This window comes from Amblyomma americanum, chromosome 10 (genome assembly GCF_052857255.1).
Source record: "Amblyomma americanum isolate KBUSLIRL-KWMA chromosome 10, ASM5285725v1, whole genome shotgun sequence".
Lineage (NCBI taxonomy): Eukaryota > Metazoa > Arthropoda > Arachnida > Ixodida > Ixodidae > Amblyomma > Amblyomma americanum.
Genome location: NC_135506.1, coordinates 12338283 through 12778794, shown reverse-complemented (window position 1 = coordinate 12778794; position 440512 = coordinate 12338283). Strand labels below are relative to the sequence as shown.

Sequence of the window (440512 nt, the reverse complement as noted above, 5' to 3'; positions counted from 1 at the left end):
CTGCACCGCAAGAAAGCAAAAACCTACAAACAACTCCAACACTGCACGAAATGAAGTTCGGACGATGCTTTGATCAGACATCCACCCCTTTCACCATGCAAGTTTATGCCAGATCTCCTCTGCTGTTGACAGCAGATGTCACTCGACATATTAGGTGCCGAGGGAAAACAACCATAACGCCGAGACCTTAAGCCACATGGATTGCTCTAGCAAGCTAGTGCGTAATTTGTAGTTTAATTTTTTCTCATGTTTTTTTTGTTTCAGTTTTAAACAGCTGTGCAATAATTGACATAAGAGACGATTTGAGGTAACGCCAGGCATACAAAAACTGCAGTATGGTCACCGTTTTCTTTGTTTTTTTTTTCACCCCAACTCTTACGCTAGCCTGCTCAAGAGCTGAAGTGACAAATCATGAATGAGCAGCGATTACAACGCAGATTTTGTATGCGTTATGTGACCTTCAACTCGCCTCTTACACCACAGTTATTGTCTAGGTGTTGAAACCGAAGCCGAAATGGCATGAGACAAAATTTCAGCTCTATATTATTCAGCTGGCATAGGTGAATTCTACGTTGTTAGTCAGGTATGGGCTCCGTGCGATGGTATGGTGGCGCCAGCAGCAGACCACATCGCCAGCGCCGCCTTGTGGCACTCGCCGCGTTAACCGGACGCTGTCCACGGCAGGTCTCTCGAAGAGAGAGCGCCCCCCCACCCCCCCCCCCCCCCCCCCCCCCCCCCCCACCTCTCTCGAGACTGGCCGTGGTCGCCCTGCACCGCATAGCAGACGCGCACTGACCGCGATGCCATTCCAAGTCAACGCCTGCTTCTCTGCGGATTTCAACGCAATGAAAGCCTTGACGGCCACCCCTGCTGCATTCGTTTCAATGCTTTCAGGTTGGGCTGATCACTCATTCCAAGCAACCATGATTGTGCTGCATTCTCGACGGCTCTGCAATATCCCGCAGCGCAGTTGAGCTTATTGAGATTAATTAAGTACCTTTACAGTTTGAGAAACAAGGCTCCTGACCCAAATATTGACTTCAGCTATGTAATTTACATCCACTGTGACATCGACTATGTGAATGGTCGGCTAGAATTGCGAAAAACGCAAACTTACTGCACATATATATCAGATGATAGTGCTCTATATCCTGCAGTGTCGACACTGCTTTACTTTGTGTATTCCTCTCAGAGAAGCATAGCTCTAAGCATACAAAAAGACGATAGGTTTCTTCCTAAGAATCTTCCACAGGACTTTTATTTCAGGAATTTCATGAAGACACCAATTACATGAATTATTTTGGTCGTATTTCTCTTTTGGCAAATACTTAACTATAGAAAGGCCGGTGCGGTGGCTCAGTGGTTATGGTGCTCAGCTGCTGACCCAAATGACTCGTGTTCGATCCTGGTTGCGGCGGGTCGCATTTTTGGTGAAGGCAAAATTCTAGAGGCCCGCGTAACTGCGCGATGTGAGTGCACGTTAAAGAACTCCGTGGTTGCAATTATCTGAATCTCCTACTATGGCGCCCCTTATAGTCTTCGTTGCATTGGGACGATAAACCTTATTAAAATCAAAAGATTAATTACCGAAATTAAGGGTTTAGGGATGTTGTGAAATCCAAGAAATATATATAGAGAGGAATTTTGAACCACTCTCTATTTTTCTTTTTACCGCCTAGAACAGGATTTGAGATCTCATAAATGCAGCAAATAAAGAATCAAAATTTTAAACCACTGAAGGAAATAAAATGATGCAAATAAATACACAAAAGCTTAGGTGAAACTATGTGAAAAACGACATAAGAACGACGTCGCTCCCACTGCATACACACACGCACGAAAAAAAAACTAGAAACAAAATTGACACGCTGAACCACAGATGAGCATAACAAACGAAGACTTAAACTTCAGATGCTAGCTTCAAGAACTTCACCGTAGACCATTTCCTGTGACTGACTGAACGCATTCCTTCGCTCTACATAAAGACATAAGCCGCTCCTACCAACGATGTCCACGTTCGAAACACCCCAGTCAATGTAAACACTTTCCCAGTTCACTCTCATGAATTTAATTCCACAGTGCACTCATTTCCAGCATACCCTCTGTGCATGAGCGAGCAATGCACGATGTCGAAGAAAAGCGTTTAAATATATTCGGTACTTTGACTGCAGTGTTTTTTATAGCTGTTATGACATTGAGTAAACACAGCAGTAGGTAGAGCACCCATAAACTATCCAAGTTTGTTTTCGCCTTCGGACGAAACACCCTCACCGCTCGCCTCGCTCACTGCAAACTGAACCAGAGAACTGCGTTGGCTGCGTCCGCCTTTCGCCACCGCTTGTTAACCGGTGGCGCCACTCGCGCGCTCCAAACTGCAGCGCACGGAGCCCATAGCGTTGTCTTGCGCACAATTCTAATGAAAAAAACATGCAATCAATAATTTGGTGTTGTCTCTACTCTTTTGAGAAAACATAAATGGGTCTTACCTAATTAAAAATCTTGCATTTTGCAGGGATGCTGGCAAAAAGCAATGAGAATGCCATGGCTGAGCTGGGCATCGACCCCAGCTGGGTTACTGCAGCCAACGGTGTCGAGGTTTATGACCCAGAGCTGGCATCAGTTAACCTCGAGACAACACTGCACTTGGAAAATGGGTGAGAGCATAGCTAATGGTTCTTCATTGCAGTGTTCATTGCACTGCTTTGCAAAGCCCTCTTCGTATAATCTCCAGTTGGCCTTAAGCTCCATAATTTCATCTGTCCACCATGGCTCTGGAGCATTCCCTGCCATATTTACCTGGTTGTTGCTTTGTCTCTGATGATGATATGATTTTGAGGGTGCAAGGGTAGCTCGGCTAAAGAATGCCATGCCTAACGTGTTCTTGTCTGCAAGAGGTGGGTTGGAAGGCCCATCATATTCCTACTGTGTTGTGGAGACCTTGTTGTGACCTCAGTGTGGTGAAGCTACATGCTTAATCTTTTGTTGCTCAGAAAGCCACTGAGGCATGAGGCAGGTTCACATAATCTGTTCAGAGTGCTCATATGTGTTGAATGCACTGTAATGCATTGTTTTCTCACGTGTGACTTTTCCTTTTCTTTTATGAACACTTTTGTTCAGTCAACGCTGCTATGGTGTGTAACAGGTCCATGAATTTGAGCAACCAAAATGGCAGCCATTGTACCAAAAAAAATATGCCTGCTTTGGACTTAAGATTTTTTTTTCATGTTTGTTCTTTATAGCATTGGTTTATACAGTCCTTAGATACAGTCAAAACTTGATTTGACGAAACCCGATTTAACGAAAATCACGATTTAACGAAGGTATCCTAATTCCCCCTCAGACGCCCATAAGGTTCAATGCTTTGACTAACCCGAAATAACGAAACCGATTCCGTGATCTGTCCCGATTTAACGAACCTTTTTTCGAGAAATAAAGGTGAAAAAGTGTTAATTTCTGGTCTATTTTGTAGACAGCACCCCAAAATTTATTGATTGCGAGTCAGCGGTAACGGCGCGGAGCATCTTCATCCCGTCGCTTTTTTCAAACTGCGCGGCGCAAAACGAGTTTTAATTTTGAGTCGAGCTCACGAGATGGCGCCAGCAGTAAAAAAGTTTCGTGCCACGTTTCATAGATGGCGCTGTTGCAGTTCGCGTATTTTTTTTGTGTGTGTGTTTGTGTGTTGTGCTCTGTGTTCGCTCTTGTGCGGATTTCCCCGTGCCTTTGAACGCACGTCTTTGTCAAGCTCAGCTTGTTAGGCCTCCATCAGTCTAGCCTTGCTATCGTGAACACGGACGTGGTGTGTGCGAGCAAGCGCGCCGCTAACCCTCCTGACTAGCAGATGGAGCCCTGCAAGAAACGAAAAAGGCTTACCCTGGACGAGAAAGCGGACATAATTCGTGCTGTGACAAGTGGACAGAAGAAATGTGACGTGGCTGCATCACATGGCATTCCAGCGAGTACTCTCTCCGCAATATTGAAAGGGAAAGATGACATCCTCCGCGCCACTTCGTCGGGGAATCTCTCGCGCAAAAAAAACGCTGAAGACCACTCCTCAAAGCAAAATGGAAGAGGCCCTCTTCGCCTGGTTTATGGATTTGCGGGCGAAGAATAGTATTCCCGTGAGTGGAGACCTGCTCCAACAAAAAGCTCGCTCTTTCGCGTGCTTGCTGGGCGGCAACGAGTTCAAGGCAAGTCCCGGCTGGCTGTCGCGCTTCAAAGAACGACACGGCATCATCGGGAAAGTGCTTAGCGGTGAAGCGAGCAGCGTAAGCATGGCTGTAGTCGGCGACTGGCAGTCTGAAAACGTGCCCGACATTCTGGGAAAATATGCCCCCAGCGACGTCTACAACGCCGACGAGAGTGGTCTATTCTACCAAATGCTGCCTAAAAAAACACTCGCCCTGAAGGGGCAGGCGTGCCACGGCGGCAAACACAGCAAACAAAGGCTGACTCTTTTGCTGTGCGTCAACATGGACGGCACCGACAAACGAGACCCGCTTGTCATCGGAAAGAGTGCGAGGCCGCGCTGTTTTAAAGGCACCAAAAAGCTTCCTATGAAGTACGTTGCCAATTCAAAGGCGTGGATGTCGCGTGCCATTTTCGCTACATGGCTGAAGGAATTTGACAGCGACATGTGTCGCCAGAAAAGGAAAGTGTGCCTGTTGCTGGATAACTGCACGGCCCACTACGTTGCAGAGGTCGAGCTGACCAGCGTGGAGCTCCGCTACTTCCCCCCAAACGCAACGTCCGTGGTTCAGCCCTTGGATCAAGGGATAATTAATAGCGTGAAGTGCGCATACAAGCGTCGAGTCGTCGACAGAGTTCTCCTCAACCTGGAGCTGAAGCGCGAGACCAAAATAGATATTTTTATGGCGGTTGAGATGGTGGCGGCGGCTTAGAGAGCATTGAGGCCGTCGATAATTGTCAACTGCTTCAGGACTGCCGGTTTCGGTACACTAGGCCCTGAAACTGCCGAAGCTGGTCCGGACTGCACGAGCGCCGTGCACGAGGATGAAGATGCCTGGGAACACCTTCGCTCAGTGGATGAAGTGCCCACAGGCATAAGTTTCTCAGACTACGTGAACGCCGACGCAAACGCAGTCACAACGGAAGTTTTGACTGATGCCGATATGTTGTGGCTTGTAGGAAGCGTGGAGGGAGTGACGGCTGAAGACGCTGCCGACGACCCTGCAGGTGCCGAAGCTCCCGTGCCGACACCAGGTCAGGTGATGGATGCTCTCGATCTGCTGCGACATTTTGCCGGTGCACACGAGGGGACGGAAGACGCGCTGGACGCACTTCAGACCTACGAGAAATCGGTGCGGCCGTTGCTCACAAAGCGCACGCAGGCAAAGATCACCGACTTCTTTGGCGGAAAATAAATTTGTAGTCCCCTCGGGCCTTTCTTGTCGAGTAAGAATTTTTGTTGTTTCTTTTCATACGCGCTAGCGGCGCCGGTCGTGGTGTTGGCGCTACCCACTCGAAAGTAGCGCGGGGGGTCATGACGATGACCATACGGACCCCCAAAGATTGCGCTAGTTGTATGATTACCAACTTTGGTGCCAATTTGTCATTAGCTGTGTGGCTTGCCGTCCCGTCGGCGGTATTTAGGGAAGATTGTTGCGCCGCTAGCCGAACCGTCCTTTGGGTCGGTGCTACCGGCGTCAATTCGTCACGCGCGAGTGCGACGAAAAGTGAAAATGGTACGTGCTAACCGATACGACCGCGATAAGCTGGTACGGTTTATGCGGATGCAAAATGCATTATGTTCAATGGGTGCTCAGTCGGGGACTTGACTTTACTACTTTTAAAACGAAAGTACTGTTTAAGTGGGTACGTTTTAACGAGGTTTTACTGTAATCGAATGTACTGAATTATGTGCCCAAGAAATGCCTCATTCAATTTAACGAAGTTCTCGATTTAACGAAATAATTCACGGCTCCCCTCAACTTCGTTAAATCGAGTTTTAACTGTATACAATAATGTGACTGGCTTGGTCTTAGGTTTCATGAAGATGACGTAATGCATAACTGTCTATTCCAATCAGTACCAACCAAACTAAATAGGCTAGTGCTTTAGACCTTCTTCATTGCCAGCATGTGCCAAAAATTCTCCGCATCATCCTCTCATTTCTCTCTCTTTTTTTTTGTCTTGCCTTGCTGTGGAATAGGGCAATGGTGTCCATAAAGCAGGAGCCGCCAGAAGAAATGGAGACAGCTGTCTCCGAACACGAGGCCAGGTAAGGGATGGCTTTTTTTTTTTTGCACATCAGAGATTTTGGAAAACTTGCAGGGCACAACTTCTTTTCCCGCCATATCACTTACTGCAGTGCGCAATAAAGTATGCATTCAGTGGCAGCCAAAATAATATGGAGCATGCTTTGGCAATGAACCTCTCATGCCTCATCTAGTGATAATTAGATGGAGTACCTAAAGGACTATGTTTTTTCCTCTGTAATGATGCACATACATGGACCATCATGTGGTACTCGCCTACAACTGCTAAATGATTTATAATTGAATTTCTTCTTTCATACTGTTTTGGTTTCGGTTTCAGCAACTGAATGGTGGCCGTGACGTGTGTTTAGGTCGCATGAGGCATGGAAAAAAACTGCAGTATAACCTCCGATACGTTGTTTTTTGTTATTCCAATTCTTGAAGCAGGTTGACCTAAGCATTGTAGTCAGCCAAACTACGTATCAGCAATTATATTGCAGTTTAATGCTTCACTCAAAACATAAAAAGTAGCAAGAAGAAGTTTAGTTTTAAATTATTTAGCGCTCATAGGGGAGTACCATGGGGTGATCCATGCAGCTATTGCATCATTTAAAAAAAAGAAAAAATTGAAAAACTGAAAACTGGTTTTGAGGTAGGGCAATGGCGCAGTAACTGTCTCAAATACCTTGGTGGACATCAAAGTGAACAGCTGCCCAGTGCCGTAAGGAAAGGGATAAAACAGGGAGTGATAGAAGAAAGGAAGAAAAAGGTGGCATAGTGGAGGACTCGGGAATAATTTCGACTACCTGGGGATCTTTATCGCGCACTGACATCACACAGCACACTGCGCCTTTTGCGCTTCGCCTCCATCAAAACACGGCCACCGCAATCGGGTTCGAACCCGGCTACTACGGCTCAGTAAACTAGCACCTTAACCACTGAGCTATCGTGGCGAGTAAAAGAAAAAATGCAAGCAAAAATCTGGTGTCTATAGTCTTTTAATGCAGAAGCAGAAGCCACTGGTGCTCTCTTATATAAACTCAAATAACTCGGATCCCATGCTCTCTTTGAGTAAGGCGCTTGAAAGCTAAAACTCTGAAGCATACTACATTTTATTCTGGCCTCACCTATGCAATAATTTGCAGTTCCTAAATATGTATACAATTGGTACACTATTTTTTTGAATCAAAGGGGACAAGGAAAAAAAAAACTTTAATAATCAGAGGGAGTTAAAAAACCAACTCTTAATTCTGATACCTGTACAACATAAGTTTGATAGCCGCAACAGTTGTGTAGTTGTAACATTGAACTGAGACCGCTTTCAGAGTACACGTGGAACAGTAAAACCTCGTTGATGCTTTCCCGGTTGGTGCGCTCAACATTGCGGACATTAAAAATGCTCTTTAGGATCGCAGTATATTTCTCCCAGTTAATACGTTGGCGGATAACACGATTTCCTGGCTACTGCGTTTAAAGTTTCGACAAACCGTGGTCGTGCAATACGTTTATCGATTAACCGCACATGTTCAAGCATACAGTTGTGCCGAACGTGAGGGCACGCGACATGAAGAAATGGAATGCAGCGGCAGTCACCCGCCGTTGTGGCTTCTCTGCGGTGCCTCTTTGTCTTGAGGCGAAGCACCACCACCGTCGAGAATCCCTACCCCTATTCTTTCTTACTATCGCTCCCCCTTTTCTTTCCCTCTCCCTGACCTTTTATTCCCGTTAGCTGCAGCTCAGGTGTCTCAGGTTTTGATGGAAGATGCTGCGTCTAGCAGCATCTTTTCCTTTCATTCTTATTTTATTAATAAATAGCCACTAACAACAACGCTAGCGTTCAAGAGAGTTATTTTTGCGGAGACGCGACATGAAAAGGAGAAACGTTGAGGTTACATCTCTAGGAACTCTAGGCATCTACGAACTACAGCGATGCACTTACATGCGACCGCACTGGGTCTGCAGAAACACTGACAGTCAGTAGCAGCGGTGGCTTCTCTGCAATACTTAAATGATGAGGGGCGAAGCATTAAAAAATGACGAGATTTTGGTTACTTTTGTCATTGCCGTCAACGGACCGGATGCGTTACGAAGTTCCTTCTGTGCTCAAAACAGTGCAAACGCGGACTGAATTCTTCCAGCACTTTTTTCTTTCTTTATTTTTTTCTTAGACATTTGCCTAAGAGAGGGCTGAGACAAGGCTTGGTATCGCCTGACGAGGCCTCAGCCCCCTGGGCATGACAAAGAGGCAAAAAATTTATACATATATACATACATATAACAGTGCGGCTGGGCGGCGCACAAACAATATCATTGGTCAAAACACAAACGCATACACTGCATACAAGATACACAAATATACATCTGTAAAAGGAAAGGGCACTCAAGGAGAAAAATGCACTATAAATGTAGAATGGGTACAACATAAAAAATAAGAGTTATGATACATATGCAACATAATACACTAAATCAGAGATTTTTCCTCATTTTTCCCCTTTCCTCTTCCCCTTCAAGCACAGAAAGAAAATATGGCCATGAACAAATATCCGCACATATACGAACAGTACAGGCATCGCAAGTAAGAAAATGGGAGATGGCAAAGGGAACATGATTAATTGCAAAAGAGACAAAACATCTATACACTACACTTCCACGGAAAAGTTATTAGTGAGAAGAGTAGACAGCATCACTGAACAAAAGAGCTCTCTTACAATCAGTTGAGATCTTGTGCCAAGAAACGCTAGTCGACACTTTTATGAAGTGAAATTGCCAGTAAATTTCTTTGTGCTTCAATCAGTAGTTCCATTTTTCAAAATTTGGCGGTTGGGATCATATGTTTTCTTGGATAATACGTTTGTTCGTAACATTTTTAAAAAACGTATCAACGATCGGTTTTACTGATGTGCTGCTTAACTCTGAGTGCACCAGTTATACTGTGGACCGTTCAGACTTCAGCAATGTGCAGCAGAAAGAAATTACTACGTTTTTTTCAGAAAGTCGCATTCCGTAAACTTGATTTTGGCTGTATGTAAACAGCTTCAGCTGTTGGGGTTGTTGCAGCTGTATTAGAGTCAGTGCACACAGTCACTGATTGCACCTTTGTTTCCATTGTCCTCATCAGCCGCCCTCCTGTCTTATTTTCCCTCTTTTCCCCATACTGCACTAGGCCGGATCATTATTAATCAGGCTGACTTGTAGCCTTTCCTTCAATAAGTGTGTGCTCATCATCGGTTGCATTTTATCTGTTTTCTGCTGCTACCACCACATTTTCATTTTCCATTTCCTGTACTCTTTTCGGTGGCATACTAGTACAAAATACAAAAATTAGAGGTGCCCGTCATGGCTGTTGCAGGGACTCTCAGATAGCATTAGGTGCTGCTCATAGTCTTTTGAGGGGAAACATCATTTACGACATTGTTACAGTCAGTATCTTACACATACGCCTGTACAGTAAACTCTAATTAATTTGAGTTTTTAATTCAAACATGTTTGATTCGAACAAACAGTTTGGTCCCATCAACATCTCTCCTATTAAAAAGGAACTCCTTAATTCAGACTTTGCATCACTTGATCAGCTTATTGAGCCCCTTCAGTTTCAAAGTATTGAGAGTCGACCATAGTATTACTGTTCACATAAAATGCATATTGAGGTGTCACGCTGCAATTTGGAAATGTTTCTGGTTGTCGCCCAAAATTTTCTGTTCTAACAGGAAAAAAAAATCTGGCATTCCTGTCAGTCTGTCATGCTCAAGCCCTGAGATAAGTGGCAAAATTGAAAACCAGTCATGGCATTTGTCTCTGTCACTTCGCTTTGAAAGTGCAGCGGACATGGTCGAGAGGTCTGGCTTGCAGCTTCAAGTTGCTCCACTGTTAACTTCTCCTCTCTCTCTCTCTCTCTCTCTCTTTTGTTGCAGCTTAAGTTGTACAATGTAAAATGTGCTGCTTAAATAGTTCGATGCCATGCGAAAGCTTTTACCATTTTTTTGTGTTTGGCATGTTGTGCTAATTACCATCCTTGCACCTAAATTCATCTTATACCACCTATCCTAGAAAAGCAAAGAGACATTTGGAAATTTGACAGCATAATCAAAGCCTACTGTCCCAGGTGGCTCTGATTGCATTCCTGAAGCATCATACTGTGCCGTATTTTTTCTGGTGGGGCAGTGCCCTTCAAAAGTAGCATCTGTTGCCCATGAGTACAATACACAATCTCTGTGGATGCAACCTGACTCATATACAATGATGATTAAGATAAGGCGTTCATTTATAGCAGCCATCATGATAACTGATACTGATGCGTTTTCAGCATGGTTTCTGATGGTGAAGAAGACCCTGCTGTGGACTCTGAGCATGAAGATGAAGCAACAATGGCATCGCTGGAACGGAGTATAACGTGGGCCAGGGCGCTATTTTACAAGTGAGTGTGTGTTGGACACAACGAGAAAACTAATGGCCACTATTCTGAATTGCAATATGCTTTCATAATATTGTATTTGCTGCTCCTACAACGCGTTTCAATAGGAATAAGTCATTGTCGGGACTAAGGTGAGATTTACAAGCCTTGACAGTGTGCGGTATCAGACTGCTTTATTTCGCCGCTGCAATGGCGTGGTGGTGCATGTCTGAAAAAGCGACAGACGCACTGATGGATATCTCTATGCTATTCGAAACTTTCACGGGCGCCACTGGAAATCCAATATGGTTGCCTGAGAGATGACCCGACAGCTGTACTAGACTTGTGTTGTGCTGCACTGCAATCTCTGAAGCTGCATTAAAATGTCAGTGCAAGTGCGCAGCCTTACACAGAGAAGCTCTGAATGGAGACCATGCTGTGTGCTGGGGCACAAAGATATGACGGAATTGTCTTGTCACCATGCAAGCCCAGTGTGCAGACATCATAGGTGCTATAGAATGCACAGAGCCTGGGCACATGGCCTAGACACAACAAAACAAGAATATGAATTCGTAGTGATGGTGGTAAGCAGGGCGGAAATCAGCCCCGATGATTTCTTCTGGAGCACCACCATTAGGTAACGATTTTGGCTGGCGCAAGTCGTGAACAAGATCTGACGCACATATTTTTCTGCAGCAATCACCTGACAAGTGAGGCATCTCAGGCTTTAAAGAGAAGCCATAGCTACTACTTCCTTGCAGCTGCAAATGTCACTATGTGCTGGTACTGGCTGATGATGTAGCTACACACCTCCATAAAGTCAAGCACACTCTCTAAATTTAGTGCACATCATTGACTACTGGCATTGCTTGCACTGCCGGGATCTGAGGGCAAGTGAAAAGGCGTATGCCTTTTTTTTTTTCTGCCTGCGCTTCCTTATTTCGTCCGTGTAGATCGCCACTGATATTTTGCATGTTAGTGTTTGTCTAAGTTTTGTCCAAGTGCACCAATCACGAATAAACTCATAATTCCAGGGTGCAGTGCACCTAATTAATTACAAGTCATTTTTTTTTACCATCAGTTTCAGTCAGCACCAGCGTGCTGATTCCTGCCTTCACATGTTCATGCCGCTGTTGTGACATATCAGGCAAATTATGATAGAAGTAATGTTATACTCCCAGTCAGCCTTCTGTGGCTCTGCAGCCAAGGCTAGGCAGGAAAGGTAAGGAGACAGGCCTTTGTCGCCACGCCGTGGGGAGTGGGCTACCCAAATTAAGCCTTGTGACCCAGCACCGTCTGACTTCACCTCTCCACACCTTTAGCCCAAACAATGAACAACCCACTTCCCGTAGCATAGGGAGAGAGGCCAGTCTCCTTCCCTTTCCTGCCTAGCCTTGGCTGCAGAGCCACAGAAATTTGACCGGGAGTATAGTATGTGAGTGATGTTACCATACGCTTCCTATTGTATTTCTGGTATTTAGTGCTGACTTTCGCTTTAAATTAACCTCCCCTTATAGAAATGTTTGGTGTTGACAGTATTCTTAAATAAATTATGGTCTTCCGCAGACGGCGCAAGGAGTTCAAGAACTGTGTCGAGTCGCTGGAACACGGACATCCTGTGACGAGACCGTCGACACCTACCGAGGCCTCCCGTCCGGAGCTCTGCCTGATCAGCCAAAGTGTTCCCTGCTATGACTCGCAGACACAAACAAGCACACCACCATCTCAGGAGCCGCAACATGCGAGCGCCAGTGACGTCACCGAGCCCGTCCCTTCACACTCGCCTGCCCCAACGACATCGTGTGCAATGCCTGCAGCCACAGAAGACGGCCTCGAACACTTCGGCTTGTTTGTGGCTCAGAGACTACGCATGGCAGACTCTGTGGTGCAAGCACGTCTCATGTCCGCCATCTTGAAGCTGGTCGTCGATATGCCCAGTGCCATCTGAGACTGATTCTTCGCTTCAAGCAGATGTACGCAGTGGTTGTGTTAACCACTCTAATTTTGAAGTTTGAGGAATGCACCATTCATTGGTCACTGTGATCAACTGACTCTGTCAGTGTTCCACTACTGCGATTCTTTTCCTCTTGGGGTTTTGTCCCTATCTTCTTTTTAACCCCTTCCATCACGGTGTCCGCCGCCCATGTGACAGTTACTGTGCCTTTCCTTTGCTCATAATCACGCCACTCAGTCGTCGATGCCAGATGAGCATCAACGTTTTGGTGGTGCAGTAGTTTTCGCATTCGGCTAGCTGCTTCAGAATGCAGGATCAAATCCCTGCCGTGTTTCTCTCTGGTGGAACTCAAAAGATGCTGGCCATATGTTGTGTGATGTCAGGGGATGTTGAACCACAGGTGGTCGAAATTAATCCAAATTCTGGCTACAAAAGCCACGACCTGGGCTGTGGGCAAGATCTACAAGTAATTGAAATGCTCACGTCCTTCATGAATGTCGTGCATGCTGTGCTTTCCAGCCTGCGCACACCAGCAGCACACAACGTACTGCAAGTACAGTAGAACCCCTCTATAGTAAAGTAGCTCGGACAACCGAATATCATTACTATTTCAGGGTCTTTACTATATCAATTGCTGGTCATGGCATGGCTCTGACTATGCTGTCTGGCTGCTTACTAAGCATGATGTGTTAATTTATGAAAGGAACACTTAGAAATGCCTGACATCCTGCTCCTGTTATATTTTTGTGTGATAATTGTGCATTTTCAGTTATCACATGTTGTCACATTTTTTACTTCTGTGCTTGGCACATGTTGGCCTTTTAGCTGCCTATGTGCCATTAAACCCAACACAAACACAAACGTTTTTGACTTGGTTTAAGTCTTGTGGAAGTACTGCATTTACACAAATATAAAGTGGCTATCAATACACTGTAGTAGAGCAGACGTTTGGGCAAGTTGGTGCTGATTCATCATGACAAAAACTGCGCACACTTTGACATAACACAAAGAACAAGAAAGAAGACACCACCTTCTTGTTCTTTGTGTTATGTTAAAGTGTGCGCAGTTTTTGTCACTGCGAATACAAAGAGGCTACGAACATTGTGCCATTTTGATTCCATGTGAAAACCAAAGCTTTCCATGATCAAGGAGCCATCTTCCGTGGTGCCAGCATAATTTAAGAGGTAGTAGTAAAGAAACGCGCGCGACACAGTGAAGCGCGGTGAACTCACTGCACTTTTGCTGGCTTTCCTTTCTTAGCGGCCCACGCCGCCTTCCTTCTACGTTCATAGCCAGCTTTACTTTTTCCGTGCGCGCCGCACGCTTTGCCTCACGGCGTCGTCTTCAAAAAGTTGGCTTCTCGCGACTTGCGAGCGTGGTGGTGAAGCCACTTCAGAGAGCACCGTTTTATTTGGTATCTATAGGCCTCGCGATTCTACACATCGCGCATGCCGCGATGTCATATCATTCCGCGGCAAGTGAATTGTGACGGCCAGACACTCTTTAATATAGCCCTTTCTTCGAAAAAAAATCTTTACTATAACCGAAAAAAAAAATGTACAGTCGTCTACGGAAGGCAGAATGGGACCACAGCTTCACTTCACTATGTCCGAGGTTCTACTATAACCGAGTTTACTATAGCGGGGTTCTACTGTGCTGGACGCGCTACATCCAGTTTTTATGGCTCAGCAAAACTGCAGCCAAGAACCTCCACATGAAGGACTGGTATAGCAGATAGCCTTTTGCAATAGAGATACCCGCTGTGTTGTGCTCTGGACTGCCTGGATCCTCACCCATTAACAGAGCATAAGATCCTCGGACCGTGGCTGCAGCAGTCGACTGCTCTCAAGGCCTGCTACACCATTCATGAGAGCGACTGGCTTAAATGACAAACTTTGAATGTGCTCCTCACCCCTTAATTCTCTTTGCAATCCCCTCATCTCCAGTGCAGGGTAGCCAATTGGAACACCCTTCTGGTTAACATCCCTGCCTTCCTCTTTCCTCTTTATCTGTTTCTCTCTCCGGAGCCCTCCACTATGACATGGTCTCCTTTGTCCCTTCTTTCACTCCCTAAAGAAAAAAAAAGGGTTCCCTTCCCTCACAGCACTGTTGAGTTGCCCACCGAGAGTGAGACAGTTACTCCATCTCTCCTTTACTATCAACCAATTTTTTCTTATAATACTGATTGTCTTCTGCTGTCTTCTTCAGTTCCACTCCACCCAGAACGACACTATTGCCGCCAATAGTGCTACAGCCAAACCAGCTACCGGAGGACAACTGCATACCATCCGCAGACCAACGGACTGACCGAGCGCCTGAACAAAACCATCGCCGATATGCTCGCTATGTATGTCGATGCCGAACATAAAACCTGGGATGTCATCCTGCCTTACGTCGTCTTCGCCTACAACACCGCAGTGCAGGAGACCACCCAGATGACGCCTTTTAGGCTCGTCCATGGCAGGGATGCCACGACCACGCTAGACGCCATGCTGCCCAACGTTACAGAAGAAGAGAACGTCGACGTTGCCGCCTACCTTCAACGCGCAGAAGAAGCTCGAAGGCTTGCCCGATTACGGATCAAAGATCAGCAGCGGTCCGACGCCAGACGCTACAACCTACGAAGACGCAACGCGGAATACAAGCCAGGAGACCAAGTCTGGGTGTGGACGCCCATTCGCCGCCGTGGATTGAGGGAAAAGCTTTTGCGCCGCTATTTCGGCCCGTACAAGGTTCTTCGTCGGCTGGGTGAACTGGATTATGAAGTCATCCCTGACGCAATGACTGCATCCCAGTGACGCGCGTACGACCAGAAGTTGTCCATGTAGTCCGTCTGAAGCCGTATTATGCGCGCTAAAGGCCGCTGCATTTCCATGCTCTATTTTCGCAAGATCTGTTTTTTTCCCTTACTAGTCGCATTATTTGTTTTAATGCATCGGGTCGATGCTTCTTTGAGAGGGGAGTAATGCCGCGAATATTTGCAGTGTTTGTTCGTTTTTCAAATCTGCCGCGACACCACCTTATCGCTTTGTTTGCGACGCAAGACGCGACTAGATTTATCTCGATTGATCGCAGCCAGGCAGAGCTGATTCTACGTTGTTCCGGAATGTTCTAGTAACTTTGCACGCTTTATCTCGAATGTTCGCTATCAGCTTTAAATTGAGCACGGCCGACAGCGGCGGGCATTCTGTTCGACGACCACCGACCACGCTTGTCGCTTCGCCGCCGCCGAGTGATTCAGTCCATTTTGGGTGCAAGTCAGCCCAATAAACAGTTTTATTTTAGAAGACCCTTTCGTCCGTCTTCATCGCTGCTTCGACTGCCGTCACCACTACGTGACACTATAGTGGTGGACTGCTGACGAGACTGTCCAAATGTGATATGGCACAACCATGGCGGCACCCTTCAAAGTACCTTGCTGCAGTATGCTTCAGCCTCTCAAAAACAGGCTTGTTGATTTCACTTGTGTTGTTTAGTGAAAAAAAAAAAATTATGGAGGGCACTTACGACTTGTTATGTGCTTTGAATGCGAAAATACTGTCTCATTGTGAGCTCTGTTGCAATGGTCATTAAATATTCCTTCCTTTCTAATGACAAACCTACTCATTAGAATTCAGTCTTAAGGAAACGCATACGCTATAGGTTCACCTTTACTCGCCAAGAAGCAACATACTTTTGTGGCCTATGGGCTGCGTGCTCATCTCGCAGTCTGAATGTACTTCAATTGCTCATTTATCCGCATCTTCGATAAAAATGTTTTTCTTCTTTGCTATTGAAGTCACTGTCATATATATGGTCTACTGCTGACGTCATGCATGAGCATGATGATGTCACTGAGGAATTTCGTGCTATGCACGATTTTGTTCTAATGGGAAATATAAGTGTTTTGCCTTAATAACACCGCAAAAGGCTACCGGGGCAAAGCATCCGCGACAATGTGATTGCGACGAATAGTTCGGTCGTGCATGAAGGTGCGCATGACTGCCCCTGATGTGTTGCGTTTTCCGCGGTATCCGTTCCTGGTGTAACTCGCGCCGTCAAAGGATTCTTCTTGCAATGCGCCGTGCCTAGCTAATTAATTTGCAATAAAAAAAAAACTGCTTTCGCATTGAACTGTTAGAAACAGCACAAAGATGTCATGGGCGATGAGAAGGAATACTTACAAAATGGGTGCTTACTACCAATTTATTCATTTATCTTCAAAGGGACACGTTTTATGGGCACAACCATCGCCAATGCACAACATCTATCACGAAATCAAGCGATAAATCTACATTCTAAAAATGCAGTCTAAATCCACAGTCATTGCTTACTAACAGCACATGCCACAATTCTATGCTGCAAGAAACAAAATTGATATGAAGAATGCTTATAATCTGGAATAAACTACAAATAACGTGTTTATCAAAGCAGAATCGTATATCTGTTAGCCAGGCTGTATCAAAAGAGAAAAAGGCAAAAACAATGAACCAGTGTAAAAAGAACCAATCGTAGCAAAGCAGTGTCAAAAATGAAAAAGCAATCCCAGTCAAAGGGTAATCAAGACATACCAGAATCGCATAAAAGGATGGCAGGAATCACCTTCCACAATAAAGAAATAGCCTACAAATGTATGTCCAGAAATCGCAGCTCTTTATCAAGGAGTGAAACTGAAAGTGTGCTGACACACTTCCCTCTTGCTGCAGAAATAAAAAAAAAGCTTCAGTAATCTCTGGTTCCAGTTTGTCTTTGGTGTATGCAAGAAACTTGGTTTTGTTAGAGCGGTTTACAACCACAGCTGTTACAATGGTATGTGAAGAAACCGCTGGATTTGTTTTTTACATTCAAGTTTTGTTCTTAGGCCCTATCTTTATAGCATCTTCCCATTTTTACATTCTAAACACTATTGCAGGTGAGGGGGATATTATGGATAAGATTGCAGGGGTGTTTTGTATACTTGATGAAGTACTTCTCAGGGCATGATTCATGCTTTCAACCACCAAGCATTGCAGAGACCTTGCCAAGCCTGTACGGGGCAGAGAAAAGCATGTTTATGTGATATCAATTTGCCATCTTGTTAAGACTATGAGGCAGCCGTGGAAATACAAAATAACTTAATTAGCTGTTCTCTTTGCCCTTTTCTTTTCAGTCTCTGTTGTTTTTTAGAGCAGGCTTTCAGAAATGCTTGAAATACAATTGAATAACCAGTACTAATTAGCTATAGGTGAGCCACTTGGTCATCGAAGTGACCAAGTGAAAATAATGAAATTAATCAATTACCCTTTTGTAATTATTCAGTTACTTTTCTGAGACGGTAATTGACCTCTGTAATCAGTTACATTTCAGATGGAGTAATTGTAATCGGTTTAATAGCAGTTTACCAGTATCCCTCAAGAGAAAAGTGTACAACAGCTGTTACCGGTAAGGGTCTAGTTTAAGTTAAGGACAACGCAGCGAGCCATGGAAAGAAAAATGATATGTGTAATGTTAAGAAACCAGAAGCAGGCAGAGTGGGTGAGGGAATGATATTCAAGTCGAAATCAGGAGGAAGAAATGGGCTTGGGCAGGGCATGTAATGCGAAGGCAAGATAATCGCTGGTCCTTAAAACGGAGTGGATTCCAAGGGAAGGCAAGCGTACTAGCATGGGGCTACAGAAGGTTAGGTGGGCTGATGAGATCAGGAAGTTTGCAGACATAGGGTGGGCGCAGCTGGCAAATGACAGGGTTAATTGGAGAGACATGGGAGAGGCCTTTGCCCTGCAGTGGGTGTAGTCAGGCTGATGATGATGACTTTTTTCCGTAACGTGTACGAGAGTGTTAGCACCGCGAACGGCCTTGGGGCCACGGCACCGAGGAGACGCGCCGACCCGCGTCGCCGTGGAGTTGGTGAGGGTGACATCGAGTGGTGAAAACCTCCCCCATACTCGAGATAATGCGGACTGACGGAGTTCGCTGGCCACACTGGTCAGAAATTCAAAAGGGATAGAGAGAGAGAGAGGCCTTTTCTCCTTTCAGAATTCCTTCTTGCGATCAGACTAGGAACTCTGGAACTTCTTTTTGAGTGTGGGGGGGGGGGGGACAAGACTTCGAGCCTATTTTATTTATTTATTTAATGCACATTTACATAATAAATTTTATATTTTTATTATTTAATGTCCAAAGGTTGATGTGAACTGTCATGTTGTGGTGACAACACTCCAGCAGTCAGGAAGACAATGAAAATGCTTCCAAAAGAAACTGTTTAAGGGGCTGACTCGCGCCCACTAAGAACTGAATGACTCGGCGGCGGCGATACCCACAAGCGTGCTCGGTGGTCATCGAAACGAATGCCTGCAGTTCTTGGCCGCGCTCAATTTGAAGCTGGCAGTTAAGGAACCTTTGAGATAAAGAGCCAAAAGCAACTACAACAATCTGGGAAAATGTGGAAGCATTTGCACACAGCCACGATCAATGAAGGTAAGTCAGGTCGCATCTCGCATCACAAATCAAAATGATAAAGCCGCATGCCGGTGGTTTTGAAAGCGAACGAACAAGCCGTGCAGAGATTCACGGCAATATAAAACGAAGTGAGATGGGTAGCTTTAAAAGCTGGCAGTTAAGGAACCTTCGAGATAAAGAGCCAAAAGCATGCACTACAACAATCTGGGAAAATGTGGAAGCATTTGCACGCAGCCACGATCAATGAAGGTAAGTCTGGTCGCATCTCGCATCACAAATCAAAATGATAAAGCCGCATGCCGGTGGTTTTGAGAGCGAACGAACAAGCCGTGCAGAGATTCACGGCAATCTAAAACGAAGTGAGATGGGAAGCTTTGCGCACGAGAAGTGATCAGTTTCATTAAAAAAAGTTTGTGCATTTTGTTCAAATTTTGCTAATCATGATCGCGTGCACTGGTCAGACAGTCGCCTTCTGATGACTGCTTTAGGTTACTCATGTACGAAATGCTTTACAACTGGCTTCGAAGCCAGTTGCCAGTTGTAAAGCCCCACTGTGATTTGCTTTAAAAGAGTCCTAGAATGGAAGTGTTTCAATTGTCAGAAATCTTATCCAAGTGCAAGCAAGTTGGAGACTTGTGATGGGGGGTGGGGGGGGGGAGGCGCTGCCCCCCTTGAAAAGATGTTGGGGGGAGGGGGTTGACTGCCCCCTTCTCCCCTTGTTCTGGGGTCGTTACAGACGCTAGCGACAATTCCTCCCTCAGTTACGTTCATAGCGGATGGCGGACCAGTTACGGCTTCAGCGGAGGTTTCTCCAATTAGCCGTTCGAACCCGACCGCGGCGGCTGCGTTTTTATGGAGGAAAAACGCTAAGGCGCCCGTGTGCTGTGCAATATCAGTGCACGTTAAAGATCCCCAGGTGGTCGAAATTATTCTGGAGCCCTCCACTACGGCACCTCTTCTTACTTTCTTCTTTCACTCCCTCCTTTACCCTTCCCTTACGGCGCGGTTCAGGTGTCCAACGATATATGAGACAGATACTGCGCCATTTCCTTTCCCCCCAAAACCAATTATTATTATTATTATCCAATTAGCCGGGGCGGAAGTTTGGCTCAGTACGCGCGTGATCCCACAAACGCTGAATCCACAATGGTCTGAGTGAAACATTGGGACACACGGTTCGAATACATTTCACTAGCTAGCCCCAAAGTTGACCAGACGACCGGTTGCTGAACCGAGACGCGGGTACCCGCGTCTACTGACCCGGAGTACCTGCGGCCGGTTCGAACCCGACCGCGGCGGCGGTGTTTCGGTGGAGGTGAAGCGCAAAATGCGCCCGCGTTCTGTGCGATGTGAGTGGACGTTAAAGATCCCCAGGTGGTCGAAATTTCCCGGAGACCTCCTCTACGGCACCTCTTTCTTCCTTTCTTCTTTCACTCCCTCCTTATTCCTTCCCTTACGGCGCGGTTCGGGTACGTACGTGTCCATCCGAAATATGTGGGACAGTTATACTGCGTCATTTCCTTTCCTAATAATAATAATAATTGGTTTTGGGGGAAAGGAAATGGCGCAGTATCTGTCTCATATTCGTTGGACACCTGAACCGCGCCGTAAGGGAAGGGTAAAGGAGGGAGTGAAAGAAGAAAGGAAGAGAGAGGTGCCGTAGTGGAGGGCTCCGGAATAATTTCGACCACCTGGGTATCTTTGACGTGCACTGACATCGCACAGCACACGGGCGCCTTAGCGTTTTTCCTCCATAAAAACGCAGCCGCCGCGGTCGGGTTCGAACCCGGGTACTCCGGATCAGTATAGCCGAGCGCCCTAACCACTGAGCCACCGCGGCGGGCTTATAATAGTTCTTGAGGAAATGAAATGGCGTAGTTAGTATCCGTCTCATATCTCGCTGGACACCTGAATCGCGCCGTAATGTAAGGGATAAAGGAGGGACTGAGAGAAAAGAAGCGCCGCCGTGGAGAGCTCCGGAATAATTTCCCTGGTGCGACGAAAAACCCGCACTATATCACATCACATGGGCCTGTCAAAACATAGACATGGTCCCCAAAAAACAAAACCCGAGTGAGGAGCAATGGAAGAAAGACTCTGCTGTCCAGAAACCGCTGGGAAGACCAACAAGGTCTGGTACAGCGAGCTAACGGGCGGCAGTGGCCAGCGAAGCCCTGGACTAAAGGGCAGCCAACCATTAATTAAAAGTGAACGAGCTCCGAGCTCGACAGAGAAGGCTCCTGGGAATACAACCAAGGAGAGAACATCTCTGAAGATACCCCAAAACCGCAGAGTACAATAAAGTTTCTTCTTCTTCGACCGCCTGGGGATCTTTAACGTGCACTGACACCGCACAGCGCACTCTCCTGATTATAATTAAGCTTGATGCTGGACTGATTATGAATCCGCCTGGACTTGCGCTGTGAGGTTTAAAGGAGAACTCAGGATGACGCACCTTAAAGGCTAATTTCAAGTCTCCTTAAATGTGCCAGTTCCACCGAGGGCGACGAATTTCAGGAGACTGCAGTGAAAAGTTTTGATTTCTGTGTCGCTTGCTTTTTAGCTGCACGCCATAAGGAGGGTAACCTTAATTGTTTTTAATGCATGCCAGAAGTGGAAGTTGGGAACATGACGGTATATTATTGCTGTGAAATTGATTTCTTTCTACTGGCCATTCGGGCTGGCTGGTTAAGTTCGCTATTCCATAGTGCACCGTTTGGACCATAGCCCGAGCAAAGCAGGCCGACTGCCGACCATCGGCCGTTTAATGGCCGCTCCTGGTCGATAGCCAACTAGATCGGCAATTACTGATCGGGCCGTGAGCAGCATGTCACATGGCGGCTCGCGGGTGCCTTAATTCGGCGTTTCGGGAAAGAACAAGGCTGGTAATAACAAAAAGAAATTAAAAACGAACACGAGGGCTCGCCGCTCCGGCCTGGGCGCTGTGCACAGAGAACGTGGCACGCGCACTGTGTCATTCGGTGATTTTACCATTACTAACAGCTAACTACAAACCTCTAATTACAGTAGAGACGCCTAACTCTAGTCAAGCAGTCCACTTTTAAATTTTAGTTAATAAGCCAACTACCCGGAAAAGGTCTCTATATCAGCAATCGTCTTGACAATATAGTATATGTCCCCATTACTACTTCTCAGATCAAGTTAGCAAAAAGCGGTTGGAAGATTCTTGGCTCAAAAGCAGAGAGGTGACATAAGGTTAGAGGCGTAGGAAAACGTATTCCAAGAACATGGCAAATCTTTAGCATAATTGGTTTTGGGGGGAAAGGAAATGGCGCAGTATCTGTCTCATATATCGTTGGACACCTGAACCACGCCGTAACGGAAGGGTAAAGGAGGGAGTGAAAGGAGAAAGGAAGAGAGAGGTGCCATAGTGGAGGGCTCCGGAATAATTTCGACCACCTGGGGATCTTTAACGTGCACTGACATCGCACAGCACACGGGCGCCTTAGCGTTTTTCCTCCATAAAAACGCAGCCGCCGCGGTCGGGTTGTTTAGCATGACAAATGACAATTTGCAACACAGTTAAACAAAAATAAAGAAAAAAACCGAACATGGTGGCAATTGACTGCCACCACCCGTTTCAAAGGGGACGTTCCTACCTTCCACCGATACCATCCATCCAGCCAGGAAGCTGAACGCGTCGCTGTTGTCACATCAAGGTAGATGTATTCGCCTTGGTCACATGACTAGCGGAAAGGGAAAAACGCGCGTTCATTCGTTCATTCATTCCGCGGAGCTGCGAGGCGACGTCGCCGTTAGCGCTGCGCGCGCTGCTGCGGAAAATTTCCCGATAGTGTGACCGGGGTATAGTGTTACCGGGGTTCAGCCGGGCGCCAAGCCACTACTCCGCAGTCTTCCGTACCGCGCCGCGGCAGCAACGGCAGTAGCAGCTTGAGCCATCGCTCTGAACACGGCGTCATGGAGCAGCACGCAGGTGACCACGCCGCCGACGACGAGCCGTCGCGAAGGCATCTGCGTGGAGTGCGGCGCTTCTCCATGTCGTTCCCCGTGGAGGAGTTCGTGGACGCCGTGGGGCAGCATCGGTTCCTTTTCGATTGCAACGAGCCCGAGTTCAAGGACGTCGCCAAAAAGAAGGCAGTGTGGGAAGCCATTGGCCAACAGTTCGGCATATCGGGTATACAAGCGCTCCGTTGCGCCTGTCTGAAAGCCGGCGCTGCGCTTTTTTCCGGCGCGAACGCCCGTGGGGCCTTAAGTCCCGTGATAATTTGTATACAGTGTTGTGCGTTTTTATCGTGAACACTTTAAAAAATTTCCCCGCCTCATTTGCCGTGAAACTGCACACAGAGCATGCGTATTATGGTAACTTTTGTATCGTAGCAAGTTTGACAACGGTACTTCTTTAGTTAAACCGTGCATGATGCGAAAACATAATCGTCTACGTAGAGATCGGCGAGCCAAAGCCCGCAGACGACGTTTTTTCGCTGAAGAGCGGCAGTGGCGCCATCTGTGTTTGTAGTGGAAAACGTCACGACAAGGCCACCGAGGCGAGCATTGCAAACAATTTTCGTTGAAAGATGAAATCAGCCGTTCTAATATTTTTTTCCCGCTCAATTAGCCGAAAATGTTGTAAGCGCTTCACTTGAAGCAGACGAAACGGCCGGAAAGGCATAATCAAACGGCCCGCGCTTCTTGCAATGTTCGCCTCGGCGGCCTTGTGACATTTTCCACTGCAAAATCAGATGGCGCCACTGCCGCTCTTAAGCGAAAAAACGTCGTCTGCGGGTTTTGGTTCGCCGATCTCTACGTAGACGATTACGTTTTCGCATCATGCACGGCTCAACTAAGTAAGTACCGTTGTAAAACTTGCTCCGATACAAAAGTTACCATAATACGCAAGCTCTGTCTGCAGTTTCACGGCATATGAGCCAGCGGTTGAGGCGGGGAAATTTTTTTAAGTGTTCACGATAAAAACGCACAACACTGTATATTATCTAGGGGCTTTAGTGGGGCCGCCCGTCGGTTCTCGTTACATGCGTCGGGCGCAGGCAATGCTACCCGACTACTTGGCTATTCTCCTCCAATGTTCACGTGTTTAGCTTCGTGCTGCGCTCCGTTGGAATAAAGTAGCCACAATGAACGTTCTTGTGCCGTCCCTAGGAGCGTGCGCAGCGATTTCTGTGCTAAGGCGCGCCTAGTTCGAAGTCGCATTCCAAAACACGGATTAGAAGCGCGTTTTTTTTTTTTAATGAGGAATGTTTGCCTAAATATCAGTCATTACGGAGGCGTGCGAAAGCAGAATCGCATGATCGATAACGACGATGATAAAAACTGAGAATTATCAGTCTTCGCTTTACAGATGGAAATTGATGAAGGCGACGATGTGCAATGCACAGCGCGAGAGTGTATTGCAGTTTAACACCTGAGGCAAACAACAACACGAGGCGTGATCGGCCGCGGCATCTGTGGGGTTCTTGACTGTTCGATTTATCTAACGAGTACTTATATTATGTTTAGCGTAATAATTCATACACAGATTTGTTAACGATGCTCTTTCTGCCACCATTGTATCGTTCTGTGTACTTTGGGCTCACGGGTCATAATGTGTGAAAGTGATAGTTCAAAATGCCTATTCCTCCTTGCGCCAAAACGTTTTTTCTATAAATTACACACCTAAGGTCTTCCTATTAAACCGTGGCTCCATACGAAAAATGTTTTTGTACCTCAATTGTGTGAACTGCCATCTTTGCAATGTACCTAAAACCAGTGAACACTGTTTTATTATCTGCAGGGAAGAGATTTTGTTTTGGGATGTGCTTCAAAGGACTCTAAAGAAGGTCTTTGTTTTAAATTCCTACACTGCACGTTACCTTTTGTGTCCACTCAACCTGATTACGAAGCCTATGACATGTTTTTCGATCCTCATTGGACTTCATAGCCTGTGGAAAATGCACATGTTAGACTGCAGCGCTGAACCTCTTATTTCACTCAGTACCCATTTTAGCTGAATGATGTTTCAACACAGGGACATTAATGATAAATGGGAATTTCTACCAGACTGGTTTCCACTGTTGACGTGGTGTCGATCGTTGCCACCCTTTTAGTTGTCTTCTGTCAAGCTAGTGCAGCGCAGCCACTATAGCTGAATGCTTTGTAAATAATCTGCATGTAACCTCTTCGTTGCATACATAACTTCGCATAGTAACTATCATATTCGAAGAAAAAAATACGGCGATAGCCTAGCTCTTGTGCACTGGCCAGCAAAACTAATCTGTTCACGCCGCCGCAGGTTCGAATCCTATAGTTGTGGCAATATTTGTTTGATTTGTTTAATTCACTTCGCAGAAAACCACAAACGTTGCAATTGCCTGGCACAAGCCCACAAACATTGCAAGGTCTTGCTCGGGCTTTACCCATCAGAGTAGCGCATTTGCACTGAGGATGTGCGCTGGTATATCCCTTTGTCATGCCACCGGAACACCATCTAGGCCAATCAACTACACTCATCAGAATTTCATTGGCAGTAGAGTACTTCACTGCCTTATAAAGATTTGAATTTTTGCTTAACTATTTTATGAGACCAATATTGTCTATATGCATGCCGACTCGACCACCAAGAAGTTAAACCATTTTCATTAACGCTGGATGAGACGGTTGACATCGTTGAGCGTTCATGTCAACAGCACAGAGAGGAAATTAGTATAGCATGCATTGCAAATGGGCATGGTGCTGCCAGCGCCTCTATGAGCCTTAATGGCCCCTTAGCTGTTGCGGCCTGAAAGAAGCCTCTGTAAGCATTTTGTTGCATTGTCTGTTCTCCTAAATAGCACACAAGAGTAGCACATGAATCGAGAGCTAGCACCATTAATAAAATCCCGACTGGTTTCAACTGGTTGTTGGGACCAATTGGAACATTTGGTTCCAGTTGCTCCCAGCTGGCAATTGTTCTGTAAACCAGCTAGGATTTTCACCAGGTAAGGCAACTATTGCAGGAAAATGCAGTTATAGTAGGTTATTGGCATAGTAGGAAGTTATTTCTTGCTTCTCATCTTTTATGGGTGCATGTCAGCAGTGATAAATTAACAGGCATAATTCTGTACCAGCCTTCAAACCAGCATGTCATTCCACGTGGATAAAACAATTTCTGGGAAATGAATATAGCTTGAATGTCTCAAGCTGTCTCCCATTTTTCATGTCCAGATGAACGTGAGAGGTGACAGTTAAGGCTGACAGTTAAGGGAGCAAAAATGAAGAAAGTGGCTGAATGCATACATAGCCACTGTCCAGCATATGCATGTGTGTGCGAATGCCACTTTGCAGGTTGCAAGGCGAAGAACAAGTGGCGCAACATGCGTGACCAATACATCAGGGCGCGCAAGCAGGAGATGATGGAGCGGTGCCATGACACACCCCGCTTCCGAAAGCCGGCAAAGACGTGGCCTTTCTATGACATGATGCGACAGGTGCTCAAGAGGATGCACCACACTCCGGCAGGTGCGGCACACGGAACGGAAGGCTCAGAGTGAGTATTGCTGATGCAACCCACCAAGTGCTGGTTTTTACTGTCAGCTGTCGAGATCTCGTCCTCCACATGAAATGACATTACCACATGGCAAGGTCACATGATTTATAGGTCACATAACTCATTTAAATCATCCTTACACATACCAAATGACGTCAGAACTATTTTTCTGCTGGGGGAGTGGAAATATGCTGTCATAAACACCGCCATCATCATCATACCATTTATTTTCCTTGAGGACTCGTGCACGCGCTATAAAGTGGTGTTACAGAAAAATTGCTATCTTTCTAGGGTCGCGGGCATCCGAACAGGCGGCAAATGTCAGGACTAGAAATATCATGTGATCCTCAAGCCTTCTGCGAATAAACCAAACTTTCCTGGCGCGGTGTGAGGCTCAGCAGGTGCCTTTTGAATGGGGCAGCCATGCTACCTCATCTGTAAATGAGGGTGAGCCGTTGCTGCCCCTGCAAACCCCCCGTTCAGGTGCCCCACTCATACCGTTGACGCTGAACCTTGGGTCACATTATGTGAACACCTTTTCAGCTCTGACAGACTCGTTTTGGCCTAGAAAAAATATAAGATAACTGAATGCATTAATATGTTCTTACACAGATCGAGGTATCAGAGCAACAAACAAAAATATATAAAAGCAACTTTCAGCACATAGTGTGCAATACGTGCTGTACACCGACGTTGATTATGGACCCAGATTCAAATTTTGTTTGGGGCATAATTTAAAAAGCTCTTGAAATTTCCAGGGAGATCTCTTAAACAATGGCACAGGGCGGTGTAGTTGATTGCTTGCCCAAAAAAGAACTTTGCAGAGTGCTTCAAGAGGTGTGAGTGAGGGACATTTTTAAGAGTGTAAGCTCCCAAGGGAAGCATTTTTAAAGTGCAGAATCATTGCCTCTAATGCGTCAGAGAGACAGGCTTCTTATTTGTGGCCTCAGAGCCTCCTACTGTGATGCAGCTCTTCGTAATCAATTTTGAAGGCCAAGCCGCATGCATTACTCAATGAAAGTATGCGACATTCCAGTTTTGGGTACTGCCAGATTGCATAGAAAGTATTGCAGTGCATGCATTCAGCATCAGCACAGTGTGTTACAAGGCACAGAGGAGATTCCTGCCATGTTTGACTAACTTGGTGCTATTTAATCAGACCGCTCTGGATAATTTGAACTCTAATGGGATTGAAAGTTTATTTTAAACTTGCACCCTTTCGAATTGGTTGTAGGCATTTTGATGAAGTGGTGTTGACAGGACCAGAGAATTACTTGAAATGAACTGGCTATTTAAGTTAACAAGATCTCGCGGTATTTAGTGTTCTTTTTGCGGATAAGCTACGGAGGATGAATCGTTGCTGGTTATAGTTTCCATCGATTCTTGCGGATCATTAGTGACCCCTCTTTTCTTAGCGTTTATTACCATCTTCATGTGCACCACAAGCTGGAATTTCATTTCAACTGAAGCTGTGGTTCCTAGGTCGTATAGGTGGAATTTAAATTGCTTGGTCATGAAACCTATCAATATTGCAGGTCTTATAGGTGAGATTTAAATCGCTTGGTCATGAAACCTTTTAACATTGCAGGTCTTATAGGTGAGATTTCAATTTCTTGGTCATGAATTAAACCTATCAACATTGCATGTACTAGGGGGCCTCTTGCTTGCCACAATGCCACTGAAAATCCCGGAATTGAGCGTTTCTCGCATAATTATGTGTTAGCAGGCTCATTCTCTTTCTGTTTCATGTTATTGTTGTGAGCATCTCTAAAAATGATGGAGTGATAAGAATTATAATTAATTTAATCATCTGAAGTTTGTTAAAAGCTAAGCTATGTTAAAGAATGAAGTTCTACCAGCGTCTTGGCATGCTTCCTCACATGCTGGAGCAAGCTAGTGCAACAAGCGCGATGGCTCTGGCAACAGTGTGTTCTCACTTTTCTATTAGTGGGGTCACAATACTGGTGCATGTCTTTTGAATATTATGATAGTAGTGGCAGAAAATGTTTCTAGTTTTGAGTAAAGCTCAGCATCCATTATTGGCATTCCTCTTGTTATGGCACCAGGCCATCGCAAGAATGAAAGTGAGGAGCAGGTGGGTACCAAACTTTTGTATGGATTTGTCCCACTGGTAGGCACAACCACAACAACAGGTGCAACATTGTTCATAGGAGTGTCACCTGAGGTCGAATTCAGTCGCTGGGGTGGAGGGACATTGTGCCAGACAGGTGCCCTCATCCAAGTAAGGAGAATATCAAATATGCTGAACTGCAACAGTGACATTCAGTATTCATGAAGGTACAGCAGTCCTAAGCTTGGGAAGGTTGAGGACCATGAGTTTCTCCTGCCTTCGATTGATTAGGGTGGTTAATGATGCTGAGCCACACTGCAGCTGCTTAGAAGCAAGCCCTTTGAGCTGTACATTTTTGACAAAGGCTGCACATTTGGGATATGCAAGTCACGTTTTCAAAATATATAGATCTATTTATATTATTTGGGTTATGTTTCTCGCATTGTCATAACGAATGCTAGGAATTTTAAATTTTCTACTGCTGAAAACTAGGGTCCTTTACTATGAATACTATGTGAACAGATGAAGCTGTAACCAATGATAGTGCATTCTTTGTTCATTTGCCTGCTTGTCCACTTGCTGCGTCCTCTTAACTGCAAATATAATGGAGGAGATCTGTGAGTGGATTGCCGTGAACAGGGGTTCACTGTTTTCATAAAGTGTACCTGTTAGCCAGTTCAAGAAAAAGACGATGTTGGAACCAGCTGCAGTGAATCCATAGAACTGGCATTTGTCCAACACAGATTAAGGACAAGAGGCTTGCTACATGTTTTTCAGCGCACAGTTCTAAGTTCATGAAAAGTTTGTTTGGGGTGAAATGTGAAAGCTTGAGTATAATTGTTGAAACCGGAACGGCATGAGAAAAAATTTCAGTTATAAATTTTTTACCTGGCATAGGTGAATTTCACATTGTTAGTCACATATGCTATTGTCTTGCATACACTTTCAATGAAAGGCACGCATTCAAAAATTTTATCTCCACTTTTTTGAGAAGGCAAAAATAGGTTCTGATTATAAAATTTTCCTTGCATTTTGCAGGGACACTGGCAAAAGCAATGAGAATGCCATGGGTGGGCTTGGAATCGATCCCAGCTGGGTAACTGCAGCCAATGGTGTTGAGGTTTACAACCCAGAGCTGGCATCAGTTAACCTTGAGGCAACACTACTCTTGGAAAACAGGCGAGAGCAGAGCTAACGGTCCTTCATTGCAGTGTTCCTTTAGGAAAACTGAGTTGTGTGGATGTGGTAGTCTAAAACAAGTTTTAATAAGGAAATAATTGCTCATTAGCATCCACCAAAGTGCCTCCATATGGCTACTATAGAAAACTATATACAGCATCCTCAGAAACTTCTTAGATGAAAAAATCTATCCTGTTTTTTTTTTTTTACCCTTTTTTACTGCCCCAAGAATGGGCTGAAGACACTTCCTCATTCTCCTTGCAATGATAACACTTTGTCTAGCACAACGGACACATTAGGTTACCCTTGAGCCAAGCAGCCCCACATTCCAAAGAATGAAACCTTCTTTCAGTGTAGTAGCACAACTAATGGTTATCTTACTATCCACCAAAGGAAATGTTCTGCTAGTCCACTTTGCCACGCAGGTTGTCAGTGCAGCAAAGACTGTCAACTATCTGCACAGTGTAGACTGTATATAAATATATTTGGCCATGTATGCGGACTTTTGCCTGTCCAACATAAGTTTCATATCCATGAAACTTGCGGGAGCCACATATTTGCAACACTGAACTGCTATTGCTTTCATAGCACACCTCCAGTCAAGATTTTGATGCACTTTATGAATGAAAAAAATGTTTCATATCTCCGTCGTCTCTGACAGCCTAGAGTATACATATAAGCTGCCTAATTCTGACTGTGCGAATTGTAGTGTGTACCTCTCAGCCCCCAGCAATGTGCCCTGGACAGAAAGAAATTACATTTTTTCAGCAAAGACGTGTTTCATGAACTTGATTTTGGGTGTATGTAAACAGCTTCAGCTGTTGGGGCTCTTGAAACTGTTTTAGAATCGGTGTACACAGTCACTAATTGCACCTCTCTTTTCATTGTCGTCATCAGGCACCCTCCTTCCTTATTTTCCCTCTTTTCCCATTAGCATCGCAGTAGGCCAGATCTTTATTAATCAGGCTGACATCTGTACTTTCCTTCATTGAGTCCTCCTCATCGGTTGTATGCTGTCTGTTTTCTCCTGCTACCACCACTATTTCATTTTCCATTTCCAATACTTTTTTCAGTGGCATACTAGTACAAAACACAAAATTTAAAGGTACCTGTCATGGCTGTTGCGGAAACTCGCAGGTTTGGAGCTCATTCATGGCATTAGCTGCTGCTCGTAGTCTTTTGAAGGGATACATAATTTGTGACATTGTTACTGCCAGTATTTCACACATGCACCTGTACAGTAAAATTTGTATTTTAATTTGAGTTTTTAATTCAAGCATGTTTGATTCGAACAGACTGTTTGGTCCCATCAACATCTATCCTATTAAAAGGCACTCCTTAATTCAAACTTTGCATCACTTGGTCAACCTAACGGGCCCCTTCAATTTCAAAGTGCTGAGAGTCAACCATAGTGTTACCGTTCACTCAAAGTGCATATTGAGGTGTCAAGCTGCTATTTTGAAATGTTTCTGGTGGTTGTCTTAACACTTTAAATGTAATTTGCTGTTCTAAAAGAAAAAAAGAGGTGGCATTTCTGTCGGTCTGTAATGCTAGGTAATTAATTGCACAAGTCCTCAAATGAGTCGCAAAATTGAAATCCAGTCATGGAATTTCTCTGTCGCTTTTTAAAAGTGCAGTGAACAGGGTCGAGAGGTCTGACTTGCAGCTTCAAGTTGCTCCACTGATTGACCATCATTAACTTTATCATGTGGGGGGGGTTACAAAACAATTCTGCATGGAAAAATAAACTATATCATTGCTCAGTTTTATTACAGCTTTTGAGCGGTGCATGCTGTGTTTGTCATGTTGTATGAAATTAATGTACGTCATTTCACCTAAATTCAACTTAAACCACCCAACCAAGACAAAAAAGAACATTTGCAATTTTTTGCAGCATAACTGAAGCCCGTTGGTTCCAGATGGCTCTGATTGTATTTTCAAAATGCAATACTGTAGCATTTTTTCTTTCTTTTTCTGTCTGGGCAGTTTCCTTCTAAAGCAGTTTCTGTTGCACACGGGTACAGTGCACCTTTCCTGCGGACACACCCTCACGCGTATTCGTTGATGATCAAAATAAGATGTTACCATCATCTTTACCGCCAGCATGATGACTGATGCTGACGCATTTGCAGCATAGATTCTGGTGATGAAGAGCCTGCTGTGGACTCTGAGCATGAAGATGAAGAAACAATGGCATCGCTGGAACGCAGTATAACGCAGGCCAGGGCACTATTCCACAAGTGAGTGTGTGGTCGACACAACAAGAAAACAAATGACCACTGTTCTGAAGTGCAATGTGCTTTCATAATATTGTATGAGCGGCTCCTACAAAGTGTTTAAATAGTAATAAAGGAGTGTCGGGACTAAAGTGAGATGTGCAAGCCCTAACAGTGTAAGGTATCAGACTGCTTTGCTGCGCCGTTACAGTGGTGTGGTAATGCCTGTCCAATAAAGCAGCATATACACTGACAGATATGTCTATGCTGTTCGCGAGTTTTGTGGGTGCCACTGGAAATCCAATATGGTTGCCTGAGAGGTGACCTGACAGCTGTACTAGACGTACTGTGCTGCACTCACTCAAGCTGCATTAAAATGTGCAAGTGAGTGTGCCACCTTACACAGAGAAGCTCTGAATCAGTGGAAGCCATGTTGTGTGCTATAGCGAAAAAATATGATGGCATCGTCTGTGCAGGCATCGCAGTTGCGATAGAAAGCACAAAGCCTGGTCATATGGTCTGGGCACAATAACAAAGCAAGAACACAAAATAGCAAATGGTCGTCTGAAGTGCGGATTTCAGCCTTGCTAATTTTTTCTGGAGTGCCGCCACCATTAGGTAATGATTTTGACTGACGTAAGCCTTGAACTAGCCCTGACAAATATTTTTCAGCAGGGACCACCTGACGAGCGAGGTAGCTCTTGCTTTAAAGAGAAGTCATAGCTGCTACATCCTTGGAGGCACCAAGTTCAGTAATTGCTGGTGCGCTGCTGATGTACCTACACATCTCCACAAAGTCTAGTACTCACATCCGGTGACTACTTACATTTGCTTGCATTGCCAAGGCTTGGCAGGGAAGGTAAGAAGACCAGCTGGCTTTTGTCCCAGTGCCATGGGGTGTGGCCTGCCTTGGGCCTGATGACTCCACACAGACTAACTTCATTCCGCCTCACCTCTAGCCCAGACATCAAAGAACCCACTTCCCAAGACACAGAGAAAAGGCCAGTCTCCTCTCCTGCCTAGCCTTGGCTGCAGAGCCACAGAAAGGCTGCAGAGCCACAGAGCCAATATATTTGTGGTATTGTTTGATACCTTCCGTTCCCAACCTATAAGAATGAGATTTGGTGTTGACAGTATGCTTAAGTAAATCTTGGTCTTCCGCAGGCGGTGCAAGGAGTTCAAGGACGCCGTCGAGTTGCTGGAACGTGAACTTCCTGTGACAAGTACACTGACACCTGCCGAGGCCCGTCCGGAGCTCTGCCTGATCAGTGAAAGTGTTCCCTGCTTTGACGTACAGAAGCAAACGAGCACGCCGCCACCTCAGGAGCCAAAACAAATGAGCACCAGTGATATCACTGAGCCCATCCCTTCGCATTCGCCTGCAACCGCTGAAGATGGCCTCGAACACTTTGGCTTGTTTGTGGCTGAGAGACTACGCATGGTGGACTCTGTGATGCAAGCACGTCTCGTGTCCGCCATCTTGAACCTGGTCGTCAATATGCCCAGTGCAACCTGAGACTGATTCTTCGCTTCAAGCAAATGTATGTGGTGGTTGTGTTAACCACTCCCATTTTGAAGTTTGAGGAATGCGCCATTCATTGGTCACTGTGATCGACTGACTCTGTCAGTGTTGCACTACTACGGTTCTTTTCTTTCGGTCCTTTATCCCTATCTTCTTTTTAATCCCTTCACTCACGGTGTCCACTGCCCATGTGACAGTTACTGTGGCTTTCCTTTGCTCCTAACCACCCCACTCAGTCGTCGATGCCAGATGAGCATCAACGTTGTGGTGGTGCATTAGTTTTGGCATTAGGCTAGCTGCTGCATGAGAATGTGGGAACAAATCCCTGCCGTGTTTTGCTCTGGTGGAACTCAAAAGATGCTGGCCATATGTTTTGTGATGTCAGGGGATGTTGAACCCCAGGTGGTTGAAATTAATCCAGAACTGTTCACTTCAGTGCCTGATTTTTTTCCTTCTTTCACTCTCTCCTTGCTCCCTTCCTTCATGGCGCGGTTGAGATGTCCAAAAAGAGTGAGAGCTGTGCTCCTTTCATTTACTCAGGACCATTTTATTTTTATGATAGTGATTGCCTCGTGCTGCGTTTTTCAATCGCATTCCACCTGGAAGGACTCTATAGTGTGCGGCGGATTGCCAACACGACCGTCCGAATGTGATATAATGGCACAACTGTGGCAGTGCTCTTCAAAGTACCTTGCTGCGTGTGGTGTATTTAAACCTCTCAGAAGCAGGTCTTTTGATTCCATTCATATTACTTAGTAAAAAAGAGTCACAGCATTTTTACGAATGTGTAACGTGAATGTTCGAGCGTTAGCTATGGTTTGACAGTAAATAATTTTTCGCACTTTTTTTTTCTTTCTCATGAAGTCGGACAGCCCGAGTTGAGTTGGGACATGTCCAGGACTGCAGTTATACTCTGCAGTGGGTTTTGATGGGTTTCGAACCAACCACCTGCAGCCGATGCTGACACCCAAGCCAATATAGGCCACCTGTTGCTTCCTACCCTTTCTCCCTCCCTCTTATCCCCTAGAAGAGGAGGCTGACTGACTTAGGTACGTTGCTTGGTATGGTTGGGGAAGGTATCTTGTAAAAGTGGAGAGGGGGTCTTCTGCCTTTCCACTTTGCCACATGCCCGCCAAGGCATGTGGCACTGCAGAGGACAGTGGCATGAAACTGGAACTAGCTAAAAAGAGCTAACATTCTGAAAAAAAAAGACTTGAGGGTACACTTAAGCTCCTTCTTAAGGGTATGACAGGATAGCCTTAATGGGTTAACTTCCATATATGCAGAATTGGTAATTCTCGACTTTACATTCGTATATCACTGGGAGCCCTCATACGACTCCTGGTGTAGTGGTGCAGCGATTATGCGCCAGTATACACTGCGCTGGCAGGTATGTGCTATCACCGGCTTTCGAGACCCATGGCTTTTTCCGAGCAACATCTCGCGACCAATCATTAATTTAACTGCCACTGTGGCCAATTTGCTCACAGTCTGCGGTGGGCAGGTAATGACTCCCCAAGGCCCCGTGACCTAATGGCCCACCGTGGTTGCCGGTGTGGTCAGTTGCTCTGATTGCAAGGCTTCTTCAAATGCCAATGCCGGTGATGCTGGACAGTTTTTTTCCCGACATGGGGGCACTTAATTACGCTCCCACGTTAAAATGGCACAGAGGTCATACAAACAAACCACACCATGAAGTTATCATAATGAAAGCTAGCTCAGTCGCGCTTGCTCGTCATTGCTGCAAAGCAGCTCTGCTCATAAAAATGAAAATACTGCGACCCCCCCTCCCTTCTTTTTTTAACTTCGTCAAATAAGGCCAGCGTATGTCACATATGGTAGATTGTTGTCATTACGAGTCAGCCCTTCGACGCTTTGTATGCAAGCAAAAGTACAAATGCGGAAACAAACGTGGGTTCGTCGGATACGCGCAAACGCTATTTACGGTAGTAAAATTTTGTCGCTGCGAGCCAGTCCGCTCATTTTGCATTTTTTCCCACGTTCGAAAGGACCTTTTTGTGACGGCGAAAATAAAAAAGCCGCCTCAAAGTTCACTTCCAGGCGCTGTCTGGTGCAGTTTATTTGTGTAATGTGTCAGTTTTCCACAGCATTGCGACACAAGTTTGACGAAAGCTCGCAGATAATAGCAGCTAGCAGGTGCGTGCGCTTATGCGGCCTCGCCATGTCGGCTTCGGTATCCGTCGTCTGCATGGTAGTCTGCTTCGCGGCGTATGGTTACTTGACGGGAGAACAAAAACCGCCATAGCACCTGGGGTGCGCCCCTGTTCTTCGAGGACAGCGGTGTACACCACTGTCGTTGATCGAGAACAGTGAAAGGATGCTCCAAAAACCCAGTGTGCAGCGTTATGGGTTGTAGACGATACATACGTAGTGCACATGTACATATATAACACACATATGTACGAAGGTTGCTTAACTTGCGAATGTGGAACGAATTGACGCCCAGAATTTTAATTTCATTTTGTCGATTGATAAGCTGCATAGAAAGAAGCAAGAAAAATGCTGCACTTGACGTACTCATTCGAACTACACATTGCAACATTGCAGTACTCCTATGTGTTCCTTAAAATAGCCGTACATTACAAAGAATTTGTAGAACATACCCCCTGGTATGCAGCTCTGTGGGCTGTAGACGATATTGTGTGCATAACACAGACGTAAGAAAGTTGCTTAACTTACGAATGTGGAACTAATTGACGCCCAGAATTTTCATTTCATTTTATCGATTGATAAGCTACATGGAAAGAAGCAAGAAAAATGCTGCACTTGACGTACTCATTCAAACTACACATTGCAACATTGCAGTCATATGTATTCCTTAAAATAGCCGTACGTTACAAAGAATTTGTAGACCATACCCCCTGGTATGCAGTGCTGAGTAGTATTAGTAGCTGGTAGTAGTAGTAGTAGTAGTAGTAGTAGTAGTAGTAGTAGTAGTAGTAGTAGTAGTAGTAAGGGGTGTTCATTGATAAAAATAACAATAATGGAAGTTAATAGAGTTTTGCTAACCCCGGCATCTGCCATCACTTTGGCGGCGGCACCTGAGCTGGGGCAGTGGAAATAAAGGAAATAAAGGAAAGCAGACAGTATGAAGAGGAGAAATGAAAGAGGTGAGGGGGCAGCAAGAAAGGACACAGTGCTGAGGGCTGTAGACGATATTGTGTGCATAACACAGACGTAGGAAAGTTGCTTAACTTGCGAATGTGGAACTAATCGGCACCCAGAATTTTCATTTCATTTTGTCGATTGATAAGCTACATGGAAAATGCACGGATAATGCTGCACTTGACCTACTCATTCGGACTACACATTGCAACGTTGCAGTCGTATCTGTTCCTTAAAATAGCCGCACGTTACAAAGAATTTCTAGAACATACCTCTCGCAGGTTTTTGCACCACACCTAGTGAAAAAAGGTACGCAACGATCGGGCAGTGTCGTACAACGAAAACAAGAAGAAAATAATCACTGTTGACAATTAAAGTACGCAATCATAACAAAAATCTGCAGAAACAAAAGTATGAATTATATGCAAATGAATAGTAAAATATTTTTGAAGGGAGTAATCTGTCTGATTTTCTTAAAGAATGAATGCACATTTTGAAGTTTTGTGCATGAATTCATGCATTTAGAGTTGTTCACAGGTGTGGTGTTAGATTTAATATAATTCAAAATCCATGAGCAAAAAGTGAGTACCAAACATTTTAGAATTTGCTGGCCCACAGAAAACAGAATAGTATCCTATAGCGCTCTGAAACAGCGAATATTAAAATATATGTTGCAATACCGAAAGCATAACATGCTGTCATGTCCGTGGACGAAACAGAAACTAAGTTGATCGTTCTTTTAAAATTACAAAGGTTTTCTTTTGTCTTATTTTTCTTGTCCTGCAATAAATGGTAACTTTAATTTTTTGCTAACAACTTTAGATGATTTGTTTTCGTGTCGAGACACTTTGATTATTGTCACATAGCGCACACTAACGCGTAGTTAACTTTTGCAAAAGTTGGCCTCGTACAAAAATTATGCCGGCAACACTGTGTTTTATTAGAAGTTTCTGCTTGCTGCGTTTTGCGGCAGATGGCGCCGGTTTCGCCCTCGCTAGTTTCCGTAGGGGGCGCTATGTGTCGGACATTTGTGAAAAGACCCATTTAAAGAGTGATTAAATTTGTTGTTAATACCAGGAAAACGCTTAAAATGGCTTGGTGCAGGTGAGTCCCCCGAGCAAGCGCTCTTTTCATCTTCTATTAGCCATTCCCTCGCACGCTGGGCCGGGCCATCGTTCGACTAGGTCCGAGCCGCGATATCGTGTCGATGCCGTGAGACGGACGCGAGATCGGGCCGTGCAGCAGCAGCAGCAGCAGCAGCAGCCGCATTTCGAGCGCTCGCAGGTTTCGTCGCCGTCTCAGCTCTCGCGGCACGGCTTCGCAAGCCCGCGTCGCGCTAGTCGCGGCCGCGGTTTGACGGCCTCTTCTGGGACCGTCAACACGGCACGTTGCACTATCTAACCGGCTAACCAATATCTCATCCGTAACCCTGGACGGTTGCAGCAGCAGCCAGTCAGCTTAGCGACGGCCACAGACAGAGCTATGTGTGTCGCAATGATTTGTTCGCGGCGGGGTTATTGTAAATGCGGCGAGCCTGCTGTTTTACGCGGCGCAGCACCTGCCTGCCCCTAGTTCGGATGTCGCAAGAGAATGTCTTTTCTTCATCACTGTCTGCCGTATATACACAGCTTGCTCGTTTTTCGTGGTTACTGCGGATGCGTCTGTCTCAGTGCGACGAGTCGCGCGGAGCTCCGCTTGTTTACATTCCTGCTGCTGCTGCTGTTGTGTGTGGTCATCGGCGCGGGCTTGTCGTACTACATGCACGATCGGTTGCGGACAGATCGCTATCGGAACACCGCTGCACGGATGCACTGCATTCGGAAGTCGGCGAAAGAGTCGGAATCAAAAGCAAAGCTCGAAACGTGGCGTTTGCATTTCACTCAAACTCGTTCCATTTTCTGGACGGCTGGCCATTGTGTTTTGCCTGGCTATCGCCGGACGCCCGAGGCTGTGTCCGTTCTGTGCGGAAGAACTCGGTAAATGAGGGAAGCTAAGCCATTACGCGGCTGACGTGCTTGTATACAATGAGCGTTGGATTGATTGGAGCCAACGGGAGAGTGACTTAACGCGATTATTTTTGCATTGGGAATCGCATGCGCGGGGTGTGGTTTCTGTGCGAACCGTGCAGCCAGAATTACTGGCCGGGTTTTTAGTGCACTGTACGCCTGCAAGACCGCACGGTGATTTGCATAACGTCGATTTAGTTCGTGCATCCTAACCCGAGCCCATTTCCGCGGCCAGTGCCCAGACCGTGACATAGGACCGAAAAACCTGTTGAATGCAGTCCTAATTCTTCGCTCCTGGATCGCTTAGTTGTTGCTCCGCGATATTCAGATCGTTTCTCTCAATAGCTGTAGTGCGGTCAACATTGACGTAGCATCTAGTTCTTTCAAGCAAGCAACAGCTGCATCAAGGAGCTTGTTTGGGCTCCCTTTTGTTCTAACGCAATAAAACCGGTAAATTTTACACGCACCTCAATTACGTTCCGTGCTGCGCGTTGGACAGGTTTGCTTTAACCAATTGTTTGCCAAAATGAAAAGAGTCAGTGTCCGTATCGCGCGACTGTGCTGGTTTGTAGTTTTGCACCTGGGATCGTTTAATTAAAAAAAAAATCGTCTGTTTTTTCCTTCAGCCACCGTTAATACGAGTATTTTCAAACAGGCAAAGAGCTGGCGAAATTAAGCTGTAAGGGCGTTTTTGAACGAGACACGCACTTACTTCGAAACGAACCGAAAAGAGACGAAGTGCTTGCTGCGAAATCTGCAATTTGATCCTTAAGTGACGAAGTCCGAGTCTTGGGGCCCGGCGCGGTTAAGTACAAGGAGCAGGGTGAAGTCGAGATGTACTGAGGATCGTAGTCCTTTTTGTCTGGATGTCCTGTTCTGAGAATAGGACCCACACAAACTAGCAAGAGCGACGGATTTCGTCGCCTGCGCTGCGGTGCAGGTTGTTCTTTGAGGTTATTCGACCGCTTCTTATCTCAAAAACAGCTATCCATGTCGTATATCACTGTCCCGCGCCCGTATACGCTCGCGGTTGGCAAGCGTGCTTTTATACCACTTTTATTCGTGCTCGCTAGTGCCTTCATCATTGTCCGCAGCGAAATTAAAACTTTCTTTTTTTTTTTTTCGGGTCGCGCGGTCGACCGGGCCGTGTTGATTCCGCGTAACTTCGCAAGAGCTCGCTCGCGCTGTCGAGCCTTTCTGCTGCGATCGATGGACGCCGCCTTTCCGACCATTAGGCATGTCGTGCCACCTTGGGTAAACAGCGTTTTTGACGGCGCACGCACAAGGAGCGGGGGCGCTGTTTGCGTCCGTGTGTTCTGATATGTGCCGCAGTGTCTGCGGGTGGACTGGCTGGCGATTGAAAAGGTGGCTGAGGAGACTTGTTTTGGCAAATTTCCCTGTACAGTCACGCCCGGTTGGACCTAGAACGAGCCGCCGGTGATCAAACTACTGTTTGCGCCTTGTAGCAATTTAACCTTCAGGCGTACTCAGGGGCGAATTTATGGACAACTCTTGGAGTGGGGCGGGATCAGTGGGGTCACATTTGCGTTATGAGTTTCCTGAATTTTCTTCGTGGAAAAAGTGGGGTCATTGCGGCAATTCCATCCGAAATTCCTCGTTGCGGGGAGGAGGAGGAGAAGGAGGAGGAGAGAGAGAGACTTTAATGAAACAGGAGAGCTCTGTCTGGTTGTGGGGATGGTGGTGGTGGGGTGGTTGGGGATGGTGAATAACAGAGGGAAATGGTGAATGGTGAAGTCAAGCACAATCAACACTCACGCACTCACAATCACACACACTGCTGCTACAATTCTACACTCTTTGGAACAGAAGCCATATGCATATTCAGCTTTGCCGAACAACTTCGTGACGTCAGCTCCTACAACATTTTGCGCGTTGCAAGCCATCTTTGTAGCGCGAATGCCCAGTCACATTTGCAGGTCGCAAAGGGTGTGCAATCGGCTGCGAATTTCGAACAAGAAGCCAAAGTTCACCTCAGAAAGCGCGACCTGCGGGTCGCGTTTTTCCCGAATCGTCTCGTTCGGAACAAGAGTTGTCGCATAGAGTCTAGCCAGCGTAGCTGCCGGTTTGAATATTATCGGCAACGCGAAGCCGGATGTGGAAGAAGCTTCCGTTCACCTCTGAAGCCTGTTTCACGTGCGAGCGAAAACGCTCGCGATTTCTGCCGCCGCGGCGCAAAAACATGAGCGATCGCGGCGGCTGGAGAGGCCACAGCGACGAGGAAATTTTTCACCGCGCCGCTCAATCACTTGCATGTTAAACAGCCTTGAAGCACCGCTGATTGATTTAGGGTTTGGAATTCCCTGTCGCTAGCCGGGAAAACCGAACAGTGGGCGACCGCCGTGTGATTGTTGCTGTGTGGCCAAAACGGTCGCCCAACCTCTGCGACTCGCAAGTGTGAATGGGTACGCATTTCACAAGCGTATTCGTGCATTCAGGCCCTCCAGCCAATGGTGTCGACCAGTTCTCATGACGTCGTGGTCAATCCATTTGCACTGACAGCGTGGCATTGCAGGGGGCTGGTAAATGCTGAGATTAACAACGGATTAGCGGATTAACCGCGACGTCATGACGATCCGTGGACGCCATTGGCTGGTGGGCCTCCTTTAATGAACATATGCTACATCGTTCTTGAGTTGTATCCGACTATAGAGTTGGTACACCGCGATGTACTATATATGTCTCCAGCAAAAAGGATGGACGTCAAAAATGGGCGTGTGTGTTCTCATGAACAAACTGAGCTTGTTCGCTGTAATGGAGCCAATTCCACTGCCCTACGCTTTTTGCGTCCAGGTAGTCAAGGGTAAATGTACGGGTCGATTTGCGTGCACCGCTTGTGTTCATGAACTTGAGATGGGTTTAGTGCGACGCGCATTTTATCCGCATGGTTCGCACCAGTAGTGCTCAGATAGACTCGGTAGCTGCGTCCACGAGTTTTCCAGCTAAGTGAAGACAAATACATTGTGCCCAAGAGTGAAAATCAGGCACACAGGCTGTGCGCGGAGCCTGTAGCGCCGTGAATTTGTACCGGCGACTTTTATCGGAGCGGGATAATCATTGATAGCTTATCGGAACGAAAGGTGCATTAACTGTCTCATTTATCCATGGACACCTAAACCGCGCCGTGTGCGAAGGCAGGAAAGAAAGAGAAAGATCGGCAGTGAAGGGCTCCGGACGGGAGCACATCCATGGGTGCTGTTTGAGTTTGCCTCCATCGATGGATGGATGGAAAAACTTTGAATATTTCAGTCAATCTACCGGAGGGTCGCAGGACTCTGTGCTCTTCCCTCTCGCTAGGCGTCGGCCGTAATCCACTGGGACTCGGCGGCGGCCAGAGCTTGATTGACGATGCTTCTTTGGACTTCTGTGTGTGGGTTGTGCATCAGAGCCTCCCATGAGTCTGGTGTGCGTGTGTTGTCTTTTGTATCGTGGGCATGTCCAGACCATGTGTACCATGGTCGCACATATGTCACAGTATATACATCTAACATTGAATTGCCCTGGGTGTATTGAATATGCTCGGAGGCCACGGCTCAGTACCTCCATTCTCGATCGGTCGCGGTTGTGAGGAGGAGGCCATGTGGAGTGGAAAGGCTTAGCAACTCAAGGTGTCAAGTTAGTGCGATGTGGGTTTGTAACTGGGATGATGATGCAAAGAGGAGGTTTGGAGTGAACGAAAGGAGCATAGACTGCTGCAGTAGACTCGATAACACTCGCGTACATAATTTCGAATGTATATGCTTGACGAGAGCTCGTGAACATTCTTATAAATATGTTTACGAACATGTTTAAGCGCACGATGTCAAAACACTTTGCCCCCATTATGGCTGCTACTTCCAGGGTGCGCTTTAACCGTGGTACAGTCGCAGGGGGGCAAAGGACAACATCAGATCTTTTAATAAGGTTCGATCAACGGAACAGCGATCTCATTTAGTTTTCGCTACATTTGGTGGCGTTCAGGACACTGTTTTTGAGCGGAGCCTTCTCTTACTCGCGCCGCTTCGCTAACGTGGCACGGTGAGGGATGAAATGAAGTGCGTCTTGGTCCGGTAGCGAAGGTTTTTTGCAAGTAAAACTAGAGTTAGTAATACATGGTTTAATGCTTTCCCTCTTTCACTGTAGCGATGGTTCTATGTACCATGTTCTTGCTGTGTTTTTTGCCGTAGTGGTGGTGAAAACTTTATTTAGTGGAGAGAGTTTGCAGGCCAAAAATGGCCCTTTACATAGGTGGAGTCCTTAGTCCGGGACACCGCTGGACGAGGCCGCTACTCGCTCCCGTTGGACTAGAGCCCTTTGAGACTCCAGCCCGAGCAATTGAGCAGGGCTGCCTCTCATGCCTCTCGGGAAGGGGAAGGGTTTGGGGGAAGGGAAGGATTCTTCTGGCAGGCCCAAACCATGTGGAAGTTATCGGACACTTCCCAACAACGAGGGCAGCGCCCATCAATGTTGGGGTTCAAATGTTTTGCTATTGCAGGGCGCAACAAAGTGTGTTGGTCTGCAGGCGCCTGAGGGTTCGCTCATCGGCTTTACTCAGGCCCTTAGCAGGGACCGGGCAAAGCCGATGCCGTTCGCAATAGTATTCCAGAATTTCCCTGAACCGCAGAATCGGTCGCCTAATCTCTGAGCCGGAAGAACCTGAATGAGGGGCCCGGTGGGTGTGCGCTCGGGCGGCCGCGTCCGCAGCCTCGTTACCTCTAAGGCCCTGATGGCCCGGAGTCCAAACTGCGCGTTTGGGTGAATGGTCCGATTCCCTTACTGCCAGCCGTAGTGCATCCTCTGGTAAACGGGACCCCAGTGACACCTCTAAAACAAACAAGATTTCATTGATTCTATAATATATAATTGTTTTTTTGAGGGGGGGGGGGAAAGGAAATGGCGCAGTATCTGTCTCGTATATCGCTGGACACCCGAACCGCGCCGTAAGGGAAGGAATAAAGGAGGGAGTAAAAGAAGGAAGGAAGAAAGTGGTGCCGTAGTGGAGGGCTCCGGAATAATTTCGACCACCTGGGGATCTTCATTGATTCTACCGCTTGAAAACGATGTCAAAATCCGGGCATGCCAGTGGTCGGGTTCTCGTGATTAACAGACTGGGATACCGCCTATGAGATGAGCAATCAGCTACCGATGTTAGGGTGTCTATATATAGTCGCGGAGTTCAAAAGCGGCTTGTTTGTGAAAGTCGCTTGCTGACAAAGTTTTTTTTAATGCGAGAGCATTAAAGTGTCAGCGGAGGAAAAAATGTGTCGATCATAAAATTCGCCCATTGGCTGGAGGGAAGTCACGTCACTTCCAGTAAAGGCATCAGTAGCTTCTAATGTTATTGCATTTCGAACACATAAGGTAATGAGACGTCCCTGAGAACTATTTTGTTGAGGGGGGGGGGGGGGGCGTTACTTCAGATAGCACATATCTTCAGCCAATGAGAGGCGCCACGGTATATGACTCTACAGTAGGTCACATCGCGTTCTTTTTGTTTGATTTTTAAATGCGGAAGCATTATATGGCTCGTCAGCGACGAAACCCGGTGACGTTGACCAAGAAAAGTGGTGCCAGAACCTCATGACGTCACCAAGGTCTCGCATGCCGTCAGCAGTAGATCATAAAACGGTAATGGGCTATCATATGCAATGAAGCAAATACATTAGACGAGACAGTGTAGTTAGTGAGAGTGATATTTATAGGGGTAGTTTTGGAGCGATATAAGGCATTACTAAGTAACGATAAGTGTCATTAATGACAGTGGCAGTGATAAAGGCCTTTAGGTTGACGTCCTTTATGGTAACGACCTTTTAGTCAACGGCCTTTAGGGTGAAGGCCTTCAAGGTAAATAAATACCTTCAATGTGTAGGCCTTTAGGTTGAAGGATTTAGGTCCAAGGCATTTATAGTAAATGCCTTTAGGGTAAATGCCTTTATGGCTAAGGCCTTTAGTGCAATGGCCTTTAGGTCAAAGGATGCTTTCGCTTTCGGAGCACTCAAGTGGCCACCGTAAATTTTTTTTTATGTCCGTCTTTTCTTCCGTCCTTGCTTGGCGAGTTAGCGGTTCGAGAACACCGCCATAGTAAACGGTTATCTTCATGAAATACAGTGACGCCCATAAATAGCGGTGCGCTCCATACTGCATTAATTGCCGAAAACAGTTTGATCAATGCCATAAAAATGGCTTCCGCCGCACCAATAACCGATACAAGTTTGAAAGACGGTAACGGCGCAGGAAACTGTAAAAAGAGAAGGAGGGGGCCGTTTAATTGACCGCCGACTGATTGGCAGCTAACTGACTGACAATCAATCGAACACACACAAACGAAAGAATCACCTGCTCGCCTCCTCTTCGGTCGTGTCCAAACGACGCGTTTTCCGCCACGAATGCCCGCTTCACACCCGGCCGTCGACCTCGTCTCATTAGCCGCGCGGTGTGCTGCCGGTGCCGGCGTTATTAGCGTTGCCGTTATTTCGACGCGACCCTTCAGCTCCGAGCGAGCGGGGGCGGCCAGACAATTAACCCCTCCTCGTAGCCTTTTCCCTTTTCTCTTGTTTGTCTTTTATTCCTTCACCAGCCACCGAGCTCCTGCTCGCGCGAAAATCCACAATGGGGCTGAAGAGGGAAAGAGCTTGGAAGAAGCGTTAAGAGCAAAGAAGCGGGCCGAATCGCTTGGCCCGAAGCAACAGGCGTGCCAAAAGGGCTTAGCGCCTGCGTTCGTGCCAGGGAGCGAAGGAGGGGGGGGTGCCCCGCTGTTATGCCGGGAAGCCGCGCGCTAGGATGGAGAGGGCAAGAAAGAAGAAAATGCTAGAAGTGGGGGTGAATGCCAAAAATAGCGGCAACGAGGGGGAGGAACGTGCCAAGAGAAGCAGGGGCAAAACGATCGACACACGCGACGACGCGATGAGGGGCGGACGCGAGGGACAGAAGAACAAAAAGCATGGGGGGGATACAGGACAGACGGGACGCGATGGCGGAAGAAAGGATTCCCGGAGGGAAAACATTGAGAAGAGGGTGGGGGGGGGGGGGAGGCGCCGAGAGAATGCCCGGGAGCCGCGCGTTGCGTAACATTGTTCAATACTTACGCCGCCGGCTTGGAGGCTGGGCGTGCGCGATTCCGGGCCACGGCGAAGCGACCCTGCAGCCCCGGGACCGAGGTCGCCCCTGGGCAGGGGATTCCCCCGTTTTTCTTTTTCCCTTTTTTTTTTATCTTTCCGTTAACCTTCGGACGTGTTTCTCGTGCGTCGCGGTAGTCGGTCAACGCCGAAAGAAGCCGCCGCCGTTGGGAAAAGTAAAAAGGAAAAAAAAGGGGGGAAGGCTGAGACGCCAATGAGGCGCTGCGCGCTCCGCACTCCTTCCTCGTTTCCCTTTTTTTTCCCTGCCGCGATGGGAAAAAAGACCGGTGTGGTGAAGCGCGCTTCGGGTGTTTCGACGATACAGTCTCGGGAGAGAATGCAGGCGGAAGAAGCATCGGCGAGGTGCGTGTGTGTGTGTGTGTGTGTGTGTGTGTGTGTGTGTGTGTGTGTGTGTGTGTGTGTGTGTGTGTGTGTGTGTGTGTGTGTGTGTGTGTGTGTGTGTGTGTACGAGAAGAATGGCTTGCGCGACTCTCTCCTTTTATTTTTTTTACCCATTGATGGCGCTTATAATGAAAAGCAAATATGTCGTAGCCTCATCAATACCGCCTAAAATGACCACAGTGGTCGCCGAGTGGCTGAGCATCCGCCTCGCATGCGGGAGGTGCGGGGTTCGAACCCCAGTGCCGCCGGGTGCCCACCGGTGATACAATGGGTACAAGCTTTCCCCTGGTCTGATGCTCGGCTTATTTAGGGTGAAATGGTTGGGAAATGGGGCTTTTACACTGCTTTGAGTAGAAGAAAAAAACCTTGTGCCATGGCGCTCTTTGTCCATAGATACAAAGAGCGCCAAGAGAGCCGTCTCGATCGTGAAAGTTATGACAACGCTCTAATAATAATAATAATTGGTTTTTTAGGGGAAAGGAAATGGCGCAGTATCTGTCTCATATATCGTTGGACACCTGAACCGCGCCGTAAGGGAAGGGATAAGGGAGTGAGTGAAAGAAGAAAGGGAGAAATAGGTGCCGTAGTGGAGGGCTCCGGAATAGTTTCGACCACTTGGGGATCTTTAACGTGCACTGACATCGCACAGCATACGGGCGCCTTAGCGTTTTTCCTCCATAAAAACGCAGCCGCCGCGGTCGGGTTCGAACCCGGGAACTCCGGATTAGTAGTCGAGCGCCCTAACCACTGAGCCACCGCGGCGGGGACAACGCTCTACACGCGGTTTCTTTTTTTATTTGCGCAATGATTGAGTCAATTATATTACACTCAGAATATTAACATTCATTTTTATTAGAGTAAAACGAGTTTGATTTCCGTTGTATACCGAAGTCCTGGGCATACTGATTGAACGAGATAGAGCAAAGAAAAAAAATTAAATGGAAGAAAGAGAAAAGTTCAAGCAGGGAGCAGACAAAACGGCGGCCACGAGAAGCGGGCCGAGATGGCGCGCATCGACCGGGCGGGGAAAGTCATTCTGCCCGTCGTGGCGGTCTTTGGCGTGAGCGGCAAATTTAGCAGGGATGACAAATGACTGAATTGTTTCTGCCGCCGAACGAGGCGGGTCGTCGCCGCGCATAGGCGGCGCTGCTACGGGCCCTCATCGCACGGCAGAAACAGAAGAAAAAAAAAAGAGGGCAGGAGAAAGAGAGGAGGGAGAGATGCAGTAAGTCGTCTATGTGTATTCGCTCGTGGTGGCGGGAAAAAAGAAACGGGATTTGGGGGAAAAAGCCGAATGCAGGACCATCGTTCGCCAGAATTGATGTTTTTCGCCCCGTATACGACAGCGGTACGGTTTTCTATTTTTGTTTATATTACTGTATAAATATTATAACTCTTTGTTGTCCGGGAAAGTAATTTCGAAACCGCATCTTCCAACCTGCTTTGGATTCGGAGCACCGGAGAAAGTAATAATTAGCAGGGCCTAAAAGGTCATTCATCTTGGAGCATAAAAAGGAGTCGTCTTGCGACGGAAAACCCACGACTCCCTTCTTTACCCTTCCCTTACGGCGCGGTTCAGGTGTCCAACGATATATGAGACAGATACTGCGCCATTTCCTTTCCCCCAAAACCAATTATTATTATTATTATTATCAAAAGGAGAACCAACGTCGGGCAAACATTAGGAGAGGCACCCCCCCCCCCCCCTTCCTGTTTCCTTTCCCTTGCTCTTTCGGATGAAAAGGCGGAAAGCCGAGTCGAATTGAACGTCGTTTCTTTAGTGGAAATAAATGCGTTCATAACGCATATAGTTGAAATAAATTTGTTGCGATCACGAATCATTTGTAGCTGAAAGCTGGTGTAATATGTTGTACAGTACAGGTTTGTTATAACGGGAGTCCATTTCCGCAACCATAAGCTTCCAGTTGCAGTGCTTAGCAAAGCATGTTTTTAGTTCTCGTTTCAACTAGCGCGACAGTTAATTTGGTGTCTAGCTGTGAGAAACGAACATAATAGGTTCATATCGTGACTTCAGTAATAATCTCGTAACCCTATTAATTATCACCTATACAGCAACCTTTAGAACATCTTTTTGGAGCAACTCAGATGATAGCTACCTATGACACGGCGAATTGTCAGCGCTACCAGGCTCGCGAAATGAGTTACGAAGTGATGACGCCATGCACAGCGAATTTAGTGACGGTTACCGTAAATTAAATGGTGGGTTCGTGGCTATTCATTAAACCAACAAACAATTTCTTGCTACGGGCCTGACAAAACGTGATGTAAATAAATCATTTCGCTGAAATAAAACGTTCGCTGAATGTGTTCTTAAGCATAATCTTTAAGAATGAGATGCGACAGCGTGTCGCAGCGTTGCCAAGAAGTCCACGGAACGCCATTGCCCGTTCAGCGCGACGCGTGGCCCATTGGACAATTTAAGGAAAGGACGCCTGTCTCACATATCTCGGTGGACACCCGAACCGGGCCGTAAGGGAAGGAAAATGAAGTTAACAATGGCTTTTAAGGAAAAGAAATGACGCCTGTCTCACATTTCTCGCTGGACACCCGGATCGCGCCGTAAGGGAAGGAAAATACATCAATCAGACAATCAATCAATCGAATTAATTAATTAATCAATTGATTAATTAATTAATCGATCAATCAATTAGTCCTTATCGCTCTCGCGTTAAAATCCCTTCCCTTAGGCGCGGTTCAGGTGTCCACCGAGATGCGCCATTTTTCGCTCACGGCCAGACGCCGACGACACCGGCTTTTCTGCGACACGAACTGCGTAACGCTGTCGCGTTCAAAAACACTCGAGAGCTCAGTGAGTCCGACATGCCCCTGGCAATGAGTGCGGTTTCCTCGCCTTCGTTTTCCTACGCCTTTGGGCCTCTCCTCCCAATGGCAGTTTGACTTAGGCAGGAGGGCAGCGTTGTTCCCTGATGAGACTGGAGGGGCGATTCCTCTTCCCTTAGCGAATCTTGCAGACCAGAAGTTTGGCGTGGTTTGATTGAACATTTATCACGAAAAAATAGAACATTGTGCATATAACGTCCTGCCAAAGCCAGGCAAGGGATTGAGCGGCAGTGCCCGGCAGACGTGTACTCCAGAGCATGATTGTTATGTAGTGTTTAGCAGTTCGATTACGAAAACAACGGTTGAAAATCTACACGCGTCTTCTACTGTTGTGACACAAAATCGAGGAAGTGTCTTGCTCTTTGATTTCCCGGTTTTTCATACGCTTCGGTGGGCTGGGGTTCAGGTATACGTTTGTGGCATAGACTTATCCTAGGGATGTCGTTGATCCATTAAGTCCCCATCATCAGCGGTCACGTTGCCGTCTGTGGCTCTGGCATGTATTCTCACACACTCCACACGTCCATGTCCGAAAAAGCTGGTGGTCTGGGGTGAGAGCGAAAGCTATAATTGCTTTTGCTCAGTCTTAGTTGAAATAATAATAATAATAATAATAATAATAATAATAATAATAATAATAATAATAATAATAATAATAATAATAATAATAATAATAACAATAATAATAATAATTGGTTTCTGGGGAAATGAAATGGCACAGTATCTGTCCCATATATCGGCGGACACCTGAACCGCGCCGTAAGGGAAAGGATAAAGGAGGGAGTGAAAGAAGAAAGGAAGAAAGAGGTGCCGTAGTGGAGGTCTCCGGAATAATTTCGACCACCTGGGGATCTTCAACGTGCACTGACATCGCACAGCACACGGGCGCCTTAGCGTTTTTCCTCCATAAAAACGCAGCCGCCGCTGTCGGGTTCGAGCCCGGGTACTCCGGATCAGTAGCCGAGCGCGCTAACCACTGAGCCACCGCGGCGGGTTCTCTTAGCTGAAAAGGTTGATGTCCGCATCGGCATCGGCGTGAGAGATGTGCAGATACTGGAACATCAATCTTAGCTGAAAGGGTTGATGTTCCAGTATCTGCGCATCTCTCACGCCGATGCGGATGAGTTTTTTTCGGGACTGCAAAAGTTCTTCCTGCTTGCGGGTGGTAATTCCATGCTCCTTTTCCGCACGCCTCCAAAAATCTTGCGAATAGCTTCACGAAGTCAAGCTGGTGGAGCTTGATCAAAACCTCTGTCGTGCTGGCATTAGTCGCCAGGCAGTGAAGACCGTTTACATCTACTGGTGCGCACTCATATACCTGTATTGCTTTGCTAACAGCGGACATAGCGTTACTAGCCAGACATGGATGTACGGTCCGCTACTTTTCAGCTGCTGGTGATCTCTGGCACTTTCAAATCGTGTGGTGGATGATGTAAGCTCTGTGTGGTTTTCCCGTTGCGTCACAGTAATCAGCCCCAATCTACACTCCCTTACCCGCCGCGGTGGCTCAGTGGTTAGGGCGCTCGGCTTCTGATCCGGAGTTCCCGGGTTCGAACCCGACCGCGACGACTGCGTTTTTATGGAGAAAAAACGCTAAGGCGCCCGTGTGCTGTGGGATGCCAGTGCGGGTTAAAGATCCCCAGGTGGTCTAAATTATTCCGGAGCCCTCCACTACGGCACCTCTCTCTTCCTTTCTTCTTTCACTGCCTCCCTTGTCCCTTCCCTTACGGCGCGGTTCAGGTGTCCAACGATATATGAGACAGATACTGCGCCATTTCCTTTCCCCCAAAACCAATTATTATTATTATTATCGCAGTGGCGCAGGTGTGGAAATTTGTTTATTTCTTTTTGTTAGTCCTAACGTAATATGTGTCACTTCACAGTAGCCCGCTGCACTGTGTGGTGCTGGCCACTTACCTAGATTACCCTTGTTAACTTGAGTACACTTGAGCACCTTTGCAAGGTAATCTACGTGCTTAAGTGCTTAAACTGGCTTCAGCGAGGACTGCGAGCAGCGGGTAAGAGCAAAGGCCAACTCATATTTTTACGTTGAAGTACACTCGGCGATGGCGACAATAGGCCCCCTTGATGCACACTACGGACACCGTGTCTTATTGGGACCATGAGTTTTGCAAGCCCAGAAAATAAAATAAAAAAACGCTTCTAGTTGGCACGGCTGCCACCACTTGCCGCGTGGCGCTGCACACTCGAAATCACGGCGGGAATTTCGAATGTTTGGCACATGCCGTTGATTTTCTACGGCTGTCGCAAATAGTATTGAGCGCAGGAAGTATGTTACATGTCAGATGTTTCAGCGAGGAGGAAGAGTTGGCCGCGATAATTACTTTGGTCACGCAGAATCTTTCGGGGCTCTCTAGTTTTCTCAAAATTACAAGTTTAAAATGTCCACGTTGAGTTACGCGGGGTTCGCTATTGGCAGCCAAAATATGGCGTTAGTTGTTGATGTCCATGGGTTCCAAGCGGGCTTTCGGTCCCAAGGGCGTGTTCTTCCAACGCGACTGACTGCAGGAAACCTCTGCAACTGCAGGGCTGTGCGCTCCCGGTGAGCCGGTTGATGCTCGATCCACACACCATTATACCCCTGTCACACGGACACCGTAAAGGTACTTTGAACTAATGCTCCATTACTCTAAGGACGAACGCGCGCTGCCACACGGACGCGCCAAAGGACACCTAGCTCAAAGGAGCTTCGAAACAAGGCAGCTCGAGTTCGTCCTTTGAGGCTTCAAGGGAGTTCTCTCTCTCCCATCGAGTTAACAGCATAAATAAATTGAGAAAAGAAACGTTCAATTTCCATTTTATAAATTCACTTCATAAGATTAGTGGTGTTTTAAAATATAGGATCATTTGTTTTATGGCAGTCTCACCACGCCATACTCTTGTTCCAGATATACGAGCGTCACGGTAGCCACGGTAAATATGCCGCCAAGTCGGCCATGTTGTTTGTTGTTTGTAGCGAGTAGCGACGTAGAGCAGCTCGTCACATCTGCGGTGCTGTTGCCACTAGACTCAGGAGACCGCCGAACACAAGGCACACCAGAAAAACGTGACCACAAAAACAACGATCGCAGGGGCAAAATAACCAAAGGGAACAACCGAAGAACGAAGCTGAGCCTGAGCCAGACTGAGCGAGTTGGGCTCAGTGTGGCCAGCACTGTGATGTTATGCTCTGTACATGAAAAATCATGTCATTATTGCAGTTAAAATTGCGTTGCTTTAACATAATACGGTTATAAAACTAATTTAATAAAAAAATGTGACATTTCTGCATTTACATGTGCAGTGAGGTTTGCAATTTTAATAACGCTTTTCGCCCATGAGGGCACTAAAAACTTCTTGCGAAGGTCGTTCCGTGACCGCGACGAACTCCCTTGAAGTAGTGCTCCTTTGGGAGCGTAAAGGAGCATTAGTTCAAAGCGCCTTTAGAGTGCCCGTTTGACAGGGGTATTAGACTCCTAGATTTCTCTCTGACAAGAAAGCAGAGGAGGCGCTGTGCTCGCTACCTCAGCATATTTCTTCGCTAGTGGGAAGAATGCTGGGTGATACAAATAACGAAAAGAGCTGAAACAAATGCCGATACCCCGAGTATCGATAGCACTGCTCGGGCCACGCCCGAGGCCTCGTGGATCGCCGCGGGCGTTCCGTGACGCCGCTAGCCGATTCGTGGGGGCTGTAAAACTGGGGCAGCTTATTGTTCACTGTGTGGTTTTGCGAGGCTCGACAGAAGTGGTCCGTTAGTATTGGTGGCTCTCACTTGTATTTGCAGCGGATCTTAAGGCTAGAACCCTTTCCTAGAACCCTTAGGGAAGCCCTAAGTGCCCCACTATACGTGTTAGAAGCAAACCAAACAGCCTGGTTACTTCTGCCAGAGACAATACCTGTGGCAACCCGGCTAACCTACTTCGACGTTGCGTTTATCAGACTTTGAGGCCTCCACGGTGGCTCAGTGGTTATGGCGCTCGGCTGCTGACCCGAAGGACGCGGGTCCGATCCCGGCCGCGGCGGTCGAATTTTGAAGGAGGCGAAATTCTAGATGCCCGGGTACTTTTGAGATGTCAGCGCACGTTAAGGAATCCGAGGTGGTCGAAATTTCCGGAGCCCTCCACTACGGCGTCCCTCATAGCCTGAGTTGATTTGGGACGTTAAAGCCCCATAAACTATAATACCTATCAGACTTTGGTTGCTATGTGTGTGTGCGTTGTATACAACGCTCAGTGTACTACGGCGATCGAACTTTCCCCTCCAACCTCTTCTTGTACCAACGAAGAAACGCGCTCGCCACTGAACTAACAGTCCTCGTAATGCAAGCTATATAGGAACTGCGTTGAAACCAGTTTCGTTCTTTTGACGCCGAATTATTGCGTGGCCATATCTGTCTCGCCCTAGCTACAGTCTCGTACAACTCCAGAACGAAGCGGCTTTTATCCGACTGAGGACCCCCTTCCAGCCAATGGCGTCGGCCGATTCTCATGAACCTGCTAGCCTGACAATGCGGGGCGTGACAATGCAGGGAGAGGACTATCTCCTACCGTGCATATAGGGGTCTGTCATCTTTCGTCTGCCACTTCCTGCATTTTCCCGCTAGCAGGCTCACGATAATCGGCCGACGCCATTGGCTGGAAGGTGGTCCTTGGTCGGGGAAAATCATCGCTCTTGAGCTGTATCCGACAACAGAACACAACGGAACACCCTTACAACGGGCTGCCTTCTCGTAATAATTGGTTTTTGGGGAAAGGAAATGGCGCAGTATCTGTCTCATATATCGTTGGACACCTGAACCGCGCCGTAAGGGAAGGGATAAAGGAGGGAGTGAAAGAAGAAAGAGGTGCCGTAGTGGAGGGCTCCGGAATAATTTCGACCACCTGGGGATCTTTAGCGTGCACTGACATCGCACAGCACACGGGCGCCTTAGCGTTTTTCCTCCATAAAAACTCAGCCGCCGCGGTCGGGTTCGAACCCGGGAACTCCGGATCAGTAGCCGAGCGCCCTAACGTAAAATAGCGATAGTGCCGGTGCCGCGAGCGCGGCGTGTAATGCGTGTAGTCGGGTTCGTGTGTTGATACAGCCGACAGCGTTCGACGGGCCACGTGCCGTGGAGAGCGTCGGGCGATGCGCCTCTCCGTCGAGAGGCCCGCCCGCTGAAGCCGCAGGTCTTGGGCAGCACGCCGGCAGATGAGCGAGTAGCGAAGGAGAAACTGTTTGCAGAGCTCGCGGCGCGTTGCTGGTCGCCGGCTGGAGAGGAGGCTGCACGTGTGACTCAACCTGGGGAACCGGGTTTGTGGGTTGCGCCCCGCTCTCGCCCCCATGCGAGGCCACGCGCGCCTCGCGGGCCGTGAAGAATATCGAGTACGCGCGGAATGGAGGAAGCGGTATACACTATACGGCCAACCGGAGACGGAACGGACGTTCTGCGTGAACGCCGTGCGGCTGTGGCCAGGCGTGTGTGCGGGAGAATATTTAGCAGAAGACGTTTTTCGGGCTAATTAGTTCATTTTTTCAAAAGCCGTGAAGACTCGCGCGATCCAGACGCGTTCGTCTCGTGTTCTTACTTGTGTGTTGTCGAGACCACGCAGTGTTTAGTAGCAGTTAAAAAAGAAGTCTACAGTCTTTACCGTAGCGCTGGGCTTCTGGTTTGAGCATCGGCATTGCATGCGAGAGGTGTGGGGTTCGATCCCCAGTGCCGCCGGGTATACTACCGGTGATAGAATGGCTACCTGGCCTGGTGCTCGTCTTATCTGGGGTGAAATGCTTTGGAAATGGGTCTCTCACCTTAGCTTGAGTAGACAAAAATACCTTAGGCCATGGCGCTCTTCGGCCTAAGCTGTCTTCGCGCCTATAATATTGCCACACTACTAACTCATACAGTACTCCGGAAATGGGCCGGGTAAGTCCATGCCGACTGTTTGTCTCGTGCTCCTATCGAGGACCCCCGAGCTGACCCCGACGACGAGTCAGTTTTTCTTGGCGCCATCTCCACGCCCGTTCTGGTTCAACACTAAAGAGACGACAGTGAGCTACGGCCCCTCATTGAGTATCTGGAAAGAAGCGCTCAGTCTCCCCCGCGAATCTTCTCACGCGGACTGTCGTCGTTCTGTTTACGTGATGGCGTTCTGTATAAGAAAAACTACAACCCGACGGAAGCTGCCTATCTGCTCGTCGTACCTGCGACCTTGCGCGACGAAGTCCTGCAGGCGTGCCATGATGACCCATCTTCTGGTCACCTGGGTTTTTGTCGAACTTTGGCACGAATACGGCAAAAGTACTACTGGCCCAGGGTTGCTGCAGTTGTGAAGCATTACGTAAGAACTTGCCACGAGTGCCAGCGTCGCAAGACGCCGCCGACTAAGCCAGCTTGCCTACTCCAGCCTATTGATCCGCCTCAGGACCTCTCTCACCAAGTCGGCATGGACTTACTCGGCCCATTTCCGGAGTCCTCGCTGGGTAACCGCTACATTGTGGTCGCCACCGACTACCTCAGCCGGTACTGTGAGACTAAACCCCCGTGGCACCGCTGACGAAATTGCGAACTTTTTCATTCAAAACGTTGTGCTTCGTCACGGTGCACCCACCATCGTTGTAACTGACAGGGGAACAGCGTTCACCCCGGCCCTTACGCAGGAGGTTATGCGCCTGAGCGGCACCAGTCACCGCAAGACAACCGCTTACCACCCTCAAACGAACGGCCTCACCGAACGGCTCAACAAGACGATCGCCGACATGATTTCCATGTATGTCGACGCGGACCACCGGAACTGGGACGCCATACTCCCTTACGTCACATTTGCCTATAATACTGCAGTCCAGGAAACGACACGCTTCACTCCATTTCGTTTAGTACATGGTCGCGAAGCCACAACCATGCTGGATGCAGTGCTGCTTCCAGCTAGCGCTACCTCCTCTGTTATGGGTGCTGCCCAATTCATTCGTTACGCTGAGGCCTCCCGCCAGCTCGCTCGAGAGCGCATCCGGCATCAGCAAGTTCTCGACGCTCGGCGCTACAACCTCCGCCACCGAAATGTGCGTTACCAGCCCGGCGAACAGGTCTGGGTGTGGAGCCCAATCCGCATGCGAGGGCGCTCTCAGAAGCTTCTACGCCTATACTTTGGCCCCTACGAGGTTCACCGCCAGCTCCGTGAAGTCACCTACGAAGTTCTTCCCCAGGGAACCGTTCGCTCTTCTAGACGGCCGACCTCCGAAGTTGTCCACGTCGCCCGATTGAACCCGTGCCACGCCCGCTAGCCCCTCGCGCGTGTCTACGCCTCACGCCACACACATGCGACTGCCCTTGTTGTCCTGCCTCTCATTCCTGCCGCACCGAGTCGGTGTCTTTCAGAGAGCGGGAGTAATGCTACACTACTAACTCCTATAGTGGCGCCGTATCGCGGCTAAACTGTATTATTTGGCAGTTGGCAAGCCTTGAGCCATCTCGGGGCTAGATGTTTCCTCGTCTTCATCTCTCTCTAGCTGCCTGCTGCCTTGCGCGTTCCAACAGCGTTTCGCGCGTACAAGTAAACCAGCCCTGCGTACGTCAACCGTTTCTCGGTGACAATATTGTTAGATGGCGACCAGCCGAAGAGATGATTTTAATAGTGAGATGATTTTAATAGCCGCCGGCAGTGAGATGCAGTGAGATGCCGCTGGCAGTGAGATGATTTTAATAGCCGCTGGCCTAGCGCGAGCGCTCCGTCCCGCGCCACTGCCAGCTTCGTCGTATTCGTGACAATACCTATCGCCATCATCATCAGAAGCCAACAGTGTTTGCAACCGAACAAACATACATGGCATGTGCACATATATGTTGCATGTGCACATGTATGGATTGTACTCATATATATGCGCAAAACTGCGCATGTGGGCTATGAAAGGCTCTGTGGGGGATGGCTGTGCATTAATTTTGACCACCTGGAACACTGGCAGCACACGGGCGGCTTTTGCATTTCGCTTCCGTCGAAATGCGGCAGACGCGGCCGGGATTCGATCCCGCGACCTGAGACCAACAGTCGAACGCCAAATCGACTGAGTCACCGCGGCGGGGTTTCCTCGAATGAAGTGAACAGGCTCATGAAAACGAGGAAAGCGCAAAGCAATTTTCTTCTGCTTTGTCGTATCGCTCTATGCCTCCGGTTTAAGTTCGGCGACCCCAGTTAATCCGGAGCCCTCCACTACGGAGCCTCTTTTTCGCTTCCTTCTTTCACTCCCTTCTTGGACCCTTCCCTCACAGCGTGATTGAGGTGTCCATCGAGGGGGAGGAAGTTGCTGTGCCTTTCGCTTCCTCATAAGTAATTATTATTTAGCTGCCGCGGTGGCTTAGTGGTTATGGCGCTCGGCTGCTGACCCGAAACACGCGGATTCGATCCCGGCCGCGGCGGTTGAATTTCGATGGTGGCGAAAGTCTAGAGGCCCGTGTGCTGTGCGATGTCAGTGCACGTTAAAGAACCCCAGGTGGTCGAAATTTCCGGAGCCCTTCACTACGGCGTCTCTCAAAGACTGAGTCGCTTTGGGACGTTAAACCTTCATAAACCAAACCGTTTTTATTTATTTATATTATGCAGTACTGGAGACACAGCATATGACCGAGCAGGAAAAAGATTGTATATTGTATACGGGCATGTTCAGATAAGAACGGTAATCGAGGTCCCATGACCATTTTTTGTTTTCAATTATATTTTTATATGTGATGGGTAAATGTGTCCACACAAAGGAATGAACCTTAGTTTTGCAAGGAACTTTGTAGTTTTCTCGGAAAAAAATCGTATGTCACAAGAGGTGGAGAATGTCGTTTTTGCCACTTCTCAAAGTTGCAAGTTTGGAGCATCACTGCATGCACAATAAGTTGTTTTCGCGCGTAATTATTTTTTCAGTACTTTATTACAACTTGTACTATACGAAGAAATAAAAAAACGTTTTCTTGCTCTGTCAATCTTCTGAGTAAAAAATCGCAAATTTCGCTTCCGGAGCTGTGCGGTGCCAAAAAGGCACTTTTCAGGGCAGCCTTAGGGCAAGATGCGTAAAGATCTCCCGGCTGAATCTTTTTCTCTGTATTTTTCAGCTACTTTTAATCACTTCAGGCAAGTTTTGTAGCTCTACACTTGACCTATGTTTTTCAATATGGCCTCAAAATTGGCAGAAGTTCAAAAACGTCAAAAAAGTGACAACTTTGACTTGAATTTAAAAAAAAAAACATCATCATCGAATTTTATTAAAATTTGCCCTAATAATACTCAACATTTCATAATTCTAAGGCTTTAAAAAAGTATTGCATTATATTGTTTTAAAGTATGGAAAAAAATACAAAACGGACTTTATGATTTCAATCCCTACGACTGCTCAGTATTCCCTCTTAGAATGCGCAATTGTCAGAAGCTGGTTTTAGTATTGGTATTTTGTAAGTAAATTTTAAACGCTACAGTTGCTGAGTTCATAAGTGTAATTTGTAAGCATTTTGTTCTATTACAATCAAAGGTCTAAAGCTCCTATTCGCTTTCGTACTGTTCTAACGGTGGGACCTAAATTACTGTAAGCATATTCCAACACGTTATTTTGGAGTGACGTGTGTGTAGGAGTAGTTTATGCAAACAATTAATGCACCCGTCGCACTTTCAAGGTGACTAACTGCTACCGCCGCTCCAGGGATGAACCGCGCTTTGCAGCCGCTCCTATAGCTATATAACGCCCGGCGCGACCCTGAAATTCACAGCATCATGTGTGCCGCCGCCGCACCGAGGCTTTAGCCGCCGCTATCATCTTTTCATCGCAACGCACCGAATGCCTAGCAGTTATGCCTCAGCCTTCGACCTTCGACCGAGATAACCCTTGTGAGCGGATGTTGTTCGGATCTCGAATTTTGTGTGTCGTTTTCCAGGCCTGGTAGACCCGGTGGGGTCGTTTTCTGTACTCACGTGTTTTCTCTGCGCTGGAGCGCTCCCTCGACAAGCATACTTGGTATATCAGTCTCAGCTCGTACGCCAGACCGAAAGAACATCAGTGTCGACGGTGGGCAGCCTGTGTTAAAAATCCATTCATCTGTCCATCTCCTCTTTTTGGAAAAGCAGCTCTGGGCCCTGCATCCGTCACCTGCTCTTCTGTCTCGCGATAATCTCCGGAAGCGGTGAGCTTTTGCATTCATGAAGAGATTTCCGCGGCGAACGTTTTGTGCCGACTACTCAAAAAGGCACAAACAGAGAATTGAAAAAGGACGTAATTTTCGCAGTGTAAAGACACTCAATGTCGCTGCTCTCAAAAAAGTCCTACTTCCCGAAGAAGCTCTCCGAGTACGAGAAAGTGACTTCATCTGTCAGAATTGTTACCGTCGGTTCAAGGAAGACATAGATAATATGAAGGCAGAGTCAACCGAAACATTAGAAGAATTCCGCCCTGGGGAAGAAATCGTAGAAAATTTAAATTCAAGTGTCAGCCTTACCTCCGAAATCTCGCCCCTAAAGCCACCGAGCGCTCTAAAAAAACGCCTCAGACTTTCCTATGCAAAGCGAAAGCAGGAAGAGGTGGCAAGAGCTATGGTGACGAAAATACGATCGGGGATACAGGCAGCATATAATGTCCCAGAGACTTCGCGTGCGTCAGAAGAAAAGTGTGCGCAATGCAGCAGTTGGGAGGACAACCTACATGCTGCCTACAATAGGTGCACGTCCTTTCAAGAGCGTTGCCAGCTGCTGACACTGCTACCACGCAACCTAACCGTGAAATATGTGCAGGAAGTTATTCCAGAAGCAACGAGGTACGTTATCCAAAAATCGAAGAAGATGGTGGATGAGGAAGGCGTATGGTCAACACAGGAGAGATATACAAGATGTAAACTACAACAGGAAGACATTACCACCGTTTTAGAATATTACACCATGGATGAACTCGATTGCTCTAGACAGACTCCGAACAAAAAGGATGTTGTGAGAATCGAGAAGGAAGGAGAGAAAGAATGGATACCTAAACGCTTCATGACGCGGTCCTTGCGAGAAGCATTCCGCCTCTACAAGCAAGCTCACCCTGCCTCCCAGGTTGGCCTCACAAAATTCATATCCTTGCGTCCTAAGTGGGTGAAATGCTCGCCACAGTGGCAAGTGTGTGTTTGTGTGTGCTGTGCAAACTTTCAGTTGTGCCTCGTGGGACTGCAGAACGCGTCCGGAAGGTCGCTTTCTCCCGAAGATGTGCAGAACCTCTGCGTATGCCAGGAACCTACTGCGTCGTGTTTCCTTAGGAATTGTGAGCACTGTCCACAAGATGGCATTTTCACTTCGGAAAATTTTGAAATGAGCAGCGAGGACGAGGTGTTGATTGCTTCATGGGAATACGGTGAGCTCGTTAAAAAGACTCTGACCGCTTCATCATTTATGAGAGAATGTCTAAGAATGACCATGAAATGGATTCCCCACAACTATATTAGATCTGTGCAAGCAAGAGCAATGCATGAAGAAAAACACAGCTGCAAGAGAGGTGCAATTGTTTTGCATTTTGATTTCGCCGAAAACTGGACAGTTGTGCTTCCAGACGCAGTACAAGCTTACCATTGGCAGAAAAAGCAGGTGACCGTGTTTACCTGCGTTGTCACGTCAAGAAAATCGACTCGGAACTACGCCGTAATTTCCGACGATATGTCTCATGATTCAGCTCATGCATGCTTGGCTCTGTAAAAAATCAAAGCACACCTCGAAGACAACGCGCCAATCTACACCAAGATAACATATGTGAGCGACGGGGCTCCCGCTCACTTCAAGAATAAATATCAGTTTCATGAGCTACAACGCAGTGAATGTCGAGAGACGAAATGGATGTTTTCGGCCACTGGACACGGCAAAAATGCTTGCGACGGCGTTGGTGGGCTTGTCAAACATCGAGCATCACACCACAACTTGCGGAAGCCTGCAAGTGAGTCCATACAAACAGCCAGCGGCTTCGTAGACGCAATTAAAGGAACGCTAAAGAACATCACCATTCTGGAGCTCCCACAGAGGGAGCTTGCAGACTTTCGCGAAACGAAGAAGGAAGAATGGAAAATGGCAAAGAAAGTGCCTGGAGTTCAGACGCTCCATATGTGGAAGCACGTTCAAACAAATGAAGGCAGTGCATCCTACGTGGCCTCCACCGCTGCTTCGGAATGGAAGAGACTGTGATCTGGTTTGTGCTTCGTGCTGGACAATATACTGTGCGCATACCGACTTCAACTGCTGCCGTTAATTTCTTGTTACGATTTTCTGAATTGCAATCTGCATATAAAGCGGCATCCCATTTGTAAATTGCGTTCCTATTAAAACTCCTGCTGATTAAAAATCTCGCAGATAAATTGTTCCTCTCAGAAGACGACGTTCTGTCTCCTGACATTGCCCTGTAGAACCTTTGAACACAGAGGTAAACAGATGCAGGTACGGAAACGTCGGCTTCAGAAATACATTATTATAAATTTTTATATATAAAATTTTTTCTAGGAACCCACAAATTATCTAATATTTTTAAAAAATCGATTACATACCAATGTACCTTACGATGATAAATTAGAGAATACAAAAAAAAAAAACGTTTGACCGCCAGCAGTCAGTTCATCAGGTGAAATAACGAATTTATTCCCATTTAGACGCATTAAGAACGCCGCTAACAAGCGAGTAGAAGCTGTACAAACATTCAGGATGGTTCGCATATTGTGGTAATTGAAATGTAACCACGTTCAGTGAGTGCTAAATCAAATTTCTGACAGTTACTATTTCTAAGAGGCAGTAATAAGCAATTCTAGGTAACAAAAACATGAACTCAGTTTTGCATTTTTTTTATACTTTAAAACAAAATAATGCAACACTTTTTTGGTGTTTTAAAATTATCGAGTATTGAGTATTATTAGGGCAATTTTTAATAAAATTCGATGATGATGTTTTTTTTTTAAATTGAAGTCAAAGTTGTCACTTTTTTGAAGTTTTTGAACTTCTGCCAATTTTGAGGCCATATTGAAAAATATAGGTCAAGTGTACAGCTACAAAACTTGCCTGAAGTGATTAAAAGTAGCTGAAAAATACAGAGAAAAAGATTCATTCGGGAGATCTTTACGCATCTTGCCCTAATGCTGCCCTGAAAAGTGCCTTTTTGGCACCGCACAGCTCCGGAAGCGAAGTTTGCGATTTTTTAATCAGAAGACTGACACAGCAAGAAAACGTTTTTTATATTAATCGTATAGTGCAAGTTGTAATAAAGTGCTGAAAAAATACTTATGCGCGAAAACAACTTATTGTGCATGCAGTGATGCTCCAAACTTGCAACTTTGCGAAGTGGCAAAAACGACATACTCCACCTCTTGTGACATACAATTTTTTTCCGAGAAAACCATGAAGTTCCTTGCAAAACTAAGGTTCATTCCTTTGTGTGGACACATTTACCCATCACATATAAAAATTTAATTGAAAACAAAAAATGGTCATGGGACCTCGATTACCGTTCTTATCTGAACATGCCCATACATATAATTACCAGTGAGCTTGCGCTCGAAAGAACTCAAGGAAATAAATGCATAAATCAGCAGTGTATCGCAAACATCTTGCGCAGAGAAAGAAAATATACATAAATGCAATGCGACTGTAGTCATGAAGATCTTTTTTTGTTGTTTCAAGGACTGCTGACTTCTTTCGTATGTGCGTGTTAATGGCCTCCTTTTTTGTGCGGTTGTGGCGGACACGATGGCAAAGGCAGGAGGAGGAGGAAAATTTTGTAAGGGACACTTAAGCTCTGCCTTGAGAGTGTGAAGTGATAGCTTTAATGGGTTAATGGTTTAATGCCCATATATGCGGAATTCGTTATTCTCGACTTTACATTCATATATCCCTGGTAGTCCCCATACCACTTCTATAGTGCAGTAGTGCAGCGGTTAAGCGATGCGTCACTGCCTTGCGATGGCAGGTGCTGCCACCATTGGGGCATTGGGGGCGCATTTACTAATTTAACTGGCATTGATTTAACTGTAACCTGCCACGGTGGGCAGTTTGCTCACAATCCGGTGGGCAGGTTGCGATGACGCCACAAGCTCACGTGACCTAGCTCGGTTCCTTCTCCGGGGATTTCTCGCTCACGACGCCGATGTCGACGCCGCCGCCGGATATTCTGCAGTACAGTAGCCTTAACGCTGTCGCGTTAAAGCGTTTTGCGCTATCGCGTTGAAGGCCTCGTTCACCAGAAAATCCGGAGTGGGTGTTGTCGGCGTCGGCGTTGTGAGCAAAAAATCACGGGAATGACTCTGGCAGGTGGTTGTCCCCAGGAAGTAACCCGGGAGGCAGGTGGGCCACTTATGGTGACGTGACCTTGCATCGTCATCGCAAACTGCCCACCGTGGCCGGCGGCAGTTAAATTAATGATTGGTCGCCCGGGAAGAGCAGCCTGGGCTACGCACAGGCCTAACAGATATTCCCATATATGCAGGTCATTCTCTCACACCCTCCTCATACCCCTCCTGGCGCAGTGGTGGCAGGTGCTCCCAGCGGTGGGCCTTGTGCGGCCCAGGTTGCGGTGATCTATATGTATTATAATCTCTAACGCATCATCTGAAAGAGAAAAAAAAAACGGAGCTAAAATTAAGCATCTGCAATTCTTTAAACCCGCCGCGGTGGCTCAGTGGTTAGAGCGCTCGGCTACTGATCCAGAGTTCCCGGGTTCGAACCCGACCGCGGCGGCTGCGTTTTTATGGAGGCCAAACGCTAAGGCTCTCGTGTGCTGTGCGATGTCAGTGGACGTTAAATATCCCCAGGTGGTCATAATTATTCCGGAGTCCTCCACTACGGCACTTCTCTCTTCCCTTCTTCTTTCACTCCCTCCTTTATTCCTTCCCTTACGGCGCGGTTCAGGTGTCCAACGATACATGAGACAGATACTGTGCCATTTCCTTTCCCCCAAAACCAATTATTATTATTAGTAGTAATTCTTTAACCGTCAGCAGTTCACCGTGTGCGTTCGTGACAGTTTACCGTAGATGTAGTCCAGGTAAGGTGAGGTTTAGGGTTAAGGTGCAGTTAGCTTCTAACAGAGGCGTTAACAATTAACGGTTCTGTGAGGAGACTGGCATGCTTCTGTTCGGTGAGCTTTTGTCCAGGTTCGCGAATGGCTGTTGTTGTCAGGGTCAGTTCACAATTGGTGAGCTTCTGTGCGGGATCCGTCCATTTGTGGCCTCCGGTGCGTGCCGCGAACTTTGATGCGCCGCCTCGCAATCCGCAGCTCCCGATCTCAATCATTCGCGGTCTTGCCCGCGTCTCAGCAGGTTACGTAAAAAAAATATTTGGACGGATTCCAGTGAGGATTAGGTTTCTGGAACGGCCGCCGCGCCGCTGTATGGACTTTGTCCGTTTATTTCGCCAGAACAGCAGTACTTGAGAGGAATTTCTGCGTATTGAGCGGCGTCAGCTAAAAATGGTCAATAGACAGTCTGTAGGCTTCTTATTGACTCAGCTCCCTTTCTGTAAATATTTCTTTTTGCCTGATTCATAGTCTATGACTGTATATAGACAGACGTCTACTAAAAGTGTATGGCCAGAAATCTATAGATTGTCTATAGACTGTCTATAAAATTTGTATTGCCTTTAGACTGCTCTCTAGGGTTTGTCTGTAGAGAGTCTATAGACTTTATAGACCGAAGTCTATGGACAGACTATAAACTGTCTAAAAATTTTTTTGTTAGAGAGCACTCACTATATAGCACGTGTAACCGAGGCTTCCGCACTTGCCGCCTCAGAGACAATGTTTCCGAGGCGTTTGGGCCTGTGCCTGGTAGCCGGGAGGTTTCGTTTTTGTTCTTCAGTGTTGAAGCTTTGTTTCTGGCGCACGCGCTAATGATTCGAAACCACCGCTGCGGAGGCAACTCGCGCGAGTTGTGTTTTCTAGCCTTTTCTTCCGCGGTGCCTGCTCCTTTGCTGCCTGTGTGCCCTCTCTCTCTCTCTCTCTCCGGCTCCCGCCAGCGGCACCTGGCTCGTTTTTCTTCGTCCCCTCCTCTCCCCCATATTTTTACGGCGTCCAAGTTTTGGGAGCTCGTCGTAAATTTTCGTCGCGTCAGTCTATCCTAGCGCGCAGCCGCCGGTCGCGTTGCGTTATGCCCGGATTCCTGCCGCGCGCCGGGGTTTCAGCGCGCAGCGCCGCCGTGCGGCGGCGTACGTCCCTAGCCCCCGCAGAGGCGCCGTGTTGTTGGAAAGAAGCGAGCGGGGCGTTCGGCCGAGGCTGAGGAATGGCTCACGACGAGCGGAGATCGGGAGGAGGAGGCGGAGAGGTGGTGCCGACGACCCTTCTCTCTCTCTCTATTTCTCTCTCTACATAACCTGGGATTTCTCAACGGAGCGAAATAAGCGAGCTAGGCGGGAAGGGGGTCTGGTTGACGTGGAAGAAGTATTGCGTAATAAAGACTCCCTGCGCCTTTCAGGCCTATGGAGAAGGATGCTCGTTCTTTGTTTTTTGTTTATGGCTAGGGAGGGGAGGAGAGCGACGCTGAAAACGGCTGTTGCCGTTGGCGCGTAGTTGCAATGTGTATACCTTCTTCCACGCGCATTTTAAATGCTACGCAACATTCCCCACTCAGCCTCGTTATTTTTATATATTTTTTCTCTCTCTGCCGTCATTTCTCTGGAAGTCAACACCAAACACTGGACTAGCGGGTATGTGCCATTTTAGCAGAGGCCAACGACCAGGTGTACCTGGGACAGTTTTTCCGGGACGTTTCATTGGTTGTTCTGCTGAGGGTTCTTGAACGAGGGAGGGGGAGGGCGCACAAAAAGACGCCCGTGCACAGGTAGCGCACAGTGGGATGTATCACTTTATGCCAACATGGTGCGCAGAGAATCAACCTTATTTTTAGAACGTAGGAAAAAAAAAAAACTTTGGCAGCTCCTAACACGAGAAGAATAAGAATGGAGTGGAGCGCATATGGCAGGTTCTCGCAGATCATGAATGGCAGTCTAACAATATCCGTGAAGAGAAAAGTATACAACTCTTGTATCTTATCGGTACTCGCCTATGGGGCAGAAACGTGGACGCTAACGAAAAGGGTTCAGCTTAACTTAAGCACTACGCAGCGAGCTATGCAAAGACAAATGATAGGTGTAACGTTAAGAGACCGGAAGCGGGCGGAGGGGGTGAGGGAACAAACGCAGGTTAATGACATCCTTGCCGAAATCAAGAGGAAGAAATGTTCTTGGGCAGGGCATGTAATGCGAAGGCAAGATGACCGCTGGTCCTTAAGAGCAGCGGAGTGGATCCCAAGAGAAAGTAAGCGTAGCAGAGGGCGGCGTAAAGTTAGGTGGACGGATGAGATTAAGAAGTTTGCGGGCATAGGGTGGGCGCAGCTGGCAAAGGACAGGGTTAATTGGAGGGACATGGGAGAGGACTTTGCCCTGCAGTGGGTGTAGTCAGGCTGCTGCTGCTGATGATGTTGATGGAACACGAGAACCCCGTATGCACGTGTTGTTTCAAGAAGGTGTATATGAAGGAAGCATCGCGTTGTTGCCGAGATGTATATACTCTTCATAAAAGGGCAACTCGCTGACTCGAGAGGGATGCATTTGCTCGGGGTAACTTGCTGGGTCGAGCTGAGTCCGATCACCGAATTACGTCGAGTGGGCCAGCATCGAGACATAACAATCATTTCAGCACATTAGGACAGCATTTAGGGAGCCTCACTTTATGTAGGGGTTTATAATAATAATAATAATAATTGGTTTTTGGGGGGAAAGGAAATGGCGCAGTATCTGTCTCATATATATCGTTGGACACCTGAACCGCGCCGTAAGGGGAGGGTAAAGGAGGGAGTGAAAGAAGAAAGGAAGAGAGAGGTGCCGTAGTGGAGGGCTCCGGAATAATTTCGACCACCTGGGGATCTTTAACGTGCACTGACATCGCACAGCACACGGGCGCCTTAGCGTTTTTCCTTCATAAAAACGCAGCCGCCGCGGTCGGGTTCGAACCCGGGAACTCCGGATCAGTAGTCGAGCGCGCTAACCACTGAGCCACCGCGGCGGGTTTATCGGAACATTTTGTTTTCAGTCTGAAAAGCATCGTGATTATAGTCACGTGTTTACATCTTGCGGTTCCTGTGCCCATGTCTTCTGTGTTGATTGTTGCGCAGTGTCAGTTCACAGATTTGGGCGTATCCAACCTTCATCATCATGCAGCAGCACAACCGCGGTCACTGTCGGACAATGACATCTACCAATGACCTCCAATTAATCCTGTCCTGCGCAATATTCAGCCACATTTTCACAATCACTGCTAACTCCCTAATCTTATCCGCCCACCCCACGCTGTGCCGCCCTTCTGCAACGTTTGTCTCCTATTGGGATCCACTCCGATACCCTTAGCGACAATCGGTTATCTTATCTTCGCGACACATGCTCTGTCCATGACCACTTCTTTTTCATTTCACCTCGTATACCAATCACTCTAACCATTGTTGGCCAGTTGTGTGACGTCGGTGGCGACTTCTGCATAGATTAAATGGAAGGCTATGTGGAGTTCGGCTTCTGCCCTGCTGTGAATTTTTCGTGTAGCTGAGGGAGAAAACTTTTGACAAGTCGGGGAATTCAGAGTTGCTGATGTCCCGGTCTCCTTGTTTCAGCTCGATGCGTGGCTAGAGATGTTATGTGTCATGAAATAATTGGTTTTTGGGGAAAGGAAATGACGCAGTATCTGTCTCATATATCGTTGGACACCTGAACCGCTCCGCAATAATAATAATAATAATTGGTTTTGGGGGAAAGGAAATGGCGCAGTATCTGTCTCATATATCGTTGGACACCTGAACCGCTCCGCAAGGGAAGGGATAAAGGATGGAGTGAAAGAAGAAAAAGGTGCCGTAGTGGAGGGCTCCGGAATTATTTCGACCACCTGGGGATCTTTAACGTGCACTGACATCGCACAGACCCGCCGCGGTGGCTCAGTGGTTAGGGCGCTCGACTACTGATGCGGAGTTCCCGGGTTCGAACCCGACCGCGGCGGCTGCGTTTTTATGGAGGAAAAACGCTAAGGCGCCCGTGTGCTGTGCGATGTCAGTCCACGTTAAAGATCCCCAGGTGGTCGAAATTATTCCGGAGTCCTCCACTACGGCCCCGAATTCTTCCTTTCTTCTTTCACTCCCTCTCTTATCCCTTCCCTTACGGCGCGGTTCAGGTGTCCAACGATATATGAGACAGATACTGCGTCATTTCCTTTCCCCAAAAAACCAATTATTATTATTATTACATCGCACAGCACACGGGCGCCTCAGCGTTTTGCCTCCATGAAAACGCAACCGCCGCGGTCGGGTTCGAACCTGGGAACTCCGGATCAGTAGCCGTGCGCCCTAACCATGGTTTCATGAAATTTTGTAAATTTGGGGAAAAAACCGGTTCCTTTCAAACACAATCTCTCCAGTGCTGTTCACCGCGTGTTTACAGCAGGCATTCAGGGACCTGGATTGGGAACAGTTGGGGATAAGAGTTAATGGAGAATACCTAAGTAATCTGCGATTCGCTGATGACATTGCTTTGCTAAGTGACGTAGGGGATGAAATGGAAGTCATGTGATCAATGACTTAGACACATAGGGCTGAACGGTGGGTTTAAAAATTAATGCTCAGAAAATTTTTTAAAGCTGTTTACGATTGGTAGCGAGGCGCTGGAAATAATGAGCGAATACGTCTACTTAATGCAGGTAGTGGCCGCAGATCCGGACCACGAGTGTGAAATAACTAGAAGAATAAGAATTGGTTTGGTTTGATGAATGGGGTTTAACGTCCCAAAGCGACTCAGGCTATATGAGCGACACCGTAGTGGAGGGCTGCGGATAATTTCGACCACCCGAGGTTCTTTAGCGTGCACTAACAAAGCACGCTACACGAGCCTCTATCATTTCGCCTCCGTCGAAATGCGACCGCCGCGGCCGGCATCGAACCAGCGTCTTTCGGGTCACCAGCCGAGCACCATAACCGCTGCGCCGCCGTGGCGGCAAATACGAATTGGGTGGAGAGCATTTGGCAGGCACTATCAGATCATGAATGGCAGTTTACCAATATCCCTCAAGTGGAAAGTACCTAACAGCTGTATCTAACCGGTACTCCTTTCATCACATCATCATCATCTACGGGGCAGAAACGGGGAGGCTAGCGAAAAGAGTTCCACTTAAGGACAACACTGCGAGCCATGGAAAGGAGAATTATAGGTGTAACGTTGAGAGACCGGAAGCGGGCAGAGTGCGTGAGGGAACAAACGCGGGTTAATGACATCCTAGTCGAAACCAAGAGAAAGAAGAAATGGGCTTGGGCAGGGCATGTAATGCGAAGGCAAGATAACCGCTGGTCCTTCAGGGTAACGGAGTGGATTCCAAGAGAAGGCAAGCGTAGCAGGGGGCGGCAGAAGGTTAGGTGGGCGAATGAGATTAAGAAGTCTGCGGGCATAGGGTGGATGCAGCTGGCAAAGGGCAGGGTTAATTGGAGAGACATGGCAGATGCCTTTGCCCTGCAGTGAGCGTAGTCAGGCTGATGATGCAGGGGCAAGGTACGTGCCTCGGTTGGCACGGGACCGGGTTAGCTGGAAAGATAATACATGGGAGAGGCCTTTGTCCTGCGGTGGGCGTAGTATGGCTGACGGTGATTGTTTCAAAAAAATACGCAACCCTGAAAAAAAAGAAATAAAGTACGCACACTTTAATAAAGGTATTTTATTTTGGAACTATAGAATAAGTATATAGTTATGTTTTTGCACCAAAAATAAATATCCTGCAAAGCCTTGTCGGGAAAAGATGGTGGACATTGCATAAAATACAATCGGCATAAATCATTGCACCAGTCCGAGTCGTCACTGCTATGCAAGGAAGTACGTACGTACTTGTACGCCTTTTCCGACTTTGAGGTTCGAGTGTACGTATAAAGGTTTTTGCACGTGCTCTCACCGAACTGCGACCCGTTTCTGTCACCTAATGCATACGATTGGGGAATTCGGAGTAGCCGACATGCGACTGACGTCAGCGCTTGGTTGCTGCGAAGACCTTGCCACTGTGTGAACGGCTGCGGATGCTTAACAGACTCCCAAACATCTCATTTGGACCAAATTTAACTGTGCGTCGTCAGGCGATCGATATGGTTTGCATAAAACTCCGTCCGGAAAATTTTAGCGTTTTTTCTTCTTTATTCTGGGCGACGAAACAAGAACGATGAACGCTGATTTTTCCCCCTCTCATTTTTCAGGGGTTTTCCAGCCACTTATATCTCTATTCCGGTCGATTTTTTTCTCTTTACAACTGACCTCGTGACTTGCTGTGCGAGATTCGAGGGCGCAAAGTTTTTCCAATGTGCCTGGACCGAAAAGAGGCGTATCCGCCCGTGCGAAAGTCTCTGAAGAGCGCTTCATTCGTCACGGGTTTGCCCGTGACGAATGACTAGCGTTTGACTAGCGTTTGACTAGCGTTTTGTTGGTTTGACTAGCGTTTGGCCGAAAACATGAATTCAGCTTCTAAAATAACCTCGCCGCCTTGCCGCCCAGAGTACGCCGTTTAAAATAGTTTTATAACGCGTTTATTCGCCGTTTGAATAAATTCATTGCAAGTAGGTGTGTTGTATTAGGCGTGAGTGGAAATTAGCGAAGCGTTTCTTGGAGGTTTGTCTCCAGAAAATGCGTATTGCTGCAGCTGAATCCACGTTTTCTAACAGACATTAACAAAGTCAAAGTTCGCGCGTCTTGGCGTTCTCGCGGTAGATGAACGACCGCAGCGCCTCTTTTCCCTCTGTTGGTAGTTTCAAGAACTTCTGTGGCGGAAGGTGGTGGCGGTTGCGATAAACCTTAATAAATATTGAGCCATATCTTAGGGTATTCTTGGGTTGGCTCTTGGTCTCGTGAAGTGGCCGGCAGTCGGTGAGGTCCGGCGATTTCCGAAGCCCAGCCCACCAGCTGCTTTTGGACAGCTGGGTCGGAGCTTGACACCGCGACCTCCCATCGCTCGAGGTTAGTGAGTTGCCACTCTGATGGCGGCTGGAACTCAGAGCATATGTAGAGTATGTGTGATGGAAATCAGCTATTGGGGCTCCACAAAGGGTAGACTCTGGAGAGAACAGCCCTGGGTGCATTAGTGCTAAATGGGCGGAGGAGAATAAGGTGCGAGATTGTAGCTGGCGCCATGTCACCTGCTCTAATTTAGTGAGTGATTTGTGAGGCGGAGGGTAGTGGAGTCGTCGCTCCCCGTAGTGAAGTGAGATCTCGTGGTATGTGATCATTCGGTCACGGGCGCTCTCTGGCTTGGCGGCTTGCCCTGCTCGGTTGACGTACGCTCGAGAGGTGTCATGGGGGGCTTCAATGCCGGGATGGTGTGCGCGAGTACCCATATGAGTTGAATGGAGCCTAGTGGGGGGCTGAGAGGAGTTGAGAATTTTATGGGCGACGGCATGCGTCCGCCCTTTGGCGAAGTTTCTGATCACGGTATTGGAGTCACTAAATACGAGTGTGGCAGTGGTCGAGGAGATCACAAAGGGCAGTTGCAGCTTCTTCGGCTTCTAGTGAGGTATATATTAGGACCGATACAGCTGCTATAGGGGTAAAAGATTGTGGCCGATTGCGCTAATGGCAAAGGCCGGCTGAGTGGTGTATTCCGCGGCATCTACGTAGACAGCCCCCGTGTGTTGGTTATAACGTTTGTGTAGTGCCTCTTGCTGCGCATCGAGCTTGGTGGTGGACTGGGTGCATGTTTTTTGGGAGTGGATGGACTGTTAGAAGCTTTTGGGTGGCCCCGGGGGTGGGGTATGTGGGTCGGAGAGTGTTGGTTAGGTTAGGGCCTAGGTTCTTAAATGATGCTTGTGGCTTGGGGGGTGGAGGAAGGGCGTTAAAGTTGTGCCGTACGGTGAACTTCTGTAAGTTCGGCTGGTGTGTTATGTATGCCCATGAGTACGCTTGCTCTGGTGTTCTCTCTTCGTTCCTGATGCGAACTTGGTTGAGACGGAGTCCTACCAGGAGGCCTGCCTGGAAGGGCGCAACGCGTGCAGCTGTCGGTCCATCAACCTGTCCCGTTTGATGATGCGCTTGTGGACGTGTTCGCTGCCCGTAAACTGTGGTGCGGGAAGCCATCCGCATTATCACAAGGCCGTGCTGTGTGTGCCCATAACGAGCTTCTGTGTGGGATTAGAATTTTATGCCCTCAGTTTACTGCTCCATAACAATGGGGTAGATTTTTCGGACTCGTCGACAGCCTATTCTCTAACAAATTTATTGATTATAACGTACTAAAAAATAATAGTTTTAATAGATTTGCTGCAAGCAGCATTTTCCTATTCGTGATGAGTAAGAAAACTGCGATCAATTTTTTTTTTGCGCAGGTATTAAATTTTGGAATGACATCGACCGCGTTCAGTCAGTCAATCAATCAATCAATCAATCAATCAATCAATCAATCAATCAATCAATCAATCAATCAATCAATAAGTCAATCAATCAGTCAATCAATTAATTTTATTTAACAGGGCCCATCGTTTGAGCCTTTTCCCATCATTCAACTGTCTCATAATACTTGAAAATTTTTTAAAATTCCAGCGCAGTATTTTTTTTGTACGTCGATAAGACTAAGATACTGATACGTACCACATCTGAGTCCTTTTTACATACGAAGTCATTGCTGCAGATGTGTAAGTACCTTTTATACAGAACTAGTGGTTGAAACGGCTTGGAGGCGATGCCATTCAATATCTAGAGTCATTCTGAGTGTAATATTACCATTTGTATTCACGTGAGACGTGCGTAGAGCTTGCGCCTTATAAAGGGATAAACTTTTTTTGGCGATCGAACGATCACACACGGAGACAAAGACTGGAGAAAAATTACAAAAGAGCTAAGGTTACAGCGTCTTCTTCCAACTACTCCGCTCCGCTTTCCGCTCTCGTCCCGTGAGCCCTACTGTCCACGCAACTTGATGTCCACCGAAAGCTCTTTTGTCCCCCCATCCCCGCAAGGGGATGAGGAACAGTACACCCTCGTGTACTGTTCGGTCGGCTCCAGCGGGTGGGCGCTGCGGGTTGGGGAAACCACCTTCAGCCGTTGGCTTTCTAGAGCCAGGCCGCTCGATGTTGAACCCCGCAGCTCTCCGCTTAGTCGTTGTTCGCTGAGAGTGTCCAGGCTCTAGTTGTCGTTTCGTCGTCAAGGGGACCTTGCCTGCGGCTGCCCTTTCTTCTTGCTACTTGCATCCGTTAGTTCTAAACACATCTACAGCAATGATCTCTCGGGGGTTAAAATTCGTCGGCGTTGTAACCGAAATGTCCAGCATGTACTCGCTGGCCAATGGAGCGTTATCCGCTGCAGGCCCACGGCTGTTGAGTATGTGCAGTTTGCACACAGAAGCGGATTCTCTTGTTATTTCTGGAATGAGTTTCATGTCGCCTGGCCATTATCCGGTCTGAGGAAAATTATTCGGAAGAAAGAAAAAAGTGGGCTTTTCGCTGACACTTATGGAATAATCTGCCGTTGAATGCGAAGAATATGTTCCCTTTAATACTGGAGCCAGCTGTACCTTGTGTGCTCATGTGATTGTGGTGTGACTTGGATGAGAGTGCGCGCAAGCGGCATGGTGCAGAACTATCCCTATATCTTCTGATGGGGAAGAGAAAGCGTTCGAGATAGTTTAGTGGTTTTATCATCACACGCAATATTTCTTTCGGTTCTGAGTCGCTGCCGTGGCCTCCCGCGTAGCGTGTGGGAGCCCGCTCGCATGTTTTCTAGGAATGCTGGTCTGAGCTATCTATCACTTGCTTCATCGTGTGGCTCCTCATTCCGTCCTAGTTACACAAGCCTTTTTCTTTTATGTGTCCTGTTTCCATGCTGCCGGTTACAGTTGCCTTCACTACCGTGACTGAACCGGGTTTCTGCGGCCGATGGTAAAAAAAAAGAAAAAAAAGAGAGGTGATGATGAACAACGCGGCCGCTGTTGCTTGAAGGTGCGTCTCCTTGCTCCAGCGCTCCGATCCTCTCCTTGCTCCCGCATCAACTAGGCGGCGCTGAAGCCCGCAGACAAGCCGAGCCAGTGCGGGCCTCTCTGCACGTGCAAACGTCGGGCTGGGAAACGAAATTCGCGTTTGTACTCGGCACAGAAGACGGGAATGGACGTGGAGAGGGGGTGTGCTTCGAGTTTCCTCCAGTGCTGCCCCCCCCCCTCTCTCTCTCTCTCTCTGTCTGTGCGTTCGTTGTTCGTACGCGCTCCAGCGACGAACGGGGCGGCTGGTTCCCTTCCGCGGCGGCGGCGGCGGCCAGCTCTGGCGCTCGTATCTATTGATTTGCCCCTCCCCCACTCTCGACCTCCTTCCCGGGTTTCTTTGAGCCGCACCGTCTCTCCTCCTCCGCTTCGTTTTCGGAGCCCTTCGCGAATCTTTGTTCGCCCGTCGCTCACGAAAGCCCATTTATGTTTCTCCCTTTCCCCTCCTCTCCGTCTTCCCGCTGTTGCTCTTGCTCCGCGAGGAGGAGGAGGAAGAGAGTGAGGGAGAGGAGGAGAATGGTTTTTGCTCCCCTCCCTCCCCTTCTGCTCTTGTCCCCGCCGTTTCCGCGGCCCGTTTCGCGCTTTTGTAACGACCTCCTCGCGCACGCACGCACGCACAGTCGGATGCCGCGGAGCGGCGTTTTGTGTGTATTTGTGTGTGTGTGCCCTCGGCGTACGCTGCTCTGTTGTCCCCCCCCCCCCCCCTTCACCCCCTCCACTTGTGCAGAGCTATTCCTTCTCCCGTTGTCTCTCCTCGTGGATTTCTGCAGAGAGTGCCGAGCTCTGCCAACTCTTTGGCTCCCCCGTCCGCCTTTCCTGCGAAACCGCCTCGGTTTTTCGACCCCCCCACCCCACCCCATCCCCCCCCCTTTCTTTCTATCGTTCGTCGTCTTCTTCCGCACCCCGTTCGTGCTCATTCGTCGTGGGCCGTTGTTTCGGCTGCTAGCTAGCTAGCTAGCGCGCGCGCGCTCACCTTTCGTGCTCACCACCACTTCCCTCGCTCCCAACCGTTTTCCCTATTCCCATTTATTGCGATCTTCCCTCCCTTTCGCCGGTCCTTTTACACGCTCTTCCTCCCCCCATCCCACTTTCCTCCAATCTGCCGCTTTCTTGTCGCGTTGTCTTGCAATCGTTCCAAAGTTTTCATGTTTTTTCTTCCTCCGGTGCCCTCCATCCCAGCCCTCGTTCCCCACCATTCCACATCCCCCCCCCCCTCCCTTGTTTCCCGCACTTCGAATCGTCGTCTGTTACCCTTCGCAGCGCCATTTTGGATTCGTTTCTCTCCATGCTCGTCGGTTTGCCCCGGGAACGGCGTATTACAGCCCCGCAGAAGAAAGAGCGGGGCGAGTGAGCGCGCTGCGTTGTTCCCTACCTTTCGCCTTCCCTACTCCCCATTTTCTTTCCCCTCGCTCGTCCCTTCGTTCTCCCCACAAGGTTCGTTTGCTGCCCTCGCCTCCCATCTCTTCTTGCTCCTCGTCATCGCGAAGAAGAACCGACATGAAACATTCAGGGCTCTCGGCCCTCTTTTCCCGCAGCCGGGTAAAAGCCGGGAAGAGAGAGACGATCGTGGTTTTCGCTCGCCGGAGTTTTTGGCGGAGAAACACCTCCGGCATCTTTCTCGCTTGCGGTGGTGTTGTGGGAGGGTGACCTGGGCTTCGAGTTCCGAAGCTCAGCCATTCAACCCCTCGGTTTGTAGACACGGTCGCGGTGGCCGAATGGGGCGGCGCATGCTGCGGCTCGCCGACCACGTTGGGCAGACCGACCGGAGCCATGACGACGCCATGGCTCCCCCCCCCCCCCCCCTCCCTTCCGAGGAGCGCTATCTGAAACGAAATTCCCCTTGTCATTCGCGGTCGCTGCGGTGGAGATGGCGGGCAACAATGGAAGCTGGCACGGGAATTGGTGTAGGAGGGATTGCGAGAGACGATTAGGTTTCGCGATGCTCGGCCCGTTTTAGGCCTAATCGACGCGTGCTTACACACCGGAACGAAGAGAGGGGGGGGGGGGCAGTGCTATCGCGGAGGAGGGACCGGCTCTCTTCCCTCCTTCGTCTTTCTCGTTGCCTTCTATGCTGTCTTATATACCCTGGCTGATGATTCGGTTCTGTTTCGCTTGTGCACTTGCTACTTCGTGTCGTCACTGCTCTCCCGTGACGTCATTCTGCGGTGGCCGAGGCTGCGTCAACGCTAAGGGCATATTGCGAAGGTTGTCGCGGGCTTTTGCCGAAACTAGCGCGATTGGCACTAAATCCGGTCTTGCTTTGGAATATTTGCGCATTGCTTGACTCCATTGTGAGCTACAGTCCGTATCTGCGGTAGTATAGCTTGGATGCGTCCGTGTCTTGAACCCGCCGTGTGACTGCGTGGAAGCGTCGCACGATTTTGTCCGCATGTACCTCAGTGCTTTTGATAGAGTTCCAGGAACACGTCCTCCGGAAATTCGGTTTCTTTGTTGCAAGCCAATAAATCGCCCTCTAGCCAGTTATCTTCGCATTTTTTGTTTACCACGGCAAGGTTTCTTTTTTCTAGCCTAGGTGCTCACAAGTTAAAACAATTATTTTTAATGTATAAAATTCATTATACGGTCACATTTTGACGGCCTGTTCCTGGTCTATCATGTCTGCTCATTTTTGTCAGTCCTACAGCCCACTCAGGCGCACAGGTGCGCACCTGTATAAAGAGATCAATCTCGCCGTTACCTGTGCTTACGCTTTGCACCTGTGCGGACGTGGTGAAACTGGCCAGCGTACCTTGCACAACTAGCGCTGTTACACATGGGCTTCAGTGGGAGCCCACCCCACTAAATACAGCTGTAGCGGATCGAATACCCATGCACTTACAAGTGTAGACAGTAGCCTGTATACTGACATCGCACAGTACACGTGCCTCTAGCATTTAGCCTCCGCGCGCGCGCGCGCGCGCGCGCGTGTGTGTGTGTGTGTGTGTGTGTGTGTGTGTGTGTGTGTGTGTGTGTGTGTGTGTGTGTGTGTGTGTGTGTGTGTGTGTGTGTGTGTGTGTGTGTGTGTGTGTGTGTGTGTGTGTGTGTGTGTGTGTGTGTGTGTGTGTGTGTGTGTGCGTGCGTGCGCGCGCGCGCGCGCGCGCGCGCGGGGGGGGAGCGGAAAATTGTATGGCGATGACTCTTCACCTCTTTTTGAGGTTTGCTCTATATTCCCTTCTAAACACCGGTTCTGTTTTGGAGAACATTTTTTTTTTTTAGACATACTTGACAGAATTTGCTGGCCTAAGCTGACTTCGGATTCGTGCTCGCTTTGGTGCCGGAAACTGGTACACCTAATAACAACAACGTTATCGCCTGCCTACCAGTACCACCACGTGTCAGCGCCCTTTGATGATTCACTGAGAAATGTTTGGGAGAGTCCGCTGTCCTGCAGCGAACCTAACATAACTAAATAGGACAGTGATTTGCTGAAAACGGTACGTTCAATCGTTCCGATGAACAGGTTCTAACCATCCCTCGCTTTGTAAATAGAGTCATAAGGGCGCAGTCGATTGTTCAGGTGGTTCGAACAGGTGTACACCATATAGCAACACATCTCCGCTGTAAATTAGACTGCGACAGGCGCGGGCCTCTGCGCAAATGATTGCCCCCCACCCCTCGCCCTATTTTTTATGGTGCCCAAGTAATTATGTAAGACCCTGCAGATGTGTGGGAATATGGCTGTATAGTGCCCCAGGGGGCGCTGTTTATTTCTGCCGCAGAACGAGCGCCGGCGGACCGATTCTTGCCGTAGGGAGAAATTCTGTCCGCCCTACAACGCACCGAACGGTGTATATAATACATCGCTCGCGAAACGAGTGATCTCTACCGCGAAGCCGGCAGCATCAGCAGCAGCAACGTCGGCGATAGGCGAAGCCGCATCCAGCTTCTGCAAAGCCCCTCCTTCCTGGAGCCATGCAGACGACGCGCGGTCGGCCGCTTCGACGACTAGATAGATGGCGTACCCCCCCTTCTTTCTTCCCTCCCCGCTTCCATGCACCCCTGGTCGGCTTTCTTTCTTGCTGCGCTCTGTCCAGCCGAAATATATAGGGCGACCGAGCGGGGACAGCTGTTCGACCGCTTGTCTAATAAGAAAATGTTCCCCCTGGCCGCCGCCTCCCCAGCGCCCCCTCTCTCCCCGAGGCAGAAGTAATTACCTGCGGTTCGGATTGGCTTATTGCTTGTTGTCCCCGCCTCTCCGCGTCCTTTACTCTGGCTTCCTTTTTTTTTTCTTTTTCTGACTGCCTGTTCTTTCAGGCGCGTCGTGCTTGTGTGGTGATCTGGTTTCCGGCTGGCGTTCGCCATTTACTTGGTGCTCTGCGCCTGTTTTCGGAGTCGCGGTGGTCGTATATGCGACCGTGCCAGTTATTTCTGCTCGCTTGGCTGGTTCTGCTTTTCTTTTATGGCCGTTGTATCTAGCGCGCCAGGAAGCATATGAGGCGTCTGAGCATTTGTAAATTTGTTATCGCACTATAGTGCGCGTTAGATTACGTACAGATCAACGTAAGGCACGACGCAGGCCTAAAAAGGCGAACAAAACACTGTTTGTGTTTTCTCAATTTCAAACTTTTAGAACGACCAGCCGCGCACTCGAAATTGCATGTGCCTGCGGCGATTTCGGCCGTTGTGTGTATGTGCACGGAAATGATTTCACGCGTTCGAAATGCGCGCTCATCGGGACATGAGCTTGGATCACGCAACAGAGGTCCATTATACTAATATTTGCCTGCCGCGATGGCCCACTGCGGGTTCGGCTACTGAGCTCTAAAGGTCGCGGGGTCGACTCCCGGCTGCTGTGATCGTATTGCGATGGAGACGAAATGAAAATACACCCTCGTGCTATGCGGCGCCAGTGCACGTGAGAGAGCCTCACGTAGTATCGGTATTAATACGAAACCTTCAGCTCCGGTTTTCTCATGGCTGAGGCGCAGTTATGGGACCTTAAATCTCGCATACCGTATTTACTTTAGTCTAACGCGCCCTCGATTGTAACGCGCACCCTTTTTTCACACCGCCGATGGCAATATACGGTGTTGCTCACGTAGTTTCGTTTTCATACTCGATGCTAACGCGCATGTCATATTTAAACGAGTTTTTTGTTTTCCGAAAAAAAAAAGTTCGCGTTAAAATCCAGTAAATACGGAATACCCCGTCCATATATCACCAATCTTTCTCGTCTCCCCAGATCATGTGAGCGGCCGTGATGCTTGTTATCAAAGCTGCTGCATTTACAGATGCCAATAAAGCACTATTTCTAGCTCATAACCTTCGAATCTGTGCAAGTATGCTGAGAGAGGTACATCTGTGGCGTGTTAGACTGCAAAGAATACGATAGTGTAACAGCCACACATTACGTGTTTACCACGTTCGAGAGCGACGTCTCTTTGAAACCGCAAATGGATGGCAAGATGAGATAGTTGCGACGTGTTCTTGTTGGAACTGAAATGGCGGGAAGGCGACGACCGGACGGAGTATGGAAGAGCGCTGTTCCTATTTATTTTATGGATTGTGCCCTCGATTCGTCCCCTTTTCCATCCTTTTTCATTTCCTATAATAATAATAATAATAATTGGTTTTTTGGGGAAAGGAAAATGGCGCAGTATCTGTCTCATATATCGTTGGACACCTGAACCGCGCCGTAAGGGAAGGGATAAAGGAGGGAGTGAAAGAAGAAAGGAAGAAGAGGTGCCGTAGTGGAGGGCTCCGGAATAATTTCGACAACCTGAGGATCTTTAAAGTGCACTGACATCGCACAGCACAAGGGCGCCTTAGCGTTTTTCCTCCATGAAAACGCAGCCGCCGCGGTCGGGTTCGAACCCGGGAACTCCGGATCAGTAGTCATTTCCTATACGCACAGCTTCTCATTAAGGTAGAATGAGACTTTATTTTGTAAAAAAAAAAAATTAAATTTTGCGACGTTCTGGTAGACCATTTCTTTAGCTTTCAGAAAATATACTGCACATGAGTGTTCGCGACTTCAAAAATGCGTTTTTGATCATTTTTCGCCGTCACGTCGAACGGGAAAGTGAGGAGCTTTCAGAGGCTAAATTTGTATTTTTTTTTCAAAAGAGCATTTTTGGAGGTTTATTTACCTTTTTCTGAGGAACTGTATCGCGTATGCAGACAAATTTCAACACATTTCAATCAGTGCCTTTTACACGACCTTAACTACAATCGGTACACTCTTAAGAAAAACGGCTAAGAATTCACTAACTACTAACCAGATCCTTGTCACACAGACCACTACCCTCTTAATAACTGGAGGTAGTAAAGTAGAACTAGTGAGAGTTACTACCTTGAGAAGCCGGTGAGAAGTTAATGAGTGAAGCTATGGAGCACTACAGTGAGGGACAGAAAGTCAGTGGTATTTACTTAGAAATGGGTAGAAACCGTTGTCGCATATCTGTTGCTACGTTTTAGAACGGTGCGTTGGCCTGGCTTAATTGTTAAATTTGTGTACACACTGGAAAAATAAAAAAAAACTATATGTTCAATTCGACCAGTGCCCGACACATGTGAGAGCTGCCGAGTGTGCTATAGTCGTAAATCACACACACTGGCGTAGACATACTATGCATTACGTGCAAAGGTCATGCGAGGCGGTGGCATCAAACAGTTACCCTACCGGGCACACACACAGGGTTAGAATGAAGCACATATCGCAGTCACACCCCGCCTCGAATAACTCGTCAGTCTCACAAAACTCATTTCGATATTTACTTCTGTTATTTGGACTCGTGCTTTCAATTACAATATTACTAGACATTTTTGATCTCCGGGCCCGGACGTAGCCTCTATAGTGTTGACCTATCTGGCGAAGTGAATAATAATAATAATAATAATAATAATAATAATAATAATAATAATAATAATAATAATAATAATAATAATAATAATTGGTTTTTTGGTGAAAGGAAATGACGCAGTATCCGCCTCATATATCGTTGGACACCTGAACCGCGCCGTAAGGGAAGGGATAAAGGAGGGAGTGAAAGAAGAAAGAGGTGCCGTAGTGGAGGGCTCCGGAATAATTTCGACCACCTGGCGATCTTTAACGCGCACTGACATCGCACAGCACACGGGCGCCTTACCGTTTTTCCTCCATAAAAACGCAGCCGCCGCAGTCGGGTTCGAACCCGGGAACTCCGGATCACTACGAAGTGTATAAACGTCATTTTCCATTTGAGGACAACAAAAGTAAAAGAGCTGACGCTGTGTCTGAATGTTTTCTTTCGCTGTCCGTCGTCACCTTTACCGTGTGTCAATTCCAGCAAGAATCTTTCAAAACCCTGTCTGGCGTTGGGGTGTGCCTGCACGGTCAACTGACCATGAACATTTTACACGAGTCTCACTGGGTTTGCGAAAGCGACGAAGAAAGTGAACGTCGAACCCTCCTAAGCCATGCCTTTACGCTGTAACGGTCTATGTGGGAGTAAAAAAGGAAGTAAGTCATCCTCCATCGCTCTCCCTAATAGGGGAAGGGTATGCTGCCCAAGCCCTGAGGTAGATTTCCATCACTAAAAATGCGAAATGCTTACGGTTGGCAACGGGAAGAAAGTTCCTCTTCAAAACATGCGAAGTTCTAGCAGTTGCGAAGATTTTAGCCGAGATTTCAATCTTTTATATTCGCTCTATTTGCTCCAGTGCCGCATTTAAATGCCTCCTCCTACTGCTAACTGCATCAAGTTGCTACGTTTTGCGGTGGGAACATGACTTCGTTGCCAAGAGTAAGCATTCCGTAATTTAATGGTCGAAATCTACCCCGGGACTTCAGCAGGGTAACTTGCCCCCGAAAGGACAGCTTACTTCTTTTTCATTTCCACTTAGGCCAATTCGTATTTAGAGTGCAGCTTCATGCAGGTGGAGGCTGACAACAGTAATCAGAATATACAAATGTACCTGTCGAATGAGCATTGCATCGGTGGCGTTTTTTTATTTTCAAAATACTTTTTACGCTTTGTTTAGCTGTCGTCTGCTGTTGCCTTTTGAGAGCAGAGTATCCTATGTATCTTAGAGTGAGGGTACACCGTTATCTCGGGTCCACTTGGGTGTACACTGCGACGCATATCAATATAGTCACCGGGAAAAAATTCCAGTGACTCTGCACATCAAGCCACAAACGCGAGTGGTCCTGGCAGAACAACACAGCCCTTTCGAGCGCTGTGATGTAGTCCTTGCGTTGCTGGTGCGTGCACCGTATGAACCTGGACGACAAGCAGTGTCTGACAGCGACCGGACTCGGAGTCGCCGCTCTAGTCTGGCCTTGGTCTGACGTGCGCAGTTCGCGCGTTCAACCCAAGGTGGCGCTACGTTTTCTGAGAGGTGTGGGGGCGCGGATGTCAAATGGGACGCTGAGGACACCACCTTCAGTTATTGTTCTCGGTAAAAATGATTATCTGACTCTTTCTGTGCATGTTGACGTCATGTCCGTCAGTAAAAGACACATTTATCGGTGAGGAAGCTTGATTTAAAGGTCCTTCCGCCAGTCAGTCAGTCGGTCGGTCGGTCGGTCGGTCAACTTTATTTAGCCAAATGGTGGTAGCTTGCTCCCCCGTGGGCCCCAGCCTAAGACGAGGGCCCGTAGGTTGGGCTACCGGGCCGGGGACGGTGCCATTGGTTGGTAGCAACCTCGGCCGCAAGGCTTGATTCAAACTGGGTGACGTCCTTGCCGAAAGGGACAGGTTATCGCCGTTTTGAAGTGAATGGCGGTTTAGCGTTGCCTCTGAGATCCGCTAAAAAGTTTGTGTCTACGCACTCGCTTTACTTGCGAAATTAGCTGGTGGTGGCGACACCTTTATCTCGTGTGCTGAACTTTTTACGTTTTAAATTAACCCTCCGTTTTTGGTGAAATTGGTCGCTGGTGCTGAAAGTGTTCCTTTACGTGATGGCAGCTTGTAATTCAAAGCTTATAGCCGCGCTATTGGGTACTCCCGATGGAACGAAGAACGTTCCTCAGTGTCGGCAGGTCTGTTGCATGGTATATAGCATGTTTTTGAAACAGAAAATGATTTCTTGAGGCAATCCTTATAGAGAGCTGCCGAGTTACCTATGCTGCGTCTGTCATGTATCCTGCGTGCATTCTGGTTTCGAAGTACGTCACGCGCCGGATTATTCTCGGTTCATTGTTTACGTGCATATTTGTGTTGCCTTTGAGTTGTCCTTATACTTTACCTCTCACTTTGGCGCGCAACCTTAGTTTCCGCTGAGTGCCTTTCGACTAATTTCGTTTCCTTTTTTTCCCCTTCGCCCTCGTTTTTTTCCCCCTTCCTCCTCTCGTTCCCTTCTCTCTGGCGACAATGATCACGGCGCACGTGTGGCTGTAGCCGGAGAACCCGGTGAGGCCGGCGCTAGCCAACAACGCTTCCAGCGCCACCGCCACCGCCGCCACCGCACCGGGGTCATTCCTCGCGCCCCGCTGAGCCGGGCGCGCGCCCGAGCACAGGTGAGCCCCCTCACCTGTCGCCTGGCCCTCGTCACCCGGCGGCGATCGCACTTTGTGACGTCATAAATCCCGGGCCCGCTATTGGCCATTCAGGTGGCGTTAGAAGGACGGGCGTGGTGCTGAGGCCGCGCTGAACTGGACGACGGAACTGGCGCGCGACCGATCACAGCGGTCGCTGGCTCCTTGCGCGTTTTTGGCTTTCACACCGGCGTATGCTGTGTCCACCTTTATCCGGCGACGTTTCTTTCGTTTTAAAGCGACAGCTTTACTACGCCAGCCAGTGAGCCATTTCGGCTGGTCGCGCCGTATGTCGTATGTCGGCTGCGGTGTTGCCTAGCAACGCCGCAGCCGCGCTCCAACAGATGGCGTCGACGTCGCTCGCTCAACCAGATGTGCTCCGCTGGGGTAGAGGGAGAGGAGGTGCCGCGCTCAAGAGACGCAAGAAGAATGCGCCGGACTCGAGAAGCGTCGTAACGAAGATGCGGCTAGAAGAAGTTCCACGTGCCGGAAGAGACCGGTTTTAGTTTTCGAGAGCGTCGGGATGAGACGCTGCGTAGACGACGTGCCGAGGAAACGAAGCTTTCGCAATTCAACTAGGGTTAACCAGAGCTAAACCACAGCCATTTTTTTTTACTTTCTCCTGCAGTATAGGCCATGTGTTTGATAGAGGGCCCCTTAAATAACTGCCAATACAGTCGCGCTCATTATGAACTGCATGCAACATGCAAGGTATGGACGGAGCTTCCTTCAGAAAGCGAAGGAAGCCCGGTAATGGTGAGAATTAGTTATGGTTCTGGGCGCAGTATAGTCGGACGCAACTCAAGAACGAAGCAACAAACGCCCCTCAGAGGAGGTCCTCCAGCCAATGGCGTCGCCAGATTTTCATGGCGTCGAATTTAATCCGTGGTTCATCTCCTCTAATGCTTGCGTGACAGGGGATTAACCATGGGTCTGACTATATAGTCGAAAGAGTACCGCCTTCTGCAATGCGTATCATGTCGCATTCAAATGCTATAATGTACAAACCGCATAAATGTCGACCACCGTATACATCACGAATAGATCATACTAGCCTCACTGTGCGACCCCACAGTAGAGGTTGCTGAGATACCTAGACATCTCGGCGTCCGGTTTGAGTGCCGAGCGAAAGTCCGCCCTCCAGGAAGCCCCGGATGTGACCAAACTTGGTCTTCGACAGCTCGGCGTCTCATTGTCGTTCAGTCCGCAGGTGGCGACAGCAGCGCACAACAATGGAGACAGGCGTCCAGGGCCTCGTGAGGCAAACGCAGCTGCGGAAATCACGGCCTGTTTACAATAGATCGTCCGCGGTGCGCACAATCGCCGCGTGGGAGGGGAAGCGGCGAAAGAGATAATATATTTGTTGAGCTCTTTAATTCGCATGTCTCGACCCACTGTAATTGGCCGTTAAGTGAAAAGAGCAAAAACGCAGCTGTCCGGCCCACAGAATAGCCAGCGTGCATACTCCCGCCTGAAGTGTAGACAACGGGAAATCAGCGCAGGCATTGGCGATGCCCTGAGCATTGAGTAGGAGGCGGGCCTCCTGTGCAGCCTGTGCAGGCTGTAAGTGGGTTCGAAAACGGCGGCCCCCGAACGCTGCTCAACGCGCGGGATGACGCCCAAGTGAAAAGGAGTCGCGCTGGGAATGTCGTTACATCAAGTAAGCACGTAAGCTACCACATGTGTATTTGTTGTTGTCTTTAATTTTCTTTTTTATATGCGCGTACGTGGTACGAAGTCTAAAGGGAAACTCATGCTTCTGTGACAGGGCACCCGCCGCGTTGGCTCAGTGGTTACGGCGTTCGGCTACTGATCCGGAGTACCCTGGTTTAGAAATCGACCGCTGCGGCCGCGTTTCGATGGAGGTGAAACGCAAAAGGCGCCCGTGTGCTGTGCGATGTCAGTGCACGTTAAAGATCCCCAGGTGGTCGAAATTATTCCGGAGCCCTCCACTATGGCACCTATTCTTCCTTTATTCCTTCCCTTACGGCGCGGTTGAGGTGTCCAACGATATGAGACAGATCGTAGTCGCCGTCGTCGGCGTGACCGGTTGTCCAAGTAGCAGAGCGAAGCGCCACCTGTAAGGCGGCTGCCTTCTGTAACGTGGCTGTCACCTGACAGGAGACAGGTTGCAGGTAGTAGCAGAACGAAACGCGACCTGCCACCGCGAGAACGGAGGAAGGAACAACCGGAAGGTGGCTGCCACGGAAAAATTCACCTGCCAGCGGTGGCAGGTGAAGTGCGGAGAGCTGCGCTCAAATTTCGCATTACCGACTGTCGTAATCGTCTGTCAATTTTTTCTTTCTACACGAGGCGCTGAAAGGTCTGGGACAAGGTCCGGCAGTCTTCTGACTCAAAGCTCGTCTCTCAGTTTTCCTGCCTTCCTGGCTACATCAATTAGTGCGAACAAGTATTGTCGCTCGATTACCGGCACCTTCTCAATGTAGGGCTATTCAGTAGCTCAACAGTAAGCCACAGTCGCCCAGCTTTGCGCTAGGAAGGTGGCTTATCAAAGGTTAGTCATCGTCGTCTGTGCAGCTCTGTTGAACAAGTGTTATAATGCATTGTTTCGACGTGGTTGGCCTGCGGACATGTGGCTGCCCAGGCAAGTGAGGATGATAGATCGCCGGAGTGGTGTAAAAAAATATCGATTGTAAATGCAGAGCAAAGCGTTAGCTGTTGTCCAAGTACGAGAAACTGATCTCTCCTTGTGCTGCGCGGTGACCTTGCATTTTGTACTGCTTATCTTTCTCGTTTTGCCTGGCTGGCAGCGTAGTTAATCGAGTTGAAGAGTCCGAGCTAGAACTGGCGCGAAAAAGTTCGGTACTTTCGCAACCATTAGCCACAGTTTCTTTAGAAGCGGCTGGCCTGAGACGGGACGACCAAAATGGTCACAGGACTTGATGAGTATACAGACAGCAGGAAAGCACACGAACACAACAGAAGACATATACAGGACAGGGCCGTGCTTGCAGCTGTTAGTCCACTATCGTCCCCTCAGTCTTCTCTATCTGTTCGCGCGCCTTTTCGTTTTTTTTTACTTATCTAATCATCAGCCTCACTACGCCCACTCAAGGACAAAGGCGCCTTCCGTATCTCTCCGATTAAAACTATGCCAGCTGCGGCCACCGTATCCCCGAAAACTTTCTAAGCTCCTCCGCCCACATAACTTCCTGCCGCCCCCTGCAACGCTTGCCTTCTCTCGGAATCCAGTCCGTTAACCTTAACGACCATCGCATTGCACGCCCTGCCCAAGTCCATTTGTTCCTCTTTATTTCGACCAGGATGTCATTAAGGTGCGTTTGTTCCTTCGCCCACTCTGCTGTATTCCTGTCTGTTAACGTGACACCTATTAATTTCCTTTCCATAACTCGCTGCGTTGTCCTCAGTTTAAGTTGAACACTTTTCGTTAGCCTCCTTCTCTGCCCCATATGTGAGCACCGGCAAGATGCAGCTCTTATGGTATACTTTTCGCTTGAAGGCTCGTGCTGGACTGCCACTATAGTGTTCTTAGAGTACCGGCCAAATGTGCTTCACGCTATCCTTACTCCTCCAGTGATTTCACTCTAGTTGTGGGGATCTGCGGTCACTACCTGCCCTAAGCAGATTAATTCCCTTACCATGGCGCCCGGCTACCTGTCGTAAACTGCTGTTCCCTTCTGTGGCTGTTGAACATTGCTTTAGTTTTCCGCATATTACTTAATTTATTTATTTGTTCCTCAAAGGTCCTCAAGGGACATTACATGAGGGGTTGGCTTAGAAGGCAATTAGCTTGAATGCAGATGATCTTCGGTGGCGGTTTTGAATTTGCTTATACCTAGCGTTCTGCTTTGCCGGTCTAAGTCATTATGTTTCACAGTTCGTCCCTTTCATCAACGAACCGCGGATTTACGAGGTGTTTCCCATTAACTGTCATCCCCAACTGTTCCCAGTCCAGGTCTCTGAATACCTCCTGTAAATACGCCGTGAACAGCATGGGAGAGATCGGGTCACCCTGCCTGACACCGATCTATTCTCTCGGATAGCTTTTTGTGGCTATGCTGCGGAAGCTACGGGCGCGCGCCGCCATCTTGGCGCCTAGCTCGCTCCCTTGTGAGTGATACAGGCGCGCTTGTGAAAGCCTTGCGCCTCGCCCCCGTGTCTTCCACTGCATAGCCACAAAAAAGCTATCCGCGAGTATAGTATCTTTTACCAATTCACCCAGCAAGCCGCCCTTGAAACTGGTCTCAGAAATCGGAAGTTACATTCGCAGCTAGCAAAACTCAAGTTCTCCTCTCGTGTTGTGCACCGCAGAACTGTGCCAATGGGGCGAATGTTGCGTTCGCCGATGGGGCGGAGGCGGCGGAAGTGTCGCATCTCACGGTCAGGCTCGGGGGACAACCGCGCAAGAGTTATGCCTTTCACAGACCCTGCTGGAGCAGCGCACCGCTCTAGGTTTTTATAATTAAACGAAAATGTTTTATTAGTCCGGGGCTAATCAGTACCACTAATGCATCTAGTTGGAATATTGGCCTGGCTCGTTAGCCTGCCGAGCAAGTGCTGTTGTGTGCGTGGTGGAAATGACAAAGTGGCACTGCTTGCGGCTAGTCGCAGGTGTTCTCAGGCCACTACAGCTGCAGCAGATGTGATGCTTGGGGTACAACACGTGGGGTTTAACGTCAAGGTTCTGCACGTACACTGCAAAAACAGTGAAGGCGGCGCACACGCGGGCGTATTGGCCAAGCCACTGCATGTTGTGTATCATGGGGAGCACCCGGTCACAGCCGGGTGAATCACTGTGTCTGCGGTATTGCAATCTTGTCTGTGTGAAGCTAGATAATTATGGCGCCTCGAGGGTGAAGTAGAAAAGCTTGTTCGATAGCTATGGAGATTGGAGATGTTTATTGTGATATCGGGAGACGGCCATTTTCGGGCCCATGGATTGGGGACACGTTCGTTTAAAATGAAACATTCGCGCCTTTTCAAAAATGGGCCTATAGGCCAAACTTTCAACTTTACGTCAAGTATAATGCGTCTTACAGCTAACGATTAGAATTGGGACAGTTGGGTAGCCAGACTGCGACGTGGTCGTATCGTGCTTACTTAGAGCAGCTTTACTTTCGCCATTTTGAAAGCGGGTAAGCTCTTTCGATCACGCGGGGATGCAAGCAGGAGTTCCACAAAACAGACTGGGGCCACGCAGTGCGTTTTCCGATTAGGGAAAATTTGGTTCTTACTCGACCTCTCCAACTTCCCGAATGTGTACACTGACTTGTACTTCGGCAGGCTGTGCACTACTGCAGTTTGAGGGACAGCAAACATTTTTTCTCTCAGGGAGGCTTCTTGACAAGTAAACGGGAACAGAAGGAACAAGAGGTCGGGTTTATTCAGACCGTAAAAGGAAGCGTTGCTATGGCTGTCCTGAGTTGTTTTCACTGGTCGCACGTACAAAAAAAAAAGAAAGATCGCGAGAGCAGCAGAGGCCAGCCTTGACTCCACAAGTGAACTGGAGAGGAACGTACCTAAATAGCAATACATGGAAGTAGAAGAACGAAGAAGAAACTGCGTTTCAGGCCTGGAGTCGAGGCTGCTTGCTTCTTGAATGCGGAGTATTTCCCGGGGGATTATTCGACCGCCTTTCCCGCACTCCTTCTGAAGCCAGTGGGTTAGTTTTTATCTTTTCATTCTTGGCGTTAAAGTAGACGAGTGATGAAGAGTGTAAACGGGTGAAGAGGCGCAGGCCTTCCGAGTTCGTTCTTTTGTTTACGATGTTTCTAGCCTCCGCTTGCCCTCGTTTCCACGCGAGGCCAGGATCATCATGCACGGTCTTCTGGCCCAGCTAGCCTGGCCGTGACAAGGAAGCTTGCCATGGCGGTGATAGGGAAACCTGCCATGGCGGTGAATGGAAACTTTCCACTGTGGTGACAGGGAAACCTGCCATGGCGGTGAATGGAAACTTTCCACTGTGGTGACAGGGAAACCTGCCATGGCGGTGAATGGAAACTTGTCACTGCGGTGACAGGGAAACCTGCCATGGCGGTGAATGGAAACTTTCCACTGTGGTGACAGGGAAACCTGCCATGGCGGTGAATGGAAACTTTCCACTGTGGTGACAGGGAAACCTGCCATGGCGGTGAATGGAAACTTTCCACTGTGGTGACAGGGAAACCTGCCATGGCGGTGAATGGAAACTTGTCACTGCGGTGACAGGGAAGCTTGCCATGGCGGTGGCAGGGAAACTTGCCATGACGGTGACAGGGAAACCTGCCATGGCGGTGAATGGAAACTTTACACTCTAGTGACAGGGAAACTTGCCATGGCGGTGACAGGGAAACATTCCATAGTAGCGACAGGAAAACTTGCCATGGCGGTGGCAGGGAAGCATGCCATGGCGGTGACAGGAAAACCTGCCATGGTGGGGAAGGGAAACCTTCCACTGCGGTGGCAGGGAAAGTTTCCATGGCGGTGAATGGAAACTCTCCACTGTGGTGACAGGGAAACCTGCCATGGCGGTGAATGGAAACTTGTCACTGCGGTGACAGGGAAGCTTGCCATGGCGGTGGCAGGGAATCTTGCCATGACAGTGACAGGGAAACCTGCCATGGCGGTGAATGGAAACTTTCCACTCTGGTGACAGGGAAACTTGCCATGGTGGTGACAGGGAAACATTCCATAGTAGCGACAGGAAAACTTGCCATGGCGGTGGCAGGGAAGCATGCCATGGCGGTGACAGGAAAACCTGCCATGGTGGGGAAGGGAAACCTTCCACTGCGGTGGCAGGGAAAGTTGCCATGGCGGTGACAGGGAAGCACACCATGGCGGTGACAGTAAAACCTGCCATGGCGGGGAATGGAAACTTTCCACTGCGGTGGCAGGGAAACTTACCATGGCGGTGACAGGCAAACATGCCATAGCGGTGACAGGAAAACTTGCCATTGCGATGGCAGGGGAACTTGCGGTGACGGTGAAACACCGTGGCGGTGGCGGGAAACTTGCCATGGCGGTGGCACCGTGGCGGTAACAGGGAAACTTGCCATGGCGGTGGCAGGGAAAGCGAGAACGCATATTATTGCCAGTTGTGTGCACTTACGGCAGTCACGCGGTCCGCAGGCGCGATTACTGGCGGGCGCAGCCGCTTGCTGCGGGCCGGAGGCGACGCAGTGCTGGGCCGGGCAGTTAGGATGCGCGGCCAGTTCGAATTAGTCGTTGTGTATACTTACGTGCTTTCGAATCGCAGGGAGTTTTCAGCTATGGAAATACGCTTGACTTCAACGGGAGCGAAGCGTTATAGTTAGAAATTGTTCAGAAAAAAAAAATTGCTTGAGCATGAAGGTACATACCGGTCCGCTGGAGAAGCGATAAAAGAAAAAAAAAACTCCTCTGGGGATATCTGCATCTGAGAGTGGCTGTTCTCAAGACTGGCGCATAGCCGAAGTGTGAGGGAAACCTTGGCTCCTTTTAATTTTGCTCACTGCCGACTGATTACTTTTGCTCATAATTCAACACGAGTAGGAGTAGTATAGGCTCTGTCTCAATGCAGTAGCATTTTTTTTATTTTCTCACTCGTTAAACACACACACGCACGCACGCACGCACGCATACCAATAGGCGTGGCGTTTGGCGCTAGCTAAGCCGATTCTTTCTTCCCGTGTGTTGAAGCTAGCTGCTGCTGCTTGTGTATTCGGTTGCCGAGGCCCGGCGATGTGTCGTATAAACGGAAGAGCGACGTCCTCGGATGTCGCCACGGGAGGATGTACTGAGTGAAGGAATGGGGTCGGCGCCCGTTCTCCTGAAATTTCCCCCCTCGCTTCCCGTGTCGCGGAGCGCGCCGTTCGCCTTTGTGCATTCTTTTCGGTCGTGCCCCGCGCCGCGGTGGAAGAGCAAATGCGGGCGACGGGAGAGGAGGATATAGAGGAGGGAAGGGGTAGTAGGGAAGGCGGCTCCCGGGAACCCCGCCCCCTCTCACCACCCGATTTCGCCAGCGTCGACCGCGTGGCGGGAAACGGGGTCGCTGTTCTCGTCTTTGTCGCGGTCTCTCCTTTTGCTGTTTTCCTGGCTGACCTTTTATTTTCTTTCTGTCCCTATTTTATTGCCCCGCTTCGCCCTGGGCGCGGCTATTTCACCTTTTTTTTTTCTTCCGGGGAACGAACTCTGCTGCTTTTCTTCCTTGTAGTAATTCGATTGGCGCATGGAAGACATCGCGGCTTTCCGTGGATTTCCTTTTCTTCGACGCTGAAACATGGCTGGCTTTGTAGGGGTTTATATCCCGGCGTGTTCTATTGGCTATTCGCGATGTGGACTGTTGTTTCTTGGCATCCAATTTCTGCTTAACGCTTTTTTCATCTGCTGGCGCTTTTCATCTTTCAAACCTTCTCACTTCAATTGCACCCAGAGGTCCAGGGTCAAAATTGGCTGTTTCCTTTGAGGAAGTCCGGCGTTGTCGCTGATAGGTTGAACAGTATGATTCAAGAATTCAACCTCTCTACGGATAACTGAGTGCGCTTAGCGACAAAGACTACCGAAAGGGCGCGCGATTGCATACGCACGACACACAGTTACACAGAGTGCTTTGTGCACACGCGTGTTTAAGTGTTCGCATTATGTTTTTCTCTCTAAGCGGTTATTAAGTTATTCGAAGCCAGGTCGTCCAGCTAAGCATGCTGACGAACTTTGTTCCGCCGCCCTTGCGGTGACCGTCTGCCACGATTGTTTCCAATCTGTTTGATTGAGCGGGTGCCGAGGCTGTGGCTTTCTGCCACCATGTCCGGCGGAAAGGAATAAACGTTATTCCAGAGCTAAACGTTGTGAGATTGTTTTCTGGCTTTCCTTCCGCAGCGATAACTGCATTAGAGACTTTTAGCGTAGAGCGTACCCCTACTACCGCGTACCGCGCTCCGTCAGTGCGCATGCGCACATCGCCCTGGATGCGCCAGATGGCGCCAGTGCTTGCTAGCTGGACTAGCTGCGGGGCATCCTGCCGCGCCGGAACCATCTGCGCACGTGCAGTGGTGTAAATTAACGGGACTAAATTAAGAGCAGGAGCTACGCCTTTCGGACGAAGTCCATAAGTGCGTAAAGCGTCACCTTACCCTTGGAAGAGAAGCGTGTATTCACGCAAAGGATGCGGCCGCTGTTCATTCGGTAGCATGCCCGAGGAAGACTCCGCTACAGGCGCAAGAGCCTCTCTTCCCCCTGAGCGCCGATATTGTGACCTGGGGACTCGCGAAGCAGCCTGTCGATGATGGTGAAAACATTTATTGTACAAATAGAGGGCGGGGACAAGGAGCGTAGTGTCCTTAGTCCGGGACTCCATTGGCGTAAGCTGGTGCCCTTAGAGCAAGACAAACCGGAAGCGGTGTGGATGCTCTGTTCACCATGGAATAGACTCCTGGCGGCTACGCGTGGCACCAAACAGAAGAGGTGCCGAGACTGGACAACACAACGCGTAAGCCCGTCAGCAAATTACCTGAACATCACAAACAGGAGGTACGTTAAATGATCCACCAAAGGCCGGTAACATCGAGCACCCGCGACGAGTGGAAGGGCCTTCTGGTATATCCCACAGCCAGGCCACATACCACACGAGAAGGGGCCAGCAGTGGTCTCCTCCAGATCGCTAATCGGCGTTGAAAGTTCTCTCTTGCTGTGGCATATGTGCATCTATTTGCGTGTTGTTATAGAGAGTGGGTTAACGCTGCAACAAATCATTGACTGTTTCTTATGCTTCGCATAAAAGTGAACTCCCGGTTCTTGCTCAGTGATCGAGTGTGGGGTATTTTCCAAGATGTATGCAAGCAGCTTTTTTCTTTCTTTTTTTTCCTGCGTCGCGTCTTTGTGTTATCCTGTGCAGTCCAGAGATATAATTAGTTCATTCATTCTTAATGTTGCATTAGTGTTCCCTTGGGGCACAGATGCACTCAGAGTTGATTGCTCAACGCTGACGCCCTGTTTAGCTTTGTTCTTGTCGCTGGCCTTGAACATGGTCATTATTTTACCGTCAAGCGCTCATCCTTCGTGGCTTCGCCGTTCACCGTGCATTGCCGCGACATTGGTATATATACTCTGCTAGTCTTTTGAAGCCATTTCGATCCATCTCGATCCCCGCCCTCGGTTCCCTGCCGTGCTGGCCATCCTAGCGTCTGCGTGCCCTTCTGAGGAGCGACTTAGCTCGTCTGCTTGTTCGCCACTCGTCATCGTCCCCACCGACCTGGAACACTCCGCAGCGAGGCGCGCCTGTTTCTCTTTCCCTACTTTCACCCCGCTCCCCACCGAGAGCCCGGGAATCTCATTAGTCTAAACAGTAATGAACGTTTCGCCGGCAACACGACGCGAAAGGGAGAGAGAGAGAGAGAGGCGGGGGGGAGAGAGGTCCTTTTAAAACGGCCACGGAGAGAAAAGCAAACGAGGACCGCGCGCAGGCGCCTTGTAGGCCGGCGAGAGTATAGGGCTGTTGGAGGCGATTAGGGAGCAAGCGGGTACGAAGGAATGGGGGCACCCAGAGGCTCTCTGGGGAAAATGGGGAGCTGCGGGAGGCAGCCAGTTCTCGTCTCCAATTCGCGGGAAGGGAAAGGGAGACCGCGGGCCTCGTTTCCTCCCTTTATTTCCGAAATATCTGCGGCGCAGGGAGAGAGGGGAAGGGGGGCTTACCAGAAGCTGCCCTGGAAGAGATTTACATCCGCGCTTTGGCTACGACTCCCCGCCGTCTCGTCCGCGTTTTCGAGGGAAGAAAGGGAAGGGCTGGGTCTTCGGCCGAATGGGTGGGGTCGTCTTCTCCCCATTGCACAAGCGTGGAGGAGGTACACAAGGGTGGTATAGCAGAACATCGATCGGGGTGTTTTGTTCTGTGTTTTGAAAAAAAAAGCTGTAATTTGCAGTTGGAAACATTTGTGGTGCACACTTATTCTCTGTTCCCGCTGGCCTTACAGTCTCAGTGCCTCTTGTTTCGTCCCTTTTTTATATCTTTTCCTGAAATGTATCTTTGCATTCGTTTGTTACCTGAAATTTGATGCATACCTTTAATTTCATTTCATTACCGTAAAGACCCTACTACAGTATTACATAAGGGGTGGGCCAAAATTTTTAAAAAGAAACAATATTTTTTTACATATGATGCGCGGCAACACTCGCGGAATGCCAATTGACAGGTGGCGGCTGCGCAGCCTGCAATGGGGTGGGGAAGGCCGGTTCGTGAGAATCGGCCGACGCCATTGATTGAGAGGGAGTCCTCTGACTGGGAAAAGTCGCTTTTTTTTTTCTTGACTTGTGTCCAACTATAGAGACTTATTAGCAAAAGATGTGATGTTCGTCTCATGCGCATGCCAGTTTAAACCAGAGGAGTGGAAAACAGATAAATACTTATACGATGGCATAAGATCTATTGAGACACTAGAAATTTTATATGAAAATATTACGGAGTTACCTGGGGTTCTTTTACGTGCACTGACACCGCACAGTAAACGGGCCTTTAAAGCGTTTCATCTCCATCGCAGTGCGTCCACTGCTTAAGGAAGAAAAGGTTCTACATTGGCGACTCAACTACACATGATTGGAAATTCATCATGAACGAATCACGTGTGCAACGTGTACATATTTATTATTGTTTAAATAGTTTTTGTTTGCATTAACTCTCCTCCCTATCCTCTCTTCCAGTCCCCTCACCTCTTTCATTTCTCCATTCTGCCTGCTATCCTTTATTTCCACTGCCCCAGCTAAAGTGCTTCAGTATCGATAGCAGATCCCGGGGCAAGCAAAAATCTTTTCCTTCGTTTTTATTATTATTTTAATAAATCATTTACTACTACTACTACTACTACTACTATTACTACTACTACTACTACTACTACTACTACTGCATACTTCACGGACAAAACGAGAGCGCACATTCATGTGTCCGTGCGCACGGACACACACACACACACTAAAAAAAAGTTCTGGAGTCTCTGCATGCCGGATATTAGTTCACAGTCCTGTGCATTTTAACATCTCAAAACTTCACTTCTAGCCATGAGGGATGCCATAGTGAGTTGAGGAATAATTTCGGTCACCCGGGATTTTTGGTTATATAGCTAAGATCAAGTTTGTGGCGTGGTCCTAAGCCTTCAAAATTCAAATGCAGTGTTAGCTGTTGACGACCCCTAATTGCTTTTATGAAATCCCATGGTACTTCTTGGAGATGTATTAACTGAACTGCAGGTCATTTTGGGAAGCTATGCTGCACACCATGGAGTTAATTGTTTTTTTCTAAGGAATTCATGTTTTTCTTCGGTACTGATGCTGTCCATGGCCCTGCAACTTGTCAGTGAAATAGGTCAGTACTTGTTACCTGCACGTCTTTTGCGTGTATGTGCACGGGAATTGTTTTTGTGCGAAGCTAGTTAGCGGAAGTGCAGCTATACGCGACAAGAGCATCGTTGTTGGAGAGGAGACAGATGTTGCGCATGTCGCTTCAAAAACGTTTTATGTTGTCTAAACCAGGTGGCTTTTTGTGCTGGTCTGTGAAAGCAGGTTTAACTTGTCTGGCTCAGTTATATGTTTTGACTCTGTTATAACGCCATTGCGCTATCAGCTTCATTGAAGACGTCTGCCACAGATGTCCGAGTGGAGGCAGGTTGAAAATTCAAAATTTGTAGCAATTTGCAATTCACCACCAATTTTCAGTTCGTTTGACGTGGCGATCCGGTTTCGGCAAATAGCGTCAGAAAGAATGCCAGAAAAACAGGAGATGTTGAGGACAGGAGAGAAGCGGTAGTCATTTTTACATTTTTATTCCGCGGTTTTTTCACCACACGCCAACTACAGATGATGTGTCCCTTCGGGTAGATGCCATTCTTCCAGCGCTATTAAGCAAAATTTCCAATCGTGTAAGGAAAAAAAAATTCTTACGAATTAAGGAGGCGCCTTCAGAGAAGCAAGGGGCTGTAGATGGAGTTCACTGGTGTCTTGCCTTGGGTACGACGAGTTGTATTAGGGAGTAGCTGAACAAGCTGTAGAGCATTCTAATGTATTAGACTACAAATGCTGGATAAATCACACATTACAAATTCTATAGACTGTGTGTTAACCGCACACAGAGATAAAGTTTTATCAGCTGGCTCGATAAGTAAGCTTTATTATGGAGAGAATTTAAGAGTTTTAGCCACTGAATACTGGTTCAAAAGAACTCAGCATCAATTTTTGTAAGGGTATTGTGACATTTATTGGAAGTTGCAGGTCAAAAAAGGGATTTTTAAGATCTGCATGCGCGCTTTTTGTTAGCAGGACCGATAAGCAGTGTTTGCTGCTTTCAAATTTTTTGGACGAAATTATATGAAACTCACGCTTACAATTATGCGCAAGCTAGTGCTTCACAATAAATTGTCCTTTGCTGTTAGCATTACATCAAACGGCTGTCTTGCTTCTGTACATAGGTGAGTTTAGCTCACTACATATCCTTGTGGTGGGAGATCAATTGGCCATGGTGCATTGAATGCCCTGTTCTACCAGTTTCTCATGCTGATAACAATTCAGCTGGACTTGAATTATTCTGTATCAGTTTATTCTTGCTGGGTTCACTGCATTGCACGCATATGACACACTGCTGTGCTCTGAGGGGTAACAAAACCATCGCCAACATTTGTACCTCAGATTTGAGCGAACCATGATGTTCGCCCCCTTTTCGCATGCTTATATCGGAGCTTTGCTCTGCACGCTGTCTTTGTGGAAGCAACAAGCACTTCGTCAAGGAGGTTTTGTAGTCTCACTTTTCTCAAAGGCTTTCCCTGTGCCTTATTTGACAGAAAACAGCTGTGAATTGTGTCGACGGCGTGTGTTCCCCGTTGAGTGTCCATCCTCTTTGTTTACTTATTTATGTTTTGCCTCATCCGTGCTGCCAAAGCCGTTTCTAAAGTGACGGCAGAAAGCTGGTCAGAAGTGTGGCGGCCCATTCTTCTCCACGAACTGTGTCAACACCTTTGTGGAGGCCTTGAGCGGCTTAGTTGAAGGAGCCGCCTTTCTATTTCGTTTATTTTTCATGGCCTGACGCAAAGCCTCGTCATATCTTTTCGTGGGCTGGCCAGGCGCTTATGCGCTGCCTATTCTGGTGCCAAGTGTAGGAAAGCGAGCATCAATTGGGTGCCTATCCTGTGCATTCTGATAGCATGTCTGGTGGCCGGGCTTCTGTGTGCGATTTGTTGTCGGACTCGTTCTTTGAAGGATTTTTCTTGACGAACGGCTCGAAACTGGTGCCCATTTCGCGGTTTGTGAAAAGGTATGCTTGGACTCGCTGAGTCATTTAAGGGTGTTTTTTTCAGCCGCAGAATTTTTTTTTCACTTTTTTTGTTGAGAAAGATATACGCATCAAAGAAGGCAGGAAAGGGAAAGCGGATTTTTTTCCCCCGGATCCTGGCTCGTACGTGCTTATGAGGTGATATTTATTTTTCTTTGTATTCAGTTTAAGTACAGGCTCTTGATATTTGACGGAAAAGCTTGCTTGGAACCTAAGACGTCCATTGTATTTTTATTTGCAGGCAGGAAAATGGGCTTTCCCGGATGAATTTGAGGGCCGCACTTAATTCTGAAATATTATATCCTATTTATATAATGGCATCTTGGCAGTCTTTATTTTTTTACTTCTGATATGTGTTCAGGGTTACACACGGTTTATTTCGTTTTGCATGTTTCACAGTTTTAAAGTAAAACTCTTTTTCAAGGTGGTACGAAAATGATTCTCAGCTGGTAGGTAGCCAGTAGTGACACAATACTGCTTTCCCCAGGTGGTCCATTTTGCAAAAACCACATTGTCACTAGCCCTCAGTGCTTTCGTTGGATGGGGACACCAAATTTTTCTTGGCGTTTGTTTTTCCTAAAGGTGCGTAAGACACTGATAACCTAATGGCATTCACCTACGCCGGGTAATTTGTAATTGAACTTGTTCTTCAGTTTGTAGTCAGGTACAACTTAAGTCTGCAGTGGAGCTTCGCCCACATTCAGGACCGCCGCACAGAATTTATCCACGACAAAAGTGTAGTCCGTTGTTAAAACATTTCTTGTTACCTGAACAGGAATTCGCTAAACACGAGAGGAAAATATAAGCTCAAGAATTTTGATGCCTCTGGTTTGTTTAACACAGTCAGACATTAAAAAGCTCATTCCATTTAGTGTCGTGATTTGTCAGCAGAGTAGCACAGGACGCTGCAGATTATCTATAGTTTCGTTTTCAGTGTCCGAGCAGTGATTGCGATGTCCAGGTAGGGTCCAGGCGGCGTGGAGCTCACAAAAACTGAGATGTAATAGCTGTTCACTTATTCGCTGCCACTTGGTCTTCGGAGGCAGGCTGGCGTAAGAGTCAAAGCAAAGTAGAATGACGAAGCAACATTTATATTGCAGTTTTTGTAGCCTCGCATATGACGGCAAGGAAGTATCAGGAGAGGGCCCATGTATTACAGATGCATTGCGAAAAGCCTTCCGGAAGTCACATATCGTTCCTAAGCCTACTTATCGGGGAGATAGCAATGGTGTCAGTTTTGCTTTTAGTGGATTCTCACCATCGGCCCGCAAACCAGGCATCACATTGGCTTCGCACTTTCGCTCTGTGAGGTTTGTCTTGGCTGGCCTAGCCCGCGATGTTTGTGAACGTAGCATGGCGGAAGATCATGGGAATGCCTAATCGCTTATAGCCAACTGCTGTGGTTAAGGTCGGAGGAAGTGGGGATAAGCAGATTAGGCATACACGCCCTTTCCTGTACATGAGCCAGATGTGTATCTCACGGAGCAGAAGTGGGGCATCACATGATACTTGGTCCGCGGGCCTATGGTCCGTCTTGTGAAGCCACCTTTCATACGGGAGACAAGGGAGCTGCCTCATGTAGATGACGCAACCGCACTTCTGGGTGCGAGGCGGCTTCACGAACAATGATGTCGCAGCGTTTCCTCAATTTTTTTTTCTCTATGCTTAAACCCTTCTTGTGACATCATAGCCGCTTTCAGCTGCCGTAGTGAAACTGCAGTGGAAAATAAATTTAGTTACAAACTATTTACTGGGTGTAGGTGAAGTTCAAGTTGCAATGTGTCATGCACATTATTCTAAAGAAAGAGCACACAACAAAAAAAATTGGTGTGCCAACCTCTTTGGTGCAAAATTGGTTGTGGCCACACCATTTCTGTAAGCTTCGGTTGTCCTCCCAGATTTGGTGGTTAGCTTGGCCTATCTAGCGGAGCGCTCATAAAGCGGTACACAGCAATGGTGCTGATTTGGCGCGCTTAGTCTGAAAAACGCCCAGTAGGATATATCATGGTCATGAAACTTGTTCGTAATGCCCTATGAAAGAATATCTGTACGCCGCCCACAGTGGACACGGCGCGGCACGACAGAGGGCGCAGCCTTTTGTCCAAAGAGAGATTGGCCCTGTGCATGCGTGGTCGTAGATATCACTGACCTCTGTCATTGGTCTCCTGTAGAATACATATTTGCAAGCCCACTATAAAAGCATCAAGTTCGATCGTAATCTGCACCTCTTTGATGTCTCCTTTCTGTGCATGCCTTGTGTTTTTAGTACTGTGGGGTGAGTGCCATGCTTAGGAAGTGGGAGATGCAGAGAATTGGAGAAATGTGTTTTCGTGCTTGAGTGAATTAGCTTGGTGGTGGTTAGTGTGCTTGCATGTAGGCAACTTCAAGATTTGGTTAATTACTGGTGAGGCTAGTGTAAAAAGTAATGGAGGGCAGCTGTTTCCTCACGTATGCTAACATGTCTGATAATGCACTTTAATTCATAAAAAAAAAGCCAGCCACTTAGCTATCGAAGTTTGAAATCATTCACCACTGGTGCAGTGAGTTGGTGCTGCTGTCATACCGGCACCAAACTTGAGATTTGACTGTCTGTCTACTCACTGCAGGGGCATGAACGGGGAAGGCACAACCATGGACGACTATCGGGGCTCGATGCACACGACATGGAACCCTCCGGTCGTCATCAAGCAGGAACCTGAGTTTGACCTCTACGGTGACACAGCACAGGTCAGCAAGACTTGTCAGTCAGTTACTGCATGTGCAGTGTTGTGAGCGTGAATCTGAACCGTCACTTCCTCATTTTGTACTGGAAAGCTTAAAAATTTAAGGTGCAAGCTGGAAGATAGAGTAACCAGTTTATTTTAGCATACAGTAATTTTGTTGTGGAATATTTAAGTTGTGTTTTTGTGTCATTCTACTAATTTTCTGTTTTAGCACTGTAAAATACTGAATTATAGGGAATCGTATAATTTTTACCAACAGCAGAATTCTGTTGATGTTGAGATCTACAATTTTACCTAGCTGTGCTTCCAGCTGTATTGTTTTGAAAACGTCAAGAATGGCACATATTTATACTTATTGGACCAAATGCTGTCTGGGTTACTTGCACAAAATTCTATGCAAGATGTTCTATAGCAATGGACTTTTGCAGAGACCATGTATGAAACTTTTTTGAAACAAAAAGGATTGACTTTTAGGGACGAAAAACCAACTTTAAATGCTTATTTCACGAAGACGGACAAGCATCAGATAGGGGCCATAACTGAAGTTATGCGTTCTTTAAACTACAGTGCTACCTACTGCAAAATGCTTAGTGGTCAGTTTCGAAAAAAAAAAAAATGGAAAAGAAGAAATTTAGACCGTGTCTGACCAAGAGCTATAATCAAAACTGAAACGTTCATTGCAATGTCACCATCAAGTCAGGGCTCTCTTGTTCAGCTGCACATACATGAAGACAAATGGCCACTGATAGGTGTCGCTGGTGCAGCACACGGTGCATCATGCCTTTATGCCTAGGGCTTTTTAAGCTAATTGTTGCACTGGCATCAAGACTTTTCTTGTGTGTTATGGAAGCAGAGTCAGATAATGTTCAAGCACGTAATCTGGACGATCAATAGCATTGTTGCAACACAGTTTAATTTCTAGTTCTTTTTTTCTTGCTGGTACTGAGGTCATGCACGAGTGAGCGGGACATGCTTTCTCAGCTAGTATGCTTTGACACCAGCGAGTGCCACTCAAAACAGCACTCCCAGTTTTGTCCATGGTCGCGATAGGCTACGGACTTTTGACAAAGACTGTACTAGAGGTCGCAGTCTGTTAAGCAGTAGGAGAGGCTGCTAGAAGTCCTAGAAGAGTTCAGCTGCGAGCTGTACTTCAAGTGCAGCATCTCCGCAATATTCTCGTGCATGTAATTCCCCGGCCGGAAACTTTGAGCGTCATACTGGACGTACTTGTTGCATTATTCCCTCTCTTTTATGTTCTTCACAGAACCATCCAACTCACCAGAATCATCATCAACAGCAGCAGCAACAACACCTCCAGCATGCGAATGCCTCATCGCAGCAGATGCATCACCCGTGCTCAGAGTTTATGAGCTCGCCCTACTTTCAGCACCAGCAGCACCATCAGGCGCAACAGCAGCAGGGACAGCCACAGCACTACATGATGGCACCTGAGAATGGCTCCCACTACCGCGTGGGTGGCATGGGGCAGCCAGAGGAAGAGGAAGACAGCCCTGGGGCACCAAAGAAGCGTGGCCGCAAGAAGAAAATAAAGGCAGGTTCCCATCTCACCGCCCTTTATTAATGTGAAAGCAGGCTCACTTTCAAGGTCATGTCCGCAGAAAATTTGTTCGCAAAAAATGGCACCACGTGAGAAAGTTTTCCTTCCAAGTACTCTATGAAGCATTTTACATGGGGGTCCGGGCATTGCTGCTGTGTCATCCAAGTCATGTGATCGGTGTAATATGTCGCTCTGAAGGTGATGATGTCACATAATTAACACTCATTAATATTAATAAATAACACTAATTTATATAGTTAAGTAGAATAAAGAGTCACGTGGCAACAATATAATGGCGGCAGATGATTGTAAAGAGTTGAGGCCATGTGCTATATGCCCAAATCCCCACCCCCTAATCCATGAAGGTGGAGATGAAATTCCAGCGATGGTAGCAGTGGCTGACCTCAATGTGGTGGCAGCATTCCCGACTACATTTGCACCAAAATTTTGACCAACCGTTCGTCGTACCGCATTCCATGTGGTGTCATAGTATTTCTCTTTGCATACAGCTTACATCTTTTAGTCAAGTAAAAGGTTCGAGCTTGGGACAGGTGTTCCCACCAATGACATATGCACCTTCAGTTACATGCTTTAAAGCACGGTTGAGGTGTCCACCTAGATGTCCAGATGTGAGAGCTACTGCACCTGTTCCTTTCCTCAAAAACCTTTCCTTTCCTCAAAAGACTGCATTTGCATTCCTCCAGGTAAGCAGACTTAAGTGCCCTCAGAATTTTTTTAATTCATAGCTCCAACAGCACACGAGTCTGCCCTGTCACATCATTTCTATGTAAGAAGCAATTAATACAATGCTAGCTCTGTAGAGGCGTTGGAGAGTTTCAGCAATGCAAGTGCCATCTACCAGCACCACTTACTACAACCTCCATCCACTGATGTGCACACGCAGGTGGTTCATCTGGACCATCATGGGGGCCTGTAGCCACTTCACAGTTTTAAGCATTGCAGGCTTTAGTTTAAGCTGAAAAAAAACGAAAGAAATTGTGCTAACGTTGCTTCATTCGAGCTAATCCTTTGAAATGGGCACTTTTCAAAACAAGCTGTACAACTTTGAAATGAAAAATTTATGCTGAAGTTAATGTTGAAAAGTTTGCTAATTTATTTTTGCTAATTAGTGAGTAAGCTGCACGTAAGAAATATTCTGACCTTGTTCAAGAAGACCGCTTAGAAACCTGCACTGGTCGAATGTTCGTAGAGCATTTTGTTTAACGCTTGGTGCCACTAAGCTGAAGCGCCCTGTGGAGAAAGCAGCATGGTGTGAAGGGTTGTCGGGCTATTCAAAATCCAGTTATAAAACAAAACTACTCACAAGTCAGGACTTTTCTGTTGCTGCTCCATTTCGTTTAGCTGGAGCCGCACCATTTAATGTTTTTAGCTGGTTCCTTTTTTTTTTGCGCTCATATTCTCTTTGTTGTGCCCTCTGCTTGCAGCACAATGCAGTGAATTGCATTTCAATTAAAGCTGGTGACATTGCAGTTGTTCACCCGCTGTCAGACATTTGTTTGAAGAAGAAAACTGGGTCCAGTTTGCGATCACTCACAAAAGCCGGCAGACAAAGGAAGGGGCAGTGCTTGATTCCAGCAAATAAGCATGCAGACAAAATGGAAAGCCATGTTTCTGTGAAGCTGTTTTCTTCGAAAGACTGGCTTCCAAATGCACAAGCACTGCAGCCTATTGTGCAGTTCTCGCTGTGAATAGTGCTGGTCGTTTTATTGTGTTCACTGGCGTCACTGAGACTTCAGTGCAGTTATGCTGTGTAGCTTGTGAGCACTTGTGTTGGACAGAATATATGTGCTGATTACCCTCATATTACCCAGGGAATGAAAACTTAAAAAAAAAAAAACTGAGCTCGTAGCAAATAATCATTACTGGGTAAGTTGTAGGTAATGAAAAAAAAATAGTAGATTTACTCAGCAAAGCATGATTGCTGCGTACATGAAATTAGTGACTTGTGGTAATTTCTGAACATCTCAGAATGATAAGACTGTGTAAACACTAAGGTGCACACAATAAATCAGCAGAAAACCTGTTTCATCTCGTGTCAGTAAAGCACTATGCTTCTTAAATCTTAGCTTAAAGCTAGGGTTGCCTTCTGCAGTCAGTTACCTTCCAGCAGGCCTCCGGCATCGCTGACATTTCACACTTTTGCCTCGTTTTCATTAATACATTGGAAAAGACCATTTTTGCACAAGTGTGGGGAAATAATAAATACTTGTGTGCATAAACAAAAACTATTAACATTATTACCGTATTTAGTGCATATCATATGCTGGGCATTACTGGGTTAGCAGGGCCTTTAATTTTTCACAGTTTCTGGAACTTGTTGGTGCTTTACAGTGGTGCTGGCCTCTTGACGGAGTGGGAGTAATTGAACTGTGCCCACTCACTTACTCAATTGATTACAGAGCCAACCTTTGAAGTACTGCAACATTACTTTTGTAGCTTTGGCGACATTTAGTCATTAGTCTTTAGCAAGCACTAAGCAGCACTTAGTGCTGCTTAGCACTAAGCACTAAGCAGCACTTAGTGCTGCTTAGTGCTTAGTGCTGCTTTGTGGAAAATGCGCTATACATCTGAGGAGTCCCCTGCCTTGCTCAATTTCTTGTTAGGATTACTGATCTATGTATGATAAGTGTGTGGCCAGATTTTGCTACACGGCAGTCGCGTACAAGTCGTGAATGCGCAATATGTCCAAGATGACATGTACCATAAGTGAATGCATGCATATTGGTTCATCATAATCATTATAATCACTAGCAGCACCATAACCATCACAATCATGACCATCAGCCAAGTAGAGTTCGCAGCAGGACTGAGGCCTCAGCTGATGATGAATACACAGTGGGCCCATGGAGATGTGCACTCTGGGTGCATGAATGCTCAGCATCCACTTTAACATGTTCAGTTATGTGTGTTTTTGGTTTATAGCTGGAAATGAAAAGTTTAGCCTTAAGTTTTAAGAGCCTTCATTGTGAAATGTCCAATGTAGTAAAGCTAATTTGACCTGCATTGGCTTTCTATGTTTAATTTGTTTGACCTCTCTGCATGGTGCAACATCTCAAATTCATGTCCTACTTATATGCATGTGTAGCTAAAATCTCACATAGACATACATTTGTCATAGCACTTTGCAGCTTTAAACTGTCATTATATCAAAAAGATAAAACTTTTAAATGCACTTTTCAATTTACAGCAGTCACATTTTGTAAATTATAGTGAAATGATAACTGTAGACTGCTGTAGGCTACCTTTATATAAAAAGCATGCTTTGCCAGCTGTTTACTTGTAGGCTGTGTAGCTATCATATCATATGTGGCTGTGGCAGTTAAGTTTGCCTTAAAGTTTAGTTTGTGCCAAACCATGTGCCTGTGTAAGAGGCGGTGGCTTATTTTTTTACAGTAGTATAATTTTCTCGAAACTTCTATTATCATTTTCTGAACAGCTTTTTATTGCAGGGTTAAACTTATGCCTGCTTGGTCATTGCTCCTTTTCATTTAAGCCAGCTAAAACGAAGGCAATATTACATCAGCTTTTCTTTTCATGCTGGAGTCCCACTTTAATATACATTTTTGGTCGTAGAAGAGCCCACATTTGTGAGATTACTGTAGCAGGGAATGTGCGTGGAGTCATCTTCATGCTGGATCATTAACACGAAAAGAAGTACTGCATTGTGAGTCATTCAGCATGAGTGGAATTAGGGACTCTGATAAACCAGCAGCAATCTCTTTGAAGCAGTGTGGTTATTGAAACTAGATTGTAGTCATGTTTGCCTTGAAATGTGGTAAGAGAACAGTGAGAATTGGACAGACTTTACAGATGTTCTAAACAGTTTGTATAACACAGTAACTAGGAGATTCCCACCTTTCTGCTCCCAACACCTTCCCGTAATCATAGAGTAGCATTTCAGTGCTTTTCGCATGCTGGCAAAAATCTTAGCTTTTTTTTTTTTTTAGAGTTTCTCTCTCTCGTCTTGCAATTGCAGTCACACTCAGTTTGACTTGCAGCATGCAAAATGCACTTGGAGCTTACTTCAGTTTTTTTTACTAAGAACGAAAAATTGGATGGGGCCACCCTCAGTGGCCCTCAATGGTGTCTACTGGCACTAATGATCACAACTAGATTAGGCTACAAACAAAGTGATCAGCTGGGCACAGCAAGGGTGACGGCTTGAAGGGACAGCTTTTGAACAGGAGAGGTGGCATTAGCTCAGCTTCCGAACGCACCTTGCAGAGACTCCAATGTGGGGGTTAGTTGAGCCTTTTGAAATGGCTCGGAGGGGGCCATATATCATGGCGACCCTCTCTTTGTGCAGGAGACAGCCACAGCACCTGCGCAGAGGCGAGCCATGGTTGTAAGAGTGGGAGGGGGGCAGGGAAGGGGATGTGCATTTTGGAAGCAGCTGCCGTTTATTGAAAACTGGCATTACATTTCACTCTTACCCTTCTCCTCCGCCCTACACCATCTCTTAGGTTTCTGCGAATAAGTTTTCATTCACTGAGACAGCTGGCAGCAGCGTCCTGCTACTTCTTTAGAGGCGCTTTCGTTTTAACGAGGGTGACGTAGCACTTGGGTGAATGCGACATAAACGAGTCCTGATGCATGTCGGTCTGGCTAAGCAGCATAGGAACAGACACCTGCGCCCTGGAGGGCGATGGGGGAGGGATACTTTTAAGTGACTCCATGGCATATGATGTTGCAGGCAAATGACAGCAAATGATTAGTTTGTACACATGCCTGCAAATTAAAACGTTTCGCACGAATGGAAGTCAATGCTTTGTTTTGAAGTGAGATTGAAGAGAGGCTTGAACTCTTGTCTGTAAGGTGTACTTGCATACATGTTAATGATAACATGAATTGCTGTGGAGGGTAAAAATGGTAAGAGAGAAGGATGGCGGAAGCAGAGTGCATAAGTAACACACATGTGCATGTCCTGTATGACAGTTTAAAGCTGATATTGTGTGCCAGCGCACACGGTAACATTTTTAATTTGATGATACCAACAGTAATCGTAACAGTGTGACTCCATGTAAGATGCCATGCATCATGCACAAGACAATGATTAATTGCCACTTAATCTGTAGGTACATAATTGCTACATCATCTTCATTGCTACATTATCAGAGTATTGCTGTAGAATTTGTCTTTTTAACAGATATACTAAGTGTGACATCTTGGTGACTCAGTATTTATGGTGAATCTGAAAGATAATCTGCAGACTCTGATCAGTGAGAGGACTACCTTCCCATACATTCCGTTGGGAGCTTGAAGGCTATTTATACCTGGAGTATCAGTGAGTCTAGAAACGGGATCATGATATGGACCAACACTCAATGGAAAGTTCTTGGTGCTCTATTAATCATGTTAAAGGTGCACTAAAGAGGAGTCTGAACTCGTCTTTTTACTGCAGCAACTCGATCGACACGTTCCAAGCATTCTTATAAATTTCAAATTATTGTCCTGTGCAGCCGATTTCCCTAATTCAAATTGGATTAAACGTCCCGGCTCCCGCCTTTTTTTGAACTCAATACTGAAGATAGGAGGAGTCAACCAACGCGTCGAGTGACTTTCAGCCAGTCCCGTGGCAGCTTCACTGTCACTTTTATTTTGTTTTTTAGGTTTCTGTAAATAAATAGTTTCAGTTGCCGGCAATATAGCCGCAAATTAGGCCCACGGAAATAAAAATACGCGTGGACTCCTTGACTTACGTATCACTCCGCCGATGGCAGAGCGGCAAGTCGGCACAAGACTAAGGCAGGACAATAATTCGTACAGGACAATAATTCGAAGTTTCTAAGAATGCTCGGAATGTGTAGATCGAGTTCTCGCTGTAAGAACATGAGTTCAGATTCCTCTTTAGTGCACCTTTAACTGCATTCCACACTAGCGTTTATTTTATTTTTGAATATGGCAGTTTTAAGTTGTTTGCAATACCTAAGGTATTTTGTGAGAGGCAACTGTTGATTAAAATTAAATATAATATAAATAAAGGAGGCATTGCTTTGAACGTAATATGGAATGTTTGCTGGCCGATTTCTTTTTTTTTTGAAGAGTTTCAATTTAGATGACGTGAGACTTTTAATAGTATTAACCATTCTGCAGTAATTAATGTTTTCTAGAGTATGATTGGCCTTAGATGTCAATATCCTTTAAATAAATCACTTGCATACATATGTTGTATTTTATGACCATTATGTGTTTATTAACCGCATAAAGCCTTTGTTAATGTCATTATCATCTCAGGTACTCTGGAATTTGTTTTTGCTCCAGAGTTTTTACATGTTTTTAGTTGGAATGATCCTGCAATGGGATGTGCAGCTGTAATGTTATGCCATAAAAAGACATTCTCATAGGTCTTGAATTGCTTTCCGTAGTATGCTTCCGTCTGCATTAAAAATTGCTATCTTGAGCATTGCCTGCCACTCGCAACCAGCAAGCACAGAACGATGTTGAGAATTGTAGATGGCCACGTTAGTTACTACAAAGGGGACCTTTCATGCAACACGCATGTAACAAATGCATTTTTTTTATCCTCGGGGCTGAGGGGTGGGAGCGACCGGTCTTACAGTCATGGTGAATGTCTTCTTTTTTCTTGTTTCTACCTTTAATGCAAGCATTGCTGTGCCTGGCTTTGAAAGAAAGCGGTCTGGAAGGGCTTGCACCATAATTTTTGTGCCATTTCTATTACTTTGATATATTTATTTTCAGAAGCGGCTAGGCTCATGCTCCAAAAGAATTTCACTGTGCTCTGCTTTTGGTTTTTCTGGGCCTCTGTGGTAACGTTGGTACTCTTGGTCTACAGGTTGAAGATCAGGAGCTGCCACTTGGTCTCGAGCCAGGACAGCCGGTTCCGGTGATCCGGAAGCGGGGTCGACCAAGGAAGTATCCCATCACTGAAGGGTGCGCCCCTAGTCCCCCTGTGATATGGTTCCCACCCAAGAGTTGGGCTGCATGTAGTCATGAGTATAGGTTTGCCGGCATAGTGAGCAGTGTCAGCAATTGGGAGTTGCGAGGTCACAGTGAAAGAATCGGAGAAGTACACAAACTCAAAAAATAACTGGCCAAACTAGGGTATGGCTCAGTTGAAGCATTGCAGATATATGCAGCCTCATTGTGATTTTACAAATTGTACAGTGCACCAATATATCGCCCCTTATGCTTTCAATTCAAACAAATAAAATTTCTTCGACATAGTCGCCTTCCATTTGCTTATGACGGCACCTGTATATTATATTGAATTGCTTAATTCATGATGATGATGACGATGATGATTGTAAGGGAGGAGTGGCTCTTGGCCACTGTTCCGGAATTTGGTGGGATAGGAGTGTAGGTGCAGAAGCAACTTCTTTTCTTACTGCTTGTTTTTATAGCTATCAGAGCTGTGTGTCATAAGTCACTCGACTTTTCTTACGCTACTCAAAGCAGGCTGCTGAGAAAGAAAAAAGTGTTAGCTTATGTCAGTGTGTCATGATGCCGCACACCGCATTCATGGTGTTGCAACAAAAAAGGGTGCGCGCTATAACTTAGTTCCTCTCAGAACCTGCTAAAGAACATGCACTGTTCTCTGTGGCTTGGTAGCTGAGCGAGCTCTCTTTCATTGTTTTTCCGCACTCCCTTTGCAGCCTGGAGTACATGGACGTTGGTGACGGTCGTCGTCAGCCTATCAAGCAGGAGAAGATCACAGACACCTTCAAGCAGCGCAAGCGGATCGACCGCTTTGAGGGCATGCCCGAAGAGGAGGTGGCCAAGCGCACCCTGCCAGACCACCTGGTGCCCAACCTGGATATTGTCATTGTACGTGCCATTTTCCCGTTACTGGGAAATGGAAGGTGGGAACACGCCAGGCCACTTTAAATCACTGCAGGCAGGCAGTGGGTGTGTGGAGTAGTGGACAATTTCAGTGGCTTTTGAATTGGTCTTAGCCAGGTCGTGAACTCTGTTTACTTGAGCGTTGTGTGGCTTTTTTAGCAATAATTGAAGAGAAAAGTGATCCCTCTTGTTATAGTTGAACTGATATTATTGAATTATTCACTCATTTTGTTTCTGTTGTGTGCCAGCAAAAGCTACCTTCACGTTAGTAGTCGCTCTGCATTTGGGTAAATACGAATCTATCTGGGTATCATTTAGGGCACAATTTACCTGCTTCTGTCCTCTTGCTTAGGTGGTGCATATAGCTACCTTATCACCTTTGCGTACGGTTGATTCTGATAGAGTTGTACATGAAGGTGAGGTTCTGGTAACCTAACCAGGTGAGCAAACACGTCTGTGCTGAAAGTTAGAAGATTTTTAGTTTATTACATGGGTGTAAATGATCACAATCAATCCGAAACCCTGTGCCCATTATGGACATTCCACCATGGTGCTCCTCATTTAATTAGGAATATCCGAGAAAAAAGAAATGTGATTGCTCTCAACAGTCGCCATTGGTCATCATCATCATTGCACCTTACCACAGTGCTATGACAGAGAGATGCTCGAAGTGACAAAATGCCGCCCGCAATACTGGTGGCGCTTTTGTGCAGTGTCACCATGTTGATAACAGCAGTGATGCAGACAAGCATGAGCGGTCCCCATCTAAAGAACCAGAGTGCACAGTTGTTCCTTAACTTTTTGTCTTTATCTTCTTCCTGTAATGTTCTTGGCTTGCCCGCACAGTAAGCCCCTCAGCCCAATTGATACAATCCCCATGACTATTTTCATCCATATCACACTCTGGGATTTGTGTTATTGTTTTAGTATTAGCTCTGGTGACATCTTGTAACAGGGGCAACGGCATCCCTGCTGCTGCAAGGTGCGCTGTTGCACACTATTCTGAGTTCAGTGCAAGTGTTTGTCTTTGCAGATTGGCATCAATCCTGGCCTTTTTGCTGCCTTCAAAGGTCACCACTATGCCGGCCCTGGGAACCACTTCTGTAGGTGCATTTTTCCTGTTTGATATAGGTCTAGTTTTATAGTAAGCCATTTTTAATGTGCTGTCTTTGCCAAAAGTAACTGGGCAGCCGTGTCGGCGGCCAGAGCGGGCTCGCAGCCAAACAGCGATGTTGTGGTCTCTGGCGTTGACGCTGCTTCCCGGCTGCGAGGGAACTGGCTGACGCAAACCTGTGCCCTCACTCAGTATCATAGCACTCCGAAGGTGCTAAATAGCTTGTCGCAAATGCTATATGCTTACTTATCGTCCAAGCAAGGAGAGTGAGAGCAAAGGCTTATGTCAGCCAATTTACACTTACGGCTGCTTGGTTACATTTGGCAAAGATAGTACTGTGCCTCAGAGTAATATTTTTTAACTTCAGTATGGTAGCCTGCTTCCATCAAAGAAGGGAGAAAATTTCTGTGGATACCCCAAACTGGAACGTACACTTATATTCCTGGTCTCTTGTTTAGCGCTGCTTTATAACAATAAAAAAGACTGACTTGCCCACACCTCTGTCCTGTTGTAGTGTTGTCCATAATCTCTGGCAGAAGGTACAGGGGCATGTTTGGAGAATACTTTCCTCCTGCACAGGGCGCTGCCTGTTCCTGGCGGGCCTCATTCCTGAGCCAATGACAGCCGTGGATGATTTCAAGCTCATCCAGTATGGCATTGGCTTCACCAATATCGTGGCTCGGACCACTCGTAGCAGCGCTGACCTCTCAAGGTGAGGGAATGGGAGTCAAGGGCACTTACACTGCGGGTCAAGCCATGGAGCTGGTCGCCAGAGTTCGGTGATGATACAATACACAATCACCGCCAGATGTGGCCCCCGCGTCGACAACCTTTATTCCTCTGTGCTTGCGTCTTATCACTCCTTTCCTACATCATCTTGTAGCTAACGCCCTCCTGTGTTTACTCTCATAACTATGACGCGTACTGACACCCTCTTGTGGCACTGCCTGCAGCTAAGTCTGTTGTAGCACGGCCGGATGGCAGTAGCGGCAGTGCGCGCTTAGGTAGAGGAGACTTTTTTTACAGTAGCTTCCAGGAGAGGCCTGCCCTGCGCATCATGCTGCGGAGGGCAAGTACCATCTGTTTCGGGCATTATTCGACTGTGTGCTAACTCTGCTGTGCTAAGGCCTGCGCTGGTGTGCACCTTCCAGTTCACGGTGATTGTTGTCCTCCGTACTACCGTGTACAACATATGCAATATCTTCGTTAGTGCTTTCACACGTTTTTTTTTCTGTTTTTGTTATTCAGTGCTGTTTCTGTGCTCATGCTTTCATCATGCTTTGTGATGGTGTATAGTTGGTGCCTGAAATTCATTTTTCTTTTTGACATTTCCTCTCCTGTAAGTGAAGGCTACAGTATTTTTAAATAAATAAATTGCAGCATATACTGTCAGCAACAGAAGGTTATGGCAAGCCACTTTTTATACCATGTTGTCCTATAATTTATTCAACCCTGCATTGATTCAGGCGTGCTTTTGCAACTCTTGATAACCCTACTATCTTGTTTTGCATCTTCAGGAAATGCATGTAAAATTTACCGTCTTCACTCCAATCCTCTTTTTACCTTGGTGTATGCTATGGTTATCTGCCTTGCTGTAGGTTGTGTCCAATTCCAACCTCTACTTCCTTCTCATATGGTGTTTGTTTCCACTTTAATGCACTCAAAAAGCTGACAGTTGTTTGTGCAACTGACTAGAACTTTTGTTGTCCTAAACTTTTTAAAAATTGCACGCAATAACACATGACAGAAAGATGTGCATACCACAGCTCTCCATGTTGAATCATGTCCACACTCTTCCATTAGCTCATTCATGCATTGTTGATGAAATCCTTGCTGTTGGAGACGCAGTTTAGGTTCACAACACCACAACTACAGCAGGAGATTGACTGCAACATTATTTTAGTCTTTCACTCACTCACTGCACAAAATTTAGTCCTTGAATTTCACAAAATCCATAAATATTCCTGAATTGACTGTGCAGTTACAGCGCTATATCTTCATAAATTGCAGCGAATGTTTGAGGTGTACAGCTGAAGTCTCATAGTGGTATTTCATACTACCTTGGCCTTCCTGTCTACCAAGTTGATGCATGCGAAGAAATTTTCATAGTGTACAAGCTAGCTGCAAATCAGTTTTGCTGAATTGTGCCATGCCTTGAGGTTATCAGCAACCACAGGGACCACTGAGCTGCTCCTGGTTATGCTTTACCTGTAATGGTTGTGTGACCATCATCATTTGGATTAAGTACACTTCAGTACAAAGACCTCTCCCAAATCTTCTCCAGTTACCCCTGCATTGTTTTAACCATGGCCATACCGTACCAGTGAACTTCCTTAAATCAAAACTGTACCTAACCTCTTCGGGCGACGGCTGTATTTACCCCTTCTTGCTTTTCCATTCTGTTATCTGTTGTACGCATGACGTGACCTGCCCTAGTCCACTTATTTTCCTTAAATTTCCCCTCTAATCCATGTTGCTTGCTTTCTGCCTGTTAATGGCACACTCATTAATTTCTTTTTCACCACTTGTTGCATTGTTCTCAGTGTTCATTCCAGTATCTTTGTTTTGTAGTGAAGTCTCAGCTCCGTAGCTGAGCAGTGGCAGAATGCACTAGGTAAACTTTTCACTGGTATCAGCAAGCTACTATTCATCACATGGGAATGTCTGCCAAGTATGCTCTAGCAAATTCTTATCCATCGTCTAATATGTCACTATTCATATGTCTCCAGTGGATACTTGGCCATGTATGAGGATCATTCCGAAAGTAATGTCTCCTGTTTATTTCCATTGAAATTAAAGCAGATACAGAGAATACGAGAATACCACAAAAAACAAAGCAAGATTCCAGCTATATACGATCATTCTTTTTTCGTTGTCACTGCCATTTGTTATGCATTTTTGCTTGCTGTGAGTGAGAGCTTATATCCCGTACTCATAAAAATCAGGACTGCCAAAGGCATGCCACTCTCTTACAGCTGTGGTGACAGCGTCCGAATCTGGAAAATCTTTCCGACACAGTCCTTCATTAACAAGCCCAAAGAGATGGAAGCTCGAAGCAGCCAAATTCAGACATTACAGTGGATGTGATAGGACAGTGCAGCCAAGTTTTGCAACATGCTCCATGGTCACGAAACTTGTGTGGGACTTGGAGCTTTTTTGGAAGCGCAGTTTGTACCTTTTCCTCGTCTGTGACTGTGGAAATTCGGGCTTTAAGCTTTGTGGTTACCCAGGTTTTCCAACAGCTTTTGCGAGATTCAGCGATGCTCACAGCTCCTTGTTCGTAATCTGCCTATCAGCACAGGTGAGTTCATAGAGGCGCTGTTCATTCTGAGGGATGGCAACTAAGTAGGGACGCTCAAAGTTCAGCTTTTTATGCGCATCCTTTTGACCACTTCTGAAATGCACTGCCTACCGCTGCACTGTACACATGTTCACTGTGTCCATCTCTTGCGTCCTTCCGGAAGCATTATGTCAGTAAGTGCAGTATCTTCAGCAGTGAGGAATTCAATTGCACAGCGCTCTTCCATATGCTATGTTGTGCCCCATTTTGGAAGACTGCTGCTCTGCTGCTGTCTGTCGGATAACAATGAAATTAGCAAGACATTAATTAGCAGGAAGGTGCAATCGTTACTTGAACGCCACCTATATCCGGCTCGGGTATTACAGGTCAACACAAAAAGAATAGGAGGCATTAGTTTCGGGATGACCCTTGTAACCGTGCCCAAGAGCTACTTTGAGTATCGTCCTACCTATGAGAAAATTGTTTTCCAGCCGTTATCTTAACTTTAGCATATTACTTTATATACGTCATAATTTTCAAACCTATCTGCCTGCTGTGCCTCTTCAGCTCCTCAAACATTTGCTGCAAGCCGTCTCCAGAGTTACCCAACAGGGCAGTGTCTTCAGCATACCAGAGACTGCCGAGGTACTCCCCATTGATTCCCATACCTCATTCTTTTCAATCTCTTGCTCTGAACATATATTGGAAGATTGCAATGAAAAACTGTGGGGACGTTTCAGTCACATCAAGAGTGGAATGCTGTAGCATTAGATCTCACATTTGTTGCAGCTTCTGTTGCAACTTCTGTGTGTGTTTGTATCAGTTTCTTTGCAATTATCGGTCCGTCAGACGCCATATTCGGACTGCTAGCTGCAGCATCAGTTATCTGTGATGCTGTGACGGTGCCGACATTTGTGTGTATCACTGGTTGGGCAGGGTGTGATAACGTCACAAGGTCATGTGACTTCTTTCAACCTGTCAGCGAATTTATTGACATTGGACGGCAGATCTCGCACCTGAGGTGAACTCTAAGCTATCGCATTGATAACATTGCAGAGGTGACTCTCTTTCATGGCTTATTTTCTGAAGCATTATAGTGGTGGTGCAGTCTTCGCAGATGTTTTCCGACATAGATTCATAGATACCTACTTCAACACCCTGATGATGGAATGTGGGCATGACTGCACGAATTTTCACTGAATTGTATGTTTTTTAAAAATAATTTCTGGAGTTCATACACAGTGCTTAGTTATACTACGAAAATATTTTTCATACCCTCGATTATTGTTATAAGCATGTTGTATGGTTGATGCTAATATGCAAAGATACATGCTGCACTCCACTGCTTTCAAGATGAACTCAAGCTGCTTAGGAAGCTTGTTCAGTTCAAGAGAAATCGATTGTTATGTGCGACTGCCCTATTTTTGGCTCAACGTACTTGTCTACATCACAACCAACAAATCAGATAACACCTAGTGCACTGATTTACCAATACTCGCTAACGTTTTGTGGCTATAATATGAGGCAGTCATGGTCTAAAGCAACCTTTGATTTTGGCCATTGAGGGGAATTGTCAACAGTAGTTGGATGCAGAAATGTTGTGTTTCCGGGGCTGAATTCTGTGCAAAACGATGCGCTGTCTATTCAATCCAACTAGCATCATAACATTCGCATTAGATTGCAGGAAAGGTACTTTGTTTTTTGGCTAAACATTTTTGTTTTTTGGTTAAAGCGTGGCATGCCCAGTGTGCCTTCAAGACAATTTACCATAATTTTGTATAGGAGTTTGTCGCCTCTTTTCGGTTGTTCAACAAGACACTGATGGGCGTGTGATCCCCTGTGATTCTAACATACGAGGAGCTCAGCACTGCGGCAAAAATGACCATCGGGTGCGCGCTGTGCACTCCTCAAGTTTGGTACATCTTGTTGGCTAGAATAAACCCAAGTGTTGCCATATCCTTGCTTGGAAACAGATGCAAAAATCACAGCTGGGTGTATGCATAAAGCATGAGCACGCCTTCGGCCTTAGGCTAACTTGCAGTGGGTAAAGTGCCCAATAGCATATGACAAAAGTGCCTGGGTGCTTCGCACATGAACAGCCGGGCCACCTGCGGAGGAGTGGTAGGGTGACAGAGCCACGATCATGGAGTGGCGGCACACAGGAAACACTTCTAGCACACGCCAATGCTGTGTTCAGACCAGCCATGGTAGTAGCAACCGCTTTTGCCGCCACAGGCTCCTAACAAACTGGAAGTTTGCTGTGGTGCCCTTGCTGTTTTACTACTGGGCCCATATTCTGACTTTGGCCCTTTGAGGAATTAATCCCTCAAAGGACTTTAAGTGCTCACTGGTCACCTGAAACTCCAGAAGCGGTTGGCACTCTCAGCTGCAACAAAAAGCTCAGTGGTACAGTTGAACCATCTGTGCTCATGGGACACGAAGATTGAATCTCACTAAGGTTGCTTAAACCACGTTTTCAAATTGAAAGCAGGACGCTGACGAACAAGAGGACATGTACCATTACCATTGAGATCGTCATCATTGGGGTAAAATATGCCTGGAAATGTAATTTTACTCACTGGCAAAAAACGACAAAATTTTTGTTTCTGCTTTGAAGTGCAGCTCCTATGTAACCTTGGTAACATCTAAGTTGCTGTGACACCGAGAGTGGTTTTTTGAAGCACAACCTACTAGATTAGGCAATTCTAGAACTGGTGCACTTCTGAAACGGTTGATGCTGTAGCCTCATCTGCAGTGTTCGAGGCTATAAAGCGAGAAATAGAGGAACATTTTGGTCGCGATATGCGCCTTGCCATCTGCCTGTCTAATCCCTCAATGCTTTGCATTACAGCTGAATGCCACATTGGCTTCGGTGACTTTAACCAGTTGCTGAGTGTTTGGAGCATTCAGACATGCTTATGAAGATTTTCTGCTCCTGCTTCTTTAAACAGACACTCGAAAACACTCCAATACTGTGTAACTATTTAAATAGACTATCTTTATATGCCTCAGCCATTCTTACCATCCCGTTTCTGCTTAAGTTTTTAGCTACCACTGGCTGGCCTATTCCCTGCCCCACAAAAGCCAGGCAGTGATGTGGAAGCTAGATCTTTCATTACAAAATTATTTTCAGAATTCACGAATTAGGGTGCAGGTAAAGGTTGCTCATGATTGGCTGGTGCCCATATTCAAGAAATGGCGGCATTGTTGCTTGTTTGTCTTGAGGGGAAGATGAAGTGCTTTTTCTTTTTTTTTTCCCCTCATTTAAACATTTCACTTCATTTTTGTTTTTTGTATGTTACCAGGAAAGAGATCAAGGAGGGGGCTGAGATTCTTTTGGACAAGCTAAAAATTTTCCAACCTCGAATAGCTGTCTTCAATGGGAAAGGTGAGCCAATTCTACCTCTTTTTTGCCACTTTCTCTTTTCACTTGTTATATTCTACAGTAGAATGCGGTTCCACTTGCTTTGATTTCGTGTAACTGAGATAATTTGTTCTCCATGCTCTTGACTCTTGAAATTTGTTGACAATTTGAATGTGTTGGTTTTAAATATTCTCATACCGTACACTTCAATCCAGTTTATGTGCATTCTTTAGTTGACTGCCATTTAAGGGGTTCTTGCACCTAGCCAATCTGTTCCTAACAGCTTTTAGCCCTTGAATTTTTCCAGGATGTATTTTATTGTTACTTGAAAAATGAAGTGAATTGAATTGCGTCTACATGTTGTTTAGCATACAATGCACTCCTGGAAGCTGATTCAAGTGCCGCATACAAATTGATTGGCCTCTCGTGCTACCACCTCCCGTCAAAGCATCTCCTTGCCTCCTTATAGACATTTTGGAAACTGTTTTTTTTTTTTTTTACCACAAAGGACCCACGACCCTAGTCATGTTCCAGTAGATGATGGACTGAATGTTCCTTCTCTCTGTGGGGTGGCAAACTGGGCATCATGGTTGGCTGACGCCAGTTATCTCGAATTTTGCTGAAATGAAAATACCGGGAAGGTCTTGGACTACAGATGCGTGTCCTCCGAGGACCTGCTTCATGGCATGCCATTCATTCTAGTGCCATCTTTTCTCTGGGTGCTTCCAGGAATATATGAAATCTTTTCGGGGAACAAGAACTTTGTGTTTGGACGACAGCCGGAGCCAATTGAAGGGACCAACGTGGTGAGTTCATTCTTACAAGTTTTTAAAATTTTATTTTAGCTCACTGAATGAAAGCGTAGTAAGTTTGGAAAAAATATATAACACTATTGTTGGTCACGCATGCCCAGAAATTCTGTACGGATGCATTTTTCAGTTTGTTTGCATACCTTAAGGCTGCACCGTAGAAATCAATATATCTCCAGATCATTCTATGGAACACTTCTAGTTTGTTGCTATTTATTGTCAAAAACGTTCCCCACTGATTTTCTATGGCAGTCTTAACTAATCAATGCAAGTGCAGGACAAACTTTAAAAGCATCATTTTTCTGTGCGTCGGAAGGTTAGGCTATTCTCATCACTATGTTCATAACAGTATCTTACGATATTCCACAGTTGCTTCACAATTAAAGGGGATGTCCAAGAAAGCTGGACTTTATGTTGTGATAGTCACCTAGTTACATCAAAACCCATACCGAATTTGTGCACCTTTATTCGGCCATAATTTACAGGCCGAGCCTCGACAATATACTAATTTTATAGTGTACACATATCACAGTGCCATAAACTTGCTCACGTTTAAACGGGCTTCTGTATTTGGTTGTCACATTTGTTTCAGTATCAGTGCAAACACAGGAGCTATGTTTTTTCTATTCACAAATGCACTGGGTTGTTTTCTTGACGTGCTGGTTGGCACATTCTCAGAAGTTGATGGCAGATCTATGAGTAAAATCAACCAAACGCACAACGTTTTACCCGGAAGTAGGTTTTCAACACTATGTATAATATAAAGACAGAAGATGTGCCTGACAGAAAGATGAAGAAAACCATCTCCAGGCTGCCGTAAGCATGTGGCAGGAGGAGGCTGTAACGTCACTTCATCTCACAGTGGGAAGTCCAGATCAGTGTGGCATTGACTTGATGTGGTGCTCCATGAAAAGTGGAACAGTGCTTCTACTGTTCACTGCAGGAGGTGATCTTTAGTATCTGAGTTTCGTATGGGTAAGGTTGATGGTAAGTGAAGATCATTTTCATTACGAGGCACTACAGGTTCACTAACCTTGCATGCACTACCTGTTCAGTTCACTTGCTTGATCATTGAGCTCAACTTCAGCTTGCTTCAAATTTTGTTAGTTAAGAAAGTAACAGCGCTGTTCAGGCATCGACTGTTTGTGCAGTGCATTGCTCAGAAAGTTTCCATAGGCATATACGTTGTCGAAGTCTCTGGGTTTGTGCAAGGAGATGCTGATTTAGGACACCCCCAGCAACAGTGTGCAAGCAGTATCAGTTCAACTACTTGTCTGCATGTTGTTTGTGCAAGTCTTCAGCCTTTACAAATACAAACTGTGCAATGCAGAAAATGCATATGATGATGAAGAATGGCGCAGGACATATGCTGGGTCTTCATCTTTGTTCTTCTTTATCTTGTAGTGTGCATGTTCATCACTGGTATGCTCGTTATGCGGCTGTTCATCAACTGGACAATCCGTTAACTCAGTTGTTCTCTTGAGCACCATCTACAGCACTGCACGGTGGTGTCTTATGTTCTGCGTTTGCAGTCGGTGTTCGTGATGCCATCGTCGAGTGCCCGGTGCGCCCAGCTCCCCAGGGCGGTGGACAAGCTGCCATTCTATGTGGCGCTGAAGAAGTTGCGTGACCACCTTCGGGGACGCCTTCCCATGCTGCATCCGTCAGAGGTCACCTTCCCAGATGTCAAGCTCAAGGTGGGCACGCCTTGACAGAGCTTTTGCACTCCAGTGTTAGAGTAGGTGATTATTTCTGTTAGTACCCCATTTCCAAAGACTGTAGGATGATGGCATCTGCAGAGGGAAGGTTTGAGAAGAGTTGGGAGAAGGAAGGTATGGAGAGTGTCAAACACCTAAATGATAGAGTGATACAGCAGGTAATTCATAGTGCAGTTGTCTGAGCTATTAAGCACACCAACTATGCAAGTAGTCTTTTGAAGGCACTGCACTAAAGAATCAGGTTCAAGCTTTAGTAGAATGCTGTAGATGGCGCTAGTAGTATGTTGGTTGTGCTAGTGTTCATTTGATGACACCACCTGTTCTGCCTACATACATGCATTCCATTTCCTAAATCAATCACACTATGACTGGTGCACCATATATGTCTGCGCCGCTCCTGCCATTTGGAGCTCATTATGGCTCAAAATTTTACCTATAATAGTAAATTATAATTCATTGAATGGTATTGCTGTACTTTCAGATATAGTGTGAATTTACAAAAAAATTAATCTTTCTGATCATATGAATGTACACGTGCATGTCTATGCTGCAAAAAGTTTTTATGTAGCATATAGATTGTATAAAGAAGGATGCAATTGACTAAAATGATCTTTTGTTATTTTGGCTGGCCCAGTTTGGCACCTTCCTCTATCAAGGGTTTTGCTGACTTTGCTAGCTTTATGCTGTTAAAGTTGTTCCAGCACAGTGCAGATGTTCACTGATATACAAAATTGGCTTGGTCACACCTGCTCCTGGGCAATTGTTTTCTTGCACTCACTTGCTTCGGTTAAAAATAATATTTTCTACAATTAAAGTTTGTTTTCAACTAGTTGGCCTATGGCATATCTCCTCAATCGAGGGAACCCCAGTGGGTTTCTTATCTTGGCTTCCATTCCTTCCTTCCTTACTTGCATGCATGCAAAAAATGATGAGCAGATGCCCAGCTCCTCAAAAAAGTCCCCAATTTGAAAGCAATGACTGCCTGTAGAGTCATACAATCTGTTTAAGGGCAATTCAGACCATGGATCAGGGACTGGCTTTTGCCCGCGGGTTGGGCGTCACATGATGACCTACTTATGATCTGTGATGTTCTCACCTGGTCTTGTTGGTGAACATAGCATGGCAAAAGGCCTCACGAATGCTTGATCCACTTATTGGGTCGGCCAAAGATGAAAGGTGCAGTAGGTGGTGATGAGCATCACAGTCTTTCACTGCACTACTAGCCACCACAGTGCTACGATCACCAACAAGACTGTGGGCCAGGTGGGGACCTCATGAATCAGAAGAGGGACATCACATGAACCGAGCCCCGGTTCACCATCTGAATTCCTCTTTATTAATAGTTGCAGCAGGGTCAGTTCAAAATTAAATTGGGTAAGTGAAAGGTGGGGTTTGAGGCATGTGTGTGTGGATTGAGGTGCTCGGGGAACCCAGAAAGCATTCCAAGGCACCCAACAATTCGGGGGACCCAGTTTGAGAAACCCTTGTCTTCTCTCATCTTGAACCTACGATATCTTTTCCAGGTTGAGGCAAAGGAAGAGCCTTGTGATGACGACGATGCAGCCACGAATGAATCAGACCCTTTCTCCACAGAGGGCACTGATGATGGCAGCTCAGGATATGACGGCAGCAACAACCTCAACACCTTCCACGTGCAGGTAAGTGCTATGTCTCTTTGTGTCCGTACTCGCAAAACTGGGGATGACTTGCTGAGGATGACTGGCCCCCTTGTTCAATGGTGCTCTCCTAATGTATGTGCCCCCTGAAGGCTTTTTTCCCAATTGCTTAATGATTCATGCCTTCAGTGAATGGTGTTCAGCCAAAGTTTGGCACAGTATGTATGGGGGAAATGTGTTACTTTGCAGGTAAAAGAAGAACCTGGGAATCACCTGGTTGGCGGTGGTGCTGGTGGCTACCCGACAGCCACCGAGCAGCCCAAAAAGCGGGGCCGCAAGAAGAAGAGTGAGATAGCACCATCTGAGTATGCGCCTCAGCGGGCCATCGGAATGCACCCTGGGCATCCCCATTCGCCGATGCACCCACAGTCACCCATGCACCAGCAGCACCAACAGCATCAGCAGCAGCACCTCCAGCCCATGCACCAGACGCACCACCCTTCCCATGGCCACTTCCCTAACCACCAGCACATGGTACAACAGCAGCAACAGGAGCAACAACAACAGCAGCAGCAGCAGCAGCAGCAGCAGCAGCAGCATCACCACCAGGCTCACACCACCCCAGACCACCAGCACCACCACCAGCCACAGTCACACCAATCAACCCACATGCAACAGCAGCAGCAGCAGCAGCAGCAACAGCAGCAGCAACAGCAGCAGCAACAGCAGCCACACCAGCAGCAACAAGTTGACTACCATAGTGCTGGTGGCTACTACAATACGCAGTACAATCACCACCGGCTGGGACAGCCGCAACCACAGCAGCAGCAGCAGCAGCAACAGCAGCAGCAGCAGCAACAGCAACAACAGCAGCAACAGCAACAGCAACAGCAACAGCAACCCCAGTACTACCAGGATGGCTTTCCGGACGTCCACCCGCCTCCGCAGCACGGCCCTTCACAGTCCTACCACCAGCAGCACCAGCACCAGCAGCACCATCAGCAGATGGGGATGAACCAGTGGGGTGGGCAGTATGCCCCAACTGCCAGGGAGTGCGAGTCGGCGGAGCCCAGCCCTCCGCCACCTGGTTCAAACTGGGCGTACCCGTCGACGTATGAGCCGTCGGAGGACTTGTGCCGGGCTGCCGAGTTTCCGTCTTGGCTGAAGCAGGAGCCACTGGACTCTTGTGAGACGGGTGGAAGCTACTGCTGAATGCGGGCTCAGGTGAGGCTTGTGTAAAAGCCCAGAATAATGTGTATCTGCCATGCATCAGTTTCTGTATGCACTACCTGGTGGTGGACGAAAGCCTGATGTCCACTCAACCTAAGCTGTAATGTGCTACGCCAGGGGTCCTTAAACTGCGTTCCGCGGATTGTTTATTTTTGGGGTTCCCCCGTGCACTTAAATCTAATCTTGCCTCCACCCTGTTCTTTCTTTTACACGCTTTATCTTGGGACTAATCATACTGTAGCTGCTTATAGTAGTCCATCACTAACACTGTGAGTGTGTGCTCATAGCATATTATCACAGCCAGTAATTGTCAGTTACGTTCGAGCAATTTTAGTAGTGCTGAACATGCTCGTTTTCATGAATGGAGAGAAGCCAAGCATTACGGGGTTTCTCAGGACTTTTTGAAAGCCTTTGGGGTTTCCCAAGGCTTTGAAACATTTTGCACATTTCACTTGGCAGTAGCTGGTAGACTACAGTTTGAGTCCTTGTGGAAGGAATAATGCCCAGCAGAGCTTAAGTAATGCCTTTTTTTTTTATCATTTTCACCACTTGTATGACGCTCTTGGACAAAAGCACATCAGAGAATTTGGATTGGAAATGTACAAAGGGTAGCATGATAGAGGCATTCATGTAGCCATTGCAAAAAGTGCTAAAGCATAGAGTTAAATGTTGCCTATTCAAGTTTTGAGATTGCATGATTAGGGTTCTGTGACACCCTTGCATGGGTACTGTTGACCAAAAGGAAATGAAATCATTGTGTCACATAGTTTTTTTGTGTCATGATTGTACTGTTACAGACATTATATAATCTTGCATCTCTTGAGACAGGTAAACACATTAACTGGGCAGGGAATTTTATTGCACCAACTGCAATGTGTAGTACACCCAGCCTATAAATAGGAAGATTGAGCAACCTATCGAAATTGGAGGTTGTGGTGTTGGGGGCCACAGCCTCTAACATAGAGGGATTATGGGTGACGTTACAGGGATCACTTTCACTTCTTCACCTCAGACAAGTGAAGAGAGGGAAAGTTGGGTGCAAAAAGACTGGGAGCTTTCTTTTTATCTTTGGGCGCACAAGCCACAAAACATTGGGTCCAGTCGGGCTTTCCAGCTGGAAAATTCCCAGTTGTGTACTTAGAACAATTTGGAAGCTCCATTGGAATGTCCAGTTGGAATTCCTGCCTAGTCAAGGAAAAACCACTGTGTGGATTCCAGTTAGACTTTCCAGTTGTGTATTTTGAATCGGTTGGAATAGATGGGGCATTTCAATTGGACGTTCTCGTTGGGGCTTCCATTTGGAACATTTATACTGTTGGCACCCAACTCAAGTGTTAGCTTCAAGTAGGCCACTGGCAAATATGCATGACGTGTAAACCATAGGACCACTAAGAGCCTAAAGAGTTAGCACAATATCAAAATGATGAGTGTATGTCCACTGATTTAATTTTTTATTGTGATAGCCTTGGAAGCCCCATCGGGCGTTATTGCATTGTCGGCCATGAAATTGCTCATTGGCTGGACGGTAGTGACGTCACTTCCACTAAAGGCATGAACAGCTGCTAATGCTATTGAATTTCCAATACATAATGGAATTAAGTGTCCCTGTGAAAATTTTCTTTGGGCTTGTACTCTATTCATGACACTGTTCTCCTGCATCCAGGGGTGCTGTTCATTGAGCAAATTTTTCTCACCTAATCACAACTGCAGTGATGGTATAAATTATTAAAACAATTCAGCAAATGAAGCTGCTAATATTTTTTTTAGAAAAGCCTAATTAGTTTGCATTTCTGTGTTCTGTAGATAACAATATGCAGATCCTAGTTAAGGCTTGTAATTGGAGAACTTCCAATTGTGTATTTGGAAACTCCCAATTGGACTGTCCAGTTGCACATTCAATATGGATCACCCATTTGGATGACCCATTTAAAATGGCAGAGCCAACTGACTGGCCAACTGGAAGGAGGGGAACAAGTTGAACCTCTAAATTGTATGATCCAATTTGTAATGGCAAAACCAATTGCATTGCTCAGTTTACAGGGGGAAAACCAATTGGAGTACCAAACTTTCACGAGTCACTTGGCTGCATTCTTCTCGAGTCCACTTGATTCCAATGGGATTCAATTGGAATACCTAATTGGACCCGATGTTTTTTTTTTTTCTGGGTATACATTTTACTTAGCGCCTGGTAATAAAGCTTATGTCCAGATGATCAGGTTGTAGTTTGTGAAGCTGGTACTTTGCATTGTGGGAAAGCTTGTTTTTGACATAGAGCCATTATCCCACCCATTCCCATTCACTTTCCCCTGCCTGACTTTTCTTCAAGCAGGACTTGACAAGAAGCCAGGCCTGGAAGGAGTAGGAACAGTGCCGGTGGAACACAACCCTCGTGAAGCTCCATTAACGTTGTACCTGCGTGGGAGAGTCAGGCACCACTTTATTCCTTTCCAACCCTGCCGGAGACGTGTGCGCGAGACGACGCCAACTGTGACGACGCGAGCCCACATTCTCTGCTGTGCACAGTTTCGCGCTCGAACGCATTGCCAGCACGCCCTTGTACCTTGACTTGGCAGCAGGTCTCTCACAGTGAGTAAGCGCCACTGGTCGCCGCCGCTGCACCTGTGGGAAAAACAGCGGCCACACAGAGGCATCACCGGTTGTGACAGCACCACTCCCTACTCTGCATCAGCCAAATGAAAACTTTTTCTGCGGGCCAATCTGTGCTCGTGTCTGCTGTGGCTGACAGAGTTGAAGGCACGTGGCCTTCTTTGTTGCATTTTGCATCGGGGAACGAACTCTTGTGCCAAGGTTGCATGTAGAAAAAAAAAAAAAACTGCTTGCGATCTCATCCTACGAACTGCGTTGGTGGGTAGATCTTGCAGGGATGGTTGTTGTACAGGCAAAAGATAGGAGGAGAAGGGACTTTCACAGCTTTGTCTTTCACACGTTACACAGAACAAAACAAGGCCTCCAGGAAAGTGCTCAGAGTGTTTTTGCAACGCGGTTATGTGAGCACATTGCGTGCCAGTAACAGCGTTCTGCCAAAGCCAGGGGGAGTAGCAGGAAAATCCCCGCTGCGGTCGTTGACAGTGGACTTGTGTTAACTAAAAGATGAGCACTGGCTAGGAGAGTAAAGGTGCCATCTTGCATCAACGTGACCAAGAGAATGAAGGAAGTTGGAAGGCTAGCTGACAATCGATGACAAGCATTTCGTCGTTTCGTACATCATCAGCCATGCATATTATAGCACATTTCCTGAAGACTTCTAAGCCTACACTTACTTGTGTCGTAAAGCCACATGCTTGTTTGAAGGAATGGTTGTGGATGTCGCGGAGCATGCCACAGCGATCCTTGGAAATCGGGCACTCTTTTGGAAAAGGGTGGTTGTTCACTTGACTGCAAATGTGGGCCACCTGCTTTTGGCCAAAAGAGATTTGTTTAGGCGTGCTGGTTTGAAAAACTGCTGTGTTTGCATGCCTGCATTAATGTGCAGTCCTAAAGCTTATGCAACACACCTTCCATGACAGGAGTCCAGAGTCTGAACTCCTCGTGGTGGATGGTGCAGCCAAGCTGTAGTGAGAAGGAACTGGGATCTTAGATGGTGCCTCGAAAAGGTGTTTTTGGGTTTATTGCTTTCTTTTTTTTTTTTACAAATGCCTGGCGTGGGAGCACTGACATGTGATCACTGAAGAAGGAAATAATGCTTTAGCCAAACTGTGAGGTCACAGCCCCAGTGGAAAAAAAGTCTTCACAGGTCCTTGTGGTTCGTGTCCCAGAACACATAGTTGCATTTTGGTTTTTCATCTGGTATGAAGTGGTGTGAATTATGTTCTGAGACAGAGACTGGTTGGGCCTATTGAACATTTTCTGGCTGAGAGGGCAGTGTCAAAACCACCTGAATATATTTCTGGCCCTGAACAGCAGGGGTGTAAGACGTGTCAAAAAATGTTTGTTTATTGTTGTAACCCACCTGGAGGTAGAGTTTTTGCTGTTGAGAGAACAGCCAATTTATTTTGCGAAACCTATTGGTTATAGAAGCCTTTTGAGAAGCAGTAATCGCTCTTTTCATTGTTTTTGTTGTTTTATAGTACAATTGCTTTTCGAGTTCCTATGTGATGTTATACCATCATACATTTTGTCAGCAGTACTTGTGAATTAGGTGTGCACACATTGTTGAGTTGTTGAATTCAAAACTGTCTTTGAAGTGCTGCAGGATTGTTAGTACTAAATTACTGTTTATGAGCAGAGGCAGCTTTCAGTTCATGAGTACTGCATGTTACAAAGAAGATAAGTTGTGAACACTGTAGCACGCCATTGCAACCTTGTTGCCATTGTAATAACAGCCTCCAACTGTTGTATGCTTATTACAGTACCAAAAGCTTACAAATGTTAAAAGTGTGGCAAAGGAGGCAGTCGTAGCAGCTTATCAAGTTGAATTAATATGCTGAGGGGATTCTTTCTTTTTATTACACACACTAATGTGCAGCGTAGAAACCAAAATATTCGTGAGTATGAACTTTTCAAACCTACTTTTGGTAATCTTTACAAATTTTTGAGTGTCTTTTATACTTCGGTTTTTTAGTAGGAGTTGTACATTTTACGCTCAGAACTTTGGAACCGTTTGTTCCGTATTTTGTTTTACTACAACTGTGTTTGGGTGTGTGTTCTGTATTCGGTGTGCTCTATTGTCTGCTTGCTGACACTGGTTACCTTATACTTGAAACTGTTAGAGAAGAAGGTGATTTATAAATTGAGATCATTTTGTAAAAACATTGCCTGTAAATTTATTTATGTTTCGAAGTGGTTTCTTCCTGTGCAATAAGTATGGAGAGAGCTTGGAGCAATATGCATGCGCAGCATGAGTGCAAATGTCCAAATATTTTAAGAACATCATAAAAATCGGGCTGCAATACAGGGTGTGCCATGTAAGTTGAGGCTAAACTTTTCATGAAATGAACACACAATATACACTACATCTACGTGGAACTAACCTAGTATTGTTAGCTGCCAATGTGCCCAGATAAGGGCTTATTTAATTGTTGAATAAATAGGCAATAATTTAACTTTACTGTGTATACAACAGTACAAAAATATACCTTGCTGTGTTTACACTAAATTATATAAAAAAAATCAACTAAGCAAGGGTGGGGGATCAGTTTATATGCAGTTTAGTGAGAATTTATATAGCGGAACCCTTTCTTTGCTATATGAATTATGAAAGTGAAAGCACTGGCCTGTATTCTGGTCAACTTGTTCTTGTGTACATAATGCATGAAACTTCTTACAGTAGCATCATGCAAAAATTTCTGTACAGAAGTGGAGCTTAAAAAGAAACATATCTTGTAGTAATTGGTTTTCGAAGAAGTGCTGATTTTTCAACTCAGAGTGCAGAATTCTGGGAGGGTGTAAGGCCTCATTTTTTTCATGAATGCGTATGACAACTATATTTGTGCAAATGTGTTTGCACGACTACAGCAAGGAGTATTCGCATTTGAAGTTAACCAGGCTCAGATTGGGTGCTTACTCTAAGTTTATCTAAATCCCGCATCAGTTGTTTAGAGGTCTTACAAAACTTCATCACAGGCAGCATATATTTAAAAACCACACCTTCAGTGCACTGATTTCATTCAGCTTTGTTTGCCTGCGTAACTCAAGAAGTTCATGCATATTTGCACATTCATCAGTTGACTTCCCACAAAAAGCTCCTTGTTTCTATGTTTTTTTTTTATGGCTTTCAGCAACATTCCAAGCACTCTGCTTCTATATGTCCTAGTTTTTCTTTAATATTGACTCAAATTACATGACACACCAATTGTATTTTTCAGTGCAATAGGTGAACGTGCTTCTGAGGCACAAAACATTTGTTCGTTGTCTGTAAATATATTAAAATAAAAATGAGCTACATGATGAAATCTCACTAGTTCATCTTAAAGAACGGTTTCTGATGCAAAGTAAACTTATGATATCATCAGTTGTCACATTTGTAGTTGGTGGGCAAAACCGTTTTGATTAAATTGTGAAAATTAGATAATTCCAATGTTTTTCATGCTTCAGTTCTAGTTGGCCAGCTGGTTTATCACCTCCAGAATGTAAGGGAATCCTTAAATTGGCAAAGACAATGCAGAGGATGGACAGGATCTCCACATATGCTAGGCTTCCCTAGCAGTTGTCATTACAGTCTTTTTGGAACTCTACATGCTGGCACAATATCAATTATTATGCCGTTTGACTTGTAGGACTGCCTTGAAAGATAGTTCACCTCATCTTTGCAGCCTTTGTGAGGGAGTTATCTTGCAAGGTGGTTTTGTCGAGTGAAATCTTGTGCATTGTTCTTTGTGAGGAACAGCTTGTGTGTATATGTAGCTCTGCTGATAATTTTGGTTCTCATGGCTAGCTGTTCACTTAAATGTGGCTTTAGCTCTTCCCATGGGTACTCATGATGGCTTTCTCCCATGTGCACATGGCTACGAGGCACATGCTGCCTTGATTCACTTGGCTAGCTTTGAGCTGAAATAAGGTAATAGCTCTTGCCATGGGTACCCACGGACCAAGGGTGCATGGTGCTCAAACAACATGCACGATTTGACTCTCATAAACAAAATGTTAAGGCTATTTATTCTCCTTGGAGGATACAAATCTCAGTGTGAACACATCCACCAGAACTGAGACAACAAAACTTTGTTGGCTGTTAGGTTGCTTTATTTCAGTTTAAGCTTGCAGAACAAACATTGCATGAAGTAATAATAACACAAGAGTGGGGGCCACTTGTTTTTAGATTATCATTTGATGCACTGCTCCGTCTTGTGTATCAGATGACGACAGCTTGTTTCGACTGCAGTACTAAGATGGAGACAGCCACACTGACAGCGAAACATGTCTTTACACTTCGGGTGCAATCAGAATTATGCGTGTCACATCCCAAACTTCCTTAGGAATGCAGTCACATAGCTGTGGAGCCACGAGGCACTCAAAGCACAGTTTTCAGTTCAAGCAGAGCTGTGTGTGGGAGGCTGTCTCTCTGACCTGACTTGTAGCAGCAGTGTTGGAAAATGGTGTGTAGCCAAGACCCTGAAGAAAGGTGTTGTTGCTGTTTGCTTGCACTGCACTTCAGCATTGGCAATGACAGTTTTGTGCACTGTGTCAACTTGTTGCTGGCTAGACAAGCTTTGGCGAGCCTTTGTGTCATTTAGCGTTGCTTGGTGCTTTGAAGGAATGACATCATGAGAGTTTTATTATCAAGGCAGACTTTATGCAAGCCATTTTCCTTCACCGAGACTAACTCGTGTGTAATGGTTGGCTGTGTGGGCAAGGCGTGCACATATTTATTGTTGTGCTGCGTCGCTGCTACTCGTTCGCCAGGTATTTCTGCCTTTCCAAAAACGGGATCCTTCCGAAGGTCTCCAAGTGCTGCCTCTGCACTGTCATGCCAAGCGAGCTAACCAAAATTTGGAGCCCTTTTCTTGTTTTCTGTCAGAGCGAAAAATTTTTGTAGGCTGTTCATGGTCTACGTAATCACAAACCTTTACTTGTGTGGACAGTCTGTGAGGAAGCTGCTCAGTTTTAGTTCTCAAAGCTGTTGGACTGTGAAGCTTATCGATTCTGCAAAATCTTTAGTGTGCAGTCCAAAACTTTAGGCGGAACCTCCTTGTAGCCTAACACACAATTACCTTTTTAAAACCTTGTCTTTGTGGCATCACAAACAACTTTAATTTAATTTGGCCTGAAAAACAAAATTCAGTGCCAGAATGGCTGGAGAGTGCCAAATGGAATTTTAAAAAATTCATTGTGGTTGAACACTCTTCACCATTGCTTTGAACATTTATTGTTCAGGAATTGCAGTCAGGCAGCCTATGACATGGGAGATTACTCCAGTCGTGTTCAACTTTGAACAACTAGCACAGTTTGCAAGATATCTGAAAGCACTGTGCATCCTTAAGACATGCACAAGGCAATACAAGCTATAGAAGGAGCACAACTTTGGAATCTGTGGACGGATATCATGGCTTGTACGTGCTGTGAAGTTGCCTAATGATAAGGAGCAAAAGCGTTCACACTGGTGTTCTTCTGTAGTGTGGTTCATGTTTGCTGCATTTCTAACGGCATATACAATGCGCTTTGGTGTATATACACTTGGTCACTTAGCAAATTGACCCTTGCCATGGAAGACATAGCCCGTTACAGAGTGAAGTGTACATATATGAATGTGTTGTTATGATTTGATGCTTGGCATTGGTCTTCCCTGACAAAACAAAAAAAAAAAAATCTGGGTGGTGCTTATATACTAACGTTTCTGCCTGGGACTGTTCTCGAAGCTGTGAGGTCCAAGAAATACAGACTTGAGTGCAGTGTGCTATACAGTGTCTGTAATCGCAATTTCTATATACCATTTGTTTTAGTATTTGGTGCTTATATGCATTGTTACTTTGGTTTGTACATACGAAATATCAGTTTTGTTCTTTTTTTTACCTACACACGCAGTATGCCACCATTTTTGGTGTTTTTTCAATCCCGTTGGTTCCTTTCTTTTGTGTGTGTGTGTGCGAGCGTTTGTTGAAGCCATTGCTACTATTATCCCCCTCAAAGACAGAAAGACTTTTTGAAAGGCTTGCGACAATAATATATAAACATACGGATGTTACTACACCTACAAGACATACCAAATGGCACCAAGCAAAATGACATCATGCTGGAAACTGAGCTCACAAATGAAAGAAACTCACGTGATGTCTTTAATATATATACATATTTAAATAATATAAGTAATTCTCATCTCTCTCGCTCTCTCTACAGCTCTGTACCTTTGTACTTTCTGTATACAGTGTCGTTCTCAACATTTCTGTTTTCTTCTTTTTGAGCGCTTACATATTTTTTTTGTTATGTTGGTCGGCCTGCTAGCACTTTTATCTTTTCCTTAAGCATCATGTACAGTGGACAGGCAGCCTCTTCGATTACCGCAGCTTGTTTAAAAAAGGTGGTTATGTTTGTTATGGGAAGTTCTCTTCATGTGTGGAACTGTCTCTGTAAAGGAGTTGCCCGTTCTTCCAGTTTCAGTGCAAAGGAGGGGGACAAAGCTGTCTGGGACAATGTATTATGACTGCTTGTTTTTGTTTTCTTGTGTATGAAAGAAAAAGTGGAAGAAGCATTGAATAAAAAGAAACAACTATTTTAAGGCCTTTGTATACTCATGGGCTTTATCTGGTGTCCTTCACTGATGCGTAATCCATTTTTCTCAGAGAGTTTTTTGGCTACAGTATACGAAGAGAAACTTTCAGGGCGATTCAAACAATGTCATCTTTGCTGCGTCCACAGGTTTAATTCTGACATTTTACAGACAGATAGGTAAAGCACAGCAAGTACAGCACCTTCTTGCCCGTTTATTTGAATGCTGCATGTGACTGGACAGTCATCGGGGTGACCTCCTGCGTGTGGACATTTAGAGTTGGATTTCAATACATGGATCCTTTAGAGAATCTCATGGCAGGAATGTTATCAAAGAGCATCGGGATTTCAAGTCAGCTATGATCAAGCACTAAATGGAAACACGAAATCAAGTTAGGTTGATAGATTAGTGTTCCAAGATAGCACTCTTGTCATTTTATTTCAGAACACAGCATTAACGGAGCATAAAATCTTGTAACAGTAAAAATGAAAGATGTGTAACAAAGCCCAAGGCAAATTATTACGGTAGCTGCATCCAGTCATGTGCATTCTTTGCCGGCCACGATTGTCTTACCATTTTTTTTATAAAAATCTTCAAGAAGTGTCACTCAAGGAGAATGAAAGCAAATGACATACTTGATTAATTTCTGTTTGAGTTTCCGGATGTACCGCGAGGAAAGGTGCAGGCTGCCAGAACCGCACCCCAAACTCACCAGGCAACAACAGATTATCCTGCATTGAGCGCAGGCGGGATCACTTGCGCATCTCGTACTGATGAACCGCATGTACCCTGCGGAACACGATATGCTCTGTCCTTATTGAAAACGAGAAAAAGGCACCCTGCCGCACGTCTTGGCAGAGTGCACAAAACTCAAGACCCCCACTCCTCCCCTTCCCGCCAACAACCCCAATCCCCAACCCCTTGAGCAATGGGAGACCTTGTTATCAAGCCCTGTCCTACCGATTTGGCTCGCACTGACAGACAGGGGCCAGGAGCTGCTGGAAACATATAGGTCCTGTAACTAGGGAACCACCCCGTCTGGTGCCTGCAGGCACCACCTATTTATTTCGGGCCTAATAAATGTTGATTCATCATCATTCAGAGTACACCCTCACAGTCACTGGAATGATATGGCTGCTGGCCAACCACAACCACACAGGAAAAGGAACTAGTTGTAACCTTTAAATTGGATGACATCATTGTTTCATGCAACAGTGCTGTTGGGTAGATCGGGCTTACCGTTTCAATTTGCCGCTTTGGACTCCGTCAGAGGGGAAAGGAATATCTGCTTTGTGGCTTTGTCAGAACAACACCTTTTGTTGCATGAGCCACAGTGCTGGAGTCCTTTTTGTTGTCCTTTTGACATGCCAAAGTGATTAGTCGACAGTACATGGTTATTCGTATTCATGCATGTTGGCCTTGTGGCTGTCCACTGTTAATGATCGTTGGTGGAAGGTGAGCTTCCTTATCCTTGAATGGTGGTATAACATGCCACACCTGGTATAACATGCCACACCAGCCCCAGTCCATGTATGTTACTGACCCTTCTGCCCATCTGTTCTTTGTCATCAGGGTGGCCCAAAAACAGGTGACACATTGAGGAATTTCTCCTGATGACTGGCCTGCCGCTCATAACACCTGTCGTACAGGATCGGGCACCTATATTTCAAGTTTATTGCTTATGCACTCATATTTCATTTTTAATGCCAGTGTTTTCTAGAACAGCAGCTGGAAGAACCTTCCCAACAGCATCACAGATGTAATATGTTCACAGTATATTCACACGGAAATACTGTAAATTTGGTTTTACGCTCTACGTTATCCTATCTCTCATGCCACACCTTCATTGAGGTTTTTATGGTAATGAAATGGAAATATTTAAACTCATACTCCTTCAGCTGAGTGAGTGCATGAATGCGACTTCCCTCTCTCCATAACCTCCTCCTCTTCGCAACGCCAAGACCGCTGGGACCGAGGCAGAGCGAGCTCGTGCACCGTTAGTTTCTCTGCCTTTTTCTGCTTTCGTCCTCGCCATGTTACGCAGAACTGGATTACCGTGCGCAGTTTGCGCCGTCCCGCAAATCATATGTTGCACAGACGTTTGAACAAAAAATAGCGCACTTAAAAACTCTTCAAAAGATGCATCCATGTTTGGCGAACTTCGAAGCGTGGTAAGTTCAAATCACGTTTTAAATAAAATGAAGGTCTTTGAAAGATAAAAGAACAGTGATAATGCTTTCCCGATACCGCAGCCGCCGTCCCTATGGTAGCGCCGCCGAACGGGAAATAAGCTGACGCCACAACCCGGTCAAGCTGAGAAACAGACATGCGACGCAGCAGGCATTTAGGCCACGCTGTGGTGGTGTTTATGAAAAGCATGGTGTGCAGGCGATTGCAGTTTGCTCTGCTATTTGTCGTGATTTTTGTGAGTATGCATGGAAGTTTGGGTCGTTTGGACAGCAAGGCACGTGCCTGCAGAAATGCAGCCTACTGCCCCGACTTGCATCTCTCCGTTATTTAGGTTTTCCGAATCGAGCTTTTGCAACATATTCGCCTTTGGCTTCTAGCGGTGAGCACCGGCATACCGGCTGCATTGGTGACCTTTCATGGATGTGATATTGGTCGTGATTTTAAAATGAAATCAAGGCTGATAAATGCTGGCGCATCGGTTTGTATAGCACGCATAGTATCAGCGTTTTATTGTCGAGCAGATTATTCCTAATTTATCTGTAGCATACATGTGAAACACAATGTAGTTTGCCAAAAAAGACGCATTATGCGCCAACAACAGTGCATAGAACAGCAGCATGTAAACAGGGTCAGCATAAATGCTCGTCATAACCAGACAACCTCCTAAACGAACCTTCCCAGCATGCGTGCAAGTATCCTGAGGTCATCCTCCTGTCCTTGTTGATTGTCGAATTTTGCGCACAGTGCAATTTATAGCCTACATATCGCCTACATATCTGCCTCGTTCAAAACTGCAGGGATGAAGAAGTCGGCGTGGCTATCGCGGATTGTGAGGGACTGGCCTGGCAAGGCCACTTTTGGGCCGTACAGATTTTTGCCCGCTTTCTTTCTGCTTGGTGCAGCGCTCGAGTTTGCGATGATCAACTGGACTCCTGGCGGGAATACAAACTTCTGTGAGCTTTTGGGTTCATATATCTAATCACATTAAAAAAAAAAGTCATTAAATGTGGCAGCCATACTGGCTGTGTAGACTTCTCTATTTTACTGGCTGACAGTCCTGCATTGTAAAATATGAAAATTAAAACGCGCGCTGTTTGGGTAGTTGCATGCACTGCAGCTGCTTGCTTGTTTTCGTCAAATATTTCAAGGCTAAGGTGTGGCGACATTTGGGGTGTGGTGTTGACGCACGTTAAAAATCCTCAGGAGATCGAAATTATTCCGACGCCCTTCCCCACTCTTTCACAAGGTGGCATGGTCAGGGCACACAATAATTTTTGTCTTCTTTCACTCCCTCCTTCACTCCTTCCCTCACAATGCAGGCAGGTTTCCACTGCATCTTTCCTTTCCTCAAAAACCAGTTTTATTAAATTCCAAAGACATCTGTTATTTCTGTTGGTGCATAGTGCTAGGGTAGGATTTGGTAGAAATTGAGAGCAAAGTAACACTAAACAATGGGAATCTACAGCTGTGCTCAATGATGCCAAGGTTACCAATATTCAGCCATTCTTTGTGTGAAAACGATATTTTAAAGATTTTTCTGTTTTGTGCAGCACAAGAAAGAATCTGCATAAAAAATAGCCCTTGCTTTTACCTTTCAATAGAGCAGCAATTGCGAAGAAGCCGCTGTAGTTGCTTAGTGGTTACGGTGCTCAGCTGCTGGCCCGAAAGACGCTGGTTTGTTCCTGTCCACGCCAGCCACATTTCAATGGAGGCAAAATGCTGGAGGCCTGTGTCCTGTGTGATGTCGGCGAACGTTAAAGAACCCGAGGTGGTTGAAATTACCCGGAGCCCTCCACTACGGTGTCGTCCCTCATAGCCTGAGTCACTTGGGGACATTAAACCCTATAAACCAACCAAACCAAGCAGTTGGGAGGGTTAACAAAGTTTGTGACTAACTGCAGCATTGTCACTCCTTGTTATATGCCAACACACCCATCACAACAGCAACAATGCGAATGAACAAACTCATCAAACTGTCTGCAGTGAACAGCGTGACATGTGAGAGAGAGAGAGCGTGCATAAAACTGGATATTCTTGTTCAGCGTGTTTGCATTTTAATGCATACTTGTACAGTGTATACACACTTCATTAGTATGCTGCTGTCTGGCAGATTTTCTTGTACCTTTGTCTTGAACTTTGTTATTACTGGCTATGATAGACATATACATAAGTGCTACTTCAAAGACCTGTGTATTACATTGCACTTGGAAAACGGGCTAATATTTCCGGTTTCAAAATAGCTCTGCTTATGTTTTCTCAAGCTTGGACAGATTCTAAGTATCTTTCAATAAACAGATGCAACATATTGAAGATTGCACTGAATAAAGTGCTTTGGCACAGAGACAAAAAACGAACGAAAACATTGCGTTACAACAACACAGAGACGACGATGGCTCTTCTTTTCTATGTGTTGTTTTAACTCTACATTCTTTCAAATATTATGTCTGACCAACCTTGTTAGAAACTATACACCGTAACAGTTATGGTAGACTGTACATTTCCGTTTTGTAGGATGCAGTGTGTAGTACTGCTGTGGGCATTGTAATTTCCACATGCCTGCAAGTATGTTTCTTTAGACATATGAAGTGTTTCACTTAAGATGTTGAGCAAATTTAAAAATAGGCCTTTTTAGAAGACTGATTTTTTCAACGTAGCATTGTTAGCTATGTGGCACATCAAAATACAGCTAAGATGTGCCATCTAGTAGGTTGCTTAACTAATATTGCATAGTTAACTTTTTAACTGCTACTGTTAGTCCCCTTATTTATTGAGAGGCGTTCAGCCTGCCGTAACCAATATTAGTATCAGATTTTAGAATTTAGAAAACACAGTTGCGCTCGGTGCTGTGGCTTGGCAATTTTGCTTGCATCGCACCAAAATACATGCTCTTTTGAAAAGCTTTTAGGCAAAGCAACCCCTCCATTGCACGTAACACGGGGAAAGAGCCAAAAGTTTTTGGGCCACAGTGCCGAGGGTAACTGCGTTTTCAAAATTCTGAAAACTGATATAGATATTGCTTATGGTGGGCTGCACGTCTCTCAATAAATAAGGAGCCTAACAATAATAGTTTAAAAGTTAACTAAATATTAGTTAACCAGCCTAATAGTTAGCATGTCTTAGCTGTATTCTGATGCGCTACATCGATGACGATGCTGTGCTGAAAAAATTCTCTCCTGACTCAAAAAGCATGTTTCTAAATATAGCGGAACATCTTATGTGAGACACTCACTCGGTATTAATTGTTGTAATCTGTTTACCTACATGGCACTGCTTTGTGTGTTCATTTGAGAGTATAGCTTACTCACTGTTAGCATTACACAAACAACTTCATGTCACAAGGAGTCATGCCTGCGCAATACTCTACTATTTTATGAAGTTCCTTGCTTTGACCCATTCTCATTCTGTCCTTGCAAACTTCCAGACAGAACGTTTAAGAGGAGACAAGCCCAGAACATTGTTGATATGGAGCAGAGTTCGTGAGGTGAGCAGTATGATTGAACAGCAGTTACTGGCAGTCATTGTTTTACCTGCATTGAAGTTTATTTGCAAGTGTTTTGCACTAGATGAATTTTTCTTTTGATTGTACATTTAATGACCAGTATCCTTACCTTGCTGCATTTGGCATTTGCTTTGCATAATAATGCTGTGGTCTTAGGTAGCAGGATGCTATTGGTTTAGAGTTGCTACTGGAAAAAGAGCAGGCTGTAGCTGCAGCTCTGCACGTTACAACTTTACTGAAATTGAGAAGCTTAACTGCATCAAGCTAGTATACCACCTACCTGAAATGACTCTAAAAACTTGACATATGGCATGAAATGATCTGAAAGAGGTCTGCTTTCATGGGAAAAAAAATCCTTTGTTGCATTTCTGGCTCATGCAGCGGATACAAGTACTGAGTATTTTTGTTTTCACAGCGTCAACAAAGATCCCTTCTCCCCCTTTTCTTAGAGGCATCATGTGCATGAAGTGGCACTGCATAGCAAGGTCACAGGATCAACCATGAGACCTACTTATGGCATGAGGCCAGTGTGTCGAGTGAATCGAAAGAAATTAACTGGTTACGTGCCTCATTAAACCACCTACTCATGACCCCTGCAACAACTGATGCTGATGCCCACGTAGCATTGTGAGAACACCGCTTCAGCTTTTTCTAGCTGATGAAATGCGATTTTCTTTTTTGTTATTTTTTTACTGTGCCTTATTTTTTTTTTTGCATGTTGTCTGTGTTTCTGTGCCATTCCAACTCACCTGCTCCAGTGCCTTAGTGCCACAGAGTTTTGTATGAATAAAACTAATATAAATAGCAAACACAGGTTTCGCCTGTAGAAACCTCTCCGGCTGAGGGAGTGAAATTGATAATTTTAAAATTGGTTAGTGCACAAACAAAGCACAGTATAGTTACGCTGTGTAGTGTGAATAATAAGGAAACAGAAAAGATTCCACAGGACAAGCTTCATCAAAATATAGGCTTCAAAAGTGCTCATACTTGCTCATTAGGAAAATGCGCTGCTTTGTACCTTGGTTGTAAGTATCTTGGCCTCTGTGGTTTGACGGGTCTTTTGCAAACTTGTAGTATTCACTCGATATAAGCTAGTCACTCAACTTTAATGCCTTTTCTTTGTTCTTTTTTTCTGTGACGTGTGGCATCTTGTATAGATAAGGCTATTTCCACGATGCCATACGGACTTGGCTGGCCTCCGTATTTGCGGTTCGCTGCAGCAGCAATGCTCTCCATGTTTGCAGGAGCACAGTGTGTTCACCAGCTGTACAAACCCCTTGCTGTAAGTTCTTACATAAGTTGACTGTGTACAGCCAGCAACGAAAGTGAACAAGATGCAAGTGTGCAGAAAAACATTTAATTCAGTGCCATCACACTAGCCACTTGCCTGATATGCATGCAGGCGTGAGTGTACATCTTGCTCCGTATGTTGGTATCGGCAGCAAGTGACTGGGTTTTGAGGCAGTTCTGCAATAAATATGTTGCTCAGCCAACGCGTTCTGGAAACTTTCGCTGCTGACTGCGTATACTTACCGCGCTTGCTTGCACTTTGCTCATTATCTCGTAATCTTTTCTGGGTTCATGCAACACCATTTAGTGTGCCTAACAGTAGTCGCAGTTATGGTAATGACAACTTGCCAGGAAACATGGTTTGCTTGCCTTCCTGCCAGGTAGCAGTGGTAAACGGTATGAGAAATTGAGGCCATCTATTAACTCTACAGCTTTTTTGCACTTATTTAACGCTTTGGTATGTGTGTCAGTGAAGGCATCTTCATTTTGTTTTTCACACTTTTCGCAACACGGAAAACTATGATAACAGTCTTCATTGTTCAGGAAATCTCTTGCGTGAAATGTGCTTTGCATGGCATTTGTCACAAAAACCATGTAAGAAAACGTATTACTTCCTTCCCTCTCAGCATATTGTTAACTGGTGCTCAAAGGTGGAAGTATGGCACCTGATTTCATAATATGTGAGTACACAGGGAACTGAATTCAGGTGAACTCTGATCAGTGCAGCCACATTGGAAAATGTTAATCCCATTTAAAGTATTTTATAGAATATGTGCATTGCAGTAATTTGCGCCGATTTCAAGGCGAGCATTAGATTGGGTTCCTTTTGTAGTCTTAAGTTCTGGTTGCATTACAGATCGTATTTTTGTCAATGTGACATTTTGAGATGCTTGAACCAAGCATTTGATTTTTCTGTGTGAATTGGATTTTCTTTGCCTGCACATGCTTGCCTTTTATATTGTGTGAAAACATGTTTTGAAGTATCACTTGTGGAAAGTGCATGACATTAGTTGATCACTTGTATAATCGAAACAGAGAGAATCTGATTTGTGAGCACGTTTTGTCAGTGTGCTGAACAAGCACTTCATTTTTCCCATTTCTTCTAGGACCTAGATGTGTATGTAGAGGAAGCAAAACAAGCACGCAAGCCAACTATGCTTGGTCAGCAGGAACACAGTGACAACGCAGACTCAGTACAGCACCTCAAAAACAGCTAGAGGTGCAAAATACTAGTTAGTATATTTTAGTGCAGTGAAATAAATGAAATATATTGTCTTATTGCTACAGGGTGGAATGTTTATTTATATATATTAAAAAGGCTGCCAACAGGTGGCCTTCTAGCTGCCTAGTATCTCTAAATTTGAGCTTTGGGCAAAGTCTCATTATATCCACCACTGAGTTAAACGTGCACAGCACTCGTAAAAGCTTTCATATATTAGGGCCCACGGGCATTATAATTGAGACGATGGAATGTGAGGAGATGTAACCATTAGATAAAGGAAAATAAGATGTGAAAAGAATTGAAAACTGGGAAAGCAGGAACATGCAGTTTGTATCCAGCATGACATCTGAGTTCTGGTCTTGTTATTTTTTTTATAGCAGAGCTTGCAGTTCCAACTTTTTTCCATTTTTTTTTCGGTTTGTAGTGAATGGATTCTATGGGTTAAAGGGGGTGTGGTCTTCCTTGATATCTGCATAATCGGAAACCTGCTGGCACGTTGGTAAAATATCTTGGCGGTACATTTCAAAGACCATAAAATGCCAGATAAAACCACTCTCATCATTACAAATCAAGCGCGCTACATGAAATGCATCGTGAACGGCGAAATGAAACACGTGTGGGCATGCGCTGATGTCCTGGGCCTCCGAGACAGTCTCGCTTTCTACACATAACATAGCATAGCATAACATAGTACGATACGTAATCCGCTACCGTGAGTGCACACGTGCTGATTGGTCCCGAAGCGGCAGGCGTTCGTGCATCTTGCCGGCACCTGGCACCATCAGGCACCCTCAGTATGATCTGCTCATCTGCATTGGCACCTCGCGGCAGCTCATTATGGTAGCAGACCGCGCTATAACTCTCTACTGTCCCTCAGCTTTCGCTGTAAAATGTGTGAGTATAGTGCTTGTGCAGATTGAGCGTTTGCGGTGAGTCCTATTGAACTAGGAAATATGGACACACAGGTGGGCTTCACTGAGTTCTTTATTGAGTACGTGAGACAATGGTCACGAAGCGGCCCAGCTGCGTTATTAACGCAGATCATTTCTTGATCTCGACGGTGACACCTTTAGATGGTCATGCACAACTGCGTAGACTAGGACATTAAAAATAAATTTGCGCTTCAGAAAGGAGGAAGAGCTTATGCATGCACATTAATATTTCAGTGATTTATCCCAACAAGCGCGGTGGTTGCAGTGTTTTTACTCAGTGAACCGGAGAATGGCTGTGGAGAGTAAGAAGATAATTTTTCTGTGATCAAGGCACGTTGCTCTGTTAAACTAAGAGATAAAAGGGCTGCTATATTCACCGAACAGCTTTTGTGTGTCTGGATCGGCACTGATATGGAAGCACCGCTTTGGGATAACATTCACGATTTTGTGTAAATGTTGCGAGTGAAAATAATTGATTACAGTTGTCCTGACTCCTGAGCATGGGCGTGCACAGAGGGGAGGGGGTAAAAAGGGTGTTCCCCCCCCACTAATCAGCATGTGGGAGGGGATGCATTTTTCTCATATTCCTCCTATCCAGAGGACATGAACATGCACCACTATGAACTTTGCCCCCACTTTATGGCCAGACCTGCGCACGCCTGTTGTCCCGAGAGCTGCTTCGGTTTCAGTAAGCTGAACACAGGTCTCGCAGACCTCTACAAAAAGCTACAGTAAGCTAAAGTATTTTGACCTATGCAAGACATCTCGCAATCCACGATAAGGATCTTTAGACATTTTTGCCAGACGCTTTACGAAGAATGCGTGCTTCTACTTTTGTATATATTTTAGCAGTTTCTTTAGCTTGCAGACACCGCTTTCCAACATAGTTGATTTAGAAGAGTGAAAGGTTGTTTCTACTCCCTGACATATCGTGTGCTTGTATGAACAGTATGGCTGCCCTGGCGGCCTCCATTCTGAAATTCAAAATCTAATATTAAAAAAAAAACACATTGGTAATATTTTGCCGAGACACAACCGGCAGCATCTTGTTACCCCAAATTGGTGGAGCATTGTATCAGATCTACCACACATCTTGCAATGTCTCAAATAGTACTGACAAGATGTGCACTTGATGCTTCGTAAGCCTTGCATTCATATCAAATCAAATCAATCTTTTATTTCAGCTTGTGGTTACAAACTGGGGATGGCGAGAAAAAAGCAGCGATAGAGATGCCGCTTGACGGGCCTCACCACCCCTACAAGTCAGCTGTAGGCACAAGGCGGAAACAACCACCAAATAAAACAGAATACAAAAGAATATTGGACAGGAATGACAGTAACCATCAGACAAACAACCATCAAATAAAACAGAATACATAAGAATATAGAACAGGAATTACAGTAACAGGCATATATCTCAATTATCAACATTATTAATACAAGAAATTTCACAGTTTCTACAGAGTGATACATTATAAGCTGGTATGAAAACATCTGAAATCACTGAAGGATAGACTCACGAGTAAAGCTCTTTCAGATTGTGAATTTAGACCATAGTGTTTAGTCGGTATTTTAGGTGGTGTATGTGGTAGTTGGTATTGTATTGTATATGCTTACTAGATACTCACCTAGTGGTCCTATAAATTTTTCCATCTCTTGACAAGACGTGTTGCAGATTATTAACAAGCGTGGATGCGCTTTGTGGGAACTAAGCCTACTCACTCCTATGTTATGTCTGGCATGCTTCACATATGCCTCTGGACAAGGAATGGAAGGAAGCTAGTCCAGTCTGTTGGAAGATTGCACTCTCGTACAACATTCACAGGTACTTTACATGCAGTGCAGATACGAGCTGCAGTGCCATGCAGATAGCAGGACACCGCGTTAGAACAATTTGAGATGTTAGTGCTTCTGCTGTTGTGCTGCACATGACATATCTTGTGCTGCCACGTGCCTTCAGTAATATTTGTTGGGGATGTGCCTAAAGTACAGTCATATAAATACCTCATGCTTGTGGTATAATCTAAAGCAGGTACAGTCTTTGCCAAAAGTAACCAGGCTGCATAGTTTGGTTCTTGTTCATATAGTAGAGCCCTTATGGCTTCCCTACAGGTCAAAGAGGTCTTGGAAGATGAAGACAAGTGTTCTCCTTAACACATAGTGGTTTAGAGCTTGAAGCCTGACATAAGCGCTTCAATATACAACCAAGAAGCAAACCATGCAGCCTGGTTACTTTTGGCAAAGGCTGTACGTGTTGTGACGTAGCTATGCAGAGGCGTACATTGCGACACTTGTGCTGTACTTCAGCATTTGTGAGGTTTTTTTAGTCGGGAACAGTTAGGTGCTGGTGAAATAGGTGAAAACGCGAGTACGCTATGAGCGCTGTGGGACAGGAGTTCATTTTCGTATATATGCAGTCGTTTCGGGTTATTAACAGAATGAACATTGGCGCCTGGCCTGGAAAACTCAGTCCGCATTTGGTGCATCTGACGTACTGTACGGGAATGTCGGACTGGCAGCCAGAAAGTCCATGGGTGGGGCTCCTACATCAAAAGACCGCTTCTAGCCGTTTAACCCAGTGCTTCGCTAAGGCTGAGCGGCGTGGGCAATAATTGCTATTGGCCACTGGCGCTGACGTCTATGCTAGTCATTCAATGGGTGCAACACAAGGCTGCGAATTTCATACGGCAATGTGAGCAGTATCTTGAGACCACAACGGCAACAGAGATGTAACAAACGGTGCCTGAAGCAAGGTAGGAAGCCATGATCTCGCAATCACCTGTCGACCGCTACTGCCCTGCCATCGACCAACAGGAAGCCAGAGAGATGTGAGGGCTGAATTATGGTGCTTTAATAAATATCTCTCAAACGCCTGCGTCTAATTTCTTTGAGTTGCCGTTGCGTCGAGCGCTGCAGCTGCATAACAGCCCAGCAATTAAGATGGAGGCGACCATCTCGAGGTAAATGGCACTCGGTCCAAAGGTTGTGTGCCTCTCGCTTCAGTCTATGCATGCTTCCTCCTCTCCTCTTTCTCCTTTACATCCTTTTTTCCCCAGTGTAAGGTGATCAAGCGGAAACATTTAGCTCACGTCAAATCCTCACCTTACCTTTCTGCCCACTCGCTACAACTCCGAAAACCTTTTCTGGTCAGTCTAGCGTGAGGCCATCATTGTGGCAGCGACCTGAAATCAGTGGCATCAGGCCATAAATGTGTGGCGTAGGTCTATTAGGCAAACAGTCTGTTCAGTTCGCCACGGAGGTGCCTAGACCTAAAACAACGTATAGATGGCTAAATACTTCTGTCCTGGAACATGATATTGAAGGTGCAGCTATGGATACAGATCCCACTCTGTGGACTGCACGGCACATGGGCAAATACTCAACAGAAAAAGGTCCAGATGCAAGTGACCTTGTGCAGTCATGTTTCATATGCTGTGTCATCGGCAAGGGAGCGCCTCTCTTGCGGTGATGAGAGCTTAGCTGCAGGCGGCCACGAAAGGGCGACAAGAGAGAGTGCCGTCAGCTGAAACGGGTCGCGGCGTAGAACGGCCAACGCAAATGCTGCTGGGGTCACCCACGGCTGATCCTGCTGGGGTCACCCACGGCTGATCCTCGTCGCTTCGACGCTGCACTTTGGGCGCTACCAGTGTTCAGCGGGGTATCCGTTGGTGGGCCTCACGCTGATGGGCTTCACTTTGATGTCGTCAGAGGAATGGAGGCGGCGGGTCTTGCGTTCCTTGTGCTTCTGGTAGAGCCACGTGGTCGCCTGGCAGCCGTAGTCCAGCACATTCAGGAAGGACACGCCGATCCATATGCCGATGAAGCCGCCCAGGTACGAGAACAGCTCGATTTGCTGGCAGGCAAGAAGGGGAGGGGAGAAAGAGTGACCCACAAATGAACATGAGACCAATGAAAGGGCGCCGACGGCTGTGTACGTGCTTGCAGCGCTTATGTGCAAGTGTTTCCTTCAAACTGCGCACTGCATGCAGTTGCTCATGAAATGAACGCAAGGTTCTAATTATAAATGCCTCCCATGCGGTTGGTCTTTGTACAGAGGGCAAAACACAAGTCCAGTACAGCCGAACTGTGTGTTCTGCAGCTCCCCAAGCTGCTGCGACCGAAAGGCAAAAAAATGACGACGAAATCTTATATGAGTTTAAGTGCCTATGCTTGCATCCAGGCCATTTTTAACCAACTGTTATTTCTAGGTATCACGTGTTCAGCCCAGAACGTGCTCTAGAAAAGCGCTTTGCCTTTCGTACGATTCAGCTAAGACGCGGGTTCGATCCCGGTCGCGGCGGTCGAATTTCGATGGAGGCGAAATTCTAGAGGCCTGTCTACTGTGCGAGGTCAGTGCACGTTAAAGAACCCCAGGTGGTCGAAATTTCCGGAGACCATCACTACGGCGTCCCTCATAGCCTGAGTCGCTTTGGGACGTTAAACCCCCGTAAACCAAACCAAACGATTCAGCTATTGTGCCGCATAACAGATGGATTGCCGGAAGGTTAGTAAGGTGTTCGTAACTGTAGTTATTTGCTAATACCCCTGTTACAGGCACGCTGTCTGGTGCACTTGGCTTGAACGGCACCTGAGATGCGTTACATGTTAGTGCCGTCTGCCGTTTTAAAGTTCAGCTGAGACCGGTGGCCACAGTTGGACGGGTCAACTGCACAGACGGCGGTAAAGCAATGCTCCTGTTAAGTAGCATTGAAAACATTAGCCCATTCCCTCCAAGGCTGGAAAATCAATTCTAAGCAAAGTATTAGTCCGAGGCACTTGAAAACCGGTGCAGCCGTGGGCACACGGAAACTCACCTCATATTTGGCCCTGTGGCGGTAGGTGATCTTGTTGAGGGTCCCGTAGATGAGGTAGATTCTCGTAAGGTTCATGCTATTTCAGGAGCGAGTACAAACGAAAACATTAAACAGCGTTGGAAACTAACCGGATTGCGGCCAGTTTAGCATTTAAATAAAGCAAAAGAACTGCGTACTAACAATGCCGCATCCAGTGATTATTATTACAAGGGGCCCTTTATTAATAAAATAACAAAGGAAAAGATGTTGCTAGCTGCGGCGTCTACCATTTAAACCTGAAGCACCTGTGCTGCGGCTAGCATGAGAAAAAGCACAGGGAGAGGGAAAGGGGGAGCGACAGAAAGGATAGGGGTAGGGCGGAAATGTACACTACATACAAATGAAAAATATAAAAGCCCTGTGATTGACTGTGACATTCCCCCCCCCCCCCCCCCCCCTCGAACGCGATCCATGGTCGTGGAAGAACGCAGTTCATCCCTTGGACCACCTCTCCCATACAGCGTTCTCCACCTCTCCCATCACTGAGGACTATGCACCGAGTGCGGACTATACTCCAGAAACTACGGCACTTGAAAAGACGTTCCTGATAATATTTGACTGTACAGGCATCCAGGAATTACCAAAACGCGCTTGTAGTGTGGTACCGCTCAGAAATTGCCCACACATTTTTCTCTGGGATATTCATCGTGCCTAGGGTGTAGAGAATACACAGAATATGCCACATGATACTTCCTTTGTGATTGCCCTGCTTGTTTATTTTTACTCTTTATTTAATTAATCAAATGCATTCCAAATGACTGTTTCCGTGACTCACCGAGCTTCTCTGACCGTGGTGATGTTGAGCTTGCTGAACTTTTCCCGCTCCTGCGATTAGCAAAATCAACAGTCAGCTGCCTGCTTGCATATTTCGATTAGTGTACTGCCTCGATGCCAGTGCAGCCGATTAGGGGTGATGACGCATAGTTTGTTTGGGAGACTCCATTTTGGGCCTGTGGTATGCTCACCGAGCTTCCAAATTTCTCTTTTAAGTAAGCCTTCGATCCCCAGCTGCAGTATCGGACGGTTACGTGGACAAGAGAGCCCCAAATGCAGCCATCCAGAATACTTCTGCGGCGGCGCAACATTTAGTCTGTGGACCTAAATGGCGTCCGTGTGTCCATTGTGAACGCTGGGCATGGCAATCGAGGCAATCTAGTGGGCGTCCTAGTGAGGCTCATGCTAGAAAGCGGGCGCTGGTACTGAAAGAACTGCGGGATCAGGTTGCAAAGGCATGACTGCTCATTTCGGCTTAGTCAGATGTCTTCCGCAAACTCGTGTCGTTACACAACAGATGAAACGAAGAAATGGTCATGCCACATGAAGTGTGCGTTTCTAGATGCTGCAGATTTAACGGTTCCTATTAAACAGACCCGCCATGGTGGTTCAGGGGCTTTGGCTTTCGGCTACTGAGGCCAAACTAGTGGGATCGAATTCTGGACATAGCACTTCGATGGAGACGAAGCGCGAAAACACCACCAGTGTGCTATGCGATGTCGGCTCGGACGTTAAAGAACCTCAAGTAGTTGAAATTAATCCGAAGCCAAATGAATCCACTATGACCATAAAGGCTAAGGAGAATTTCCGCTTTTGAAAATGTTTCATCTATGGTCATGTGATCGAAGTGGGCTTCAGAATGAAAGTTCTAAAAGTAATCGTGGCCCATCTGCCGCTGGCACTTATTCTTTCCTGGAGATGGCAAAAACACTGACAAGTATATTGTCTCGTTTTGTTTTTGGTTGGGAACTGATGTCGACGTCAAGGCGAAGTCCCTCCTGGCCTTCAGCTCTAATGTTCATTTCATTTTCAGCGGATATATGAGTTGTCTCAAGTTGTTGATGACGTTAGTCGGTACTGTACGCATCCCTAACACAGGGAAATCTATGTGCGCAGGTAAGTAAGGACCATTGCAATGAGACAAGTCGACGCGATTGGCTGCGATTTTCGTCAGGTGGTCGAAATTATTCTGAAGTCCCCCACTACGTCACCTACCCTTTCTCTTTTAATCCCACCTTCCTCCCTTCCCTTACCGCGCGGTTGAGGTGTCCATCGATCAGTGCGATAGTTACCGCGCCTTTCATTTCCTGATGACCAATCATCAAGGACACAACAGGGATACTTTCCTCCCCTCCCCTTCTCTTATGTAAGTGGAGAGGGGGAAATATCGCTTTAGAAAGGGATCAGCCGACCGTAACAGCTGTGTTTGAGCACAGTCGTAGGAAGCCCTAGATCGGGTAATCATGCCACAGTGTGTTTTTTTGGTCCTGTTGTCTCTGATATTTGAACAAATTCCCTCCAACGAGTCCAATGGTGCACCTTGACAGACGTTTAAGCAATGATGACGCCATGGGAATTGCTGCACCATTCATTCTTGGTAAAGCTGCTCGCTGACACACAACAATATATGACAAAAAACCCGTCGGGATGGCCAAGTGTTGGCGAAAAAATGGCGATGGCATGCGTACTGTGTGTGAAAGCCACCTGAATTGTCTCAGATTCTGCTCCAACCGCTACGCTCTTTGGTTATACAGGCCGTTCGCTTGCGCGCAGCGATGCAGTAGAGCGCGTTTGGAGCAATACTTTCCAAGGCAAATGGACCAGGGTTGTTTCTCTCCCTGCCAGGTGGGGAGCCTGCATGCTTCCTCTTTAGTGCCAGGCTCACCTCAGAAGTGCGCCCTCTTTGATTGGCATCCTTTCTTCACCGCTTGGATTTACTACAACCTATTTCAATGCGACATAAGGAGGACCATGAAGGCGAAAACTGTCCGGCGTCTGTGTGACGCGTCCGCTTGCCAAACCATGGCAGTCGCAGATGTTGCCACCTGCCAATCGTCCCTTTCCCACTCTGCACTTATAGGGGAGAGAACGGAGAAGCGGGAATGACAATGACAAAGAAGAAAGGACTCGGACAACAGCAAGCCTACGTCTAAAATTGAGCGCCCTCCGAAGAACTATCTGTGCAAAAATTAGGTTTGCGGGAGCTGTTCAATGCTAGCGCATTTACTCCTCATCAATCCAACTGATAGTCTCAAATTTTGTTTTGCATCTCGGTGATAACGGTACTACTCTGGTGAAGTGTTTTCCAGTGATCGCTTTCATACACTCTTTTAGAACTGGCGCGTATGGTAGACATGCCCTGCAAGCCAGTGTCTGTAATCTGACGTGGCCCTCACCCCTGCGCCTTATTTTGTGTCAAATGTCTTCTTGTTATTTGACCTTCTTGGATTGAGTGATTAGTAGCCGCCGTCACATATCGTATTTCGGTCCCATCCGGCCGCGCGGCTTCAGACCTCTGAATCTTCCGCGCCACAATGAATCAAGGCAAAACAGCTCTTGCAGCGAACTCGGAACTCGATGAAAAGGAAGATGCTGATCGGCATCAAGTGCGTTTTTTCTTTAGTTTTTCCTCTCTTCCCGCTCTCAGTCAGTGCGAAATTGAAACATCACAGGCGTAGTATACGATTATGCACATTAAGCCATTGTGCCGTCTCCGATCCCTAAGTTAACAGTACCCCTGTCTTTGCGTCGTCCAATCTGTCAGCCTATATACTGTTGCTGCTACTTTTCCCTTCAAAACGCTCTTGTTTACAGCAATTAACTGCCTGTGTCTTGACCACTTCCCCGTAGTGGGTATGTGCCATCTTTATTTGAAGCCAGCCAACCATTTGGAGGTCCCTCTTTCGAGATTCAGTCTTCTGCTTAGCCGCCTCACGCATTTTTTTTTCTCCGCGCAAATACTTCCTTGGCATTGACCACTGTACCTTGGCCAATCACCCCGCGTTGGTACGTGCCATGTTTGCTGAGGTAAAGAAGAAGTATCAGCAATGCATCCTGGCCAATCCCCCGCCGTGAGTATGTGCCATTAAGCCTGAGGTCATCATCATCATCGCCATTACCACCGGCCCCTCGCCCAGCCGCCATCGCATCTGTCGCCATGCCGCTGGTCCAGCTAGCCGCCTTCTCCTCGCTGCTGCTGCTGTTGATGGCGCCGCCGTGCCGCGGTTCCTCAGGGAACGCGGCGGTGGTCGGCGGCTCCGCGGCAGCGGCTCCACTCATCACTGTGCTCAAGAGGGCGGCCAGCGTGACGCCCAAGAACGTGAGCGTGGACGAACGCGAGGAAGTGCTCACTCTGACATGCACCGTGGGTTACAACAACTTCGGCGCCGTCTTCTGGACGCTGTACGACCGCGACCTGCGCGACATCGGCCACGTGGAGGAGACCAGCACGCTGATGGAGGACGGCCGCACGACGGCCAAGGTGTCCGTGCTGCGCATCGGCGGCTGGCAGGTGCTGCCCACGGAGTCGGGACTCTACCCCTTCAAGTGCAACACCTTCGCCGACTTCAAGGCACGTCTTAACTGACGGCAAAGCGCCGAAAATGCCTCTGAAGTTCTTCCGTGCAAACAGCCGCGTTTACCGGGGCTCGAGAGAGATGCACCGGAAACGTTTAAACCAGTTGAACAGACTTGCTTGATGCACGCCATTCTGATGAAGCGAACGCTTTTAAAGATTCTGTAGAACAAAGCATTATACCTGATCATAATCCGTCAGAATATAGAAACACAGAAAGGCACATAGACCGAGGTGTATAATCTACAGGAAGGCAGGGGAAGGGCATATGTAATCTGAAAAGATAACCGATGACCCTTGTGGGTGACAGAGCAGATTCTAAGATAAGGCACACATATAGAAGGGATCGTAGAACGTCCGGTGGGCGGATGAGACTAGGAAGCTTGCGTGGATGAGGTGGTCGCAGCTGGCACAAGACAGGGTTAATTGGAGAGGTATGGGAAAGGCCTGCGTCCCGCAGTGGGCGTAGTTTTAATACTGATGTTAGCCTCCCTTTGTTTACCTCCTTGGCGGTTGTGTGTGTTGCCTGCTTGACACCGGACCGCAGTCAAGTGCGAATATATACCTGCTCGCACAGCTTTCCATTCTGGAGAACAAAGCCTGCTTCGAAAAGCCGAAGCTGCCACATGTGTGCGCTATGGGGCCTACCTGTTCTGCCACGCGCACCTTCCATGGAGGCTTGGGTAGCACAGCGCATGCTCAGGCAATCGGCCGAACTTTTCTCTCACACAGGTGGCTTCGGACACGGCCTGGGTGCGGAGCAAGCTGACCGACACTTGCGACGGTCCCTCCGAGGCGCCGGGCAAGTGCGAGGCGCGGGGTGCCCGCTGCGTGCAGGGCCGGTGCACGTGCGTCGACGAGCGGCATCCGTTGCGGCTGAGCTCGATGCACACGGTGTGCTGGCCCGAGGCCCAGATCGGAGGCCGCTGCTACTTCCAGGTAACACTTTGCTCGCGGCAGTGCACCGCAGTGCCAGACTGGTGCACTGCTTTACTGCTGTAGTATACCGTAGTATAGCGTGCCGTAGTTGCTTTCAGAGAATCGAATATGTTCTCTCCATGCTGCCGCTGGCTGAGTCGTCATGGCGCTCGGCGGCTGAGCACGTAGCTACGGGATCCAATCCTGGCTGCCGCGGCTGCGTTCCGATCGACACGAAATGCAAAAGCTGTCCTTCAAGTATGAGATGTCAGTGCACTTTAAGGAACCCTGCATGGGGTCGAAATTATTCCGGAGTCAAAGGGACTCTTGACACCTCAACCACGTCTTGAGGAAAGGCCTCAAGACGTGGTTGAGGTGTCCCCGAGTGTGGGACAGTTACTATGCCTTTCCTTTCTTCGGAACTAAGCCATCATTAACATGCACCTTTGCAGTGCTACGTCCTTCTACGTACGTTGGCAGCATCATTATGGCCAGTAGTATGCATATACTTGTATACCGGCATAGTCGGTGAACTTCTTTAATATCAACCAGCATAGTCTCAACTTCGTTGATATCGTGCCTTACCGTTGAAGAGGAAAATAGGAAATCAGTCCACGGGGACAGCCAGATATGGTGTAGGGAGAACGTAAAGGCAGATGTCCGGGAGTAGAATCTCTCAGTGGAGAGCGCTCAGGACAGGGCGGAAGTGGTGGACACTCGTTACAAACCGCGACCACACAAAAACAACAAATGGGATAAGTCGAAAGACGTAGAAGATATAAACGGCAACTCGTGCATCGATGAGTGTCCTAGAAGGCAGCAAAGGCTATTGAAGGGCCGTCTCTCCTGCAGCGTTTACTGGAAAATTTCGTGTTTGCTGTGCTGGCAACTTAGGCGGCGGCATTCGTATCTCTTCCAAGAGACTGCACGGCGATGGGGGGGGGGGGGAATGCAGTACTTCGGGAACATTTTCAGGCGGCTCTATCTCGAAGACCGCACGACCGGCGTGGTTGAGGACGTGTGTGACAAGAGCACGCGCACCAAGTTGGTGTCGACCCGCCGGGCTTTCTCCTTCGTGGTGATGATGATGATCATGAATCTGCTGCGCAGCGCCCTCTCGCGTCATGTGGAAAGCGCTTTCTGCCCCCTCGAAGCCCTCGGTGAAAAGTTCACTGTGGTTGTGTATGCACCTGCACCTGCACGCAGGAGCAATGCACCGCCGCCCATAGCGAGTGCGTGGTGAAGCTGGGCTGGTGCGCCTGCCGCGAGGGGTTCGCGCGCTCCGCGGTGGGCAGCGGCTGTGAACCAAAGCCGCAGGGCGTGCTGCGGGCCCGGTGCGGAAAGCACGCCGACTGCCGGGCCGCCAACGCGCACTGCCTCTACAGCCACTGCGAGTGTCCCGAGGGCACTGTCGTCTCTGCCGATGGTGAGTGAGCCACTGCGCCACGCCTTCGCCGCTCTTCACTGTTTTGTTCAAACGTAGCGCCTGTGCTGTGTGCGTCTCTCTTTGTCCCTTGTCCCGTTTTGCGCCACACTCACATACCATGGATCACCGTTACCGACTCGCCAAAGTTTCCACCCTTGTTCAAACCTCATTCCTTGCGGTGGCACAACCAGTATTGAACATCATTCTTATCTTCGATTGCTGTGTTTGAATTTCAGTTTCTTACGGTGGCATAACCCAGGTATAACCCCATACTTTGGCTATAATATCTTAAGACTGCAACATCTAACATTGTTACAGTCTATAATGGGTCTATAACAGCTTACGCTGTTATAGTTCTAGTAGTGGCAGTGGTAGTTGGTAGCGATAGGGGTAGTAGTGGTAGTTCTAGTAATAGTAGTGGTTTGCAGGAAATGGCGGCTAAAAAAAAAACCAAGCAAGTTTCTCCTGTAGTACTCAATACGTAATATTCACTGCATCCCTCTTGAATTCCGACATCAAGTTAATTTCTGTAATACGAATTCAGCGTAGCCATTAAGGAGGGATGCTACTTTCAGCATTTAAAAAAAATTTCTTGATGTATTTGCATGAAAATTTTGAGCATATCAGAAATAGCTTTATGGGAGTTCTCACAAAATTTCACAGTTATATCTCCAGAAAATTGTTCTATAAATATATTTTTCCTCTGAACCTTGTGAAAAGGCTGCAGAGTGAAGATTATGTGGCAGAAGGCTGGCTAAACATTCATTACGCTCCTATTGGATGCTGCAGGTCAGGACATCCCTAGAATGATTTTTTCGTGAAAAACACATTTTAGTTTTTAATTTTTGCAATGCGGTGTCCGTTGACATATATAGAGGGAGAACGATATTTCATACAAGAAATTTGAAATTCACAAATCTGAAAAACAAATAATGTGTTGACCTGCACTGTGGTCCTAAGAGTGCAACGAACGAAACAAACGGGTTCAAAATAGGTAACACAATCGTGAAGTTATCTGCTCCGCAAGGTATGTAGGCAAACAAACGTAGCGGAGAAAAACGCCCATTCTTCGAGCGCTTCCCCGCAATGCACACCCGCCGCAGTTCCCGAAACATTTTTTAAAGGCGAAATCCTTTAATGGCTCATGCGCGCGTCCGTCAGTCCGTCCGTCTGTTACGCTCTTCAACTCGATATGAAAAAAAAAAAAATCCGAACCACCATCCTTCCGTTCCGCAGCCGAGCGTGCTAACGACTACGCTACTTCCTGCCATCGCATACGTAGTTCTCCTCGTCTAGGTCACTGGAGAGTGTTTGCAGAAAGGCGTCGAATCAGACGGATGCCTCCCAAACGCCCTTCAGTGTGTCCAGCACTTAAGATTCACAAAGAACTCTGTACTTAAATAACATCTTAACCACACATCAGTGACACAAGCAATAACATCGCGCTAAAGTATTTCGCCTCACCGCACTTTAGGTCAACAAAGTGCCCCCTTGAATTTTTTCAAGCGTTTCCCGGTAGATTTCAGCAATGAAACTTCAGCACAGCATAAAAAAAAAGCGAGGCATACAGGCGGGTATAGCAATTATCTGAAATAAATTTTTTGACCAATATTGGGATTCGAACCCGACCGCGGCGGCTGCGTTTTTATGGAGGAAAAACGCTAAGGCGCCCGTGTGCTGTGCGATGTCAGTGCACGTTAAAGATCCCCAGGTGGTCGAAATTATTCCGGAGCCCTCCACTACGGCACCTCTTCTTCCTTTCTTTTTTCACTCCCTCCTTTATCCCTTCCCTTACGGCGCGGTTCAGGTGTCCAACGATATATGAGACAGATACTGCGCCATTTACTTTCCCCCCAAAACCAATTAAAAAAAAAATTAACAATATTGGGAATTAAAAAGCCGCGTTCCCCCTTTAATAATTAACTTCGATAAAAACATTGTCATTACCGCACCGTCTTGTGCAGCGTGTTTAAACGCGACTACGGCTCCCCCGGCTTCCGCTGAGAAGATGGCTGCTCCAGTAGGCGTCATCTCCTGGACGCTTCTCCGATATCGTCCATGCAGCGACAGGAAGCGCCAGAAGCGCCCTCCTTCGGCAAGCCGCACAAGCACATCCGGGACGCTCCCATCGCCGACGAGTGACAAGCCACAGGCCAACTAAGGCTGTGCTGCAGGTGCTAAAAACCCAGAAGGCCGCTAAAAAGAAAATTACCCTGTTGCCCTTTTCTGTCTCCTTTTAAGAGCGTTGGCTCTTACTCATAACGTTTCTCGATTTTTTGGGGGCTGCTATCACTTTCCTTCGGCATGAAGTTTTCCAAGTCCGAGAAATTCAAGATGGCGGCACCCATAGTAAATCGATATAGCAACCCGATTGGTGATGGATTGGTGACGTCAATAGTATATCGAATTGGTGATTGGTTGGTGACGTCACTGATATATCGAATTGGTGATTTATTGGTGACGTCATTGATTAATCCAAGATGGCGGCCGAATTCGGCTGTCAATGATGAAGTCAAAAACAGCTAACTCTCGTTACTGCAACGTCTTCCAGACGGTGGCGGCATCTTTTTTGTATAAAGCCGCTGCGTTGGAAGGGCTGTGGTGAGCAGGCGAGTGACTGCATCATTATGCTGTGCATGCCAGCAAACTCTATCCAATTATTGCTCTCTGTAAAAATCGCTTATCTGGCTCTTTCTGACTACGTTGGCATTTGTCCTGCAGCGAAAGATGCATTTATTGCCGAGACAATTTGATTTGAAAATATTCCTGCCAGTCAGTCCAAATCGTGACATTACCAAAAAGGTGCGGCTTGTCACCGTTTTTGAAATGAATGGTGGTGTAAAATAGCCTGTTGAGTCTTCGCCCTAAAATCGACCGATAGTGGTGACATCTGTATATCGGTTTCTGTTTTATTTTCTAGCTTATAAAGGCTCCATTTTCGGTGAGAACGGTCTCTGTGATTAAAACTCGGCGCTCACTTGTATTTGTCATCAGCAGCCTTTAAAGGTAGCGGCGAGGTCACGGGCCGTGTACAGATAAGACTTTTTTCGCAGTTTCTCTTTCCAAACAAGTGTTAGAAAAACCTGTGCTCCACAGAATATGCACTCCTACAGACCATGTATAACATGTCTGCAGATGACACATTTTCATGGGCCAGTAGGCGAACATGGCTGTGCTTCATTCTGAGGAGGTCACGTGACTGCAAAGCACTGATGTCGCTTAAGTCTTTGGTTATACCACTCCTGGTACTACGACGAGGACGCCGCAGACTCCTGTACAATTAGTCGTTAGCCTTATCCATCACCGCGGCTTACCTACTGGCCATTTTTGTGAATGAAATTCGGCCCTGACCACCATTCCCTCGGTATAACTGCGACGCCATGAAGTTACTTGCCTGCATGAAGAGGATCTCATCAGGCCACGGATCCTGGGTGACTGATGTCTCGAACTGGCTCTCCCTGTGGAAAAGAAATTACCAATCTCAAAGCTGGCCAGGTCGGGGCTGCAGCCTAAATCAGCGTTGTCACGCTGTGATGCTGGTCCGAGCAAGCAGTGCGTTGCATTCAGTCTCAAAAAAAAAAACAAGGATAAAGTATTTCTGCCTCGTTTAAGGTTTAAGCCTGTTAGGCTTAAACCAATTGTATTATGAAGTAAAAGGACCCAAGGAAGAGTACAGCAACACATCATCATCATCATGCCTGTGGAGCTAACTCTCTCTCGGCGCATGTAGAAGCCACTGCTTATGAAAATCGCCATACATATTTGGAGGTACTTCGGCTCCTTTGCCTCCTGTGCGTATTGCTAATTATTTTTTACGCAGAACTCTGTCCTGGACGATCGCGGGCCAAATTCTGGAAGACAGCCATTTCCCCTTCATTTTCTATTTTATTCTACTAATTATATTGCATTGTTTTCTATCCATTCGGCTCGTTCGGGTGACACAGCAGTGAGGGCTCTAATACCGCTTCAGAAGTGCAGCGCCTTCTATTGAACGAAACCATGTATTTGTTGACTGAAGCACCTCGCACTAATAGCGGTGATAGTAAGCAGTGTGACTCAGTAAAGACAGGCAACCTAGCTACCCAGAACTTCGAGTAGTACGCTTAGAGAAAGCATTTTTTTTGCTTGCACACTGGTTGTTCTCAAGTCCGAAAGTAGGCGCATAGAGCATAAAAGCATAATTTGTGGTGGTGTATTTTTTGATCATGGAGGCACGACGTAGTTTAAGCAGCGTAGTATGCTAGATTGAATAATCGGCGGTCGCATGCGGACGTCGCATCTGTGTTGTGAAAACAGAAAGATGTCCAGATTACTCACAGGCAGGCTCGCCGGCAGAATTTCTTCTGGCAGCGGTCGGTTTCGTCCAGAACTTTGACCCAGCAGCGTGTGACTGCGGATGGACGAAAAACGGTATGCAGTCGCAGTCGAAAGTGTCCCATGCACTAGAAATTCAGAGGCTACTTAATACGAAAAAATGTGGCATGTGAAGGAAAAATTTGACGTGATTGAAGTGTCACGCGTCCCAAAAAGTGCCTAATTTACATTTCGAAAATTCATCCCCACCACCATCATACATATGGCCACTGCAGGCCAGTGCAGCGACCCTCCTGCCGTGGCCGCTATTTCACAGCGAATCCGCAAATATAATAACGCTGAATGAAACTTCTTTTACTGTTACTCTGACATATGTGCAACCAAGTACAGCCTTTCGAGTAAAGCTAATGATTTTCAAGAGCAAAACGAGCCCTCGTTTTACTATCCATCACGAATCGTCGAAGGTGGCTTCTCCTTTCTTTTAGTCTTAGTGAGACAAAGCGCGCTTTACAGGGGCCGTAGTGCGGGGGGTAGTTTGTGTCGGTGCGCGCCTGACACATCAAAGCCAAAGAACGACCCACAAGTTCATGGTAGGCTATATTTGGTAGTGTCCCCATTGCTATATGGACGACTTTCGGCAATTTAGCACTTGCGCATTTGCGTTTGTTCGCGTGTCCTCTTGAACGAGTCAGCGTGCGCGCTGTTTCCAGGAAATAATAACCCGCAAGAGCGCTTGCTGGGTACGCAAATATAATAAAGGCCGAATGAAACTTCTTTTACTGTTACTGTGACAGGTGTGCAACCAAGTACAGCTTTTAGAGTAAGACTATTGATTTTCACGAGCAAAACGAGCGCTCGTTTTACTATCCGCCACGAATCGTCGAAGGTGGCTTCTCCTTTTTTTTAGTCTTAGTGAGACAAAGCACGCTTTACAGGGGCCGTAGTGCGGGGGCAGGCTGTGTCGGTCAGGAGACGTAGCGCTGACAGAAAGCGGCCACTAGCGGCGAAGGAGGGTACTGACGTGCGATGTCGGCGTCGCAAAAGCGCCGCTTCCCGGAGGGCTGCTTGTCCCAGTCCACTTCGTAGGGCAGCGCCACGTCGACGCGGATGCAGCGGCACATGAGCAGCGAGGCGTTGTAGGCGCACTCTTTCTCGCAGAGCTTGCAAGTGGTAAGCAGGAGATAGGTGAGCGATAGGCAGAATGTCATTGCTTTTATTTTGTGAGGACAGGAAAAACACAGTTATGACGCCTTCGCACTGGGTCATTCGGCGCCTAGAGCGAGCGAGACCTGCCGGCTCGTCTCACTTTCCATGTCCTCGTTTTTCGGACAAAAATTTAGAAAATTCGAAAACTGTGAGACACTGTTATGAAAATATTGAAGGTAATGGTCCATTATTCTGATATGTAGCAAAATCTTTCTTTTAAAGCGTTTCCATCGATCGCATCGAACATTTAAGACTGCCGTAGAAAACTAATGGAGAATTCTTTTGACGATAGCAAAAACGTGAATAGAAAAAAAAAATACAAGACTGCCGTCGGGTCATCTGGGGATATATCGATTGTTAAAGTGAAATCTCACACTATATGAAGGAATTGCTTTCATAAACGGTTTCCTGCTAAAAAATGGTTTTGTCCGGAATTTCCGGGTATGCGCGGAGAAGACGGAAGTAAGCGCTGTCAGTACGGAACCGATTTCTTCCAGCGGAAAAACCGGTAACTCGCCTCTAACCAAAAAATTCATAGATACACCTGATTCTGTTATGTGTTAATAATGCGATATAGAAGCTGTTGATGCGTTTACCCGAAGTTAAGTGACCAAGGACTGGTGACGTCACTTCCCTGTAGCCAATGGCAATGCGCGCTAACAAGAACGCACGAAAAACATTGTTTTCGCACCCTCGCCCGTTAACCTGGACAACCCGCGGTCACCCCGGCGGGGAGCAGGAGTCGTGTGAGTAGCATTTCGACGGCGACGAATTTCGCTCAGTCTTGCGATGAGCTTCCTAGTGTGAGCGCTCGGTTCACTCTTTCACAACTCTGTTCACAACTTTCTTTGCCGCTCTTCTCTTTCGTAAAATAAGCATTGGTAATCACCCGAGGGAACTCACCGGTTTTGTCATCTTCATGACGTACTGCTCCCGGCGCACAAACGGGTAGTTAACGCACTTTGTCCAGTACGGCTTTGGCAATCGCTTGGTGATCATCTGCAGGCGACCAGGGAAAAAAAAAAGCAAGAAATAGAGTTCAGGATTTTTTTTATTTGCCAACAGTTTTTTTCATTCGCAAAGTCGCACTATGAAGCGGTCCCTAGTTTCGGGTTGATTTCAGGCCTCTCGTGTTTACTTCGCCACACAGGTTCTTTTGTAATTTGCCTCCGTCGACGCAGATTATTTCAGAGCAAGCTTACTTTATCGCTGCTGGCGCCGCATTTGTTTTCGATTTCACAGTTTTTCCGACGACTGATTGCTACAGCGCTCACTCTTCATCGTTTCAAGCATCAAGGATACTTGAAAAGGATACATGATACATGAAAATACATGACACATGGAAACATGAAAGGATACATGAAAATATGACATATACATGAAAAGGATGCATGAAAATATGACATCTACATGCGTTACAACCAGTGTGTCCATTGATGAAACAAAAAATCTGCATAAATGTTTCACAGTGTTTCAAGCGCAGCTTTTAAAGGGTCAAGTGCTTTGGACGCTAAGCTTGCTGTTGCGCAAAAAAAAAAAGGTTCCTGAAATATGAGTTTTCCCTCCCTTTAACAACTCAGGTTTCACTAATTACTTTCCGATTCTGATTAATTAAGCAGGGCACACTCATGCGTGAGATCACAAGCGACACCGGCCAGTAGACTCTATTGTCGTAGGAAGACATTCTCAACACTCATGAACGTGCAAAAAGAAGGCTACCTTCGCGATCGCACTTAAGGGGAACAGGCTGAATACACAGGATCACACAGATGGAGGCAGGAAGAGCGCTGCTAGCGCGCTGTTCTTGAGCTGAAAGTTTAGCCTCAAACCAGCGGCTTTCACGAGCGCGGCAAAGACAACCGCAATAAAGGATCTTGAGAGGCTAGTCGGTGCATGCTGTATCGGTGGCAACTAGCGTGATCGGTAAAACTGCATAAGAGCTACACACAAAGTGAACAAGGAAGGGGAAATCCTCAGGGTGCTTTGCAACGCTGGCAAGCACCTTGAGGCTTTCTCCTCTGTTGTTCACTTTGTTTGCGTCAAGAAACCATCTGCTTGCCTTCTCTCTACCATGCATAAGAGCTAGCGACATTTCAATTAAAGTTGTTTTTTTTGTGAAGTGAAATTCCTTCATCTGTGTCTATCCATATTGTTAGGGTCCACCGAGCCGCAATAATGCTGCTTAATTTAGGAGTTCTCTTAAGCGATGACCGGTAGGGTTGCGAACACTCGGCGCGGATAACCTGTCTGAGGGTGAAAATGTAGTTGTGGCCCGCTCGAAGAGGGATGCCATCCTCTTCGGGGTCCGGGATGACCTCAGGGTCGTGGAACACGATCTGGGCGCCCGGCCACACGTCCGAGCGCGGATACTCTTGCTGCTCCAGGAACAGCAGCAGGCGCAGGTCTGCACCGAAGAAGAGGTGAAGCCTTTAGCTCCTCCAGCCTTAGGTACGCGACGGTCATGCTTGCGCGCTGCTTCATTATGTGATAGCGGGGCCGTTGTGGTGTCTTTGTCAGTCATGAAGGATGGAATGCAGTGCAACTAGAATGAAATATCTCCATTATGCCAGCCCCGAGCCAGTGTATCATAAAGACTATATCATCAAGACTATAGAGGAAAAATGGAGTGGAATCGAAATGAGATCATTATATCATGCTGGCTGGGCAACGAAGGACTCAGGTTCGGTGCCCTCCTTCAGCTCGCCAACAGCTACACTAGTTGTCGTTCTGCACTTATCTGCCGCTTTGTTACTGGACGTAGTGGTGTACAGATAAAATGCGCACCAATCTGACGTGCAATCTCGGCCTCCTTGGTACCGGAGCCGGTCCACTCCACGTTGTAGGAGTAGCAGTTGCTGTACTTTAGGTGGAAGAACTCGTCGCGAAAACCCTGGTCGTCAGCCACTTCGCTGAAAGGAAATATATCAATCAATCAATCAATCAATCAATCAATCAATCAATGAAACAATCAATCAATCAATCAGGCAATCAATCAATCAATCAATCAATCAAATCTGTTATTACCAGCAGTTTTCGATAAACTACCTAGAGGAAACGAAAACAGCACCCTCATTTTGTAAGCTAACCACAGAATACATGCGCCTGAGGCATGATCTGAACTTCATTACAGCTGTATTTATCCTGATGCAGAGAAAGTGTTCCTGCAAATTTTTTTTTTCTCAGGCTACACGCGAGCCTACTCATCCTCTGCGTGTCATTACTTCGGAACCCTTTGGAAAAGGGTTCCTGGCACTCCGGGGTCGAAGCCTTCTGTCAAGGCAGCTCAGTCAGCTCAGAGTGGAAGACCCTTTCCTACTCAGCAGCTCTGCACACATTTCTTGCGACTTACAGCAAAAACTGACGCCGTTATCTGCAACATTTCCGAAAGATATTGAAGATGTATATTATTCCGTACATCGTGGCGGGATTTCAGATATACTAAGGCAATTAATCACGGGGTCAAGAGAGATGCAGTTTCATAATGCTGCTGGTGCAATCAGAGACACTATATTCAAAGGCTTTTAGTATTTTACATAAAGACAACAGTCATGAGGTTCAATGAACAATTTTACACATAAAGCACAAGCATATTTATAGGCTCGGCTTTGACCTTCACTCTTTTTGATTCCCAGGCTGGGACTCGATCCAGAAGACAGCGATTGTATGTGCCCTTATGCTTCCAGGGGGCTTGTTTTACACTTCGCATGCCTCACAGTTAAGCAATTCAATTGTTGATTTTAGAAATTCTCTAGCATCATTAGTTTTATTGCGTAAATTTCTCTGCGCTTTTATACGTGCACATTTTTAACGCCCATAATGACTCGAGCAATTTCGTTCTTTCAACTGTTTCCTTTAGTTCAGCTATTATTATCACCTTTCTAGGTGGACTGAGTCCTTAATTGGACGGAAACGGTTGTACTCTGCTTTAGATGTCATTGGCGTAATCTTTGTGTACACAGCTGTGGTAGTAGACATATGCGTGCTTCTTGATACGGTGTCAAATAAGTGTGATCCTTTACGCTGGCTGCTTTCAAGATAATACAGCAGGATGACTGTATAAAAAGGCGCGGGTCGACAATAAACTTTGGTTGGTAACTGGAGTTTGTCCCGTGTTTGTGTGTCCAATTCCTCCGTCCTTCGCGCTAAAGCTATTCAATTTAAGGGAGCAACTAGCTCAAACCAAACACATAGAATCCACAGGCGAAGCACATATTTCAATAATAGCAGTGCTTTTTAAAGAGCGCATGGTAGAGCAAGTTTTTTTCTATTAAATTTTCGTTGCAGGTTTCTCGAGTGAGTTTCTTTGGCATCGTATTTGGTTGGTATATTATTTTATTACTATAATCGCCACTTGGCACCTCTAATTCTGTGCACGATACTTTACTGCTGCAGAATTTACACTGGATGTAGTTTGGATGGGAGAGCCGAAACGCAATTCGAGCGGCCTTTCAGTTTTCTTCTCTTCAGCGGGGGTACACGGTAGAGACACAAAGTGTAGAGAAAATGGGAAAAAAACAACAACAACACAAGATTAACAAGGTTGCCAGCAAAGCTTCATTCCGCTGGCAAGCTTAGAGTCACACTTGCAGGAAACCCACAGATCGGCAGCAATAATACTTGGATTTCACTAGCCATCACTCGAGGCACTTCGTAAGCAAAACCTGTGTGTTGGACAGGCTACACGTCTTGAAAGAAAATACAGAGGCGACCGTTAGAGACATATCCACTCATTAAAAGCACCCCAGTTGATGGAAAACCTCTGTCCAACAACCTGAATGCAGCTTTCCAACGCGCAGCCAGCCTAAAAAGAGTTGGCGTATATTCAAGGGACGTCCAAGAGGTAGCAGCCAGCGTCCGCTTATCAGCATTGTTCATCCTGTGTCTTCATTTCTGTATTGTTAGATACAAGCAGTTACGCAAAATTCCAAATAATTACAATATCTTGTAATCTTATTCCTCTAGAAACATCGACAACGGTAAACTAAATGTCCGTCAAAACTAGCAAGTCTGCTTGCGGCGTTTAACGGTAACATCAGCGCAGCGTTCAGCGACCTCACTGTCAGATATTTGCGACCGTGAGCAAGTCTCCATTTTCAAACGCACTGACACGTGACCACGGCTGACTGTTCCGAGACTGCTCTGACGCCGGCTGTATCTGGGCTGCCATTGCGCTTTTGCTGTCCCGAGGTGGCCCGAAGGAAGGGAATAACCAGGATCACTCACACGCTGCCGTTGACCACCTTAGACGTCTCGAAGATCATGGTGGTCTTCTGGTGGCCCAACTCCGCCTTGAGGCTCTTGTTCATGGTGCGCAGTTGGGTGTCCTGCGATCGGTGACCACCATGCATCATGATCAGTAATCGATATGTCGAACTTATCGCCCCAAAGCTGCACAAAGAACAACCTAGGGTCCTTTACCGTACACTCACGTCGTACAACACAAGGGCGTTATGTAAATATGTTCGTGAATACAAAGCAGGGCGTGTCAGGGAAAATAAAAGCTAATGATATCCTGCCTGAAATCAAGAACAAATGAGCATAGGCAGGGAATGTAACGCGAAGGCAAGATAAACGATGGTCATTTAGAGTGACGGAGTGGATTTCAAGAAGAGGCAAGCGTAGCAAGGGATGGAAGTCAGTTGAGTGGATGACATTAGGAAGTTCGCAGGGATAAGATAGCACAGAACCAGGTTAACTGGAGGGACATGGGAGATATCTTTGTCTTGCAATGGAGGTAGTTAGACTGCGGGTCACGACAAACTTCATTCATGTTGGGTACTTGATGAGTATACCCCTTAATTACCACTTGTACCATTTGGACACCAAGACACGTAAGGCTAGGTCAAGGCGCGAGGAGAACCATACTTATCTTCAAGCACGCCCTTTCTGGACGTCGCGACATTCCCCGGACGACTCGTAGACATCCAAAATCTCTGCGCGCGGCTTACTGCTTCATATACACGCACCAGATTGTCTGCGAAGCTCTTGTCCCTAGTCTGCACGCAGTTGGTGATTCCACGCAGCTTGCACAGCATGGTCAGTCGTACCCTGCGCGGAAGCGGGCGAGCGGTCAGCCCCAACTATAGCAGCATGTGCGCGCAGGAGCAAAGAAAAAGCGCCGAGAAAAAAAATGGCAGAAACCTCTACGTTCGTTGTCTATGAAGCGCTAGAGAATTTGTCGTGATACTCAAGACGCAACTCACTATAAACACAGCGACGCAGAAGTAGTATCTCGCGGTGTCTATATTGTGCACTCCTGAGGTCCGACGTAAACCAGAACATATCGCGGACGCTGCAAGACTCTCGAAACTGGACTTGCATGAAGTGCTTCGAAAAGTAGGAATCAGCCCCGGCAGGAAGTGGTTGTTCTGGCACGCTATTGTCGAGAGAGAGAGAGAAACTTTATTTGGTCCATTAAGGGTTTAGCGTTCGGTCTTCGTCTTCATTGCTGCAGACTCTTGACCTTCAAAGCTATTGTCGAACAGCTTCCGGCATCTGTTGCAGGCTCTGTTTCACATCGTCAGTTTCGCGTACGCGCAGATGTTGGGCGGCTGCTTCCGGCATCTGTTGTAGGCGACAACACTTTCTTTCGAGGAACTCTTCTGTAGGTGGTGGTCGCTTGCGAGGCCCCATCTCGTCTTACACGACGAGAGCCTCAAGATAGGTAGAGCAACGGCGCACCGACTGGCCGCCCGCTCGGCAAGCGAGCGCCGGCGCGGCGGCGATCCGATTGGCTACGCGTCAGCAAGCGCGTGGCGCTCCGATTGGTCCAGCTGCGGCGAGCGCGCGGCAGCGCATCAACTGGGCGCTCAACGAGAGAGTGCCCTTAGTGGATACACACATCGCGAAATCGGGGTGAAGTAGTCAGTGACTGCTTTGCGCTAACAAAAAAAAAAAAAACTCATCACTCGGCTGACATTTGTGCTAACAATTGACAAATACACTTTGCCGTGCAGCCATTCATGCGGTGCGACACAAAGTTCATAGTCAGCTGTGTACTGTAAAGGGCGACATGGGAGAAGGAGTGACAAGATGCGTTCGCAGGTTCAGTTGCAAGTTTATTTAACTGCAAAGATGATAGTTAAATGGGAAGAAGTTAATGGGTCGCATAACCTGTTGTTAGTTGACTGTTAACAGCTGACTCCGTAAAGAAGAAAACAAAACTCGCGCTGCATTTCGCGCGTTGTTCGAACACTGTTACGTGTTAATTCAATCAGGGGCCGCGCTCGTCCGTGCTTGAGAGTCTCTATAGGGGCATAAAAAGCCAACCCAAGCAGGGGGACGCGTTCAGCCACCTGCCATCTTTACTCTAATAAACACCATAGCGCTTCGATATTCCTTATTCAAATCTTACCCGAGCGCTTCGAAGAATCCAGAGTCCGGGGCCTCCATGCCGAGTGCAATGACTTATTATTAATCATTTTGCGGTCACATCTTAAACGGGTAAAGGGACGCGAGATACAAGACATGGGACACCGCTGAGGACACGAAGGAGGGATCAGCAAACTAGAGAGGTATTGCAGTTATTCTGCAAGCGCACCTGTTGTTGTTGCAGATGGTGACACCAGGGAAGTCGAGGTCGTCCGAGCGTTCGGTTTCCACTTCAATGATAGTGGGGAACTTCCAGAAGATTTCCAGGAAAATGAACACCTGCAGGGACCAACCAACGAATGAGCAGCTTGGTTGTATCGTCGACAGATCGCAGCACTGCTGCTTCTGACGTCGGTGTTACGTGGCAAGAGGACAAGGCCTCGAAGGCAGTCGGGAAAGTCTTAAGCCACTGCCTCCTCTTTTAGTTCAAGTAACCGCCCGCCCATGGCTCGCGCGCGCGAGTGAGGGAGTTCGCTTGGCAAGGGCGCGTCGAGCATTGCATGCCAACGTTTCGCGTATTGTGCTAAGCACTCGATGCATAGAGGGTGCCGAGGAACCTGCGATATTCATTGCGGATCTAAGCCGAATCAATAAAAAAACACAGGGACGCCTGATTTCATCATGTGTGGGCAATACGACAGCATTCGATGCCGTTGATGCCTTTGTCGGAAGTGACTGGTGGGGCTTGTGAGACTCACGTTGCCCTTCCTGTACACAACCTGCCACCTGAGGCTTCAGATAGGCGAACCTCGTCTGATGACGTCAATGCTGGGTGATCTCACGCCCCTCAAGCCATCGGAATGTCTCCTCTCCGGTGACGTCAGTGATGACGTCACTGCTCGCCAGCCGATCAGGATTTTTCTGGGCGACACCGGAGGTCGCCGCCGGATTTTTTCTCCGATGAGACTTCTACGCTACTGTATAAAACCAACAACTAACTATGGTTGCTACGTATCCCTCAAGATTTTAAAGGGTTTTTTGTTGTTTTACTCTACAGTTTTCTATTTTCACAAAAACGAAGAATGAGGGAATTTCACAGCTTTCATCTCACTCATCTCGCTGATTGATGGCGCGTGTTCATGATCTTGGAATCATGATCTGACATTTGTGCCTTCTGCTGAAATGTAGACGTGCACAAGATCGCACCACGGGTCTAACCTCCATCTTTTAGCCGTGAAGTGATGGCTTGGTGTGTCTTAGCTTGACACAAGATGTCATGTCGCTCTATACGCTGATGGTAGCGCCTATGTTTGACCATGCCGCCGTTCTTCTTGCTTTTACACTATCTCTCTATTTTCATTTTATCGGCGGCCACGTGATGCATGACACAGCTAGCGGTGGTGATTAGTTTTCTCCGGAAAAGGGCCATAACTGCAGCGCATGCGCAAAAAACGGTAGCATCATTGCCGATTGTACGAGCGATCACACAAACAGTTGCCCACCGAGTGGAATAACGTCTTACAATTTACATCAAAAACAGATTTTATAGAAGTGTATTAAATATGAAAGATTACCGCTTTTCTAGACATTTTTTCTGTTTAGAACTTGTCTGGGAATAAGTGCATGCGCAGTAAAACGCCCCTATGAAATCCGTTCGGAATGCTGCTGCCTTAACCCCGTGGCAATACGGCTGTGCACAGATAGGTAAATTTGAAAAATTGTATGCCCACCGACAAATTTTCAGCTCTGTTGTGGGCGCTGGCAAGCTCTAATTGGTAAGCAAGGATAATAGAGGAAAGCGGTAGGAAAGGGGAATGTGGCTACCTTCATGAGAGAATTGTCGTTGGTAGCGGCGCAGGAAGGGACCTCTTGCTAGACGGCACATTCGCCCACATCTGCTACCTAAACCTTGTAGCTAGAGACCCGCCCATGTCTCGGAGGCTGCCAATGGCGGCGCGTAATTGCGCCGTGCAGACCTGCGAGAGGCATCCGAGGACGCAGAGCAGCACCACGGTGATCCAGAGCACACGGCCGAGCAGCTTGCGCTGCTTGCCGGCCATCTCGATCAGTTGCCGGGCCCGAGCCGAGGCTGTCTCGCGGGCACTGTGCATCGACGCACGCCTGGGAGGTGGCACCTGCAGCGTCGCGTCGCCGTCGTCGCCCATCCTGCGTAGTGACACCCGTAGAACTCTCGCTCGCTCACTCACTCACTCGCTCACTCACTCACTCATTCACTCACTCACTCACTCACTCACTCACTCACTCACTCACTCACTCACTCACTCACTCACTCACTCACTCACTCACTCACTCACTCACTCACTCACTCACTCACTCACTCACTCACTCACTCACTCACTCACTCACTCGAGAACGTTAGCGAACTGCGAGACGATACCACTGATCATGCCCATGAGAGGCGCATCGCGGCACATCACAATGCCTGCCCCCTTCCTCTTCAGCCTCCACAGTTTCTGGAAAGTATCATTGATTTGAACCACGCACTGCACACGGATATACTTCTCTGCGTAACTTCGGGCTCACGAATCCTATTGCAGAGGCCTCATAACAAGCGCAGGATGCTTTGTCTCATCAACAGTGCCATTTTCTTCATTCGCCCAAATTAACCGACCCACCTCTGGTCGCCAAAGACGTACTCTCGGCCTTGCACCATACTACATCTTAAACAGGTTCCTATCAAGCAACACCTCCGGATCATATAGGCATCCACCTCCAAATTGGCATCACATCTGCGTGCTCAATTTCTACAGGTAGACGGATGTAACACGTCCTACTTGAGATCGACGAGTACCAAGCAATCGACACGAGCTGGGAAATGTTGATGTTCCCCGTCCTGCTTCGTCCACTGGCACTTATTTATTTATTTACTTACTATTTAATTATTCATTCATTTACAGATACTGCAGTTCGCAAGGGATTTTATCAAGGTGGGAATATAACACGGCACCAAAACAATCGCAGGCAACAGAACAAAGTGAAGACAAAAGTACACTGCCAGGTCACTACAACAATCGGCAGCCGTAACGCAACTTAAGCAACACTCAACGCCTCTCGGCCGCCCCCAACTGTCTACACAGCTCTGACTGCGCCTCTACGCAGCTTCGAAGAGTTAGGCGCTGAAAGAACTTTCGACAAAGAACTCACTGCTCGCCATGTGGCTGAGTTTTGGCGTCTCGCTTGACTTCCTGGCGCTTTTTTTGTTTGAAAAAAAAGCACCGATGGCTATTTGAAGCTTGCCTATACCGACTGGTTACTCTGATGACGTCAGTGCTTTTTCGTATGTGGATCTCCGCCATTTACTTCCATACAGTAGTAGTAGTAGTAGTAGTAGTAGTAGTAGTAGTAGTAGTAGTAGTAGTAGTAGTAGTAGTAGTAATAATAATAATAATAATAATAATAATTGGTTCTGGGGAAAGGAAATGGCACAATATCTGTCTCGCATATCGTTGGACACCTGAACCGCGCCGTAAGGGAAGGAATAGAGAAGGGAGTGAAAGAAGAAAGGAAGGAAGAGGTGCCGTAGTGGAGGGCTCCGGAATAATTTCGACCACCTGGGGATCTTTAACGTGCACTGACATCGCACAGCACACGGGCGCCTTAGCGTTTTGCCTCCATAAAAACGCAGCCGCCGCGGGCACTTCCATACAGCGATCGCGGAGTCTATAATTGTCTCGACGTTGCCTTCAACGCGACCACTTTAAATCGCGACGCGGGGAAAATATTTCATTTTGGAATGCAAATTTCTAGCGGTGTCCGAATATATTCGAAATTTTCGAATGGCAAAGCGAATATCGTAGGTCTATTCGAATCGCAGAATGAATCGAACCCCGCAAATTCAGAATTATTCGGAACGAATCGGATATGCTCTCAAGTTCTCCAAGAGTTATCGAATAAATGGCACGAAGTTCGAATAAGGCAAACTGGTGTTTTCTTCGACGAATGTTTCGTAAACAGGGCCCACTACAATGGCGCACAGCATGCTTCCGCGATCGATCTGCGCCTAATGGACGATTCAGCCGGGCTCGGTCGATTCGTGTGACGGCGTTCATAATGCTCTCACGTGGCCTCCGAATTGGACGACGCGGCAGTGCTCAGGGAGTTTTAGCAAACCGTGCCTTCATGTCACTGGTACGTGGGGCTACGGTCGTTGAGTTGATACACTTAGTATTGATTACCCCTCAGTGGTTATCGCTGTTTTTTTTTTCAGGTATATCTTTAACTCCACGCGCTATAGTAGTAACAAATTGACTCTTCTCTCCTTCCGTAGTTATAACAAGTTACCTCAGCGCCGCCGCTAGCACTGTGTTGTTCCCTGACATTATTCGTTCTCTACGAATATTCGCACAGGTAGCGAATATTCGCAAAATATTCTATTCGGTTTGGTTGGGCGAGTTTGTGCAACGAAAGCCTTGTTAAATTTTCTAAAAAACATGAGTCTGATACGCACCCTGAGTTTTCAAAAAGTTTCAGTTCACTCAAAACATTTCCTTCTATTTAGAACCCAATGACTCGCGACAAATCTGGGATTGCATCTTTTCCCTAGAGCATCCCGGTTTGGAAAGCCTAGGAATGCGTTCGTTGAAATACACCATGAAATTCGCTCCTCGGTTTTGTGAAGTTTTGCGCATGAAAATAAAAATGCGGTTTACTGTGCTCACCTCTCCGCGTAGTTCGAAAATAGGGTTTCCTTGCTTCATGAGCATGAAGTTGTCTGTAAGATGCGTCCAGTGTGCAGGTGTCACAAAATCACTTCAATAATATGTTCTTAGAGTTGACGTATTTCTATTCACTCAGGATTAGTTTTAACACGGGCAAATTCTTGATTACTTCATTATGCCACTTGGTATGCCGTTTGCTTCATGGTGACAAGGAGGCAATACCGGGATGCAGTTGGCCGTTAATAGAAATTACTTAGGTATCTGTGAAGCTAGACTGCCACAAACTTTAGCATGTGCTATCGTCCGCTGGGAACTCCGTGGGCGTCGCCGAATTGCTCGCTAGTATGCACCGGGCACAAATACGTTGGAAGCCATGGCGTGAATTCTCTGCACCTGCTCGCAAATGTCCGAAGAGCAAGGGTTATGACGTCTGCGTATACCCCAAAGAGAGTACCACTAATGAGGTCATCTCTGCAGTAATAGCCCAGCACCAACTTTTTTTTACACTAAACCGCATCCACCGTCTCCTATCTTGTTAATGCACTACTAACTTTTCAGGAACGGTCTGCTAAAACCCAACATTCATTTGCCTCATGTCTGCTTATAATGTTGTATAACAACCTGTATTGCAAATGCGCTGCAAACATGTTGGATATGGCACTGACAACAACAACAACAACATAATAATAATAATAATAATAATAATAATAATAATAATAATAATAATAATAATAATAATAATAATAATAATAATAATAATAATAATAATAATAATAATAATAATAATTACTGTACCTGTGCTGAGTTTTCGTTTTTTTTCTTTAAGTGAAACCCTGTGACATTACTGCGAAATTATCTAAAAAAAGTAAGTTAGGACATATGGCCGTTTTTTCGAATATCCTGCGACGGGTTTGGAGACCGTTCATTAAAACATGAGTGGACAGAGTTTAAGAAGGAAGTTCCATAGTTCAGAGCTCAGCGATCGAGCGAGCAGAGCAAGTTCAGAGTACGTGGCAGAAGGGCGTAGTGTCCACAGAGCAACACTGAACTGCATGCGTTGTCACATACTCTCAGCGGAATAGCCGAGGGCCAGACTGATAGTAATAATAATAAGTGGTTATGGGGAAAGGAAAGGCGCAGCAACTGTCTCAATCTCGGCAAATACCTTAACCAGGCCAAGGGAAAAGGGATGAAGGAAAGAGTGAAAGAGGAAATAGATAAAGAGTCACTGTATTAGTGGACTCCGGACGAATTCCGACCATCTGTGATTCTTGTAACGTTCACTGACGTCGCTTTGCACGCGGATGTGCTTTGCGTGTATGCTTCATAGAAACGCGACCACCGCGGCCGTGAGGTTGCAGCGATAGCAGAGTGGTCTAAGGCATCGGGAAAAGCAGCTATCCACTGTATAGTATTTTTGTATATTATAGTATCAAATGTTTAGTAGAATCCCTCAAGGTGGAGCGACTGCTCCGGTGAAGCGGTGGTCCCGGGTTCGAACGCCGGACCAGGACGAACTTTTCTTTAACTGCGAAGTTTCTGAGAAAGTTGTACAGATTTCCTTTGTAGCCGTATGGCTGCGCTAGGGTGGGTTCCAATAAGTAATTACTCCTTATTGTAGTAAAACACTTATTTCCCTTTCAATCTTGGCTTCAGCATCATCAAACGACCGATACGCTCGACTTCGGACAAGTGGCCACGTCTAAGGCGAAGGAAATACCACAGTAGTGGTGGAATAGAATTGCAGACAATTTCGGTGCAGATCCGACGATCTCTATCTGCTCGCCGCCACGGCCTGTTGAGCACACACTGGCACACTTGCGGCTGGTACTCACCCGGCACAGGCGGCTTGACCAAGTTCTCGTAGTGGTGGCAGGGTATAAGCCACAGCGGTTTGCACAAGGGTAACCTCAAGAAAAGCGCGCTAGGAGCACATACGAAGCGTTGTGACTCCCACGAAGCGCAGTCGACGCCAGGTGGGTCTAAGGTCGTCTGCGGACCCTGGGCTCGGGCTGCTGTTACAGCGAATTAGAATAGACAGAGCAGCGGGCGGGGTCCTCCGCGTGACCCCAGAGGATGCCAAAGGCGTCGCCAGCAGTGGCCCGCTTTGTAAAGCTTCCGATCGCAGCGCCGCCAGTACCCCCACGGCGTTCGAGTGTCTTTTTTGGGAGTGGACGCACTTTTTTTTCCTCCTGAAACCACGGTCGACTCACTGGTTTCGTGTTCTTAGGCGCCGCGGGCAGGCGACGCTAAGAAGTTACCGATTATATGCGCGGATGAAGCAGACGAATTCAGCAACGTGTCTACGAGTAAGCGATGCCAGCGCCACCGCTTCATTCGCCAGTGGCGGGAGCTCAGTATCTGCCGCTCGCCGCACTGCCTCTTCATTCATACACTGCACGGTGATACGCAGCAACGCTACTAGTAGCCTGAAAGCTCGCCCTTCCGTGATGATCGCCATTACTTGGGGCAGCCGGCCTGGTCCGCGTAGCCGGAGTCCCATTGTTCGCTGCACAATGACGGACAATGGGGTGTCTTTTCGATGTCCCATTCGCCGAGTCAAAAAACGGAGCCGCATCATTCACTTGTCACCGGCGGCCAAGGACGCTAGCGGTCCGGTGTGGGCCGGCCCGTATCGCGGGCCTCGGCACGCGCATGAGGCCGAGCCTTGCGTGCGAGGCCCGTCCCATGACCGACGCGCACTCTGGAGGCGAATGCGGCTTTAACGAGGCTGTATCGAACGGCACACTTCAAGGAACGAGGTTTACTAGAGGGCGTCTTGTAGAGGCTTTTATCTCAGTCCGGCCACCCTTCCCGTTTTACCTGCTGGCGTGACTCACAGTGACCGCGCGGTAGAACGTGGGATGAGTCGACCCCGCTACTGGCGTCATCGCCTCCGTTTAAGCATGTAGCAAGACGCTTTCTCTTGACCTCGCTACAAAATAATCTCAAGAATCGGTGCACTTGAACTGATTCTGCGCTACAGCACAGCGAGGAGATTCTAACGACGGGGCGTTTAAATTCAGTTTTATTACAGACATTTACCACGGCACGCACAGCTACATATATCGAGTAGCATTCATTGCCAGTGAGCATTCGCAGATCGTCTTGAGAGCGCACCGGATGTCGCCAGGTGTCGGCAGGCGTGAAGCGTTTTTGTTTAGCTGTTTATTCAATTAACCCTACAGGCTTTTAAACGGAACACTGAGTAAAGGTAGCGTTAAAAAGGAAGTGATCAGAAAAAATAAATCACAAATAGCCGATGGACTATATACAGGCTAAGATCTAAATAACAGTAGGACACGGCAAAAATAAACGAACAGCCAGAAGTGTAAGCGGCATTTATGAAACGTGTGGAAGGAACCACAAAGTCAAAGGAAAGAGAAAAAGGCGCTATGAAAGTCACCTAAGCGAACACGCAAGAATAAGAGAACATTGGCAAGCACGCATTACAAAAAGTACAGCATTCGCGAAATCTACAAAAAAATTGTTACTTCCTAAAATGCTATGTGATAAGTTAGTGGCGCAGAGACAGTTTTGCTACACACGACCTTCTCTTTAAACGGCAGGACAGGACGGCAATTCAACACTATGTCGGGAGAGGCAGTGGTCATCCGGCTCAAAGGTCTCCGAGCCTTACGAAGATTAACAGTCGGCAGTGTTCGACGCATTTGCTGAAGGGCAGGTGAGCTTCCAAACCAGGTCATCCAAAACGGCTCTCCCGGGTCATCAAATTTCATGTCCATGAATGTACCCCCGGGAAAACAAGTCTGTCAGCAAAGCAAGACCACTGAAGACCGGCCATAAATGACGATAAAAACCAAGGAACTAAACACGAACAACAGCCCAGTCTCCCAGAGCGCATGGTCCATTTCCCAATTAGCGGCAGCCTCAACAGCTGCTGCAAAATGGAAGCCGAACAGCTGAGGACGTCCTCTTCGGGCTTTAGGTAAGCAACGAACGAGACCTTCAGCAGGTATTCGGCATCAGCCTAGCATGGCAATGCCGGCAACCATGCCGCCTCAGATGAGCGTTGAAATCGTGAAAAGCAGGGCACGCCTGGTTGCCATCTTTCTTCAATGCACCATACGCAGCGCGGATGCCCGAGATAAGAAGAAACAAGCCGGGCCGGACTGGACTGTAATTAGCATGACCTTCAGGTGACCGCAGAGTCACCATAATCATCATCATCATAATCATCAACAACAACAGCACTCCATACCGGAAGAGATCATAGAACAAATATCATCATCGAATGCTCCAATCTACGATCCCTCGCCACAATCTTCTAACATGCGACATTGAATTGGATTGGATTGGACTGTGAGGCATCAATTTCTATAACGGATACGCCTTGCGGATTCCTCCGTAAACGTCTTATGTTACAATGGCACTGACGGAGGCACTTGCGATGGTGGTTGGTCTGCCGAACACGATTATGGATGTGATGAGGATGGTGTCTACAGATCACAAAGAACCACCCTGACTGAGTACTAGCGGTAGAGAGGCCAGTAAATGCACTAAATGGTTTTGCACTATGAAACCGATGGACCAGAGAACTGCTAAGATTCTTTGCTGAAGTTCCTCGTTTTCTTCAAGGGCTGAACCAGCAAAATGTGATCCCCCGCTACCAAGGCGGGTGGCCGCATTGGTATCAGCATCACAGCATCTATCGAGGAGAAAGCAGAGGAAAAGGGGAGGCGCCGTGAGTGGCGGCACCAACGGGACCGGCGCCCGCACCATCGGCCGCCGGGTGCGACCTCGGCCAAGATGGCTGCTCCACCGATGCTGGGGCCGCCGCCGCCGCCGGCCGACCGTGAGTGCGCCAGCGCTGCTTGAACACAGCAGCTTTCCGGAGGCGGACTAAGGCATATCCGTTGCCATCGGAGACAGAAACAACTGTGAATTTGGCAAAAGCTCGTTTAGATGCCTGATTCTATAGGAACATCGTTGGAGGCAATTCTTTAATTGCAAGCGGGAGCCGCTGAGGTTTCCACCAAGTAAAGAACCTAAGTGCACGAAAGGGATATTGTTGCAACGCTGAGATAGATAGCGGACAAGGAGGACACACAGCGACAAGTTTTTGACTACCGCCGAGCGCTCCGTTGCGGGGAGACCGTAAGCACCCTAACCTCTGGCCATGCTAGATTGCAGTACACTTCAGCATCAGCAGTACATTCACCAATATACCACGCTACCCTGTTCATATATGACTATTTATTTCACACTGGCGTATCTAGTTTGAAACTCGAATCGCGAGCTAAACTAACTTAACTTAAAGCTGACTTAGGCACACGACGGAAAATTTTCTTCAGTAGTATTAGTAAAATTGTCAGCCAATTGTTTGCCCATTAATATAAACCATCACAGGGCCGTCTATGCTCCTGTTGCAGAGACCACCATTCACCCACTGTCGTATTTCATCAATTGATCTCAGGACTCACAGCATCCATAATCGTCATAATAATCATCGCATCCATAATCGTGTACAAAATCATCCCGATTAATTTTAAGAAGACCATCACAACCATTATCCCCTAGTTATTATACCCACCCCATTCTACCTTTGTGCCTTGTACCTGGGGCTTGCGAGGAAATAAAAAAATCTGGAATAAATTTGAGGGTTAGCTGTATGTTCAAGCGCATGTTAAAAAAGAAATGTGTGCAGCGAGGTTACATGAAGAACAAGTCGCATGGTCACTGCGTCCTCTGACCGATGGACAATGGTCATGTGGCCTTTCGTGTAATGACGTCATGCCATGCGGACTACGACCACGGGATCTAGGATGGAGGTCTAAAAATAAACAATGGGTCTGACGTGGTGTGGCTTCAAAGTGCCGCACTGCGCATGCGCATGCAGCGGCCGCCATGGAGGAGAAGAAGCGAACCGCGGCCAAGGTGGTGACCACGCTGTTCCCCCGCATCCCCAAGGTCACCACCGTGCTGCTCGAGTTCTTCATCCGCCGTGAGAGCAAGGTGGAGCTGGCACGGGAGCCCCTGTCCCACTTCTGCCAGGAGGAAGTGGTGCTGGCCGCGCAGGACATACTAGAGAAGCTCAACCGGCAGGTCATCACCTTCCAGGACGTCAGGGACACGGCTGAGAACCTCATCGGTGAGGCGATGCCGCACAAAAACAGTAGATGCAAATGTCCACATGACTGTCTGGTCATGGTCGACCTGCAAGAAGCGACACCACAATTGTTGGCATGTAGCCCAATTTTGTGTGTAATTCTGAAGGGAATATAGTTTATATGCGTCAGTAAGGGTGGGCCCAGTGCTGACCTTTGCGGAACGTCTAGGAGCAGGATGACATTCAGAGTCTTTCATGGCTACTTTTTGGGCACGCCGAAAATATATGTCTGTACCCTATCAGTAACTGTATCTAGAAGACCAAGGTGAGGCACCTTTAGAAACAAAACTCAATCTTGGCTGGAGGCAGAATGTGTGTTTACCGTCGGAAAACGGGAAGTCTTACAACAACGTCAAGGAAAACTGAAGCTTCTGGCGTAGTGCCTCTATCATACTGAGTGATATCGCTCGGTATTTTCACGCGCAAAGAACTAAATTTTGAGGGCAGTTTCAGCTGAAGCTTCCGTAGAAGATACTTTCTCGCGGTTAACCGTTGTATCGTTTGTTCTGGATATCATTTACGTGCTAATCGTATACTGTCAAGAGTTAATAACGTGTCATCATACGTATAAGCTCTCCGTGTCCCGAACAAACGGTCCTGGTCTTCGGCCTTCGTCCGCAGTAGAGTCAGTCTTGTCTTCTTCCAGCCTACCTCAGGTCACAACAAGTTTCCTCGTCCCTGTGCAGGTCTGCACGCCTTGACTTATAAGAAGGCCCAGGACATCGCCAAGGATCTGGGGGACAGCATTCGCAAGCTGACCATCATCATAGGCGAGCTGGCCACGTCATTGGAGAAGATTTCCGACGTGCCGCCAACCGACTGGATGGGTGTCGGCGACGCCATCGTGGCCAAGACCGAGAGGCTCAACATGGCCGAAATTGCGCCCTTCTGGACATACATTCCCAAGATGGGCGACTTCCTCTCCGTGAAACTGCTCGGCGCCGGAGGATTCGGGTGAGGCGCGTGCATACCCACGAAGCTCGCGTGTCGCGAACCGTGTTGCTCTGGGTAAGATTGCGCTCTTAGATGTGGAGGTTGTGACCCCATGCACCTCACAGCTGCCAGGACACAGGTCTTAAGTATCATCTCAGAGAGTTGCTGCAGTACGACGTTCAGTAAGACGTGGGCTTTGAGGAGAGCTTAATAGAATATCATCTTACACTTCTCAAGAAGCACCAGAAATGAAGCATACTCGGTTTTGGGATCTGGGAAAAGAAAATGAGAACACATACGTACGCGCAGGGGTGTAGATCTGCGGCAATAGCCGCAGGGACTTCACTGAACCCGTTTCAGTAACTGCAGAGGAATCTCTTTTACTGCGAAACCACTGCTAGCCTTCATAGCTAGTGGCCTGCCCACCCACCCACTGCCATTCTCGATCAACCGCCCCACCCCAACCCTGCTCACCTTCACCCCCAAGAGCGCCATCCGCCACCTACCAAACTCCAGCCTTCGGAAGTGCCTTCTCGCCAACAACTAATCTTCCTATACCCTCCACAAAGCATCCAGCTACTACAAGCCCACGAAATGGAACGAAAACGCGATGGCGAAATCGAATTTAAAGATGCAATGGGGAAGCCAGTTTCCCCCCAGGAGCACAACCCTCCAGCCACCCCCACTTTACCCCCCACCTAGGAGGCTGCCAACCCGCCCACCACCACCCTTGACCCACCTCCTCCCACCTTCGCCCTCTAAAAATTTGTTGCGTGTGTGAAGTCTCAGCTAAGAGTAAGAGCACTCAGTAAAGAAAAAGCATCAGATCAGTCATCAACGGTAAATCCAACTGCCTTCGCAGTATTGTCGCATCGGATGCTTGATCATGCAGTAGTATTTACGAAGTAAATACTGTTGGCAGTCCAGTAGTAGGTATGAAGGCACTCAGCCATCGGCGAGTGGGAGCGGAAGGGAAAGGTGTCTAAGCCGTGCTTTACGAGCATGACGCCTGGAACGTGTGTCGAGACTTCTTAACGCGACTGCAGAGAGCCAGCACTTGACACGAGTACTTGACAGTCGTTATATCTCCGGCCATTTCCACCGCAGCGCAGTGTACAAGGCAGCGTACAAACCGACCAACCTGGTCTGCACGATAAAGCTGGTGGCGTGTGACCGGTTCCAGAGGCACAAGCAGGCCTGCATCGACAAGGTCGTCGCTTCCATCATCAAGAGCCCCTTCCTGGTCAAGTACTACACCTGCTTCTGCACTCGTGTAAGCATGCGCCTAGCTGCGCTGGCGGCAACTCTTTCTGGAATGAACGAAGTCACTGTGGTAATCAAGTGCGCAGAAATAAATAAGCAGGAAGCGATGCAGAAGGCCAGCGTTGGACGATGGAAACCCCTATTTTGAGGTAGACGCTGCCGTCACCTTCGGCCGCGGAATGTGCAGTGAAATAGAGTGTGAGTCTCGCCTGCACGAAGTAGGGTTGCTGTAGAGGGATCAAGCCGGAACGTCCATTGAATAAAGCTGGCGTGCGCACACTGGAGTTAAGATGAAACGCAGAAGGCGCATTCATCGGCGGCTTTCGCGTTGCACACAGCATCGACGAAGACGAAGCCTAAGCGCGTGTTAGGAAGAAGGAAGAAGGCAGAACAGGGAAGACCGTGCCTGACGTGTTCTTGCTGACGTGTTCTTGCTGGTGCTTGGCTTCGAGCTCAACTGTGGTTCCCTGGTGGTGCCTACGTGGTCATCTCTGGTGAGGCCGTTCTCTGTGGGGGATTTGGCCAGGTCTCAGGTTAGGTCTGTAGGCCAGGTTAATGTGCATTTGAGGGTGCGTTTGGCTTAGGTATGTCGCTGACCTCCCCAGGTGGAGGGACGGCAACCTGGTTTGCCAGCTTGCCCACCCAAAGCTTGCCGCTAGAAAATTTTCGTAAAAATGGAATTGACATCATCCCTGTGGCTTTCGTGCCGATCGGTGAGGGAACGATCAAGATGAAAAGCCCCAAGGTCCTTCAGCAGGAGCTAAGATCTCTCACTACCCACTACCTCCAGATCTCTGAGGTGCGACCGTTCGGCCGGAGAGGCATTGTTTGCAGGTCCGCTGACATTGATTGTGTCACAGACCTGCTCCAGTGCAAAATATTTCAGTCCTTAGCGGTTAAAGCCTTCATCCCGGAACAGCTCGCATGTTCCAAAGGTATTGTTCGTGGCGTGGACCCAGCATCTTCCCCGCAGGATATACTGAAGGAGTTTCAGGATGCAGGTGTGGGGGTTCTCTCTGTCTACCGGTGCAGTAGAGAATTCAATGGTGTGCGTGTTGCGACAGAGTCAGTTATCACTACGTTTGCTGGTTCCTCCTGTCCTTCTGAACTCAAGGTTTGGCCGATAGTGTATCGTGTGGACCCTCTGCAGCCCCGTCCTCTTCAGTGCAACAACTGTTGGCGTTTCGGTCACAGTGGTAAAGCGTGTAAGTCGGCGACCCGCTGCCGGGTTTGTGGAGAAGGGCATTCAGATGACAGCTGCGCCTCTGATCAGCCCCAGTGTTGCCTATGCAAGGGCAACCACTCAGCTGATGATGTCAACTGCTCGAAACGAGCCGACGAACAAAGCCTGCTCGATATCATTCAAGCGAAACGATGTTCGAGAGCAGATGCTTATGCACTTCTGGATCGGAGGGGTAATACATATGCCAGCCGTGCGCGAAGCTCTGTTGCTGATATACCGTCAAGTTTGACTACTTCAATAGTGTCCTCAGTAGAACAGGCTCTTTCTGTGGTGGTCGAGCGAATGTTGGGCAGTTTCACCGAGGCTCTATCTCAACTTGTTGCAGGCCAATCTCTGCCTACTGAATCACATGTTTCGGCGGCTACGCCGGCATCACTCCCGAGTGCTGCTAGTAAGAATCATTCCATGTCGCCTCCTACCATGCCCCAAGTACCGCCTGCCAACAGCGCTCCTGACAGTGTCGCTCACGTAGATCCTTGTAGTATGGACGTTGAAATGCTCACCACTTCCCAGAAGCGTCGAGCTTCTTCCTCACCCTCGAAGTCAGCTGTTCCGCAAGTCAAAGCAAAGAAAGGACCCCCCAAATTAATTCCCCAGACTGATGTGCTGAAGGAGGCTGTTGATGCCTCTTTAACCAGTCGATAATCATGGCGGGTCTAAAAGTTATGCAGTGGAATTGTCGCTCCGTACTTTCTTCTTTACCGGATCTTGAATTACTTCTTCATAAACATAATCCAGATATTGTGATTTTACAAGAAACGTGGCTCTCTCCACTTAAATCATTCACATTTAAAAAAAATTTCGTGTTTTCAGGGTAGATCGCGTTAATGGCAGTGGTGGTGGGTTAATAACTATGATCTCTACGAAAATATGTCACCGGGCATAAATCTCGCAGACAGTTATGCGTCCTGACTGTGAGTTGTTGGCGGTTGAAATCTCCCTTCCACAGTGCGCCAAAGTCACTATTGCTAACGTCTACTTCCCAATCGGTGTTCACAGGACAGACTGTTTGGACACCTTACTGAGCGGCGCAAACAGCACAGTCATCGCAGGAGATTTTAATTCGCACCACAGTGCCTGGGATAGTCGCTCTGACTCCTGCGGCCAGCTTCTGTGGTCCTGGATGTCAATGAATGCAGTGCGCTGCTGTAATTCCGGAGCAGTAACCTTTATGCGTGGAGGATCCCGTTCAATCATAGATTTAACATTAGCATCTCGTGGGGTTGGCGTATCTGCATGGTCAACTGAAGAATCAGGTACATCTAGTGACCACTTTCCAATAACCTTTTCTATTATATCCTCGCCTATCAGAAAAGGTGGTGCAACCATGAAATTTCTAAACCACATTATGTACAAAAAATTGATATCTGCCTCACTCCCCTCCATAGTTAGCTCAGGTCGAGCACAAAGAGCTCAGCGGACAATTACCTTTCTGCAAGATGCTGCTGAGAGTTCTGTATTCTCGGTGTGCACTACTGCTCCTGCCAGACAGCCGTCTCCTTGGTGGACGGAGGAGTGCGAGAAAGCTTATCGTCGTAGAAAAGCAGCCTGGAAAAGCCTTTCCTATAATCAGAGCCCAGCTAATTGGATAAATTATAAGTTCTTCTCTGCATGTTTCAAACGAACTGTTAAAAAGGCAAAGGAGGATTATAATCAAAATTTAAACACGTATCTCTCAAAACCCCAGAATAAGAAGGCTCTCTATAGATTCATGGCGCAGAATAACAGCTCTCCGGCCTCCAATCGCATAAGGTCAATGGTAATGTCTCCGCAGGAGGCTAAGCAAAACCTTGAACGCATCGCGCAGGGGCTGGCCTTACGTTTCCAGGTACAGAAAGCAGAACCTTTGCACACTCTCACCCCCAGCTCGGACTATCCTGAGGTCGACGTGTCGGAGCTCCTGCAAATTGTTTCCTCGATGCACTCTGCTGCTCCGGGATCTGACGGGATTACTGTGGGCATGTTAAAGATTTTAGCGCACGACTTTCCAACTCACCTTCTAGATATTGTAAATGCGTCATTGGAAACCTCTTGGATTCCTCACAGTTGGAAAATTGCGAAAATAATTTTACTTTTAAAAAATGCAGACAATAGATTTCAATTAGACAATATTCGGCCGATTGCTTTAACCTCAAATTTAGTAAAGCTAATAGAAAGAGTAGTACACAGTCGCCTCACAAAGCATGTTCATCATATTAACGGCCTCAGCCCCGCACAGATTGGCTTTCGTCGCGGTTGTTCCATATGGTCCGCGCATGTGGATCTCGAGAGCCGAATACGACTCTCAATGCGCCAGAGAGAAGTTTCGGCCTTGGTGACGCTTGACGTTGCGAAGGCCTATGACAGTGTGGAGCACACAGTCCTCATTAACAAGCTTGCTCAACTACAACCACCGCATTACCTCTACGCCTGGATTTGTGAATTTCTAAAAGATAGATTTTTCTTCTGTACAGACGGATCTTTTTGTTCTAATACCTATGGTCAATCAAGAGGTGTGCCGCAAGGCTCTGTTCTTTCTCCGCTGCTTTTCAACATATTAGTTCGGGACATCCCCATTCATCCTAACGTTACAGTTTATGTATACGCAGATGATATAGCTTTTTTCGCATCAGCAAATGATATTCATGTGCTCTACGGGTATTTGCAGGCATATCTGAATGCTCTTGAAGTCTGGTTGGACCAAATCAATTTATCACTTAATGTCAGCAAATGCGGCGTGCTGGTATTTCCACCCGACGCTCCTATGTACATCTCGCTAGCCTACCGCTCCACTCCAATTCCGCAGGTGGAGTCGGTTAAATACCTAGGTGTTACTTATGACCAAAATTTGGACTGGCGACACCATATTAAGAATAATGTTATTAAAGGGGAACGTGCACTGGGCCGTTTGACCCGAGTTGGCAATAAAAAGTTTGGCATGCGTCGTGACACGCTACTGTTGCTCTATAAGGCTTATATGAGACCGATTCTGGAATTTGGTTGCCCCTTGTTCTCTGGTAGCGCGAACTACAAGCTGCAGCCATTAGCCTTACTGGAAAGACGTGCCCTACGGCTATGCCTCGGGCTCCCAAAATCAGCTTCCAACGCTGTCCTTTATCTGGAAGCGCGTATCCCCAACCTCTATTCCCGCTTCCAACTTCTAACAGTGCGTACTTTCCTCAAGTCTTTTGACCCGGCCCCAGGCGTTAGTGTTCCAATTTTTGTATCCCAACCACACCTTTTTTTGACTAATCACTGGCCACGTTATCAGCTTCCGCAAGTTAGGTTCACGCAGAATCTGTTAGCTCCGCTTCAGGTTGATCTGATCTCCTTGCAACGAGTTGCTGACACGCAGGCTGATCCCGTCTTCTATTACGACTTTATTTTCCCGTCCCATGCGAAGCATATGCCCGCACATACCCTAAATGGTCTTCTTTCTGAACACCTACAGAATTTTCCACATCATACTGTTCTCTCCACTGATGCCTCCGGCAGCTGTGAGAAGGCGGCGATTGGCATATATTCGCAGGATCTAGATTGGAGCTACTCCGTTCGTATCCCTGATTATACTCCTATATTCTTCGCAGAGTTTTTGGCCATTGGTTTGGCTCTTCTCAAAATTCCCAGACATGTCGCACGGGTTCTTATTCTCACAGACTGCCTTTCAGTTATTGTCTCTCTCCAAAATTCGGAAAAATCTTTCTTGACTCGTTCACTTAGGTTTTTTGTTCCGAGCACAGTGCGCGAGATCCGTTTGGTCTGGGTACCTGGGCATTCAGGCGTCTATTTTAACGAGGTGGCTGATTTATTGGCAAGGTCAGCTCTCAGCGCACCTGTAATATATCCCGTCCCTCACCTCATTCTGTTAGCAGCTTCACGTTTCCAGCGGTTCCAACATATTTCAGCCACTTTGAGTGATCCGTTGCTGAATACCGTGGACTTTCAACACCTAAAGTACCCATGGAATATCCGGTGGTGTAAGTCAAGGCTTTGTGAAGTGTCCATGACGCTCCTGCGATGTAGAATCCCTCACTTAAACTTGTACTTATGCAGGTGCGGGTTCGCTGCGACAAACCTTTGTGTATCATGTGGGCAAGTTGAATCAATCGATCATTTTCTCCTCTCTTGCCGGCGGTTCGCGGTTCAGAGAAAGCAATATCTGGAGGTTCCTCTTTCGAGACTAGGACTCCCTCTGTCTCTTACAGTTCTTCTATCGTTCGGTGCGAGTGCCAAGGGATTCCCGTTAAGCAGTGTATGCGGCTACCTTCACGATTACATAAGTGCAACTAATCGATTATCCTGTTAGCTATACACAAAATTCTTTCGCATGTCCAAAAAGGCTAGATTGATTCTATTCCGGATGACTCATACCTCTTGAATTCATTTTATTTTTCCCAATTTTTTTTTTTATCTTGATTCAGTCTTCTGACGTTTCCTTCCCCGCGCAAATGCTTCATTGGCATTCTACCCTATACCTTGGCCAATCCCCCCACGTGGGTATGTGCCATATTACTTGAGGAGAAGAAGAAGAAGAAGAACTAGAGAAGAGAAGGAAGATCATACCACCAAGGCTACGGTTCGTGCTTTCTTTTCGTTGCTGGTATCACTAAATTTCGGTACCCTATGTAGAAGAGCTTGTGGCTTGCGCAGGAGCTGAAGGGAGACTACAGCGTGTTGTCATACTGGAGCTACAGGGCAACTGGCCCGAGTGAAGCCAAACACTCCAGGAAGGAGGAGGGGGGGGGGGGGGGGCTAAGGGAGATAAGGAGAGGTACTGGCAGCGTTAGATGAGTACAGTGTGTGCTCTGTATCCGCCTTTGCGGACAGTTGGGAGAGTGGGCTGTGTCACGCCATCCGAAGCTGCAGAGCGTTAGTGGGGTAAGGAGAGGGCTAGTTTGAACTTTGCAAGTGACGTGCAGTTTTTCTGACCTTTCGGAAATGTTGAGCTCTTTGCTCTTTATACGTCGTGTTGATATGAGCAGAATAAAATCCGCTCAAGAACAAGCCAAATCAGGACAGGTCAGGAGGAAATGGCTAATTGGAGAGTGGTGGAGGAGGCTTTTATCCTGTAGTTTGCCGTGCTTACAACGACGACGATAATACCGATAGGCTCTCCACAACTGCACCTAAAGAAGCACTGGCATGGGTCCTCACGTTTAGTATAAAGGGACGTGAAACTGAACTAGTCAGTGTGTTTATAGAAGGGTACGACGAGTGCAACGCTACAAATGTGAGATGACTCAGCGCTCATGTATGCCAAACTATTGACTCGCTTTTGTCAGTCTTGGATCTTCCAAGAAAATGATGCTCATTGAGGACGCATATGGAAGATGCCAAAAAGAGAGTTTCTTTATTTATCTATTGCTGAGTGCACAATTTGTCTCGTCGTGTCATCCTCACACTTGACTTTGCTCTTTCTCCGCTGAAATGCGCCTATTCTCGGAGCTCGTGCTTGAGCACTTATTCCGTAGAAGACGAAGTGGTGACGTGTCGACTATCTGAGGAACAGCAGGTGGGTCTCGCCACTTTGGCGCACGTGAAAAGAGGCGCACCGCTCCTCCAGGAAGCCTACATCACCGTGATGGAGTACATATGCGGCGCCGACCTGATGCGGGTGGTGGACAAGGCCGTGTACCTGCCCACCGAGGAGTGCCGCATCGTCATGGCGCAGCTCATCCTCGCCCTGGAACACATGCACCTCCGTGGCCTCCTGCACCGGGACATCAAAGTATCCAAGTGAGTGAGCGGTGCACGGCCTAGGAGTCCTAGTTATGTGCAAAACTGTGAATCGCGTTTTTGGTGCTATAGCTTTGTCATGTAGCTTTATCAGTTTTATCATGTAGACCCACATCCTCGCAAAACATTGTTAATTATAATCATATTTCGCAAGGACTATACACTTCAGCCATTGTTATTCCAAAGTTCAGACAAATTCGCCCCGGTAAAATAATTAGAAAGAATGACAGCAGCGCAAAAAAGGGGGGACAACGGACGGAGAGTAGACAAAAACGGGCGCTGAAATTCCACAATGTTTATTGCGAGCGATTCATAAATATATACATGCTGTCCGAGCCAAGGGTTATCGTCTGCGCGTTCGCAAATATGCCAGCTTATTGTCTCAGGCGCCCGTGTGCTGTGCGATGTCAGTGGACGTTAAATATCCCCAGGTGGTCGAAATTATTCCAGAGCCCTCCACTACGGCACCTCTCTCTTCCTTTCTTCTTTCACTCCCTCCTTTATCCCTTCCCTTACTGCGCGGTTCAGGTGTCCAACGATATATGAGACAGATACTGCGCCATTTCCTTTCCCCAAAAAAAAACCAATTATGAAGGCCATGCTGACGCAGATCTCCCCAAGTGTAGATACCCGTTCAGATTCTACAATTTTCTACCTGACACGTGTTTTGCTATTCTTAATAACAGAAGTGTTTTCTGGCTCCAGCGAACATCCTTTCCAAGTCAGACGATCATTTGGTAGAAAACTTTCAAAATCTTTACCTTCATGCGTATTTTTCACATTCTTATCGTGCTCGCTTAAACTGTTGATAACACATCTGCCAGTTTCGCCAACGTGCACGTTTCCGCACCTTATAGGAATTTGATAAACTACGCCTTCTGGGCATTCGGTAAAGGGCCGCCTGTGTTTCTTGCCAGAGTAGCGTTGCTGGGTTGCCTCTGGGTCAAAGTTTCTTCGGAACCTGGAGGAAAATTATGGATTGTTTTTGTTTGCAGCCGTAGTAGCACTTTTGTGGGTGGTAAATTACTAATTTCATATTTACTCCACCTTTGGGGTTTCTCTAAACACATTAGGCTAAGAACTAGCCGTATTGAACGGTAGTGTGAGACGACACGGCCCGAGAAAACTGGGGAAATCGGTAGTGACCCACCCTATTTTGCACGCATTTGTAAATATACGTTATTCATCATTACGTGTCATGCAGTGAAGCGTAGCTGCTTGTTTTTGAGACGGTAAGAGGACAGCTGCTCAAAAAATGTGTGCCGGCAGTTCCAAAACTGTTTTGTGTTGTTTACTAAGTGTTTCGACGTCGATTTCAGTACTTCGCCCTCGCAGAGGCTATACTAGCTTTTACACCAAGTAATCCCGCTCTTATAAGGCTCTAATGTTAGTTGCTACCTCGAGAGTAATAATAATGCTTCATAGAAAAACGCAGTGGTGCATGGTAGGGGATTCTAAGGTTGGCTGTAAGGCTGGCGATGGAATCACTTAGCGGACCTTCGCGGCAAAGTAGTGTGGAATAACTTGAGGTGAATTGCAGCTGGTAACACCAAGACCTTGTCTTTGCCCCAGCATGCTCATCATGCCTGGTGGAAGGTGCAAGGTCATCGACTTCGACACGAACAAGGTTTGCGTCGGCCACTGTAAGCTTGACTATCTTCATCACATTTTTTTGTTAAAATTCCAGTCGCAAACTTCTGCCTGCTCACAACCTGGCGAAAGTTTATAATCGCGCGAGAAGTGGAACAAAAGCAAAAATTGAAAAGTTCTTGGCAATGTCAGCCTTCGACGCGCCTGGTACTTACTTCGTTTTTTTTTCATATATTATAAGCGACGGAGAAAGTTATACAAATAGGAGCACGCGCGTTCGCTTTGGATAAGGGTTGTTATTATATATGGCTTAAGTTATGGAAAATAAAATTATAGGTGTAACGTTAAGAGACAGGGAGCGGGTGGAGTGCGTCAGGCAACAAACGCGACCTAGTGACATCCTAGTCGAGATCAAGAGGAAGTAATGGGCTTGGGGATGGCATGTAATGCGAATGCAAGATAATCGATGGTCCTTAAGGGTAACAGACTAGATTTCTAGAGAACGCAAGCGTAGCAGGGTGTGGTCGAAAGTTAGGTGGGTGGCTGAGATTACGAAGTTTGCGGGGATATGGTGGCCGCAGCTGGTTTAGGATACGGTTAATTGAATAGATATGGGTGAGGCCTTCACCCTGCAGTGAGCGTAGCTAGGCTGGCGGTGATAATGGTGATGATTATTATTATATATGGCTACTGCGGAAGGGGGTGGAGGGGGGGCAAACACTTGTATAGAAAGCCGAACTTCGTGCGCCGGACTTAGAAAGAGGCCGCTGAAGCTGCGGAGACTAGAAAGGCAAAACAAGACGATGCAGCTGCATCAAGCAGCTGCTTATGCTCATATCTGGACTATTGGTGTTATAATTAAATGCCGCATGAAGAGATCGGAGCACGTCCAGAGCACGCAGCCCAGGCGTTCTAGGTAAGCGTTTTGACCTCAGTACGGGCGAACTATAGAGTTCACCTCACCGAAAAGGTGCGTCATCACAGCGTCTCGAAAAACTCGGCGTGCGTTGACCGTGACGAAGCATGGCCAGTCAGCAGCTGGAGTATGACTGAAGGCAGGTTGCTTAAGGGGCATTTCCGCGCTAAATAAATTTGCGGCGGTACGTACCGGTCCCACAGCGCTGTATAGGTAATTTCTTTGGTTGCCAGTGGTCACGGGTCACCGCGTTTCCTGAGCACCGCGCCGAACCCGGTACATATTCTACGATGCAGTTTCTAAGCGTGTCTGCAAGGGATACTTCGCCAAGACGGCGTTCGAGTTCCACGACGGCGAGTCGGCGGGCACCATTCCGTACATGGCTCCGGAGATCCTCAAACGGCGGCCGTACGGGCGCGCCTGCGATTGGTGGTCGGCGGGCGCCACCATGTACAAGATGATGACGGGCCGGGTGCCCTTCCGAGGCGAGACCAAGGAGGAACTGACGGACAAGATCATCAACCAGCCGCTGAAGTGGCCCAAGGTCGAGGAGCACCCGCACTCGGCCACGCCAGAGGCCAAGGACTTTGTCTTCAAGATCCTCAAGAAGAACCCCGTCGACCGGCTGGGCTCCACGACGTACGCCGAGATACGGCAGCACCCCTTCTTCGCCAACTTCAACTGGAAGCGGCTGGTGACCACAAGGGACCTGTGCAACATTCCGGCCATTGCAGAGTGCATGTCCCGGAAGAAGGACGGTGACAAGCCGGAGCGCCTCAGTGAGTTTCCTGCTTGCGCGGTCTGCAAAGCTTCGCATTGCTATTCTTTCTAGACTGAGTGATCCCCTTGTTGTCGAAACAAGGCGATGCACTGCCAGCAAAAATTATAGCCTATATCGCTGTCAAAAGTACCTCCAGACGAACTCCTGGTCGAAGAACCTCCACAGCAAGCACACCTTCTTCCCTTCACAATACTGCTCGCACTTCCCGTCATGCAAAAACGCCCAACACACTCTATGGGGAACCTGCGCTGAAGTTTGCGGTGCCGATTGCAGCGCCATAACACACTGCCTAGCGAGAAGAGCAAGCAGTTTTGGGTAGTACTCTTAGTACTTTCCCGCGCCACCTTCAGGCGCTTATTGGCGTGAGCCTCCGCGCTCTGTCGAAGGTGCACGTGCCGTGCGTCAGCTATCTGGGCTACGCCGAGAGAAGCTAGGCAATGAATGCTGTCAGCCAAACGCGGGTATCTAATCACGCAGAATGTGTTCTCGCGTTTGCAGCGGCCAAATAAGCGGCTGAAAAAAGCAGTTTTGAGTCACCGAATGGAACAATTGCAGTGCCACCTAGATACCTAAACGCATCGCTAAGGTAATAAGAGCTAAGCCACTAGCTAAGAATATGCATCCTGCTCACCACGAGGGGAGAAGGGCTAGGGCAAAAGCTCTACACAACATATACAACCAAGATGAACATGCAGTATATGTAGATGCCGCAGAATATCCCCAGAAACAAGCGTTCGCACTAACGGCGGTGGATACGCAAGGTAAACTGATAGTCTCCGGCACTACCATAACGAAATCCTCGGAAACGGCAGAAGAGGCGACAGTCGCCCTTGCTATCATTAACACAGAAGCTACTACCATACTCAGCGACTCTAAATTTGCCATACGCAATTATGCGAGGGGCAGAATTTCTCAGGCAGCAATGAGCATATTGGGTCGAACCAAAGACTTAGACAGAATTATTGAATTGATATGGGTGCCGGCTCACTCGGGGAACCCTGGTAACGAAGCGGCACACAAAACAGCTCGAGGATTCGTCAGCCGAGCAGGGGACGCTGTCGTTTCTGAGAGTTTTTCGAAGGACGGCCTATCATCTTTTCACGATATTACTAATCATTTTAAACTTGAAAGGAGGATATTCGCTCCTCCAGACAAAGCCTTTAATAAGGAGCGGGAGACCACTTGGAGGCGACTCCAGACGCGATCCTTCATGACGCCTTACCTGTTGTCAAAATTCTACCCCGGTGAATATGACCCTGCATGTACATTATGGGGTGATTTAGCCACTTATGATCACCTCTTGTGAAATTGTAAAGAGGAGCCGCCCCCGAAATCTCTAATACAGGTTCCTACTCTCGAGCAGTGGGAGGCCGTGTTGGTCAGCTCAGACTTGGGAGTTCAAACCCGGGTCATTTAATGGGCTACCCAGGTCGCTGTCAGCCGTGGACTGATAGCCACCTAGCACGGATCGTCTGCATTCTGCCTTTTCTGACGAATTAAATGTTTTCCAATCCAATTGGCAACGCAGGTTCCCCATACCACTCCTTGAATGATAAGAGGGCAGCGCGACAAAAAACGACACGGAAGAAAGAAGAAACATTGAATACAGGACGGGCGCTGGCTGCCAAGGGTTTATTCTGAAGGGACCCAGCACATTATAAAGCCATTACGTAGACCACGTGTCAGTCAGGGAGCCAATGAAGCCCCAAGGCAAAAAGCAAAAAAGAAGAAGAAAAGCACAGTTCTGTCATCTACACGGCTGATAATAGTGAGGCCAAAGGGCGGTGTCAAGGAAACCAGTCACGGCGGGCAAGCATGCCAAACGCAGTAAAAACAGTGAAGCAAAAGCTGAGTCACATTCCTAAAACAAATAAAGCTTATGCAATATTATACAAAGCAATGCTATATTGCAATATGAGTTAGCTTTTGCTTCGCTGTTTTTAGTGTTTTTTGCTTTATCGCCCGCAGTGAATTTTGTTTTCTTTTTTGTGTATCTCAAGCATTTCATGCTTAATACATAAGGTGAAAGATAAGATAAATAAACGCACCGCTTTCTTTGTTCTTATCTAGCCCTTGATGTCTTCATTTGCACTAAGGAAACTGAGGTAGCAGAGCAGACGTTTGGGCAAGTTGGTGTGGATTCATGATTACAAAAGCAGCTCACACTTCGAGAGAACATAAACAACAAGAACGGAGACGCCACCAGCGCTGGTAGTGTCTCCCTTCTTGTTCTTTGTGTTCTGTCGAATTTTGCACTGCTTTTTTCTCGTCATGAACTGAAGTATCTAGAAGAGATGGGAATCGGGCGGGCCTACTTGTCGCCTAATTTATGGCCCCTCTCGTTCGTGCCCAGCCGTCAGCGCCACCAGCAACACTCGTAAGAGGAAGCTGCTCAAGATCGAGGACATGATGGACGTCGAGCCGCAGACCCAGCGGCCCCTCTACACTTTCTCCTCGCCCAGTTTCAAGAAGATGATAAACTTCGTGAGTGGGAGACTAATGAGCTTCTGTGGGGGCCTTTGTAGCTATACCTCGGACGGAGTTAGTAACGCTTTTCTAATTAGTATGTACGTAACACGACCACAATAACAGGGAATGGGACCAGGAGGCCATCACGGGTCGTGTTTTCTATCTTGTTTATTGATACCTTGGTGTGGGCTAGTCGATTATCATCTTGAGTTTCTTAGTCGTCCTCGCTTTTTCCACATGCGTAATGCTTTAAGATATCTACCGTGCGAATGTCTTAAGGACAGCAGTCCTTTTAGCAAAGAACATGGACCAACTGCGATGGTCCTTGAGGGTAATGGAGTAGATTCCAAGAGACTGCAAGCGTACCAGAGGCACCAGAGTCAGGTGGGTGGATGAAATTAGGGAGTCTGCGGGGATGAGGTGGTCACATCTGGCGCAGCACAGGGTTAAGACAGGGTTAATTGGAGGAATACGAGAGATGCATTTGTCCTCAAGTGGAGTAGTCCGACTGCTGATTATGATGCACTGACTAGTCCAACCGAGCCACCGCCTAGGATCTGCATCAGGGACCTACAAATTCCGAGGATCTCGAGCGTAATCACGAAGGATTTGTCGGCCAGCCACCATTGTTGACCTGCGGCTTCCTCTGCAGGCCAAAACGCAGACTGGCCCCGTGAACCTGAAGGAGTCCTTCTTTAACACAAGCGGCGGCGACTCGGAGGAGCTGGACTACAAAAAGGCCTCCGACACGGACGTCAACGTTGGCATCAGCGGCTACAGCGGAGGTAAGTCGCACTGTTCTCCGCCTGTCGCCTGAGACGCATCAGTGGTGCATACAAAGGCCGCTCATCTACTGGCCTCGACCTGCAACCTGTCATCTGCCTCTATTAGGTCGCCTGATGTGAGGCGAGTCTCTCAGAGACGCATAGCCAACCATAGCCACTGTCCGCTCCTCTGACCCCACCGACCCCCTCTCCCCCTCCAAGCTCTGAACCGTGTCGCACTACATGCGGGTGTCACGTGACGATTCACTCCTGGTGTCGACACCGGCGCACTGGACCGGTCTCGGCACCAGGAGAGTGCATCGTAAGGTGGTTCCCGCATGCAACGCAGCACGGTTCGGAACGTGGAGGGGGTGAGGGTGAGTTACTATTGTCCGCAATAGTACATTTCTGATATAAAAAGACTTTTTTAACTGTGACGGTGCATGTTTGAAGGTGCGTCGCAATGGTGTCAGCACCCGGCTAGCCTTTGCCGTTAAATGCTCTATATGAGTGTTCCAGGACACGGTTCTCATAAAAATAACGAGTTAGTAACGCCTGTGGTGTACAGCTTACCGAAGGCCCTGCAAGGCTGTTTATCGAAGGCGCTTGCATTTTCGTGTTTAATTTTGTTGGCGACAGTGCTCTGTTTGTCGAAGAGCACAGGCTACTATGTCAAAAATTGCATTTAATTCCAAGCAGTGCGATGCGGCACTCGAATAATAATAATAATAATAATAATAATAATAATAATAATAATAATAATAATAATAATAATAATAATAATAATAATTCTTTTTTTGGGGGGGAGGAAATGGCACAGTATCTGTCTCATATATCGTTGGACACCTGAACCGCGCCGTAAGGGAAGGGATAAAGGAGGAAGTGAAAGAAGGAAGAGGTGCCGTAGTGGAGGGCTCCGGAATAATTTCGACCACCTGGGGATCTTTAACGTGCACTGACATCGCGTTAAAGATCGAATGCTCGAAAAAGATTCTGGCGCGGAAAAAGATTCTAGCACTTTGTTAAGCCTTGTCACAGTAATGATTTGGCACTAAGCACTTGCGTCGGAGCGCTTCTGATGACCGAATGCGGCCTGTCTCCTTCAGCCGGGGCGTCGGCTGACAAGTCGATAACCGCCAAGGAAAGAATGGACGTGATCCTCTTCCGAGTCAAGAGCCTCGGCAAGTACTGGAGCTTCGGCATCAGCATTGTGGAGTGCATCGGGGAGAATAACAAGAGATTCTTCATGGTGGAGGTTTGTTATCAGCTCGCTGTTTGCACGAAAGCCTTGGGGCATTCATTCCCTCTTACGCACACTTGCAACGTATGAATCCCAAACATCCACCCAACTGTGCACCGTCAAAAGGTGCATGTGTGCTCGGTGCACCCATTCGAAAAAGAAGACACAAATATAAGGGTCTGGAAAAGAAGTTTTTAGAAGCATTATGTCCTGAAGGGCGTGTCTTTTTACTCCTTAGAAGTGTTCCTAGTGGACAGGCGTGTAGGAAAACATTCGACGTACGTACGACCTCACCACTCAAAACGCATCGCACGGCGCAGTGCCTCTTTTCGAATGAACTGAAGCATCTGAGACGAGTTCCACCAATTTCTGTGCGTCTATTTCGACGACTTAAGTGATCATTAGCATTTACCCGAGCGCATCCATACGTCTACACATGCACGAAATCTGCACAATTTTTTTAGAATGGTTCAGGCGGTAGAAAAAAATCTCCCTGGTCCGGGACCTGAATTTGAGACCACCGCATGTCAGGTGGTCATGCCTACTTACCAGTCTGCCTACCAGTCTATTCGAATTCTATTTCATTCTGATTCTTCTCGTCACTGATTCACGGCTCGGCTACCAAAGGGGTCTGTAACTCCGAACAGGTGAATGCTATTAAAAGAATAGAATTGCAAGAGATTGTGTAATACCGGCAATTCAGTTAATTAAATGTTTTGGTTGCACTGCTGACAGTACATTGAGGTTAAAGCAGGAAAAAACCGGCTGCTATGAGAAAACAGTGCTCACAGAAGTAGAGGATAACTCTTGCCGTCTGTAATCGGTAAGGAATTATTTTCAATGTGACGCTTAGCTATCTATAGGAACAACTAAAGAGCATAAAATGGCGAAGCTATATGAACTAGAATTCAAGTAACCATGGCTACGGTACCTTTCTAGAACGGCAAACGCTCAAATACAAAAATTACGATCGTAGTTGAAGTCTCTTTTGTCTGCTGCACTAGGGTTTTTATCGTCTAAGGGACAAAATTTAAGTACTCGCGGAGCATACGTCGACCATCTACCGCGCCTCTCGCGGACTGGTGGTCGTTTGTGAGCTTGAGCAAGCACACACACACAAACACCACGCGCGCGCGCGCCTTTAAAAGGTCGCATACAAGCATAGATACAAAACTGTGGCAGAGAAGCCTCCGTCCGCTAAGCAACGTTTCGATAGTTTCGACACTTTCTCAGGGCGAAGACAAGTCAAGCAGGGCCTATCCAAAGACAAGTAAAGTTTGCTCCAGATGACGACTGTCCTCTTGTTGAAACTATATCGAAACTTTGGTCAGCGGACTCACGGTTTACTCCCGACTCTTGTCTTGTCGCCGTCTGGGCGCTACTTTACTTGTCTTCACCCAGACAAAGATAAGTGTCGAGATGAAAGCCTCCGTGCGCTATAAGAATCTTCTACAAGAGGGCCGTCTTCATCTGGACGAAGGAAAGTCAAGCCGGGCCCAAACGGTGGCCAGTTAGACACTGTGCTAAATGTTCGCTGTCATCATCATCATCATCAGCCTGTATGTCTATTGCAGGAGAAAGGCCTCTCCATATCTCTCCAATTATTAATACGAAAGCATTATATGGATATTTCGGTCAGCATAAAGTTTCTGCAAATTTTGTCCGCACGATTATGTCGTTCTGTGGAGATAAATGTGCAAAAGTTTGGCTGTGTTAGGTAGTGCGTGAGTAGATCTTGAAACGGGAAAAGTTTTGTTGATTAATTGTAATTAGATAATTAACTAAACTGAATTAATGAAAATAAATGCTATGTTTGAAGCAGGTTTGCTTGACTGATTCGATCAAACACGATGTGAATGCGTGGGAAGGCTTACTTATGTAAAAAATGAATTAAGCATAAAAATGAAATAAAATTAAATAAAAACAAAATTTTAATTACAAAAATAACAAATAAAAATTGAGCAATGGAGGAAGAAAGAGAGGAAAGGAAAATGCTCTCGCATTTCCGCTCCTAAGCGGACGTAAGTGCCATCCTGTAATTTTTCAAGGCACTTATTTTCTCTGTGCGCTGACGACGCCGCGCAGAAAGTGAAGAGTGGCAGTCCCGCCGAGGCGTCGCACGTGCTCGAGGGTGACGTCATCGTGGCGGTTAACGGCATCGACGTCGCCGAGTTTCCCATCTCCGAGGTGAGGCGCCGCATGCAGGACTGCGGAGACCAGCTGGTGGTGACCGTGCTGTCGTCGAGCGCCTTCCGGCTGCTCGAGTCCCGCCGCGACTGGGACCAGATCCTCAAGGCGGCCGGCCAGGATACCCTGCAGGTCCGGGCCATCAAGACCACTTGCGGGGGCAGCGGCAACTACGGCTTCAAAGTTTTCGAGGCCAAGGCTTGGAACGAGGCAAAGAAGGCGCCCGTCCACTGCCACCTCATCCAGAAGGTGATCTTCTGTCCTCTTAGCTTCCCGGTTTGCTGTCTTCGGCAATGTACATAGCTGTGCCCGGAAATAATTCCGACGTTTATATCGTATACTTGTTGTCGTCGTGGTATTTCCGTCCGTGACTGGAGTTTTAAAAAGAATCACAGAAGATGAATGTGATTCATGCGGCAAAGTATGCGTTAGCATTTGTGCTCCCTCCGGACGCAGCAGCCGCGTCCGCAGACGGGTTCAGACCGTGAGAGCGGCCGGCGTGGTACAGTCCATCAGTCATCGTGTAAACACCGTACCCCGGCTCCACTCCCGATCCAATCGACCAATCAGTCGAACACGCAGTACCACTCCCCTCTCCCTACTCCTCGACTCTGATTGGCAACCGTGGTGTCTCTCGCCACCGATCGCCTCTCATCTTCCCTCCCTCTACCCTATTGCACATTCTCCCTTCCTTTCTCCCCTGAAAGCAGAGAGAAAGAGGTTATCCCCTCTCCGCTTTGCTTCATGCCGACTGCGGCTTCACACGCCAAAGCCAACGCCTGACACTTTTCGCGATACTGGGCGCTCTAATGCTAACGCATTAAAAAACACGGATGCCGTTCAACTTAATTTCAAAGATTATGTTTCGGCTTCTAGCAGGAAGTTTTTGTTTAAAATCTTCACAATTTATTGTAACAAGGCCCCCGAGCTAATTGCCGAAGCGCCATCTTTTGAATCAGCTGGTTGGTCCCACCCGATACCGAAGCGCCATCCACCATCCAACCACCTAACTATACCCTCTCAGATGCGCCGCCACCTACCAATCCACCTTCACAAGGCCTCCACCCACTGGAAGCCCTCGCAGCAGCCGAGCAAAAAAAGCAGCACAGAAATTTAATTCAGACGCTTCTCTTTAGAAGCATCGGCCTCCAGTCACCTCCCCACCGCACTATCTAGGAGGGGGCGCTGCAAGCAGCCGTCCCGACCAGACGCACGTTCGCATCGCTCCGACTGTTTGAAGGTTTTTGGCCCGGACGTGATTGGGCTAGGCTCTCAAAAATGAACGGGCCACCGCCATTGTGTTCCTCGCAACCTGTGGACAACGGTTTCAACGCTTTCGCTTCGAAGACTACAACAAGAAACCATCCCGATACATCGGATACGCCTACCGCCGAATCCGCCAACATGGCTCCCGGGCAGCCTCGGCAAGACGTTGCGGCAACATCGCTCCGCAGCGGCACAGATAACGCGGCGCAATCTATCGCTGTGCTTGGCGCCGACGCAAGCATGACGGATGAGGATTCCAGCCAGGTGGTTGCGGCGATACCCGCCTCCAATCCCTTCTCTGTTCTTTCCACGGAAAACATGCCTGGGACTAACCCTTCTCAGGTAGGATCTTGCACTTTCATTTTCTAAATTTACTAAGCGACCTAGGATGGCGTTAGGCGCTCCCCAGATGAGCGCAAGAAAACGCCAGCTTTGTGAACAAACCACAGGCCGTAAAACTTGACCGCTCTCAGGCAGCTGTAAATGCTCACTACGCGGATGCGCATCTTTGATCGCCGGGCTCTGCCTCGGCGCCCATAGTCACCACATTGGGCAGAATCGATTACTTTGCTTATAATTACATTTCTGAAGAGGATGATTGACTGCGTGTTAGGCGAAAGAACAAAGCTTAGCTGCCTATTCAACCAGTGTTAAACAGACTGGGATAATTAAGCTAACATCGCGTTGACAACTAGGCACACTCCCTGCACAGTGGCAGCATAGAGCCATTGCCGATGATCGTGAAAAAATTCATTTTCACTCAAGCTTTCAAGTACGACCTCTTGAAAGAAGCGATCAATTTGCAGTCGTCATATCGCATACGCGTGCCAGGGATCACCTTCTCGGAATACAGTCTCTCTTAATTACTAGAAAGGCGACACCTATACAGGCTCATGAAACCATTCGTCCCGGCCACATCCGCGGTGTCATACATGCGTATCGTGCCAACGAGTTAACAAGCGAACAGCTCATGGCCAACCTCATCTGCTATTCGTGCAAGATAACGCCAGGCCCTTGGGCAAGAACGGAGCAGCTCTCATGACGTTTGAGGGCTCCAGACTTTCTCGAAAAATCCCTCTCTACAGCGTAATTCTACCGTTAACACCTTATCACTCGAAATTTGTCATTTGTGAAATCTGCCACAAAATGGGGCACAGGACAAATTCGTGTCCACTAGTCGACCAACGTCGATGCTCACATGGCAACCTCGAGGTTTATCCCGCAGTACCACTATGTCGAAATTGCAAAGTTCACCACGTAGCCACAGACCCGAAGTGCCCTGATCGGCGACAGGCTACCGAAACCCTGAAGAACGGCATTGTCCGCCGTATCCGAGTATCGCGATGAAAGGAGCGCAAGCAACAAGCCGAGCTTCTACTTAGCAACCAAACGTTGTCGATGACTGGGCACAAGAGTCCTACCAGCACACAGCAACCAGCCTCGGAGCCAATTGTGCTTCTTAATGAGGTTCTCCATCCAATACAAAGTAGTAGTCGTTAGCGAAAACACGAGGCAGAGAACATAAAACTAGAGGGCAAGATGCATACAAACGCTCCACACAATCTGAGGGCATTAGTCTAAGATATGCTGTTCCTTTGCCTCTGACAACAACTTTCGAGCATCTTGCGCCGGAACCAAAGCAAGCACGCATACATCAGGCTTAGGCTGAAACTCTCCGTGGTACACAACACGGCGCAGAAACGCACTTTGCGAAAGGTCCCCTAGAGAGCGGTGCACTTAGATCAGCTCAAGCACATTATCGAACTGGTCACTGCTGATGTGATCAAGCGCATGCTTCTACTCTTAGGAATGCCGCAGGTTTCTCCGAATCAAGAGCCCGGAATCGGGCACACATCACCTTCACTTCCGCGCACCTTCCAGTTTAATAATGGCGGGCATTAGCGCGGGACCTCATGACATTTTTGCTTCGGACTCTCCTATATGATTCTTGCAACACAACTGCTGGTGAATCCGTCGCAAAACAAGCAGAACGTCAGAGGATGCTGTCCATCATGCCAACGCTTCCTCTAGCTATCCTACTTCAGGAGACTGACACTAATAGGCGCAATCTAATAGGTTACAAACCTTACTGCAGCCCTTTCATAGAGTACCGATGTCGTGGGCCAGGATCGCGATCTACGGCTCCTGTAGCCAATGTGCAGGCATGCGTTCTTGTTCTCTCGCGCGCTGCCCACACCGAGCTTGATAGTTCTGCGTGGTGCACGCAGACGCAGGAGGTAGCGGGAGTGGGCTCTACTTTAGACGGTGGCCAACAAGCCTTGGTTTTTTCAGCTTATGCAACATCGTTGGGTACTTCTACATATCGAATGGATATATCTTTTTTGGAACACTTTTCAAGGATACATCCCCAGGATCGCGTTATTGTTGGGGGAGACTAACGTCATGCATACTAGCTAGGGATATATATCATCGCTCAGATGCTAGGGGAAGACACCTGTGGCAGCCATTGTCAAAGCCAAACTGACCATCGCTAACGAACTCACGCTACCCACTCATTTTGGCCAGCACAGAGGTCAACAAGACAATTCTCCACACCTGACTCTTGTCTCCCATTCCAGTGAGGTCCTATGGCCACGGACTGGCAATGATCACTATCCCGTGGTGGTGTCATGGGCCCCTCGAGGGCGAAAATCACTACAGCGGCAACAACGCCATCGAATAGAGGAGCACGTCTCATGGGACGATTTCCGTAGGATGTTCTGTGAGATGAACGTTCCCACAAGACGAGACGAGCTCATTACTCAGATAAACGATGTCGAGAAGAAAGATACAACGAAGCTTTCAGTCAAATTCGATGCCCCAAAGCCGGACTTCCACCGTTTGAGTCTGTGGAATCGTAGGATTCGTGCTCTCAAGGCGCATCGCCGATCTGGTCGGACATCCCATCGTGGGCGCGCTCTCACTGGCATTACTCAAGAGGTCGATCAGTACACTATGCTCCTCGCTCCTTGCAGCTACCATGTTTACACTGATCCGCAAGCAGCATACATCGCCTGCCGTGCAGGGGGAGCAAACTATCCCCTTCTTAGCACTATTGAACAGAAGCCCGTCGCCTGCGAGAGGAGGGTTACACTGTAGTTATCATATGGATTCGTGCACACGAAGGATTCACTGGGAGCGAGAAGCCACACCAGGCAGCGCGCGCCTGCAACTCTTTCCGCACCTTTGCCTGGATCCACACTCGTTTCCGCTTCTTGGGCCCCGCTGACATTGCACGTCCGTAGTTTCCTCCTATGGATAGGGCCGAGGCATGGCAGCGCGCACAACGCTGTCGCCGCAGCGTACTGCAGCACTTGCAGTTGGTAAACCCTGAGCAACTATATCGCCGCCCACGTAACACATTCCGAAGGGGAGAGGAGATACTTCTTAGCCGAGTCCAGACTGGCCAGCTTCTGTCACTAGCAAGGTTGCACTTCATAAACCCGCACTTATACCCGACCTCAGTGCCCGGCACTCCCGGGCAGAGTCACGGCCGAACATTTTCTGCGGCGTTGCCCTGCCTTTGACGCGGTGCGGGAGAGAGCACTTCAGTCCCCGGGCGGGCACCGACCTGTCACACTGCAGGGATGGATAGATCCGTCATCGCACATCGGACCATCGGACGCACTCCGGCGCTGGCGGGCTTTTCTTCAGTACCTCAAGGAAGGCTAACGGCCTGGCCGTTTCTTCGCGGAGCCGACCTCGGGACTATTCCACTACGAGGAAGAAGCGGACACCCGTCCTCCACCCTTACTCCCATGAAGCACCTTATTTCTGCCGCAAGGTTTTGACCTACTGAATGCAGAAAATAAAGACGTATATATATATATATAAAAAACTCTAGGAGGCTGCCAAATCTCCCACCGCCATTCTCCGCCCACCTTCACCCTCGATAAAAATTATGTCACGTGTGTAAAACCTACGCTTAGAATAGAAACGTTCAGTAAAGTAAAAACATCAAAGTAATATGGAATGCAAATCCACCTGCTTTCGACATGATCCTCCCGTACTTTTAACGCGAAAAAATTGTCTGTCGTCGGCGTTGGCAGCGTTAGCGATCTTTGAAGCCTCGCAACCGAAGCGGCCGGCACCGGCAACCTGGGTGGGCCACCTAGGTCACGTGACCTTGTGGCGTCATCACAACCTTCCCACCGGATTGTGAGAAAACTGACCACCGTGGCAAGTGGTAGTTAAATTAATGAAATTAAGCAGGAAATTAAGAACACTCATGGTGGCACAAGCCCCACCGTTTGCAGCATCAGCCATCTCAGGGCAGTGGCGCATCGCTTACCGCTGCAACACTGCTCCAGGAATGGTATGAGTTCAGTTTATGGGGTTTAACGTCCCAAAGCGGCTCAGGCTATGAGAGACACCGTAGTGAAGGGCTCCGCAAATTTCGACCACCTGGACTTCTTTTACGCGCACTGACATCGCACAGTACACGGGCCTCTAAAATTTCGCCTCCATCGAAATTCGACCACCGCAGCTAGGATCGAACCCGCGTCTTTCGGGTCAGCAGCCGAGCACCATAACCACTGAGCCAACGCGGTGGCTTCAGGAATTGAATGAGGACTCCTAGCGATGTACGATTGAAAAGTAGGGAATGAACCATTCCGCATATATGGGCGTTATCCCATTAACGCTTTCGCTATACATACCCCCAAAGCGGAGCTTAATAAATGTCCCCTCCAGTTTTTTTCTTTGTCTAGTTTGGTTTATGGCGTTAAACGTCACAAAGCGACTCAGACTATGTGGGGGCGCGTTTCTTTGCCTACCCGGTGTTTTATGTCGCAAATTACCGCAGTACGTTGAACGGGTCGACTGTGCGTGCGAGCACGGCCGTCAGCGACGTTTCATTCGCTGTCGCGCAGGTGACCGAGGTGCAAGTCGTGAATCCCAGCAAGCGCATCTACCCGGGCGACGTGCTTCTCATGGTGGACGGCGTGCCGGTCGAGAACATGGACCAGTACGCCGTCAAGGCTGCCATGTGCAAGGGTGCCAACGAGCTAAACATCACCATCGCGCCCATGTCGCCGCTGCGGCTCAAGAGGCCGTCGTACACCCGGCTGCACGAGACCGTGATGACGGACGCTCATGTGCCTGAGCCGTCGGCCAAAGCCAACATTCAGGCCATGCCAGCGCGTTAACTGTCCCTGAATAGGGCCCGCGGAGACAAGACATACCGACAGGATGTCTAAGCCACTGAAAAACACCTCATCCTGTGTGTGAAAGAAAATTAACCGGGATTAGACGACACGCAAGTAGGTGTGGTGGGCCAGCAGCGCCCTTCCAGCAGCAAGCTAGTTGCTCCTACGAGGACACGCAGGTCACCGAGAACATCTCATACATTTAACTGAAATTTAATGACACGTAAATAGGTGTATGTGTCGAGTCAGCGTTGATCTACTTGCAATGCGCTTGTTGTCCGCTGCAAGGAAATGTGCGGAGAAAACTTCTGTTACCAGGACACTCGGGACATTGAGGACACGCCATCCTGTGGGCGTGTTGTGCGGAAGAAAAAATTAATCGAAATTTGACGATACACAAACGTGGGGCAACCAGCAGCACAAGATTTATTGTTCAGCGGCTCAATTTTCCCCAAGCGTGTCACACTTCATCGCTTGTTCAAGAGCACGAAAGAACAATCCTTGGAACCAAGAAGACGGCAAGCAAAGGGTAATTGTTCAAGTAAAACCTACAACTGGTTGCGCTGATCTAAACACAGAGGCAGGATTAAAAGAATTTTTTAAAATTAATTGGTTTTTGGGGGGGAAAGGAAATGGCGCAGTATCTGTCTCATTTATCGTTGGACACCTGAACCGCGCCGTAAGGGAAGGTATAAAAGAGGGAGTGAAAAAAGAAAGGAAGAGAGAGGTGCCGTAGTGGAGGGCTCCGGAATAATTTCGACCAGCTGGGGATCTTTAACGTGCACTGACATCGCACAGCACACGGGCGCCTTACCGTTTTTCCTCCATAAAAGAACAATTCTGCCGCCTTTGCACAGGAAGGCCGCCACTTGATGGAGCCGCATCCAAGAAGCGCCTCTACACCTCCGCCTAGATAATTTTCAGGGTAACCGTTGACTGCGCTATAATACTTGACATTTTGCTTTGTGTACAAGTTTTGCGCATACAATTTGTGTGTATAATATTCTCTACACGACTCCTAGCCCTTGAACTATCCAATTTAAGGGACAAATCGGCAAGGATGTTTTAACCCATCTAATAAATACATGTTATGTGTGCTGTTTGGCTATCAAAGTTTAGGTTGTGCCTGGTCTTCCTTTTAGTTATACCTCTGGAGAGCCATGTGTGCGCACACTGGCGCCGATGCTGGTAGTGAAGGCTGAAGCAAAGCGTCATAAAGACGTTCATAGTCTATAGAAATTGAACTAAGATGACGATACAGTACGCGTGCTACGTTGGTACAGGTTAGGTTCGCAGGCTTTAGATCTGTGAACGAGACCATACCTCTCCATTGCAGGAAGTGGAAGGGCAGAAACGACGACACAAGGTTATAAAGGCGCGTGTGCTGGCTAGTAACTGACATTATTTGGATGGATCGAAAGTCTTCAGGCATGCATAAAAAATGAAAAGTAGCGGAACAGCCACAAATTACAACGTTTGAAACTGCTTCTGTACAGCGCAGTTTTCTTGATCTGTCTTGGACGTTTCGTTGTCAGGTTTCTTAGGTATTTTTTTTGTTCTCCTCGCCAGTTCTCCACACAAAGGAGAGGCAGGAGAGATTTTTTTTTTGCCTTCATGCGCACTCACTCGAACTGTTTAACCGCATGAGCAGTAGCTCTGAAACGGCCGATCCTGTTGGCTGCGCCATTGTCGACGACTCAAACGTGTGGCGCCAACTACTGGGGACGCATAGAACCTCGGCGAACTCCATCCGCTTCGATGTCTGGCGCGTTCTGCTGGCTGCGTTAAAGGAGTTTTTGCTGAAAGACTAGCGCAATAATGATACTTTATAACTGACGGACAAAGCGGACACCAGACTGACCCCACTTTCCGACTCTTTCCAAAACATCCACAACGAGCATCTCTACTTCCCCACCCAACACCCGGAATGCTGCTTTAGCCAACTCCTTCTCACTACATACGCCAGTACGCCGTCCGACCGGACCGCGGGCCACCGCGGTGGCTCAGTGGTTATGGCGATCGGCTACTGACCCGAAAGACGCGGGTTGGATTCCGGTCGCGGCAGTCGAATTTTGATGGAGGCGAAATTCTAGAGGCTCGTGTACTGTGCGATGTCAGTGCACGTTAAAGAACCCCAAGTGGTCGAAATTTCCGGAGCTCTTCACTACGCCGTCCCTCATAGCCTGAGTCGCTTTGGGACGTTAAACCCCCATTAACCAGAACGGAGCTCCAACCACCGATCACCGACCCAACTTAATTTTATTTTGAGAGGCTGCACTGTCTAGACGAGACACGCAAGACCAGCAATTCACTTGTGCATGGGCAAGGGCTTCAAGGACACGAATTTTACAGGAAGTAGGACTAACGGCGACAAGGGAGGAGGATTGCTACAAGTGGCTGAGCGACAACAAAAAGAGCAAGAGCCTTCTCCGGTTCCTGCTTGAAAACACCTCACATGATTTCCTTTAGTATACAGCGAACCCAAATCATGCCCTTATGGCAAGCGTGCGAACTTAAAAAAAAAAGCAATTCGCTTCGCGCATGTGGTCAATAAAGTTTTTTTTCTTCTACCAGCTACGGCTCATTGAGCAGGCGCACAGGAAGGTGAGAGCCAATGGGGTCCTGGATTGAGGACGTCACCCGAAGAGGATGGCGACTATCTACCCACCAATCTAAATTTACTTAAAAATATTTCTCCTCCGTTGACGTTAAGACAAATCACAAGGCGATACTTGTGCAGTGGCTTGTTCCATTCGACTCCCGAAGAGTCCAACACGGTGCTTTTTTCTACCGGTGAAAAGGTTGCTGGACTCCTCAACGTAGAACTACCAAGGGGAAGGAATCGCGATTGTCCTCCCGTTTAATTACGATTTAGCGTACCGTAAAAAGAGAAGTGACCAGAATTCCGTTCCCCTGTAAAGAGGGAGGACCCAACCAACATACTGCTGTCGATTGTTCCAGACAACCGTGGCTAAAACCGCATTGGCAGAGGAAACGAAAGGATCAACGCGGACCTAAGAACAAAAGGTAAAGTTAAGTGAACGCAAAATATTTCGGAATAACTGCCTGCAGGTAATGCAAAATAAATTTCCGAACCCAGTGGGATGCCCCTCGAAAGCGTGCTTTGCCTCATAACTAAACCTTGTGTGGTAAAGCCGAACAACGTACCGTTGGAGCATTGTAGTGATGTTCCTTTCGGATAATTATCGGCCTAAAGCTGGGCCCATAGGCGAAGAAGAAGACGTGAAGAACAACCAGAATGCAGGCCAGCACCGCTATCGTGCTCTGCGCCGTCATGTTGATCCTCTGGGCTGTCATGGGCGGCGTCGACCTCCCCCGCGTCGGCATCGGGGAAGGCAGTGCTCGCCGCCGGCGCTCCTCGCGTCGGTCCAGCCATGAGGAAAGCCTCGAAACGTCGGACGGTGAGCTCTGCAGCTGGGCTCAGCTTGCCTTGCTTGGAGCGTCACAGAGCTGTCGTACTAGTGTAATTGTTGGTACGCCCAACAAAGAAGCTACTTTGCGCAAACACTTGCGAAGGCGCTTAGCATTTGTACAAACAGCATTTCTTGGGGTTTGTTACACGGGTTCGCGTGAAGCGAAGGGTATAGCGTCGACCACGGCTAGCTGTTCAGCCTGTATGGCGATACACGAACGAACGGTGAAAACAGTTCATCGATACGACAGAGAAAGAGCGGAGATTCCTTGACGGGAGCTGGGGATGCACGTTTATTGATACACCTTTGAAGAGGCGGCGCCGACAAAGTCACGAAGCAAGGAAAAAAAGAATCACAGGACGTATTACAAGCTATTACAAGTTATCCTTTGGTTATTAATGCACTGTATAGTATTTTTGCGTTCCCCTTACACAATTCACAATGGGCCTGTAAGGTATTTCAAATAAAATAAAAAATAAAATAACGTAATGTTTTAGCGTTGGCTGTGGTGTGATACTCGCGCTTTCTACAACGTGAGTAGTGTGGCATAGGCACGGCACAGAGATCGTTCTTACACCGCAATCGATTCCACACATAGCAGCTACAGCCGAATGGAGTTTTCCTTGGTTACGCCTTCTGTCTTGATTGGTGCATGCGCTGGCTTGCCGCTTCCGCTGCTTTGCTGCTGCCTCGGCGGCTCGAACGGCAGGGTCTACGCATCAGCGTCGCTTAGCTTCTGTTTCTGCGACCCGAAAATCTAGTCTTCTCGCTGACGTCGCTTTGCTGTTGCCTCCGTGGCACGCAAGGTAGGAACGTTTTGGCGGGCTGCCGTTCTCACTCCCGATGTCGAGCTCGCCGAATTGCCGTGGGATCTGAAGTTCCTACTTCGCCCATTACATTACAGCAACGGTCGCCAGAGGTGCTGCAGAGAGGTGGCGTGTTGGACGAGTTTGATGTTCTGTATCTTCAGAATACTTGAGTCTTTTCTTTGTAAAAACGCTAGTGTCCTTCCCTTCCTCCGTGCTCGCTGACTGGTCTGCGTAGAATTACGTCATGCGTGGCGTCATTTCATGCGGACTAGTCAGTGTGTAAGCCTGTTGTGCCGCGTTCGATTTGATGCAGGCCCAGCCGACGCCACATTTATGAGCAACGAGCTAAGACCAGCAAAAGCATCAAAACTCGGTGAACGTAGACCGCACGTATCAGCAGGGCGACGGCGGTGGGCGCCCGATCTTGAGCCGCCACCCTGGCTCGATCACTCGACGTGCACGAGCTGACAGTTGCCGGAGAGGTAGGGCACGTAACACAGACTACAGGACCGACGGTTCGGATAGGGCAACGGCGTGGATTCCAATGGCAGGCAGACATCGCTTGAGAATGAGTGTGTATGGCTGGCAGATGAGATCAAAAAATTCGCCGGAATATAGGGTGACCGCGGCAGGGCTCAGGACAGGGTTCACTGGAGATAGATGAAGTCCTTGTCCTGCATCGCAGGTCATCGGCCTGATGATTGTGGTGATACCGATGATGATTACCTTTTCATCGACGCCGCAACCCATTCGCATGCTCCCATGTAGCTGCCTCTGCTAATAAAGTCAAGCAGATATCTGGACGTAACTGTATGATCATATATCTACCGAACGTAGCATATAATCAACACTTCTACCTTTCTGGCGACTCAGGAAGATGACCTTGAACATGCTGAGTCACCTCTTAATCCGCAGTCTAATAGTGAGCGTTGTAAAGCGTGCAAGAGACGACGGGAGTGGCGCTATACCTCCGGCTGGCCGGCGCTCACAGAGTCTGTCTCTCTTTGCCCAGACTGCCTTCCTGCCGAAGGGACGACTGTGCACCAGCGCTTCATGCAGGCGCTGGCCGACCTGAACTCGATTCACCTGCCGGGATCACGGGGCATCCGAGTCCGCAAGTGCCCGCCCCCCAACTCCACCTTACACGAGCGCTTCATGCAAGCGCTGGCTGAAACGGACGCGTGGAAGCGGTGCCAGTCGCGGTCCTGTTCTGGCCTGGTCTTTCCGTCGCTGGCTGCCTTACTCGCCTTATTCCTCAGCGCCGGGTCAGCCACTCGCTCTTTAAATTCGCCTTGGCGCCCTTGCCCGACAGTTATGAAATTAATGACACCCTATGGAAGCCACAAGTTTACGGGGTCTTCCGGCCGGCTACAAAACGAGCACTACAACGAGCCATTTATACAACTGCCACCTGCCACTGTGGGTAGTATGCTAACAATCCGGTGGGCAGGTTGTGATGACGCCGCAAGGCCACGTGACCCAGATGGCAGGTGGCCCACCTGCTTATCTCGACATGTCAAACCCGACGCCCGGTTTTCCGCTGTACGGGACCCTTAATGCTATCGCGTTAAAATGCGCCACTGAGCTTGGCAGCTCCTGCCCCCACCCCCCTTTTCAACGTTTCAGAGAGAACGGTTGTGATATTTAACCCTCTGCAAGTGCAACCGGCAGCGCTCCAGAGTAAAAGAAGTCACCTTAAAGCTTCCTCCTCGCATTCTACATGCAGCCTTTGCTTCCATTGCGGCGTCCGCGGGTGGCCGGGTTGGAAGGCCGCACCGCCACCTTGCTACCCAGAGTACGAGCTCGCCACGGAGGGACCCGGCATCATTGGAAGCATGCGGGGTACGTAAGCCACTCGATGCGTCGGTAGAGCGGCTGTTATTCACACGCGCCGCGAGTGCCAGAACAAAATAGCAAGAGGCACCACTTCCTAAACCCTCCGACGTGTGCTCCTTGGGCACACAATCCACGAGATGCTGCTTGAAGTGCATGTCTGAACACATGCGTTCGTGAAATGGCGTCCCCCGCGTGAGAATTCTGGTCGAAAATTTTCACTTTTCGATGACATTTTTCAACACATACTTATGTTTTATTTTTTTATCCTTAGAAATGGTATAGTGCGAACACGACGAGAACAGACAATTGAGGTGAAACAAATTATGGACGACTTAGCGTGGTGAAGCCAAATTCGAATTAGGTGCACTCAAACTTCAGTTTTCACTTAAAGAGGGCAATGCTATAGCGGTGTGTTCTGGATGTGTTGAGCACGGATGGAAATTGATGAAGGCCACGACATTCAAAGCACAGCACGAGAGACTGACAGTTAAATACGCAGGATGTTCGGCTGCGGCCAAGTCGTAGTGGTCTAATGAAGTCGCCAGCGAACCTGAGCTGTTCGCGCTGCCGTGGGTTCGAAACCCCCTTGCGGCCATGGAGTTTCTTGCTATCAAGCATTCTGCATAATTGCCTTTTCCATGGGCGTGTGAACCCTCGGAAAGGAGGCAAATTGGAGAGTGGAAACTATCCTTTCCACTTTCAGGGCAGAGAAGGGAACAAAAATGTGAAAGAGGAAAGATACGGTGCGAGCCGACGGGTGGCGAGAGGGGAAACCACAGTCGACTCAAAGTCGAGGACTGGGGAGAGTGGCGAGGGGTATGGCGTGTCGCACCCTGATTGGTGGACTGGATTACGGCACCCGCTCGCATGGTTTGAACACGTCAGCAGTGCGTACTCCCGTCCAGGGCGTCCTGGGGAACACTAATGCTAACGCATACTCTGCCGCATGAATCGATCGCACTGATCTTGAGTGATTCTTTTTCTTTCGCTACGCAGGCTGGTGGTCCTGTCTCAGCATCGGAAACGTCATTGGGTTCTTTTCACCGTGGCGAGTAAAGAGGCGCGAAGTCTGGGACGATTTCTCGGGTGAGGTCGGCAAAGATGAAAAGCGTTACCGCATACTGATAGAGCCAGCCGCTAAAAGCGCATGAGCCGGTGTCCCATCTGCTCGTGCGCTGTTGGTGGCTGGCAGTACAGGTACTCGATAGCGGTATATGGCAACGATGCGCTAAAGCTCGACTAGTAGCATGACAAATGCGGCATTGTAGATGTGCTCATGAACCGCTGTCTGTTTTCCCTACTTGTTGCACAGCATGAAGTTGTGCCATTGCTGAGGGGCTGAAAGCTGAGTAAAGAGGAACCATGACCTCTTCCAAAAGCGGTTACACGGTTCACGGCGTCTCCGTTACGTGTAAGGCAGTTGCAAGAACCGTGGATTCAAACCTTGGCGCGGCTGACCACCTCGTTCAGTTGTAGCCAGCCGTGTTGTCACAGCAATGTCAGACGCTAGCAAGAGCGTAGGTTAATTAGCGGCAGCCCCTGACATAAGGTGGTCACAAATGAAACGAAATTATTACCGTGTTGGCCCAGGATAAACAACCGCGTCACGTGACCTCATAGGCATATTTTGTGGTGGCCTGTTATCGAGAAGATCCTGAATGAGAACTTCAGTGCTTGGTGTTCACTGTGTAAATCTGTCCTCAGTTATTTGTGCTTTGCATTTTGTTATTCTATTCCGTGCTATTTGAGACCATCTGGTGCCTATTTAGGTTTATTCATATACGCATGAATAATTTTTTTTTTGTATAAACATGGTTCTTGCTGCAGCTTAACTCCTAATAGACAAAAAAAAATGTGCGCGAGAAGCTGATTGTCGCTGAAGAGACAAGAGACGCACCAACTTAGTAGTGACCGGTGCCAACAAAACTCTAAAGGTGCTGACGTTACTCATTCTTTTGACGGCACAGCAATCATCTACTGATGTCAACAAATGAGGTCATTAGTTTCGGAACAGTTCGCTATAGCCTCTTGAAATGTTGGCTTAATTTTGCTTTTTGCACTATGTGCCAATTCACTCGGCAGCCTTTCCACTGTGCATGCCTTCTGTCGCCACACTACACTTGACAAAAGCAGTGGCAATCTCAGTACAATACCTGTCATGATGTTGAATCTTAGACGGAGATTGCACCTCGAGCAATTGAATCCACACTATGGCAACGAGAGGCCAAAGTCGTGTAGTCTTGTTTCTTAAAAATCTTGCGAACGCTTCAGCTCAACCGCCGTCCAAACGGAGTCCCTTAAGCTGCCCTATCTATGTCGCTAGCATAAGCCAACTCATGAAATGTTACTTAGAAGCCCTTCCACATCGTTACTGCGCAAACATCCACTTAACTATTCGAATGCTTTTCCCGCCAACCTCACACTCCCAGCAGCACCGTTTTCTACCCTACCGTCCTGTTTTTCTCTTGCTTCCCCTTTTTGTCTAGTGCCACGAAACGATGTCATTAGAATGAAATTGCCAGCCCTTACAAAAATTTCTTTAGACAGTCTATAGACTGTCCATAGACTTCTGTCTATGATGTCTGTAGACTCTCTATAGAGAAACCATAGAGGACAGTGAACAGGCAATACAAATCTTATAGACGTTCTATAGACAATCTATAGATTTATGGCCATACACTTTTAGTAGACTTTTGTCTGAAGACAGTTTATAGACTAAGAATAGACAAAAAGAAATATCTATAGGAAAGCAGTAGAGTCTATAGACCATTTTTGCAAGGGAGCCATTCACGCTACGCAGCGGAGAACGTGATTCCGCTCGCATCGATTCTCTTTCAGCATAGTTCGCCACATTGCCGCAGTGTGGCGCCCGCTTCGTAAAAATTTCGAATAGTGAAGCGGGGTAACCTGCTTCCAGATAATGTATGGTGCAGGTGTTATCGATAACGGCGCTCCGTCTTAATGCGGTTGTTCGGTGCAGCCACGGACCCATTCGACAGGCCGCTTTCCCCGACGGTGAGCGAAGCATCAGACACAGCGCGGGAAGACGCAGAACGCGAGGCCGTCCTCAGCGTATCTGGCTGCACAAAAGGTGCGTACCACTTCACCTCTGACAGGACTCTGGAAAATGAACCGTTCTCCTCCGTACAGCAACCACATATTACAGCGAAATGTTAAAAATATCTGGCTCCCTGTTGTTTCCAGCTACTTCCACACTTGCCTCAACTGTTCATGTAGAATCAGCAGTAAAAATTAGGGTAGATGCTGGACTGCTAAAGGAATACACACACGAAAAGAGTTAACAGTCTTTGAAACTCAGGAAAGAATAGTAGAACTAAACTAACGATTTATCAATTTTTGTGCTAATTAGGGAAGTTGAGCAATCAGTTTGGAGGTGACAAGCAGTGACCGTGGATTTGGCTCCCACCGGCGGCATATGGTCCTTTTCCTGTACTATCAGTAAACTTATACCGATCTAAACTGACTACTCAGTTTTAGCAAAAAATAACATTCCCCTGTACCTTCCTTGGTTTAAAGGGCTATTGACTTTTTCATGCGGAATCTGTGATAAGACCGTTATAACAGCCCGCTGAGGTCAAGATTTTGTGTGCAACTCTAGATTGCTACCTAAGTTAAAGGGACGCTGAGGACAAATCTAGAGTCGGCCTGTATCGCTAGATTACATTATAATGGCAAAAGAGCTACTCTTTTACTTAAAACAGGCTTTACAAGCTAGACATGCCCATAAAATGGAATACAAGTATCTCCGCCACCGGATGTTTTCGCAAGCATATGGCGATGGCGGCAAGCCATTTTCGCTCACGGATTCCTAAGGGTACACTGCCATTCACTTATACACAGCGACCACGAAGTCCTTCTCGGTCACGAGTTTGTATTGAGCGCGGCCAGTCCGGAGAAAAGTTAGACCAAGCATATATGCGGAATTTGTCATTCTCTGCGCCACTTCCCTGCGATGACAGGTTCTGCCACCGGTGGGGCTTTTGCGAGCCACCAGACATTAACTGAACTGCCACGGTGGACAGTTTGCTCACGATAAGATCAGTAGGTTGTGATGATGTGACGAGGTCACGTGGCCTCCGGCGATTTTTTTGCTCGCGGCCAACGACGCCTATGCCAGGCTTTCTATTACATGGGACCATAAACGCTAGCGCGTTAAAATTTTCAACAGCTTTTGCCGGCGAAAAAGCATAGCGCCATCGCCGCCGGTTGGCCTCCTCACATAGAGGGCGCTTCCGGCGGCGACGGCTGGACGTACCAGGTTGCTTAGGGGTGACGCAACGAAGCGGTCGCACTGTGCAGTGGACGGTATCAGCGACAACGAAGTGGTCGCCACGCTACTGGCGGACGTCAATAACGTCCACGATCTCGGGCCGCCGCCCCGTGTTCCCCCGTGCGACAAGGGGCCGGCTGCGGCGGGCTACGTCGGCGGCGACGCGAGGAATGAAGCGCTGAGGCGCCGCAAGGTGGCGACAGCTGCGCGGCCCTTCTCGGTTTCCGGTTCTTCGGCAGCGGTCGTTAAGGCGGCCCTGGCTTTGTACAAATTTAGAGCGCACGAATAAACCTAACATCCACGAGAAAATTTCGCCCCTGGACATACTATGCCACCGGTGGTGCCAGTGTCAGTCGCTTTCGAAGCGAAAAGCTTCACTACGCTAGGTAAAGCAGTCGCCGCGTAAACCGTATAATGACCTTGAACGACCTTCAGCCTTATCACATTAGCCATCTATGTATGACGTTAGCCGTGCTAGGGTGTCGCAAGACCATGTGGTACCACATCATAGCCACGTGGTCATGTTGGTATATATATAGAGCGGCTGTCGCGAGCGTGTAGTAGAGCTGCCATGGAGAGCCTCAGATGCTTAGCAAGCGTGCTTGCTTTTCGCTGAATTCCAGAGCCAGCAAAGTTAGGCCACTGCCATTTTTTTTTCTGTTGGATGCCATTTGGACGGATAGTTCGGACAAGTTCACTCTAATAATCACCTAACTGCGCGTAGCCTCCTGTCTTGAGCATCACACGAAAGTTCCCTGCCTCTATCAGGCCTGCGTTGTGCGTTTCACCGAGGGATTCACATCGACTTCTGCGCACCCATCTTCGTCGAAACCTGCACGCGGGGCTCGCCGTGCTATGCTGCGTCTTAACAGCTTGCCAGGCAAACAAAAACGACAGCTTGCCAAGGGCAATGGAATTCCCCGTTCCCAAGCCTCCTTGCTGGACCCGCAGGGAGCGGGTTGTGCTTCTTCTTCCTCTTAAAAATATGGCACATGCCCGGATGGGGGGATTGGCCAAGGTGTAGTAGCATAAACAAGGAAATTTTCCATAGGCGATTATTCGGGTGCTGTAGTTTTCTTCTCTGAAGCCTGGTCGTATGTATGGCTTGACCGTTTGGCAGTGCGACTGATATGTTCAATGGCATCAATATTTATCTGGTTTTGCAAGGCAAAGATAACCGATAGCGGTTTAAAATGAAAGTGCAAGCCCAGTGAGAGAGAATAATCATTTATTATGTAAAGGGAGACTAGAGCAGATTGTAGGTGGGTCGTCAGTCCAGGACTCCAGTAGCTTCCGCCAATGCTTTAGAGATGGCGACTAGTGCCTACTGGTCTTCAGGGTGCCGCTGGCCAACGTCGCTACCCACTGCTACTGCGCTTGGCGGCTGTAAGTGGTTGGGTTCAGCTGTGCGAAGCGGCCACAATCAAAGCGGTTGCATTGGAAGCAAATAAATTAGACAATGAGGGGCTTCGACAAAGCTCTGAGCATGTTGTCTAAAAACGTCGCCTGTGTTTATACACAAGCGGACGTCCCCTATATTGAAAGCATTTGAGAGCCCTTCTGAATGGGATAGCATTTAAGCTGTCGTCTCTTTGGTCAATTCCCTGAGACGTCAAAGTCACGTGACCCCAACTCTCCAATCAGGGAGAATCGCGAAATTTTAAAAATACCCCCCCATTGCTTGAAAAGTGTCACGTGACCTTTGGCGTCATCACAATCTGCACACTGGATTGTGAGAAAACTGCCCACCAATGCTAAATCAGTCATCACCTGCCCACCTTGGCACTGTGCGTGAACCTTATGGGAGCTCGGGAAGAGCAACCTGGGTCTTGCAAGTACCTCTAGCTTAACCACTGCACCAGTAGGATTCGAGAACTCCAGTGATCTATGAATACGATTGAGAGGGTGAAGGCTCGTGCATATCACATCAGGGCAATGAAACCTGTTCCAATCAGATTTCTGACTGGAAAATCGTAAGAACATTAGACTCTCATTGCACGCAACACAAGGCAACCTAAATGCTCCTTTTTAAGAATGTGGTTAAGGTGGCCCCCAAGGTTTTTCTCGTACCTGGCATTCCCATTCTCCACAAGACGCTGCTATCATACAGGGAAGTGCTGTGGCCAGCATGCTCATGTCCTGTGGCACTGTCAACCAAAAACTGGTACTCTCGTCGAAATCGCCGCCTAGAAACGAGGCCACATATTCTTACTAAGTCTCTACCGCTCACCTACAAACCTATTCCTCCAAAACCAGTTTTCTAGGAGCTGCAGCCAATGCGGGCTGCGGAAGAAATGGGTGCGAGCTGGTGAGGCTTTTGACCTTCAGTGCATGTGTTGAAAGTCCCTCAACACATACCGGTGGAACGCTGTCCTCAGTTTACATGGTGGCACGTAAGGCTGTCCGCACGCGACAGTTGCGGCCAAGGCCGGCGAAGGTTTTAACGAAGGACGACGATCTAGCGGGCCAGTTGGTTAATTTGGGAATGAGTAAAAGTGCGCATATAGAATGAGACATAAGGCACACATAAGCACATGTTGGAATTCTGCACCTTGTCTGTGCTTCTGTGTGCCTTTCTCTTTGCGCAGTTTTACTCGTTCTTTAACGAGGAAATCGCGGTGTCCCGTGTGTGCTCCCTCTGCACTGGTCGTGGCTCTTTAACTGCCGCTGTTGGCAGCTATCCTGATTTTACCATCGCGCGGTGAAGAAGATGGCGGCCAAGCGGCCAATTTTCTTGAAGTTTTCAACTTCCAAGGGCATAAACTACAAACTTGCACGCAAAGAATCTGCCTCTGGGTAGGGAGGTTCCGACCACAACCACCCGAGTGATGACAGACGTTCTGGAAATAAACAACTGCCAGTGCAGAATATTCTGGCTTACCCAGTTTCCAGATGCAAAGTGGCAAGTGAAACACACTGAGGAAGCAGTGAAGGAATGCGCAGCACTGCTGTGCAAATTTTTAGTAACAATGATGGCACCAATGTTGATTGCACCTGATGACCTTGCCTAACTCTAACAGTACCACAGGTGTAGCTCCGTACTAGCAGGAATGCAATGTGCACAGTTGTGCTGTAAACGGCTACCGCCAGTGGCTTGAATTTTGCCTGGGGCCCGACGAGTACCCTGCATCAAATAAAAGAAAAATACAGTGCTTAATTCTTCTCCTCCTAACAAATGCACAGCTTTGGCACAGAACTTTTAAAAGGTGTAAAGCCACAGTTACTGACTGTCGGGCGCGCGGCCTTATCGCATCCGAACGTAGCCAGAGGAAACGGCCGGTGCGCTGTGTTTCTATGTTGTGTGTGCTTGCCGCTCAGCGGCGACGAATGAGAGATACCCCCCCTCCCGAACAGCAATTACGGGGAAATCATGGGTGTGTGTGTGTGTGTGTGCGGGCCAGTCCTACGTGCTATGGAAACAGCCGCGTGCACTGGCCAAGGAGGGGGCAGTTGGCGCCGGGTACGCGGCTGACGGCCGGGGCCAGATGCTGGCCCCTGCGAAATACTCCGGAGAAGGGTGTCGCCCGATAAGACCAAGGTCTGCGTCTGGGAGAGATGGCGCCTCCGTAATGGCCGTCGGATTCCGGGAGCCAGTGAAGATGCCTTCACAAGGAGCCGACCGAAGGGAACGACGGGGAAGCAAGGACGAGAGAGAGCAAGCTGGAAAGGAGGACTGAGGAGAGAAGAACGGAGAGACGGGTGGTGGATGCTGAGACGAGAGGCCGCATCCCCATGGCAGAGTGGTGTCACCGCAATTGTGAATAGATGTAAATAAATTAGGCACTGTGTAATCTTAATGTTTGGTGTGGTCTGGCTGAATTGGGAGGAGAGGAAAACAAAAAGGGGGGAGGAAGGAACCTCCCTGACTGGCGCAGTTGACAGCATCTCCTGACGGGAAGCGGACCGGCCATGGGACTCATCGAGACGGCAACAAAGGGCCCAGGGCAGAGCGACCACCTCGGGCGTGGACCAGCAGGCCAAGCCATCTCCTATAATGAAGCAGGTTGGTATCTTGTAGGTCCTTCCGCTGGGGACTGTGACAGTTGTGTGAGCGGGGAGGACGGGAACAGACGAGTAGGAGGGAGGCAGATGGAGCTGGTTGTGAACGCTGAGGTAGCACGCGTCAGCGGATGGTCAGGGTTGTCTTTCACCAATGAGATGGCGCTGCTGAAATCGAAACGGAAAATTTCAGAAGCCGAATTGGCAAAGGAAAAATTGCGGTACGAGAGAGAGGTCGGGGAGGCGGTGGCCGGTGTAAAACAAGAGGCGGTGCGTCTGGAGAACGGGCCGGGCGTCGCGGAGCATTTTGAGGTAGGCCAGAGAGCGGTGAAGGCAGACCGCAGACTGGAAGGCTCGAGTGGCGACACTGAGGTTGCAGCTGTGGGACAGGAGGTCGGCCAGAGTGCGGAAAAGGCAGACCGCAGACTGGAAAGTTGGAGTGCTGACACAGCGACCGCGATCGAGAAACAGGAGGCAAGTGTCAATGTGTCAGAGGAGCGCTCTGACGATTTGAAGGAAGCTGATGAAGACTTAGTAGTGGAAGTGTCTGCGCTGCGGCGAGCAGGCTAGCATCCAGGAAAGGTGCGGTCATCGAGGATGTCAGACCTCCGGAGCAACTGCAACCGCAACCGCAGTGTCAGAAGTGGTGACTGCACTGAAGGAGGATAGTGGCAACAAACAGGAACGCGCAGACGCAGCTGCGGCGGTAATGGTCACCGCAGTGGAGCAGACCGGTAGCGCTGGTGCTGAAAGAGGGTACGGCAGGCATACAAATGCTCCAGAGTGCGAGAAGTCCAGGCGCGAGCAAACTGGTGGTGCTACGTCGATGGAGACCGGCGAACACGCGAGAGTGTGCGCTCATGATGAGGTAGCAGGTGAAATTTTGTTTGGCAGTGGAGGCAAGATTGCGGGCCAGCCGTGTGTGCGAATGGCGTCACAGGAGTCGCAACAAGTGAAAACGACGCGACTGGCAAATGAGCCTGAGTGGGCAAGTCACCAGGGTGGCAGAACGACTCAGCTGCGCTTCACAGAAAGGTCCAAGGGGGGAATGCGCGGTCAAAATTGTAACGAGTGTCAGATGGCGCCCTGTCAGAGGCCGTACGACAGGGCATGGCCAATTGCACTAATCGTCAGGAGGTACGCGCCGTGGCAGATGACCAGTAAGGGCAATTGCATTGAACCGACTGACCGCCCTCTGCCACAGGGGGTTTAGAGCACACCGTGGCGTTCGAGATGGCAATTGTGGGCAGGAGATAGCGACGCCAACGCTGACAAGCTGCCGAGGCTTATAGCACCAGCTCCATTGGTAAGGGGAGCGGGGTGAAAGAGGTAACGCCGTTCCCTAGTGCTTTGTTTTAATGGTCGTAGTGCCCGGGAGAGGATCGCGGGACACCAGCCGCACACGGTTGTGGTGTGAGGTGTGATGTGTTCCATGGAGGCACGCATCACAGTGGCGGTGCAGGTGTTGGGCGTGTGCCCTTATCGCATCCAAACGTAGCCAGAAGAAACGGCCGGCGCGTTGTGTTTCTATATGTGTGCTTGCCGCTCAGCGGCGACGGACGAGAGACACCCCCTCCCAAACTGCAATTACGGGGGAATCACGGGTGTGTGTGTGTGCACGGGCCAGTCCTACGTGCCACGGAACCAGCCGCGTGCACTGTCCGAGGAGGTGGCAGTTGGCGCCGGGTATGTGGCTGACAACCGGGGCGAGATGCTGGCCCCTGCGAAATACTCCGGAGAAGGGCGTCGCCCGATAAGACCAAGGTCTGCGTCTGGGAGATGTGGCACCTCCGTAATGGCCGTCGGATCCCGGGAGCCAGTGAAGATGCCTTCACAAGGAGCCGACCGAAGGGAACAATGGGGAAGCAAGGGCGAGAGAGAGCAAGCTGGAAAGGAGGTCCGAGGAGAGAAGAACGGAGAGACGGGTGGTGGATGCCGAGACGAGAGGCCGATGGCAGAGTGGTGTCACCACAATTGTGAATAGATGTAAATAAATTAGGCACTGTGTAATCAGAATGTTTGGTGTGGTCTGGCTGAATTGGGAGGAGAGGAAAACATAATAGAGGAGGGAGGAAGAAACCTGCCTGACTCTGACCATGCCGAAAGAATGAACGCCAAGCTTTTGTAAGCCCACAACAGTTTCTCAGTCATTGAGCAGTGGAAAAAAGTTGCTTGAATAGGAAGAATGTGGTACAGTGATGGTGTGTTTATTGTGGGCAGCAGCATAATAGATGGGTATGTAGGCATGTTGGATTTTAACATCCTGCAGCTGCACACGGGCCATGAAGATGCTGTAGTAGAGCGGATTAATTTCAAGTTCTTTTTAAAGCGCGCTAACACGGCACAGCACATCAGTGTTTTCATATTTTGCTGCCATGAAAATGCTGCCATTGCAACCAAGATTTCATTTTGCGGCCTTTGTATTAGCAGCTGACTGCCATATCTATTGAGCCACTGCGGCAAGTGCACTAGGCAATGTCTCAGTGAATGAAAACTCTGCTATCCAGATTCTTATCTTTTGCCAGTATGGCTGCTTTGTCCCGCCCTACCCGATGGTTACGGCTGTGCATGTGGCCAGTAACTGCATCATCACTGTAGCTGCTCAATGTCACTGTGGTGTTCCCTAGAAGAAACCTGTGCAGGTTTTGAAATGTCTCATATTTTCTTCTTACCTAGTAACTGCAGTCTCATACCTTTTTTCTCTTTTAGCTGACATGCCTGACCAGATTTGGTGTCGTTGAACCCTCAAATAAGTGGTACCATGTGCTACAGCCAAGAAAGCTGAGACAAATATCTATTTAATGTATGCCACGGGGAAGGGGCCACCTACCTGCTGATTCTTCTCTTTTGCTGCAAGACAAAAAAGAATGTCAAATTATATCAACAGCCACGGACTGTACACAGTTACAACATTTGGAGCAGCATATTGGACAAACCATGCTTCCTTCCACACGCATGTATCAACCCCATAAACATACACAGTAAGATCTTGCAAAGACAGCAAAATATGCACTGTCTGAGATCAACAAGCATCAGTCGCAGTTCGCTATAGCCAGATACAACTCAAGAATGAAGCGGCTCTTCCCTGTCAAAGGACCCCCTTCCAGCCAATGGCATCGGCCGATTATCATGAACTACAAGCATGACAATGCAGGGAGCGGTGTGACAATGGAGGTAGGGGACAATCCTTTTTCATCTGCCACTCCATGCATTGTTGTGCTAGAAGCTCATGAGAAACGGTGAATGCCAGTGGCTAGAAGGGGCTCCTTTGATGAGGAAAAGCCGCTTTGTTCTTGAGTTGTATCCGACTATAGACAAGGTTTACTAGGTTCTTTCTAGTCTTCAAGCATTCTGTATCCAAGTGCGTTTGTTATACGCTGAATTAAAAGGCACCTCATGCCATCACACTCTATAACCAGTCATCATCAGTACTATAATGTGTCATTGACAAGACAAAGGTTGTTCTTGGTTCATCAAGCGTCAAGATGGGTGCATGCTTGTTCTCTGTGCCACTGTTTCTAGTGGCCTGGAATCGATGCGATATAACAAAACTCATGGCCACGAAAACACAAGATTATAAAGGTTAAGCATGATTACGAAAACACAATGCCACACTTACACGAAAGGGCGACTCTGCACGCGATCGCTGCTGCCGGGAAGGGGGGCGCTTCTATTGTTGCCCACGGGATCCCATTGACTGCGCCGGGAGAGAGGTGGTGGAAGAGGGGCTGGCCTTGAGCTCGCATGCTGGACGGAGGATGAGCACAGAGCTTGCTCTGGTAGTGCAAGCCGCAGAGAAGCTGCGATGACATCCGGCCGAGTTACCTGCAGGACTCGCAGGGCAGCAGCGACATCAACCTGCGTTGGCATGGCCGAGTTGCCTGTGCCAGAGATCATGGCATTAACCTTGCCTCGTGCTCCAGCCCCCTTCTCTGGGTGGGTCTTGTCATAATGCAGCTGGCCGGCCACATGCGTCTTCCAGTGTATGACTAGGGTGCCACAGACAGGGCAAAGGGAACGCAGCTCTGCCTGCGAGTAGGTCGCCTTCGGTTCGTAGGGGTGACGTTCTTCGAGGGTCAAGCCATGAAAAGGCTTGTCCACGGAGGCAAGTGGCTGACCCCGCTCTGGCCGCGGCTGCTTGTACCAGCTTTCACGCGACACGTACGAGATCGGCACCTCTCCCATCTGCACCGTCCACGTGCTCACGCTACGATTCGACAGCCGGCCGCACTCACTGCTGCCACGATACGAAGAACCTCCACCGTTGCGCGCGCAGCGTCGAACACTCGGAAGCTTCCGGTAGGTGCCGTTCGATGTCGAATCCCTCGAAGCCTCCGGTTTCCCGGTTCTCTTGGTGGTACGCCGCACGGCGGCCGTGCGCCGTGACACGACTGGTGGACGCGTGGGCCGACGCCTGGGCTCCACTCGCGTGGTCTGCCTCGCCGCTAACCGCTCTTTGGCGGCACGAACAAGAGCGGCAGCCGCCGTGGTCGCACTTTCCGGCCTCATTGCAGCCTTCCTTGGGGAGCGGAGACGCACGACGAACCGCCTGGGGGTCCGCCCGCCGGATCTGAGGCCGCTGTGCCTTGAGGAACAGCCTTGGTGGGAATAGCTCGGCTATACCTGCGAGGGAAGAAATGAGCGCAGCACAAGCAAGTGAGCTGAGAAAGCGCTCTTCCACCACCGAAGCATTTCACTCTGTCCGTACCTTTGCTGGAACACGCAAGTCGAACACGTAATCGAGATGTAAATGCGGAGCAAGCCGGCGTATTTTCTGCGGCAAGGGTCTGTCGGAAATTGGTGGATTTATGGGTGTCGTTAAACAATCATATAAGGAAGCACGCCGAGGAACAGAAGAAAGCCCGCCGTTAATGTATGTAGATGTACGAGCGTCCTACCTGGATTTCGCTGCTTGACAGAATAGGCTCAATTATTGACGAGGCAGAAGACACGTTTAATACTGCGATAAGACATACAGAACAAGCTGCTCTGCAGGACACACGAGCCTTTTTCGATCAAAAATATTTTGAAAAAAATCGTGCACACCGGTTCAAGAATTCAACGTTGCAGTCGGTTGACAATGGAAGCGTCCGTCTAAAATATCACGAGCACGGAAGAAGAACGCACTCAATCGTGCTAGCGCGCGCTAGGCAGAAGACACGTTTAATACTGCGATAAGACATACAGAACAAGCTGCTCTGCAGGACACACGAGCCTTTTTCGATCAAAAATATTTTGAAAAAAATCGTGCACACCGGTTCAAGAATTCAACGTTGCAGTCGGTTGACAATGGAAGCGTCCGTCTAAAATATCACGAGCACGGAAGAACGCACTCAATCGTCCTAGCGCGCGCTACGCGAGACAAGCGCATCAAGGGCTTGTCGCTTGGATTGAGAGTGGCTTGGTGTGGCTACGAGTATAACGCCGGCGTTATTTAAAGCATTTTGTTACCAAAATTATTTGTTGTTATTAATGCCTCAGATTGTTTTTATCATTAATACAAATTGATTTGAAAAGTTTAGATCGCTGCTTGGCTTTTCTGGATGGTCTCGCTTTTGTCGCGGAGGAAGAGGAGGAGGAGGAATATATAATATTTAAGAAACGAACAGAGGACAACAGTAACAACAATAAAATGTCCTCAAGGGTGGGCCAGGTGGGCTCCTACTTGTCCAAGAGTTCGCGGGCCTGGACTTCACGGAGAGCTCCGTCCACTAGACTTGTTTGGCCAGCTGGTTGAGCAGCTTGTAGAGCTGCCTCCCATGCAGGATGGGATTGGGTGGATTGGGTATGGGGGGCGGGGGGGGGGGGGGAGGGAGGGGGGACTGCTGTAGGTTGGGGCATGGTTGAGGCATTCCCACAGGTAGTGCATGAGGGGGGGGGGCCTTGACCACCCCACATGTTGAGCAAAGGGGGAGAGTCAAGGTACGGTGGTAGCGATGAAGGAGGTAAGATCGTGGCCTCAGCGATTAAGCACGGCGCGCTGCCGGTGTTAATCACGGAGGTCACGCTGAGATGCAGCAGTGTCTGCAGTTGCCACTATAACTTTTCCGTCAAGTTTCTGGGGCCTTAATTCCTCTCAATCCTAGGTCACGGCGACGGCTTTTCGACCGAGCGAGCTGTGTACGCTATCACGTAAAACGGCTGGGAGCTTCTTATCGTACGTCATGTAATACAAGATTTACATTGCGTCCTACCGGTCCTACCATTGGCCCAACGCGGGTGCGACCGTAGCTACAGAGGAGCCAGGCGTTGGTAATAATAATAATAATAATAATAATAATAATAATAATAATAATAATAATAATAATAATAATAATAATAATAATAATAATAATAATAATAATAATAATAATTGGTTTTTGGGGAAAGGAAATGGCGCAGTATCTGTCTCGTATATCGTTGGACACCTGAACCGCGCCGTAAGGGAAGGGACAAGGGAGGGAGTGAAAGAAGGAGGTGCCGTAGTGGAGGGCTCCGGAATAATTTCGACCACCTGGGTATCTTTAACGTGCACTGACATCGCACAGCACACGGGCGCCTTAGCGTTTTTCATCCATAAAAACGCAGCCGCCGCAGTCGGGTTCGAACCCGGGAACTCCGGATCAGTAGTCGAGCGCCCTAACCACTGAGCCACCGCGGCGGGAGGCGTTGGTACGACCATGGAACCATGGCGCGAGCAGAAAACGAAACCGTACGCACGAACTGAAATATGGTGCGTTTGCAGCCATGTCAAATCAAAGTCTATCCAGGTCAATCTAAACAAAAACTGTTGTTTTGAATCGTTTTAAATGGATGTAGACGCCAGATCATACATCGTTTCTTGCGGCCTGTTTCGTGGGATTAATTTATGAAATAATTTTCGTCATGTCCCATGAAATTATGCGGGCAAAGAGCCTTTCGCTCATTACAGGGGCACGCTAGAGTTCGAAGTTGTCGCTAAGATCTCTACTCGCTGCTAGGAAGGGCGGGAGCCGCGATGTGAAGACCGAGTCCTTGGCTTCCCTAAGAAAAGAGACGATCATGAAAACTTATCAAGTTGTCCACGGTGGTAGTGGCAGCTTGTGCCAACGGTGACAAAAATCGAAGTGCGTGACTTGTGAGCGGTGATGCGCGAACTGAAAAAATCGATGCCCCGTCGGTGACCGCGTCGGGTGGTGTGCTTCCACGAATCCTGGATGAGACTGTGTGGCCGTGATCGAAATTTTCGCGTGGTCAGAGTGTTCCGGTCGTGGCATCCGCGATGTAGGTCATGGTTGCGTCGAACACGCAGCAACGGCGACCTTTCATCGCGCGCGCCCGTGATGTCAAGTTCGTCTTGAGACCTGCGTGGTGTTTTTTTTTCTGTGATTTGCCCTGAAGTGCATTCGCGATGGGGATTTTAATTGCGGTGTTGTTTTCAACAGTGTCGTGTTGTGTCTAATTTGAGGTCAACTGTGTGTGCGCGATGGAAGTTGTCGACGATATTCCGACGCTCGTCACAAAACTGTGCGCTTTGGTGGCCAGCGGCGCGAAATCTGACGTGCCTGTCAAAGAACTGAGGAAGCTTGCCTTCTCCATCCTGCTCAAGCTCGACAACCGGCCGAGAACATCTTGCGGTTAGTTTTCATTCCGCGGTAACCTGGCTATCTCATGTTTGTAATGGAATTTCTAACGCGATAGCTGTGATTAACGAGTAGTCTATTTTCATTTGTAAAATGGAACGTTATTGTTAACTATAGCGCGGAATTTGCGATTCCTTTGCTCTGCTTAACTGTTGGCTGAAAGGAGTCTCCTACGAGTAGGGTGCATGTTTTCCAGGTATAACTAAATCTGACCGGATTCTTGTACTCTGACGATATTTAATCAAAGTCGGGCACAGCCGATTTCTGTCCGCGACGATGACTTCAAGAAACTAGCTTGCAAATTTAGAAAACTGGGCTACCACGTGGGAAAGAAAAAGCGGATATCTAGCACTGCTTGTCATCTGCTGCTTGTCTTTTTTCAAGGGCAAGTTCAGTAAGCGCCTACTCGAAGCGGGTCACCAGGACAAGCACTATCTGTGCTGATGACTACCGTGCTCGAACGCTGTTAGGCATTTCTAGTGTCAGTTGTCATATTGAAAGAATGTTTATAGGCAAGAAGGTTTAACAGAGCCGACTAAATCCTCTGCTTGAAAATGGCCATTTTTGTGGTAAAGATATTGTAATGAATGAGAAAAATCTCCTCAGGGAAAGAGTTGCTTGCTGCAATCTACCTGCCCTGTATAGGTAGGTTTTGGAAATGATAAACAAGAATAAGCATTTATTATGACCCACATCAAAATGAGTGCTCATGGCTAAATTTATTTGTTAGTCAGAAAAACAGCATGGAAAAACTTAGAGGAGTATTGACACCTAATTTTGGTGGCATGTTTTCTTCTCTACAATGATGTGGAAGACATTACCACACATGAATCACCATGTGGTATTCACCTAGGGCCTCTAAAGTAATTTATAATCGTATTTTTTCTGTCATGCTGTTTTGGTTTCAACAGCCGAACGATGGCTGTGGCGTCACAGAGTGGTTTTACGTCACGTGAGGCATGGAGAAACGTCGATATAGTCGCTGCTTCATTGTTTTAATCCACTAAAGTGCTGAAGGCAGCCTTTCTCAAGAGCCAGAATGACAACAAATGTGGAAGCAGGGATTGTATTGCAGTTTTTTCATCCCTCATTTGGCAAAACTCCTCATTACATTGCAGTCCTCATTCGGCTGTTGAAACCGAAACAGCAGGAGAAAGAAATTCGATTATAAATTATTGTGCGGTCATAGGAGAGTACCAGGTGGTAATCCATGCATAACAATGTCTTGCGCATCATTACAAACAGGAAAACACGCACCCAAAAGTTAGGTGTCTATATTCCTTTAATAGAGCAATCCCTTTAATAACAAACTGCCTTCCATCTGAACGTAAAAATAGTGCAGTTTTTGCCGCCAGTACTGTTGAGAATAAAATGTAAAAACGGGGGTCCCTACATATGAGGCATTGACAAGTGCCAGTGTATTGACATGGACGTGGAGGAAACGTTTTGATCTTGATCCTGTTAGGGTTTTAAAGTAACCTTGTGTTTCATGATTTGATGTGTGAAAAGTGTGCTGAATACCTTTTGTCAGAGTTGCAAAATGTATTAAAAAGAAAGACCATTGCTTGTTGAATATCCTTCAGATAGATTTTTCAAGAGGCTATCTGCATCCACAGAGGTAGCGATAAATGTCAACCATTCAATGCTTCCAAGGCTTTCACTCTCCTCTCATCATTCCTGCTTCTCTACAAACTGGCTGTTGTCAGTGACACCACAAGGTGCTCCCATCATAGAGCTTCTTAATATTACTTAGAGGGAAAGCTATTACCACCATCTATGTGAGTTTCTTAAAGAGCACTTCAACCACCATTAGAATGCCGGGAAGATGATGTTTCTTATTTGGCTTGGCTAATGCTTGTCCAGAAAAGTGGATTTTGATTCCTGCTGCAGCGGTCGAATTTCGATGAAGGCAAAATTCTAAAGGCCATGTACTGTGCAATGTCAGTACACGTTAAAGAACCCCAGGTGGTCGAAATTTCCAGAGCCCTTCACTACAGTGTCTCTCATAGCTTGAGTCGCTTTGGGACGTTAAACCCTCATAAAACCAAATTTTGTCCTCTAGTCAGCACCTTAAAAAAGTTAAATCCCTCACTCTCTCCTTGGCTTCTATGACTGCTCACTTCTCGTGTTTTCTCATTTGACCTGAGCAAATGTTTGGTCTGTTAGCATTTACCAAAATGTATACATCTCAAGTCTGGGCGTTCCCATGAATGTGAACACACTCACACACACAAAAAAACTCATAAGTTGGTTACCACTGCATGGCATGATATTCAGCAATAGCTGTTACGGTATTTTTCTTTTGCGATATTTTGAGGTAAATAATTTTGAGGTAAATAACCCTCTGGTTACAGCGACTGCAACTGCTACTACTACTACAACACCTCTAACCGAAAGAATGGGCCTTTAACAGCTATCGCTGCAAGATTTGCAGCTGTAAGCCTAACAGTTTTTTTCTCGATAACCTTTCTGCGTACTTTGTGCTACAGGTCTCTATGCCTTAAGAAGCATGCAGAAACAGTGTCTTATGATGCATACTTATTTAAATACGTACATGACAAATTACCGTGTTTAAAGTAAAGTTACAAATAAACTCGCAGTGAACCATATGAAACTTGTGGTGTTTGAGCTTTGGGAGTAGGAAACTGATTTAGTAAAGTGGAGAGTTTGAGCTAGTTGGTACATTGTTTGACTACAGACATAGCACCTTGACAAGGGACGAAGAGGGAGGACAGGTGCTACTAACAACTGAAAGTTTATTGGAAAAGAAATGGATAGCATACACTCAATCTGCAACCAAGGAGAGTATGTGCTTCGCCCAAACAAGATACAGGATGCCTTACTGATAGGAATCAAGATACATAATTTCACAGCCATAGATAAGAACAGAAGGAGTGTTCGCGCTTGTCCTTCTTCTTCATCCCTTGTCACGGCGCTGTGTTTGTAGTCAAAGAGTGAAACTGATTTAGACAGTGGAATAAACTTGGAAGGCTACTCAGTGTGCCCCTATTGCTGAAAAAGTCTTGAAAAAGAGACCACATGGAAGGGCACTGGGTGCTCTCGGACTTCTAGTGGCACTTAGTCTGGAGCATCGATGTGTTCTTGAAAATCATCATAAAAGACAAATGAGCATTATGATGTGCGCAGGGTGTGACAAAGATATATATATATATTATAATGGGGCTCTAATCTCCCATTTTGATTTGTTCATTCTGGTCAACAAGTCAGTTTCTGCAGTCAGGCTGTTTTGACACCCGTGTTGAAGATGCTTTGAAATGCCATTTTTTTTTGCTTCAGGAGGCGATGTGTGGAATGCAGCCGTGGAAGATCGTATCGTGGCCAAGGCCTTTGAAATGCAGCTGCAGTCAAGACACCAGGATGCACTGCGGCTCAGGGCATGCCTTGCCCAGCTCAGAGGAGGCCGTCAACATTGCTCCAGTTAGTGTAACTGTTGTGAATTTGATATGTGCTTTGCTTTCTGCTGCTTGTGAGATGTGTTTTTTTTTTCTTGCGATAAAGATTTCTTGCAGAAATTTCATTAGACAATCTATTTACCCTCTCCAGCCTTTGTCTTCTCACATTGACTTCAGGGTGCCAAGTGATCATTAAAATTGGGAAATGGGGATGACGCTTCTTTGTTTATTCTACATACCTTCAAGGTCTGTGTCATTTTTGAGGGAAATGGCAGAAATAAAAAAAGAAAGAAAAAAGTCAACAAGAAGCAGCAAGACAATGTAAAAAAAAGCATAGTCACTTTTTGTTACGCAAATGCAGGAAAAGGCACCAAATCTACATGTCAAAAGTATAAGAGGAAAGGAATGACTCTTTAAAAACTATGCCCGGAAAAAAAAAAGTATGCAGTAAAACAGAATATGGAACAGTGACACACAATTGAAAAATACAAAACTGCATAACACATCAGAAATCAGTAGCACTTAAAAAAAATAATTAAAGAGCAGCGTGATGAAACAGTGGGCATGAACAAGTAGAAAGAGAAGAAGGCGGCATGCCGACACAAACAAGTTATTTGAGAGCGGGCAGCCAAGGCCTATGAATAAGCTGAATGCAGTGACTGAGGGTGGCTATCTTTGTCTCGTGTTTTATCTCATTGGAGTGTCCTTAAGTATCATTGTCTGATCATCCTCTGGTTATTGTATATAGTGGTTTTGGCAAGCCAGGCACAAGATGACACAAGACATGGCAGTTATGTCAATTAATTACTAGTGTGAACCCTCTGTACAGTGCTGCTGCCTGCATTGCCATCTTCTCACACAGCCAGTAAAATGAAAAACAAAAAACTATCATCGAAGGGAAGGATAATGAAAAGGTGCATGCCAGCAGCAATCAGTAAACACTATCTCATCCTGATGCTACATGACAGATACCTTACTGACACGCTCCCACTTTGTTGGATACCGCTGCCAGCTGAGATGACATATACTGATTGCAGATATGCTTGTTGTTTTGGTCATTCTATTACTGATAGATTAGAAGTAGATAGTTAGCAGACAGCGAGTTGCTTTTTACTTTTAGTAGCTCACTTTCTGAGTGGGCAGGGCATGTAATGCGAAGGCAAGATAGCTGATGTTCTTTTAAGGTAACAGAGTGGATTTCAAGAGAGGGCACACATAGCAGGGGGAAGCAAAGAGCTAGATGGGCAGATGAGACGAGAAAGTCTGCGGGGATAAGGCGGCAGACAGCTAGCTCAGGATAGGGTTAACTGGACGACAATGTGAGAGACATTTGTTCTTCAGTGGGCGCAATTAGGCTGATGGTGATAGTGATAAGCATTTGCATGCTAAAAAGAATAGTAAGGCTGTTTGAGTGCCGATGTTTTTCCGGTTTGGCTGAGAGTGTTGTGGCGTTGAATGTGTCCGTTTTTGAGCTCTTGTGCTCTTGTCTTCTTGTCTTCTTCACGCTCAGCCCATGGCAACCAGCCCAGTTTTTTAAGATGCTCATGTGTTGGAGCAGCGGGGTGCGACCAAAGGCAGTTACGTCACTCACGCTTACTTGCTTGCAGTGGAAGTCCAAGCATGCCTGGAGTTTCTTCTTCACATGGCTGACACTGGCCCCGCAAGGCGTGAAGCGAGGCGTCGTCTCTTTGAGCTGCCTCCCCTTGCCTCTGGGAGCACACAGGCGAGGACCTTCATGACTCTTGTATCTGTTTGTGCATTTTTGGTGCAGTGATTGGAGGCATAGGGCACCTATGTGGAGGTCTCTTGTGATAACCACTGGAGTGACTTGTTTGTGTCAGTTACTAGGGGCGCATGCTGAATGACAGCTGACGGACAGAGCTTGTCTTAACGTTGAAAACAATACTTATTCTCAGCTCATGAGGAATGATGGAAGGAACCAGCTGTGAACTTGCAAAAGGTCAGGTGAGACAGACATAAGGCTACCAACATTTCTGGTGATGTTGTGTTGAGTAACTTGAGTTGAACTATATCGCGTGATTGAGGGTCTAAACCGACAAAGTGCCACGGTATGCTTAAAAATTGGTAGGCAGGGAACTTACATAATTTTCAGCAGTCTGAGAACAGAACAACAGTTTGCAATAGCTGGTGAGGTACTGGACGTTGTAAAAGAGTAATCTGGGCCAGCTAGTGACCAGAGGTGTGGGCTGTTAGAATGAAATTATTGGGAGATCAATAACGTGTAGAAGTGCATTTTTCAGTCACTCTCAAGTCATGAAGAACAGCTTACTGATATTCCCCCAAAGAAAATTATATAACAATTGTTTCTTGCCAGTACTTGCTTATGCGGCTGAAATTTAGAGGCTAGCATAAACGCTTGAAGTCAGTAAATTAAGGACAGTGCAGTGAAAAATGATAGAGTGGCATTAAGAAACTGGGAAAAACCAGCATAGATTAGAGAACAGCCTTGAATTAGTGATGATGTAGTGGAAACTGAGGGGAGGACATGGACATGGCCAGGACATGTAATGTGGAGTGTAGGCTATTGATGCTCAGTTAGAGTGACTGAGTGGACTCCGAGGTAATAAAGACATAGCTGGGGGTGGCGTAGAGTAAAATGGGTAGGCGAAATTGAGAAATTTGCAGGAATAGGATGGTTAGGGCTGATATTCTAAGGTTTGATATCCTCCAAGCTACTTCCATACACAGTTAGGTCACTGCATTGCTGCAAAAGTGCAAGCAGAGTTTTCTGGATGTTGTTTCTGTCAGTATTTCGTGTCTGCCTGTGTCTTGCCCAGGTACTTTTCCTGTTGCTATCGTCTTCCTTCACTCTCGAGCTGTATTGTGTCCCATGTAGGTTACCATCACTGAACAAGTGAGAAATCATTGAGCTACGCTTAGCTCACCTAATTGGAGAGATTAACACTCTCATAATGGAGATTCCCCTGAAATGCTTTACTTTCACTCATGGTTTGCATCGTGTGTCTGAAGTCCTGGGATGTTGCAAAATTGTTTCAAGTCTCATGCTGAACAACTGTTTTTCCATTTTTCTTTTTTACTTTCTGCAGGTTCCAGCACCCATATGCCTGGTTCCTGGTGTCCCCGCTTTTCCTGAGTACTCAAGGTGAGTTGTAAAAATCACCACTAGTCCTCAAGCCATGCCTCAGAACGTTAAGGTAGCAGTCTTTGGGCCCTGCTTAGCGAGCAGTAAGCATCTGTTTCATACACCCTCTGTTGATGTTTGCTAGAAGGTTTAAGTTAGCTAGTTTAGTTAGTTTAAGTTGCCAGAAGGTTAAACAAGCTAGAGGCACCGGTTTGTACCTCTAGGAATGCACAATCAAGGGGAATGCACAATCAAGCTCAATAGACAGACCTATGTTTCTGGTTAGCAATTAGGTCATCTTTACGGAAGAAAGAACATTTATAAGCCAGAAAGTGATACAAAAATGAAAGACCTTTAGTGACATCTCAGGTGTACTTAGGGTAATTGGGCGTCGTCACATGTATTTTTTTGCCAGCCATGATTGGGTAGTCGCTTTCGTTTGAAACAATGTTTTGACAAGTCATTAGCATTGGAATAGGATGAAAATGGCACATTTTGCACTGAACAATATGGTTGTTTGAAGTGCCACTAATTTTGCATACTGCGTACTTATTCAGCCAGCATGAGACCGTTGTGCACAACAACTTGAGACATGTAAGCCAAGACCAAGGCTTCAGTGACATCCAGGCTCTTTCGAAATGGCTGAGCTACCATGCTCGGAGAGTCTGTATACAGCGTATGTCAGGAAGAATTTAAACGGAACATGCGACACAGAGTAGGTGATGCCATCTACTGATATACATTTCATCAACAGATATTGCCGCTTTATTGGTTCAAGCGTTATGATATTTCTCAGCCTGCCAAATTTTTCTCGTATTTGTCTAAAGCCCTGGAAATCCTGTCATAAAAATGACTTAGATTTTTCGTGTTTTGGGGAAGGGGGGGGGGGGGGGGGTTGTAAATGGGAAAAGAAATTCAGGATTTTCTTTGCAATTCTGTGGGCAACAGATCCAGAATTAGTGTATCTCAGTTTATGAATAGTGCGTTACAAAAAAAGATATTCATTGAGGAGGTCACTTGTGGAGTTCGCTGACCTTTCTGCGAACTCGTTGGTCTTGTGTTCTCAAGGAAGGCCGCTCCAGTGGGGTCGGAAGTCCCCAACAAAGGGGCCCGTCCCGTCCCTGCCTCCCCTTCGTGCGGCGGACGGCCTCGTTTACGCCGCGCCGTCACGGGGATGACCCTCCGGGAAAAACGCTAACCATGTACAGCTGTCGACATGTGGTTGTTAAGGGGTTGACGAGGCTTCGGGGGCGCACGAGATACGGCTGAGTATTAGCCGAGTGACCGGAAACCCACTATTCCCGTAACGACTGTGTTCGTCTCGCGCGGTGTATTCTGTAAACACTTTAGGGATCGTTTTGTCGCGTGTGCGAAAGAGATAGGAAAGTGGTAACGGCTGGGCCGTGGGTGCCGTGAGAGAGGGTGGTCGCGTTTGTGCTGTTTGTGTATTTGATTGCAACCTCTCCTTTCCCAAATGTTTAATCAGCAGTCTTTCCCCAATCTGTGATTAGTTGGCGGAAACCTTATTTTCCTTTCCCTGACCACTGATTGGTGAGGGGTGTCGTTTGTTATCTTATTGGTTGCTGTCCCCGCTAAGGGCGGAGACAGAGGGTTTAAAACCAAGCGCTCTGGGTTGAGCGGGGGCTGAATTCGTCTGATCCACGATTTAGTCATGTAAATAGTTTTCTCCTTGCTTTGTTTCTTCTCGTTTTTTACCTATGTTGTAAATAAATAGTTAACCTTCTCCTTTCCTTGAGTAATGTGAATGTTTGCGAGTAGAACCACCGGGTCATCAAGAAACCCCGATTTCATCATCAAGTAGTTTCCTCTCATCGCCACCGGAAGGGGAAACTCAACTGGCGCAGTCGACACGATCGCAACTGGCGCAGTCGACACATGATCGTAACTGGCGCAGTCGACACAGGATCGCAACTTCTTTCTACTCAAGGCATTGGACGGAAGGTGAGAAGAACAAGTCGGTGGACAAGCTGTTTGTCCTAAAGGAGAAAACATGAAGCTGCGTCGAAAGACGACGTCGAGAGCTTCAGGTCACGGGTCGAGTTCGAGAGGACGTCGGAGGCTCAAGTCAGCTAGGAACTGAAGGAGCCGGGCAACAACAAGCCATCGAGGGTTCGAGTCAGCGAGCTGCTGAAAAGAACCAGGCGTCCACATCGAACGGGTTCGAGTCAGCGAGCTGCTGAAAAGTAACCAGGCGACCAAGTCAAGCCAGTCACACGAGGCAGAAGTCAGCGAGCTGCTGAGAGATCCAGAGCTCAAGTCGTCCGCATCGAGGAGCCTGTCGTCATCACGGAGGACGACGAGATCACCGGGGCAGAGAGCAACCAGTAACGTAGGAGACCTTTCTGCTTTCTCCGAATTCACCATGTCGGTGTAGTGTTTATGTGCTAGAAACGATAGCGCGGAAAACGGAGATGGCTGCTGTACGGTATGATCAGGAGGGCAGGATGCGATGCATTGAGCAGGAGGAGGCTGAACAGCTAAGTGAAATTGAAAATTTGAAACTGCAAATTGAGCTGGAAACGAGAAAATTGGCACAAATGCAGATGAAATTAAGGCAGGGGACGAAAGTCGATAGCGAGGCCTTATTCGCAGCAGTTCAATGTTTTAACTGCATGAAATTTGGGCATTCGATGATTGAGTGTTCGAAAAAGCAAGAACAAGATATTCCCGCGGTGAGGAGAGAGGTGTGCGAGCTAGTAGCTCAGGTGGAGGTACCGGCGCCTGATAAACCAAGTTCCCAGTCGGAGATGGCTGTTGATAAGGTCAGTCAACCAGATAGGGTAGACGATCTGGCATGCCGCAACTTGGAATCCGAAGGTCAAAATTCTGAAGCCTGTGTGGATTCAGGGACCGAAATTACAAAATGGCAGTGTGCGGCTCTCCAAAGAGCACAAGCTGATCTAACGTTGTGTGCCGTGCCAGAACAGATCGCTGAAGGCATAGAGGCGTTAGTCACACCTGTGAAGCATTCGCTGTCAGAGCGAGCACATATAGAGCAGACCAAAGAGGGGCAGGAGTGTACTTCTCGTGAACAAGCGTTCAGCGCTGCCCAAGAGCAGGTCGGCGCTAGCTCTGAGGCAGCGGGAACGCGCGAGGAAGATGTAAATCAGGATCTGATAGCGGGCACACTCCTTGCAGGTGATGGTAAGCTAGCTGCCAAAAATGAGTTGGTTAGCAAGCTGGAGCTGACACTGTGCGCAGTGACAGCAGATGTAGCTGCAGGTGTAGGGAAGTTGATAACACTTGAGACGCCCGCGCTGCTAGAGCAGCCAGAAAAGGTGCAGCTGCAGGAAGAAAATGAGAAAGCTGATGTCAAAGAGCATTTCAAAATTCCGCACGAATCCGTTAGTGACAAACCTGAGGCTTCAGTAGAGCTTCAAGCAGATTCGGAAGCTGCAAATGTATCTGCAGCAGATTGGGAGTTAACAGCGACAGCTGCAAAGAGTTTCACAGCAGGTAGGGAACTCGGAGATCCGGAAACTGCATTCATCCCTGTAAGTCTAAACATGAAGCATGATACCTCATTACCAGAAGTGCGGAACCAAGCTGGTCAAGGTAACTGTGGGGCAAAAATGCTTGAGGAGATGGTTTTTCTTCATGAGAACATCGGCTGCAAGCTCTGCAAAGAGCTAGCCTCACCTGAAACCCGATGTGAAGCTGCATGCGAAGTAGCAGATCTGAGAACTAACTTTAGTGCGAGATTCAGAGAACGGGAGAATGCAGACGCGATGACAGCAGCAATCTTTGTAGAGTTCAGGGAGCTGGTGAGCTCTGTCGATTTTGAGCAAGCTGACAATGCAAATCCGAAAGCGGCGGCAGCCTTTACAACCGGCGATGTGCCGGATAATTCGAAATGTAGAGCCAATGTGGTTGACGAAGCTAAAAACAAACATAAGCTTCTGTTTCGAGATGTAGGCGGCTAGAAATCATTTCTGCCAATTTAGTGCACCGATCTGACATGGTGAATTCTGGAATGTGCAGATTGGTGTCCTAACCTTGTGTGCACGGAACGAATTGAGGCTGTGTATGTGTGTGCGCAGTGCTGCTTGGAACCTTGTGGCCGGACTTCAAATGTCACACTGACAGCAAGTGTCCGCGTGACATTCTTGGTTGGGAGGTGTGGAGTTCGCTGACCTTTCTGCGAACTCGTTGGTCTTGTGTTCTCAAGGAAGGCCGCTCCGGTGGGGTCGGAAGTCCCCAACAAAGGGGCCCGTCCCGTCCCTGCCTCCCCTTCGTGCGGCGGACGGCCTCGTTTACGCCGCGCCGTCACGGGGATGACCCTCCGGGAAAAACGCTAACCATGTACAGCTGTCGACATGTGGTTGTTAAGGAGTTGACGAGGTTTCGGGGGCGCACGAGATACGGCTGAGTATTAGCCGAGTGACCGGAAACCCACTATTCCCGTAACGACTGTGTTCGTCTCGCGCGGTGTATTCTGTAAACACTTTAGGGATCGTTTTGTCGCGTGTGCGAAAGAGATAGGAAAGTGATAACGGCTGGGCCGTGGGTGCCGTGAGAGAGGGTGGTCGCGTTTGTGCTGTTTGTGTATTTGATTGCAACCTCTCCTTTCCCAAATGTTTAATCAGCAGTCTTTCCCCAATCTGTGATTAGTTGGCGGAAACCTTATTTTCCTTTCCCTGACCACTGATTGGTGAGGGGTGTCGTTTGTTATCTTATTGGTTGCTGTCCCCGCTAAGGGCGGAGACAGAGGGTTTAAAACCAAGCGCTCTGGGTTGAGCGGGGGCTGAATTCGTCTGATCCACGATTTAGTCATGTAAATAGTTTTCTCCTTGCTTTGTTTCTTCTCGTTTTTTACCTATGTTGTAAATAAATAGTTAACCTTCTCCTTTCCTTGAGTAATGTGAATGTTTGCGAGTAGAACCACCGGGTCATCAAGAAACCCCGATTTCATCATCAAGTAGTTTCCTCTCATCGCCACCGGAAGGGGAAACTCAACTGGCGCAGTCGACACGATCGCAACTGGCGCAGTCGACACAGGATCGCAACTTCACTTTTTGTATATAAAAAGGAAAAGTAATGAAATACTGGTGGAGTTCTTTAAAAGTAATCTACCAGTCTATATGCTAACCTACCAGTCTATAGTAATGTGTGGCTTCCCTTATTGTTTCCTTGCAATGTCTCTTCAAGGCTAGAGTATCACTTTCCTTCATTCTGTGGTCTGAAATAAAGCATGACAGTCAGCTTCTTTATCTCAGAGACAGGAATCTTTGAGAATGAGTTTTGAGCAGCCACTTTAAGTCATTGCAGAATAATGGCCCCTCTGAGTGACATTCAGTTAGCCCCGTCTTGTGCCAGCCACATCCACTGTTACACCCCTATGAAGTTTTTAGCCTCATAACACCAGGTCAGATTTTAAAATTTTTTGTGGTGGTAGCTGCTGGAATGACACTTTGGGAAAAAGGGGCAGCGTGCATGTTCATTGGCCACACTTAGTATTGATAAGAACAGGTTATAAGGAGTAGCATACTGCATGCACCTCTTGGCATCATATTCCAGGATACAGTTGTAGCTTTCAATCGCATCACACTTCGGGTTGTTGTCTGCAGTTTTTTTTTGTTGTTGGCCTGCATCCCTTGCTTAGAGCTACTTATCTATGATAGCTGGGCATGTGTCGCTGTAAATAATCTCTCCTTCTTATGCCCTTCTACAGGGAATCCTTTGAGTGTATCGACAATGACTTGGAGGCTTCAGACGACCAGGGCAACCCGGTTCCTCTGCTAGGAGTGAGTGCAATGCTTGCTTGAAGCTGTTTGTCTTTATGTGGTACGGCATCCTTAAGACAGGAAGCAATGCACAGTTGACTGCACTTTATCACGCTCTCTTGAGAAAGTGGTGCAGTCACACTTCAGTCTGGGAGTAAGATTTCACATTGAAGTTGACTTCACGAGCTGTTGGGGAACTTTTCTGACTGCCACCAAAGTCATAGACTCCGTGGTGCCATATTGCGTTAACAAGGAGTTCTCAATCTTTTTAGTATTGGGGAACCCCAGCAGTTCTCACAAAATTGCAAAGGAACCCTGCATGCCTTGGCTTCTCTTCCTTCCTGCTTAACATGCTTGTAAGAAAAAAAAAATCTTGCAGATGTATTCCTCTAAAAAAAAAAAATCTCCAAAACCTAACTAAAATTGACCGGCTGTATGGGGAAACACCTTCCATTGAGCAATTATGGTATGACTAGTCTGCCCGCCAAGAAAAGTAGATGTAAGGAAAGGTTGCGGTTAAAGCTTGCATGGATTCAGGGGCTCTGGGAATCCAAAAATCACTCCATAACCCAGTTTGTGATTGCCTGCTTGAGGCTGTTGAAAACAACTTGAGTGTCTTTATTGGTTCCTACCATGTGTGCTTCTTTTCCTGTCTCTAGTGCTGTAAAACATGAATCTGCTTATCTTGTGTGAAAGGGAGACATATTGACATAGGAACACAAATGACACATTGTGTGTATTGCACTGTAGGTGTCGTTTATGATCCTTTATCCGTCCAGACCCTATTTTATGTAAGATACATGCGTTTATAAGTGAACTAACTGTTAATTGCATTGAACTGTTAACAAACTGTTAATTGCATTAAAACTGTGTTGAATTTTTCTTGATAGTTTTAAGCATGCCCTGTTGTGGACTGGGTTTGAAATTCACATTTCGCATTCTTTTTGAACCATATAATTTGTCACTGTAAAACTTGGAGACCTAGCACGGTTAGTAAGTTGGCTTGCTTTCGAGACCACAACTTGATGAATTTTAATTTGAGTTGATTTGATTTCACCTCAAAGAGACGGGACTGCACAAAGAAATGATTTGGGAGGTTCCGCATGATGCCAATCTGAATGTGCAGGAGGATGTCGGAATTGGTGGGTGAGCGTTCCAGTGTGTGCTAGCTACCGCTAAATGCAGTCTGTCTCTCTTTGCATCAGCTGAGGAGAGCAGAACGTCATGCTCACTGTGGTGACTTTATTGGCAGTGTACTAAACCCTACTCTGTTCAGTCTTTGCCTCATTAGCCATGTAGAATGTCATCCAGGAACAGTTCAAACTTCAACACGTGTAGGCATTTGCTTTTCGGAATTGGACAGAGCAAAAATCTGCTGAGCACCACCTTTTGCATTACAAGTGATCAGTTTAAGGCATCAGTTTGCCGAGATATCATGTGTGTGTGTTCCTTCTCAATATCTTTTAAGTAGACTCTGCTTGTTTGTTTCATTTGGTATTTGCTGCACAACAAATGCAGTTATTAGCTTGTGCTTCATCTGTCTTTCTTTTCCTTGTATTATATTTGTTACCGCTTTGACATCATCCTTAAATTTGATAGCTAAGCAGTCTTCTAAAGCAAAACGGTGTTGTAGTGCATCATAGCGATTGCTTATTCATTGGAAAACTGCGCCAAAAAGTGCAGGTTCTCTTTTCCTTGTGCTTCTGAACTTGCAAGAGCATACACTCTTTGTGGCTTTGCAGTTGTACAAAGCTGAGCCTGGATTCGACCTTAACGGAAACCCCCTGTTCAGCCTTCATGTCCAGAGAAGTCCACATGGGGCCTCGCATCCCCAGCCCTTCTCAGAAAGTAGTGTACCAAAGGTACCTTCACTGAACGCATTCACAAGGAACAGGTCAGTTGATTGGTTTCCTTCATGACCTGAATACATTTCATGCTGTTGTAATCTGTGCCCAAGTTACTTTTAACGTTTCTGAAAAGAGGCTGCACTAAAACAGAGAATAGATGTCGATGTTGAACACCATGGTGTGTTCTTCAAACAGTTCGGAGTGCACAGCAGGGATGCTAAACCTTTTTTGGCCTTGAGGAACGTTGACGGCTTTGAAAAAATGATGAGAACCCTGTATGTCCTGGCCTGCAACTCATTGTGCCTAACATGGATGCAAAAAAAGAGCATGCTGATGCACAGCCCCTCAAGAAAGGTCAAAATTCAGTTAGTATTGACTGGTTATCAAATGTAACGGCCTACTGCAAGCAATTACAGTGTGATTGATCCTGAAGTAAAGTGGGCGAAAGGATAAAGGGGTTGAGGCATGCATTGTTTAGGTGCTTAGGGAACTCAAAAAGCATTCCAAGTAACCCAGAGGTTTCATGGAACCCAGTTTGAGAGCCCTTCGTATAAAACATTGTTTGTTGCCAAGGCCGTTGCTATACCATGAAGCGATCACAGTGCAGTAATGTGTGCTGCAGACTCCACTTGCAATTTTTTCAGTGAATGCTAGCAAGTTTCAGCAACGGAGTAATTTAGGCGCTCAAGGCCATAGCAGTTGCCTTCAACACCTGTAATCGTGTGTAATGTCAGTTGGAGGGCAGTGCACATTTGGCGTTATTATAGCATTCCTGGTATATACTTGTGTTTGCAAGTCCAGTTCTTAGACTTGCAACTGCATGAAACCAGTGAGGAATGGGCAGATCCTTGTTTCTTGTTGGTTACTACTTTCCTACCAACCTTTTCTTGTGCATGCTGTTAAGTATTAACAATTAGGAATTATTTTCTTGCTTTGCTTTTTGAACTATAATTCTTCCTTGCTCTTTTTCTTAACCTACCTTGGTGGCTGTGTGGCCAAGGCATGTGCTGCTGAGAAAAAGGCAGTTAGCTGTAATGTCTGGTCATGTGCACCGACATGTGAATGCAGGCTCGTTACTGAATATAAAGTTTTGTTGCATAAAGGGGCAGGTGGTTGAAGTTAGTTGTGGACATCTGCCAAGGTCTCCTTCAGCCGGTGATGCAGTTTTGAGATGTAGTACTGAATTTGCACGCATTTGGAATGCATGTACGCAGTGAACATACGAAATTTGGGAATAGTATTTCAGTTGACCACAGTGTAAAATTAACCCCATCTAATGCACTTTCCAAATCTGTAACCATTTTTTTGATGACCAAGCACCTCGATTACTTGAGTAAATATGGTAAGTTTGGTGAAACAGTATAATCTCAACAATAAAACTGTCACGAAGTCACGAAAAAATTCGCATCATCCAAAATTTCAAATTTCGTGTCATTCAAAACGAACAAAATTCGCGAGCAGAAGCATGGGAACTGCATTCACGCAGACCTGTTTACGGCTGACGGGATTTCTTTATGGCTGCGTGCCATAGCTAACTACTTGTGGTGTGCACAGTGTGACAGATGACCGTGATGTCAGTGATGTACGGGCCGTGCACTGCTGCTCCCTGCTAGCAGTGTCTACCACATGAGTAGCAGTCACAGCGTCGGCAATATACGGGCCGCACTTAGCGCTCAAGTGTGCGGCCGTGGCTCACGCGTTTGTATCATTCGTAATAATGCGAAAATGTGTTCAGGACATCAGAAATTCTGTACATTGCACTGCAGCTTGCAATGAACTCTGGCAGAGGAATTTTGTGAATTCATATCAACCTGAAATTCATATTAGCTGTGTTTGTATCATTAGGATCCTACACTATTTTCCTCTTTCGAGCACAAGAAAGCCACATCAAGGCTTTTTGTTCATGGCTCTTTCCTCAGTGTGCCCAACGCCACTAAGCTTGTGTGGGGCATTGTTTGAGCATGCTTTGTTTGGGCATTGTTTGAGAATGGGTGTGGGAGCATCTGCTTTCACTGCAGGGTTCTGACCAAGCTGTCCAAGAGCACAGCCAAGCTTGAGGTAAGAGGCATGGAGGCTCAGCCATTTGACATGCTCGAAAGTCTTCCCAAGCTGTTGGAACATGGCTGGATTATGCTTATTTTAGAGCAGAGTTGCTTGGCGGGAAAACATACTGCCAGATAATGATTTACTTGGCTTTTACGAAAGGTTTTGATGTATCCAGTATGTGCATAACCTTGCATCGAATTCTCCCTGTTCTCATCAGGACACATTATGGCCCTTTATTTTTTCATTTTCCTGATGTGTAGTGTAGAGTGGCAGACTAAAGCAATGTATGCCAGGCAAGCCTCTCTGCATTTTTTTTATAATTCTTTTTTTTAATCTCCAGCAGTTGAGCCAGCTTTGCTGATTGAGCATTCCAGACTAAACTGTAGGTTTCTTAAAACAGCACAAAAGACATGGACGCAGACAGAAGGGAACACACAAAGCACTGTCTTTCAACTACGTTTATTCTTCAAATTTACATGTATGTATACATGGCTTGACGCGCGAGTGATGGCAAACAAGTATTATTGAATTGCCTGTTTATTGAAGCACAAAGGATGTTAGTTCTGGGTGACCTCTGCGTCAGCACCCCTTTTCTTGCATTATCAGGCAAAGAACAGTCGTATTTGGCAAGGTGCGCAAAATGTGATTAGCATTTTCTTTTTATCTTTATCTTGTGCATTGTGTGTGTTTCAAGAGCAAACCTAGTCTAAAATCAGTGCTGTGTGTGTCTCCTTCTATCTGCATCCATGTCTTTTGCGCTGTTTTAAGAAGCATGAACCACCAACTAGCCCACATGTCTACCCTTGTAAACTATAGGGCTGCTCAGCTGATTTAGTGGAACTCGGCCTTCTAGATTTCCTCTGAAAGAGCCTTTGTTCCCACCTGTGACTGTCTGCACGCTGTCCCAAACTCCCTACAGGTCGTATTGCATACTGCGCACACTTGGTTGCGCATGCTGATGGGTGTTGCATGTTGACCGTGCCTGTAAAAGTGCAGATCTGTAGATTTCTGTTCTCCACATGGTGACTGACTGTATAAGACACGGAGAACTAGTCTCTGTGTCACATTACCACTTTGTTGCATAACTAAAAGGAATTTTGACTTCCAGCTTATTTAACTTGCAAAGTATGCCATGCTTTTGTTTTTATTTTGGTCTATGTATTGTAGCCATGTAGCGGGGAATGCTGCCAGAGTAAGCATGTCTTCAAACTTCGATTATACTGTGCTAATAGGTCATTACCTTGAGTCTCAATGTTCGGTCTTCTCGACATGGCGGTCATGTGACAGCGCGACTTCAGCAAGGGCTTACTGTCGAACCAAGATATGGCGAGCTCAAAGGGGATTGAGAAATAGTTCTGTATATCTATAATTCGTTATGTATACAAAAAATGGCAATGTATAAGCTTCTCTGTAATACAGAAGCAAGAATACATTGCACCCATACTATGATCCGCTTCTTGTAGCTACATGCAGCCTGATGGCGGGTTGGCAGCACACCGCTCACTAGGCTTTGTTAGGCCTAAACTGCTTTGCATCAAAGCCACAGCAGACGGTGCTTTAGAACTGAACACAGTCTATCATAAAGTGTCTAATATCCTGTTATCAGTACGCTATAAATAAAATAAATGCCCGTTAAAATTATGGTACAGTTGGTTTGCGCAACGCCGTTGCAAGCGATGCACTCCAGGCGAGGGCTGCCAGTTTCACCGCATGGCAGCGATGTGGAGTGGAACATGAGTGCCGTAGACCGAAGGCCACCTTGAAGCAAACCTCATGTTCACCTTTTCAAGCAATTTTGGATCGCTAACGCTGCCAGCAGTTGCCCAAGGCCACGCAGCCAACCCACCTCTGCGCACGAAAAGTGACCGAAGAATGCCATTGGGACAAGCGCCACTTAGAGGGGCACGGTGCGCTGTTTGGTGCATCGAAAAACTGGCAAAATTGGAGGCCGATATATTGCGTGACTTTCCTGTACTTTTACACAGAGCTTCCAAGAAGGTAATGTGTGTGTTCAATATAGCCGATAATTCGAAATGTCTGGGTTCGATACATCTGGCTTGACTAATACCTTTCACTAGAGGGTCCTCTTTTCGGGTTTATATATGAAGGTTTGCTTCATTAAGATGGCGTCTTGGTTTAATCATTGCAATTAGAGTAAATGACCAAGGTCTTGTCATGCATGCATGCATGTGCAAAAAGAGGGTCATTGAGTGTGCGCGCACTGGGATCAAAAAGGTATTTCCTTTTTTCTGATTTGGAGTTCGTGCCCTCTTTCATGGTAGTCTTGCACTGAGAGCAGACTATGTTGGAAGTCTTATGAATCGGGTCTCATTGTCATCATGTGCTCTGTCATTACACACCAGAAATAAGGCCAGTCCCTGTAGTGAAACATGTAGTCTTGCTGCTGCAACCTTTGCCGAGACTGTTACTAAAACATCGGTTATATTAAAAAAGATTTGTTTGAAAGATATCGCTTGTTGTAATGTCTATGCCCAACTTGCCTATCTTGTCTCTTCTAGACAGCTTCATGAAAAATCAGGTTGGGCTTCTTCAGAGCAAATTTAGGGCATGTACTGGTCTTGATGGCTACTGCTTCTATTGCTGCTTGATCAGAGTGAACTTTGTGGCTGGAAAAAAAAAAGACACTTTGTCATGGTCAAGCTTTTGCCTCCTCATTTTGGAGGCTCTGCCAGTACCGAGTCTATTCTGTTGCATTGCAGCCCTTGCCTGTGACAACTCGAACATGCAAGCAAGTCAAGTCCCAGCCACCTCTGCAGCTGCCTCAGACCACCGCACATGCTAATGCACCAACTCTTGAAGACTGGCTGCAAGCCATGCAGGCGGAGAAGAGGAGGCACTTCACCTGGGAGAGCATCGGCTGGTGAGCGCCCTCTTGTCTCTGCCTGTCTTCAGCACTCGTGTCGCGTTCATGTCGGATTCAGCTCAGCATCGTTTTGTTGGCTTCTTTCTCCTTCATCTTGAGGGTTCTCCTGAGGTCTGGTTTAGCAGCAGCTGTTAATGCCTCATTTCTGAGAGTTCAGCACCCTCACGTTGTCCACAAGAGAAATGAGAAGAGGACACTTGTAATCAAGCACCGTCACCGGTTTATGGGAGGGTTCATGGCTGTGAACAATGCGCAACGTATTCACTAAGCCTTCCGACAACTGATTTTCTACCAATTAATTACCCAGTTAATTGAATTCAATTAGTAGAATTAATATGTTAATTTTTACAATCAGTGCATTGTACTTAGTAGTTAATCATCGGTACTGGCCACACTAAAGTGGCCATGTGATTTGTAGTCAACACAAATATCAGCAAAAAGTAAATTAAAGTGTCTGGTCTCATCACTCACAGCAACAGCTGTCACTGAAATTCGTGTCGCAGAGTGGTAACTGCCTCCTGAACTTTTCTTGGCTCTGCTTTTGTGAACTCAAGCTTTCTTTAGTTTCCATTGCTTACTGTGGTGCTCTTTTTTGGCATTTCTTTATCTGCAGTGTATCAAGTGCTAAAGAAAAGCCGTACGTGTCTGAGGCTGGCGTTGATGCAGCAGAAATTGTGTGCCAACTTCAGACTGAGACCCCCGCTACTCTCACCGGTGCCGAACGAGTGGAAGCCTCGTGTGTCGAGCAAAAGGACCTGGTGCGAAAGATGCTGCTGCTACTAGTCGGCGTTCCTTCGGACTGCTTTCCTTACGATCCGGTAAGCTGTTCTCAGACCCCATCTGGGATGTTGCATATGCTCTGGGTGGCAGGGAACAGGGAAGCTTTGTGCTTGCTTTTGGTAAAACCAGGTGATGGGACTAGTTAACAGTTCGTTACTTGTGATTACAGTAAGTTCCCAATGGGTTTATAATGGATCTGCTGTGTAGGTGTCCGTCAAGTTGTACAACTAGTGAGGCTGAGTAAAGGGCTGAAACAACTGTGAGGAACTTTGTTGTTTGAGGCATTTCTCTCGCATTCCATTAGCCTTTATATTCTATTGAATACAAATAGTCAACAAATAGTCAACAAATCCTGGCATGTACAATGTGTACTCGTGGTGCCGCTGGTGGCTGTGGCCAGGCGCTGCTATCAACGTGAAACCAATCTAAACCTATAAACCATAAAGGGGCGGTACTGTAGCAGCAATTTTATTTTTAGCCGATAGTGCATTTTTTATTTATTCAGCTTTTTGATTCAAATTATGGCATCGAATTTCTTTGCAGGCAGCTCAAGGGGTATATATTACCAATTAAGTTAGCTTCAGTGCTCGCGATCCGGGAAATGGAAGGCCACATGTCATACTAGCCATGATTTGTGTACTATACTCTAGCCACGATCTGCTGCCTGACCACTGCAAACTAACAACATCACTTGTGATCACGTCACTTGGGAACTGGATTGCACTTTATTTTGCTGCTGTGGTGATAGTTGTCGAGAGAGCAGCTGCTTAACTTCTCAGTCTGCACTGCCCGTGGGTGTGGACGTTTGGTCGAACGGGCGAAAACCTTTTCAGGTGTCACGCCAGTTCAGCCTCAAAGGAGGGACGCGGCTCAAAGGCACATCATCGGAGGCCCTCACCGCGTTGCTCTCACGCCTCTTGGAGTGCGGCAACGATGTACGCTTTTTGGAAGACCTGGTCTCAAATGCTCTTCCAGCAAACATCAAGCCAAGTGAGCCACAGCCGTCGTTCTTGCAGCTCAATTGAACAGAAGTAGATGCTCTGATAAACATGAAAAAATAGGATCTTCGTGTTTCATTATTTACGCAAGACTTAACGATGCACTGAAATGAAATTTCTCACGTCACGTGCTTTCGGAAACATATCATGGCCTTCTTCTCATCTGCACAAACAGTGTTGGGCTTTAGATTTGCGTCCACGTGACATTGGCTATCTCCAAGTTCACTTCTCTGCACAGAAGTGATACCTCTCAGTGCCATCTCCAGAGGCTCACATTCATTTTGACTTGCCAGCTAATTTGCTCCTCTGATGTCCTCTGTGTGTCTGTTGAGAAGTGGCAGTCATAACTGATTCACTGTTCATATGACATCTCTCTTTGCTTCCATGATTGGCTTTTATTTCATCTGTCTGAGGCAGCAGATGTCATGCACAGAAATTATCCACCAGTTAAATGTGAAAAAGCAAGTCAGCACACTCAGCATGCGCTCAGAGAAAAGTTGTCTCAAACAAAGAAGGCAGCGGCAGGTGTCATCGATGTCATCGAGGTACTGCTGTGCATGCCACTATAGTGTTCTAAAGAAGTGTGTAGATATCTGTACATCATTTAGTCTCACAGTTGAACGTGGCAGTACCTATCTCTTTGCATCACTTTGTCTCACAGTTGAACCTGGTTTAACTCAGATGTTTTTAACCCTTTGACACTCTACGTACACAACTGTGTACAAAGCAAACCCTCAGCTTTTCTTGAAGGTGATTGCACCTAGCAGTGATTTCTTTATTTCAGATGAATTTTGCATCTTTCATGTGGTAAATAGGGTGGTTTTTTATGCTACAATAGGGAATGCAGTAAATAAAATTTCGCGAAACAGTGAGCACGGTAGCACGTCATCCGCCATTTTTGTGAAGACATATTTTGCCACCAATAGTAACATCTTTTTTTTTTTTCACAATTTCAAGCATAATGTGCACATTTGAAATAGAAATTATTGCCACGATCCTTCGGGTGTTTACTTGATAGTTCACAGCATTTCGATGTCACTATTTTCATCAATTATGACACTTTGTATGAAATTTTGCACATCCCTGTAGTAAAATAACTACTAGTATTTATCGCTGGAAAACTAACAAATGGTCTTTTTTAATGCCTGAATATACTATTTAGGCAAGAAAATGTTTCTTTTCAACGAAACAAAAAGTGCCGTTTCAAAGGGTTAATTGTTGTTTACTTTGTACTTCTGAAATGTTTTTTGCAAATCATGTGTAGAGGTGTACGAGCATGTCTACAATGAACACTGGCGGGGCTGCCTGTAGTGTGCGTTGTGCCTCCAGAACAGGCTAAATCTTGGGGCATTACTGATGAAATCTGCTCTAGCTGACCTTTGATATCATTGACAAAGAAACTGAATGATTAGAGAGGGAAAGGTTGTGCACTAATATTGACACTAGTGAATGAAGAGTAGGCATTCCCCCGTATATTTACATGAATTTCGGGCAAGTAGTGTTCATGATGACTTTGATATAACTTAATTGCCGGACACACCTGCATTCCTTGCCTTGTGGTTGATAGCACATATGTATTTGTTTTTGGCCTTCAATGTACTCTGTAGGTTTCTGGTTGACCTTCGTATGTCGATGGTGTCCCATATACTGATAGGGGAAGGTGATGGTAGCACCACAAATCTGTCGGAATGCGCGGTCTATGCTTTGGCATGGTGCTCTCTGCATTCCAAAGACGGTTGTGCCACCATCTTTTCAGCCTTGACATGGCAAGCCTTCGTAGGTGGGCTGAAGCGCTACCTGCACTTCTTCCATGGCTGTGTCATTCCCGTGGCAAGTCGTGCTGACACGCTGTCCGTGCTTGAGCTGAACCACATTGTGAGCTGCCTCGTGGACCATGTAAGGTGAGCTGCATTTAATTGAGAGGCTCCTCCAATCCCCACAGTTCTGATATCCTGAAAGTTAGAATTCAATAATGAATAGGGCTTAGATATTCGGGGCAGTTGGCCGTAACAAGAGGTAAAAATTGCTATTCTTTGTTTTACAGCAACAGTTTTTAAGGACATGATTCCTGGTTCCATGGCATTGATGGCATTGGCATAACATGAAGGAGAAACGAGAATCAAAGAGAGGGGTGTCATTTGCTGTCCTGCAGACTTGTGCTGTCCTCTGTGCCCATCAACGCGAATTACCACTTGCGCAATTCACGCTTCTGCACATAGAGGGCGCCGCTCTGTGGTGTAGCATGGAATCACTGGAAATTTTTTCGAAGCTTTTCCAGTGACTGTAGTGCGGCATTGGGTGCATCGGTTAGAGTTACTGGAAAAGCTTTCAGTGTGGTCTAGCCTTAATGGACCAGCACTGCTTGCACGGCGAATGGTGCATTCAGCACCGCGAATCGCTGTAACTGAATCTTGGGTTGCACACAGACATAGTAACCATTTCTCATTTCTTTTGAGTCACTTGGGGCTATGAAAGCTGTGAGGTAATGTACGTTAAGATTGTTGATTCGCTTACTTGGCTGTGTTTATTAGCTTCACAGTTTTTGTTGCAGAAGAGATGAATGCAAAGAAACCATCGCTCTTTCAGGCACTGGATTTGTCAGTGGGATACATGTTGGTAAAAGTCATTTGACATTAATAAGGCATATTGTTATGCGGTTAGGATATTATTGAGCGGTTAGTAAACTACCTTTTTAAAAACTCTATGGCTAAAATCTGTTTGAAACAATTTCAGGCCAGTGGAAGGACAATTAGAAATTGAAATTGGACTGTGTGATGAAGGTGTGGCATATTGGTGATGTTGCAAAAAAACATCAGCAAGATTACCATGCACACATTGAGTGGCTAAATTTGCAACTGTAAGCAATGAATCCGTACATGGAATCTTTGAAATGACTGCTTTTAGGCATGCTTGTAATGGGCATCTGTTGGCGAGTAACATTTGTCTATGGACGAATAACAACGCTTCACAGGCTTGTACCCATTTAAGCTTGTCAAAATCTAAAACCTCTGCAGTTCCCCTTTCAGTCTGACTAGGCTTGTGGTTGGGGTGACGAATAACTTGAGAAGGTTGAACTCGCTCTGTATTGGCAGTATGTCGTATAGCAGCTACAGGGCACTTGCAAAGTAAATCTTGGTATCCAGAGTTTTCCCAGCTGCATAGCTGTCAACCGCATGAGAAGCTAGAAGCATGCAGTGACGATGTATGCATGAATGTGACTAACTTGACCCTACGTGCAGGTGCATTGCTGACATTAGCCGTGGTGCGGTGAAACTTCAGGGTGCTTCCTCACAAGGACTGCAGGTGTGTCATCTTCAGTAAAAGCACTGCTACATCTGGAGGAGCCTTTTTCTTTTTCTGGTGTTCATACTATATGAAAAAAACAGTCAATACATCTTGCAAACATTTCTTTTTTATGCATGTCATATAAAAGTGGACATGTGTCATCCTATAGGAAAGTGAATTTACTGATTGTGATTGGGCCTGAAAATAAGTAGGCTCTGACAGGCTGCCGCCAAACTCTGGACTTCATAGGCTGCATAAGTATAGGGCCCTCCATTTCTCGATAAAACCTAGTGTTTCATATTTGATATGTCCGCAAGTCTTGTGTAAATTGGGTTGAACCTAGTTTCCTCTCTAAAAAGCTACCATGTCAGATATCCTTCCAAACTTCTGGTAAAATAAAATGAATTGAATTGAATTGTATCTGTACCACATTCCTAGCTTTTTCACACATGTGGTTAATAGTAATGATTAAAATGCAGAGGAGGCTGCGGTGTCTCAGTGGTTAGGGCCAGTCTGCTACTGAGCCAGAGTTCCTGGGTTTGAACCCAGCCGCCGCGGCCGGCCGTGTTTTGACGGAGGCAAAATGCAAAGGCGCCTGCGTACTGTGTGATTTCAGTGCATGTTAAAGATCCCCAGGTGGTCGAAATTATTTCAGTGCCCTCCACCACTGCACCCCTTTCTATTTTTCTTCTTTCACTCCCACTTTCCTCCCATCCTTTATGATCTGGTTTGGTGTCCACCGAGATGTGAGACAGATACTGCTCCATTCACTGTCCTCAAAATCCAATGTTCAGGTTTGTTCACTTGTTTTTCTAGCACAAGTCACTAGGTAACCTGGAGTTTTAACGCGATAGTTTTAAAGGCCCCGTTCACCCCAAAATCCGGCGTCCGCGTTGTTTGCGTCAGCATTGTGAGGGAAAAATCACAAGCATGACTTTGGCAGGCCCAGAGAGCAACCAGGAAGCAGTTGGGCCACCTAGGTCACGTGACCTTGCAACGTCATCACAACCCACCCACTGGATAGTGAGCAAATTGCCCACCGTGGCAGGTGGCAGTTAAATTAATGATTGGTACGTCTTAGGAAGGGCAACCTGGGTAACACAAGGCCCAACCACATGGACCACCTGCCATAGCAAGGCAATGGCAAATTGCTTAACCGCTGCACCACTGCGGCATGAGGGGTATGAGGACTCCCAGGGATCTATGAATGTAATGCAGGGAATAGCTATCTGTGTATCTGAGAATTAACTCATTATACTATTGCATCATACACTTAAGATGGAGCCTAAGTGTCTCCTGCAATTTTTATTTTGAAATTTGGTTGTCACAAGTCAGCTTTTAAAGCTGAGAAGATGCTGTATGTATTTAATTTCATTGCAAGTAGGCTGAGTTACATAGCAGATGAAATGCTTACTGCAAGATCTTATTGTATATTTTGTTGGATTGACCATGGGATGAAGGTTTCGGATAGACCAATCCCACCAAGCTAAAATTGTAAAATTATAAGATAAAATAAAATCATAAAACTTATTGGTTCACTACTAGTCAAGTAGGCTCGAAGCAACACTGAGACGGATGCCAAATTAGGCTGATGCCATGTTTGAGAGATGCCAAGTTATAATGAAGAAACTCGCTACTATAGTGGAGGGTTTCATTTGTTGGCGTTCTTGGCAGGTGCTCTTTGTGCCGCATGGGTCGAGAGATTGCTCTGTAAGGAGCAAGCATATTAAGTTTCAAGTGCGCTGCTTTGCACGAGGGAAATAACAGGGCAAGTTGTTGCACTCAGTTTCCTGACGTGTAATGTGAAACATTTTCAGAAAGGACATCCTAATTACAAATGTACTGTCGTTGGTCATCCAACCAGCTGTTGCTTTGAGGCCGGCCTTTCTAACCACAGTTGCCATTTGGCATCTGCCAAGGTCTACGACTACCGACATTCTCTGTGGCAGTGACGAGTTTTGTTGACTGATCCCACCACCGAGAAAGGGGCTCTTGAAGAGCTTGTCATATGTTTTAAAGGAGCACCGTATTGAAATGTGTATTGTGTGTGTGTTCCCAGAGCATGGAGCTGATGCACAGTCTTCAGCAGCATGCTGAGAGGTTCTGGGGCCAGGAGGAGGCACCTACTGCAGCCTTCCTGCTGTGGCACACCTGCCAGCCTTACCTCAGGTGAGCCAGTCTTCTGGTTTCGACCAGCCAGATAAGTGTGAGCACGTGGAACCACTGTGTCCTCATTGTCACGTTGACTCCCGAGTACTCTCACTGGTGCCGCACCCTGTTCTTGCTATGTTCTCTAGTTTGTACATTCATCAGTCAGCCAAAACAGGCACTGCAGAGTTTTGGTTTTCAAACGATTTTGCATTTTCCGGTGGCATTTTTGTGTTGTCGGGATGGGAGCAGTGCACCAGGAACAGAAGTCTTGCTCCGCAAGCTTCTAGAACAGTTCTGTGACTGTGGTGTGCTTTAGCAGCACACTGCAGATGGCCACACATCCCTGCACTTTTGCCGTTCACTGCCAGTACAAAAGCACTGGTTATGAGGTAATGATGGGAGCTAGGTGTTGTCTACAGAGTGCTCTAAAACAGCCTGTGATAAAACGCCCTGTCTGAGGTCCAACTGCAATACGTCCTTAAGTTGGGTATCTTTCCGTCCTTCAGGTTTCTCAAGGAGTGGCTCTATGAGGGGCGCTGCAATGACCCTCACCGAGAATTCCCCATCCAGGTCAACCGTGAGCATGTGGAAATGCGGGGTGAGGTTCTTGGCAAAAAAACTGCTCCACTTCTCGTTTGCTGCCTGCCCTGCAAGGGGCACAGGATGCCACGTGAGGGTCCTCAGGGTATTAGTACTGGCTCTTTTCCTTTCAGATGAATGCTTCTGGGAGAATGGATTCACGCTACAGCTTGCGGCCCCGGCAGCTCCGCTCGCAGCTGACTTTCTTGGAGATGTCTTCACCAGTGCCAAGGCAGCTAAGCTGCTGAAGGTCTGCAAGCCTCAGGTATGCTTGCCTTCTCTGCCTCTGTTCAGGTGAACCCTTCATGGCTGTGGAACTTTCTTGGGCTCTATGTTTGAACCAGCTGTGTAAACCCACCAGCTGATGCATATGTGGACATTAGCGAGGTCCTAATCCCTTGACCCCATTCTCTCCATAAAGCGAACCTTGAGGATTTAACCCATCCCTCACTGTATGTGGAAGAGCAGGCGGAATCATCCAATCTGGCTTACCACCTTACTCTGTTCATATTCGTGCCTGAAAGCTTTTCTGTGGCCTATCATCAAGAAAGGAAAACCAGTGAAGGGTTGTGGATAGGGGTGTGTGAATATTTGAAATTTCAAATATGAATCGAATATGTTTGTTATTTGGTTCATTTTCAATTTGTGAAATTGATATTTCGGAATTTTTTAATATTTGAGAATTTCTGAATGTACTATATTTACTTGTAATGAACCCACTCACATAATGAACCCACCCCAATTTTTTTGTTGAGAATTTACATTTTTTTTGTTTAGCCTGAGTTTCATGCCATCCGCAACGATATTGGCCAAGCACCGAGATGGTGTGTGCCCTTGACAGGAGTGCTGGCGGCGGCAGCTTGCTTGGCGTGCTACTGTCTGGCCTGCTGCGCCAGTGTATTCTTTGAAAGCTGGAGAGCGCTCGAGCATTGGAGAGGAGCATAGTGATTTAAACCAGAACGCTGTAAAATTTCCTCTGCACTGAATGCTGTGGAGGAAGCAAGACCTTCAGGCCTTCAAGTGATTTGGCAAGCTCGATATAGGGAGTAAAAAAAGTAACGCTTAAACATTTGTCTTTTTTTAACCTCGCGCACTTGACTTTCAGGGCAGGTGTTCAGCCACGTTCGCTTTATCTTGCCGCGGTTGACCAGTGCCGTTGACGACTTCTAAATCGTTGGATTGTGCTGTGATACAGGAGAAAACAGTGACACGAATGCGGCTGATTGCGGGCTTTTGAGATATGGATAAGTGGATGGATGGATGGATGGATGAGTGAGTAGGCAGATGTATGATATAAAATTTTGACTCATGCAAAACAATCTGTCGAAACTGTTTTTTTCCTCCGCATAGTGAACTCTCCCCCAAATGAATGTTAAATTTTTTGGAAAAAAAGTGGGTTCATTATGGAAGTAAATGCAGTATTTGGTAATAATCGAATGCCGCACTGACTTTCATAAGTTCGACTGCAGATATCTGGGAAAAATTATTCAAAGGTAGAGTTAGAAGACAGAATGTCAGGGAAACAGCACAACGGTCTTCTCTTCGTTTTATGCACCATCGTTCACTGCATGGGCCGGTAACATTCCGACGCTGCTAGGCATGAACCTCATGTGAAATTCCACAATTGGGCTTTCCCACATACCACACTTGATGAAAACAAGATGGCCTACAATATATGTTTGACGCAATCACAGTGTAAAAGTGCACGATTTTTCTGTTTGATCCCTCCATAATGTGTTACATACCTAATGCCCACACCCATGGCACTCGATCTGTATTGCGTTCTCAACTCTTCTAGCTCTTGAGCTCTGCCTTTTTCTTGTCAGTTATGCTGTGCGGGAAAGCCCACTTGTGGAAATTTACATGGAGCTCCCAGAGGGGAGGTGAACGAAGGTGTCACCTGCAGGGCAAGTGATCATGTAAAAATGCTGCCTATTGCATGGTGGATTTTAACCCGTACACCTGTGACATGTGCGTAGCAGCAGGTGTGCCGACAATAGGAAGGCCGCTGTTGCTAGGCCGAAGCGCAGCCTGGCCAGGCAGTTTCGGCTTTTAAGCTTCACCGTCACTTAGCGGTAAATGGTTATTGGCTGCCCTCGCCAGCCGTCGAATCCAGCTGCACGCCACTTTCAGACACCAACCGGTGTGTCGTTGATAATTTCTTGTCTTTTAGAAGCAGTCTTACTTTCCCGATGCCAGTGTGCATTCCCCTCGCTTACGTCCACTTTGTTCTTCCAGCAAGCTGAAACTGTTGCTTGTCATGGGCTTTTTGTCATTTGTGCGACGAAGTCTCCTCAGAATACTTCATCGCATATCTTCGAATAATTCAGCCATTTCTTCCGGTTCCTTGAAGCCTGAATTAATGAGGTTTTGCTACTTGTCATGTTATTTTTAGTTGCCAGTCGTGTGACATTCATGGCTTTCAATTCACTACTCACTTTGCATTACCACAGTACAGTTTGGGTAATCCTATGCTGACTAATCAAACAGTATAAGTTTCTATACATGTCATATTTTTTGTATGTAGCTGAATCAGTCTAGCTCCTTTATTGCAGTTGCAAAGACCACACAATATTTTTAAAGAAAATACGGACAACATTGGCCTGCTTATGTTTGTCTGAAAATTTTTTATTGTACTGAATGCATATCCTGTATGATTCAATATTTGATGGAATTTTTTAATTTATATTCGTACCTGTTTTGTAATTGAATACTTAAATATTTGCACGCCTCTAGTTTTGAAACATATCTGTAATGAAGTATCTGCATAACTCCCGAGAATCTTGCTCATGCTGGACACAACAGTTCTGGTTCTACATGGTGGAGACCTTTGGCCTTTCTTATTGGCAGCTTAACAGGCCAGTGTGGGTGGGTTGAGCAGATCCCAGTTCCTTCTAGCGCATGCCTATGTATCTGTGCCGCCCTTAGATCATCATCTGGTAAAAGATAGTACATCTGGCAAATGGAGCGATGCATTAATAGACGTACCCTTGCGCATGGGTAGTTAGTGACATAGGTGAATGCAGTATGCATGCCACTGCTATGTCAAAAGTGTGGATGCAACCCCCCATATGCATGATGTCACCATCCTGGCAAGAAGCAGAGGCCAGCTGGCATTGCGAAATCGAGGCACTTGTGAAATGTGACAACTTACAACGGCAGCCAGCCCACTGCGTTGGCTCTGTGGTTATGGTGGCCACTTTTCAAGATGCATACATACTGTGTTACGTCAGTGCATTTTGAAAAACATTGCATAGTCGGAATTAATCTACTGACCATCGTCATGGCAACTCTTCATTTCTTCTTTCATTCCTTCCCCCCATGGTGTGATTCAGTTTTTCCCCATAACCAATTATTATTGTACATCAGCTCTTCATCCATAGCACTTACTGACAAGAAACTCAGTTGTCTAAGACGTGGCGAAATAGCACACTTTGGTTCCAAAAAACCATTGGGCTGTTTTTTTTTTTTTTTGCACATAATTTTTCTACCATGCTATATTACGCTTGTCGCCAGAAATAGGTCCTTCATTTGGTAGGTCACCCTTTTTGTCATGGCAGTTTGTTTCTGTATGTCTGTACAAGTGTTCAGCTAATAACATCTAGATTCTGATCCCAAGTGCACAGAATCGACTCCCAGCTGCGTTATGATGGAGGCGAAATGTAAAAGGCGCCTGCGGGCTGTGTAGTGTCAGTCCTCTGCCTCGACATCTATCGTAGCTAATGTCCCATATCGTGTCATTAAACCCTGTATACCATACCATACCAGCTGACCACGAGAGAGACCTCTTTGGTAACTTGTCCGCAGAGCCCCGTCCTGTGGAGCCAGCACCACCGCCCTGTGCTGACAATAGCTTTTGGCAGCCGGCAGCTAGACGAGATTGAGGCATCAGCCGAGCACTACACCCTCGCCATGAAGCAGGAGCTGAAGCTGGCACCGTTGCCTGAGCCCTCTCTGGGGCTGATCTCTCCCCATGTGGAAGGTAAGCAAGTGGTTTTGCAATCACAGCTAGTTGTTTGATGGTGGCTTGACTAATTCCATGCTCTTTCCTGCTTATCAGTGGCTGTGTTCTTGTGACAAAGCACTTGACTAATGCTTTTTGGCACAAACTGGGATGTTATAAGGTGTTCTGAGAGGTGTACACTGTATATTTATGACACAGAAAGAAAGAACTGAAAATAAGGCAGCATTATTTGCTCGGTAAAAAAGCGATGCAACTTTTAAAATTATCCGTATCACAGAATAAGCATTGTAATTTAATTGTGCATTTGTCTGCAGGCACACCTTGACAACGCTTTATTTATTTTCAGTACCACAGGACTGGGTCAAAGTCCAAGAGGAACAAGCCAGTGCTAAAAGTCGTCTTCTATTCGCTATTCCCCGGTATGTGACTTGGCTGGCTGTAGACTGTATGTGTTGAATTAAGCTTATTGGTTTATGTATAATTTATAAATTGTGCCATCTTTATGTGTTTCTTTGCACTGTGTTTAATTCTGTTGCCGTCATGCCTTGCACGGTGTGCAGCCAACTTGCCCAACTATACCAGCCTTAACTCGTGTGAATTTAGCATCTCCAGCCAGCACGAGGCAGTGCATATTATCAGCGTGCTAGTGTTCCAGTTTCAAGTTCGAATTGAGCAATAACCAGCCATATAATTCAGATTTGTTAAATTGAGTGCAATATTCAATGCCTTGACTAATGTAAATTAAGAGTATAGTGGTCAGTTGGGCGAACATCTTCTTTTTAATTTCAGCACCAGTGAAATTTTAAATTAGGGAAGCTGCTAAGCATTGTGGCTGCTAATCTACACAGCTATGCAAAGAGGGGAATCAATCGATGATCCATGTGCTTAGCTGTTGCTAGAAGATTGCACAGATGGATTGCAAACGAGGGCACAGCACGCTGGTTTGGACGACCTGCAGGAACCTGTACAGGAAGTATGGTTATTATTACTGCTTTTTCAGTATTCTTTTTCTTAGGTGCGATTTTATGGCTAACTTATTTTCGTTGACTGTCGGACTTCGGGCAACAAGCCACTCTGATGTCTCAGGCAAACCTGGTATGTGTGATTGTGCTTGTAATAAATTATTATGATCATTATTGTTATTAGTACTATTATTAAAATTATTACTAATGGGAATACTCCTCCGCATTTTCTTTTTCTTTTTCCCAATATTGCAGCTCCCCAAGTTCGAACACTGGCAGGCTTCTTTCTCCTAGTATGGAGACAGCTCCAGCCCCCCCGCATGCTTCTCCGCTAGCGGCACCAGCTGACCAGCCACAGGAAGACCTGCTTTACTCGGTAACCACCGGTACGCACATGAGAGTGACGGGGAAGTCCGGCGGCCATGTTGCGGAACCGACAAAGCAGGCCACAGGTCTCTACTGTGAGGCCAGCGGGACGTACGGCAGGGGTGGACAGCGCAACATCTTTGGTCATGCATCCGACTCTCAGCTTCGCAACATCCTGTATCCAGACATTCTTGCCAGGGCGACGGGTGAAGAGCAAAAGGGGGCCGAAGGTGACTGCGCTGCAGAGGATGGCATTGCAGAAAGCTCGGAAGTTGAGTCAGGGCAGGGAGCAACTGACTTGGTGGTTTCATCAAGCGGCCCTGCTTCGAAGTCTGAGTCGGCAGTTGGAATGTTGGATTCCGCCCGGCTTATGCCGCAACCAACTTCTGGTGATGGGCCTGAGGGTTGCGTGGAACAATCTGGTGAGCTGGTGCCGTCTGCAACCAGCGACCCCGGATTGTGGCCGCTGGCGTCTCAACATTCGTCAGATTGCAGCAGTCGAGAAGAGGATGAGGCAAGTCAAGACAGCAGGGCATGGCAGAAAGCTGCAGGGTCCAAAGAGGCCGGTGGAGATCATCTTGATGCATTGGAAGGCTGGATCTCAGGCCAAGGTCTCGATGACCCCGTTCGAGCCGAGGATGGTGGTGGAGATGCCAGCATATTGGAGGCCGACGCGAAACCTCATGTAGCCATCTCAGGAAACCAATTCCTGCCCGAGTGCATCGCCAAGTCTTATTCCACATACTCAAAGGTCATATGTGAGTATTCGGAATGTCTTGAGGCATTCGGAACTCTGTTGTGTAAGCTTGTCATTTTTAGATTAGATTGAAGTCGCTTGATTGGTTGGCATTTTTAATCGCTATGAAAAAATATCTTATTGTGCCTTGTATTCCTGAATGATGTATGCTTGTGCGGTTTTCTTGAGTGATGAAAACAGGAACTGGAGAGACTGCCACGATATTGGACGAACTTATCGTAAATATGCACAAAACTAATCTCGGCTTGGAGAATGTGGTCATTGCATTGCCGCACTAGTTTGAAAAACTTCACAGGGCAGAAAAATTTATTCCTATAACTACAGGCGCTTGCTTCTTTCTAATGGACACAAACTTGGGGAACAACATTTTGGGAGATGTGGCACATCCTGAGAGAGAAAAGCCACGAGAGTTATGTGCATATGCCAGACAGAATCACCAAGTGGACATAAATCAAGATTTGACAATTTCTTTTTTTTTTCTTAAAGTCTTTTCAGTGGGAGAGTGAAAGTGGGTGCAGATTCATTGATGACCAGCTTGGGTGGGTTCGGCAATGCACTCAGCTAATGTTTTGTCCAGAAGCAAATCAACTATATTTTACTACACTTTGCACCATCAGACCAGATTTTGTAATAGTATTTTTTTTTGTAGTGGTGCCCTATTATTCGAAATTTCGAATGGTTTATGATTGGCAACAGTGGCTCTAAATTCTTTTTTTTTTTTTTTGAGAAGTTGGTATTGCACACATACAAACAACTCTCCTATAAGGTTTCAACAGTGTGGTGCAATGGGTGAAGTGTTCTCCTTGCAAGCATAATTCCACAGGATTGAATTTGAGCTGCTGTATCCACATTTCAGTGGAAGTAAAAACTCAGAATCATCTGTGTGCTGTGTGGTATCGGTCCACGTTAGGGAACCCCAGGTGGTAGAAATTAAACATGCCGTGGCGTGCCTTGTAGTCCTGTTGCTGCTTTAGGACATCTAATCCCATACAACTGCCTGCCTGTGTGAACCTGTGCCACTCTTTGTGGGGCTAGCTGTGTAAAGAAGTTCTCGCTAATTTTGCTGGCCTGCGCAGTCCTGTATAGTAAGTATGCACATGATGATCACACTTGTGATATTAGTTTGCTGCTGCTTGTTGCTGCTTAAGCCCAGCGCAATGGTGGTGCACTGCATAGTTTCTCAATATTACCTAGAGGAAACGCTGACGGCGCTGCACTTCATCTACCATGGAGAGACGCGGGCATGCCGGGAAGACGCTGTTTCGTATTTGGCTTGGCTGTGGTTAGGCATGAGACACGGATTCAGCCTTAACAATAAGACTCTTCTTGAGGCAAATCTCGAAGAAATGCTTTGGAAATTTTCATACCAGCCCTTTCCATAGCAATTTAACTTTGTTAAATTTATTGAAGAAATGAAAAGCATTCTATTGAAGCAATTTCACCTGCGCACAGAAGAGAGCATCACGACGCAGCTACTGCATCCAAGGCACAATCTGCGCTTTTGTTCCAACAGTAGCCAAGGTAGATACGAATCCTGGTTTCCCTAGCATTCCTGTTGTGGATGAAGTGCTCTTAAAGAAACTTTCATACACGGTAGCACCATTCTTACCTGTAGGTAGTATTAAGAAGCCCTATGGGGCACAGTGCAAGAGCAGCACAGGCCAGGCTTTTGCAGAAAACAGGAAATGCTTTTCTTCACTTGTCAGCTCACAGGAATTATGGTGATGCTAGCTGGCTACCATTTGTTTCGGTTTGTGCTCTGGATTAATTCCAATTTAATTTGCTGCACTAGGGATCTTCATCACTGTATTTATTTTTTGTCTTGGCTGATCACGAAAAGCGCGTGGGCATCTCGAAGTGTGCAACAATTTCTGAATTCTCCCCAGCCCAAGAGCCACTGGAATCCTCTAGGCTGGCGTATTTCTCACCTGGCGACGCTAGTGACAGCTCTGCCAACTGCGACTCCTGGGACTGGAGCCTGGACGGCGGCCTGTGCCGGCTGCCGCTTGAGGTGGTCCTGAGGCGCTCTCTGCTGCCCCCATTAACAGCCCAGTGAGTGTTCTGCTGTCCCTCTCTCTATGATGGCACTGATGCCTGTGCAGTGTTTACTGTGCAATGCTGGGAAATTTGTCGCTTGAATGAGGAAGCTCCTCTGCCTGCAGTGCAGGTCTGCCTCATTGGGACACCTACATCAACCACTTTGTATGATTTACATTCTAGATTTTTCATCCACTTTCCTGCCCGTACTGAAGAGTTTGCCTGGAAATCGATAAAGACAACTCATGTCTATAAAATCGAATGCTGCATTATATATGGCGGTTTCGCATGTTTTCATGAGCATGTTTTCCATGTATTCCAGGCGAGCTTGTAAGATAGGAAAATGGAGAAGGCAAAGCAGAGACCTTAATAAATTGAGGCTCTTTTGTGGGCAGTGAGCAACAATGAATTTTTGCAGCAGTTGCCCCCAGTTTTGAATTTGTTTTTACAGCGGTATCTATATGTTAGCCAACCAGACATTCCTTTAGTTTGAGCAGCATTACCATTCTGGTTGGTCATAAACAAAAGGTGCTGCATTCATTTACTGCGAGGACTGAAAAGTGGCGTTTTTTAAACTATGCCAGTTATGGTTGCTTCTACTCAATGCAGTTCTTATTGCGTTCATTCTTTTTAGCTTCTGGTGTCCATGTCTGCCGCATTACAGACTAATGAGTGGGATGGAAGGCCTAACTAGCACAATGCCACACTGATGGCAGGTACAATATTGTGCAAACTTGAGAGAGTCGCATAATAAACTAAGCTATGACCAGCCTGCGTGAGGCATCGTAGGTGACTCACTTTGGAGTATGCACATCTTGAAAGCCTAATAGGTGAGCTTCTGCGGTTTCTCATGGAAGCTAAAATCGTGATGCTTCTTCCACCGATAACCTGTGTGTTCTTTCATAAATGTGGTTGTTAGCTGTTCGTATTAGCGGTTATTTGAGTCGTAGGGCTTTGTCTCATTCGTGTTCATTGCCATCAAAGCTTCTTTCTCACTGCCTCTACTGTTTTTTTTTTAAATTTTCTTTCAGGATGAAGCTCCTAAATCGAGTGTGCGTGTCATATTTTGTTACTGAGCTGCGACTTTATGACCACCTGGAGGCTCTCGTCAACTACTACTGTTTCCAGGATGGCGAGTTTGGACAGGCATTGTGTGATGCCATCTGTCACGAGGTGGGTTTGCATGCTGAGTTGTGCAAGAGGTGTAGGGCAGAAGCAGAGGAAAGTGTGGACAGATGTAGCCACAAATGTTGTCCGGCAGAGTGAGGCTTCCCTTCCTTCCCGTGTTCTGGTCTATGCGGGTGTGGGCTGCTTTCTTTTCTTCGATTCCTTTCTTTCCTTTAACTGTTGCACGATGGTCACAGAAGGAAATTGGCCATCATGCAATAGTTAAATGGCAGCAGCATAACGCAGGCCTTGTCAGTCATTACATGATCACTGTACATTACACATCCTTGTGCATATCTGGGACCATTGCATCTAAAACATATGGAAGAATAGCTGTACTAGTATAGTAAGGTGGGGTAGGTAGCATTGAGTAGAGTAAAGCAGGGCAATTGGAAGTAGTGTGGGGTTAGTTGTACTAGTTTTGCGGCATGTTGTGTGGAAGAAGAGCCAGCGAGTGCTCTGACAAAGATAGCAAAATGAAGCTCTCTCCTGCTGTGCAGCTCAAGTCACCCATGTCTTCGCCTGCGGAGTTTCTCAATCCGAGGACTCTGAATTTGGTCCTTGCTCATGCCCTGAGCTCATCCCTGCATGGAGACCGTCCAGAGGCTTCGAACCTGAACCTCGACGCCCGCCGCATCCCCTCAGTCATCCTTCCTGGTGAGTTGCAAGAGTCTCTGATGAATGCAGGAGGAGAATTGGCAACAAATACTGGGTGTTCAAAAAAAAATTGGTGGTGGTTTAGCTTTAGTTAAACCTGGAGTGACGCGATAACTACAGCCGGCTGAGTGGACTAACTTGGTCATGTGACCAACCTCGTGACGAACCACGTGATCAGCCACGGCGCCGCGGTGCCGGCAGCTGCTCCGCACCATGTTACAGCGTGGCGGCGCCACGTTGAAGGCTCGAAATGCTACCGTAATGTAGCTGTCGCTACAAAAAGATGGAATACAGTTGGACCTAGGCTAAAGGCTAATCTGCAATTATTCCCTGGTCTGAAATCTACCACCTCTAAGGCGGCTCCTTAAGGTGAAATAGCGGTGACTTTTATGCAAACAGACATGTCCATTGGCAGTTTGATCTTGGACCCTCGTTGTTTTTGTTTAATGTTCTCTCAGCTCGCCCAATATGGCCAACTACATGGCTTCAAGTGTTTGCATTGCTTCAGGAGCAGAGTGAATGCTGTCTTTAGAAGCAGCACTTTCTTTAGAAACTTTTAAAGGATGCAATAGAAAACCAAGGAAATGAGCACAGATTTTCAATAGCTTGGAATAAGATTGCTTCACTGCATCAGGCAGTTCTACAAGTAAGCAAGCAGCACAAGCAAGTAGTTTACTTGTAGTAGTTACTAGTAAGTAGTAGCTTTAGGACTAGTAGGCTCATCTCCCAAAACAGACTTCTTGAATGGTTTAGGTAACTGACCTGGTGCGATAGGTCAGGGAATAGCTCCATTCTGGATGTGGTGATGTACTCAAACAGCACTGTCTGTACAACAGCAGCTGATGACAGGGAGCATAAGTATCGAGTATGTTTTCTGGGTGTTCTTTTTTTTTTTTGAAGCATTTTACATCTCCACATGCCTTGCTTTGCTGCTGTCGTATGTTCTCTAATTTATGAGTCTTAGTTTAAAGCTAGATAACATTCTGTTACCTCTTCTCATTTGTGGCAACTTCAGTAAGAGCTTAGTTAAGAACACATCACTTTCCAGCTGATGACCTTGTTGCTTTCTGAGTTGTGAGAAGACCTGAAGGTCCCAAATTTGTTGAAGAATAGAGCATGACATCAGGTGCTGTTCGAATTAATGTATTAATTGCATTTCTGCTGTTGTGTTTAGTGCATTAACAGGCCCATTTAATTGGTTCTCACTTCTTGGAGTGATCTTAGAAACTGCAAAGACTGCAAGAAGGCTAAAATGAACTAAAAAGTTCAACCATGAGGTAATGAAAGGGTTGAACATCGGGAACACGTTTTAGTACAGAAATGGCTTGTCATGTCCGTTCATTCTGTCATAACTGATTTTTTTGTTCTCTTCCTTTACCCATAAACAGGACAGAACATCTTAAGCTGCCTTTCAATGAACTATGAGGTGAGCTTTTAGCACACAATTTTCATTTCCCGCACCTCTCAGGTGGAGAACTCTCTTGCTATAAAACTGTGTTCAAACTGATCTACGGCCCTGGAGCCGCCGTGGAGGCTGAGTGGTTACGGCGCTTGGCTGCTGGCCCTAAAGACGCGGGTTTGATCCCGGCCGCGGCGGTCGAATTTCGATGGAGGCGAAATTCTAGAGGCCCGTGTACTGTGCGATGTCAGTGCATGATAAAGAACCCCAGGTGATCGAAATTTCCGGAGCCCTTCACGACGGCGTCTCTCATAGCCTGAGTCGCTGTGGGACGTTAAACCCCCATAGACCATAAACCATGATCTCTGGCCCTGGTTTGTAACGTCCTTTGCAGCAATAGTTGAGGACTCCGAATTGGCATTGGAACTTGTGCACTGTTGAAAGGGACCACGAAATAATATTTACTGAGGTTAGGAAAAGCGCACAAGCAATTGGTGTGCTATCACTCTTCACCGCACTGCAAATATTTTAAAGCTTGCTTCATTAACACCAATGATATCGGCAATTAAAGATGATGCTCCTCCTCTCCCCTCTATCTCATATACGCTGACGCATCAGAAAAACAATTTCAAAACACATCAGGACGGTACCCTGCTATGCCCCATCCCACCCACGTCATTTGGGCACGCTCAATGAGAATGCTCTTCCAGATTGCCCATGTTATGTCAGCGGGAAAGGGACATGGTGAGGTGCCACCTAATTGGTTGCGAGCAGCAGTTTTTAAAAATTGTTTTTATATTATAGGGTCCATGCAGAGCTTTTAGATTTGGCTCAAATACTCCCAAAGACAATCTCTAAGGATTTGTTATTTCAGAATATCACCATCAAAATCGTGTCAGGGTTCTTTAAGCTAAAATCAGAGACCCCAAACTGCACTTTCTGAAAGCAGGCGGACCATCTGAAAAGTCGTCTGTAGCATCCTTTCAGATTGATGTTGTTCAGTGAGGGATTCAAAGGCATGCTGTTTGCATGTGTAAAGGGACACCGAGGACAATTATGCACAACTTTTATTCTTAATAAAAATTGTTTGTTTGACTCTTAGTGGCTGTGCTGTTGTTGGTTGCTAGCAAAAGATGCTCTAATTGTTGAGAAAATCAAATTTAAAACTTAAAATTTTTTTTATTCCTCAACTCAATTCAAGCTTGTGACGTCGACAACAAGAAGCACTTTGTGATCACTGATTGGAAGCGATAGTCACAACAGAATGAAACGCATCGGCACGCCTTCATCTCGTGTCCACAATCATCCAGACAGCAGTCCACACCGTTTATTAAACTAGCAGAAATCTCAGCCAGATCTCTGCCAGGTCGCTTCAGCGAATTCTCAAAGCTACATAAGGTGCCTTAGTCTAGAATTCTTTATTGCCAGCAACGGTTCCGCATGCAACCTGAAACGTCGATTGTTTTTATTTTACTTTCGTCAGCGGCCGCTATGTTTTTGTTGCAACATGCCTCACCCTGACCAGACGGCAATTCTTCAAATGCCCGACTGCAGGTCTCTAAACGAATGCCACTGTAGGCCAGTCTTAGAGTTCTGCATACAAAAAACGGCCTGGACATCATTGCAGCTGTCTGCTGGTGGTGATAGCTACGTTTAATTTTCGTGCTTTTCTAGCTCACAAAGGCTCCGTTTCAAGTGAAAGTATTCCTTTCTCCCCTTGATGTGGGCTGTTGCAGTGGCACACATAGTTGTCTGCGATTATAGCGTCAGATCGCACCTCTTTATCATTAGAATGTGGTAATCTCTCTTCAGCATCCCTTTAGGAGGGAATAGTTAAGCACCCTGACGCTTGTTCTCTAACTTGCAGGTGCAGTGGCCGCTCAATTTGGTGATCACCAAGGCCTGCCTGCTGCGCTACAACCGGATCTTTAGCTTTCTGCTGAATCTGAGACGAGCCATGTGGGCTCTATCCGACATCTGGAGCCATCTCAAGCCATCCGGTCAGTATAAACGGGGCCGTGTTTAAAGAGCTTGCAAATCAAGTCTTTTCCTCACTGGTCACAGCCAGCTTCAGGCATTTGGAGCAGAAAAGTTAGTTGTCACCCTAAGCAGCCCTGATGCTAGAATATACTACACGAGCTTCTAGCATAGAACAGAAAAGATGCCGCCAACTGTAAGCAGGTTATGAAGAGAGACAAGGCACACAAAGTCCAGCAGCATTCAAAGTGTGCTCAACCTATTCTTTATTCCATTTCTCTCTTCCAGGGAAAGGTCATCAGCCTTTGTATTTTGTGCTTGGCTCTGGCCTTGGTATAACCAGGGGATTTCTTTAGATACCTTTCTTTAGTTAAAGGGGGATATGGTCGAAATTCTTCGAAATTAAGGGGAATGCAGTTTGGTTCGCACTAGTTTGGTTCGTACCCTCTAAAGTGTGAAGAATTTTCCATCCCATGGCACTTGATAAAGTTCCTCTCTCTAACCTGTTTGCTTGAGATACGGTGCTGAGAACTGTACCTTCTGCAGATTTAGTGAGGGCATCATAGACAAAGTATGTAATTCTCTGCCGTTTCCTGGATATTTTGAATTTGGAGAAAACACAATGAAATTTTAAAGACAACAAAAAGGATATGCAGTAAAAGATCATTAATTCGAACTTCAAAGGGCTGGAAAAATTGTTTGAATTATCTGAAAGCTCAAATTATTGAATGACCTCAAAGAAACTAGCAGAGCTGCATTCATCGAGGTAAATTTAGAAGATGAAAGACTGGGAAATGGGTGTCTCCTTTTGAGATACGAATGGCATGGCAATGACTGCTTTTCCTGTTTCAGCTCACAAAAGCGAAACCGAAACTAGGCTGTCGGACAGTTCTCAGAGACAGGGCCATCCGTTCATCGTCATGCCTGCCGTTTTGTGCGCATCAGAGGTGCGCAAGCGACTCTGCAGCGTGGAAGTCAGGTTTTGAGCATAGCTATTTTGACCATCTCTTTATGTGGCCTTTCTTTGGGAGCTCATTCAAGTTAATCAGTGTGAGACCTGCAGCGGCCGAATTAGCGAGCATCCAACACCGTTGACTTACATGTGCTTTGGCTGGGACGGGGCGAGCAGTTCGAATTATCCAGATTTCGGAGTTAATGGGGTTGAATTAATGAAATTTTGCTGTAATTTGTTTCTTGGCAGGTAAGGATGCTACACAAGTTTTGGTTGCAGGCATTGAGTGGAACATCATTTAATATGGCTCTCAGCACTGCGTGGCAAGCAGCTAGCTTTGATATTTTATCTGCACAAAAGTTGACATTCAGTGACATTTAACCTGAGCTGAACAGTAATCATGATGTCTTTGTCAAAAATCAGTGATGCAGAACCTGACGGTCTCCTTGTCAGCGTATGGCGGAGGCACAAATAGAAGAACTTCTCTTTGTGTTGCATGTTTCCAAGCACATATGATGCCACATGATCATGTGTCGGTGACCAAGATGCCACATGAGCCATGCTCTTGTGCTGACCAAATCCAGAAGTAAAGAAATGGCTTGAAATAATTGGTCGCAGCGTGCTCCAAGTTTCTGAGTTTATTTTCATGATTAGCGCTTTTGTAGGAATATTTCAAGTTAAAAACACTGACACACAAAAAAACTTTGCCTATACCCTTTTGGCATCAGACCTCTAGGACTGGCAATTCATGCATCACTGTTTTTGGATGCTCGTGCATTAGGAGCTGCAGACCGCCCGCAACAGTGGGCTCATCTTGAACTCTGCTCTGCTTTCGCAGCGCTTCCCAGGGACCCGTACTCTTCGCTGGAGTTTAGACGCCTTCAGCTCATGAGGTGAGTGGTGGACTACTGCACAATAAGTTTTAGTGACCTAAGTAGGGTGCATGTTGAGCTAGTTGGTTGACATTCATGTTTGAAAGGATACTTATGGCGCAATGCAAAACAAAACGAAATCAGTATTTGGTGCATGTGTGGCTTGCTTTTGCACATTCCCTTGTGTGCTTGCTGCACATGTGCCGAATTCTGATTTCCTATACATACTGTTCATTTCAGGATAAAAACTTTGGGTTACGAGACAGCGCTTGTGTTCTTTGTCCTTGATCGTTTTTCATGCCGTGCGCATCCTAAAACTTCATTGACCTGCTGTGCTGAGTATCGCTTTCTTATTTTGCACTATCTTGACTCGCAAGGCTAATACCTTAATTGTATACATGGTTGCAAAACTATGCAAAAAGATGAGCGCAGCAAAAGAAGGTGTCAGAGAAGCTGGAACATGTCTTCCCATAATGTGACGCAAGCCTCAGCATCACCTGTATGCGTGAATAATGACTAATGTTGGAACTTTTGTTCTGATGCAACTGGTTGGCGTCGTTCCAGTCTAGTGAAGTGTTGATCATACGTCTAGGGGACTACCTCAAGGCAGAGCAGATTTTGTAATAAGGGAGTAATTACTCATTTGCATCCACCCAAGCACAGTTATATGGCTACAAAGGAAAGCTATGCAGCTTCCAGCCATTTACTTCCTTATCGCTGGTGAAGTGTGCGTGCACCTATAGAGAAAACACATCATCTGGTCCCCCCCCCTCCTCGATGCAGGCACGAGATGCTCCACTTTGTGCACCTTGTCCAGTCGTACGTGGGTGGCCAGGTGATGCAGGCATCACTCGCAGAACTACGAGCCGAGCTCATTGGCAAGGCACACACCGTCGACGACCTCCGCAATGTGCACCTGGCATTTCTGAAGCGGCTCAGCCAACGGTAATAGTAGTACTGCATGGTCAAGGCGTTGCGCGGTGAAGGTGGGTTTTGCATGCTGAAGAAGAGTGTTGTACCGTGATGAAGGCCGTCATGCAAAGCAGTGCCTCCATTCGGGCATAAGGAAATGCTGCCACCTAGCTTGGGGGCAGTGTTTACTTACAGCGATGAAGAGCATTCGGCCTATTCACTCGTTGGCGCTGAAATTCGCTGCGGTGTGGAATTTGAACTTGAGGGGGACTGAAAATTCGTTCCAATTATGGGGACTTAGAATCGACCCTTCTATGCCCAGAGATCTATATTTCGTTTTTATTGCCTCACTCATTCCTTTTTGTTCCTTGCGTATTCCTCACTGTACATCTTGTTTTGATTATGGGGTTTATTTAATACCTCTACACCACTGGGTATCATCTGTTCACTGGGATGAATGGAGGCCTTGTATGAGCACCTCGCACTGCACGGTAGGCAAATTATGTTGCAGGAACACATGTTAATTAGGGTCACTAATTAGCATCAGCAATTAATGTGGACACTGGTGTGTAATAAAGCAGTATATGTGATGGCAGAAAGTGTGTCGCTGTCTGTGAACGGTGTGCCAGGGGACTCCCAGCGATTGTTGGGACCCTTTGATACTGTCGCGTCGTACTATTAGTGAACAGGCTTAAGTGTTCCTGAAGTTTTTTCGGTGTGGGCGTAGCCAGTGTGAATAAGCGCGCGAGGTTTGACAGCGTTCACATTATGTTTGAAATGGAGTGTAGCTGCATGTGGTTGAACAGCAAAAAAAATTGTGAATCAAATTGCTGTAAATGTGCCTTAGCGTGGAGTTCCATGTTATATTGTTTTCCGGGCTGTTTTGAGCTCTTGTGAATTGTAGCCTGTGCCTTCTGAATGGTGATGCCTCTAAAATGGCAAAACTAGGAGAATCAATGCAACTGTATGAGTATGGCCCACTGATGACAACATGAACACTTTTTGAGTTGTTGCTGACTGTGTGTTGCCAGCCAACCCTCCTGCTCTGTCATGGAAATGCTTGGCTGGCGCATTATAGTGCATTAGTAGGCGCATTTATAGTAGAGAAAATAGAAATGGAACATTTTTTATCCCAACACCCGATTCAAACTCATGCTGTCGAAACAAAAAGATTCTGTGATCAGTGTTTGAAGGTGAGTCACGGTATGGCCTAGCTTAGAGATCCGCATACAGAATCAGTCTTGATATCATCGCAGTTTGCTTTCGAAAATGGCCAGTGGTGGCAACATCTGTATTTTATTTTTTTAGTGTTTCTAGCTTACAAAAGCTTCGTTTTCAGTGAAACCTCCTCTCCATAATTACAACTCCAGTAATCTATCCGTATAGGCAAATTTCAATTTTTTCCCCCATCTCCTTTTAATATATGGCCAGCGTAACGTGGTTCCATCTTCCTTTACCAGCCAAGCTTTTTTCTTTTCTTTGCTGCATGCAGGTTGCTCTTAGGACGCAGAGCGGCGCCCGTCTACAAGCTGCTGCGCGAGGCCTTGAAGACAGCGCTGTTCTTCCAAGCTGAGCTTGCCAAGTATTCATGGCGTGTAGAGGGTGGCAGCCAGCTGACCCATCCGTGTTTCAGCAAGTTTGTGACTGTCCACGCCAAGTTCCAGCAGATTGTGGCCACATTGCAGACAGGTAGGGTCTTGGTTCCTCGAGTCCCCGGTGTACGCAGATTACCTTTTGCAACAACATTTGCAGGGTGATCCAAAAGTAACAGTAAAGGTAACAGGTTCAATAACATGAAAAGTGTAGACCGTAGCACAGTTCAGTTTTCGTAGAAATGCAGAGAAAGACGGGAATTTTTTTTACCCCAATATATATTATTGCCAAAACAGTTACATTTACTGCTGACAGGTGGAGAGTTATGTCAGTAGTTTAATACAGCAGCATTACAGTGTCACTTGTGGTTGACATATGTAACTATTCTGGCAATACAATTTTTCATTAGGTACAAAAAATTCTAATGCCCTCCTGTGCATTTCTGTAAAAATTGCGTGGTGCCACTGTCTATACTTTGTTGTTGTCGAATTTTTACTTTTTGTTACTATGGCCACCGTGGTGGCTGAGTTGTTATGGCGCTCGGCTGCTGGCCCGAAAGACACGGGTTCAATCCCGGCCGCGGCGGTCGAATTTCGATGGAGGCAAAATTCTAGAGGCCCGTGTACTGTGCGATGTCAGTGCACGTTAAAGAACCCCAGGTGGTCGAAATTTTCGGAGCTCTTCACTTCACTACGGCGTCCCTCATAGCCTGAGTCGCTTTGGGACGTTAAACCCTCATAAACCAAACTTTTTTGTTGCTTCTGGACTGGCCGGTACATCTTATATGAGATTACCCTTGGAACCTTTGAAGGGGGGCAATGCTTCTAGCGGCATATATGTGAGCCCCTATCACACACAAGCTAAGTGTCGTGTTGAAAAACTGATAAGTTAAGCAGTACAGGTAGCCCATGTGATCTATGTTCAAATTCGATAGCCAGTTATGTCATGCTGATTTTGCCTGTTTGGGAGGCTCATCGAGTGATCTCGTGTACCAGGGTGGAAAGCAAAGAAAGCACAGTGTATGTGAAAACTTTATATCATGGGATTCTTTCCAAAGTACTATTTAGCATTTTGGCTGTGTAGTTAGTTCTTCACATATCTGCTAACTGTCATAGTAAAGCACGCACACTAAATGTCTAATTCTTATTGTGGCTCAGTGCCAGTTTTCAGTTGAAAAGAGGAAAAAATTTGTAAGTCCAGATTTGCGCTTTAATGACTCATGCTCTTATGTGCAGCCTATGAGCTTTGAAAGCGACTGTGAAAAAAGATGAAAGTTTTCACTTCACAGTATTGGAGCATTAACACACAGATAACATGTACTAAATGCAGTTCACATGATAAAAATGATAAGCACTGCCTTCAAGACCACTTTCAACCATGGGGTAGGAAATTGGTGATGCTTCTTCCATTTTGGTGATTTAGGAGCTGAATGTTCCAATTTTCTTACTATTTGCTGTCAAATACGTTTTTTCCTGTATTTCTTCTGCTATACTTGCTAATTTCAGAGTCATCACTGGAACCAGTCGTTGGGTAGGTCTCATGAAGTAGCATGCTGCCGGAGTTGTGTGCAAAAGTAAAACGTTTGGGTCTTCAGCAGCCACGTTAGTGAAATGATTTGTAGGGGAAGTTGCCATCAGTTTCTGCCACGTGACATGTTTCAGCATACTTCTTGGAGCTGTGCTGCAAGTGGATTTTTTTTCAATACACCAAAAAGTGGCGGAGTTACGACTTGCTTCTTTTTCAGACAGTTTTGATGTGCTAACCATTCTTGCAGAAATGTTCGCCATGGGCACTCAGTATGAGCACTCAGGAGGTTTGCTAACAAATGAAGCAGTGCTTCCAAGCACACAGGTCACCACAGATTGCAGTGCCTCGTGTAGCTTTCCACGAGCACTTCTCAAAGTTTTGTGCAGCAAGCAAGGCCAGAAAATGTGGTGGGCAGCTTCTGCCAGCTTTCTGTGTCGTCCCTCAGGTGCTTATGGGTGTGCGAATATAGTACTTTTCCAAAACTGAATCAAATACGAATAAGCTAGCTCTGCTACCAAATCGAATATGACTAGTGTAGTCAAAAATCGAATTGAATATGAAATGAATAGTGATAGAACCAAATTGAATATGAATTGAATAAGTCAAACCTCAATATAACAAACATGGATATTACGAACTATTGGCTGTATCGAACTCTTTGTAAATATTTTTTATAAACACGTGCAACTTCTACTTTATATATCGAACGCGATTGGCCGTAAAACGGATATATCGAATCCCTCGGCGCCAAACTACTCAAATGACTGGTGGCGATGCGGCAAGCGCCAAGGTTTACGCTTTCGTCTCGCACTCGCCAACAGCGGCGTGTAAGTTTGTAGTCCAGCAGTCAGCACGCGTACACACCTCTGACATACGTCGACAGTGCCCTGAAAGCAGCAACGAAGGTGGTTGTAAGCGTCGCGGAGGTTGTGAAGACGTCGATAGCTTTCGCCCTGACGTACCGCTTTCCACGCAACACACCTGTAATGCGGGGAAGCCACCGTAGCCGGCGCTTAACTGCTTTGTGGTGCTTTGCGTGAAAGCCAACCTAACTCGCTCGGTTTTTTGCGGTCTCCTGTATAGCCGCGAGCGCCTTGAAAATGCCGCTGAAGCCTGCGAAAATGTCTCTCCATTTGTCTAGTAAGGATCTCCTGAATTTTCGTCCCTTCAATGACTGAATTTTTCCGCTATTGCGTGCATTTCTGGCGAAATTCTATATTACAAATTTCGGCTATGTCGGACTCTTTTACAATTTTTTACCCGTTCGCTATACCGAGGTTTCGCTGTATATTTGTGATTATTCTCTACTTGTGTGAATATTCAAGCAACACAGCTAGCCTATACATAAAATTAAAATATTCTAGCGAAACGGTGGAGCGCTAGCGGTGGCGCGATAAATCTTGGAGTTAAAGTTGTAGCTGCTGAAAAACTCAATACTGATCTCCACTAGAGGTCATGAAGCACGAATTCGCTGTATTGGATCTATAACAGTCATGTCATACACTTGAGAAGATGACCTTTTGCTTCTGATGACGACAGTGAAGAAATTAGTGCCAAAAATGAGTTCATGAGAGCAACGCAAATTTGAGCAGCAGCTTTTAATGTCGGACACGAAGGCAGAATTTACGAAACATGCGGAACCTCGTCTTGTGTCGCTGAGTATTGAAGGACACATATGTGAATTATGAATGCTGACACACGAATGGACCACGTCACAAAGCTGAACCCTGGTTGCTGCACAGAAGATTACAGCAGCATGCTGTGTGGTGTTGATTTGGGCCCCATTTTTAAAAGAAGTCTTCGAAAAAAAAACTACAGTGTGCCCTATTTGAGCTTGATGCCAATTATTCGAAAACATGACAGTGGATTCAATTCGTTCTGAATAAGTTTGAATATACAACATTTTATTTGTTCAGCCAATTCGCTGCGCAAAAATTTGTTATTCGCACACCCTTACAAATGCTTTGTCCATCTGTGTGCTCCAACGGTGCATCTCTAACCCTGCTCATTAACACCGTTTATATTTGCTTTTGTTTCATTTTATTTTCTGCCACTTCTTGTACACTTCTCCTTTGCTCTCTTTTTTGTTTTCTCTTCCTATCCCTACTCTCTTTCACCCTCTCTCGTCTCTCTCACGGACTACAACTGCCGGGAAAAAAACAATAAAACAAAATCCCCATGAAATCTGCACCGCTGCCGCAAATGTGCACACGCCAATCTGTGGAATGTTGCAGCCTGGCTCTCGGATGCCATGGGCAGCCCAAGGTACAAACTTCTATGCATTTTCCGTCACGAGCACACACTCTGTTTTCGTTTTGCTTCATCCTGCGCTTGTGCATGGCATTCTCTTCCTGCATTGTCTCGACTCACCTACTAACCACCTGTTCCCCCATTTGCTTTGCTTGAGGTCAGCCATTTGGAGCATGTAGTGCTTCATTTTCAGGCCTCCACAATTGTAGACGCTGCAGTAGTTGCTTTTAATTGTAGACGTTTTTCACCTAGGGTTTACAACATGTAAACCTTGCTATGCTGCTTGTGATGACCTTGTCTTAATGCAGTTCAGTACTCTGACCATTTTCTGTTGATGATGAATGCAAGTTATGATGTCATCTTCATTACCGTATCGAGTTAGTGCATTGAAAATAGCATATTTCCTGCTTGATGCAAATTTTCAATAGGAAAAAAAAGTTTAATCACTGTTGCTCTACTTTTGGCGCTAGAATTGTCTGTTGAGGGGCTCATATTAAAGCATATGTAAAAGCAATTCACTTCGATTCAAAATGTACTAATAATAATAATTGGTTTTGGGGGAAAGGAAATGGCGCAGTATCTGTCTCATATATCGTTGGACACCTGAACTGCGCTGTAAGGGAAGGGATAAAGGAGGGAGTGAAAGAAGAAAGAAATGTACAGTTCATTGCATTTGAGTGTAAATATTTGGACAGGAATGTCCAGTGAACTTCAAAAAACTAGTGAAGGGACTTGGGCTGGGATAATGTAAAGATTCTGAAACTGATTTCATTCCTTTCTTGTATTTCGAGACCCTTCATCATTGATTGATGGCCTGTTTGATTTGGCTGCACTCACTGCATCGCTTTCATAAAGGAGATGCAGAGCAAGTTCAGGCAGTTCAAGTGCAGATCAGCACTGGCTGTTTCCAAAATGAATGGTTGAATGCACGTCTGGTTGTCTGTTTGCGTTGGCGTCGCCTGTGTGCTGCCCGCATCCCGAAACAGCATGAATGATTTTCAAATGACAAATCGCAGTGAAGTATTGCCGTGACCCAGCCTGAGGAAACCGTCTTTTTTCTCGAAAAAAAGTTTTGTATTTCACACATGATTACGAATAAGCGCTGAAATGCTGCCCACAGGGCTTGACTTGACCTCTCAGGTTTACAATTCTGACACCGTAAACCGCCACCCAGCTCCTCCTTTCAAGAAAGAACTGCGACCATTTCATCAAGACTGCGGTCTTATCCTCGACCTGTACATGGGTGCCGCCATCTTGCTGCACTTCGGCTGCATTTCCAATTTGGAGAGTGCAAGGCAGCCAAGAACTCTTGTTGCACTTGGGGAGTACTTTTGCAAAACAAACACGGAAGTGCAGATGGCATGCGCTGCACTGGTCAGAGTGAACGAGAAACTGCTGCACTCCTTGAACTGGTGCAGCAAGTGCAGCCAAATTGAACAGACCTTGAAGCTAAACCATGCCCTACATTCACTCTGTTATTAATTGGCTCAAGTCCAGCGATAACGGCCGTGGCACTGTTTCAGGCAATGCCAAAGGGCAGGAAATACAAAAAGAAATGGAATCGTTTTATTTACTGGGCCTGGTGTTTCAAAACTAGGTAGACTAGATTAGGTGTGACTGGTGTAGACTGGAAGAAGCAGTGCCTGTTTATTTGTCCGCTTGTATGGGGAGGGGGGTATTGTTTGCAAGGCTACGAGCATTTTCTGCGCACAACTAGTGCAGACTTTGGTTAATGCTTCCGGATGCCTCCTGAATTCACCAGCTCTTCAGGTGCTTGATAGTCTTGAAGCAGCCCCTAAAGTGCTTACTGCATTGGTGCGCTTAGCAGAGCAGAGGGGGAATGTAATCGCCTAACATTGAGTGACTTCATGTGCTTCATAGTGCAGCTGACATGGTAATAACGATCTACATTGCATCATTCAAGAGCCACTGCATAATCCCGCTGCGTTTCTACAGAGTAGCGTTTGTTTGCATAATAGTGTTCTTTTCTTCCTGGTCTCGTGTCTTATCAATCCTTCTTTGATTTTCAGCATTGAAGGGCCCTCAACTGTCAAGGTACCAGATGAACTGTCACATGCTCTCCGAGGTGCTAAACTTCAGCACGTTCCTCTGGCCTGAGTCTGCTGGAGCGAATTTCAGAGACAGCACGGCATTTCAAACACCAAATCTGAGCAGTAGGATGGGTGATGAATCATCCACAGATGCCTCAGGAAAATCCGCCACCTAATCCCTTGGCTTCGTTCTTTCGCAAAGGGAATGACTTATTTATTTTTAGTTACGGTCACATCAGATTGATTTGCTTGTTAGTTACTGTAACATATTAATGCAATGTTCTCATCTTCCTCTAATAGGACCATCTTGCTGCAGCCCGAACAGCAGCCTTAATTTTGAGATGTGCCAGTCTTGATATATGCTCTGCGTAATGGTTGAAGCCTCGGAATATTTCTCCACTGAACGTAGCACGATTACTTGAATTTAGTTATCAGTGTGTTGCTGTGGGTGTGTTTTTCATGAACAGTAGGAGCTGGATGGAACCTAGCGGTTTTGTTATTCCTTCTTATGTGCCGAACAGTTCTGCTGACTAATGTCTCTGGAGGGTGTGTACTGACTGAAGGGAATGGCATAGAGCCGCCATTATTTACATGCTACATAAGCATGGCTGGAACAAACTTTTGCCCCGTTGGATGCACATTTCAAGTTTTAACCAGTGCCAAATGACACGTTTCAGTGTGTTTAGGTCTCATGCACACTGCTCTACAATTGCCTCCAGTTATATTTTTGAGCGACAATAAAAGTATAAGTTGAAGATCCATAATATAATCTGTAATGTCTGTCTCTTTCCTGTCCATGCATGTTTTTGCAGCCATTTTGTTTTTTCCCACCATCATTCATGGAAGTATGTAATTGCAAGAAAGATTACCTTCGAAGTGGAACCTTGTTCATAAAGTATCCACTTTGGGCATGTAAGCAGAAAACTCATCGTGTTTTAGGCTGAAATTTTTAACAGCTCTACTGTTTTTGTGCATTTTTAAGTTACATATCGCTGCTATCTTTTAGTTAATATCTAATATTTGTCCATTGTTGACTGTACCGTACTGCTTTTTCCACAGTCCAGTGCTGATGAGTTTGATCAGTCTGTAAGAGGGAATAAAACTTCAACCTCTTGTGATTGTGTGCGTTGAATATGCAATAGTGTGCCTGTTTCCTGCATTACCTTCCTTTTCAGCAGCGAATAGTCAGCAACGAAACAAAAAAGAAAACGCACCTCTTCCTTCTCGCATCACGGTGAGTGAAATGATGAAAACAGCCTAGTTACAAAAACTAGCAACATTTATCGTAACCAGTAAGCGAGCACCGTGGAGGTGGTTCCGGAAATTCACCAATCGCCCTGCGGTAAAACGTAGGTTTCATTGTCGAGTCCCAGGAACCGCAGGCCGGGGCCGAAGTAACTTATGACATAATGCGAACCGTCAGCGGGCCCCACGACCTGCATCGAAATCAAAATTATGTCCACCAACTGGCCGAGGAACATGAAACCCAGCGTGCAGAACTTTGCCAGACCGATGGCGGGGTAGCCCAGATAAAAGCGGTCTGCTCCAAACATGCCGAGGAACACGGAGAGCAGCAGCGCGGTCTCGAAGGAGTAGCCGTTAGTGAAGCGGCACGGTATAGTCCTCTCGAAGGTATCCCGCCCTATGCCGGTGCCGTTTTTGCACACGATGCCGTCGGCTGCGGTGCAAATGACACGGGCCTGGTCGTCGGGACCGCACGTCTTCGGCTGTTGAGTGGCCGGGTCGATTTCGGGAGCCGCGCACGAGTACTGCCCCATGAGGAGTGCACTGCAGTTCGCCTCGTAGGTTGCAAGTGCCAGAGAGACGGCGTTCAGCAGCGCGCCCGCTGCCACAATCGTAAACGGCGTCATCGTGCAGCAAGACTTCTCACGGCGTCTCCCGCACTCGCTCGCTTGCCGACGATGACAAACACGTCATCACGAAGCCGTAAGTTCACCGACACTCGATAGTTTGACATCACATCTTTCAAGACTAGGTTCACACATGCAAGAACTAAAGCGTGGAATAGCAAGGCACGCTTTCGCTCTGCTAGGAGCTCGTCAGTCCGACGTGCCGATATTTACAGAGCTGTTCCCGTTGCAACGGAGTATGGCAACGGAAAAGCTGTAGAAGCGTCTTCGATCACTTACACTGGTGTTGCACCGGGACGCCTTGGAGCTTCCCTTTATTACATTTCAAATGCACTAGTGCGCGTCCTCTTTGAAGTAAATGCCTGTCGCTACAGCGTCGAGCTAGTCGAGCCACTTACGGGCCCTCTCCCTCAATTGTAACAAGTCATAAGGCAGCGCCACGTCGCGGCACTGCGCAGTAATTTTTTAGCAGACGACACACCAATGAAGGTGTCGGAATTTGTACCTAATCTCATTTCAAAGGAAAGTGGTCCGAATCTATAAACGTTGGTCCGAATGGTATAGCGAACTCCAGACATGACCGAAAAACCAATTCATGAACAACGTAAGTACAAGAGCTAATTCAGCAGAATTCGTCGAGGCTATCTGCACGAATATTATTGGGCAGTTTATTCCAGTCTCGCGCTGTTTGGGCGAAAAAAGAATACTTCATGCAGTCTTTTGAAAATCGTTTTTCTTCTGCATGCTTGGAATTCTTATTGCGCGCTATTGGACTCCTTTATATACTGATGTTTATCAATCAGGACTAGATTAGTATGATGGAATATGAAAGAGTTAAGCGTTTCTGCTTTCTCCTTAACTGAAGAGTGGACGAGTTTGCATTACCATAAAGCGGAGAAACTTAATCCTGTTTTCGATATCCTAGAGCGCACGTCTTTGCACTAATTCCAAATCCGGCAGATACTGCACATATCTATCTCGCAGGCGTACTCCAACATAGGGCGCACCAACATCTTATAATTAAACGATTAGCTTTCGTCTCAGTTGAAGAACACTGAAGTGTTCGTTTTATGTATCCTAATTTTTTATTGACATTACTGGTTACGTTTACAGTGTGCGATTTCCAGCTCAAGTTTAAAGAAATAACTCCCAGATACTTGTATTCTGTTACTCGCTTAAGTATGTCACCTTGTAGTGTGTAGTCATAAGTCAAAGGCCAAAGAACGTAGAGAATCATTTTCTTGTGATGCAGCTTGGACGAATTTTTCGTGCTTTTCCCAAACCCCATCAACTTTTTCGGCGTTGTCATGTCGCAGAGCAGTAATCTTCGCTCTTAGATGTTTTCCTCCTTTAGCTCTAGGCGCTTGGAAATAACTACTTTTGTATGTCGCGAACTTTACTATTAGTGCCCGCGCTTTTCCCGGGACAAATTGCCCTATTCGGTGTGCTCTGACTATGTTTTTGCATGATCTATACTTTGAGTGTATTGGCGAAAATTTCCAACATCTTTTCATCAGACTTGGAGTACGTTCCATCTGCGGAGTGAGAAACTCCGAAAAATAGTAACTTATTTCGACGAGCTCGGTCTTCGGCGTCGTCAGTCTTGAGTGAATTATGCAGGTATGTTTTTAGCGAGAATTATGGAATCTCGCAAGCCGTCGAGATCTGTTTGCTTTTGCTCAAGTGCAGACGTTTGCCGCTCAGCTTTTAAGAACGTTAGCTCTTATTCATCACGTTTATCGATTTCTTGCGGTCTGCTACCCTGCTACCACCCTTTGGCGTGAAATTTTTTGTCCGAGGAATTCTAGATGGCGGCCCCCATAGTAAATCGATATCGCAACCCAATTGGTGATTGATTGATGACGTCATTAGTATATAGAATTGGTGATTGATTGGTGACATCACTGATATGTTGAAATGGTGATTGATTGGCGACGTCTTCTCATTTTTATATCTCGGCAACGAATGACTTCACAGCAAAACTACTTATATTTTCTTGTGGGGGGTGATCAGGAGAATTCATTAATCTTAATAATCAGTGTGTGACGTCATAATTTCCAGTCACGTGACTATGTTTAGTGACTTATAACTCAGTAATTAATGACTTCATCATAAAAAGAATTAGATATTTGAAATCTTGATGAGTAGAACACGTCAGACGCCAATATTAACTTATGAAGTTAATATTTAGTTATGGTTAGGCTTGTTGTAATTGCTTATAATTAATTAATCGATGACGTCGTGGTCTAACTAATGACATATTCGTAACGGGTTGGATCAGTAGAACATTTTATACTCCAATATCACCTAAGTAGGTTATTATTTAGTTAATTATAGTTATGCTTAACATGGCGGCCTTTACGTCAGCAATCGGCAGCTCACAATTTCATGGCTACCAGGCATCTACCACCTTGAGGTAAGGAAAAACGGCCCTCCAAAGAGCAAAATGAACTGAGATTTGGTTTTTGGGGAAAAGAAATGGCGCAGTATCTGTCTCACATTTCGGCGGACACCGGAGGCGCGCCCTAAGGGAAGAGATAAAGGAGGGAGTGAAAGAAGAAAGGAAGAAAGAGGTGCCGTAGTGGTGGTTTCCGGAATAATTTCGACCAACTGGGGATCTTTAACTTGCACTGACATCGCACAGCACACGGTTGCCTTTGCGTTTCGACTCCATCGAAACGCCGCCGCCGCGTTCGGGTTAGAACCCGGGTACTCCGGATCAGTAGCCGAGCGCCCTAACCACTGAGCCGCTGCTGCGGGTCCCTCCAAATAGTCGAAAATCTTTTTCGGCCCAAATTGGTCAAAATTGGTCCCACCTCAAGGCGGTAGGCACCCGCCCGCCGTGAGGTATGGAAAAGTAGCCTAATCACGTGGTAATTCATCGCATAGACGACAGATGGCGCTACCAAACAGCTAACGCTCGCTACTTCAACGTCTTACAGAAGGTGGCGGCATCTTTTTATGCGAAGCATAATAGGGACACTACTTAGCTCAACCATAGCCCAGCCTGGCGCGGCCGCGACCACCAAGGCTAACTCCCGCTCCTCCAGGAGATTGCTAAACAACGAAGAGACTAGCCTGACTTACGGGCAGGCGATACCGAATCCCTTTCACAAATCTATTATGCTTCGCATCCTAGGCTTAACCTTAGCAAAACCAGGCCATTTTTTAAGCTGTCTTTCATGTCCGATATCACCTGGCAAACTGCCTCCTGTTCTTGTTTCAGTGTCGAAATTGATACAGCCATGGATTCTTGAACGGTATTATTTTTTATAGATCCTTCATATAGATCCTTAACTGTTTTCAGGATTTAATCAAGGGTTTTGGAAGTCTGCGCTTTCTGCGCACCAGAACCGGGATTGCTCTCAACGTTACCACATAACAACGAAAACAAAGAACAGAACGGATCAAGCAAGGTTTTTGGCATGGAAGCACGAAAAAAGCATACGTCGTCAGGTATGAAAGAAGCATAGGGTAATTCTGAAAGCCCACTAACCTGCATAACGAAGAAAAACGTGTGTAAGCCCATCGTTGTTTTCCTTGTACCACAATGCCCACTACTGACAAGCGATGCAACCGGGCCTGGTTTGGTATGCCCCACCGCCAATGCTGTAGACAATAGACACCTTTAGCACACCGTGTACCGTATTACCGTAAGCGTTACCGGAGTGCCCGCCCACTGCCAGTGAGCATGCACTGATTGGTCCCGATGCGGGAGTCGTGTGTGCGGCGCCGGGTATGTGGCGCCATCTGGCGCCGCCAAGGCAATCTGCGCATTGGCGGTGGGTGGGCTCCCGGTACTTCAGTAACGCTAACGGTAACACGGTACACGGCATGCAAAAGGTGTCTAATAGGCACCTTTAGGTCACAGTTACCGGAGTACCGGCCGCCTGCCCACCGCCGCTGAGCACGCGCTGAATGGTCCCGATGCTGCAGGCGCACGTGCAGCTGCCGGGTACCTGGCGCCGTCAAGGCCATTTGTGCATGCATTGGCTGCGCGCGGGTTCCGGTACTCCGGTACCGATAACGATAGGCACCTTTAGCATACCGTGTACCGTGTTACCGTGACCGGAGTACCAGAAGCCCGCGCGCCGTCACTGCGCATGCGCAGATCGCCTAGAGGCCGCCAGATGACGCCAGGTACCCGGCAGCTGCGCGCAAGCCTTCCGCATCGGGACCAATCAACGCATGCTTATTGCCGGTTGGCGGGATTCCGGTACTCCAGTCACTGTAACGGTAACACGGCACACAGTATGCTAAATATGTCTAATGTTGCAGCTGCGCAATCGCGGACGCTGTCCACGTGCACGAGGGTGCGCTTGGACTGCCTGGCTTTCGTATGCATGTCGGCAGGGTGACGGCCGAAAGATTGACGAAGCCCATATATTTCTTTCCAGTACACTTGGCGCGTTTCCGATGGGCCCTGACGCTGACAAAACGTAGCAAAGCAACATGACTGTGCAGGCAGCGAGGAACTCAAGATCTGCACAGTGAAGAAAAGCTTGTGTAAGCCCACCGTTTTCTTTGTCTTACCACCATGCCCGCGCATCACCCGCGCGCACGTGCAATATCTCGCCGTCCTTTCCGGCGGCGATAACGGTGGTAACGCACTCTCAATTTATTTTCGGCAACCATCCCTTAGCCTTTAAAAACGGGCGTCGTCAGCGCGGCTGCGTCAGTGACCACGATGCCGCACACGAGAGGAAGACGGCTGCTGCAGCTGAGTGCCGGAGGCGTGGGCGGCGTCAAATGGAGACCGATACGGCTTGCTGTGGACACCCTGCATCCCTATGCTTGTTCTCTGTGCGGAGTTATTCCCAGCAGCACTACTCTCCTGCCGTGCGCTCACGCCCTGTGCGAGATCTGCAAGAGCGGCAGTGGCCGAGACGGCGTCGGAGGCGTCTGTCCCCTGGACCGGGAGCGCTTCGACGACGAAGAGTGCGGCGAGATTGTGTTCCCAGCGAACAGAGTGACCAGTCTCAAAGTAAGTGATGGTCACGGCACGAGTGCACAGAGGCACAGCGAAATACATTTCTGAATTACTCATTTTTACAAGGCGAAATTGAAATGAAAGCATCTTTAGCGTACTGGCAACACATCGAGTTTTTTTTTTAAATGGGTGCCAACCTTCACGGCCCCGCAGAATGGGCTGCTTAGTTGAGAAGAAGCCATGGACCTTAATTAGAGCGAGCGCTTTCGCATGATGTAACGTTTATGCAAACTTTTTCGGTGCCTATCTCAGCGTGTTGCGCGGTTGAAGGCAGGACTGAAGCTATGCTATGCACAAGCGGAGCCTGGCAGATGTGAGCAAACCAGAGGCGCTGGAAAATTAGAGTACCGGAGTTCTCCCCTCTACACACGTGGATTTAGATCAAACATTCCTCCACCGCGTTAAGTTCCCAACATACCAATCACATTGGTGGCTCTCTACATCATTCTTTACAGACCCGTTATGGTTATAATATGTTGAAACCGTCGAAAACCGCTCATGAAATTCAAGAACATACACGAACCCGTCGAGAAAAGCGGTCTCCGTATCACTGCGTAATGTTGGCGGTCTGCTTTCTCGCTGAAATAAACGTCACTATATCTGTGTAGGTCACGGTTTGTGTATCAGATCCTTATTGCGGCCTCATTTATATAGGGCAAACAAGTTGCTGTTTCACTGAGCGCGCAAGTGAACGCAAGTGATATGTGTACAATAACAACGTGCGAGGTTACTGCGGTAGCGCGCATTGCAAGAATGCGAAAGCATTGCCGCCTCCTGGTTTCTCTGTCTTTCTCTGCTTCACTCGTCGCCTCTTTAATTGCTTCACTTGTCCTTTCTCCTCACATTTACTCGATTAAGCACTGATGTAAATTCATCCAATTACCACAATTAATTATTACTTAATCAGGTTCCACCAATTGGCCATTTTGGTTTGTTTTTAGGGGATTTAACGTCACAAAGCGACACAGGTAATGAGGGACGCCGTAGTGATGGTCTCCGGGAATTTCGACCACCTGGGGTTCTTTTACGTGCACTGACATCGCACAGCACACGAGCCGTTTTTAGGTTTCATGCGCGTTTGTTCTGTGCTACTGTCGGTCATTTTCTGCTCCTACACTGTTTTAAATGTTTTTGCTTGCTCTAGCTTCATTGACCCAGAAACGTTTTTCTTGCAGGGTTTCTTTAGGAATTAAATTTTTGTTTGCTCCATTTTTCTGCCCTCACGTTGGACATCGCTTACAATCAGATTTTTAATTAATCTAGGAGTGTTGACTTTTAGCGTTCTTCGCTTCTCGTTACTTAACGTAATTAGCGTTATTTCTTTTAATTATTTTTGTTGCACTTGGATGGTTATGCCACTTAACCGTTTAATTTGCTCTTTCTATCTCAATTGTGTTTTGTTTTGTTGACTTGTTGTAGCCTGCCAGCAATGTCTCCAACATTTTGTTTTGAAAGTTCGTTCACTGTTTTTATCTCGTTGAAGGACGTTCGTGATGGGGCTCGATCGTTATAACATTGGCAAGCATGCGCAAACAAAGCTCACTTGTTAGCAGTAATGACCCTCGCCATTTTCATGTGCCTTCTTCGTCCCTGTTCCTTTATTCGCAATCTTCAGGATCCTTTAAATTTATGAACCAACTATCCCAAAGCAAAGCACTACTTCAGCAAATTTCGATCCTAGAGCAGCATTTTTGTTTCTTCGTTTCAAGGCTTACTGCTGGAACCAGGACCACGGCTGCCCGTTCTTGGGCACACTGCCAGAGGTCCTACGACACTACGAGGACGAGTGCGCCTTCCATGCCATCCAATGTCCCCGGTGCGGCGACAGCGTCCCGCGTGCTGACCTCGCGCACCACTATGGCGCAGGGTGCCCTGGTAACGTGACTCTTACTGCAGACGACCACCTGGCACCATTAAATGGAGTGTTCGGGCTCCATGACGTCAACGCTGCCCTGGAAGAGTTCAAAGCAACCCTGAGAGCCTCTTTCCAGGACCAGGTGCCATCTCTGCAGAGCCAGGTGAACAAACTGTCAGAGGAGGTCAGGAACCTACATGCTACCTTGCGCGATACGGACGAAACGTTTCGGCAGATGTCTAGAGAAGAAAATTGGGACCGCGGCACGCGCATGCCTTGGAACCTTGAGCAGAAGCACATTCTCAGAAGACTGGATGTCCTAGCTAGTGAGTCGCTAGCCTGCCTGCAGCATGCACCCCAAACACCCACGCCCCATGTAACATGTCCCATCATACGGCTTTCATATGCCATAAGAAAGGGACTGCTTGGTATACTCGCCGGGACCAGCCTCTGCTGGGAGGGCGATAGGCAGGACGGGCGCGAATCTGCGATTTATTCCTTTGTCGCCACAAACACGAGACAAAGTTTCAACTCAGTTTCTGACGTACGCTATGTTGTCGCCGAAGTCACTCAGTTTCACAGAAAGGATCTATATTTCACCATGGAATTGGTCACAGACAAAGAAAAAGACAGGCTGGAAATTAGTTTTCGATTTGGTAGCACTCTCAAAAGTGCTTCTCTGCTGCCGTCTGTTGTTGTGGACGTAGTTCTACAAAATGAAAGCCAGAAGATATACCGTATGAGGAAGGTTGATGACACTGAGCTACGACACAATAATTTGGAATGGCACTGCGTATTCTGCGGTACCCTCGCGGAGCTCCTAAAAGACGGTTTCTTCAAGGGTGATTACACATTATTAGCAGTTGAGCTCCACACATAAACTACGTTGTCTTTGTCTATTAAACTAAGTGGTTGCGTTCAAACACACGCTTTTCTTCTGTTTGTATGCGGCAACAATTCACAACTCCTGGGTCATTTATGATGTCTCCTGGAAGTTGTTTTTTTTTTTGGTGGTGGTCTGTTTAATGCAGGCATTGGCAACATTAATACATTTTTGTGCCCAGTGTGACGTTTGTGCTCGATGCTCGCTACAGCACATGAAAGTTTGGAACGGCAGAAACTCTAAATATATGTGGGCCTGAGTTGTTTCTGTGTCTGTAATGTATTTAGATGTTGACGATTTTTTAGTGCTTTAAAAAAAAAACCAGACGACCTTCACCTACCCCTCTACAGTAGGTGAAGTTTTAGACGCCTTTAACAAGCATGGACTTGGGCTAAATTTTACCCACGAACTACGTGACGCAGCTGTTTTACAGTTGTTAGACGTAAAACTAACCTTCTCTGAAAGCAAGTTTGCTGTGGCTGTTACCCTCGTGCAAAAAAAAAGGGGGGGGTTTGTTGCCTTATGATTCGGCACACTCGCAGACTGTCAAGAGCTATTGCGTCGCACTCCATGTAATCAAGTCTCAAAAAATCGTTCCCGCACCAGATGCAGATGAGCTTTCTGGTTCAGATTAGCAGAATTTTGGCGGCGGGTTTTCCCGTTCGGTCCTCATTAGTCGCTCAGACCATGCTTCGGAAACTGAAGAATGGAACAAGAGTGGATGGTGATCGTGGGAAGGCCGATGAACCTTTGGCTGTTCCATGCTTGCACAAGACGTCACACACCAAGAAAGTGGCCAGCAGGCATGACATGTCCTTTGTTTTTTGGCACCCAACAAGCTGGAAAAGCTCCAAGAAAAATGGCTCCAAGAAAAATGGAAGTCAGATGCATGACACTTCGCTTGTGAAGTGTTCAGCAGGCGTGGCATATGCCATTCCCATGACTCGCGGAAATAATTATGTAGGTGAAATTTATGCCCGAAATTTAAGTCAGTTAAAAGGAAGTACGCACATTTGGTTGCGCACGTAAGTGCAGAAGATGCGTGGCTCGGTTGGGTGAGACCAGGATTCTAGACAAGAGGGCCGACAGAACTGCGCGTGTAAGTCTGGAAGCATACTATATTGGGAGATATGGCAGCACCTGCATCAGCACTCCCTCGTTATCACTCTTTGCAGCAGAGGTCGGATTTTTAGAAGCGGCTAACCTTTGAGTTTTTGTATGCCTTGTTGCTTGCTTGCGTGCGCTGTTATCATTCCCGATTATTCGCTATACTTATCTTTACCTCTGTTCCTCGCCTTGTTTATGGTGTGTGCCTTCAATCAATAAAATAGTTGACAGTCAGCGCTTGTGTCTTGTCCTTTCTTCTTTTGGGGTTGCATGATTCAGCGCTGCTACTTTGCTTAGATTAAAAATGCACCAACTAGCCCAAAAAGTAGTTTCAATGGGATTGCTTCTTTAAAAAAGTTAGATGTTTGGCTGGTTGTATTTGTGACATACACATTTTTAGCGTAACCAGGACAGGAACACAAATACAAGCACGAGCGCTCGTGTTTGTCTTTGTTCAGGACGTCAACCTGCTCCTAACTAACATCGTTTCAGCGACCTGCCGTGCAAGGTATCTTCGTAGCGCTCATGTTTGTCTTTGTTCTTTGTGTTCCTGTCCTTTTTGTTTGTGTTACAACGCACGGTGCACCGTACGCGACATTCGGAGATCCTGTGTTCGGATCCCACTTTGCGGCACGTGGTTGTTTCCCTTCTACTTTCTAATCAACTTGTTCAGCAGTAAAATGATTACGCTATTCATTTCCATTGATCGATACCCCAAGTTAAGGTAAGGAAAATACAAAATAGAAACTAACTCATTGTACATATCTTTAGCGCCTTTGGTGACACGCTTTGATGATATGCTTTCGCAATGATAAGGAGGTCGGGGAGCGGCATGAATACCTAGCCAACACTGTGGCCGTGCGATATGTAACGCAGACGAACTATTCGTATACGTGTGGAAAGTAACGCTCGACTATCTTTCTAACGTGCTAGACCGGCACCTACGCACGCAACACCTGAACATCGCAATGCTTTCGGCTCAAAGCAAAATAGTCTGCTCTACATTAATAGAGTAGTTTCCATGGGAACAAAAATATAGCCAGTGGCGACAAACTAACTTCGTGAAGCAGAAAGGCACCACTGTTGACACGGTACAAACAGGGGAGCATTAGGAGATGATTTTGTTATGAATTTGAGAGAGTCCTGTTGGTCATAACGACGAATATGATATGGATGATGGTGGTTAAAGCTCGAAGCAACCAGCTATCTGTTCTCTCCGTTCAATTCTCTAAAACACATCGAAAATGCAACGATATGCCGCAATTCCTACTCATTTGCTTGGAGTTCAATTCTGTTTGGATGCCGCCGTATGCACCAATATCCGTTGCTCAATTTGAGGCTATTATTTTTGCTGTCCACAGAATTCCTTTCACAGCTTCTCAAGTTATCGCGCTCGCTGACTACATCTATGTTTTGGAAACGCTTTAAAGCTGGAGGGATGCTCTTTTCTGCCAACCGGTTTCATTTTTTTTCCTCCGCGGTGTAAAGGAACTGTAGCTTCAGGTGGCACAGGACATTGGACCTTTATTTAGACGACATGGCTGATCTCTTAGCAAATACAACCCTTAGTGAACCTGCACATTCTCTCATATCCAATGCTGCACTCTTGGCAATAGCCCGTTTCCAAGTTCAACAAAAACTTCCCGCCCTTAGCCACGAGTGTCCCTTGTTCTTGCGAAATAACTTCCGTGGAACGCTCTGTTATGCGGCTCACGGGAATGCGAGGTGAAGATGCTCTCGCGCAGCAGACTGCCGCGCTTGATTCTTCATTTATACCATTCCAGTATCACACCAATGAACCTCAGCAAAAAGTGCTGTGTAATGGAATTGCAGCTCAATGCATCATTTTCTACACGGCGGTCTGCTCTTCAGAGAAACTTATTCCCCGATCCTCCCTCCGTACAATTAGTGAATGGTGGCTAAGAGCCTAAAACCACGCATTTTCACAACAGAACACTTGAGCGCGCAGGCACGCTGTTCTGATCGGTCAGCAAAAGAACACCAACTATGAATGACACAGTTGGCATGCGTTTGTAGTGTAGTCAGTTTTTGCATAATGAAGTATTTAACTCTGCGTGGAAATTTTAATGAGTGAGCCCGGATGCGCGGTAATTTAGTTTGGTTGCCTCACAAGGTTCCACGAGATCGAAAACACTTGAAAGAGAATTTCCCTTTTTTTTTTCCGCAGGCTTACTGCTGGAACCAGAGCCATGGTTGCCTGTTCTCAGGCACCCTTCCAGATGTCCTGCGGCACTACGCAGGCGAATGTTCCTTCCACGCTGTCGAATGTCCGCGGTGCAGCGACAGCACTTTGCAAGCTGACTTAGCGGCTCACTACAGCAGCGGGTGCCCTGCCAACGGGTGCCCTGTCAGCGGGTGCCCTGTCAACGTGAGCGCTGTTACGGTTGACCAGGAGCCCCCACTGGATGGCGGTATCTTCTGGTTTCGTGAGGTCAACGCTGCCCTGGAAGAGTTCAAGGTGCTCCTGAGGGAACGTTACCAGGACCAGCTACCGGCTTAGCAGAGCAGTGAGAACGAACTCTCAGATAAAGTGACCAACCAGTACGCCCTCTTGAGGCGAATCGGTGAAATGTGACGAAGCACTGCGCCCTCTTGACGCAAGTGAACGAAACATTGCGGTCAATGCGGGCGGATGAGGAGAATTGGGACCGTCGGAACCGCGTGCCCTGACATCTAGAGCAGAAACACATCCTACGGAGACTGGATGTCCTGGCTAGTGAATCACTTGCCGGCCTGCAAGAGTTGCGCCGAGCTGCCGTGCCTAATGTTGGAGATTCTGTCATCTGGTGTGAGCACTGTACCAGAAAGGCGTGGTCGGGCATACCCGCATGCGCTTGTCTAAGCCTGAAAGCGTGCAAGCATTACGGCCGCGAAAAGGCAGCTTATGATTTTGTTGCCAAAAAAAAAAAAACCGAATGGAATGATGTTCAATCGCACTCCTGGCAGAAGCATTGTGGTCGCCGAGGTCACTCAGTGGCACTGCGAGGACCTCTATTTCATCATGCCTTTGGTCACAGACGCTCTTAAGGACAGGCTAAAGATATCCTTCCGGTTTGGTGGCACCCTCGCCAGCGCTCGCGCTCAGTCACGTGTCTCATCTGTATGTCTCGAAAATGAAAGCAGAAAGGGCTGCTTCATGAATGAGGCGCGTGGAGCTGAATTGTCGCTCGATGATCTGGATTGGCACCGGACATTCTGCACCAGCGTATCGCAGATGACAAATAGCGGCCTTTTTAAGGATGCGTTTCTGCATATAGCGGTCACGGTCAATGCCTAGTCTAATTTGCCAGTGGCTGCCAGAATGGTTGGATGAATTTTGAAGTGCTTGTATTAAACCTACGTTTCTTTTCCTCTGGAGTTTGGGGGAAAAAATGAATCCCCACAGAAAGCTTTCGGCTGTTTCTTATAAAACGTGACTCTGCAATAATTTGTTCTTAAAGTTTGCATTTTCTTCAACTATAGCTGCGGAACTGATCAAATAGACCCTCTGCACTCAGTCACTGATGTTTACCGCTCAAATAAACTCCTGGAATTGTTTTCACTTGTTGTACATTCTTCCTAAGGAGCAATACTACTTGAAGCCACTTTTTTCGACATCTGGTCGTCGCTTTCTGTGAGCCACTTTAATGTGTTTTAATATGCTTTCACATATGCATTTAGTACTTTAGTGCATTTGTTATTGGTATTTCTTTATTTCTTGAATGTTAGAAATAATATATGTGTGGATGTATCTGGACAGTAATTTTTTATAGCTATTCTATGAATTGCTGTGTTTTCTATGAAATGTATGCCATGCTATGTTTTTCTGTGCAATGTTGACGCCATATTTACTCCAGCGGTTACCTAGTTGTGTGAGCATCCGCCTCGCATGCGGGAGCTGCGGGGTTCGATCCCCAGTGTTGCCAGGTACCCACCGGTGATACAATGGGTACCAATTTTCCCCTGCCTGGTGCTCGGCTTATTTAGGGTGAAATGCTTGGGAAGTATGAGTCTTTGACCCCACCTTGAGCAGAAGGAAAAAGCATGGAGCTCTTTGGCCCAGATGCCTTCGCGCCATAGAAAATCACGATCATCATCATGGCGACATATTTCCGTCAGTTACGCTGTCATGCTATGTGCCTGCTTTTGCTAGCGCGCGGCTAACGTCGCGCAGATGTTGAAATTCAAGCATTTGAATCATGGATAATTTCTTGCCTTATAAGTGGCTTTGAGAAAGGAAGAAAACCGAGCAGTGAAGATAAATACGTCTTTGCGGCGAGACGCTCTTCGGCGTTCATGATGCGAGGCATCTCAGAAGCTGTTGGCGAAGGACAGGACAATATTGATACCTGTCGAAAGCTTCAAGGTTCAGATACGACAACTCTGCTGAGAATCAGCAGTTGGAATGATGGCAAAGCGAACACGCAAAGACGCGGACACAAGTAAGCGTAAGGCGCTGCTCGCGCATGCCCAGTATTGGAAATAGATGGTTGCACTCTGGTCCTTTTTAGGACCAGCCATTGCCAATACATAACCAATATTCCGATTGGGGCGATCAGCTCTGCTGGTGGGCGCCTCGGGGCGCATCGGGTGACGCGGCGCGTTTTCAAACGGTGGCACTATAGGACTGAGAGCATTGGTGCCTCTTTTTTCGACATGTGGTTGTCGCTTTCTGTGAGCCACTTACATACTCGCACCTTCGAATAACTGGGTGCTGGCGTTTATTGCAGCCACAGTACGCACACCGAACTTCGCACTCAGTGATACGAGGTTCGCATTAGACATGCGAGCTTTGCTCTACAGCCGAACACCGTAGCCATTGAGGCACCGCGGCGGATGTCAAGGCATGAACAGGAATTTTGGGTGTTGTTCTCTACTTGCGTTTTCTGGGGATGTTAGATGCTCGTCACTGACGACATTTTTAGCTTCGGCAGATGGTGACGCGAGAGCTGTAAGCACGTCAGGGTTGTGTACTGTGCGATGTCAGCGCACGTTAAGGAATAAATTTGAATGGCGCAAAGGAACAAGCACAGGAAGACAAGGAGACTGAAAGAGCACCTACTACCAAGTAAGTTTATTGCGGAAAAACACCACCTTTTATACGCCAGTACAATGCCATTATCAGTTCATTGTCACAGTCAGAACAAGCTAACAAAAAAATTACAGAATCAAGATCATATTTATACAAAAACGCCAGTGCTTTACTGCTCCCAGAACAAGGTATGAAAAAATTCGGAAACACGACAACATGACCGAATACCTTGATCTGCACATCACCGTTTACGAAATCAAATTCGCGGTCGCAGAGTTTAATCGACGAAGTGCTTATGCACGTGGGCCCACCTTTCTGTATGTGAAATGCCTCGATAACTTCCCTTTCAACTCACTCTCTGCCTTTGCCGATAAACTTTGCCCCTTCCAGCACCGGTTTGAAATCTTCACAATCTCTGCAGTGATCAGGATGGTTCCCCCTCTCATTGTTTTTCTTATGGTCCGTTTGTGCTAGCTCGCTCTCTCGTTGAAACAACCCTTATAAAAATGGTCTATAGACAGTCTATAGACTTCTGATTGACTCTATTGCCTTCCTATAGATATATCTTCTTGTCTATTCATAGTCTATAGATTTTCTATAGACAAATGTCTACAAAAAGTGTATGGTTATAAATCTATAGATTGTCTATAGACGACCTCAGACCTGCATTCCGTACATCGCAGCCCATGCTCGATGGCGCACCTTTGGGGTCGTTTGTTCATCGTCGAGCAATTCAAATTTATTATTCGCAATTATTAAAACTTATTATGAACCAACTAGCTCAACAGCAAGTGTACTTCTGCAACGTTAAAGAACCCCAAGTGGTCGAGATTTCCGGAGCCCTTCACTACGGCGTCCCCATAGCCCGAATTGCTTTGGGACGTTAAACCCCCATAAATCCTCACATATGAATTGGCTTGCACACGAGTTTGGCGGGAAATACACTATGCTTACTAAGAGATCAGTCTTGATTCGCATAAAAAGTGCCTCCGTGCTTTTAGAACTTCGGGGGGAATCGGTGAACTATCGATATTCTAAGCTGCTTTGAGGAAAAAAGAGCGAAGCTGCCACTTAGAGCGGGGCTATCTATTGGTAACGATATTGTGTTGCAGTCGGTAATTTAATGCAACTTTGCTTTCCTTATGCAGGTTTCCTTTACAGTGCTGCGCGATGTCAGTGCACGTTAAAGATCCCCAGGTGGTGGAAATTATTCCGGAGCCCTCCACTACGGCACCTTTCTTCCTTTCTTCTTTCAGTCCCTCCCTTATACCTTCCCTTACGGCGCGGTTCAGGTGTCCAACGACATATGAGACAGATACTGCGCCATTTCCTTTCCCCCAAAACCAATTATTATTATTATTATTAATTAGAGAAGACACTTAAGCTCCGCCTTAAGGGTATGACGCGATAGCGTAGAGGGTTAGGCTTTTCATTCTGAGCAGTTTGGCCCCTTTGAACGCATTTTTCATTTTTTTGTTATTTAAATAGATTAATTGATCAATTACACATTCTAAATGTTTTAAATTAACATAATCAAGCATTGGCTTTTCATTTTGAGCATTTTGACACTTTTTAAAGCCCTCTTTTTGCAATTTTTATTTCTTTAATTAATCATGTTGTTAATCAATTAATTACACGATTTCATTATTACGGCATCGCCTGTCACACACCAATCAATCATAAATCACTGTGACCACAAACTATCATGACACGATTTTTTTTACGCAGTCCCCGATTGTTTCCGACAGGCGGTGCTGACTACGCCAACGGCTTTTGGATCGAACGAGCTGTATACGCTATCGCGTAATAAGATCGTATTGCGAAGAGTGGCGCGAAAAAAGTACGATCAGCTCGTCCAGGTTTTCATTTATGATTCAGACAATGAAGAGAAAAATGGAAAGGTTTTAGTTTTCCTGGCGCTTAGCGTTGGTTTCTTCAACTGAAAAAAAAAAGAGCCATGATTCTAGAGTTAGCTGAGCGAAATCAACGTTACAGGTAACATACGCGACACGTGAGTGTTCTGTCTTACGTATCAAGATTTCGTCATCCGATTCCCCCGTGAACTTCCGCATTTTTCCCTTTTGGCTTTCACCGCATTACCGAGCCGGACATTGCACTAGTGACAGCTACCCCATAGGCTGTTGCCGATAGCCGACCCTTCGCTACAGGCGTCTTCTGCGGAGCGGCCCTGACTCTGCCATGTCGGACCCAGGAATACGAGGTATGGTGCGGCTGAGCGCCGGAGGCATCATCGGCGTCAAATGGAGATCAACCCGGTCAACCGAGCACACATTGCATCCTTATATGTGCTCCCTGTGCCGACTTATTCCCAAAAGCACTCTGCTGCTGCCTTGCTGCCATGTCCTTTGCGAAACCTGCAAGAACGGCAGTCTCCAGGATGGCGTTAGCGGCGTCTGTCCTCTGGACCGGGAACTCTTCGACGCAAACGTGTGCCCGAACATTCCTTTGCCGCCAGAGGGAGTAGAGAGACTGAAGGTGAGTGTGCTGCGCATAATTATTTCTTTAATTACGATTAAGGGTTTAATTTACGAAGCATGTTGTCATACGGGTGCGGGAAGGTAATGGGACTACGCGCGCCTAAATTCTTCTATCGTTTTATGCTCGAAGCCTGCACCCATAACATGGACTGCCTCCGAGGCTTTCTTCTTAATTTTTTTGCCTTTCACATTAGTTAGGCGCAGTATAAAGCACGTTATACAGACCGCTATGTTGGCGAACGGGTCCACTGTGAAAGGCTGCGTGCTCGTTTTTTTTTTTTTTGCAATAATCTGCAATAAGTGATAAGCAGGCCATCGACCGTCAGTTCAGGCGGAGATTTTGCTCAAAATAACAAAGAAAAAACAAAAAAAAAGGCAAGCCAGTGAAGCTACGTAGTTCAAGGCAGCCTGCGTTTTCTTCATCTGTATCACTGCGCAGCCAGTCGAACTAAGCGGCGGCCGCTCACTTGTGCACGGTCAGCGCTCATGTTTCCTTCGTTCAAAACACGGTTTGGAGCTGTAAACTATGGCAGCACATTTCTTATTGTGTAAATAGTTGGTGTATATTAACTCTCCCTCCTATCCTCTCTTCCTGTCCCCTCACCCCTTTCATTTCATTTCTCCATTCTGCCTGCTATCCTTCATTTCCGCTGCCCCAGCTCAGATGCTTCAGTATCGATGGCAGATGCCGGGGCCAGCAAAAATCTTTTCCTTCCTTTTTATTATTGTTTTTTAATAAAAGCACTTACTACATGAGCGCAGTCATTAAATATTTTTCACATTTCCGGGCCTTCCTTTAAATGCCAGAAAAAAGCACCGCGTAGAAGATACGTTGCCGCAAAACAAAACAAAAACAGGATCGATTGTTTCTTAACCCTAGCTACAACTCAACAAAACGCACATGACCTTAAAGTAGTGATGATTATGGATATTCTTAGATGATAGTCTAAGCGGAATTTAGAAAATACTCGGAGAAACTCCACACCACAAGAAACAAAATGTAGTGGGTTTGACCTGGCTCCAGTGCGCCGCTTTTTTTTTTTTAAATGCTTGGTTTATTTGCGGGAAACATTTTTTGTTCAGACTGTCACCCTGCGTCAATTCTGAGAGTCCGAGTTTTTAAATATGGAGCCCATCGAGCGTTACGAACAATATCACACTATAGCGAATCTTGATGTGCAACGAAATACGGTAGGGCTGCAGTATGCATCTGTATACGCTATATATTTGATAAATCTTCTGATGACATTTTTGCTGTGGCCTCGATACGAAACGCAAAAACAATGTGTTAAAAATCCAAAAAGCTATGTTACGGATTATTGTGAATTCTTGATGACTGAGCCTTAAGCTTGCGATTAGCCCATTTTCTGAGCTAACTTTGCTTGAATTCGTTGGTAACTCCTGATTTTTACCAGTGCCAATATTCTTAACTCCAGCTATGCCGTTATTTGTAGCTCGGCAATATTTCCAGGCATGATCACAGATTCTTCCATGTCGGCTTGACCGACCAGCTTTTATATGAATTTTTTTTTGGAAGATGACGGTGAAATTAATGTTATCGACGGTGACTAAAAGCGGTGTCATAACCTTTTACAGGTGAGAACTAAAGCCGCCGCAGTGGCTCAGTGTGGTTACGGTGCTTGTCTGCTCACCGGAAAGACGCGCCTTCGATCCCGACCTTGGTGGTCGCATTTCGATGGAGGCGAAATGCTAGAGGCCCGTGCACTGTGCGATATCAGCGCACGTTAGAGAACCCCAAGGGGTCGAAATTATTCCGGAGCCCTTCCCTACGTCGCGTCCTTCATATCCCGAGTCGCTTTGGGAAGCTAAACCTGATAAAACCTAAACAGGTTGCAACTGAAAGATGTGGCTGCGGATGCCAACATCGCCAAACCTGGGGACAGCAGCGTGTATAACGAGGAATTTCACAAATCCACAATTACGAGGATGCAAAAACTAAAGTGCTGAAACTGCGGTCCGAAGCGGTGCCTAGGATAAGCAGTGTGATGGCTGCTAACCCCTAAGTTCTGGAGACGGACTTGTAGCAAATCGAGCTTCCGAGAATTGTGATCTGTCATCTGCCGACAGTCACGCTGCCTTGATTTGCGCATGTCATTCGCCGATGCATAACTGCATCTTGAGCACTTGTAAAAAATCCGATGTTATTGCACCATATTATTACCAAATCCGTCATTAGGTCTTCATGTGTTCTCGGAGTGAATAGACGTAATACACTGATTGTTTCTCAAAACTAAGCATGACGACTCTACAGATTGCAATCGGTGGGGTCATGGCGGGAAGAGCCTGTGACATTTTCAAATACTGTCTTGTCTATCATATTACTGTCTCGGATGCATTTAACTCTGCGGATATACGCTGTTCCGCTTAATAATAATAATTGGTTTTTTGGGTAAAGGAAATGGCGCAGTATCTGTCTCATATATCGTTGGACACCTGAACCGCGCCGTAAGGGAAGGAATAAAGGAGGGAGTGAAAGAAGAAAGGAATAGGTGCCGTAGTGGAGGGCTCCGGAATAATTTCGACCACCTGGGGATCTTTAATGTGCACTGACATCGCACAGCACACGGGCGCCTTAGCGTTTTTCTTCCATAAAAACGCAGCCGCCGCGGTCGGGTTCGAACCCGGGAACTCCGGATCAGTAGTCGAGCGCCCTAACCACTGAGCCACCGCGGCGGGTCAACTTATTATTAATTATTAATTGGTTTTTGGGGAAAGGAAACGGCGCAGTATCTGTCTCATATATCGTTGGACACCTGAACAGCGCCGTAAGGGAAGGGATAAAGGAGGGAGTGAAAGAAAGGAAGAATAGGTGCCGTAGTGGAGGGCTCCGGAATAATTTCGACCACCTGGGGATCTTTAACGTGCACTGACATCGCACAGCACACGGGCGCCTTAGCGTTTTTCCTCCATAAAAACGCAGCCGCCGCGGTCGGGTTCGAACCCGGGAACTCCGGATCAGTAGTCGAGCGCCCTAACCACTGAGCCACCGCGGCGGGTCAACTTGTCATTTCAGTTTTTGTGTGGGCTCAACTGCAAACTACTTTTTGTGGCAGTCTTGAGGGATGCCATGTTTCAACACCGTGTTTTCTATTGTTTTCAAGGTTTACTGCTGGAACGAAGTGCATGGCTGCCGCTTCGTTGGCTCCATGTCAAGTGTCCTCCGACACTACGAGGATGAGTGCGCCTTCCACGCAGTTGAGTGCCCGCGCTGCGGCGACACCGTTCAGCATAAGGCCTTGGTTGAGCACTACACGACCGCATGTCGTGAAATCCCGGGCTCTCCTTCCACAACCAACCATTCGCAACCACCAGACGCCCGCGTCTTTCGAGCGAGTGACGTCAGCGCCGCGCTGGAGGAATTGAAGAGACTTCAGCTGGAACCGTACCAGAACCAGCTGCCAGCGATGGAGAGCCAGGTTAACCGACTGACTGAAGACGTCACACACCACGGCATCGTCTTACAGGCAATCGTGGATACACTGAAGACAATGAGTGAGAGGTTGATAAGCGGGCGGGCTCAAACTTCTCAAGAACCCTCTGTTGTGGTCACAGAACAAACACGGTCGCAGTCCAAAGAGCTCCACCCTCAACCTGGACCCGGATCTAACAGAGCAGAAGTCCAACAGGCCGGAGCAATTTTGCCCTGGAGTTTGGAGAAGATGCACATCCTTCGAAGGCTGGAGGTGCTGGCCAGCGAATCGCTTGCTTACCTTGGAGACGTGCGGCAAGCATGCGTCCAGCATACGGAGCGCCCCATCGCGCAATGGGAACATGTTCCTGGCCTTCGCTGTCCGGGTTTCGAGAAACGGGATCTTCTCTTCTCTTTTCGGAGAAGGCACGGAGAGGGTAGGTGCGTCACTTATCGCTTGAGTTTGAAAAACGTTCGCGGTCTCTGCCCCAGCAGTCTGGAGGAGAAAACTATCTTCACCGTCAACAAGTGGCACTGGAAGGATGCTTACTTGAGAGTCGCTCTGGTGACCTCTTATCCCGGCTTCTACCTCTGCTTTAGCTTTGTAGGCACGTTCCATAAGTCTTGTCTGGCGTCACTTGTTCATAGCGTAGACACCTGGGATGAGGAGCTGAGGGAGAACGTTCGGCTGAGAGCACTGGAAGACGACGTTCCGCTGGTTGTTTCAGGATGGGAGCAAGTATTCGCTGGCCATTGGCGGCTGCTCGCGCAGGTTGCCTCATTCGATGCGAGCGAGAAGAACTTCGATATCGTCGTGGTGGACACTTGACAGCTTTTATTTTGGCATCATTGTTTCCACTAATTACGCGTCGAACAGCTTGCATTCAATTGTGTGTTCGTTTGTTCGTGCTCCTACAGAGGACTTACGCGTGCTCGTACTGCTCCTGTTATCCTCAGATTTGTCTCTTGTGGGGAGATAGCCGGTGACTTGCGTGTAAAGGATGTTCCACCCGACTCTGTGCCGCTGTCGCTGTCTGCTGGTAGTAATGAAACACGATGAATTCAAAGAGAAGTATAAGGCAGCCGGAAAGAGTCAGCCATGAGCGCTGGGAAGTTGCTGGTTAAATTGGCCGGATAACAATGACGTGTAGAGTCTTGGTCATTTGTTATTTGTGTCGAATCGGCAATAGAGAGGCGTTTGGAGGGAGCAGGCTGACAAGAACATGTGCTCTTAATGTTTTCGGAGAGCATTCTGAAACTCAAAAGCCTCAAAAGAAGCAGCGCGGGTGCAGAGAAAAAGGTCAGCTTGTGCTCGCGATCCTGTACCAGCCCAAGCTTTCGCACTATTAGAAAAAGGTGGCAAGAGGACACTATGGGGACGTGCTGTTCTCTCAAGCTACCAATAGTGTGTTCTACGATGTGGTGGAAAAAGAGCGAGAAATACACAAAACGGCAAGCCGTGCAGTTCACAAGATGCGCATCTCAAGTTGTGTAGGACATTTTATTCGTCATGTGCATATGCTAGATTCGTTAAACTGGACAGTGTTTCAATGAAAGGGTAAGAGAACACAGGTTTCGTGTGAGCAATAGTGCTGGCTACTATCCTAAGGCCTATTGTTAAAAATACAAGAACCGTGAGTGTTGATATTGTGAATCTGAATTTGAACTTTAATGTGAGCACTACTTACACGAGTGCTATACAAAAAAGCACGCGCATAAAAGAAATGCTAGAGGGAGGTCATTGAATCCTGGCACACTTCCAGGGTCGGTGGCCGGAGCGTCGGCACGCCGCCACTTTCGCTATAAGAGAAGGAAATAGCCTTTGTGGACGGTTTTTAACTTTGTTTTATTTTCGGCTTATTGTTATAGCCCCTTTAATTTTATTGTTCTCGCCTATGTGCCTGGATCCTTTCTTTACTTGTTGCAGGCTGTTTCTGGTGTTTTCTAACGGTTTTAGTGTTTTGTTTTTAGGTTATGTTTTACTCCTGAAAGTGCTTTTGCTACGACTGTTTGACTTCTTTTGCTTTGATAAGTTTAATCAGCAAATTCTTCAGCCCTTTGGCGATGCGACCTCGGTTCCTTGCGTGAGTGATATTGTGCCGTGTGAGCTGGTTTAAGTTGACCATGCCAGTTTTTTAATTTGCTGTTGCTGGACGCGCCTTCAGGTTTTTCGTCGTCGCATTCGGTCCTATGACGCTCCTGCCTTGTAACACTTGAGACCTGCTTACTCCAATAAACCCGTCGGAAGTCGCTGGTGCTGTTGTTGCGGTTTACAAGGGGTAAATGGCGTGTACCAACTGTGGGGAATTGACCAAAATACAGGCAGCGACTCACAGAAGCTTAAGGATCTTTGAAAAACATGCATATTGGGAGATTAAAATTAAGACATGGGTTACAGTGCACGTTAAAGATCCCCAGGTGGTCGAAATTATTCCGGAGCCCTCCACTACGGCACCTCTCTCTTCCTTTCTTCTTTCACTCCCTCCTTTATACCTTCCCTTACGGCGCGGTTCAGGTGTCCAACGATAAATGAGACAGATACTGCGCCATTTCCTTTCCCCCCAAAAAACCAATTATTATTATTATTATTATTATTATTATTATTATTATTATTATTATTATTATTATTATTATGAGATCGGTCACTAAAAATGAGAAGAGGACAATATGAGTACAGTTTTGGACGTTTTGATTATGGATGTATTTTGCACATGAGGACACAGAAGTTTGATTTATTAACGTCCAAAAGCGACAAAGGCCATGAGGGAAGTCGAAGTGAAGGCCTCCGCAAGATTCGACCCCCTGGGATTTTTAAACGTGCACAGATATCGCACAGCAGACGAGCCTCCAGAATTTCGCCTCCATCGAAATTCGACCGCCAAAGCCGGGATCGAACCCGCGTCTTTCGGGTCAGCAGCTAAGCGCCATAACCACTGAGCCACCGCGGCGGCCAGGCATGCAGAAGTAGGTATTAAGAAAAATTTCAGGATAATAATAATGGTTTTTGGGGAAAGGAAATGGCGCAGTATCTGTCTCATATATCGTTGGACACCTGAACCGCGCCGTAAGGGAAGGGATAAAGGAGGGAGTGAATGAAGAAAGAAAGAGAGAGGTGCCGTAGTGGAGGGCTCCGGAATAATTTCGACCACCTGGGGATCTTTAACGTGCGCTGACATCGCACAGCACACGGGCGCCTTAGCGTTTTTCCTCCATAAAAACGCAGCCGCCGCGGTCGGGTTCGAACCCGGGAACTCCGGATCAGTAGTCGAGCGCCCTAACCACTGAGCCACCGCGGCGGGGCTATAATAAAGGAGGGAGTGAATGAAGAAAGGAAGAGAGAGGTGCCGTAGGGTGAGGGCTCCGGAATAATTTCGACCACCTGGGGATCTTTAACGTGCGCTGACATCGCACAGCACACGGGCGCCTTAGCGTTTTTCCTCCATAAAAACGCAGCCGCCGCGGTCGGGTTCGAACCCGGGAACTCCGGATCAGTAGTCGAGCGCCCTAACCACTGAGCCACCGCGGCGGGGCTATAATAAAGGAGGGAGTGAATGAAGAAAGGAAGAGAGAGGTGCCGTAGGGTGAGGGCTCCGGAATAATTTCGACCACCTGGGGATCTTTAACGTGCGCTGACATCGCACAGCACACGGGCGCCTTAGCGTTTTTCCTCCATAAAAACGCAGCCGCCGCGGTCGGGTTCGAACCCGGGAACTCCGGATCAGTAGTCGAGCGCCCTAACCACTGAGCCACCGCGGCGGGGCTATAATAAAGGAGGGAGTGAATGAAGAAAGGAAGAGAGAGGTGCCGTAGGGTGAGGGCTCCGGAATAATTTCGACCACCTGGGGATCTTTAACGTGCGCTGACATCGCACAGCACACGGGCGCCTTAGCGTTTTTCCTCCATAAAAACGCAGCCGCCGCGGTCGGGTTCGAACCCGGGAACTCCGGATCAGTAGTCGAGCGCCCTAACCACTGAGCCACCACGGCGGGTAAAAGAAAAATTTCAGGATGACAGTTGTTTTGTTATCAATTGAAGTTTTTAATCACGGAGAGTACATTCCTGTTTTTGTGCCTAGGCGTAGAAGCACGAAGGGACAGAAAACTGAGAAAAAAATGAAAATTGATTTTGAGGAAACGAACTGACTCAGGAACTGTCTCACATATATCGATAGGTACCCGAACCGCGCCGTAAGGGAAGGGATAAGGGAGGGAGTGAAAAGAAAGGAAAGGGGGGAGGTGCCGTATTGGAGTACTACGGATTAATTTTGACCACCCGGGGATCGTTAGCGTGCGCTGACATCGCACAGCACACGGGCGCCTTTTGCATTTCGCCTTCGTCGAAACGCGGCCGCCGCGGCCGGGTTCGCATCCGGGTACTCCGGCTCAGTGGACGAACGCCTTAATCACTGAGCCACCGTGGCGGGTTCCAACTGAGACTGAGCTGTTGAAAATGGTTTCTAGGAGGTGCCTCTGTAAAGAGAGGCGGCTGCAGGATACATAAAAAAAATTACCTATCGTTCCGGGTTCTGCACAGAATGTGCACAAAGGAAAATCCACCAGACCAGATCTATGGTTGTAAAAGCCTATTGTTGTTGTTGTTAGCCTATGAGAAGATGGCACATACCCACACTGGGGGAGCAGAAGCATAATTAGTCCTGTCTCCTTTGTTTTTTCGTCGTTCTTGTTTTGAGGGCTGCTTAATATTTCAAGAATAATAAGCAGGAGGCAAGATAGCATAGATAATCACATTCGCAGCTTGCGACAACTGCTATTTTTCAGAAGTGCCTCGTTAGAAAACAAAAACACATCGGAATCTTGCACTGTAGGAACGAAATCACCAAAACATCACTTCAGCAGGAAAAGCCTTAACAAAGATGCAGCAGCCGCAAGCGCAGACACGGTGACGTGCGCGGGAATGCCTAGAAAAATATTGCTATCAACTCACGCCAACCTGGAAGATACCAGCGCAAGGGTTAAATGCGTTGCAGCATGTTCCGCCACCACCACTGAGCTCAGGACACATGTGTGTCCATCTTCACATACTGCGCACTCAAGAAGTTCAGTGTCACGCACATTACACGCTAACAGCTCAGATGATTTAATTCCCTAGCTAAGCACATGCAGAGCGCCCTTACAGGGCCCGGCTACCGAAAGACCAGCAAACGAGACGTCATGCCCGTACGGTTGATGCAAGAAAGCGTTCACTGTTATCCGGTCCCTTTGGCGCGCACACATAGGCGCCTACACAAGCGCTGTAAGGTAGGCCCCAGTGTATTCAAGGATGTCGGAAGGAGTAAAGTGTTACCGCTCTTTTTTGAGGAAAGGAAATGGCGCAGTAATTTTCTCGCATATCTCGATAATAATAATAATAATTGGTTTTTTGGGGAAAGGAAATGGCGCAGTATCTGTCTCATATATCTTTGGACACCTGAACCGCGCCGTAAGGAAAGGGATAAGGAGGGAGTGAAAGAAGAAAGGAAGAAAGAGGTGCCGTAGTGGAGGGTTCCGGAATAATTTCGACCCCCTGGGGATATTTAACGTGCACTGACATCGCACAGCACACGGGCGCCTTTTGTGTTCCGACTCCATCGAAACGCGGCCGCCGTGGTCGGGTTCGAACCCGGGTACTCCGGCTCAGTAGACGGGCGCTTTAACCACTGAGCCACGGCGGCGGGTGACTGATTCCTAACAAAGATTTTTTTGGATACAAAACATTCGAACCAAATGTGCGGCAGCTTGCTTTGGATGTTTACAGAGTACCGATGCCTTGGCCCTTGTAGTAAATAAGAGTCTGTAGTAAATACAGGTATGTCTTCCTGTCGATGATTACATGGCACGGACAAGGACACTTTATTTTTCATTCTTTTTACAGTCTCGCAATAATTTTGTCGATCATTAAGGCACGGCGCCAAAGGAGGCTCCTTCTGAAAGAAAAAAAAAAGCACGTGAAAACAATTACACCTTTAAACTTAAAGTATATCAGGTGCTTCGAGTGAAGCTTGAGTCATGTTCACGAGGGAAATTTCGAGGACATTTTTTATGAAATAGACATTGCTGAAGTTTAAACGTTTTTGTTGCTGAAACATTAGTTAGTAGCACGTATCTGCACATATCTGCGCTACTAGCTGATCCATTAGCTAGTACTCGGCACTCGGTCGGCTGACAGTGGCTGAACGCGATTTCGAGGGTGTTGCAAGTTGGGAGAGAGCCGCTTTCGTAGCAGTTGACGCAATACGGCGAGTTGGAAGTAGCATCGTTCGGGAACACTTTCCCTTTAAAACAAACTGCATTTGTGTATTCGCATTGTCTTTGGCTGCTTTCCTGCCCTTAAAGAGGCAGTGTGAGTGTATATATCTTTTTCAATGGTCAGAAGGTCCCTAATGCGTTCCAGACACCAGTTGAAGAGAAATAATTGAAATCGAAAAACGGAAGTGAAAGGCTGCGCCTTGCACACACACATTGAAGCTCGAATGCAATTTCTTTGCTGGAAGCACCTGCAGCCGCGCATTTTGTTGGTGCCATCGCTCTGCGTACGTGCTACAGGCAGTGCAATGGGAATAAAATAGCAGGAGGAGTTCGAAGATTCACTGTAATTTCTTTGGCGTTGTCAGGAATAGAAAGCTGCTACCGCCCCTCCCCCTCCTACCTCCATTATTTCGACTCCAAACATGTATTATTTTGTTGTGCTTTTCCTTAACATCCCTGGCCAGGGTTTTCCGTAGACGAGGGGACGGAAAGAGTTGCTCGTTATGACATACATGACGGAAGCCGAAGAAAGAAACAGCCACATGCCGTCGGTGGGATCCCAATGCACGACCTCCGAATATTGCACTGGACGCGAAATTCGGAGGTCGTTTGTTCTGATTCCACTGGTGAAATGCGTTTATTGCGAAAGCAATACTGCTCGAGGTTTCCGCTCTTGGACATCGTCCCGGAAAATCCACCATTGACCTTTAGCGTGACCTATGTGTGACGTCATACCAGCTGTGGAAAAGCGGGGCCCCAACTCGGCTCGCCGCGATCGTCCCAGCGAATCCTCCATGCTGCAGTTGCGCGCCGCTGCCGCGAGGGGCGCTCGCTGTACGTGACGTCATGCCAGCTGTGGAAAAGCGGCCCCCCAACTCGGCTCGTCGCAGTCGTCCCAGCGAATCTTCCACGCTATGTCGGATGATGTGTATAAGGTGAAGCTGCAACGATGTGCTACAGCTAAGAAGCGGCGGCGTGCGGAAGAAACGGATGAAGAGCGGGGACAACGTTTAGCTAAACGGCGTGCATATTGTAGTCGTTATGGAGAGCGCGAAAGAGACGCAACAACGACAGAACGAAGCGAGCAAGAGACAACGCGCTCAAGAGACGCCAGGAGAACGCGCCGCAAGACTCGAGAAGTGTCGTAACGAAGATGCGGCTAGAAGAAGTGACACCTCCCTTAGTGACTCTTCTACTGCGGAAGAGACCGCTTTGAATTCTCGAGAGGGTCGGAATGAGACGCTGCGTAGACGACGTGCCGAGGAAACGAAGCTTTCGCAATTTGACTTGGGTTAACCAGAGCTAAACCACAGACAATTTTTTTCTCCGGCTTTATGAACCTCCCATTGATGAAAAGCAAAATAAATATAAAAAAACATCCTCCATGCTCCTTGGTTTCGGTGACTGTTGGCTTACTTGATACTGGCCAGGGTGTGTAAACCGGCTCTTTCTTTTTATTTAGTTACATTCTTTATATCGGCACAGGGGAGGGGAGGGGAATGCCTCAGGCCCTCCCGAGAAAAGCATATCTGGAAGTTTTGCCGAATTATGTTTCTATGGGCCGTGCTACCGCCCCGCCCCGCATACGTTCCCAGCCAGGATTCACTCACATTCGAACGCTATGCTGTGTTTAAAAAATGTGCCGCTTTCAAAATGGCGTTCCATACTTTCACAATTTGTTCTAGGATGAAGTCGGTTGTTCGTCACGAAGAGACGACATCATAGGCGCACTGTGAAATCAGAAAACCGCTTCAAGAACTTTTGTTCATATGTATTTCTATGGCTGTTAACCCTACTTTGCACCCCCAGTCGTCTCAGCCAGCGACAGCAGCGCCATCGCATCTTGCTTACGTCACAGATCGGGGTTGCTCTATAAACCGAAAAGAGGCGATTGTCTTTTCGTTGGGTCAGAGCGTTCAAGTAGCGAAAGATGTTTTCACGCTTAAATTCGACCGCGAACTTGAAGCCTGGGTCAACACTCTTCAGTTCATATAGGAACCACGGCGCTTCTTATTTTGATCGCATCACCAAGTATGGCCAGATTAGACGGATTTCCGTCCAACTCTCAACTACCTTAAAAGTCCATTGCGATAGCGGTTTCTTCCAGATTCATTGCACATTATGGTAGTTGATGAAGACAACGACATCGAAAGCACTGCGCTAGAGAGTGGCAGTACACGCCACGTCTTTTGCTGCGGCGACTTGTGCCGTATTTCGTTTTATTTTTTGTTTATTACGACCCCAGCCCGCGCGACACTGACGCCGCCGGTTACGATTGCCCTCTCCGGTAGCCATGTCGATACTGCAGCAGCCTCTCAGCTCCTTCGGTGGTGATTGATTTTGAAATCTGGCACAATCATATCACTGTTTCCATGATGCCACGTGACATTGATGACGTACAACTTTCGACTAATCACTGAATTTCGTGACAGAGGACGCCGGAGTTTTGACTGAAGTTCAGCTTAAATGCAATCGCGTTAACAGGGTGAATCCGTAGCAGATATGCAGCAGCAGTAAGCACATATACGGGGACGAACATAAATTAAGAAAAAATATTAACGTGAACTTACATCAACCTGCAAGTTTTGAGCACAGGAATTAAACGCATTGCAGCTCGTATCACCGCCACCGCCCAGCATATTTCAAGTGTTAATATCCAAGCATACGGCGTACTACGAAAACTCACCATAATGCGTTTTCACTGCACCAAACGCATTGCACGCTAATAGCCCGGCTGCTGTCTTTACATAGGTAAGCACACGCGTAGCATCCTAACTACAGCGGGACTACCAGGCGACGTGCGAAGGGAACGCCAAGCCCAACAGCTCTATGCACACAAAAGCTAACTGCTGGTTTGTCCCGGGAGCGCGCACTGCTATGAGCCGTCAGAAGCACCGTAAGGCAGTCCGGGAAACGCCCAGCCACCATAATGCGCCCAACAACTCGCAACACGACTGGTTGAAACTGGTGCAAGGAACGAAGTGTTTAAATGTCTCCACCGGAGCACAAGCACGGCACGTGTCGCTCGTCTTAAGTTAGTGGCACGCCCGCCTCTCTGCGCCGCGCACAACAGAAGAGCACTAGCACTATCACCACACAATGGCAACACGTCAGGGAGGGCGCGCCGACGACGATACAGTCTTTTTGTGCGATGCCTAGGTTCAGGAGTTGTCGGAGGTCCTGTAGTGCACGTGGAGGTCCCTGGGAGATAGCTGATGTGTGGCAGAGGTGAATTAGCAGTCCGGTTCATTTCCCCCGACACCGCAGTAACTTCGAACGAATGACACATCAGTGTTCTATCGCTGCCGTGGCTCATGAAGCTCGCCTGCTGACCCGAAAGACTCGGGTTCAATCCCGGGCGCGGCGGTCGAATTTCGATGGAGGCGAAATTCTAGAGGCTCGTGTACTGTGCGATGTCAATGCAAGTTAAACAACCCCAGTAGGCCGAAATTTCCGGAGCCCTTCACTACGGTGTCCCTGAAAACCTGAGACGCTTTGGGACGTTAAAACCCCCCTAAACCATAAACATCAGTGTTCGGCGAGACGCTCGCAGATAGCGCACGGAAGGGGGAAACTATCTGCTTTGTGGGTTGTCCGGAAGTCGCACAGGAGGCCGCATTCGGGTAGTTGCGACCCGCCGCTTGTTTCCAGGAAAAGAATGGCTGCAAAGCTAACCCTGCTTAACCACGTGGTTCGTTCCGAACTGCATGCGAGAACTCACTTCCAGCGGCTCGCCAGCCTCCGCCGCGTCTGCTTCCAAGGCTCGTCGCTGTCTTCTCTCGGCATTTTTCGGTCGCCGTTGAGCTAGGCTTAGCTCCCGCTCTTCATCGGTTTCGGCTGCCCGTTTAGCACGTTTACGCTCCCCATTGATTGCTAAATCCCTCGCACGGTTGGCAATGTCGACCGTATGATCAGACTCGGTCCGACGTCTGCGAGTACCCACTCTCGAGAGCGTCGGCTGACTTGCTTCATCCATAGCGAGCCAGTGGGTAGGCAGCGCGCAGCGGTCGAGGCGGAGCGCATGGCTGCAGCTGCTGCGAGTCACGTGGTACGTCACGTGGTTACTTACGCAGATCCGCTTCTTCTGTTCAAGGTGATTCGTGCAGACACAGCGAAATCAGCGCCGCTAGGCAAGTAATGTTCTCGCTGTAAAAAAAAAAGTACTTCCTGGTGGCCTACAGACATTAAGTCCATGTTAGCCAACGCACCGCCACTCGTGGCTTTGCCCAAGGAACTCCATCAGCTTAACGTGCAACACCAACCTGGTGATTAAGATGACCACGATGAGATATTATTGATCTCGTTTCCAATCAATTCTGGCAAGTCGTCCACATTCGAACCTGCATCGATGACAGCAAGCAGACATAAGCTCTGCAGCGTCGGTGCTAAGTGCAACACGTGCAGATTCGTCAGCTCGGTTTCCTCCACAGGAGTGCCATCAATTTTGTCTTCGTCCTGACGACTGAGTAAAGGCCCGAAGCCGCCGAAGACCAACACCGTTTCTCCAAGCACACTGTAGCCGGGCTGGGGCGTCACTTAAGTCCAGCACGACTTCTAGAGGTCGTACTTGTGCATATCTTCTAAGTGAGCGTCCATGAGTTTGTCGTAACCACCAATGACATGAAGCTCTCTGTCGTACACGAAGGCAGAGAGAAACATGCGTCCCCCGGGGGCCTCGCCATTGACTTGCGGTCGCCCCCACGTGGCGGTTGTTGTTTCCAGGTAATACACTGAATTGTCATATCGGTCGTTGGGCCATGAGCCGTGTAGTTGATACCCCAAACGTAAATTCTCGTACCGATAGCGGACGCCGTGTGGCCGTAGCGCCGAGTCGGGGCCTCTCCGCTGGTCGGGACGAGATGCCTCTTGAGGCTCTCCAGGCCTAGGAAACGTACATAGTTCAATTCAATTCAACATCTTTATTCAGCATCAGGTGACATCGGGTGCACAGGCAAAAAGCCAGAAAGGCTTGACTAGGCCAGTGAACTCATTCCTTTACAGCAGGGGTGGCAAGTATGTTACGAAACATGAATACATACATCGATAAAAATACAGAGAGAAGGCAATGGAAGATTACACACCGTATATAAGCCACACGTAGACACCATGTTTGCATTATCAGAAAAAAGCAAAACATAAAACGGTTACTGTCGTATTATCAAAAAAAAAAGATACAGAACAAGCATGACTAGTTAATAAAATAAGTACAACACATACGTTATCTAAGTAAAGATATCGCACAACTTTTTCATGAACAATCTCGTAACATCTATGTAATTTTGTAGTAGTTGATTTATGGTAGTTGGCAAGGTGAACTTTAGAATCTGTTTCCCATAATTGGTATGGCATTTGGCAACTTTACAGAATTCAGGATGAAGTGTGGATTCGGATACGGTTTATGGCATTTGACCTGTAACATTTGCATAACCTAAAGACATACATGGTGTCTCCACGAGTAACGCTTAGTTTTTTAATTCGTCAGCTGTAGGATATTGATATGGCACTTTACTTATAATTCTAATGGCAAGTTTTTGTAAGACTACCAACTTGTGCATGCTTTCTGCAGTTGCAGTGGCCCACACTAGGATGCCATAGTTCATCAAAGATAGGAAGAGTGATTTAAACATTAGGGTTTTTACAGGATTATATTAAAAAGGAGGGTATTAATAGTGCGAGCAATCTCTGCCTGATTCCCCGAAGATCCAGTGACCCAGTACGCACGCCGAATGCTAGGCGAGTGGTCTCGGCACTTCGCCGCTGGCCTCTGGACGGCTCCATGTCATGGTGTGAGCATCAAATCGGTATAGGGTCCTGGACTCTGGGCTGAAGTTTTCTCCGCCCTACAGGTAGGCACAGTGGCCGTAGGCTACAGTGCTGCGGCCTTCAACGTTATTCGGCCCATCATCGGGTATCGATTGAGCCGGCAAGATATACCATATTTGGAAAAACAGCGCACCTTTAGACAAAGACAGAGGCAGATATAACGACACTCTGCCTCTGTCCGTGTCTAAAGGTGCGCTGTTTTTCCAAATATGACCTACCAACTAGCCCGTTTGACCACCCTTGCAAGATATACCACCTGGACGATGCGGCGTCCAAGGTGTACACGTCGACGAGAAAGCCTGAGCTTTCATCACCGTCCCGGAACCAGGTGCCTAAAGAGTCGAACGAGTAGACCTTCTCTTCGATGGGGACAGCCTTGTCGTTGAGGCGTTCTTGAATGCCGTTCAACCTTACCGCCTACATTTTGCAATGGCAACCAGTTCTTGCACAACGAATATCAGGCCACCTTCCTTCTTTACAGCTATCTGCCACGCGCTGCAATTAAACCTGGTAAGCGTTGTTCGCTTTTATTCGGGCCTCCGTTTCACACAGTAAGCTGCTTGTGTGGCGTCTGCCGGAATCACGGCGTGGTCGGCGCGTATGCTTGAGTACACACGAAGAAGAGAGGAGGAAATCGCGATAGAAGGCTCTCGTTGGAAGAGCACACGAGGCGAGGGGGAGCGCACTGCGCAGTGGTTGGCGCGTGCTAGTCCGAGATTTGCTTCCCTTGTTGCTACTAAGCGTTGCTGAACCTCAAGCTAGCAACATGCTTAGAACTCAAGATTAATTCCTGCGATTAAAAATAAATCTTTCTTGTTCAGGTCGCTTCTTTGCTTATATTATTTAAACCGTTGCGAAACGCACAGCACTAAAGAAATCATCATTGTAAGTAAATCCCCTCCTCCCCCTCCCTATTATTCTTATATTCCAGTGAAATTTACTCAATGCGGCATGAATAGTAATATCCGTTCTAGACCCCTTTCCTAATCTTTCCTTGGTGTCGGTGACTATTGGCTTCCTTCATACGCCTGTTCCGAAAGAAAATGACCAAATAGTAGCCTAAATATTTTTTTTATGTCCAACGCGGTTCACACAAGTTCGTAAAACGTTTGCTGCAGCTGTGAAAAGTTTAACGATGCAGAGATCTTTATTAGGCAGGCGCGCTTGACGCACTTAGGGACCGGTCTGGGCGTGAAAAAAAGACGCAAAATACTCAATAAAACCATCTTCTATTCCTACTGGAATGTCTTTCTTGGCGGGTTCATTCGTCAGCTGATTCAGTTTATTATCTCAACTTCAGCTGAGCTTCTCGACAGGCTACGTGACTGAAGCATCCCTAATCCACATATTTTTTTAATCCTTCTTTCAAGTCTTACTGCTGGATCCAAGAGCAAGGCAAGCAAGTTTGTAGGCTCTCTGGCTGCCGTTGCGAAGAAGAATGCTCTTTCAACACAGTGGACTGTTCGCGGCTGGGGCGACCGAGTTTGCATGATGACCTGGGCCTGTATTCCGAGTTTGTGTCATAATCTAAACCGTCATTTTAGGCCTCGTCTGATTGGTCGGTGCGCTGGAAGCGGATGTCAGTTCGGTTGCTGCTGTAAGCGGCGGCAGGATGTCCGGCGTGGCGGTTGCTGCAGGGAAACATCCACCGGCGCTATTGCTTTATGCCGAGCTCAAACTTGTAAGGGGGCGGAAAAAAGTTTGCCTACATATGTAGTTGCGCATAAGATGCCACAGTAAAGAGGCGAACAAAAGCTGCTTCATTCATCCTGGGGAGTCAGTAAATAAAAGAAAATATATCAGATACTCTTTTCGGCACCGTAAAGGCCGTAGGTACATTTATGAATGAAAATAACGTACAATTAGGCACGGCTTTGCAGTCACAGATAGCGGCCGCTGCAGCCGGCGATCGCCAGCGTTAAATAAAAGACAGCTAGCTTTTTCGCGCAACTCAGCGTTTTACATTTATCGTTGGTGGCGGGCACTCACTTGCCGCGCGATTAGCGCTCGCTGCCGTGCTGAACCAACAAGACGTCGTGACTCCTTGCCGTCTGCAACATCGCTAAACCGCTTGCTGTTGTGATCAGACCGTTGTGCAGACGGTAATCTACGTTTTTTTATTATTTTTATGCAGGCACTGCAAAAAGCGCGAGATGTCGCTGTTAGGCTATTAAGTTTTATTGAGTAAATAAATAGAAGTACATAAAATTCAGAAGTTGGCCCTCCTCAGAGACGCCAAAATACCCCGAAAAGTTTGAAATTAGGCCAATACCAAGAAAATGAATAACCCCGGACAAGTGGAGAATAATGAGTGGAAAAAGAAGGATTAGTGGGTAAGATTAGTATCATGTCATACGGTAATCGAATGGAAGGTACTCGAACATTCGAGAAGGGAATAAAACTGGTTCCAAGTGGTGTTCTTGCTGGAAAAATCGCAAGAAGATTAGGCGCTCATTGTAGACACCACAGCAGGCAATGTAAATGCTATCGCATTTTCTTCTGAAAGAATGGCGTTAAGAAGCTTCCCCCCCCCCCCCCCCAATTTCTCCTGAAATTTCTCATTGCATCTGTCCACATCAAAATTCTCAAACCTTTCTAAAAATGTTGCAATATCAGTCGGCTGTTCTTTTGTCTGCATTAGAAACTTACCATATTATTCGGACAGATGCTGAACAGACTATTCCACCTTGTCGACCGTGGCCTTCACTGAAGATAAAAAATGTCTGAGCTGAGCACGAAATGTTGTGCGAAAGCATTTTATTTCAGTTGGGCACCGTGTCCACGTACTTGAAATAGCGATTGAAGTGTCCACTGACTAAGAGAGCCAATTATGCGTTCCTTCAACTTTTTCATCGTCAATGCCAATTTAGCCAATAAACGCCGGTGGCCTATGCTCCTGTGCCGCGTTTCTGCAGCAATGTCAAGGCCAACGACTATTGCTCCAGTGCCGCGTTTCTGCCACAGCGTTGTCCACGCCAACGCATGCAGCAGATGTGCAGTCCACAGCGCTGGAGTGAGCCATTCACTTCAACTGGCCAGCGAGGCTGATCAGTTCGCGCCGCCCTGGCAAGATAACAACAGTAATCACATTCACAGCTTGTAAAAATTGCCAGTTTATAAAAGTGCATCATTAGAAAGCAAAAACATCGAAATCCTACATTCTAGGAACAAAACCAAAAATAGGAACGTAATCGGAAAATAATCACTTCAATAAAAAAGCGTTAACAGACATGCAGCAGCAGCAAGCACACACACGGTGACGTGCATGGAAATTTCTAGAAGAAAAAAAAGATACCTCTGAACTCATGCCAACCTGGAAGATATCAGAGCAAGGATTATATGTATTAAAGCATGCTTCGATATCACCGCTGAGCACGTGGGACATGTGTGCACATCTTTACATATATACTGCACTCTCAAGAAGCACAGTGTCATGTGTTGCCATTGCGTCACGCACACTGCACCAACAACCCGGCTGCCTTCCTTCCATAGGTAAGCAGACGCAGAGCGTCCTGACAAGCGCAGCTACAGGGACATCATGCCCGTCTGCTCGATGCACGCACAGGTTGCAGACACAGATGCACGCACTGCTACACGCCTACAAAAGCGCTCTAAACGAACCAGTACTGTGAACTAATAAGTGTTCCGCTGTCTCAAACAGGGCGCAAGCCACACGCCTATCTCCGGGACATCAGACGAGCGCTCAGCGTATCACCGCGCAATGGCGGCGGGTCAGGGACGGAGTGCCGACGACCACCAAAACTACCTCCAAAACACGCTCTTAACGGACGACGATTGGGTAGAGGAGGCTGAGAGGGACATGTTCGTGGATCACCATGTGCATTTGCTCCAATGCGAGCTGGAGGTCCCTGGAAGAGTGCGGTGGAGGTGACTGCCGCCCCGTTCGCTGCAACCGACGCCGCAGTGACCGGGAACCGACAGCGCGCGAATGGCACACCCTCGTTGGACAAGACACTCCGTTCACTCGCATATCGCGCACAAAAGAGGGAAACAATTCCGTTGCTCTGCAGGCTGTTGAGCGCGGTCCGCGGGAGTGACGTAAGAGGACAAAGCTTGAAGGTGGCAAGGCGCGGCTTGTTCCCCGGGCGAAAAAAAAAAGGGTTTGTCACAGGATTGGATACAGGCCCTGAAGTCTTCATATTCGCCACATGCATCGCCATCCGTGGCTCCGTTCAAGGCGCTGCAATCGCTTAACTCGCAGCACGAACCCGCGGACTACGATTGGCTTGAGGTCCACATCTTGAGCTTCTTTTTATTAAATTTTGGCAATTTTTTGACATCCAGGCGTGCATCGATGACAACAAGCAAGCACAAGTGCTGAAGGGTTGGTGCTAAGTGCAAGACGTAGAAATCCGTCAGCTCCTCTAAGTCGTCAATATCCTCCTCGATATGGTCTTCGTCCATACGGTAGAGGGGAGGACCGAAGCCGCCGAATACAAACACCCTTTCTCCCAGAATGGTGCTGCCGGGCGAGCGCCTGGCAGACGGGCCTACCCCAGATGGCGTGACTACAGCCCAGCACGAAGTTTGGGGGTCATACTTGTGCATGTCTGAAAAGTAGGCGTCTGGCGTTTCCCTCGAACCTCCAAAAATGTACAGCTCACCGTCGTAAACGAAGGCAGCGTGACTCTTGCGTCCCTCGGGAGCATTGCCTTGCACGTCTGGGCGCACCCATGATGCTGTAGTCATTTCCAAGTAATACAAATCACTGTCATTGCCGATGTCGCTCTGTGAGTCGTAGTCACAGCCACCCCAAATGTACATGCGAGTTCCGATGACGGACGCCGTGTGGCAGCATCGCGCAGTCGGAGCAACTCCACTGGTCAGGACACAATGCCACTCGAAGGTGTCCAGGTCCAGAAAACGTACATAGCCCACGGAAGCGTGCAAGCCACCAAACGTGTACATCAGGTTACCGAACACGCACGCCGAGTGGTAGACGTCCGCTTTCGGCACTGCGCCTGTCACAGAGGGACGGCTCCATGTCATAGTTTGGGTATCGAAGCGGAACAGTCCTCTAACCGCTGGGCTCCGGTGCCTCCCGCCCCACAGGTAGGCGCAGTGGCCGTAGGCTACAACGCTGCGGCCGGAGATGTCGATCGGTTCATCGTCGGGGTGGAGCGAGCGAGTCTGCAGCATATCCCACCGATACGACGAGGCGTCGAAGGTGTACACGTCGTTGAAATATCCTGAGCTGCCATCACTGCCCGAAGAATGAGTGTCGCGAAACGAGTTGAACGAGTAGACCTTCCCTTGGATGATGACAGACAAGTCGTTCATGTCTTCTGGAATGCCGCGCAGCCGCACCGTCCACATCTTGCGATGCCAATGTATTCCTACAGAAATGATGTCGCACCGCTTTCCTTCGTTGCAGCTATCGGCCGCGCGCTGAAATCGAACCTGGTAGGCGCTCGTTTTTTTCGGGGCTCCGTTTTATACAGCGAGCTGCTGGTGGGCCGTGTGCCGTTATCACGGCGTGCTTGGCGTGTTGGCGCAGTGGAGCGGAGGAAAGGGAAAGGAATGGTTATGAATGGACGGTGAAGAGGGGCGAGGGGGAAGACACTGCACTCTGGTTGGGCAGGTGCCAGCAAGGTCAGTTTGCATAGGTCGTGAAGGTGGAACTCGAATAGTGTCTGGAACCAAGTGCCAGCGACATCAGTAAGGCTTCTGTACTGGAGCGCCAAAACGAAGCGTGCGGACAAGCACTAATACGGCAAGAATAATTGGCTGGATGTGTGTGATATATAGGCATCTAAAACACAGTTTTGTTCACTGCATTTAAAACTATTTTTTGTTGCATTTATTTAATTGGAAAGTAGAACGCTTTTAAAATGATATTTACGTTCGCGCTCCCTCGCAGCAATGAACAGCGAGCGGCTCATATGCCATATACACCGACTATTTTGTGGCTTGTTTGGCGGTGGCTGCCTGCCTTGGCCGTCGTATCTCTTCATATCTTGACTTCGTTGCGTGTGGCTGCTCGCCTTTTATCAGCGCTGATTTCAAGCACATTGTTTTTAGAGCGATAGCTCTACGCAATGCAGAACTCGAATTTCAGTCCGGCGTGCGTGTCGAAGTGACCTTCGGACGTCGAGTTTTTATAGCAACTGCTTTAAGTCAGATGCCGAAACATACTTTGACTTGCCGAAACATACTTTGAATGCGATGGTGTCTCCCAATTATATACGGGTCGTTTCCGAAATGTTGCCCATCCCACTTCCCAGATCATTGATTTGGACCAAAATCAACTTTCAGGCCAATTTAACGTGCTGGAGACGATGCTAGGGTCCAAATTTGACCCGCGCCACTCCCAATTTTGACCCACCCCCGAAATTTGACCTTCTTTGATCTGGACCAAATTCGATGTCCCGGCTAATTTAAATTTGATCGATACGACGATGGTATCTAAATTTGACTTAATTCGTGTCAAAACCCACGCCTAACAGCCGCAAGCCGACAGCGGTCAAGCCAAGAGGCAAGGAACAGCTAGATTATAGCAGAAGCAAGAACAGCTATCGCTCGACCACACGGTGTAACATATGGTGTAGTTAAACCGCTGCTAGTTTTTTTTTTAATTTTTTTCGTGCTACGTACGTTGTCGGTGGGTACGTGTACTTGCTTGTTTTTTTTTTTTTGCCATACCAGCCACAATTCCTGTCTCGTGGTTTTAACTCTGGTACTTTCGGAAAGAGGATGTGGTTGAACTCGAAGAGCGCACAGCTGTGTAGAAACTGGCGCTCCGTAACAAAGTGTCAAAGTAACAACTGCTCCGCTGGTATCACATTGCAACGGTAAGGTGTTACGGTCACTTTGGTATTGTGGTATACCTGGTTACTGAGTGTCTGTACACGGCAGAAAAAACCGCCGTGGTGGTTCGGGGTTTAAGTGTTCGTCTGCTGACCCGAAAGACGCGGGTTCGATCCCAGCCGCTGCAGTCGTATTGGATGGAGGTGAAATTCTAGAGGCCCGTAGATACTGTGCGATGTCAGTGCACGTTAAAGAACCCCAGGTGGTCGAAATTTTCAGAGCCCTCTATTACGGCGTCTCTTAGCCTGAGTCGCTTTGGGACGTTAAACCGTTAAAACAAACCATATTGTTTGTGTGGGAGGTGTGAGATGTGATTTTCGGGTGATCGCTTGGAAGTCTCTAAGAAAACGCATGTTCCGTAGCGAATTTTTTAAATTCTTGAATCCACATTAGGACCGAATGAATGTGTTTTCTGTTGACTGTAGTGAGTCAAATATCACATGAGAATTATAATATTCTCGGTGAAGAAATGCTTTCATGAGCGTGCAATTGGCACTAATTTTAAGTATACAGATGCTTCATATCCCTTTCAATGTTGGACACTGCTGCGTCTTAAATAGATTTTGTGCACATTGAGTTTCGTAGATATTGTTATTACTTGACACTGCCGTCTTATTATCATAGTTTACAGAAGAGAGTGCTGTAGGTCACGTCATAATGTTTGCAAAATGACGCATGCCCATAGGCTATTTGTATTAGTGTGTTAGGCACAGAGCAGTCTAATAAGGTGAGTTGTTTTATTGAAATCTTCCTGGGTGATCTTCTGGAACAAATGGTTGCTTGAATGATTGCAAGCTGGCTATTCATATTTGAAAGCACGAACTGCTGGTCGAGTTGGTTTTGTACGATGGACGTGGAACAGCGCAATGGCACACGGGCTAAGAAGCGAGCAGAGGAAAAGTAGAAACGGACAAAGCATAGCGCTGAACTGACAAATGACATTTATTTGGTGCGGCACATGCGCATATAAATACACGTAAGGCAGCCAAAACATGAATGACAACCACCGCAGTGAACGTACTCATGCGCCAGAACACCGTGAGACGACAACGGCTAAGTTATACATTTCAGGAAACAAAATTCCTTTCCCGATAAAGATATCGACGAAGCGCTTGCACACCAGTTACCCTGCTTCTTCATTTATTGTGGCCTAAATTATTCCTCGCTGAGGCCACAGAGACGAAGAAGCAGGGTGACTGCTGCAACCCCTGCGTACCCTGCTTCTACGGTCGTATGCCTGCATGCTCTTGCCTCCCGCTCAGCCCTTACAAAAACTTCTTTAGACAGTCTATAGACTGTCCGTATACTTCTGTCTATAAAGTCTATACACTCTGTATAGACGAACCCTACAGAACAGTCTATAGACAATACAAATCTTATACACAGTCTATAGTAGACGACCTATAGGTTTATGGCCATACACTTTTAGTAGACTTGTCTATAGATATTCTATAGACTATGAATAGATAAAAATAAATATCTATAGGAAGGCAATAGGGTCTACAAGAAGTTATAGACTGTGTACAGACCATTTTTATAAGGGACGTGCAGCAGCCCGAGCAGGAACTAGGACTCACCTACACTGTTTGAAACCTACCGCTTATATCCGTATTCTCTTCTGGCCACATGCAGACGCACGGCGATTTAGATCTTTGCGGACTCGGAGCTTCCGTTCTCAATCTTCCATCCGTGTAGAAACCTGCTTAACCGTGCACAGGACCTGCAATATCTGTCTTGAGAAGAAATGAGGCAAGGTGTTAATTATTCAAGCGGCCAATTATTTCTGGCACCACGTCATCACCGAACGGCGCACTCAGCAGAAGCGAAGCGAAAGAAAGTCTCGCACTCGCACCGGCCAACCACTGTGCATCACTCTCGCCCTCGCCTCGTGTGCTCTTTCAACGAGAGCCCACTATCGCGATTGCCTCCTCTCTTCTTTGCGTATAACCAGGAATGCCCGCCGGCCACGCCGGGATTCTGGAAGACGCCGCATGAGCAGCTCACTCTGTGGAACGAATTCAGGCTTGAAGAAAAGCGAACGCCGCCTACCAGGCTTAATTGCATCGCGTGGCCGATAGCTGCAAAGAAGGAAGGTGGCTTGATATCCGTTGTGCAAGAACTGGTTGCCATTGAAAAATGTGGACGGTGCGGCTGAACGGCATCCCGGAACGTATTAACGACGAGGCTGTTACCATCAAAGGGAAGGTCTATTCGTTCGACTCTTTCGACACCTGGTTCCGGGACGATGAAAAAAATCTCGGGCTTCCTCGACGACGTGTACACCTTCGACCCCGCGTCGTACCGGTGGGGTATGCTGCAGGCTCTTACTCTCTCCGTAGATGGGCCGCAGTGTCGTAGCCTACGGTCACTGCGCCTACCTGTGGGGCGGATGGCACGTCAACACAGACACCGCTTCGATACCCAAACCATGACATGGAGCCGTCCGGACGTAAGCTGCGAAATCCCGGAAGCGGAAATCAACCACTCGGCGTGCGTGCTGGGTCATCGGATGTACATCGCCTGTGAGTTCGGCTCGGATTCCTTCAGGAATGTACGCCTCTTAGATCTGGAGAGCTTCCAATGGCATCGCGTCCCTACCAGTGGAGAGGCTCCGGTTGGCCGCTGCTTCCACACGGCGTCCGCTATCGGAACTTAAATGTACGTTTGGGGTGGCTGTCTAGAGAGCTCATGGCCCTTCGACCACTATGACAATTCCTTGTATTATCTGGAAACGACCACTGCAGCGTGGGTGCGCCCACAGGTGCAAGGCGTGGCCCCGGAGGGACGCGAGTGTCACTCTGCCTTCGTGTATGATAGAGAGCTGCACATCTTTGGTGAATGCAATGAACTGGTGGACGCCTACTTTGCCGACGTGCTCAAGGATGACCTAAAGAAGTCTTGCTGGATTGAAGTGAAGCCACGTGGGTCAGGCCCGTCTGCAAGGCATTTGCCCGGCTGCGGTGTGCTTGGAGAATTGGTGTTGCCCTTCGGTGGCTTCGGGCCTCCACCCAATCTTGAGAACGGAGAGCATATCGAGGAAATTAGTGAGGGCGAACAGGAGCTGACGGATCTGCACGTGCTGCACTTAGCGCCGACACTGAAGGATTTCTGTCTACTTGCTATCATCGATGAAGATCTCAGTGTGTGTATCTACACACGTTTGAGCATTGCATTCCGTTTTTACTGTTTTTTTCTTGCTTGCGTGGCGGCCCTTTATGCCTCAGGGCTTTTATAGATTTTATCCCGTTTATCGTGTTAATCGTAGGTAACATGTTTTATTCATAGAAATGACTGCACTGAAATCCGGTGACCACGCACTCTTCATCTCGATGTACCGCCCCCTTTTAAATATTCGTTCTGCACCCTAAATAAAATTCATTTGATAGAATCCATGTGTGTCCTTCCCTCTTTGTCCCTTGATTCCAGGAATCGCTCGAGACAATTCCATTCTTTCAATCGTTACTGTACAACGGCCTGAACCCAGAAATGTTTCTTCACTGCGATTCCACATTTATGTATAAAACACTCAAAAATAAAAGGCGGAAAGACGGGTGTGAGCATCTAAGGATGCGCCTATCTTTTACAATCACCTTTGGATGAGTCTCAATGAGCATGGGCCTCTCCGCGATTAACATCTCCCATTTATACCTTTGTCGTTTGCATTCACGGGAAAATGTGCTGCGACACAACAATCGCAAAGCCAGTATTTTTTCGTTCCTCCCCATATACCTGCTGCTTCGGAGCCCATGACACGCAGATATCGCTCATACCAGTTTTCTAAACACCGACAAAAATACTGTATGCTAATTCAGGAGTGCACGTTGTTGGGCGAGTCGGTCGTACATACTTAAAGAAGGGAATTGCGCTAAAAAAGACATGGACGAGAAAAGACAAGGACGGGCGCAAACTCGCGACTGATTTTATTCAGAAAGAACACAAATATATATACACCTAGATTCTTATCCAATCATTGCCTAAGCGCACATGCCAGGAACGTTTTCTCTTTCTTATACAAATTGATACTAGAATCGCTTACGCATTCATCACCGGACTTATCAATGAAAAAACCCTCTGCGAGTTCACGTGCTACCTGGTTACGACTGCGCCTTAAGATTTTTGTTCTAGCCAGCAAAGGCTGGCATGCTTTATCAGGCGTAGCCAAAGGGCATGCGCCGTATGCTAAAACTTTTTAATATTATTCGAAATGTGTGCCACATAGTATTCGGTAGGAGACTCGGCACGTGTGGACAAATCAGTAATGTTTCGCTTTTGTTTCCGTGAAAACAATGCATTTTTTTTAAAGCGCGAGTGGAAAGGTTAAGTTTGTAAACCATTTGCCCTCGGTGGTCTTAGATACCAGACCAAGCTGCACACGGAAAGAGTGTGAATGGTAAAGATACGACTGAAAAATTGGTTTGTTTCACTTTTTTACCAATTTTAGCCATTTTACAGCGACACTGCGGAAAATCATTGGGGCTGCAAACAACTGTGTGCACATATGTGCCGGTGTAGTCGGCGTGTTCTCTCATCGATTACGTTTCCAACAAAATCCAACTTCATCGTCCACTCCCGGTAAGTGTACACGATTGTTTTATTAATTTGGTCTCATAAACCACTTTAAGTGCCGTCGCGGTGGCTGAGTGGTTATGGCGCTCGGCTACTGGCCCGCAAGACGCAGGTTCGATCCCGGCCGCGGCGGCCGAATTTCGATGGAGGCGAAATTCTAGAGGCCCGTGTACTGAGCGATGTCAGTGCACGTTAAAGAACCCCAGGTGGTCGAAATTTCCGGAGCCCTTCACTACGGCGTCTCTCGTAGCCTGAGTCGCTTTGGGACGTTAAACCCCCCTAAACCAAACCAAACCACTTTAAGCAAAGTTGTGTGTACAGAGCAGATTATCTGCGGAGCGACAAACTTTGTAAGCGACGTTATAAACAGCGGAAACCATCGGGCTCTCGAGTAATGCCGTTTGAGCCGATGTGTGGTTCCTAGCGCGCGGAAAAGATATCGGTGCGAAACCCTCTGCTGGCTTTTTCGTGTCGCAAGGTAGATGCATGGGCAGAAATATTGCTTAGCCCGTGAATGCCGGCCGTAAGCGCCGTGTGAGCTCGATGGATTCGTCCATCCCTGTTATCCGAGCGGTTGGCCGCCGCCGCTGGCCTGCGGGCAATTCATTTCGAAAGCTGAGTAAAGGTTGCCTCGACAAGAGATGGCTTACATTTCGTTCCGAGAGGCTCGTTCATGAACCCCGCTCACGCGTGCACAAATTCTCTCCAACAGCCTTCGCGCGAGAGGCAGAGTATGCGTATCTGATCTCTGACAGCTGCATTACGATAACGCCAATGTAACTGAGCGCTTTTTGCGCAAACGAGTGTAATTCAGCTCGCGCTGTATTATCATGCCTTCGTCTGCGGTGGAAGACTGCTTCATTGAAGTAGTTTCTACTTTGAGCGCGTTCATTGCTTTCGTTGATATTTCTAGCAGCCTTAAGGTCAGGGTATCTGCTTGCAACAACCTCTTTACTGCGCTGTTCAGTCTGCACTTGAAAAAAAAAAGTGAACTTGAGACTGCATTTCATCCTGACGATAATGCGTATGTTGTCTCAAGCTCACGTCTGCTTTTGAAACGGCGCAATTGCAGCCACTATGTGCTGTTTGAGTTTTTCTGATAATGCCCGTGGCACGGAAGCCCGCCAACCCACTTGTTTCTAAGAGCGCGCCGTGATGCATGACAATGCTGTTCCCTATTCGTGCTTCAAATCATGGGCGCAAAACTGTGATGAACTGGTTCGCAGTCTGCCTGGTAGGTTTTGCATGGCCCGTGCCCGTCTGAGTATCGGCGTACAGTGGTGAGCAGCCCTGTCTAGAACGCGCCGACGGTGCTCTGTGGAGCAAGTCAGCGCCATCTGTAGCGTTAGGGTATGGGTTTGAGCTATGTGTCCCGTGCGCATTCGTGACGCTGTGACGGTGGCCAGGGCGTCGCCATGCCACTGTTTAACGAGTGTAACGAGACGGCCAGGCAAGCAAGCGCGATTGATAGCGGATGATCGCGCGTTTCTGTATCCAAGTTTATAGATCTGTACGGATGCCAAATGCGGTGTCCCTTGTAGCTGATAACACAGCGCAAAGACACGCCATCACACAACACGTCTGCAACGCATGGTGCGTGGCGGCAACACGTTAACGTTATACGGACACGACAAAACAGACACCAAACAAGCACCTAGCGCCAGTTCTTGCAATTTTTGGCTGGGGCATGTTTGAAGCGCGCGATCGCCCGCTATCACTTGCACCCGCTTTTGAAACGCGCGAGTTCCCGATATTACTCGCACTTGCTTGCCTAGCCGCCTCATGATTCGCGCGAAACGCTTTGGTTTTCCGGTCGCTGTTCATATCATCGCTGTTCAAATCGTCGTTTCACGAAAAAGATCGCCTTCAGAGGGAATCGGTAGGACTTTGGTTTTAATAGCCTTGCATGAGTTATCGATGGATTGCAGGTAAAGCGATATCGAATATTCGATGGCGTCCGTGGTTTTTAGCGCGCCCTAGGGTTAAAGGACTCGTTACACAGAAAATCCGGTGTCGGCGTTGTGAATGATGAATAGGGTCGCATATCTTAAAATTGACGGCGTTTTCTCAGCAGAATCTTGTGGTGTGTGCTTCTTCGCAAAAAACAACAAGCTTCATGCGCCATTCACTAGTACAACGCACGGTTGACTTCGGCGCATGCGCACTGTCATCCCGCTATAACCCTGTCCTCCTTGCCTATAAGGTCCCCCTATTCCAAATATCGCTTGTGACGGCAGTGTTTCCTCCACCGCAGAAGAGGAGGACGAAAAACGTTTATCGAAATAAAGGGCAAGTATAGCCGTGGCTTGAGGGTCCGGTCCGGTGGTCAGGAGCCCTTACGTCCTGAAGACCTTTATGGCACACTCGGTGACCTGGTGTTTGGCTTCCGTGTCATAGCTAAGCAACGCGGGCTCTGAATGGTCGGGATTACTGAGCCGCACCTCCTCAGAGATCGGGGAGGGGGGGGGGGGTTCGAAAGTAAGTAAAAAAAAGAAATACACGTTCCCTTTTAGACTTCGAGTACATACGGACTTCAGCAGCCGCCAACTATAGAGCGGGTTCAGCAAGGGGCTCACCGCGTTTATCGGTATCGATAACACCCACTCACGAGATGTCTTACCTCCGGCTCTTGAATGCTGGCACCAAGAGCACGGCTCAGTGACGACCATGCCGCACCCGGGAGCGGGAAGGCTTCTACGGCTGAGTATTGGAAGCATCAGTGGCGTCAAATGGAGACCCACGCGGTTTGCAGAGGACATCGCGCGTCGCTACGCGTGCTCATTGTGCGGGGTGATTTCAAACACCAGGACAATCCTGCCTTGCATGCACGCGCTGTGTGATACCTGCAAGGCCGGCAGCTACCAAAACGATGCAGGTAGCGTCTGCCCATTGGACCACGAACGCTTCCAGGAGGAAGAATGTGGCAAAGTTCTGTTGAACGTCGAGAAAATTCACAGTTTTAAGGTGAGTCTTTCTTCTGCGGTCTTTGTATGACTAGTACATTGGGCTGCGCACTCCAGAAGTCCTTGCAAAACTGGGACAGCTTGACCGTGACTGACACTGTGCCTCCCACAGAATTGTTCTACGCGTGTCAAGGCAGAACGCGTTCATAGGCTGCCGCCAAGGTAACCCGTCGCAAAATGGCACTCCTCTAGGCTAGTTGGTATGATTCCATCTTTGGGCCAGCGTGAGCTTTGGGATGCATGTTCCGTGTTTCAATGTGTCTCTCTACGTCCCTGAGTTCCAAAGTTCACGCTGGCCCACAGATGGTATCCAGTCGGTATTTCTTAAGCGAATATATCAAAACTTACAGGATGGTTCCGTGTTTCTGACACTTGTAATAAAGAAAGAAATGCGCCTTAGAAGTCGAATTTGTGTCTCCGAAAGATAACTGTTACCAGTGAAAAGATGTCATTTACGGTTGCCTAATTACATTTGATTGGCATGAACTGATTAAGATGATGCGGTATCAAAAGAAGAAAACGTGCGCATTTTTTAAAAATTTACACTCAGGAGAGCAGAATTAAACGTTCTGGACAGGCTCCGGAATGTCTACGTCAACGTTTACAACTGCCGTGTTTTCTCGCATGTAAGTTTTTTTTTTAAATTCGATAATTGTGCCATGAGGCATAAGTTGAGAAAGGGGGAATGGAATGCAGGAGATGGAAAGTTAAACGAAGGAGTGAAGACCAGTTTCGTCGAGGTAGTCGCAGAGGTCGGCGGTGAAGTGATTGTTCATAGTCCACTCCACGTAGTCACTTTCGCGGTTCCACCGCAATCCCACCTCTCTGGGGAGCCATTTTATAATAGCAGCCGTCGCTGGGCACGTCCACAGCATGTGCCGCACATCGCAAATGTCCAGTGCAGCGCCACAGTGAGGGCACCTGTCAGTCGCTGGTTGACCAGTATTTCAAAGTCCTGGTCTCCAAACCCGGGAAAGACCAACTGCGTGTTACGGACACAGCAAGGCGCACTTTGAAAGGCAAAAAAAAAAAGAAAAGTAACGGAGACAACTCCTTCATCTGGCCGCCTTCGAGCTTTCGCAATGTTCGGCACTTGTTGCGGCTATCACTGCGCAAAGGCCTGAAGAGCCCTCCAGGTTCAAAAGAGCCGCCGACGAGATCCACAGATAATGAAGATACGAAGGGATCTTCGTTGCCCTACTGCGCGCTCTCCTCGATGACTGCAATCTCATCTCTAAAACGAAACTTTTCCCAGTCGCTCATCTGCGCGGTGACTTATGTCTCTTGAGCTCCAGTGATCGATGTTGAGGCCATTTCGGATCAAAATTAAGGTTTTTGGGTGAAAGTAGCACTAAAAGCAATGAGGGGCAAAATAGGGCATTTTCGTAATTAGTGCCTACTAATTTTTACACGTTGAGACCAATTAATACGGGCTCTATTTTGCATAATCCGCTGTGTGTCCACTGCAACTTGAGGATTTTTCGAAGCAGAGAAAAAGGGCTAAGGTCGTTGGTAAACGGGAATGTCGCCAAAAAACCGCGAATTTCTGCTGCTTAGATGTTTCGGTAGTGTGCTGCTTGAGTGAGCAAGTGCCCTCGAACAACGTAAGAATTTACTTATTACAGTTAGTGGTAACTAACTCCCTTAGGTTACGTAATGTTAAAGGATGTTTGCGCATAGCGTTCCTATGACGGAATTATTTTACCAGCACCCCATCTATGGGGCAATGCTCAACATTGGGGTGCCCTCTAAGGCTTAAAATGAAGATACCGATTTTAATCATACCTAGCAATTCTGAACAAAAGCATTTTTGAACGGGAAAAATTGTACGAGCGCCATTTTTTATATATTGTAAGCTTTCACTATAACAATCAATATAACCGCCGATCTCCAGCAGGCAGGCTTGCATGCTTTTTATTATGAACGCTTTTTTTCTGTCGTCAAAATTGTTGCCCGTTGGTTTTCTATGGCGGTCCTTAATGTTCGATGCGGAGGATGGAAACAATATAAAAGAAAGATTTTGCTACATATCGTAAAAAATGGACCTCCATTACCTTCAATATTTCTATATCAGTATCTTACACTTTTTGAGTTTTCAAAATTTTTGTCCACGAATGTTGGACATGTCTCGCTCCAAAACCTTACCTTCACCTTTGAAGAAACATGTCAAACAGTTGAGAAAAAGTTGTCGCCTGTCAGGTCGAGACATGGAGGCCAAGTAAGAAACCCTGAACATAAATTCTGGTCAGCAATGCGTGCTGCGTGCTCAGGCATGTTGTTTCAGTCGGTCAATAGGAAAACAGCAGCTATGAATGCCACAGTGCTGCAGGAGTTTGCAAAAATGTTAGAGATCACTGCGGTTACCCGCATTGGAGGAATGCGAAAACATTGACGCCACCTGGACACTCGTCGCCTCTCCTTGCCCCTCTTTGAGCCCATTGACGTTTGCTGCTAATTAATTAATTAATATATGCCAATACAACTTTCTTTTTGGTTAATTATCTCTCACCAAACGCATTTCAATCCATTTCAAACATTTTTTTCACTTCTTTGCCTTTTTTCTCACTATTTTGGCATTCACGGCTGTTTTCCCGTCCACTCACTATATCGACGACCGCACTAGTGCGACGTTTTTTTACATTATTGACTTTCATTAATTGCCTAATCCTCCAATTTGAATAAACAATTTTGCGCATCGTCCTCCCATCGTCCTCCATCGATCACAATCATTCCTTTGGTGCTACCTCTTCTGAGAACATCACAATCACTGTGGACACGTTTTGGTGACTCGACCCCGTCGGCATAGCCTAGAAATGCTTTCGCATTAATTAATAATAATAATTGGTTTTGGGGGAAAGGAAATAGCGCAGTATCTGTTTCATATATCGTTGGACACCTGAACCGCGCCGTAAGGGAAGGGATAAAGGAGGGAGTGAAAGAAGAGGGGAAGAAAGAGGTGCCGTAGTGGAGGGCTCCGGAATAATTTCGACCACCTGGGGATCTTTAACGTGCACTGACATCGCACAGCACACGGGCGCCTTAGCGTTTTGCCTCCATAAAAACCGCAGCCGCCGCGGTCGGGTTCGAACCCGGGAACCCGACCGCGGCGGCTGCGTTTTTATGGAGGCAAAACGCTAAGGCACCCGAAGTCAACTTTCGCATATTGAGATTTACTGTTCTGTCAGGTCGGTTTAGTGCTTCAGCATAGAGGTGTGCTCTAGCGTGGTTGCTGAACGTTGGTTTATAATATAGAAAGTAGATTACAGAGCACATGCGTTTCTTTTTTCTTCCAAGGCCTACTGCTGGAACCAGAGTCAAGGCTGCCCGTTCTCGGGCACCCTTTCGGAGGTCCTCCGTCACTACGAGGACGAGTGCTCCTTCCACGCTGTCCAATGTCCGCGGTGCAGCGAAAGCGTCCCGCACGCCAACCTAGTGGCTCACTACAGTCTCGGATGCCCCGTCAACGTGACCGCTGTTCCACTCGACGAAGAGGCACGACTTGATGACGCTGTCTTCGGAGTTCGCGACGTCAGCGCCGCCCTGGAAGAGTTCAAGGCCCTCCTGAGGGAACCTTACCGTGAACAGCTGCCGGCTTTGCAGAGCCACATGAATCACCTCTCGGAGCAAGTGGCCAACCAGCACGCCCTGTTGAGGCGAATCGACGAGATGTTACTGGAAACCTCAGCTGATGAAGAGACCTGGGATCGCCGTAGCCGCATGCCCTGGCACCTGGAGCAAAGGCACATCCTACGAAGACTGGATGTCCTGGCAAGTGAATCGGTTGCAGGTTTGCAAGATCTGCGCCGAGCATTTGTGCCCACCGCGGGAGATCCCATCATCTGGTTTGACTATTCCACCAGAAAGGATTGGACGGGTTCGTCTTCCGGCGCCGGCCTCCACTGGCGAGCATGCAAGCACGACGGCCGAGAAAGGGCAGTTTATAATTTTGTCGGCAAAAAAATGAAAGCGATTTCCAACCGCTCTCTTGGCAAACGCATCGTTGTCGCCGAGGTCACTCAGTGGCACTGCAAGGACCTTTATTTTACCATGGCTTTGATCACAGACACTGAAAAGGATCGGCTGAAGATTTCATTCCGACTTGGTGGCACTCTCGGCAGTGCTGAAGCGCGGTCCCAGGTCTCATCTGTTTGCATCGAGGATGAGAGCAAGAGGCGTGTGGTCTTGAGCCTAACCACTGCAGCCGAGTTGTCACACGATGATCTGGAATGGCACTACACATTCTGGACTGGCCTTTCGCAGCTGACGAAGAGCGGCTTCTGCAAGGATGCATTGCTGCGTTTGGCGGTCACGATAGTCGTCTAGGCTGAAATGTCGGTGCCTGCCTGGAGTGATAGAAGCTTTAGACAGTTTTAGCTGTGCGTACGCAAAGAGTTAGCGTACGCGAGGAGTTTGCGGGGACGGTAGTGCGCATGCGCAGAACGCAAGCGCAAGCCTTGCGTCTTGCGTACGGTAGCCTTGCGTACGCTAGCCAGCGGAGTTTGCGTTGCGGCGCTTGCGTGGCTTGCGTACGCTAACTTTGACAAGATGGCGGCGCCCTGCTCGCCCGCTTCGGAATAAATACATGTCGCCGCTGGATTCTCCGACGCAATAGCTCGCTAAAATGGTAGCGGTTCGCTTTTATTTCGCCTACTCTTGCCCACACGCAGCGGTATAAGCGATAACTAGCCCCTGATTTTCAGATAATTTGGCGATCTTCAAGCTCCTAGGCCTAACTATATTCAGTGTGTTTTCCTCGTAGCAACGACACCTGGCGAAGCAGTTTTCTAAGTTTTAGCCAGATCTTGCATTTTCTTCGGTTTGCATAGTTTTTCTTCTTGGAACAAAAAAAGGCTCCCAATGCACTCACAGTAGTTATCAGTAATCACGGATGAAATTTTCTTCAACCGAGCGTTGATGTGGTTTGACTTCTTGTCACTAGATGGCGCCACGTGCGCCTGAGGGACGCTACGGCACGGTCAGCTAAAACTATACTTCGGAGCGGACAGCGTAACGCACGCAGCGCCGTAGCTCTTTGCGTACGCAAGCACTTGCGTACGCACAGCTAAAACTGTCTTTTGTGAAGCGCTTGCATTCAGACAAATGCTTCTTTTTTCATTTTATTTTTGCCGCCAATATGTAATTCATGGGAATTCACTTTGTTGTATTGTTCTATACTGTAACATGTTCGACGACATCGCGGCTGCTCTTATGCACAGAGCTCATTTTTGGCTGAACGATAAAATGCATGTGTTTGTAAGCTTGGTTAGCAAGATCCGGAACGACAAAATTCAGAGGGCCACTTTGTTGACCTAAAGTGCGGTGACCTAATTGCGGCTTGTGTCACCGATGTGTGGTTAAGATGTTGATTAAGTACATTTGTTTTTGAATCTTAAATGCTGGAGACACTGGAGGGCGTTTGGGAGGCATCCGTCTTATTCGACGCCTTTCCGCAAACACTCTGCAGCGTCATAGACAAGGAGAACTACATATGAGTTGGCAGGAAGTAGCGGAACGGAAGGATGGTGGTTCGAATCCCATCATGCACAAAGGTTTTTTTTTCTTATCGAGTTGCTGAAGATTGTAACGAACGGACGCACGGACGGACACTGTCGCGAGCATGAGCCATTAATGGCTTTCGCCTTAAAAATTAGATGTTATGAATTCTTCCTACAGCAGCATGCTCAATAACAGCTTTTTTGAAACACGGTAATATATTTCTTCAGCTATGTAAAACCACATAGTCTCTGTTCAGTGCTTGTCCTGTGACCCCATTCTCTGTACAAAAAGGAAAAAAATTCGCTCTTCACATGAAGCGCCGTGCCCTTTCTCACAGCTCGTTTTCCACAGCCCGTGGCTCGAAACGCAACTGTCTCTTCAAAGTTTTGGTCTCCTTAAATTTCAGGTCGCACTGTTCCATTTATCGTTTGAAACAATTTCGATGCATTTCCTCTCTCGTGTTTCATATCTTTGTGGAAGAGAAATTTTTTTGGAAGCATCTCTGTATATTCATTCATTATTTGCATTTGTATTCTTATTGCTTTATCTTTATACGTTTTGTTGTAATAAAATACACCATGCATGTATATTTACGGATAAAACCATTTTTTTTTACTTCGTTTGCATGGCGTTTCTGTTCATTTCCAAGAAACTGCGCTGCCAAGCTAGTTTCATGCTTTTCCAGCGCACTGTTAACATAACGCAAATACTTAAAATAGCGCACTTGTATTTTGAGTTCGTAAACGTAAAACTGTTATCACACGCAAATAAAGATAAAAAAAATTCGCAGGAACACATAATTGTAGCATGCGTTGACAATGCAACATCATTAGAAGCTATTCATGCCTTTACGTGTAGTTTTCTGTCATCCTTTCGTGGTTGTGTTTGCAGACGTCTGTCCGCATACAACCAGATATCTCTTCGAGTCGTGTAGCTGGTGTAAGGTGTTCTTGTCTTTCTTCCTTTAGCGGTAACAACCCTGCGGACGGTTCCTCGTGGTAACTACACACCGATAACGCATTCTTATTCTCCCGCCATACCCTCATCATCATCATCATCAGCAGCAGCCAGACTACGCCCACTGCAGGGCAAATGCCTCTGCCGTGTCCCTGCAATTAACCCCGTTATTTGCCAGCTGCGGCCACCGTATCCCCGCAAACTTCTTAGTCTCATCCGCCCACCTAACGTTCTGCCGGGTCCTAGCTGCTGCGCTTGCTTTCTCTTGGAATCGACTCCGTTACCTTTAAGGACCAGCGGTCAGTTTGCCTTCGCATTACATGGCCTGTCCAAGCCCATTTCTTCCTCTTGATTTCGGTTAGGATGTCATTAACCCGCGTTTGTTCCCTCACCCACTCCGCTCGCTTCCTGTTTCTTAACGTTACACCTATCATTTTTCTTTCCATAGCTCACTGCGTTGTCCTTAAGTTGAACACTTTCCGTTGACCTCCGCGTTTCTGCTCCGTAGGTGAGTACCGGTAAGATACAGCTGTTGTAGACTTGTATCTCTTGAGAGATACCCTACTCCTTCCAGAGTAATATCTTAGTGCGCAATGTTTAGCGAGGAAGTGAAGCCAACCCTTTTAAACCATTCGGAGAACTTAGTAGTTCAAGCTCTTTTCTTGTGCAGAGCCAGACAAACATAAACAGAAGCATCGGCTGCGGTGCAACAGTCGGTAGTCGCGCCGCACCAGGCAGCAGCTGTGACACAGCAGGCGGCAGCTGTCGTTGCGGCGAGCAGACTCGGCCCAACCTCAGCTGCACGCAGAATGTGTCGGGCTACCGACCTTGCTACTACGCGACCACTATAGCTGCCGGACGCACCGTCCTGAATATCTTCTTTTTGCGTTTTCTGCCCCGAACTTCTGTCAGCCGCAGAAGGTGTGCTGTATATTCCATTTTTTTTCCCCAGCTTCTGCCAGGCGCAGAAGCTGCTCTTTGTTCACGTTGTTTTAGTTACCTTCTGCCGGGTGCAGAAGGTAGGTTATGTATTCTCATTGTTTTTTTTCCCACCTTGTGCAGCGTAGGAGCTGTGCTATATGTAACCTTGATGTTTGCATTTTTTTAATTTTTACTTTCTGCCAAGCGAAGATTTAATGTGTACCCCTTCATCTGTGAGTGTCCCATAACCAAGAATGACGCGCAGTGAAGCATGTCCTTCGTCATCGTTGACCTCAACATCCTTGAAACACGCAATAGTATACAACGCAAATTCAGATCAAGTAGCCCAATGCCAGGCTTTGATAAACATGATATTCTTGGGCGCGCACAGAATGAATTACTCAGATTCTTAATGCAAGACCAGCCTTGTAACTTATCGCGATGTGCAAGGTTTTCCTACACAACACAAGAGCCTTGAAGACGTCTTCTGCCTTGATTTCTTGGACAGATATTACCGTCCATTTCAAGAATACTTTATATGTCTTGTGTTCAGCTGTGATAACAAGTAGCAACATACGGACAACTCGCACGAGGCGTGTGTATTGTGCTGTAACCCGTCTTCCTAAGACAGAATAGCGCGCCTCATTTTTGTAGCTTCAGTGTGTGCCGGCCACTGCACAGCGCTGTATAGCTCGATATATGTAGCTGAGACCGCCTAATGTTTGAAAGGGCTTTCTTACTGCTTACGGAGCAGAAACTCCTTCGTCCAGGAGGCGTCCCTCTGTCTCCTGCCGTACCCATGAATATTTCCGTGCAGCGATTATGGGCTGCGTGGGTCGGTGGCCAGACTCCGCATGTTGACGTCGAAACTCTGTGACAGAAAACAAGTACAGTATGAATTCACTCGTGAACTTCCACTCTCCAGGCCCGAACTTATAAACGAACACAAGTGAGCAAATACAGAGGGCGAAGTCTACAGCGCATCTCCCTCTTACCGAGGTCTTCCCGCGTCTGGAATTTCCAGGGACTCTTACAAAGCTGTCCTTTCTCGACGTCGTACTGGTAATGTTGCGTTAAGTATCATTTTCATGCACTCTGACCTCAATGGTCGTCGGTACCGCGCTTTCGAGTTCAGAGACGCATTCGCGGACATTTTTATCTTTCGGAAAATCCTTTGCATCGGGAAGTACCAAATGAGTGACGTCTAGATGGTCACCTGTGGCAGCGGCTACTCTATTCGAGACGAAAGCTAGTTGAAACACCGAGTTTCTTTACGAATGACTTAAGGGCATGGTATTCTATCCGGGTGCGAAAAATATCAAGGTAAGTCACTCTAACTTCCGCGCTATATGGAGCACTGGAGGACAGTAGAAACTTTGGAGCTGTTATGACTGCAGTTGGCGACGCGCCGTCTGGCTGCAGCTGAAGATCTGAAAGACGGGTGCCTCGCTGAGAAAGTGCCTGCGGGATCTTCCCACGCTTCGCTGGGCGAGGATGATGTCCCGGGAAAGGACGCCTGAGGACAGCGAAGGGAGAAAGGGTGGCCGTTCGAGGGAACAACAAGAAGGGGCCATTAAGCCATTACCCGTATCCGTTAGGAGCCAACTCAACAGTGGAGAGCTCGCCGCTTGCTTCAGTCGACGCCCTCGGTGTCGCGCGAGCCGCTTGTATTTTCGGGGAGAGGAGGCCGCCTGCATCACCCACCGTTGCTACACTAGAAAAGTTATCAGCGGAATTGCTACCTCTTCGCCCGTCCCCACGGTCTGACTCAGGCGACGAGCGCCTCTGCTTGCTACAACACTGCTGTGCAAGAGCGTGCTTCCTTTCTTCTGGTGCAGTGCTTTGCTGTTTTGATTGGCTCCCGTTCGGGAGGGATACGCCCTGTGTTTGATGGGGCTGCACCGGAGGATTTAAGGAGAACGTCGTATGAGCAATGCGCTCTGGGCCCTGGCAAAAACGGTCATCCAGTCGCTCGTCGCTACTAACTCTTAATTCCTGACCCCTTGCTCTTGGAACCTTTCCAGTAAATAGGTTTTGCTGAAGTGTCATTAAACAAGATTGTTTTCGTTGTCCCATCTTCCAAGCTTCAGTCCTTCCTCAGCCCGAAGGCTTAGACACGCTACCGAACGGAGGCTGTGTTCTAGCTAGCCTCGAGCCTTGTGGAACTGTTCAGTCAGTGGACCACGAGAAGCGTTGCCCTGGCATAGATCTTATGGAAGTCTCCAACCTTAAAATATCGCCTATGCTCAAGGTCGAGGTATCAGAATGTACCGTACCTTATATACCTTACGTGTTTTGGATACCAGAAGTAGTTCTGATACTTCGCAGGCCTGGGCTGCTACAGCGACAGTCTCGTGTGCCTCGGTGCAGACGCTCGGAACACGCAGCAGACGGATGAAAAATGCAAGAAAAAGCCTACTGACGACAACCTTCATGGTTACGAGCCACCACAGCCAAAACGTCCATACCTGGATGGAGCAGACGCAAGAAGTTCTCTGCTGTCAGCAGGCTTACGAGGAGACTGCCCGATGTCAGGACGGCAGTAGAAGAACAGTGTGAAGAGTATCGTTCACAAAGATCCGTGCATTGACGGCAGACTTTGCGTCTATCACCGAGTTAAGACATCTTGAAAGATTGCGGAACACAAGAAAGGTGGGCGTGTGCCTTCGAATAACACCATCTGCCGGGTTAGTTGATGTGCGTGTATAAGTGCGGGTTCAGTTTTCTTCAACTAAAGTTGGAAGTTCAGCGCTCTGTCCTAGCTTCTTCTTCTTGTTTTGTGTTCGCGCTAATGACACATATGTGTGCCTTCGAACGCACTTGCCAAGCATTCGATATCCGGCAGAGAGAATACTGACTAGCCGCACACATGCTGACTTGAAAAGGAAACGAACACAGCATGACGGCTCCATCTCGAGCCGTTGATTACACAGACAACAACGCATGCGCTCATTTGCAACGGTGCAAATCTGACGCAAGTTTACGACAAGTGTCCGGGTGCTATCATGCGCCGTGCTTATAGCAACGCGACAAAGTTTCTCCTTAACTGTGAACACGAGCTTAAACGTAATCTCAGTTATTTTTAGTCGGCGCCGTTTATTTTTGTCATGAAGCATTTTTTTAAAGAAATGTTATGACCCACATCGACATCGCTTCTAATAATGGGAAATGTCCGACAGCCGTGGCGGGATCGTGCTACGCACACGCGGACTGGCGGATAAGGAACGCGGGGGTTATCATTGCCGTGTTTTGTAGCAAAAGCTACACTGGCCACGAACTTGGGATTTCGCTGTGGCGGTGCTCCGAGGAGGCACAGAGACAGGCCTTGAGCCGTTGCCTAGCAACCACCGCAGCTGGGCGGACGCCGCGCCATGACTTCGCACCACGCGCCTTGCCGGCCCTTACCCGCCCTAACGCGCGTGATCGCTAACCAACGTATTCAGTGGCGGCATCTATGTATGGGAGCCACTGAAAACCCCCGCACACTCACTGAATTACAAAAAAAAAAAAACTTGTGTAGAGGCTGGGAATCGAACCAGGGCCTTTGGCGGTCGGGCGGAGACGCTACCACTCCGCCACGACGGCTCAAGTTTTGACCCTCAATGAAGGCGCATCTATTGAGTCGACGGGTTTATATATTAACTCTTCCGATCCAGAAGTCGCCGCGCTTTCGCTACGTATATCCTGGCTTAACAGGGCTAGGCCATCAGCAATTTTTTAAAATTCCGTTCTGGCCAAGCACGCTTGCAACTTCTTGTTCGCCTGTCACGCCCCTGGGAGAGGATGCCTCGTTACGTATAGATCGCGTGTCTGCTGCCAAGGTCCAAGTCGGAAGTTTCGGAATCGCATTGTGGAAACCGGACTTATGAGCTCGCGTATCACCCCTCCGCATTTTTTTTCTTCAGTGTGCGCCTTCTCGTGCGAACCACTCTGCGCGCGCTGATCAAGTAGTCGTCGCACAGAGTAAGCAATCATTCCTTGTGGTCACTTTGTTCCCCGGCTCACCACTGCACAGGCAAGAATTTTCTACGTATCCACCGTTGTTCAACGTTCATTGTCCTGCTTTTACTCGTCTATGTGAGGTTCTGGTTGGAGGCAAAGCAATAAATGGGCCACGCTTCAAGTTCCAAGCAAGAAGCAGCGTTTGGGAGCAAAGTCATTATCCATTTGAAGAGCTCTCAGCCCTGGTGCTCCCGGAGCATTGTGGACGGCACTGACGTCACAAGCACTCGGCCCGGGTTCGGCATCATTTTCAAGTTAGCAGACGACCAATTCGTGCACCGCATCCGTGATGCCATCGCACCGGGAATCCTGGTCTTGAAAACCAAGGACAGCGCCATGCACGTCACAGTTTTTCAGTCGATGATTTACTTCGACAAGGCTAAGTACAATCCCGCTTCACTGCCGAACACGCTTCTGTATTCATTGGGCGAGGAACTGTTGGAGTCTTTCGAAGACGTCCTCAGTGAGGCAGACGGGGTCTTTCGCCAGGGGACGGTGGTGATGAAAGTGCCTGAGAAACCGTGGCTCTTGCTTGGACATGGCTACCCGTCACACTTGGCCATCGAGGTGAACTCCGAGGAGACCGGCGAGATACTGAACGAGATGCGCAATGTGGTCGACAAACAGCACGTGACAAAATGGTTCGCCCAGGCTGTCGCTGTGATCAGGGATCGCGGATTCAAAGCCACCATCGAAAGGGACGAGCAAGGGCTGCAGCTGGTGGGCGAAGGATGGACTCTGCGCATCGCCTTCACGGGCAACGCCGACTACAAGTCCCACATCACGCTGGGAATGTTTCGCACCACTCCGCGGATGGACGACATGATTCGGCGACTCGCACCGGAATTCCCGCAGCGCATCGACTCAGTTTTTTGCGAGAGAAGTCCCAGCAACTGGCTACCCGAAATCGAAGTGCTGGAAGATCTGAAATGGGAGCACGCTGCCAAGTGCTACAACGAAACATCCGGTGTGTGCGACCGTCCCGTGGACGCCGTGTGCAACGGACAAGAGGCCCGCACGTTGATTCCACCGTCCTTCGTGCTCAAGTGGGGCTCCCACCTGCTGGAGTCCAAGCTGATCAAGACGTTCGAGCAACGCCTGCGCGACTGCGGTGTTGCCATGGGCACCAGCGTTCGTCTTTCGGCGGTGCGTTCGGATTTCATGGACTTTAACCGCACCCCAAACTACGCACCGTTGCACCCATTCGTCATGTAATTCCTTCCGAGTGAGTGCGAAATGAAAAACAATCTCGAACCGCCAAATTTAATATGCGGAGATGTGCATTAGAATAAGTTAGTTTTTTTTCCCGCTAAACTTACATTCTATCTTTTCGATTTCACATTTTATTTTGGTATTGTGATCGGGATTAGGTCGAACTCTACCTGTGCTTTGTTTTCCTTATATCTTCTTGTATATACCCAAAAGTACTGGACAAAAGCGTATTTGTTCGAGAAAAAGTTTAAGAAAGCAATTTTTTCATATATTGTAAGATTTCACTATATCAAAATATCCGCAGATCTCCTGTCAACAGGGTTGCATTGTCTTGCTATTAATGTTTTTGCAGTCTTAAAACGCTTTCCCCATTGGTTTTCTATGGCAGTGTTAACCGATCCATGCGAGCGATGGAAAAACTGAAAGCAGGGTTTTGCTACAAACCGGAAGAATGGACAGTTACCTTCAATATTTTCATAACAGTACCTTACAATTTTTCAATACTCGTAATTTTTGTCCTAGAATGTTGGACATGATATGTTTTAACCGAACTACGGTGATTATTTCTTCATATGTTTAAATGTTCTACGCGGATGGCCCCGGCAATGCAGTCTTGACTGTGAGGCACTTCGCCTATATATACTTCAAATTTTTTACGCTTTCCAAACCATTCCGAATTCGAACCAATCAGAACCAAATACGATATAATGTAGTCTCTTATCGCTACTCTGAGATGATTTCCCACTACCGTCACGTCATTTTTGCCGGATCTTTTGATGAGAGGTGCCTGCTTAGTGACTGGTTGTTAGCTTGAGTATGTGCCAGCCTCTAAATCAAGTGAGAAGTTAGATGCTGGTAGCCATCGTCCTAGTTCGCTGAAATGTAGGTGTTGCAAGTTGCTTCACCTCATAATAGCCCATCATGCATCCAGTTACCTCTCGTCAATCAATCAACTTGGTATGATTTCACCCGTTTCGCAAAAAACCGTGTCTACAACAAAGCAGATATTAGCAGCTGTTCACTGCTTTTTGCTGGCCGTTAAAAGTTGTGAATAGATTGATGTGGTTTTCCGGGGTTTATAAAGGCTTTCGATGACTGACTACGGTGCTTGCATAGTGAAAAGATTAAAGAAATTGAGAGTCCATAAAGGCTTGCCTTCTGGTCGCCGGTGTGCCTTCTGAATCGCAGACATCTTGTAAAATGTGGAGGAATTAGTTTTGATAATTAGTATGTTCTTTCTGGTTACCCTGGAGGTCAGTGATGGAACTGCTGCTGTAAACTGTAAATTCTTGGATTTCGATACATGGGCTATAGTGGACGCCGTAATAGAGGACTCCGGATTTAGACTACATGCGGTTCTTTAACATGGACTCATCCGCGACCTCGAGGTCAGTAGCCGAGCACTAAAGACACTGGGCTACCCCGGCAGGGCCCACGGCTGCTGCTGATTTATGTCTAGATAATTTCTCCACATTTTGAGGAAGATATTAGCCAGAAATTTTTCACTGGCGGTTGTGTTTTTACTCTATCATTAAGAATGCATCCATCCGGTGGTTACACATTGCGGGTCTTTGTACACTCCTGGCGTAGTGCGAAAAAGCTCTAAGAAACAATCGTTTCAAGGTACATGCAAATGACTTTTACACCAAAGAAATATCTGCTGCATCACATTTATAGGATTAGCGAGCAGCGCTTAAAAAAAGTTACGTTCATCGAGTACAGTACTTTCGTCGAAAATTTTGTCATTATCTTAAATGTGGTGCGCTGCTTATTTATGTATGCAAGAAATCGCTGATCAAGTTGCGCTATTTGCACAAGAAATTAAATATAAAGATTCTGTGGTGCGCTGATTATTTATCTATGCAAGAAATCGCTGATCGAGTTGCGTTATTTGCACAAGAAATTGAATATAAAGATATCTGCCTATTACGATCTTCAAACACACTTTTTGGACCACCGCTATAGTACGCCTCTGTAGTGTCAGAAACGTATACCACGTGAAATAAGCGGTGCGCAATCAACGGCTCAGTTCTGGGTTATATCCCATACGATTATTGCAAATGGTCATCAGCGGCTGATATGCTGTGTCAGTATCAGTTGCAGCCGCTCCAGCTGTGCCTACATATCACCATATTAAATTCTTAAACTCGATGTATCACAATAAAGTAGGCTTGCTGAGTGAGTCGTGCTTATCTTTTGCACCTGCAGTTAATCAAAACTGAACCATACAAAAAGTAATAAGCCATATTTAGCCAGTAGTTACTAATTTAAAGTGTTGTTCCTTTTATACAATAAAACGATGGAACCGCCTATCTGATTTGAATCTTAGTGCATTGAACACTTTCGAGCGCTGCTTGCTGTCTTACCTTTTATAATATTCTCCTACCTGGGCAGTGTCATGCCTGTGCTATATTCTCATATTCCCGCCGTGTTATGTTTCTATATTTCTTTACCACATAAAAGTGTGCCATTCTGTAATAAAACTCTGCTTTACGTATACCGTTGAACATGAGATTTCAACAAGTGCTCACGAATAAAGTCACGTCTTTGTTGATAGGAAAGGCGTGTCAATATCTATTTATCCTCTCACGCCGTACGAGCAACTGTCCAATTCCAATATTTATTTTCTTTTCCCCTGCAACGGAGAAGCTGAGGGAAAAGCCTGGCTTGCCTGAAGAAGGACTCAGTTCCGACGTAAGGTCCGAAAGACGGTGGGAAAAAACGGCGTTTCCACACATCGGATGGGTCAAAACACAAGTTAGTGAAAAAAAAAAAGACGTTTATCTACATTGCACCACAACGTTGAATTAAAGCAACGATGCATTTACACAGCTCTAGCCTTTCCGAATATAGTTCACCGTCACAAAAATATCACGATGCAGTCACAATACACAACCATGACACAAAGCAGACAAAATCGTTCAGCGCTGATAGGACTGGGGCATCTCAGCCTGCTGCCACTTTTGCGCAGAGCTGAGTGATGAAACGGTCAAAGCGACGTTCAGTCAACAGAACATTTATGTGCAGCAAAAACAAGGTTATCGGCGTTGCATTATCGGCGCCGGGAGCACAACCGTCTCAAACAAAGGGGCACGCCGGCGCGCCGGGAGAGCGTACGTCTGCTGCTGCCGTCCGGCATAGCCTCCGGTGCCTCCGGTGACGACCGTTGTGGCAGCCACCCGTTCAAACCCTCCAATCAGGTCACGGAACTGGTCAGCGTTTGTATCTGACGGATGCACGAGAGAGGAGCTCGGCCGTTCGAAGTTTGCAGCCGGGAAAGGGCTGCCGGAGAAGCGTCGGTTGCGGATCGAGCCGGCGCTTGCGAGGGGGCAGGGGGAGGATTCTGTCGGGCGAGCCTGGATGAATCATGCTGCAAGCCGCGACGTGTCCGAGTCTGGGCTTGCGTTGCGCGATGGTAGTCGCTACGGCGCTGCCTTCCACGGATGCCAGCGGAATGCGTGCTCGGGCATAACAGCGCGCAGATAAATCGTGAGCTAATCGTTGGTAGAAGTTTATCATGAAAATTCAGTATTACTGCTTATATAATTTTGTTTAGTGTTCTCGTTTAACGACTTAGCGGAAGAATTTATTTCAATATATAAAGGTAAATAAAGTGCTTAGGGCGTTCTGTATCTCATTATATGTTTAAAGTAATGCAACCGAAAATTAGGACCTAATTTTTTTTGTGTGTGGTCTCAAGTAGTACGATGAGGAAGAATTGTCAGAAATGGCGGTCTAAAGTCATTTTTATGAATATGTTGAAAGAATCGAAGCCAACAGATCTGATATGCCTTTAGGATGCTATGCTTAAAGGAACAGAGGCATTATTAGTTTGTTATATGGCCGGCCATGATATCCTTCAATTGCTTGCAGTGGTTTCTTTTGTGTCCTAATTTGCCTTCGGTGTTTACCAAAAATCGCAGTACCTCAGACGAGCTCACAATAACAGACGCAAAAATAATAAAAAAAATTGACAGATCATTGCGATAGTCGGCAATGCGATATTCGAGCGCAGCTCTTGACACGGCACCTGTCACCGCTGGCAGGTGGCGTGTTACGTTGCTAGCCACCTTCCGGCAGTCCATTCCTGCCCTCTCGCTGTGTCAGATGACGTTTCGCGACTCCACCTGCCACGGTTGTCAGGCGGCGTGTTACGACGACTACGACACTGAATCCAAGAACGGGCGGATAAGAGCTGCACTCTGAAAATTACATAATATATTGTTATCTTTCGCCATGCAGGTATAATCTCTGTAAAGCGGGCCGTCCATTCTGCTCAAATTGGAAATACGTTTCCATTACAGTGTCTCGCTGAACAAAATCCAGATAAGTTTATAGCTTGCGACGTGTTTTCAATTGTTATATTAGCAAAAGGAATATTGGGCATACAGCGCTCTATGCTGTTAATAGGGTTGAAAATGGTGTGCTGCGTTTTGCAGATGTTGAAATATAGCTGTTTGCCTCTAACCAGGAATGCAGTTCATTTAGGTAGGCATTTACGTTGACTTCCAGTCATCCGGGGATATATGCGCGCCAGAGACTAATGTTGGCTGCTTCCTTGAAGCGTTTGGACAGCAGGCCACTCTCTGAGGACTTACCGCTAGGCGCTTAGCCGCAGCGTTGGCAAGCAGCCCAGACAGTGGGGGCGTTTTCGCGTTTTTTGAGCGACACGGGCCTCGACTCACGGTTGTGATGCCATCAAATCGTGACCCATGCCACCCATCGTGACCCTCTTTCTTCTCCTCCTCCCCTTCTCCGGTGCAGAGTAGAAGGCCAGATATCAATCTATCTTGCCGACCTCTCTGCCTTCGTTTCATTAAATTTATCGATATATCTATCCAGTCATCCGCCGGAGGTATACGCCGTCAAAAACTTCAAAAGAGTGTCTGACTTTGCCTGTGTGTTTTGTTGCTCGATCACTTACAGGAACTGGCCCGAGGCGCAGTTTCACTTGTTTCATGCCATGTAATAAGACAGAAGCACGGCTTCAACAAATTTCGCTTTAATGCATACTTTTTTGTCACCTTTTCTCGAAACTGATGATAAGTAACTGCCGTTTCGTCGATAATCCTAAGACGGTCCAGGGCGGTATTGATTCACCGGCACTAGTCTCAGCTTGTGCGGCACAGTGAAGCACATTTCTATTCAAGGTAAATGCGAAAATTTCTCGTCTGATGCGCTAGATCTACGCACGTTCAGGAAGCCCGGGCGGCTGCGGAGATTTTTGCTACTGCATTTTGCTTTCTTCCTTCCTTTTCTCCATTTTCTATGCCTACTCTCGTGACAAAGCTCAGGCGTCGACGTTTACTGTCCACGATGTCGACGATTGCCAAGCCTTTCTTTTCCACACCGCCACCACCCTCGCGTCAATGTTTGGCCACTAAGGATGCAGCTTCTATGGATTTCAAGATCAGTGTTTATTGACAGAAAAATATACGTTGCAGAAAAATAATACATTTCTTTTTCTTCCCGAGTACAAAACTCTGAGAAGCATGGCAACTTTCGCACACGAGACAGCAATCAGCACACGATACATGTCTTAGACATAATAAATAAACACGGAACAATACAGATGATTTTCCATGGACAAAGTTCAAAATCCAACTCCAAGAAGATTTTATTGCTTAGGTATCTCGCGTAAAAACGTTTGAACTTACTCAAGTGAACGTTCTCTTCTCTTCGACATAGCGATGTTCTCATCATGAATGTGTGAACAAAAATGAAAGCATTATTACGTAACATACTTTCGCACATTGGTTCGGGGATATTTAGAAGCCTTTTATCTGTCACCATGTCGCTGAAGAAGGGAATTATTACACGAACGTGTTTCTCCCCGAACTGGCTTTAATTTGATTCTAGGGTGAAATTACATCAGTTTAATTCACCGTTTTTTTTTCCTTTTCACGGTACTTCTATACGAAACAGAACAAGAATTCTGAAAGAGATTACAAGATCAGTTGGCACGTGTTGGTATTCTTATGTACTACGAAAGAGTCAAGCACAAGCTGCTTTTCTCCGGATATTCTTCTTGAAGCTTCTTATCCCTTCCACATCGCTCTCCTTCGCTAACCTCGAATTCACGAACATGATCACGTCCTAAAATGTTTGTTGCAGCTCAGTGAAGGGAACAAATATTAATGAGAAATAAGCAGGCGCAAGACTGGTAATGAGGGATAGCTTAGACTACCATGCAGTTTTTTATGTACTCTCGAAACATTTTTCGAGTGTCGTTAAATACTCAAGTCCTGCCTAGGATAACACGTGCAACGGATGCAATGGAGATTCTTTTAAAATATTTGCTGTAAAAAATAATGCAAATAAATGCCCCCAAACACCAAATTTTGTAAACACGAAGCCTGAATGGTACCACTCTTCCGCCTAGAATGCAGTTCCGTAGATTCCGTCGCCACCTGTAATTAGAGAGCTTTTGCGTAGCTGAGACATACTAGCGTAGTAGCATGCAGGACCAGCCCTACACCTGTCGCGCGTGCGCTGTGACAGGTGCACGCATCGCCACCTGGTACAACCTCTGTTATTCCTGGTGGAGCAAAAATGTACTAAATGCAAAAATCTCATAATAATAATGCCGCTAAACCACAAAAGAAATTTCCGTAATTTCCGGTGTACAGCCTACGGGCGATACATGTTTAAAATTTGAAATTGTGCACTTTGCTGACTATCTATAGGGGTGGGCTATAGAGTAATTGCTTTGCGTTATCTTCGAATAAAACTCCCAGCGTTTATCCTAGTACGAGGTTACATGCACTGTGCGTGCACATTAATTTGCGCTGGTTGCACCTCTTGCTCCTGCCGGCTGTGTACCTGGTGCAGAAAATTTTGTAAGAACAATTCTTTTTCACCAAACATACCTGTGTACTATGCACCGGGTTCGCACTGTAGTCCGGAAATTACGGTAAATGAAGTGTTTTGATGCTAGACTGGAAGTTGTTTCTCGCATAACAGCGCATATTCCCCGAGGGCTCCGTTATGTTCCATGTACACACACAGTGTAGATAGAATGAAAAGAGCAAATTTACCCATCTTAAACTGTTAAATGGTACTATCGAAGCTGTTAGTAGCGCTGTGACTGCAACTGATCCGCTGCTATAAGCGGTATCATGCAAGAGTGAAAAGTTCTGTGAATTAGGAATGCATCTTGACGCATAAAGAAACACATAATTTGCCTTGAGAATTTGGTACACACTTTCCTAATACACGACAGTTTGACCATGGCCGGAAGGAATGCAGGTTCCTGTTGATTCCTAAAAGATAAACAAGTGCTCAAAATGAGGACGTGACACGCTATATCCTCCTGCTTATATACTGAGATTTTTCTAGCCCTCGCCAGAGCAGAGCCGCATATCATTGTCAAATAGCAGCGTGACAGGCAATATATATCACATCTGATAAAAAAAACGAGCCCGTTTCTAACTGAACACTAACAGACGATCACTAAAAGGATCACTAAACACTAAAAGACGATCACTAACAGGCGTAGCTAGCGCAGATTGCGTCCTCGTTAAAATGTTGCCGCATAGTGGCCCTATAGTGCCAACAAAATCATTGTTACAAGTGCCGTAACGAAGCAAGATTAAACTAGAGTCCAAATGATTGAAAGCACGCCGCAAAGCATTTAAAAGCAGCTCGTAGAAGCGGTGGTCTTCAGCATTCAGCTGTCCTCCGAAATGGGGAACTACGCGTGAAGGAAAGTCCCCGCGATTTTGTTGCGTTCCTCCATTCGTCGGTGACCAGCAGTGTTTCGGCTTCTCGCGCCGGTTTACGGCGCGGTCTTGCAGGTGACGAGGAACTTGAAGGCAACCAGATAGATCAGTGTTGCAAATAGACCTGTGCAGCAGAAGAAAGATATATATTATTTCGGTGACTGCCATTCAGGCACGTCATAGCGAAACGGACGATCTCATGTATTCTAAAGATGGCCAAATGTGATTACACTTGCGAGGAAACGGTAAAAAACAACACAGAGAGGATTCTGTGCCTGTGTACTCTTCATAGGCCATTGCCCGGCACTGGCAGTATTATCGGCCAGCCTATGCTCACATACTGTGCGTCGGGCTACTTCACCTGGAGGGCTCACTAATCAATTTATGCGATACTTTGACTACTGCTACAACTACTAGGCATTTGCTCTTCTAGCCTAATTTGCACAGGTTTGTAAAATCCACGCAACCGCACTGCAGACATCAGGATGTCAGAGTGCCCCTAGGACAGTTTTAGCTGGAGTGTTGACGTCACTGGGACTCACTGACGCGTGCTACGCAGCACTCATTCATGCTGCAGCTTTTAGGCTGCAGTGCACGCAATAAATATCGCGCACGACAGCCGGTTTTCTTTTTCTGTAATTTCTTCGGCCCGGATCCTGCCCATGGAAATAAGCTGGTGCATATTTGGTTCAAGCTGGTTAGTGTCTTTGCGAGTAAAAGTCGTACCTTTGTTGAGCGGCGAGGCTCCACCATGTGGGATGTGAAACTGCGCGGGATCACCTGCGCACAGCAGAAGGTTGCTTCATTACTAGTCACTAACACAATTTAGTTTCACAAAAAAGTGTACACACCAAGCACCTCAATGGGACCGTTTAGCATTACTGTTCACGAGCAAGAAGCGATCGCCAGAAAATGGTAAACGAAATGCCCCCGTGCTTAACAAGGGAGGACGAAGAAAGACGGGAGGTTGGCAAGAGAAGGGAATGTTTAGGATAGCTTAGATAAATGCATGTTTAATTACTTTTGTTTATTAAAGCTAGATCTGTTTCTGCATGAATACTTTGTTGCAACCATGCAATTCCTTTCCGAGCATTAGAATGTTACTTGAAGGGTTTATTTATTCATTTGTTTTGTTTGGTTTAGTTTATAGTGGTTCAACGTCCCAAAGCGACTCAGGCTATGAGGGACGCCGTAGTGAAGGGCTCCGGAAATTTCGACCACCTGGGGTTCTATAACGTGTACTGACATCGCACATTGCACGGGCCTCTAGAATTTTACTTCCATTTCTATTCGACTGCAGCGGCCGGGATCGAACCCGTGTCTTTCGGGTCAGTAGCCGAGCGCCATAACCACTGAGCCACCGCGGCGGCTCATTGTTTTTGTAGAAACATTAAGCAACAGCCGACATTTGCCTGTTTGCGAATAACGAAGCGATGTCAAAAGTACGTGGACGTGGACACAACAACCACCTGTTCAGACCTTGCCGTGACTCTCGAAACTCTCGCGTGGGTCCTGGCTTACCTCTCTCTCATGCCTTTTCCCTCACAGCCACGGCGGCGATGTTGTTCGGCCTATCCCGGCGATCACACGCTTGCACCGATAACGTACGTATAGCCGGATAAGACCATGAACATTCTTCGTTAACAGGTAATCACGCGTGCACGTGCGCACACACGCACAATTCACTTTCTGAACTCTGTTGGCCGAGATTACAGAAAAAGATTTTCTAGGTAAAACGACAGAGGCGTTTCAAAGCAAACAACTTCGTCAGATGCAGAGAGAAAGCCGTAATTCGAAAAAAAAACACAACCTCCCCGCCGCTTCGTCCTCACTGCGGGCTAACTTTCACACACAGAAAATTATTGGACAATGCAGTAATAAAAATATTTTCATGAATATGATCTGAATTATGTGATAGTCAGAAACGGACTCATAAAACCGCTGCAGTTCCAGCTATTGGCTGTGCCCTCACTTGCAGGGTACGACAATGTGTGACGTAGTTCTCTAGCACCTCAAAACACCGGCGTATTTGAAGTATTTAAATCATGACATATACTGATGTTTTGTTATGACATATACGCAGACGGGACACGAGAAGAGAAGCACTCACAACGAGCGCTGACCTAATTACATCGTCCCGTGTACCGCCTACGTTCTGCGCTGTTAACATCAGGATGGAAAACCGAGAAGGCCAAGCTGCTGTTCTGCCTAACTGCATGATATATAGTTTTGCTTATTTACCATCGAACAGGAAAAAAAGTACGAAAACATTTTATTTCCCAGGGCAATGCCCTGCATTTGCTCAGGCGGCAACACTTTTCCCAAGGTCGCGTTGTTAGCGACAAGCTTCATATTTCTCCAAAAGCAGATTGTCCAAAGTTGGGTTGAGCAACTTCTTCAAGTGCTACGCGAACAAAGGAAACACGTACCCCTGGTAAAGATGGTGCAGTTGTCCGAATGAACTGAGCGCAGTCCGAGATCGTTGCCGGTGAACAAATCACAAACTCCTAGGGCTTCTCCTTCGGCCGCACAAAGCTGTATGAACTCGCAGTTGAAGTTGACTTCAGTGGAGCATTTTTTCGCGCATTCTTCTTTGTCAACTTTGGTCAGTGTGAGATACGGTGGCGGCCTAGTGATTTCGTAGAAAGCAATCTCCTCGTACTCTCCAAGGTAAACTGCAAAGATAAGAAAAGGATAAAATAAACATTAGCTACCTCAATCTCTACTATCCTTTGCAGGTGCCGAGATGGACGGAGCAGCTACGATGGAAGTAATGTATTTTTGTAGCAAAGACCGCAACGGCGGCCTAGTAGTTTGAGCATCCGCCTCGCATGCGGGAGGTGCGGGGTTAGATCCCCAGTGTTGCCAGGTACCCACCGGTGATACAATGGGTACAAGTTTTCCCCTGCCTGGTGCTCGGCTTATTTAGGGTGAAATGCTTGAGAAATAGTTCTGTGCCCCACCTTGGGAAGAAGAAAAATACCTTGTGCCTTGGCACTCTTTAGCCTCAGATGCTCTTGCGCCATAAAAATCGCAATCATCATCATTTTTATAGCCAGGAACGTCACAGTAATCAAGTTCCCGGCAAGGTGTCAGTTCAACCAATGATTGGAAGAGAGAGGTTGCTCGGGAAAAACAACCGGGGTCTCACAAGCCCAAAATGTGGCAGCACCTGCCAGCGCACGGCAGTGGTGCATCGCCTCACCGCTGTACAACTACTCCAGAAGTGGTATGAGAACTCCCAAGTATCTGTGAATGTGCAGTAGAGAATGAATGTACAGGAGAGAATGACTGATTTCGCATATATGGGCATGGACCCATTATCGCTATCCGAACAATTTCCATCCGTGAACAACGAATCCGGAGACCGGAACAGAAGTGAACGCTTAGGTGCTTGCGAACCCATTTAGCATTTTGCCTTACTACGCAAATCAACCGCCATTTTTTTCTTCAGGGGTGGGGGGGGGATGATACTTGTAGTTTCACAATTAAGATGTGATAGGAAACTTATAGCTGTTGAACTGTGGCTCGTCGCCGTTGTAAGGTTTCTGGCGACAGCCGGTGGTCTGATTCAGCTGCGTATTCGGCCCGGACACCTGCAACCGGGGTCACTGCACGGCGATAGGCATCTTGGTTCCCACGGCCGGTCCTCGCGTGGTTTATTGGATTCGAGACGGAGGATTCCACTGCCGTTTGTAAACAACATTGTTCCCGGAAGATCGACCGTGCGGCACGGAGGCAGTTAGCGACCGCCAGAACCGAGCAGGGGTGACTCACCCCTTCAACTGTGCCTGCTCGCCGGCGCCTCGCCCATTCGGACTTCCCGGAAGACGTGTCCGACTTGACAGCGTGAGAACTGTCGTTCAGACGCGAAGACAACGCTCTCTCTGGTGGGGGCGATTGTCCAGCGGCACCCTCTCTCTCCGGCGAGGCATGTGACGGGGGCGTGTACCAATGTGAAGTGGTGTGTGTGTGTGTACGACAACGCAAGTTAGGCCACACCCAACCTGGCGAAGACCTCCTCGAACCTGGGGAATCCCCTAGGGACCGGACCCTTTTTAAACCGGACGACGAGTGCCGTGAGGAAGGAATCCTCGATCATCCTCACATCTCAGATCCTCCGACCTTCCCCCATCACCCACCAATGGGTTCCTAAATTTTGTAAATAATGTAAAATAAACCCCCTGTACAGTTTCCTTCATAACCAAGTCCGACAACGTCGTTCAGAGAAGGGACCTGCGGCGCTGAAAGAGTCAGCTCACTCAAGGGCCCCTCGTCCCCAACACCGTACTCGGACGTTTGCGACCGTTTTTTAATGATCAAATTAGTTCTAAAATTTTCAAAAAGCAATGTCTGCTTGGTACGGGGGCGCCAGAAATTCCGACTTTCTCTGCGAGTTAAACAGGGACCGGAGTACCAGACAACCGGTGTAGCCACACCTACGGCCACTAGTCTCTTGGGTCGGCTACCTACGTGTCACCGGCTATTTTCTATTCGAACCGGGCTGCAGCGTCGAACAACAGGTTAAGTGTCTGTTTTCGCCACGCTATGAAAACGCACTAAACGAAAAAATGACGTGAGAAGCAGTCAGGGGCAGACTGTGCCGGTTCAAACCGCAATTATCGTCTTTATGACGATAAAGATCCACTGTACACACAGCGGAGTGGGCCACAGTGTAACACTGCCCCATGTTAGTGACACGGTGTGAAGTGTTAAGCAAACAATAACATTTCTCTTCCCGAGCAAGCTGCACATTCCTCGTTTTTACACCGCTATATGACGGACAAAGGTGAGCTTGCAGTACCGAGGTGCAAGGTGTGTGCATGTGTACGTGAGGAGAGGAAGGGAATCGGATGTCTATTGTAGGTTACAACTTAAAAAGCAGCCATTCTCAAGAATTAACTACCGCATTGCGCGCCATGATTCATTGCTCCGCTGACCGACGACAATAGTAAACTATATCCGCTTTTCAATGTTCGACTGCGCGAAACAAGCGAATGACATCAAAACTTTTGAATTAATAATTTTGTCCCATGATTAACTTCTGGCTCTGATAACGAGAAAAGCCTTAACAACCAAAGACTCCAGTACCGACTAGCATTCATAGTAAAGTTCGTCAGCTGCATGTCAAGCCTTTTCTTGTACAGTACGCTGCGCTGTAGCTTGAAATATTAACTGAGGCGAGAGGTGAGACAGAAGTTTGATTAGGTGCACGCACGCATACACCGAGAACCGAAGCGTGGCCATCTGGTAGAGCATCCGCCTCGCATTCGGGAGGTGCTGGGTTCGATCACAGTGCCGCCGGGTACCCAACGGTTTTTTAATGGGTGCAAGATTTCACCTGGCCTGGTGCTCGGCTCTTCTAGGGTGTGATGCTTGGGAGAAGGGTCCTGGACCAAACAGTTGCCTTGACGGATTAGAGATACAACTAAGTTCCGAGTTCAAGCAACCCTAAATCCGCCTCGTGCGGTAGAAGCCCAACTTGTGGCCGTTTTTTTTTTCTCACTAAGTCGGACAGCTGGAAAAACCGGACTTTCCCAGGACCGCAGTGATACTCATTGACGCTTCTGATGAAGCTTCTGAAGAAGGATCGCTTACAGCAGTGTTGAACTTGACGCTGGTTAGAGCGTACGAGCTTTGAGTCGAACTCTTCACTGGGGCGTGAAACACGAACCACCTTTGCAGGTTGAGTGTTCGAAACTGGGTTTGCCCCCGAAGGGGCGCAGCGGGGCTTGCGGAGCCTCCTCTATGCACACACCCCTGAAGCCCGGCGCCGGGCCGGGGGTGGCTTGTGGGTTTCGAAACAACCACCTCCCGCAGCCGAAGCAGACGCCCAGACCACTAGCCCCCCCCCCACACACACACACACACACACACACCACCGAAGAAACAAAGACACAAGGAATGATGGCGAATGCATGAGTCGCAACGCGGAACATGTGAAACCCTTCCGTCTTCTCGCGAGTAAAAGCACGATGCTTTTGTTTCATCGACGAAATGGAACCACGCGAGCAATAATAGAAGTGCTTCGTTTGTCCAAAAGAGGAGACTTGTCCATTAGCCATAAGTATCAGAAGGCTGTGAAAATCCTGCCATAGATCGCTTTTACCGGCGCGCTTCGAAGAGTGCAAGTCCGGCGTCTCTTTTGAATTCGTATGGTGCTTATTCCGCCACCCGAATCAAACCTCGGGAGAGAGCATTTCATATCTCCAGGGCAGCCGACTTATGCAGTAGCCATACAAACATGCTTTATCATGGTGATTATGATGATGTCCTCAGGCTTAATGGCACATACCCACGGCGGGGGATTGGCCAGAGTGCATTGCGGATACGAACGCACTCATGGGCAAGGAGTGGAGTGGCGCTCAACAGTGCTTCCTTCGCTTCGTCCTTGCCTGTTTATCGCGGTGAAAATTGAAGGTGTCATCATACCCATTAATCTACAAAATGTCAATTCTGCTTGTAAAAAAAAAAATCAGGGACACTGTACCAGTGCTCTCTCACATCACAACAACCTATGCCACTCCTGATGATGATGATGTCCTCAGACTTAAACGGCCACAGAAAGGGGTGTTTGAGCTTGGCTTTAAAATGCTTGCACTAGGTAGAGATCAGGCCACCGAGCGTCCATGCCGCGTACGAGACCTCAAAAGCGAGCGGGGTTCAGGTGTCCAACGATATATGAGACAGATACTGCGCTATTTCCTTTCCCCCCAAAACCAATTATTATTATTAAATTTACAATACCTTTTTAAAAACTCCCTCGCGGCGACGCGCGGTGCCGGGCTTTCGCTCGAAAACCTGGCATTCGACGTCACGTCGTGCAAGTGACGTCAGCAGCCGGGGGTTATCACTGGTTCACAGCGCCAAATTCTTTCAGACGTCACGCGCCACCACGGCCGCGGCCGGCGGAGATAGGGAAAGGGCCGAGTAGGTTGGGCCGGCGGAGGAGAGTCAACAAACCCTGTGTATCTCTACCATTCCATCGCTTCTATGCCGCGTAAAAGCTTATGCTCTTCAAGAGAACTCAGACCGCGATTTTTACCATGTATATCGAGATGAGTGCGAACTGAACATCTTTCCCAGTTACGCGCTCGACGTCAAGCATTTTTTGTATATATTGTCATCATCTATTAAAGTAATTTTTCACCTCCTCCTAATGTGTATGTGCTGTAGGGCTTAAAAAGACCCCAAGACGCACGAGAGGCGATTTGGGGACAGGGGTGCATAGTTTTTGAGCAGTCACCAAATTTGACCACCAGGGATTAAAGTCCGTGAATGCGACTGTTATCCCTACAAGCTTGGTCTAGAGCCAATTATAAGTAACAAATTTATAATCATCGGTTGCAGTTTAAGCGTACTGGAGGCTTCTGTCCGCGGTAGTGCAGGAAAAGCACCCACCTTTTACACTTGACCGCTGGGCGGCAAAATATGCAGCGAGAGCCATGACGACTATAGTGGCCATCGAAACAGACAGGCCGATCCACACCCAGCGGGGCAGCACCTGCGTGGTTATAGAAAACAAGTTGGAATAAAGCGGTGCTCTTTATTCATCCAAAGACGAGAAGCAAGCCAAAACTGCATGCAAGATAAGTTTACGGGTATCGCATACGTAAATACACAGGTAACCGACAGAATACATAACCGATGGTATGCTGGGGCAGCAAGGGGGGCGGAAAGTCAGGTTGCCGGTTGATCATGCCAGGGAGTTAGCGGGGATGAGGACAGGGTGAATTGGAGGGTCGTCCCGCAGTGGACGTATTTGGGCTCATGGTGATGACGTTTAACCGACACGGTGGATTAGAAGACAAGAGAAACTTAGGAGCGACCGAGTCAGATGGGGACCCGAGATTAGAGAAAGTTAGCAGGTAGAGGGTGGTCGCTGTTAGTCTGGAACAGGGTCAATTGGATCAAAGTCAATGGAAGAGGCCTTTGTTCTGCAGTGGATGCGATCCAGTCACTGGTGGTGATTATCGCATTCTTTTCTTTTTTTGCATTTTGTTTCGGAGGTCTATACACGCGGTATTCGCACACATTTCTGTACCACAGTCGGCATTACAGCCGATTATCACGGCCACTTGGTCAGATCGGGCTCCATTTTGGCTGGACAGGCCATGATTGAAATCGAGCTCGAAATCGAAAGTCCAAAACAGTCTCCCCGTTTTCAGTTATCTTTCCTCTTTACTAATATCCGCAGTGTCATTCCCAAACGTGACGCTTTAAGCACTTTAGTTGAATAATGTTCCGAAAATGTTCTATTATTAACCGAAACCTGGCTTACATCTGCTATCTATGACGTTGAAATATTGCCCTCTCTTCCTAACTTTGACATTTTCTGATCAGATGCTGATACGTGCGAGCTGGGAGAGTTCTAATAGCCACTGATTGCTCATTACATTGTTCGCAGGTAAACATTTCAAGCCCTTTAGAAATGGTGTGGCTTTGCTGCGATCAATCTTACCCTCGAGTTCTAATCGGAGTTTGCTATCGCCCTCCTAATCATGACTCTTCGTTTAGTACTCTGCTTCATGACGCTTTGAACCAGATTAACAATCCTCTATCCAAACACTCCGATCTTATTGTTCGGTGACTCCAATTTACCTTTCATAATTTGGTCTGATCTTGCATCCACTTTCTCAAAAAATAATCTTGATAACGAAATTGTACAGACCTGTCTTACTTTTGGGTTAGAACAAATAATAGATCATCCAACTAGAATAACAAATCATTTTGCTAACATTCTGGACCTTGTGCTGACATCCCAACCTGGTAGCTTTTCACCTAAACTTATATAGAAGTGCTTAGCCGTCACCTGACTATCCATGCTACTTTCTCATGTCATCTACAGAATAACAAAAAGAAAAAGGAAACACGTACCTTATATGATAAAGGTGATTACAACAGTTTCAACCATGACCTCGCTGCTTTCCTCGATAACTTTACCTCTGATTTTTCGAGTTCGTTCACTGGAACCAAACTGGTTACTTTTTGAGCCCGGAATACAACGCCTTATCGGTATACACATTTCTACTACCACAATAACAGAGCGACCTGGTTCCCCATGGTATAATAAAACACTAAAAAGATTAAACAACAAAAAGAAACGATTATTTCGTACAGCTAAAGCTACTAACACGGCGCACGCTGGGAACAAATATTTCACTGCCTCCGCTAACTATGACACCGAAGTAGCCAAAGCTAAGGGTAACTTCTTTTCTTGCACCTTGCCTAATATGCTGCATAATAACCCAATGCGCTTCTGGCAAACTATTACTTCCTCTAAGCCTAGCGCAATTTCACTAACTGATCATTCTAGGCTTACATATTCTTACTTATATGTTCCAAATATCATAAATGATCAGTTTTGCTCTGTATTCACTGATGAACCTCTCGATAACCTCCCTGAAGTCCATTGCATTAATAATTCTACTATGGAAAACATTATCTTTAAGCCGAGCGGAATATTAAAAATCATAGAAACATTACCAAATTCATCATCTGTCGGTGTTGACGGCATCAACCCGAAAATCCTGAAAAAGTACTAATTTCTGTGTGTACCACGCGTTTGGTGGATCGGGAAGGTCATTATAGTCTACAAAAAAGGTAACCGATCATCACCACTGAATTACAGACCAATTTCTTTAACAAGTGTTTGCTGTAAAATAACGGAACATGTAATATATTCCCACACTGTCACGTTTCTATCATCGCATAATTTTTTTCATCCTAATGAACATGGGTTTCGCAAAGGTCGTTCCTGTGATACACAACTTGCTCTCTTCCTTAATGACATACATGCATGTCTAGATCATAACATTCCTATACGGATGCCATATTCATAGATTTTGAAAAAACTTTTGATAAAGTCCCTCACGCACGCCTCATTCTAAAACTTTCATGCCCAAAACCTTCATCCTTTGGTTCTGGATTGGATACGTGCTTTTTTAAAAAAAATGGACCATTGTCAATTCGTTGACGCTAAATTCGCGTTCGTCATCAATTTCCCTTGTTCTGTCTGGCGTTCCGCAAAGATCTGTCTTAGGCGCCCTTCTATTTCTTATTTATATAAATGATTTTCCCTCTAATATCCCTTCTAGCATACGGCTGCTTGCTGACGATTGTGTCATCTATCGCCCAATAGTCAACCAGTCCGACATTACCATCCTCCAAGAAGACCTGCTACGCGTCCAAGAGTGGTGTAAAACCTGTCTAATGTCATTAAATTATGCTAAAACTTCTCTTCTTTCATTCCACCGCCGGTGCAACCACCAGGATGCAATTTATACAATTAACAATCTTCCCATTAAATCAGCAGATTCTTATAAATATCTCGTCATCTATTTATGCAAAAATCTAACCTGGTCGCAACACGTTCACCATTGTAACTAATTCAGCTAATCAAGTTTTAGGGCACCTGCGCCGTAACGTTGCCTTAGCACCGCGTTCCATAAAATTGCTTGCTTGCTTAACATTTGTGCGGTCGAAATTGTAGTTTGCATGCGCCGTCTATGATCCTAACTTTGCTAACCTCATTGATACGCTTGGATCTGTCTAAAATCGCGCTGCAAGTTTCATTGTTCTATTTTTTCATATCACACCAGCGTTTCCGTACTAAGGTTTCAGCTTAATCTCCCCACATTGGCCTGTCGTCGCAAGATCACCCGTCTTTCCTTATATCATAAATTTTACCCTACCTTTAATCATGAAGTTATTCGTATCACACGCGCTCATCGTATTTCCCGTAATTGTCACCCTAACGCCGTCTGCCCTGTGAAAGCCCACACCGAAACATATCACCAGTCTTTTTTCCTCAAAACAGCCCGAGACTGGAATGACCTTCCATCCGAAGTGGCAATCATCGTCGATTTCAGCAAATTCAAAACCGCCATCGAAGATCATCTGTATTCATGTTAAATTCCTTTTTCAGCACACCCCTCATGTAATGTCACGTGTGGACCTTTCAGGAACAAATAAATAACTAAATAAACTGACGACGCACGAAACGAGATGGCCCACGATATAATCATTAATGTTTTATGTTTACCGATAGATGATCTCTGTTATCAAATGATGGTTGAATGTGTCGATCGATTGGTTGATCGAATAACTGCCTGATTGATTGATTTATTAGTCGATCGATGGATCGATAGACCGACTGACTGTCTAGATGGCGATTCCTGCGTTTCACCAAGATTCATGGGGCGCTTTGGTTAATAAATTTTAAAATTTTATACAGGTGATTTCTTATGAGGACTGGACAGGAGCAGTAGCTGTCTCACTCGGAGTAGACACTCGAAACTCACTGTTATAGAAGAAATGAAGAATCAAAAGCTCACAGGACGGTTACGACTGCGTAACGCGACCTTCAGCGATAGCTTTTTAGGCGTTTAGTTTTGGGGATATATTCGTGGCGCACTGGTGTAGTGGCCACGTGATGCACCCCTGCACTGGCAGGCGGCCGTTCCAGACAGAGCCACCCGTAGGCTTATGCGACCCAGGATGACCGGCGCAACCGGTGGGTGCTAGCCGTTACGCCGACAGCGAAGCGAAAGCCAGGGACGGGCACCTAACAGCTATCGCTGTAAAACTGGTTGAAAGGGCAGCGAGAGAAAGAGTCGCCATAATTTAGGGGTCGGGATTAATTTCGACCGCCTAGGCTTCTTTATCGTGCCTTGTCATCGAACCGCACACGGCGGTTTTCATGTTTCGCCTCCCCCTAAATTTCTTTCCTCTACCTTGTTATGCCTGGCGTGCTTTCCAGTCCAAACGAATAAAGACGCGGACTCCTCGACCAGGATTTCCAGAAAACCAAAGAGACGTGACTGCAAAGACTGGCGTTCGCGGAAGGAATGGCAGAGGCCGCGCCGACAATGGCGTCCTCACGTGGTCGAGCATTCCATCGGGTCGACGGACCGAGTGTTGCCCTCATTAGTCACGCTGGGGTTGAAAATTGGCGGAGAGCTGCGCCTTCGACAGAGGTTCCACGTTCCGGTCATCAGACGACGAAGTGCAAGGTCTTTCAACCCCTGCGGAGAAACAGCCTGACATTCCTGTGCCACATGGACCCGCATTCCTGTGTCCCACACGCGCATTCCTGGGCCACATGGGCGCATTCCGGACCCACGTGCTCGCTCACGTGGAAGCTGTGTTGACGACTACGTGACCGTGTCATGTTCCCTTTCCATCTGCCGAACTGCGAGATAACATCAGGACCGCCCTGCCTTGGGTGGTCCCACCAGTGTCATCGTCTGCATATTTGATTGGACATCTTTCTTCGAACTGTATTCCCCAGTCATGGATCTGGGGAATACGAAGGCTATTTAACGAGCTGTTGGTTTGGTACCAGAGAGCCCCTCTTGAGAGAGACCCTTTGCTGAGATAGACTCCGACCTCTAAGAAGCTCCCTTTACTGAGAGGCACTCTCAGTTGCTCTCACCTATACAATATGTAAATAGTTTTTGTATAAAGTTTTCCTTGTTTTTCTCTTCGTAACCTCGTCTCCGATGCTCCTCGTCCCTTCTCCAACCCGACCACGCTACCCCATCCCAACAACTGGTGGCAGCGGTGGGATGCTGCTACCTGAATCCTAACAACCTCCTGCCCAGCTTTTGGATGCCGTAGGCACCGAGCACCCACAGTGAATCGCTTGCTCATATTTCACCTTCTTTTCCTTGAGCCAGTCGGCGACAGTAGTCCTACCGCCAGTCCTAGCAGCGTCAGCAGCGGCCGCTTCAGGCTGAGCTTTGCCGGCGGAGTCGTTAGCCGCTGCCATCCTCAGCATTCACCTGGCAAAAAAATGAGGCCAGCATGAGGAGAGAAGCGCAAGGAAACAACGCTTGTAAGGACACATTGACAGAGCGAAGGGTTCTAAGTGGCTATTTCCTCGTCTAAGGTAAGACGGTTGTTTACAATGATAATAACGCATTCTTGAGTCACGTGACCCTGTTGTGCTTTAGGTTGGACGTACTCTCGAAGGAAGAGGAGATTGGGTCACACCATCTCGTCACCAAAGGTGGCCAACAGTGTGGGCGTTTTTATGCACATACGGAAAAACAATCTGTATTCCTCGCGTGCGAGCAGGTTAATAGCACCATATGCTGAGTTGAAGCAATGCAGATGGCAATGAGCATCGATGGCAACCCCATGTAGAGTGCCAGGCAGGAGTGGTCTATGAAATTCCGCTGTCATGCGGAAAAGCCTATGTCGGCCAGTCAGGCAGATGTGTCAACGATCGATTGAGGGAGCATGAAAGAAATTTAGAGAGAGATGAAGATGTTAATTTAGTTAAACATTGCAGGTCTTGTCAGCATTGTTCGCCGCATTTTGAAGGTGCAAGGATTTTAGGCAAAAGCAAAGATCAAACTGCACGTGAACTACTGGAAGCTTACCATATAAAGAAAAAGGGCGTTTTTTGCGTAAGCGATACTTCTGTTCATCTGTATAAAGCGGAATGTGACCTTTTCTCTGCCAGGCGATAAGATGGGTTTCACGGTGTGATAAAGTTTTGTTTTTAGTTTTTTTAATTTTTTTGTTTTTTTGTTTTTCTGGTTTTTTGGTTTTTTTTTTTTGTTTTTGTGATCGAGGTACGTGTACTTGCTGCGCGAGCATCCGCGGCGGAACCTTTATATTTCCCATTCCTGGCGAAATAAAATCAGTTGTGAGTGCAGCTTTTGTCCGTGTCGTATGTGTTTCTCCCCTTTTTTCTGCTCGTAATTTTTTACGCTGCAGTTATGTGGAAGCTGTAGGCTTCCTTAACACGCGCTTATCCCTCGCCCTCTGTTTTCACTAACCCCTTTCCACCTTCGGCTATAAGTATCAGCGCTGAATAAACAAGCACGTTCTTTGTTATCCAGACACACTGGCTGTCCATTCCTGTCGTCCCGCTCCAGGACGATACAGTGGCCGGTCTGCGAGCCCCCTCCCCCCCCCCCCCCCCCCACACACACACACACACTTCCCACACCTTCCCACACACTTCCCCACAGCCGTCACCACATCAGCCACGGCGGAAGTGGTGACGGCTGCTGCCGCAGTCGCACTATCAGAGCACAGGGAGAGGGGGGTCGGCAGATGAGCGCGGAGAGTTAGGAGGTTGGGGGGGGGGGGGGGGGGGGGGCGGGTCCGCCTGTTGTCGGAGCAGCTGCAACAAGGCCTTCGCCGCTGGTCCTTCAAAGGTCAAAGGTTGAGGCGTTTCTTATACCACGGGTTTTTCAGTTTTGCTATTGAAAGCGCTTTGGTGCTAAAATAATTTTTATTAAAGTCCCACATCAATAAAACTAAACCTCTCCCGCTTCTTTTTCAAATTAAACGGCCGTAATAGAGGCGACTGGAGTTTCCTTACCAAGTTTTTGCGCAGTTAACCAGGTGAAGCTAACCGTCACGAAGGCAGCTTCTGAGTCTGGCGAGAAAAAACAGACGTGCTTCAAATTAAGAAATTGCTGCCTGAATTATTTAGAAATATTCCTGCCTTTTTATATATGTGTAATATTCCAGGATTACCATGTACGCTGCTTCCGTTTTATCGAGCCAAACGCAAAATAAAAAGAACAGGCCTGCCACGCAGTTGTCATTCACGTGAACGTATCGGCACTCATCCTGTCAATATCATTTGCTGCTATCCTTAAAAAAAGACAAACGATCTAGCATGGTTAGGCCAAATGCGACGCAGGTACGCTAGCACTAGTTGTGTTTAGTTTAACTTGATGGTTAGGAGTTCCGCACAAGCCACCGAGGGGTTGCTCTTCCCAAGCAACATCTCGCGACCAATCAGAAATTGAATTGCCACTTGCCACGGCGGCCAGTTTTCTCACATTTAGTTGGGGAGGTTGTAATGACGCAACAAGATCGTGTGACGTAAGTGCCCCACCTGTCACTTAAGCGGGCCACCTCAGCTGCCGAGTAAAACCTCTAGGGCTAACGCACTGAAAGAAACTAATGCAACACATCAACAGGAAATTATTTGCTGGAAACAAATTTTATCCGACAACACTTCTTCTTCGTAGCCAAAGGCAAATGATTTACCTTTGATCCATACGAAAGGATATGTGGTCGCCGAGAAACCAAAGTACGAAATCACTCGGGTGCAGTGCCCCGAGATTAACAGGACAGCCAAACATACTAACGGTGTTTAAAGAACGAAGGTATACAAGGGCACACTGAACTTGATACATGAGCATACGACATATAAATGGAGTCAAAAACTCGGCAGCAGTCACATAGATTCAATCGGTATAATAACAAATGCAGCGGCTGATGGGCATAGCAAACGTACCCGTATTGCCATGTATGAAACACTGGACTGGTGTGCTAGCAAGCCTGTAGTGCTTTAAGATATCGTTTGCACTGCCCTTGCTCACTGTGAGAAAGGCGGACGCACTGGAAATCAAATTGACACACCGAGAGTGGGGCTGAACACGACGGTTCAGATGGTGACATACAGCATGGTACAAGCTCACTGAAATTGAGCACCTCAACTTTAGGCACCGCCAGCAGAAATGAGGGTAGCCGCAATACGCAAGAGCGGCAGAAGCAGCTCGTACAACGCCAACTGTTGTGAGATGCGATAAGGTTCTCTGACATCAACGCAGCCTGCAGCGAGCATAGCGCCAATCATCGCTCGACTTTAGGTTACTATCGCTTATTATAACCCAGATAGCAAAGAACTCTGGTCTCTTCGATACCCAGCCTCCAACTGGGCTCACAAATGATGAGCTTGAATTTCTCTATAGAGTGTTAACTGTTCTCGCCAGCGCGCACGTAGCTTGAACTAGTTGCTTATTTCGTTATTGGTTTTTTGCTTGCTTTCATAGAGAGTATTATTGTATATTTAATGTTTTTCCAAGTGTCCATCCGTTCAAAGGTAGCGTTTGTGTCATCCTATTGCCTCCGGCCTCGCCGTTTTGCGAGGCTCAAATATGGCCGCTTTCAAGGTCACCCTTGGGCGGCACATGTGTGGGCGTAAATTCACCAAGGGTGTGGCTGAAAAGATTATTGCGTATTGTTTCTTTTTTTCTCTCCCAATATTCACACTTATTTGCTCACCGCAGATCGAGTTGTATTCCTAATGTAGCATCTCTCAATTCTGCTCTCCGGCCACTGTGTTTTGCCCTGAATTTGCGCCTAAAATTCGGTTTTACACTATTCTTGCATCCCGAACAGATTTCATCAAAATTCGATTAAACCTTACTTCTGACCAAAACGCGCCTTTTAGAGAACGTTTTTCAGTGCACAAGGCTGAAGACACCCCCTCAGGGATGCGTCTTGGGCCCTTTGCTGTTCATCATTTACATGAACATCTTTTCAGGTATTTCTTCATGCATGCGTCTTTTTGCGGACGATGGTGTGTTGTATAGAATTATGAACAATCAAAGTAACTGCGATGCATTACAACAGGACTGGTGAAAATTAGCCCAGTGATGTGAGAATTAAGGAATGCATGTTAATTTACAAAAATCTGTACATATGTGTTTCACTAAAAGGAAGGTTCCCCACAATTTCGCTTATAACACTAATAATAGTAGATTGTTTTGAAGTGTTGTAATTTACATATGTTGGCAGATATTTAAGTATCTGCCAAAGCCTGTCGCGTTTTGGGTTTCCTGCGACATAACGTAAAACTTTTCCCTTGAAAGACAAAAGAACTGCTGTATAATACAAATGTTAGAAGCATACTTGACTACGCTTGCACAGTCTGGGACCGGAAACATTGCTTGACATTCAAAGGCTAAAAAGAGTTCAGAATTTGGCCGTTCGTTTTGTTTTTAATAACTATGGGCGATATTTTAGCGTAACGAGCGCGAAAAAAGCGTTGGGTTGGGACACACTTCAGAAACGTAAGAAAAATCTGCGTTTATAATTATTTCATAATATATTTCATTCAAGATCTGGAATAGACAGAACCAAATATATAGTCAACCCTGATTACGTGTCTTTACGAATAGATCATTCGCTTAAATTTATAGAATACAGATGCCGGACTGACAATTTAAAAACGTCTTTTTTCCCCGAAACAATTTCAGAACGGAACGAGCTGCCCGAAGAAGTAGTGTCCATATTATCAAATGAATCATTTCCTTTCCTGCTGTGACATTTTTTTATGTATAATAATTCCGTGTTCTTTCTATCTCAATGTTATCTTTTGTTTTGTAACCACCTGCACGCGGTGGTATTTGTATACATTTTCTTTTCCAACCCCCCCCCCCCATACACACACACACACACACACACTGTAATGCCAGACAATAGCGCTATGGGTATAATAAATAAAGAAAATAAGCCGATATCTTGGACCGAGTCGTGAGGGATGCTTTCAGTTAACTGATGGTTTGAAATCTCTTTTAACACTTGTTATTCATTGCGTGGCTTAATCTGAGGAAATGTTCAAAAAGTACGTGGCAGAACAGACAGGCCAAAACACGGTTACTGACAAAACGTCATGATGATATCATTGTATCAAGCACTAACTACAATAACAATACGCAGCTCCAAGGCTTATGTCCACTTTATATAGAGGCTGCGATGTTGAATGGACGTTTCCGGAGTTTACAAAGGAAGACAGGCCTTGCATGAACGCGGAATAGCTGCATATATACCTATTGAAAAATCCGATATGAATTGTAAACCGGAACCGCATACCGGGTTATTGTACAGGATTTGCGATACCGGATTACCGGAGTATCCTGTATGAAACCGGATAGTCTTGTATTATACAGGAAAGCCTTGTATTAGACCGGATGGCCCTGTATCACAGGGCAACGACAGAGATAAAATGCTTCAAGTATATCCCACTCGTACTAAATCTGCACAAAAACTGGGAAATTTCTCCAACAAGTGCCATAGGTGTACATGCCAAATGCTGCAATACACACAGCCTCAGAAACTGGTAATCTGCGATTTGTTCCCACGTTTCACCAACTATTAGTAGCGTGCTGAGTAATGCATAAAGAACTCCAAAAGATGTTTATTTCTCGCGCATATCTTGGACCAGCTCACTCAGATAGTGGTTTAGCTTCTTGCGACGATCTGTCGGTGCAGGGTTCTCTAGAGGGTGCTGGCTAATGAGGCATTCAAAAGCAGCTGCAGAGAAGAAAGTATGATTGCTAGTACATAATCCCCCAGCTGATCAATGGATTAGGCACTGACACACAGCACAGTGCATGGAGCACAGTGACATGCAATTTACGGCCAATGACTGGTAGTTTTTCCGGTGTCATTGGCTTTCTACCCACTGCGGAGCATTCTGCTTTGATGTAGCGATGGCAAGCTTGGCCTGTCACGCTCCTTTTCAGGAGCTGTGTGGTCGTCTACAGGCTGCGGCCCGCGTCCTTACAAAAACGTGAGTCCTTCGGTGCCACCATGAGTGCTGCCTTCTTTGTTGAAGTCATAAAAATGCCATTACCGGGGTGGGCCTGTATGCAGCCACAATGCATATCTTTGAACGAGGAGTAACAGAGCAATATACAGGGTGTCCCAGCTAACTTTACCCAGGGTTTAAAAATATGCCACGGCACTCTAAGACAACGGTACCAAATGCATGTTGCTGGCTATTGCATGGAGCAACTCACACTATTTTACTATTGGGCTTGATTGCATAATAGTCGAGATTAATTAACCAACTTCGTAAGAAACGAAGATATAGGCAAAAGAGTCCAATGAATAAAGTTGTAGAAGGCCCGCGAAACGTTCAATTTAACAGTTTCTCACTATGCATCTATTACGTATCGTTTTTTTTGTTCGCTACAATACAAAAAAAAAATATCACGTGAGGTCCCCGCTTGCGCTCCACGATTGCAGTGCTCTCAGACGTTCGGCCCACCAAACAAACAGCTCATTTAGCCAGATGTGGTGCTGCTTTAAAGATGATACTGAGGCTTTATTAGGCTATAGATCTAGAGCTATCGGAGCATGCATGAGGCCCGCAAGCGTTAGGAAGGTAAGCTCAGGAGAGGCCCTCGATCGCTATCAGAGCTGCGCGCCAAAATGTAAGCGCAGCGGCGTCGTCTGCTGCGCTTGCGCAAGCGCGCCGAGAGGGCGGCCAAGAAGAGGGGAGCGGCTTTAAAAAATGTGACGTATCCGCCTTTAATGAGCCGCGAGCAACGCGCCAAACGCAACGGACGTGGACGCCGCCGTCCTCCCCATCACCCTCAAGTAAGCAAGGAGCAGACAACTGACGTTGCACAGCGTCGGCTCACAATACCTGCTGCGTGGCAGACCCATTTCTGTATTCCTCGTAACCACACCAATGCAGTCTAGACTGTAAAAGTTATGAGATCACTGCGGCACCCGAATTAGAGGAACGCGTAAGCATTGACGCCTCTTCGCCCATTGACATCATTGCCCATTTTGAGCTTTCAAACTTTTCGCCACGCTTCGCTCCATCCAAACCTCCAGTTTTTTCAGATTTGACGCCACGCTTTAGCTCCGCCCACTTCCGGTGTTTTCAAATTTGGCGCCTCTTTTGCTCCGTCCTCGCCCACTTTTTACATTTTTGGCTCTAATTAACTAATTACCCCACATGAACCTCACGAGTCGCGCTGCGAGATTTTTTTGTTTCTCTAGCTATCTGATGCAACCATTCTTTTTCTCATAACTCAATTCGTTCGAACGTTATCGTGATGACAAGAAGCCGCAAACATAGCCATACAATGCTTACGCGTTAATAAAACCTCAGCAATCAGTCCTCAGTTCATTGAGGCACGAAACAGGCACAATACACAAACATAATGATCACTTACCTGGTCACTTATGCAGGCGGCAGGTGCTGGGCCTCAGTTTAGGGTGCGTCCACCTGCATGGACAGATATAACAAACTGGAAACACCGTATTTGCACAAAACAATACCTGAATATTTGGGACTTGTGCCTCGCATGCCGACAAACAGAACAGGAGATTACAAACAAACCGAAAAAGACCAGAGTCGCCCACACACTTGCCTAGAGCGCTCCAATGGCCGAAAGGAATTCTAAACCACGAACTTCACCGCGCGGTTTTCAATTGGATATGCTTCAATGCCAAACGGTCGAGTAACGTAAAATCTCAGCTGCGTCATGTGTCAGCAAATGTTACGAACAAAATTATATCGCGCGCAAGATACACAAAGTTAATCGATATATTGTCACGAAGTGGTGACTGCACTCCGGAGAGCAGAAAGGCTGCGAAAACGGCGTGTAAACAAAACTGTTTATTTGGGCTGACTTGCGCCCGCAATGGACTGAGTCACTCGGCGGCGGCGTAGCAACAAGCATACTCGCGGGTCATGCAGACATACGGCATAATGCGAAAGGATTTGTACTCACCTCCTAGCTCTAGCATATCCGCAGTTGAATAGCTGACCTCCAATACGTGCTCACGTTCTTCCTCGTGTCCGTCAGGCTCTCTGGCTTATAATCACTGATGAGCTAAACACTTATACATGACGTTGCTGCCGTCATCGCAACGCACATACGCGTAAGTTGGAAAATGCATTTTCTCTGTTAGAAATTGAGGAACCGCGTAGAGAATGCTATGAAATAAAAACGGTTAGTTTAAAACACACCGAAGTCGCTGAGACACAAGATTATTGCTACAAAATAGCGCGATATCTATTAAGTAGAGTTGTAAGCAGAATATACAAAGGCAACACGAAAAATGCAAAAACTGAAAGCTTTATTTCCCGCGCACCGACGCCACAGACCGTCTTGCCGATATGCCAAGAAGCGAGGCACAAAGCGAATAAAAAAATAGTCCCGCATGCCTCCCCGTCACGCCGACAGAAGTGGCGCTACTCTTCTCTGCCAAGCAGACGGTCCAGCCCAGCGCGGACGCGCGGGTCGTCTGGTGGTGGTAGAAAAAAACCTTTTCTGCAAATTAATTCGAGGAACGCAGACAGGCACCTAACCAGATTTTTTTTTGTCGGGAAGGCGCACCTAAAGTTTGCCCCCACTGGGTTAGCGCACTGCCTTGAAAAGGGCACGTCCGGGAGAGGAGTTCGGGAGATACGAGAGTTCAAAAGAGAAAGGGGACGGGGGCCGGAATATGTGAAAGAGGTTCGGAATTCTCGGAGAATGAGTCATAAGCAGTTTTGAAGGTAAGGGTGTGGAAAACGCGGAAGCACCAAAGCACTCTTGCAAGCCGCAGGAGAAGCATCATATCGGCCGACCGAAAACATAAAACAATAAATAAAATATTATGCAAGCAAATTCGCGCTCTTCAATAGTATTGCATACGGGGCATATGGAAAACAAGCTAGCTTAACATTCGCCTAGCACCATTTGTCAGTAGATTTATTCGTTGGTCGTCGAAGAATCCTCCAACTTTTTTTTTGGTGTGGAAATTTCACGCAAAAAGCTAAAACAAACAAAACCGTGTTAAATTGTGGCTCGCAACTATTTCCGATGCTTTTCATCAATAAAGGTAATGCTCTAAAGCAAAAAAAAAATAATTTGCGAGCAAATAAGTAAAGACGTCGGCAAGAGCTATAGCTCCCAATGCATATTACGCCACAGAACAATAAAATGAACCAAAGACAACGTTTTGAAACATTACGATCTGCCCAAAAGGAAGGAAAAAGCAAATCGGAAAACACAGGGGAAGGCGCGATCACAGGGAACGACGTACGGAACCGTAGGAATCTCTTACCGCGTGATCGCGTGCGTTTAGAAGCGGCGGCCTAATATTTCGCGCGTGCGTAACTTATAATTGTAAATTACGAGGCCACTGCTTCGTTTCTGGACGCTGCTAAAATTGCGCACAAAGGCGGCTTAGGGAATGCACTTGCACTAATTTATTACGTTTGATTTAAGATTTACATTAAGCAGACACCCACTGCGCAGTATGGCAGTGAATTCTCTAGAGTGAAGCAAAAAAAGCGCTTTTTTTTAATTAAAGAAATTTATGAAATGAAAGTGATTTGATTTCTTTTTTTAGAAGAAAGGCCTCTTGGGCTGGTTTTCAGATACTCGCGCAAGCAGAGCGTGCAAAAAGCTTTCAAATACATAAGTTCTATACAAATAGGCGGGTTATTATGCCCAGAAATCGGACAAAGGCAACAGCGTGAGCTCTGTCTGTGCACTTCTCAAAAAACTATATTTTTTTATTAGCGGCTTGGCTAAGCCATTTATAGTTACACGAATCAGTTCTTTTTTCTTAACCATGCCTCAATCTCTGGTTGCGCCATCGGAAAATATTCGTTGTTTATCCAACTCCACACATATACTGCTAAAGTGTTCGGTAAGAAAAAGATGAATAAAACTTCAAATGTTTGAACTCGCACAAGCCCTGCCCAGGAGCTCAAAGGAGTTTTTGCGCGTTCGAAAATTATAAACTGCCGAGATGGTATTCGACAATAAAATCAATCTTCTACCCAGTATAATGGATATGGTACAATGGTCACCAACATCTGCCAGTATACTTTTAACACTGGAGAAGGGGGTGGCAAGCCAAGGCCAATATAGCCAGGTTTCGAAAATGGCTTAACCAATTCTGACAGGGTGGGAGAACTCTGGCTAACATTGCCCATTATAGCCATGATTTGATGATGGCACAGCCGATATCAGATCATCATTGGCAACTCTGGGCCTACTTAGGGCCACACTATGGTGGCTAGATTGGAAAGGTGTGAAAACCGGCAGGGAAACATGGCCCCACAGCGCGCCGATGCCGTGTGGCGGCGCTGACGGCAGAGGCGCGTGCTGTGTGCAAGAGGGCTGTGTGCAAGCTGGGAGCAACGTGGCTGGGAGCTGCAGCGACTACGTCCGAAGCTAAGTGTTTTTGGTATTTACACTTTATACTGCTGTCGGGCGGTAGTTTTAAACCGAGTTAAGGGTAGGGAGGCCAGCGGAGGTGTGAGAATAATTTTTAGCGGGTTTTTACGTTGCGCAGGGTCGAGGGCTATCGGCATAGGAATTTTGGCGGGCTTTCACAAGGCGTAGCCGGCCGGACGATGGGTCGGCAAGCTAGGAAAGTTAAGGAGGACGAGGACGGGGAGTTAGTACAGTGCCCGGAGTGCGACCGTTGGTGTTACTTAGATGAGACTGGGTTCGGGAGCTTAGCCGAGGCGGATGAGGCTAGCTTCGTGTGTAAGATGTGCAAGCGGTTTGGGGACGCCGTTCATGCGTTAAAAGGGGAATGGGAAGCTGGGTTTAATGCACTTAATGCGGACTGGCAGGTCGAACGAGAGGCACGGATTAAGCTGGAAGCTCAGGTCGCCGATTTGATTAAAAAGGAGGAGAATAATGCCGCCCTGTTGAAGCGAATGGTGGGCGAGATTAAAGAAGAGCGGGAAAAGCGGATCCAACTAGAAAAACAGGTTGAAGCGCTCAGGTCGCGGCCGGCTGGGCACCCCAGTTCGGAGAAGTGTCAGGTGGGGGACGAGGCTCGTCGATCGTACAGTGCTGTAGTGCAGCGAGCATCGAGTGAGAAAAATGAGAACGCAATGAAAAAGGTTAAAGCGGGCATGGAAACTCGCGACAATAGCGTACAGCGGCAGGAGAGGCAGCTAGAGCGATCCGGAGGCCAACAGATGGAATTAGGAAGCGAACGTTTGGGGCGCAGGAGAGTTCTTGTGGTCGGGGACTCGAATGTAGCGAGGGTTGAGGGAGGCGTTCTGACGGCAGTGAAGGCAGACAGGCGGGTGCAGGTGGAGGCTCAGTCGGGAAAGTGCATGGTGGATGCAATGGCCAGAGCCCGGGAGGTGGTGGTGGGCAGCATGGATGGCGAACACCTTGTGGTCATCCATGCTGGTCTCGATGTACTGCAGGGGAGGAGCCAGAATCTTGAGACGCAGTTGGAGGTGGGGATGCGTAGGCTTAGAGAGGCCTCTGGGAGTGTGCATGTGACCATATGCACAATCCCAGAGGTCCAGAGACAGGCTCGCGAAACGGAAAGGAGGGTCGTGGAGACTAATCGGGTAATTAGGCTATTGAGTCGACGACTAAGATACGAGGTGATGGAGGTGAACAGGGAAGTGTATGAGGTTAGGCCCCACCCTTTTGCACAGGATGGCATCCACTACGGTGGTGCCACTGGCAAGAAGGTGGGTAGTAGGATAGGTCGCCAGGCAACAGCTTTTTTGGGGGGACCCAGAGCTCTGATGGAACCAGTGTAGAGAAGGAAGAATTAAGATCAAACGGACAATGGAACCATAGGGGAAGAAAGAGACGCAAGCGCCAGGGCCAAGTTAATTCAGATATAGGTTTCATTAACATGCAAGGTGGCAGGAATAGACTGAAATGGGAGGAAATAGAAGAACAGTTAAGACAGGAGGAATTAATGGTATATGTTTTAGCGGAAACACATCTTAGAGACATGGAGCAACCACCCTGTAACCCAGACTACGCATGGGAATATTGCAATAGAACAGAGGGCAGCAGAAAGGGAGGTGGAATTGGGGCATTCATTCATAAAAGTATGAATTTTCAAAGGGTTAGACTGGGATGCAGGGAACATTTATGGCTAAAAGGAACAGTGGCAGGCAAGCTAACACTCCTTGGCTTTGTATACCTGTGGACAGGGGTCAAAGCCAGAGAGGAAAACAGGAAAATGTTAGAATGTATTGCAAGCGACATTGATGAGCTAGGAGGACAGGGCGAGATAATTATATTAGGTGACATGAATGCACACATAGAAGACCTGGATGGGTACACGGATTCGACAGGAAGCATGCTGCAGGACATGTGTGACAGGCATGATTTAGTTGTATGCAACAGCACCGAGAAGTGTGAAGGGCTCATAACATGGGAGACGGAGAGTCTGCACTCGACGATAGATTATGCACTAATGTCACAGAGGATGTATAACAGATTAGGGGTAATGAGCATAGATGAAGATGGTTCCAGAAGTCTAGGTAGTGACCACAAGCGTATCAAGTTGAGCTTCAGAGGAAAAAGCAATGTAGGACTGAAGCAAGATGAACAATCAGGGGGAAATTTTTACTCAGAAAAGCAATTGGAAGTAGCAGCCAAAAGAATCGAGAAAGTAATTTTTGAGGATAGTGAAACAGAATGGACTTATACCAAATTAACTCGATTACTGGAGCTAGAGCTAGCTAAGGCGCGAGTAAAGTTAAAAGGGAAAAGACGCAAACCCAAGAGTTGGTGGGATGAGGAGGTCAAGAGGGCAATAGAAAAGCGCAAGGAAGCATCCAGAGAACACAGATATTCCAAGAAGAGGGGGGAACCAAAACCCGAAGTAGACAGAAAATGGGATACCTTCATAAAGTGTAGAAGGGACGCATCCTATTTGATTAATGAGAAAATTAGAAGAAAGGGTGCCCAATGGATGTCAAAAGTAAATAAAAAGGATAGAAAAGCAGCCCAAAAATTCTGGAAACATCTAAATGCAATGAGTAATAAAACTAGGCTAGAACAAAGGTTTATTGTTACAGATGAGGGTATTCGACTAGAAGGGGATGAAGCAATAAAACACATAGGAACAAGGATGACGGAAAAATTTTCAGCAAAGCACGTGGTACATAGTTTATCGAAGGAGGATAGACCGGTTACAGCAATAGCTTCACTTGAGCAAGGAGAGTGGGAAAGGGCAGAGAAGAAGGTTCCTAGTGGCACATCAACAGGACCAGATGGGATCCCGATTATGTTGATAAAGAAGTTAGGACCAAAATCCAAGCAAACATTAATACAGGTAGTGAACAAAATGATAGTGGATGAGAAAGTCCCCGATGAATGGCGATTAAGTAGAATGAACATGATATATAAGGGAAAGGGGGACAAAGCAGACGTAAGTAACTATCGCCCCATAACAGTGACATCTGTGGTTTACAGGGTGGTGATGCAAATTATAAAGGATAGACTGCAGGCTTGGGTGGAGAACGAGGGGGTGTTAGGGGAACTACAGAATGGGTTCCGGAAACAAAGGAGGTTGGAGGACAATCTATTTTCATTGACACAGTGTATAGAAATTGCGGAAAAGGAACATAGGCCCTTATTGCTAGCATTTCTGGATATTAGGGGAGCCTATGACAACGTTACTCAGGAGCATTTGTGGGACATATTGGGCACATTGGATGTGGAAAATGGAGTAATTAATCTTTTAAAAGATATATATAGAGGTAACAGAGTGCTCATAAAATGGGAAAAAAATGTATCAGGGCCTGTAGAGATACAGCGGGGGCTTAGACAAGGATGTCCTCTGTCCCCTTTGTTGTTCATGTTGTACCTGCAAGGTTTGGAAGCCAAGCTAGAGGGGAGTGGACTAGGCTTCAACCTATCTTTTTTCAAGCAAGGGGAATTGATTAAACAGACATTACCGGGACTAATATACGCGGACGATATAGTGATAATGGCTGACAACAAGGAAGACCTGCAGAAGTTGTTAGACATATGCAGTACAGAGGGAGATAGATTAGGCTTCAAGTATAGTAAGGAAAAATCTGCAGTCATGATATTTAATGAAGAGGGCGGCGAGCATAGAATACAGGAGTTCGTGCTAAAAGTAGTGAATGAGTACAAGTATCTTGGGGTGTGGATAAATAACAGTGCTGAGTATCTGACAGAGCATGAAAAATATGTAATGAATAAAGCTAGTAGAATGCAGCTGTCATGAAAAATAGGGCACTGTGGAATTACAATAGGTATGAGGTGGTAAGAGGGATCTGGAAAGGGGTGATGGTCCCTAGCCTGACCTTCGGGAATGCGGTCCTGTGTATGAGGCCAGATGTTCAAGCAAGGCTGGAAATTAGGCAACGGGGAGTAGGGAGGTTAGCTTTGGGAGCACATGGCAATACACCAAATCAGGGGGTACAGGGGGATATGGGATGGGCGTCTTTCGAGAGCAGAGAGGCTAGCAGTAAGATAGCATTTGAGGAACGATTGAGAAGGATGGAGGAAAAGCGGTGGGCTAGGAAAGTTTTCAGATACCTGTATATAAAGAATGTTGACACGAAATGGAGAAAGCGAACTAGAAAATTGACAAGCAAATATCTGGACAGCAGTAAGGGGGCAAATCAGCATTTATCGGTTAAGAAAAAGGTTAAAGGAACAGAGAGCGTTGTGGAAAACAGGGATGCTGACGAAATCGGCACTGGAAACATACCGGACCTTTAAACAGGAAATTGTCAAAGAAAATATCTATGATAATTGTAGGGGAAGTTCTTTGCTGTTTGAGGCCAGGACTGTAGTTTTGCGGACTAAGACGTATAGAGTCAGGTACCAGGAGATAGACACTTTGTGCATTGCGTGCGGAGAGGAGGAGGAAACGGCTGAACACTTGATACTTTTCTGTAAAGGGCTTCACCCTACAGTGGAAGACAGCGGGGCTGACTTACCCAAGGCATTGGGGTTTAGGGATAGTGAGGGGAAAGTGGATTTTAAGAGGTTAGAAGTAACCAAGCGAAGGTTATCTGATTGGTGGCTAAAAGCAAGACAGGAGTAAAATTTCACAAGACATGGCTAGGTGGCTTGAGCCACCGCCCGATGTAAAGGGTTCAGCCGTATCCATCCATCGGTAAGGCGCGCAGCCAAATTGAGCGCATCGCCTAGGCTAAATTTAACCACTGAAGCGAAAATAAGCCCGTTTTGCTTATCGCGCGTTTTAATAATAATTGGTTTTTCGGGGGAAAGGAAATGGCGCAGTATCTGTCTCACATCTCGGCGGACACCTGAACCGCGCCGTAAGGGAAGGGATAAAGGAGGGAGTGAAAGAAGAAAGGAAGAATAGATGCCGTAGTGGAGGGCTCCGGAATAATTTCGACCACCTGGGGATCTTTAACGTGCACTGACATCGCACAGCACACGGGCGCCTTAGCGTTTTTCCTCCATAAAAACGCAGCCGCCGCGGTCGGGTTCGAACCCGGGAACTCCGGATCAGTAGTCGAGCGCCCTAACCACTGAGCCACCGCGGCGGGGCGCGCGTTTTCTGCTAGTGTCAAAGAATGAATATTTATCATAAAATAGTGTTTCATAAACTCGCATCATTATTCCCTTGAAATATGCTGCTTCACAAGCAGAGTTTGCATTGCATAGCTGAACTGATGCGCGTTTTGTGCATGCACATTTCGAGACGCTGCCCAAGATGTGAGGGACGCTGTTAATGCCGCAGCGGAAGGTTGTGGAATAATTTAAACCACCTGGGTTTCAACGTGCACTGACTCTCTGCGTTGCGCCGCCACCGAAACGCAGCCACTACACGTACGTACGGCGAGAAGAGCAGGTTGTAATGCGTGCCGTAGGACCTCAAAACTGTAGTCGCATGGCTGAAGGCGAAAATTAAAACTCGTTTTTAGGGAAAGGAAATATCGCAGTATCTGTCTCACATATATCGGTGGACACCTGAACCGCGCCGTAAGGGAAGGAATTATGAAGGAGGGACTAAAAGAAGAAAGAGTGGCCGTAGTGGAGGGCCCCGGAATAATTTCGGCCACCTGGGTATCTAACGTGCACTGACATCGCGCAGCACATGGGCGCCTTAGCGTTTCGCCTCCATCGAAACGCGGCCGCCGCGGTCGGGTTCGAACCCGCGGGTACTCCGGATCAGTAGCCAAGCGCCATAACCATTAGTAGCCACCGCGACGGGTAGAATGAAGGCGTCCCAACGCACAAATCGGTTTTTGTTGCCGCTTGCGAACCTGTAGCATGTATGCCATATCTTGACGCTCATGTAAGCAATGAAGCAGCACATCTGGCCATGAAATCGTTTATTTACAAGTGAAGGAAAAAAATTTTCAGAATTTTATCTACAACACACAAAGCTTCAGTGGTTTCCGTTTCTTATCACCATCCTCCTGATTTATACCCTTAAGGGAAAAAAATCCTTGTGAGGCAATAAAAACGTGCAACTGATGCTGTCAGCGCAACAGAATGCTAAAAACGACTAATTTTTGGCACGTATCACTAACTGACTGCAGAATACCTCTTCCGCAGCTTCGACATGCAAGCGCGTTCGGCTGAACGCATGTGCAAGTTAGTTTTCAAGGATGGTGACAAGACTAAAATGATACTGACGGCCTTGACACTTGGGATCGCTCGAGACCACTTGGCAAACATTCCCTGGCAGACAGGGGCACGGAACAGAAAGTTTTTTTTTTATGTTCTTCTGTATCCCGTGTCACACCCAGGCGCAAAGCACCAACGCTCCGTCTTCTTTTTTGTTGTTGAAGGCATCTCGCCCTCAGATGAGAAAACGCTGCTACAGACACTCCAATACAGGTGACGAAACGAATTGAACTAACTGCTACGGGGTGCGCAAGGCCGACGCGGCTGAGTTTACCGCGCCGCTACTAGCAGCGCCACATTCCTCCTGGCGGCATCGGTGCGCAGAGAGGTCACGCTCGGCCGGCGGAAAGCGCCGCGCTCTTCACACCTTTCCAATCTAGCCACCTTAGCCACACTTTGCCAGTGGCTTTCTAATATTGGCCCGCTGTCATGTGCTACCTGGGATATGCTGCCTACAAAGTGAAGACTGCTCAGTATGATGTGCTAAAACAGGTTGCAGACTTTGGCACGCCGCATCAGTGTCAGCCGGCGAACATGGCCTCCGCATCGCGAAATCCAACTGATTGTGAGCACATAGTTTTGAAAGGGCAACGCGGCATTGTGCGCAGCGATAAGGCGAAGGTGCAGGCTACGCGCCAGCTTTTGATGTTTCTCTTTTTGTTTGGGGCAGTTCCTTGCCCCAGCCTCTCTTCAAACGCGCCTCTTCAAACAGTAAGTGCTCTGGGTGTGTTTTCAGAATAAAAAAAAAAACGTTCAACAAAACCGCGTGTGTGCTATACGGGCGTTGCAGGCGGCTAGTGGTCCAAAGTCCTGATAGCTGGCCAAATGCGAAAAAAAAAAACGGCAGGGAGGGGCACGTTTCACATGCTGCGACCGGACCAAAGATATCCGGTGTCTTCGGTGGGCGTTGCCCGTACACGTCCCCATACCCGTGGAACAGAGTAGCAGCCATGGAAGGTCCGGACGAAATAGGCAATGGCAATGCACGCTAGGAAATAGCTTATTGTCCTAATGCGAGTCAAAGCACACTGCGGTAGAATGTTCTAACCGATAAAACAGACGTTCGATAGGCTCACCAAGTCGTTGCAATCGACCAGCGTTGGGTTCGGCGGGCAGCCTCGAGGTGGCTTGGCGTAGAAAGAGATTTCCCGCCACGAGCCCTTCTTTTTATCGACTCGGGCATTGCATAACTAGGAGCGATAAGTATACGCCGCTCACATGGGGCGTACGAGGCCCCTTCACTCGGGCGCCATTGGGCTGCCGTGACGTACGTCACTTCATTGCTGGCGAATGAGCAGATTTGCTGGAGTGCCTTCTCTCCACGCTCCCTGTGCCACGTGGGAGTCATGTTCGCCGCTGCCACTAGGGATGAAGACGGTTACCAGTGTATCCGACAGATTATAATAGTAAGCGACGGTGGCCTGCTTGTTTATCGCACCGCCGGAAGCGGCGGTCACCAACGTGCCCGTCTTCTATAGTGTTTTCAACTTCACCATGGTGCGGCGGTCCCTGCAGGCATCTCCAACTACCAGCAGTCCTCGTTGCGCCGCTGTCTAGCAGAGGCGCAGTAATGGCCTCCCGTCGCTCACCCGGCTTCCTCGCTGGACGGAAGCCATCTTGCGCACACCACGTACTCGCGCAGCCCCTAGCCGCTCGCGCGCAAGCCCCAGCGCGCGGCAGCTCTTGCTCTCATCATTGGGCTGCCGTGAACTTCGTAGCTACGGATTCATGGCAGCTTTCCCGCGCACCTCGGCGTGCCCACATAATTCCTTTTGGAACTGGAAGGCAATGGGTGACTCCTAGAACGCACTCTGCATTCCACAGCGCCTCTGACGACTGTGGCGTGTTGTTGGTGGCAGCGTGGCCGTCCACTGCGGTCATAGGCGGGAGAAATCTTCGGAGGCCCACCAGACTCTTGCTGCGAGTGCCCATGGATTAACCTGCTCTACCTACATTGCCGTCCCGTCGCAGCGGTATAGTTTGTGCTGTGTTCGCGTCGCTGACTCCCAACCGACCCCCACCGGATTACTTGTGCCTTGATCTCGCCTCCCACGCCGTATTGTGTCGCACGCGCGGTCTGCTGTACCATGGGCGCGGCGCGCAAGGGCTCCTACCTCAAGACGTCCCCCCTTTCCATCCGGCTCCAAGCAGTCTTATTTCCACACTTAGTCGCAAGAAAATAAAATGGGAGTGTAACGAGGATGTAACGCGCATGTTTGAGCGTTCGCTGGGCCGTGAGAAGGCGCCGCACATGTAGAAGGCTGCGTTGAATTCATATGTATAGTTGCAGCTGTTGCAGCATTTGATTTCATCCCCGGGTTTCCGTTGGCAACGTCGTCAATTAATTGGTATGTTGGTTTATGCTCATTTTTTATTTTCGCCAAGTAGAAGTAATTTTTTTTCCTTTTTTGATAACGCGCTCAAGCTTACTCCGAGGCTCGTGTGAGAAGCAATTAAAGCGAGATGGAGGTTTCAACCTGCATAAAATCCGTGACCTGAAATTCCGCGTATCTGTATCGTACGCCCATCTCGTCTTTTCTTTTGGCACCCAGGTTGCTCTTTACATGCGTTTGCTTTTGCGTGTGCATATATGCTTTTGTGCCCTTTAGAATGTTTGCTTAAGCTGCATCGACTTTCAGCCTGTATTATATGTTTTTATTGCTACATTTTTTTTTCAGATTTCTCAGAGCTCGAGAAAAATTTGGCCATTATTATATGCTGGGGCAGTAGTGCTACGTACATTGTGCGTTAAATGGTGCATATATATGCGTCTCCTATTTGTATTCTTTTAAATGCAAAGAGTACATCTAATAAACTGAAATTACATCTGTATTGCGCTGCCATTTCCTGTTATATGGGCGGGATCGGGAGACTTTTTGAATTCATATTTCCTTTGTGTTTAAAATTCTAGCATATTTCATGCTTTTGTGGCGGGAGCAGCGCATCACGAAACAATTAAAGAAGAGAGAGGCTGGAATCGACTCTAAAAACCAGATATTTAATGCGCGTTCGTGGAATATATACATCTCCCTCGTGCAATAAGAAAATGACAGAAGCATGACAAAGGCGTAAGATGTACACGTGGTAAATTATTAGGGTGACGCACGCAGATTGCTATAGCGTATCGTTACCGTGTTACGTACCGGACGCCGGACTTTCCGGTTAGCGCGGCGCACGCCAGAAGACGTTTTAGCGTACCGTCTCTCCCGTAACAAGTTACCGTAAGGCTAAAACGAGTGATGATGATGACAGATGCCCAGCTTTTATTGTAAACAAAAATACGGATGCATTTCAATTATTTCTATGAAGTGAGACGCTACATGCACTTTAATAATCTTTTTTTTTTCTGCATATAAAGACGTACCGACTGCACTTCAGCTAACAGCCGACTCAGCGGCTTTTCAAATGTGCCCGTGGAGCTAGACACCTTTGCCTGCCCTGGCCAGTTGACAATTTCACTACGTAGACCTCAGTAAGCTTGCATACGCAGAGCACGTTACGTTACGAGTGCTGTAAAAAAGCGCAACTCGACAGCTGTTCGCCGTGCTTTATCGTCGCTTCTTTGTGTGTTTGGATGTGAACACTGTGGCGCCATCTAGTGACAGTGAGTTAAAGCGCGCGAACTCTGGGCTGGAGAAACTTTTTATTTTCTGCAATTACTGATGAATATAGCAATGGGATTACCAGTCTTTTCTTTCCTGGAAAAAGTCATGAAAATTATTTATTTATTTATTTATTTATTTATTTATTTATTCAAATACCTCACGGGCTCCGACTGGAGTATTATGTGAGGGGGGTTACATAACTGGGGTGGGAAAAAGAAGCAAGTAGAACATGTTTTTTTTAACATCGTTATACAAAGAACAAACAACCAACCAGAAAATAGAACTAAATTGAAAAACTAAATTGAAAAACGCACTACACAACACACTTCAGAAGAAAATGCTACTTATTTTTTCTTTGAAAATAACATGATCTGAGATGTGAACGATGTGCACGGGGCAGGGCTGATGAGTTGAATGCAGTGGTCCTTCCCGAAAGGCGCTTAAAACTGAGGTGATTATGCAATCGGTGAGATGTGCGGGCCGGTTTTGTAAGGGGTAGTGTGAAGGAATGATGGCTGTAAACAATTTTATGGAAGAGGCAGATAAGTGCTATTGTTCTGCGAGATTCTAAGGATGGAAGGGATAACGAAGCCTTAATGTTAGTTATACTGGAATGTCGGCAATAGTTGCGAGAAATGAAGCGAGCGGCACGATTTTGTACGCGCTCTAGGGAATTAATTAGGTACTGTTGGTGAGGTGACCAAATGGAAGATGCGTATTCAATTTGAGGGCGGACGAATGTCTGATATGCGAGCTGGCGTGTGGAAGAAGGCGCACCTCTGAGGTTACGCTTTAAATAACCTAATGTACGGCTAGCTTTGGCAGCAATTTTTTCTATGTGGGTTTTCCATGAGAGATTAGATAAAAAGTGAACGCCAAGGTACTTGTACGATGACGCAAGAGTGACTGGACTGTTGTTAAGCGAGTAAGTGAAAAGGTAATTAGACCGTTTATGGCTAAATGTCATTAACTGGCATTTATCAGTGTTAAGGGACATTAGCCATGATGAGCACCAGTTATTAATGCGATGTAGATCTTCCTGAAGGGCGATGTGGTCATTAAAGGAGCGGATTTTGCGATAAATAACGCAATCGTCTGCAAACATTCTGAGTGTTGAGGTAATGCCTAATGGGAGGTCATTGATGTAAATCAGAAAAAGTAACGGGCCTATTACACTACCTTGCGGTACGCCTGATGTTACATCAATTAAATGGGATGAATGGTTATCAATAGAAGTGAATTGTTTTCGAAATGATAAAAAGTTCCTTATCCAAGAAATTGTTAATGAATCGAGGCGCAATGATGAGAGTTTCGCTATTAAACGATACTGTGGAACGCGGTCAAAGGCTTTAGCATAGTCTAGGAATATACAGTCGATTTGAAGATTTTCGTCCATACCGTGAAAAAGCTCATTAGTAAATTCGAGTAGTTGTGTTTCACATGATAACCCTTTTCTGAACCCATGTTGTTTTGAAAAGAAGAAACCGTTGCCTTCTAAATGTAATGCCGTTTTAGATGCAATGATGTGTTCGAGAAGTTTGCAAGATATACATGTCAGAGATATTGGGCGATAGTTAGCAACGTCAGTTCGGTCACCGGATTTGAAAATTGGAATAACTTTTCCAATTTTCCACTCGTATGGTGTCTCGCCTGTTGAAAGTGATTGCCGAAATATATGAGTGAGTATGACGCTGGAATGAGCCACGGTATGTTTCAAAATTTTCGAATTAATCCCGTCAATACCACATGAAGTACTTAATTTCAGATTGTTAATCAATGTCGCAACGCCATCAACAGTAACGTCTATTGGGCTCATGTAGTCATAGTCATATTCTGATGGCGATGGAATATTGGAATAGTCTTCCTTCGTGAACATATTGGCGAAAAAGTTATTGAAAGTCTGAGGGCGTTCGTCTTGAGCAATTGGGGTCTCCAGCCTCATCAATCAACGTAAAATCTGAAGAAGTTTCGGAAGGTGATAATGTTTTCCAAATTTTTTTTGGATTGTGCTTAAGGAGGGATTGCAGATCGTGAGCCATGAACTTATGCCTAGCTTTCCGTATGGCCGCGCAGTATTCTTTATCAGCGTTTTTATGTTTTTCCCATGATGCGGGTGTTTTGAGCCGTTTAGCTGCTTTAAAAAGTCGTTTTTTTTTGTTCATCAACGTACGCAGGTTCCTGTGGTACCACGGCTTAGATGAGTTAGCACGGAAAGATATGCGGGGTATATAGGTGTTCATTAACTGCGTGAGCTTATCTTTAAAGTGACGCCAGTTTTCGTTAACAGATTGATTAGGAAAGGATTGCAGAAAGGAATCACAGAATGTTTGTAAGCCGAGGTTAATGGCATCGTAGTTCGCTCTGTTATAGTCGAAGATATATTTCTGAGGTGGTCTGCGTTGGTGTGACGGCATTTTCAGAGTGAAATGGAGCAGTTTGTGATCACTGAAACCATCCGTGAGGGAGATCGGGCTTATATTGTCTGGAGCCGATGTGAGAACAAGGTCTAATATGTTAAGGTCGCGCGTAGGTTGAGAAACTAACTGAGTTAAAGAAAAGTCTAATGTTAGTTCAACGAAATTAAGTGAGTCCTGTGCCGATGCAGTTAAGGTATTCCAGGTGATATTCGGGTAATTAAAATCACCGAATAAATAAATGTCGGCCTTTGGGAAGTTACTTCTTATATCTAAGAGGTTGGCATGCAAATTTGTTACGAAAGAGTCTGAACTATCTGGTGGTCGGTAACATATGCCAAGAAGAGACTTAAGCGATGAGGACATGATGCAAACCCATAAAATTTCTAGAGGGGACGAAATGTTAACACGAAAGGAAGGAATGTGTTTTTTTTATGGCGATCATCACGCCACCTCCTCTTTTATTAGGTCTGTCATTCCGGTAAATAACAAAATCACGAGAGTCAGGTAAGATTTCGTGTTCAGTTATATCCGAGTGCAGCCACGTTTCTGTTAAAGTTAATATGTCAGAGTTACTATCTTCAAGATATGAGTAAAGTTCGGTGCGCTTTGGAAGGATGCTGCGTATGTTAGTGAAAGATATGGAAAGCGAAGGGTGGGCAGTGCCGCCGTATGAAGGTTGTGGCTGATAGTCAGAATTGTGTACAACCGCTCTTCGTTTTTGCTATCGGGTACATTGTTTGACAGTGTCAGAAGCAGCGTCGTTCATGCGCAGTTTATCGACCCTAAGCTTAAACGATCCGCCCTCCGACTTTGCGAAATCTATCAGTTTTTTCCTGGCCAGGCGTGTTGGGAAAGAAAAATCTTCGCGAACGACATACTGTGTGTCTTTAAACTTGTGACCTTTATCTATGATCTGCTGTTTGTCCTTGTAGTGAGCAAACTTGACGATGATCGGCCTACACTTCTCTGGTTGGTATCGACCAAGCCGATGAGCCCTTTCAATTTGGGTTGGCTCAAGTGTGCAGCCAAGGTGTTCCGCACACAGCTCCAACACCTTTGTTTCTGAGCTAGACCATGTTTCGGACTCGTTGTCAGGTATACCAAAGAAAAGTAGGTTAGAGCGGCGAAGTCTGTTTTCTGTGTCGTCACATCGTGAGGTAATTATCTTTAATTGCTCGGTTATATTTGAGGGACCTATTGTAGACAGTTCTGTGGATGGCGTAGAAATGGTAGATTTCATTTCTACCATTTCGACCTCGATTGTGCGAATTCTGGCAGATAGCTGTTTTAGTTCAACGTCCACTGATGCCTGCCATTGTTTTAGGGCGCGTAGGTCATTCCTGATACCATCCTGGCCAGATTCAATTCTCTGGACTGTCTCGAGTACAGTTGCCAGGACGCTTTCTTGATCGGTGCCAGGCGGACCGGGATTTGACTCTACGTCTCCAGAGAGCGCTAACAGGATGCTGCTAATACAGAGTGCCATTCTAGTCTTACAACCCGTAAGAACATGCAACCAGTGTCTGGGGCACGACACCACGAACAAATGTTAAATCGGGCACAAAACTGAAGAGCTGCAGTGTAGTCGTTTCTATTTGGCTATGTACACGACATATAGTTAAGCTTATACCCCTGTCACACGGCCAGTTTCAATCACCCTCGAGTCGAGGGTCTTCGAGATTCTCAATCGCCATCGAACTCGTCGCTGCTACACGGCAAATTTCAATGGCCATTGAAATGGTTCTCGTGTCTTACGCCACGGATGTGTGGCGCCACAATCGCTACTTTGGATTTTGCAAAAATAACAAAAAAAATTGATAAATGTATACTAAATGCTGAAATACACGCATACGCGAAAGTCGTTCAAAACCCTTTTAATTGCACGTACGCGACGTACATATGCATACACTGCTGTAGCCACTCTAATACAAGACGAGCCAAAACCAAGCCAGTCCAACTGCGTCGGAGCGCTGCTTTGTCAGGCTTAAGGCCGGGGAAATCGCCATGATATCTGAAAAACAAGAGCTATTTTTCTCTTGAAACTTTATGCGAGAGTAAGAATGGGCAAATCGAAGGCGAATACAACAGCTTAGAACACGATATTGCTTTGAGGGATTTGCGACGAAGCTGTTATCGCTGTGAAGCGGGCGGGCAGGGTGCCGCCATGTTGTCAACGTTAAGTACTCAAGCAATGCAAAGACTGCAACGCAAAATGAATGCGCTTAAAACCAGTCTAATATAATTTTAAAATAATTTTACAGGCTGCTTACAATAAATTTTATGCGAATAATGTTTGTTCATGTTTTTGCACCGTGAATGTGTCGTGTACGAAAGTGCGCTTGGCGCCGCTCGGAGCAACGCTAGCAACCTTGGGCAGCGCTCGATCCGAGAACAAGTGCGATGCGAGGACAGCGAGGAGCAGCGTCGTTGGCAGCAGACGGCCCGCGAGAAGCCAGCCCTGGCCGTTTACCAACAAGGGAAATCGAAGGTCGAAAAAGAGCCCCTATATGACAACACTCGGGGCAGTGGACTGTTGTGCGAAGCTAGGAGCGGTGTGCTTCGCACCCGATGTCTTCGAGCAAAGTACACGGAGGGTATGAGCACGATGTGTGAACTTTGCGGAGGCGCTGATGAGACCATCGAGCACATCGTGTTGGAATGTGCAGGCCTACACCCGTCGGCTTCGGATGCACAGGACAATTCCTCAGTAGACCCCATGCCACCAAACGCGATCAGCGGATCCAACAGCCTCGGGGCACTAGCGATGGCACTCGGTTTTCGCCGACCCGACGAGCCACCGCAATGGAAGCTGGTTGAGCGAACCAAGCGACGTTTGGAACATTGGTGACGCACACGACATGGTCACGCTCCTTGAAGGCTCAGGGGACCAAAACGTGCCATGAGCGTGTGTTAGGTGTTTTTATTCTTTAATTTTTTTACCTTCTTGGCTTGATTCGGTTTTTAGTACCGTTGATCTCCCGATACAAAGGGATAGCCAGTATCATCATCATCATCAGCCCTCGAAATCTCGATGGAGTTCTGCGCTACTCCGTTGACTCGATAGGCTATTGACTCGATCGCCATTGAAACTGCCCGTGTGGCAGAGCTCGATCGCCTTTGAGTCGACAGACGATCGGTTCGAGGGCCCTCGAAATGCCCGTGTGACAGGGGTATTAACTGCTCAAAATCGCCAAGTGTTCCAACCTTTTCTTTTCTATCAATTATTACATTTTGACTAAATCATTAATATATAATCCCTCTCTTTATTATTATTCTTAAAATTTTAAAATCAAAACACTCATCCCTTTTCTGTTCATGACGAAAAATTCACCGGTGTTGCGCTCCCACGTGCTTTTCCTTTGTTAACTGCGTTCAGGTGAATAGCCACCCAATTCTTGGCCGATCCCCCAGTGTGGGTATGTGCCATCTTTTGATAGGCTAACAACAACAACAAAAATCGGCAAATTATCTAAAAGATATAGCCTAGTTGTTGCTCAAACCTCGACGTATGGGTGAGAGTCTGCAAATTAAAAGCGAAGGCCTTCATTTATAGCGAGAAATGGCGCCGAAGAACGCACCGGCGGGGCTGTATTTGGTTCGAAGCGGCCATGCAGGGCGCCGCCATGTTTGTTTACGAGCGAACGCTAAAAGAGATTCCGTAAAGTGCTAGTGGACCGGTAAGTGGCGGCGTATGCGCAGATGTCGCTAGCCGGGCCTGGTAAACAGTAACGTAAAGACGGTAACGATATGCTCTAATTCTCTAATCAATTTCGCTGTCACGAAACGCTATCGAAGATATGCTGACGCATACGTCGCTCTTTTGTCGGATGTTGAAGGCTTCTTCAATCTCCCTGGTCCGTTGATTAAAATATGACGTGATGACCATTGTGTTGCTCAGCTGCAGGTCACATTCATGCTCTCTGCAATGTTTTGCTAATTCACTGCTGATGGCGCCCTTTGGGGATCTTTTGTGCTCTCGAAGCCGTTCATTCAAACAGCGCCCTATTTGATCAATGTAGGTGCGTTCGCATGACAGAGGTATTTCATAAACCCCCTTTTTTCACACATTTAACATATTTATTCTGGTGCTTTTTCTTGCATTGATTTTTTCTTTGCTCACTGTTGACTTTGGCGTACAGGCTTCTTAACTTTTTGGGTGCTGACATGAGCACTTTTACACCAGCCCTTGCGCCTACCTTTTTGAGACTGTGGGAAATGCCATTAATGTAAGGAATGACCGCGTACGGCTTCCTTTCTTCTGATGTGGTTGACATAATTTCTGCCTCTAAGTGCTTGCAGAATCCCTTCTGCGACACTGGATAGCAGTCTCCTCGGGTAACCTGCTGCTTTCAGCCGACTGTTCTGGGCGTCAAAACTGCCTTGAACTTCATGATGACAGGATCTCATCAATCCGGCTCTCATTGCTGCTTTTGGTAAGGTCTAGAAGAACTGGGACTAAAAATAACGAGTGAACTCCCACAAAACAACGTTATGTAATTTCTTGACTTAACGCTAACATTTCTAGGCGTTCACATATGCTGGCGGTACGGACCACGAAGATAGAAGGGACTGCTCCCCTTATTGAACTTATTGAACCTGGCACTTGACAGTCCCTTAGGCCACATTGGCTGCGTTTATTTCAATTGTGCCAATGCCTCCTGGAGAACATGCCTGAAGCGTCTCCTCGATTTCAATGGGCCCTGAGATCGTCTTGACATTGCGCAGACTGGCCGTTACGCGGCGCTAAAAGATGACCCTTTGAAGGTTTTTTCTGTAGGAATTTTTGGGGGCTTTTACGTTGCGTAGTGCCGAAGGTTTTTGTATAGGAATTTTGGTGGGCTTTTACGTTGCGTAGTCGGCCGGACGTTGGGTCGACAAGCTAGGAAAGTCTAGGCGGACGGGGAGTTAGTGCAGTGCCAGGAGTGCGACTGTTGGTGCTATTTAGACGAAACCAAGTTCAGGAGCTTAGCCGAGGCAGATAGGGCTAGCTTCGCTTGCAAGATATGTAAGTGTTTTGAGGAGGCCATTCAGGCTTTGAAAGGGGAATGGGCAGCTAGGATTAAGGAACTCAAAGGGGACCTGAAGGTGGAACGAGAGGAACGGATTAAGCTAGAAACTCAGGTCGCCGAGTCGCTTATGAGGGAGGAGGCTAATGCTGACCTGTTGGAGCGAATTGTGGGCGAGCTGAAGGAGGAGCGGGTAAAGTGGGCCCAGCTAGAAGAGCAGGTAGAAGCGCTCAGGTCGCGGCCGGCAGGGCACCTCGGTTCGGAGCAGTGTCAGGTGGGGGGCGAGGCTCGTCGATCCTACTGTGCTGTAGCGCAGCAGGCTTTGAGTGGGGAAAAGAGAGGTAAAAACGGGTACGGAGACTCGCGACAGTAGCGTACGGCGGCGGGAGAGACGGCTAGTGCGATCCGGAGGGCAACAGTCGCAGTTAGGAAGCAAACGGTTAGAGCGTAGGAGGGTTCTGGTAGTCGGTGACTCGAACGTAGCGAGGGTTGAGGGAGGCATTTTGACGACAGTTAAGGTGGACAGGCGGGCGCAGGTGGAGGCCCAGTCAGGGAAGTGCATGGTAGATGCAATGGCCAAAGCCCAGGAGGTGGTGGGGGGCAACATGGATGGCGAACACCTTGTCGTTATCCATGCTGTTCTCAACGATGTGCTGAAGGGGAGGAGCCAGAATCTCGAGAAGCAGTTAGAAGTGGGGATGCGTAGGCTTAGAGAGGCCTCTGAGAGTGTGCATGTGACCATATGCACAATCCCAGAGGTCCAGAGGCAGGCTAGCGAAATGGAAAGGAGGGTCGTTGAGGCTAACCGTGTAATTAGGTTAATGAGTCGACGACTAAGATACGGGGTAATGGAACTTAAAAGGGAACTGTACGAGGTCAGGCCCCACCCTTTTGCGCAGGATGGCATTCACTATGGTGGTGCCACTGGCAAGAGGGTGGGTAGTAGGATAGGTCGCCAGGCAACAGCTTTTTTGGGGGGGGACCCAGAGTTCTGAGGCAACCAGTGTAGAGAAGGAAGAAACAAGATCAAAGGGACGATGGAACCATAGGAGAAGAAATAGACACAAGTGCCAGGGCCAAGTTAATTCAGATATAGGTTTCATTAACATGCAATGTGGAAGGAATAGACTGAAATGGGAGGAAATAGAAGAGCAGTTAAGGCAGGAGGAATTACTGGTATATGGTTTAGTGGAAACGCATCTTAGAGACATGGAGCAACCACCCTGTAACCCAGACTACGCATGGGAATATTGCAATAGAACAGAGGGCAGCAGAAATGGGGGTGGAATTGGGGCATTCATTCATAAAATTAAGAATTTTCAAAGGGTTAAACTGGCATGCAAGGAACATTTATGGCTAAAAGGAGAAGTGGCAGGGAGGCAAACACTCCGTGTCTTTGTATACCTGTGGACGGGAGCTAATGCAAAGAGGAAAACAGGAAAATGTTAGAATGTATTGCAAGCGACATTGCTGAGCTAGGAGGACAGGGCGAGATAATTATATTGGGTGACATGAACACATATATAGAAGACCTGGATGGGTACACAGATTCGACAGGAAGCATGCTGCTGGACATGTGTGGCAGGCATGATTTAGTTGCATGCAACAGTACCGAGAAGTGTGAAGGGCTCATAACATGGGAGGCAGGGAGTCTGCACTGGAGGATAGATTATGCATGAATGTCACAGAGGATGTATAATAGATTAGTGGTAATGAGCATAGATGAACATGGTTCCAGAAGTCAGGTAGTGACCACAAGCGTATCAAGTTGAGTTTCAGAAGATAAACCAATGTAGGACTGAAGCGAGATGAACAATCAGAGGGGAATTATTACTCAGAAAAGCAATTGGATGCAGCAGCCAAACAAATTGAGAAAGTAATTTTTGAGGATAGTGAAACAGAATGAACTTATACCAAATTAACTCGATTACTGGAGCTAGAGCTAGCTAAGGGAAAAGACGCAAACCCAAGAGTTGGTAGGATGAGGAGGTCAAGAGGGCGATAGGGAAACGTCAGGAAGCGTCCAGGGAACACAGGTATTCCAAGAAGAGGGGGGAACCAGAAGTTGAAGTAGACAGAAAATGGGATACCTTCATAAAGTGTAGAAGGGACGCATCCTATTTGATTAATGAGAAAATTAGAATAAAGGGTGCCCAATGGATGTCAAAAGTAAATAAAAAAAATGAAAAGCAGCTCAAAAATTCTGGAAGCATCTAAATGCAATGAGTAATAAGACTAGGCTAGAACAAAGGTTTATTGTTACAGATGAGGGTATTCGACTAGAAGTGGATGAAGCAATAAAACACATAGGAACAAGGATGACAGAAAAATTTAAAGAAAGGAATGTTGCACATAATTTATCGAAGGAGGACAGACAGGTTACTGCCATAGTTTCATTTGAGCGAAGAGAGTGGGAAAAGGCAGAGAACAAGGTTCCCTAGTGGCACGTCAACAGGACCAGATAGTATTCCGATTATGTTAATAAAGAAGCTAGGACCAAAATCCAAGCAAACATTAATACAGGTAGTGAGTAAAATGATAGTGGTTGGAAAAGCCCCCAATGAATGGCGATTAAGTAGAATGAACATGATATATAAGGGAAAGGGGGACAAAGCTGACATAAACAACTACCGTCCCATAACAGTGACATCTGTGGTTTACAGAGTTTTGATGCAGATTATAAAGGACAGGCTGCAGGCTTGGGTGGAGACTGAGGGGATGTTAGGAGAACTACAGAATGGGTTCCGGAAACAAAGGAAGTTGGAGGACAATCTATTTTCATTGACACAGTGTATAGAAATTGCGGAAAAGGAACACAGGCCCTTATTGCTAGCATTTCTGGATATTAGGGGAGCCTATGACAACGTTACTCAGGAGCATATGTGGGGCATACTGGGCACATTGGATGTGGAAAATGGAGTAATTAATCTTTTAAAAGATATATATAGAGGTAACAGAGTGCTCATAAAATGGGAAAAAAAATGTATCAGGGCCTGTAGAGATACAGCGGGGCTTAGGCAAGGATGTCCTCTGTCTCCTTTGTTGTTCATGTTGTACCTGCAAGGGTTGGAGACCAAGCCAGAGGGGAGCGGACTAGGCTTCAACCTACCTTATTTCAAGCAAGGGGAATTGATTAAACAGACATTACCGGGACTAATATACGCGGACGATTTAGTGATAATGGCTGACAACAAGGAAGACCTGCAGAAGTTGTTAGACATGTGCAGTACAGAGGGAGATAGATTAGGCTTCAAGTATAGTAAAGAAAAATCTGCAGTCGTGATATTTAATGAAGAGGGCGGCGAGCATAGAATACAGGAGTTCGTGCTAAAAGTAGTGAATGAGTACAAGTATCTTGGGGTGTGGATAAATAACAGTGCTGAGTATCTGACAGAGCATGAAAAATATGTAATGAATAAAGCTAGTAGGAATGCAGCTGTCATGAAAAATAGGGCACTGTGGAATTACAATAGGTATGAGGTGGTAAGAGGGATCTGGAAAGGGGTGATGGTCCCTAGCCTGACCTTCGGTAATGCGGTCCTGTGTATGAGGCCAGATGTTCAAGCAAGGCTAGAAATTAAACAACGGGGAGTAGGGAGGTTAGCTTTGGGAGCACATGGCAATACACCAAATCAGGGGGTACAGGGTGATATGGGATGGGCGTCTTTCGAGAGCAGAGAGGCTAGCAGTAAGATAGCATTTGAGGAACGATTGAGAAAGATGGAGGAAAAGCAGTGGGCTAGGAAAGTTTTCAGATACCTGTACATAAAGAATGTTGACACAAAATGGAGAAAGCGAACTAGAAAATTGACAAGCAAATATCTGGACAGCAGTAAGGGGGCAAATCAGCAATTATCGGTTAAGAAAAAGGTTAAAGAAACAGAGAGAGCTCTGTGGAAAACAGGGATGCTGACGGAATCAGCACTGGGAACATACCAGACCTTTAAACAGGAAATTGTCAAAGAAAATATCTATGATAATTGTAGGGGAAGCTCTTTGTTGTTTGATGCTAGGACTGGAGTTTTGCGGACTAAGACGTATAGAGTCAGGTACCACGAGATAGACAGGCTGTGCGGTGCTTGTGGAGAGGAGGAGGGAACGGCTGAACACTTGATACTTCTCTGTAAGGGCTTCACCCTGCAGTGGTAAGCAGTGGGGCTGATTTATTCAAAGCATTGAGGTTTAAGGTCAATGAAGGAAAATTAGATTTTAAACAGATAGAGGAAACCAAGCGAAGGTTATCTGATTGGTGGCTAAAATCAATACAAGAGTAAAACTTGCACAAGTCATATGGCTAGGTGGCTTGAACCACCGCCGGATTTAAAGGGTTCAGCCTTATTCATCCATCCATCTATCGTATTCATATTAAGGGTGGACGGCCCTGTACATTCTAGACATAAGTGAAGGGCACGAGTCTTCGAAAGGCACTAGGTGAATATTGCCCACGTGCTAACTATTAAATTGCGCGGGGATCTTGCAAATGTTAAAGATGCTCTGCCACGTTTGAAGTTCTCTGGAATCGTTTACAAAATACCCTGTGACGATTTTAACTCGGTCTAAATCGCGGAGACAGGAAATCTACTAAGGCGGCTAAGAGCACTGCAATGATTTCGGCAGGAATCAAACAGCCTGAAGTGCTGTGGCAGAACATGCGCAGACAGGGCGTGAAATTGCTTGCAATAATGTGGAAATCATTACCACTGAAAGAAATTCGTAAGCGTGCCTGGGCCTGGAATCCTTAATAATACAGACCATGCTGAATATACTCAACAGAACAAAGGGAAACCTTCACCAGGCCCATACAGGTCATTGCGCCGATTAGTTAAGGCTGCATAAGCTCCTTCTTTCAGGATCGGTCCTTCATTGTGAACAAGAAACCTCTAAGGGTTCCGAAATGTAAATCAACGTGTTCGGCATGGTCAGTGACCCAACTTTCATTCTACCATTAACACAAGATGGGAACTCCACGACAAAGTGTGCCCTATGCACCTAGCTAACAGCAGTTATGCCTTGCTCCCACTATACATTCCACAATTGACGTCAAAAAGCAGGTTCGGAATCTGTTTTGTACCACTTCTCTTAAGCTGTCCTGCCTGAATCCACACACTTTTTGTGTTGGCCGAAAAAACATTCCAGGCAATTGGTGTACTGCAGCGGTGTTCTGTGGGGATACTTCTGTCAGTATCATGCTAGATGGCATTTTAAAGGGATATACACCGCCCACCCCCTCTTTAAAGCACATTTACTTGCCTGTGAGACTGAACGGTCTTTTAAGGGATTAGGATACTAGGTATCTCAGCGTAATAATATGAGCAGGAAATAAGTTGCCAGTCAAGCTTTGTAGAGGGCTAGTTGGTCGTGCATACTGAGACTGGGGAGCGCTAGATTCTAGACAAGGGAACAACACCACATATGAAGACCACAAGACACAAGCGCTCAGTCCCAATATGAAATATATTGGTTTGTTGCAGCTTATTTCTCATGTTTTCATTCCTTGTTTGTGTGTCTTAACTGCTCAGACTGATATGCTTTCTTCAGATCTAAGCCAACTTTGTCAGTAATAAGTCACATTGTAAGAAATGCATATAAGCAGAAGTAATGGTGAAGGCACGTTTCACTTTGCGATAAGTGTCACAAAGAGACACAAAATTGGCACATTAATATTGGCTTAGTAAGACTTTCTGACGGGCTAGTTGGTATATATTCATTTCTGGAGGCTGTGCGCTAATAAAAGACGTTCACAGGAGAAAGGAGACAACAGGAAAGAAGCACAACTTTCAACTTTAATGACGACAAAAGAAGCCAGGCGCACTTATATACCACCTGTTATCCAGAGACAAGCTGCATGAGCTAGAGCGTCAACCTAATCACCAAACACGAGAAAGAGCAAAGGGGGATTTTTCAGTGAGATTAAAAACCTATGAAGGTGAACATATCAACACGTGCCGAGGTATGGGCTAACAACAATGCATTATAACATGAGAATACACATCTGCATGAAAGATGTTCATGAAAAAGAAGTGCGTAACAACATGAAAATATGAATAACAAAAAATTCTGACAAACAAAGACAAGAAGGGAGACGGGGGAAAAACCGTGTAAAGGGCGGCAGAAAAAGTTAAAGGCACATTAAAACTTCTAAAACCAACTAAAATACATAGGAGCGAATGGTTTGAGAGATTAGATATAACCATCCAAACAGGATAGTTCATTCCTAGGAAGGTTAATAGATGGAGTGCTAACGCACTTGTCTTTTCTTAGGTCAATGAAAAAAGCCTCACCCGTCGCATTGAAGCCAGCTTGAAGGAAACATGGATAGCACGTTGACGACTATCTTATCCTTCTTAATGTGCCTACACACTGTGCCGCAGATACACTTATAAATCAAACTCTCACGGCCTTTGGTTCTTTATCAAGGGGCCTAAAATTCACGCATGAACGGGCAAAAAATGATCGACTCCAGTTTCTGGACCTTCAACTTATATTTACAAATGCGCATGTGTGTTGGGCTTATCAACCGCACTCAAAGAAACCACTTTTGAATTATGACAGTGCCCACTCCAAGCTGGTCAAGCGTGGCATAGTATCCCTTTGCATGAAATCCGCATTAGAAAAATCATGCGCCCACAATATAGGGGAAAGCTTCCAGTCCCAGATTGACCGGATTTTATCTGCAGGTTACCCAGCCCACCTGGTCACCGGCATGTCTGAAAACCTTTTGAAAAAGATAAAAAATTCAGACCAAGCTAAAACCACAGAACAGAACGCTGTGCAGGTAATGCCTTACGTGCACAGTCTCTTGCACAATTTGAAGAAAGTTGCATCTCGTCACGGGGTTAAGCTGGTTTTTTCGGCTCCCTGCAAACTAGCCAAATTATGTCCGATGGTTACCAAGAAGCTTGTTAAGAAGGTCTATAATATCAAACATCACACTGTATACACCCAATGCACTGCCAATGTTGTGTACGAGATCCCCCTGACGTGCGGCAAAGTGTATGTGGGGCAAACCGGGAAATGTTTTAATGAGCGCGCCCGCAAGCACAACGTCACCCTGAAGAACAGATCTGAAGGTAACCTTCCGTTACACTGTAACAATTGCAAAAACTGCTACCCCAAGTTTAATGAAACAAAGTTTCTAGCTAAGGCCCCAGACAAGACTGAGAGAGAAGTAATTGAGGCTTTTTTCATTGACCTAAGAAAAGACAAGTGCGTTAGCACTCCATCTATTAACCTTCCTAGGAATGAACTATCCGGTTTGGATGGTTATATCTAATCTCTCAAACCATTCGCTCCTATGTATTTTAGTTGGTTTTAGAAGTTTTAATGTGCCTTTAACTTTTTCTGCCGCCCTTTACACGGTTTTTCCCCCGTCTCCCTTCTTGTCTTTGTTTGTCAGAATTTTTTGTTATTCATATTTTCATGTTGTTACGCACTTCTTCTTTTTCATGAACATCTTTCATGCAGATCTGTATTCTCATGTTATAATGCATTGTTGTTAGCCCATACCACGGCACGTGTTGATATGTTCACCTTCATAGGTTTTTAATCTCACTGAAAAATCCCCCTTTGCTCTTTCTCGTGTTCGGTGATTAGGTTGACGCTCTAGCTCATGCAGCTTGTCTCTGGATAACAGGTGGTATATAAGTGCGCCTGGCTTCTTTTGTCGTCATTAAAGTTGAAAGTTGTGCTTCTTTCCTGTTGTCTCCTTTCTCCTGTGAACGTCTTTTATTAGCGCACAGCCTCCAGAAATGAATATGTACCAACTAGCCCGTCAGCAAGTCTTACTAAATAACATTTCTCCTACTACGGGCTCTTTACTCTGTCACCAGCCCAGGCAAGCTGCTGCTGCTCTGTGTGTGAACCTAATCGCCGTCGCAACCTGCCGCTCTCGGTTTCTTTCTTACTGCATGAAGCGGAGAATTGTGCCCTGGGAAATTCGATTACTCTTCGGTGGCCTGGAACCCTCATAGGGCCATTCCCGAAGGATCTGCAAGGTTCTGAAATCCGAATCCTGGTGACAGGTGCGTTACTACTATGACTGGCTCCGAATTCTTCTCTATGAAGGGACTGATCCTTTGCTGGCCAACTCCCTCTTCAGTGGATACAGGAAGCTGGCAGCCGGATCCATCGAGTTTCTGTGGCAGACAACGAGGCTATCACTGCCACCAAAAGCCCAACCAAGTGAGTGTGCCAACACCGTTACCACCCTCAGTGACGTCGATCTTCCAAGCGGTGTCAAGAACATCTTGCAAAAAGGGCCCAAGTACTGCTTTGAGCCTCAGACGAACCGCCCGGCTCTGGTAGCGATGGTACGAAAAATCGGCTGCAAAGTCAATGACAAAGATTGAGACCGGATCATTGGGGAAGGTGTCGCATGCCTCAGCAAATTGCATCCGAGCAAGAACCCTCCGCTCAATAAATAGCCTTGTCAAATTCATGAAGTCGTCTGACCTCGCTGTTCTGGAGGCAGACAAAGAAGGTGGTTTTGTTGTCATGCCGAATGATACCTTCAACAAAAAAGCCACTGAAGCCATCGAGAAGAACTTTAGACTAGTCGACTTCAACCCTTCCAGACAAAAACGGGCCGCACTAAAACTGCTTGCAGGGATGAACCTGGAATCAATAGGAAAGGCAGTCAAAGTGGCTCAGACCGGATACCTAGAAATTTTCTTCTCAGGAAAAACGCACAAGCCTGCATGCCCATTTTGTGCCATTGTGTCTGAAAAAGATACGTGGCAAAAAGTGGTGAGCGACTTCCTTCGGCGCCAGCTGGACAGGATAGCTGGTGGTGACCCTTACCGCGTTCGAAGCTCAACGGAAGTCATGCAGGTCCTGGAAGGAGGCAAGGTGTCAGCCTCCACCGGGTTTTCTATTGACGTTGAGGACTTATTTTACTCTGTGCCTCACGACGCTTTGTTTGCTGCTGTCCGAGAACGTTTGGAAGAATATGGCGAAGTCATGTTTCAGAATTCCACTGGTGTCACAACGGTTAAATTTCTGGACCTCCTAGAGTTTTATTTGGATTCTACTGTTATTTGCTTCCGGGAAGAATTTTACTTACAAAAGACGGGAATATGTATAGGTTCGTCAGTTGCTCCGGTCCTATGTGAAATCTTTCTGGCGTCATTTGACCGTCGCATTGAAGCCAGCTTGAAGGAAACAGGGATAGCACGTATTTTCCGATACGTCGACGACTATCTTATCCTTCTTAATGTGCCTACACACTGTGCCGCAGATACACTTATAAATCAAACTCTCACGGCCTTTGGTTCTTTATCAAGGGGCCTAAAATTCACGCATGAACGGGCAAAAAATGATCGACTCCAGTTTCTGGACCTTCAACTTATATTTACAAATGCGCATGTGTGTTGGGCTTATCAACCGCACTCAAAGAAACCACTTTTGAATTATGACAGTGCCCACTCCGAGCTGGTCAAGCGTGGCATAGTATCCCTTTGCATGAAATCCGCATTACAAAAATCATGCACCCACTATATAGGGGATAGCTTCCAGTCCCAGATTGACCGGATTTTATCTGCAGGTTACCCAGCCCACCTAGTCACCGGCATGTCTGAAAACCTTTTGAAAAAGATAAAAAATTCAGACCAAGCTAAAACCACAGAACAGAACCCTGTGCAGGTAATGCCTTACCTGCACAGTCTCTCGCACAATTTGAAGAAAGTTGCGTCTCGTCACGGGGTTAAGCTGGTTTTTTCGGCTCCCTGCAAACTAGCCAAATTATGTCCGATGGTGACCAAGAAGCTTGTTAAGAAGGTCTGTAATATCAAACATCACACTGTATACACCCAATGCACTGCCGATGTTGTGTACGAGATCCCCTGACGTGCGGAAAAGTGTATGTGGGGCAAACCGGGAAATGTTTTAATGAGCGCGCCCGCAAGCACAACGTCACCCTGAAGAACAGATCTGGAGGTAACCTTCCGTTACACTGTAACAATTGCAAAAACTGCTACCCCAAGTTTAATGAAACAAAGTTTCTAGCTAAGGCCCCAGACAAGACTGAGAGAGAAGTAATTGAAGCTTTTTTCATTGACCTAAGAAAAGACAAGTGCGTTAGCCCTCCATCTATTAACCTTTCTAGGAATGAACTATCCGGTTTGGATGGTTATATCTAATCTCTCAAACCATTCGCTCCTATGTATTTTAGTTGGTTTTAGAAGTTTTAATGTGCCTTTAACTTTTTCTGCTGCCCCTTACACGGTTTTTCCCCCGTCTCCCTTCTTGTCTTTGTTTGTCAGAATTTTTTGTTATTCATATTTTCATGTTGTTACGCACTTCTTTTTCATGAACATCTTTCATGCAGATGTGTATTCTCATGTTATAATGCATTGTTGTTAGCCCATACCTCGGCACGTGTTGATATGTTCACCTTCATAGGTTTTTAATCTCACTGAAAAATCCCCCTTTGCTCTTTCTCGTGTTTGGTGATTAGGTTGACGCTCTAGCTCATGCAGCTTATCTCTGGATAACAGGTGGTATATAAGTGCTCCTGGCTTGTTTTGTCGTCATTAAAGTTGAAAGTTGCGCTTCTTTTCTGTTGTCTCCTTTCTCCTGTGAACGTCTTTTATTAGCGCACAGCCTCCAGAAATTAATATTGGTTGGCATCAAGGAAAAGCTTTTGTTCATTGTAATAAATCTTGCTACTGTGTCGATATTTTTGTATGGTACTTGCTATTGCAATGAGGTCCTTGACGTGCACATGGCCAGCCACAATTTCATGGCACTTTGTACACTAACTTTGTGCTTCTGTTAAGGTTTGTTGAAGTGCTGTTAAAAGAGCTGGGATCACGTCTTGGAACCAGCTTAACAGGAACCACTGGAACTTGCAGAAGCACAATGCATCCTTCAACTGGGGCCATTTGATATTGCAGTTTAATGATTATTTTAATGTTGGATAGTTGTTATGCAGCTCTTCTCTAGTTAATATGAGTGGTAGACACCTTTGACGATGCCCTAAAATCTCAACTTGACAATTCAGAGGTATGGTCATGTTATAAGTGTTTCAAACTGTGCTTATAGATATTACAAGCTTTGAGAAAAATTTTGTCAGTCTTTGGCATTGACAAAGCAGCAAAGACTAATATTAAATTTTAATCAAAGTAATTATTTTACCACACATTCTAAAATTGTTCGCAATTCTTGCTTAAATTTGGAAGTGATATTAGGATGCCAGGATGTTTAAACATTACAAATTCCCTTTGATGCTAAATTTGTCATGACTCAGTATTGATATTTCTTTTGGTTTACTGTAAATTTTTGCCTGTTTTCTTTCTTTTTTACCATTCAGTTTTGAACACTACAGTAAACCTTGTTTTCTGTTTTACAACATCTACTTATTTCCGCTTGTGCACTGATGTTCAGCTTTTCATGAGCCCTACATTTTATCATGTAATGATCACATGTTTAAAGACTGTGTTCTCTCATGTCATACTGATACATATTCCAATTCATTTTTTCAACACACAAGTAACGATTACAAGCACCTTTTTTGCCAAGAACATCACCTTAAAGAAACCTGTAACTGATTTGTTGTGTTAATAATTTGTTCTGTTCACCCATTTCTCCAAGTAATGCCCTTGAGCCTTTAGAGCAAATAAGTAAAGTGATGAAACGAAATATTTTATACATAATTTTTTCAAATTCAAACTGAATTTTCTTCTCATGCAAGGAGGGAGCAGCCACAAAAAGCTATTGCTCTTAGTGGCTTGATGAGGTGACCCAACAGGTGATGACGTATACCATGTATACACCAAAACACTAAATTAAAACCATGGGCAAGCCACCGAGGTGGCTTAGTGGTTATGGTGCTCAGCTGCTGACCTGAAAAACGTAGGTTTAATCCTGTCCCTGTTGGCCTCATTTCAATGAAGATGAAATTCCTACAGGCCTTTGTTGTGCGATAAGTCAGTGCACATTAAACAACCCAGGTGATCGAAATTATCCGGAGCCCAGATGTACAGCATCCCTCACATCCTGAATCGCTTTGGGACGATAAACCCCATAAAACCAAACCATAGACAAGCGTGGGCTCGTTCAACTTGGACATAAACTGCACATACATACTCATTGCTTGCATATTGAACAGCAGAACAAAAGCAAGTGACCAACTGTCCTATATGTGGTACAAAATGAAGTATTTAATGAGCGGCATTATTTAAATACATGAGACAAAGCAACAAATCATCTATTTAATTTATACAGAGGGAAGAAAGTTTGATAAATGGCACCCACCAAGCCAAAAAATAGATAATCACTGCAATATAATCACTAGTAAACAGAATATATTAAGAGGAAAACTATTTTTCAGGCAAGTTGTTTTGATACTTTGGACGTAACCGCAATGCAAACATCCACATTCCAATTAAAGAAGACACGGATGCATGGACGGATGCTGTAGCGGCCATATGTGTGTATTATGACACAACATAATAATAATAATAATAATAATAATAATAATAATAATAATAATAATAATAATAATTGGTTTTGGGGGAAAGGAAATGGTGCAGTATCTGTCTCATATATCTTTGGACACCTGAATGTGCCGTAAGGGAAGGGATATAGGAGGGAGTGAAAGAAAGGAAGAATAGGTGCCGTAGTGGAGGGCTCCGGAATAATTTCGACCACCTGGGGATCTTTAACGTGCATCGACATCGCACAGCACATGGGCGCCTTAGCGTTTTTCCTCCATAAAGACGCAGCCGCCGCGGTCGGGTTCGAACCCGGGAACTCCGGATCAGTAGTCGAGCGCCCTAACCACTGAGCCACCGCGGCGGGACACAACATGAAGCGCCGTGGACATCCTGTGCCAGGGTCACTAAAGCCAACTGATCAATATCAGCTTCTCCGAGACTATGGGTTATGCTGTAATTGAAAGGGAACGGGGCAGGAGGAAAGGGAACGTTGCAGGTTAGCATAGGGATTGGTGCTAATGGGGCATGCAGGGAAGGCTCTGAGGTGGTAGACGAAACAATGGCCAGGGGTGAGAGGTGTATCTTAAAAAGGATGCACTGAAGAATACGAAGTTGGGGGGCGGTGAGAGGTTTGTCTGGAACAGGAAGGTTACAAAAGAGATCCTCTCATGTTGCCACAAGATAATATTTTCTGTCGGCTTTATGTGAATCTGGGTGCTTGTGCTGCAGTTGCATCTGCAGTATTTTAGAAGCCTTTCTTAGGCATAGCATTGTTTTAATGCATATAAGGCATTATTATTGTTATTACTGTTGTTATTAATTGAAAAAAAACCCTACAAAGATGTCACAGATTAGCCCCTTCACGGAAGAGGCTAATCGCCTTGCACCGTTGGTTTGCTGCATGATCCTGCATAAAAAGCTGATAATTTTCAGTCAATGTTTCAGGCTTGCGGCGGGAATAGGATTACCTCAACAGAACATCTGCACACTAAAAAAAACTTTACCTGCTTTAACATATCTTCTGAGGCTCTGGAAAGGAGATCTTTCCAGATTAGTGCAGTTTCTAATGAAATAAGCCCGCTTCACTGTTAGCATGAAATCATCGTGCTCTTGCAAACATTCTGATCTTTTTGATTGATGGGTCTCAGGAAAATGCTGTAATATGATCTGCAAAGCTCCTATATAGGCCACTATTGAAGGGAATTCAGGAATAATGATGCATTGGGAACTACTGACAAATTTACCTGATATTGATTACTAGAAAAAATTTCTATTTGAATGCATGACAAAATTTTAACATTCTCTGTTGTTTTGAATCGTTAGTATGGCTATATATTACAGGAAGGGGCATTTCATTAATTTCTGAAAAATTTATAGATGCACTGTATTTGTCATTTGAGAAATTGTTTAACTGCACTTTCTTTCTCAATGCTTAGAAAATCATTGATGCAGTGAGCTATGAGATTTTATCAAGCAAACTGTACCCACTTGGCTTTTGAGGTCCCTTTTTCGCTATAGTTAAGAATTTTTTGCATGATCGTTCATTCTTATATTAAATAACCAAACGGAACCTGGTGATAAACTGCCAATATATGGAGGCTGGTAAACCGGTGGATTCTATTTCACCTTCCGTATTCTTTAAAAAAATGTAATAACTAATGGTTTCAGCTCGATAACTTCAGATTCTTAGTCTTCCAGTGCATGGACAGCACAGTTTTGCTCACAGATCAAGCACACTTTAAGACAGCAATGCATTAGTCACAGAAGAACGTAAATTATGTGATTAAATGGTTTTCTGACAATCTGTTTCAGAAGTATTTTAAAGTCTTATAGGTAGAGTGGTATTTTTACTTAGCCATGGCTCTGTCTCCTGCAGCTGTATACGAACAGAACATGTGAACTGAATCAAATATCCTGAAATATTCTTTTATATTATAGTAGTAGTTTATTATGGACGTGACAACTTCATTTATGTTTGTGTCACGTCATTATGGAAGATTCCATGGTTGCTCTTTAATGTGGTCTTTGGCTAGTATCCATGAAAGAAAACAATGCGAAAATTCAGACATAGCACTCTTAGATAAGGTATTACAATATTTGTTTCATGTCCTTCATGTTGATATTGCCATGCGGAAATTATAGCTTGAAGAATGTTTGAAGTGTGTTTTTTAATAGCTATCTTATGCCATCAATTGCTCCCGTTTTCCTGTTTATAGGTGTTACATCTTTCCGTTGTTTTTTTTACAAATAGTTACTCATCAGCGCTTTTAGAAGTCAAACCTAAAAAAAAAATTTGCTACTCATTGAAAGTTGGGGAACTGCAAAGTTTAGCCAGGTACAGGAAGGCAACGCACTGGTTTTTATGTACCTGACAACTTTGGTGGGTCACCCAATAAGCTCTTTACTGTGACATCAGTGCGCAGCCTGAAAGTGCAATTGAAATTGCTGTATTATTCTTCGATGTTTTACTGCATTACCACTCGCAGTCTTCTGGCAGTGAAAAGGCCGCTGTTGTCTGTGTGCATGTGTGTGTGGAAGGTAAATGAAAGTGCCTTTCCCTGACAGCGTCTTGGGAAAGAACATAAGTAAGGTAGGACTGAAAATGTTTAACCACGGCACAATACAAACCATGTCATGTAAAAGAAGTTCTACTTGATAGCACACTTCTTGCGAAATCACATTCCCACTGCGAGTGCACTATGATCAGTTTGACTGCAACGTTTAAAAAAAAAACCCAAAAAACTGTGTATTTGTTGTTCCCGGGATAATTGTTTCTGGTACCTTTTGCTTCTTTTGATCCTTCTTTTGCTTCCTGTTGCATTAATTATATAGTCTGCCTTATCTGATGTATCTACAACTGTCAGACTGGTAGATGAATAGGAAAGAGGTCTGGTACATTGTGAGGCATTCATGCCATTTCATAAATGTATAGACAGTACGAGTGAAGTACATTTTGTTTTATTCTGCTCAATAAATGACCTGATTTGAAACTTTGCATGCAAGCATTATTCCGAACATATTGGTTTATGATTGATTTCTACTGCAATCTGGGCATTTAAATCGTTCTACAGGGACTACTGGCACTTTTGTGCTGTCTGCATCATTTTTGCACTGAGCACAGATTCATCTGATGCATAATTTTCCATGCGTCACCTTTAATGGAGTACAATGTATGCTTTACATAGGTAGTTTTCTTGCCTCAGCAGCTTTAATAACAAGAACTGTCAAGAGTTTTCAACCTGACATCTTAATAAACTTCAGCTTTGTGATGCCGAAGTAGTCATATGACCTATGTCCCGCATTACAGTTTAATCCCTACTGTATCTTTCTGCTTGTTAAAATTCAATACCTTTCACTGAAAATGAAATGGGTCTTGTATTGCTACAGCATATACCTGAAGGAGCTTTTAACCTTGTTTTTTTTTGCGGTCGAGAAGATATGATATCAGCTAGTTAAGGTGAAATATAATTTGCCTTCACTGGGTAATTGCCATCTGGATTTACATACACGCAAGGGAAACATCCTAAATTGAGAATTTGACCTATATAGTTGCAGCTCATATGAACCAAGATTACCAAGTCTCAACCAGAAACCTGTTGGCCAAAGTTTTAAACAAAGAATCATAGTTGTTTGCTAATATGTGATGGCACACCTTCTCTTCCAAGCATTGTTTCAGCTGGAACTAAGTCAAACTATAACAAAACTGAGGTGCACCTGAAACACCACGGCAAATAGTTCCAGTTAGCGACTTAATAGAAGCTAAATGCTTCTGTCTCGGAACAACAGTAGGTCAACTTCATAAGCATGGCAGATTTTCAATGGTTACCGGCGATGGAAACCACAGGGTTCTATGTGGTCTTAGCTCGGATATGTCAGATTAAACTGTCTACATTTTCAGTTGGTACCAGTCGAAAACCTGCAGGCATGCATTGCAGCAGTGTTAAGGCTTCTGCTGTAATCTTTCTATGCGAGATGTGTCCTAGTTTGGATTAGTTCTTCTTTTATAACGAATAGCCTTTAAAGACGATCTCCTTTCACACCGGCTAAACTTGGAAAAACAGTAACAGGGAATAAAGTGTATATATACTTTAGTGCACGCGGCGGGAACTGCTAGAGGAGTTAGCTGGGTACGCACTAGTAGGCGTGGCTGCAAGCCCTTCTGGTTCATGCGGTTTCACCCATTTGGGCACCTTAAACTCATTGGGCTGCAGCCACAACAAGAATCATATTTTGAAAAATCTAAAAACTCATGCGGATATTATGGTCAGCTATAATTAACCTTTCAATAAATAAGTGCATTGCTGTAATTGGTAAAAAACTAAATCTCATATATTAAATTACCAGCCTGCTGGTTAAATATCACATGTTAGCTTTATTCTGATGCTCACTTTTAACACAAAAAAATCTATTTAAAAATTATCATGTCTTCGGAGAAACACGCCATAGACCATCAATTTTGGAGAGTACCTTCTAGAAGATAAATTAGGCTCGGCATATGTATATCTTCCAAATGAAAACTCTCACACGCACCTGCTGAATGGCATTTATTTTTTGTTTTGTGCAATACATGCCTTACTTATTTTCTTCCGTAACTACTACATATTTCACATCGCAATAAAAACTAGTTCAGCTGTTATTGTGAGTGCACATACTGGGATGCATTTCTCTAGTGATTATTATTTCTCTGTTGCAAGCGATCAAACTGCATCAGCTCGCCCTGTTACCCAATCTTCTGGCCAAAAACTTTAGCTGCAGCCATGGAATCAGCATTCTTGGGCATGCGTGACATCTGTGGTCATGTTGTCCAGGTGGTGATGTACGTGATTTGTGTGCATCTGGGAGAGGATGGCCTTATGGGTCATTCACACTTCATATCTAAATATAAGATTTTTTGGTATGCTAACGTGCTGAATCATATAGATGAAATTTGGTATTCCAAAGATTATTTGATCTCATTAGATATACAGCAAAACATTACTTATTTAATTTAAGGTTCCAGAGACAATATGAAGTTCAATTTTTGGGCTGCATGTAGAACCGAAGGTGAGAGTTGAGTGTGCATTCGTGTTGATATACATTTGTTAAATGCACCAAAGCGTTGAATGCAACAGAACATTGCCGTCGCATTTTTCATGGGACCGCGAAAAAAACAAGAAACAGAACAGCCAGGAAACGTAGTAGGCGAATGTTTAGCGTGAAAGAAATTGTGCAGCGTTGCCTGCAGTTCTTTTTATTATTGTGACATATGCACCATATGCTTCTCTGAAATTAGCAAGGCTGTGTGGTTCTTGCGATCATTCTGCATGAGCAGAACATCAGAAACGCACTGTGACATGTCTCGGTTAGCCTGAGCAGCTGTCTGTGCAAGGGATTTAGCAGTGAAGAGGGAGCATGCCTAGAGCGTGCGAAGATGCGGCACGCGTGCGCTTCTTCACTGTTATCGCGGTGGACCCATTAATCCCATAGAATCATCGTCTATTGGAATCTATAAACTGTGTATTTTAAGGTGCAGGTGACAAGAATAAAGCGGAAGGCAGAAACAAAATCGTTGGTACCAGCCCACGCAACTGCATTTCGTACAGCGCTGTTTGTACCGTCGGCCGCGGAATAGTTTCGTTTTTGTGCTGTCGTTCACGCTAGCGTTGCAGTGGCGATGTAACTGTGCCAACAGATGCACAAAAGATCACATGGTTTGTAAGTATGTTGGCGTTGGCCTGGGCGCTTCCTTCCTTCCTTTGCCGAACAGGCGCCTATATATAGAATGAATAATCTCGCTTTTTCTGGCTGGCGTCGCCGTTACGAGCCCCTTGAACGAATACCGGGACAGTGTAAACTACCATCGTGAGATGACTTTCGCGACGTACGACAAGGGAATTATGCAACAATTGCATTATGTAACAGATATAGGCGATCGAGTTTCAGTTGTAGGGGCTTCTGTGGCAGCTCGACTATCTGGCCTCATATGAAAAAAAAACAACGTAGCACCGGGTAAAACGCAGCAACCGCGAACGTAACAGCGGGGTTCTACTAGATGCTTGTTTTGCAAAGGGAAAAATCAATCCTGCCTCTTTTCATTGCGAGGGCTAGAAGCGCCCCCAGCTGTGGAATTCCATCTCGTATCGATATCACTGTTTCGCTGTGCCGCATGCAAGCACCATGATCAGTGCGTTTAGTAGTAAAACCTTTTACGCGTGATCCTTCCTCAAACACACGCTCACACAATGAGCTCTCGTTGTTTCGTGCTCACTTTTATAGTTCAGACTTTCGGTCAATCTATTGGAACTGAAATAAGAGCACCAAGAGTGGACGCGCGTGTGCGGCTGTGGTATCGTAGCCGTACTCCGTTTGAGCAGTCTTTTATATAAATTTTTCGCTCTAATAAACTTCTGAGATTTGCGACAAGTCTTTTGGAGATTACAATATATCCAAGAGCCATTACGTTTAGGGACAAATTGTGCGCACGCCATGGATGGGAAATATATATGGCCACATGCCGATGGTCAGGCATTCGACGTCTCGATACTTCAACTATTACGCGGCCGAAAATTTGTTCAAATTACGCTGATTTGAAACGAAGGGTAAGGGGACTGAAAAATAGTTCTTTACACAGAGTTTTGAATAAAGAGAGCTCGACCAGAGGGGTTGGTACGGGTCTTTTCATTCTTTTGTGACCGCTCATCAGCACTGACAGCATTAATAGCGGCGCCTCACAGACTCCACTCGATCGGCCCCGCATACGCTAAAAGAAACTGGTCCCACAGCTTGGCAGGAATGGGAGTGCAGCTGGGGAGAGAATCTGCACTTCGAAAGCACCGTGTGACAGGGGTAGTAGACGAGTGGTTCTCCACGATGGCTGCATTGCCATGCTTCATCGGTCAGGACAGGTAAGCTGTATGGCCGTTGCGTACGCCTATATTATTACCGGCAGCTTTGTCGTACTGAAACTTGCAATTTTGACGAGAGCGAAGAGCCAATTTGCAAATACCGGAGGTTTGAATTAAGCGATTTTCCTGTCTGTGTACCATACGCACCTTACATACCTCCCTGGCAATAATGGCCTTCAGCAGCTGCAAAAAATTAGAACAAGAAAAAATTACTCTGACATTAACAGGTGATGCGAATTCACTCAGCCACCTAGCTCAGGCCACTGTTTTGTTTGAGGAAAGATAGGTCACAACAGTAAGAGAAAGCTATAAATCAAATTTAGCAAATATTTAGGGCCTTTTGTTAGCAGGCAAAGCCTGATATTACCCAGTTTGTGCACCCGCAGCATAAATCATGAAAACCAGGTTAAACCCAATTCCTGTTCAAAAAGTGCCTTCTAGAGACATGTAGTTTTCGAGTGCAAGTCTGAAGCTACCATATAGAAACTGGCAGATGTCTTGACCCTGAAGGCAATGGATACACTGGCCAAGTGATGGTTTCCATGCCATGTTGCATGGCTTGAGTTACTGTGGAAGACATCGTTTTCTTTTGCTTTTTTACAGTGCAGTTTCGGGTAATACCAATTTCACAAACTGCCAGCAAGAGCCCAGTGCTACAAAATCCACCTCATTAGCAGCGTGTTGTAATTCCAGTAGCACTGCTAGAACTGTTACCCCGCCTTTGTAAAATGCCTACAAAGAACATTCAATTCAAAGGGCTTCGATTACAGAGTTCAGCAAGAGCTTCCCTAGCACTGTCAATGCTCAAGTGCTGAATGGAGATGGTGGTATGGGTACAAGCATCCCACTCAGTGATGATGCAATTAGAAAATTAAGGCACAATCATCCTGTTCATTCCCTGATTTACATTTTCAGTGGGCTTCAGTACCCTTTTAGCAGTTGTCTCAAACCAGTATGTTGGTGGAATTTCTTTTTTTCATTAGCTTTGTGGAGCATTTCCTGCTGCAATGGCATAAACAGGAAGGCAATATGCGGTTATGCAGCAACCCTTCAGACTGCATTGCGACACAAGGCAAGCGCTTACCTCAAAGATGAGTAGGTTACTCAGAGGAAGCAATGTAGTGGCTGGGTATGGTCTTAAAAAAAAAAACTGCTTTGTAATGCGGTTTTTCTATACGGCCAACGAAGTTGTTACTCATTTATTCATACGCTTCATTAATTACTGACAAGGCGTGTCGGTAGGAATACTTTATTTGGCACGGAAGTCCTGGCTGACGTGGGCCTAATGTGACTCTGCCTGTAGGCCAAGGTGCAGACTTGTGGGCACAATCTTGAGCCAGTAGCCTGGAATGGGGAATAGGTGCCTGGGACCACAGAATGCCACACCATGCAAGGTCAGCTGCTGCAGTCTCTCCACTTGTGTCAGTCATACACAGGGTTGGATGCCATGAAAAGAGAAGAAAGTATGCAAGCTCAGAAAAATAAAATGCAACTAATAAACCGCTAAGAGAAACCCACAAACAAATACACAAAAAAAATGGAATGCATATGAGAGAAAGAAGATAAGGACATCTCCCAACAGACTGTAGCAGCAGCCAACATACTCCTGTAGTGGCTTTGCGTATGGACATTAGAAATGTTCTAAAAAAAAAAATAAAGGAACATTGTTCAAGGTGTGCTGGAGAAACCACACACAAAAAGAAGTGTGTACAAGGCAGAGACCAAGAATGAATGAAAATAGTCAAGACAAACAACAAGAGGGTTTCTGAAAGGCTTCTGACGCTGGCACACAGGTGGTCACAAGCTCCATATGCTAAACCCAAAACCTTAAAGGGGCGAAGACACCAAATTTTTGGTTGGAGTGTTCTTAGTTTCAAACATTGCATACTCCCACCAGGCGCGCGATACGTGCTCTGCGATTCAAATATGCGCATTAAATATCGCATTATTTATACTGAGCGATTTCGGTTTCCGAGTGTCTGGGCGCCTTATGATGTCACTCCCGAGGAAGAGCAGTAACCCTGGTCATGTGGGCTCTAAAAGTAGCGACACAGGGACCGCTGCATCGTCTGCTCTCGTACATATGCTGTGCATACCAGGGCCTTTTGAAATGCCAGCCAGTACTGCGATATGCTTTATTTTCGAGTAGTTAAAATTATAAAACCGATATTTGAAATTACAATACAAACATGTTTCCACAAAATGCAGTGATGAAAAGAAAGATTTCGCGCAAATATTTTATTCCTCCTCATAATTTATCACATCCTAAAGCTTGTTGAGCATCTCAATGTGAATGAGGGAAAATCATGTAGAATGGTACAATTTGTCTGAGCCATAACCGTGTTCAGGAAAAAATGACAGCTTGACTTTGCAAGCTGCCGAACGACAATATTTCGGCTTTTCACTTCTCGGCCTTTTGGCGAAGATCATAGCACATCCGCCTCACATTCGGGAAATGCTGTGTTCGATTCCCAGTGCCGCCGGGTACCCACCGGTTTTTAATGAGTGCAAGATTTCCCCCAGCATGGTGCTCGTCTCATCTCAGGTGCAATGCTTGAGAAAAGGGTCTTTGACCAAACCGTTACCTTGACTGATCAGAGATAAGTTCCGCAGTCAAGCAAGCCTAAATCTGCCTCGTGCGGTAGAAGCCCATCTTTTTTTTTTAACCTGTCATGCACACCTGCCGATGCGTGTAAGCCAGCCATAATGGGAGCGAGCAAATACCGCTGCACTTTGCTCGAAGGGGGTTTGTGAGCAGAGAGTGCTATGGCACACCTCTCTTGAGGCTAGAGAAGTGAACGTTTCATGAACGCTGTAAGTTTTGTAACTGGCACAAGGCGAGAGTTTTGGACTGTGGGTTTTAACCACATGGAGTCGATTTTGTGCCCACATTTGACGGGAATTTTGAGGCGCAGGCTATCCTTCCCACGCAGTGCACCCCTGGAGAGCCGAGCACCAGGCCGGGGGGCCGCCTATTCCCATTGGATTAACCGGCTGGTGTACCGGAGGCCGCGGGAGTCGAACCCACGACCTCCCGTAGCCGAGGCGAGCACTCAAGCATGAGGCCACGGCTGTGGTGGAGATGCTCTTCTTGTCACAATTCAGACGCTGAAAAGGCATATGACGTGATGTGGCATTGTTGAGAAACATAAAACGACACAAAAATTCGATGAACAGCAGCTTAAGCTACAACAACAGTGAGAGCATTAACAAGACGACTTCTTCCACACTCCCTTGTGACACCTCCAACTGTGGAATGCTGCCCCAGATGCAGCATTCTTGACGTGACATGGACGGGACATAGTAGCAGCGCAAAAAAACACACAAAAGAACTAAACACCGAGAGACACGCACAGACACTGCACTGTGCGTGTCAGACACACACAGACACTGCACTGTGCATGTCTCTCGGTGGCTAGTTCTTCTTTTGTGTGTGTTTTTTTGCACTGCTACTATGCCTTAGCCTCTATTTGTTTGTTTCTGCAATAGCCTACAAGACTGACGAGGCCTGAGAGCAATATTTACAGATCGATTTTGATGCCATGCTAGGGTGGCGTGTCACCTCACATCAGTATACTGAAAGTGCATGAATTCTGCACATTACTGTGACTACGGCTTATTCCACAGAGAATACTTTTGAACGTAGCTGTGTCTATTCATATGCACCAGCCCAAATTTAATGAGGAGTGTGGCAACCTGTACAGAACCAACCAGTATATACAATGCTCACTTAAAATGAAGACAAGAAAAAGACAGCTAAAACAGACAGGCTGCCATGCCTAATACTCGTTAGAAGCAAAAACATGTGATGCCAATGAGAACGGACAGTGTGCTGCACACTCACAGTATAGTAAAAAATCATAGCAGACCCCTGCGTTAATTTCAGTCCATCCTTTTCCCAGACTTGGCCACTCTCTTGATGGTATCCCTCATAATTCCCCGATTTTTCCAGGTAAACGAAATTCCTTTGACAATTCTAGGCTGCTAGACACCCTTTAAAACCGTCACAAGCCCTTGAAAGAAATACAGTAGGACTTTGCTGTTCCGTTCTTGGTTCGTGTAATCTGCAGTATCACAAAACCAAAAATTATGTGTGTTGTGCTATTTTTATTCACAATACAAAACCTGGATATGTTTCTGAAATGATTCCCTGGCTTACATGTCCATAATTTTGCCAAATTCTGACCATATGATTAATTCAGAGACCAAGAGAAAATGCCAGCCAAGCTAGTCATCATTTTTGGATGCTTTGCTCAAATGCACCTGAGCACTGCGGAGAAGACTCTGTTGCTGCTCTGCACAAAGGCAAGGAGCATTTAAAGAGCAGCTGCGGCTCTTCCACAATGCACAAGTGAAACGGGACAAAGTATCTGAAAACGCTAAGAAATAGTTGACGGAATGGACGTGCCACGAAACTTCAGCCCCATGGAAAACGAAAATATGAAAACTTGCAAGCGCTAGAAAAGGAACTTTTCAAAATTTGTGCCAGCACATTCACAAAAGTTTTAATGAAGTGAAAGTGCCAATAAATGCCAGGGACTAGGAAATGGCGCAAAACCTGGACATAGAGACAATCACGTGCAGAACCGCAAACAAATTTTTTGTAGGTGCTAATTCAAGCTTGCTGCTAAAACATTGCATTCATAACATAAAAAAAAGAAAGGGGAAAAGAAGGAAAAGACAAAAAAAAAATAAAAGGGAAGGTGGCACAAACCTTTGCCTTAAAAATGCAAAAGGCTTTGTCTCGTACCATTTGCAGACGCTATCATGTCAGGATTTCGCATTCATTGAAAAGCAGTGCACAATCACCTTGAATGAAATCAGTGTGTGGCAGACTAGCCAGCAATTAAATTACTGTAATAAAATTACAGTAATTAAAAAAATTTCTCGGTAAATTTTTTCTCTGTAATTTCTAATGCAATTCATTACTTTTGTGGCCTGGTAATTTAGTAATGTAATGAACTACTTTCAAGCAGTAATTTCACAGAAAGTAATTAATTACTAGCGATATTACTTTTGCTGCATACTGAGTCCATGCTTCTTGTATCTGCCATAATTTGGCCTTGCGTTTGTGGAGATGAGCATCTACAAAGCAAAGATGCAGTTATGGGGGTTTAACGTCCCAAAGCAATCGACTCGGGCTATGAGGGACACCATAGTGAAGGGCTCTAGGAATTTTGACCACCTGGGGTTCTTTAACGTGCACTGACATCGCACAGTACATGGGCCTATGGCATTTCACCTCCACCGAAATGAGACTGCCACAGTCGGGATCAAACCAGAGTCTTCCAGGTAGCAGCTGAGCACCATATAACCAATAGGCCGCCACGGCGACTCCCAAAGCAAGAATAAATTACGGAGGGCACTTGAGACTACTTCCATGCTTTGAAGGCGAAAAACATTCACTTTTTAATTTATATTGTTTCCTTCCTTTCTAATGGCACACCTACTCATTAGCTTACAGTCATAAAGCATCACATACATTAAATGAATCATTACTTGCCAAGAAGCAACGCGGTTTTTGTGGCCCATGGGTTGCACGATCGCCTCGCAATCTGAAGGCCCTTAGTTCAATTCTCTGCACCCTCGGAAGAAATTTTTCTCTTTGCTTATGATGTCATTGGGGGTTGTGGACCACTTGGACATCGACAACGACACCGGGTATCGATGTTAATGTCCCAACTAAGGCTTGTGCCTTGAAAGCGCGCAAGCAGTAATAGCCAGCACCCCAGGGGTGCACGCGGACGAGAGGGGATGTGTGCGCGGCGTCAGCACTGCCCTGGTGAAGAGTGCATATCAGTCACAGGACTGCTACACATCTTCCTGCACTGCGTACGGTCTCACACACAAACGCACTGCATGGCCACCAGGAGAGCTCGATGACCAAGGCATGCCATATGGCACCTTCGCGCAGACGCACTGCGAGTGCTTGAGCAAGTACTTTGATGTCGCCGCACTGACAAGAGGTCTGAACTGAAACGTCTAAGAAATTTGGTCGTGAGTTGTCGGGTTTTTGTGGCCTCATTTGAGGCCCTATTTCTAACTCAAGGGCAACATCGGCAACAGCGTCCCAGAGACATGCAATGTATTTCCACCAACTTGCCTCCAGAACAAATCAATGGAACAGTAGAATTGGCAGCTTCTCGTGCCCCTGTACACTTCTGGGATGATGCGTGGATAAGCAGTCAATGCACCCCCGCTGTTTATGTGGATGACAAATTCTTCAAAATCAAGATGGTGGGACCATATTACACACTGCATGTGTACTTCTGATTGAAGAGTGATATGAGAAAGATCTAATCTACATCAGCAAAGCGGCTGTTCAAATTGACTAAAGAGGGGCAAAATTTCCGACGCCCATTTTCAAGCTCAGTGGTGGTGCAAACAAAAAACTAAGAAATTTTTGCACAAACTATGACCAATGCGCAACATTTTAGCATCAAAACTAAGAAGTAGTTTTCATTACTTAAGGCAGGTAATTGTAATGTAATGTCATTACTTTTTGGGACCGGCAGTTTGTAATGTAATTTAATTCTGTGATTTCTAGAAAAGTAATTAGTAATGAAATTTAATTACTTTTCAAAAGTAATTTTGCCATGTACTGTGTGTGGTCAGCAGCTGCCTAGGGAACTTCTCAGTGTCCTTAAGTTCTTACGCAAACGATGACACACCACCCAGTTTCCTACATGTGACAATGTCCATTAGAAAAAGGAATATTGTGACAAAGACGATGAAGCTGGCTGTGGTGTTGTACAGAGCAGTCGCGCTAAACCAACGGCCATTAGGTTACATCTCTGCCATCGTTCATCACGCCTCACTCTTTGGACGGCCACTACGTAACAATATTATACACCACACAGCATTTGCATTGGAGGGGATGGCCAAGAGCATTTTCCATTTGGTTTTCTGCGTGCTAAAGGAATACAGACACGTAATTTTGGTGGCATGTTTTCTCTACAACGATGCAGAAAATACTGCTACGCATGAATCACCATGTGACATTTGCCCACGGCCGCTAAATAATTTATAATTGAAAATTTTTTGTCACGCTGTTTCAGTTTCAACAGCCAAGCAATTGCTGCGACGTCAAAGAGTGGTTTTGTGTCACGTGAGACATGGAAAAGCGCCCATATAATCGCTGCTTCATCGTTATAATTTACTGCAGTGCTGAAGCCAGCCTTCATCATGAGCCGGAATGACAACTAATGTGGAAGCAGCGATTATATTGCAGTTTTTTCATGCCTCACGTGACCTGTAGGCACACGTTAGCGTCACAGTCCTCATTCGGCTGTTGAAACTGAGACCGAAACAGCACGAGAAAGAAATGCTATTATAAATTAATTAGTGGTTATAGGAGAATACCAGGTGGTCATTCATGTATAACAACGCTTTACGCATCATTACAAACAAAAAACACGCACCCAAATGTTAGATGTCTATACTCCTTGAATTCTTTAGACCCACCATTCTGGTCACTGACCTTGCTTTGCAGTTCATCTCCTGAGCAACTTAGCAATATCACCTGCGAATTGCAGATTACTAAGGTATTCGCCATTAACTCTTATCCCCAACTGTTTCCAATCCAGGCCTCGGAATAGAGCAGGTATTCCTAAATACCTCCTGTTTACAGGAGGTATTTTGTTTTAGAGAAGGCATTGTGGAGACTTATTAATGTTTTTGCATGATTGGTGAAGTATTAGACACTGCAGTCCAAGACTTCTTCAGCACAGTTTGGTATTGACACTGTTGCTTCCATCATTGGCAAAACGCCATACAATGAAAGTAACGCCTACATGGAAGCTGAAGACAGCTAAACCAGTACTTTTGGAAGGAACTGCATGCCTGCTAGACACTTGCTTGTTCACTCAAATATGGCACCTGGCTTACATGCCTTCGAGGCTGCCCTCGTAGCCATGTGATTAAAGGGTTTCATCTGCGCATTCTTTGAAGTGCCTCGGGTATCATCTTTTACCAGGTCAACGGATATACTCAGGCTGCTTTCAGTTTGGTCATATTGTTACTTGGCGACCAGCCGAATAATAAGCGGCGATGAATGATGGCAGTGAGATTATTTTAATGTCCGCTCGCCTATAGCGCGACCTTTCTGTTCCCGCGCCACTGCCAGCTTCGTCGTTTTCGTGACGCTACCCGGGGCTGCCGAGCGATCGTCCCGATAGTGAATAGAAGAAGACACCGACAGAGAGACGCGCTCAGTGGAGATTGGTTCAGAGGACGGTACAACAGAAATGGCATAGGGGGAAGTGCTGGCTGCGATGATGAAAGATATGTGTGAATGAATCTTGGTCGACGAAGCTTCCGGGTCACAGGTCGCCAGGAGCCGACGGCCGAAGCCTTTGGATGCACCGAACGGCATGGGCAGGGGGGGCAGTGTCCTCACGTGTGGGCGGCGTCTCGGGTCGCGGCAGCGTTGTCATGTCAACGTGTCTTGTAATCAGGGCGGGGGACGGGGCTGGGGTGAGCGGCGAGGTCGGTTCAGGTTCGGCGGGCTGGGGCACAGCCGGGCAGGACGAACCAGGTGCACACGGTCGACGATAACGGCAGGCGAAGGGCTCCAAAGCTCCAGGACCAGGATGGGGATGATACCCCGCATCTCACATCAAATGTTACGTGGCAACCAGCCGAATAATAAGCGGCGATGAATGATGGCAGTGAGATGATTTTAATGGCCGCTCGCCTATAACGAGACCTTTCCGTTCCAGCACCGCTGCCAGCTTCGTCGTCTTCGTGACAATATTGCTGCTTTGCACACAGTTTTTCTTCAGTGCCACGAGGTACGCCTTAACGAGGTTTTACTGTACCTGTGAGTACTAAGGTTGCTGAATTTGATGCGTCTCAATGTGAAACCTGAACCGATTCATACACCTCCTGTAGTAAGGCCCATGAGCCAACTATAAAATTGAAGCTCTGATCTATTGCTATGCGATGCATTCAGAACAGGTGCTGCCCTTGATGGTCGCACAGATAACTTTGACCACAATGGCAACAAACGCATCAAAGGTTGCCTCCAAACTATAGCTCTCCACCATTCGTGGCATGTTTTTTGCTGCTCTACTGTCTTTTTCCACAGTGGCCCACTCATAACTCACCCCAGTTCTGACTGCGGGGCCAATCCAACAAACAAGTCAAGTCTTACGCAGTGCTGTTCGGATGGACCTTATGGTCATGCCACTGCTCTAATTACACCCCACCACTTTCGCTCGGCCCCATGGCGATATTCCTAACACAGGTGAGGGAAGGAGGAAGTTGGAGTACCGTGAAAGCCAAATGTACAACAAGGACATAGTGCAGCGGCCTCGCTCAAAGCTCTTGCCCTGAGCTCAAACAGCACCGGTACTTCTGGTTGAGCTTACAACTTCGTCATGCCAGAGCTGACAGCTCACCAGCCACACATATCGAAACAAATTTTTAATTACACATGCCAACAATGCCACATCTATTAAGATATGGAAGATGGTGTTAAGCCATCTATGCTCTAACCAACCCAAAATTCTTACTACTGTCAAGCAGATGACCTCGTTTCTCTTAGGCAATACATCCAGCTCATTACTGTTCACAGCTATGGTAAATTGTCATTTTGACTTCTCAGATTTTCTCACCAAGAGGCACGAGGGCAATTGGTTAACTGTACGGTTCTTGGGACCAAGCGCCATTAAGCAATCACTACGAGCTCTGGGCAAACACTCCCTGAAGTGGCCACCAAAAATCTTGCACCAAAGCTGCAAATTATACTGTTTGAAAGGGCATTACTTTTTTTTTTATTTATTTGTACCTCAAAGGCCCACAAGGGAGTATTACATGAGGGGTGGGCTGACATGTATTAAAACATCCTGCCAGAGAATTTTTCAGAAAAGGCAAACTGAAGAACTAAACTATTCATCTACATCCTTGAGGCTTTTTTCCTCCCGTAATTCCCACTGCACTAGGAGCCGTGTGTTGGTGCTTGAATCTGAATGCCACACACCCATATGCATGCAGCACACATCCTTTTACCAGCATAGCACCACGTAAGATCATGTCAATGCCTCATTTGGGGACAAGGGGTGCAAGCACACAGAACAGTAGGAACAAAACGCAAAGACTAATGTTGTGTGAGTCACTCCTGTGCTCTCTGACTTTAGGGCTACATGTCTCAAGATGAACAATCCTCTCCCCATTTTCCTAAAAAAAGTGAAACTACAACAAACATCTACTCCTAACTTGTGAAAACAAAACGACGAACACAGAAGGAAGAACATAAACGTGTCTCGTCCTTGTCTTTCCATGTATTCTTCAATTATGGGAACTACTTCCTCGTTCAGCTCCCTGTCCTACATACATTCGTCTGTGGCTTCTTGCCTCTGCTTGTCTCAAGGGGCACAAACGTTGCCAGTTTCACAGCAGGAGGCCCACTTTCAAAATTATAATTTGCTAGATCCGTGACAGCCTAGTTGTTTTGTTCACTATACAGGCAGGCTTTGTTCTTTTGGGGTCTGTAGGTGAAAGCTGTTGTCTTAATAGTGAATGTTTCCGCGTTTCCTTTTTGTTTCTTCTTTCTATGTAATGGCTAGGACAAAAACTGTCGCCCACCCAATGCAAAGGAAATAGCCACATAATCATAAGGTCTCTTCCATTTGGCTGCACTTTCTGCACTAGTTCAAGAAGTGCAGCACGAGTTCTAGGCTGGCTTGCACTTGCCGAAATGGAAGCGCAGCTGCGGTGCAGCAATACGGCAGTGCCCATGTGTAGGTCGAAGAAGCGGGAAAGGTATGGCACTAGTTATTTAATGAAATGATGACAGTTCTTTGTTGAAAGCTTTATGGTTTATGGGGGTTTACCGTCCCAAAGTGACTCAGGCTGTGAGGGATGCCATAGCGAAAGGCTCTGCAAATTTCGACCACCTGGGGTTCTTTACCATGCACTGACATCACAATACACGGGCATCTAGAATTTCGCCTCCATCAAAATTCGACTGCCGCGGCCAGCATCGAACCCGCGTCTTTCGGGTCACGAGTTTCATCCTGGCCGCAGTGGTCGAATTTCGATGGAGGCGAAATTCTAGGGGCCCGTGTACTGTGCGATGCCAGTGCACGTTAAGGGAGCATAAAGACCTAATTTTGGTGGCATATTTTCTTCTTTATAATGATGCGGAAGACACTACTATGCATGAATCACCATGTGGTATTCGCCTACAACCGCTAAATAATTTATAATCGAATATTTCTGTCATGCTGTTTCGGTTTCAACAGCCGAATGAGAGCTGTGACGTCAAAGAGAGGTTTTAGGTCATATGAGGCAGAGAAAAACTGCGATATAATTGCTGCTTAATCGTTTTAATTTACTGCAGTACTGAAGCCAGCCTTCCTCAAGAGCAGGAATGACAACAAATGTAGAAGCACCAATTATCTTGCAGTTTTTCACGCCTCACATGACTTACAACCTCTCTTTAAGGTCACAGTCATCTTTCTGCTAGTGAAACTGAAACAGCACAAGAAAGAAATTCAGTTATAAATTATTTAGCAGCCATAGGAGCATACCACATGGTAATCCGTGTATAATAATGCCTTACACCTCATTACAAAAAAAGATTGGCTTGGTTTATGGGGGTTTAATGTCCCAAAGCGACTCAGGCTATGAGGGACACTGTAGTGAAGGGCTCTGGAAATTTCGACCACCTGGGGTTCTTTAACGTGCACTGACATCACACAGTACATGGGCCTCTAGAATTTCGCCTCCATCAAAATTCAACCCCCGCGGCCGGGATCGAACCCACGTCTTTTGGGTCAGCAGCCAAGCCCCATAACCACTGAGCCACCGCAGTGGCATTATTACATTAAAAAGAAGAAACCACGCACCCAAAAGTTAGGTGTCTATGCTCCCTTAAAGAACACCAGGTGGTCAAAATTTCCGGAGCCCTTCACTACGGCGTCCCTCATAGCCTGAGTTGGTTTGGGACGTTAAACCCCCATAAGACATAACCTTTCAGCAAATAACTGTCACCATTTCATTAAATAGCTTGTACCATACGTTCTCTGCTTCTTCGACCTACACATAGAGGAGGTGAGTGACTGAGGAGTCATAATGAAAACCTGAGCGGTCAAGTCGAGTCGCATGGGCAGCATTTCAGCGCTAATTCGTAAGTCGCCTGTGTGTATACATGCAACGATTTTTTTTTTCTTTCTGTGAAACGACCATTTCCTAGAGCAGGTTTATGGTAAAACTTCATTGCAATTTGCTGCTTGAAAATTCTTCCAAGTGTTTCAGAATTTTGGTGGTGTCGGCGGCATGCAGTTGGTTGCAATTTCGTGACGACAGCAAGGCTATTGGACAATCGGGCCTGCACTGGACCATTCGTTTTGGAAGCGGCCAGTGCCAAGCTGCATTTGAACTGCCTGAGCTGTTGTTGCACGCTGCCGGCACCACCGCGGAACTTCACAGAACTAGTGCAGAGAGTGCAGCCAAATCAAAGAAACCTATCATTACCAATCTTAACAAAGTTGTAGTTTGGGCTTGTTCGTATAGCATATTAGAAGACATAGCGCAGCACAATGGGATAGAGAAAAGAACACAGGACAAGCGCTTATTCTGTGTGCTCCTTTTCTCTGTCCCATTGCGCTGCACTATGTCTTCTTCTAATATCACCACAATGACCTGTCACACACTGCAACAGTGCCTTGTGAGCTTTATGCACCTCACAAGCTTCCAAACAGTCAAAGGACATCAAGCACATTGCCCACAATGTTCATCTCTTTAAGGGCTCTTTACACCATTAGCTGTAAAAAAGGTCTTAAGCTTAGAGGCTTTAAAATTAAGCTTGCTTCTCCAGCTGCCTCATGCGCTCCATTCTAGTTGGCTACCTGGGTCCAAGCACCTTTCCCACGTAAAACCGATGCTCGGCGCAGGTGGCACAGCACTCATTTTAAAATTCTCACAGAAGGTTGAGGGCTCACCTTGTGGCGCCTTAGAGCCTTTGCTGCCTCAGCATTTTAACGTCCCATTTGTTCAGCCTCTGCGCCAGCAAGCCAACGCCGGACTCGAAGCAGGAATCGGGAAGGTCCGTGCATACCACAAAACTGCCAGTCAGTTTTTAAAGTCCAGTTTTCTGAAATAAATATGAGTTTAAAAGAACATGTTTCGCGCTGCAGGCACCAAAGCGTAATCGCTTATCTCGCCGCAATTTTTGCACCTGATTTAGAAAGCGAATAGTAACAGCAGAACACAGCTGTAAAGGGCAGCATTAATTCAACACTCTACAGACTTTCCCAGCCGCGGGGCCACAAAAAATCGGACCGCGTACAAAACTCATCGCACAAACGGTTAGTTCAACTGGACTGTTGTCAAAAGTTTCCCGCCTTTTTTCGGGAGCATGCAAAAACTGGTAATTATGCGTGTTTTACATGACCATGAGGTACGTTGGGCTGGGTTGACAAAACATATAAAAACACGTTCAGCGCATGCTGTTTTCTGTAGACCTGCACAGAGCTTTTGAGCAGAACTTACGATAAAACAGTTGAGTCTTTCCCTCCGGGCCTTTGGGTCCACTGTCGGGCAAGCGGGCTCCGTGCTAGTCCTGGGTTATCTGCTCACACAAAATATTCGGGCGCAAAGAAGTTTACAACGGAATGCCGAGCGTCAGATAAAAGGCAATCGCTCAGTATGTGCATACCAAAAATAGAAAGAACAAATTGCTCACGTGCAACACGAACGCGCGCTCTTTCCGCCAACCGGCCATACTGCCGCCATAGGCTGCGTTCCAATACTCTAGACGTCTAACAAGACGTCTAGTGTGACGTCTAGGAAGCAGTCTACATGTCCATGTATTGGAACTTGTCTACTGCTCACGCCGCCTCGCGGCATAATAATGTAACTAAAGGTTATGAACAGTTGTACTACTATTTTTCACAAACTGAGCAATAACGATAATTAAAAACGTGTTTTCAACAAGTTTACACATTTCTTCTGCAATGACTTTGCGCGTAAACCGGACTGGTGGATGTGCCTATCGGTCAGTCTACTTGTAGCAGACGGGGCCGCTCTCCGAAAGAGATATGCGATTATTCTTTTATTATTGATGCTCAACTGTACATGCTCCTCGAACGTGCTCGTTCAGACGGTCCTGTAAACATAAGAAAGAATACGAAAGACTGTAATCAATATGCGCGAAATGCGATACGGCTAATATACACTGCAACAGGAAAACACATACGTGACATTAAACCTGCTGTCTGCCCTACGTCGCACTCGGAGACAGCGAGAGACCTAAATACAGCAACGATCTTTAATCCTGCAAAGACTAAAATCAATTCGCAACATGCCGGTGTATTTGTTCTGAGAGTGTAGAGATAAAAAAAATGCACGCGAAAGAGTTGATGCAACTAATACAGCAACAGAAGAACACATTTGTTAACCGTCACGCCAGCCGTCTTAACGCCCGTCGAGGAAACCAACGGCAGCGACGAGTATTAATCTCTAAAATAAAGGTGCTAATTAAGACCCGGCATCGTCAGATGCCGGATCACGTAAACAGACCTACAGCGTCCGCTGCTGTAGCAAAGCTCTCAACTGCACGATTTTCTCCTGCGTGATTCACTTCTAGGAATCGCACGTCCACGAAAATTAATTAGCCACTAGTTTGCGTACCAAATAACATAATAGAATGACTCACATTTTTCCTTTCCTATACTCCGTGTACAGTCCGACGCCCGCAAGAGCACGACTCGCTCATCCGCGTACATCAGCTCCGCCATCTTTAGACTGCAAGTTAGCCTGCATCGATGTGGACTTCGGCGAAGCAGTCTTATGAGACTGCTTCGCCGAGAAATGGAACGCGTCCCAAGATGGCGGCTGTCCGGCTAGACGTCTAAGTAGCCGTCTACTTGGGAGCATTGGAACGCAGCCATAGTGCTACTATAGTGCGTAGAAATATACTGGCTAGTGTGGCAAGCGCGGGCTAGGCGAAGGTCCCGATGTCGATGATATCCGGCGGCGCCCGCTTGGTGCGCTGTTGTGCGGGTGGGTGCATCTGCGTTGAATTCGCGCCGTGATACGCGCGCTCGGAGGAGCGCGAAGCAAACTTCTTTTTTGTATTTAGAGCGCTCTTTTAAAAAAAAAATATTTCGTAATATAAGAACTACGCGAGCTCGTTCACAGTGCGCACATTTTGCAGTACCAAATATAGATCAATTTGTTGACGTATTCTAGCAGTTTGCTTTCGCCCGCAAAAAACACGATACTAACCATGCAACCGTTTTTTTTTTATTTACTAAGCTCTCGAGAGCGAAATTATTTCAGAAAGTCTTAAGCCCCTTACCACATAGCCTTCATTTGACCATACTGAAGTGAAAATAAAGAATGACAATAAGGTTAAGCAATAAACTGCACACTAGCTGAAGGAACGTGCGATGTGTTCATTGCACTGGAAATTAAAACGTTGAAATCGAGAACATTATGGCAGTGAAATTTAAAGCGCCACCCTCGATTAATTTAAAATACACGCTGATATTTGGAAATGACTTTAAAGGGCTGATTTTGTTGAAGGCGAATAATGAACTTAATATAAACTTCCCCAATCAGAGCATTTAAGAAATGCACAAAACTTGCATTGCTTTAAAAAACTACTATAGTGACATACGTTAAGGTAATAATATTTCCGTTAAAAATGTTAGAACAGCTGTGCTTCACAATGCAGAACATTAAAAACAATCATTTTCTTATTTCTTTCTCAACAGCTTCCTTATAATTCAACTAGCCCTTTTACCAGATAGCGAGATGTTGAGAACGGAAGCTCGATGCCGCACGTAAAGACTGACATGCCCAAAGCATGCCAGCAATTTAACCTGTTTCTCATTTCCATCCAGAATAAACAAGCTTCTAAAAAGTTGTATTTTATACCACTGTTTAAGTACTCCGTCGGATCGAGTCGAGCCACTGGTAATTACGTGCATGAGATCTACGGATATCTGAAAACATAAAAATATGAAAACAAAAATCTGGTCGCCTCCATTTACTGCAGACATGAAACGTAAAGTGCGTAATTTATTCACACAACAGTGTACTGTATTATATAACAAATAAAGGGCTACATAAAGACTACAAAGTAGAATTATTCATACTTCAGGCTACTGGCAGTGGCGCAACTTAGGGAGTTTTTGTCGCTGCCTTTGACCTTCTCTTTCCTTGTTCAGGTACTTAACAAAATATCTGAACACTAACAAGGCAAAACTTGACCACTTCGGACACATTTTCCTTCTCATGGCTAGAGCAGCCAAGCTGCGACAGTGAGAATGAACGTAAGCACTTGGCGATATCTAGCAAACTCTCTTCATGCAGAATATTTCTGCTGAAGAAGGCGGTGAATTCGCCCTCGATTAGCTTGACTGCAGTGGACAGGGCGGAACTAGGGTAAACAAGCCCACCGTTGTCAAAATGAGCCGTCAAGTGAGAACTCTCATCCATGTTTGCGTCATTTGGTGTCACACAAAGGCAAGATGCACACTGCGGGCATGCGTTTTTTCCGATTGTCTTCCTCGCCACATATCCAGCAGCATAGTAGATCAAGGCAGCGTTACTTTTCCTTTCTACGTACCCGGCATGGTCATTTCTGAACAGAACGCTATCAATTGCCTGCTCGACTTCATCAACATTTCCATAGTCAAATAAATCATCAATAATGTTCAAAAGTGGCGCTGCCTTGGTGCTAGACTGTGATACAGGTGCTTCACTCAAGAGTGCTTTGATAACATCTGGTGAGCAGTTCGTACCTCTCAGTGGTTTTTCCAGGTTATAAAACGGCATTAAGTTAACAGTCACCAGAAACTTTGACACGGTAGGGTGGTCGTTACAACCGGATGACTGCCTTATAATGCCGAAAACGTTCTACAGTTTGTCCTGACTCAAACGCGATGTGAAGAAGTAGTTGTATCCTATACAGTGGAGCTAAGGTAAGATAGCAAGTCTAATGTACATCTTATCGTAACCCTTAGTCCACAAGCCGTGTTTTCAGTAAGAAATCCGCCCCCAGCTGGTTCTGCATGCCGCTGCCATGCGTCTAGGTAATGTAACAAATTTTCTAGGAATTTTTCATCTGCAGTATCGCTTGACTATCACACACCGGTCCTGTAGCAATGTCTGTATGCTCGGAATCGGAAGGCTTCTGGAGTTCCTCCGATGCGCCTCCACGAGAGACGCAATGAGAGCCAATTAACCCACGTATCATCGCCGTCGACTGCAGAACACAACTCGGGATCCACCAGCTCGACATTTCGCTTCCGTTGTTTAGGTGCCGGTCCTTGGTCGCAAATGTTTCGCACCTTCCTTTTCACCGTCCTTTTAGGCACAAGATGAGCTGGGTAATTTTCAAATACTGTAGGGACAGCATCGGGCTTCTGGCGTGGCTTCTCTCGGGCGGGTTCGTTCATGACGCTGCTCACCGTATAATATTAAAAGATCTTTCGATATATTCGTTCTCAAAATGTTTTTCGCACACGACAGCCTTCGGTGTCAGCCTTCTGTCTGGCCTCTTGATCTTATTTTCCCATTCAGCGAGCCGTGCTGGGTCCGCCGGTGCAGTGAACAGACACCTTTTCTTCGTTAGACTGATAACCGCTTCGACAGAACGGAACAAAACACGTCCTCTCTTTGCATTACCTATTAGCCTTTAACATCTCAGGACGTTTTTGCTCACGTTTAGCGTCTTCCAGCTTCACAATCTAAGAAATGATGCCTGTCAAACATTGATTTCACACGCCCTAAGCAATCGCGCGAGGCTGCGGCATCGACGCGACAGCCGACGACAGGCACACCCACTCCACCGGCAGCGCCCCTTGCGGCCTCTCCGCGCAGTCATCGCGGCGGGGGCCTCGCCCTCCAGTTAGAAACGCGCGCGCTGCGCACACTAGCCAGTATGGCTGCGTTCCAATACTCTAGACGTCTAACAAGACGTCTAGTGTGACGTCTAGGAAGCAGTCTACATGTCCATGTATTGGAACTTGTCTACTGCTCACGCCGCCTCGCGGCATAATAATGTAACTAAAGCTTATGAACAGTTGTACTACTATTTTTCACAAAGTGAGCAATAACGATAATCAAAAACGTGTGTTCAACAAGTTTACACATTTCTTCTGCAATGACTTTGCGCGTAAACCGGACTGGTGGATGTGCCTATCGGTCAGTCTACTTGTAGCAGACGGGGCCGCTCTCCGAAGACGACGCTAAAGAGATATGCGATTATTCTTTTATTATTGATGCTAAACTGTACATGCTCCTCGAACGTGCTCGTCCAGACGGTCCTGCAAACATAAGAAAGAATACGAAAGACTGTAATCAATATGCGCGAAATGCGATACGGCTAATATACACTGCAACAGGAACACACATACGTGACATTAAACCTGCTGTCTGCCGTACGTGGCACTCGGAGACAGCGAGAGACCTAAATACAGCAGCGATCTTTAATCCTGCAAAGACTAAAATCAATTCGCAACATGCCGGTGTATTTGTTCTGAGAGTGTAGAGATAAAAAAGAATGCACGCGAAAGAGTTGATGCAACTAATACAGCAACAGAAGAACACATTTGTTAACCGTCACGCCAACCGTCTTAACGCCCGTCGAGGAAACCAACGACAGCGACCAGTATTCTCTAAAATAAAGGTGCTAATTAAGATCCGGCATCGTCAGATGCCGGATCACGTAAACAGACCTACAGCGTCCGCTGCTGTAGCAAAGCTCTCAACTGCACGATTTTCTCCTGCGTGATTCACTTCTAGGAATCGCACGTCCACGAAGATTAATTAGCCACTAGTTTGTGTACCAAATAACATAATAGAATGACTCACATTTTTCCTTTCCTATACTCCGTGTACAGTCCGACGCCCGCAAGAGCACGACTCGCTCATCCGCGTACATCAGCTCCGCCATCTTTAGACAGCAAGTTAGCCTGCACCGATGTGGACTTCGGCGAAGCAGTCTTATGAGACTGCTTCGCCGAGAAATGGAACGCGTCCCAAGATGGCGGCTGTCCGGCTAGACGTCTAAGTAGCCGTCTACTTGGGACTATTGGAACGCAGCCATAAGCTCATAAGACTGCTTCGCCGAAGTCCACATCGATGCAGGCTAACTTGCTGTCTAAAGATGGCGGAGCTGATGTACGCGGATGAGCGAGTCGTGCTCTTGCGGGCGTCGGACTGTACACGGAGTATAGGAAAGGAAAAATGTGAGTCATTCCATTATGTTATTTGGTACGCAAACTAGTGGCTAATTAATCTTCGTGGACGTGCGATTCCTAGCAGTGAATCACGCAGGAGAAAATCGTGCAGTTGAGAGCTTTGCTACAGCAGCGGACGCTGTAGGTCTGATTACGTGATCCGGCATCTGACGATGCCGGATCTTAATTAACACCTTGATTTTAGAGAATACTCGTCGCTGTCGTTGGTTTCCTCGACGGGCGTTAAGACGGCTGGCGTGACGGTTAACAAATGTGTTCTTCTGTTGCTGTATTAGTTACATCAACTCTTTCGCGTGCATTCCTTTTTATCTCTACACTCTGAGAACAAATACACCGGCATGTTGGGAATTGATTTGTCTTTGCAGGATTAAAGATCGCTGCTGTATGTAGTTCTCTCGCTGTCTCCGAGTGCCACGTACGGCAGACAGCAGGTTTAATGTCACGTATGTGTGTTCCTGTTGCAGTGTATATTAGCCGTATCGCATTTCGCGCATATTGATTACAGTCTTTCGTATTCTTTCTTATGTTTGCAGGACCGTCTGGACGAGCACGTTCGAGGAGCATGTACAGTTTAGCATCAATAATAAAAGAATAATCGCATATCTCTTTAGCGTCGTCTTCGGAGAGCGGCCCCGTCTGCTACAAGTAGACTGACCGATAGGCACATCCACCAGTCCGGTTTACGCGCAAAGTCATTGCAGAAGAAATGTGTAAACTTGTTGAAAACACGTTTTTGATTATCGTTATTGCTCACTTTGTGAAAAATAGTAGTACAACTGTTCATAAGCTTTAGTTACATTATTATGCCGCGAGGCGGCGTGAGCAGTAGACAAGTTCCAATACATGGACATGTAGACTGCTTCTTAGACGTCACACTAGACGTCTTGTTAGACGTCTAGAGTATTGGAACGCAGCCTATATTTCTAGGCACTATAGTGCTACTGAAAGCAATGCTCGGCTCGGCTCAAACATGGCTCAAACCGCAAAAAAATTGCCGGGCGTGACGTCTTTTGTTCTAACCGGATGCGACGTCAAGGGTTGAAATAACGCTTGTTATTTCGACCTGGGGCCCTATTCTCGATATTCGCCGATCCGTTGCAGCAGTCACAGCATTTAAAAGGTTAATAATAATAATAATTGGTTTTTGGGGAAAGGAAATGGCGCTGTATCTGTCTCATATATCGCTGGACACCTGAACCGCGCCGAAAGGGAGGGGATAAAGGAGGGAGTGAAAGAAAGGAAGAATAGGTGCCGTAGTGGAGGGCTCCGGAATAATTTCGACCACCTGGGGATCTTTAACGTGCACTGACATAGCAGAGCACACGGGCGCCTTAGCGCTTTGCCTCCATAAAAACGCAGCCGCCGCGGTCGGGTTCGAACTCGGGAACTCCGGATCAGTAGCCGAGCGCCCTAACGACAGCCACCGCGGCTGGTAAAGGGTTCAGGGCCGGCGTTGTTTTCACCTGGTCCGTAATAACGGAAAGCCAAGCCAAATCGTTCTTCCGACCTGTCGTAATAATGGCAGGTCAGTGACTGCTGCAACCAAGGGGTCTATTCTCGATATTCACATTCGCCGGTCGGCGCCATGTTGCCTCTCTGATTGGTTGTCAGAAGTGTCAGTCAGGGACAAGGCAGGGCAAAGTGGGTGTCAATCATCGTCTGTTGCATACGCACTTTTCGCGCTGACGTCAAACTGACGTAGCATTGAAAAAAAAAAACATTTTCAGAAGTGCTATTCTTGCTGCCCGGCTAAGAATATAAGTGATTGTGAAGGGAAAAAGAAGGTACAGGTGGTATGTATGACAACACATGCGCTCGACTTGCCAATTTAGAGAAAATAGATGTACACTGAGAATGGCCGCTTCCTGATATCTGATTGGATGGAACAATGTCACGTGTAACACGTGATACACACACATTTTGGAGTGACTTCAAATTGACGGTTCATCTTTTTTACGATGTGCCGCCATTACTAAAAATGGCTGCAATTCGCCGCCGTAATTTGTCAGGTGTCCAACTGCGTCGGAGAGCTGCTTCGTCAGGCTTAAGACCTGGGAAATAGCCTTGATATCTGAAAAACAGCTATTTGTCTCTTGAAACTTTATGCGAGGGTAAGAATGGGCAAACGGAAGGCGAGTACAACAGCTTATAACACGATATTGCTTTGAGGGATTAGCGACGAAGCTGCTATCGCTGTGAAACGGGCGGGCAGGGCGCCGCCATGTTGTCAATGCTAAGCCGGCTAAGTACGCAAGCAACGCAAAGACCGCAACGCAAAAATTATGCGCTTAAAACCAGTTTGATATAATTTTAAAATTATTGCACAGACTGCTTGCATTAAATTTTAGGCGAATAATGTTTGTTCATGCTTTTGTACCGTGAATGTGTCGTGTACGAAAGTGTTCTTGGCGCCACTCGAAGCAACGCTAGCAACGATGGGCAGCGCTCAAAGGCCCTCGAAATCTCGATGGAATTCCGCTCTGCTCCGTTGGCTCGATAGACTGTTGACTCGATAGCCATTGAAGCTGCCCGTGTAGCAGCGCTCGATCGCCTTTGAGTCGATAGGCTATCGGTTCGAAGACCTTTGAAATGTCCGTGTGACAGGGGTATAATGTTGGCTGCTTCCTTGAAGCGTTTGGACAGCAGGCCACTCTCTGAGGACTTACCGCTAGGCGCTTGGCCGCAGCGTTGGCAAGCAGCCCAGACAGTGCGGGCGTTTTCGCGTTTTTTGAGTGACACGGGCCTCGACTCACGGTTGTGATGCCATCAAATGTGCGTGCACATACTCTCATTTCCCCTTCTCACCACATCGTCACCCATCACGACGCTTTTTCTTCTCCTCCCCTTCCCCGGTGCAGAGTAGAAGGCCAGATATCAATCTATCTTGCCTACCTCTCTGCCTTCGTTTCATTAAATTTATCTATATACCTATCCAGTCATCCGCCGGAGGTATACGTCGTCAAAAACTTCAAAAGAATGTCTGACATTGCCTGTGTGTTTTGTTGCTCGATCACTTACAGGAACTGGCCCGAGGCGCAGTTTCACTTGTTTCATGCCATTTAATAAGACTGAGAAGCACGGCTTCATCAAATTTCGCTTTAATGCATAATTTTTTGTCACCTTTTCTCGAAACTGATGATAAGTAACTGTCGTTTCGTCGTTAATCCTAAGACGGTCCAGGCCGGTATTGATTCACCGGCACTAGTCTCAGCTTGTGCAGCACAGTGAAGCACATTTTTATTCAAGATAAATGCGAAAATTTCTCGTCTGATGCGCTAGATCTACGCACGTTCAGGAAGCCCGAGCGGCTGCAATTCATCCGGAGATTTTTGCTAATGCATTTTGCTTTGTTCCTTCCTTTTCTCCATTTTCTATGCCTTCTCTCGTGACACAGCTCAGGCGGGGACGTTTACTGTCGACGATGTCGACGATTACTAAGCCTTTCTTTTCCACACCGCCACCCCCCTCGCGTCACTGTTTGGCCACTAAGGATGCAGCTTCTATGGATTTCAAGACATCTATTTTACAATGCGTGAACCCGAGTCATGAACAAAACCTCTAGACATGTAAAGCAACGCAGCCAATCAGTGTTTATTGACAGAAAAATATACGTTGCAGAAAAATAATACATTTCTTTTTCTTCCCGAATACAAAACTCTGAGAAGCATGGCAACTTTCGCACACGAGACAGCAATCAGCACACTTCGACATGTCTTAGACATAATAAATAAACACGGAATAATACAGATGATTTTCAATGGACAAAGTTCAAAATCCAACTCCAAGAAGATTTTATTGCTTAGGTATCTCGCGTGAAAACGTTTGAACTCACTCAAGTGAACGTTCTCTTCTCTTCGACATAGATAGCGATGTTCTCATCATGAATGTGTGAACAAAAATGAAAGCATTATTATGTAACATACTTTCGCACATTGGTTCGGGGATCTTTAGAAGCCTTTTGTCTGTCACCATGTCGCTGAAGAAGGGAATTATTGCACGAACGTGTTGCTCCCCGAACTGGCTTTAATTTGATTCTAGGGTAAAATTACATCAATTTAATTCAGCATTTTTTTCCTGGTGACGGTATTTCTATACGAAAGAGAACAAGAATTCTGAAAGAGATTACAAGATCAGTTGGCACGTGTGGGTATTCTTATGTACGACGAGAGAGCCACGCACAAGCTGCCTTTCTCCGGATATTCTTCACGAAGCTTCTCATCCCTTCCACATCGCTCTCCTTCACAAACCGCGAATTCACGAACATGATCACGTCATAAAAGGTTTGTTGCAGCTCAGTGAAGGGAACAAATATCAATGAGAAATAAACAGGCACAAGACTGGTAATGAGGGAGAGCTTAGACTACCATGCAGTTTTTTATGTACTCTCGAAAAAGTTTTTGAGTGTCGTTAAATACTCAAGTCCTGCGTAGCATAACACGTGCAACGGATGCAATGGAGATTCTTTTAAAATATTTGCTGTAAAAAATAATGTAAATAAATGCCCCCAACACCAAATTTTGTAAACATGAAGCCTGAATGGTACCACTCTTCCGCCTAGAATAGTACAGTTCCGTTGATTCCGTCGCCACCTGCAATTAGAGAGCTTCCGCGTAGCTGAGACATACTAGCGTAGTAGCATGCAGGACCAGCCCTACACCTGTCGCGTGTGCGCTGTGACAGGTGCACGCATCGCCACCTGTTACCATCTCTGTTATTCCTGGTGGAGCAAAAATGTACTAAATGCAAAAATCCAATAATAATGCACCCAAAAAGCACAAAAGAAATTTCCGCAATTTCCGGTGTACAGCCTACGGGTGATAGATATTTAAAATTTGAAATTTTGCACTTTGCTGACTATCTATAGGTGTGGTCTATAGAGTAATTGCTTTGCGTTATCATCGAATGTAATTCCCAGCGCTTATCCTAGTACGAGGTTACATGCACTGTGCGTGCACATTAATTTGCGCTGGTTGCACCTCTTGCTCCTGCCGGCTGTGTACCTGGGGCAGAAAATTTAGTAAGAACAATTCTTTTTCACCAAACATACCTGTGCACTATGCACCGGGTTCTCACTGTAGTCCGGAAATTACGGTAAATGAAGTGTTTTGATGCTAGCTAGACTGAAAGTTGTTTCTCGCATAACAGCGCATATTCCCTGAGGGCTCCGTTATGTTCCATGTACACACACAGTGTAGATAGATTGAAAAGAGCAAATTTACCCATCTTAAACTGTTAAATGGTACTATCGAAGCTGCTAGTAGCGCTGTGACTGCAAATGAGCCGCTGCTATAAGCGGTATCATGCAAGAGTGAAAAGTTCTGTGAATTAGGAATGCATCTTGACGCATAAAGAAACGCATAATTTGCCTTGAGAATTTGGCACACACTTGCCTAATACACGATAGCTTGACCATGGCCGGAAGGAATGCAGGTTCCTGTTGACTCCTAAATGATAAACAAGTGCTCAAAATGAGGACGTGACACGCTATATCCTCCTGCTTATATGCTGAGATTTTTCTAGCCCTCGCCAGATCGGAGCCGCATATCATTATCAAATAGCGTGCCAGGCAATAGATATCACATCTGATAAAAAACGAACCCGTTTCTAACTGATTATTAAGACGATCACTAACAGGCGTAGCTAGAGCAGATTGCGTCCTCGTTACCATGTTGCCGCATAGTTCCCATTTAGTGCCAAGAAAAACATTGCTAAGTGGCGTAACGAAGCAAGAATAAACTAAAGCCCAAATGAGCGAAAGCACGCCGCAAAGCATTTAAAAGCAGCTCGTAGAAGCGGTGGTCTTCAGCATTCAGCTGTCCTCCGAAATGGAGAACTACGCGTGAAGGAAAGTCCCCGCGATTTTGTTGCGTTCCTCCATTTGTCGGTGACCAGCAAGCAGTATTTCGTCTTCTCCAGCCATTTTACGGCGCGGTCTTTCAGGTGACGAGGAACTTGAAGGCAGCCAGGTAGATCAGTGTTGCAAATAGACCTGTGCAGCAGAAGAAAGATATATATTATTTCGGTGACTGCCATTCAGGCACGTCATAGCGAAAGGGACGATCTCATGTATTCTAAAGATGGCCAAATGTGATTATACTTGCGAGGAAACGGTAAAAAAACAACACAGAGAGGATTTTGTGCTTGTGTACTCTTCATAGGCCATTGCCCGGCACTGGCAGTATTATCGGCCAGCCTATGCTCACATACTGTGCGTCGGGCTACTTCACCTGGAGGGCTCACTAATCAATTTACGCGATACGTTTACTGCTACAACTTCTTGGCATTTACTCTTCTAGTCTAATTTGCACAGGTTTGTAAAATCCGCGCCGCAACCTCACTGCAGACATCAGGGGGTCCGAGTGCCCCTAGGACAGTTTTAGCCGGAGTGTTGGCGGTCATTGGGATTCACTGACGCGTACTGGAGCTGCACGCATATGCATAGACACAGCACTCATCCATGCTGCAGATTTTAGGCTGCAGTGCACGCAATAAATATCGCGCACGACAGCCGGTTTTCTTTTTCTGTAATTTCTTCGGCCCGGATCCTGCCCATGGAAATAAGCTGGTGCATATTTGGTTCAAGCTGGTTAGTGTCTTTGCGAGTAAAAGTCATACCTTTGTTGAGCGGCGAGGCTCCACCATGTGGGATGTGAAACTGCGCGGGATCACCTGCGCACAGCAGAAGATTGCTTCATTACTAGTCACTAACACAATTTAGTTTCACAAAAAAAGTGTACACACCAAGCACCTAGATGTGACCGTTTAGAATTACTGCTCACGAGCAAGAAGCGATCGCCAGGAAATGGTCAACGAAATGCCCCCGTGCTTAACAAGGGAGGACGAAGAAAGAAGGAAGGGGGACAAGAGAAGGGGATGTTTAGGTTAGCTTAGATAAATACATGTTATAATAATTATTTTTGTTTATTAAAGCCAGATTTTTCCTGAATACTTTGTTGCAACCATGCAATTCCTTTTCGAGCATTAGAATGTTACTCGAAGGGTTTATTTATTAATTGATTTTGTTTGGTTTAGGTTATAGTGGTTTAACGTCCCAAAGCGACTCAGGCTATGAGGGACGCCGTAGTGAAGGGCTGAAGAAATTTCGACCACCTGGAGTTCTTTAACGTGCACTGACATCGCACAGTACACGGACCTCTAGAATTTCACCTCCATCGCAATACGACTGCAGCGGCCGGGATCGAACCCGTGTCTTTCGGGTCAGTAGCCGAGCGCCATAACCACTGAGCCGCTGCGGCGGCTCATTGTTTTTGTAGAAACATTAAGCAACAGCCGACATTTGCCTGTTTGCGAATAACGAAGCGATGTCAAAAGTACGTGGACGTGGACACAACAACCACCTGTTCAGACCTTGCCGTGACTCTCGAAACTCTCGCGTGGGTCCTGGCTTACCTCTCTCTCATGCCTTTTCCCTCACAGCCAGGGCAGCCATGTTGTTTGGCCTATCACGACGATCACACGCTTGCACTGATAACGTACGTATAACCGGAAGGTGACCATGAACATTCTTCGCTAACAGGTAATCACGCGTGCACGTGCGTACACACGCACAATTCACTTTCTGAACTATATTGGCCGAGATTACAGAAAATGTTTTCTACGTAAAAAGACGGAGGCGTTTCGAAGCAAACATCTTCGTCACATGCAGAGAGAAAACCAAAATTCGAAGAAACAACCTCGCCGCCGCTTCAACATCACTTCGGGCTAACTTTCACACATAGACAATCATTGGACAATGCAGTAATAAAGGCATTTTACTGAATATGATCTGAATTATATGATAGTCAGAAACGGACTCATAAAACCGCTGCAGTTCCAGCTATTGCCTGTGCCCTCACCTGCAGGGTACGGCAATGTGTGACGTAGTTCTCTAGCACCTCAAAACCCCGGCGTATTTGAAGTATTTAAATCATGACATATACTGATGTTTTGTTATGACATATACGCAAACGGGACACAAGAAGAGAAGCACTCACAACGAGCGCTGACCTAATTACATCGTCCCGTGTACCGCCTACGTTCTGCGCTGTTAACATCAGGATGTAAATGATATATATTTTTGCTTATTTACCATCGAACAGGAAAAAAGTACAAAAGCATTTTATTTCCCAGGGCAATGACCTGCATTTGCTCAGGCGGCAACACTTTTCCCAAGGTCGCGTTGTTAGCGACAAGCTTCAGATTTCTCCAAAAGCCGATTGTCCAAAGTTGGGTTGAGCAATTTCTTCAAGTGCTACGCGAACAAAGGAAACACGTACCCCTGGTAAAGATGGTGCAGTTGTCCGAATGAACTGAGCGCAGTCCGAGATCGTTGCCGGTGAACAAATCGCAAACTCCTAGGGCTTCTCCTTCGGCCGCACAAAACTGTATGAACTCGCAGTTGAACTTGACTTCAGTGGAGCATTTTTTCGCGCATTCTTCTTTTTCAACTTTGGTCAGTGTGAGATACGGTGGCGGCCTTGTGATTTCGTAGAAAGCAATCTCCTCGTAATCTCCAAGGTAAACTGCAAAGATAAGTAAAGGATAAAATAAACATTAGCTACCTCAATCGCTATTATCCTTTGCGGGTGCCGAGATCGACGGAGGAGCTACGATGGAAGTAATGTTGTATTTTTGTAGCCAAGACCGCAACGGTGGCCTAGTCTTTTGAGCATCCGCCTCGCATGCGGGAGGTGCGGGGTTAGATCCCCAGTGTTGCCAGGTACCCACCGGTGATACAATGGGTACAATTTTTCCCCTGCCTGGTGCTCGGCTTATTTAGGGTGAAATGCTTGAGAAATAGTTCTGTGCCCCACCTTGGGAAGAAGAAAAATACCTTGTGCCATGGCACTCTTTAGCCTCAGATGCTCTTGCACCATAAAAATCGCAATCATCATCATTTTTATAGCCAGGAACGTCACAGTAATCAAGTTCCCGGCAAGGTGGCAGTCCAACCAATGATTGGAAGCGAGAGGTTGCTCGGGAAAAACAACCGGGGTCTCACAAGCCCAAAATGTGGCAGCACCTGCCAGCGCACGGCAGTGGTGCATCGCCTCGCCGCTGTACAACTACTCCAGAAGTGGTATGAGAACTCCCAAGTATCTTTGAATGTGCAGTAGAGAATGAATGTACAGAAGAGAATGACTAATTTCGCATATATGGGCATGGACCCATTATCGCTATCCGAACAATTTCCATCCGTGAACAACGAATCCGAAGACCGGAACAGAAGGGAACACAGAGGTGCTTGAGAACCCAACTAGCATTCTGCCTTACTACGCAAATCAACCGCCATTTTTTTCTTCAGGGGTGGGGGGTTGATACTTGTAGTTTCACAATTAAGATTTGATAGGAAAACTTATAGCTGTTGAACTGTGGCTCGTCACCGTACTCGGACGTTTGCGGCTGCTGGAACGTCGAACAACAGTTTAAGTGTCTGTTTCCGCCAAGTTAATTAAACACACTAAACGAAGACAATGACGTGAGAAGCAGCCAGGGGCAGACTGCGCCTGTGAAAACCGCAATTATCGTCTTTATGACGACAAAGATCCACTGTACACACAGCGGAGTGGGCCACAGTGTAACACTGCCCCATGTTCATCACACGGTGTGAAGTGTTAAGCAAACAATAACAATTCTCTTCCCGAGCAAGCTGCACATTCCTCGTTTTTACACCGCTATATGACGGACAAAGTTGAGCTTGCAGTACCGAGGTGCAAGATGTGTGCATGTGTACGTGAGGAGAGGAAGGGAATTGGATTTCTATTGTAGGTTACAACTTAAAAAGCAGCCGTCCTCAAGAATTAACCAACGCATTGCGCGCCATGATTCATTACTCCGCTGACCGACGACAATAGTAAACTATATCCGCTTTTCAATGTTGGACTGCGCGAAACAAGCGAATGGCATCAAAACTTTTGAGTTAATAATTTTGTCTCATGATTAGCTTCTGGCTCTGATAACGAGAAAAGGTTTAGCAACCAAATATTTTCTTCTCGCATGACTTGGGGGGGGGGGGGGGGGGGGGGGCGTTCTTCCGCTATGTTTCAAAATATTTCTTTTAAACTTTTCCGTCGCTTGCATGGAACAGTTAAGACTGCCATAGAAAATCAATGGAGAACTCTTCCGACGATAGCAGAAATGTCATAGCAAAAGAAATCAAGCCTGTCGAAGAGAGACCTGCGGATATATTGATTCCTATAGTGAAATTTATTTGTTTTCTATTTATTTACATACCTACAGCGCCCTTGCGGGCATTAGTGTAGCGGGAGAAGAAAAAAAACAATATGAGTGCACAGATGAATATATAATACAAATTTAGCTGCAATCTGAAAGGCAGGAAACAAGCAGTGAAAAATAAATCCACACGTATACACGTAGTTGTCGTGATAACTTCTCTTGAATAAAACCCCACGTATACACGTAGTTGTCTTACAATATAAGACAAAATTGCATTTGTAAATTTTTTCCCGTTCAAAAATGTTTTGTCCAGAATTTTTGGGTTGCCCTCAAGGAAGTGAGGGTGTAGGTGGTGGTGCTGGTGTTAATGTGCAGGTGAGGTTAGCTTTACAATGCGGTGTCGGCAGTTGCCCTGCATGAGTCAATAAACCCAAAGTAAACCCAATGTATCTCTACCATTACATCGCTTCTATGCCGCTTAAATGCTTATCCTCTTCAAGAGAATTCATATCGCGATTTTTACCATGTATGTCGAGATGAGTGCGAACTGCAACACCTTTCGCAGTTACGTGCTCCACTTCAAAGCATTTTTTCCATGTCACCATCATCGATTAAAATAATTTTCTACCTCTTCTTAATCTATATGTGCTGTAAGACTAAGAAGACCCCAAGACGCACGAAAGGCGATTTGGGGGCAGGGGTGCATAGTTCTTGAGCAGTCAGCACATTTGACCACCAATGATTAAAGTATGCGAATGTGACCTTTATTTTCTGGAAAAGCAGCGCTGAACAGACGAGGACAGAGACGAGGCGACAAGGACGGGCGCTGACGTCCTTCAGCGCCCGTCCTTGTCGCCTCGTCTCTGTCCTCGTCTGTTCAGCGCTGCTTTTCCAGAAAACTATGTACCAACACGCCCAACTCGCCGCAGTGACCTTTATCCCTACAAGCGTGGTCTAGCGCCATTGATAAGAAATTTGTAATCGTCGTTTGCAGTTCAAGCGCCCTGGAGGCTTCTGTCCGCGGTAGTACAGGAAAAGCACCCACCTTTTACACCTGACCTTTGGGTGGCAAAATATGCAGCGACAGCGATGGCGACTACAGTGACCATCAAAACAGACAGGCCTATCCACACCCAGCGGGGCAGCACCTGTGTGATTATAGGAAACAAGTTAGAATAAAGCGGTGCTCTTTATTCATCCAAAGACGAGAAGCAAGTCAAAACTGCATGCAAGATAAGTTAGCGGGTATCGCATACCATAGCGAAAATACACAGGTAACCGACAGAATACATAACTGATGGTATGTTAGGGCAGCAAGGGTGGCAGAAAGTCAGGTGGCCGGTTTACGTCATGGAGTTTGCAGGGATGAGGACAGGGTGAATTGGAGGGATGTCCCGCAGTGGGCGTATTTGGGCTCATGGTGATGTTTAACCGACACAGTGGATTAGAAGACAAGAGAAAATTAGCTAGGAGCGACCGAGTCAGATGGGGACCCGAGATTAGAGAAAGTTAGCAGGTAGAGGGTGGTCGCTGTTAGTCTGAAACGGGGTCAATTGGATCTAGATCAATGGAAGAGGCCTTTGTTCTGCAGTGGACGCGATCCAGTCACTGGTGGTGATTAACGCATTCTTTTTTTGCATTTTGTTTCTCAGGTCTATACACGCGGTATTCGCACACACTTCTTTAACACAGTCGGTATTACAGCCGAATATCACGGCCACTTGGTCAGATCGGGCTCCATTTTGGCTGGACAGGCCATGATCGAAATCGAACTGAGGACGCACGAAACGAGATTGCCCATGATATAATCATTTATGTTTTATGTTTACCAATAGATGATCTAAGTTATCAAATGATGGTTGAATGTGTCGATCGATTGATTGATCGACTGACTGCCTGATTGATTGATAGAATTATCGATCGATCGATCGATCGACTGACTGTCTAGATGGCGATTCTTGCTGTTCACCAAGCTTCATGGAGTGTGTCTTGGGTTAATAAATTTTAAAATTTTATACAGGTAACTTTTTATGAGAACTGGACAGGAGCAGTAGTTGTCACACTCAGAGTAGACACCCGAGACTCACTGTTAGAGAAGAAATAAATAAAAAAAACTCACTGGATGGTTACGACTGTGTAACGCGAGGTGCAGCCATAGCTGTTTACGCGTTTAGTTTTGGGGACATTTTGCTGGCGCTAGCACCCGCTGGTTACGCCGACGGCGACGAGAAAGCCAGGGACGGGCGCCTAACAGCTATCGCTGACAAAAGGGTTGAAATGGCGGCGAGAGAAAGAATCGCCGTAATGTAGGGGTCGGAATTAATTTCGACCATCTAGGCTTCTTTAACGTTCCATTGTCATCGAACCAAAGACGGGTGATTTTCATATTTCGCCTCCCCTGAAATTACGCCGCTGATTCCTTTCCTGAACCTCCTGCCCAGCTTCCGAATGCCGTAGCCACTGAGCCCCCGCGGTGAATCGCTTGCTTATATTTCACCTTCTTTTCCTTGAGCCAGTCGGCGACAGTAGTTCTATCGCCAGTCCTAGCAGCGTCAGCAGCGGCCACTTCAGGCTGCGCTTGGCCGGCGGTGTCGTTAGCCGCTGTCATCCTCAGCGTTCACCTGGCGAAAATTAGGCCAGCATGAGGAGAAGAGCACAAGGAAACAACGCTTGTAAGGACACATTGACAGAGCGAAGGGTTCTAAGTGGCTATTTCCTCGTCTAAGGTAAGACGGTTGTTCACAATGATAATAACGCATTCTTGAGTCACGTGACCCTGTTGTGCTTTAGGTTGGACGTACTCTCGAAGGAAGAGGAGGTTGGGTCACACCATCTCGTCCCCAAGGGTGGCCAAAACTGTAGGCGTTTTTATGAACATAGGCAAAAAGAGAATCAATAAAAACTCATCGCCCTTCCGCTTTGTTGAACACGAAAAAAAAGGGAATTGCATGTGATTACTCGCGCACGCGCAGGTTAATAGCATCATATGCAGAGTTGCAGCAAATAGGAGGTCGAAATTACCCGGCGCTCTCCACTACGGCGTCCCTCATAGCCTGAGTCGCTTCAATTGGGACAATAAACTCCTTCGTTCGCCATAATAAAAGACTAAGAGATTTCGTCTCACACAGCATCGGCGAGAAATTGCGCTTGGAAACGAGATGGTGTACTTCAGTCGCGGGGCGTGCGGGGAACGAGTTGTCAAGGTTTGCAGAAGATTTGTCCAGTGTGTTGCCGTTCTCTCATCCGCTAGTTTTCACGCTGCCAGCTCCAAGATGACTATCACATCAGCTCGCCTACTTCTTCCCTCGTCTTCATGTCAGACATTTGTTCCATTCTTCTCGTTTTTAACCTGATTATTCCTCAGTGGAGTTCTTTAGTTCTTCTTTTTAACACCAAAGCGTAAACGCTGCCTTGTGGCGGGAACAGAGCAGCACGAGACAAAGAAGAAACAGGCGGGACACGACGATGTCCCGCCTGTGCCTTCTTTGTCTCGTGCTGCGCTGTTCCTGCCACAAGATCATGCACCAACCAGCCCAACTTTTAACCTCTATAAACGCTGCCGTTTTGCACAAAACCCGGCGGCGGCATCGTCGTCGGCATTGGGAGTGAAAAATGCCCGGTGAAACTACCTAAGTCGGCCATCTAGGTCATGTGACTTTGTGGCGTCATCACAATCTGCCCACCTGATTGTGGGAAATTGGATCACACTGTCAGGTGGCAGTTAAGTTAATGATTGGTCGTTCGGGAAGAGCAACCCGGGTCGCACAATCCCCACCAGTGGCAACATCTTCCATCGCAGGTCAATGTCTTGTCACTCAACTGCTGCACCACTGCGCCAGGAGTGGTTTGAGGACTAACAGGGATCTCTGAATATTTAGAGAATGACCAATTTCGCATATACAGGCATTTACCCATTAACGCTATCGCTTCGTGCCCTTAAGGGGCAGGTTTAGCGCCCCATTTTGGTTTCTCTTAAGCATCATGCAATTCATGGGACCTGAGCAGTCTTGACTGTGGCTGTACGCCCTCTTTACACTGCAAGACAACAGTGTTTTCATTAAAGATTTTTTTCTGCTGATCTGGTTCCCTTGCATTATACTTAACTACTTAATTCCATTATACTTAACTACTTAAATATATAATACATAGCTACGCTGATAGTAGGATTACTTTATTCTAGTTTTCTCTTAGCTGCAATTTTTCGATGCGCAAGCAGTGCTACTCTCACTTTGCTTAAAGCCGTCCTTGATGGCCAAAGCCTCCGCTGCAGCGTCACCACCAACCAGCCACATCCTCACGGTATCCCTTCTAACCAAGGTACTCTCCACCCACATACCTGCCGTTACTCTCGATCTCCCCCCCCCCCCCCCCCCTCAGCATTGACCCTCCAGAGGCGCCATTCAACAACGAACCACGCAACTCTGCCGTCCATAAGCTGAGCTCCACCTATTAGTGACCCGCCTAGCTACCGCCACCCTCAAAAACGAACGAAAAAGCGACTATGATATCGAATTCAAAGACAAGCATGGGAAAGGAAACTACCTTCAAGAGGCACCACCTACCAGCTACCTATCCTTCGTACTCCTAAGTTAGAGGACTGCTTACCCACCCACCTCCGCTTTTGAACCCGTCTCCCCACCACAACACCACCCTACAGAAGCGGCATCCATCACCTACCCACCAAGCTCCGCCCACCTTAATTCTCCAGAAAAATTCTGTGCCGTGTGAAGGCACCGCTTAGGGTAATAGTATCAAAGGAAAAAACGCACGCACTGTAAAAGTGTCTGAAGGTAATATGCATCGATCGTAAATCCAACTGTTTTAGCAAAATTGCCACATCAGAAGTGCCATCGTCCCTTCATTTTTTTAGCAATCCCATTTCTTGTTTTTTTAATTATCTTGAGCCCGGTATATCTAAGTGGCGCGGGCCGGGACGATTTAAAAAAAAAATATGGTAGTGTTTCTAACAAAGTTAAACCAAGTAGGACGAGCGAAAGCACTTGGGGCAAAACCGCCTCAAAGGCAACCGCATGAAAAGACGCGGCACAATCAGCAATCGTCCATCACCGCCGCGCAGTTGCTCGCGTGATTCCGGTGCCGATGACTCTCGCGCGTCGGGCGCGGGTAGGGCCTCGATGCGAGGTACCCTTGTGAGCGGGGACGGCGGAGCGCGCCGGCGACGCAAGGCGAAGAGCATAGAGGCGCTTTTTTCCCTCCATGACGAATACTCCGTTTCCTAGAGGAATAAGCGGCGGGCAGACCGAGGGAGAGAATATGTTGGAAGAGGCAGATTCGCGGCCGGTCTGCGAGCCTCCCACACACTTCACACACCTCTTGCTACGGCGTTGCGTGAGCCACGGCGGATGTAGGGACGGCTGTTGCCGCAGTCGCGCTATCAGCGCACAGGGAGAGGGGAGTCGGCAGAAGAGCGCGGAGAGTCAGGGGGGATGCCGTTGCCACCTCTTGTCGGAGCAGCTGTGCAAGGCCTTCATTGCTGCCCCATCAAAGGTCAAAGGTTGAGGCGGTCCTTATACCACGGGTTTCTCAGTTTTGCTAGTGAAAGCGCTTTGACGCTAAAACAATTTTTATTAAAGTCCCACTACAGTAAAACTAAACCTCTCCCGCTCCTTTTCAAATTAACCGGCCGTAACAGAGGCGCCTGAAGTTTCTTTACCAAGGTTTTGCGCAGTTAACGAGGCGAAGCTGACCGTCACGAAGGCAACTTCTGAGTCTGGCGAGAAAAACAGACGTGCTTCAACCTACGAAATTTATAATCCACTTATATAGAAATATCCCTGATTTCTTATATGTGTTGAACTCTGGGATTACCATGCACACTGCTTCTTTTTTTGTCGCGTCAAACGCAAAATAAGAAGAACAGGCCTGCTCACGTATTTCTCATTCACGTGAACGTATCGGCACTTATCGTATCAATATCAGTTGTGGCTTTGTTAAAAAAAATATCTTTAAAAAATGACAAAGCGATTTGGCATGGTTAGGCCAAAAGCGACATAGGTAGGCTAGCACTATATGTTATGTTTATTTTAACTTTATTGTTAAGAGTCCCGCACAGGCCATCGAGGGGGCTTTTGCGACCCGGGTTGCTCTTCCCGAGCAACACCTCGCGACCAATCAGAAATTTAATTGCCACCTGCCACGGTGGCCAGTTTTCTCACATTTAGTTGGGGAGGTTGTAATGATGCAACAAGGTCGTGTGACGTAATTGTTCCACTTCCCGCCTAAGCGGGCCACCCCAGCTTCCTAGTAAAACTCTAGGGCTAACGCACTACAAGAAACTAATTTAACACATGATGAGGAAATTATTTGCTGGAAACAAATTTATCCAACGACACCTATACTTCGTAGCCAAAGCCAGATGATTTACGTTTGATGCATACGAAAGGGTATGCAGTCACGGAGAAACCACTTGGGCACAGTTCCCCGAGATTAACAGGGCAGCCAAACATACTAACGATATTTAAGGAACGAAGACATACAAGGGCACACTGAACTTGATACATGAGAACACGACATATAAATAAAGTAAAAAAATTGACAGCAGTGACATGGATTCAATCCGTATAATTCCAAATGCAGCGACTGACGGGCATATCAAACGTACCCGTATTGCCATGTATGAAACACTGGACTCGTGTGATAAAAGCAACCTAGCAAACATGTAGTGCTTCAAGATATTGTTTGCACTGCTCTTACTCACTGTGAAAAAGGCAGATGCACTGGGAATTAAATTAATTGTACATCCAGTTACTACTGCATAAGCACAATCACGAACTCTCATCTTTCCGACCTTACTTTGCTTGTTGGCTGCTCAGGCTCCGAATAAATAAATACTTGCAAATCCCTAATAAGGTTATGTAGAACGAATTGTCTTGCTCAAATGCGCATTGCACTTTGAAACACTGCGGCAGTACGAACTAACATATAGAGACAATGCCACAAGACTATACACAAGGTGACGAAGTGGCGTGCGAATCACTTATTTCTTTTATCACCATAAATTTATCTTTTCGTCAGCGGATTTCATCTATCATAAATCGTCAGTAATACATTACCTGGTTGTGCACGTTCCTTGCAGCTAGAGGCCACCGAGAGTGGGGCTGGACACGACGGTTCAGATGGTGACAGACAGCACGGTACAAGCTCACTGAAATTGAGGACCTCAACTTTAGGCACCACCAGCAGAAATGAGGGTAGCCGCAACACACAAGAGCGGCAGAAGCCGCCCGTTGTACAACGTCAACTGTTGTGAGATGCGATAAGGCTCTCTGACATCAGCGCAGCCTGTAGCGAGCACAGCGCCAATTATCGCTCGACTTTAGGTTACTATCGCTTATTGTTTTCGTGTAACACCTGAAAATTCTTCTGCCGTGAGCCACAGTGCAAAGATATGCCGTTTGAGTGGGGCCGCCGCCACGTGACCAAAAACAAAAAAACAGGGGGGGGGGGGCCACAGTGCTCTACTTTTCGAAGTGAATTCTATAATGTGTGACAGTGCCTGACTCACCTTTACGTGGTCATTATAAGTGTGAAACCATTAATAATGAATTAAAGTGTTGCCACCTATCTCGTTTAAATGTGTAGTTTCTTCGCTCGGCATTTTGAGCCCATTTTTCAGAAGAGCGCATGTAAAAGCAGCAAATCGCAGATGTGGCGCAGTTTTAGATTGTTTTTCACAATACTGTCTGAGCAATAAAATTACCTAGGCTTTTGGTGAACTACCGCCCTCGTATAGGTATGGCTAACGACTGTATGTAAGGAAACTTAATAAAGCAAAGATTATTCAATGAGTATTAATGACAAACGCACGTAAACTTTTTGTTTTGTAAATTGCTTTTCCCTGAACTGTACATGGCAGAAGGACGTTTTGGTCTTAAGTGGGAAAAATCGAACAAAATTTGTTCTTGCGTGAAAACCGACTTATCTCTGCGCGTCGCACTAACCCTGTGTTCTGCAGGCAAAAATAACCAGCTACAAATGCGGAGGGCCTAGCTGCTTAAGAAGGAGTTATCAAATTGGAAAGTTTCGAGCGAACTGTAACTTTTCTCAGCATTAACCTAAAACGGGGAAAGCAGCAGACGAAATTGATCTCTACTGTCAATGAGGATTTGGGTGGAAATTACTAGGAAAAGTACTCCTCTATGTTGTATAGATGCTTCACAAAGCACGGTGTAAATATTGCTAGTTCTGAAATTCTCACTGTTTCTCGAAAGGCCACATTTCTTCCTTGGATGCTGCGGCATCCGCGTTTCCATGATCAACTAGGCCTCTTTCCCACAGACGCTTTGCATTCAGTTAATTTCCGCGCGCTTTCCGTAGCCCGAAAAACATCAGCTTGCTAGACTGCTGAATGCTAGACAGCTGAGCCTTATATCTGCTCTCCTCTTCAAGAAACAGCCGTATTATTTTTGTCTGAGGTTATAGAAGCCTAACACAAATACTCTGCAATTTAGATATCCAAGTAATCCACCACATCCGCAACTGCAACTCTTGGTGGAGTTCATTGTACTAATTTACGGGCTGCGCAAATCCACTAATCACAAAAGTGACTTGAACAACCCGATCTTCACGTGCCTCCCCCCCCCCCCCCCCCCCCCCCCCAAAACAAGTCGGTGGTGGTAAAGGGACAGACCAGTGATTTTTAAGTATGCATTTTTTTTTGGCCCAACGGAAAGCTTGATGTCTAATGTGCTCGATTCGGCAATGGTTTTATTAAAAGCACGGTAGAAAATTTCAGGAAAGAATTTTTAAATCAGTTCATGCGGCCATTTTTATGTATCGCGATGTCTCAATGCTGGAAACCGTGATCAGCAAGCGTGATGGCGATCGCACTTTGGCAGAAGTGCTTTACCAAAAACTAATATCAACCTCACTCACCAGACAGTATGGAGTACCGTCCTTTTTAGCTTCCACGCCCAAAGCTGTTCCGGACAGGTAATGTGCGCCTCGTCGAAGAAAGTTTTAAGTAGCCCGTGGTTGCCGCTTCATCCAAGAAATTCGAAACACTCTGGCGCCATCTGGTTACAAAATCTAAACGCACACCGTCGATGACGCGAAAGAAACGTTGCTTTTCATCGAAGGGTGCGCTGGAGTGAGTGTAAACTATAATAAATCATGACGAACACTTCTGCAGCAAAAACAAAGAACACTGTGCACTTGAACCAAATAAGCGATATTTTACCGAGGTGCGGTCATGGGGTGGTCTAAACTGATCATGGCAGGTTTCACTGCAGGATGGTTTTTTAAGGGATTTTCATTACCAAGTTAAAAAAATCCTCGTTTCATTGATGCTGCAGTTCTCAATTATCACAACGTGAGGAACGATCTTTT

General features: G+C 46.8%; 15 protein-coding genes and 2 long non-coding RNA genes across 30 annotated transcripts in view; 10 read left to right on the top strand and 7 right to left on the bottom strand.

The window, feature by feature from the left end:
- The window catches only part of LOC144107426 (uncharacterized), a 17711-nt gene extending 5028 nt beyond the window's left edge, over positions 1 to 12683 (top strand). Inside the window, exons 4-7 of the mRNA XM_077640421.1 lie at positions 2513 to 2654; positions 6170 to 6238; positions 10519 to 10629; positions 12172 to 12683. Of these exons, the coding sequence (XP_077496547.1) occupies positions 2513 to 2654; positions 6170 to 6238; positions 10519 to 10629; positions 12172 to 12553 (704 nt within the window). The 3' untranslated portion in view covers positions 12554 to 12683. The remainder of the gene's footprint in view (positions 1 to 2512; positions 2655 to 6169; positions 6239 to 10518; positions 10630 to 12171) is intronic.
- A 10083-nt stretch (positions 12684 to 22766) lies between these two features.
- LOC144106826 (uncharacterized) lies at positions 22767 to 34541 on the top strand. The gene is made up of 4 exons (XM_077639773.1): positions 22767 to 23132; positions 26276 to 26477; positions 31860 to 31967; positions 33108 to 34541. The coding sequence occupies exons 1-4, from the start codon at positions 22916 to 22918 to the stop codon at positions 33457 to 33459; spliced, it is 879 nt and encodes a 292-aa protein (XP_077495899.1). The 5' UTR covers positions 22767 to 22915; the 3' UTR covers positions 33460 to 34541.
- A 3037-nt stretch (positions 34542 to 37578) lies between these two features.
- LOC144107601 (uncharacterized) lies at positions 37579 to 132039 on the top strand. Of its 5 annotated transcripts, XM_077640697.1 has the most exons (15): positions 37585 to 37695; positions 83251 to 83369; positions 100236 to 100356; positions 101617 to 101904; positions 108725 to 108822; positions 109545 to 109716; positions 110765 to 110834; positions 111425 to 111557; positions 114693 to 114770; positions 117431 to 117513; positions 118219 to 118295; positions 119831 to 119995; positions 121540 to 121674; positions 121882 to 122856; positions 125192 to 132039. In XM_077640697.1, exons 3-14 carry the CDS (start codon positions 100240 to 100242, stop codon positions 122842 to 122844), a joined length of 2379 nt encoding a protein of 792 aa, XP_077496823.1. In that variant the 5' UTR covers positions 37585 to 37695; positions 83251 to 83369; positions 100236 to 100239; the 3' UTR covers positions 122845 to 122856; positions 125192 to 132039. The 5 variants fall into 5 exon arrangements, with proteins under 5 accessions (XP_077496822.1, XP_077496824.1, XP_077496823.1 ...); XM_077640696.1 differs by lacking the exon at positions 83251 to 83369 and having other exon boundaries at positions 37579 to 37695; XM_077640699.1 differs by lacking the exon at positions 114693 to 114770.
- Positions 132040 to 134439: 2400 nt separating this feature from the next.
- On the top strand, positions 134440 to 138993 carry sloth1 (sloth 1). 2 transcript variants are annotated; one of them, XM_077639051.1, is made up of 4 exons: positions 134440 to 134486; positions 135010 to 135165; positions 137634 to 137693; positions 138869 to 138993. In XM_077639051.1, exons 2-3 carry the CDS (start codon positions 135012 to 135014, stop codon positions 137690 to 137692), a joined length of 213 nt encoding a protein of 70 aa, XP_077495177.1. In that variant the 5' UTR covers positions 134440 to 134486; positions 135010 to 135011; the 3' UTR covers position 137693; positions 138869 to 138993. The 2 variants fall into 2 exon arrangements, with proteins under 2 accessions (XP_077495177.1, XP_077495176.1); XM_077639050.1 differs by having other exon boundaries at positions 134466 to 134591.
- Positions 138994 to 144744: 5751 nt separating this feature from the next.
- Positions 144745 to 172176, bottom strand: LOC144106166 (epithelial sodium channel subunit beta-like). The gene is made up of 14 exons (XM_077638905.1): positions 172046 to 172176; positions 167508 to 167697; positions 165761 to 165870; positions 164187 to 164268; positions 163444 to 163544; positions 161005 to 161129; positions 160464 to 160624; positions 159124 to 159219; positions 158036 to 158174; positions 157018 to 157090; positions 156095 to 156158; positions 146784 to 146833; positions 145970 to 146045; positions 144745 to 145008 (listed from the first exon to the last, which is right to left on the bottom strand). Exons 2-14 carry the CDS (start codon positions 167694 to 167696, stop codon positions 144796 to 144798), a joined length of 1479 nt encoding a protein of 492 aa, XP_077495031.1. The 5' UTR covers position 167697; positions 172046 to 172176; the 3' UTR covers positions 144745 to 144795.
- On the top strand, positions 149889 to 154921 carry LOC144106916 (uncharacterized). Its single transcript, XM_077639875.1, has 4 exons — positions 149889 to 150353; positions 151089 to 151295; positions 152481 to 152700; positions 154665 to 154921. The coding sequence occupies exons 1-4, from the start codon at positions 149940 to 149942 to the stop codon at positions 154859 to 154861; spliced, it is 1038 nt and encodes a 345-aa protein (XP_077496001.1). The 5' UTR covers positions 149889 to 149939; the 3' UTR covers positions 154862 to 154921.
- A 2713-nt stretch (positions 172177 to 174889) lies between the features above and the next one.
- Positions 174890 to 202368, top strand: LOC144108776 (microtubule-associated serine/threonine-protein kinase 2-like). Its single transcript, XM_077641952.1, has 12 exons — positions 174890 to 175026; positions 176071 to 176322; positions 177027 to 177294; positions 178381 to 178546; positions 185322 to 185494; positions 187067 to 187137; positions 188297 to 188779; positions 191135 to 191265; positions 191903 to 192035; positions 193121 to 193269; positions 195340 to 195690; positions 201579 to 202368. Exons 1-12 carry the CDS (start codon positions 174981 to 174983, stop codon positions 201852 to 201854), a joined length of 2499 nt encoding a protein of 832 aa, XP_077498078.1. The 5' UTR covers positions 174890 to 174980; the 3' UTR covers positions 201855 to 202368.
- Positions 202369 to 205103: 2735 nt separating this feature from the next.
- Positions 205104 to 212513, top strand: LOC144107425 (uncharacterized). The gene is made up of 6 exons (XM_077640420.1): positions 205104 to 205276; positions 207110 to 207362; positions 207824 to 207939; positions 208930 to 209019; positions 210914 to 211024; positions 212254 to 212513. The coding sequence occupies exons 1-6, from the start codon at positions 205114 to 205116 to the stop codon at positions 212511 to 212513; spliced, it is 993 nt and encodes a 330-aa protein (XP_077496546.1). The 5' UTR covers positions 205104 to 205113.
- A 2639-nt stretch (positions 212514 to 215152) lies between these two features.
- LOC144107177 (uncharacterized) lies at positions 215153 to 221635 on the bottom strand. 6 transcript variants are annotated; one of them, XM_077640176.1, is made up of 5 exons: positions 221122 to 221581; positions 220932 to 221010; positions 219843 to 220846; positions 219054 to 219073; positions 215153 to 215348 (listed from the first exon to the last, which is right to left on the bottom strand). In XM_077640176.1, the coding sequence occupies exons 3-5, from the start codon at positions 220730 to 220732 to the stop codon at positions 215305 to 215307; spliced, it is 954 nt and encodes a 317-aa protein (XP_077496302.1). In that variant the 5' UTR covers positions 220733 to 220846; positions 220932 to 221010; positions 221122 to 221581; the 3' UTR covers positions 215153 to 215304. The 6 variants fall into 6 exon arrangements, with proteins under 6 accessions (XP_077496302.1, XP_077496305.1, XP_077496304.1 ...); XM_077640179.1 differs by lacking the exon at positions 220932 to 221010 and having other exon boundaries at positions 221479 to 221635; XM_077640178.1 differs by lacking the exon at positions 220932 to 221010 and having other exon boundaries at positions 221122 to 221472.
- A 1345-nt stretch (positions 221636 to 222980) lies between these two features.
- Positions 222981 to 275215, top strand: Grip163 (gamma-tubulin complex component 6). 2 transcript variants are annotated; one of them, XM_077640851.1, is made up of 28 exons: positions 222981 to 223818; positions 227122 to 227262; positions 228845 to 228960; positions 230306 to 230361; positions 236033 to 236105; positions 237827 to 237978; positions 239950 to 239989; positions 242698 to 242858; positions 243475 to 243679; positions 244475 to 244631; positions 246396 to 246540; positions 247879 to 247942; positions 249984 to 250093; positions 250582 to 250673; positions 250789 to 250919; positions 254462 to 254636; positions 254965 to 255037; positions 255836 to 256704; positions 258590 to 258755; positions 259772 to 259913; positions 260408 to 260564; positions 261953 to 261990; positions 263831 to 263963; positions 265731 to 265785; positions 266548 to 266709; positions 268169 to 268365; positions 272031 to 272061; positions 274077 to 275215. In XM_077640851.1, the coding sequence occupies exons 1-28, from the start codon at positions 223668 to 223670 to the stop codon at positions 274162 to 274164; spliced, it is 4080 nt and encodes a 1359-aa protein (XP_077496977.1). In that variant the 5' UTR covers positions 222981 to 223667; the 3' UTR covers positions 274165 to 275215. The 2 variants fall into 2 exon arrangements, with proteins under 2 accessions (XP_077496977.1, XP_077496976.1); XM_077640850.1 differs by lacking the exon at positions 272031 to 272061 and having other exon boundaries at positions 222985 to 223818.
- A 143-nt stretch (positions 275216 to 275358) lies between these two features.
- Positions 275359 to 276112, bottom strand: bisc (TM2 domain-containing protein 1 biscotti). Its single transcript, XM_077640852.1, has one exon. It carries the CDS (start codon positions 275966 to 275968, stop codon positions 275423 to 275425), a length of 546 nt encoding a protein of 181 aa, XP_077496978.1. The 5' UTR covers positions 275969 to 276112; the 3' UTR covers positions 275359 to 275422.
- Positions 276113 to 280655: 4543 nt separating this feature from the next.
- Positions 280656 to 284176, top strand: LOC144107203 (uncharacterized). The gene is made up of 2 exons (XM_077640210.1): positions 280656 to 280952; positions 282668 to 284176. The coding sequence occupies exons 1-2, from the start codon at positions 280656 to 280658 to the stop codon at positions 283691 to 283693; spliced, it is 1323 nt and encodes a 440-aa protein (XP_077496336.1). The 3' UTR covers positions 283694 to 284176.
- Positions 284177 to 321847: 37671 nt separating this feature from the next.
- Positions 321848 to 326555, top strand: LOC144106478 (uncharacterized). Its single transcript, XM_077639294.1, has 2 exons — positions 321848 to 322189; positions 325483 to 326555. Exons 1-2 carry the CDS (start codon positions 321893 to 321895, stop codon positions 326509 to 326511), a joined length of 1326 nt encoding a protein of 441 aa, XP_077495420.1. The 5' UTR covers positions 321848 to 321892; the 3' UTR covers positions 326512 to 326555.
- Positions 326556 to 340178: 13623 nt separating this feature from the next.
- Positions 340179 to 372624, bottom strand: LOC144107179 (uncharacterized). Of its 3 annotated transcripts, XM_077640182.1 has the most exons (7): positions 372499 to 372624; positions 362231 to 362283; positions 355159 to 355282; positions 349899 to 350001; positions 344927 to 345172; positions 343224 to 343277; positions 340179 to 342621 (listed from the first exon to the last, which is right to left on the bottom strand). In XM_077640182.1, the coding sequence occupies exons 3-7, from the start codon at positions 355276 to 355278 to the stop codon at positions 342554 to 342556; spliced, it is 591 nt and encodes a 196-aa protein (XP_077496308.1). In that variant the 5' UTR covers positions 355279 to 355282; positions 362231 to 362283; positions 372499 to 372624; the 3' UTR covers positions 340179 to 342553. The 3 variants fall into 3 exon arrangements, with proteins under 3 accessions (XP_077496308.1, XP_077496310.1, XP_077496307.1); XM_077640184.1 differs by lacking the exon at positions 362231 to 362283 and having other exon boundaries at positions 372499 to 372615; XM_077640181.1 differs by lacking the exon at positions 372499 to 372624 and having other exon boundaries at positions 362231 to 365158.
- A 30377-nt stretch (positions 372625 to 403001) lies between these two features.
- LOC144107501 (uncharacterized) lies at positions 403002 to 414861 on the bottom strand. Its single transcript, XR_013309290.1, has 2 exons — positions 414716 to 414861; positions 403002 to 403184 (listed from the first exon to the last, which is right to left on the bottom strand). It is a non-coding gene; the product is annotated as an uncharacterized LOC144107501 (long non-coding RNA).
- A 5033-nt stretch (positions 414862 to 419894) lies between these two features.
- Positions 419895 to 420838, bottom strand: LOC144107022 (uncharacterized). The gene is made up of 3 exons (XR_013309185.1): positions 420600 to 420838; positions 420155 to 420220; positions 419895 to 420052 (listed from the first exon to the last, which is right to left on the bottom strand). It is a non-coding gene; the product is annotated as an uncharacterized LOC144107022 (long non-coding RNA).
- Positions 420839 to 424543: 3705 nt separating this feature from the next.
- On the bottom strand, positions 424544 to 438540 carry LOC144107180 (uncharacterized). Its single transcript, XM_077640185.1, has 6 exons — positions 438238 to 438540; positions 433662 to 433785; positions 432210 to 432312; positions 429265 to 429510; positions 427604 to 427657; positions 424544 to 426977 (listed from the first exon to the last, which is right to left on the bottom strand). Exons 2-6 carry the CDS (start codon positions 433770 to 433772, stop codon positions 426925 to 426927), a joined length of 567 nt encoding a protein of 188 aa, XP_077496311.1. The 5' UTR covers positions 433773 to 433785; positions 438238 to 438540; the 3' UTR covers positions 424544 to 426924.
- Between the last annotated feature and the right edge of the window lie 1972 nt (positions 438541 to 440512).

Excerpts from the sequence above, each read along its gene's own strand:
- LOC144106826 (XM_077639773.1), top strand. The coding sequence starts at position 22,916 with ATGGAGCAGCACGCAGGTGACCACGCCGCCGACGACGAGCCGTCGCGA. Across the intron at positions 26,478-31,859 it reads CACGGAACGGAAGGCTCAGA|CATAGATTCTGGTGATGAAG; the intron begins GTGAGTATTGCT and ends ACGCATTTGCAG. Across the intron at positions 31,968-33,107 it reads GCCAGGGCACTATTCCACAA|GCGGTGCAAGGAGTTCAAGG; the intron begins GTGAGTGTGTGG and ends GGTCTTCCGCAG.
- LOC144107601 (XM_077640696.1), top strand. Across the intron at positions 114,771-117,430 it reads GCATACCAGAGACTGCCGAG|GAAAGAGATCAAGGAGGGGG; the intron begins GTACTCCCCATT and ends GTATGTTACCAG. Across the intron at positions 121,675-121,881 it reads TCAACACCTTCCACGTGCAG|GTAAAAGAAGAACCTGGGAA; the intron begins GTAAGTGCTATG and ends GTTACTTTGCAG.
- sloth1 (XM_077639051.1), top strand. The coding sequence starts at position 135,012 with ATGAAGAAGTCGGCGTGGCTATCGCGGATTGTGAGGGACTGGCCTGGC. Across the intron at positions 135,166-137,633 it reads TGGCGGGAATACAAACTTCT|ACAGAACGTTTAAGAGGAGA; the intron begins GTGAGCTTTTGG and ends GCAAACTTCCAG.
- LOC144106916 (XM_077639875.1), top strand. The coding sequence starts at position 149,940 with ATGCCGCTGGTCCAGCTAGCCGCCTTCTCCTCGCTGCTGCTGCTGTTG. Across the intron at positions 151,296-152,480 it reads GAGGCCGCTGCTACTTCCAG|GAGCAATGCACCGCCGCCCA; the intron begins GTAACACTTTGC and ends ACCTGCACGCAG. Across the intron at positions 152,701-154,664 it reads CACTGTCGTCTCTGCCGATG|CGTGTTTAAACGCGACTACG; the intron begins GTGAGTGAGCCA and ends CGTCTTGTGCAG.
- LOC144106166 (XM_077638905.1), bottom strand. The coding sequence starts at position 167,696 with ATGGGCGACGACGGCGACGCGACGCTGCAGGTGCCACCTCCCAGGCGT. Across the intron at positions 164,269-165,760 it reads ACCATCTGCAACAACAACAG|GGTACGACTGACCATGCTGT; the intron begins GTGCGCTTGCAG and ends GCTTCCGCGCAG. Across the intron at positions 163,545-164,186 it reads AGAGCTTCGCAGACAATCTG|GACACCCAACTGCGCACCAT; the intron begins GTGCGTGTATAT and ends CACCGATCGCAG.
- LOC144108776 (XM_077641952.1), top strand. The coding sequence starts at position 174,981 with ATGGCTGCTCCACCGATGCTGGGGCCGCCGCCGCCGCCGGCCGACC. Across the intron at positions 178,547-185,321 it reads ACACCTGCTTCTGCACTCGT|GAAGCCTACATCACCGTGAT; the intron begins GTAAGCATGCGC and ends CCGCTCCTCCAG. Across the intron at positions 185,495-187,066 it reads CGGGACATCAAAGTATCCAA|CATGCTCATCATGCCTGGTG; the intron begins GTGAGTGAGCGG and ends TCTTTGCCCCAG.
- LOC144107425 (XM_077640420.1), top strand. The coding sequence starts at position 205,114 with ATGCAGGCCAGCACCGCTATCGTGCTCTGCGCCGTCATGTTGATCCTC. Across the intron at positions 205,277-207,109 it reads AAGCCTCGAAACGTCGGACG|ACTGCCTTCCTGCCGAAGGG; the intron begins GTGAGCTCTGCA and ends CTCTTTGCCCAG. Across the intron at positions 209,020-210,913 it reads AGTCTGGGACGATTTCTCGG|CCACGGACCCATTCGACAGG; the intron begins GTGAGGTCGGCA and ends TGTTCGGTGCAG.
- LOC144107177 (XM_077640179.1), bottom strand. The coding sequence starts at position 220,732 with ATGAGGCCGGAAAGTGCGACCACGGCGGCTGCCGCTCTTGTTCGTGCC. Across the intron at positions 219,074-219,842 it reads GTGCAGAGTCGCCCTTTCGT|CAAAAGAGAAGAATCAGCAG; the intron begins GTAAGTGTGGCA and ends TTTGTCTTGCAG. Across the intron at positions 215,349-219,053 it reads CAAAAGAGAAGAATCAGCAG|GGTACTCGTCGGGCCCCAGG; the intron begins GTAGGTGGCCCC and ends TATTTGATGCAG.
- Grip163 (XM_077640850.1), top strand. The coding sequence starts at position 223,668 with ATGGAAGTTGTCGACGATATTCCGACGCTCGTCACAAAACTGTGCGCT. Across the intron at positions 256,705-258,589 it reads CACATACTCAAAGGTCATAT|CCCAAGAGCCACTGGAATCC; the intron begins GTGAGTATTCGG and ends AATTCTCCCCAG. Across the intron at positions 261,991-263,830 it reads GCCTTTCAATGAACTATGAG|GTGCAGTGGCCGCTCAATTT; the intron begins GTGAGCTTTTAG and ends TCTAACTTGCAG.
- bisc (XM_077640852.1), bottom strand. The coding sequence starts at position 275,968 with ATGACGCCGTTTACGATTGTGGCAGCGGGCGCGCTGCTGAACGCCGTC.
- LOC144107203 (XM_077640210.1), top strand. The coding sequence starts at position 280,656 with ATGCCGCACACGAGAGGAAGACGGCTGCTGCAGCTGAGTGCCGGAGGC. Across the intron at positions 280,953-282,667 it reads ACAGAGTGACCAGTCTCAAA|GCTTACTGCTGGAACCAGGA; the intron begins GTAAGTGATGGT and ends CTTCGTTTCAAG.
- LOC144106478 (XM_077639294.1), top strand. The coding sequence starts at position 321,893 with ATGCCGCACCCGGGAGCGGGAAGGCTTCTACGGCTGAGTATTGGAAGC. Across the intron at positions 322,190-325,482 it reads AGAAAATTCACAGTTTTAAG|GCCTACTGCTGGAACCAGAG; the intron begins GTGAGTCTTTCT and ends TTTTCTTCCAAG.
- LOC144107179 (XM_077640182.1), bottom strand. The coding sequence starts at position 355,278 with ATGCTGAGGATGGCAGCGGCTAACGACTCCGCCGGCAAAGCTCAGCCT. Across the intron at positions 343,278-344,926 it reads CTGCACCATCTTTACCAGGG|GTGATCCCGCGCAGTTTCAC; the intron begins GTACGTGTTTCC and ends TGCTGTGCGCAG. Across the intron at positions 342,622-343,223 it reads AGCCTCGCCGCTCAACAAAG|GTCTATTTGCAACACTGATC; the intron begins GTACGACTTTTA and ends TCTGCTGCACAG.
- LOC144107180 (XM_077640185.1), bottom strand. The coding sequence starts at position 433,772 with ATGACAGCGGCTAACGACACCGCCGGCCAAGCGCAGCCTGAAGTGGCC. Across the intron at positions 429,511-432,209 it reads CCAAAGGTCAGGTGTAAAAG|TTTACCTTGGAGATTACGAG; the intron begins GTGGGTGCTTTT and ends TTATCTTTGCAG. Across the intron at positions 427,658-429,264 it reads CTGCACCATCTTTACCAGGG|GTGATCCCGCGCAGTTTCAC; the intron begins GTACGTGTTTCC and ends TGCTGTGCGCAG.